Source organism: Coturnix japonica, chromosome 1 (genome assembly GCF_054131305.1).
Source record: "Coturnix japonica strain WE chromosome 1, WE-NBRP24, whole genome shotgun sequence".
In the NCBI taxonomy this organism is placed as follows: Eukaryota; Metazoa; Chordata; class Aves; order Galliformes; family Phasianidae; genus Coturnix; species Coturnix japonica.
Window position 1 is genome coordinate 68,955,664 of NC_140663.1, and position 576,716 is coordinate 69,532,379.

Sequence of the window (576,716 nt, forward strand, 5' to 3'; positions counted from 1 at the left end):
ACAGACTTCACTGTACTAGCTACAGACTGGCAATGATCACCTTCTGCTGAAGAAAAGGAGGACAGAGAAACAGAAGAGAGACTGGATGTGAGTCATTAGTTAATGGTATAATGTGCATGTAGAAGTCACTCCTATTTCTCTGCTTTTCTTTTGCAGAGAGCTATATAACTAGCCTGGATTTAGCTTGAAACACAAATGCTTTCAGATAGCTATACAAAGTAAACTAGAGTAGATCTATTCTCATTTTCTGTAGGTAAGGTTTAAGATATCCGTTTATTCTCTTTGCTGCCAGGAGTCGCATACAAAACACTGACATATACATAAAAAAATACACTTCTAGAAGAAGTGAACGCAACGATCCAACTCTATTTTTGTGCCAACATGTGAATCGAGTCTTTACATGTGAATTTGTCAGTTATGTGACTAATTTGGATTTGAATAATCTACATAAAATAAAACCTGAATTTCCTATGAAAGGAGCAAATATTTTATCCTGACTCTTTGCAGGTTGGAGGGTTTCTACCTAGATACACTGCTATCTCTTTGCTGCTCCTTTATTCCCTTGGATGGAGTGATCTGTTTCTGTCCAGGTGCAGTTTTTTTGCATCAAATAAAAGCATGCTATAGTCTGGACATTGGTTTGGAAGAGACCAACTCCAGTGACACAGCTAAGAGCTGAGCGCAGAGCTCCTGAACCACAGTCCTAACCAAGAACATTCTCTTTGGCCAAGTATTGTAGTTTACATGGACAGAGTATCCTTAAACAATGCCAAAGGTCTGCCTTGGCTTAATAGCAGTAAGGAGATCATAAATTCAAGTTGCTTTATTAACTTCAGGAAAAAAAAAAAAAAAGAGAGAGAGAGAGAGAGAGAGAGAAAAGAAAAATAAAGAGAGAAAACTCAGTGACACATCAATATTTGTCTCAATTCATTGTCTTCTATGATGACTCACCGTCAAAATAGTGCTGCAGTAACATTTGACATGCCACACTGGAACTGATTCTGAGCTGCTACAGTGTGCTATTTCCATCCATAAGATTATGGGGGAATTAAAAAAGCAGATCTTTTGACACAATTCGGCATAGCAACTTCAGTGTATTGTGCTAATTTATACAAGGGTGTCGCTGCTAAATAGGCTATTTGACACAATGCATTATAAAGAATTTAGAAGTGTCATGTATAAGTACTTTATAGTCTTTGTGATGCAAATAAAAAAGGATGTATCCTGGAAAAATATTAGAAGTATTGAAGACAACACTAGTCCAAAGGCACTCATCTGCACAGCCATGCCATGTAGCCCTGGTCATGTCTTGGTCCTGGGTAATAACTAATTAAGATAAAGCAATGGCATCATAAAGGCTAAAAGACCCTTTATTCCAAAAACAGTAAAATAAAAAGTGCTGTATGCCAAACAGCTATTAGAAAGCAGTGAGTAATTAAGAGCAAATAATTGCACTGTGCATTTACGTTGCATAATTCTCTCATGCCTTTGAAAGGTCTGGTGTTTTCTGGCTACCACACAGGGCTGGTTGCATAACTCTATGTCCAGTTCACTTTCACTAACACTGCATTTCAGTTTCACACACAGGCAGCTGCAAATGATCCCATCTGCCTCTCACTTTGCTCACAGGCAAAGGAAGACAGGAAATGCTGAAATTTTATAAACAGACTTTCAACAGTGGGAGGAAAGGATGTAAAAAGTTCTTAGTAAGTCATGAACACAGTGTGCTATGTGAACTGTTCAGAAAATGTGATTTCCAGGTGTGCTCACAGGACAGGGTCTGCTCTTCTTGGAACTTACCAGCCAGATCTGACAGCTCAGGTGAAATGGAGCATCCTTTGGTTAGGCTGTTTGTCCCTTAAGCTCCAGGATCCTCTTTCTATTTGACTATAGTCTTCTGATTTCTGCATTACAATGCTGAGCTTTTAGGCAGCAGGTTTGCAGGGTAATGTCACTGTTGTAAGTTAGATAATCTAGCTAGGAGTGTGGGTATGCATATATACATGTATGCATGTCTGCATATTTATGGCTATGTACATGTGTGAAGGTTTAGGATGGATATCAGGAAAAACTTCTTTACAGAAAGGGCTGTAAAGCGCTGGAATAGGCTCCCCGGGGAGGTGATTGAGTCACCATCCCTGGATGTATTTAAGAGCTGTTTGGATGTGGTGCTCAGGGATATGATTTAGCAGAGGGTTGTTAGAGTTAGGGTACTATGGTTAGGCTGTGGTTGGACTTGACCTTTAAGGTCTTTTCCAACCTGAGTAATTCTATGATTCTGTGATTCTACAATTCTGTGACTCTATGATTCATGTACATATGTGTGTTTGTGTGTGTGTGTGTGTGTGTGTGTGAAATGTGGTGTTTCTCATGAGGTCTGTGGAATGAATGGGCATGAGGACCAGCTCACAAGTCGGAAGATTGAGCCACTCAAGGCAGGAAAGCTGACATACTGACATCAGGACTGCTTTTAAAATCCCACAGTTTCTATCAAAACTTGAGGAAAATTTAACTGATTTAAGCCAGCACTGCTAAATGTTTTCACTATAATGGCAGTTTGATTCTTCACCTTAACTTATGGACTTGATAGGTGCTCTTTTACTGCAGCATTTATGCAACAAAGTTGTACACTGATTCCTCTTCAAGAGTTTTAACTTAAGTTAAAGCCTGGGTAATAAAGAGGAATCTCAGCACACTCAGCAATACAGGCAGGAGCGAAGGCTGTGTGAGGCTGGCATCAGCCCAATTGTAGGAAAGTAAATGGAAGATCTCTGGCAATTTATTGCTTTCTTTCCTTCAGTTGCTTCTTCAGACTTCATGGTTGTGAGATTACAAACCATTGTCAGAAATTATCTGTCAAATTCTCTTTAAGATTAAAACACATCAACAAGAACATGTTTTCTTTGGTGGAGATAAAGGCTTCTTTTGACATTCTTCTGAAATAATCCATCCTGTTGACAGGAAAATAGCAGTTTGGTGATTTTATTTCAAAGACTCACTCCATAATTGGTAGTATTCTCTCAGAGAGAAGGCAAAGGCATTGGATACAGCGATTCTGTGTATAGCATGGCTGTTTTTGTCAAACAGCTGAGGTTTGCTGAAGACTTCTGCAGCACCTGTTTCAAGAAAGATTCTCCATGGCCACAAGACTGGACTGCTGCCCTTGCACACAGCCTTGGCACTGCACTGAGACATTCACCAAGATGTCTTCCTGTTCCTGCTGTCAGGAAAGACAGGGATCTCATGGATCTGTCCCTAATGCTTCTGTCGCACATAAATGCAGGCCAGATTAAAAATGTTTAGACTGAGCTAGGTGTGGTTTACCTGAAGCTAATTTCCTAATTAAGGAAATGCTTTGAAACCTGCTCTGGTAGAAAGTGAGAGGTGCATTAATATCTGACTAAGGGACAGAATATTTTCTACTGTGACTACAAAGTCTTTTGTTGCTGAAGCATTCATTGTATCTATTGTTTATTTTCATATAAGAAAGAAATAAGAATAATAGGTAATGTGATGTAAATTGCCTCAATGCTGCTCTAACCCTGTGTTCCAGAATAGTGGTTGCACCAATACTCTTTGAAAGAAATTACGCCATAAATTGTGTATTCATACACCAAACTGTGTGTAGTGCCACTCTGAGTTGTTGTTAATATGTGATAAATCTTGCTCCTTACTGTAATGAATTAATATTATATTATTGTAGTAGTCAGAATAGAAAACAGGACTTGATGAAGGGAATTTATCATGCTCAGTTGTGCATGATACCTTTGGATGTGTAGACATAGACTTAAGGAACAGTTCAGTGCTGAAAATCCCAAGCTCTTTTGAAAATCTGATCACTCCTGAAAAAGGCTGTAGGGACTATTGGGCAGTCTGATGGTGTCGCCCAGCCGAAGAAATCACCTAAATATATTTGGAGGAAACTGGTTGTGCTGAATCAATAATCTTGCAGTTACCATACCGATTTTACTGAGCTTGGTTGCAGAGCAACTTCATCACTTGGTTCTGAATCCAGAATGGCATTTGAATATTCTTTCTTAGTTACCTCAAAGGCTATGTCCTCTTTATCCACTGAGGTACTTTAAGGTTTGAAGTTATCCCTTAGTTACCATTGTTCATCAGCAGTGTTGCTGACTACCTAAAAGCTGCCAGGATAGTAAGTGTCCATGGATCGTCTCTATAGTAGAACTGTGTTAAAACTGCATTGTTTGACTGACTGTAAGGGATCAAGAGAAGACAGACAGATGCAGTAAGCACACTGTTGGGTTAAGAAACCCGTACAAAATGGTAAACACAAAAGCAAGCAAGTCCTTTACTGAATATTGACAAATAGACGATATCTATTCGGCAATTTTTAAATGCCTGTAAATGTAAATGTGTTTCTGTGTTAGTTTGTTAACTTCTAATCGTATGTGTGAAACTGAGCAGGATTAATAGACACCCAAACACATTGATGTTTCTCTGAACCACATGCATGTTTAGAGCCTACCAGTTGCTCTAGATATCTGAGAACATGTGATTCTTAATTACTGTTCCTCTACTGAAAATAGAGGTAGAATGTTCCTTCTTTTTATTCTGCCTCTGCATAGAACTGGAATGTGAGAGGTAGTGCAAAATGAAGAGTAATGCAAAAATTATGCGAGACTTGTTGAGCGTTGAATGCCACTACTGGTACTTCTGTTAGGTTTAATCTTTGCTGTGTTAAGGTGTTAACTCTGTTTCAATAGAGACCAATCAAACATCAACAGGTGATTTTTTTTAACCTTTATTAGCTTGGATTCAGCCAGCTTTTCCTGAATTAGACTTCAATTCACTCCCATGGAAATGGACACGAAAGGCTATTTGCTGTTTGTTTTTTTTCAATGTCATCTCCCTTCCACAGTTTCCATAACAGCTACACGCCACATGGCCCCTACCAAATGAATCCAGCTGAACCACTATCAAAATGTTTTGGTTCACGCAGCAGTGATCTGTACCTCCCAGGAAGCAAATCTGCAAGTTGTGATTTCCTGACTTTTGCAGAGGAGTCCACATCATGCACAAGGCTCACTGACATCTTGTCATGTTTCTCCCGGTATCTAAGAAAATAACTGCTTGAGAAAAACAACGACTCACTCATTTAGCTGAGTATTTAGCCTTGGCAGTACTGAACAGGATTTTGCCTTGGTGCCTCAGTTTCGTATTTATAAAACTGGAGCAGTAACTGTCTTCCAGCACTGAGGTAAATACTGGATGAGCAAGTTAAAAATGCAAGGCTGCTGATAAAGCGATGGAAACTCTTTAACCATCTGTGACACGAGTCACTGATTTCAAAGGTGACAACCAGTTTGTGTACATATGGTCTGAATTTTAACTTAAAATGAAGCTCACCACTGTTTTTTCTTCATTTAAAAAACAGCAAGTATTGTGGCCAAGTCTTTCAAAATTAGAAAATGTCCTCTTCCCATCTTTCTATTTTTTGTTTACGTCTCCTTTGTTGGAAAATTTACAGAAGAGAATAATTTTTTTTTACATAACAACTTGCCTAACTTTTCTGCCTTCATTGAATACTCCTAACTGCTAATGGTGATGTGTTTATGACAAGCACACACACTACTGTCCACTTATTTTAAACTTTGTTTGAGAAGCCCATTCTCAATGATTTTCAAAATACTTAGTATAAAGTTGTGTCATAATGAAGAGTTTGAGTATTTCAGAAAATGTGCTGTGTGTTAAACTCTGCTACCTGAACACTGAGGCACAGAAATACATCCCTGTCTTCCACTGAAGCAGCTTCCTGTGGCCATAAGATGGCAGTGGTCTTGAAGAGAAACACAGATGTGCATGTGCATATGCACACAAAAAAATCCTTGGGATATTAAATTACAATAAAGGCAGGGCAGAAACAACAGCTAGTAGTCAGCTCTTTCTGATTCATTCCAGCAGAAACTGTTCTCTACATATATGTATATCTGGAGTGTTGGACGTTTTTTGATTTGTCTCTTCTCATGAGCTCATCAAAGCAGATTACACAGCCCTGCTGTAAGTGAGAGCTGTGAAGCTGAGCTGAACAAATCAGGCCATCCCTGTGGATGTATAAATGAGTCAAATGACCTCCAAAAGCATGAATCTTAAAGTAAGGTTGTGCAAGCTAACAGATCTCTGTGGTGATTTTTGCAAGCAAATCTTGGAACCTCAGGAAGGGGAGGGAGAGAAGGAGAGAAAGAAGTAGAAAACTTTTTAATCCAAGTGGGGTTTTGCTCTTTCAAAGCAGTACTGGCATATACAAGGGCACTGAAATGGCAGGGAAAGGAGGAAGTGTGTTATCAAGTGCTTTGGTAGTACTGTGGCTTGCAGAAAAAGTCACTTCCACGGGAATATCAAGTGTTTTGTGGAAGTAAAAATTAAACTTGTTTTTAATGGAGCAGATGGAGGCTATGTCCTTTATGTTAAAGGCTTTAGCATTCAGTTTGACCAGTAATCCAGGGTAGAAATTATCTTCTGAAATACAGCAGTAGGGAAGAATAGTGGATTATGTGTTAACTTCCATTTCTGTGTACAACCTTGAATGAGCAAGGGAGACTGTACAAATGTCCTTCTGGATGTGAAAAATTGTGCACTGTCAGCAGGTATGTATCTTGAGTAGCAAGTTAGAAGGGACACACGATGGCCATCAAGCCCAACTCCTGGCTCCACATAGGAGAACCCAACAATCAAACCCGATGCTTCAGAGTGTTGCCCAAACAACTCTTGAAGTCCGTCAGCTTGGGGCTGCATCCACTGCCTTGGGGAGCCTATTCCAGGGCCTGATCACCCTCTGATGAAGGACCTTATCCTAACCCCTAACCTTTTCCTCCTAACAATTCTCCATGCTATTCCCTCGAGCCCTGTTGCTGTTACCAGAAAGCAGAGCTCATAACTGCCCCTTGTGAGGAGCTGCAGCCACCATGAGGCCTCCCCTCAGCCTCCTCTGCTCTGGGCTGAACAAACCAAGGAGCCTTAGCTATTCCTCATACATTTTGCCCTCTAGACCCTTCACCATCTTCACAGCCCTCCTTTGGACACTAGTTTTGTGTCTGTCTAATATAGTGGTGGTCAGAACTGTAAAAAGCAGGACATACCTTCTAGCTGCCAGGGATCACGATGGCCAGCAGTAATTGGTGGCTGCCACAGTAGGATGCATGTGCTCTTGGTTTCCTATGGCAAATGAATTTATCAATTTTCATCCAGTTCAGAGCAACAAGTTTTGCAAAAAGAATGTTGCCAACATAATCGTGGTTACACTCAGACTTGTTATTTGAAATCCAGCCAGCAGCTAGGAAGTTCATGGTGCTGTTGATCTTACTTTATAGCTATCCAGGTGTAGCGGGTGACTTACACAAATAGATTTATATGCAGAAGGGCATATAAAACAAGTTTTCTGGGGCACAGAAATTCAGAAGTGACACAAATGAGCTGAGAGGGACAGGCCCACCTTCAGAGAAGCACCCAACATGTGAGTGACTTCCTCAAAACTCTTTATTCCTGGTCCATTCCAACTCTGTTCTAGCATCTTCCAAGTGTCACAATTCCATTCCGAATCTTCCTCTTTGTTTTTATAATGTATGTTTGCTTTTCTTATTGTAAAAAATGCTCTTTGAATGGGACTGAAGACTTCTGGAAGCAGTCTTTTGTTAGCTTATGTAACTTCCATGCAAATACATATTTCCAGGAAAACAATTACGGGAGTGTTTCCATGAAGGCTGCTATAATTTTAGAAAATCTTTATTCTGTTCTTACCAGTCCCTGTCTCTTGAACAAGAGCTATGAGAACTATTACTTCTCATTAACTCTGTGCTTAAGCACTTTTAGTTTCTTACGTCTCCAGATTTTACTGTACATCTTTACTTGCATTGCATTGCAGAGCCCAGAGCAAAATAGAAGAGGTCAAAGCAGGGTGTGATTTCAAGATGTTTGATGAAAAAGTGGTGGAGGGAATCATCAGAGTATTCATGGCAGAAGCCTTTTTATGATGGCTGGGGATAAAGAAGCTGAAGACTTGAGTGGCAAAAAGGCTATTCATAGCTGCTTGTACACCTGCACAAAGGGCAGGCAGTTAAATTTGCACAGCTGCTGTGATTGGGTATATTTTGAGCATGTGATAGAAACATGGACAGTTAAGCAAAGGAAAATCAATTATGTCATTTGTCCTGGTTATGGTGAGGAGGCTGCCACTCCTCATCCTACTATAAAGAAAGTAAGCAGGACTCATCAGGCACACAGCAAAGGGGCTCTGTGTGTAGTTCACTTTGACATGCTAGTCTACAGAATGAGATTTTCAGTCCTTCTCTCTTTAAAAAAAATCATGCTTACTTTATATTTGCTATTCTAGTAGCAATATGGTCTGCTGGGGATTATAGCTGATTTCTTTGCTGCTTATTTATTTTTGGGACTGGGCTTCTATGACACTCTCATCAGCCACAGGTGTTACTCTCACATGTTATTAAATGAGGAATCTGACAATAATCTGCACTGGGTTAGATCTGCGTGGCGTGGGAATGGCTTGTGAATTATTTGCTGTTGAGCCTATGGAAATGTGAGAGCTTGTTCTTTAACTCCCAGGCTTCCCTCTGAGTGCTGGGATCCAGAAACTTGCCTGATAACCATGGTTACTATTCTTAGTTGGAGCACTTGTGCATCAGCCACCGTTAGCTTTTGTTACGAAACAGTGAAATACATATATATACACACACACACACAAACACAAACACACACACACACACACACACACACACACACACACATATATATATTTTATTTTTTTTAAGCAAATCTGGATGACAAAGTTAGAGTCCAATCTTAAACCTGGGTGAAAAGCATCTGGCTGTGGAGTGCTTCTTTTCACTGGCAAAATGGCTTCTGTGCAGAAAGGACACAGCAAGCACCTACCATTTTCTTTGTTCCCACTCCTGGTATAAATGAAATGACTCCGTTCTGATTGCTCATCCGGGTGATCAGATCAGAGGTGGTAGTTGATAAACTGTGAGACAGCAATGGAATTAAGTCAAACTGCTGGAGATAAAGGAGCTCTGAACCTCTCTCTGGATGGCAGATCAGAGAAGGAGTGAACAGTTTGTACAGAAATTGCTCCATTGAAGGAGGCTGTGCAGTTACATTGATGCTCAGAGTAGAAAGCCAGAGGTGGCTCTTCTTAAACATCCAGTGAGCCTTAATGACTCCCCTTTCACACCTGAGAGCATTTCATTTGCAGGAGGAAGTCAGTTACATGAAGCCTTTTAGTGCACTAGTCCTTCTCCTGTAAAACTCCTGTCATCTTCAAGCATTATTCAAAACAGGATGATTATGATTGTTTCTCAGTGCCCACGGAGATGACTTACAAAGCCATCTCTGCTTGCTTCTTGCTGCTGGCATGCAGCACACCTGGGCTGCATTCAGAGCTATTTCTGTAAATTGCTAGGAGCTCCCTTTAGAAAGTCAAGACAGGCATACTCTTCATGCGCAGACTTGTGTTATGTGTGGCTGTACAGAGGTTAGATAATCTCCTGAACAACTTCAGAGATAAACCTGCTTTATATTTAAAAATTATTTATTTAGCTGGTGCTTATAACTTAAAGAGATCAGACAGTAACTGTGCAGAGACCAAAGGGGCTGCTACAACGTGTGTAGTCATGCTGATGCTAGCTTTAAAGCAGATAACTCAGCTGTCAGAAATGACAAACATGTAGGAAAGGACTTCAGAATTGACTATAAAAGCCCAATTAGATTTTAAATGCATATTCACACTACTGTCTTATGTTGACAATACTGAGCATGTTTTATAGAGTCATGTACATAAAATACCTACCAGTGCCGGTAGCTATTAAAACAAATTAAAATTATATTATATTATATTATTATATTTGATGGGTTATAGCCATCAAAATGCTTAAGTCATTCCTCAATAAATAAATAAATAAACAATCCCACTGTATAGGAGTAAACTTCTATAAGAGATGAGAAGCCACATTATTTCTATCTTTGATGTTTTACTTTTAGGGCATATTTGAAAATGTGATTCAGACTGTGATAAAATGCTAAGGCCAACTTCTTTTTTCCACCAAGAAGCCACCTTTTGCCTTCCAATTCTGTGACCCCTGCTTAACAGGGGGGTACCATCAGGGGGTTGAGGGACATAGAACAGGCCTGGAAAGTACATGCATTGAATAAATGGCTCAGAGACTGGTGTCAAACCAGAAAGTTTCTGTATCTTATAGGTCCTTTCCAACCTTGTGATTCTATGATTCTATGATTCTAACAGCTGTGGCCTCAGATGTTGTATCCTGTTAATGAGCATTCCTCTGGCCAGAGGCATTCAGGGGTGCTGGTGATGGATCCAATTTTGGTCCCACTTTGTAATAAGGCAAGCAAGGAAACTGTGGAAGAAAAGGTGTAAAGCACAGACTGAGTGGGCAGGTGAGCCCTTGTGGAGCAGGTGGGCCCTTGTGGAGCAGGTGGGGAGAAAACTGAATGGAATTCTTAGTTTAATACATTAACAGGAAAGCACATAAGTTAATAAAATCCCTGGAAAGAGGGTTCATAGCTTCTAGGAAGTGCTCTGAGAAAGCACTGGAAAAGATAGCTAATCACAAACTATATCATGGCATCGATTCTTTTTTTTTTTTTTCCTTCTTAAGTTCACAATTGATTTCTGGTATAAAATCAATGCTGTTATATGACCTAAAGACAGGAAAGAAGCTGGCTCACTAAGAATATATTTCTTGAAGTTGCTTAGAAGATCAGTTTCATCATGTCCCTTGGCAGTGCCCAAACCACTTAAATCAAATAGTACAAAGCCCATTTAAAAGTAATGGCTTCATTGATGTTGGCATCTTTGTTACATATACACACTTGAAATATCAGTCTTGGATAGAAAACTGTTTTCATTTCTCCCAACCAAAAAAAAAAAAAAAAAAAAAAAAAAAAAAAAAAAAAAAAGAAACATTTGCAGTTAATCACTGTTACTATTAAAAGCAACGTGAATAATATTAATAATATTTTGTAATTCTTCCACAGAATCACCTGTTGGCCTGTCTGGCAGATGATCATGTGCCTGTCCCCATGCAATGATCTTGTAAATTTTAAGCATCTTATCCAGCAGCCCCATCACTTCTGCTGCAGAACAGTTATTTTTCACTGCACTTGCCACACTTCACTTGTATAACAACATTCTTATAGGCGCCACCACCTAGGACTGGAGGATGCATTCCTCTTTGCTGATGTTCTCTGACAGCAGCCACAGCTGAAGTCTCTTTTGGTGGGTGTTTCATTTTGTTTTAGAGTAACACTTACAATAAACCAATAACAGTAACAATCTTTTAACTGAAGTTCTGGGACAGGAGGCTTTGTCTAGTGGTGTAATGCTTACACATGGTCTTCTGACAGTGCCATTTAACACCTTGTATGGGAACTGTTGAGTCATGACCTGAACCACTGATTGAGCACCTGGGGAAAAGACTTGGTCAGCCCTGGGAGAAGGCAATTCAGCTGTGTGATCAGAAGGGGTGGAGCCTGGCTGCACCTCTCTTAGACCTCATTTAAGGGCTCACTGCCACAGGGGAAGGATCTCTGGTTGAAGATTGTTTGCTTGTGGAGTTTTTCCTCTGTGATCCTAGACCTTTGGAGGTAGGTGAGAATTTCTTTCCTGTTCATTCTTTTACCATTCCACTCCTGTTTTGCCTTTGGGCTGTGTTGACATTTTTGACTGTAACACACTGGGATCCACTCAAATTTATACAATTTTTTTTCAATGAGTTTCAAATTTTGCCTATTACTTTTTTAGTTTTTTTGTTTTTGTTTTTTTTTTTTTTCCCCTACACTCATTACAGTGAAAGATTTAATTAGTTCTTATGGCAATTCCTTTACTGAAACATGAACAGTACATAACAAGAAAGATCTATCACCAGGAGAGACTGGTTTGTATTGTTTAGCATAATGAAAACTGCCTGCTCTCTAACACTTAAAGAGGATCTTCTACCACTCTCACTTTTCTTGTGTGTGCTATGGCCAGTACTCTAGAAGCCCTAGGAGTGAGTCTGGAGCTCTCTGCCAGTACCTAAAGCCATCTAAAGTGAACCAAGTTATTGGCATCAAGTTCAGTGATTTTTTTCAGGTGTAAGTTTGTTGCTTTTCTGTGAGAGTGAGGAGCACTGTCATAAATGATGGGAAGTAAATCTGTATCAGAAGTTCTAAATCTGCAGCCTTCTGTTGGAGTTTATTTCCAACAGAAAAACCTTTTACTCAGAAGTTTGGAGGGGATACCTCATCTCATTTGTTTTAAGTAGATCTTGAACTTCTTCTGCTTTGTGAGGTTCCTCTTGGGCTGCAGTCCTTTTGGGAACATCTGGTCAGCCATATACTTTCACACTGTTTTTTCTTCCCCTCTCTATGGCATTTTCTTAAAGAAAGGTACTGTTGGCTGAAGGCTTCTGCTGTGTCCTGTGGTAGATCTATGGTATGGCCAGTTGGAGCCATTGGTGTCCAGCATGGTGCAATCCTTGGCATTTCTCATGTAAGTCTTCCTTGCTGCCAGTACCTACATCCAGTCAGATCATTAACTGTTTAGAATACCATTAATTCTGGGGAGGGGGGGGCGGGGGGGGGCGGGTGTGTGGAGCAAAACCGTTGTAATTCAGCAATCAGTTTATGCAGAAGCAATTCCATAGAGTTGGATGTAGTTATTGTTAATAAGCCAAACTTTACTGGGTGGGAATCACCCTTCTTCCTCTGCAGGACAAACTCTGGAAAGAATTTATGGGAGAAACAGGGAAGTGTGAATTCCTACACTCAGTGTAATGTTGTGGTGATGGAAATAAGGGACCTGCAACATGAGTAGGGGTGAGCACTGATCAGGAGCGAGGTGATGATGCACACTCTCCATGCTCTGCTCATACAAGCAGTATTTCAATTCTGTATCTGCTTTCTGTTTCCACAGTGCAGAAGTAGATAAATAGTAGAGAAGATGGAGAGAAAACTTGCATATGATTTTGACTGCAAAAAAGCATATCTTTTTCTTGAGAGTCTTAGTTGTGTCCATAGTGAGCAAGGCACAGGGGTGTGGGCAAGTGGGTTTACAATCTTGAGAGAATATACCTGTTTCAGCAGCATGCAACTGTATTAGTTCTGCTCCTTGTGGTGTTGTTAGTAGCAAGCCTGGGGGCAGGACCATATGAAAATGTTGCTCTGCTCTTGGGATCTATGACACTATTTCTGCCCAAATCTGAGTCTGAAGTCTCTAGCCATCTTTGATGCTCCCATGAGGAGCCATCTTACTGACCCATCAGTGTGCTGTGGGTCTGCAGTGCCCACAAAAAAAAACCACTTGCGAAATCAAAGTATTTGTTGACCAAACGGGAGATCTTTGATATCTTAGAAACAGCATGTCTCCAAACATTTCTCTGTAAAAGCTGGAAAGGGGAGAAGGGAAGATATTTTATACTAGGCAAAATCACAAGTGGGCTTGGCTGTCCCTGCTTGTCTCTGACTAGAAAATGCTGTTTGGATGGGTAAATCAGGCAGAATAATGTCTTCTGTTTGCTTTAAGTTTGTTTTCTGGTAGTTTTTTGTTCCCCCCCCCTAGTATATAATGAGGTTTTTGTGCTTATCTTCTCAGCTGAGTCATGATAGGAAGGTAGACTAAGAATGTTAACATTTATATGATCTTAATAGATGAACATGCATCATTGTGCTTAATGTTAAATGCTGGGCAATCAAACAGTGCTGGATAATTTTATTAACTCAATGATCTCTTTGTTTTGCTGTGGCTTGAAACATTTGGAGTTTCAGGTACCTGACCAGTTATTATCCATATAGTATCTATTAGTGCATTCAGCAGAAAATCTTGCACTACATACAAATCTTCCATTCTCTATGTTCATAAATGCCTGGCTAATTGCTTATTATCATAGTGAAAGCTGCACACTACAGAGCAGATGCCAGCAATTCTAACGGCTGGGTGACGCCTGGGTACCTCCTTTAGTCTGCTCAGTGCAGCGGCTGTAAGAACAAGAGGCACCAAGGAATACTGGGAAGTGCAAGCTGGAAACAGCCTTCTTGAAAATCAGGGTAGTCAGCAATAAATGCTAAATATGCTGCTAGAGACCAAAGATTTCCCTGCTTTAATACTTTAGCAGTAAGGGAATGTATCGCATGAAATAAACATAATATGTGCTCTTACTCAGAACACCTCCTGTGTGCATCTTTTATCAAATGCTGGAATAGTCTTTTTTTAATTTGTTTTGTGTGTTTTACACTTCTGTCATTCATAACCCAATGTCTTTACCTGCAAATATCAAATGTGCATCTGAGACATGCTCTTGAATAGGACCTGCAGCAACTTAAGTATTACCTATAAAGAAGCACACAGAACCATCATCTTATGAAGATACATTTGCCTGCTCTTGTTTTACTATCTTGAGTCTCTCTTCTCCACAATACTTGTCCCAGTGTTCCTGCAGTGCCTGGGGGCCTATAACCTGTTCCATATCAACTTGAGGTTCAGCTAATTTCTCATGGGAGCAACCTACAAGGTTAAGGCCTGCGATGCCCTGAAGCCCACTGGGATGTTCAGATACTGAGAGTTTTAGTTCACTCGGATGCATGCTGTTTGGTAGGAGGGATTTATTACCTGGAAGGTTCCCACCTTGTTCTTTGCTCATTTGTTTTATACCAGTGGAGCTTGATCCTCTGGACTTCTGCCTTCTCAGGCAGTAATCTTACTGGTCCAAACTTTAGCAGGTATGAATTGGAACATCTCTGAAAGAGCTGAAATTGAGTGAGGGTAGAGCATCAGGCTATAGAAAACAGGGATGGGAGCAGCAGGAGTCAGCCTTGTAAAGCCTCATCATCCCTTCTGATAGGTCTGATGTGAAGAAACAGTCAGTGGTGTGCAATTTTCTTATCTTCTGTCATTTCCCTCTCCATTTTGGATCACTTTCCTACTCTGATAACATACATTTAATAGTTCAAATGTGTTGTAAAGTGCTTGCCTGTAAGAAGCAGAGTTTGCACAGGTCCAGCTGCTTCTCCTGACTTCAGGAGGATGTGGCTTGGCAGAGTTACCTGCATCACATCAGCTAATGCTAAGTATAGGTTAATTTCACAGAATTGAGATGTGTACTAAAATATTATATGAAGAATAATACTTCAGAGTAGAGTCTTATAGCTTTCTGCTTACTTGTGGAAAGAAATTGTTCCCTTTAATCTTTAAAGTTTACTGTTTTCTGTCTTTAAAGACAACATCGAATAAATATTGTGTGGAGAAGCCATGGTGTTAACAGTATTGCAGTCCTTTGCATTCTGCTTTCAAGAATATTTGTCTGCAGCACTGTCCTATTACTGTCATTTTTCTTAAAGTTTGGGTATGTTTTATATATATAAAATACTATAAATCTCTGCTGACACTGGCATAATAAGAAGTTGGTGCAGAAGGGATGTGTGGTTTTGCTCCCTTTTATGACCCTCACAGGTCCAAAAGAACTTTGACAACTGTAGTTTGGCTGAGACAAAAACTAAATCATAACAGACATCGAAGTAAATGAAATAGTATTAATCAAGGGAAAAGGTTATCATGACAGTCAGATGTTTTGACTGCTGGGCAGAGCTGTGAGGCTTCAGCACAGCCAGCTGTGGTATGAAGTATGCTTGCAACCTTTTCAGAATGCTGCAACAGGTAAAGTTGCTTTAGGAGTATCAGGTTGTTGTCTTCATCATTACTGCAGTATTTTTCACAGCATGAGCACCTGTCTGACTTTTGAATGGATTAAATTATGAAATGTACCCCTTATTCATTCTTTTGCTGAGGTCTGATAATTATAACTACATGCCTGCAATTTCTCTCATTGGATTTTACAGACTAAACATGTGAAGGAGAAGTTTAGCTGAGGAGAGGATTTAGGAGAAGAAGCATTGTGTGCCATAGCAGTACACCCTGCTTTGACATCCATACTGTTGCTGTGCCAGCTGTCTGGCTGTCAGGAGAGTGCCAGGCATTCCTGGGCTGGCTGGGAGTTTCCCATAGGGAAGACCTGAGAGGCTCTCGCTTACATGCACCACTACACAGGAAGGCAGCAAATGAAACAGTGCTCTGAAACTTGATGGGGGTGGCTCTAGAGACAAGGTGGTTAAACTTATTTTGGTATTCTTTCTGTGTGGTGACTTTAGGGGGGGAGGAGCGTGAAGAAAGAAGGGGATTTAAATAATAATAATAAAGTATTCTGTGCACCAGAGTTAGGTTTACCAGAGAAAGCCATCTAGTGGTCACTGTGCACTTTTCTTTGTGTCTCCTTACACGGAGTTCTCATCAAACTTTTCAGTTTCATTTAACGTTAAGGTTCTATGTATGTATGTTGCATGGAGGCTTGATGCTAACAGGGCTGTGACTTCTGAACAAAGGTGGAGGAGAAAGAAGGGCTCTGCTCTTTATGAAGTGGGGTGAGGAAAGTGGAATCACCCACAGAGCAAAACAGGAATTATCATTCCTGTTACAAATACTTTGTAACCATAAGCAGCAGAAGACTCCAAAGGTTAAAACTGATCTGGGAAAACGTGAAATGAAGTGACTAAAGTAAAGCTGGATAAAACATGGAGGCCTGTGCAAGTAAGGAGGCTGGTGACCCTGGCTGTGCCCAGGATGTAAGCATGACCTCAGAGAAGCAATTCCTGCCGGCACATTTTGCCAAAATGTTTGGAGTTTATTAAATTGCTTCACTCTCTTAAAAAAAAAAAAATCACTTTAAATGCATATGTTGGTGTTTTGCGTTATTGTTGCTGTGGGTACTTAACGTACTGAATGTTTTGACACTTATACAGGACTTCGAAAGTTGAAAGCTATGAAGTTTGGACAACTTTCATTTGATTACTGTACTAAACTTCTCCGCTTTCCCTGGAGAAAAAAGTCAGTCAGCCTACAGTATTCCATATTAACCTGAGATGCTGTTCTCTGTGTTCTTCAGATCAGAAATGAAAAAGAAATCATGATTACTTGTACTATGAGGCCTTAATTAGTGTCCATTTCTACCTTTAAGCAATGCACTGAAAATTAACCATCCACTGGTAGCAGAGCTGACACTATAAGCTTTTTCAGAAGGTACTGAAGAATCCACAGATGGGGATACAGGAATATGAGGAAAATGGCTATCAGGCAATGGAGTGTAACAAAGAATGCAGGGTTTCAGAAGAACATGGTATAACTACATGCAGCATGGGCTGTGGGGGCTCCTTTTACATTTCCACAATAATTTTTCTGCTCTTCAGAGGGTAATCACAATATTCCCTGTATTGTTTTGCTTCCCTATATTTGAGTGAAACTGCTTCCACCTTCAACTTTCAAAACTGCATCCATCCAATTGATTAATATGTTGTTACAAGTCCCCTTCTGTCATCAGTCTGGAAGGGATATAAGTCTGTGCTGGAGCTGGAAATCTGTTGCAAGCTCTGGATACCCCCTGACCAATCCTCAGGGCATTTATCAAGGTAGTGTCATTGCTTCAGTGTGTTTTTGATCTCCATGGATGTTATTGAATTAAACAGGTCAGTCTTGTGGAGAATCAGTGAATAGGAATTAATTGTGTAGTTTGTACCCAAGCAAAACATGAATGAAGTTCTGGTAGTGTAGAACTGAGAGCTTGGATTTTTTTTTTTTTTCTCCCCTGCTCTGGCTGCAGCCCTACATGACCCAGTTTGGGCACTTGGAGCTGTAGGAAGGTTGTGCTGCAGGCCAACACAAAGAGCATCAAGAGAGCTGATTGAGTGCACTGGGTATTTTAACATAGGTAGAAAAGAAAGGTAGAGAAGAAAAATCTGTGTCAGCAAGGAAATGAGCAGAGTCACTGATTCCATAGAGCTTTTGTATGTCCTGTCTGGGGAAAGATAAAAGAACAAGTCACTACTCCAGTGGATGTGGCTAATTGCATAGCTTCTGAAATGTCTTCACCATGCATGAACTGTGGTGTCAGCCACAAATACAATCCTGCTACTAAATCCCAGCTCTCAAGTATGAAGGGGTTACAGGGCTACATTTCTTACCTTTCCCAAAATGATTTTCAGGGAGGGGAGAGGGGCTAGAAGTGCTCCTTGGTAACTGTTGTCAATCACTCCCTTGCCAGCATAAAAAATTTGGCACATAACAAAAAGTGAGCCCAAACTCTCCTTATTAAAGAAAAAGAACATGTTTGATTTGAGCTTTCCCCCCCCCCCCTTCTTTTAGTTTATTACTGTTAAACTGTTTCTGGGCATTTCTGGTGAGATACTGCAAACTCCAGAAGACTGTAGAGAAAGTTGATTTCTTCAGATGCAAAGCTACAGGGAGAACTGTGTGTGCATCAGCAGCAAGCAGTAGAATTGTTGCTCTTTTGAGAGAAGAATAAACAGTTTATTCAGATTTCTGATGTGTTTTGTTTGTTTGCTTGTTTGTTTTGAAGAACACAAATATGAGAGAGTAAGCTGGGTCACAAAGGGTTGTTCTCCTACTGGCTATTATAGAATAGACTGTCTGCATGTTTCTTCCTTCACCAATACTGTGCAAAACAATCAGTGCCAGAAGTCAGCTGGCAACATATCTTCCCATTTTCAGGGTAACTCTTTGTGTTAAATAGTTGCTTTAATAAGCAGAGGGATTTTTCATAATGCTTAAAAGGAGTTAAAGCATGAAGACACTTAAAGAAATGAGATGTTAAGTCTTTAACTAATGAGATTATACAGCAGAGACTCTTTAAAGATGGCTTGCACTAAGTGATCCAGGAGCCATAAAGACCTTATTACGGGTCAACAATTTATTTTGTGGACAATAGTCCCTTTTGAAGAACTCACTCAATCAAAATTTAGATTTGCGCAAAGTGCTTAATGTTACTTGAAGCCTTTTAATATCAATGTATGAGCCTTCCTGAGCCAGCTGTGTATGCCTGTGTGTACCTCGCTTTTCTATAAAGCTGGATCTCTTGCATGTTTTAATAAATGAAGAAAAAAATCAGTGCATTTCCTTGTTTCAAAATAACATTTTTATCTCCTTTGTGATCCCATGAATGTTATCTGCCCTGTGCTACACTTCTGCAGGAGCATGAGTGGAAAAAAATTCAGCAGATATTTCCTTAAAAAAGAAAAAGTTCATACTCCAGTCCTTCTGAATGCAGTGATGTTTCTCTAAAAACAACCCAAAACTCAGCTTAGTGTGTGCCTATAACATCTGGCTGCAAAGGGCATTTTTTGTAAAGATTTGAGCAGTTGAGAACTTAAGGTTTTATAGCAACCACACTGTATCTTTATTATTTTTACTGCTGGTGAAAGTCAAGCTGCCTTATTGGAAACCTAAGAAATTACTGAATATATGCCAATATCTTCCTAAATGTTCTAAGGTTAAATCTTCAAATTCAACACCAACTCTTAAATGAGCTCTCTCTGGTATCAAAGGCCTGATCCAAATGTAAACAGGAGTTCTTGCATTTACTTCCAACAATTTTAAATCATGTCCAAAGCATCTTGCTATCTAAATGTAATTTATTTTGGTAGATTTCTCTCTCAAGTCAGCAAGGACTTCCCCAGGTTAAGGAAATCTCCAGAGAAAGTCACAGACAATTTGAAGTAATCATCTTTGGTTGCCTGTGCTTTCAAATTGAGACACATCTGTTGGTATTTTGCTGCTTTTGTCAGTTCAGGATGATTTGGACTTCTGTATTCCAGGTGCAGGATGGAGGGACTAGTGCAAGATACTGCCCATCCTTTGGTTCTCAAGCCTTGAGCAATTCCTCTGTGAATCCCATGTTGTACCATCATGCAACCAGGGCTGTGTGAACATGAAAGTTCAGCTGCTGGGAATTCCTCCCTTCTGGAGAACACACGATCAGAGGCTGCTGCATTGCCCTGGGAGCAGGGGGAACATTCAGTTTTGATGTGGCCCACAGGGATATTTTGGGACTTTGACAGAAAGCCACTATAATCTGACTTCTCAGCTATTTCTGGAATTTGCCTTTTGATCAGCTTTTTGGTATTTGACTTATGAGGTTAGGAGGAATGATGACTTTTGGGCTAGGAGTGAATTGTATTGACAAAACTTTCTTGGTGTTAATTAAGGGTACACTCTTGCTGAGTCCAGAGGCAAAAAAACTGCTTCCCTGAGTTGGGGATGGAGGTGGCAGATAAAATTGCACCCAAAGACCAACAGCTGCAACTCTGATACTGTGGCTAAAATACAGTTAGAATTTAAGGTGGAAGGTGTCTATAATCCACCACTACAAAGGACTTCAGTGGTAGGAGAATGAAGCTTGGCGGTGACTGGGTTGCTTAGTTAATGTTACTCTTGAGTTCACATTTCATACATCTTGCTCACAGTTATGGATTTTAAATAACAAGAAAAAATACATGAATACAATACTTTCACCTGCCACTATCCATATACTTCTGCATAGCTATTTTTGATGCATGACACCCAAGGGACAGCTGCATAGCAGCACATGGAGAGATGTGAGCTTTCTGTGCCTCTGCTGGCTGTGCAGTGTCTGAGATGGGGTACCTGCTCCAGGGCTGACCCTTCTAGGAGCCAGGCAGGTATGAATAGCCTCCAGCTGGTAAGCCCCTGCCCTCTGATAGCTCCAGGATCTTCACACAGGTTTGTGAGCAGAATTCCCCAGGTGTCTTGTTTGAGGTCTGCAGAAGGAGCTGAGTCCCTGGCCAGACTTCATCCTGGTCGTGATGTGTTTTGCTAGAAATGAGTCTCTGCTGCTGGCAGGGAAAGGGGCCTGATCCAAAACTGACTGAAATCTTCAGCAGGATTTAGATTAAGCCCACAAATCCTGATTCTGCACAGATTTAGGCTTGTGCATAACTTTACATACGTGAATAGTCTCATTGAGGTCAAATGAATTAAAATAATGCATGAATAATGAATTAAGATAATGCACCTTCTTCTCTTGGCAGTATTGGGGCCATAATGAACTGAAAAGAAACAGGAATGAAAGAAAAAAACACCAAACAGCCTGACTTTTTCAGAGCTATTAAGGTGTTGTTTCAGAAACGTAGCTCTTGACAGTTATATTTACATGTACAATGCAAAGTTTAAATGAATGGAAGTGGTTGCTCAGCCATGTCATGTATTTGGGTCAATAAGGGATCCCATGTGGCTTCAAAGGTTTGGCTTTTCTATTTTTCTTAGAGAAGCACCTGAAAGTATACATTCTAGAGGGATCTGAGTGTTTTTACTGTACCTCAGGATTGGGATTGCAGGCCTTATTAAAAATGGGCCTATATTGATGAGAAAAGCAGCGTGATGGGTTGAACTAGAAGCTTGCAGAATTGCAAGGGCATTCTCACTCTGAGAAGCAAGTTCCTCTCTGACAAATGCAGGAGAAGTTAAATAAACTCTTACAGGGGCAAACTAAACCCTGGGATAAATTAAGGTTTCATCTGACAATGTGGGGAGCTGAGGTGTGAGTGATGCATGTTGGTGCCTGCATTGACTTTACTGCTCTCATCTTTCCTTCTCCTCCTTGCCACTGCCTTCAGCTCTGGACTTTGTTCCCCAGGTTCATCTCAGCTGTCTTCCAGCTCTTCACCCAAGTGGTAAAACCTGAAAACAGCAGCCCTGCTCTGCTCCAATCCTCTGGCCTCAGGGTGGTGCTTCCTCTGGGCTCAAGGGGCACAAACTTTCCTCTAGATGTGCAGTTCTTCTGGGAAAGATGCCTGCCAGTGTCCTGCTCAGTTTAGCCCTTCAGCATTTGGATTTGTTTTTTCAAAGCAACGAGTCATTACTACCCAGGTAAAGAAACTTAATGCGGAGGGGGAAATAGCTCCTGTGCAAGAGCTGGAAGAGCCTGTGGGCTGAGGGAGCCCCCAAAATGGAGGTCAAGTGGGACATAAACTGTGAATGGGCACTAAGACAGCTCTGTATGTAGGGACAGATCTTATCCACAGTAATTAAGTGAGATTCCAGCATTTCAGAAGTCTGCTGTGCTTTACTGAATACTACCCAAAGCATGCCTATTTAGAGATAAAAGAAAACATGCTTCTGGCCATAGTAGCCACCAGCTTGTGTCACAGGTATATCTGGGGAAAAGCCAAAGAAAATCCATTAGGATGAAGGCTATGTGGAGGCATGTAGTCAAAATGCCTTGTCCCCTGTGGGTGGTGGTGGGGGAAGAAGCAGGCTATGTACAGTTACCCACAGGGAACAAATAGTAACTCAGGTGTGCTATAGGAGACGAGAGGTTTCTGCTACTGCCTTTGCAGAGAAAGCTGAGGATGGTTGAGAATTTCTGCTTAGAGTAGCATTGTATAATCAGTGTGTGGGGGCAAAGCTCCAGGGGTGGGGAAGCTTTGTGCAATACCAGCATCTCACTTTAATTGGAGGTACACTCATCTCCTGCATTGCGTTCCTCACCACAAAAGGGAAAGCATCACTCACACTGAATGCAGGAAAAAGAGGTGCAGTGGCTTTCTCCAAATGACAGTGTCCTTCAGCACTGGGCAATCCCAGTGCGGCAGTGTCTGCTCAGCCAGACCAACAAAGCTGGGTGAGAGTACTGACTCCTAGTGACAGTAGTTCTAATGACTGTTTTGAAAGCGACTTAATAGTTTATTGTATTTTGTTTTATTGTGAAGAAACAATGTCACTGTGAGAAAGTTTCACTGTGTCCAATGTATCTGTTGATATTTGCAAGTACACTCCACACATGTACAAACATTAGATATTAACTGTGGCTTATAAGCAGTTTCAAACCCACAGAATCAGTCCTGTAAATATTTCCTTAGGCACAAAAATAATTGGTATAAAAATATGAAAAATCATTTTATTGCATATGTGCATTTTGCTCATTTGCTGTAGAGAGACACTTTCAAGCTACCAACTGCTATTAGACTTTTTAAAGGGAAAATTCCTGCCAAATGTATTTATTTGTTTTAAATAGAAATTATTTGGAAGGCTGAGAAACACGAACAGCTGGTAAACTTCTCTTGACTGTTTTCCTTTACATTTCTAATAATGAACTCAAATGGTTTTAGCACTTTAAAAATACCCCACTTAAGCAGACTATGCGTAGGCAAATTTAGAACTGTACAGAAGTCCTGGAATGCAGGAGAGGTGATGGGGACAAACAAAGAATCAAGAAATATGGAGAAATAAGGGGGAAAAGAAAATAATAAATAGGTGTTTAGAGGACACGCAAAGTTAATGAACATAGTTCTATGTAGGGAAGTGTGCTACTGCATTTCAGGGTTGTTTTGAGGAGCAGGTATTTCTAATAATACCAGTGATTTTGGAGTGGCTCTGGGCTGCATGCAATGGGAAGCGGAGTATTAAAAGAGGGTAAGGCAGGAGAGAAGAGGCTGTAGGAGCAGTGCAGAGGGGACATGTCTCCATTAATCCCCCTTGATGAGTGGACAGTGCAAGTCTTTCAGGAGCAGATCCTGCTGTCCTGCGCTGGAGTCAGAGTGCTATAAGTGAGACAGGAAGACAGGAGCTGCTCCCACTTACAGCCCCCTGAAACATCCGCCGTGACTTCACTGTCTTCTACAGAAGCCCAACCAAACCATCTGAGCACAGCCCTGGGATATGCTCTGCTGTAGCATTGATGCTAAGCTTTGCTATCACTGTATGTGAAGGAAAAGGTGAGCACCTGGTTTTGACTGGGGTGGCAAAATTGCTTTTGCTCCTGCAGCTGAGATGGAATGAGATGGCTCTGACTGGAAACTTGGAAAGGTGATTACCAGCTATCTCATGTGTTTCTCCAGGAGGCTGGTGCATGAATCAGCACAATGGAGGGGTTGTGCTGCTGTGCAGGGTGGGGCTGGTGTTGCTTTCAGGGAGTAGAGCACAGGAGTAGAGTAGCTTTGGCATCTCTATGTGGACTCTTACTGGTGGGACTACGCAAACAGTGTTGCTGTTTTGGAAACAAGTATGGTTTTCCTGGCTCCAGATATGAAAGCTGCAGTTTGTGTTTTTAGAATATTCTGGAAGTTGTGTTTTGGTTTTTTTTTTCCCCAAACAGTCTCCCACTCAAAGGGCAATCTAATCTGGCACAAATATGTTCTACTGGATTGCTTTAGTACAAATAGTTAATGTAAATGACTAATATTAGATGTCCTAAAGAGCTGTGTAGAAGAAAAACATAGCTGAAAGCAAAGCTGAAGATGTATTTTATTTCCCTGTTTTTAAGGGGCTTTAACCTTTCTGCACATGTTAATGATGTATTTGAAGGTGCATGCTGTGTTTTCCCCATCACTGGAATTGTGCGAAGTAGTAGGATTACAACCCCAAAGATCAGTTACATAACTTTGTAACAGTGACCAATTTTCTTTGGTTACACCAGGAACATAGGAGGTTATGAGCCACCCACACCTTCAGTAACAGCCTCAAGTCCTCTCCTAGCCAGCTCTGTCTCTAAAGATTTCCCCTTATTGCTCCCTCCCAGGGCTGGGACGTACAGTTTCCCATGCAAAGTGAAGAAGGAAGACTGGTAGGCCAGTGCAACTGAGACTGCACCAAAGCAGAGTTACTGTGGCTCTTCCAAAGACCAGGATGCTCCTGAAAGCATTGTGCTTGGTTGTTTTTCCTTGCAGGTAGCTCTGCATTTAATTTGCATAGCTCCCAGCAAGAGCTTGGTGCTCTTGTACCTTTAATAGACAGTGCAAGGGGAATTGCAGTTTCTTTAATAAGATGGAAACTATGTGAATCTCTCTCATTTGACTGGTCATTGTAACTCCTCTGGTTGGCTCTTGCTCTGCAATATTTTACTCTTTTGCAAGTAACAAAAAATGCAACATCAGCTCTCTGTACCGTTCAGCTGGAGTAGGAATAATTCCAAAATATACATGAAAGAGAAGATGAGGAGGAGGGTGGGGGGGATTGAGAGAGGGGGAACACCCCAAAAGGCAAAGCAAATGAGCTGTGAAACTGCTGATAGGGAAAATGTTTTCATCAAATGGTGAGTGCTCTGAGTCACCCTTCTCCTTTGAGCGTGGCATGGCTCCCACTGCACTGACAGAACTTCTGGCAATACAGAGCAGGACAGAACCCTTCCTTTCACTCCCATGTCTGTGATCTGATCTCCTCTCCAGTTGTTTTGCTGTATTTCCAGTGATCCTGGACATTCTTGTTCAGTGCATCTCCTGACATACACAGAAAAACACACACCCACCCTTTAGGCCTTGCAAAGGTCCCCATTTTTTTCTAGGCTGTTGGAAATGCTTTCCACCCTGTTGCTGATGACCACAGCCTGCAGGTTCCTGGGTTTACCAGAGCATTAGGCAGAAAAAGCAGCCTACACTGGCTTGGTCTTAGCTATTTCACTAAATCATTGCCCCAACCTCTCTTTTTTTCTGCTGCTTAGTACACCCACACTGCAAACGAGCCCAGAAAAAAAGGGTATGGGAGTTAAGGCAAGTTTGTAAACAGCAAGGCGAGAAGCTATGTAAATATGTTTAGGCAATTTTCATATTGACATTTAGCGTTTAGTACTTAAATAACTGTGTAAGCAATTTAGGAATAATGACCGGTGTGCACAACATAAATGCTTTTAAATCTTCAGGTTTTTCTGTGCTGAAAGCCCTACAAAAATACCTTTCAGAAAGAAGACAAGCAAATAGCAAAAACTGTTGGAGAACCTTATAATTTCAGTTTAGCTACAGAAATAGAAACCAAAATTATTCTACCTGAAACAAAGCATTTCTGATAAATGCATCTAAGAGAATGTGTATCTTAAATTCAATCCTGAAAGTACCCATTCTTAAGTCAAAGTCATGCTTCAAGGCCTTTGTTACTAGAATGACAAAATCTTCCCATGTGGTCTCTCTAATATTATCAGAAATGGCCCTTTTAAGTTTGACTGACAGCTCAGACCAGTGCTCCTTTGATTATGAATGAGGTAAAGAGTTTGCATAGAAAAAATGGTATTTTTATAGAAGATTTCTCAGCAGTAGCATTAGTGAAATTTTCAAACACAGAGTTTACACATTGAAAAGTGGGTTTTGGGATAAAAACGTAAGAAATCTCATTCTTTTTTAACTATTGAAACTATACTGGGTTTAGAAATTATATTTAATTTTTGAAGTGCTGTTAATGATGAATGGGGCATTAGCTAAGTACTTAGTTTAACACCCAAGATACGATTTTCAGTCCTATGTAATCTATGAGGTTTTTTTTGTTTTTTGTTATTTTTGTTGTTGTTTGTTTGTTTCTGGAGGCTGGATTTAACAAATAAATATTGTTTATTCGATGGAACACAAAGCAAGTTTTCACCTGACTCTCCTTGCTATATACTACACTAAATAAGTAAACAGCTTTCAGATGGTCACCAACAATTGAATTCCAGCATTTCAGAAAGTTATCGCTCTCCGGCTAAAATGTAAATATTTGTCATTTGTATTTTCCTTTTTCAAATGCAAAGTAAAACGAGATCATTTTCTTTTTTAACACTTCTGGCAATATTTCAAGATACCTTCACTTGGTTGTTGGTACTGCTTTACATAATTCGGTTCTGAAGTAATTGAACTTCCATGTTAAGGCAACTGGTGAGCCTGGTGCTGTTGATTCTCACTAGTGAGTGCTTGGAAAAAGACTAACAGGTAGAATTTACTAAGGAAAAAGAACATGTATTTTTCTGATAGCTAAAATTAAACAAATAATAAAATTAAATGAATTAAACAAATGTCCAATATCAACTTGAAGATCATCCCTTGTTAAAATTTGCCATCTTGAGTTATGTCAAATAAAACAGCTGATTAAACATTTTTGACCACTCTATGAAGTTAATGTGATTATTTCTATGAAAAATCCAATGGAGTTAGCTTATGAAGGTACTTGGGCAGGTGAGTGCTCCTCTTGAGCATGTTTCCTTGGCTCATCAGCCCATGCCTGCAAAGGAAGTGGGAAAAGTGCCAGCCTGGAGCTCCAAGGTCCAAAGCTGGCACAAGTGGGGTGATGCTGGCAGATGAACTGGCAATTACAAACTTTACCAGCAAGGCTGACTCTCTGTGACTTGTGCTGTGGCAAAAGTTAAGGAAGCAGTAACAGAGAGGACAGATTTTCCATTGTTCCCAGACTTTCTTTCCAGAAGGGAGCTAAACAGAGTGATTTCCTTTGATGCAGGGGCATCTTTTCCCAAGGACACTGCCTAGGCAGTTAGTACGATATGCTTACTGCAGGCAGGATTGGCAATCTTGCATAGTATTAGGGGGTTTTGATGTATAATTTTGAGCAGGTACTAGCTAGGGTGTGTGTACGCATATTTTGCAATTGAGAGATAAATTTCCTCAATCCCCTTAACTTTTTTCAGGTATTCAGATAGGTGAGAGGAGTTTTTCACCAACTTTGGAATCTCCTTTTTGCACCTCTGCCTACCAATTGGCCTCGTCAAAAATCTTTATGTACTTTAACCGTCAATTTTAAATATTTCACTATAGATTTGCTGCACATCTAGGTGGGCTACAAGTACGCTAGTTTAGGATATCCCAGAGCAGTTGCAGTAGGAAGATTTGGTTTCAGACTTGTTCCACCTAACAGCATATCTTTCCATGAAGTACTTAAACTGACTGAGGCTCCCTCTGGAGGCGGTCAAAATAGCTGATTAGTTCAGAGATCATACCTGATGTTGTGATGTACCTCAGGCTTTGGCTTCTAGCATCATTTCTTCCATTTATTGTTCAACTTTGAACTATTTGTTTCCCTCCTAGTTCTGTTTCCACTTTTGTTCCTTGATTTCTTGGAGTCCGAACTTCATGGGCCAGCTCATTTCTTCACATATCTATGGTCTATAGTGGGCATCTCAAATAGATTACTAGATGCTAACAAAATCCAGACAATAATTAGATAAGAATATTAGGCCAAAGATACTCCTTTTCTATCAGATTAGTCCTTTCCCTATATATATATATACAAAGGAATGTAGAGGTCCTTCTTTTTCACTGAAATAGAAGCTTCTCTATTCTCAGCTGGAGTGTGTTGCCTCTTGCTATGTATACAAAGGGCCAAGCACATTGGTCAGATCCAGGACCACTCCTGTAGCTATTTTTCCTGCTCAGTGAAAGAACAAAGACTTTGTGTTTTCCTTCTCTCTTTGCCAAGAGCTTCCCATAGCATCCTCTTTTCCACTCCTCTTGCCAAATCTGATTTAGGATTCATCATTCTAGAAAATTCTGCTGGACTAATTCTTCGAGATAAATATATTTGAAATACAAGATAGACAGTGCAAAATTTCCTCTCTAGGAATGTTTTTCTTTCTTAAACTGACCCAGAGATAGAATGAGTTTTGAAGATGGCATTTGCTTATGGGCAGTGTTTCCTAGAAGCAAAAAATTAAATAAATAAAGACAATCAATAACAGGCTTTGCTATTTGCTTTAGTATATGGTTTTTCTTATTTGTCTCCAGTAAGAGGCCTTGCGTTTAGGAATTCAGATTAAGAGAATATATACATATATATTCTCTTAATATATATGTATGTTCTTCAGTATTTAACCTATTGCTCTATTGCTATTTTTTAAAATTCAAGTAAATGTGCTGCAGTGCATCTTGGAGATAAAAGCAGTGACTGCACCAGGTAAAAATGGAAAGAGTCCATGCTAATTTCTAAATCTGCTTTCACTTCCTGCCTAGTACTATGATGATGATGTGTACAGTCTCAGGTCTATTTGAGCCATGCTGCTATGCCATAGGAGAGATACAGCTCCTCTTCTAAGTGGCAGTGCTGTCAGCAGGTCCACACCATAGAAGGGCAGAAAGTTAAACGTGATCCTGTTCTTCCTTTATTTGAAGGGCAAATACTCTTTTAAGATGGAGATGACACCTTCAAAGTCACTTCACCAGTGACTCGATTCATAATTCTGCTTTGGTCTTCAGATGTGCGTTCCCCATGTCATTCAACTGCTGTTAGTGATTTTTATAAATATTTTTCAAGGAGATTTAACTTTGCATATGATTAAATTGGTAAGATCTTGGAGTCTCCCTCTTCTCACTTATTTCTTTGTAAGTCGCAGAAGAGCAGAGTTTAAATAGCAAATTGACATCTGCCATACAGTCACATGGAGTTTGTCTATATTTAGACTTATGTCTTTAGCAGTTACACTCATCAGGATCATCCTCAGCCAGAAAGACTGTAATTATGGAATTCAAGCAAACCAGAGTCTTGCTTTCATGCAGGTTTGAATCTGGCATTGCAGCACAGAATTTACCTGGTGTAATGTAGAGTAGTTTCTACTTTCCACTGCTCAAACAAGTCTTCAATTAGAGATTAAGCCAGGTAGAAACTAACTCTATTTTTAAACTATAGTCACATCCAGCTATCTGATTTGTGAACATGAATAAAAGGCTTATGACTGTGTAATAGTAGCATTATTAACATATGGTATGAGAATATAAACCAGAGACATAATCCTTGTTCAGAACAAGGGTAACCACATGTATCAGTACAGGCAGGGAGATGACCTGCTTGAGAGGAGCCCTTCGGAAAAGGACCTGGGTGTCCTGGCAGACAACTGGTTGGCCATGAGCCAGCAGTGTGCCCTGTTGACCAAGAAGGCCATTGGGATCCTGGGGTGCATTAAAAGGAGTGTACCCGGGAGGTCAAGGGAGGTGATCCTCTCCCTCTACTCTGCCCTGATCAGGCTTCACCTGGAGTACTGTGTCCAGTTCTGGGATCCCTGGTATGAAAAAAAAAGACAGAGATCTCCTGGAAAGAGCCCATCAGAGGGCCATGAAGATGATAAAGGGTCTGGAGCACCTCACTTATGAGGAAAGGCTGAGTGACCAGAGTCTGTTCTGCCTTGAGAAAAAAAGACCGAGAGGGGATTTTATTCATGATTATAAATATCTTAAGTGTGAGAGTAAATGAGACATGGCCAACCTCTTTTCAGTGGTCTGTGGGAACAGGACAAGGGGAAACAGACATAAACTGGAGCACAGGAAGCTCTGCACCAATATGCGAAGGAGCTTCTTCACAGTGAGGGTGACGGAGCACTGGAACAGGCTGCCCAGGCAGGTTGTGAAGACCCGCCCTGACACCTACCTGTGCAGCCTGCTGTAGGGGGCATGCTTTGCAGGGAGGTTGGACTTAATGATCTCTGGAGGTCCCTTCCAATCCCTACAATTCTTTGAATCTATAACAGCTGGTATCATTGAAGAAATAGAGAGGTTTTGGCACATTAATGTTTTCCCAAACCTTGAAATGTTTCCTTGCTGAGAAAATGTTGAATTTAAATTTAAAAGGAATTACAATTTTAAAGTCTTTTCTGGATAGAACTTCTTTAACAGAGTTGACTGCTTAGAAAAATAATGAAAAGGAACATATGAAGTTGTGTCATAAACTGAAACGACATCAGGAGCAAAATTCTTCATGTTCAAGAGGCCCATAGACTGAGATTGCCAACAAAGCTCATGGCTGCTGAAACAGAGACCCTAAAATGGCCTAGAATTTGACAACTTTGAATTCTGAAGATTTCTGGAAGCTTTTCATTTCACTAAAATGAGTGTGAATTTGGTCACCCTTATGGCAGGCCACTGTGTGCTGGGCCTACCAACACCACAGGCCTGACAAAACTACTGCTGTGGCTGCAGCTCCTCTTTCTTGGCAGGATGCTGTGTCAAGGGAGCACAAGAAGCATAGTGCGTTGGCAGAGAAATATGAGAATATGCTCTGTGATGCAGGCAAGGCTTTCAGCACTGCTCTCATCACAACTTCTGGAAGGTAATGGTTGTATTGACTTCAGACTCTTGGACTAGAGCCTGAAATGTCCTTCACATTACCTTCGAGGGACCATTCTCCTCAGAGGAAGACAAGGAAGATGTTTTGCCAGAAATGGTACAGCTGACTTTTGTAGACATTTGGGAAATACAGAGTGAAAGAAGCAAGCATATATAATAAATGAAATTCAAAAACACTTGTGCTTGCACCTGATTGCACTGTTCTGTTCCTTGAGCCAGCTTTGGACCAGGCCTTCTTCAGCCCCTCTAAGTCTAAACAGAAGGGACGTTGTTTCCTCAAACCTTCAGACAGTGAAACTTTTGTAATTCTGCTGTGTACTCCAACAAAGCAGAAAGCAAAGTAAAATGTCCTACGTAGGATATGACAAGACTTCTAGGAGAAGGTCTGAAATTTTCTAGCTTCACTTTGGGCAAAGATACAACAGGGAGACAAGAAATGCATATGCTTATCAATTTGTGTGAAGAATCTGAATAGTAAAGGCATGTGTGCCCATCATTTGGGGTTTTGTACTTTTAAAATAAGAAGGCCTGATCCAGAGAAAACAAACAAAACTCTTTTTCTGTGTTCGTAAGCTCTCAATGTGATATAAATACCATACCACAATTCAGCCTTGTTAATTAATATGTACTTTCCATTACCTTCCTTCTGGAGAGTTCATTATCTTGAGGAATGTAACTCTTCATTCAAACATTTCATTTTGTAGAAGGAGAAAGAGACAGAGGCGCAAAAGAAGTGCTTTAACTGGATTGTGTAACAATGGCTGTGATAATAATTGTCTGGGAGAATTATATGGAGGTAACAAAAGGCCTCACAAAATGAGTACATTACAAAGACTCTTTTACGGCTGAAAAATACTGATGTCCTTAAGAAAAGGAGAGAGAGGGAGAAAGAGAGAGAGAAGTAGGAGTTGGGTGATTTTGCAGAGAAATGCAAAGATTACATTGAAGTTTCTCTTTGCACGGGGAAAGACATATCCTTAGGATTTATAGAGGAATTATTACATATTTCTGTTTTCCCACCCCTGTTTCCACAGTACATTTTCTCACATTCTCTTGCTGTACTCTCACACTTCTCTAACACCAGTGAGAGGCTGGTGTGGTCAGCCTGACCCGGTCTCCGTCAATTTTGCATCCACTGTATGTGCATAAAGCTGAGCACATCTGAGGCTTTGGTAACTATGCCAGTGTTATTTATCTCTGCACAGACAACCTGTGCTCAATGTATTTTGGTAATCCATTCTCAGTAGTGGTATGTCACTCTTTAGGATCTGGTTGTGCAAATTACGCCAAACAAGGTAGTCCTGGGTCTGAACTGAACCCCACTGAGTTTAATGAGGAGAGGATGGGGGGATGCATATGGAAAATTGAAGGGAGACTGAGAAGAAAGCAGAGATGGAGGCAGAGGGGTATGCTAGTTATTCTGGTCACCCATCACCATGACAGCTACCTATTATTAGATCTGTCATATACACACTTATTTCCACAGCATGCAGAGAGCTGGTCTACCAGCTAAAAGATGGCTTTCTGCCCCTTTAAAAATTGTCAGAGACTCTTTACAGGACCCAGCTGACAAGTGGATTCAAGCTTGTTAGTTTTTTCTTAACTCTAAGTTATAATCATGAGAACTCTGTTTTTCTTATTTCTGCTAAAAGGTTGCACTTGCTGTCACTGTTTGGAATGCTGTCGATGTGTGTACTGAACACTGTGTTCAGAAATTCTTATTTTTGTCACCAAAGTACAGCTGTATCTTTAGAATGGTACAGAATTAGAAAAAGGTATAATGAAGTACTGTAGGTAGCTAATACGTATTACACTTAGCAGCACTTTGGTAACATGGAAATGTGCTACCCTACACATCTGGATTAAAGGATCAAACAGGAAAGAGACTGAAATTTCTTTAAAACTAGCAAGTATCTTCTTCAACGTAAAAAGTAGTTTCCTTGTGGAGGTGGTAGCTCCTTAGATGGCCACGTTTTCATAGCTAGCGTTCATGATACGTACTTCAAAGGGATGCGAAGGCAGTGGGGGGGATCTGCTTTGAAAAATGGCATTCTTATTTCTCTGAGAGGATAGCTGTTGGTAGGATCAGCTCTCTGAACTGGCTGACCACATAACCACAAATACCAGGTCTGCAGAGGAGGTGTTGGTGGAGAACTGGCAACTGGGCTGTGTGTACAGGGGCAGGATAAGTGGCAGAGCTTGGCACCCTCAGCCCACAATACCCATGATGGAGCACTGTTGTCCCATTGCAACATAATTTTGTCCTGAAGGGAAAGAACTTCCCAGCTGTGTGCTGCCTTTTGCAGCTTTCTCCTGACCAAAGACTGGTTGAAGACAGCATGGGGATTGTTTCTGTAATCCATGGACTTCTGTAGTCCACTGCTTGGACTACATTCCTTGGACAGTACCTCTAAGTGATACTGTCACTGGAGCTAATGAGAAACAGGAAGAGAGGCTAATGATACTGGTTAATAGGAAAACACCTCGTTTAAAGTACACATAAAAAATGACAGTACTGTTGCTTGATGTGTGTGAAGGGGAGAAATCAGGCAATGTAACCTTATTTTTTACTACATGGCTTATAAGTGATGTACATTTGGGGTAGTCCTGAGCTGAGGATGGAGCTGGAACCCTCCATCCCTAGAGGTAGTGAGGGTGCTGGCAGCAGGGCTCTGAAAAAGTCAGTGGTGGTCCTTATGGCTTCTTCTATGCTGAAGAACTGGGACCTCTGTGATGGTATAGGCTCACAGATTCTCAAAAACTATGGCTGAGAGGGGAGGCTAGTACAGCCCCCACTTAGATAACACAAGGCAGAGATTTTCCAGGGCTGCCTGTTCATGTTGGCAAATGCTGCTTCGTTAACCCTTCCTTGCTCTCCCTTCCCCCAAGAGCCCCTTTCCCGTCAGAGCGTGTTTTCCCCAGTCCGTCACTAAATCAGGCGGATGTGTCTCCCTTCCCCCCACCGACACAACCATGATGAGTGCCTGCTGATCAGTCCTTTCATGTACTCTCTGCCATTCACTGCTTTGGTTATTAAAAGAAAAGAGAGGAAGGGGTGGAAGAAAAAAAAAAAAAAAAAAAAAAAGTCAAAAAAAGACAGAAAATCCAGCCCCGCTGCTGCTAACACCTTTATGATCGGAGTGGTATTGCCAGGTGCACAAATAGCAGGGATCTGGCGGCACTGCAATGATTAATCAGCCAATCCGTGCCAGACTGAAGGTTGGAGAGGGGTTGCAAAATTATTCCTGGTGACCTGGAGGAGTGAAGCTTTCCTTTCTCTGCTTGCATTGAGTTACAGCAGTTCTGGACAAGCCCATATCTGTAATGCTTGTAAATGAGGATTAAATTGGCTGCCCTTTGCCAGCCCATTTTTTGGGGGGAAAGGGGGACCTGGGGAGCTGCAACCTTGAGCCCCCTCCTCTCTTAGTACTCCCAGAGTAAGGCAGGAGGCATGGTCTGCTCACTGTCCCCAATGTCCAATGTGCAATACACATCCCACCCTCACTGCACTGCAGCGCCTATGGAACATCTGCGCCCTAGTGAGCAAGCACGATGTCCCTGTGATAAAAGATGAGACCTTGAGAAAAGTCAAAAGCATCTGGGGGAAGAAAGCAGCTTGGACATGTAAAGAGAAAAGAGTTCAAGAGTTTCACCACTGAGCCATGAAATGAAAAGTAACAGCTGATGTGCTGAAGGAAAGGAGCAGGGAGTAATCATCAGAAACTATGGATCCAAGGTTAACGGAAAGGGGGAGGGGGGAGAAGCTGAAACTTCATGTAATTATCTAGGCAAAAGAGAAAGCAAGGGAAAGAGATCCGGGCTATTGCCTTACATGTGCTACAGTGACTGTGAAAGAATCACCGGGAAAACTCCTGTCTGTACATTAGCAAAAGCCTTTGCTTTGTCAAGAGCAAATACCTCTGTGCTTTGAAAGCATGAGGCTGAGCACTCTATTTCCTTAAAAATAAAATAAAATAAATAATAATAATCTCAGAAGACTTCCAAGAATTTCCATTTTCTACCCCACAGTCACTTGCTCTGGGGGCTAAAAGGAAGAAATTACTCCGCTTCTTTCTTTTCCTTTTTCCTTTTTTCCTCCAAGGTAGAAAATAAAGAAATTAAGAGACGATGTGTGGTGGTGGTGATGCACAGTGTAACTGTGCAACTGGCTGTGTGCTGAAAATACCAACAATAATTAGGAAGACCTCCCACCCTCCGCAGTTTTTTATTGAGAAATATGAATGACTGCTTAAATGTATGTGATGTGTTAAAACCTGTGTTCCTGTTGAGATGCAAAGCTGAAGGCAGATCCGAGAGATTTTGTCTTGCCTCTGTGAAAATAAAATCTCTTTCAAAGAAAAAAAACAAAAAACAGTGGGAAAGTTTTCCCATTATGCAGCCCAGTGCTGCCAGATGAAGTAGCCAGAGAAGCAGTTCCTGCTGCTCAAGGCCTCATCCTGCTTCTTGTCCCAGCCCTGGGACCCCACTGTGCCCAGCCTGGGCATCTGTCCACATGTATGCTCAAGGTTTTCTCCATAAAATTTACCCAAATCCAAGAAGATGAAGCCAAGGTGACCTGAGGAAATGGGCTTTTTGTGGGACCCCCTAGATCCCTGTGGTCCCCTTGGCCATAACCCCTGCCCACACACTGTGTGCAGGGGCTGTGTGGTTACGCAGAGCTCTGCTCTCTTTTGTTCCAGCGCGGCTGCGGCTGGACTATGCTTCCCATCAGGCTTTTCCAGCCTTCTTTCTCCCCCATCAAATTCCTTCTTAGAGAAGAAAAAACAACAACAAAAAACAACAAAAAAAAACAAGTGAAACAAATGGTGAAAAACGTACTCATTTTGCTGAGACATCATATGCATTGAGCAAGCAAGACAGGCAAGGCTGTGAGAGACAGAGGGCTGAAAACAAGGAGCAATGTTACTGCCTCCAAAATCAAACTCCAGGGTCACATTTAGCGAGGGGGGGGGGGGGGGGGGAAGAAAAAGAAGAAGGAAGCCGAAATGGTTAAATCCTGGAGTATGAGAAAGGTATCCCTGAGCTTGAAAATCTTCATAAATGCACAGAAGAGAGACGATCCTCCCTTCTTTTGTGTGCAGGGATGAGCAGTACTGTTGCCAGTCAGTTCAGATACACAACTTATGCAACTATTTCCCCCTCACGATCTAAAGCCAGTACACGTCTTGCATAATGCTGTTTGCCACCAGACAAATGCTCCTTTTCTGGCCCCTGTAGGGCCTGCAGATTGCTTTACTGATCTTCTGCATCAGATTGGTTAAGCCTTCTGGTAATGCATATATTCAGATCTGAGATCTATGTAAATATGTATAAACAAAAAGCATATTTTGTAACAGGTTTATTTTTAGTTCCTGTGTTTTTACAGCGGGGAGAAAGAGTCTGTTTAATTAATATAGAATTAGTTGGTTTGGGAGTAGTTAGTGCTAGCAGAGATTTGGTGGAAGCTGAAACCTTACTGGGGCTCTACAGAATAGAAATGTGAAAAATTGTTGGCTTTAAGTGATCTTCCCAGACACACTGCCCTCTCAGTTATATCTTTGACTTCGGCCAAGTGACACTAGTTTAAATGAAGAGCTGTTGGCCTCAGGTTTCTGAAGAATCTCGGTGACAGCTTCTCTGTAATGAGAGATTGAAAGCAGTGATTATAATGAACTAAGGAATCTGCGAGCCAAGCCTCTGCTCCTCGGGGAGCTGATTCAACTTGCACTTGTGCTGCAGCTGTGCATGTGTTTAGCAGCTAGATTTGAATAACTGAAGCAAAACTTCATAGCAAACCTTACATGTGAGTGTGTTCATATATGTGTGTGTAGATATGTACAAGTGTATGTGCATGCATGCAGATATGGAAGATATACAGGTATTTAAATAACACATATCCACTGCACATCAATTGTCTGTGTGATAAAAGACACATATAAATATAGATGAAATATAGTAGTTTGTTTTACATCATAATCTAGAAAGATTAACTTCTCTGGATGGTTCAGCAGAGAAAATTATTTTTCTTCGTCTGTAATTTTCAATATTTTGTTCTTGACCCTATCATACTTTCTCAGAACGATTTTACTATGAGATCATTATATGTATAATACTGAAGAAGTCCTCAGGTTGGATCTACAGAGGAGGTATGCCTGATTCTAGCCTCAGAAATAAAGACTTGCCCTTCAAGCAAATATCATGCTGGAGCTTTGTCACTACTAGGTGAGTTGACTGTGACTCAGCTCAGCCACAGGAATCTGAGCAAACCCATTAGCACCACACACACAGCACAGCATCTTGGAGATCAAATAGGAAGATCAGATATTTCTCCACTAGATCAGGTGGAAAGGTGAAGATGGTGCAATGGACATAACCTGCTAACATCCCTCCACTACTCAATGGATGAGGCCAGGAGGGATTTGGATAAGGCAGGAGGTAGCAACATGGTTTAAAAAAAAAAATTGCAGTAAATTAATTTTCTTAGTAATAAAAATGAGATTCCAAAGGCTCCCTTCTGCGACTCCTTACTACCTCTTTTTCAGGTCTGCACTTTGCATTTAGAAGAGTAAGTTGTATTTCAGCACCTAACATAATTAACAAAAAAGGTTAACACAAAGTATTGTATCACTGACACTGCAACAGATCAATAGAAGTTGAGAAATTAATGAGAGGAGTAGAGACCAACAGGTTCATCTCCGTTCCTAAAGAACCAAGTGAGATAACAGTTGGATTCCAACCACGCTTGTTTGCGTTTTTAACTTGGGAAGCCTTCAGTAACAGCAGTCAGCCGTTCCAGAAAAGATCTCTCCAAGTTGTTATTTTGCTTCAAATTATTTTTCATAACTCTCTTTTAATTTTTGTAATCCTGTACTTGCCTAGCAATGCAAATCAGCTGAGGGTGAGATGAAGGACCGTAAAGAGGATGGAACCTTCTGACAGTGAAAGCAGTATTGCTGAGCCAGGACACTCAAATGTTATGAGTCAGCCTGTTCCTACCTAATCATGAGACTGAATAAAAGAGTAAAGAGATGCTCTCTAAGTAAATTTGGGCTTCCTTTTGTTAACTTTCTGGTTCTGATTTTGTCATATGCTGGGGCTATGATTTCAAGATTTTCCCTGTAAATAAAAGGACAAAAAGTAGTTTTAAGACCAGAATAAAGGGCATTAAAAACAAAAACACAAATAACATGCCAAATGCTTATTTTAGAAGAATGAGCAAAACAAAGGGAGGGAAAAAAGGTTTCTGCAGTGATGTAAGCAGAGTAAAACAAGCATTACAGAACATTGTTGTGTGAATTGCTTGGCATCCTTATACAACTCACCTAGTATTTAACTGGGACAAGGCCAGGGAAGATGACATTTAGCCCAGAAAAAGACAGGAAAAACATCTAGACTGGGAATTTGCAGTGGAAAACACATAAGAAGTATTAGCACATTGGTACCAGCTTTTTGCTCAACTTGGGTGAACTGCAGCTCAGAGATTTGCATCAATAAGATTGTGTGTGCTTCAATCTGTATGTTCTTACGTATGCCGCATGGTCCTGGCTGGGGACAGTATATTCCTATAGAAGACACCTCAATATCTAAGACTTACTAAGGTACTTAAGGCCTTTCTATGTTCATCTGGGAAAGGAAAATGAGCAACTTCATGTATATACTCCCTGCTTTATTTTGAGAGCCCTCGTGACTTTTAAAAGCTTTTTGTTTCATCAGCCTGTGAGTGAGGTAAGAGCATCTGAATACCAAAACAGAACATTGGTGGTCAAGATAAAAAGACTCATAAGGGTTTAATCTATTTTTTTCTTGTGCTCTGTTGTGTTTTGCAGTCACTGCATATCTTTTGTTGCACTTGAGCTTAGTGCAGAGGGAACTATTTAAAGAACCTCCATATGTTTATTTAAAGAAGAGAACTTTGAGAATGCAGACTGCACATCTTAATATTCTTTAGAGGTGTTACCTGTGATTATGTGCTAAGTAAAACATAATGAACACTAATTGCACTGGACATGGGGTCTTTGTGGGGTCACAAAAACTGACTGGGTCGAGAGGAGGGCCACTAAAATGATCAGCAGCTCTCCTAAGAGGAAAGGTAGATGGAAATGGGTTTGTTTAGCTTGGAGAAGAGAAGGCTTCGGGAAGACCTCATTGTGGCCTTCCAGTACTTGAAGGGAGTGTATAAACAGGGTGGGAAGCAGCAGTTTATGAGGATGGTTGGTGACAGGACAAGGGGGAATGGTTTTAAACTAAGACAGGGGAGGCTTAGGTTAGATGTTAGGAGGAAGTTTTTCACACAGAGGGTGGTGACGCACTGGAACAGGTTGCCCAAGGAGGTTTTGGATGCCCCATCCCTGGAGGCATTCAAGGCCAGGCTGGATGTAGCTCTGGGCAGCCTGGTCTGGTGGCTGGTGACGCTGCACATAGCAGGGGCTTGAAACAAGATGATTATTGTAGTCCTTTTCAACCCAGGCCATTCTATGATTCTATGATGCTATGAAAAAAAAATACTTTTTCTTTTTAAGTTCAGTGTGTACAGCTCCTGGATCTGGGGAGGCTATGTTTGCACTGCTGCAATACTAGGAAATAATTAGTATCCCCTGCTTCTGAGAACGAGTGCATGGACTGCATGTACAATATCCTGTTGCTCAATGCTTCTCACTTGGCTTTCTCAGACTCCCTATTTTGAAGATGATACTCCCAGAGCCTTTCTGTGGTGCTGTGCAGCGTTACTTTCAAGTGATATTAACAGGGATGATATTGATCTGAATATATTCCCAGAGTGATCCTTAGAGCAAAATTTGTTGAACGAGTGTTATTTACAAATTCACCCCAATGTACAAAAGAAAGTCAATTCTTTTTTCAAAGCAGAGTGATAAAAGGATTCTGGCAATGGGATCAGCCTTGCAAATCAGAGCAAGACTGTAAGTGCAGGACAGCAGTACCAACAACAAAATTGAAAGAGGAGGTGGGGAGGTAGAAAGAAAATGAAATACAATATCTGGGAGAATCCTATAATTAAAATCAGATAGAATATTTGTGCTTTGCAAATGATACAAATTGAGACAGTTTTAAAAAGCCATTACTAGTACTCTACTATGGGAGTTCAATGTATTTTCTGCCCTAAGGCTCTGTTCAGCAGAAATGTTAAGCAGGGCTTCTCTATACAGGAGCCTACTGAATAGAGTGGAAAGGGCTTCTTCATCTTTTCATCCTATTCAGCAGAAATTTGACTGTCCCACCAAAATTTTTCTCAGTACTGCTGGAAAATTTTGCACAGAGCCAAAGAGAGGTGAAGGCTTCATTATACTACCCCTCTCATTCCCTGCTGGATCACTGCCTATTCATTTCACTACAAACCCTGTTGCATCCTGTCACAGAAATTAATATAATATTTTCATCTGAAGTGAAGGTGATGTTGAATGAAATCACCAGCAGTGCATGGGGAAAAAAGCCTAGAGAATACATTTACAGGCACTTTGTGCAAGAGCAAAATATGGCATCAGGCAGCCACATCAATTGGGATGAAGCCAAGATGACAGGTGTCAGAGTGCTTTTTCTTCACTGACCATGAGAAGAAGACAGAGATCAGAAAGTCTGAGGTCCATGCCAGAGCCAAGTCTGGTTCCTTCAGTAGCAGGACAAGCACAAAATTCCCCCCATGGCAGATGACTCATTTAGTATACTGAAGATCCTAGTGGCACACATACCTCTGCCATAAACAACGTGATGGCAGTATGAGTAGGTTTGGGCTGACACTTCGTTATTCTCTCCTATCTTTCCGTGCTAGAGAGCTTAAAGAAAAGATTTTTTGGGCTGCCCAAGAGATTTAAATTCATAACTATAGTTGGAAAGATGCCTTAAAATCTCCTTGGAAGGCTGGGAAACCTCAGGCATAGTGTGAGACATTCTTTGTATTACTGTGATTTTCAGCCAGGCTTATGTATCAAGCTGCCTGAGTTTTCCCAAGTGCTAATGGGAGCTGAACCTGTTTGGAAAACATTTTGTAGAAACAGTTGGCTCATTACCTCCTGCCTGGAAAGGAGGTCAAGGCGCACTCTGGAGAGTGATGCTGGAAGGTATGGACTGCTCGTTCCTGGGGAAGGAGAAAGATCAACTGAAAGTGAGGAGAGAACTTCAATAGCCTGTTGATTTCTTCATTAATATGAAACTTCTGGGAGTATATGATATTCAGCAAAGGTAGGATTCTTTTCTCAAAGGTGATTAGAAGCCCAAAGCTCACTGAAGGTCAATGGGACTCAAGTGTGAATGTGCACATCCTGAAAAGAATGGAGCATCATAAGTTCAAGTAACTTGGAGGATGTAAATTCCTTTTCTAAATCCTTTAAACTTTTTTTTTTTTTCCTTTTTTCCCCTGCTCTACCAACTATATGCCCATGTCTTTATGCCTGTAGCTTAATTTAAGAAAAATAATAACAATAATAATTGCCAGAGAATATGACCATGCTTTCTTTTCAGGTGCATTACTTTATATGCCTCAAAGTGACTTGATCCCTGCTTGCCCAGCCCTAAAAGCACTCATTTCAATATGAGAAGTGCCCAGGATTTGCTGATCAAATTTTAACGTATTTCTTTAGCCTCAAGGTCATGGGAGGGATTTTCAGAAGTGCTCAGCACTAGCATTATTATACCTCATTTGAATTTTACCCTTCACTTCAAAGTTAGTGATGCTAGCTCAGTATGAGAGCTTTTGAAAATCACGCTGCATTGATTTAAATCTCTCAGCCAGTGATTATACTTTGCACTGACACCACAGGAGTAAATCAGGGGTGTGTTACACTCTCAGGACTTGCTTCAGCAGTTCAGCCCAGGCACATCTTTTCAGAGAAAGATGCTAGACATACTTTCTGCCCTGGTTACGCTGTACCACTCCTTCACATAGCAGTAGCCTCTTTCAGAAAGAATGTTTTCTTGACCACCTTTTCCCAGATGCCTGGAGTTATGAGGACTTTAGCCACCTCTCTGCACAGGTTGCTTTACAATATAGGGACAGTAATAGGGGTTCAGTTTTCATAGTTTTACACTTCATAGAGTCATTAACAGGAGTATTAATGTTTATTTAGTGACATTCAAAATGCTGTTCTTTCTAAACAAGGAAATTAAGAGAGAAAACAACTTTAAATATTCCCATTGAAAATGAATACCAAAATCTCTATTGAGTAATTGTGCTTCCAAAAAGCACCTCATTCATTTTACCAACCACTGGAGAGTATGTGACATATGAGACATGGCACAGAATAGCCTAAATTTGATTTTTATAATAACAAGGAATTGGGTAAAGAATGGAATTGACTTTACCTCTTTGCCTCCAGGTAAGGAATGTATATGGAGCTTGTGATTTCAGAGGGATGACCAGTAGAACTTAACTCTTTACAATCACACCTGTAAAAAGAGAGAAAATATGTTTTTATTCTTCTTACCTGGAGATTTTAGTTACACTTATTGATACAGCTATCTTCCATTAATAATAATAACAACAACAACAACAACAATAATAAATTACTGAGACAGAATTGTTAAGAACTGCAAATGTGCCATTTTTTAATGTTAATAGATTTTTCTTGCGTCATGTTATCTACATTTTTCAGACATCCTCTTTCATATATATGACAGCACAGGGAGAGACTTTCCAAGGACTGAAGTGAAAGCAAAAGATCAGTTACTGAATTAGTGTTAAGTAAACCACTGATAGTTTGTCCAGTGCATTAAAAACTGGTGGCATTTTGCATTTAGGGAGGCCAAATATTTTCTGCACTTGCAATCTGGCTTTTTCTTCTGATGTCTGTATGTGCTGTGTGCATATCAAACAGAATTTGGTTCTTTCTTGTGATTCACTGTGTTTGGCTGGCTTGATCTTTTGATCCAAATAGAAGGCTAAAATGAGATAGATGGGAAAAAACGGGGGGAAATATATGAAAAATTGAAGGGAAGAATGGAAGGAAGAAGAGGAATGTGCTTATAACATATCAGGAGAACAAGGGAGAGTGCTACAATGGGAAAAAAGCTTTGAGCTGAAAATGGAAAGAACACCATTTAATTGCAAGTGATGGTCTTGAGAACCCCAGAAGAGCTCCTTCCTCAAGGGAAAAATCAGAATTTAGAGGTATACAGGCTCCTAGCACCTTTTTAAGTCAAATAAATCTGTGCTTTGCAGGATGAGTCAGATATCTAAATGTGTTTGGGATATAAGTCAGAGATGCAAATATACTTACAAACCTAGATTTCTGGGCTCTTGAGTCTTATGTGTTGAGTAAATCTACGTTCCAAAACAGAGAAGTAGTTGATGAATGCAGCAGTAGGGAAAACTTCCAGAAACCAAATGCTGAATACACTGCTAGAGCAAGGAGAAGCGATTTTGCTCCTACAATGATACAATAAGACTTAGGAAAAGCCTCAGCATTATTATTATGTAGGCTCATGACATCAGAGGTATATGTTGGCAGCATTGTAGTAGAGGCTGAACCTTCCCACCAATACTGTGCAACAGATGGGAGCAGAGGAGCAGTCTGACAAAATGATGTCAGACATGGAAGTGTGTATGAAGCAAAGGTGTGTCATTGAAATCCTCCATGCAAAAAAAAAAAAATAAAAAAAAATTGTACCCAATGACATACACCAACACTTATCGAACATTTATTGAAATCAACCAGTGTATGTGAGCATAGTGAGGCAGTGGGTTATGCATTTCAGTAGTGGCAACAGTGATGTGAAAGCAAGCCATGTTCTGGATGGCCATTCACAGCTGTCACACAATGAAATTCAGAGCATCTTGATCAGCTCATCCCAGCAAATCAGCCAGTGGTGGTGACTGTTGAAAAGTAGTGCTTTGTAGCTGAGAATTTGCTCTATCAAATAGTGTTATTTTGCTCTTTGTATCTCATGTAGTTTCTATGAAAATAAATAAGAGGTATTACATTTGGAGTGACCTACTCATTTTAACCCTCTTCAAGTTGTGCTACTTTCTGAATTATTACAAAGAAAATCTGTGTGTTATCAGAGGGATAACTGTATATTGGTCCAGAAAAGGTCTCAGAAGGTTGTTTGTCTATCCAGTTCTTCCTAGAGAGTATCAAACTGTACTCCTGTTCTCTCTGTAGGTTATTTAACCTCCACTTAGAGATTTACAATAACTTTGTCTCCAAAAGGAACATATATAATCAATGCCTGCTTTCACCTTTAGAGATGTTTTTTCCCACTGTCTAGTCTGAATCTTCATTGCTTTATTGTAAATCCAACCCTTTCTGTTCTCTCACAATTGATGAGATGGAACAGTTATTCCCTTTCTCTTTTATACGGCTGAAGACTGTTACAACATCTCTCCACAGTCCTCCAGTTAGCCTAAATAATGCTGAGCATATATTTAACTCTTTCCCTTTACATAAAACATTCTCCAGAACTCTGAATGTTCTTACTACTGTTCTTTGTCTTATCACCAATTCAGCCAAGTTTTTGGTGGTGTGGAACTCCAAATTGGACATAGGAATCCAGCTAAGGCTTTGCCAGTGCTGAGTAGTGCACAGGGATCTTTTTGCCTATCTTAATGTCTTCATTTTTATGGGTCTCAGCCCTTTTTAAAATAAGGTGAAGGTTTTGACTCTTATTAAGTTAGTGATTCATTGTAAACTCAAAACTCTTCCTTGTAAAATCATTATCTAAGCAGCTAGTACCTATTCCTGTTTGTAAAGTTAGCCATATCTACCCAAATTTAATCCCTCATACTTGTTCATATGGAATCACAGATTACTTTTTTAGAGCATTTTTTTCCAATTTGTCACAATCATTCAAAACACACATTGCCTTCCAAAGCTAAGATTATCTCCAAACTCAGTACTCCCTATTTCATCACATAGTTCATAAATGACAATATCACACAGTCATAAATGACAGTGTGAGAAATCTGGCAAGATGCTGATTTGCTGCTTCTTTTCTCTTCAACCTTTAGAGTAATAAATGCTATTTTGGAGTCAAAGATTTTCTAGCAGGAGACAGGAAAGGGAGTAGGTGGAAGGATTTGTCTGTATTGACAGAAGATCACTAGATGTCAGACTGCCACTGGAGACATGCTGAAGAATCTTAAATTGTTGCCTCATCTGTAGGCACCTGATGTTGCTGTACCATTGTACTTCCAGAACAATCTGAGTGAGCAGGATCAGATTGGATAAAGTTACGTGAGCTGAGCAACAAGGGAAATGAAAGAGTGATGGAAAAAAAAGAGACAAAGAAAACAAGATGAGGAAAATAGTTGCACATGGGGAATAATAGCCTGAGGAATTCCAGTTAAGTGAGGGCTGCCGAGGTTCAGTCACAGTTTCTGTCATGGTAGGTAGGGTAAGCTCTTTTTTTCTCCACAATGAATGTCCAAATGGACTAAAATGCCTTCTGATATTGTTGTTGTCTATTGACGCGACACTTATAGTTGGGATCCCCTCAACTTTGTGGTGCATGATGTAGAAGGGATCAAAGGAGAGTTAATTCATCAGTGGCACTGATGGTACTCAAGAAAAAGAAAGGAAAAGACACAATTTCTCTTGCAATTGCACTGAAGTGGTAACATACAAACCCAGGAGAAGGAGTTCTTGGGAGGTTAGTAGTCTGGTCAATGAGGATGCCAAAGACTTAGAAATGAGCTGGGAGGATCATGTTGCAGCCACCTGCAAACATTAGACAATGCCATTTCATCATTCTTCATGTCCTTCCCCTCTAATAATCAGACAGAAATCATTAATATCCTGATTTGTTTTGCCTTTCCTGAAGGTTTTTTTCACCATAGCCAAGAACTGGATACAACTCAGTCTTGCTGAGACAGATGCTGTCTCTAAGCCTCGGTTAAGATGACTTTGTGGTGAGGAAAATGTTACTTCCATACAATTGATTCCAGATCTCTAAAACATCTTCCCACTTGAGCTGGAATGATGGTCTTAAAAGGGGAAGGAAAATATTGTAGGATGGCAGTATTCAGAAAATACAGGATGAGTTGTGCATCTTGGATAGATCAGCCAACCTTAAGCCTCTCAATGTGGCTTCAAGCTCTGCTCTCTTATCTCACCTTGTTTGTTCCACTGGTTTGTTACCACTATCTTATCCCATGTGCATCAAGAGGCCTTGCTCCTGCACGAGTCAGTACTGGCTTGAATGAAGATGGACCTCCATGGTACACTGCTATTCACTCCAAGTACTCTTCCAGGGTACTCTGAGCTGAGCAGCTGTTCCCTTCTTGTTGGGCTGCCCATGATCTTATTATCTGACACTTTTCCTTGTCAGTTTGGAAAGAAGAATTTGAAATGCATTAAATTTGCTATCAAGACATTGTTTTTCTTTAAAAATCACTTTATTTCTCCACATATTTGTAGCACTCTTTATAGGAAAGAAAGGGAACATATTACACAAAGGTATGTGGAAAGTGGATTTTCCAAGTTAATTGTAGTAGAAATACAGCATTGCCAGCTGCAATTAAGTATCTTGTTCTTTTTGGCTTTGCAAATCTCTTCTTGAATCAGTAATCTTGGTGAGGAAAGAACATTATCACATCTTGTTGGGACTTAAAGTGTGAGATTTCACTCCTTGCTGTTGGATTCCTGTCAACCTGTAATTAGATACATTAGAAGTAAGATCTTTGGGGTGTTTTGAGTTCTAAGCTCAATGGTCATGAGTCTCTGCATGCAGGAAATATTACTACAAAATCACCAACAGTTATTGGTCTTTATTGATACAGTGCTGTGCATGTTCTGGTAATCCTCTGAAGTATGGCAGTTTTTCAAATACCTCTCTGCAATAACTTTTACAGAGAATGAGTCCGATTTTGAAACACTGTTGCATATGTAGCTTTGTTACCAAGGGCTATCAAATTGAATCACATGGATAAAGCTCTCCACCAGCAAAAGGGTTCGTGTAACCGGCCACTTTACTCCTATTCATCTGAAAAAAAGTATTATACAGAAGCCAGCAATACTTTTGGCAGTAGAGTGATAACATATTTTACTGTCAAGCACACACATCTTTACTCCAGGACTGCAGAGTATCCTTGATTGTGAAAGTACCCTTGCAGGTTCTAAATATGATTTCCAATGCAAGGAGAAAGGAAGGGTACCGTTTCTTCAGGAGGACTTCTGAAATTGCAAAATTTGTATGAATTATATAATCACAGAATGGCTTAGGTTGGAAGGGACCTAAAAAATCATCTTCTTCCAGCTCCCTATGGCAGGGTTGCCACCCACTAAATCAGGCTGGCCAGGACCCCACCCAACCTGGCCTTCAGAGATGAGGCATCCACAACCTCTTTGGGCAACCCGTTCCAGTTCCAGTTTTTTATCCTCCGGGTAAGAAATTTCTTTCTAACATCTAGCCTAAATCTGCCCTCTCTTAGTTTAAAGCCATTTCGCCTTGTCCTATCACCAGACCATGTGAAATGTTGTACCTGTCCCACTTGTAAGCTCCATTCAAGTACTGGAAGGCTGCAATGAGATCTCCCCAGAGCCTTGTCTTCTCCAGGCTAAACAAGCTCAGCTCCCTCAACCTTTCTTCATAGGAGACACACTTCAGCCCTTTGATCATTTTCATTGTCCTCCTCTGAATCATCTCCAACAGCTCTGCATCCTTCCTGTACTGAAGGCCCCAGGCTTGGACACAGTATTCTATATGGGGCCTCACAATGGCAGAGTAGAGGGGGAAAATCACCTCCATCTGCTTCCAACCCTCAAGCTGTTTTCATCAGAACTTCTCTCAATGAGTTCCTCTCCCTTTTGATACTCATATCTGGGATTGCCTCAACCCAAGTGTAACACTTCCCACTTGGCCTTGTTAAACCTCACTGGATCCTCATATGATCACTTTTCAAGTGTGTCCAGGTTCCTCTAGATGGTGTCCCTCCCATCTATTACATCAGCTGCACCCCTCAGCCTATTGCCATTAGTATGAGTAATGACAGCCACCCTAAGGGACAACAACAAAAAAAAAAAAACGTGTTTAATCATACAATAAATTATACTTCATGTAACATGGCATATTTTTTTCCTAGTTAGCAGTGACTGTATATTTCCACATTTAAGTAGATCCCTCTGTCATGCTTCATGCACTTCCACTTGGTCTCCCATTCCCTTTGCATTCTCCAACTAAACTGTAAGTGTCTCATATACAGATGCATAGATGGAAGGGAAGCTCACTGAGCTCTAATGTCCCTCCAGAAAGAAGGATGACTTTTGCCACTGTAATCTTCAAGTAAATTGCATAAAGCTGTTAACATTTTTATAGGTGACTGCATAATATTATTGCATAAATGAATCTGACAGATTAATGTATTTTACACAACTTCCCTAGGAAACAATATAAGTAGTATCAATAAATGAAAAGCAAAGTACTTCATTATGTTTTATAATGTATAATTTATATTTGTATTAAAATCTGTGACCCATCATAGCACTGTAGACATATAAACCAATTTTGAATGGCAAGCAGGTTAACATAAATCCCTAAGAACTTTCTTCCTGGCATCTCACTGGTGTGGGAAGGACGACACAATAACCCTTGCCCCTTGGAGGTAATATCACAAATTGAACATTTCTTGAAATTGCACACTTTTTCTTTGCAAGAACACCAGTGAATTAACAACACATAAATAAATGTTCCTTGAATAGTTTAGCCAGTTTTAGCTGACGGCCTGATTCTAAACTCACAGAAGTTTTGCACTGATATAAGCAGAGGTTACAAAGCTAATGTTCCCAGTTCACAAATAGCTTTGGGTCTCATCTGGTATTTATTTACCTTACAAAGCCCTACTCTTTTGGGTCTAGCACTATAAAGCACTTCTGTACAGAAAGCATGAGAAGCTACATTGATTTAACAATGTAACACTTTCATATACATCACCATCTGTGGGATTCACCTATTTGCCCTTACTCAGGTGAGTAGAGTTTGGTTTTTAAAAATCCCCTGTACAGCTAAGCCATTTTTACTGACTGGTTATTTAAATACCTTTCTCCAATATTTTCAATCCAGAAAACAATACATTGACAAAAGAAAATAAACTGCCTTAGAAATTATCTTTAGAAAAAGAATAAAACTGGCTTCTTGGCTTGTAACTTGTTCAAGCCATGTGGCAACACTAAACAATTGCTGAAAATATGGCCTGTTACAATAACTGTAATGTAGTCTGTCAACCATTACTGTTACATTAGTAACTTAAAGGAAGGTTGTTGCTGTTGTTGTTTACACACACGTATATATATAATTTATTTAATTGTGAGGTTAATAGAAATTTTCTGCTTAATTTAAGCTTTATTGCTATTTTATTTATTTATTTATTTATTTATTCAGACTAAGAATATGTCGTTGTGAATCTTTGTATCACTAATGTAGAGAGGAAGTAGCTTGGAATGTGCATGGAAGGAGGTAGTTGTCATCTGTAATGCAACTTGTCTCTTTCTAACTGAAAGTCTTTTTCTGGAGTTCCTGCTTTCGGGAGTTTGTTGAGGCAAAACTCTCATTGGTGAAGCAGGAAGTCCTGACTTGGCACTCTGAAATCAGGAATTTTACTTATGATCTTGATCAACATAGGAGTTGCTTCAAAGCTAAGCATTGAGAGCCTTAAAATCATTAGGATTTTGATGGGTTTCTTAATACCAACTGTTGGACTTGCCTTTTAATCTTGAGATATTATTGCTTCTTTTCACTACTTCCTCATACAGTGGGGAGTGGACTCCTCTCCCAGGTAACTAATGATAGAACCAGAGGTAATGGCTTCAAGTTGCACCAAAGGAGGTTCTGGTTGTATGTTGGGAAAAAATTATTCTCTGAAAGAGTAGCCAAGCATTGGAAGAGGCTGCCTAAGGAAGTGTTGGAGCCACCATCACTAAAGGTGTTAAAAAAGTGTCTAGATGTGGCACTGAGGAACACGGTAGAATGGATATGGTGGTAATGGACTGATGGTTGGACTTAATAGTCTTTGAGGTCTTTTTAATGATTTTACAACTTTAATGATTTCTATGATTGAAATGTAAGAAGTTGTTGATGTTTGGACAAAACACATTTGAGAAGTTTAATGTAAATTAAGTACAATGTTTTGGACTCCCAGCATGTTATACTTCAAAATAGCTTTTATTACAGTGTGCTTGATGTAAGTTGGTTTTGGTGTGCATTGGTGTCCTTAATTAGTATTAAAATTAATTTGTTATTAAAATTGGCATCTCAGCACATCTGGAGTATGGTGGTGTTTGAAATACTCACTAATTATTTAGGGTGAGTTTCAACTTCATGTTTTCGTGCTGCTTAAAACACCTGCGTGCAATCATTGCAGACATGAGAGTATCTGCACATTGAGGCTCTCATCCCCATCATCATGCATGTAAAGATGTGCCCTCACTTTTGAGCGTCATCAGTAAAATAATTCTAAGCACTACTTTTGCCTTCCAACCCCACTCTGATCATGCGTCAGCGAGAAGGTAAACCCAATTCTAGGGCTCCAATTACTGCATGGAAATAAAAGATACTGCAACTACGTGGCCAAACACCAATGTAGGGAGAGAGCAGGAAGAAACCTAGCAGCGGGGAGCTGCCGAAGCGGGCCCTGGGGACACCCTGGAGGCGGAGAGGGAAGCCGCCCCACCGAGGCAGCCCATCCCCTCCCCCCACACTCAGCCCCTCGCACTTTGTTGTTGTCTCGCCCACCGCGGCGGCGGCGGCGAAGCGGGCAGAGCGCATGTGCGGGGCCGAAGCCTTTACATTCCCCCCCCTCCTAAATCCCCCCCAAATCCCCTCCCCTCCCATCCGGGTACCTCTGTATTAGCATGGAGAGCCGCGGCACAACTTTTTTTCCCCAGGCAAAGTGAAATCAAGGCGCGCACGCCGCGAGGAAATATAGTCCCTCCCGTTCGCAGCCCCTCCCCTCCCCATTGGCGGCGGGGGCGACGGGGGGCGGTGGCACGGAGCGGGGCGGGGCGGGGGCGGTGGGAAGGAGGGGGGGGGGGGTCGGGGGGAGCGGGCGGGGGAGGCGGGGGAGGGGCCCCCCTAGTTTGGCGGAAAGTGAGTGATGAGTCTGTGTCCCCAGCAAAGAAGCGACGAACTTGCTTTGCAGCCTGAGTAGTAGTTGTTTCTTTAGGTTGTTGTTATCGCTTTTTTTTTTATATATATATATATTATTATTGCAATTTTTTTCGCTTTTTTTTTTTTACTCAGCTTTTTTGTTGTTTATTTTTTATTTTTTTTTGGGGGGGGGGGGGAGGGGTGGCTGCTTGGGTGCAAAAAAAAAAAAAAGAGGGGGGAAAAATAAGCCAAAAAAAAAAAAAAAGAAAAAAAAAAGGAGCCAAAAAAAAAAAAAAAAGCAAAACAAAAAAAGCAACCAAAAAAGAAAAAAAAAGCGAACCAAACAAAACAAAACAACACAAGCAAACCCTACTAACAAACAAAAACAACTTCATTCGGAGCTGAAAGTGACAGGAAAGTGCCCGGCAAGTTGCGGGGATGGAGCTGCACAGCTTGCAAGAGGCGTTAAAAGTGGAAATCCAATGTCATCAGGTAAAAAACGCCACGAGATGCCCGTGAACCGCTCCTCGCCCGGCGGCCGGGTCGGGCCGCCCGTGTTGCATGCTGCAGGCAGCGGCGGGGGGCGGCGGGGCCGGGGCTGCGGTGGGGGGACCCCCGGCCCCCGCGGCAATGACGAGCAGTCGGGCAAAGTAGTTTGGCGGCTTGTTGGCCCGAGTTGCGGGGTGCTTCGGGGGGTTGCGCCGTTGTTGTTTTGTCCTCTCCTTGCGTACCGTGGAGCCGGAGTTAGTTAGCATTGCGGCTGGGGCTCGTGTGAGTGTGTGCGGGTGTGAGCGGGTGTGCGTGTGCGTGTGTGTGCTGGAGAGATTAGGACGAGACTTGAATATTTATGAGCTTTGCTTGAAACTGACTCGCAGTGTTTACTTGCCTCTTTGTTCCTTACCCCCCTCCCTCCCCCGTCCACACAAATACATACATTCAAAAAAAATCCATTAAACTTGAAACAGTTTCTAATTCCTCCTTTTTCGGGGGTGATTATTATTTTATTTTTTTTTTAATAGAAACTAATTGCACAGATGAAGCAAGATCCACAGGTAAATGCAGATCCTTTTTTTTCTCTTCTTCAGTATTTTATCCCTGCCATAATCAGCGCAGTTATGCTGGGACAGCAGGATGAGAAACTTTATCAGTAAGAGATCTCATTTTGTAGTCTGTGCTGAGCTTTCTTACTAAGGTTGTGTGTTGTGTGTGTGCATGCTTTTGTACGGCTGCGATGGAACGGTTTTGCCTTTGAACAATTTCTAGATCGCAAGTTTATTCATTACAGGGCTTAGTTTCCACTTTGCCTTTAATATGCATCTTATTGCCGTTTTTGCAGAACGGGGATCTTAAGAAACAAATCCATGAAAGGCAATCAAGGATAGCAGCTCTTAATGAGAAACAAGTAAGGAACAGATCGATTCAGTTCTGTTTGCTTTTTCTTCTTGTTTGTACGATGCACTTTCTAAACATCCGAAAAGTGTCTGTGTTAGCTGAAAAATACGAACAGCAGGGAATATAGCGTCCATTTTTCCTAAGCGTAAAGTAAGAAAATGCATGTTTTCAAAATGAGATCAGATTCTTGTGTGTCTTGCTGGGGGAAAGGATGGTTTTAGTACTAGTAGTAAAAAGATAAGCAGTAGTTAAAGCGTACAAAAAAAAAAAAAAAAAAAAAAAAAAAAAAGAGGCGTCCATTTTGAGTTGGTCGACATGTTTTAGGAATATGGAAAATCCTCCTGTCTTGGGCTACTTTGTGCACTTCTGCGTGATATGCAGAGCAAGAGTTGGGAGCAAGGAGGCTGGAGCCCGGTTTGGAGCCATTTCTGGGTTTGATTACAAAACTGATTGTTATTGATCACTTTATTTTATTTCTTTTCTTCTTTATTTTTTTTTTCCTCCCCACTTGCCTTTCTCTTTCCTTGGTCTGATCTGACGTGTTAGCTTTTGATTCGAGTTCACTTAGGCACTTTCACTCCCCCCCCCTTCCCCCCCCCCTCCCCCCCTTTTCAAAAATAGGAATAAAAACAGATTAACCTGTTTCAGCTACTGGGGGAAGAAAAAACCGGAGGAGAAGAACAAAATAAACCGGCAACCTGTCTTCCTGCCTCCCACCACCACTCCCCCCTGCCCTCCCCAAACTTTCCTGCCCCTGGTTGTGCCGAGTGACCCCTGTCGCCGCGGGTTCCCACCCCGCCAGGGAACTTGCTGGGGGCGGCGGGCTTTCAGCACCGCGGACAGCGGCCCCGCCGCCGGGAGCGCGCTCACGCTCTCACACTCATACTCACATAACTCGCCTGTTCAACCTCCCCCCTCGTCTTCCCTTCCCCCCCCGCCCCCCAAGCCCTTTCCCACTTTCAGCACTTCCAGTGCTTGAAAGGGCACTTGACAAAGGCAGTATGAGATCTGCAGGCTAGATCTGCTGGCTTAACCCCCCTACTCCCCCAAGGGGTGAACTTTCCTCCTCCACACACCCGCCCCCCCCCCCCCCTCGGCTCTCCTGGCTCTCCTCCCGACTCCCCTGGCTCGGTGAGGCTGTGCTGAGCTCGGGCAGCACAGGACCAGCTTCCTTTCCCATCCCTCTTCTCCCGGTGGCGGGAGGGAGAGAACGCTGTTCCTCCGGAATGCAGCAGCTCTTTCAGCACCACGGCTGCGGACAGCGCCCGAGGGGGGAGCCCAGGGGCGGCCGCCTTCCCGGCAGGGGGCTGAGGCAGGGGGCACGTGTGCGACCTCACGGGCTTTTTCTTATCTTTCTTTCCTTGTTTATCTCTCTTTCACTCTCTTTCTGTCTCTCTATCTCTCTCTCTCTTTCTTTTTTTCTTTCTTTCTTTCTTTTCTCTCTCTTTCTCTCTCTCTCTCTCTTTCTTTTTGTCTTCCCCGCCCCCCCTCCCTCCCCCTTCCCCCCACTTTTTTTTTTTTTTTTTTTTTTTTTTTTCCTGGAGTTGTTCTTAAAGTTGCAAAGTGATCCACGGGTATCTAATCCATGCCCATAGGTGATGGTGATTATATGTCACCCTTTTCCTCCCAGTTTATTGTAATCAGAATTTGTCAGCACTCTCAATTTGGTAGTGGAAGCTTCCATTTTGTGAGGAAGGGGTGTTGGTTTCTTCTAACATGGAGAAAAGTCTGCAGAGTTTGAAGGTGGGGGATGGGGCCCCATTCATGCTGAACATTACCATTTTGATTGCTTTGATGCCATTTTTGGAGGGGGGAGGGGATAGAATACCCTACTCAGCAGAGCACAAAGATGTTTAATCACTGTATAGAATCAAATCAGATACTTTCTTTTTTAAAGCAAATCTGACACTACGTGATAGCTAAGGGCTGTTAGTCCTCTTTTTTTTTTTTTTTCTTTTTTCTTTTCTTTTCTTTTTTTCTTTTTTTTTTTTTCTGGCAGTGTAAAACAGCAAGTTGTTGACTCTAATACTACTATACTGAGTAGAAGATTTCTTCTAAACAAGGTAGCAGTCTTTACTGCAACAATGCATCTTTATGTGTTCTTTCTTCAATATGGAAATAGTTTTACTGTTCTAAGTGGGTATTTAGAACATACATTTGATCATTTTCCCCTGTATTGTAGCAACTGTTTCAAGGCTGTTTAAATTTTTATGATGATAGTAAATGAGAAGCTATTTATTATGTGTCATGTTGGAATTTAGATAAGGCAGAGAGACACATTTGAAAATACAGTTTGAATGTTCTGATTCAGCTTGGCGAAAGGTTTTTGCTAAGCTTGCACAATCTATTTATGCTTAATCCAAACTAACTAGTAAACAATTGCTGTATATTTATGACTTGACTTTCTCATGGTCTTATAAATAAATCAATAAAGTATGTTGTAATTAAACATAAAATACTGAAATTCTATGAACAGCAGATTTGACCTAGCAGGAAACAGGCTATGTTTAAGCAAAACCCTAGTTTTAGATTTCTTTGACCAATTTCAGTATCTTGTGCAATAAGAGCTTATAAATAGAGCCTAGCTGGTGACGTGATGTTCTCTTGCTCCAGACTGCCACCTCTGGAGGTCTAAAATGGAATCTTTCTTGACTCACAAGTGAAATGAGTTTGGAGGTCTTAGCTTGCGACCAAATCTCTAAACCATCAAGCAAATTTGCAGATTTTGTATTATTAATAGTTTCTTTTTGGATACTGGCTTACAAATGAACTGTCAGTCCTTGAGAGTCTTAAGGACTGAGACAACAAACTGTCTAGTATTGGAGATGTTTAGCAGTTTCAGGCTCACGGATTTGTGGGTATCAAAACACTAAGGTAACTTGAAGAGGGCTGTGAAAGCAGGAAGGCTGTTTTTCCATATGTGTTTACATTCCTTCCCTTCTTACCCCCACCCTCTTCTTCCTTCCTCCCAGTTTGTTTTGGCACAACTAATTCATAACTCAATATTGTATACCTTTGATCGTGCATGTGCTGAATACAAAAGATTCTCAAATTACGTTTCAATTAAAATGCATGTGTGGATGGTGAAACAGATAGTAAAATGAATGGATGATCACATCATTCACATCTGTTAGAAACACAGCAAGGCTGAGTGTTACCTTTCAGTACCTCTACTTATCAAATTTTCATTGTAGATGTTAGCATTTGTGGCAGTATTACCTCTTCTTAGAACTTAAATTAAAGCCTGAAAGAGTTGAATGAGAAACTCAAATTTTGGTACCTTAGGTAAATGTATGAAGTAAACTTATGTGCACAATTGGTTTTTAAGTTGCAGCCTAGTTCAAGATTCCTGATACATCACTGATATATGTGTGCATGTGTGTGTGTGTATTATTGTGACTGTTTGGAGAAGTATGGAATTAAAAATGTGTTTTCATATTTTCAAAGTATTTTGGAACCATTATTTTTATTATTGAAAAGGCATGGCCTAAATCAGTGTGTAACTTGGCATCTTACTCAGAAAGACAGAAGTTAGATTTTTGTTCAAAGTCCATTCTTAATATGCCATAGTTTTGATGAATTGTAATAGCATTTGAAAGTGGGTTACCTTTTCTTGAGCAAGATATGATGTGTGAAGACTCCATTAGTTGGTCCAGTGGTTTTACACCTTCAATCTACAGCACATGCAGAGCAGCAGTAACATTTTTATCTAAATTGTCAAGCAACAAGCATTTATGTGTAAATAAAAGGGCTATCATAAGAGCCAGCACTGGTCTTAAAATCACACAAGAGGTGCTCTGTGGCATGTGTATCTTGCTTTCTTTACGTCCTTACAGAGTCATTAAGTGTTCTTTAATTTTTGAAAGTTGTCTCTTACTAATTAATAGGTCAAGATAAACAAATAAATATACCTTTAACGTCCAGTCGAAAGTTAATTGTTACTGACATAAGTACTAGGTAGTAAGCAAGGTCTTAAAAATTAACAATGAGAGCAGGTGGGCTACTGTGTTTTCAACTATGATGAACTCTGAATTCAGTCAGCCTATCCTGGAGCACAGTAATAAAAATATGTCTTCCTGAAAGACATTATGTATGTGCCATTCACTTGTGCACTGGCTCATTTCTTTACGATAATTTACTATCTATGCAGAAAATCAACATTAGTTTCAGGCAGGCTATCCCAGCCTGTGCTATTGCTGGACCGTATTTTTGGGTAGTATATCTGAAATTAAATCACTGACTGTATTTTGCCTGTGGTGATCACCACAAAGCCTGTTTGTAGAAAGTGTTATACTTAAAATTAAAATACACTTCTTACACGAATTGTTGGAAAGGATTTAGCTCAAGATGTCTGATTTTACTGGTGTAGTATCTCTATTTTGGGGAAACTGAGGAAGTAGGGTTTTTTCTTGTGGTTTGTTTGTTTGTTTGTTTTTAAACACATGCTGTGCTGCATGTGGAAATGGCAGCATTGTTTACATGTGTTAGAGGGGAAATTATTGACATTTGCCAAAGCTCAGTATTTCATGGTTGGTACCTACAAAATTGTTGAAATAAAATAGGGGTTATAAGCATCAGTGAAAAGTGAGATGAAACCTTAAAGACATTTCCAAATCAAGTTGTACCTAGTATAAAACTGTCCCAAAACACTCCTATTCATTCTGCCTTGAATTCTATCTATCAACGTTAATCCTAACAGAATTTAGTTTGAAGGACCTTACTGACCACCTGCTGAAGCTAAGAGAGACAGTGTGAGGAGCCCCCAGGTGAAATATTACATTTTTCAATCACAAGTATTAGACATAGGCAGTTCTTCTGCACATTGAGGTCCTTCTAACTTTGTAAGGAAACCCATACAATTTCAGAATCAAACAAACTTACTATATCAAAGTAAAAGTTAACTCTGGATTTTCATTCAGAAAACCTCAGTTCCTTTTCCTTTTCCTTTTCCTTTTCCTTTTCCTTTTCCTTTTCCTTTTCCTTTTCCTTTTCCTTTTCCTTTTCCTTTTCCTTTTCCTTTTCCTTTTCCTTTTCCTTTTCCTTTTCCTCTTCCTCTTCCTCTTCCTCTTCCTTTTCCTTTTTCCTTCTCCTCTCCTTCTTTTTTTCTTCTCTTTCTTTTTTTCTTGAACCACCCAGTAATCTACTGATTGCTTCACCATCTGTTGAAGAAGGCATGAAACTAGGAAAGAATTCACTTTCAGCTCCTTGGAGGATAAATGTGGGAATACAGTTAGTATAATGGCAAACTTAGTAGTCTGTTTTTGCTTTCATTAATACTATGTTGACATTCCATGTTCACACTGGGTAAAAGAATAATAAAGAACATTTTCTTGGAAGTAAAGCACAGTGGAAGTATGTATACTCGTGGCTTTCTGCCTTCCATTAGGTTTCCCTTCTAAAGTTCGTGGAAATTGCACATCTGTAATGAAAATGTGTACTGGAGGGAGTTAGAATCACCTTTTGTTTGGTAGCTGCTTGACAAGCATGTGAAATGCTATTTTATTCTAGCATTTTTCTTTGACTGTACACTTTTCTGTAGCTGAACAGTGTATCAATTGGCATGGCTAAGAGTTGAAAAGTGAACGTTACATTCATTCTAACCATTTTAAAGAGTTCACTTTGATATTTTAGCCACTTAAAACACCTGCTGTCAGAACAGTACAATTGATTTCAATGAACTTTGAATTTCTTCAATAAGATGACTCTTATAATAACTCCAGTAATCCCATGATGCCTCATTAGAGGAGCTGGCTATGATGATTATCCCTGTGATTTAGCAATTTTTTTCCTTACAATGCCTTTGTCTATTCAGAAAAAGGAATTACGGCAACAATACCTTCTTATTTCACTTCTGGTTTTATACTAGCAGTATTTGCTACCTGTTACACAGTGTAAAATATCTTTTATATAGTTATAGTAAACAGGTTCAAATGTACAAGATACTTTGATAGACAGACCTTTTCGAAGAAACTTTAGTTTTATGTAGGAATTCTGTATTGGAGTTAGAATTTGTTTTAATTTTCTAGTAGACACTTGGAAAGCTAAAAGCTATACTTCCAAGGGAGTCTTTGTCTAGAGCTCTGGTTCAATGGGAAAAATTCTCAACTTATTCATGCCTTGTGTATGGCTGATCCAGAATGGTGTTATCATGTCAGATACTTGTGTCAGTTCACTTTGTTTCAGTACCTAGCCCACTGGCTCCTTTTGCTTGTGGAACAGAAGCATAATATAGCTCTAAATGTCTCTTCTCTTTATCATGATGCTAGAGAAGGTTTTTTGAATGCTGAATTAAAATCACATTTCCGGTAGGATACTGCATCGGTTTAAACACTTCTGGTATGTTCAAGTAGAGAAAATCTCTTTTCATCTCATTCCAGATTTGATTTTCAAGTTGAAAGCATGAAGGCATATAAAAGCATGTTAATACAGAGTTACTTTTAACTTTTTCTTCTAATCCTTTCTCTCTGTGATCAAAGATAAAAATATGCAGTATTTTTTTACTTGATTATAAAACGATACCTCACTTTCCCCTCCACCCCTCAAACAAAACATGAAGTATCAACACTATTTCTAATCAATATAGTTTAAAGATAGAAGTTTGCAAATCAATAAGACAAGGCCGTGGTAAGTGGTGTATGTGTGACCATGATGTCAAAGAGGGCAATTTGTACATGCACGGTAGTTGGAGAGAAGTACAAAAATGGACTGCAAGTTTAAGATAAGAACATAGAAGAACAAAAAAAGAATCGAACTAATTGAAATGCAAATTTGTCCTTCTGCCATTAAATTAGACAGTTATTTCAGCCTAACAGAAATATATTTGGTCTATCCACTCCTTAACTTAAACACACTCCTCTGATATGCATATATATAAATGTATGTATATATTAATTATTATTATTATTCACTTAGGGTGGTATTACTTTGCTTTTTGGAAATGGTTTTCTTGAGCCAAAATGTACCTCCTTTGGCATGCTTTCTACCTCTCTCTCTTTTTGAATCAGCTACTTATTGTTATGTAGTAGCAATTTCCAAGTGTCATGTGAAATTGCTGATGTGGCTTAGTTCTAGCTACAACCTGCGACTGCCAATAGTAAGCATCTATTGAAATCTAATACGTACTGCAGGGTTCTTTTGCACATGTACAGGTAGACCCTTCTGGCTAATATACAGAAACAGTGGAAAAAATAGGAAAATGTATGTGGTTTTTTTTTTGTTTGTTTGTTTGTTTTTTTTAACCTGTGGAGGGGTTAAGTATATGCCTGAGTTTGAAGTGCAAAGTAACTCATTTGACTGAATGGAAGCGAACCAGAGAACTTGCCCTAAATGTGAGTGCAGTAAAATCAGAACAATAAGTATTTGGAACTTTGTAGATACAATGTGTGGTATTAATTTGAGTTTTGGTGAGGCAGTCTTATTTTCAGAGTTGGATTTTAGCCCTAAGAGCTTGATCAGTGAGGCTGTGGTAAGAACAGTGCATTCATCTAAAAATTTGTCTGATTGCTTACATGTCATCAAGAGGAGGATATAATTGGTCTTGAAACATAAATTAAATCTATACAGTATTTAAGTTGTCTGCCTTTCACATTGATTTAACTTGGTCTTGAAGGCACTTTATGATGTAGCTTACTTCTTAGCCAGTGAGAAGGAATGGAATAACCTTTCTGAGCAAACTCAGGTATTGTTGACAAATCTTACACCATTACAGAAAGTAAAAATGTACTTTACATTTTGATTAACATGAGCCAAGTGATAATCATTGATACTTTTGACATGCAGCAGAGATTAACCTGCATCTTCTGTGATTCTACATTTTTCTAAAGCGCTTTGAATCGGCTCAGATTGCCTAAAGATTTATTGGCGAACTGAAGCTTTTCTAAGAATGAAAAAGATGAGAGAAGATTCCATTCTCAGAAATGTACAGACTTGAGCATCTCTGTGTATAAATGTGCTTGTGTGTGTGTGTGTTGGTTGAGTGTGAGCATAAGGTCTTTCTCTTTGATATCATTCAGGCAGAAAGCCAATATGCGCATGTAAATGAGCCTGAAAATATAATTAAAAATATATACATACTGGGGACTGTGATATAGAATTTTATATGAGATGCAGGTTACAAAGTGACAAGTAACATTTCGTATATAATCACTGATACTAACTCTCATCTGTGATTTATATGTCTCATGTTATTAAGTGCTGAACAGATAAATGCTGGAATTATTTCTTAAGATATAATTTCACCACAGTGAGTGAATGCAAAGTACGCCTTGCCTATTCTTCTCCCCTCAGCCAAAACAAAAGCCAAAATACACCTACCATAAAAATGTTTCTAGGGAAACTAAAATCTTATTCAAGGTCAAATAAAGACCTCTTTAAGAAAAATAACTTTCCTGGATATAAACCGTGACAAAACAGACCTCCTTTGTCATTATTATGTTAAGGTCAAGGAAATTCTGCCATCATTAACACACATCTAGGAGCTCAGATACAGGTGGAAAAGGATAAAGATTGCCAAGAGAAAGACATAAACAATCTTGGCCTTTATTTCAGCTTAGGTAACGAAAGCTTGTACATAAAAGCTTACACAAGAGACATCTCAGAACGTCCAAACTTTAGGCAAGAAGCCAGTTCTCTTTGCTGTCTGTTCTAAAAGTTAGGTTAGAGTGCTGGATACAGAAACTGACATTTCTGCTCTCCAGACTAGAGAGAAGCTACTTTGAAAAGCTTTATTTCTTGTTTAAAAATACAAGTGGAATCCAGATGTATTTCTATCAGCAGCTCTGTAGCCCATAAATATATACCACCTAAGCCAGTGTCTTATGTACGTTATTTTATTAACATTCTTTGCTGAGTGGGCTTGAATGGAGCACAATCTCTCGTATAGAGGATCTAATTATAAACACAAGGGACAGAACCAAATAAGCAATCTTTAAAGGGAAAAGAGTCTGGCAGCTTTGTTTAAAGTGTCCTTTAATGAACTTCTTTAGCAGCTTGTATCTTAGCAACACATTTTATTACATACCAGTGCGGGAGAAGCAGTTTGCAGATGGAGTTGCACACAGTAATTTATTTCCCCCCTTTTTTTCCTTTTTTTTTTCTTTTTCTTTTTTTTCCCCTGCTTCTCTGTGGTGACTCAACTGGAATGTGCAAACTAGCTTTTCTAACACTGATAGCTCACTCGAAATCCCTGATTGGTTCATTTGTATCTTTTCTGTTTTGTTAGTTCATGAAAAAGGCATTTAGTATGGTAAATGCGCAGTGATTTTTGCTTGCTCTTAGAAATTCAGATATGACTGTTTTGAATAGACATGGATTTGATTAAAAACAACCCAGTCTCCTTTCAATGTACTCCTTTTTTTTTCTTTTTTTTTTGCTTGTATGTGTTCTGTGTGGTGCTAGTCCTCATCGTGCACACACACGATAGTTTCCAGATTTGTAGGCTATTTACTCTCCACTGTTACATGGAGTTGTTTTAATCTGTCACCTTTTGCTCCTCTGAAACTAATTGGAATATGGCAGTGACAGGAACATTTGCAAGCATTTTCTTTCTTCTTAGACAAAACTTGGCACTTAAAATGCAAATATATCAAGAAATAACGGCTGTTTTAAAACCAATTAAAACAGTGCACTCTTGTCACTCTTTCAGATGACCTGAAAGAGTTGAAAGTTTCATTGTTGAAATGAATACTTTTTGTGCTTTTCTGTTACTAATTGCAGACCAAGTTTTACTTGTATGTTTTGAGTGAAAAACAATCTTATCAATATACGCTGTAAAGGAATGAGGTACTACTGAAGGTATGTGTGAGCATTGGAATTTAGACTTTTTTTTTCCTTATAAATAAAAGGGACGAATGAGCAAACTAAATACCATTCAGGTCAATTTACATTTTCTGCTGGCTAGGCAGTTGTAAATTGAGACACAGATTTCTCTGGAGATCACTGGAGTTACCCAGAGTTTGCATTGATGTAATGAAAATCAGAATCAGGCCAGGGGAGGAAAAAAAAAACAGCCAAGAAGAGGTGAGGGAGGAGGAAGACAGTACAGAGTGTTAGAGGAATCCAGAGAAGAAGGGAAAGCTTGTTGGTATAATGACACTGCTCTTTGGGAAGGTTCCCTTAAACTTCTTTTAGCAGCTAGTATGTTAGGGGTTGATATTTAAAAGTTAAAAACATCAATTTCTTGAAGTCAAGGGGTATTTGCCAGTGGACAGGAGTTGTTTTTTGAAAAAGATGGAGTTGTTACTTTGGTTAACGTTAGTTAAACAATTATATGTGCATTTTCTGGGCAAACTGATACATTCCTTCAGTCTGTAGTACCAAACACAGGTTCCTCTTCATTCCAGACTATGAATAGATGGATCTGACTCCAATTTTCTGTTCCTACTATATTAGGTGCTAGTCTGTCAGTTGACACCTTTGGATTTGCAATCAGCCTTATCAGAATGCATAAAAGAAGTCCTCTACGCTTAAAAACAAAGAGTTGTGAGGAGTAAAAGAGCATTGCAGCTATCTTTAAAAAAGATAAACCTCAACTGTAGGATGTCCTCTGAAGCCAAAAGTATTTAAGTTGCCATGTGACTGACTTATTTTTTTTTTCTTTTGCAATTGCAATGCTGTTTATTAAGTTAAATTGGATTGAAAAAAACTCTGAGCTGGCGAATGCATCAGAATCTTGTGCAGTCACCAGGATTAATGATGACAGCCTGAACTGTTGAACAAGCTAAATCATGAAATTCACAGTATTGCTAGACAAAGGTGTTACATGGTTTTCTGCAGCTGTATTGGCCGCAACAGAAGGGAGCAGCAATTTCTGGCACGTTTCATGTCCTATAATGAGAAATAGTACTTACACCATGCACAACATTTCAAACACATCTCAGGGCCTTTTTTTTTTTTTTTTAATGTGTCAGTACTGGGAACATTTAAGTGAGATGTAAAAACAAGATTCTTTACATACTTAGAAATTTCTTCTGCAAACACTGCAGTAACGAGGAACAAAATGAAGCATTTAATTACTTTCTGAAACATTTAGGAAACAATTAAGAACCTGTGTCTCCGTTGGCCAAAACAAAACGATCAGTTGCGCTGTTCATTTTTGTTTCAATAAAGCAAGGAAATATTGCTTTCCAGAAACACAGACATTTCCGGAAACTTCTTTAACCTCTGAGTGATAGTACTGCACCTTGTTACAGAAGTAATTTTACTAAGAGAAACTTAAAAGAACTTCCATCCCCAGATGTAGCAACGACTCATTTATAAACAATGAGAGCAGGAACAATAGAAAGCTGAGTGCATTCTGCATGAATAATATAACTGAGGGTTGTGAAAAGCCTATGATTTTAGTATGCCAAACTCAGTGTGGGAGTGCAGCATTCAGCTGATTTTTTCGACACTGGAGATTCATCCCTTCTCTCCCCTACTTGTTTGTGCCAACATACACAGACAGAGGACTAACAGTGATTATTAAAGACAAAAGTAAATTCATAAAACTGATAAAACTCAGGTTGAAATCTAGGACAACATTTAGCTTTAATGTTTGCCTTAGGTAGGTGCAGGAAAGGCCAAAGACCTGATTTAAGAATAGAGTTTGAGTGTCAGTCTGTGTTCTTAGCCTTGAGTCTGATTTCCTTTGCATTCAAGAGTTTTAATTCAGAGTGCTTATGAGGCCTTCAATGTGAACTCACGTTTCTGTTACTTGTAAATATGCTTTTCTTTATGAGACTAAATCAGGATTTAAGCTCAGGATTTCAGGACTCTCTGGTGAAAAAAGAAAAAAAAAAAGAGAGAGAGAAAAAAAGACCTGTAGTTGGTTATTTTCTCTGTACTTCTTATTGCATTTATTTAATGTAAGTCTTTCTTCTAAATGTGCTGAATTGTAAGTTCTTTGGATCTGATTCTGTCTTTGTCCTGTGTATATTCAGTGTTTGGCTTAATGAGATTCTTTTTCAAGAGTCCCAGACAATAAGGCAATGCTAAAAGTGAGTAGTAAATTGAAGGCAAAAGTGGCTATAGTTTACCCATACAGAGTGACAGAATAAACGTTCCCTCAAACTCATCTTTGAGTGTCTTTGTCAAGGTTGTTACAAATATAGAGTAAGCAAGTCTGAATTTTTCTGGCATAGGTTCACTGAGATAGTTCACTGAATCTATAGCTACGGGTTTGTTATCTTATAAAGAAGTTCATAGTTTCACAGAAGACGATACATGTACTGTTATATTTTTAATGTTGAAGGGTGGTTTTCTTTGCACTTCAGTGCCTTGTAGTGTTTTTAACTGCTACCTATTAATGTGAGTGTTGCCAAATGATAATGATGGACTTTGTAATATGTTCCAATATCCTGAAATCCACTGAAGTATTTCTTAAGGAACTTTCTACTGTGTGACATTTTTTAGTTTTACTAGTGTTAGCTGAGCTTTCGTTGTTTGTTTGTGTGTTTGTTTTTGGAGAACGAGAAAGAGAAGATATCACTGTTTGATTGGCTGGATTAAGATATAGTTTTATTCTGTTTGGCTCAGTTTAATTGTGACTCCCCCAATACCCAAGCAACTCTTCACAAAAAAAAAAAAAAAAAAATGAGGTCTAGATAGACCAACCAAATATACAACATATGACTTGTTCCTTAAGTTCTTACCTTTTAATTTACTCTAATTTCAAGTGAAGCCACTGTTTACTAGTTTTCAGTTCTCTAAAGTCTGTAAAGACTAAGTCTAAACTTTCAGATTTTGGTGTCACTCTGATTGTTTCTTTTCAAAATAACTTCAAAAATGTTGTTCTTTGAGAAGGAAGTTCAAATAATAGCTAACTAAATATTACTACATATTTATGTAACTACATTACACTAATTACTAACTAATTACACTGTTACTTAAAAAAGATCTTTCGATCATCTAGCTTTTGGGCTTTTACAAACTATCATGTAAATACATAATTATAGAGTTTTAGAAATGCATATTGCTCACCAGATTGGTCAAATACATGACCTGAGGTTTATTAAGATGCAGATTCTTGACATGACAGAGCTCTTACAGTCTGTTGGGTTATGAACCACTGAAGAAATTTTACCTTCCAGGGTCAAGGAGCTATTAGGTAGAAACAATTGCTCCAAAATCATTATGCTATTAGCAGCTTGGAAAGGCTTGAAATTAGCATTAATGAAGTAGTGGAATTCTATGAGAATTTAGTTTGATATACTGAATGTGCAATGAATCAGTCGTAAACAAAAATTATTTGGTTGCTTTACAAGCCTATCCAAACTTGCAACCTTATTCTGAAGTAATAGCACTTGTTTAGACAGCCAAATATATACACATTTTTGGTTACTGTTGTATTGGTTTGCTTTTAGTGAAAATGGCTTAGAAGAAGTAAAAACACATTTATGTTTCAAGGGCCAGCTTCTGTCAAACTCAAGGGCTTTGGCATAAGCATCCTCTTTATTTTTTAAGGAGAAAAAGTCCTCTCCTCCTGGCAGAATGGTTTTCTGCACATTACAGAGGCATTAAAATGCCCAGTGAGCTTGATAAACAAGGGTTTGAAATGATGTCAGAGTGAAGATAATGAAGTTCAAACTCGTAGGTTCCTTGTGAACAAAACAGAAAGGCTCCGCTATTGCGACAGGGAATTGGGAGGGAAAGGTAGAAGTTCGAGCAGATGATTATCTTTCTCAGTTACCAGCTATAACTGGAGGTGCAATTGATTTTTTTTTACTGGAGTGTCATTACTAGCCATTCCATATTCAGATGCACATGTTAAAATGTTTGAGTAACATTCCAGTTAGAGTTATGATGTGTCTGCTCATTGTGGTGATTTAAAGCTAAGTCAATTCATTTATACTTGCTCTTAATTCCCAGATGGGATGAGTTGATTTTCTTTCCCTACCGGTGTATCAAGAGATAATAAAAAAGCTGATCTAGCAAAATGCATGAGACCCCTCTTTCTTTTCGTTTAGATAGGAAAACCTACAGAAAATTCATCCTGGGCTTTCATTGGGCAAGCAAGAAAATATTTCAGCATTGTCTTGAGAGATTGTCTCATCTGGTGCTACCCTTTGGCATGACTGATGCAATCTGATTCTTCCACATATATTCAGAATGCACTCTAAATAGTGTGAATAATCACATAGTGAAATCTGCATTTTGTCTAGTCTCTGGAAGTTGCTTTGTCTCCCAGATGGCTTTGTACCTTTCTTGAATTACTTTGGCTCTTTCACTCTGAGAGATCCTTATGTGGAAACATGACCCTTTTCTTTCTTTCTGAAAGAAATCCACTTGGTCTGCTCCAGGATGATTTTGTGAAGACAAGCAAAGTACAGAAAGCATTGAGAAATGAATGATCTGCTTCATAAGTGAGTTCTTGATTTGGAACTGATAATTATTTATTTACCCTGTGCGAATTCCTTGCTAATGGGTTCCTCTGACATTTAGCACATCACCACTCAACTCCAGTCCTTCTGTCTTTATCAATAATGATATCACAGGCCTTGAATGGAGAGGAGGAAGGAAGACAGTTTTCTCCCTTGTGGGCATGGGTGTATCAACTTTTTCTTCTGTATTCTGAATGCTAGAGTGAAACTGAATAAAAAATCAGCTCCTATAATCTTTTCCCACATTCTTGAGCTCTGGAGTATTTTAGAGCTAACAACTTCTGAAATTCCAATGAAAACTGATTTTATTTTATTATTATTATTATTATTTCAGACATAAGACCTGCACCTCAGTCTGGCAGGGAAAACCTTCCCTCAAGGTGAAAGTCACTTCCTCTATGGCAAGCTAGTATTTTGGACTGTGGTCTGCTATCAATTAATGTCAGTTAGCACCTTTTAATTTTGTTACCTTGCTTGGATATAACATTACGAGGATGCTTTAGAACTTCTTATATTTCTTGATGAAAATATCATCAATTCACTTTTTCAGTAGGGTATGTTGTCCTTTTTTCCTCGATTCCTAATGTTTGTTCAGTACATGAAATTCAGAAAAAAAAAAAAAAAAAAGTATATATATATATATATATATATATACATACATGTGTGTGTGTGATTCATAAACACTGTTAAATCTTGTTTGGCTTGGCTTCCTTTTCACATTTTGCTCACTGTAGAAAAGTAGGCAAACAACATAAGTGGAAGAAAGCACACTAGTGCATTGATTGCTTTAATGTTAAATAATAGTTGCTTTTATAAAACAAAGAAGCAGATTGCAAGTAATCCAGGTTTCCTTTCAAAAAAACAGTAACATTCTTTCCGCCAAAGCTTTACTGATGCAGACCTTCAGTGCTGCCAGGAGCTGTGTAAGAAGCCTGGGAAGGGATCACAATGTCAGTGGTACTTCATGCCAAGCTGGGGCCTGTCTGGAATGAGTTAGGGCTCACACCAACCTAATGAAACCAAGATGATTCCATAATGTAGCTGATCATGTTTTTTTATGTGCTCAGATACCACATTTAAGGATAGGGAAGACAATTCTTGCTTGATACGCAGTCATGATTTCATCCTGACAGGGTGTTTTTCAGTGTCGTGACACTCCTCCTCCACAATAATGAGTCTGCATGGGAACACATGACTACATCTCACAGTTAAATAGATAATTGTGTATGCTATGGCATGAGAGTGTACTGATATATAGCAAATGTTTGTTCAATGTGTAACAAATGCTGCTTCAAAACTCTTTGAGATGCATGATGTATATTGTACAGTGGGCCTGATGCTGCAGATATGATAGAACGTTGGGACTTCCGTTAGCCTCAAAGAGATGACAAGAAAAAGGAGGCTCTGGAGCAACTGTCCAGCAGAAAGTCAAAGCAGTCAACCAGTCTCTTAAAATTGTGGGGAATCTGTAACATGCAAAGGTGCTGAGGAGGTTTGTCTGGCTGCAGGGGGAGATAACAGATACCCGCTAGTTTGTAAGCTGTAATGTTTGGAAAAAATTCTGCAGAATGTAGTATGAAAATGTTATGGGATAAAAGAGTAACTCAACATGTTCGCCAGTCTCTCTTTACTATAGATGGAGAGTCAGTTCCAGCTGCCATAAGTTTCCTGGTGCCCAGGTACTCTTGTCACATTAAGAAACTGATTCCACAGTTACTTTCTGTTCTGGACGTTAAAGCATTACTCATAGAAGCGTCTTTTATTATAACCTGAATACAGAGGTGTTTGTTTTTCTTTTCCAAAATGGAGATTGCTGTCTTAGTCTGTAGAATAGACTTGGTGTTCTTAAAGTAAGTCAAAACTTTCCTGGCATTTCATTTTTTTCACTGTGATTTTGATACCTGGTACAGTTCTGAAAAATTTTTCTGAACGGCATCATTGCACTCAATCACAGAAGAATAAACACAGTGCTCTCTGTACATTCAGATATAGGAGAGACAGTGTAAGTTCTGACATTGGTATTTCTCTTTTTTTTTTGCTGCAAGGAAGCACCAGAAGATGGCATGGTTTGTACAGATGTATGCTTGAAAGTGAATGAGCGAGCCTGTGAAAATACTATTAATAATCTTGAGTAGGGTGTTAAACACTATGATAGAGAAATATGCAGTATTTTAATCTATACTTCTTTCTGCCACTAAGGGATAGCAGTGAAGTCCAGCCTATCCTATCCTTTTCTGGGTTTGGATGGCACAGAAAAGGGGAGGGGGAAGTGAAAAGAGAGAAAATGTGATGTAATCGTTGTGCAACATACTCAGTAAGGTCAGCCTGACAAAAAGAGTATTGGTAGTAATAGGTGGAGATGGCAACTTATCACAGTAATTTAGGCATAAGAGTCTTTGTATCTCCTTAGGAATCTATTGGCCAACCCTGTAAGGCACAGGTCTCTCTCACTTCCCTTCCACTCCCCTCAGTTCCCCAAAAACATGCTGTTACGTAGTAAGGCAGTACCAGGGCCTTCTAGCTTGTGGGGTTCAGCACATAGAAGTCAGGTGTTGGTTTCATTTTAGAAGCAATCCTAATGTATTTTAATTGTATTTTAATAAGGTTTTTTTTTTGAGGTTCTGCAGAGTTTTCCAGCATTTTAACTGAAGCTTTGCCATCTCAAGCTGCCCTTTTCTGTGCAGGACATTCAGCTATCATCCGAGAGGAGAACTGGTGGAGCTTGAGCTCTTTGAATCACTGTAGCCTGACCGATGCAAATAATAATCTGCTTTTTACAAACAGAGACAGAAGTGTACTTGTTGTCTCCCTTGGGAGGAAGAGCAGAGCATGAAAGAAGCTGTGTGTAATGTGAAGGGACAATCCGCTGTTAATTTGACATCAATGAACTGAACCAGCATATAAATGTTTATTTTTCAGTGTTTGAAAAACTTAAACAGGGAGGCTGCCGGGACGCAGTAATACCTATGGACCTGTTTGAAAGAGGGATTTTTTCTTTTGATCAGCTACAGGAAGAAAAGTATTGCCTGCACTTTACTGGACACAGAGTTTGCTTTCATACAGCTGCAACTTAGTTACAAATGTTTTTACCAGTTTAATGCAATGGGATTTCAGTGTAGCAGTTCACTGAAATCATGGACTATTTATTTAATATTTCTGTAGCCTTCTGAAAGTGAAAAGAGCTGCAGAAGTATGAAGAGTTTCACTGATTCTTCTTTAAAAAATAATTAGTATAGATGTGGATCACATTCTCTATTCATTTAAAAGTTTCTGAAATCGGTGCATTTATGCCAGTGGAGAACTTGGCTCTGTGTGAGTATTGTGGTTTCACCTGGCAAGTAGCTGAGCACCACACAGTCATTTGAACACTTCTCCCCTTGCCAGTGAGATGGGGGAGAGAACTGAAAAAAAAACAACAAAGTAGAACTCAGGGGGTGAGGTAAAACTATTTACTAAAATAGAGAAAAAGGTTATGAATATGTACAAATGTGTATAACAAGCGACTTACAAGCAATTGCTCACTGTCCCCAGATTGATGCCCAATTCATCCCCTGAGCACTGAAAGAGAGCAAGATGCACCCCCACCCCCTTCAAAACTGCTTCCACACGATGTCATATGACATGACTGGCCAAAGGCCAGTTTAAGTCAGCTGTACTAGTTCTGTTCCCTCCAAGCTCCTTGGGCCTTTCACAGCAAATGGCCTTGGCTCTGTACAGCACTGCCTAGGAGTAACTAAACATCCGTGTGTTGCCAGCATTGTTTTTCTCCTACAACAAAAGCAAAGCATCATAACAGATGCTCTGAAGAAAGCAATTCTGTCCCAGCTGAAAATAAGACAGTGAGCACAGGTGGTGGGATACATGAGCACTCTGTGTTTCAAAAGTGTGTAGTTTAGGCTTTCACAATAAAGCTAAGAGTGTGTTTATTTTAAGAAGAATCTGTATGTATGTAGAAGCATGAAGTGGCAGTTATTTCTCTATGTTGTTAGGTATAGCTTTCAAGTGTTGGATACTTACTCCAGACTTCTTTGGAAAATCTCATCTCAACTGGGATCTCAGAATATCTGTTAAGGAAGCTGAAACTCCTTGGTGGATGGCAGGTTAGAAAATCTGTCCATGTATTTTCGCAGACAGAAGGAGCTGCAGAAAGTTTTGCATCAAGCTTATTAATTATTATTATTATATTGTTTTATTTTTTTCTTTCCCCCTGGCTTTATTAGACTAGTCAGCAGCCAGAGGTAAACATTGTGTTGCATCATTCTAGTATTTTATATCTCTGCAGTATAGTGTGAATCACTTTGTGAATGACACGTTTCTGAGTATAAAGAATTTATAGATGATGTAACAGGATGTAATTTTCAAACTGAAACTATGCTAACTGCAGTGTGGGGAGGAAACACTGTGCATAAAGCCAACATTAAAGAATCACTGCCAGAATCTTTGAAGGAGTGCAGGGACTATACTTTTAAATGTAGCTCTATATCCATAGGTGCACTGCCTCTCCACTATAGTTTTTGGTGAATTCCTCATGGTGAAAGTGCAGTTCTGCTCTGAGAAGTATGTAAAGCTTGCCCAACCAATCTGCTTTTTTTGCTGTGTAGCTTAATGATGCAGCATCGAATTTTCAAAAGCTCTCAACAATGGCCTGTACTATCTCTTACTGAAGTCAATAGGAGTTTTACTGTTGATTTCAGCTGAAGCAGACTAAGTACCATAGCAAGAGCTTTTGTTGAAACCTCTTTGTAACTACAGTCCCATGTGTAGGTTGTCCCGGGAGGGACTGATCACAGCAGCAGCACTTTTGGTCCCTGTCCCTGAGTCCTTGATCATTGAAGCTCCTATCAACCCTTGTGCAGCGGCCCCTGGGGTTTTTGACTGCAAAGGGACAATAGATAGTAGGACTGATACTCATTAAACTTGGCTAAATTTGTAGGAATTGCTCAAGGAACATGTTCAGAAGTGACATTTTCCCTAATTAAAATATACTTACTTTCTTCACCAGATCTAGTCAGTGTTAGAGTCACCAGAAGAAAGTGGGCCAGATCCAAAAGCCATTTTAAAGTCAGTTAAAAGGCTCCTGGCATACTGCATGGGCTCAGTTCTACTTCTCTACCAGTTACACTAGTTCTTGATGCTATCAGGAAACAACAGATCAGTTTTTCTGTCTATGAGAGCAGGATGTGACATGAGATTAAAATGGGGAAATCATTTATATTCACACCTGAAACATCTGAAAAGGTTGGGACCAGCTTAAGAAAAACCTCAGTGCTAAAGCCAAAGATTACACAGTGACACAGAAAGATTCAGGAGGGGTTGAAGCACTGGTGCTACAAACCAAATGAAAGCAAAGGGAAATTTCATCTGATCTGGGAACCTGGAGTCAGATTTCATTCCACAAACAGATGTTTCTGAAACCAAGTTATGCATGTGTGGAAAAGAAATTATAAAAGGTGTTGTTTTGCTTCTGTAACAGACACTGCAGGAAGCTTTCTGTAATACTGTTGACTTTCAAAACACTTCAGAAACATTGCTTGGTTAAATCAAGCTACCAAAATGGTCTGGATCTCAACTTGCTGTGAATATACAGTTGTGTTTATGTAGGCCTAATGGTCCTATGACATTTTTATGCCATTAAATCTGTTGTTCTGTTGGCATAAACACTTTTCTCTTTGCTTTATTCCGTGGCACTTTTAGAAGTTCAGTCTCAAATTCAAGACTTGAAGGTGACAGGAGCATATAAAGGTGCTCTCAAATGTGAATTTTCTACTGCCTGTGGTGCCTTGCCTTCAGCTATATCAAATACTGTCTCATGTTTACATGAAGTTTGCTGGTAACTTTATACGACCAGATCTCTACTCTCCTGTCTTTTTTTCTTTTGAAATTACAAAATAGGTTCACTTTTCTTTTTTGTGTGTGTGATTTTAGTTTTGTAATTATAATTTTCTTAGGAAATTAACATTGACGCATTTTTTATTAAACTATTTTTGATACAAATTCTTTCTTTTTCATTTTCTTCTCAGTGTTATATAAGACTTTCATATGCCATCCAGTAGGAGCAGTGGACTTTTTGAGCTGAAATTTGTCCAGTTATTAAGACCGTATGGTGTTCTTTCCTGCTTAGAAACTCCATGGGAAGGGCTGAGAACCTTGTAGGACATCACTTTGTCCGGGACACCTGCTACAGAATGTGTTTCTTCTCACTCTTAGTGGGAGACTGGCTTTTGTTCTGTCTATGCTGCTACCTCCAGACTGTGCTAATCAAATTGTATTTTGCACCTTGAATAAGAATTTGTACAAATAGTACAATTTAAAAATGAAGCAAAGAGGCTGTAGGGGGCTCTATGCATTGCTTGGCTTAGCACCTTTTACTACTTCTTGGAGATCCAGGTGTGCTTTGCTTCTTAGAGGCCGTTCTAAGACTCTTAGGAATGAAGAAAAAGTCTTTTGGAAAGCATAGGACTTTGTTTTAATGTTACTGTTTACAGGTAGAGTGATATACCATCCAAAGTTAGGGCACAGCTGCAATGTGCTGGAGATAAAGGTCTAAATGGCTGTTCTTCAGAGTTTGCTATCATAGTCCTCTATCTAGAAACTAATTCTGAATAAGGGCAGCAGAGCAGCTGACCACATGGTAGCTAGGTGAAAGCTTAATTTAATTGTGACGCTGACAAAGAAAGGGAGTAATGAGAATGTAAAGATAGGCTCCAGATTTGACATGTATTGGAAATAAGATTTTAGCAGCTGCCTTGTTGGCTTGAGTCTTTGAAGGTGTAAGTTCAGTTTCTAGTTGTGGTGGTTTCTTCCTGTGTGTAATTTAGTAGGTCCCTTAAAGCACATGGGCTTCCTTTCATGTTTCTAAAATGGAAGCAGTAAATCACTCTTTTTCACATAATCACTATAGCACTTTCAAAATAAATACTTTCAAGATTGCTGCCTATCTGTAGTGTATATACACATATATAAATATACATGTAAATGATGCAGCTGTAATTTTGCCATGGTCACATAAATGTCTGAATTCCAAAACATTCAAATATCTAAATTCAAAGTTGCACAACACAGAAATTGCAGAGAAAGCAAGAATATTCTCACTGTAAAATACAAAGCTAAACTCAAACTACTTCTTTCTTTCAGTGAGCTGCAACCACACTTGTTCATTGATTTGTTTCTGTCAATAGTCTTGAGAAAAGATTTCAGGAGAGATCTGAAAATCTTACGGACTAATTCAGGCCAAAAGAGGTCTGAATTGTTGAGGGGTCTTTGTATACTCATGAATCCAGAAAGGGCCAAATGAGGCTAGGATAATTTTTTTTCATTTCAATGAAAATTCATTTGTTCTAGGAGCCCTGGAAGAAACCCCATTTTCATGGCAATTACAGTTCTTGCTGTCAGTGAAGTCAGTGGCAAGATTTTATTTCTTTATACAGTGGCACAGTTTTGATTAGAAGAATAAATATTTTTGGGTAACCTTTTAGGTGAGAATGTGCCCAGATTCTACCTTTCAGTGGCATGACACTCTTGCAGTGAGGTGATTAGCCAGCTCAGGGAGCTGATTCAGCCCACATCTAACCTTACACCCTTGAAATACTGTTATTTATTTCCCCCAGGTTACAGATTGATTGGCAAGACCTCTGTGCAGGTTTATGTCTGCAAATTGGCCCAAACTATACTTTACGAAAGCAGAATTGGACTGTTCTATTTTATGGTACATGACAGACTATATCACATATAATGCAATGGCAACATTTTACAACTAGGAAACATGTGACATGCTTGATATTATCACTGGTAGGTTTGCAGAGTGCCGCGTAGTGGATTAATCCCCACAGACCTGTCATGTAAAATCTTTCCATTTGGTTGTTTTCTTTCACACAGTGTTCTGTAGCAGTTAGCTGAATCTTCTTTATACCCATGTTAGTGAAATTATGCTTTATTTTTATGTGAGTAATCACAGAAAATTCAAATGAAGAATATTATCCACATTCTGTCTCTTCAGAATAAAGTTTTTAATGCGTGCATTGATGTAATCAACACGATAATCATCAATTGCAAAGAACTACAATATGTCATATAAAATCCATGGATGTCTCTTGGTGCTAGAGTCGTAGTTGAAAATCTGTTAGAGCTGATAAATGTGTATTGTGTAAGTTCACGCTCCTTCCCATGCAACTTCTTTGTACTTACGCATATCCAAACTCTCATCCACAGTCCTTGTTCCTTCTCAAAGCCAGAATATCTCCTATTCCATAACACCATACATTAAATACATTCCTGCTGTAGTGCAGGATCCTGCACCAGAGAAAGTTTTAACTTCATTTTGGAATTTATATTGTTGAAATGGTTCCTTACTCAATGGTGCATATTTTGTTGGTTTTGTGATACAGAGACTATGTAAAAAAACATTCATTGTCTGGAAGTTATGTGATTTGCTGAAGTATAATATTGGTTTTGTGGCTTGGTTCATAGACTTTAAATGATCTTGGTGGGCTGGAAGCAAGAACATTATGACTAGATGGAAAGTTTGTTTGCTAGATGACTAGATGGAAAGTATCTTTGCTTCTTTAGTTCTGGGAAGAAGCTTTTCCATAGCAATGATCACACACCCTAGTACCTCTCAGCATTAGTTTTTGTCCAAGCGTATTCTGGTGATAGCATGAGAACCTGATTTTTTTCCTTCCTAACTGGGACCAGAGGTAAGTATGGCTGGCAGATTGAGCAATACACTCAAACAGTTTGACATTAATCCTGCCATTCAGAAAGCCTCTTAGACACCTTCTTTCCTTTCCTGCAGCTCCTCAAGTAGATACTTCATCTGAGACTTCCTTCTAACACTTCAAAGTGCTGGACTATAGAATCATAGAATGGTCTGTATTGGAAAAGCACCTGGTTCCAATCTCCCTTACTACAGACAGGGACACCTCCCAGTAGATGGGGTTGCTCAAACCCCATCCAACCTGGCCTTGAACACTACCAGGTCTGGGGCATGGATAACATGTTATTAAGATCTTACTGTGAATAGGATAATGCGAGTAGTCACAACTGTCCACAGCCACAGGTTTTATTTTGTTATTGTCATTCATGACAATGTTTCATGCCTCACATTTCTGTTGAATGTAAGGGCACCGAAGATGTGTAATATCTCCTAGGAAGTGCAGTTAAGTGCTTCGCAGAATTAGTCTGCAACTTGCCAGCCAATTTCTGCTATATGGTCTGTGTGGCTTGCATTTAGTGGAGTGACAGTGCCTCTTGCAGCAGAGACTTGGGCTTCCTCAGATATTTGAATTGCAAAAGAATTGCTTTAAAATAATGTAGGCTCTGATTTTTAAGAATTGATACTTATTCTCAGCCAGATCAGTTTTTTTTTTTAATGTCTATATTCAGATTCTTCATCTATTTTTTTAATGTCAGCGTAGAGCTATTTTTGATCATGTTGCCATGATTTTAATATCCTCTCCCTCTTTCCTTCCTTTTTCTCCATCCCCATTCCCAACTGTTCACTTCAGTAGCCTCCAGGTGTTTCATCTTGTGTGTGGAAAACAGCATTTAGGAATGTTTACTCCTAACAAGTTGCCTTTTGTGAAGATGCATTGATTTCTAGATCATCATCACAATTTTAAATGGCCTTTGTAAACTCTGCTACAAGTAGCTGTTTCCAAAGTTCAAAGACTAAAAATTAATTAAAATCTGAGGCACTCTTCAGTATAAAATATTAAGTTGTTTTCTTTCTTCCTTGTTAGGAATGTCAAACGTTAGTGCTAAATTGGCAACTAATGTTAGCTGCAAGTTAATTTGCTTATTGCTTTTTGAGGAGCTGCTAAATATGCAAAGGCAGTTCCATTGTTACAATAACTAGGGTATTTTCTGCATTTACATGTGTGAAAATAGTGGCTAACCTTTGGCAGTGGAAGCTAAGTGAGTGCATGTTTAGAGGTGGTGGCATTTTGAGAACATTTATTTCTGTCATGGCACAATGCAGAAAGTTGTTTTTCCCCCTGAAAGCTATTGGCTTCACACATGGATATAGGTGTGTTCCAAAGTTGGTTTTTTCGGAGTGAAGAAGAATCATTTATTTGCAAATGTAATTTCATTTCTGGAAGTCGTATTTTAATTATTTTTATTAAAAGAGCTTCCAGAAGCCTGCTAGGGTTCTCTTCGTGTTAATCCAGGCACAGGCACCAGAGAACAATCTCTATCTTGAAGAGCTTTGAGTTTAGACAAAGACATGTTATAATCCTGCTTCCTTGGATAAGCAACTGGGGCACAGAGGTATTTAGCAAGGCAGACAAAGTTGCACTCAAAAGTTTGCAGCAGAGCTGGAAACTGAATCTAGGGGTTTTATGTCTATTTTAAGAGTTTGACCACAACTCTTCCCTGTCTTTCTATGCCATTCCCCTTCATTTGGGCCAAAAGCAGCGGAAGCTGTGGGAGCCTTCCAGGCAGCTCAGGGCTGTGCATGTGGCTGCTCACCTGTGCTCTGCTTCTTCAGCTAGACCTCTCCACGTACCAAGTTGTCTTCCTGATGGCATTTCCTACTACTTTTGTCGCTGTGTGAAATAAATGAAAGAAACCACTGGCCTCTCCAGACAGCCATAACAACAACAACAAAAGAGAACAGAGCTTCATTTTTTATCCTTGCTGAAATGTTTATTTGAAAGCAGCACAGCAAGGTGGAATGGTTTGATTTGATTAGCAAGTCTAAATGTATTAGCAGCAAGACAGAAACTATATTACAATTAGTGATAATTAGTTGCTCTGATTACTTCAGTCTGCAATACTGTTTGACAGATGTTTTTCTGCGGTACAGTATTGAAATAAGAGGGTGCTTTACCCTTGTGGTGCTTCTTAGTTCTGATATCATCTTTCTTGTGGCATTGTTTGCTAATGAAGACTCTGCTGTGGCTAGTGTAATTTGTGGCTTTGCAAGGCTTTTACAGTGAAGTTTAAAGTGGTAAAATATATCTTAGTGTAGCTGATGCTTGACAACACTGTAGTAGGCCTCTCATTTCCCATGGAAATGGTTACAGTTCAGCTCATCATCCCTGGTTCTGCCAGCCAGCTCTGTACTTAAAGTCTGATCCAACCCTCTTTTACCAGCAGTTTCTCCTCTGACTTCAGAAGACTCTGGCTGTGGTGAGAGGCAAACCTAGCAGAAGAATGCGTCTCAGGGTTGGATTAGCTGCAGTACAACCCTCTGGGGAACTGTGACCCATAGGGAGGAAATTACCTACCCAGAAGCGTTGCTCAGGCCCACCCCACCTGTGCTGAGAAACATGGAAACTCAGTTGCCATTTGCAGATGGAGTAGGAAGCAAGGAGGGGAGTGAGCATTCAGGAACTACCATTTATGTGTCTATAAACCACCTCGTATTCCCTACTTTGTTAGTTACAAGATTATGAAATGTTCCTGTAAATTACAGATACTGTTCCAAAGAGAATCACTTTTCATGTTGGGTGTCCTTTTTTATAGACGATGTATCAGACCCTGACTGTGAATTCTGTGACACAATCATATCCTCTCATTTTCAGACACTGTACAGAGCTAACCTTGCTGGTTCAGCCTCATGACAATAAACATATTAGGCTGTGACAATCATTCTGTTCCTTAGGAATCAACTGATACAATTTTGGATGTCTTCCTTTTGGTATGAGCAGTAATCCCATTATCAGTCATCCAGAATAAACTGAATTATGATATGTATTAATATAGACCTGTGCATCATCTGTGGGCTGTTTGGGGACAGATAAGCTAGAAATATGAATTTGTGCAAGCCAAATGTTTCAGGGCTTCTCCTAAACATACATTGTATGCTATTGTACATGTGTTTTATTTGTTTCAAAATGGGGGTTTGCAGTATCTACAAAGCATTTCTATCAGTCGGCAGACATGATAGGATGCAGCAAAAGGGATCATTTAAAGGTGTAGCACAGTTACTGACTATTAGAATAGATAGCAAAAGCCAACAAATTCTGGGGTTGAACCTTTGGAATTGCCCATGAAAAACATTAGATTTCTGGGCAGCTGGTTCTGTAAGAAAGGGCTTAGTAGCTAATACTGCGTGACCAGTCACTTTATGCCTATCAAGTCTTTCAGGAACGTGTATGTATTTCCAGCCAGCTGAAGTTGTGAGTCAAATATTAATTAGAAAAAGGTAAAACGTGGGCACTGGTTTGTCAGTCTGGAGATGAGATGTTCCGTGTCCTGTACCAATAAGACTGTGTTTGAGGATGTTTCATTTGGCAGATCACACATCCCTTGCGGCTGCTCTGCTAACATTGAGCACTGTAGTATTTTTCTGTACTGCGATGTCCCTGAGATCCTCCTGCTGAGTGACTTGTACCTTGTACAGTTCTCCGGGTCAGCTGTTAGGTTGCAGAGTAAAATGAGGCAAACTGCACAGCAGGTAAGGAAGTATCAGCTAACCTGTGTTGTCAGGAGAGATTTGTTTGCTGAGTTTCTTCTCTGAGGGTGGGATCCTGCTCTTCTGCAGAGCTTGGAACATCCTCAGAGCATGCTGACTTCTGTGGCTGTGTAGCTCAGCACCAGGCAGGAGTAGAGCCTGCAATGAACTGCAGCAGGAGCAGAGCCCTGGCTCTGATCTTCTTCAAGGAAAAAGCAATCACAGAGGTTGGGAGAAGTACACAAAGTGTGAAATGAAATAGATCTGAGTAGTACCTGAGATAGAGGAACTGTGCAGCAGGAAGGAATAAACAAAGAAGGCTGACTACTTGTGAGCCTGATGGCAGTTCTGCTACAGTGCTGCTTCCCCATGTGCTCCCTTTCCCATCTGGGATCCTTCCTTCAGGATTACAGGAGTTGTCCCACTTTCTGTCTTCCAACTGCCTTTAATAAAATGACACTTGCTTTTACACTTCCCTCTCTTCCTCAGCTCTCCAAGCAATTAATAAAAACAAATTAATACTAAACTCCCCAAGCCCTTCTTGTAGAGAATGCTTGTCCCCCTTTCCTTTGCTCACAGGTGGGTGAGATAAATGATGAAGCTAAGTGATGTGACCAAGGTCACGTGAAGACTTGCTGTCATAGGTGGGAAAAGCTCTCCTGACTTGTGTGCAGATCCATAGAAACATTTTGCAGCTAATAGCCCTTTGAAATCAAAAGCTTATGGATGTGTTTATGGATCTGGACCTTATTTCTAACAGCTGCACTGTCTCTGTGGTATCTACCTAGTCAGCAGAAGAGATTTCATTGAAATAATTATGCATGTGGCTTTACAGCTGTAGTGAACAGGAACTGCACAGTATATCTTTAAATAGTATATGAGCTTTCCTGCATGTTACCTCTGCAAACAGAATATTTTTCTCCAGCTTGAGCCTTACATGCTTATAGTTAGCTGGTCTACATAATGAGTTGAAAACCATCTGTGAGTGCATGGTTTCCTCAGAGCATTAGCATGTAAACTACGTCAGGACAGCAGCCCATAGAAAATTTCCTGGAATTATAGAAGGTGGGATGTTTATTGATCAGCTGAAACATAAAGTTATAACGAAGGAGAAAAAGGATATGTGGTGTAAATCTTGTTACGAAGAGCTGAAAATATGGAAACATTGGATTTGCATAATTAAAGGTAACTGAAAATGAGACATTAGAAAAGACATATGGCTGTGCTGTTGTATCTGTCTTGATTTTGGCAGTGCACCTGCATAGACTATTAAACTGATTGTCTCAGAATATAAGCTTGAAATGGAGTAAAGTGCCTGGTATTAATTTAAGAAGAGGTGATAATGGTGTCATGCTGGCAGTGTACATTTGTAGTGGCAACACTGGCAACTCTTTCTTTGAAAGCTCTGAGATATAAGAGCATAGATTTTCATTACTGAAAAAGAAATAGAAAATGAGAGACATGCCTAAAATTTGAAACTAGAGACAGCTCCATGCCAAGGTATTTAAAAATGTGTTCTTTAAAAACATTACTATTATTCCTTATTTTTTGTATTAAGGGCCTTCCATGGCCTGCAGTATTTATTTCAGAGAGCTGTTGGAATGCTTGAAGAAACCAAACCAGCTGAGTCCATCTTCATATCTTTTCTTAGTTACTTGGCCAACTGACAGCCCCTCTGCCACTCAGGGCAGTGTCTTGATTGAGGTCTGATGCTGGATCTGGATTTTGTAGCTCATTTATATTAATTGTTGCTTGTATGCATGCATGTGTGTAGGTATACATATGCATACATATATTTGGTCTTTGTATGTATATATTCTCAGCATGAGTTTAAAGCACAGTCACTGCAAATTTCTGAGTCTTTGGTACTGATTTATAGAACCTCCTGATAGAATTGTCCTTAAAAATAGATGCTCCACTTGAGTTAAAATACATACTTCTAAACGTAAAAGCTTTATTCTTTATCTTCAGCGATGCTTCTGAGAATCATTTGCCAGGAGGAAGTAAATGGATATGAGTGTAGCAAGCTCAGATAGCTGCTTTCTGAGACAACTAATCAAAAGTAAAGCTCTGAACCCATCTAGATGCAAACTGCTGTCAAATGTACAGCGGTAACTTTAAAAAAAATACAGGGAATGGGTTTTCTTTTGCTAGTATAGTTCAATTGTAACAGAGCTAGTCATCTTTTGTAACTATAATAGATAAAGTAATTTCACTGTTTTTTGAAGCTGATAATGTTTCTTTAAGTACAGTGTTACAGGTCGTGCAGTCTTTTACACAGCTGGTCACCCTCAATAAATCTGTTTTTAAAAATCATTTGGCAGTTGTGGAATATATGACAAGTGTCTTATTACATCTAATCTTTATATAAAACATACTTAGCAGTGTTCACTGTACAATACTTGCCCTGTTAAATTTCAATTACTACTGTAGTTAGGAAACTGATTTAAAATGTCCTTCTCCATGGAATTGAATGGTGCCTAGTATTAAAAGAATGATTTTTCTTCCTCCTTCTAGTGCTGTTGGATACATGGTGTCCTGTTGTATTAGGCGAAATACGGGGATCTTATCGGGATGTGACGTGACAGGCCCTTCCCCATATTCTGGAAGAATCTTACTGATGTGTAATACAGTAGGCGTAGACTAAATGGACGAAGGTTATATAAGGTCATGTATGCTTCAATAAATCACCATTTTACCACCCTACCACCTTGGTGTCACTTGGTAATTGGTCTAACTACTGCTTACGTTGGAGGCGAGAGATCATTAAGCCATTAATGATCGTAAAGCCTTCAGTGTCCTATGCGAAATCACACTGGATGGTACCTTAGACCAGGTAGAAAAGATGTAGGTTGATACAGCCAGATGTATTACAGCATCTGTATGCAGTTGCAGTAGAAAATTGGTTGAGGGCTATGTTCAATGTAGGTTTATCGACCTAATCTCAAAAGAGTAAAAATCTAGCAGTGTCTGGAGGTAACTGTTGGTAGCAGGCATTTGCTGCTGCTCCGGAATAAGAAATATTCTGCTGGTGATTATTTTCTAAAGCCGGTTACTTCCATGCTTGGGGTAATGAACTCAAAGTCAATTGAAATGATGTAGTTGTGTTCTAACACTGAAAGCATCCATGTGCGTATCCAAAAGACTTGAGTGTATTAAAACATTTGCAAAACATAACTGTGTTCCAATGTATTACACCTGAGAAGGTGCTCGTTAGAAGTTGTGCACTGAAAGCTTTTGCAAATTCTCCCATTTTCTAGGACAGCAGATCTGTCATCTTGCTTTCTCTGTACAGCGTAGCTCCATAGAGCATCACTGGCTTCAGTTTCTTCCTCTTTAACTTCTATCTTGCAGCATCCTGCCCTCTCGCACACTGTTTCCCAGTTATCAAGCAAGAACAGGGTGTCTCCTGGCTTTCCCGAATTTGATTAGTGTCATTGTTATGAATCATTCAGTTTGTTTCATACCAGCTAAAATGATGCAAGTAGCAATTTGCAAAATCTGATTTAGGATTTAACATCACTTAAAAAAATAATTAATTAGTGCCACTGATGAGGGGCTCAACTTCCTACTTTTATGCTGATGAATTTAGTGCAAGTGAGAAGCAAGATACAAAGAGCCAAGCTAAAAGAAGTCTGTATTTCTGTGTCACAGAGCTCCCTGTTAGACACCCAATGCTGTAGTGCATACATTCCTTCCTCTTATGTTTTAATCTGTCTGTCTTATTGTGTGCATATTTCCTTCTGGAGAGTGAGTTCCTCAAAATGGAAGCTGCTGATAGTGGTAGTTGTTGCACTGGCAATCACGCATCCGTAATTTCTCTGTGGATATATTGTTCAGTAATCCTACCATAAATTAATACATGAATTCAGAGGGCGTTCTGTTACCTTTACTCCGTAAGAATTTGAATCTGCAAAATTCACCTCATTTGTGACCAGAGCTCAGCTAATTACAGGGACCTCTGGTATAATGCAGTGAATTTAACTTAGGCATAAATTTGACACAAGTTTTATTTTCCAACACTTTACAGGACCTTTGCATGCTTAAGTTAGATTTACACTAATTTCAATAAAGAAATAGTTGTAAAAGTGAGACCTTAACTCAAGTTGCTGGCCCCCTTCTCCATTTCTATGATGTCTGCACTATTTGGCTACCCAGGCAGAAATCATAGAATCCTCAGAGTTAGAAGGGATCTTTAAAAGGTCATCTAGTCCAACTCCCCTGCAATGAACAGAGACATCCACTATTGGATGAGGTTGCTCATAGCGTGGTCCAGTCTGACATCAAAAGCCTCCAGGGATGTTGTTTCCACCCTATCTCTGGGCAAAAGATGGTCCTGGTTTATATACACTAAGGATAGATGGATTTTCAAAAATGCCCTCCCCCTTTTTTTTTTTTTTCCCCCTCCACATGTCTCTTTGGAAACCACTGAGCACTCTGGAAGCAGAAGCTTTTTGGCAGAGGTGAGCACAGCACAATCATTTTGAGTCCCAGGTAATGGTAATCAGTATCTGTGGGCCTCAATTAAGAGATGCATCCAGAAATTTCAATTCCTTGAAAACCTACCAAAAGACAATTGGTAGATCTCTTTTGGAAAATAAGAACATACTCTTCTCCTCTGAGCATCTGTCTGGTGCCAGTGTGCAGCATCTCAGGTCCTCCCTGGCAGCTTTAGCAGGCCTATCTGAGAGAGGTCCATCCTTGTAGGGCCTCCCACCCAAAGGAGCAGCTGAAGAAGGAAACTGTTGTCCAGACATTTCAGAGTTTCAAATCAGATTCTTTTTGGTCACCAAGTAAGGGAGCCACAAGAGCATTTCTAGCTTTCTGCACAGGGCTTGCAGTCTGCTGAGCAGTGATCATTTGCTGTGCCCTTTTTATTTGGTCAGCTGTCAAGCTGACATCTGCTGAGAAAGCCTCTAATCTTGGCCTGTGCTGGTCAGCCATTTGCTCTGCACTGCAATGAATCTGCCTGCACAGTGCACATCAAGCAGTGTGCCAGTCTTTATCCTTGTCAGCGTTATGCAAATCCTCAGTGCTGATGTTAATGCCAGTTTGGTTTTTATAGCCTGGTGACAGCAACAGCCCTCAATATTAAATACAAATATATGTACACAGTTACGGCAATGATTACTCTAGATGTTCAGCTAGTCATAATATTTGCACTTGGCGTGATAAGGAGCTTTGAATGATAATAGCACTATAGTAGAAGCTTGTTAAAGTGACAGTAACCCTGGTGTCATTATTGAGTGGTGCACTTGTGCTTGCTTCCCTATGGCTTTCTCAGAGACTGTCCCTCTTCGTCTGTGTGTATGTAGCAAAAGAGCATGCTCTAATTGTACTTAAGGATAGCATGTGAAGTTCTCTAAACTTCTGTCAGTTTGGTCTTCTGTAAGATAGCACCGGGGCCTCAAGAGTTGTCTTAGTCATTTGGAATCTGTGTCTATGGAAGTATGAATCATTAAAACAGTCTACTCCTTATGCAGAATGATCAAGACCCAGTTGGTGCTGCTTTTATTTGTTGACAGAAAGAAGGATCCTGGCCTCCATCTAATTTCTTCAAACAGTACTAGATGCAAAAGGGAGTGAGTGAGAGGTATGCTGTCACATGATGCCAACATTTTGTGCTTCATCTTTCTCTTCTGGATGAAATGATAACACATCAGAAAGATAGCAGCACCCCAAACACTGTGTGTTTTTCCAAAATGCAGCCATGCAGGCTGGGTTCTGCTCTGGGAATTCCTGGGTCCCCACACTGCAGATAGGTTGATAAGGCCCAGGGCCCTTCTAATGCCAGATGAATAGAGGCAAGCTAATGGAATTTGTTGGCAGGGTCAGGTTTTGGGTGCTATCACATAGGATGTTGTTCAGTACAGTTGAACCAACTGTCTCCACTTCTCCAGATCCTGCTCTCCATACATATGGATGGCCAGTCATCCTTATAGATGTTTCCATCATGTTTATTGTAAATACAAGTTCAGTCCTATGCACTTGCAGTTTTCAGACCAAGAGTGTCACATGAATACCCCTTTTTGCAGGTAGTTGTGTTTTTTTGTTTGGTGTGTTTTACAAATGGCTGTAAAAACTTGGTCCATGCTGTACTTGGGGAACAGTCAGTCTACAGTATTGACTACTCACCCTTGGGATTTTGGAAAGGGATGAATCATGTTTCAGTGGCTGAAATGTTTTAGTAGCTAAGCTGTTGCGTGCAGCTTCTTTCTACAGCGTGGGGTGAGTGTTGACATGATCTGCAGAAGCAGTGAGTTTTAGGATGCTCAGCTTTTGCATGTTGTATACAACATTCATATGTGCTGGCCCTAAGGTTGACTGACTGAAGTGCTTGTCAAGGAAGAGAGGGGGACACAGAGTGTTGGGAAGAGATGGGTCACGTTGATAGGATAATAGGCTGTCACTGCGGTGCAAACTGGTAGTAGAAACCTGTTTGTATGCTTAATCTTGAAAGGGTAGATACTTGATAGTTTTAACAAAACTCAGGCCTTGTAATCTTTGTTGATCTTACACCCAAAATAAAGTCACAGTGAGTAAATATTTTTATGTATACCTCTTGCATGGCAGTCCATACAAAGCTTGCATCTTTCCCATATTTATTGCATGTAGCAACTCTGCACCAGAAGAGTCAAGTGAGGTCTAACAATAGCTTCAGCTTCAAGTTCTGACCAGCAATGGTGTAGAGAAAGCTCCCTGGAAAAAGATTTTGACTACACTGGCAAATAACAGGCACTTTCAAATTACTCTTTTATTTGATCCATCTTCAGGAACATTCACTGGCCACATGAAGGAAAGCTCTCCCTATACATTAGGAGAGCCATATAGAGCACCCATGCTATTTGCTAGGTATTGTACCGCTCATGTCTCCTCTGTGACTGCAGCCTCTCAGATGCTATTAAGAACAAGAGGGATGCAGGCATCGTGAGTAACTGACTTACGGCAGAACAAATACTAATGAAAAAAATCTAGTGATTTCAAATGGGTTTCTTGTTAAAGCTGATGTTCTACAAGTAATAATCACATTTGGAGCAGGCTGTATTGGCAGATAATGTGCCTTTAATGCCATTTTATGACTTTGCCTTCTTTTCATCACGAATAACTGAGATTAGAGTCCATTATTTGCCCAGGAAGCCCACAAAATTCCCTAACTAAGCGTAGTTACATCAGTGTTCTCATTCTGGAGACAGGAGTTGCTGCTTTGAAGCCATTTTGTTGAACGTTTAATGTGCGTTTTGTTTCTATTTCTTCTGTGTTTAATATGCAGTACTGCGGTTTCCATATATATTATATTATATATTATACGCATGCTTTGTCTTAAATATTGGTTTTGTTTTACTTATGAAAAATTAATGCCACTAGAATTCCATTCATGTAAAAATATTTTTTAAAAAAATTAAAAAAAAGAATGCGTGAAAATTTGGTGCAATTTGTCACAAAACAGGACAGGATTTGAAATTATGATTTGCATTTTTTTTGTTGTGAAGTTTTAAAAACATGGAAGTGTTGAACTCTGAACCAACAGATATTTCTTTTTCTAAGGAAGACTAAAATAAAACACTGACAGGATTTCTATTTTATATCCTTTACTATCCTGAGTGCAGCCATTTAACTCATGCTAAAGGCTGTGTATGCCAGTTCTAATGTTACATAGATTATTGTGTTCACACAAATTAATAAGGTTAGTATTCAAATTAATGTACATTGTTATCTACAGCATTGACTGGCATTTAAACACACATCATGGAAGCCTGGAACTGTTACTTTTTTGTTGTTACTTCCTAAATACTGGGGCAACTCCTATGAATCTTAATCACAGCCTAAGATTCTTTCTCCAAAGTTGTAAAGAAAACACAGAATAAAAAGGATGATTCCAGTTCTGAAGTGTTACAGTTTAAGTTACCCACATTTATAATAAAAATTAGCACACACTTTTATTATAACCTGAAATAATGCAGTTAGCTACTTTTATAATATATACCTGACTTTTAGACAAGTGTGATAATATATTTTTACATGAATAATAAAATGAATTTTAAATGAAGAAAAATGAACCATATTCTTTGCTACCGTGAAAATACCAGTACTGCAACTCCAAAAAATCCTTAGGTATTCAGGAATCCTTTGTCAAGAAGTAGAAGCTTGGTGTCAGTCCCCTGAGTGGTAACTGTGCTGTGTGACATTTTATCATGCCATTTTTTCATTGGGGTGTATGTAGCTGGTGTGTACTACAGCAATCTGTAGTTGGGTCAACCTAGTGGAAACAGTGCATTTTAAGCAAATGAAACTTAATATCATGAACTTTACCTGAGCACGATGTTAATTAATGCATGTTTTTAATACATTAATAATAGATTAAAAGAGGTGCTATGCTGGATGGGTAAGATGGAAGGCTTGGAGAGGCCAATCCTATTGATTCCAGAGGTTTTCAGCTCACACCTCATACCTATTTTGTCACTTATGTAAAGATTTCACCGAATTTACCTCTTCTTTCATTTTCATGATCTGTATGTCAGATGGCTGGGGTAGGAGGTGGTAGAGCTGGGCAGAGCTTCAGTAGGGAGTGCTACTGGAAAATATAGAGCCTGAAAGAAGGTCTTCTCTTAGGTGCTTTTTTCTCCTAGCTTGTGATTCAAAATGATGCTGAAATACAAAAGGTTATGTTCATTTAGTTTTTGAAAGTCTTTTTTGGCCCTGTTATAGAGCTGTAGGACTTGAAATGAATGCTAGAAGCCTGAGACAAAGAGTGGTTCTGCAGTATCTCCAGGGGTACAGTGAGCTGTATGTAGGTCAAGAAGGAGGTCAAGAAAATTAGAGATGGACTTGGAAACTGTATGTAGAAGCATCTATGTTTTTCAGAGTCTGTAACTACCAACATCACTTGAAGATCAGTAACTTTTTGTTTTCTGCTGGTTTCTATTGAACTTTTGGTTATTTCTGACACTTTCACGTGGACAGCCCAGTGAGAGCAGTCATTAGCTTTAATTATTGCAACACATCTTCTTTAAATACTCTCACTCTGGTAGAAGCCAGAGTAGAAGATTGCGATTTCCTTACTCTCTTCCCAGAGGGATCATGCTAAGATTTTGTGAGCAAAGCTCAAATCTAGCTTTGACTTAAGCTCTAGGAAGTATGCAGCTAAACATGTATGTAAGCAAAAGGGAGGGCTCCCAATGACTTCAGTGGCTCTTGGTGTAATAGTACCACAAGTGAAATGCTGTGCAGTATAACCCGAAGTCCAGTTGTGGAATTTCTAGTCGCTCCTCTGTAATTGTATGCAAATTATTACACGTCTCTGGCCTCACTTTCCCCACCTGTAGTTGAGGGTAGTCCATCTGTGCTTTAGTATAAGAGTTAATATGCAAATGCATTGAGATGGATACTTTGGAAAGGCTGACATTTCATTTCAACACAAGTTATTGCACACATTATTTTATTTTTAAATATTAACTTTTTTTTTTTTTTTTTTCTGGCCAGAATTTTTCTGGTAGCAAAAAATCTATTGGGAGCAAGGCAGTGAATGCCATCATTTGTGTAGAAGAAAAAGAATAAACGAGAAACAATAAGATATTCTGACTGGGAACTCTAGCTGCACCCATTGAAATCTATTGATTGAAAGTGGAGCAAGATCAGACCACTTACACTTTTATTAATGATACTGACAGTTTAGTATGAGTGGAGAATGGCTTCTAATTAGGTTTAGAAGAATTATTGATTATTGTCATATTCGGTATTGAATATCTCACTACTTGGAAAAAAAATAATACTGATCCTCTTTAGCAATGCAGAACAGGGCCTCTTTGGCTTGCCTTTCTACTGTTGTAGTGAAGATTAATCTGCTGCTGAAGATCACATGAAGTCCCATCAGCCTTGTGGCCTGGGCTTTTAGTTGAATAATGCTGGCAGCGCTTTCCTCCTCCTGCTTGGGATCTTCATTCATTGGCTGCCCTGCAAAGAAGGATACACCCATTCTTTTCTGTAATGCCTTCCAATAGACATTTTCGAAGAAAACAAGGGCTAAATTTTTATGTCTAGGATGGAGAGCCAAGATTAATAGTAGTTATTTGTCAGCTGATAACCTCCAAAAAGAAAACATATTTGTCACCCACCCCTACAGTCAATGTTGTATAAAGCCATGCATATAATGACTTGGAACAAATGAGAATATCCATGACATGAGCTAACAGAACGGAGGTGCAAAATATGCACAACTCCTTTGAAAAGTCTCTGTGATCCAAATGATGCCTCAAGACATCATCATCAGCCTGGAGTAACAGACACTAAGCTAACATTAAGCAGCTCCAAAGCTGCTCAGTTTCAAAGGCAGTAGTGCTGACCACTCACATATCTGTGTGACCAAGGTTATATAAAAATCGGCTCTGGATTAAAGAAAGGATGTGCTTTTAAAATAGTAGCAATGCCTGAATTTCTCTTCAGTTATGTTGACACAGCTTAAAGGAGTTTTTTGGATGGCTGTTTCAAAGCAGAAGAAAACCTGTGCAGCTGAGGTCTGCTGAGGTCACTGCACCTCTATCAGCACTCCCAGAGAGCAAAGCTGCCTGCAGCAGAGGCTCTGGGTTGCAGTAAGGGTTAGAGGGCATTCCAGTGACCGGGCACTATCCTTCATTTGTCCCTTGCATTCAAACCAAACAATAAGATTTCTGAGGGTGAACAAATTCCTCAGATGCTTAGGATTCCTTCTGAAGCAAGGGCTTTTTTTGTTCTTATTTTGAGGTAGTGTCAATTATTGAATTTTTGCCAAATGGAAATTTTTTCTTATTCCAAGAAGATAAAGTGTTTCCAGTGAATAACAAGAGACAGGAGAGTGCTATTTATCCCTCTTGGACAACTTCTGCTAGATCATAAGGCTTTGGTTTTTCTACCACTTATGTTTTGATTAGTATGGAACATCTCATTCTGTAGCAAATGTATATATGTATTTTGGAAGAACAAAGCCTGCCATTGACCTGGATTTGGATGCATCTGTGACAGCCTACTTCACTGACTGCCAGCTGAGCATAGTTCATTTAATTGATGAAATAATAATGATGAACCGTGCCTGAACTTGCTTTGACGACCACTTGAAGCAGAAGCCATAGTAAATCAGGCCAGTGCAGCAGCACCCCGGTGGTCACAGTCCATCCTCAGGCTTGGTGCATAGAAGAGATCATGGGATCATTTAGGTGCTGCATTCCATATCCCAAGCATGTCCCCACAGGTTTACCTTTTTTGCCATCTAAGAACTCACCTCTCCTTGCTTTAATTAAAAGCTAAATGAAAAGAATTTGTAACTCCTATTTTTTTTCTCTTTTCTTATTTTTTTCTTTTTCTTTTAAAGTTATTATTATTATTATTACTTTTAAAGAGCAATATTTTAATGCATTCTGTTAAGTGCACACTGCATTAAGCTGATTAGAAGAGGGCTTCCCATTTCTGAACTACCTTAATGTAGCGACAGGCTAGGGTGGGACTGCTAAATAGATACAATGGCAAGGCAATATATCTGCCTCCTTTAACAGTTCTTTTGTGTGATTACTGATGCATGCTCCCTCTAGCAGCCCAAGCCTGCATCTCATTAGCTTCCAGAATGGGACTTCTGATAAGCAGGACTCCAGCCCTGCAGTTTTTACATGGGGAATGTCTGAAAGTCTCAGCAAACTTTCTATCAAGAGTTGCAGCCTTTTTTGTGTACGTTCTTAAAGAGCAGCAGTATGTATCAGTGGTTTGTTGTTGTAGTTCTTTAATGAGGGGAATTGGTTTGGAAAGTTTTTGTGCAGCTTAATTAACATTGCCCGTTGGTTTGAATTTGTGAAAGAAGACTTTAGGAAGATAAATACTTTGCCTATAAAGTCTCCCTCTGTGCTCTTTGCCTTGAAAATTGGTCTTTTGTTTTCAGGCCCAGTGTGGAAAGAATAAGTACAGGATGTAAAGGGAGAAAGAGTTTTCTTAGGCCTCTGTTAGAATTTCAGGTTGATTGCTTCTCCCCCCCCGCCCCCCCCTTCCCCCTCCAATGCTCTGACATGCTGAAATATATCAATTAACTGTAGTAAAGAGATCAAAGACATTCTAGCTTTGCAAAAAGGAATATTTGTGCTCATATATTGTCTTTTATGGCATGGGATACTGGAGAGGTTGTTTTAAAAAGCAGTAAAATACATTTTCCTTTTGAGTGATATACTTAAACCCACATACTGATGATTTATTTTGTTTACAACATGAGACACTTGATAAAATAATAGCATGGAGTCAGAAAAACATGTGCATGTATCCCTAATAAAAGTCACTGTTACCTTTCCAAATTGACTGGCAGTGCAAGAACTTGAGCAGATACACTGTAGTCCTTGATTCTTCACCATGATGGACAACCGATGTAAGACTGCCTGTAGAACGTAAAGAATTTTGCAAGCAATGCGAGATGTGGTATCCCAGGAGTTTCAGGGGAGATCAAGATCAGTTGGAAGCCCATTTGGCCATCTGCAGAAAGACCATCTTTGACCAGATAGCATAGATGAGATTTGCAAATTATGTTTTTTTTTTTATCTGCTCTTGACCCAGCTATGTAAAAGTTATCTTTTGAAAGTCAAGGAAGTACTATGATGAGGTTGAGGGAGATGTACCTTGCTGTGATTTTGTGCAGTGTTTTACTATGAACTGTTTTTAATATCCACTCTTACCAGAGTATGTGCCCATTCACCTGCAGCCTGAGTGCTTTAAATCCTCTGTTCATAAATACTTACAGAAAATGTTATCTAAGTAGAAGAACACAGGAGTGGGAACCATGTCTCTGGGGTTCTTTCTTACAGCCTTGTGTCTTTTTCACTGTGGACATTAACTGGTTTCCAGTAAAGGCTTTCCATTGTCTTTAGTGAGAAGACGTGTATGGACCTAGCTGCATCATTCAGTATATTGTTTCTTAACAGGAGATCTTACACGTTGAAAGCAATAATTTGCATTTGTAAAGAGATCAAAGAGATGAAAAGCTTCTTTAGAACAATGTATTGTAGCTATTATGCATTTTTTCTCTGTCAAAGAAGAGATGTTTTGCTTCTTCCACTAGATCTTTTGGTCAAGAAACATCATTACATTTTCAACTTTGAAGTTGTTGACTCAGCTGTGTTCCAAGTCTGCTAAACCTGTTGATGCATTAGAGGTGTTGCTGTGGCAAGCAAAAGCGTAGCTGTATGAATAATCCTACAACTTCTGATCTCCTTCTAACTTTCAAGATCTCCTCTTCAAATCATTTGTTAAATCTTAATACTGATCCTTCAGGAGCTCTTCATTAGCATTAACAATTGGAAGCACATGCCGATCTAACATTTAATGATTAAGAACTGACTTTGTCTTCTTTGTGTTCACCATATGAGACCTCTTCACTACTTAAGCATAGTGTATTAGGATCTTAGTATAAGGAATGATTCTGGTTTCAATTTTCTTTAAGTCAGGAAAAGCTCTGTTGATTACAGCAATTTTACCCTTGCAAACCAAATGTTGTGAAGTTGGATTTGCAATCTTAGAATTCCTTCTCCAGCTCTATAAATCTCTAGGAGAAATGGAGATGAATTACACATTGTGAGTAGACATTAATTATTTCAAGGTAGACAAGTATTGGGAGCCAAGGCTTTGTTATCACTTCATCTTAAATCTGTTTTACTAATCTGGAAGTGAAATGTCACTAACTACTAGGATTGACATTTCTTCACACGACTTTAGTGTCATGTTCCAGTGTCCAGAAGCATTATGACAATCTGTCTATAACTGGAAACTGATCTGTCAGTGCCTAAGCTGAGTGAAATTGAAGCAAACAGTAGGAAAAGTGAATGTTATTGACTTAAAATTGACTTATTGGCCTTGCTATCCTAGATGTTATGCGAAGGATGAATGAGACAATCCCTGCTTTCAGCTTTCAGCTAACAGTATTTGTTTTGAAAAATATAATTTTGCAATACAAGTAAATAACTTTGTTCCTCCACTATTTTTAGTTTGCTACAGGTCCTGTAAAAAAGCTGACAGCCCTCCATTAGGGACAAGTCCCACTTGTCACTGAGCCTTGACCCTCAATAGTTTAAGAGCACCTTCCTTATTTGTTATTCCTTTCTTAACATGGAGGTTCTCTAAGAGCACAGAATGAAGCCAAAGGATTTGAGATCCTGCCTTAAGTCTGAATGGTTTTCTGTTAAGCTCAGAAATTCAGAGGTGAAATGTAGGTCAATTGGGCACCGTGCTTCGCTGTGTCTTTTCAGGCTTTGGTGCAAGTTCAAGCAGTCTTCAGGCCAATGGCCCATCTGGAAATTGGAAAGCCCACAATATGAAAGCTCTAAGTTTGTTTCAGAACGTGCCTCACTGAGTTTCCTTGTGAGCTGGAACTGTGTTAGAGTGCTTTCTTTTGAGTAAAAAATATGGCATTAATTGGTGGATGAAAATAGTACAGGATTGATATCATTTCCCATGTTTTCAGTTCAGCAGTCTGGTTTTAAATCACCTATAAGAAAAGTACCAGATTAAAATAAAAGATTAGAAAAGGGGACTTTGGAATGGAAGGTCTGGTAGAACTCTGGCAGTGGTCTGTGTTGGGTGTGGAGCTTTGGCTCCTACAAAAAAACAAGACCACGGAGGTGAGAAAGATGTATGGGAGTAGAGGTGCCATGATGGGATAGTGATCAGTGAGCTGTAAACACCCCACTCTATTGAGAGGGCTGCCTGATGCTGAAGGAAGTTCACATTTCACATACCCAAGATATGGAACTATCTCTCTGGAACTGAGGACCTGAAAATGTCATTTTCTGAGTTTTCTGTATAGAGTTCATGCAATGTTGTTGAGTAATGGAGGTTCTTTGAGGGCAACAAAGTGCCTTTCAGCTCCTTCCATGGTACCTGAAGTGATTGGTTCCCACTTCTCCCCGTTAAGCAAGGACATGTTCTGCAGTGAATGAGCAGCCTTGTAGCCTTCTAAAAATGTACCTCGTGGCTTAAAATGCCAGAGAAGTAGGAAAAGTACAGCAAAGCAGATAGTTTAGTCAGATTGAGATAACACAGGAGAGGCAGGGGAAAAAAAAAAAAGAAAGAAAATAAAGAAAAGAAAAGCTCCTACTAAAATTGTACCTTAAATGTGAAGAAATGATGCTTATATGAAGTGACAAGGAGCTAGTTAATGGGATCCATATCCACAAGTTACAATAATGCAGCTTTTAAATTGAGTTTTTGTGGCAGACCGGCTGAATAAAATTGCTAAGCTGTGCTTCAGTTGTGTAGTAAGTGGTGCATGTGGTGTGAAAGACAAGCTGCGGTGTGATAACAGGCTATCTCCTCCATGCACAAAGAGTTCTGTATTCTGATCAACTCAACAGCATGCATTGGTAAATATTGGTCCAAACCATTTGGTCATTAGAATTTATTGTGTTGGTTTAATCACACAGAGTTTAGGCACTTTTTTCTGTCTGAATTTACTGATTTGATTTTGAAGAAGCTCCTGTGCAATTATTACCATGTCATACTGGCATGAGATTCAGGATTACTGGGGAGTCTAATGGGACATAGTGGCACATGCAAGAGATTGGGTTCAGCAGCAGAGGAATCAGCTTTTGCTTCTCTGGTTTTTCAGGGTCAGTTCCAGAAGTGAGTGTCTCTAATCTGAGTTTTTGGCAGGAGTAGAAACAGAACAAATACCTCCATGGTTCACTGACCCCCCTAAAATATATTTGGAGGGGTTTTGGCTCACTTTTGCTTGTAGTCGAGTGGCTCCCCCATGCCTCCCTCACCTCCTTGCTCAGTGGTGGAGTTACTGTCTTATAAAAAGGGACAGGAAAAGCTCATGATCTTTTGCTTTGGTGCCTTGGTTGCAATGCTGGTTGGATTCTCACTGTGTATACCCAAGGTGTTGGTTTCAGTACAAATATTTTCAGATGTTTTCTCCAGTGGTTTTTACTCTTATGATCTGCAGATGCCAGCAACACCATCATGTTTTTTATTTCAATTTGCTTTTGTATTTTTTGTAAGATTGGTGAAGTGAAACCCTGGTAAAACCCTCATTTACTTCGGAGAGGTGCCTAGCAAGTGTCCTTCCATCTTGGCTGATGTGAGTGCAGAGATGCTGTCACTGTGATTTCAGGAGGCTGTTAGAGAACACTGCTTGTTGTCCCACAATGGTTTGTGATGTGGGGATACTGACATTCAGGGATTAGGGGGAGATTAAACATTTTTTGTTTTACTGCTTGTGACTTAACCCAGGCTCTACAGACAGCCCAGTGCTCTCATTTAGAATATTTGGACTTGTTGAGGTACATGTCACTGGCAATCCTCATGGTTTTATCACTGGTCTCACAGTGGTGAACACCATTCAGATTATGGCTTGGCTCTTGTCAGCAGATGTTAAGCTTTCATTCTAAAACAGAAGTTTTTAGCTCACTTGATGGTTGAGAGAAATTTGAAAACTCAATTCATTTAAAGGAGCTCATCCATATTATTTTCTCCCATCTCATTTCTATTCTTGTGTGTTTTGGAAGGGAACTAATTCTTGAGTTTCTGACTGTTTGAAGCTGCCAACGTTGCTTTCTGTATAGCACTGAAAGGTTGTAGGCCCAGGTTTTTAGACATGATAGCTTTTAACTCTTGTTCAAATCAATGGGAGCAAAAGCACCTAAATAACTTTTAAAGCTGGATCTCCAACTTCATACTAGCTTGTACCCACACAGTACAGGCTATTATTTCTTTGAAAGTAGTCTAGGGGTCAGGTACTGTTGGAGAGAAGAAAAGTTTCTAACATCCCTGAAAGAACTTAGAATTATCTGTGTTATATATTCTGCAGGCTTCCCAGAAATGGAAGTAAGCTAGAGAGAAAACGAAAGATTTTCACTTTCAAATTGCAGCCACAGCCACAGCAATATGCTGGATCCAGCTTGCTATTTTTTCCTGTGGTGTCTGAAGAAATAAACTCCCTTTAAGACGTAATTTCCATGGCACGCTTTGTAGAAGAGCATTTCTGTGATTGTTCCGGCTCTGGAAATGCCAGGAAATATTGGATAATCAAGGTTAGGCCTTCTTTCTGGCATTAGTCAACTAGACACCCAGTGTTGAAGTTTGTTTTGGGCTGACCAAGTTCATATTTCTTAGTCTGTATATGGTAACTTGAAACAGTACTTGTGCTAAAAATGTTCAGTGCTCATTTCTTACCAGTGTTAGCTTTTTAATAGCAAAAATATCCATAAGAACTTAAGGAATTACTTATGAGGTCAAACTAAAGCTCCACTTATTTCAGTATTCCATCTGTGGTAGTGAAGCAGTCAGTAACAGGTGCACATAAAAGCATTAGAGTGGGGCAAACAAACAGGGATGCTTTCCTCAATCTCATACAATTTGTGGCTCAGGGACTTCCCAACCCAGAGGTGTTCTTCTCCTAATGTCTCTGTAACAGTCCTGAGCAATGCCTTTATTTGAAATTTGAGTAATCATTTGCCTACTTGGACTTGAAATAATTTTTGAGGCATATTTATATGGAAGGCCGGGGGCCCATTGGATAGCCCAGAATATATTTCTAAGTGTGAATCACCACAGGCATCTCATCTAGCTGTGCTCAGAAACATGAACCCCTATCAGCTGCCTTCATTACAGTATTACACTTGAGGGGAGAAAGTGAGATGAAGAAATTAAACCCCACAGCCAATTAGAGAAACAAAAGGAGTGGACTGTGGATTTACAGCCAGATTTTCCAAAGTGCTCAAAACCCGAATCTCTCACTGAGGGACAATAGATTGGTTTTCCAAGCAGCTCCGTGCCCAACATGTGAAGACCATTTAAAAACCCATCTTGGACTGTGAGAGATTTCTGAATTTGGCCTTTAGGTTTCCATCCCTGGGAGCTCGCCCTGGCAGAATCCCGGGAGTCATTCCTACTGCTTTTGAGTTCCTCGCAGGAACCCCAAGCTGCCTTGGTGGCAGGGGGGGAGAGCTCTCTTGTCCAAGTATTTTTTCTCTTCCTGCAATTCTCTTCCCTGTTTGTGGACTTGCTGAGGCATTTGTGTCCCATCAGGACCACCTGTAAAGCATGGGGACATCTTGGAGCATTTTAAGGTGACAGAGCAGGACCTGAGATAAAGTGAATGTAAACACTTGAACAACCTGTAGGGCAACATGAGGTCAGGCTACAAATGTGCATGTGGTAAATGTAGAGGGAACTCTTGCTAAATCATCACTTGACCTACAAATCCCCCAGAGCAGTGCCTCTTTTCAGCCGTGCAGGTGCAGCACACCTCCTCCTGCATCTTCTATGTTCTCATCTACCGTGAGCAGGATGGAGTAGGGGTGGGAGCTTTAACTCGGTCACCTGAGGGCATCAGCGAGTTCTGCTGAGTGGGGTTGGTGCAGTGTAATTTATTGCCGATGTAGATCAGCAGCGAATTACTATCCCTTGAAGCAAAAGGGAGGCAGAGATTGGATTCCTTTCTGATGCCGAGGAGTCAGAGTTAGCCACGGTGCTCGGGGCAAAGATGCAATCTGGCTCTCCTTTGTTAGTGGTGCGCAGGGGATCATTAACACACGTATAAATGTAAACAACGCACCCACGGTTAGCGGGGACTTGCATTCAAAGTTCAGATAAATAAAAATTGATCTCCAGGCTAAAAGAAGGCTCTTTGGCTGTGAGCACGGTTTTATTTTCAAACAGCTACAAATACAAAATTATTCAACTCATTAATTGACTGTGCAGCTTGATGAGAATGAGCATATGGCTGCAAAAAATCTTTTTCTCCCTTCTTCTGCTGCACTGCCTCCCCTCCCCGAATGATAATCAGTCTGTGTTTAGACCTGGAAATTCAACGCACCATAAAAAAACTATTAAAATTTCCTGGCTTTGTGGAGCATAAAAATCGTTGCGGTATCGAGCTCGTTATTCCATTATGTCAATTTAATACAGATTAGAAATACTTCTGGAATGGTTCAAAAATTGGAGAAATTTCTACATGAAAACCAGAAGTTTCTTCTTTGTTGTGTTTTGTGCAATTGCTTGTGGCAGGACCAACGAATGGGAGTGTTTATGATAGAGAATAGGGACAAGATTGCGGAGAGACTTTTCTGAAACGCTCTTGTTTCTCAACCAGATCTTTACACATTAACAGAAGGTAAAATATGATAACTGTGCACTCCATAATAACACACACAACACATGGATTTCCAAACAAGTATATCCAAACACATGATTAGCAAAGCAGATTGTTACCCAAATTAATCCCAAAGCAGATTTTTAGCTAAATCACTTATAGGAAACAAAAGCACATTTCCTGAAACTTTCTTTATCAACTATTTAATTGCACAGGTTGCAGTGTTGTTGTAAGGCTGAGCTGTTTCTTGCTTAGCGGGCAGATACAAGGGACAGCTCTTTTATCTGCTAGTACCTTGGTTTGGGAAGCCTTGGCTGTGAGTGGCTGCTGTGGGCAGGTTTCTCTCTTTAAGCTAGTAGGGAGCAATGAGCGATGGATGTGCAAGGACTCCTCCTATGTGCATTCCTGCAGCTGAGCCTGCGTTTTGGGGGAAATAGCACACTGCTACTGTTTGCAGTGCAGAAGGGATCCAGTGCCAGGCGGTGCTGGAGAATCTCAGCTGGATTTTTCTGCAGGCAGAAATTCACAGGGGACTGTGGATAGTGGAGGCCATCTTCAGGCAGTCCCCATAAAACTCCCTCGACCCAAAGCACAGATGAGCTCTTTGGCTTTTCAGGGGCAGAAGGACTGCAGTCTTGTGCTTGTTTGCTTATACTCTACACCCACTTTCAGCTGGTGCTTGTTGGCCTCCCCTGCAGTAACCTCCTTGCTCAGCTGTAGAGTGACTGCATAAGCAGATACTCCTTTGAGATGTGGGGATTAAGGCAAACTTGGCCCTCTGCATCCTCTCAGCTAGAAAGGGGAAGAGATAAAGTCAAATGCTTAGCCCAGCTGCACCCTGTCTTTCTAATTTCTGCCCTTTAAACAAACACCAAGCTGTCCGTAGTGGGTATGATGAGGTTTCCTACGTTGCATTAGCTGATATACGGAGGAGTCTCAATTGTCAGGGGAAAAGCATTTCAATATACAGTCTGTCTCATCAGAGAGCTGGAGCATTTTGATACACCAAAAACAGACATAGCAAAAAGTAAAAGAATTGTAGCGTGCTCATTACAGGGGAGCAACAACATGGTTGCTTGTTTTCTCCTCTTGGAAAACCCAAACTGATGAACTCTTGAGTCGTCAAAAGAACAGTAGTGAATGTCATCAAAATATTTCTGGTTGAATTCACCCTGCTCAGGTAATGGCTTTTGTGTGACTAAGCAAGTAAGGTCAAAAGAGTAGAAATTAACCTGATTGCCCTGAACTGTCACTGGGACATAAGGCTCTTGTAAACCCAATTGTTGTGTGCCACTACCTAGTCAGTAGGTGCTCTTATAAGAAGCAAACTAGGTGCTGCCAGGATGAGCATGCCTAGTCCCCTCAGATCCACAGTAGTGCTTTTATTCCTCTTTACTGACAGTGAAGCAGGGAAAATAAATAAACTCTCTGTGTTCAAAACCTACTCTCGTAAAGAGTGACGTGTAACTTAAAGCTGCATGGACATTTTGTCTAATAAAAGAACCCCACATCTACTGAAGACTCATAAAAAGTGATAAACACCAATATTTCTGTCATTAAATGATATCATAACTGGAGCTAAATCGCCACCTGCAATGAGTAAATTAAATATTGACTATTTCATTGACTGTTAGATTTAATTTGAAGCAATCATGCAGGAGCTATAATGGCGCAGAAGATGAGTGACTATTTAATCTTGGCTGTCATCCCTGTTAAGTGTTGAATAATGTGAAAAATATGCTCTTGACAGAGTAAGGGAGTTGACTTCATCTTGGGTTTCTGTGTCAGGACTTCCACTTCATAAATTTGTAACAAAGCTGTTAGGAACAGCTGTTGTGGCAGCGCTCACCTCCCTTTTAGCATGGCAGGATCTGGTAACCTCAGTACCCTGTCTACACGTGCTCCAGCTTGCTTTAGTTCTCATACTATGGTATGAGCTGGAGAGGGAATGGGTGCCTTTCTGGGAGCAGGCTGTGCAGTGGCCAGATCTAGACCTCATTAACCACGTGGCCTTCTCCTGCAAGCTTATCTTTGGAAGTAATACAGCGTTCTGTGTTCTGCCTAGGATAGTGTCATGCAACTCAGATGTAAGTTCTTCTCTTTTTCCTGTTCAGAGATGTTTTCTGCTTACTACTTTGCAACTCGGTGAGAATCCACACCTCTTTAGCAGAAAACTTTGCTGTCTCTTGGGGAAATCTGACTCATTTGAGAATCAAAAAACACCTGGATCCCATGGCATGCTGAGCATCTTCATCTCCCATTATAGTCAGTGGCACCCAAAGTCCTATATACAGAACCACTAATAGTGGCATTTTCCAATTTTTGCTCTCCCAGGATTGTTGCATTCCTAAGGGACAGCAGAGGATGCACTTCACAAACAATGGGAAATTGATCTCATCCCATGCTTAAAACCCAGAGATCACGTAGAATTAAATCTTGCTTTCCAGTTTTTTAATTTATTTATTTTTAAAATCTTCCTGTCTTTCTCATTTGATTGGATGTTTCTGATGTGCAGAACAGGCAAAGGTTCTTGTTTGCACAATGCTGACATTTTCCCCTCTTGCATTCACATTTCTTCATGAAATAGAAGTCTTGCAGCAGCTCATGCAAACTAGCAGCTCTGCAGGTGAATGCCACCATTACTATGTATGATGAAGAAGTCTGCACTGTGATGATTAAATTTAAAAAGCAGCTGTCATGTACAGGCAAGCACAGGAAAAGCTATTAAAATGGTTGTGTTTGCCTTTAATGCCTTCTGGGTTTTCAACTTTGCTGTATTATTGCTTATTTAATTGTTTTCCCCTGCAAGTAAGGTCTTCAACTATAGGTGGTCAGCTCCTGACCTCTCTTTCCATGCAACCCATTCTTCAGCTATACAGAAAAGATTGGGATGAATTTAATACAGTAAATGAGGTCTCTGCTAAACAACCTATGATCTGATTTTGGATGTAATTACAGGGAGTCTGTATTGCCATGTACTGTCTAGAGGCTTTCAACCCTAAGCCATAAGGTCTGTAGTGTGGTTGGTTAGTTGTTGTTGGTTTTTTTTTTTGGTTTGTTTGTTTTTTTGAATGTGCTCGATGTCTACGAGAAATGACAGTAAAAATAAAGGACAGCTGTCTCTTGAGAGGATGGTGACACTGACATTCCTTGGAAGCGTCGTCGCATTGTACTTGGCAGCTGAGGCTACACCTGGTTCCTGGGGTTAGCTCTGGGTGGTTATGTGAAGAGAAGTAGTGCCAGGCACTGGCTTTCCATCTCCTGAAGCTAGGTGCAGAGGTGTGAGTTGATGTTAAAGAAAGTTTTCTACTTTGCTGTTCTGAGGGGATAAGAGGGGTGGAAAAAATCATCTGTTTGGGTTTGCAGCATTACTGTGGCTGCGCATACCTGCTATCCAGAGCTTTGCAGGTGGCTGAGATGCCTTCAGGTCCCACTGCAGCATGGTAGATCTGACTCAGATCACGTGCAGTTTGTTGATGGCAGACAGCTAGCTCGCCACCAGCACAAACCTTGCTTCACATGGCTGGATCCAGTAAATCCAGCACAAGGTGACAAGTGCAACCAAAACAGCCACTTTGACACTGTGCTTGAATCATGTGTCCCGTGAAGGGAGTCCCAGCTTGAAGGTGACCTGAAACTCTCTCCCACATGGCTCTGCACTGATGGGTCTGGTATAACTTAGGCACACTGTTCCATCACTGGGTGTCAGCTTCCAAGTTTGCTGCATCCAGCAGCTGTGAGCCTGGTCACACAGCTTTGGGATATCATTTGTACTCCACTGCTCAAGGGATTGTCCCTCATGTAACCACACATCATGAACAGTAACTTCAGCAGAATTTTATCTACTTTACACGGTATCAAGAAGTTCAAATTCCAGCCCAGTGTGTGCTGGAACAACTCTGTACATCCTCCTAGGTTTGAAACTTGTGCTGTAGACAGTTGATTATTTAATACATGCTACTGCTTAAAGCTGAACTATTTTACATTATCTAGTTGTGTCAATTAAACTAGCACGTTCACTGAGGTACCATGCTATAAACTTCTGCGTGTTCCATTGGGAACACTGAAGAGTCCAATGTGTGAGCCCCATCCCAGTCAGTGGGCAAAGGTGTTAAATTATGTTTGCACTTCCGGGAGATACTTGCTTTGCCAGGCTTTGCTTGCACAGGTGGGTTAAGAAATGAAGAATGTGGATCTGGGATCATCCCAACACAACCATCCATGTGGTGTTCTTTCTGTGAAGAGATTTCTAGCAAATGTTTAATAAGCCTTGAGGGGAAAGAAGACAAAAAAGCCACTAGGTAATTTGCTAATTAAATGAATTGTATTTGCAAAGGAAAGTATTAGAGATGACAGCTCTAATGGAACTCAGTGATGACTACGGTAATAAAATAGAAAGACTGAATGCTCCTAACTGGAGCAGTTAAATAATTATTTTGTGTGTCCAGGTTAAGATGGGGCAGATTTCTCATTTTTTTTCATCCTCAAATTTCACATTTCTACGTGAATCTTAGGCATGTTGGTCACTTTTTGAATTTGACTGCAATGATATAGTTAAGATTTCTTTTTTTAAGATGATAGTCACACTAATATAGAGAATTTAGTAACTAGTAAAGTGAGTGGCTGCAAAACTAATCTAGAATCCATACCTGTGATAATCTAGAAATGCCTTTCTTTCTTAGAGCAGGTAATACGTATTACCTATATTACCTATATTACAATTCAGTGCAATTTGAAACGCAGTAGTTTTATGACTTAGGGCCTAGGAATTAAAAGATTTACCACTGCAGAAATGCAGCTATTAGATGACAAGAAGAAAAGTGTGCACCTATTTGATTCCAGAGTCAGTGACAACTATGCAGGCTCTGACTGGGAGCAGAAAATTGCTCATCTGCAGTTTCCTATAAGTTGGTATTAAAGGTGAATTTTTATGGACCACGTTCTTGATTTCAGATAAAAATTCAACTCAGAGCTGGCCTGTTTGCTTGCTGCAGATTATATGCATGCTGGCAGTTACATGCTAACTAAAAAGTTTTGCTCTTGAGAGACAGTTTCACCTAGAGTTTGTTTAAGTGTCTGGTGACTCATTATATGCAAGTAACAGGCAAAAGAAATACACACAGTACACAACTAGCATATCTTTTCCTTGTCTTTTCATGATTGCTGAACCAAAATGATCCTCATGGGACTGAAATGCTGGACCTGACCTTTGCATGCTAGTCAGAAGGAAGACATAAGAGCTTTGCACGTGGATCAGCAACATCATTAAATTTGGAGTTACTGACTACTGTGAAAGCCTTCCTGAGCCCTCAGTCATGTTGATATATCTGATAAAACATGGGAAGGATTTAATGCCTTGTTGCCTTTCCTTATTCTTAAATACTTTACAATTTAATCCTAATGATCATTATTATACCACTGAGACCTTAATCCTCTGCTTGTGACATAATCTCAACATTGTCGGTAATTGTAATATCACAATATGCTGCTGTGCTGATGATTCTTCTAACAGACACTGGTTTTGTTTGGATGAACATAGAATTTTTGCTCTAAGTTTTGTTTAATTGTGGTCCTTCAGATAAGGAAGCTTAATGATATATATTTCTTCTGCCCTTAACATAAGTGTCAAATCTACTACTTAGTTCAAATTAAAGTAAAATTTGCGATCTGAAAGTAGACCTATGAAGTAGATTGGAATTGGTGATGGTCTTTTCCACAGGGTGAATTTCACTATTTCCTTACTTACTCAGCTGAAGTCCCTTTGAACTCCTTGAGAATTTGTATGAATGCAAATTAAGAGGAAAATATGAGTGCCAAGGACTGTGGGAACAAGTTCAGTGCAAGAGCTGCTTGGTCACTGAGTAAAGATTTCCAAATCTCGTCTAGCCCAGAAATGAGCTTCTGAATGGGAAAAGTATCAATGAAAGAAATTACTCAACAGTGAGGACTGTTTTCTCTGGATTACACTGCTCTAAACTGTTTGGCAGTTCCCAGAGGGAAGACCTATTCCATTTGAGAAACATGCCCCTCAGAAAACATTCAGGGTTTTTAATTGTATTAAAGGAAACATGGTATGGCTGGATTATACTTCAAGACAGCTCATTAATTAATAAATTAGAATGGCTAAATGGAAATGAAATAGAAGATGAAACAAAGCATAAAAATGTGAACTTATCATACAATTAGAACACAATGAAATACATTTACAGTCTTCGTTTGAATAAAGTGAGAATGGTGATTTTTGAAATATGTGGATTGCTGAAAGTTGGGAAGCAAGACTGGGAGTACGTGAGATCCTCTACATAGAATGCTCCAAATAGCTCTGGCAAATTCAATTTACTGCTTCTCATTGAGCAAAGACTTCTTTCTCTTTGGGATATACAGGATAAAGCATTTACTTTTTAAATAATTCTCCTCAGCATTCCTTATACCTTATTGAACCACCTGCCATGCTGATGAGCCCTGAACATTTTGGGGCTTCTGCAGATACTGCTATTTCCTGACTTCCAGTTGTTTTCAGAGTGAAAACAGGTTTCAGGTGTATTGATTCCAAAGTAGCTATGAATAACTGGTACAATTAGTTGGCCTTTAATTTGGACCAATTTTTAGGGAGCTAGCAACTCAATCAGAAGTTACTGAGCAAAAGTGGGAATTCCTCAGTGTGACTTGGTGTTTCCTCAGGAAGTACAAAGTAAGACTAAATAATACTTGCTGACCATTAGCTCTTTGAACCTCAGACCTCTTCTTACTAATTCTACTAAGACTTTGTAGCAGAAAAGAGACTCTGTAATTCCTGCAGTAGGATGAACAGTTGCATATTTGGAAGGAGCTCTGGTATGATTTGTTATGACCAAGCAAACAAAGCAATCTGTGGGAAAAGAGGCTACTTACTAGAGCCTGGTAGGTTATTTTTTTAAAGAAAAAACTTATTATTTTTTTAAAGGCTGAGGGCACACAGCCAGCAAACGTAAGACTTCAGGATAGCATTCTCTTAAACAGCTCTTTAAGAAATTCTGCCTTTATTTCTGCTACAGAATGAATTAGAAACAATTTGTCTTCAGGGTAAAGGTAGAACTGGCTCTCAGTCCTTTCAAAGCTGATTGTATAATAAGACACTCCTTAAGAATCACGCTTTGTGTGAAATGCTGAAAATGCTAGAGATTATCAAATTCCACAGAAAGCATCCTATCAAGGAAAAACACTGATATATTCCTAAGAGACCTATTTAAAGAGATTAATATTCCAACTCCTTTCAGACATTCCCGGCAGGAAGTAATAACTTTAAACCTAAGCAGGTTTTAAGATTTTAACTGTGGCGGTTGAAGCTGTTTTAAGCAAACATGCTTATCTGTAAACAGATAAAAGTGAGGACAGGCTTGCTTTGGGGTTTCACAGCTCTGCAAAAATATTCTAAATAAATCAAGGTCCTAATTTATAATAGTGAGCCACATCCAGAGCTGATGTAAATTATGCAGTTCCTTTTGAGTGAGTGGAATTATATTGATTAACACCATCTAAAGACTTATCTTCCTGTTTCAGAGACTGAACAAATATATTTTTTAAGTCTGTAGCAATTCTTTGCATTTTGATAATCAGCTAGATATGAAAAATCACAAAATAACACGTGTTTTTTCCAAATTGTGAATTAAACTCCTAGTGTCGAGAAAGAAAACGTAAGATAGCTTCACCAGAGAGAGAATGGAAAGATAATAATTACAATATTTGATTGCTGTTGTTATTGTCAGTATTCATTTCTTGATACAAGATAGTGGAAATCAGAAACGCTGAACTGATTGGTTACTGTGAATTCATTTTCATTTTAAGATCCTCTTACAGGGTATTTTCTTTTTTTCTTTGTGGTTGAATGTTGACTTTTTTTTTTTTTTTAGTCCTTCACGTTGAATACTTTTATTAAATTGCTTTCATTTTGTAAGTTGGTCCAAACCTCAAAATTTCATTGCTAATAGAAAAGTTTAAAACATTTTAAGCAGTTTCCAGAAGAGAATGAATACCCTGTTCTGTGTGAAGCCTGGTTTAGAAATAATACCTATTTCAGCAGAGAAACCTCTGGAGGTGCCCCATACAAGATTTCAAATCCATAAGTCAAAGAAAGTCAGGCAGGAGCAGGACAGGTTGCAGTGATGTTATTGCTTCGGAGTAGTTTCTCAGCAAAGCAGAGCTGAAAGTACTGCCCTCTATGAAATGGATGGAGTTGTGTGAACTCCCCTCAATCTCCAGGATATAAAGTCCAAAATTTCATTCCTACTAATGGTGAAATTTGGTTTTATTTAATCCTGGACTTTGCATTAAAATCATCAGTGAGAATACCCATGTACCTTTCAACACAAATGGAATGGAAGACCTGGGAGGGGTCAGATGAGCACAGTGAAGTGTCTGGCTGCTAAAGCTGGAGTCACCAGGCCATGCCAGTGCTGATGGCATTCCTCATCTGGGGGTTTAGATGAAGCCAACAGAGGGTGTAGAAAATGAATTGCCTTGTCCCCATTTAACTTGGGAAAATGGAGCAGGCAGGTGTGACTTACATTTCAAAAAAGAGGTAACTCTTAATCCAGATTTCCAGTGAGAGCTCAGCCTCCGAGACCTTTAATTAAGATGGATTTGTGATCTAAATCTGAGTAATTATACTCCAATTGCATGAATTAGGGTGACACAAAGTTCCTTCTCTATGCTTGTGATAGTGAGAATTGAATGTGAAATGAGATATTTATACAAATAGTTTTGAAGCCCAGAAAATGTTTATGTGTGTGTGTGAATTAGGAGTGAGCAGACAACATAGCTGAATCTTGAAGCTCAAATTGAAATCACATACATTATCACAAAATGCTCTTTTTTTTCCCCTTTGTTTTGGGAGGCATAGTTGCTAGGATGGTGAAAGGTCATAAGCATAAAGTTCTAAAATCCTATGTATTTAGTAGCTGTCATGATAAACGATACTTCAGGGTAGAAGTACAAATTAAGAGATACTTGCAGAACAGTTACCTGTGGATTAGTGATTCAGGACCTGCTCCTCATCTCTGTTACACTGGAATAAGCTACTATGACACGTGATTAGAGACAGTAGAATCACACAGCAGTAGCACTGGTGTATGGAGTGGAGAATCGGTATCTTGCATTGTTTTGGAGGGCTACAAGTTGCTGAAGTACAATTGTGTGTCATAAAATGCTGATAATTTTTAATAAGGTACCTTTCACAGTATCCATTAAGTTTCTTTTGTTCCCACTGACTTCAGCAAGGGATGAGGATGCTCAGGATACTATAGCAGCAGACCTGATCTGTGCTTATCTACAGGCATTACTTATGCCTAACTTATGCTGAAGGGCCTTATCCTGCTGCCCCTGTGTGCATTCTTAGCAGCAACAGTACAACCACTGTTGTGTGAAAGGGCTGCATGATCAGCTCCCACCTCCTTCCTTCACTAGTTGCTAATTTTTTAAAATATGCTGGAGGAAAAATAATGTGACTAATTAATTATGCTTTTTTTCCTCACAGCTCTTTAAATGTAAGGTCAGATTTCTAATGATGAGTATTTCCACTGGGAATTGCTCATGAAAAGCCCAACCAAATGATTTACCCCACTACAAGAAATTACTCTTAGAAGAAACATTAGAAACAATTAAAACATTTTAAAAGTTAATAAAGAAAACTCTGAAGTGGGAAAAGGAAAGCTGGGCTCATCTATTGAAGTGTTCAGAAAGAACTGTTCTTATAGTATCTTCCAGGGGATCTTTTAATATTAATGTAATTAAGAGCAGAATTTTGCAGCAGTTCATTCTGGAGAGGTTGTTCTTTGGGATTTCTGTCTTTTCTTTCTGTTCACCCATTTTATCCTTCTGCCCAGAGGATGGATTTCCAGACTGGGCAGTCCTAGAAGGAATGGTGAGAAGGGGAAGGGGAAAGATATGAGGAAAAAAGCCCCGAAGTCTCTATTGCTTCTGCAACAGACCCCAGTGGCAGATGTGACTCTGCTGGCTGGTCGTGTTCTCACCAGAATGATGCTAGTTTGTGTTGTCAGAGGGATGCCTTCTTGTCCCCTCTCATGACTACACATGCAGATGTGGATATGCATACAGGGTTTTCTCCCCTGTCCTGTTCTCTCCTAAGGGATGACTGGAGGAAGAGCCATAGAAAATAACAGCTGGCAGGTTATACAAATAATTTTAGGGAGAGGTCACCCAGGAGAATGTAGACATTCTTGCTCATAAAATGGCAACCTGCAAAGAGATTTGGCAGATGGACTTCTGCTTCCAATTACTAAAGACACATGCAACTCTGAACAACAAATCTGCAAGTGCTTGTCGTTAAGGAATTCACTTATGCACTTCAGACATAACCAAACAAAAAAGTACTTTAAATGCTTGCATTCTCCTCGCCCTTCTGCAGATGGAAGTTTAAATTTCATGTATGTTGTATGAAACTACTTAAACAACAGTTAAATGTAATGGTGCAAAACCTCTCCTTCTCCAGTAGGGAGTTTTAACTGATTTCTTTAAAAATTCATTGGGAACACGGCTTTCCATCTGATTTGGAAGAAGCAATTCCGGAGAACTACAAATTGAAACTCTTGCTGAACTTTAATTGTGAAGCATCTCAAAGGCCGTCAAGGGCTATCTATAGTGTGTTTCCACAGCTCTAACTCTAAGTGTGGTGTCAGGGGAGTGATTTATGGCTCAAATAGGTAAGGCTTTTGCCTTGAGGCAAGCTGAATGCGCATTGCATGTGCAGTCATACCAAACTTCTTTGTATATCCATCAGTTCTTTCTTATAATTGAGCTCAGCAAGAGCAATTCTACCTGTTTTCAGCTAATCGCATCTTACACTTACCGTTAAGTTGTGTAGCAGTCAGCACCTTATAATATGAAAACAGTATTTCTTTCACTTATTGCTAGTGCTGGCACCTGCGTCTTAGTCTGCTGTGTAGCTGGAATCGGTTTGTTATTGTTTTCTCTCTTTTAAAAATCAAATTTGACATTTTCCCACTCATTCAGTAGCTATTAGGAGATTTACAATTGTGCCCAAGAGAGCCGGTGGCTATGCTAGTCTGCCTGGAAAACTCAGAGCTGAGCTGGGTCAAGGAAGTTCTCATTTGCAACCTCAAGGAAAGCATGCATTTTTCAAGGGACACAATTTCTCTTTAAACCTATGTTTGGAAATCCTTGCATTAAGGCTGAAGGCATAATTCCCAACATTCAATATACTGAATATGTAATTTTCTTCAGATTAAAAGTATCCTGAGTTTCCTTTCTTAACACAAGTGTGCTAAAGCCAGCATGGCAATTATCCAGAACTTTCTGCAACTGGGGTAGATTACAGGCTGATAAACTGCACTAGCTTTTCTGGGGGAAAATATGTTCTTAAGTAGACGGCTTTCAAACACCTCCGGCTATCTGTAGTGTTTCACAGCATTTCCACATAAGTGAGAACTCCTCTAAGCTCATCTTAAAAGTTCTTCCTTTGACTTTCACATCATTATGTTTTTTTCTCCCTTCTTGGTGGCAGTGTGTTTACTTTGCATTTTCTTGACTTATCCCCAAGTTTTTCAAGTTGTTGCTTTGAAAGTTGCTTGGACCAAGGTCTATTTGTGTGTGCTTATAGGGACCTTATGTCACAGAATCACAGAATGACCCAGATTGGAAGGGACCTCAAGGATCATGAAGATTCAACCCTCCTGCCTGGCAGGGCCAACAGACTTCCACGTTTACTAGATCAGGTTGCCCAGGGCCCCATCCAACCTGGCCTTGAACACCTCCAGGGACAGAGCATCCACAACCTCCCTGGGCAGCCTGTTCCAGGACCTCACCACTCTCCTAGTAAAGAAACTAGTGTCCTCCTTGAACAGCCTCTGAAGAGCTGAGAATTTGTCCTTGTCTTCAGTCAAATGAGAAAAAAAATACTTGTAAGAACAGCAACAACATTCAGTTTTAAAATAAATGGCACTGGAGTATTCCATCTGGAAGCAATCTAGACCATCACACGAACATGCAATAACAGAACTTAATTGTGGGTCTCTTTGACTTGACAACACAGAGAACACGTGTCATGTGCTGCTGGTTTCCAATGGCCAAGCACAATATTTTTTGGTCACCAGATTTTCTGTACTAGGATAAAGAGTGGGAAGCCAGAAGAGTAAATAATCATGGTACCTGCCATTGATTTTGTGGCTCTTTTCATGTTCAAAGTGCTTTGAGAACATGAAGTAGCTAATCTGATTCTGAACAGGTCTTTGAAAGGCAGCCAGATAGTCACGTATGCCAAGCACCTGAGGCATGGTGGTGACAAGGCTATGGATATCGGCATGTGTGCAGGGTCTGTGCAGGATGGAGGGGAACGCCATGCATCTGCCCAGCAAGGGCAGGAGTCTTGGCTAAGGATGGGGTGCTGGGGAGAGACTGGGGAAAAGGAGAGGGCAAATATCATGGCTGATGGAACGTCTTTGTATCTGAGAGCTTCTTAAAGTTTGTCAGGAAATCCTCATGTTTTCTAAATCCAAAAAAAAAAAAAAAAAAACCTGCAAGAGATGCAAGCACCCTGAGCAGGGAATGAGACCATTTTATATATCTGATCTTGAAAGGTTATAAGGCAAGCATGTCCACCTTGCAGCCTGCTGGCCACATGTGGCCCTGCACAGCCCATCCTGCGGCCACTCTCCTCCCCTCAACATCATTATAGTGGCTCTTCCTCACTGAGCAGCCCAGCCTAGCCCCCAGTGTGCACCCATCACTCACCAACAACCACACATCTGTGCACAATTAACACTGTGTCAAATAAAACCAGAAATGGGGAAGGCTCAGTGCAGTGATAACTCAAGTTATGGTTGATCACCTCTGTTGGTGCTGATTTTTATGAACACGGTATGTAGGCTTTTGTAGTTTCCATGGAAATAAATATGAGGCATTACTTTTGGTGTCACCTACGTATATGCGGCCCTCTTCACTCAATACGTCCTGAGCAAGCCAAAAGATTGGACACCCATGGCATATGGTATTACATGTGCTGCCATATATACACAAAAGTCTTTCTGCCTCTCTCCCCAGGACATATTGCCATAGTCTAATCTCTCCATGAACAGACCCATCTGTCCAGGCTATTCAAGTGACATTTACACTTCAATGGCTTGCAATCATCACTGTGTAGTGGCTTCTCATATACTATAAGGAAAGAAATACAAAATTAGTTTTTCTGCCCTCATTTCCAATTGCTTAGTATGAAACGATTTTAAGGCCTGTGGAACATGAGGCACTCTTTCACAGAAATGTCTTCTTTCTCTGAGGTGACATCTTGATTGCATCCCTGCTTCTGAGAAAGAAGAGAAGGGGTTTCTGATCTGGCTGGTTTTCTGATATCATCCAGATCAAAAGGTGCTTGACCCCTCTTCAAACTCAGGTCACTACTACTGAGGGGACTGCTCTGATGTCAGTAAAATTCACTTCTTCCTTTAGCCTTGGTGTTAGCACCAAAAGCATTGGAATACGGATTAATTTACATACATCTTCAACCATTGCTCAGGTGCTTTTGGCTGACTGTAGACAGTTACAGTGGATTGAGAATCACCTACATCTTTTATCACCACAGCATTAAATGACCCTGCATTTTTATATTACAAACATAAAACTAATCTCTTAGCAGATCCACTGAAATGAATTGATATTAAATTCTTCAGGCATTAGTTTATTCAAAACCTAAAATAAGACGGGAGGGAGGGAGAGAAATAAGGCCATAAGTGAAAAGCGAAGGCTTTTTTTCATCTGTGTGCAATGTAAGTAAAAGTCAGAAATAATCATCATAACACCAAGAAGTTTAAATATATTTATAGTTTAATCTTTTTGCACTATAGCTATAGTAGTGTAACAAAATATGACCTTTAATGACTAATGGCATGTAAGCTGCCATGAGGAAAAGTGTCGTAGGAACAAAACATTGTTAGCTCTAGTGTGGCATGTATGTTGTTCATTAACAAAAGAAGTTAAAACTTTATTCCAACTTAATTTCTTTTTTAGTTCTTGGGAACAATAGTACTGGCAATTAATGTTAAGTCTTACAGTTGGAGCTGGTCTCTGGCTTGGCCTACAACCAAACAGTACGGGTTGAAATAATTTAGTTTCTAAATCAATTTAATAAAATCATTGCAGCCTCCTTGTGCGGACATTCTTAAAACTGAATTAAGCTAATACGATATTAGCCATTCTTAAACCAATTTATGTGTCCTCGCTTGGGAGCTGCTCCAATTTAACTAAATTGATTTAGAAACCGACTTCGTTAAATTGGTGTAATTTCAATGTGTGTAGACCAGACCTTAGATTCTTCATAAACTACTCAAAGTATCAGTTTATCTAATTGGAGTGTATTATAAAATGTTCGTGATTGTGAAAATAAACCAAAATGAGGGGTAAGGATTGTAGGTGAGAAGTTTCTAAGAGATGTTTGGTCAAAAGCATCCATACCTACCGGGTACTTACAGCTATCATCTGCTCTCTCAGTAGAGTTATATGGATTTATTCCGGGCTGAAGAACTAGCAAGGTATCCTAGAAAGCAACAAATATCCTTAAATGGTGATAACGTAATTCGATTCCTTGGTTGTATATGGTTGACTTTCTGTGATTCTGATGCAGTAAAGGCAGATTTCCTCATGTCAAACCCTTGGTTTGTAATGGCTGTGGATATATCTGTCCTATCTAAGAATGCGAAGGACAACTGCAAGAGTTCTGTTTCTTATGCTTGATTTCTGAGTTACTTATGCCAAAATATCCTGAATGGGAAGTGAGTCTTTAGATCTTCAGAATTCAAATTAAATCATTGTACAGGCAGTGTGGCAGGAGTGTTCTACATCAGCAGCCAGACAAAAGCAGGGTCAGATATTTATTGTTGGATAGTCTTCACTCAGAAGTAGAAATTATGCAATGAACTATTAGAGCCTCCTTTCCAAATCTTGATGTGCTAGGAAGATGAAGATATTTCCAGATACTTCATGGCATTCTCTCTGTTCTTTCTATATTAAGAATGCTATAGATCCATGTTTTCTTTCATAAGAAAAACTGTGAATCTATGTTCCAGTAGTCTGAAATAGAAGCCAGTAATATTTTGGTCATGGATATAATTACTACAATGGAAGTAGGCACTTACTGCTGTCACTTACTTAGAAAAATAACTTACAAACGGCTGTGATTTTCACTAATTTCATCAGGGATTTAGTTTTACCACAAATGGACCAGGATGTGATAGAATGATCAACACTTATGAGTCCAGGCAGTCATACTAAGGGAAGTTCTCAATGACGGTCAGAAGTTTTTCATTTAAAAAAGCGTTCTGAAGCATTCTGTTTCTTTTATAACCATTTTTACTAAAGCCCTTGACCTTGGAGAATGTGTACAAAATTCCACCTGCCATTGACTATAGCTGGCTTTTACCCCTCTTTCAGTATGTTAGGCCCTTGCTTTGTTGTAATGCTTGAAACAGGGCTTACTGTGGAAAAAAATCCTGCAGGTTTTACAGCATAGCCCCGAAGCTGGTGCAAAAGTCCTTATGTGCTTGTTCAGAGGTAAGGATCTTTGCTAACTGAGCCATGGCTTGCTATCCTGTTGGTGGTCACTGGAGAGTCAAGAGCCTGACTCCTAATTTTCCTGTGGTCCTCCTGAGAACACAACTAACAGTTAAGTACTGCTTCTCTTTATGTACATTAGAAACAGAAAGCAAATGCCTCAAAAGCAGCTTGTCAACACATTTATTTATTTATTTATTTATTTATTTATGTGAAGGTAAAGTGTTTCTTTCATAAGAGGAGAAACAATGAAAAGGGTGACAATATGTTTATCTTTTAAATCTTGTAGATGATGTTTACTTTGTTTCTTAATTGGAATAAGATTTTTATTTCTTCTTTCTTTTTCTCTAGCAAGAGAAAAGACTTTTAAAGAAAAGACTAATTTAGCATAAAATGTATTTAGTGTTATTGCTTAATAGAATGAGTAAATCATCATCTAATACAATAATATCTTAGGCTTGTTAGAAGAACTGTTAGAAGAACAAGAAGTAAGCATTGGTACTTCAAAATCCCAGCAGAATGCATCAAACATGAAAAGCCAACCAATAAAATTTCTAGTTTGGCTAATAATTTTTCAAAGCACTAATACTGCAGCTAGTGTGTGAAATCTTCCACCTTTAGCACCATGAATTATTGGAATTCTGAAAACACATTGTAAATAAGTTATAAATGTGAGCGTGTTCACAAAGATCTTTATGTTTCCTTTCATTACAATGAAAAATTTCACATAATTAAGAACCTGACTTCTACTGTCAAGGAGGAATAATGGTTAAAGGTGGATATGAAAAATGACGCTGAGTATGTAAACATGGAAACATACTTTGAGATAAATCTTACTTCCAAATCTATTCCTGTCAGCTACCATCTGAATTCATATTGCACAGGGAACATATGTAGAATGCTGCATCCATCTCCCTGGAAAAGAGGGAATATAAAGTACCAGCAAACCCAAACCTCATTAGCTATTATAATTTCTTCTGAAGGTATGTAGTTTGCAGTGTCTCAGCAAAGTGCATTAGCTGTCATGCTTTTTAAATGCCTCATAATAAAAGTGCCAGCTGCCGACAAGCTAGCCTTCTCTCCTCCCCCTCCCAGTGCATGCCTGTTTTATGGCCGCTAACACAGTTTTTATTAGATATTCTGATTTAACTAGCAGAAATTGAAGTGTGTAAGTTTTGAAAATCTGACATGGAGGGACAAAGAAGGCTGCATGCTGCCCTGTGTCTTTAATTTGGAACACGAAGAAGTGAGCGCAGTCATGGAGGTTCTCAAAGGCATGCGGAGCCATGTAGCTATACTTCATAGAAAGCAAAGAGCAAGCAGGGATAACATCTTTAAAATTATGTAAGATGCTTTACTTTTTAAAAATGACTGTGTGTTAATCCAGCCGTAATTTTGAGCATCTAAAGGAAAAGATTCTCCTCTGGTATTGTTTTGCTTGTAGCTGTTGAAGGCACTGGATTTACATGACTTCATACTGGCTGAAGAAAACACTCCTTTTCGAAGCTCATTTGTGTTTCCAGTGATGTTAATAAGAGCTGGGTTGTTAAGCATGTGAATGAGAACGGAGCTTTTGTAATTAATACATGTTTATCTCCAACTAGAGTCCAAAGTCAGCTCTAATTGAACATAACAGTAGAATAACCAGCTTTTGCTTTTATTTCTTTTCAAATTTTGGTGCTGGGAAAGCACAGATGCTTAAAGATCCTTTTTGGACAATGTGTAAATAACTACAAAACAGCTAGAAAAGAGGTTTGAGTGGGGGCATTCTATGGCTAATATCTTTTTCTCCTTTGCTTTTGTTAAGATGCATTGAAATGTTGACAGAATTCACCCCCCTCCCCCCTCTCCTCTTCCCTCCCATAGATTTCAAGAGTTTTGTAATTCCCAAATCAGAGCAGAAGAGTGACGCAGTTTTGTGAGGTGTCCTGAGTTTAGTATGTTTTTCACAGCATATGAGTTTTACAGATCCAATTTCTGCATCGGATGTTTCTTACAAATCATCCTTTCAGCAGTGTTAGCTCAGTTTCTGACCCAGCTCTTTTTACTAGATGGGAAAAGACACGTATGACTACACAGTGCCAAGCATCCTTAGTTCTGTTTCATCTCATTAGCTATTCAGAGGCTATTCAGGGGTGTCTAGGAAATACACATCGCCCTATAGATTCTCTGTTGATAATCCTAAGCCTAGTGCTCTGTATCTTCCATAGAACTAATAATCAGTAATATCTGGATGTTTTATAAAGGATGAGGAGAGATGCAATTCATCAGTGTTTGAGAAATTCTTTGGGATCCCAGAAAAAATTGGCCTAATTAGGACTGTGTTTATTACAAGTGCTTTATTGTGACTGGTGCTTCTGCTTCCCCGTGGAAAAGGTTATAACTAGATCAATGGTTTTCAGCATGACCTGAGGGGCCTGGGAGAGGTAACAAAAGGCTCAGAAAGTCTGGGGGAAACCAATTGTATTATTGCTATACTTAAATTTATTGTCCTGCTATTAACATGTGCTCTGGCAAATTTCAAGGAGTACACAAACTGGAAGAGCTCTGTTGATTTTTATTAAGATTTTAAGAACACACAGTGATATTACAACTACTGTTAGTTAAACTGAGCACTTAGAAAGATGATTCTTTTCTACAAAGGACTCCTCTGTCCATGCTCAGAAAGGTCTCAGAACTGTTGGGAAATTACATTTAATTGCATTTCAAGTCTCTTTTCAGTAACAGAGCAAAGTGAAGGAGAATTCAGCTCAAAGAGGCCTTGCATGGGTTTTGGAAGCTGCCTGTGAGCCAGGTGGCTCAGTCTTTGGGATCATTTCTTTAGATGAGAGAGAAGAATTATCTGAGCCAATCTAAGTGGCACTTGGATAAGCAGTAGACTTTGCAGCAGACTTTACTACACAGAACCCCATTGCTTTACTGCCATCCTTATTGCCTCCAGTCATGTCCCACTGGGTTTCAGCGTGCCCAGCCCCTTTGCACATGCAGAACAAAAGGCTGAGCTGAAGTGGGAAAGGGAAGGGGGAAGAGGAATATATCAGGGAAAGACAATGCAGTTTAAATGGTGAACAGTAGCATCTGCGAGACTCCAAAATATCATTTGGTGGGCAACAAACAAAAATCCACCTACATAATAGGTAGTCAAACTGCCAGTGAAAATCAAGCTCATTTGGAAGAAGATTTGTTACCATTATTTGTAAAGGATGATTTGCAACTGCTGTGTACTTTTCCCTTTGCGTTCCTTGAGCTGCTTTTGTTTGCATGAGCTGGAATATGTTATATTATACATCTGTGATAATGTTAGATTTCCCAGGCAGAGGAAAGAAATGAGATATGGGACAAGAGGGACACCAGTAGATTTTATTAGTAATATTGGTTGGAAAATAAGAGATGGAATTCGAACATATTCAATATTTTTTATCAAGATTTTTGAAGTGTACATATTCCCCCTCTGTTATTCCATTTCAAATGGGAATAGTAAAGTGGTTTAAGCCTTGAAAGCAAGTGTAAGTAATCCTAAAGTAAAAATTACTGCAGTTTGTAGGTCTTAAAGAACAAACCCAGTAAAATCAGCAGAAATCCAAGGTCATCTCAGAGAATACCCAAAGCTTTATTTAGTCATGAAGATGTGCGATTAAAGCAAGCCAAAACAACCATACCTTCTCTCCTCCTATGACATTATTTAGTAATCTTATATTATGGGACATGCGAGAACAAATTAAATTAAATGACTTTTTTTTAATACTTTTTTTTCAATTTTTCCTCGTCCTGATAGCAGCAGCAGTCATGATTGAGCTTTCTGTCTTGGGTTGTCAGTGACACAATGAGTGGTCCATTAAACCATCCATCCACACCAGCAACCATGGTTAGATTGAGAATGAGGCCTAAGGACTGAAGTGCATAAACCTGCTTCAGTGGCTGAATATGCTGTGCCAATAGAAGCAGCCATGTCAGTGGGGTCAGAGGAGGGGATGTGGATGTGTTTTGATCCAGTGTTCCCTGTCCCCAGATGTGACTGCTTCAATTGTATACTACAAGTGAAGTGGACAGCTCTGTTCACACCAGCCTGCTGCAATGCGAAGTCACCACAGGAACCAATGGTTCTCCACCTGACAAAGCAGGCCTGCATCAAAGGGAGCAGGCATTTCTTTCTTATTGATGATAGAGGATTTGGCCAGTTCCTACCACAAAATCTCTTCTTTTCCCCTCTGAAGGATGATCTTTTTGTTACATGTCCTTTCAAAGCTGTCTTTGATCAGCGCTGTGTACAGTCTGGTTTGTGGATGTATGCTGAGAAGCTGTTATGCTTGCCACTCAGTGCAGCGTTCTGACCTTAATAATTCCATCACTCCAAATCCACAGCCCAGCGTAGACAAATTAAACATCTCTTTTTGTTTGTTTGTTTGTTTTCCTGGAAGGCTGTACTTTACTCATGTGAACTATAATTTTCTGCTGCTTCTCTTCCCCATTGTAGAGATTTTCAGCTTTTATAGGTTTAAAAACTCGTCACAGTGTGGCATATTTCGAAAGGGATGTTGAGATGTAATGAAAAGAGCTCACCAACATAAAAAGGAACAAAATGACCTGGCCTGTTTGTTTTAGGAAGAACATTAACAGTTCACTGCAATAAATTCAGCCAGGGATTAACTGTGTAATAACATTAATATTCCCCCTGCAGTTATACGCTATTGATTTGTACCAGAATTATATTGCTTACTTATTGCATTTTCATATTTGGATTCATACCATAAGGCTTTATTGCCACAGATTCCAAAACGATTTTATGCTTTGCGTCCCTCATCACTTCATTGTCTGTTGGGCTTAGGAATGTCCGTACAGTAAATGCATGTGTCTTGGATGGTGCAGCTCAGGTTCTTCATGGAGTGATCAAGAAACATCATTTTTTAATATACATATATTTTTCTAATGTTTCCCTCATTACTAGAAAACCCAAAATTTAAAATTAAAATGAATTATCATCCTACTCAGACCTACTGCTATCCCCCTGATTCATTATTCTAGTTTATTAAGATTACAAGTCCTGAGAAGAATGCAACAAGACAATAGAGGACCTTGTAATGTGATGGCTCTGGTGCAGACACAGCAGGAAGAGCTTCAGAAGATTAGAAATGGTAATACTTGTAATTAGAAATTCTGCAGTCAAGTAACGTTAGTTAGGAATTCACAGGAAGAATTTAAGCACTCGGGTGATTATTTTCACACCATATAGTTAAATGTCAAGCTGAGTGTTGCACCATTAGGTTGTCCCTGGGATAAGTCCCTGGATCAGTCCTCATTTTGAGTTCTTGTAGTGTGGACACAAAGTAGGATAAGAAGACATTAGTGAGTAGAGTGTAGACTGCATGCACTGATACAAGATGTACCTGCTCTCTTCCACAACTGTAAAGGAAGCAAAACTTATGAATGCTGGAATTATGGAGTACAGCAATGCTGTAAGCCTACCTGTGCTCTAAGTGCTGCAGCAATGTATAACACCAGGTAGGTCAGAGTTTTCAGTAGGTACAGATTAATACCCATTCTTTTCTAGCTGATTAGCATAAGTCATCACCATTAGAAAAGTATCTGCTGAATTTCTTCAGTGCTCAGTGCATACATTCCCTATTCTTGTCTCCAAGAGATTTGTTTGCAATTTTCCTTTTAGGGAATTTGTCATTGTATAAATCAGTGGGCATTGATTTTTTAAGGATCACAAAAGCAATCACTAGCACTAGAAATATACAGATTTAGACAAAATCAGGAATACATACTTTTGTTTTGTTTTGTTTTGTTTTGTTTTGTTTTGTTTTGTTTTGTTTTGTTTTGTTTTTCCCCCTGGATCAATTCTCTCTCTGGGCTTAGAATTCTGTCTGGGATTCCCATACCTGAGTAGGACTTTCTGTCTGACTGCTGGTTGTTTTGTTTTATTTTTCTCTCAGAATTTGGAAGCATAATTTTATCCCTCAATGTGCTCATACCACATGTGTTTCCCAGGCTGTTTTGCGATCTTTTACATTGGCTTTCTTCTTAACTGGAAGACTACAGGCAACTGCCACTCAATCCCTGTCAGTCAGTCCCTGCAGATATGGCCAGACTGGTTTTCTTCAGTTTTCAACCGCTCCATTGTCCCACGTGAGCCCACTTGAGTTGGGACCACCATAGTGTAACAGCCCCTTCTTGTCTGCAGGCTGGCTGGGGCATGAAAAACTGCTGCAGGGTAGATGGATCATCACATACACCTAATGCTTCCTTACACCTCAGCATTTGGGAGTAAAGGGTTTCTTAAGTTCTGGCAATTAAAAAAGTCTGCTGAACAAGATCACTTCAAAAAAAACCAATCAACAACCCAGTCTTTCGTACACCACGGGAAACTAGGAGTATAAATTCAGAAGCTGAGGTGGAAAAGGTGGCAGATTTGTTTTAATGAGCATTAAAAAGCGTCAGTCATTTAAATTCGACTTGTAGAATCAATCTCTCTAGCTGGGTTAAACAAACATCTGTGGGGGAATGTCTGGATATGCTCCAGTGCATTGGAGCCTGCCTTGGAGCAGAAGTGCAGAGATGACTGCCTAAAGTCCAGGGGACCAACATCGTCTGTGTTTCTGTTTATTTGCATAGGCAATGTATATTAATCTGAAAACTGTGTTCCAACAGAACATATCCAAAATTCTATACTGGGTTATATCCTGGTTTCACTTCCACTGTAGATCATTATTTTTTTAATACAGTAATTGACATAATTAGAATTATTGATTCAATTTCAAATGAAGCAATTTAACTGTAAATGTGCCAAGAGACTAAAAATTAATCAGTCTACAGTTGCTTTGCTTGCATGAATGAATCTTGATCCAGAAACAGCATCACTGTCTTTTTTGTTGGTGGTGGTGGTGGTTGATGGTTATTTTATTCCTTTGGGTTGGATGAGCTATCACTGAGTAGTATTGTCATGGTTTTTTGTTTGTTTGTTTATATGTTTGGTTTTTGATTTCTTGCTATCATAAAGAAGCTGGAAGTTATAAAATGAGTTTGTTAAAATAACCCATATAGTATCCTTGGAGGGGCACAGCAAATTTAAATTGTAGAACAATTTTCAGTTTTAATTCACGTTTCCATAATAAGTGGTCATCTGGTAGAATTTAAAACACGGTGAGTATAATCTGAATCATGGAAAGTGAAGTAGAAAGAAATTCTGTGCAGGAAAATAAAGATAAAAGTTACATTACTTTTTGCCTAAGTGAAGCAGAAAAGTATGGAACATATATGGCATCATTTCCAAACAAACACTGCATTTGAGTAGATGCATATGTACATGAAACAAGGGCTTTGAATCACTGTGAATAATATAAAAAGAAAATCTTCTTGCTCTTCAAGCAGAAGGGACAGCTTTAAGCCTACAGGTTTAGAAGAATTTAAGAATAATCCACAAGAAACCTTTTAATCAGCATATTGATTACCAAACTCTTTTGTACCTGTAGCACAGCAGCATGGTTTGTTTTTTTTTTCACATAAGGCTTTAGGAAAGTTCCTGGATGACATTTCTGTGTAATACCTGAAAAGAATGGAAGCAGCAGCCGGTGTTACTAAAGGTTTCCCTGGGGAAAATGCCCAATCAATTCATTCTGGCTGTGGAAAAACAGCAGAGGTTCTTTCAGTACAGCTCATACTGTTTTCAGTACTTCAACTGTTTTCAACTTACACATTTCCAGTACAATTTACTGTTCTTTCTAAAAATACTGGATTGGAGAACAGGGTGTTTAGTACTACTCAACTAGGAGTCAGCTGTGTGCATAATTTATGGTACAAATGTCTTTCTGAGAGTTAGTGCTGCTTAAAGCTGGTGATGTAGCTGGATTCGTGGCTCAACGAAGGTTCTGGGTGGACTGGTAAACAAGCTCCTTCTTTCTTATGGGGTTAGGCTTCAAGTAACGGATGAATGCTGAAGGAGAAAGGCAAGGTGTGCTAGGATATTTGGTTTCTGTGTCACTGCCACTGCTGCACTGCATCTTCTGTTGTAATGCTGTCATATATGAACTTGGCATTTCTCTTGGCATGACATTTGGAGGCAGCCTCCCCACCTCCCCTGCTAAATTTATATGGATATATGGCCAAGGAGAGATTTAAAAGGCCAGTGATACACTCTGTCATTCTTTAAAATCAAATGCTTTTGTTGTGTTACAGTGACAGTATAGTGTTCAAAGGAAGATTGAGAAGCATAATGATATGCTGCATTGCCTACTTTATGGCTGTTGTTTTCCTCAAATGGAATGTTCTTGAAATACAAACACATAGTCCATTTTCAAAACAGTATAAAATCTGGATCAGAAATAACATATACGTTGGGTCTTTTAGAGAGGTAGTAGTTTGACAAAGAAAAATGTCAAAAGATTGTCCATCCTCAATGGATTTCTGCTTGCCTGTGTTTTGTTTTTTTGCAGTCTGTTAAAGATACTATAGGAACACAAAACATCTCTTTTTTTTGTTTCACAAGTCTCATTGCTTTACTCCACAGATCCAAAGTTGTAACTACTAGAAGATTAAACTAGTAAAAAAGATTTGTATTTGAAGACCAGTTTTTGCTTTTAATTAATAGTATTTAATTAATAACATAACATTAGTCAAAGACAAAAGTGAGGAGACATCTACTGAGGAGCACTGAGGAGCTGACACATTTATTACTTAATTACTGAAGTTATACTTAATGTGTCAGGCTCCACTGTACAATTTACACAATAAAAAGTACTGAAAATAAGAAGGAAATAATGCCTATCACAGTACACATCAGTTAAGTGGTTCATTTTTGTATATACATTGGTATATACACATACATGAGTACGAATCTATGCATATGTATATTCACACATATATGAATGCGTGTCTATGTGTATTTATCTCCTTCATTTCATGATTTGATATCTGTTACAGTTTTTTAGCTTGTTTATATTTGTGTAAGTTAGAATGCAAATTTCAGTTGCAGCATCTAGCAGGAATGGTTACACGTGCAGACAAGAGTTTTGTTTCCTATAGAAATGTGATGAGAAATGTAGTGCAGACTTTTTTACACTTCTCCTTGAATTTCTATACTGTCACTTTCTGAAAGTCATTTTACTTCACAGGTATATGCTGATGTTTCTTTTAGAAATATGTCAAGAGAAAATTAATGTGTTGCGTGCAGCTGAATAGGATGAGTACAGCAGATGCTGCTAACTTGTTGCTTCTTAGTATGCCTGTTAATTATTGCATTAGGTAAAACCAAGGAGTTTTGAGAGTATTTAACTACTAGCCAATGCTGTAGGGATAACATACCTTTGCTGTTTCATATACACTCCGAGTGTTTTAATAATAGTCCTACTAATCTAATATGAATGTGTTTGCAATTTTTTTAATGGGATAAGGACTGACCCTGAAGTGTTGCAGTTTTAACTGCCCCAGTGGTAGAATAGTGGAACCCTGTCTAGTGTCCTTTGAATGATCACTTCTGTTGCTCTGTGGGAGAAAAAAAGCACATATAGCCGGTGAACTTCCCATCTGATTGCCGTTATTGATGAAATTCAGAATTCAGCAGAAGCAGAACAGTGTCCAATGGCAGGATATAAGAAATAGCCAGTGCTTTAATTGATTACAGCCTCCCTATTCAGCTCAAGTCAAACATTTCAGTCTTCCCTGAGCTTGATTTAATTTGTTTAAATGTCGTGTGTGGAAGTGGTGGGGGCTGTTGGCTTCTTGACAATCTCTCTGGCATTTGATCAAAGTCGAATGTTGCTCGCTCTCACTGGGGAAAAAGATGAGGAAAAAATGGAATATTGAAAGGTAGGACTGGTACAGAAAATGTTAACATTTACTGTGTAATTACAAAAGTCTCTCCCACTTCCCCTGTGCCGCTTAACCCCAATTTAGACGAGGAAAAAATTTGACATCTGCCAGCTGTGTAGTTCAGAAAAGATGCTCACTATTTCTGCTCAAAGACTGTGGACAGCCCACTAGGCTTTTGACTTCAGTTTCTATCAGAACCAGAAGAATCAAGTGGGAGAGAAAATGATAACCCCAGCTGAACTGCAGAAGATGGAGGGAAGTCTGCCGAACTTTTGCTTGCATACAGTTAATTTCCAACTCTCAGCACAGAGAGTGAAAGCTTAAAGCATGGGCTGCTCTCTTAGCAAACTCTTTTGCTGTGTTTTTTCTTCCCATTGAGGTTAGGCAGAAAGCAGCATGGTAACCACTGAGACAACATGCAGGTTGCTTAGCATTTGGGTGAAAGGAAAGGTTTGGGTTCAACTATTTATTTATTTATTTTCTCCACAAGGAAAAGAACACTGATAATTTTTTCATATATGTATATAGACATATATATTATTAAGGAAAAGAATTCTAATAGTTTTTTTCCTTATTGAATAATAATATTGAATATTGAATATTCCTTATTTTTTTTATTTTCTTATTTTTTTTTCTTTTTTTAGAAATAAACCCTAAATACTTACACTGTTATTCTTAGACAATGGTACAGAATAGTTGGCCACATGAGGTCCTGTACTTTTTGGCTCTCGTTGATTCAAAATCAGCTTTCCATTTGAAAGAACAAAACAAAACACAATTGTGTTCTTAAACATTATAAATTCAAAATGATCCTGCTTATTGCAAATCAAATTGAGTTCTTCTCATTTACATACCATCCACAAAATCAAGTTAAAAGCCAAAGGCCCAATTACAGTTACTAGAACATAACAATGATTGCACTGACTCAGACTTGACATCCATCTATTTTGCATTAGCTGCCAGACTTGAGTGTATAGGAATCCACAGAAGATCAGGATGTATATGGTATGCTTGCTCTAATACTCTTCAGTCACCAACTATATAATCTTAATCTCCATGTTTTTAGACACCATCAGTGGCTTTCTGTAACATGAATTTGCCAGGTTTTCCCTGAGCCCATATGAGTTTTCAGCACCAATGGTGTCCATTTCACAGAGCCCCTCCATTTTGAAGCTGGGTCCCCCAGGTTTTGTTTGACAGCCCGTACTAGTTGAGACACAAACAATGAATCTTTGCATCTCTTCTTCAAGCTGGTTGAGATTTAGTAAACCGTAATCATATTCAGCTCCTTTCCAAACTGTCAGCTCCTTTCCAAACAAGAACCATAATTTCAGTAACTCCTTACACAAACTTTATTTCTTGCCTCTGGTCATGATATGAAGCTGTTTCAGTACTGTATTGATCTCTGGCTTTTTTTCTTATCCTGACAGCAACCTTTTGTGATGATAAAAAAAATACTGTTTCTCTTCTTTACACCTTGTAAAACTTGCCTTTGGAATATAAATGGTGTTTTCTTGAGCTTTTTTAGACTTCCTTCCTTCCTTCCTTCCTTCCTTCCTTCCTTCCTTCCTTCCTTCCTTCCTTCCTTCCTTCCTTCCTTCCTTCCTTCCTTCCTTCCTTCCTTCCTTCCTTCCTTCCTTCCTTCCTTCCTTCCTTCCTTCCTTCCTTCCTTCCTTCCTTCCTTCCTTCCTTCCTTCCTTCCTTCCTTCCTTCCTTCCTTCCTTCCTTCCTTCCTTCCTTCCTTCCTTCCTTCCTTCCTTCCTTCCTTCCTTCCTTCCTTCCTTCCTTCCTTCCTTCCTTCCTTCCTTCCTTCCTTCCTTCCTTCCTTCCTTCCTTCCTTCCTTCCTTCCTTCCTTCCTTCCTTCCTTCCTTCCTTCCTTCCTTCCTTCCTTCCTTCCTTCCTTCCTTCCTTCCTTCCTTCCTTCCTTCCTTCCTTCCTTCCTTCCTTCCTTCCTTCCTTCCTTCCTTCCTTCCTTCCTTCCTTCCTTCCTTCCTTCCTTCCTCCCTCCCTCCCTTCCTTCCTCCCTCCCTCCCTTCCTCCCTCCCTCCCTCCCTCCCTTCCTCCCTCCCTCCCTCCCTCCCTCCCTCCCTCCCTCCCTCCCTTCCTCCCTCCCTTCCTCCCTCCCTTCCTCCCTCCCTTCCTCCCTCCCTTCCTCCCTCCCTTCCTCCCTCCCTTCCTCCCTCCCTTCCTCCCTCCCTTCCTCCCTCCCTTCCTTCCTTCCTTCCTCCCTCCCTTCCCCCCCCTTCCCCCCCCTTCCCTTCCCTTCCCTTCCCTTCCCTTCCCTTCCCTTCCCTTCCCTTCCCTTCCCTTCCCTTCCCTTCCCTTCCCTTCCCTTCCCTTCCCTTCCCTTCCCTTCCCTTCCCTTCCCTTCCCTTCCCTTCCCTTCCCTTCCCTTCCCTTCCCTTCCCTTCCCTTCCCTTCCCTTCCCTTCCCTTCCCTTCCCTTCCCTTCCTCCCCTCCCTCCCTTCCTTCCTTCCTCCCTCCCTCCCTCCCTTCCTTCCTCCCTTCCTTCCTCCCTTCCTTCCTCCCTCCCTCCCAAGCTGGAGGAACTGTTTTTAACATCTAGATATTGAAAAACTGGAATCTGTGTTTTTTCTCCTGGTAGACAACTGGAAGAACCAGTGGAAGTGCCCACTAGATAGTAGGAAATTAGGAAGTTAGAATCTGAGTGGTTTATTAAAAGAAGAAATAAGCTGAAGAAAAACCTCATCATGTTCAAATTCATTAATATGCCAAGATGGCCTCAGTGAAAAAATGAGTCAATCAAATGAAAAAAAGCTCTTCAGATGTGCACAGGCATTAAATATGGACATATTGGGATTCTCCAGAGTATCTGCTAAAACATAGCTCCCCTGTGCAAAGCCATGGCTCTGTTCTTTGAAAGATAATCATATAGCCAAATCTCTTATTAAACGGATAAACCCTCAAAGATGAAGACACACCTCTAGGTTGGTCTTGCTGAGCTTATTATTTTCCAATTCCACTCTATGTCCTGGTTCGACATATTTAGTCATGTGAGATGCTTTTCCTGATGTCTGGCCTTCCCTGCCAAGTTTTCAGAATTAGGACCACAGTTGAAAGCCTTACAAATAATTTCAGTTTATGAACAGTAGTTCCTCAGAGCCATTCCACAGCGGAGACATGATAATCTAAAAGATCCTGTTTACTGTAATTTGTTTTTACATGCACTTGTCCAACTTTTTCTAAAAGGTATTGAGAACCTGTCACCCAAAACAAAAGCACCATGTGCTGTTTGTTAACTGATTCGGCATTTCTGACAAAGTCTGGACCTTATGCAGTGAGGCTGAAATTCAGCTTAGCTGTTCCCAAATACAGCAGTGCTTGGAGTGTACCCAACAGAAGTTCTGCAGATACTTTCCCTGGTTGTTGTTCACAAGCTAATGCTAGTTCTGATACCTACAAAGATGAGAGAGAGAAATAGAGAGCCCAAAGTATCATTAACCTAGATACAGTAGGGCATTTGCTCCTCTACCATGATTCAAGCATCTGGATACCTACTAAAATGTGATATTGTGAGTGGTGTTAGCTAATACACCATATTTCAGATCCCCACATCTTATTTTATGTTCTTCTATGGGAGCATTTCAGTCCCAGCAGTTGCCTTTAATGGTGAAAGCAATGACACCAAATGAGAGTCCTGACAGTCTGCTCCTGTCAGAGAGCAGCACTGAGTGCTGAATGACGCCACTGCAGCCATGTAATTCAAGGAGCATAATGATGACTTTAGTCTGTCATCCTTGAAATAGTCATAGTGAGGAGAAGAAAGAGGGCTTGAAGTTCATTACAAGAGCATTATAAGCTGTCAAAGTTAACTACTTACAAAACAAACAAACAAACAAAAGAACACCACCATAAAGATCTCAGGAGACTGTACAGTGACTTATAGCTCTCTGAAAGACAGTGCTCATATTTATGATGTGATTTGCATTTGAGAACGAATTATGTTGTGAGGCAGCCCAGAGAGTTAAAGTACTTCATTAGAGGCCAGTCATTAAGACAGAAAGACCTACATGGAGGGGTGGTTATTAAACATGCATTTGTATACGCATGGGCTGACACTGGGACATACGAGTTAATTCTAGTAGCTGAAAAAAATAAAAGAACACTAACAAAGCCAGTGCTTTCTTTCCTGGTGGTTCTAAGTTCACTGTAGTGGACATTTGCTAAGGTTGGGATTTTTGCAGGTTTTACGGAGAGGAGTTTTACAAACTGTTTTGCTTTCTTTCTGAGTTTTGCTGCAACTAAGAAAAAACAGAAAAATGACAACTTTATAAACAAAATGTCATCACCGCTTATATTTTTATTGCTGCGGTTCTATTGAATCAAACGTACAAAAGTCCCACAAATAAACCTAAGCATGCCTTTACATTATTCTTAGTTGCTGGTAAGACAAACATTATAATGGTGTGTGGATGTCTTATAACCCCTGGTCATTTGTTGTTTGTGGTGGTGTTTTGTTTGTTTGTTTGTTTTATTGTATACTGTTAGTATTTTATAATGGCATTAACAGTTAATTCTGTGTATAGATTCACTGTAAGAAAACTTGGGCCCAACATCATTAAAGGTGACTTTGGAATTTGAGATCCCCTGTTAATCTAAGGCACAGTGTCCTTGCTGTAATGTCATAAGCCAATAAACATGGCTAGGCATCGTCTCTAAAACAGTGAGCAGTGTAGAAGTTTTGACTTGTAAGGAGTCCAGAATGGCTTTAGTTTACTTAAGTCACCTGAATTTCAACAGTTATAAACCATACCTAGTCCTTAACTACATGCATAATCCACGTGACTACTGATGATCCAGAGAAACATCAGTTACCGTCACCTCTTGCAGTAATTGAAGCCCTACTCCATTTTGACACGCAGATGTTAGAAGGGTGAAATGCAGAAGCCTGAAAAGCTCATGACTCACCAAGAATGAGTAAGGACTGAAATCCAAGATTGGAACAGCAGTGTCGGGTAAAATGCTGCTGGTAAGTTTAGCTTCATTGTCCACTTTGAATATACAGCAAATAATTGAAGCTCTGCCAACTGTAGCGCAGTGCTACTGTGTGTCACACAGTGCTTCGCTTTATTTTTAAAGCTCTAGCTTCTGGAGTTGTGTGACTGTGTAAATTCCCCACTTTAGTTTATGTGTCGTCTATTTTTAAAATGGTTTGTGTAATTAGTTGGAGCTCCAATGTCTGAACGTGTGATCTTTGTCAATATTCTGAATTTATATGAAGTGACCTAAAGAAGTTTTGTTGTTTGTTTTTTATGTGCTTGTTATTATTCACATTGATATTAGTGGTGGAGTCCTCCTGAAAATCTTTTGCAGTCTTTGCACTGCAGGATGTGAAGGTGTCTTGAGGATGCATCCAGTTCAGCAGCATCTGATAAAATAGAGGGAAGGCTGCAGGTTTCTTTTGCATCCCTCTCTGATGAGGAATGACACAGCTGCAGACCTTGATCTCTTGTTTCCACTACGATTCCAGTTACATTAGCACAGCAGTGGGAGAGCATGGAATAAAAACAGCTGAGCTTCAAACTGTTCCAGGAATACCTGAAATAACAGTATTTATTCACCGAAACATTCACATCAGATAATCTAATTAGAAAACTCCGTCTCCTCTGTCTTTAGGTTCACAAAAACAATCCTCCAAGGTTAGTGCAGAGTTTTGCCCATCTTGCATCTGTGCAAATGCAAAAAAAAATAAAAATAGGGGAGGAATATGCAACATCGCTTATCTTATTCATGCAGGAATACAGGATGATGATCTCAGATTAAAAGCAGTCTAGAGTGAGAGTTTGACACTGGGTATGATTTCTAAAACTTGTTATTTTTGAAAAAGAGTTTGACTGGGACAGCTCATCAGGGCTGACACCAGAACTGATTTAAGGCTGAAAAACATGAGGCAGTGTGTATATGTGTGTTTGTGTCAGAGAGATAGTGAGAGAGCCTCTGGACCTTGAAAGGACAAATAAGTTTTGGTTCCAGTCTCTCTGGAGAGCCCCAGTTTATTTAAAGACTGAAGTGAGCGATGGGATTGCTTAGCTTGTTTTCAACTTCAGAGATCTGAAAAGAAGTGCTGAAGGAGTAGGATTTCTCTGTGTGTAGCAGTGAGACATATGGAGGGTTTGTGTAATACCTCCTTGAGGGGAAGAGAACAAAACAAGATCGTGATTCTCTGTTCCCTCTTTAGAAAGCCCCTCAGTATAAGACTTCTGCTCCTGGGAAGGCTCCACCCTCTGATATGCAGCACCAACCACCTTCTTAATAGCAAGTACTTCGTTGTAGCACACACACACAACACCTGGCTTCTTGCCAGGCTGTAATTTGTTTTTGACATCTATCTACTGACTAATGTGACAACCCACACAAGTATTTATTTCCAGGAGGAATGCATAATGAAAGCTGTAGCTCTCCCAACTTCTGAGGAATTGGTTAATGAAAAGGAGGGGGAAAGAGCAGCCTCCCACCCTTCCTCCCAAATGACAGGTTTTTCAAAGCCCGAGCACCAAATTCAACAACTTTGAAGTTGGCCTTTTTTTTTTCTTTTTTTTTTCTTTTTTCCCATTTTTTTTTCTTAAGCTACCATTTTTTATTTTTATTTTTTTTTTATTTTTTTTTTTTTTTTCTCTGCAGTACCTTCAGAGAAGCTGGTATTTGTTCTTTGTTGAGTTTGGGGTATTTGAGGACTTAAAAGAGGTATCTTGCCAGAATGCGAACGGCTAAGAGCTAAGTGAAGGGCTGGATTGTATGCTGCACTGCACACAAATACCACATGCTCCCACACACTCACCCTCCTTTGGATTCCTACACCTGATTAAAATACAGAAATCCTACAAGAACAAGGCAACTATCAGAAGTTCCAGCCATACCAGAGGGCTGATAGCCCTAGCAAACCTAGCAGCCAAAACTCCAAGTAAGTCAAGTTACAAACCTAGCTGAAGGGTTTAAGAGGAGTAGGAAAGAAGTAGGAGATTTAACTGAAGGGATGACCAAAGGGAATGGGATATGCTGTTTCATGAGTGCCTTATACCGAGTCGGGTTGCCTTTTCTGGAAGGTCAAGCTTTACCTGAAAATTAGCTATTAGTCTCTAATTGGTTGAATGCTATGGTTGTGTTAGGTGAGATGACAGCCTAGATGAACTGAATGATCCTCTGTAGCTTCAGTGTCTGTGAATGGGAATATATTGGGTATTTTTCCCTTTGGCAGTACTGCTGCTGGGTCTTTGCCTGGAAAGTGCCTTGTTAAATCTTCAAAGTCTGGATATCATGCACGGTGCAGGTACCTGGCTGATGTGCTTATAATCTTTTAATTTGCTACTAGTTATTATTATTACATTAATACATTTGAAAGCAAATTCAGTGACCAAAAGGTTCTCAAAGCTATATTATCAAAGAGCAGTGCATCTTACTGAAAGGTTTTAAACACGGTGCCACAGGCAAGCTTCCCCCTGACTCAGCTCTCTATTACGAGTAACTGTAAGTTGAATATAGATTTAGTGTAACTGAAATGGGTTTTATTTACACACCATTAGTTAATATAATAGGGTTGTTTTTTTGTTTTTTTTTTGTTTTTTTTTTTTTTTTTTATGAGGCAACTATTTCCTAGGAAAATTTGGCATCCATATGCAAAATACTGATGGCAAAAGATAACTTTGCTGTTGATTGTTGGGCTCTGTTCACTTCTGTATTGAACTGTTTTTGTGGGCTGGTAGAGCTACACTGCCTTCTGCGGGTATCAGCATTCTTATGAAGAAAAACAGATTGATCATCTTCTGCAAAAAGAACTTCTGGGTTAGTAGGCAGCTCTTCTCTGTAGCCTAGAGAAATGTAAGTGGCTAGAAGCTAAAGCTAGAAATAAGATGAGGATTTTTAACAGTGAAAGTCATTAAACTAGTAAAGCAGTAGATGCTATTGCTTGAAATACTTACACTGAGGTTTAACTTTGAGTTCTGGGAAGAAATTGTAAGCTTTGTGCAAGAGCTCTTGAGTTAGGCTGGATAACACTACATGACATATTAGTTAAATAGTTCTAAGGATTCCTGAATGCATTTCCCTGCACATTTAACAGCATGTAATTGTTTCCAGACCACCATGTGATAACTCTAAGAAATAGCCTGTGGGGTAGTAGCCAGTGCTGGTCCAGAGGAGTTTTGGTGTCCACCTGCACCAATGACTTCTGTCAGTTCAACAGATTTTCTGGTAGCCATGCCTTCCTGAATGCATCTAGTTAAGCCATTTGAGGCTGGAACTTGTCTTGCTTGAGGTACTGGTGAACAGTGAATGAGTAATTAATGCCCTGAGCATCTGTTATATTTCCAGGAGTTGATACAAATGTTTATTTACTGGGGCTTGTCCCAGGGAAAGTGGAAGCAGCTCTGGAGTGCAAACGCCGCTGCTTTTCAGGAGCAACACTTTCTCAAAGCAATAATAAGGGCGTGCAGTCCTTTCTCTCATGACCATGTATTTTCAGAGAAAGAAACATAGTGAGAGACCAAGAAAAATAAGAATGTTCCCATTGCTTCCTGTGGTATCTTGTTTTGAAAGCCAGGTGGGGTGGCTGGCAGTGGATACAAGCATTCCCATTCTTGCTGGCAGGCTGTGGTTGAAAGTTTGTTATTGCTCTTGAAAGACTTTTCTGTGTAAGACTGTAATAAATGTACTTCTATTGGCTATCTTTAGAAAGAAACAAATATAATAATAAAAAAAAAGAGGTTTCTAATTATAGTTTAGTCAGGATCATGTGAGTACAGATTTTTGTTGCCAGGAGCCAGATTTTTCTTGATTATGTTTTCTTGTGCTCTTTGCCAGAACACCACGTTTGTCCAAATCATTTTGCTCCATCTCTCATGCAGTCGTTGAAGTCCTCATTGGTAAGGTCCCACCCAAGCTTTATTACTCAGCATGGGCAACCTTCCTCATAACTGACAAAATTTCCATATTACATTGCAGCTTCCTGTGGTAGGCCAGAGCTCTCCAAAACAGAAGGGCTTCCAAGCCAGGCTGTGCCAGACGGCACATGCATGCTGCCTGTGTTCTGAAGGGAGCACATCTCAGGACCTATTTTGTCCCTGCCTAAGGGAATGCTGGCTGGTGAGCAGCCCATCTGTGTGGGGGGAATCATTGCTGCAGGTGCGTGGTGACAGCAGATCCAAACTGGAGGTGGCAGGACTGTTTGTGTCAGAGGATGAGATGTGCACCGTCATGGCTGGATCCTAGTCACCAGTCTGGATCCTGAGCCCCTGGGCAACTGAAGTACATATCCAAATTACCTGTTCCATGTGTCATGATGCCATGTTTGTCAGGATCAAAAGCCTGCCTTTGTTTTCCCCTGTAGTCCATAAGCCACATTGAAGTTTTAGATGTGTTTCTGCACCAGTGCAAGTTGGAGCATGTGTTGCTGAAGCACTATCTAGAATAAGCAGTTGTTCTGGACAAATTTTCTTGCCCTATTTTCCTTCAGCTCCTGCATGAGTATCACTGCAAGTCCTATTACATTCACAGGCTGGGTGTTAATCAGCAAACCCTTTTAGGGAATCACTCATGTTTTTTTGAACAGGCAGACAAGTCTCTCATATAAGAACATATGCAACCTGATTTAATATATGTGTCATCCTTTGCTCATCCACACCCTCTCCATATAAGCAATCAACTAATAAACTTGTATCATGTTGAGTTTTTGAATAGAAATGCTGATAAACTCTTAAGTGCAACAATGCTAATGGATATGCTGAAATAATAAATAGGAGGAGATTCAGTCATGCTCATCACTAAAATACTTAGGAGCCTCATTTTCTTTCCAGCTCAGAAAAGTTTCCATTTACAGATTACTTTTCCCGTTTATAGATTTAGCCACTGCTGAATTCAGCAATCTTTGCCTCTTGCTACTTTGTCGGCTCTCACATTAAGAAAGCATCTCTGAAGTCGTGCTTCTTCCTGAAACCTTTGGTTAAAAACATTGAATGCATTTCCCTTCAGCCTCACATAGCACTGCATTCCAGCATATTGTGCTTTTGGTTCCTGGAAAGAATGCTGTCCAAAATTCTGAGGTTTGAATGCCTTTCCCTTAATGTCCCACTTCTTGAAAACAGGTCTTTCCTTGTCTACTCTTTCTCTTTCCACACAAATGTGAGTTGTTTTTTTTAAATCATTTTTAATGAGTTATTTTTCTGATGGCTTCACTTCTTCTGGTTTGTTTTTGATTTCTCGTGTCAACATAAGACTTGGGGTGGCGTTTATTAGGTCTTGTCTGTAGGGGGATGTTGGTGCGTATTAGGCTTAGGTGTGAATATGGAGTACACTTTCTGTTTTGAAAAGGTTGTCTGTAGGAAGAAATTGTTAGTAAAATTACTAACTAAGATTTTATAGTCAAGAGATTTATATTCTTTAAATGGTTGTTGGGGATATGGAGCATATTCCCTAGCAAGCTGTAAATGCTCAAAGACAGTTCAGATTTTAGATCTGAATGACTTGACAGAGACCTATAATTCTCCAAGGGTTCAAAGGGTAATTTACTCACAGTGTCCATGCAGTCTTTAGCCTCTCTGCTGAGTCTCCCTATTAGTGTTGGTTATATTGTAGGCAGCTGTCTGTTGGAAACTGAGCTGTTTCCACACAGGCTGCCAGACATCCAGCTGAAGAAAGTGAGCACTGATTACTGCTGGAAGCAACTTGTTGGTCTAGCGGTGAAAGGCATGTGGCTTTTTCTTTAGCACCTTTAGCCAAGGTGTACTGTCCTAATGAGCAATTCTGCGTGCACTGCATGCTTTCTTTTATTCTTCGGTCCCTTCTTTGCTATTTCCCAGTTCTCTCACAGCTGTTTCTAATGTTACCAGTGCTCATAGCTTCCCAAACACCATGCCAGCTTTTCCCTTCTGCTTCCTGCAGCTGGAGCATGAGGATAACTGTTCTGGGTTAAAACCTGAAGCATTTCTTCACTAGGCTAGCTCTAATTAGTAGGAGCTTCTGCTACTGCATGGCTACCTGAGTGTTAGTGCAGATACACAGGAAGAAGATGAAGAAGCTAGGAGATGGCTTCCTTTGGAATCACTGCCACTTAATATTGGTTAAACACAGCCTGTTCCTCTTAGCTCCTGAAGAAGGCAGTCATTACTGGGCTTTATTTTACTTTTCCACAATTCCCTTAAAGTTGTTCAGAAAATAAAGGAGTTAAAACGGGTGAGAGCAGGAGTAGTGTGATGTGAGGCTTTGCAACCATTGTACTGATGGAGAACTGGGCAGAGAGCTATTTCTTCTATGTGCAGTGTCGTTAGCATTCTCACTTCCTGCTCAGCTGGAATCCACTGCAATGAGCAAAGCTTCAATTTGTCCCTTATATGCTCCATTCCTTTTCTACATCACATCTTTGCAATTCACACAACTGCAGGCTAATCTGATCCCAGGAGGGAGGGTTACACCCGAGATGATTTTGGGGCTTGGGAACTGCAACAAGGCCTTCCTTTTTCTTTCCCACTTAGGGCTTGACCTGTATTTGAACTCAGCTCTCTAGGGGCTGCTGCATAAACCTACATAGAACTCTATGGAGTGTCCTAACCCTTGCCGCCTGCTCTGAGGAGATGTAAAGCGCTCCACTCTTTCAGAAGAAAAGGAGAGCTCAAATGGAAATGAAAAGAAAAAAAAAGAAGAAGAAGAAAAAGAGGGTGCACTGAAGAACTGGAGATCAGTTTGTTACTGACCAGCTTGGGAGTTTTTTTGTGTGTGTTTGGCTTCTTTGCACAATGGCTTTTATCAGAAGAAAAGCTATCAGGCATGATAAATGTTCCAGGCAGACGATCCGAGTGGCTGATTGAGGCAGAGTTTGTAATAAGTTGCTCTGATGTTTTGTGCTCTGCAGCACACAATGGGAAATAAGTCCAGAAGGATGTTGTTTATTCTTATCCTCAAATGTAGCAAAGTTGTGAAAAAGTTTGCAAAGCTTCTTGTATTCTTTTCTTGCTTTTTGTGCCCTTGAATCCTAAGTAAACGCACAGATCTGTGTCACTGTATAGTTCCCTATATAACCCTTGCAATTGAAATATCTAAGTGCTTTCCATTGCCATGGCACAAAAATCAACATACAAAATGTCTTTCTTTCTCACATCTCTGTTTGTGGGAGCAGTTTAGGAACTAGTTCAGACACTCTCAACTGCAGACTAACGTTGACATTTTCCAGGTAATCTTCGTTTTATCTATGTGTTGTATAATCATCTCTATTTGTGAAGGCAAATGCAGAGTTACTGTGTAGTGTGTCCTTGCTTTCTCCTTACCCATTGTGTTCGTGTCCTATTGTTTTGAAGTGGGTCTGGCCTGCTCTTTCTTGTTCTCTCTTCTAAAAGTTCCGTTTTATTTACTGCCATTGGCATGATTTGCATTATTTATTGCTCGTTACTATCTCTTTGGCCTCTGGAATAATGGTTGCGAAGGGTCTTAGTTTCATCACGGGATCTATGCGGTTCTTCATTAGCAGCCTCTTTGTCTCTTTTTAATATTCTTTCTCAACACTGCAGCCGCGTACCTTTCTTTCTCTTCAAACATTATCATTTGCATTTCCATTAAGTTAGAGTGAAAGCATATAATTCCCTTGTTTCTTAAACTTACCCAATATTTTCAACATCTGATAATATATTTGTACAATTCAGTCATTCTAAATACTTCTTTTCATGCATTCTCAGAAGTCTCATTAAAAGAAAAATATTACATGCTGCATCCCCCTCCTATTATGACTAATCAATTGCCCATATCTACTCAAGAGATACTATTTATGATTCTCAAACTGGAAAAGTTTGCTTTTGATTTTTCAGATATATAAATTCATACAACAGGTTTTTTTGTTTTTTTTTTTTTATCAGACTGGTGGGATTACAGAGGGGAAGTTAATTTATTTATTTTTTAATCTGTCTAAACCACCCATGTCCCTAGAGGAACTAGGTCACGGTACTTTCCCTATTAAAAAAGTAGAGCGCTGCACAGTGGTCTGAGCAAATGACAGATGACTGAGGGCTTGGAGTTTCTAATTTCCAGTATCCTCCACTTCTGTTAATCTTCAGTCAGGTGATCTCCATTCAGATGGCTTTGAAAATTACCTTCTGGTTTTGATAACCTGTTGTCTAACAGTCTGCCTATTTTAACACCCACGTCTTGGAAAACAGGAAAAAAAACCAAAACTCACTGCTGCCTCAAAATGTGCAGCATCCCCGTGCCTCACCATTCATCTGTAAGGCTGGGTAAATGGGTGAATGGGGCAGGGCAGCTTGGTTATTTGTGCCACAAATGGAGTGGTGCAGCCCAAACAAAGATGAAGGGTAGAGTGAGGGTGTTGTCTTGATGACTGAAGTTTTGAGTTTATGACATCAATTTTCAGTTTCCAGATTTGACCTGGTAAGTTGTGTCATGTGTCTGTCTTGCTTCAGTTTTGACTCTTGTGGCTTTCTTCCAGGGTGCACTCTGAGCTGCTGCCTCTGAAAGGATTTGTTGGAGCAGAGGGGTTTCTATGAATGATGTCACACTGCTCATAGATCATGGGAAAGGACAGAGAAAGGCATTGAGACTGTCATCCTTTTATACTGAGTTGTGTCAGAAAGTAGAAGGCCTTGGCAATGAAAGTCCATTGGCAATGAAAGTCCATTGTCAATCTTCCAATTTACACCTGCGAAGCACCTTTATGATCCCTCATCATTTTCTCTCATAGTTTCTCATCTTGACAATTTATTTTAAGTGTTTTTATCTTACCAATGCAGGAGAAAGATCTCTCAGACTTGCCGTTCCAGCCCTTTTCTGACCATTGACAGAGCTCTGCAAGAGCTCAACTGTGAGAAATTTTGCCTTGTTTTTCTCCTCTTCCATTTCTTCTATCTTCCCTAAGCACATTCCCTCCTCACACTTGTAACACCACTCCTTGGAGGTGTACTTATCAATTGCACACTTGTCTTCTCTGGTTCTGGGCTTTGCTGCATTTCTGGATTTCTTTTTATGCACCATATGGGAAGGAAAAGACATGGAATGAACGTCATGCGTTCCTCTTCATTTAACATGAGGCCAGGCCTGCACAGATGGACACGCTGGAACTGTGAAGACTTGTCTTTGTCTCCACAGGCATTCCTTGGAAGGTCATTAGGAATGCTGAACTTCCTTTGGTTAATCCTATTGGGTTATAATGACATCATACGACTTAACTGGTCTATAATTGCAAACAAGCAACATTTAATAGATTCTAGTTGGTGAATTTTCACAGATTTTTTGTGAGGAATACATGTTATCAAGTTGGGGAACTGAGGCAAAGTTTGTAAATAATCTAAGGAGAGGCTTTTATTTAGTTTTTGTCTGATGTGCAGAAGGCTAGAGAGAAATGACTCAGTGTGTTGCCAAGTCTTCATCTGCAAGGTGGAAACAACAGCTCTGTGAATTAACCCCCTGTGCTTTTCATAAAACCTCTTCATAACGCTACCTTCCTCCCCAGTTTCCCCAACCAAATGCTTTCTCCTAGGCTTTGCACCAAAATCTAGAGGTTGGTGTTAGTCACATATCAACATATGCTTCTTGTCACCACTTGCCAGTCAGCAGGCCTGTGTGCTGGACTTTGCATTGAGATATCCAAACACAGGCTCATAAGTTTGGGCTCATCTTGTGCACATGCTCTTCTTTCACCAAAGCTGTAATTTGGAGTGCTGGAAAACTGAAAGGTTGCTCCAAGCAGTTTTGAGAGGAGCATGCAAATTACTGGAAGACAGTAATCACTCCTGAGTAATACAGCAGTGCTAAAAGCTTGGGTTGTCAGTATGAAATGTACATATGTGCAAGTCCCAGGGAAATGTCTATATGAGTTCTAGAGAGAAGGCAGGGATTTTTGTTTTATTTTATTTTTTATTTTATTTTATTTTATTCTTTTCCTTGCAACTTATCCAGAATTACTGATGGGAATACTTCATAACTGATGGGCTGCTTTCCCCTGGGGGAAGTGCAACCATTTAACTTCTTTCTTCTTTATATGTATACTGAGGAACTGATGGTTTAATCCCATGGGAAGTCTGTATCTGTTCACAGTTACATTTGCTCATTTGAAGAGGATTCTGTGTTATCTGGGAAATAAAAAGGGGGGAAAAAAAGGATTTGGCTTAGTTTATTGTTTTGCCAGTTTTTTTCTGCCACACCAAGAGTTGTGCGTTTCAAAATATGATTTTAAGCGGGTCTGAAGGAGGGAGGAATCAAAGAAATGGTGATCAGGTCTGGGGTAGGAAGGATGGGGGGAGGGGGATGGGGGAGGGAATGTGGATCAGGAGGAGAAATGGCTTTGAAACTGGATGTAATAAATTACTTGAATTTATTGTTTATTTTTCTGATTACATGTAGTTGCATTTCTTTCTGCCTTGCTTGATTATAAGATGTAGCGCATGATTAAGCTAAAACTAGAGTCCCCAGTATCACATCTTGGTCTGCAGACATACTAGGATGCAAACTTTAATGACATTCATAGAGACGAAAACTGTGTTGGAGAGTACAGAAACAAAGGGAGATAGGATACCAAGAAATGTAGCCATTGAAAAAGGCCTGGATCCCGTGATTTATCTAAAAATGACAAGATGCCCCTCTAAAAATGCAAATGTCTGCACTGCATCTTGTAGCTGTAATGAATGAGTCTTTCACACAATGGAAACATTCAACTTGTTCTGGGGCACTTACTGTGGCTCCATATGCTAAGCTGCATGCTCCTGGCCTTTAATCACGCTGCCTTTGTTTTTACAAAACTTACATTAGAAGCACATTAGTGTTTATATGGTGTGCACTCTGGGTTTGGTTTTTTTGTGTGTTTTGTTTGTCTGGCAAGACTTGTTTTTGTGTTTGTTTGTTTGTTTTTTTCTGTTGTTCTGTTATGCTTTTGTGTTGTTTTTTTTTGGTTTTTTTTTTTTAACATTAAATACTCTAGATGAATGTGGTCCTTCTGAAAACATGGGACATGGCAAATCATGGGAAACTTGAGCTGGCAACAGCAAAAGGATGTAAATTTTGAGCTGCTAATGGCAACCAGGATTCCAGCATTGGGGCTAGGGGAGAACCCATGTTACGCGGCGGGGAGCCATTTAAATCCCCCTGTGACCTGCCAGGAGGATGCCTGCATGCTTTCTGCTTTATTCGAAGTGAGATCAAGCCCGAGTTCTCCTTTGTTGTAAGTTTGGGTTCAAAAGAAGCGTTCCTTAGATCCGCAGGCTGAGCTGCAGTCTTGCTGCTGCAGTCCCGATCCTAAGCACAATGAACCCATCCCCGTCATTAATGGGGCTGCATCTCGTCACACTATTAGAGGTGTACGGTACAGTTTTTCTGAGGAGTAAGGCAAAGAATACAGGTTTATCCATCAAATAAAATCTGAAACGAGCCACTATTTTCTTGAAGATATTTTTCAGGAGAGGTTGATCCCACATTCAAAATATTAAATTGTCTATATATGCATTAAGTAAGCTGGCATACATGCATGTATAGGTGACACCAGTGCAAGTTTTAAAAGCTCTTTTTTTCTGACAGAAAAGCGGGCTAATTAATAGGAGTAGGAGACAAAATGCCAGCTTGTAGATTTGTTTCCCCTGCAGAAATCGCTCCCCCCCCCCACCCCCCCCTCCGTTAGACTGCTCCTTCTTGATCTGATGTAACAAGAAGAGAGAGTCAGCTGTGAATCAAGCGCCTTGTTCTCATTTCCTTGATCATTGACATGGTTTGAGAGAGAGAAAGGAGGAGGGATTATTTGTGAGGTTATTAAAAAAAAAAAAAAAAAATCCCGTTCCCCCTCCTCCACTTCTTCGAGATGCAGAAACACTTCCAGAATGTTCCATGGCACAAATCTGACTTCTCTCATTAAATATCGGCCTCTCTCCCCCTACCCCTTGTTAGTTAAAAAGTGCTGTTTACAAGTCACTAAGCGGATAATTCAGAGCTCTGACGAGTGGATTGCCAGTTAGCAATACGCATTGTTTTTTTCAGTCAGCAAGCTGTTTAATGGCTTCAGAAATTAAAGGATAATTGCACTTGAGTGAGTATGTGCTTTTATAAGCCCAACGTTAGCATTATTAGGGTTTTGCCATTCTTGAAAATTCTCCCTTTGCATAAATCCGCTAATTCTCCATTCCTGCCCTGCCCTGGAAGGCAGCCACCAGAGGGCTGGGCTTTGTGCAGCTCAGCTGTTGCCTGGGTTTGCGTTTCTTCATGGGATCAGGAACTCGATTGTCTTCAGAGAATAAGCAGAAGATGCAAGGGGAGATTGGTAGTGGGAAAAGTTTAGCTCCCATGCACTGTGGTGTGCTTCCACAGTGTGTAACATTACTGATGGGTAAAAGAGCTTGGTGAGGCTTCTTGAACAGTTTTTTTTTTAAATACTAATAGTGTTAATGGAAGCCCTTCCTGAAGAGTGTGTATAGACAGAGAATCCAGAGACACTGCACTTTAATAGAAAGACAGATTCATTATTGCCTGGCATTTGCTTTCTTTCTAATTAATGTCATACACAGAAGAGGTGATCATTCAGCCATCTTTTTAGCTTAGAAAGAGTCAAAGATTAAAAACCAAACAATTACCCCACGTAATTAATTCGTGAGAGGATTTTGGGGGGTATGCTGGGGAGGGGAGCTGTTCCTCCCTCCCCGGCAGCATTCATGGTTCTTTGGCAGCAGGGAGGGATTTATTGTCTGGCTCCTGTCTGGATCCATCGGGGGGGCTTTCATCGCCTCCCTGCCGCCCAAACTCTTCTGATGTGCTGTGTATTTGTTTGGGAGGGGGAAGGGGGAAGGTTAGATGTTTCTGACCTGCTTTACTGCTTTTCAACTGAAAGTAAATTAATGCACACACTAGATTCCCCTCTGCTGCGCTGATTGGATCCTTGTGCCGATTAAATATTTCACACTGATAGTGGGATGCTGAAAGCACTCAGCTGGTAACATGGGATGTGCATCAGCGGTACAATAACTGACTTTCAAACAAAAGTCAAACAAAACCCCCAGTTTGCTGCAGTTTTGATTAGGATGAGTTTCACTTTGAATTTAAATCCTTGAGCCTGCTGCAGCAATGGCTAATTAACTGTGATCTGATAGAGAAAAATGAACATGTTCTTACTTCTAATGACAGGCAGGCAGTAAGTTGCCAAAAATAATAATAACAACAATAATAATAATAGGAAAAAAAATGGAAAGAAAGAAAAAGGAGAATAAACAGATAAAGCAGCCTTACAAAAAAAAAAAAAATAATGTGGTGATTTAAGTTCACAAATGCAAGCCTCCCTGCCTGTGTATTATGCTCAATCTGACTTAACCCAGAGTTGGTTTCTGATGGGTTGTAGAACTGGCAGCAGGAACTACCCCACCATCTCCTCCTTCTCTTTCTCCCTCTCCTCCTTTTCCACTTTCCCCTCCTCTTCCACCTACTCCTTCTCTTCTTCTTACTCCTTACCCACCCCCAGTTGCAACACCTGCATGTTTCTATGTAGGAAAACTGCATTTCAGGAACACTTCCTAAAACTTTTGCAAGTGTCTCCATCCTTGGTTTCAGAGAAACACACCTTAATGTCCTCTCCTTGGGACAAGCAGCTGCTTGTTCAGGGCTGTATGCAAAAGCAAGCATTTCTGAGGGGAGCCTTGGGATAAAGCACATCCCACAAGGCCCTTCTCTTCCATAACACCCACCAGGATCCTTTCAGTACCCATATGTATGTCCAGCTGTGTACTCAGCCCCATATCTTTCTGCCTTGGTGTTTAAGGTTGGGTAGTTGGTAAATCCAGGCAGCACCTGTAAGGAGCAGCTTGGATGTGTATAGTAATCCACAGGGCTGAACCAAAACCCTAAGACACAATACCAAAGTGCTATGGCTGGTGGCCATAGAGTCTTACTGTTTTGTCACTCCTGGGATATTAAATATCCCATTATTCAAGTGACTGTTGATGTGACAAAGGAGTAAATTAACAAAGGTCATGGCCCATGTGGCCAGAGGAGTCTGCTCAGCCGTTTGGCACGTTGGGCTTTATATTAGTGACCAGTGCTAAATTACTAATTGAGAAGCCATCATTTCAGTTTGGAAGTATAGTGCTGCTCTATTGCAAGCAGAGTAAACTCTCGGGGTTTGTGCTGTGGGCTTTCTCTCAGCCATGAGGCTGCTAAGAAGGACCCATATTGCTTTGAAAACAATTGCAGTTTTTCACAGCAAAACCACTTTGTCAGGAGAGCATCATCCTATAGAGATTAATGGACTAAAGTCTCTATCTCCAGCGTGGGCGTTAAAGTGTAAACATGATAAACAGTGTGTTTTAGGACCTTTCTGAGCATCTCGTATTCTGCTATGAAAACATGAGGGGCTGTTGGGAGGCACGTGCCTGGATTAAAATTCCTGCTATGGGGAGGAGCAGCCAAAAGCAAGGCATTTCCCTTTGAGGAATGTGAGCAGATTCTTACTTCTCATGCTCACATCTGTGTGGGAAAGGAGGGCCAGGGCTATGTTGCTGCATAAGGAAAAAATGATTAGCTCTGCTTCGGATAATTGAGACCGTTCCACATCTAAGGTGGAAAGTCATAAACAAGAAGCAGCCTTCTCACACATTGGGGTGGGTTTGCATGTGACCAGCATGCATATTGCAAACTCTGTTTTGCCCGTGGCATCCTGCGGTGAAAATGAAAGTTGTTCTGCTATTGAAAAGGCGCGGCTTCAAAATTGGCATATTGTGAGGGCTGGGGTGCTGTGGGTGGGAAGCAGCAGCCTGATTTCCAGCATGTACAGCCAATCAGTTTTTCTTTCTTCTACCTCCCTATCCCCCCCCCCCCCACTTTTTGGCTCTTGCATTATATCAGTACATTCGCAGCTGCAGTGTCTGAAGCGTGCTTTATTTCTTATTATCCACTATTCCTTAAGAGTCAGAGAATACATTCTAGAACTGATTCTCAAAATGCAGTTTTTGCCTTGTGTTAAAACACAAGATTATTCTTTTAATTAATCTGGCAGAAATAGAGTGCAGATTGGGAATGCAGGTTGTGTGGAGGATTTCTTCTCATATCCTCACCTTTGTCTTGGCCAATGTGTCTTTATCAATGCCTTAATGAGGCCAAGGAATAAAAATGGTCATTGTAAAGAAAAACAGCGTGCGATCTCTTTTCCCACTTGCCCAATCTGATTAAAAGGGGCTTTTCTGAACTTTTGGAAGGTACATTTTCAGAAACGTTTTAAATGAAGCATGAAAGTTGTTTTGTAGCTTCATTTCTTCAAATAGATGTACTTTCTGTAACTCTTCTGGAAGCAAACTTAGAATGCCTGATCTGTTGCCCATGCTTTCATAGACAGACTCTAAAATGTGCAGTTATTTAAATAAGATCAGCATCAGCATGGTTCCCTGCAGAGATGGCTGATTTCAAGTCCATCGCAGGGACAGGACTCTTTTCAGTATTTTCTGTATTTTCTTCAAAATGCTCCAAAACCTATTTAGTTTTTGGAACGGTCATCATTACAAGTATTTAATATGCATCTCAAACTAAACCTTGAAACAAGCAGTCGCCATTCTTTCCTCCACTTTTTCCATTGCTGTTGCGCACAAATAAACACTTCTGTCAGTTTACTGGGAAAACATTGATGCATCACATGCAAAGATGTGCAAAAGTAATTCACAGTTAATGCATGTAGGGAGAACAGCAGAAAAAGGACGGATGGTAGGTTGAGTAGTGAATTATTCCTCTTTTTTCCTTTCAAAATTCCTGCTTTTGTACTTCTCGTGATGCTTCCATATTACATTCTGTCAGAAAAGTGATAATCTACCCCCTACTTACTGACTTGCCTTTTCCACTGAGCTAGCAACAAATTGTGTATCGTTTGGGATCAGTTTTGTTTCCTTGGATGTTTTCTGCTTCTGAAAACAAAAACAAAAAAAAAAGTAATGTTGCATTGATGCCTTTAGGATATTATGTAGTAGAAGCCTTATTGAAGCGAAAATATTAATTAAATGTGGGAAGACCAGGTATTTGTCCAGAGTTTTTCATTCATTAAAGTAATTAAACATTCACCTTTCTGGGGACAAACATGAAAATACACTTCAGTAATAGAGGAACTTCTCAACCATAGTGAGTTGTTTCACTACTCACAGAAGAAGAAATCCTAGGGCTACTGCTGTCAGCAGCAAAATTCTGATGGTACGCAGCAGAGCTGGGATTGTGCTCCTAGGCTATCTCTGTTGCCTTCCAGATAATGGGTTTACATCATTGGAACCAAGGACAGTGGTTTTTCTTCCATCTGTGAACCTTTAGCGGTGTGCACGTGACATAAATCACAAGAAAAACATAAGCACAGCGCTGAAATATTAACCTGAGAGCTTTGTGTTGCACCGCAGATTCGCCAGGCGCTGTGCAGGGAAGTTCTCAGTAGGTGGGATGAGGCAGCGCTCAGCTCTCCTTCACATAACAGTGCTGCACACCTGTAATGACACACTACTCACATGGAACAGATAAAGAGTGTTACAGATTGTTGTCATAAGAAACATTTCCCACATACTGGTGGGGCAGAGGAGGAAACAAGCATGAAAACAAAAGTAAGCAAAATTTAAAATGATTTATATAAAGCCACCACAATCAGAATAATGCTGATATATTAAAATGAAGATTGATCTTTCTTTACATTAAAATAGGAAACGGGTATCTGTAATAATGTGATTTCATGTAAACATACTGACAGTCCCCAGAGCAAGCATATTAGACCACTGGGCATTTAAAGCTTAAAGATAAGGAGGCAGGAATTTCTGTAAAAGTCAGTTTGGAACTACCCAGCTTCTGCATTATTCCCAGAAGTGTCATTTTCAGTTGTGATTCTGAAAGGAACAGAGCGTGTTTGTGATTTGCTATCTGCTAGTATACACAGTGTATTTAAAACAGGCTACAGACAAAACTCTGACTGGCATTGCTGGTACAGCAGCAGCCCTAGAAATGTGGGGAGCCCTCCTGAAAGGCTGCACGCACATGAGATGCAGCCTCTACCTGACAGCACTGTCAAGTGCATAAAATCAAACATGGACAGAGGTCTTCATGGGATTACCTTTACTTCCAACTCTAGAAGAGATGAGATGCTTAGGACTTGCAAGTATCAGATGAGGCTGGGAACAGTCTACATCTGCACCCAGCCTACCTAAGCACAGCTTCTGAGATCACTCCAAAACAGCTCCATAGAGCTTCTGCTTTTTGGAACTGAGCATTTGACACAAACACGGACACATAAAGTGTGGCCCCTCCAAACGGCTGTACTTCGGAACTGCTCTTAGGTACCATACCTTGGTTCTACAGGTGAGGGCAGCTGCTCTGCTGTGATCTCAGAGCTGTGAAGAGAAACAGCGAGGCTGAGAGTTAGAATGGATGCTCTGCAGAAGAGGTAGCTTGAAACACCTGAGAGGAAGAAAAACAAATAAATAAAGTAGTCGAAAGAGAAGAAAACGTGACTCGCAAGTAAGAGCAAGGTGAAAGAACGAGCACTCAGGGTGTTCAAGCTGAGAGAGGCAGGCACAGTTGAGAAGCGGCGCTCCGGGAGTCTGCAAAGCTGCGTTTTGCTGTTCCTCACGCACGCCGCAGTACCACGAGTCCCGTGCGGAGAGCCGGAGCGGGGCACGGACAGGCTGGGCACTGCGAGGACGGCAACGTCCCCGCCGCATCCCGAATCCCCGCACCGGGATCCGGCGCCCACCGCCTCCCAGCGGCGAGGCTGCGGACGGGAGCGCTGCGGGCCATGGGGTGACGACGCTCCTCTCTCTGCTTCCCTCCCGCAGAAGCTGGCGGTGCGGAGCTGCCCCGCGGCCGTACTGGTGGGCGGCGGAGCCGGCGGCAGCGCCAAACCTGGCGGCGTCCCGGCGCTCCTGAAGGCACCCGGCAGCGGCGGAGGGAGCCCCGGCGGCGGCCCCGCGCAGAGCCTGGCCATCTCCGTCGTGCCGGCCAAGGCGCCCATCGCGATGGTGACGGCGCACCTGAACGGCGGCGGCGGCGAGCCCCCGCAGAGCGCACCCATCAACCTGCAGACCACGGCCGCCCGCCGTCAGCCCGAGCTCGGCTCCCGAGCCCAGGTAACGGCGTCGGGCGGGCGGGGCGGGCCGCGGGGTGGGACGGGCCGGGAGGCGGGCGGGGCTGGGTCGGACCGGGCCGGGGGGGCGCCGGGGTGTGAGGGGGGAGGGAGCGCAGTAGGATGGGGATGCTCGCTGAGGTCAGCGCACCGTCGCAGTGGGTATTTGGGTGCTGTGCTGAGAGAGGGAGGTGGTGCTGACAGAGTTAAAAGGGGTGTCTGAAACTTTACGGTTTAGAATGTGGTTGCTAGCGTTGGAGATGTAATGTCTTTCCTCCTTTCTGCGCGTAGAGGCACTGGTGATGTGCTTTTTGCATCCCAGTGCCTCAGCACAAGCTCAGGACGTGAGTCCCTGATTATCAGTACAGAAGAACACAGGGACTGTGGTATGGCACCAGGCAAGCGATAAGTTAGTTATCCATAAGATAAAGCTGGGCTGGAACCTGTGGGGCTGTTGGATATCGTGTAGGGAACCTGCTTTGGCAGGGGGGTTGAACTCGATGATCTCTAGAGGTCCCTTCCAACCCCTACAATTCTGTGATTCTGTGATATTCGAGGAGATCCTTCCTCAGTGGCAGAGTGAGGGAACACCTTACCTTCACACAGCTAGCAGCATGAAAATGCACCCAGCCACTGGGGACCACATTGTACTGTCCCCCTTCTGGGAGAACACCGCTGTCTGTGCGGTTACACTGACTCAGCAGCTTGGGGAATCTCTTTGCATTTCTGGTCTGTAACCACGATGGGTGATTTCCTGTACTGAAGGTGTTGTTTGTGCTTCATTAAAAAGACAGTTGAAGCTCAACCAGTCGATCCCCGTCCCTGGAGGCATTCAAGGCCAGGCTGGATGTGGCTCTGGGCAGCCTGGTCTGGTGGCTGGCGACCACACTCACAGCAGAGTGGTTAAAACTAAATGGTCATTATGGTCCTTTTCAACCCAGCCCATTCTATGATTCTGTGATTCTGTGATTCTATGATTCTATGATCTTTCTTAGGCTTTTGGAAAGTAATCATAAAAGTTATAAGTGATGAAAGTTTCAACTTTTCAACAACTTTTACTTTGTGGTGTGGTATCTCTCATTATTTAGGCAGTGTATGCAGTGACACGTTTCTGATGCAGAGAACTACTGTGGCTTCATCTTTTTGAGAACAGTCAGCAGGCATGGATAAAAACAATTAGAGATATTGAATTTTAAGTGTATAGAAACACAAGCTGACCTCTGGCCCTAAGCTGTCAGGGAGCTTAGTGCTGGATTGCATGTTAATTATCAGTCCTCTACCCAAATTAAATTTGTTATGCAAGGTTTCTTATTCTGGTCCAATGAAAAAAAGAAACGTACCTGTACTTTCTTCTTGCTAGTATCTTGATTGTATCCTGAGTTCTGGTTACAAATCATTAGCAGAAACGCCTTAGCTACAAGCTCTGCAATGTCAGATGGAAATTTCCTTGTTGGAATTTATTAATAAGCATTTACTTTTTTATTTGTGGCACTGCTGTGGCTCAGAAAAGTATTTCTCTTTCCACTTCAACTTATGAAGTTTGTGAGACGGAGGATAATGAGAGCCTTCTGCAAACTGAGTTTAAGGTGGTAAGCTGATAGTAGTAAATTAGATTACTGGTGTAGCATAGCCTATCCCTCTGCATCTGCAAAGTGAGGGAAAGGGCAAAGTCATGAAATGTAATGTTATAAGTTTCTGAACAGTGGTTTCTGCTTGAAAGCATTTTGGGGGATCAGGATGTGTGCATACAGTCATCTCAAGTGGTATCTAGTAAGAAGAATGAAGTGCAAAATGAAACTCAGTGGGAAAAATGGAGCATCAAACACTATAATCTAAATGCATAACTTTTAAATATAGATAGGATGAAATGTCAGTTTGTTAAAGAATTTTCCTTCGAACAGCTGCATGTCAGCACTTTCATTTGAGGCTGTTGTTCACCTAGCAGATTTTTAAAGTGATTTTGAAATGTTGTTGGCTGTAATTGAAGCCTTATCTGCATTGAAAAAGTATCTAAATAAATCTGCGTGTAACGGATACTGAGGGATTGTTTAGATATTTATCACATCTTTTATTAGAAACAGGAAATGTTGTGATATTAACCATGATTGAAATCTGTAAGCATCGGAAATCACAAGCTCCAGAAGCCAACGCTAGGTCTACACTTTTCCTTGGCAGCCTTTCAGTGTCAATCCCATGTATAAAGACATGACTGATGGAGCTACACCGATGAAAGCGTACGTGCGGGTTTGTCACGAGTACAGGTCTTTATCCAGCACAGAAAAACGAAGCTTGGAGCTTCATTTGGATGAGCTGAAGCAAGTTATGCTGGCAAAAGCTGAATTTTGCTGGCATAAGCTGAATTTTGCTGGCATATGCTCCATACACACTAGGAGTGCTTTGCCTTCACAGAACAGCTATAGCTATTCTTTGTAGAGAATGCCCTAGAGCTACATAAGAGTTGTGGGATAGCACCATGCCTGTACCTACAAAGTGCTCTCACTGTAAAGGGATTTTAATATAACCCTGCAAATTACATTTTTATTGTGTTTATGTGGTATTTGCTAGTTCCTATCCTAGCCATCATTTCCTCTCTAAAAGCAGGATGAGGTTGCTTTGCTGAAGGGCAAAGTCCCATCTGCTCTACTGGAACAATGCACTGGGTAAAGAAAATGCCCCTCTGCTACCTCCTCATTCTCTTCTAAACAGCAAAACTGAGGGCCAGCAGGCATCCCAGAACCTAGTTTGGGAGAAGCAGAAAGGCTTTTGGCTGTTTAAATGCCAGTTGGATCAGCCAGCTCTTGGGAGAACCAGCAAAGAGGGGGGAATGCAGCTGTCAGCCCTGTTGGCTGCTTTTTGGGAGCAGAAAGAAGAGAAGAAAGCCCTGGATGAGTGTATCTGTGCTGGGCCGTGGAGCACCAGTGTGCAGGTACATGGCATTGCTCTGCAGAGGTGGTCTGCAGAGACAGTGATTCCCTGCCCATCAGGACTCCAAATTTGACAGCATAAAATCTGCATTCTGCTACTTTCCATTCTTCCCTTCTGACACATGTATTCCTTGAGTCAGCTGGAGGAAAGTTTGGCAAGCTTCCACATGCACATGTGCTGTTGCATCTTGGGGCTTGTGAGTACAGGGAGGTTATTTCAAAGTAAAATACAGCACAAGGATTTATGGAGCTATAAATTTTTGGCAGGATGGTAAACTATTCTCCACAACTGCTTCATTAACTACACAGCTCAAAGAATCCCTTGTATCCTTGTATAGATTTAGAACACTACGTAAGTATCAATTTTATTTATTTATTTATTTATTTATTTATTTATTTATTTATTTATTTATTTATTTTCAGGGAAAAGTGGCCTTTATTTGTGTAGGAGGAAGCTCATATATACTTCTTAGCTATCTTTCTATTCAGTTTACAGTTAAAAAACAACAACTGCATTCCAGAAGTTTAAGAACATATATTTGACTGTGATGGCCATTTTTCAGAATAATTTATTTGTACCATGATTTATTACCTTTCTCTTCTCCATCCCACTTAATGTGCTCCACTCTGCTTTCTGTAAAAGTGCTTCCTCCATAATTGGAAATCTACCTGCATGTATGACTAAGTCTTTTTGCCTTTTATTTATTATTTGTATTGCAGTTGTACTTAGAGGCTTTATTTATAGATTTATATATCTCTATTGTTTATGTGGCTATATATAGCTTTCTCCTCTGATCCATGTTACCAAAATTTCTGAGCATAAGCCAATAGTTGATTTATTTTCCCAGTATGGAATTATTGTGACTAAGGTGCTATTATTCCACATTTTCCCAATGGAAAATTGAGAAATAAAGGATCGATTTATGCTTCTTCACAAGAAAATCCCAAGTACTATAGGATCAATGTGATGACATCCACACTACTGAACTTTTTGCTCATTTTAAGAATGACTTAGATACATCCATATTGCACAAGGTGCCCTTGGGAAGAACTGCCCCACACATCCTTGCTGCGTGCCACAGCCCCTTTTTGACTGTTCTTGACATGAATCTATCCATCTGGTAATCTGTGTCCATCTGGATCTATATCCGTATGCTTCATGCAGTCAGAAATCATAGAAACTTGGAATCATGGAATATCTCAAGTTGGAAGAGACCTTCAAGGATCACCACTGCTGACTCCACAGGGGACCACCGAAATTTTAAACCTGTGTCAGAGAGCATAATTCAGATGCTTCTTGAATTCTGGGAGCTCAGTGTGTTTGAGCCCAGGCGTCTTGCCTGTGATCTCATGGACACCCTGATGGAGCAGAGAATTGAAGTAGAGTCTTAAAAGCCTGTTAACCACTTGCTTAGACTTCCTTCTTGGTCTCCATTTGTTGGAGAACATGTCTCCTAAGGAGCATTTGATGTAAGCAGGCAAGGCAGACTTTGAGGAGGAACCAGAGTGTGGAGACATGAAGCGACTTCTGAAGGCACACAGCAGAATCACAGAATGGCCCGGGTTCGAAGGGACAACAAGGATCATGAATCTCCAACCCCTCTGCTACAGGCAGGGCCACCTACCCAGGAGAAAGTCCAGGTCCATCCATCACCACCCTGTGTTTAGTCCGCTACACCACAGGTCTAAGTCTTTCATAGAGGTGTTGGACACATTGTGAATATGACTAGGACAAAGACATTGCAATGCTTTTTGTATGGGATCTCAAAGAGTTCAATATTACAAATTCAGTCTCTTTGATAGCTTTAAGGCATGTTAATATTCAGTTTAAAGCACATCTCATCTTTTTGTATCTCTAAGGCATTTAATGTTCATGATGTCTTTGTAAATGTAAAAAAAGAGAGGTGGTTCAGCCAAATTAAATTATTAATAACAGGCAAAATGATGGGAAACTCCAAGAATTCAAAACCACACACAACATCTATTGATATATGTTCTGATGTAGGGGCTTTACTAACTTCCAACTCTACCATTAGAATGTTGTAAAAAGCATGGTAGTTTTAGGAAATGAATTGCAGAGAGAGTGTGACACATTCTGCTTCATTTACACCATCTTAACTACAGCTTTATTAAGGTAGATATCTAAGGAGATACATGAATTTACTCCGTATGTAGATATGGGTAGCCTAAGAGCAGGATTTGGCCTTACTACTCCAATATATACTGTGTAAAAGCACTTTAAAATTTGTATTTCTTGCTAAATAGCATAAAATTACATCCTTTCAGGTTAATTAAACCGTATTGCAATGCTGGTTGCTGTTGATGCGATATTTAAATGTCAGATTCAGAATAAACACTTATGATTCCTGGTTATAAATGGATTCCTTTCAAATATCCTAGTCTTATTTATATGGTCAGTACATCTAAAGTACGTGGATTTCTGCATTTCTCAGTCTGCATTTTTATTTGGTCTATGATAGGGTCAAACAACTACCAGTGTGAAAGACTGGCTAAAGACAATCAACAAACAAATAAAAGTCTATTAGCCCCAACATGGTATTCCTTACCTAACCAAAAATGTCTAGGGAAGGCAATAGAGTATTCAGTAGTGTCACGGGTTACTTAGATTTACCTATGTCCGTGACAGGGGAAGCCACCCCGTGGGCCCCCCCCTGGGGCCCGGAAAGGAGGGGGAAAAGGGAAAGCATAAGCAGGAATGAACTCACACTACCTGTCTGGTTGTTTGTTTTAAGAATCTGGGACTAACTTTTCCCAGTTTATTTCTGTGGGGACCAGCAAGCATACCAGGAAACAAAAAGAACTCCCAGTTTTGGAGTGTGTACTGCAGTTCAGTCTTCTACAACACGCATGTCACTGAACATCCCCTCCGCAAGTTATTGTGAAGAGGGTTTTTTTGAATAGATTTCCCTCCTGCAAGCATCTGGGAATAGTGCCTACTGAAGAACATGAGCAGGAGGAGGCAACTAAAGGTGCTTTCATTTTGTCAGTGGCTCCTGATACTGAATAAAAGCTTTTTGGTCTGCTTGTGTATCATCTAGGGCCTTATATACAGATCAGAAGTAATATGAGAATCAACCAAAAGAGAAAGGAGGGAAATGCATTTGCTTGAATTTCATGCCTTTTCCTGGAAACTACATTAACTTCCTAATACTGAAAGTCTTAAAGCATAGAACTGTGTAGGCAACCCTCTAATGAAAGTTTCTGTGATGTTTTTACACACTGTTACATAGCATCCACATAAACAATGTTCGGAGTCCCCTATTCTAATGCTAAGAGTTTATAGCACATTATTGTTTTTATGCTAATCAGAGTAATTCCCATGGAGAGCGTTGACTCACTTCAGAAAACCAAAGAATGCTATAAAAATTGTAATACACTATAGCTATTTTGTTGTAATTGGAGGCTGTCTATGCCTCACAGAAATTACCAGGTGAGCATTCTTGAAAATGTCAGAATTTTCAAGTTAGTTCCATTTAAAATGGGGAATTAAGAATGCAAGGGGATGGACAGAAAATTTGAGGGCTGTGTGATTCAAACTTTAAGTGCAGTTTGTAATAATGAAAGATGATCAACTTTGGGGGTGGGGAAATCATCTCTTAGGCTTTCTAAATTACAGGATGCATAAAAACATCCACTTACTCCACACGTACTGCTACTTTAATAAAAGGCAGCACTTTAGGAAATGAAACGCTTTGGAGTATAGCCAAACATCTTAGTTCTATTTATCGTCAAAAGATGTTTTTGTTTCATTATCCGTGGAGTTTACGGGGTAGTTGAATGGTTCGAATGGTAGTTGAATGGGGTAGGAATTTGAGTGTTAGATACAAGACTACAAACTCTTTTTATCTTCTTTCGATGTTTCTGTTGTAAATACAAACATTATAATATTTCCTGTTGGTGTTGTAACTGTATCAGGATTTGGCAATAGGTCAGCTGTTAATCTCATAATGTGTATCTGAGCCTGTATTTAAATTAATTGGAGGACTGTAACAGAAAATACTGCTCTTAAATTATTTTACGTATAACTAGCAGAGGAACAGACAGAAAGAGAGAGAGCATAGATGCTGTAAATACAGAGTGCTGATGAATACTCAAGTGCTAAATAGAAATATCTTAGAAGTCATTCCTGACAGTAATAAAGGCAGCAATTTGACTTCATCTGTGGATAATAAACTGGTTTCACATAGCAATAAATGTGGTGCTTATGTTTTATTAATATTTATTAGCACTTATTGATGTTAGGGTTTAGTTGTTATCTTTTCTTCACATCACAGCCATTTTATAAAAAAAAAATCAAGTTAAATTGCTACACAATAAGCAATTAAAAGTGTATATGTGTGTGTGAGAGAAATAAAATCTGTCTATGGAGATACTGCTATATGGAAGGCCAGACCTTCAGTGAGTAGGAATCTACGGAGTTGTGCTCAAAGAAATGGAGCTATGTGGGTTTATAAAATACTAAAATACTTTCTCCCTGAATGCCTGTAAGCATTGTTCTGCTTTTTATGTCATAATTATTTCTACGGGATTCCTGTTATTTATATATTTTTGAATTTACTGACTCTGTGCAGTGTCTGAGATCATGCTTAAGATTCAGTAGTCTTTTTTGTGTGATGCGTGAAGGACTTGTACCTTGAAGGATACTGTGAGTCAGAGAAGGATCTGATCCAAATTTAACCAAATTTGTTCTTCTCTAAATTTAGAGATTAGCTGAATAACAAGACAGCTATATTTCAGTTTCCATCAGTGACAAGGACAGTGTTGGCGGATGGCTGTTAACAGCTAGATTGTGTATTTTTGATACTCATATGTGTATGTGTGTGTGTGGGGGGAAAAGACTAGCTACTAACTTTTATTTATCATAAGCCTGTTTCTTCTTTGGCTGCTTTTAAATCGTTCTTAGGTTTGATCTTGCTTCAGTACAGATAATGCTTGTGCAGGAGATGTTCTGTAGATTAGCATATTTTTTTGCTCTCCAAGTAGAAAGGCTTGCATTGGACTTGGATTTTTATCAGTATGAACTCTGAAATGTAAACGCTTTTTATATAGGCCAGGTACCAGACAAGGTAAGAGAAACTGAAATTGTTTTTGTTGATCTTACAATCAGGCTTCAGTATCCTAATTTCAGATAACATGTTCAAATCTTGTCCTGCAGCTGACCATGACCCCTAGTTTAACTTTACCATGTGCATAATTCGCGTCTTCAGTCGAACTAATCCTGTGCTTGTAACTGGGTTTGTATATTCCTGCATTTCTCTGCTGAGATCTTAATCGTTTTGATTATTCTAATTCGTTGCCCAAATATTGTCCTTAGAGATTTGGCCAGTAAAAGCAAGAGCAGTTAATTAATTAATGGGGATAACTGTTTTTAACTCAGTCAGGTCCTTATTATAGACTTCTGCTTAGCCTGTTCCTTGTGTTGATTTTATTAAGACTCCAGTTCAGCAACTGTCATCAGATTTGCACATACAGTGCTGGATTGTGATATTACAAATAATTTGATTGCTGTGTCCCTTGCTGAATCAAAGATGACTGGCTACATTTGAAATAAGTTAGTTTTTTTACTGAACTAGCAGTGATCTAATTGGTAAATGCTAGAAAGAGGCTGACAACTTTGATAAAATTAAAGTAACATTGTATTTCCTGTATTTTGCTGAAGTGTTATGATGATTTAAGGATCTTATCTTCATGTTTACCCCTTATGTGTGTAAAATGATCACACCAGTCATCCTTACTTGATTTAATGTGATACATTTTTCTCTTTCAGGAGTGAGTTTGCCAAAATGTTAAAAAAAGACAGCTATTTTAGCATAACAGTAATGAGAATCTGTTAGAAATTTGGCAGGGATACTACAAGATATGACCAGAGAAGACTCTATGTGGTGATGAATTAGCAGTTGCTCTAATAAAATCCCACTACCCTGTTTACTGATTTCACAGTGTTTACTTCAGAATGAAGCATGACATCACTCACTTTTCCCAGCCCTTATCCTTTCAAAATATCCAGACAACAATCTGTGGTCTACTGGCTCATATAACTTCTTAACATTCCTTTTTGTGTTGGATATTGGATACTCCATTTGTTAGTATTGCTGGAAAAGTCCAGCCTTCCTGAGAAGGACAAGCAGTTAAGAAGCTGCAGGTCTCTGCTGTTTCTGTATTCTTAATGTGAGTAAAAGCCAGAGTAAGTGGCTTTCAGTGACACAACAATGTTCAGAGTTCTTACTCTTAGTTCTCATGTCTTAAGGGATATGGGATCAAACTGGTTCCTTGTCCAACATGTTTCTGAATTTAGAAGTTATTATGTAGTATCAACATCAATGTGTGTCTTGATAGGCAGGGTGTAGACTGCACTGAACTTTCATATCTGCAAGTAGAATGTAGACCCATGTAGCATCCTTTATCATCATTTTGCTTTTGGGGTCAACAGCGTTATAGAAATAACCTTTTATGAGTAAGAGATGGTCAGCTTGAAAAATTAAAATAAGTGATTAGTAGTAAAGTTAGCTCCCTGGCAGCTTATGTGGATTTGAGATACCGTTGTCTAATTAATTAATTAAATAAATAGTTTTCTCCCTTTTGCTTTTGGAAATGATTGTGGATTGGAGTCCTGATCTCTGCAGTGATCTCAGCATGGATACACACACAGACCTTCACTAGGCTGAATCATGGTTTGTAGATGTGTTCATCATGCTGCTTTTATGAAGACTTTGTTGGCTAAGTACATGAGCTGAAAACACAGGACTTACTTTCTCCCTTTGTCTTTTGTTTTTAGCAAAACGTTTATACTGGATCTTCAAAAATACTGCACTGCTGAAGTGAATTTAACTGCCTTGAGCTCAGAATTCAAAACTCTCATGCATACAGTGTATAATTTATATGTTTCTACATGTATGCATATTCATTCATGTATGAATTTGCCAAATCCTATTACTATCTGTACAAATTGACATAGAAGATCAGGCTTTCTGTTTAGATCGTTGAAGGATCACCTACATTTTAAGTGAATTCTATAGAGTTTATCACCTTCCAAAACTGAAAAATGTGCTGTATTCTTTTCTTTTTCTTTTAATTATTTTAAGTATTTATTTATTTATTTAGTTAGTTATTTTAATGAGAAGAAGGCACCTAATAACACTACAAAGATTTTGCACAGCTGCAATCCCAGAACTGTGGAATACCTAAGTTAAGAATTCAATAAGAACAGTAATTCAGCCATGTTGTACTAAGGCAGTATTTCCCACTGGGTTTGTTGATGGGCAGGTGGCTCAATATTGCTGAGAAGCCTGCCTGAAAAATAAATACAGCAATCTTATGGGATGTTATGTACATTCAGATGAACATTTCTTGGTAAAGTTATTGCTTCCTTTCTTCTAACTATTTTAACAGTAAAATTATAAGATCAGTCACATTTAAACATGCTTAATGTGGATTTTGGGCAAAGACTTCATGTTCCTTCCCCAGGCTTATGCTCAAAGAAGCTACTTTTGGTAACAACATGCAGTCACAATAGCTGAGTTGATCAAATAGATTGCTTTCTTTAGGAAGGTTGGCACTGTCAGGCCATTTTTCTTTTCCCCTGCTTTTGTGTTTCTTGTCCCCCCTCCCCCTCCCTAAATAGGAAATGTTGCTCTTCCCCTTGCCTTCATTCTGTTGCTTTCTTCCTCACCTAATCCAACCAGCAAACAACTTTCTTTAAGCTGGTTAGCAAGCTGAATTAGCACTGCTATGGGTATGACAAAATGTACGGTGTGGCGGTGAGCAATAAGATCATCTCAAGCTGTCACTCCCCTTGCGTTTCCAGAGTGACTGAAGAATGCATAATAAAAATCAGAGTCTGGACTGCTAAAGCAGCTTGGAGCCTTTTGGGTGGAATGATGTGGAAGGCACTCTTCATTCCTCCTAGCTGCTGAGAGCCTGTGTGGGCTATTTCAACAGGCGAGGGTTCTTCGGTCAGTACAGAACAATGGTCATTTCTCCCGTTATTTTTCTTCCCACCACCTTCTCATTCCAGCCTTTATATCCTGCAGTAGGGATGCAGCAGCAGTGCCTTTGCTGCCCTGCCTCTGCTGGAGGTTTTGCTCCTGCTCAAACTAGCTTGAAAGAAGCAAGGCTCTGCTGTACCTACACTTTACCCTTTAATGAAAAAATACTTTCAGAGACAGTGAACAGAGTAAGTGATTTGAAGGCATTAGTCATTAAAAACAACATCAACCTAGAACAGTTTAGGAGTTTAACAGCAAATTCTATGAATAAACTGTGCAACAGACTCTAGGTATGATCACAGCTGCAGAGCAGTGTTGTACAGCTCAGTTTACTCATTTGTGCAGGAGGTGGAAACAATTAATTAGATATGATTTCTGAATAAAGCTTCAAGCCACAGAATAGGTATGTTCATGTTAATGCAGTTTGCATAGCTTTCTTTTTAAATAAACTTAGATTGTGATCTAATGACTAAAGAAAAATGCTGACTGTTTCTTTTGATAAAAATAACAGTGTCTTAAAAAAGGATACTAACCAGTAAATAAGGTGATGGAAACTGTGTTTAAGGAGAGGTATTTGGTGCAGCTCTCCATCCTCTCGTGGAAGGAGGCATGGAGCTTCTAAAGTAGGAAAGTCATTAATTTCATGCAACATATTTTTCCTTTGCCAGAACACTTGTCTACAGTGTCATCAAACTGAGTTTGTGCATCCAAGGGGATGTGCAAGTGGCAAGAAGTGGAAAGAGTTCTCTGAGAAGTCTGAACACTGTGGGATAGCAGTAGATTAAATGGTGCCCTGAAAAGCCTTGGAGCTGTGGTGACAGCAGAAAATTCTACTTTCTCTCTGCTTATGCCTCTCTGATATATCTAATTAGCTCTGCTACCACCTGTGGACTTCCTTGCTGATGAGAAGCAACGAAGAATTTGGTTGCATGGTTGTCCTCACAACAGATTTGGGATTTAGAGAAATGCCATGGCTGATGCTGCTTGCTGCTGTCCAGTTATTGGGCCAAGAAGCAGGCAGTGGAGCATTAGCAGGCTGCTTGGGTGCAAAGCATCAGGCATGGCCTGAGTCACTGTTAATTGTCTGTAGTGAAGAGTGGGTTTTAAGGTGCTGAGGTAGTGTCCCTCTCTCATTGTCTACTATCTAACAGTAAGACTTGTGCAAATGTGTGTGAAGTTAGTGAGTTCTGAGTGGAGAGAAAGGAAATGGGTAAAATAAACACAGTGAAGAGCTGCAGAAGAAATCTTTCAATTTCTATGAAATTCTAGTTAAATTGCTGCTTACACCTAATTTGTGCCTGAAGTGCAGTCTCTGGAGTACAGTCCAAGTGTGAAACTAAAGCATGTCATTATTTCACCAGATTATTGGAAACACCATACAGAGTGATTTCACTATACTTTGAACATCGTGAATGATTCCCACAAATTTTTGCTACAAGTTTGGTCCAAAAGGGAAAGAAAAAATACTTACATGCATATATCTTGCAGAAATCTCAGTTACTTCCAAGCACACAGTGCTTTTACTGGATGATTATATGGAAAAATAAAAGTGTTCCACTGTTTAAGTAAGCTAGAGAACAGTAACTATCCATGATTATTGAGCAAAGGCACAGTAAGTTTGAAGTCAAATGAACTTGGAGGTTGCATACCGTGCTTGGCTTTTATATAAAGCAAGCTCAAGGTTGAATGCAGCATTCAAGTTGTAAAATGGATGTAGAACGGGTAAAAAAACCTGCAATTACTTCAGTGACGATCCATTCAGGTTAAGAATTTTCATCTTTGCTGTTGCCATAGCAATCTGTTCCCCTGTCACTACCACATTAAAAATCCATTCTGTAAAACTGTTGTTGCCAATATTGAACACATAACAGACAAAAGCATTTTTTTAAATAGCTTAGATATCTTATTTGCAATGGGAAGAAGACCTAGATCTTAAAAAGATGCATGTGTACTTAAAGAAAAAAAGTATTTCTGTAGTACATTGTAGGAACACAATATTTGCGCTGCAGTATTTATGTCAGTATAAAATAGTTTGCAAATAATACAATAATGCAGCGTCAGTTGAACTCAAATAATTTGAACTGTTCTGCTAAGCTACAAGAAACCTATATGTTCCCAAGTTAAGTATTTATTTTGGTGACATGCTGTAACAGCAGGCTTTTGAAACTACATGGCTATTTAACCTTCTGCGACTCACTAAGTCTGCTTCTCTTCAGGGATTGATTTCAGAGGTTTCATCTGTACTGGCATAATTCGGGAATGGGAGTGGAGCTGTGTCCACTAACAGTTCTATGTCTGTGATTTAAACTGAAATTACTCCTCTACCAAGCTCATCAATGACTTTAGATGGATGTTGAATTGTAGGAACAGGTCCTTAAGCTTTTATTAGTGCATCCAAATAAGGGGGAAAGAATTTGTAGTTCAAAGCTAATATATCAAGAGATGGTCTGACAAATCTATTTACCAAAGCTGACTAAAATTTAAATATATTTTGGTAAAAAAGAGATACATACCTGTGTACTCATATGCAGATACACATTTATATGTATTTACTCAGAGTTAAGATACAGAAGTTCACTAAAATCGCAAAGGAGCTCAACTGCGAATGTAAAAACTCAGGAACTGACTAATTAAGTCATAAGATAACGAGTAGTAGAAAACTGAACATACAGTCTGATATAGTCTGATCACCAACAATGTAAATCTCATCCCTGTTTCTGGCTCAGCATCTCTAGTCTTTGTCCTTTAAATTTTTTATGTTCAGTCTGTACCATACTTGTTGTTTCATGTTTTATATCTTCCACTTGCCAGTGTCCCTACATACTTCTGCCCCTCAGTTAATTCTGAGAGCCTGGATCAAGGGACAGTTTTGATTTGATTCAGAAGTGTAGGAGGAGAAAATGCAGCAAATAGATGCAATCCTATTGGGCATTAATAGAAGTAATGTTGAGAAAGGATTTTATTTTCCAGCTGTGTTTAGCAGTATCTTCTAAATTTTCCTGTTTTTTTGTTTGTTTGTTTGTTTACACAAGGTTAACTATTTTTTTGTCCTTTAATGCCTTCACTTTTGTGGTATGACATCCAAGGGTGATGCTGATGGTATGGCAGTAGAAGCTGAACCATTGCATATTGTTGCTGTGTGTCAGATGGCAGCAGAGAGGCAGTTTGACAAAATGGTGCCTGACATGGAAGTGCATATGATGCAAAAGCATAGAATCATAGAATCATAGAATTACCCATGTTGGAAAAGAGCTTGAAGATCATCAAGTCCAACCGCAGCCTAACCAGTACTCTAACTCTAAAAACCCTACACTAAATCATATCCCTGAGTACCACATCCAAACGGCTCTTAAACACAACCAGGGATGGTGATTCAACCACCTCCCTGGGGAGCCTATTCCAGTACCTAACCACCCTTTCTGTAAAGAAATTCTTCCTAATATCCAACCTAAACTTGCCCTGGTGCAACTTGAGGCCATTTCCCCTTGTCCTGTCACTTGTCACTAGTGAGAAGAGACCTGCCCCACTCTCACTGTAAGAGCCTTTCAGGTACTGGAAGAAGGCGATAAGGTCTCCCCTCAGCCTCCTCTTCCCCAGACTAAACAGCCCCAGTTTCCTCAGGCTCTCCTCATAGGGCTGACTCTCCAAGCCCTTCATAAGCCTCGTTGCCCTTCTCTGGACATGCTCCAGTACCTCCATGTCTTTCCTACTCCATGTGGAAAAAATGGCATCCACTGACATTCATCAATGTGTGCTAAATGTTGATGGTGACCAAACCATGTATTTTAGTACAGTGAGGTGGTGGGTTATGCATTTCAGTACTGGTGACAGTGACATGAAATCTAAACCACATTCCAGACAGCCATGGACATTTTCATGAGCACAGCATGCAGGCTCTTGTTCACTGCTGACAAAAATACATAGCTAATGGCGGTGACTATGTTGAAGAATACTGCTCTGTAGCTAAGAAATGTGCTCTATGAAATAGTGTTATTGTGCTATTTGTATTTGATATAGTTTACATGGAAATGAATAGAAAGCATTGGTTTTGGAGCAACCTACATCCATATTATTTCACTTGTTTCTCTTCACCTGTTTTTGCAATTCAAAATGTGACCCTTTGGAATATGCTACTGGGTAACATTTACTCAAGAGCTTATACTGCAGGTCTCCTACTCTTTGAACTTGCTTGTTTGTAGGCAAATAGAAACTTGGCTCTTAATTTCCCCCCATCACTTCATTTGGTTTTCTTTCCACATTATAGGTATTCCAGAGGGTCAGCGGAAAAACCCAAGCAGACTTAGATAGAGGAAAGATTTGAAGTTATCTTTGACTTTTATAGACCTTTTTTATTAAAATGCTCAGAGCTGTAAATGTAGTAATAAGAAACTCATTTATCTTGACAAAAGTGCTGCCATAAACTATTCAGCACTCATAAAATAACCTTTTAAATTATTGTTTCTGCTGGTATCGATAAATTCATACAAAGTGCTTAAAGGTCAGGCATTGCCAGAAAAATGTCTTTTCAGCTTGTTAATTAAAGGTTTATAAGAATGTGCACCAGCTTGCTCTTTGGACAAATTAGAAAAAGGGAAGGAGAAAATAAAACCCTGCATGGGTGGAAATTGAGGTGTGGAATTAGTGAGTGATGATTGATCCTTCAGGCTCAGCATGGCAAGCCTGGACAGTTTGGGAGTGAAAATGGTTGTCACTGACCTAAAAGACAGGGGAGTCAAATGTGACTCTGCATCAACTGATGAGATGATATTAATCAGGAGTGTGGATGAGACACTCGAAATAGGAAGTCTGGCTTGGATTTCCACCTGTACAAAAGTTTAGCTCTTACAACATTATTTTGCCTCTAAATGTCATTTTTTTTTTTTTTCTCATCACTATAAATGGAGACAGTAATACTGAGTACCCTGAGATAAAAGATGAGATGTGTTCAGTTCAGAGTTTTCTGTTGCTGAGTCCTTCTTGTATGTCTTGACCTATTTATTGTCCATGCTGAGAGACAATAACAAACTAATGCAAGCAGTGAATATTAAGATAGATCCTTAAATAGACTCCTGTCTGAACTGAGATAAAAATTTTGAATTTCCCCTCAGCCGTGTGATGCATGCACTGACACTGCTTGAATATTAAATACCAGGTCCTTACCATAAAAACATTTGTAAACAGTAGGCTGCATCTTTGTCACTGAAAGTTTCATAACCTGAGAATGCCATCATTTGTTTTTGCTCTCTTGAGATGGCTGCAGAACTCCTACTTCAGAAAAATAAATCTGAAGAATTTTGTCAGGGCTCAGGTGACAGAACTAATGATAGTTCATTCCTCTGATACCCACAGTCAATGCATCCTGCCTTTGTTTTCAGGTGAAGCCAAGAGAACGGACTAGAGCAGTTTTATGGCATTTTTTTGTTTCTTCTTATTCACATTCACAGCCCCATTGCTGTGTGTTTTTAAACATAGCAGAGCTGGCACAGCAAAGCTCCTAGAGGCTGAGATGAGCTCCTTTCTCAGAGAATAGAGGCATTCTATTCCTTTTTTCTCCTTCTGAGACTGATATTTGAAGTAGTACAAAAAAGGAGATTTGTTATGCGAAGTTTTTGTGCATCCTACCAGTTGATAACCACATCTTATCTAACTTCTGAGTAATTTGATTCTTATCTTTATAGTCAATTCCCAATTTCATTCAGTGTCAGCACTTCTGATTTTGATACATGGTATTCTGTTGGACAGTTTGAAAATCCTTGCAAAATCCAGTCGTATCTGTAGGAATATGAATATCTAAATATGAGTTTTCAAGGTCTATGATAGCACGTACAGGAAAGGTAAACACTTCAGCCACACTTTAAGTATGACCTTCCTGAAGGAAGAACTTCATGTTACAGTTTGCAGGGCTATGCTCAGCCCGTGAGAAGCTGTGATGTTTACAGATAAAACTTGGGATCACTTTATTCATTAATGGTTTTGAGATGGAGGGAAAATGTACATCATATTGTGTGATAAACTTTCAGATTATCTAATTTGAGTTTGTAAATTCCTTTTTGTTGTTCATTGTAGAAGAAAAACAACTGGGCTGAATTAATGTAGCTCATGGCAATATAAAGCAGAGAGTAGCACTGCATCTACTAAGAGGCCGTACAGCAGATGGCTTCTCAAGTTCTTCTTCCCACCATGAATTTCTTATGTCATCCTTCCCAGTGTGGAAGGCCATTATATGGTAGAGAGGGCAAACAAGCCATTCATGCAGATATTATTTTTTATATATATCCTTCCGGTTTTTATCCTCTATGTCACTCTATAGGAATAGCTGCAAGGAAACTCCCCCTTCTCTTCCTCACATGGGCATGGACAGAGGTGTACTGATAATCTATGGGCATTCAGGAAAAATGATCTTGCATGCTTATAGCTATGCAGTTTTCCTTGATGGTTGACTGGCAATTTTTAAACTTTCTTGGAGATATAAAACCACACAACCAAATATCTCAAAGAAAGAGTAGCAATGCTGAAAATATAAACTCTGTGTGACAGGTTTATTAAAAATATTCTGCATGAAAATGCGTGGTATTCTTATCAAACACTGTAGTTAAAATGAAGCAGGGTATTTTTTGACACTGATGTTGAAGTTTGAAAAGAACTCGTCAACATGGACCTAACACAGCCTGTCTTTGCTTGAGCTGACTTCATTATACTTTCATTTTTATTGACAAATTTCATTATCAGATTGGAATAACATAGCATATTTTATTTTGCTGGCCGTGATCCAATATCTTTGTTCTGAGGAAGCTTACATTCAGATAAATTCACTTGAATCTGTTTTTCTTTTGTTATTAGCCATTTCTAGCAAACAAATACATTTTTTCAGGTTCGTTTTGTGTTTGTTTGTTTTTTTTGTTTTTTTTGTTTTTTTTTCCAGTGACTATGTCTCCCATGCTCTTATAATGACATCAATTAAGAAACACTGGATAGAAGTTATACAAACTTGTCTTAAGAATACTGGCCAGTTAACTAAAATATGAGTTGCGTAAGAGGATGAGTGAGTGGAAAAAAGTAAAGGGTAAAAGTTATGGATGTTCTCTAGATCTAGGATCCACCATTAAATTTGTGAGTTATCTATCCTTTTTGTTGAAGAAAATAAGTACAAGCTATTTACAACATTTCAGATCTAGTATTTTGGGAGCATCTGTGGGTGAGTCTTGAAAATGATCTACCATTCAGACTGTCTGAAATAGATCTCATACCTCTATCTATATCTCTATAGATGGATGAAAAGTCAGCCAAGGAGTGAGGCTGAACAGTCTCAGAGAATTTTTAGAGGGAGATGGGGAATTTATGTGTATTTGATAGTATTACAAAAGCATGTTTTACTTGTTCTGTCAGCGTCCTTCTCTATTCATAAGTGAGAAGGACATTACTGGGTTTACAGGCTCTCTACTTAGAAAGTAAACTTTATGAGAAAGACAACAATTTTTATTTCCTCATTGTAGGAGCTACATTGGATCTCTTAAATAAGGATTTAATAGAATTGTTATTCAAGAGAAGGGTGAATAAAGGTAAATGGTAATAGCTGCCGCATTGGCCCAAGTGGATGCTGTCATAGAATAATGGGCTGGGTTGAAAAGGACCTCAAAGATCATCTAGTTTCAACGCCCCTACTATGTGCAGGGTCACCAACCACCAGACCAGGCTGCCCAGAGCCACAACCAGCCTGGCCTTGAATGCCTCCAACAATGGGGCATCTACAACCTCCTTGGGCAACCTGTTCCAGTGCGTGACCACCTTCTGTGTGAAAAACTTCTTCCTAATCTCTAACCTAAACCTCTCCTGTCTCAGTTTAAAACAATTCCCCCTTGTCCTATCACTGTGTAAACAGTTGTCCTAGCTGAATATTACAGTGCATTAAAGCATGTTTATAAATAGCTTTCCATTTTAATAATTCAATATTTAATGTTTACTACAACCCAGTGAGCTTCTCTTATGACCCTGGCTACAATGTAATGCATCATCTTGCTAGTGCACATTTTGAAGTCTCGTGATGGTACCTTTCACCTTTCTACAGATCTTTTGAAAACAAACCTAGACTGCTTCAGTTGTTGCCACCTGGTTGTTTGTTGTGTGTACCAAAAAAAAAGAAAAGAAAAGAAGAAAAAAAAAAAAAAAAGCACAATGAGTCACATCCTTTGCACACATAGTTAGAAGATACTCCAGGAAGGCACTGGCTTTAATGAACAGTTCTTTGAAGTGAGTTAAAGAGAAGGGAAAGTAACTCTTTACTCCAAGTGGATTGGGAAGGGAACCTCTGTGTAGAGCAGATCCTGGGCAAGCTATGTCTGTATTTTAAACCTTGTTCTACTGTTTTGTGTTGTTGTTTTTTTCAACAGACTTTGGGAACTATCACTGCAGTGCCCATTAAGGTTCCTCAGGTCAGCTCCTTGCAGAGGTTGGCAGGACAAGGACCAGCAGTGCTACCTCAGGTACGAAATACAGTCCCATGTGTTGTTTTATATGTATTCAGTTGTGTTCCCATCTGGTGCCAAGGCCTGTGTAGGTTTGCACACTCATTTGACTGAACAAATTTAGTAGATCCTGTATGTTACTGGGCAACTCACCTTTAGTGAGTTGAAAAGCAGAGCTATGATTTCTCCAATTTGTGAAGAAAAGAAATATCAGATATATTTTGGGAGTATACTGTTAGCACAATGAAAAGTCATACGAAATAAAAACAACTCAGACTCATTGTGAAAGAACAAAATACATATGGCAAACTGTAAATTTATGCTTTATAAAATGAATCACAAATCATAGATGCAAAAAACATGCAAATCTGTGATTGGAAAGGGAGGTGGAAGTATTAACCTTTCTGTTCAGGATTTAGACTGACAAAAATTTAAACATTATTTTACTAACTTTCTTAGTTTGTCTCTCTTTATCCAAGTATAGTGTTTTGTCTCAACTAACCCAGATACCAGACTGAGAGTCTGTGTGAAAGTATTAGGCCATTTATGCTCAGTTTGAGACCTGAATTTTCTTTTCTGAATATCCAGCATAGTTTCCCTAATCATACACTTTGTTCCCCATTTCAGCCCTTCTTCTCAAAAATATTAGATGTCATTTTCAATATGCTTCTTACTGCAGTGGCTATCTTTTCAGAGTCATGATTATTAAGTACAGATGTATTTCTCTTTACATAGCCCTCAGAGGTTTATTTTTCATATTTGAACATTCTTCTAATGCTGAAGTCACTGTTAGGTCTTCTATTGTTTCTTTATTATTATTTTTTTTCTAATATTTTCTATATTTCATATATTTCTATAATAGTGGCAGAATCTAGTAGCAAATTGGTGAACTAAGTCTGCCTGGAGGAAGGAGTATTTGTATTTTCAAGATAAAGTTCTTAAATTCTCTCTTTAAATTACATTTTATAGAAAACAAAGCTGTGAACATAAAGTGAAGGTCATAGTTTTCTTATCAAGTTTGAGTCTTTGCTTTTCAGCTGTTCTTATGGCATAATGACACATTGATTCTTTGCCATTTGGGGGTGTCAAAGATGAGCAGATTATTCCTGGAAATAGATGAAGTTCAAGAGCAGTGAAAAGACCCGTAACAGGGACTTAAGTTATTGTTAAGGTTATGTTTCAGCAGTGCTGATGGCATTGCAAGTGCTGAACTTATAGAAGCATCAGTGTTCTTATACTTGTGTTAAATAGAAAAACTTTCCTTCAGTGTTAGATTCAGTTTTGAAGAGTTGAAAAAAGTGTAATAATATATTTTCTTTCTATCTTTCTCTTGAGCTCATGGCAGTATTTGTATTTCTCTTTTTTCATTTGTGTTCTAGAACAGTCTTTAATTTCATACCTGTTTATGAAATTTCACTTAGTATTAATGAAATATCAATGCTTCTGCTGCAGCCCTGAGCCATAGTTTACTAGATTTTCCTTTTTATATAGATTACATTGGAAATAACCACACAGCAATCTCACCTCTATCAGAACTAAAACTAAAGTACGCAGCTGCATAGAAGACCTCATTATCAGGAGTACTTGTGTTCTATGTGTTTTCTGAGTTTTCGCAGGCCTAGATCTTCTTCAGCAATAGCCTCCCCCACTTGCAAGCTGTCTCTTCTGCAGCTCATCCTGGCATATATGCTCATCTTCTGCTCAAAGCCTATAGAGGAGTTTAAAGTTTCCACACCATTTCCTGGAGAAGAGCTCCCCCAGCCACCAAAACTTTCTGCTTGATGTTTAAAAGATATCAAGTTTTCATTTTGAAACTGTTTTAGAAATGAAGGGATGTTTAGTATCTTCCAGGAGGACCTCAAAAATGTGCTGAACTGAGTCCTGTCACAATCCATATCCCCTTGGCTACTTTGCATCAGTTTTGGTTACAGGGCGGGATGATTACTAATCTCATTTTGTCCCTCTTGGGTGACCTGCATAGCTTGTGCACCTTGCTCTGAGTTAGTGGTGCAGCACTACCATTCTAGGGCTGTTTTTCTGAGAGGCAGCTTTGTCACTGTCGCCCAAACATATTAAAAAGCAGGGCTCGAATGAGTATGGCATCTGCTAAAACCTTTCTCAAGTGCCCTCCTAGCAGCAAATTAAAGGGACAGCTTTCTCACAACAAACCAGAATTCATTATTCCTCTAGAACATGGCCTATCACACAAAAGACTGAAGCAGTACAATGTCCATATTCATGCATATTATCTGAGGCCGAACACTGTTCTGCATCCTAACCTTCCCCAGCCTCTCTCTACCTGTGCAATGATGTCTGGCTTTTCTAATGGGTAACAAAGAGCTCTAAGAGCAATGAAGTCATGGCAGCAGAGATTTCAGTAAGCCCACTGGCATGTGTACCTGCTTACTCAAGCAGCTAAGTTTAACTGCAGTTTGTGCTAGTGTAGCATCAGGCACAGGGACAATCTCTTGAACTGGCTTAATCTTGTCTATATGTGCCTCTCTTCTTATCTGTGGAGTGGCTGAAGGATGGGACATGGCCCTTTGTATTTATATTTTGATGCTTTCATTGTTCCTCATCAAGGCTCTTGATTTATCTCAATGCAGTCAACCAGAAAATCACCATACAAGTAAACTGAGGCACTTAGCTATACTTACATAAAACAATACATGCAGCTTTCTCATTTTCCACATTTGTAATGATACAAATTACAAATCTATTTTGATAATTTGAATGGGTTTATGATATGACCCCCTGGGAGCTCTTCCATATGGGGAATGAAGATTCAAAATCTGCATATTCACAAATGGCAGCAAAATCCCATCACTTTGTGCAGTACTGCTATTTAAGAGAGAACAAACAAACATTAATTACAAGTTCATTGCATAATACAAACAGTATTTCTTTAGGCATTCATTATTTGCTAAAACAAGATTCTTTGGCAGACTTCTTTTTCTGTTGTTGTTTTTTTTCCAGAATATGTGGTTATTTTTGTTTTCATCAAATTAATACAATTTCTGCTATGAGCTGCAATGTTTGTGATTTTAATTCCATAGAATAGTATAATATCTCAACTTGAAAGGGATTCAGGGAGAATGATCAAGCCCAGCTCATGATTACACATAGTACCACCCAAAATCAAACCCTATATCTGAGTGTGTTGCCCAAGTGCTCTGGCAGCTTGAGGCCATGCCCACTTCCCTGAGCAGCCTGTTCCAAGGTCCCACCACCCTGTAGTGCAGACCCTGTCCCTGACCCCCATCTGCCCCTCCCCTGGCACAGCTCCATGCCGTTCCCTCGGGCCCTGTCACTGTCACACAGAGCAGAGCTCAGTGCTGCCCTTCCACTCCTTGTGAGGAGCTACAGCCACCATCAGGCCTCCATCAGATCCTCTGCTCTGGGCCCAGCACACCAAGGAACCTCAGCTGATTCTCATACATCTTCCTCTCTAGACCTTTCACCATCATTGCAGTCCTCCTTTGGATGCTCTCTAATAGTTTTATGTCCTTCTCATATTATGATGCCCAAACCTGCACGCAGGACTTGAGATGAGGCCACAAAAGCATAGGGCAGAACAGGACAATCCAGATCTTTTTCATCTTACATTGGCCTTCAAACCCTCCAGTTCAGTGAGATGTTTTTAAACTGTAGACTCTCCGCTTCACTCTCAGAAGCAAGTTGTGGAGATCTTATACTAAAACACAAAGGTGATGCACTCTTATTCTCAAGCTCTTCCTCTGCTTGATTGCACCCATTAACTGTAAGGAGGGGTGGCCCCATGACAGGCTGGGGCTCCAGTTTCCAGCTGTGGTGCAGAAAATCTGTGTGGTTTGATGTTTTTACATAGAAATGTCAGTCACTCTGTAGCCACCTGAAGGCACATGAAAAATAAATCTTAGTTCTTCCAGCGGAACATTTTCAATGAAGCAATGAAGGTATTAAAATAAACCTCCCGTTCTGTAGTCTGTAATTTGGGCCCAATCCAATTCCTGTTGAAATTAGTGGGGGGGACTGTGATGATTTGAAAAGCAGTTAAATAAGATTATAATGCTATTTCCCTGAACTATTTTTTCACTCTTGATTGAAGGCAAGGCTTGAGATTGCTGTGCTCATGGCATTCCTGACTAGAATAGTGCAAAGCTGTGTGGCAGAAGCCCATGGTGGAACTATCACGTAGATTAGTAGTGAACAGAAACAGGAACTGTTTTACATAAATTGTGTGTGTTTTTCAATAGACCCTAGCCAATTCTGCTGTCAAGTGTTGCCTATTTTTTCTCTTCTGGAGTGATTTTACTGTGTGTCATTCAATAGGATCTGCATTCAGTCACTAGGCTGCAGGCTGCTTTGGGGCAGGAATGGCTTTGTTACCATATGTTTTTTCATCACAGGTACAGCATGAGCCCAACCAGAGGCTGTGGTCTCAACATGTTCCCATAACCTAGAAGCGCATTTGCATTTATAACACTTCTTGTCATACTTATCATCAGCACAGTTCCACTGACAGCTGCTACTTTTCTTCACATGTGTACCCAAACCAACTCCTGGATTCCTCGGCAGTACTTATGGAATATTTCTTGAAAGGAAAACAACCCTTCTAGCCAGCACCTGAGCTGTGCGATGGCAGGGAAAATGTTCTTACAGACTGGTCTGTGGCAATGCATCTCTCTGTTTGTATCCTAAGTCTAAAACAATCATTATAGTCACGTAATACGTGAGGACTGTGCATAGGCATTAAAAAAAAAAAAAAAAATGGAAAAAATATTATTACTAAATGTGAGTTGGCCTTTGTGAAACTGAGAAAGAAGCTGGTTGATACGCATGCCTGTATCAGAAGTTAAACTGAATTGTTCAAGAGAGAAAAAAGTGCTTTATTGTTTGTTTGAGTATGGAACAATTGAATTGGAGGAAGTCATTATTACAGTGACAGAGGAGAAAAGGACTATAATCCCCTAAGGGATGTTTTGCACCTTTCTGCTACATAACCCTCTGCACTTCAGAGGGGATGTGTTGGAATACTATTGGAAAAGGAGGCATGATCTAATTCAGGATACCTTAATCAATGTGTATAACCTAGAAAATAATATTTAATCCAGTAATATTTAATATTCACTGACTGTATGCATGCAGAAAACAGAAACAAAATTGCTTTTTCAAAGGAAAGGTTTGCACAGGTCTGGCTGGAAAATGTAGCCCTTAAAAAATATAGCTGTTAATCTGTTTTATTCTATATAAGCTTTTATACTGTGCTTGTCACAGTATTTGGAACGCCTTCCAGTAATGTATTAAGCAGAAAGATTAACATCTGTTGTAAGCTATTTCTTCTCTCATGCTTTCCCTTTGGGAAGAAGCATGTGCAGCTGAGTGTTCTGGTTAGCATTTCTTTTTATCAGTTTGCTTATTTTTAATGTTCATGTTACTACTAGTTACATGCCTCTGTATATTTCTATCAAAGGAAAGTAACACTGAAACTGTTTATTATCAAAAGTGATGAATCACAGAATCACAAGGTTGGAAAGGACCAATAAGATCATCTAGTCCAACCGTCCTCCCTCCACCATACCTACAGAAAACCCCTAAACCATATCTCCTAGCTCCCTATCCAGATGCCTCTTGAACACTCCCAGTGATGGCGACTCCACCACTTCCCTGGGCAGGCTATTCCAGTGCCTGACCACTCTCTGAGAAAAGAAGTTCCTTTGTATGTTCAGCCTAAACCTCTTCTGATACAAGTTGTGTCCATGTCCTTGGGTCCTGAAGTTTATGATGAAAAACTGATGAACTGAAGAACTGATGAAACTGATGAAGTTTATGTTCTGAACTTTTAAAGGAGGTTGAATCCTCTCCCTGTGTAATTGTGGATCATGGATGCACGGCCTCCTCCGCCTTTCATACTGAGAGTTTTGTGGGAAGCTTAGGAAGATAGGATGGAATAGGATGGGATGTTATAGAATAGAATAGAGCAGAACAGATCAGAACAGAATGGAATTGAACAGTTTGAAGGGACCATCAAAGATCTTTGAGTCCAGCTGCTTGATCACTTTGGGACTAGACAAAAGCCAAAGCATGTTACTGAGGTCATTGTCAAAATGTTCCTTGAACACTGACAGACATGGGCACCAGCCACCCTGTGGGAAGAATGTTCCAGTGCTTGACCACACTCATGATGAAAACATGGCAATTTGTGGGAATTTTGGTGACTTGTTTGTGGATAGGTTTGATGGGCAGCCTGTGTTGCTAGAAATGATAGAATCATGGATTTTCTGGAGCTTACAGAGTGCTTCATGCTAGGTATTTTACGTTGCACTAGTGCAGCTAAGATGGAAGAATAAGGTGTTATGATTAGAACTGTTCCTTGGAAATGAGAGTGTGCTGGCAGTTAGCACTATCTGATTTTTTGTTTATTATGAGAGAGCTGATCTGTGCTGGTAGTGAAGGAAAAGAATGTTGTTTGTCCTTTACTTCCTCAGAGCTAACCAGTGTCGTGAGCATTTTGACTGGTCTCCGTGATAATCTGCAAGAGTCAAAAGTATTCATACAACCCCCAGGAAAAGATTAAAGCAGTTCTAACATTCAACATTGTACCTTCTTCACTGGTAAAGTCTCTTCTCCAGATCAAGTTTTTTGGTTTTGACAAGTCAGGGCTGGTCAAATTTTTATAATGTGCCATTATTATCTAGAATCACAAAAAAGATTTTAGTGTGATGGACAGCATTAAACTGTGATATCTCCATCCTTAAAGTGATACCAGAATGTCACTTAGGGAAACCCAGCTGTGTGGGATGGTCCAGAGTCCAACCATAAATGTATAAGGATAGAAAGTGGACAGATGTTCACGGGGTTGTACCTAAAGGCTTCATGGACACTTTGTATTTAAGTTGAAGCAGGTTAATCACAGATGCATATCTGAGAGAGAAGCATGCTGGCTTGTAATACTGAAGAGAATAGAAAAAGAAGTGAGTTATTGACTGGTGTGCTTAATCACAGTCTAGCTTTTATATTTCTATTGTAATCCTAACAATAAGGATTACATTCTTTTCTCAGAGGCACATAGATAACTGTATATTCAAGGACAGAATCACTGTGCAGAAGGAAAAAGCAGAAATCCTTGTCAACTTCAACCCGTACTTGTTTTGGTTTTTGAATAATATTGATTTTAATTTGCTGGCTTAATAGTAGTTTTCCCCTTTGTAAATGGAAAAGAGCTACTTTATGAATCATCAGTTCAATAACTCTGATACCGAACCAGAAAATGTGTTCAGTATAACTGAGGAGAAAATGTGCGTTTCGTTAGCAAAAGTCAGTCAAGTTCCTGTGAAAATGCAGTTTGTGTTTGAAATACTGATAATATTAAAGAGCTTCCACCTGGCTGCCTTCCACCAACATCTGCAGAAAGCAGAGATGGCAGATTCCAGCACAAACAACACTCTCAGCAAAACTTCCCTTCCTGTAGCATCAAGCAGGGCTGAAGAAGAAGAAAAAATGAGATGAAATACTTTCATTGACCTAAAAATTGTGCAGGGGTTATGTTACCTGAGTGTTCCCTTATCACTAAAGTTGCCTATCTGTAACTAACAAGTTGAAATGCCAAAAAAACAGTAGGTGTGTGGTGCAGAGAAAATTATCCAATGCAGTGCATGTGATTTGAAAAAAACATAAAAGCAAAATGTTACAGAGTGATTCTTGGGTTTTTCATTTGCATGGCAGGTGGGATGAGAGACAAGGTTTCATTCTGAGGTGCTAACTGTGGTTCTTCCCTGGTTCATCCTTTCCAGAGCGGGCAGGATAATGCAAATATGGGCTGCAGAACTTGCTTGAGTTTCCCCTTTCATTTTGTATGGTTCTTCTCCTGTCTCAGGGATAGATGAAGACACTAAGGAGAGGCTCATATTTTGTGGGGGTGGGGTTCATTGAACAGAGCCAACTTGCTCAGCATTTCCTCATAGTGCACACGGAAGAGATATTATTATTATTATTATTATTATTATTATTATTATTATTATTATTATTATTATTATTATTATTATTTTGCCATTGTGGCAAGAAAATAAATGGTGTTTATTTTGCCTGTGATCAGAACAATCTGATGTCAACAGGAGCTAATTAAGGAAGATACTAAAAATCAATGAAAATAGAAATGCTTTTATTTCAGTCTGCTGGATGTTAGGGTGTATTATTGCCATAAAGTTATGAAGAACCTGTTTTTTTGTCCAATTTTATTGATTTAGAAAAAGATGGAGAAAGTCGGTCCTCAGCTGGCATAAATAGATGCAGCTTTACTGAAGTCACTGTGCATCTGTTCATTCTGGTGAAGGTTATAATTACCCCATATTGCAATCATTTTATCAGCCATAGCTAATGTTTTCTGCGTGATCCTCTGAAGCTTTTCAAGAATGAAAGCTCTGTCTGCTGCTTCCAGCACTTTGCCTCTGTGACATATGAATTGTGCCAAATACATTTTGAGTTTTTGTTTTTAAGCTCCGAGTACAAGGGTGAAGTGAAAATAAAGTGTGAATAATGGTCTTTCTCTCAAAGGCAATGTGATATTGCGTTGAGCTGAAAAATTTGCTCTCATACATATCGCCCCTGCCAGTATGAAGGGCTGATTGATGCTGAGCACGATCCAGCTTATATCTAGTACTGGGAAGGGGGAGGGCTTTTCAGTGCTGCTGACAAAGCTATAACAAGATCCAGGACTGGAGGCTGAACTTAGGCAAATTCAACCTTGCAATAAAATGCCAGTTGCAAACATAATTTAAATATTAGAAGTTTTTGGGGACTAGTGATGAATTCATCATTAAGAAGTCCTTCATATGTTCTGTTAAAATCAGACCAGATAAATTCTTTGGCCGTTTTGTGACTTGGAGGATCATGATGATGTCTTTTGATTTTGTAATTGAAGTTCTCTTGTTATCTTTCTTCTCTCACTGGGCTGCAAAGACAATGCATTTGCCAGAATTCTCAGAGAACCTGCAGATCTGAACAGAGATAACAATTCTCATTAAGTCCTGTCCTTTAGGACTATGTATCGTTGCCCACAGATTTGGGAAGAACTGTGTTTTCTTTCTCATCTTGCCCATATTTGCTTGGGTTGGGTCTTGAGTACTTGTTTTGTAAAGGTTTTTCTTTTTTACCTTTTACTTTACTATAGCACGGGAATGGTTTAGCTGATAGGACATAGATTGCCCGTGATCACAGTTGATTTTGTCAGTGTTGACACATACCAGACTCTGACACTGCAGCCACTTAGCCATTCGTGCACCTCTGAGGTATGCAACAATTTCTGCTCTTGAGAGCTGGAATGATGTTTCAGTGTAATGGAAGCCTTTGCCTTCACACAGGGGCATCTGGATGGAGTTTAATGATATGGGATGCTCAAGAAGGCATGATAGTCACAAGAGATGATTCCCTTCTGAACTCAGACTCTTTAAAATACATGAAATTAGATGTTGCTGAACAAAAGAGCACTCTGCACCTCTCACTGGATCAGGCTCCCTGTTATTTGCTGGTCTGAAAAGCAGACAGCCACCTTGTGAATTCCCAGGTCTGGGAATATCTTCTCTTGCAGGTTGCTTGAGAAATATCATGGGTGTCTGAATGCTGCCGCCTAAAATAAAATGTTTTTATTATCGTGGTTATTGAGCAAACTTGAGAACAACGTGGCATGGTGAAATCACTGTGTTCATGAAGCAGTTCTCCCTCTACTACATTTATAGCCCCGGTAGTATCACATTCTGTTTTGACAGCTGTCAGAAGTTAAATGAAAGATATTTGAAGAGAGGAGGGTTGAGCTACAGGAGAAACAGTTGCAGTTTTCTCTTTGTGACACACATGCTGTCTGTTAGCCTTCCCCTTCACTTCTCCTTTTCCAAACTTAGGCACCTTTGATTTGCCATGGCTTCTAGTGGGGGCTGGTGCTGTGTAGCCTGTGCTACTTGCAGTGAAAGAGGATTTTTATCACTTTGTGTGTAAAATATGGTCCATACTCTGCTCCCATTTTTTCTCCAGTTCCTTGGTGACTGTTAGGAGACAGCATTGCAGTGCAGGGAAGGAATTTGTTAGCTTTCTTCTTTCTTTTTCCTTCCAAACTCACACTGTTTATTCTTATTGCTGTAGCAGTTAATGTGAAACTTTGCTAGAGATCTTCTCCCTTAGCACTATTGAACACATACACTCAGTGCTGTGATTCATTGGTGATAGATCACTGTGGATGGGAAGGGGTTTCTATGCATGTTTCCTTTTTTTGGATTCATGTATGTGGGCTGTGGAAAGAAATACTATTTAAACTTTAATTTATTTTCACTTTATGTTGTGCTAGGAGCACCTTAAACTTTCCCGTTATCAACTCTTGTTATTACTCTGCAATAAGCGTGCTTTCACAACTAAGAACTTGTCAGGGAATTTGCAGAGCGTTAGGATAGGAAGACCGCTATACCTCCTTTCTATCACAAGGTGGCAGAAAATGCCCAGCTTATGTTCTTCATAGGCTCATAGAACAGCTTGGATTCCCGTGCTGTACCACTGAGAAATCGTATTGGATACATAAATGCACAGGCGTTTTTAAGGAATAAGTTACTCTGAAACATTAAGTCTGTATAAATGGGCAAGAAGATCTTATTATATGGGAAAGTCATATGCACACGTCCATAAGTTGCAGAATTTGCATAACTGCATTAAAAGCATGTATAAAATTTGTAGAAGTATTACACTCAACGATATATATATAGGTAATGGTGTAGAAAATATAACTACAGAATTAGAGTATCTATAGGAGTTTAGCTTTCAGTAGGCTTGATTAAATATAAACATGCAAGCGAAAGTGACAGATAACAGCAGATCTATATAGACTACCTGACAGTTTTTTGGCTAAAAAACACTACTGAAATGATTTGTTATCGGATTTGATTCTTCTTCCTGAAGATCTCAGGGACTGTTGCAGTGAGTCTAAGAGCTACTATTTATTTTCTCTCTCCCTCTGTATATATGTGCTAATCTGTTTGTGTGTCTGCAGTATTTCCGCTGGTAGCTGGTGTGATGTTAATTTACAATTAAAAAGCATTCAAGGAGAAAAAGCAACATTTAGAAGTTTGCCAAACAACTTAGAATGAAATTTCAGTTTTGTTGGCAATGGGAATACATTTTAACTGTATTTTGCCAAGCATCTCAGACTTTTTCTGAATAATGACACTATTTCTGTGAACGTGTCTCTGAGCACACGAGCATGAACAGCTTGTTGAAGACTTACATATGAGAGACTTATATAAGGTACAGGAGGGAAAATGATATTGTTATGAAAGTGTAAATATAGATTTCACAGTATCTGCTTGTATAATTGACTGATCCAGACATGAACAAGGTGCATTAAGTGCCTGTCTCTGCTTCATGCTGCTATTGCACTGGGCAGTTTTTCATGTAATAAGCATCAGTATTGTGATGATTTTAAACCAAACCTCTGGGCACTGCTTTTGAAAATCAGATCACTATGAATTTGTCAATGTGAAGTTAGTTAAACTCCCTTCTCAAATATCTTGGACAAGATGTTTGTCTGGTATCTTGACTAAGTAAATCAAGTAATCCTTATGTTAAATATGTGAATCTGAACTCACAGAACAGAGGAAAAATAGCAAAAACAAACAAACAAATAAATAAATAAATTAGGTTACTATCTTGAATGTGGTTAGTCCTAGTTTAGTACAATTTTGAGTCATTTTGTGCTGAGTCTGAAAGGCTTCTCGGTGTTAACCTGAAGTTGTGAGGTAACATCCTGGCTCCCAGCTTTGTTGCTTACCTGTTGACACACCTTGGGCAAGGCCTCCAGCCTGGCTCGATTTGCATTTTCACTTTCCATTTACCTTAATTGCTTGTAGTTCATACACCCCCAAGAGGGACTGTAATTCTAATGCATATTTGTCCTGTTCATTGAACTTAGGGCTAAGTGGTAACTGAGGGCCAAGCTATTGAAATGCAAATAGCTGAAATACAAGTGTTGCAAGTGTTCACCTTGAAATGTGGGTATGGCTTTTCCTTGACAGAAGTTGATGGCTAGCCCTGAAAGATGATTTTCGCTACATCAGTACATCCCTGTCTTTTCATTCAGTGGCGTACTTAGGCTGGAGGTTGGAGGCAACAGCACTGGAAGGGTACAGGCAGCTGTTTCCAGTGCCTGTCTGCTGTGGCTTGTCATTTTGTTTCACAGTATGGAAGGTGCGAGAAGTGACAGGATGAAATAAGCACACAAGGAGCCAGCTGTTTTATGTGGCCGTGTTAGCGAATAAGCCAGGAGTGAAGTTAACTTCATGTGAAGCAGTTTAAATTATTTATTTTCAATTCTAGAACTGTACTTACCACGTTGTTCAGTCAGAGCCCTTTTGACAGGGTGACATTAATTACTCCACTGGAAACAAATCACATTAGCTGGAAACAATTGTTTTCAGCTATCATTCACTGTTCCGTGTAAAGGTGCAGCCTACACAAACTCTGGCAAATGGTTCCCTCTCCATCCATGGAAGTGCCTTCTGTGCTCACCCACAGCAGTGAATCAACTCTTTGCTTACAACAACAAGATATTAAGTTCAGCAGTTGTGGGCTTTTTTTTTTTTTTTTTTCCTTCTCCTTTTGTCTCTGCTTTGTCTGAAACATCTTTACTGAGAGCCAAATGTGGCTCAAGTTAACAGTTGTATGGATGTGAGCTAATAAGAGGGAGGGACTGACTTTTTTTCCCCCTTCTTGTTCAGTATTGCATTTAGGAACTACAAAATGGCTTAGCCATTTAGTGGAGGGAATACATCTACAGGTGAATGAATGGCTGTCAACCTGGAGTTGCAATGTTATGTTTTTGTAGACGCCCTTGTTGCTTGGCTAATACAGTTCTAGTCAATGGGCAGAGTGCATGTAAGCAGCTTTTATCCATTACAGTGTTGGATTATGCCTAATAATGTCTAACTTTGTTTTCAGGTTAGGCCAAAGACCCTGATTCCAGACAGCCTCCCTATTTCCCCATGCAGAGACCAACCATCCAAGCAGCCTCCAACCTTCCAAAAGGCAACTGTTGTCAGCATCAAAAACCCCAGCCCTGCCCTCCCCACTGCCAACAACACCGTCAGCCATGTAGAGACGCCTAACAGCCAGGCACAGAGCGTCACTGATCCTACCCCTCTCTCATCACCTCTGAGTAGTGCCGGTGTGGCCTACGCCATCATCTCCACCTCCCCCAGCAATGCAGCCCCTATCAGCACCAGCGCTACTGTCTCTGTTGTCAATGACAGCATCAAAGTGCAACCACTCCTCATCAGCGCCGACAGCAAGGTAGGTTCAGATTCTTGCTGCCTTCCAGTTGTCAAACACAGGAATTATGATGCAGATGTTGGCAGAATCACTGAGGTGGGAAGGCAGTTCTGCTCCATCCCCTGCTCAAGCTGAGACACACAGAGCAGTGTGCTCCACATCCAGACAGCTTCCGGAGATCTCCAAGGAGGAGTCTCCACAACCTCTGGGCAAGTTGTGCCAATGTTCTGTCACCTGCACAGCAGAGAATTGCTTCCCAGTATTCAGAGAGAACCTCCTCCGCTCCAGTTTGTGCCCATTGGCTCTGATTCTGGCACTGGGCACCACTGAGAAGAGCCCACTTCTGTCTTCTGTCCACCTTCCCTTCATGGATTTTTACATGTTGAGTAGATCCACTGAAGCATCTTTTTCTCCAGACTGACAAAGCCCAACTGTCTCAACCTTTCCTCACAGAACTGCTAGAGTGTGTTGATAGCCCTCAGTTGGACTCTTTCCAGTAAATGCCTGTCCCTCTCATCCTGCAAAGCCCTGTACAGAATAGTGCCAGTGGCGTCTGGGAAAGGAAATATTCAGAAAGCAATAGGAAAATGTCCTGAGCAGGACACATGGGTGCCAGTAGACATTTATCAGTGTATATAGCTTGTTTTTAGTGGGATTAAAATGCATTAGTATATAACTTGACATTATGATCTTCCCTTTTCTTAAACTGTTTCTTATTAATAATATTCCTGATTTCTGTGCAGGCTCAAATTTGCTATGGACTCCCTCTTCAATTATATAATGATATCAGTAATATCAACTGGTCCCAGGGGAGTGTATCAAATAATCAGGCATTCCCTTCTACATTTCCAGGAGCAAGCCAAATGAAATGAGAGATCAGGGTTTCAAAACTGATCAACAGACCAGCAGGAAAAAAATCAAGTTATAAATTTATTGCTTCCTGTTTGTACAGTTTTTCAGCTTTGAAAAACAAGAAATTCACCACTTGTGTACCAGAAATAGATTCAATAAGTCTGCCAATGTACCCAGCAGACATTCATTGTAATTTGCTGCTAGGATCCTGCTGCTCTGGATATTATTGGCAACGCAGGTTCTCATACAGTACTAACATAGAATTCAGGATGCAGGATAGTTTGTGAATAAATAAAACTAAGCATCTCTTTCTTTTTCTTTTTTTTTCTTTCTTCTTTTTCTTACTCAAACTGGCTACTGGTTTGAAAAATACCTTTGTATGCTATTGAGCATTTTAGAGTGACTGTGTGGAAATCAAGTACTTAAATATAACAGTTATATAAATTGGTTGAAGGTTAGCAAATAGATGGAAGAGACTCCATGTTGAAATCAAATAGCTTTCATCAAGAAGGTGACCTTGGGAAACTTCCATACACCTCTATGAAGCTTTGATTATAGGTGTGAAGTCACACATATAGTTCTGAGATCAAAAATTGTTTTCATTCCTTTTAATTTAATAGCTTCTGAGGTAATGTTTTTTCTAAAATGAAAATCCTTATGAAGTAAATCAGATACTAGTAGGTGCATGCATAAGAGATCTGTGTAGTAATTCCTATAGCTGAGTTTCTAAAACTAAATTAATTTTAATTTAAAAAGTTTATTTGACTTTGTTTATGCAAATCTGTATATCCACCACTCAAAACCCATAAATTCTGAGGACTCAACTCTGATCTCAGTTACATCAGTATTACTGAGGAGCAACTTCCCTCCACTCCATGTGTACTTACGCTGAAATAACACTGGGATGACTGAGGTTGGGTTGCTACTTTGAATGTGTAGTAGTTCCATCTCATGCGTGTCTGTGAAGTGAATTAAAGGAAAGCAATTCAGAATCACTGACAACCTTGACAGTAAATTTAGGCCACTGAATCAGCCTCAGTAGCACTCTGAATACAGTGTCCTGATTTTCAGAGATGTTAATGTCAAATGGCTCCCTTAGGCTGCTGCTAGTTTATGATGCATCTATAAGGATTAATTTTTAGAAAGCTTATTAGAGATTTAGAGGCCTAAGCTAGGTATACAGTTTTTTATGCTTTTGACTTGTGATTTGCATTTATTGTCTATATACATATCAACTAACCATTCTGTGTAGAATCAAAGTTTCAGGCAGAAAATTCCAGTTTCAGGTAGTGAATTCTGTTCTTGTATTTGTATGTTGTCTTTTAGGTTATCATCATTCAGCCTCAAGTCCAAACCCAGACAGAAAGTAAAGTGGAGACAAAGAAACCTCCTGAAGAGTCAGCTCAGGGACCCACTGCTACCAAAAAGAAAAGGGAGGAAAATCCAGAGGTGATTTATTCTATTATTATTTATTATTATTGAAAATGTGTTACAGTATGGTTGAATTATAGGAACCATTTCTAAACATTTTTCTGCGTGCATATATAATTACTGTGTTTGTGCTTGCGGTTCATTGCAAATTGAGTGATTCCTGCCCTAGAGAGCTACTCTGGCAGATTTGGTTTTCATCTTTCAAAGCTTTCATTGTCACAGAATATAAGAATTGTAGGTCTTACAATGATCCAGGCATCTTGTATGAGTATAGTTGTATTTCTTCTGAAAGGTTTATACAAATTGATAACATTTTATTTATGCTAGCAAATAACTAACACTGGCTTTACTAGCTGGATATGAGATCAAATTAATATTTATTTTTGTAAGCTGATCTTTTGCATTTTTGTTTTCTTTGTAATTAATTTTGCAATCTCTAGATTGTATGTAGCAACATAGTTCCTTGCATTTGCTATGTGCTTGCCACCCAACATGAATAAAGAGCAAGTCATAGGGTTAAATCTCTTTCATGAACTATATTTACTATGTAGATTAAAAATTCAAATCAGAAGATGTAGAAATGAAGACTATGTTTAACAGGCATTTTGGTTTTATTAGATATATTCAAAGTAGATTGTGCGTAATTTCGAGGCAATTTATGAAATTATACAAGCTGAATTTCCTTCTAATGTTGAAATACTCAGATCACATGACATCCTAACCTTATTAGTCTAATATTTGTAGCAAGAAGGCATTCTTGGAGCTGTAGGTTTAAGAGGACTAATGCAATATAAGTTTTTGATGTTATGTGAGCAGCGTGGGTGTTAGTTCCTTTTACCATTTTGAGAGGCTTGTATACTTAAAAGAGTGTTAAGGAATAAATATTTTGACTCCTGGCCTGGAATATCACAGCTTTATGCAGAAACCCTGCTGAACTGCACTTATGAAATCACCCCAGTTTAAAATCTGACTTTTTGTATGAATCTTCGTTGGCACTGAATGGTGGGGCTGCATGAATCTCTTTTCTTCAAGGAAGTATTTCCAAATTATTAGTATTGTGCAGCAACTGATGGGCAGAAAGGCTGGTAGATTCTGCTTAAAAAAGAATTCTAGAAAAAGTATCATCTTTTCTTTGCCCTTAACTGCAAAAAAATATTGAGGAAATACCTTCCAGAGTGATGCAGAAAGAGACCGCATGACTGGGGACAGACGTTGGTGTAGCATTCTTAAATTTAATGAGCTTTCTGTTAAATTTCTAACAAAGTATATTCTGGTGTCAATGATCTCTTTGGTTGTCTTTTTGTAACCAAGACCTTTGTTCCTGAGGCCTCAGCAAGCACATTTTTCTGGGTAGGTAGGATGCTGAAGTTGTGCCCTTAAGTATGACTTTTTTTTTTCTTTTCTTAGATTTGCTTCACAGCCATAAATATGTAGGTCTGGAGTTGATTTCTTTTGTTCTTTGAAAGTAAACTTTAGCTGATTATAATGTATTTGAGAAATTAGTGCAATTAGAGCTAACAACATAATTAGTGTAAACACATGTAATGACATAAATAGAACATGCAATTATAAAATGAAATGGTTTTGTAAAAATCTTTGTTTTGCTTCATGAAAAGACATACTTCATATTTCTAACCACACTCATGGCTGTCTAACAGATGATTAAATTTGAGACAAAGAGTAACAAAGATACTGTGAGCTTTTCTTAAGGAAAACAAGTAACTTAGGCATTTCTCTCCACACCTTTATTTGTCTTCAAAGCACAAAACTGAGACAGGGACTCAAGTATGTCTTGACATAAATGTCTTTCGTGATAGACTGGGATTGAACAAATTGCATTTAAAACTTAAAATAAATAAAACAGAAATAACCAGACCTTCCAGTAGCCAGTAGTTCCATCTGCAGCTCCTGAGTTCCCTAACAAACAAGAGATTGAGGATGTTTACTGTCTTTTGTTCTTGGCTTGATCTTTGTGCTGGGAAGCTGACTCTAGACACAGCTCCCCAGCAAGAAATTAGGGAATTGTTATGCCAGGGAGCAGTTCTTCTGAAAGTGCCTGTTATTTTTGTTTGTTTGTGTGTTTTAATGATTTTTTTTGTTTGATTGATTGTTTTTTTGTGTTTTACTGAGTTTAGCACAGAAAGAGACAGTCAGAATTGCACGAAACATCTTGCATTTCATTTGGTGTGTCAATAAAATGCTACATTTCTGGTACGTTACTAGCATTTTTTTTATTTAAAAGAAAAAATAATGTTCGAAATGCTGGTTGTTTAGCTAACGGGGATTTTAATCCTATCTAACAAGGAAAGGACAAAGAGATACTCATTGCTATTTTGGACTAAATGCTAGTGATTAAAAAGCTGGAAAAATTAAAGGATCAGTTTTGTGGATTCCTGCTCAGAGAAGACACAGCATTTCATTGCCACTACTCTGTGGTACCTGAAAGCAAAGCACTGCAGTGGAAGCAGTATTTTGAGTTGAATCCAATGGGCTGCATGAGTATGAAATAGCAAAAGCCATTTAAAAAATGCTGTTAATATAATATGCTTGTTAAAATGAATGCAGCTTTTACTGGATCCTTTAAAAAGAATCCATATTTCAAATAACTATAAAAGCTAATGCTTCCTTTCTTTAATGCTGAGATAATTATCAAGTCCATTTATGGAAGCTCTTCATACCTTAAGCAAGTATGCTGTCGTTACATTTAATTAGATATGTATTCAAATATAGTTAGTATAAAGAGAGACAATTGTTAAGCAAGCGTTCCTGTACTTAAATAATGTTAGTTTAGATGTCAGAAAATACATGCTCCCTGTACCTAATGCCTAATCTTTGGGTAAAACAGACAATCTGTGCTCCACTAGGAAAATGCAGTTTCACATTAACCATTCCAGCTCTCTGATTCTGTATTGAAATGTTGCTATCACTTCTGCTCTGGGTTCTGATGTATCCTGCCACAAGGTTGCTTTCAGTAGGGGTGAAGGGAAGCTTGTAATTCTACTCAATTGACAAATTTCCTTCTCAGATCTTCACAGTGGGTCTCAGATCAAATATTCATCTTTCCCTTCACATGTGGAATCCCCACTGTGTGTAGCTGGTGTTTTAGACATGTAAGGAGTGAGCATTAATGAAATCAGGGTGTGACATGCATATGTACACGTGCTTGTCATTACCATAGTTATGGAGGGCAGAAATGTAGCATGTGTCCCATCTAAATTGCTGGTGATTCAGTTTTAAATTACCATATATATATATATTTTATTTACAGGAGGAATTACATACTAGGGGATCATGGAATGACAGTATTCCTGTCTTATGGCTTTGTTAGTTCATCTCCTGAATGTAGATATTTTCACAGATGGAAGAACAATATGGATATCCAATGCTCACCCTCTAATTTTTGAAGAACCCACCGCTCAGTTAGATCCTCCATTTCTAAAATGAGGATGTGCTTACTTTTACTGACCCACTGCATGAAAGTGACTTACTAGTTGATTTTATCCTGGGCTGAAAGCTGAATCATCATACTTTTCATAAACAAGATGGACAAATTAATTTTGACTTGGGACTGTTGAAATGTGTTCTCCTGACACTTCTCTGGTTGAAACAGAATGTTTTGACCTTGTACTACCTAAACATTCCAGTTAGTTCAGTCTAAACCTGTTCATTTTATTTTGGGTGAGCACAATGATTATATCATCCAATGGTCCTTGGGTGCTTTGCCACAGTTGGATTGTTAGTTTGGCTTGCCTGGACTAATAATAGCTTGGGTTTTCAAGTTAGAGCATCTCTCCTGTGAAATAACACCTGGTGAATATGCCATTTGTGTAATGTGGCCCAACAAGGCTGTTCAGAACAGCTCAGAAGGTGGCCTAGTGTTATCCCAGATCTGACTCGAGACCAAAAGTTCAGTTCAGTTTGGGTAGGAGCTACATAGCAGAGTTTCAGTTTTCCATTTAAGAAAACAGAATGAATAAAAAGGAATTTCTGATTCAGCAGAACTTTTTCTGCCAGGAAGAATTCCCCAATGAGAAATCACTGACAAAAAATGTAAGTCTGCACTAGTACTTGCCCTATAACTGCTCAGCTATGTTTTGAAGTTTTGTTGATATTCAAGTGTGCTTTGTATGTATTCAATATACAAGAATTCTGAGTCATATTTTAGATCACATTCCCCCCTGTCAAATGAGTTTGCTACTGTCAGTGCAAGATATTTGTTCACTCCCCACTGGGGGAAGGTATCAGAATGTCTATTTGTAGTTCACGCATGTGGTATTTTTGCTGTAACTTGGTAAGAGCAATTTCTGAACTGTTCTGTTGGGAGGAGGGGAATTCACTATACTTCAAATGTCTTCTTAATTATTAGCAGATGTATAGCATTGTAAAGTTCAGTGAAAGTGTGTGTCATATTTTCTTAGTACAGCTTGCTCATATCCAGTAAAAACAGTGCCAGGTCCAGACTGTGATAATAATACACAATCACTTTTCTAAAAAGTGGACTAACAAAGCAACTAGCAATATGAAACTGAATTGATTAGATTTTGATCATGTGCTATGTAGCATTAGTACTCATACAGCATTGGCCTTATGTCTCTGAACACTGCTTATAGTTCTACAAGTAGGGCATTGCTGACCAGGCGTATCTGAAGCAAGTCTTGAATTGATTTTTCATATGCGCTTTGGTAATAGATATTTCTATAAGACCTTTATTGGGTTTATTCCATCAGTGCTAGATTACTTGCTTCTACCAGGATTGTCTCAGTAGAAAATCTAACCCGTTTATTTTTTTTCCATAGAAAATTGCCTTCATGGTAGCATTAGGACTGGTTACCACAGAACATTTGGAAGGTAAGATGACACGTGTTGTTTCACTGTTCAGATTTTGGGTGATATTTTTTCTCTCTGCTGTTCCACATCTGAAAGAAATTGGTGGTTTTGTCCTCAGAAGGGCAAGTAACGATCAGATAAAATGTTGCTTGTGCACAGTTGTGCTTTTCAGCCTCAAACTAATGGGTGTCTATGTTTAGCTCTGCCTCCTATCTCATCACACAGCTCATGGTGTGACAACTGGCTCTGCAGCCAGCAGCAGCATACCTGGCATGACCTGGTGTTGGGGCTCATTCTGTCAACGTGGTCTTTTAAAGGCAATTACCTGCCAAGGAAGATAATGAAGCTGAAAGTCTGCAAAGGCTCCGGCTAGTGCTGGTCTGCCTGAAGTGTCAGCAAGAGTCATTCAAAGACTGAAAGTTTATCCCATTCTTCTGTAGCAAGCATGTTCTCCCTTCTTTGCTTGTGTGGGAAGGACATGCTCTCATTTCTTGAGTTAACTGTCTGTCATCTTTAGAGTTCCACAGAATAATGTGTATGACAATAATGAAATTCTGCATTTGCTTTATGCGTTTCTAAGTGAATTTAAAAACTACCTCTCACAAAGTCTTCCTTTTCCCACTCTTTTTCATTTAGCCAAAATGAACAGACTTCCATGAGCCTGATCTTCCTCTTGTGTGAGAGTTACTAACAAACCTTCCTAGGTCTCTGAATATGTGTTCAAACAGATATTGCATATAATCTAAAAGCAGATTAGCAGATTTGTACCTTTCTTTGCTTCAACTTTGTCTTTCTGAATAGGGATATAGATGAGGGTAAAAAAGAACTTGTTTGGCCAATGGTGTTAAACAGGTTTGGGGGTTTCTTGGCAGAATGGGCACATTCTTATGGAGAGAGGAGCTAAAGAAAAAATCCACAGGTTGATATGTTTTGGTTCAAGTTGGTGAGATTCCACTTATGTATGGTGTTTAGGCCAGCCATGGCTCAATCCTGATAACAAAAACTTTAATGATAATTGACACTTACCGCCCATCCCGTGGATGTTGATGTGCTTTAGAGTTGGCCGCATTCTTAGATACCTGGACCCTCAAGAGTCCAACTTATTTACTGCTTTTTTGAATAAGGTACTTTGTTCTTCTCTTGCCTAATTTTAAGAGTGGCTGTGAATTCTGGGGAAAACAAAGTGTTAATTATAAAGGCTTCTCCATACATATATTCTGGGCTTTTTTATGTTATTTTTTAAAACAATTTTTCTACTTTTCTGTCTCTTTCCTCTTTAAAACAGCATTTCAGAAAATCATTTGATGTCCCAGTGACTGAGAATTTGAAAGCATTTTAGAAAAACTTTAAGCCATCAGCCTTTTTAATGCCCTAATGGTAATGGATTGAAATGGAAATTAAAAAGCCACAGCAATTCTGGGAGAACATTTTTAATCCAAAAAGTGCAAATGATGACTGGTTCTTGTTTTCTTTGTCTAGGGGAAATATGACAACATTTGAAATTATGCTGAAGTGCAAATTATGCTTGAAACAGAGTGATTTTTGTTTTGAATGATTCTTTGCTCTTTGATTTTTTCTGGAACTAATAAATTGTTCACATGGATTTAATGCTTATGTTCAAAATGACAAGAACTGCTCTGTTCTGTTTGCTGTACATAACAGTAAGTGCAGGATGCACATTTTAAACCTAACTACTACAATACTTATCTTCCAGAATCAATTCTTGCAGATAAATTCACTTTTATATTCTCGCTATCCTGAAATAAACAGCTCTCACCAAGAGCTATTTACTATGGGAAGGGTGTTTTGTCATGACTGTTGGTGATTGCAGATCTCAAAAACACCCTGATAGCTTTCACAGGCTAAAGGTTATTATTTTAGTGCTGTGTCATATTAATGGTTATCAGCCGCTGTGCTTTATCAGGAAGTAGTGCTCATTATGTGGCTCTGTTTATTTTAGTACTTCTAATGTATTCCTCAGTTTTACATTTTTGAATTAGACTGTGTCAGGATTGAGTCATTAAAAGCCTATTCACTCAGTATCATTAATTCTCAGTGTTACTGATTTTCTTCATTTTCTTCATTGATTTTGTGATGTGGAGTGGTGATACATTTCTTGTAAGGGTTTCTCTACCAGCCCAGCAGCCTTTCCACCTGACTTCCAGAGGAAGTTCCTTCCTCTTGCTGGGAAAATAACTCTGTTCTGCAGATCCCCAGTCCTAAACAGTAAATGATCATCAAAACCCCTTTCCACTGTTGTTTTGCAGGACACAGATTGCAACAAAGAGGAACTGTCATTACAGCCCTTATTCAGTCACCACACTGAGTGTTTTTTGATGAAGGCAGTAGCTTGTGGAAGCTTTGCTTCCGACATAAAGCTACCTTCAGTTTTATTCATCTCTGACAAATGCATTACCACTTAGGTTTCCTTCTTCCTGAATATTAACAAACTGAAGAATAAATCTGTGCTGCAGTGTAAGGCTGTGACATTGAAAGTTCTAAGAATACTTTTCAGCATCGCCACTGTGTTAAAGTAAATAAATCAAATTAAAACCTAGGTAGAAGAAAAAAAAAAAACCATTTTAAATAACTCTTTACTTCAGATCTTGCCAAAGGAAAAAAAAAATAGAAAGAAAAAGCTGAATTTTTTCCATTTATGTTATTGGTTTTTTTTAAATTAATTAGAACAAAGTGTTTATTTTTAGTTCTATAAGCCCTGTTATGAAAGAGGTAGCAGAGAAAACAGGCTCAGTACTTTTTAGCAGTAGTAGCAAGCAGCAAGCGACAAAAGATTGTATACCAGTTTCTGCCTCTGGTCTAACTGGATAGAAATGTTCCTGGATGTATGCACTCCTTCGTTCTATAAATGAAGTGCTGACATTGTGCCCTCCCTCCCTGATGGCAATATAGGGTGGAGTACATCCAGTACCATTTCAGTTCATTAGTCTCTCTCTATTTCCTTCTATTTCGATTATGATTATGTTTCCCCCTCCAGACAGCTTTTATCTCTTCACCAGTGCGATGCCTCTTCCAAAGCTGTGTTTCAGGTATCTACCACATGTGTCGGTCAGGCTCCAGCAAATATTTCTGTTGCCTTGGTGAGGGCATGTATCAAATAAATTCTCTCTTAATCCTGGGACCCAAAAGGGCAGAGAGCTACAGATCCATCATGGGCTTCTTGTGAAGACACTCAGCCTAGCTGTGCACTCTGACACACAGAAATCTCTGCCGTGTCAGGTCCTTTGTTTATTTACCCAAACCAGCGATCTTGCATCCCTGTGACAATCTTTGAGAGGCAATCAGTCTGAGCAGCCCTTACTTTAGCTTTTTACCTACACTGCCACAAGAATACTGAAGTGGTGCAGCCCCTAGATTCACTGACTGTTGGGTTACTGGGGCTGGCTGCAGAAACCACAGCTCTTGCTCACACTGTTGGAACCAAAGCCCAAAGTCAGTGGTTGCCTACTTTCTATCTGTCTACTAACATCAAGGCATACAAGTTCTTCTATTTCATCCCTGGCACTTTTGGCCTGGAGTGCATCCCCTCTGTAAGATCAAGACCATGTTTCTCCCTGTGGCTCTGTGGCGGATTAATGGATCCACGTGTAGCACTCATCCATCTGCTGATGCCATATTCCCTTCATGATGTGGAGTTTGGAAGCTTCAGAATGGTGATTTTTTCATAGCCTGGTCATACTTTAATGGTAGGACAGATCTATTACCCACACAAGAGCCTCCTCTTTGCAGGTCTCGTAGTAGTGGGGATGTTAACAATATGCTGGCAGGGGTTGCAACGAGGGAGTCTATTGCACATTGCTGCTCAGTCTTACACCACGTTTCTTCATAGTGAAATGCTTCAGGAGACACATGGCAGCGTATGTCTATCCCATGTCACGCTGGGAATCAGACCTGCCTTGAACTGTGCTAGAAAAATCCATCCAGAACATGCAAGTGGTTGTTCCTCTGTTTTTCTTGACTATATAATTTTCTTCTGCTACATCCGTCACACCCAAGTTTCAAATCAAAATCAATATCCTGGAACTCAGAGCCATAAAAAATCCATGCAGATTGTTGGCTTAATTCCCAGTGACACTAAGTTCAGGATGTGACCAGTAATACTCACACCATATACTATAGCACATGGCCCTTTTTTTACTCATGAGAAAAGGTGCTTGCAGGCTAGAACTGTGTGTCAAGAATCATCATAAGCATCCTGACAGCTGGACTGTATCATAATGTCAGATGGCAAATGAGAGCTAGAATTCAATGTTCCTAATTTTGTGGAAATTCTGAGATGGGACTCTTTACCTCAGACATTTACAGCAGAGACCAGACCTTCTGCAGAACCAGATGGTGTCTTGTAGGGTGTGCTCCTGGTGCTTTAATGGGCTGGTGGGTTAGTGTTCCTGCCAGTTCTTCTTCTTGGAAATGTGCTCAAAGCAAGACAAAATGGAAGTGTCAAGACCATAGGAACATTCAGCCGAACAGGATCTCTCAGTGTAGAGTATAAGCTTTCCTATAAGATATTCGTTTGGTAAACTTTTTGAAATGGAGCTGCACACACTCCAAAGAATCGTAGAATCTTTTGAGTTGGAAGGGACCTTTAAAGGTCATCTACTCCAACTCCTGTGCAGTGAATGGGGAGGTCTACAACTCCATCAGGTTGCTCAGAGTCCCATCCAGCCTGACCTTCCACATCTCCAAGAAAGAGGCATCCACCACCTCTCTGGGAAATCTGTTCCTTGACTTACTACCCCTGTTGTAAAGTACTTCTTCTTTGTATCCAATCTAAATCTCCCCTCTTTTAGTTTGAAACCATTTTCCCTTGTCTTTTTTGCAACTGAACCTACTATGGAGTCTCTCTTCTTTCCTATATCTCCCCTTTGGATACTGAAAGGCCACTCTGGGGTCTCCTTGGAGCCATCCCTTATCCAGGCTTAACAGCCCCAGCTCTCTCAGCCTGTCCTTGTGGGGGAGGTTTTCTGTGCCTTGCATAGTTTTTGTGGCCCTCTTCTGGACACTGTCTAACAAGTCCACATCCCTCCTTTACTGAGGGCTCAACATCTGGGTGCAGAGGCTGGTGAGGCCTCATCAGCACAGAGTAGAGGGGCAGAATCATCTCTCTTGACCTGCTGGCCATGCTTCTTTTGATACAGCCCAGGGTACGGCTGGCTTTTCATGCCATGGGGTGGATGTTGGATGGTTTTCCTTGCTAATATCTGCTCTTATTTTATTAGTGAAATAAAAAATAGGCTTTAAAATACTCTTATACTCTTGATGTTCTGAACTTACATAAAGAGCTGGAAGAAGAAATTCTATGTGACAGAAATGAAATCCTAGCTCAGATGAAACAGCAATAAGCTGACTTCAGTGGGCCAGGAATTCTCCCTTCCTTTCTGTGCATGTTTCCAGAAGCATACACGTGACTAATTTTAACTAAGTGCAGTCCAGAGTAAGTGCCATCTTCAAAAGGTGTTGCCTTTTAGTGGAAGAGTTATGTGTTCCCTCCTTTTCAAAGCAGGACTGCAGTTCAGTGAGACCAACTATGGGCCGCTGTTTTCTGTGGCTCAGTGCCATGTATGGCTTGCAGCAACATTTTGCATACTCAGGATTGTGAAGCTGTGTGTTTTGGATGAATAAGTCATAGTGCCCTAGTTAGAACTGAGTCTAGCCATCCTATTCTGACTGTGCTTTTTCTAGCCTCCGTAGAGGAAAAGTAATGTCAACAAAACTTAAAAGGATCTCTGTTCTCTCATCTGATATGACTTTCAAGGCTCAACTTTTTTATATGCTCTGTTTTGTTAATAGCAGACATCTTAAAAGCTCTCTGTTGATGATTGCTAAATACATGTGTTGAGGGATCATCACAAAAAATCTTGTAGGGCAGTACAAGTCCACTGTGAAGGAGGAGAAAAATAAAGAAAAATGACATGTTCTGAATCTTAGAAGGAAAAACTTGTTAATATCAGGTCTTAAACTGCAGCAAATATCAGTGCTGCTGCCACCCAATTAACACTTTAGAAACTGAATCTGAGCATAAAGCACAAGGGACTGAGGGTAAAAGCATCTTGCTTAACAAGTTAGATCTGAATTTTTCCCTGATGAATGAGAAATACACAATTTATGCTTCTTTCTGTGCCATCAGAAATCCAGAGCAAACGTCAGGAAAGGAAGAGAAGAAGCACAGCAAATCCAGCCTACAGTGGACTCTTGGAAACAGAGGTACTTGATCATTCCCTTTTTTTTTCTTTTTTTTTTTTTCTTCCACTGTGTTATCTCATATCAATAAAATGTTTAATAGTGCTTCTTATTACAAATGTAGATATGAATACAGAACCACACATCCACTTGTAAAGAGATATTGATGTGAAAAAAATAAAAACCACACAGATTTTCATCTCAGTAGCTAAGCAACAGATTTTCTCCCCATAACATCCTTTGCTTCGGACTAGAACTCATGTTGGTTTTAGTAAAGGCCAAAAGGCCAAATTTCATGTGGAATCTAATTACTCCTTTACCTATACAGATGGTCCTTTTAGATCAGACCTGAAGAACAGAAGTGTTTTCAAACTTGCATTTTGTTTTTGAAATGAGGAATACAGGTTTATTCAGCACATTAAAATTCCACCTTCAACAGGGATAGAAGGGGTGATGGAAGAGGCCTGCTACACCTTTTGTATGTGCTTTACATTGTATCCTCAAAAGCAAAGTGAGGGATAGCATGGAGAAAAAAATGTCTGTGAGAGTCCTATGGCTGATCAGCTGTGTCCTCATTAGGAGCTGTCATTAAATACTGACCATGGGGAATGCTGTTCAAGTAAAATGGGGGCAGATGGTTCTTTTCTGATCAATTAGCTGCTCAGATTGATTTGCTAATCAGTGAGTTGAGATATTTTGTGGCATTTAAGACATTTTGGTGCAGTTTAATTTATGGTTAGTCTCCAGAATGATCCTTAATTCATGATTGTTTGAATTGGAATTGCATATAAATTAGACTTTCATTTGCCAACGCCCCTCAAAACTGCAGGAGCTCAACCTCTGTAGTGGTGATGTTGACTTCCTTGATTACAAAAATGTGATCACAGTCTTGTGTCTTCAACTGAATGTTGTGAATGTTGTGCATATCATTTTTGAGGCTTTTTCTTTTTTCCTAAAAATGTTTTTGAGATACCAAATTATTTTCCCACTGTCAGCATCTGGGTTTGTTTTCTTTGGTTGACTGATTTGTTTGGTTTGTGTTTTTGTTGTTGGTTTGGTTGGGGTATGGTTTTGTTTTTTTTTTTTGTTTGGTTGGGCTTGGTTTGTTTTTTGGTTTTTTTTTGGTTTTTTTTGTTTGTTTGGTTTTTTTTGCATTGGGAAGGGTTACGTTTCAGGCTGGGTATTTTTGAAGAAAAAACATCAATTTAGAATTCATTGACAGGCTGCCAGGTATCTATATATAAAAGAACAGTTTACGTACTACAGAATAAATCATTTATTAGCAAAAACTTTCTAATTTTCCTTCAAGCAGAGTATAACAACATCTTATGGTACTGTTTGCAGTCATTCTGTACAAGGATGGCATAGAGGAACAATTAGGGGTTATGTAGAATGTTACTGAAGCCCAAGTAACTACTGACCAGCAGGTTTTACAATCTGATAAATTGGTGATGGACTGCATTACATCTCCATTAACATCTCAGTCATGTTTCAAGTGGGCTGTGTTTGCGAATTTGAAGTTCTTTGGTGACCTCAGTAGTTTGAAACAACTACCCACTCCTAGAGGGCCTACATATTAACTTATGAAAGAGAAATATTTAACTTGGACATTAATGTATTGCTTTCAAGCAAAATATATTCCAGCTAACTGTAGGCAAGTGTCATAGAAGGTAGTAATGTGTTTCTGCAGGTGGGAAGTCCATCGCCATTTCACCACGTGCAAATAAAGATGTCATCTCACAGCAGCAATTTATTATGCAGTTTTTCCTTTATAGACATTGTTTATTTGCTAGGTTTGGAGTTACTGTTGCTGTTGCCTTGAGCCTCTGCAACATAACCTGAAACACAATCAATAACATTTGCAATTTGCATTTCTCTTGTTAATAAAATCTAATGTACATAAAACTGCTCTATGAAGAAACTGTTAGAGAGGTAAATAAGGCAATCATTTATATAGCTGTGTTAGGGGTTAGCAATGAATAATCTAAAACACTAAACTGGCTTTTAGATACTTTGTTATGTATGAGAGAGCTCATAGAAATTATCTGCGCATAATGGTAAGAGACAACTAGAGCACTAATCAATAACGCTATGATATTGTGGTTTCTTTTCCCATCCAGCGGAAACGTCTTGCGTCAAATTTTTTGAATAACCCCTTGTTCCTTTCAACAAGAGGTAAGCATATTTTTAAGTGAATAAACTACTGTTCTAATTACATGTTAAATATTTATAGGTAGGATTTCATATGAATTACTGCTAGGATGCCGGGATGTATTACTTTGGGTAAGAACCCTGAACTTTTTAGTGTGGAGTGAATATAGATGCTGTTCCTGAAAGGAAAAAAAAAAAAAAAAGGCTAAAGTTCAAAACCGTGTAGAAATGGGTCCACAGTCCCTGCAATCAATGGTAAATCTAGTCTCTTGCACTGTGAGCACCAAGCAGTGAGGACTGATTCAATAAGATAGCACCAAGTGCTTAAAAACACACATTGAAAATTGGATCTAAATGTAATTGCTATTCTGGACTTTTCATTTGCTTCATTTTGTCAGCTTTAAGAAACTGGTATCTATTTTCAAAAGCTAGGAATTTACCTTACCATTTGCCTTACAAACAGTGGCCAAAACCCACAGTTTTTCTCATTCTAAGAGCTGGAGCAATGAAACTAGATTTGATGGCCTTGAAGATGCCTACCGATCTTGTACTTACAAGAACTTCAGATGCTGAAAGTTTCATGGTAAAATCCTTGAGAATCAACAACTGAGAGGAGCCAGCTGAGATGATAATTAGATCACATGAAGAAGCTCATTCCTGAAGAAATATGCAACTTGTTGAGAAGGCAAAGTATTGAGAGGTGGGAGATGAAATGAAGAGAACACTCAGTACCATTTAATTCTTTAGATGGCACCCCTATAGGATTTTAAAAGGCAAAGCAAGAAGCTTGAGCTTCTTCAAATGTCATGTTTAGAGCCACCTTTTTGGCCCTGCCTTAAATTCCTGCACCATGAGATCACCAACTCGAATGCTGTGGTTTTTCTCTGTATTCAAAATGTAATGTTCTAGATGCAGACAATTGGCCTACTTACCATATTCCTCTAGTGCCTGAGGTCTCAGAGGACCAGAGAGGTTATTATGCAGTAAGCAGCTATGATGACATGCCTCTTAGCAGGAGCCATGCTCATGTGAGCCCAAGTTGAAAGAATGTTATCCCTGGCTCAGTTTCATTGCAAAATCAAAACTATTATTTGTCTTATCCTGACACTTGCTTTTCCCTTGTAAACATGCACCTGGAGAGAACGGTATTGTTAGCACTGGGTGCCATTGTGCAAGATGAAGTGTAAACTCTGATCTGAAGTCAGTCACTGTCCCCAGACAGCTTTGAATAACAGAGGTGTAGATGTCTGCCCGTAGTGGACTGCTGATTTCCCCTTCTGCTATAAAACACTCCTTTAAAACATTCATCTTCAGTTTAATTGGACATATTTTAAAATGTCAAAAACTTTACATCAAAACTAAAGTGAAAAGAGAAATAAACAAACGGAAAAAAAAAAAAAAAAAAAATCCCTACGAAGTACAAGAAACAACTGTCATTTCCAGAAATGCAGAGGAGAACAATTCTTGTAAATTTCCAGCGAAATGTCAATTAATCAAGATTCATTTATCTGAAAATGTCTTACCTGAAATGAGGTCGCATCCCCTGACATACATCATTTGTAGAAGAGACTCTTCAATTACCAAGCCCTTGTTTGTCTGAATAACATTTATGTCCCCTGAGTAATCATGGTGTCATAGAATGAAGGATCTGTGTGTGTGTTTTTGCATATGTGAAGTGACATCTGCAGATTTTATGGAACTCGTTGCCAAAGGATGAGAAAATTGTTGGAAAAAGCTGACAAATTTATGGAAGAAGAATCCTTCTAAGGCTGTTGAATATAAAGGTGAAGATGCAAACTCTGGTTTAGGGAAAGCCATAAACTGCTGTTAGCCTCTGGGAGGATACCTCTGGAGAAAATCAATCTATGCTTTGCATGTCCAGTTCTTGCACTCTAAGACTGGGAAGCAGCAACATGGGATGCTGTTAGCAAAGGACCTTGGTCTCTGTAGCCTTTGGCCTAACTTAAGTGAAGCTGTTCCATTGTACTTATGTTCCTGTTTTTACATATATGTGAGCACAGTGTGCATGTGTCTTCACCTGTATATGTATAGCTTCCAAGCTGCATGGTACATGTGAGTGCACACGGGGGCAGCTGTGTTTCTAGCTGTGATCAGGGAGGGAGCTGAAGAAATTACTAGTTCGGCTGTCTACTAAATACTAAATATTACTGTATTACTAAAAATACTAGTTCGGCTGTCACCACATCAGTCTGAAGAAAGGCCATCAGCTGCTTGCCACTGAAACACCTCATCAGTTACGATGTCAGCAGCAAAAATTACAAAGCAATGCACTTCCCATAAATGTTTTAAAATTTTCTCAAATTTTATTTTTGGACTAAAACATAATAAATTTCACAAATATTTTTTAAAGAAAAGCTTGGCCCATTTTCCAATAAGCTCTGGTGGTTCTTTTTCCTATTAGACTGTGAACACAGTTCATCCAAAGGTCAAAAAATCACAGGGATTTGTGTGGAAGTAGATTGATGATAAAGAGCTGATGAGAACACAGAGCTCAGTCCCATAAGTGGCTGAGCATTTCGGCTGTGAGTCAGCTGAACATCTATATAGGTTTAACAGTGAGTTGGTAGCACCACTTCTGTTTCCCAAGTTAAACAACTGCGTAAGTGCCTTGCTGGTACACAGCCAGGCAGTTCATTACCCAGCAGGCTGAGGTCCTTAAGGAAAAGTCTTCCAGACTGATGATGTACAGAGAAGAGATCCATAGGAAACTTCTTGATAATTTCAAGTAGACTCTGTGCTTCTCATACAATGGCATTTCAGTATCAGACCTTTGGGCACAGGGCTCCAATGACATCAATTTGAAAATCTCTATTTGAAAAGTAGTTTCTGGTGCTGAATTTTGACAATGCCCTGATCTCCTGCATCTCAGCTTGACTAAAATCCTTTCCTTCTCATAGCTGAGAACTAGCATTCATTTCAGCAATGTATTATTTCCCACTAATCTGTTCTCTGCCCTTTTTCCATATGCTAGCAAATGAGGATCCATTCTGGAAGGTAGGTGTAGCAAAATTTGTGTAATACAAGTGTCTTTCTTCGTCACTGTGTAATTCAGTGCTTTCTTCTGATTACTCTAGTCTCCATCAAGGTACAGGATTATAGTATTCTCTTTGCCTTTCATGATGTTTTTGTGAGCTATTCCTCATTTGACTAAATCTTTGAGCCTCTGAGATAAAATTTGAGAGGCAGGATCTTGTGGGCTTGCATGAGCAAGGGTGGAGTTTATTACCTTTGTAGAATCCCCCGAGAGAAATTGTTAGTCCAGATTTGTGCTTTTAATGACCATTTTAAGAAAAAAAAAAAAAAAGAGCAACCATTATATGTTGCATAGATTAAATCTCTTAGTTTTGAGTTTCAAGTTTTCGAGTAGGTAACCTTAAAACAGTAGTATTTTGGAGAGCTGTCTCTTTGACAGGACTGATTTAGAATTCAAGGTATAAGTCTAATTAAAGCTATCATGAAACATTATGTGGAATATCCCTAAAAATGAAAAAAGGTTGCTTTTGGAATTAACAGAGGTGCAACATTATTCTTCCTTCTGGAAAAGTACTAGGAAAAGTTAGATTTTTTTATATAATGATTCACAAACCATGAGAGTTTCAAAATCAGCGTCTCCTTTATTAAAATGCACTTAATTATACAAAGAGTAATTAACGTTGCCGCTACATTAGCATAGCAATTTACTACATGACATTGTAACTTTGTTGATGAGTCTTAGCTCATGTTATATATTGCTTCAGACAAAGTGTTAATCAGTCTTGTTGGAGAAAGGTTGTCAGATTATGAACAGAAAACAATTGACTACAGGGAGAGCAGAGGGTTGGAGGACCCACAAAAGAAGGGTACATAGGAAAAGGCTGTTCTCAAGCATACAATTTTCCTAGCTGCTCTTCAAGGCAGTGTGCATACAACATGGAACTGTGCTTTTTCCCCAGAAACTTTTGCTTGCTTGCTTCCTTCTGCTTTGGACTTGAAGGACAAGTGATCCACACTTTGAACCATGCTTCAAAATAGATCTACATGTGGTGATATATGATTCAGATACACATTATCAAGAACAAGTGAAATAATTCCTGCACTACAATCTGACTGTATTCATCGATTCTCTGCTCTGTTTGATAATTCGATTCTTATTTTTTCTTTTATAATGTATGGAACTTGCTTCTGGGTCATTTGTTTGTATTTGTTGCTTTCATACACCATTATTTCTCTTGTCTTCTACAGTGGCCAGGGTAATTCTGACAAGTAGATATGTCTCTGAATAAGACTGGCTGCTGTAGTACTATCTGTGAGTGCTGCCCAGGGACAAGAGCCTGGTGGGTTGATTTGATCCAAGCCATCCTTTTTTTTCTCTTGCAGAATGAGATCCACCATGATGAATACTGCACTGCTTGCAAGCGTGGCATTAACTTGCAGCCCTGTGGCACATGTCCCAGGGCATATCACCTCAACTGCTTGGACCCACCCCTCAAAACTGCCCCCAAAGGGGTTTGGGTCTGTCCAAAGTGCCAACAGAAGGTAAGCACATCAAGAAGAAAAAGTAGGAGAAACATCAAATTTGTATACAGCCAAACTAAATTAACCTACATCACAGTTTTGGGGACCACATTAGATAGAGTAATACAGAGAGTTTGCAGCATTTATTTCTGTTATTTTTATTGTACCAGACTTAAAACATACAGCGAGTGCCTAGGCTCTCACACATCTGCTGAGATTTGTCCTGGGAAAAGATTAAAAACGTCCCTTTGTTTTCTTTGTTTCTCTTCTGTACCAAAAAGCCACAAGTATGTATGTTGCAAAACAAAAAATGTAAGCATTATGGGTTTGGGATGCATTGCCAGAAACAGAAGCTTCACCAATAGGTCTGAAAGCTGTAAGGAGACCGCGTCATGTTCTTTAAATCATGTTTATTATGTGATGGTTATTGATCATAGCTATGATCAAAAGTGCTAATTTATCTAACTGCTGTGAAAAACGCTGATTGCAGGAAGAGTAAAATAATAACTAAAACAGCACAGTGTCACTAAATTGTAGAGTGGAAGCTTAGATTTTGTGCCTTGGATTTCTTTGTGTTTTGCACTGGGATTACTGTTTGTTACCCTTTGAAAATATCGAGGGGAAATTCAAGCATAAAGCTGTAGAGAACAGAGCAGATCTGTTAGATCTACACAGTCGTATTTTCATGTGAGCCCACAAGCTCTCCCACAATACTCCTGACAGCATGAAGGTCTGCTGATCAGGGGTTGAGAAATGTTTTCTGGACATGGCAACAGGAAGCAGAGGCTTTGTTGCCTTCTTTAGTGCTGGTTGATCAGTTTAGGGATGTGGAAAGGAGTAAGGCCCAGTGAAGACTGCTACACAAGTTACTACCTCATTACTTTTTATCTTGTGAATTCTTAGACAGGAACACTAGAGTTGGTCCTGCAGACCCTTGAGGCTGAAGGGAGAAAAATATTAATGTGTGCCTTTGTAAAGTCCTAACTTTTTGTTGTTTCCTTGGCTTACAGGTGTTAAAGAAGGATGACAATGTGCCATGGACTGGAACTCTAGCTATTGTTCACTCCTATGTCACTCACAAAACAGGTAGGGATTGACAAGGCTTTTGAGAAGGGATTCTCTGCTCATGATGGTCAATACCATTTGAGTTCTTTGCAGCACTGATACTAAAGCAGTATTGCAATACGACCAGTTATAAAAGCGCCATAAGGAGCCATGGCTGAGAACAGCAGGTGGCTTTCTCTATCTCTGCTTCCTCTCCATCTTCTCTCTTTGAGGAATCTGAGATCAACCTCTGAGGAACTTCACTCTTAAATTTCACTCAGGCTCCCATGAGAGTGGTGCCTTCCTGGTAAAAGGGCTGAAAATTGGATTTTGAGGCATGATATCAGGCTAGGAGGCAGAAAGACACAATCAGGCTAGGGAGGGACATACAGTTGGATCTGCAGCACACTGAAAGACTAATATCTCAGATATTGTAGTAATACCAGTCTCTAATTATTTTGGTATTACTTGGTAGCAAAGTCATTAGTATCAAATAATGTATGATTGTACATTGATGATGACTCATTTTGTTCCCTGTTGCACTCTTACAATGGGATGTTTTGGGCATTACAGTGTATCTGAGAGGAGCTTAGCAGAAGTCTGGCACTGTTACGGTCTGTGCCTTTCAGCCACAGTCACTGAACCTGAATCATTCCAGGTGGCTGACCTGTTCCTAAATATCAATCACCTTTTTCTTGTAGACTTCAGGGCCACATGTGGTCCAATCATTAATTCTAGTTCATCTCAAAAGCACATTGTAGCTTTTTGGATCATCCTGTGTGCTAGCCTTTGACACAGACACATCCGTTCAAACAGAAACTCCAGGTTTATTCAGCTGTACCTGCAGACAAAAGGCTACTGATATCAGAAACTCACCTTTCAAAATAGATGCTTGGTATTGCTAAGCACACAGATTTGCTATATTACCTTTTCTTAACTTGTACATCCTTAATGTTATTTTTTCAGTTAAAGAAGAGGAGAAACGAAAGTTATTAAAGAGAAGCAGTGAGCTGAAGAGTGAGCACAGGCAGTTAGAAGAAAAAGATCGACTTCTCAACAATGCAGTGAAGGTAGGACTCCTGACTGGGGAGTCAGTCTCCTGCAGAGATGTTTATAAAGACTTCATGCTTAAAAACTGATATTTTGTGGCTAGAAGGTTATCTATGCTCCCAACCTACAAAAGTTCAAGCATGTTTGTTCTGACCGAGAAAAAACATTGTCTTCCTTTATGTGCAAAAGCAAGCTCCTTGGGCAGCATGAGGAGAAGAAATCGCCAGTGACTGAATTCCTGCTGTAGACATAAAAACACAGCACAGGTGTACCTGTCTTCCTTGTGGTGTGGCACACAGCTCTGATCTGTCCGATGACATTAAGATACTTCCATCCTTCAGATGAAAAGATCTGTGTGTGCTCCAGTGGTAGTGGCTTCCTTGTCAGCTCTAGAACTCCTGAGATCGGGTAGAAGTAGCAGTCCTTATTTGCCTTTGAGGTTGAATGGTGTAACAACCTCTCCATGAGTGAAAATGGATTCAGGACTATTTTCTCTGTGATTTTGTTTCAAACTTAATGTTGGCTGGAGATGTCTCCCATATGTACTGTGCTATGAAGGCCAGCATCTGGCAGTTATGACAGGCATAATCCCTGTCCTCCATAGATGAAGCTTATTTGGTACTGGCTCACCACATGCCCACTCTTAAGGGGTAGCTGTTAGTTTGTGTGGCAGGCCCAATAAATATTTGAAACTTCTTTACACTGGAAGAATCAAAGTGGCAGCTGCAGGAGTGACTGGTCACTACTTGTTTTATCACTGCAGTTACCCGGAGGAAGCATGTAAAATATTTATCACATTTAAAATAGAATGCAAAGGAAAGCAGTAACTTATTAAAGGACATCACAGTGGGGAGTATTCCCTCTAAGTGTGCATAGTCACCATCAGTGCTAATGGAAACAAACATATGTATGAAGAAGTGACTGGGGTATGAAATATCTTCTGTGGTTAGGAGAGTGCAATGGCATGAGATTTTAATTCAAAGAAAGGCATTTCAAGATGGATTCAGTTATCGGGTTTATGTCAGTACTTTCAAAGTAAAAAGATTTCTATATAAGCAGAATTGGGTTCTTTCAGTGGGAAAGAATCTTTTTAAAATAGTAAATTATTTATATTTACTGGAGATATGTCCACTTGAAAGGAGAAAAGCAATTAAAGGTGTTCCAGTGCACAGTAATTAATTCCTGACATTTTCCTTGACAGAGATTTACATTAAAGGGAGAAGTTGTAAACATACCCCAGGTGGAATGGTATTATTTGTTCAATGCAGAATGTGGTGTATCTTTCACCTGAGATTTCATTTGTCTAACCCAATCACTGAGCAGCTCTCACAGTGTCTTTTTGAACAACGTGACTATCAGGTGAGCATTCCTCACTTCCCCAGAGCTTTAGGCTCCCACACTCCAGGTAGCCAAAGAGGAAGTCTCTAGTCTAGGTAAATCACTGCCAGGTCTCTAAGATCAGTGGGAGAAGGAAACCAGGAGGTGTCACATGTTAGAGGCCACTGTCCCCTTCCACCTAACAGATAGACTCAGCTATTTGGTCGATCACTTAGTCCCTTGAAGGACTGATGTGCAGTGGATGAGATGGCAGCTGCAGCAGTACAGAACTGGTGAGAGAAGGGAGGTTTACAGATTCTTCTTTACTCCCTCTCAGAGAAGTGGAAGATTCAAAATGCTTTTGTTTAGCTCCTGCTCTCATTCTCATTTTCATGTAGGTTTGCGTGAAATATTTCAAATGACAGTGGGGTACAGTTTGGTCACTCTGCAGGAAAACAAATTTATTGTGATTGTTGTGGTACAACAGTAGGGTCTTAGATTAAGCTTTCTGCTAAAATATTGACATCATAATGTTTGAAGAGAACAACTTGTTTCCTCATGACTATCAGTGCTGTTGTCTAAGATGTAGAGACCCAAGCACTTCCAGTAGAACAGATATTTGTGCTCCCCCATGGGTCAGTACTGGCTCCAATCTCATTTAAGATTTTAATTTGGATTATCTCCTGGCTGTAGAGAACTCCCTCAGCAAATTTGCTGATGGTATGAATCTAGGATATGTGACTTACAGAACTGAGCGGAGAGGAACCTGATGAAGTGCAACAAGGGCAAGTGTAGAGTCCTACATCTGGGGAGCAATAACCTCATGTATCAGTACAGATTAGGGGATGACTTACTGGAAAGGAGCTCTGCAGGGAAGAACTTGAGTGTCCTGGTGGACAACAGTTTGACTATGTGCTAGCTTTGTGCCCTTGTATGCTGGAACGCATTAGAAAGAGCTTGGCCAGAAGGTTGAGGGAGTACTGGGCTCCTCAGTTCAAGAAAGACAGAGACTCTCCGGAGGAAGGCCACAAACATGGTGAGGGGTCTGGAAGCCTCTCTGTCCCTTTTGAGAAAAAGCTGAGAGCCTTGAGACTGTTCAACCATGAGAAGAGAAGGTTGAGAGGGGCTCTTATCAACACATAAAAATATGTAACGGGCAGGGGCCAAGTGCATGGGGCCAAGCTCTTTTTGGTAGTGCCCAATGACAGAACAAAGGACAGTGGACACAAACTGGAACACAGGAAGTTCCATATGAACGTGGAGGAAAGTTTCTCTACTTTGATGATGACAGAGCACTGGAGCAGGCTGCCCAGAGAGGCTGTGGATTTTCCTTCTTTGAAGATATTCAGAATTTGCCTGGATGCTTTCCTCTGTAACCTGCTGCAGGGAACCAGCATTAGCATTGGGGTTGGACTTGGTGACCTCCAGTTGTCCCTTCCAACCCCTTTGATTCTAATTTTGTAAATCCTGTGCTGATAACGTCTCTGAATGCAGGAAGCTTGTTATAGGGTGCAATGTTCAGAAATGTTCTCTGAACACATGTGGACATGGTTGAAGGCTGTTACCTCAGACAGCTGCTGTGGTGGCTGCAGTGAGTGTGATTGCCCTGTTCGTTTTTCTTTTTCCATCCACAAAGGAGAATATAACTTCATTTGAGGAGGACATGGTCACCATGGACACATGGTGGCATCCACTCAAGACACCAAAGGATGTTTTGAGAAATGTGTGACACCAATCTGAATGCATTCTCAGCTTTCCCTTCTCTCTTTGTTTGACAGAAATGCTTAGAGCTAAAAAGCAGCCTGTTAGCCCAGCAGAAGGGGACTCAGTCATCGCTGGAACGTCTCCGAACCCTCATTAGACTGATACAAAACGAGCAGATGATTCAGGTTACCATGACGACCACCACCACCTCGTCCCTGCTCACCATGCCATGGATCAAGCCCTCCTCAGCCTCCGCCACCATGCACCAGGCCTTGCAGCACTCGCAGGGCCACAACTGATCGAGCTGCCATGGGACAGCCGCGAAAGGGGGACATAGTTTGCACCCAGGCATGAGGATAGAGGGGACAGACACAGAAGAAGGAAGGAGCAGTTTTGGGCTTTGTATGCATTGCAACTTGCAGTCCCATCAGTCCCACTTGTAGTCGCTGTGGCGGCAGCTTCCCAGGGAGTGCAGCGCATTGCAACGTTGTTTGCCGAGACCTTCAGTGCTTATGAGATTTTTTTTTGTTATGTTGGCCTTAATGTACTTATGGCAGGATGAGCAGGAAGGAGCATGGCCGATAGAAAGGAAGTGGAATATCCTTTTAGTGGGGAGCAGGCAGTTTTGCAGTTCTGCTTTAAGGGGGGAAATTAAAATGCAAAGAGTTAGTGAGCTAGTGGGTATGTAGTTGGGCTGAGAGCTGTTTGTGGGAGGGAAATCGGTGACGTCAAAGGAAACTGAGCTACTTAGGACCTGAAACGGATTCTTTATCAGAGGAACAAGGTTGGCCTCATTGACTCTGGCAAGCTGAAGCTGGGGCCGCTTTGACCAGAATGGACACTCACAGAGCCTTCGAAACAAAAGATCTTTTTTTTTTTTTTCAGTATTATTAAAGTTGAGAATCACAGATATTTAAATAAAGAAACTGTATGAAGTTAGCGTTTCTAGTAAAATATTGAAGTATTTTCATGCCGATGCTTCTGTATATGCGTTCCGAAGTATTTAAAGAAGTATGACTGTAAAACTCCTTACTTTTTTGCAGGTCCTTTTTACTTATTTTGCTATTGGTGTATTTTTCTCATGGAGTTTTTTGTGCAAGATTTAGCATAAACCATAATAGTGGATATCTTTGGGAGATGGGGTTTCAATTTTTAAACTGATTATTTTGGGATTTTTTTTTAGTATTTGGGTTTTTTGTTTTGTTTTTTTTTTTAGGTTTTTTGGTTTGTTTGTTTTTTTTTAAGAACAAAGCAAATAAATATTCTGCTTTCTGTTTCTTACCAGTACAGATAAAATGCCAAAAAAAGATAACTTCTCATTTTTTGTACTGCGTTTTTATTGTTAAAAATGCCTGTTTTTGTTTTTAATTATTATTATTTTCTTTTCTTTTTTCTTTTTCTTTTTTTTTTCTTTTTTTTTTTTTTTTTTTTTTTGTTGCTTGTGGAACTTATCTGCCAAAATGGTACAGGAAAAAAAAAAAAAGTAATAACTGCCTCATGGGGTTGTTTCACGTACTGAGTAAATATCAAGAACTTTGGGGGAGGGACGGGCTGTGGCAAATTATAAGAGTTTGTTAGTTGTTATTTTTTTTCCCCCCTTTTTTTGGAAACTTGACTCCTATTTAAGGTTCTTTTGGCTCACAGCACAGTGGGAAGTGCGTGGCATTGGCCTGGCAAGCCCTCACATGCCTGCTGTTTCACCTGTAGTCTTCCTGACCCCACGGGTCGACCCGTCTTCCCCAGCCTCGTGCTGGAAGGGGAGTGAGACGGGCACCCGGTTGTCTCAGCATCACCCCCACCAGCTGCCATTGCCTCTGTTGCTTATGAGCTCTTCATCAATTAGCGCAACAGGTACTTGAGGAAAGCAAGAAGCCACCAGAGAACGGCACAAGGCTAGTCTCTCACATCAGCATATCACATGGTGCCGAATATCTTTTTTATTTCTAGAAAAACAAAAACAAACCACCCACACGCGAGGGACTGGCTTTTCGCATCGCCCATCACCAGGCAGCACATGGTCCCTTCAACCATTTTCACAACTCCGGGAGAAACTGTGCAGTACTATACAAATCTATTTTAATACACAACACTCGGTTGAACAAGATTTTTATATTCTTTTATCGATGAACAAAGTGAACTAAGTAAAACACAATTGTTATACATTGGTTATTGTATGCCTATTATGCATTCTAACGTGGCTTGCAATGTAAATGTTTTCAGGTTTAATGATTTTTCTTTCTTTCCTTCTCAGACAAAAAAATAAATGAAAAGCGTGAAAGGTTGAGTATGTGAAGAATTTCTGAAGAAGTGTCTTGGACTGTTAAAAGTAGTTATTTTGAAAAGGGGACTGTCCAGTGGATAGCGTGCATAGAAAAAAAAAAGTGTTTGTCTTAAATATGCCAATGTAGTTTTACTTCTTTATGATGCATTAAACTTGATTGACAATTTAGCAGTCAATGATGTGCTTATTCATTGCTGATTTTCCCATCCTTCTCCCAGCCCTGGTGCACGTGGCTTTCAGCACAGCCCTTGTTCCTTGCAGGCTGTTGGAAGGAGATGTGCTGCAAACCAAGGACATGTCACAGCTCTAACGGCTGCTTGGCAGCTTTGAGCTTGGACCTGTGCTTTCAGAGCAAATGCTCGGATGAGAGAAGCAAGCCCATTCTGCCAAGCTACTTCTAAATCCCTGTATTAATGCAGTAATTGAAGAATGATAGATTAGATCCCATGCAGGAGTTGTCTGGCATCTGGCAGAAGAAAGGGGCAGAATTTCAACAAAACAAACAAAATTAAAGCAAGCCAATGATAAAGTCCCATGAAGCCCACCATGGTAGATAATGCTTACATGGAGCAGCAGCACCTGTTGGGATTTGTAATAGGAAATTGTCATCATCATCATCCTACCGCCATCCTAACTTATGAACCATGTGCTGTGCTGTAGGACAGGAGTCAATTACAGAGCTCTGTGTGTTGCCATAATGATTAATACGCTTATTGCTAAGACTTGTAGGCTAATGCCAGCCTTTAATGTTAGAGAGTAATTTAAAGTGAGGTTTTGGGGGAGATTTGTACAAGTGCTGATGGCTGCCATGCTCCTTGCTGTGGCCCTGGGCTCCAGCTTTGACAAGAATTGGGAGCTGTGGGGTTCCTGTTCTCTCCTTTCGAATACAAGTTATTTCTGAAAATACACCACACTTCAAAGCTCCAGAGCTCTTTATTTTAACATGACAGACTGTTTTCTGAGCATGGGACCTTTTCACATGCCATTAGTTATCTCGCGGAGGAGCTGCTCCTTAAATAGCTGTTGGAATGAAACATGTTGTCGCTGAGCTTGTCACTTTTATATTTGCACCTCTTCAAATGTAATTCTGCCCACTCTCCCCCTCTCTCACTGCTGCCCTTTCCTCAGAAATGAGAGAAAAAGGAACTCTTGGGAATCAGCACAAAGCAGTGTTAGTCCTTTCTGGAGAACGATGAGCATCAGCAATTTTAGGCTGTTCCAGGATGTCTTCAGGTTTTGTCATTGCAGGAGAAGCTGCTGTACATCTGGATGCCTTAAACCCTCAAAAATTATGGGGTGAAGTCACAAAGACATATTTTTATTATATTTATGTAACAATCAATGACAGAATGTCGTGCCCTAGATTTAACAGAAGTGCCAGGCCAGCTAGCAGCTTTGCATCTGTTCTTCAAGGCATCCACTTGATGATGACAGAGCCAATTCCATAACAGCTATATAGGAGTACATTCTGCATAGGAATTTGTCCTACATAGTTTATTCTATACATTGACATACGGTTGCATGCTGGCTTCCAAGCAGTTTGATGGCCTATTAGTAACACTTAAACTTCTAGAAGGGTGCATTATAAGCTGATGCATACTTTTTGTTCTGTCTTCGGCAAGTCCTCTGTAGTTAAAGTGAGATGTTACACTGAAGTGAGTGGCAACAGCCACATCAGATGAAACTCTGCTCCCTTTAATCAGATTTTGCCAGCTGCGGCTTATTTTGCTCAGAAAAGTGAAGCCTGGCTCCCAAGATCAATCACTAGCAACTGACTGGTGCAAACAGGAATGCCAGCCTCTGCTTCTGTGAGCCACTTTCAAGTTCATCATGGTGCATATCATTAAAGCAAAACTTTTGTGATTTTTTTTTCCCCACCCTTAAAAAAGCAAACAAAAAATTAAATTGTCAAGATGGAAAAAAGTACTACAAAGCATACACAGGCATGTAGTGATGCCAGCCAGGGAGAAGAAAGCAAAAAGCTGCCATTAGTCTTTGAAGTTTTTGTTTGCATTTGTATGGCGGCTTGCAGATAAGTTCTGTGTTGTTTAAACAGCAGAAACGCTACACCCCAACCTTTGATTATCAGCCTTGCTCATTAAGCATTTACCACAGATATTTTAATTCACTTTTGCATTTCATCTCCAGGAAGGAGATGTGGCAATAGCCTTTTCCCTTCAGGATCCGTACAGGAAAAGAACTGACTGCTGCCAACAGTCCAGTTTCTGGTGATGAAGCAATCAACTGATCTGTGAGCTTTGATATGACCGTGTCAGTGTTTGTGCTTCAGCCATTCTTTGTGGAGACTGCTCTATCCCATTTGCTCTCGTGCTGCTGTTACCTACCAAGATGCCGGGCTGGAATCGTGGCCAAGGCACTGCCCTGAAAATCAGTGCTGCACATGGCTTTGTTACTTTTCATTTGAGGAGTTCTTCAGAAATCGTTTCACCGGTGAGCCCAACAGATCATCAAGAATTACATCTGTCCCTCCCTCTGCCTGTGTGCACTGCAGTACTGAAACCCAGGGCTGTGGCTTAAGCTGTATCTGCTTGAGAAGAAAGGGCTGTGCCACGGTCATATACAGGACTGAGCATCCTTCACCGGCAGCTGCACATCCCCACATGTTGCACTTCTGTTGGCTCTATCTGCCTTCTGGGGCCACTCCTGCTTTATTTGACTAGGGAAATCTTGTTGCTTTGCCTGAGCTAAAAGAAAACAAGCACACAGGTGGTGGCGACAAACTGAGAACAACAAAGGTCTGGTTTGAATTTGGTGTTGTTTGAAGCACATGTGTGTAACTCACAGACATTTTCTCATTGTTTGAAATTGCCATACAAATAAATGCATTGAGGCACTGGCTGCGTTTTACACCAAAAATGAACCCAAAGGGTACCACTCACAGCCAGCTCGCAGAAGTCGCTCCACTACCATCACCTGTGGGATCATTTGGCCATGTTCAACAGCGAAGATCGCTGAAAGTGCACAGAAGGGAAATAATAATGAAACAAAAAAAGACAAACCAGAGCTTTTAATCTCACTCTGTGTGCTTTGCTCTCACACACTGCCCTTGGAGGCTTGAGCAGGTGATCCCCAAGCTGTGTTTACCCCACAGAGCCAGAGCTTCCAGTGCAGACAGAGAAGCGTGTTCACTGTGGCCATGGCTGGAATTCAACCAGCTGTGTAACAACATTTAAGAGTAGCTCAGACTTTATGTATGTCTGCTTCAGGAGTCCCCTGATATTTTGGATGACCCGACGCGTGTGGCTTTGCAGCCCTTTCCTATCAGTTTTCTTTTCCTGCTGGCGGTAGACATGAGTGCTCAGCCTCTGTGCTGCAGTATGTCTCTTGTGCCCTTCTTGTTTATAAACTACTATTTCAACTATATACATCCGGAGGAAGGAAAAGACTAAAAATGAGAGACCCTCCCATCATGCTTTTTCTTTCTCCCTACCCTGAAAAAAAAGCTCATAAAGGGAACATCTTGCTTTGGTCTGATGGACCCAGTCAGGTTAGTGGCCATTTTGCTGTGGAGAGGAGATAGTTGTCAGGCTGTGATCAACACTGCAGTGTTTGTCCAAGTTTGTACTTGGCAATGCATGTGTGCACAGAGGCATCAGGAGGTGTGGTTATCTGAAAATGTGTTGGACACATTCTGCTGCATGCTATTAGATCAACTGTGACTTTCCTCCTTCTTTGCAACTTTGGGACCACATGTGGCAAGATCCAATCAAGTGTGATACGAGGTGAGCTTATGAAGAGCTTGACATGCCTAATGTTGCATTAGACCACTCGTACATAGAATCATAGAATAGTTTGAGTTGGAAGGGACTCTTAAAAGTCATGTACTCCAACTGCCCTGCAATGAACAGGGACATCTACAGTTAGATCAGATCACTCAGAGCTCTGTCCAGCCTGACCTTGAGTATCACAAGGGATGGGGCCTCCACCAGCTCCATGGGCAACCTGTACCAGTGCCTCACTACTCTGATCATAAAAAAGCATTTTCCTTGTATCCAATCTAAGTCACTCCTGTTTTGGTTTGAAACCATTTCCCTTGGCCCTGTCGCAACAGAATAAAACCTGGAAAATTCTCATATTTATCTCTCATATCTCTCATATCATGGAGCTCCTAGACTCTAGCTTTGGTTGCCCGCTGTGAGGGAAATGCACTTACATTTACCTGTGCACTCAGTCTAATGATTGAGTTTAAACACAAGAAGTATAAAGAATTTAATGCATTATTGTTGAACTAGCTCTGTACAGATCATGTTTAATCCCAAATATCTCCTCCCCACAACACAGTGATTATGAGGCACAAGGGGTATGACAGGCATCATCTCTGGGTGCTTCCATCTCTATTACTGCACTATCTTCCACAGTACAGCTGTTTCCTATAGGAAATCTCTGTTTTCTCTGCAGCAGCCTTCAACCACTCACTCATTCTCCCAGCTTACACTTCCAGGCCCAGTGATGACTGTGGACACCAGGTAAAACACCATCAAGCAGGGAGTAGGGGCCTGTTAGCTTTCAAGTAGTAATTATACTGAGAAGTTGAGATTCTGTGGCAGCCACAGAATGGGGTGTTTATTGCCTTTCTGGCAGGATCATGCTGAGTGTCATGGTGGGTGAGCGAGCACTAGAAGGATTCTGATTATTTTCATCCTCTCATTTACATTACTTGTAAAATCTCTTTTGGTGCAGAAGACAGTGATGTTATCTTCCTGAATTTAAACATTATTTTGAAATGGAAGAAATTCATTTTCTTCTTGTGCAGAAGCCTTTTCCTTTTACTTTCTTTACTTTTACACCTGGGATTAGTTGGGGGATCTCCTGTACTGAGACAGATGACTCCGACATTTCCCCAAATGGATTTTGTGTTCACAAAAACACAGCAGAGGCCATGTACATAGGGGTAAAGACTGACCCCCAGTATATGTAGACTGCTTCCAGACTGATGAGGGATATAAATGGCAATGAGACAGGTGCAGCTTCAAGAAATGGGGAAAAAAATATTACAAAAAAAAAGAAGACAACCTTGGCAGGTGAAGTTAAAGAGAATGTGGGATTTCTGGAAGATCTTTAAATAGAACATTAATTAATGTTATTATTTCTATATTTCTGGGTCAGGTGAAGGGACAGAAACCCACCCCCTAAAGAGTCTTACATGAGTGCCACAGACATTTAGTTCAGAGATTAAAGACGGTGCAGGTTGTTGTGTTTTACAATTGCTTTTTATTGTCTCATTAATTAAGTGGATAATTTTCATGGCAAAAGAGTTACAGGCTGTAAAGTGCTTTCCTGCGTGATTAAACAGGGAGGTGAAAAAGTCATTGTTGGAGAACCCAATCCATGTAACAGAAAGAAAAACCAAACAGCCAGAAATCCTGATTTCTAATTAGGTTTGAGAAGGTTGATGATAGTGTCTGGGCTAACAGTAGTTCAAAATAAGTCAGTCTGAGGCTTGAAGCAGAAGAAAATGAACTGGCTGGCACACGGGCTCTGTTTCTGAGGAGTACAATTCCCTTTGGCAGAGGAAGCAGCTTTGCCACCTGAGCATTTAGGTCAGGTAGCAGACCTAGATGCTCTAAACTGTAGGTATAAATCCTCACCCTATGACTCATGCTCTGAGCAGGCAGACCAACAGTCATTAAGGCAGTTTCCATAGGATAATTACACCGCAGAGAAATCTGGACCACAAAAGTACTTAGCTTTAATGCTCACTCAACTGTGTGTGCCATCTCTACTGGCTCCAGAGACATCCCTCCTTGTTTCTGAACAGCGACTGCAACACTGCGCGCAGCCAAGTGACGCTATCCCAAAAGAGACAGTGATGGAAAGTAGCAAGGCACAAAAAATAAGAACTGGAAGAAAAGCTGCCTTTCTGTAGGTAGCAGGGCTACCATCTTTCTGTGTGCAGTTACCGTGGCTTTCACAATGCTAAAGACAACAGATCTGAGTTAGTAGCAGGAGGTAGGAGAACTAACATGCCATTTCCACCATGGGTTTGTGCATCTCCACCTCTGAGAGGTCAACCACAGCTATTTCCACAATGTGACAGTTCTGGGAAATGCCAACAGGACCATTATGGAAAAGGTTATATTTTCTGGCTCTATTTGGAAGTTTGGTTCTTCGTCTCCAGGACAATTAACTGCTGAAGCCACCAAAGACAAAAGAAATCTCCTTGGTTAATGGAGTGCTTTCGCAGGCTTTCCAGTTTGAGAGCAAGAAGGAAACATTTGTTGCACCCCACACTTTTTTATCCCCTACTGTTCTTAGATGATGCTGAAAGACATTGGAATTCTTTGATAAATTAGGTGCAATAAACTGAAGCAGTTTTCCTGCATGTGCACAGATAAAGACAGAAATCAAACCACTCTGATGGTGACAGTGAGTATTACTCCAGTGGGAAAGGCAAAATGCCAATTTTCGTATGCCAGCCACACGTGTAATTGGACACATGTGACTCTTACACATCTCACAGTCATATCTTCAATGGAGATGTGCCTACATAGAGGCAGATGCATTGGTTTCTAACTTCTGTTTTGTAGGTAAAAATATTTGGAAATGAATAGAGTAAGGACAGGAATGTGAGGTTCCTATAGATCTTCCACTAAACATGAGCTTCTGATTTAAGAAATCACAGGTAACTTTGATTCCTCCCTCCAGCAGCCCTGTTGTCATTTGAAAAGTGACACACCTGCCACAATAATGAAGACAAACTATTCAGGCAATAAAGGGGGATGATTACACTTTCAATCCCACTATAAGTTCAACTGGATTCCTTAATTAAGCACAGATTTGACATCAACAAAATACTGGGCCTGTCGATTATCAATATCATAATGACTGGATGAGTAAGTTCCAGGCTGCAAGGCTCTGAGAGGTTCTCTGATGCTCACAGAGTGATTTTTATGGTATTTATGTACCAAAGTTTTTTGTAAGATCCGTAAGGACACCTTTGGTTAATGACATATTGTTCAATCTTGCTACACTTCTTTATAGATTCAGGTTAGAAAAGTACATCCTTCTCCCTTCAGTGCTCATTGCTAGAGGCACCGTGATAATCAGACTAATCTTGGGACCAATTTTCAGCTCCTAACAGCTCAGTAAACTAAAATGCTTAGGCAATTTATTCTCTGTATATTGTCAGCTAGGTAACACTCGATTTCTCATTCCATGACTGCATTTTATTGTTTTAAGCTGAAATCCAGCATGTGTGTTTCCAACAGATTATCTCCATAATCACTTCCTTTTTGCTATGGAAATGATCTGAAAATTGTTCTTTGATATGAGAGAAGAGTTCACAAGGCCATACAGTACAAAACCTCGAATCGTGCAATTATCATTTGTAAAGAGAAACTGTTATCAAAGTAACTGCGGGGGACACCTCCAGGACTCCTCTTAGAGTCAGGAAATTTGAAACATACATTTCTCTAACATGAAATTCACTCCAAACCCTGCTGAATAATTCATGAGAGCTGATTTAATGTTGTAGTTACATCTGGCTCTCAGGGCGGAGATGGGGGGCTTCTGCAGCAGATGTAGGATATTGCCACTTCCTTTAGGCTTGGAGTGATGGAGTTAGGGCCCCATCGGGAGGATTTGGTACTTGATTTGGAAAAGTTCCTCCTCTGTGATGGACAAGCTGGCAGGAAAAGGTTAGGGTGGAAGCCACTGCCATACTCGCTGCTTCTCACTGCTGCCTTCCAGGGAAGCAAGAAGGTGATGGAGAGTGGGAACACCCAGTCACCTGGCTCTACTTTGCTTCACCAGTGCTAGAGGCAACCAGAACTATGGCCTCTATTTTTCCTGAGCAGCATCAAATTATCTACACCAAGCGATAACTCATGTTATCTGTTCTTTAAAGAAAGAAGCAACCTTAAAAAGGAGAAATCACCATTTTGCTACTGGTTTGGTAAATGAGAGGAACTATAAATCCAGTGCACACATTCACATAATGCAGCACAACACAAAGACTACTACATTCAAAATGACATTTGATATTGCTGGAATTTTGGAATAGAACATGGGAAGTGGAAAATAATAATCATTTTATAGTGCTTATCAGCATTTCATCCCTAAGCAGTTTTCTAATGCCAAGTTTTGCCTCCTTTTACAGACACAAAACTATGTGTTGCACATATGTATTTTTACCAAGGACAGAGAGAGGCAAAATGCTCAAGTTTTGATGATTCTTGACCTCAGCCAATGGCTCAAGACAAAATTCCTCCTCAGTAAGAACACACTGCTTGTTCACAGAGCAGCGCTGCCAAGCCACTGCACAGCACCAAGCAGAACTGTATCTGTTTTCCATAATACAAGCTATGATGCCGTCACTGATAACTCAGGTATAAAACTGAGATTAGCTGAGATACAAAACTCAAGACAGTTCTGTCCTTTGCAATATCCCTTGACTGAAATGCAACAGACATGAATACATGTTAATTATTCTTGTATTACACAGTGTTTTAGATTTCAATAGAGTCATCATGTGCGGTTATTACTCACAGATATTCAAAACCCAAAAAACTGCCTTTAAGAGAACTTGAGAATGTGGGGAAAATACACAACTATAATGTGAGATTTGGCTCTAATGATATGACTTGCCTTAAAGCCTCAGAACTTTTCCAGTTTTAGTAACTGTTTAATGCTAATAGATGACATCTACTGGGCAAAAGAAGGCCTGGCAGATCCAGCAGGCCACAGCCTTCTGAGTGTTTGGTTATTTCCCCAAATTCCTGAGAAGAACAAATAATCTTCATGCAGCAAAATAAGGTCTGGTTGCATTTGTTACATATGGAGGAACCCCTTAACTGTTGAAAAGACGGCCAAACCCTCAACTAGCAACTAGAACTTTCAGGATAAAAACAGGCTTTGTGCTTGCAGAGAAGGGGGTGGCTAAATTGTTCTCCAGAGATGATTAGCTTTATTGAAGTCCCCCTATTTCTGTGGTTCTGTACAGAAGCAGGAAGATCTGAACCTTAGGGAAAATACTGCTTACCTTTCTCATACCATTGGTCAATTTGCTTTTGCTTTGCAGAAAAATAAGATGATAACTTCATTACACCAACCCACTACTAATCAGCATTAAATGATGGAAGAGTTGTGCTTTAGAGTTCATCAAATACAAGAAATATTAATAGCACAGTTAGAAAGGAAACGCAGCCTTTTTGTCATCTAATTATTCACATTGAGACTGAGTAGACTTTAAAGGCGTTCAAATGGCATTACGTATGTTAGCCAAGTTGCTGTTGTTATTGCTCTGCAGAGAAATCAATTTGAAGAACAAATTTCTATTAACTTAAACTGCAAAAGCATGCAGCCTAAACATCGGGAATACTCTCATGCATAAAACAAGACACTTAAATATAGGGAAAAATAGTTCTAGAAATGCTGTTATCTTAAAAATCAATTCCATCTTTATTAACTTATTACAGAAATCTCTAACAAACTTGTATTCAAGTAATAATATTAATAATAAAAACTGTACAGTTGGGAGTGGTCCAGAACATAGTTTTGCATGGTCCCAGTAAATAACGTGATATAGTGGGTGTTCAGATCCTTAAACAAATAACAGCATCACCTATTGCCACAATTGTGTCGTGTTTTTTTTAATGTATCAGAACTGCTGAAGTTTAATGAGAGGTTTCACTTTAACCTACCATATTTAACCTGTACATGTTCTCTTATGAGAGAAGAATATATGCAACAGAGTACTTCCCTCACCATCTTTGGTACTTGGAAAGGAATAAGATTGAAAATGTCTTTTGCAGGAACTGCTCTGGCAGTTGAGATGCTCAGACCTTTCCTTCAGGCAGCCAAACTTCATTTCCCTTTCTGGAAGCATTAAGGCAAAATCTCACCAGGCACTGTTCGGGAGTTGAATATATTCATGTAGAAATCTATTAGTAGTTCAGTGAAGAGATTCAGAGGCACCAGAGCACTCAGAGAGGCTGTTCCTTTAGATGGCCAGATCAAATTCAAGCCAAAGACACAGGCCAGACTGGATGCTGTCATTCTGTTATATATGCTCTCCTGTGAAACCTGAAAAATAAAAACATAAACTATTATATTGTAGGCACACACCCGTGACAGAGACAGAAGACCCGAGCGTATCAAGAATGAGCCAGTGATGAGCATAGATGCTAACCACAGGTACATCACTAGCTTCTTAACTGCCTGAGGACTGACCATGCAGCTGAGAGGTAATGGGGCCACCAGGGTCTGTATCCTTCAAGTACAAGAAAAGATGTCAGTAATTCAAGCAAGAAGCCTGCACTGCTTCCTTATGCTAGGAAAATTAATTGTGTTGGGTTTTCTATATGGAATTTGTTATTATTTCTGCTGGAGGGCAGGGAAGGATAGCAGAAACTGCTATTCTATCTGCTCGTGCTATGTCCTTTACAGAAAAAAAACACCAGAATTCTGAAATTGTTTGCAAAGATTTAGAAGTATTTTATTTCTTTTTCCCACTGATGCATGACTTTCACTTCCAAGTATGCTTCCACATTCCCCTAGCTCCCCTGATCCAATGGAGGTGAAAATGAATTGCAGAGAAGACATGCAGCACTGAACTTTGCTCTCTACCTGAGTGATGTGTCCTCAACATATCTGTGCATGTGCAATTAGGTTAGTAAGAATTTTTTTTTAATCAGAGGGTGGTGAGGTGCTGGAACAGGTTAACCAGCGAGGCTGTGGTTGCCCCATCTCTGGAGGCATTCGAGACCAGATTAGATGGGATCCTGGGCAGCCTGATCTAGTGGCTGGCAAACCTGCCCATAGCAGAAGAGTTGCAACAAGATGACCTTTAAGATCCTCTCCTCCAAGGTCTAAGCTACTCCATGATTCTATGACATTAGTAATTCAGCCAGTTCTTCCCAGGCTGATGGCTGCAGTTGTTCATTATCAGTAAGAATATGGTCTGTAACTGTAATATGGTCTAATCTCTGATGTACAAGTTGTTCTAAAGTTGACATCCTATAATAGAATGGGGAAGTATCAGTTAAATATTCCTGTGATCTACAGTTTGGAGTGGTACAATTTGGAGTGGTACAGGAAAGCAAAAAGCTGTGCTTCTCAGCATTTCTCCATTTCTGGCTTTTCCATAGTGTCTCCCAAAGAGAAAACTTAGTAGTATAATGGAAAATCTGATGGCACTAGAGGAAAAATCTAATGAATGCTACAGTCATGTAAGCATATATATAAACTGCAGTTTCCCTCTACTCAGTAACACAGGTTTCACTTCCCTCTGTCACCAGTTCCTCAGTGTTCGACCTAGCAAGAAGCCAGCTTGGTCAGCCATGAGGGAATATCAAATCCTTTAGACGTGCATGCAGGATGCTTTTTTTTTTTTTTCCTTAGGAGACACGAAGAAACACATAAATGCCAAAAGGTTACCATCATCTTCCTAACCACATGACTTTTTTCAGTAAGAGGTATTATTTTTCCTTCCAATCTTTGCTTTAACCACCTAGACCGTTAGAGATACCACAGCACTACAAATATTAAAAGATTCAATTGATTTTAAGGTCACGAAGCAGGGATGGATAAAGGAAGGGAGTTTTAATAAGGACATACTGTTGCCATAATCACCTTTTCATCGGACTGAGTTCACAATGTGAGAATAAGGGTCATCAGATTAAAGACAGATGCCTGCTCCATGACCTTATGCAAAACTCACATCATTCTCTCTCAAGTATGAACCACGTAGAGCTTGCTGACCTTCACATAGCGCTCTCAACACACTATTTAACTATATAGAAAAAAAACTCAGCAAGCTACTTTCATTCATTTAATATGCTCCAGATGAGATCAGCTCCAAGAAGAGTTCATTGTACTACAGCAATGTAGCAAACACTAACCTGTTACCGAAGTAACTGATAAGGGAAAATAATTAGGACGATCATCATTCTGTTAAAAAGGAGACACAGACATAAGTATAATCCTGATGAAAATGGCCTTTGAATAGAGCTAAATGTGATAAGGTTAAGAACTGATGTTTTGGCTCTAAGGTCAAGTGGCTACATCCATAGAGGGTAATGTTCTGCTAAGCAGCCTCTATGACTTAGAAATTATTTTTGGCATTTATTTCACTAGGAAGTCTCAAAAATAATGTGAGAACTCTGCTGCAGCCCCTCACATTGGTGTTTTTTATAGCACAAAAGCAAACACATCTGCTGCATACCCTGGAGGAGGTACTTTAGGTGTGGATAAGAGTCAAGCTGCAGTTGTGTTTCCTCTGGTTTATAGGGGTGTTCCTGAGCACACTGTCCTGCCGCTATGCGCAGGCACTGCCTTGGTGTGCTAGCTGAAACACATTCAGCACAAACTAACTGCATCCTTCAAATGCCAGTTCTTCAGTCCAAAGCAACAGCACTGCATCTTGCTGATAGAACTAGTGTTTTGGTTTTTTTTAATTCTCAGTCAGCTGTCACAAAGAATATTTCTAACCCCAAGATGAAACCACCTCTTTCAGTTTGATATCACTTCATGAACATTTCAAGGAGGCAGACAATGTTGAAACATTCAACAAAAATACCCATGACACAGCCTCTCCCCTGAGAGTGAAAATACATAACATAAAATGAAACAGTGATTATATCTGAGACAGAGCTACACTGTCTTGTCTGTGAGTCATCAATTAGCCTGACGCTCAGGAATTCAAGGAAGACACTGCATGTTGTTTTATTCCAAATTGCAGTACAAACCTTTCCTCAGCAGATTAGAGAAAAAGAGTGCAACTGAAAACTACTCTCTCTCCACAATAATCTTGCTGGCTCAACAAGAACTGCAAGCAAGGAAGCCCTTTCAAGGAGGGATATAAATCCTGAGTTGGAAAGGATTCACTACACACATTACACTTGATCTTAGCCAAAAGGCCGAGAAGCGATGCCATGAAGATGATCAGGGGGCTGGAGCACCTCCCCTATGAGGACAGGCTGAGGGAGTTGGGTTTGTTCAGCCTAGAGAAGAGAAGGTTGCGGGGTGACCTCATTGCAGCCTTTCAGTACCTGAAGGGAACTTACTCCCAGGAGGGGAGTAAACTCTTCGAAAGGGCTGATAATAGCAGGACTAGGGGAAATGGTTTTAAGTTGAAGGAGGGAAGATCTAGGTTGGATGTTAGGGGAAAGTTCTTTACTAGAAGGGTGGTTAGGTCTTGGAACAGGCTGCCCAGGGAGGTTGTGGATGCCCCGTCCTTGGAGGTGTTCAAGACCAGGTTGGACGGGGCCCTGGGCAACCTGATCTAGTAAAGGTGTATGTTTGGTGGCCCTGCCAGGCAGGGGGGTTGGAACTACATGATCCTTGAGGTCCCTTCCAACCCAGGTCATTCTGTGATTCTGTGATTCACTAGGACAATCAATTCCAGCTCCTAGCTCCACGTAGGACCACTCAAAAATTCAAACCCTGTACCGAGAACACAGTCCAAATGCTTCTTGAACTCTGTCAGACTGTGGCCATGACCACTGCCCCAAGGAGCCTGTCCCAGCAACAACTCTAGTAAACTTCTTAATATCAAAACTGATCATACCCTGTTGCATCTCCATGCCTTTCCCTCAGGTCCTGTCACTGTCAACAGAGAGGTCTGGAGCACCTCTCTTATGAAGAAAGGTTCAGGGAACTGGGCTTGTTCAGATTGAAGAAGGCTCCAGGGAGACTTCATTGCAATCCCCAAATATTTGAAGGGTACTTATAAGCAGGAGAGAGAGAGACCAAATTTTCACATAGTCCAATAATTATAGGATGAGCAGGAATGGCTTTAAACTAAAAGAGGGGGAAATTAGACTAGATGTTAGGAAGAAATTCTTTACACAGAGGCTATTGAGGCATTGGAACAGGTGGCCCAAAGAAGTCATAGATGCCCCATCCATAGAGGCATTCAAGGTCAGGTTGGATGGGGCCCTGCACAGTTTAATCTAGTGGCTGGAAACCCTGTCCATGATGGTGGCTGGAACTAGAAGATCTCTAAGGTTCCTTCCAACCTAAGCAATTCCACAATTTCATGATTTTAAGAGATCAGAGCCTGTCCCTCCACTCCCTCTCTCCTAAGAAAGCTGTAGGCCACCAGGAGGCCTCCCCTCAACCTCCTCTTCCCAAGGCTGGAGAAACCAAGAGACCTCAGCCACTCCTCATACATCTTGCCCAATAAGCCCTCCACCATCTTTGGACATCCTGTAATAGTTTGATGCCCTTCTTGTACTGTTGTGCCCAAAACTGCACACATTGCTTGAGGCAAGGTCACATCAGCGCAGAGCAGAGTAGAGCTCGACCAGCTAGTAGTGCTGTGCTTGATGCACCACAAGGTACAGTTGGCCCTTTTGGCTGCTAGGACATGCTGTTGACTCATGTTCAACTCATTGACAACCAGATCCCTTTCAGCAGAGTAGCTCTCTAGACTCTCATTACCTGTTCATAATAATGGTAATGGCTTTACCCCTCCCTGAGGGTATCTGACTTCAAGCTACTTCAACACCTCAAGCACTCCAATGCCAGATTTCTTTCTCAAACATCACAATCATACCCACTCTATCAACAGCACTATCATGAGCAGTTAGTATTTTCTTCCCACACAAGACCATCCAAGATCAGTATTTTTTGGTCTCTTTTAAGTAGTTCATAGTCCAGAGACGTGCTCTAAGAAATACAAACGACATATTTAACATTTAGATTAACCCCCCAGGCTCTTTCTTTGATTCCATCAAAAAATTAGTCACTATTTCAAGTGAGAATACGCTTCTATCAATTTCATAAGCTAATAAAAGACAATTCTGTAAGGATCTACATTTTGTCTTTGAAGGAGCCTCTGAACATCAAAGAGAAGTGTGACGAGAAAGACCTACGCAGTTCCAGCTTGTTGTTCTCTTTAACTATGACATGTATAGAAAAATCATTAAGTAGTGACAGCTTATACTGAAAATAAGACATTTAGAAATCTTTTTCCTAGCCTTCAGATAAAATCTGCAAATTTCTATGCGAACACTTGGAAGTAAACACTGAGGATTTCTGCCACATCAACAAATGTAAAAATACCTGTCCATCATGCACAGAGTCAGCCTCCTGCCGAAAAACTGTATCAGTTTTTGGATTCCACATAGAATAATTCAAGCACCCTCATGGACACTGCTGGAGGAATACTAGTCTGCCAATATTTTACATAATAAACTTAAATGGTGAAATGATAGAAGGTAGAAATATCCAGTTACTATAGATTTTAATATTATAAGGACATCATCACCCTTTAAACTTCGTACTCACAATCATCAACACAATCCCCAAAAAAATTTTCACAAAAAAATTACTAGATATTTAATATCCCCCAAAACATACTGGAAATAAAAGTTTCTATCCCCCACTCTCTTCTCTAACTGTGTAGATGTGCCAACTGCTTGTGTCTGCTTCATCAGGCTTAGTCATCTAATCTTTCCCAAAGTGACCCATCCCCCAGCCATCTCCAAGCTTTACTGGTGCTAATTACACTTTTAAATTGGACAAGCAATAAAACACCAATTCAAATCAATTCAGAGCTTTTTTCTCTCCCTCCCTGTCCCCTAACCCCCCCCCCCACCCCGGTTGTACTTAGCTTTAACCATGGTGCTTCAGTTTCAGATCTGAAATGTAGCTCACAGGCCACAAAACCTTGTTTATTTTTTTTCTGGTTGCTTCAGATTGACATTTTGAATTTGGCAGAGTTTCACAATAGCTGCTTGAGGCAAGTCAGCCACAATTCTTCTTCATCAGGCAGGAATAAAGGGACAGAAAGATACAGTAAAGAAGGAAGTGTCTAAGTATAGAGATGAGGAATATATGAGCTGTTCTGCCCCTCACTTCTAGTTGTCTGATTTTGCCTACAGACCTCAGTTCATGTTGGAGCTGCAGATCCCTCACATGCACTGCAAAGTGGAGACAGCACAGACCTTTCACAGCGTACTGGGCTCATTACTTGCAAAATAACTGCCAGTCTAAGGTTGAGAAGTATGGACCTATTTTTGAAATGCAAGTCTTTTACTTCTGTAGAAGTTGCACTCTCTTGCTGTAGTGCCCTTGGAATAGAAGGAGTCATTTCATTCAGCTGTTGGTCTGAGACTATAGAGAAAATACCATCGTTTTTTTTTTTCCTTCTTCCACAAGCCTGTATCAAACTTACAGTATTCAAAGCCTACATCCAGTGATTACAATTCATTCCACTTCATGAAATTACCACAAGTACCTCTAGCACTACTCACGGTTGAGCTCATGGAAGAATTAAATTGACTCATGTATGTAAGAAGGTTGATGCTTGCAGGTAGGAAGTAGGATTAGTGGTAGAGCAGTCTACATTTGAATTGTGTCAGCTTGTGCAGTGCACTAATCTGCAGTGAATAGAAATCTCTAGCTTCGAGATTGCTTCACATTCCCTTGACCTTTCCACATGCAAATATTCCCCAAGACATTAAAGATGAAAAGCTACGGATCAGCAAAAATTACAGAGCTGAGCACTAACATCAATTTGACGTGTTGCCTTATATAACAAGGAACACTCAGAAATAATGCTATGTTCTGTTGCCCAATTACAGAAAATACTATGTCGTACTTTTGCACACCTCATTAACATCTCAAGTGCTCAGCTCTTAAGGAGTGCATCAAGATGGTCCGTCTATTACTGGAACAAAGTCGCTTACACAATACTGAGGAGATATATCAGTTGCTAAAATAATAGCAAATGACACGAGGATTTTCTTAACAGCAATAGAGTTCAGCTAAGGAACAGTAAATGAACATGTAGGTATTACAACAACCTTGCAAGTGCTGTCTGTGCAAGGGTTGTATCAGCACGCTTCCTTTGTTGTTGATTTTCTGCAACATTTCAGTACCAAAAAAAAGATTAAATATCCTTCTTTCTGAAATACGCTCATGGCTAGAATATGGCAAACATAGTTGTAACCCAATAACAATTAATGAGAGGGAAAATAAATGTCACTCCATATCTGTCATTACTTTGGCAGGCTCTTCAGTCTTCTGAAGTCTAGATCCTTTTATTTAGACAATAGCTATATCAGGATTTTCAATTTTAGGCACCTGTGCTTGAAAAATGCAATCTGAAAATGGTAATACATTGAATAAGGTGGGAGGGAGGAAAAATTACACTCCTATTACCATCTTTTCCTGCACATAAACTGGCAACAACAGGATGTTATTAGGTAGACTGCAGAATGACTATAATTGAGGTTCCCCAAACTCCCACACTTGGAATATGAAAAACAGTGACACAAATACATACTTAATGTTTTAGGTGACAAAATTTACACTTTGGGAAAAAAAATTATTTTATGTACTTTTTCTGCGGCACTGAAAGTTACACAACTACTATTTTTATTATTTTTCCACTCCAAAATAGGAAAAAAATGTCTCTAAAACATACATCAGTGAATGGGTAATGGAGGAGAGTGGACTTTTAAACATTCCAGAGAAGGCAGTTTCACTTACATTCACACAGTAGTACTTCTTGCATGTAAAGAATTTCATGGTGACTATATGGCTATGACCACTGTTTAACACCAAGATGGATTAGATTTAAAGAAATGATTGGCTCCACATTTGGATTTTTCTTCCTACGTACTCACCATATGGAGAAAGCATATCAGATATTTCAGAACAATGTAATTGTGTTCAGGAAGTCCTTGAATGATTTGTTTACATCGGGTTACTCGTAAGCAGCTCTCCACACCTGCAATATCAAAGTCAGTCTTAATTTAACCCAAAAGCATCAACTTATTACCAAGAAATAACACTTTATTTACATCAGCTGGAATTACTTCAGCTATTTGTCTGTATAACTGACCACAAAAATCACCTTTATCAATGTCCATCCCCATGACTGAAGATTGGGCTGTCTCTTAGAATAAGTCTATCATATTTAGTATTCTCATACGTATGGATAAGGCTAACTTCCAGAATATTTCCCCACTCAGTGAAAAAGCCAAGGTCTTGTTTTGAATCTTGTTATCTCTTCATGCATTGTATCCGGATCTCTGCTTTTTATACTTTGATTTTATTCTTGCTAAGACTTGGTCCTGCAAAGCTCTCTTCTGTCACTCTACTAACTCCAAACACACTTCTGTGATTCTGCAGGAAACTCTTCTTTCTCAAACAAAGATTTATGAGTTGGACATTTGGGTGAGTAAGAATTTTCTGTAGATGAGCCAAAGCAGATTCATGAACACATTTCTACAGGTGGGCAGAACTGTAACCAGTCCCCAGACTTACTGAGACAGTCTTGGTAAGAATTAAGCTAGCACTGCAATACATTTTGAATGTTGTTCCAAATGATTTTTTAAATTATTGTTATTTTTGCTGGAATATTTTAATAGAGTTAGTACTGGAAGTTCAACACCTATCTGGAAAAAGGACTCATGATTACATATCTGACCTAACCGGCTCATTTGTGATAATATTTTTTCTCCATTTGTTCCATTTTTCTCTCTCTCCCTGACGTAGCTAGAGATTCGTATAAGTATGTCTGCAGGCACAAAATTCCAGCATGTTAGAAGTTCCCTTAAGCTCTGATTTAAATACATGAAGCTATGCCCTGGTGAGCTGTGTTGATATTTTTACTACTGCAGAGCTATCAGTTCCAGTAAGACAAAAATGTGAGTCACAAGAATTTTCTTGTCAGCCCTCTGCAGGGTAAATAATTCAGGAAGTGTAGCAATACTGGGCAAAGGAACTCATTAGCAGCATTCACAGCCCTAAAAGAAGTTCTTTGAAAACTATGAGCTTCGAGTTTCTATTCTTTTATTTTTGTCAGTCACTAGGCTAATTTATTTCCCAGCTCCTGTCAATAACTCCTGTAAGAATGCTTCAGGTGAGACAATGAAGAGAAAAGCTTCACAATAATTTCAAAGTATTGTAGAGCAGCAGTAGTGTATGTCTGGGTTTGCAGGTTAAGAGATATAAGAGATACATCACATGGTGCTTTCCAGAAGTCAGAATGAGAATTTTCAAATCAACCCAACACAGCTGTCTGCATTCGCACCTCTTCAAAGCTCCCTTCTGCACTGTATTCACAGAGATATAACTTTGTTGTAGTCCAGAATGGCTCTCAGGCTTAGCATCTTTAAAAAGTAGGATGTCACCACAGTATCAAGAAATAATAGTGGACATCACACTGCATAACATAAAAGCCCAAGGAGAAATTCTCTTTAACTCTATCTTTCAAAAATATACTTTGCCAACATTTAAAACACCGATAAACAAAAATAACATGGACTGAAAGCTTCATAGATGCCTTTCTTTGCAAAAAATCTCAGCATTACTAGGACAATGCATCATTCTCATATTCTTTTCAGATGTTTTCTTTTTTCACTTAGATCTAGCAAAAGGTAACTTTGTGTACAGAAGGACAGATTAATTCAGTAAAAATTCTCATTCCCCTATCACTTTTCCAGACTTCATCAATTCTTTTTGCAGTTCCAAATGACTATCCTTATTCCCTCAATTTCTGCGACCAACCCGTGTTGTTTGTTTGTTTTTAACATGCTGAGATAGCTACTCTGTAGATAGGCAAATCTTTGATTTTATTGAATTTTGACAAAATACTTCATATGTGTGAATGCACCTGATTTTGCTTGCCATAACTCTTTAGCCTTCAGGGTAATTTGAGCTATATTTGACAAAAGAGGTTGGGAGTCCAAATCCAGAAGGCATTAGGTTATCTTTTAATTCTTGCAGATAGTTACCAAACTTCTAATCACTGCATATGTAAGTATGTAATTCTTATATGACAAAGTAGTATTAAAAATGGCAATAATATTCATAAAAATTTCGGACATTTCTTGTTTGAGCAACTTGGGCTTTGGAAAAAGATCTTTCCAATTTACTGCAGGGTTCACAGCTCTGCCCCACAAAAGCTGTAAGAAAAGTAATTTCAGAACTGGAACTTGTGTGTGTGTGTGTGTGTGTGTGTGTGTGTGTAAAAGCAGATTTTTATTCTCCTCACACTGCCAGCAGGGAGAACTGATTGATAAAAAAAGAGAGGAGAACAGTGTCCAAAGGACTATATTTCAAGTTGCTTTTCTATAGAGGATAGACTTCTGCTATTGTGCTATCTGTCATCCATCTGGTGGTACCCACCAACATTTAAACTGTTGGGACAACTAGATCAGATTTGAGAGAGGAGTAGATCAATGTCTATTATATGCCTATGTATTTTGTGGAATTAGGTAACTGGGTAGAGAGAGCAGGTCATAAAAATGCCCCAACCATGAAAAAAATGCTAATATGACATCAGTTCTCTCTAAGCATTAGAGAAGACAAAAGAATGCTCATGTTTGGGATGGAAATCTGTGCATTCACTAGCTTTGCTAGTCACAGGACTATTTGTTCTTACATCACTGCAAATGCGTAGAGTGAAAATACAATGAGAATGAACATTGGTATCAGGGTATCAGGCAGTGTAAATACAGAGAATACAAGAAGAATGATAGACAAGAAAACAACTTATTTACCATAGTAATAATCGAGTCTGTAACATCAACAAAAGCATTCTCTAACAATATGTGTTTGTACTTTTGTACTGAAGGTTAAGCCAAACCCCAAAAAAGAACTGTGAAGGTGCTAGGTGCCTTATATATCCAGTATGGAGCTACATGTCAGCTTTCTGATTCTTCATGATACACAGCAAAAGAGCAGAAATTCTGACCCACACATTTCGAACTCACTGACAAGATACTTTGTCCACCTCTTCTGGGCGTAGTCCCACCCTGTACTAGTAAAGATGATGATGTTGTCCATTAAACCCTGCAGTGAAGGCTCTAATACAGTTTTATACGCACAATTGAGCCATGGGTAGCTAACAGCAGTGAATTAGCAAGGTTCAGTTTAATTAGCTGTATGAATTTTCCTAAAAATGGATTAATACTCACTGGTAATTCCAACAATAGAATCATAGCACTCGAAGGTTAGCAATGGCTGAGGAAGTTCCCTAAGGAAAGTCTTTAGGATAACAGCAGGAATATGAATATCATGGTAGTCATCAAAATTTACAGGCTTGCCTAAAAGGAGGGAAAAAAAAGTGTGTTCAATCAGATGTTTTACTTATTCTCTAAACTACTGTATAAAAGCTTTTTCACACCACAAGTAGATAACTCACTGGCTTTCCAACCATTTTCTCTCCATATTTTTCAGTGCTTTATTAATCTTGCTGTAAGTGACCCACTCCATAAACGCATACCATAAAATTACTTCATGGAGAAGTCAATGACTTTCAAAATGACTTCATTACATTTCATAAATTATTATGTAAAACTCTGCCATAGCCACGGAAGAACACCAGAGGCAAAGTGACACAAAGGTACGATACTTGGCATTTTTAACTAACCACAGTGACTCAAAATGCACAGAGGTAACATGAGTGTCTGAGAAGCCAGACCATTTCTGACTCAAACCTCAACATTTTTCAGTTGCTACAGGTTTTGCAAACTCTGACATCAGTTGATGACTCGCTATTCAGTAAGCTTTAAGCTATCTTTTGAGCTTCCATAGTAATGTTCTTATTATGGTATTTTAGGTTTCAAATGACTTTATCGTTAACTAATTATTAAAAAAATACCTAACACCTCTGCTTTATCATTTGAGACAAGATCAGTAAAGCCCTCATGCTGTTATTAACCTGTGGCAACTTTTATAATGGTAGCTTACCCTGATTGTAGAGCTTCTGAACATCTTTGATAGTCTGGATGCTGGCTGACCTTCTGAAGAGCCCCTCTACTTGTAGACCTGAAAAACACAGTTAATGTCCCATCAGTAACAGATGTCACTCTTGTTTTCCTTCACAGATTCAGTTGAAAACAGAGCAGAGGAAGAAGGTTTGGGAACAAACCCGCTTGGTACAGTAACTGTACAAAATATCGTAGCAGTGCCTAAAGCATTTTCTTTAATGCCACTCATAGAAGTACTACCACCTTTACATAAGTGTTTTATAAGTGTCACATCAGTTATATTTTTTTTCTTTAAAAGTAGTTTTCAATTGTGCTTCATGACACAGAAATGAAGATTAGGATTCTCTAGGCTGCTTATGTACCTCACCCTCAGTCAATTTATCTACAAACAGCCACACTTGCTGTTCTGCTGTTCTAATTTAAGCACCTTAAAGCCTTTAGTAAGCTAAAGAGACTATTTGCAAGAATTTCCTGAGCTCCTACTACTGTCAGTGTGTGAGACAAGATGTAAGCTAGGGGATGCTTTACATCATCTTTGGATTAAAGAGTCCTTACCATTGGAGGGATATTGGCTATTGGCCTCCCCACTTTCAAGGTACTTCAGAGCAGACCACTGCTTCTTCTACCTATCTCTGGAAATCAATGGGACTTCAGAGTCTGCCTGCCCATGGTATTTTGAAATACGCAATTCTAGTCTTTCTAGGCATTTCTGAAATACTCCTTTCATGTCTTTGACTAGCTGAAATCTGCTTTCAGCTGCAGAGGAAAAATATCAGTAAACCACTTACAATCAAGTGTTGAAATGGGAAAATAGCTTTCAAAGTCAGTTATTCGATTTATAATGCAAAACAGTGTTGGGACAAGGAGTTTTACTTTTTTGAGACATGCAGTGCTTCTTGCTTTTGAGTTTGGTAAAATCATCCTTTTCTTCTTTGTCTCCCTCTATGGTTTGTATTGGTCCTTCCACTTAGTAGGAAATACAGTTTGGTTCACACGTAGTTTCAATTTGAGATTCCCACTGGAAGCACAGTCATCTAAAATATTAGGCTTTCTGACAAACCATAGCAAAAATAGCAGTCTTTTCGAGAAGGGTGGCAGACCACCCATTGGCTTGAAGAGGCTGTCATTTGCTTTCTTTACATGAATGTGGAAGAGCAGATGATTGACTTCATTATTTTTCATGCTAATCTTTCAGCAGCTAAGTAGTCAGATTAAAAGTTATTCTTGTGTATCTCAACTGAAGTATGTGCATCATCAAGAGCTGTTATGGTGTTTGAGAAAAATCTGGAGTCATGCACTAACATGCACCAATATACTAGGACAGAATCACAGTATCACCAAGGTTGGAAAAGACCTCTAAGATCATCCAGTTGAACTATCCACATATCACTGATATTTCCTATTAACCATATTCCTCAGTACAACATCTGAATGTTTCTTGAATACCTCCAGTATTGGTGAATCCACTACCCACCTTGGGCAGCTTGTTCCAGAGCAAGACCACTCTTTCAGTGAAGTAGTATTTCCTAACATCCAACCTGAATCTTCCCTGGCACAACTTGAGGCTTTTCCCTCTCGTCCTATTGCTAGATACCGTCATTCTTGTAAATTCACCCAGGTTTCATAGAAATTTTTTTGTACACGAAAACTAATAAATGCAAAATTCCTTAATCAATCTCCCCCTGATAGAATGGCATTAAGCATTGTTCATATGAATTCAGTTCAGTACACTAAAAGGATTGATAATGTACTACTGAAGTAAATTTTTGGACATGTTTCTGAGACTTTTGCAAAGAAACCCTACGTCTAATTAAAAGTGCCCTATTCACTAGAATTAGAAGTTTATCTGGAACTTAATATGGCACCTTCTTTTTTTTTCCTAAAGATGTACGTTCCCACTTCTTAAACTCCAGTTTAAATATTAAAACTTTAGCTCATGCCTTCAAATCTGGAAGGTGTATGAAATCTTATACTACACGAGGAAGGGCATGTGTGTGCTTACTGAAGGAAGTTAATGGATGGTGATTGTGATCTATTTGAATGATTGTTTAACTCTCCACCAGATCATATTCAATTGAATAAAGTTACTACAAATGATATCACTGCAGTAAAACTGTTCCATTAGATTTATAGTGCAGCCTGGCTAAAGGCATGACTTTGGAAGTAGCAGCTCTGAACAGCTAGCTTGTCAAGACATTGCCCTCAGCAAACAACAAATGCAATAATTTTCTTAGAATTTGTAGAATTTTATGTTGGCTTTAAGTGGACTGCAGGTTTTCTGTAGAAACCTGTCTTTCAGAAGATGGACATTATAAATGCTTACAATTTGGTTTGCCGGGAACCGGTTTAATAGTTAATGCTTTAATCTGATGTTAGTCTCGCTGTATAAACTAAAGTGTAATAAATATCCATTTTTAACAAGTGCATTCCTTTATTGGCTGTGCTTTCAAGAATCTAATTAAAGACATGAATCTCTAGTGTAGACAGCAGCTGTACTTGTCTGGTCCTGCATCCCATCAGTGTTACTGTAATGGCACATAGCAGTAAACTCTTGCTGGATATGTTGTTTGGAAGTCTTTGAGAGGAGAAAACAACTATTTCATCATTTGCAGAAATGTAGGATATGGGTCAATTTTGTGGTACTTTCAGAATTAAATTTCCAGAACAGCTGAAACTGGATCAATATACTGTAATTTGTTTTGCCACAGGTGGTAACAACTAAATACCAATGAAGATATTTCTACTCCTTACATTTATGGATATCTACATATACAACCTATTCAAGTGACATGACTAATTAAATGTAGGTGAGAGCAACAATTCTTAGAGGTAAAGAATGAAGCACTCTATTTCTCAAGTGAAAAAACTAGTACTACAACTTTTTTTTTTTCCTCATATAAAAATGCTTAAAGCAGAAAATAATGTATTACAGTGATTTTTAAATAAGGCACAGGTAATACTCTCAGCCCCCTAGTAAACAGATATGTCATCTGCAATTATGCTATTGAAGGTGGAAAACAATGAGCTTGTGTAGAAAGGCTTTCTGCAATTATTTCTTTCTGACTTGCGTGATACATATGAACTGAGTGGGATTCCTTTTTAAGAAGGCTGCAAGCCTGTTATTTGCTCTTAGTGCTTTCTTCACTTTGGAAAGGGTCTGGCATTTGAATGACAGTGTTGCACAGCATTTCCCCTAATCCAAAGTATATTAGCATATGCCCCCAACTGGAGTCTCCTAATAAGGGGAAAGTGTAAAGGGAGCTGAAGTCTCTTATCAGTGGTTTAGTTGTGAAGGGTAAGTACTCAGCCTGACGCACAGCCAGGACATACATTTGCCAACCCTGGCTCCGGCTCCTCTTGTTCAGCCAATAGTGGGAAAAAATCAGCCCATGGTACTACCATAATTAAACACGGTTTAGTACTAAGTGCCTCCACTAAAGTGGAATTAATCACTTTGTCTTCTTTTTTGCAGACAACATTCATGTCAGAGCCACCAGCGTTAAAGGATTATGAAACAAAATTGACTGAAGACAATCCTGGTCATTGCACTTTAAGACACACTTTTTTATCCTTTCAAGAATGTGTTTTGACATAGATGACTCAATATTATGTTAGTAGCATTCTTCAGTCAGATTCTATTTACAGCCCAATTCATACCAGCTACCTCTTTATTTCAGTTGAAATAATATATATATGTATATGTATATGTGTGTGTATATATATATATATGTATATGTATATATATATATATATTTGTGTACAAGTTGAACTACTGTGCCACTAAAGGTATGGGTAACCAATTCCGTACAGAATACAAAAATCAGTCTAACAGTCAGACTAAGAGTGCTTGCCAGACCACTGCTAGCTGATGACTAGCATTAATAGTAGTTCTGATAAACATGCAGCTGCACATCAGTCAAATATTCCATCAATGTTCCAGAACTGCTATTGAGATAACACAAACTGCTCCATGCCCCTTGTGCATAAAAACAGATAAATAGATGGATGCATAGATGGACAGACAGATAAAGAGATTAGTAGAATTTTGCTACCCTGCCCTAAATACTGTGGACCAAAGTGAGTAAAATTTTATTTTAAATATTAAATGCTAGAAAGAAAACCATAATAATATGACTAGAGAAGAAGCCGTCTTTATTCAATGAAAAGTGATTCTGAGATTGAGAACTTAACTGAGTAATTATTTAAATGTCAGTAATCATAAATGAAAACAGACAGGCACTTCATTCCACACTGAAATAAGATGGGTTTTACTATAGTAGACAAAATTTTACAGCGCAGTGACACAATTGTGTCACACTCTGAATTAATAAACTGTTGCTAAAAATACTTAACCCCCTTCTGCCTCCCCAATCAGTTGTTCCAAAGGAAAAACACAGAAAATCAAAACAGATAAATTAAAGCAGCACATGCTGACACATCGCTGAAAACTTGTCAAAGAAAGAGAGATGTGAAAATTGCATTCTTTTTCTTTCAATCATCTGGCATCAAAAATCTTTGTTAATTCGTCTGCTTTCACAAGAGAAACAGCAATGAATGAGCATCTGAATTCGTTCTATCGAAAACCAAGTTTGGAAATGTTTCTTTCAATTGTTGGTCCTGCCAAGTTTCAGAAAGAGTCCATCCTGATTTGGAATTAGTTTTTATAGAATCATAGAATCACCAAGGTTGGAAAAGACCTAAAAGATCATCCAGTCCAACCATTCACCTATTACCAATAGCTCCCACTAAACCATGTCACTCAACACAACATCCAGTCGTTCCTCAAACACCCCCAGGGTCGGTGACTCTACCACATCCCTGGACAGTCCATTCCACTGTCTGACCACCCTTTCTGAGAAGTAATACTTCCTAATACTTATCCTCATTAATGCAACTGATTCAAGCTTCTTCTTCCACATTGCCCAATTCTAATAAGAATCCCATTTAAAAATCAGAACTAATTTATTTCTAACAAGCAGGCTGACTAATATATAACATATTTTAAATGTCCACATTCACTGTAATCTCTCAGTTGTTTAAAGTGGTAGGAATTAAGAATTTTTATGTTTAAGATAAATTTGGGATATATGTTTTTTAAAGTTAGGATACATCACAGTCTCATAGTGGGTTACACAGTCTCCCTGTACACTGTGCAACAAATATGGAGTAAGTGATCATGATGTCTGCAGTTTGAAATGATTTGCACCACAAGATGGTACAGAAATTCAAGGATAGAGGGAAAGAGAAAGTACAGTTCCAGCCCTATGGCACAGCTGCAGCAGCAAGGATTTAGAACAGTACATCCTTCCAAGAATCCAAAGTGTGTTTGCGTCCTTGCAGTTTCAAGCAGCACAGCCCAGCCTTTGGATTTATGAATGAATATTCTCAGTTTACACTTGGCATCTCTGAACATAATTTATTTACAATGTTTGAGCATTGAAAACACAAACTGTGCTTATTACATGGTTCATTTTTATTTGATGACACATGAACTGGTCTCAAGATGTATATCATCTCCATGATCCCTAGGTAAAGACTTTCTCATCAAAACTGAAAGGGCTAAGAACTCAGAAATGTTTATGTGACCTATGTCAAGCTTTCCTAGCATTGCATTTTTAAAAGACATTTGATTGATTACAAGAATTGGAGGCCAGGAGGTAAACTCGCTAAGTTGCAGCAATCCAAACATGTTCAGAACGTATAACTACCCATCTCTACCCACTCTGACTCACCATTAGGATGGATTCACTTACATTAAAAAACTGAACCAAAAATTTTGAAACCAAAATTTTGTCCATCAGTAAGATGTGTTGTGTTTCATGAAGAAGATAGGGAGGAAAGATTAATCACTGTTTATCACTGCTTTTGCTGTCTAACAGATGAAAGACAGCTTTACTTGCCATCATAATCATACTACAGGACATCTACTACATTATTATTAAACTTCTATAGCACAGTTATTACCATTGCATTTGGGAGTCTTTGTCATCACCCAGGACTTTCCTGTGGTACTATCAGAGAACATGGAACAGAATGTTTGTGCTGCAAAGCACTAGCAGTAGATGAAAGAGATCAGGTAAGAGAGAAAGACTCAGTAATGGGGACTACTGTGATATAATTTTCCTTTAGGGGACAGTAATCTTTTTTGTTTCTATAATTTTGCAGAGAAATTCCTTCACCGTGGCCTTATTGGTCTGTTCCATTAATTCCAAGCTGCTGCTCATCTCAAATGGTCTCTTCAGTCTCTGTGTAATTTTCTGTAGCCCTTTCCTTATTTGCTTACTCTTGAGAACATAAACGTTATCAAATTTTAGTGGTTAGCTTTCACTTGAAACTATTTAGAGCACAAACAAGGACAGAGTTTGCACCTCTGCAAACTTGCACTGGAAATAATAATCCTACCTTTACATTTTAAACTGGTAATCTGTATTAAGTCAGTAAAAATGACAGTGTATTACCACTTTTATTGTGTATCAGTTAGTCCCTTCAAACTGTGGCACAATTTAAGAACTAAGAGAATATAGTGGATTGCATTAACACTGTTCTAAACAAGACCCCAAACCAACACTCACGCACCACCAAGCTTCTAATATCTCATGACACGTTAAAATAAAGAGTAAGTTAACTACATCACTAGAACAAAAAGATATGTAAGTAAAGGGCATGAAAGGAAATGGTGAGACACCTAACTAAGCATAGAGGAAAAACACACATCTGAGCCCTACAGCCCCCAATGCACTTGGCTGTAAGTCACCTCTGTCCTGCCAGGATGCTGCAGGCAGCACCAGTGGCTGCAGCCACTCTCATATCCCCAAGCATCATGGGCATGTAAAGGTGCAGCCTCCACAGCACATTGTTACTTACATCCCTGTTTACAAAAACAGCCTGTTAGAAGAGACAGCTCCCATCAGCAATTCACTTCAGAACTAAATAGGTTGCTGAGGACATGTGGAGACATATTAACCAGAGAAAATATGACTGCCATGTGGCATAAACTGGGTTTGTCTGAGAAAAGGACCTGTGGGCAAAGCATGAAGATTATAACCACCAAAGGAATGACATCAGGTTATGAACACTTATGAACTGTTGTGACAAGAGAGTGAATATTTAATTAAGCAAGGTAATTTCTCAAGGCACAGTAGAGATAGGTTAGTACACAAAAATCTTATTTAGTGTAAGCACAGGCCAAATCTAAACTAGACAGGCAAACAAGTTGTTTAGACGTTGAGCAGGGAAGAAACTACTTTGGTTTGCCGGGTACTGTGAAGATCTACTCACAGATGAGCTCTTTTAAACCTATCTTGCCTTTAAGGCCTGACTAAATCATCAGCTGGCTTTTGAAATTAAGAACACTTCTTTCTTTTTGGTCCAGAAGACGACCAGCTGCAAAGGAATCTGTCTACTAAGCTTCTGTAGTATTGGGTGACTTGCTTCATAGGTCACTCTGAAGTAATGCATCCTATTTATTTCCATGGAAACTACAACACATACAAAGACCACAATAAAACTATTTGATAAAGCAAGTTCTCAGCTACAAAACCAGAGACTGCTGATAATTCTATGGGGATGGAAACTATGCCAAAATCAAATGGAAAAGATAATGACAGTGAATTTTTGCCACTTCTGGAAGATGAACTGAAGTTTTCGCTGCACTCACAGCTGCGTCTGGAGTGCAAAGAATGCTGCCAGTCAGCCTCCAGGGCTGTCAGTACCAGAACCAACATGCGCTGAGGCTGATGGCAGAACTGAGATATTCCAGATTTAGATAAAGAGTTTAAATCAGAGCAGACAGCAAGTACTACAGATACCTGCACACTTATAAACAAGTGCAAAAAAATGCATGTCTATCACCTACTGCTAACAGTCTTGGCACGGCAGGTACTTGGCTTTTCAAGCATCAGCTGGCTGAAAATGTCAGCACATGCTCTACCTGACAAACTGTCTCCCTAACTGAGAAATCTGGCTAAAGGATTGTCATGGAGTTATCTAGATCAATCTATGTCCATGTCAGGGGGGCAGTAGGCCTGTGGGCCCCTCAGCCCCAGAAAATGGGAATGGAAAAGGGAATGGGGTAGGGAGATGGGAGATGGGCTCAAAGAAACAAACAGAGCAGCAGCAACGATCTAACGAGGAAAACTTATTTTACTAACTATGATATCGGAATGCAAGATAACACAACATAATACAATCTAATTGAAACTGAGGCTAATAAATCAAGTAAAATAAGAGAGAGAGAGAGAGATTTCACAGATCGAGAAGCCTACTTTGAAACTGAAGGTGAATGGCTTAGAAGCGCACCCACACCCGCTGCCAGGCAGTGAGAGAGAGAGCGAGCATCACTTCCGTGACGTATTTCCCTCTTTGACCGTGAGGTCCTCTGGGGCATGTAGTTCTTCTCTGTGCTTCACATAATGTTATGATGTGGAATACCAATAGCAAAAATTACAAAATAGTTGGGGAAAAGTGAGACAGGCTGGCCAGTGAGCGTGAGGCTGAACTACAGATCAGTGCTCAGTTACACTGTGCTACTATCTTGCACAGATGCACAAAGTAGGACGAGGGCTTTTGTTCAGAAACATCCTCAGAGGCTATCCTTCACAAACTGTGCTGATATTGCACTGAATAAATGAAGTTTTAGCCAAAAAAAAAGAAGATGTTTGGAGAAAACCCAAGGATTACTGCTTTCAGAATAACAAGCCTTCCTCTCAGAGACATTCTGCAATGATAAGTTTAAGCCAAATCTTCTTTTTAATCACAACCATAAAAGCTGAAACTTTTTGTTTGTTTGTTTGTTTTGTTTTGTTTTTAATTATTATTATTTGCTTTTGTTTTGTTGTATTTTAAATTTCTGTATTGTGTGATAGGAATGGTGGCTTCAGAAAACTAAGCTGGACCCAAAAAAAGATGGGATGGAAGTGTCTGATACTGTTGTAATTGCTATGAGGTAAAACATCAAGAAAAACATCAATAATAACAAGAAGGGGACCTTTTTTGATCAATCATAACAAGCTACTAATGAAATTTTGGTCACCAGCAAAATACAGCTCCTTTAAAATCTCTAAACAGGTGCAAGTAAGTGCAAGATAAGCAAACTGTCCTCTCTCTACAAAGAAGTTTAAATCAATTCACATTTTTAGCGATTGAACTTTCACTCAATTTTTCAATAACAGCCATAAGAAGTATTGATATCAGTGCATGTTCACCCTTGTTTTTGCTCTCCTGACTCTTGTGGATTAGTGAGTAAGAAGTGTTTGCCTATTAAGATAAGCTAAATGTACGTAAGTATGATTGTTTCATAACAATCTAAAGCATGAAAAAACCTGGCTTTCATCTGCAGATGGAGCATGCACTGATCCACTATACACGCTCTAATTATCCACTTACAATTATAATTACAGGGATTGTCTCAAGCTGCCAGTCACTTGCCTTCAACATTCTTAGTAGTGAACTATTTACATTCCAGACATCTAACAACAGTGCATTTGAAACAAGCTACATCTGAAAAGTTTTCATCCTTAGGGTGCCTGAAGCAGTACAAACAGAATACCAGAACACTTTTATGAGCTTCAGTGGAGCACTGAATTAGGACCTAGAGACCTTCAACAAAGTCTTTTAGGGACTCTTCATGCACCGCTGATCAGTAGATACCTTGAATAGCAAAACTGGCACCACTCCAATCCTTGGCCTTTGGTTGGTACAGGTATTTTGAAGATAAATCACCAATTTCAGTAGGCTAGCAGCTGGCTGTTCTGTACACAAGGAAGCCTACAAAAGCTATGCTCTGCTGTTTGTGAACTGAAAGCAGGTATCCACTGCAACGGATCTCCCTCTTAACCTCCTATACACATCATTAAGCTTGATGCAAGGTATGAAAACCAAACAAAAATAAAATGTGCAATAAAATGTTCTTATTTACTACGTGAGAAACTAAAATGTGGAGGAGCATAGTCCAGCAATGAGGGAAAGATGCTGCATAGCTTGTCCTCATTTAAACCAGTGTGATCTTGCACTGATACAAATGAAGCCAAGATTTCTCAAGAGAATCTGCAACACAACTGAAAAGTAATGTTTTTCTTCACATTCCTTCCTCTCTCTTTTCACAAATGCGAAGCCTATTCAGTGCATGTTTTAAAAATGTTTGATATGTTTCTCTCTTAAGGTTCAAATAAACTCAAATCAAACTCTAGTGACAACAGCTAAAACAAACAGAAATCAACACCGAGCACATTCAAACTACGTTTAAACATATTTGAAAAGAAAATATACCTTGTCAGAATAGCAGCTCAAGAATTCAGTAAAGGATGGGGAACATTGTGGGGTATAGGTTTGGGCCTCTCTATGGATGACAATAACCTGCTCAACATTTGTGTTCTCTATTCGTGTGCTGTCAACACAAACAGTTCTTTACACAAGGAAAACGTCAGATGAAACTGTCAGATACATCAGGGATACAGAGCTGCGAGCCTGGTTTCCGTCTTAAGAAAAATCATGTTAGTCCTTAAAATTTGTTTAAGCATTAACCAAAATTAATAGCATGTTAAGGACTAGTGATGTTCAGTTAAAAAACAAACAAACAAACAACAATGCCACCTGCATCCCCACAAAAAATTCCAGAACCAAACATTCTGATTTTCTTCACTTGCCTCTACTGACACATCTATTAAAAATTCACACTGTACTTCATAGGAACCAACCCCAGTTTTAGCACTCAGTAGTGTTGCACCAGTCATATAGCTGTGTTGTGCCTGGTTTCTTTCCTTTCAACTATGTCATAAATGCACCTAATATTTGGAGTTGGTACTGTAACATTTCATGAACGTTCTTGAAACTCTAACACCTTGGAGCAGGAAAAAGTATAAAAATATTACTCTTATCACTCTCAAAATCAGGAATGAAAATGTGTCATCACATTATATAGAAAAAAAAGAATGTCAGAACTGTAGCCTTATCCCTTCCTCCCTGCCTTGGGAACACAGCATGCTTGCCCTACAGATAGAAACTGATGCTTCCTTCCTCCATTGTGTTGGTTGGGTATGCACGAGGGAGACCACTGTACAGACGGCAGTTCAGAGCGCATTCCTCTTTTCCTTGTACATGAAGGTGATTTCTGAACATAAGTTTTAAATGTTCTCATTTTAAATAAAGGTTGCTGTAAACTGTATCCCTATACACTGTAACCATAGATATGACTTGCAGTCAAAAGGTCTGAAAATGCCAGTAACAGTCTTTTGTGAAGGGAAGACTTCAGGCTTACTCCTACAAAGTGCATTATCTTCAGTGAGTTCCATAAATACAGAAGTTCTCACTGGTTCTTACCACGAGTTCTATTTAAAAGCCACAATATGAAATGGGTTGGTAATGTGTATTTCAAGACATCCTCTCTCACTCACTATTCCATAATCTTTTTCTTTTTCTTTTCTTTTCTTTTCTTTTCTTTTCTTTTCTTTTCTTTTCTTTTCTTTTCTTTTCTTTTCTTTTCTTTTCTTTTCTTTTCTTTTCTTTTCTTTTCTTTTCTTTTCTTTTCTCTTCTTTTCTTTTCTTTTCTTTTCTTTTCTTTTCTTTTCTTTTCTTTTCTTTTCTTTTCTTTTCTTTTCTTTTCTTTTCTTTTCTTTTCTTTTCTTTTCTTTTCTTTTCTTTTCTTTTCTTTTCTTTCCTTTTCTTTTCTTTCCTTTTCTTTTCTTTTATTGTATTGAGACAATAATCTGACAATAAATTATTCTCTATCAACCAATCAAAGCTCTCAAGGTAATGCTCAATTGCCACACAGATCTTCAGGATTTGAGTACATCCTTCATTTTGAGCTTTCAGCTATAAACTTTGCTGAATCAGGCACTGAGGATTACCTACTGCTATCTTTGTTTTAAAAGACACATCCCTTTTTGACAGAGAACTCACCTTTTCTTTTCAGGTAAGACACAGTTTCCTTCATTACTGGGGGAATTAGTTCTCCACTGTTTTTGTCCTTGATGCTGTTAGAAAGACAAAAAAAAAAAAAAAAGAAAGAAAAAGTAACAGCCTTTAAGTAGCGTTGGCAGACAAAGAATCAAACACAAGGCAGAACAGTCTCAGGAAAAACCTAAGGGACTTTGAAAGCACGCACTTCCTTCCAAAAATCAAGGAGCCCACATCTTGGTGCCTGCACCAAACACAACAGTCCTCCACAACTGCAAGAGGTGCAGAAATAGCCAAAGAGATTTATTCAAAGAGCCGTTCCTAAATGCTTTATTCCTGCTAGAAAAACTGTACAACCACAAAGGCAACGCATATAAAGAAGGGCTGTTTGCTGCACCAGGTAGGAGCAGAAGGCAGAGTGGCAGTAAGATGTTCCAGACTGAATTTACTCCCGGTCAAGGTTGGTTTCCTCTTTAGTTTCATTCCCCTGGTTGGTGCCCAATGATGTGATCGTGACACAGCAGTGACGACACTGCCTGCATTCAGTTGCACACCACTGCTGGAACGTGGTTTGAAAGCAGCTCAGAAGCAGACAAAAAAATAAGCTTGCATGGAGTGCTTTATAACAGACTTGGGGAATGCTGCAAGTTTAGAAGCCTTTTATCATGCAGATTTTTCTTAGCCGTTTCTCCCTTTTTAAGTCACAGAGTATGTATAAATAAAAGGATATTGCACTATTTATTTTGAAGGCAAAATGATGCAGTGAGATTGAGTTTATAAATGCTTTGAATGACTTTCACAAAATTAGATTTACTTTCCTTTCATGAGGGAGCAGCTGAGGCAAAAAATCAAACATAGTGTTTTCTTAATCTGGAAAGCACAGAAGAATTCCACAATTATCTAAAAACATGTCTCTAGTAGTTTCAAAAGTATAACAAATAGACAGCATCTATTGAGCATTTTGCTACATTTTTATAGGAATCAACAACAAAACATAGGATGAATCTCAGATTTTAATGTAAAAAATCAAATATATTTGTGTGAAAAAATTAATGTCCTATTTAAAAGGTGACTGGCTTTTCTGTTGAGCTCTAAAGAACCAGCACAAAACAGCACATTGGCTGCATTATGAGAGGCTGCAACTGCTGTGGCTATTCCACAGAGTGTGCGAGGTGCTCACACAAGTTGATACACACAGCATGTTAAACACACCTAGCGCTCCTGGATGTGGTTGTGCCTGTTGATAGGATGAGTCTTAAGAGTTTTTCTTTTCAAGGCAATTTGAGTTCTTCTCTTTCTGTGTAGGCTCGTTAAATATTTCATTAATTTTTAAAACAACTGATACTAACTGACCTGAATTAGATACAGTTTCACAACACTTGCATGGAATGAGCCATCAATGATTTTATTTTGCATTTACATTAGATGTAAAAATATAATTTGTAATAAATGTTATAGCAACATCAGTCAGCGTGGAGGGGTAGGGAAGTTGTTGAGTGAGGGGCCCTTGGCTCTTCAACTTTGTCTTTGCTTTCCTTGTGCCTAAGAAGGGAGGTAGAAGACATGCAGGCTGCTTAATTTTGAGACTCATCTGAGGAGGATGGCCACCCCAGGCTCACACACAGGGCTGGTGGGGGAGCTCCTTGCAGGGGAAGCTTCAGGATCCTGACTTAGTCACCAACTTGCCCGATGGATTTACCCCTCTTACTCATAAACTGACAGGGGAATTAATACAATTCACACTATTTGGTGTTCAGCCACCAAGCAGTTTGATCTCATTCATCACTGCAGAGGCACAATGTTGAGCCATCAGTGCCATTTTTTGTACTGCTTCAAAGACCTAGACCTCCCTGCTGTTGGAAAAGGGAATAAGTTGTTCCTTCAGCTGCAGAACTAACAAAGTTGATATGCTATGGATTTGTAGCCTAAGTCCTCTGTTTTCTGACCAAGTAGTCCTGGATCATTTTCCCTATGTCATCTCAAATTCTTATGTAGTATTTTCACCTCATCTCCTCACCTCTTTATCTCAAATTTCCTTATAATGTTAGGAATAACTTGTAATTAATCACCATCCAAACTCTCATAGGTGCATCAGCAGACCAAAAACAACACAAAACTGATTTTATGGTTTAATTCTTCTCCTTCCAGGAAATGATTTCTAAAAGCTTGTAGTAGTAGTATTTCTGAGTAGCAGTAGCATTTCTGAGAGCCCTGTTCCTATGTAAATTTTGTTGACAGAAGTCCATAGCTTTCCTATAAAATATGACTAAATATATCAATCAATTCAACATTTTTCTCCTGTTCTTACTCAACAAAGTATCTATACCAGACACCTAAGTGTATAAAATTCCATACCACTCTATGTGTATTAATACTAATTTGTGAAAACATCACTGTAAGTACATCTAACAGGAACTATTTAGGAAAGAGGGATTTTTTTTTAATGCAGGCAGATATAGGAATTCTGCTAGAAATTACAATCCAGTGTCACATACTAAGTTTGTAACAGAATAGTTTTAGTCATTTGACCAACTTACTGGGGGAAGGTAAAAAATCAATGGCAAGAATTGAGTTTAATTTGGATAAACCTGAAGTCTGACCTTCTGTATATTAGAAATTCTCATAATTTGCTATAGTTTACGAGTAGGAGCTTCAGACTGAATGCTACAATTTGCCATCTTTACATGCTGGCAAGGTGCCATTAATTTCAATCTAAAACAGTACTGGACTAGCTGGAGTAATCACTCTCTGCTGTATCATAATAACTTGGCAATGGCCAGAAGAAAGATTTATGACCTGGCTTATAAGACAAAGGCCAATGTCAATCTTGCTCATTATCACAGACATCTTAGGAAAGCTATTCCAAAGGCCATGAGCATCTTAGGAAAAAAAATTCACCAACTAGAGACAATCATTGCCTGAAATGCTTCTAGGTCCACATCTATGGCCTATTCCTCAGTGCAGCATCCTCATCTTCCCCACACGGACAATCAGGTGCCTGAGTGAAATTACATCCCAGTAGCAAAATCCTCCCAGACACTCTCAGGGTACCAGTTTTGTCACTCCCAAAGTACCATGCCTCTCCTGCTCCCTCCAGTTCTGATATTACTTTCAATGAGCTTAGAGCAGTCTCACATGTGCTGGTGGCACTTCAGAGTGGAAAGCCAGCCCGAGTGCTACAACCATGCAGTTGTGCAGTACTCTAAGAACAGCACTGAAACCTGTGTTATGCTTCTCCCTGATATCCATATAGACCATAGAGAGGAAAAATCTAAAAGCAGCTGTGCTGCAATGTCGTGAGCTCTCATCCCCTACAGAAGGAATGCAGCCATCTAAGCACAGAGCACATGAGCCACGTGCCATGGTTGCTTCTTTACATGACTTATTTACTATCTTGTTTGCAGCAGATTGCTATTGCCTAACAAACCAACCCCAAAATAGAATAGCACAGGCAATTTTTCCACAGCCCACTAATAAACAACAAGGAGGTTCAGAGGGTTATTTGCACTGCATGCCAAGTGGAAACTCCCAAGGTTAAAATGTTAACCCCCAGAAAGCGTCTAAACGAGAAAAGGATGTGGGATATGAGGTCAAGTTTGGGATAGCACTAAAAAAAAGCTTGCAGCAAATCAAAACAAGAGGAAGAAATACTATAGCTTTTGTAATATGGCAGTTAAGACACATTCCTTGTCCATCAAATAATTTTGCTTTCTGTGTTCAAGTAAGTACCTTAAACTTTAGGGCAAGTTTTATTAAAATCAGTCAAAAGCCTAAATCACTTAAATGGGGACATCATCAAGACTTTAATTTGCTCGGAAGCTGTTACATTTTTATTATTGACAATTTGAGCTCATGGAACCCATTCTCAGCCTCTCTGAAGTTGCACTGATTTGATTGTTTTTGCTTTCTTACAGCTGCTCACTCCAGAGACTACAAAAAGCAACCCAGCAGATTTTTATAAATGTTTTCTAATTATTATTGTTTCCTATAAATGTGTTTCCTCATTTCAGTGTATAAATAGCAAACTGATTATTTACAGCACTTTCTCCTGCTGAGCACTAGCCTATCTGTCAGAGAGGTGAAACAAATAACTGAGCTATGATTTGTAACAATAAAACCTATGCATCATTTTTCTTTCTCTAGGAAAAATAAAAATAAAAATCCAGTTTCTGCACATTTGCTGTTTTTGGCAGCATCCTTTTCTCTTGAAGGAAACATCCCAGCACATGAAAGAGGACCTCATGATAAAGTGTGCTTTAAAATAGAGTAGAAAATTCACTGAAAATCAAATGCAAAGGTTTGTTCTGCTTTTTCAACACCTGAGAAAGCTGGAATGCATATTTTCACAACATTGCATAATGTGGGACATACTGTTCAGCTTACTGGACCTAAGGTGACAGAAAATAATAGGGGCATTACCTCAGCTAATGTAAATCAGAGCAGCCCAGAGGTCAATGAAATTACACCTCTCTCTTCCCTTTTGTGGATCCTGTCAAATAACCTGCATTTTTCTTACTTCATTCAGGGTGGTGTGATGAGCAGCTGTGCTCTATGATGGACAATGCAAACTGCTTTTAGAGATCAGGCAGTTTGAAATGAGAGATCTCTTACGCTTTCTGCTTAAGAGAGAAAGACAAAACAGAGCATTTCAGTGTACAGTACAGTCTTCTGTAACTGATTCACAAATCTGAATCATATTGCAACATTATGTTAGATTCAAGAGGGATGTATTTCAGTAAACACAATGGCTAGAAAGAATGAGTACTCTTCACTGCAGAATATGTGATCAGTTACTGCAATGTCATACATTCAATGACTCATTTTTAGACTGCGGACAGTTATCACAAAAGGCCTCTACACATTGTTCTGAAGTGCCATTAAATATTCTTGGTTGATAATCTCTCTCTCTCTCTCTCCTCTTCCTCTCCCTTTCATTTTTTTCCCTGCTGAGACATGCTGAGATTCAGTTTCGAATGCATTCTTCCTCCGTGGTCACGCATGCCCAGCATGCACAAGCAGAAAGATTATGCCCAAAAGAAAAGCTCCCTGAAATGTTTATGACAACAATTTAACAAGCAAAAGCTGCACAGTTGTTGCAGTTTTGTGCATTTTCCTCTGCCCTCTCTGCCCATCCATAGCAATAAATACAAAAACAAAGCATTTCCCATCTCCCCACAAATGATATTTAATTTTAGATTTTAAAACCAACTAGAGAAAACAGAACAATGTCAACAGCTAGTCAAGGTCAGCTTTGTGTTCCATGCCGGAGCTCAGCTGTAACCATCCTTGATTACAGAGGCAATAGGATGCAGCAACAGAGGTTCACAGGAGCTTGCTGAACATACAGCAGAAGATGTTGATTCAGCTTGACACACACAGTCAAATGTTAATTCCTTTTAAGTTTTGCAAATGTAGGAAACTTCATTTGTGCATTTGAGCCATATTTTTCTCAACACCACAAGTAGAGGATGTCCCAGTTTTTTTTTCTTGCCTTTTTAAACACAACATTTTACAAATGGCTTTTTTTTCTTACCTTGACTCACATTGCAAAGCAGTGAGGAGGTACTGTGAATAGCTAATTCCTGCTGCTCTTCATTTTTTTGTGTGAAGATAGCCAGGCAGAATGAATACAAAACTAATCCTGCTTTATGACCACAGCACATGAGCGCTGTTTTAAATGTCTGGATTCATAAAACTTATAGCTACTGGTGAGCAACAACGTAATTTTCATAGCTCTGCAATGTTATTCTCTGTGAGTTAGGAGTAACTATAGATTACAACATTATAGCAGAGGCTGCATCCCTGTACACTTGCCATTTTCTAACACTACTCCTTGCTAGCCTCTGCTTTTACCCTCTATTGGAGACAGGATGTGAGGCTTGATAGACTTTTAAACTTGTTCCTTGTGGTTCTTTATCTGCTCTCTTTCTCTGCACATGAGAAGCTTGAATTAGCAAAAGGACATAATTAACAATAAACACATAAAATATTTTACCAACTGGTTCTTGTTAAACTGAAGCATGGTTTCCCATTAAATTATGACTGAAAAATCAAGGGTGGGCAAAATTTCCTCAGGAGTGTTCTGCCTGGTATGCCCACGAAGATGAACATTAGTATCACTTGCATTATTTTACATTTTTAAGAGGATCACATGAGATCAAATATTTAAATGTGTTTTGGACCACTGAAACAGGCAGAACTTGGCACCCAGGGAAACCAGGGTGGAGGCAAAAAACACCCTGGAAAGACATTCAGCCAAGTGGGCAAGTCTGCTCTGTACGCATAGATACAAAGAATTAACTCAGGAGAGCACCCCCTTTTTTGTGTGTCTCCCATTCTTTAAATAAATCCTGTTTCCACCTCTTGATTTTTTAACTGCCTTTGTTAAGCTCATTTATTGTGAGCTTAAGAACTCCAGTACTTCCCGTGTAAACCTCAGGAGAACTTGGTACCAAGTCAAGTTCCAGTTAAGAAGAACAAACAACAGAATCCTCACAGGAGCTCACAATAATACAGGCTTCAAATTCATGTTTCCCAGTAACAAATCACGCACTGAAATTCCTAAACTGAAATAAAGTTGGGTTAAGATCTTTGCTGAATCACAGTGTGAACAGCTGGCATGGGACAACGAATTTCTGTGACTCAGCCCAGAACAGATCCCTATCTACTGAATCTGTTTCATATCTTTACTGTCCTGCTCCCCTAGGTAAGGTTCAAACATAACATGTAGGAATAGGCTGAGAGAATCAGTGGAATTTATCATAAAAAATGTTTCCCTTTAAAAATTGTTGCTCTAATTAAGTCTTCTCCTGCACAAGATCCAGGGTTCCTTCACAGGTTTCTGTTAATAGGCATTCATAAAATTGGGACTACAGGCAGATAACTATGTAATCTATCTTTCTTTCTGCATCTATGGCATGTGTTTGATCTGTGCCTCCAGAGAGTACCAATAGTGATTTGACTGTTCAAATTCGTCTCTGCACATGATTCAGAGCTCGTCTTTATAGCTTCATTTATTTCATTGCACCATGCAACAACAGCACCTTGACTCACAGAAAAAGCTCTTTTAAATGTTTTCATTTCTGAAGTTCCCTCTACTGTTCTACACTTATAATAACCAGAATACATAAAAACTAGTACACACAAATTTTTGAAACACCTTGAAAATATCTGAAGTATCTATCCGACATTATGAGAAAGAAGTTAAATGCCTGAGAGTGTGCTGCTATAAAGTTTTCACACACACACGATTGGAATGACCAAAAATTCTTTCTACCCATACACCTCATGGGTGGCTGCTAACTGTGGTCCAGACAACAGCATTGCCTGATGTTTTTAGAGAGGAACATTCAAAAGGATATGGATTTTACTACTTTCCACATCCAGAAGTCATTGGGACAACATTGTCTATTATCTGATCAAAATTAGGCTATTGGATTATCTCACTCACCATCTTTTAACTGCCTAATTAAAGATCCAGAGATGCTGAAACTGATGAGTCTTAATGTTCTTTTTTTCTTAAACTACAGAAGCCCACAAGAAATAGTCCTTCAGTGGCAATAAATTCCTCTCAATAGCATCACTGATAATACCATTTCCATTTGACAGTACTGATATACATGGCACGCAGCACACATACTCCCATAAGCCCATACAAAATAAAATCTGGGTCACTCTGCAGCCTTTTCAGGAAACAGAAAGAGCCTCACCTACCTAAGAGAAGGCTTCAAACCTGTATCTTTGCTAAATACCTGCGAGGTCACTGAAATTTTGTCATTACAGTCTATAGAACTCATAAAAGGAGAGAGAACAAGTAAAAGCAACCAATTAATCAAGAGAAAAGTTAATACTTTTTTCTGGTTCAGATTTTAGAAGCTCTCAACACATATCATTCTCTTTCCTCCATTAGCTTTACCTTCTTCATAAATATGGCATATATTAATTCATTTATTTCTCATATTGAAGTTGTAGAGGAGTACCGTTCTTTTTATACTCAGGAAGGCTGAGGCATATGAGAAGGACATTGTTTGCTGTGAAAGGTTAGATAGAACTTATTGGACTTCCAGGATGGACTGGAAGCAAGAAATTGAATGCCCTGATGCCAGTAAGCAGCCCCACTTTTACAACTGGAGCAGCAGCATTAAATACTGTCCTTCTTAATGACCCAGTGGCTTTCACCTAAAAGATATCTTCTGAATTAAGGAAGCAAGTTACTCATGTCTCAAGTGTTAGGTTGGATTCTAAAGAGGTATCATAAAAGTTAATGTCATAGCAGCTCTTATATGATAGATATTGATTGTTCTAATATCAGGCCTTCCACAGAGGACTAATGTTTAATGTTTAACAGGGGAAAATTATATTTTATATCTCATTTAAAGCTGAATCATTAGCATGAGATAAGCAGACTTTTGGGGTGGCAGGAAATCCAAATGTGCATAAGTCAACCAGACTAAATTGTTTTTTTCTGAATGTGAACATCTGCCAGCCGCTCTTGAGCAAGAAGCCATAGTGAGATAGCTTTCCATATCTTTGACAGAAATGACTTAGTTGGAAGCTAGAAGAAGATTTTGTAGTTTTCATTGCTGTTGTTACTTTTCAGGTTTCTTCATTTCTTTGTTTTTTGTTGTTGTTGTCTGCTTCTCTGTTTTGTTCTTGTTGTTTTTAGCAAAATTGCCTTTTGAAAGTATATTGCTATTCCATTCCTTGTGTTAAGTAAATCATTTTTTATACCAGATACTGTGCTGTAATTTACATAAACAGCTGTGAGGGCCCTTCTGTACAAGTGACCGTATTTATTTCATATCACTCTGAGAAGAATAATACTTGGGCAACAAAGCAAAAATATATAAAAGCTAATGCATCCATTTTAACTTTTTTACAGCCATTTTTTACTTTGAAGTTTTCCTATCCACAACCTCAGTATCTTCTATCTTTCAGCAGCTATTGGCAACAGGTGAGCTTAGGACTGCCATTTATGAGCAAATTTCTGTCCATGGAGAGAACAACTGTGCAGCAGTAGTAGCACTAAGTACCCCAAAGATGCTGCAAGCACGAAGACCAGGCAGGTACCAGGGACTGTAAGACCTATCCCAAATTCATAAATATTACTGCCTAACCCCGTAGCATTATGGCTTTCAAAGGGAATGAGAAACTAAACATATGCTAAAATAAATGTCTGCATGCTTTGTGTCTAGTGAACCTGCACATTACAGAAAGCTGCAGCATATAGGAAACTTATATTTTAGAAATCTCATAGCTTACTATTGCAGGCTGACTCCAAATTGCTGAGTAGGTAGAGGTGGTCTTGGTGGAGGAACCTTAACCACAGGTGGCAGTTTTCCTTTGTGTTTCCCCCGAAGATTTTCATCATGTCTGTAAAAACAAAAATTAATTGATTTTCTGTGCATCACAGCTGACAAGTTACATATATGAACAGCTACCAGTTTTGTTTGTGATGCTGAACTCCTGATAACAGTGTATATGCTACAGGTCTTACAAAATTTATGTTTACTATAATTTAAGTAATAGGGAATTTTTTAAGCAGTATTTGTTGAAGAATTCTTAAGCAAGACAAAAAAGAGCTTTTTTGTGTTTGCTGTAGCCAAAGGAGTACAGTAATAAATCTGTCCAAAAAATAGGAACACTGTATAATTTAAAAGCAAAATCCAAGCTTCTTTGCTATTCAGAATATAGTTCTCCTCTCTTTTGCAACAATGCAATATAATTTATAACCTCGGAGCTCTAACGTATTTCCAGTTATTCCCTATTTACTCAGAAGGTGTGTAAAAACCCACCTGGCATCGGTAAGTCATAATCAAGGCTTCCAGTTACTTTCATTCAGCAGTGACATAAAATCATTTCCTGTCAGTATATCAAAGCATTTCCATGTAAATACTAGTGTTGAAAAGACTGTTATTGATACCAATACTGGCACTTGATAATCCCAGCCCAATGTACTTCTTTATCTTTCCTTCTCACACCTCTCTCCATTACTCCTCCCTAGCACACATACACGTATCACATAAAAGTAGTGGATCTGATAACAAGACATATCCATAGAATTCAAAATCAATTAACTCCTTGCTGACTGTGAAAGCTCTTCACAAATGGAAGTCACGCAATCCATTACAATATGCAAGCAATGAGGTTGGGATTATATTTTTGCCCACAACCATTATGCAGTACTCATAAGAAGCAGCAACACGTGGATTGGTTTTGTTAACACTCACACTGAGGCTGCATTTATATGAAGAAAATGTTCCACTACTGAGATGTGGAGGTTTCAGACCTGTAAAAAACTACATAGGGTTCCCCTGTGCAAACATGTGACACACTCTAGCACATCTTACGTGGCAGTGCAGATTTCAGAATTAAATCCAGTCAATCACGGGAGGTAAATTAAACTTTCAAACACTGAAGAAATGGGATTAGATTCTGCTTGGAATACAGTGAACATAACACAAGTGTACCTGAGAAAACGTGAGACAAAGTATTTGAAACTTGCCACGTACCGGATGACTTCTTGAGGAATATTAAGCTGGTCATATTTGAGATGTTCTCTCAGGTCGCTTAAATAGTTCAAGTAGGTGACTTTTTTCCCAAATTTATGGCTAAAAAAAAAAAAAATAGAAAAAAAATTTAAAAAGAACTGTAAAAATCAGCATGGGAGAAGCATTTTTGAAGGCTTTAGTTTCTGTTACAGAAATGTAAGTGCTGACGCAACTCAAAATTAGACTGTAATTGAAGCAGCAGGAGACATGAGATGTATTTCATTTTGTATGATCAAACATATACAGTGCATGCCTGAGAGTCTGATTTGAATAAAAATAACTGACTTTAGTCTGAATGTTTTTTGATTTGCATAGATATGAAAAACACTGCCTTTAAAAGCCACCGAAAAACAGCTTTCACACAGCATTAGGAAGCTCACTAAAATAACTGTTAACTCTGGAGAAACTGTTGCCTGGCCAACACAGTGGTTGTGTTATTTAGGTACTCCTTCCTACCAAAACACAAAATAATGGGACTACAGACACAGACCGTAAAGTATCAAATGACAGGCAAGATATTCAAAGAATGGGTAGCGTATGTCCTTGAAGTGCAGGGCGATCACATCTATCTGTTCTGAAAAGAGCTGGATAGCTTCTGAACAATAAAGCTCTCTTTGTGAGCTGAACAAAACAGACTTCCAAATTTGATGCGAGGAGGATTGCAAGTTAGGTTTCGAGCTTCAGTTAGGCACAGTCCAAACTAATTTCATATTTTTCTGCTATACAAAGCATCTGTCCTGTAATGAATTGTCAATACAAGTAGTAGGTATTCATGATGAAAACTGTACTTCGCTGCAGGTTACTTTGAGTACAAAACTGGAGAAAAATTCTCTCGCAGTAATGAATTCATCAGTGAATTTTCAAACAAGCATACGCACACTCCCTCTAGTGGGCGATGACACAAATGCAAGTCACTTGGGTATTTTGGAAGCTCTCAAGTCAAAAACGCAAAGTATTGCCAACAGACAAATGCTTTTGTGACTGATAGATAAAAAGCCAGTTGTGTAGAACTTCAGATTTTTCAGCTTGTCTTTTTTATGGGTTTTCAACATCACACGTAAGCCATGGGCTAATGAAGAATTCTCTGTAACTGACTTGAGGACCTTTTCAGAGTTAATTCATTCTTTCAATTATTTTGTCTTAATAATACTAGTTATTATGACAAAATAATGCCATAATTGCTAATACTGTTATTACCAATGTACAATTTTGTTTCTGTTGGACACAAAGAAGGAGTAGAGTGCTATCAGGTTAGACCCAAGTATCCAGGTATACCATAGTAAAAGTCAAGTACGACATGAATTGCACATTGCTATGAAAACAGGGAATTGTGAAGGACAAGATCATCATGTATCTAAGATGAAAAATGCTCATTTCAATTTTCTGTGCTGGATATGAATGCTTAAGTTTATAAGGAGCACCCATTTTTACATCCAAAAGAATCACAGAATGACCTGGGTTGGAAGGGACTTCAAGGATCATGAAGCTCCAACCCCCCTGCCTGGCAGGGCCACCAAACTTCCACATTTACTAGATCAGGTTGCCCAGGGCCCCATCCAGCCTGGCCTTGGACACCTCCAAGGACAGGACATCCACAATCTCTCTGGGCAGCCTGTTCCAGGACCTCACCACTCTCCTAGTAAAGAACTTCCCCCTAACATCCAACCTAAATCTACCCTCTTTCAACTTAAAACCATTTCCCCTATAAAATAAGGATTTAAATGCCAGTGTATTATGGTGTTCCAAGAAAAAAAAAAAAAAGAAAGAAAAAGTATCTACTCTATGAAGACATCGTAAGATCCAAGGAAAATGACTGCTTGAAGAGATAACCACATACATGTACATTTCTTAAGAATTAGCAGCAGTGTTTATCTACCTATAGCCCCACAAATATCATGAGCACCAAAGGGACTTGGAAAGTTTGAAGCACAAGGAGGGTTATAAGTGCATTCAAACTCTGGAGCCAGCACAGATTCCACGTCACAGTATGATCAGAGGCTGACTACACTAAGGCAATAGCTGTCCTTCCATATTCCACTTCTTTCCTTAGCCACACAGTGGCTGGCTTAACATCTTAGCCTGAGGCTGACTTCTCAGAACCCCACAAATCACTGTCAACTGCCTCTTAGAAAGAAGCTGGCTGTGCCTGAGTCATCTTCAAACAGGTCATGACTGCTGGTTTGTAGTGGTTATGGATTGTTGTTTTTTTTTTCTGAAACCTTCTACAAAATTCTTAGTTGCCATCCTACAGCTAATCAGGAGCAAAGAAAATCCATACAGTTCCTGAACTGCATGGATTCCTACTGCAACTCATGCTTCTGTCACAGTTTTCTCACCAGTGGTCTATGTCTTGGATTATTGACACTTATCTTACTTCCAGTTACAATAAATATCTATAGTCATTCTTATTTCACAAATGATACATTACAGAATGAGTTCTAACTGTATTTCCTTAAATTTCACATGCTTCTTGCATATTCTGATCTGTCTAAAATTTAAAATTCCCCTTTACAATTAATTAAACAAACAGTCAGAAAGAATGAGTTAGAATAACTAGATATGTAGGAGCTGATGAGGAGATGACAGGAGTTGCTTTATTCCTTCAACTTTGAGGACATTAATAATATAATCTGCAATACATTAGAATTACTTTGAAAGTAGAATTACTTTGAAGTTCGGGAGCAAAAACTTAAAGTCCAACCAACTTCCAATCCATCCATCATCGCTGGTTCCTTATAGCTACCATTAGTTTTTAGAATGAAAAGAATCCTCTAGTAAAATATAACTATCATTATACTTCCTATCTCAAATTCTTATGAGCACTTCAGGGCTTATTCATTAACTCTGAACACACTAGTAGTATCAATCCTATTCATCTCAGCACTTGAGATCAGACCCATTTATTTACCTGCTTTACCATATCACCTAGTAACTCCAGTCATAGACTGGTCATTCATGTCCACAGAATAACTACGTTTTGAAGTAGTATTTACTTTAACATACCACTGAACCTTTTATTAATTAAGAATGCATTATCTTAGAAGGAAAAAGAATCCTCTACCCTGTTATGCATACTCAAGCTAGAGTGCATCATACATACTAGTTCAAGCCAGTTCAAATGAGTGTTGTGCTGTAACTTGATATATTTTAACTCAAACTTTGTAAAAGCAACCAGTAAGAGAACATATCATCTTTAAACGAGACAGAAAAACTGCCAAGTACCTTATAAGTGGTTTAAAAATATTCCACAGAATTTTGATGAAGTTGGTTGGATGTACAACATAGAGTGCTTTAAGGTTTTTCTTATACCTAGGAAAAGAAAAGGAAATTGTTAGAAAATTTTTGAATATCATAGACTGTAAAAATGAATAGATACAACTGAATGGAAGGTATTGTTACAGGAATATCATACAGTGTTTTATTCAAATACATTAAAAATACAATTCAGGAGAAACTCAACATAAAATGATTTTTTAATTAAAAATAATAATTTAAAAAAGGGTTATTTTGATGATACAACAGTATTCCAACACTATTATAAACCTAACCAATGCCTTTTGACTTAAGGACTTAACATCTGGAAGGAAAATTATGAGAAGAAACAGCCTGAAAAAGAATTGAGAGAAGAAGGAAGTCTTAAAAACGGACTCCCTTCATCTCTCTTTATTTCCTCCATAAAGGAGCTTCATACAGGAGAAAATTTATATATTTTCAGGTGTGAAATTTTGACCTAATCTTCTTTCTCGCTACTTTTATGTTGTCTGGGTAGTCAATTCTAAAGTTGAAGCCATTGTTTTATATCAGATTATAACAAACTTAAAACCTTTCTCCATTGCTTCACTCCATGTTGTTATATAACAGTACACAAGCAACAGATTCTAGCAGGCTGAAACTGAAATGGAAACTAGGCACCACAGGAACACGCTGATCTTACTCAACCTTACTCCATGATGAAACTGAGAAAACCCACAATCAAGTGTCTCTGTATATTCTGTATAAAAACTGTTGCTTAGAGCTTTGCAAAGTTTTCTCCAAGCAAATAAATATTCTCCTGCACAACAGGTACTGCTGTAAGTAAGAACTCAAATTTAGTGATAAAAACTAAAAAGTCAAACAACTAAGTTACTTTACTGAAGTCTTTTTTTCATCTCAAAGCAGAAGGCATAAGCCTGTACATCTGTGGGATTTTACATACTTCATTTTTTCTTGAACTACAACCGAATGCCCAGGAGACTTCACTGAATTCTTGCAGTAAACCTTAAAATCAAGAACTACTACCTTGAAATTATTCCAGTTGAACATTTCCTTTCATAATACTAGCTAACTGTAATCTTCCTTTGTATTTTCCTCTTTTCTCTGACCCTCAAAATACACAAACAGGTCTGAAAGGTACTATTGTTTGTGTCTGTGTGTGTGTGTTGGGGTGGGGGTTGTTTGGTTGTTTTTTTTTTTCTCTCTGGCTAGTATAGCTAAACATATATGCTGGACTGTAAATACTGCTGTGAGCTTCTCAGTGACTGCATGCTGTGAACTTCAGCTGTGAGTAAAATGATGGGTGTGAGGTTGCCTACTTCTTAAAGCTACATGGAATTATCTGATCCTCTTTGGTCCTCTTTCATTCTGGGACAGAATGAAAATGAAGAAAAGAGATTTCTGATGTAATTGTGTGCTTGAGATATATGCAGGACAGAAGGCAACAAAACTGAGGAAGATATTGCCCCTCATACTGCCTCTCCTATACAGCTACTGTAAATTAGGCTTGGGATTGTCTCAGAAGGAAAATAATATGATAGGGTAGGCTTTCAATTCCACAGAGTGGTTTATTTTCAGGAACAGTCAAAGCACAGCAAGAAACAGTATTATAGCCCAAATTTTCCACTGAAGACAAAATATAGGAGATCCTTTGTCCTTTGTTCTTCCTTACCCTGTCCCACAAACAATAAATGCATTATAGCAAACATACAGAAGCCTACTAGCAAAAATAAGCTTTCTCTATGTGTTGCTGAACCAATATCAATTTCTCATTAAGGCAGTTAGATACCTCATATGACAGCTCATCCCTGCAGCTCAGATGGCTGCTGTTTTCTTGTATAGTGTTTTAGGGTTTCAGGATGCTACTGGGTGAGATTCAAAAGACTCTGAGCTCAGGCACTAGATAACCAAAAGTAGTTTTGCATATTTGAATTTCCATTTTCAAAGCAGGGTGGTACATAGTTCTGTTACATGCTTGTGTGTTTACACTTCACTTTAATCTAGAAATACTCATTAACCTCTTCCAGTGTCTTTTTGGAGATTTGTTTCTTGTTCCAGCTCCCAGATTGGAAAAATCAGGCACATATGATTCATCCCCCCAACACACACACACAGGCACATCTACACTTCCACTATGGAAAAACACCATTTATGAATGCTTCTACTTCCAGTTATGTAGTCCTTTTTTTGGCCAACTTATAAAAACAAGTGAAACAACTAATAACTTGTCAACAAGTATAAGCCTAACTGCTTTCAATAGGAACTTCCAGCTCTATTGATGAATGCTTGTTTTCAAAGAACGAACTTCAGAACTCAGTTTCCTCTATTGAAAAGCTATCTATCTAGGAGCTCTGGCCTAGTCAACAACCCATCCAACCACCCAAAATGTAAGTCAGCAGCAGTCACTGTTATGCCAAAGGACTAGCATATACAAGCACAGGGGTCATTTTTGTGCTTCACATATAACAAACAGCGAATACTACAAGTATTTTGAGAAACTGTCTGCTAGGATCCCCTATTTCATATGCAACCTAGAGCTGAGAAGATTTAAGGTTCAAGAAAGAACTTTGAGATAGTCCATAATGATGGCTGGTAAGGTGTCACAAGCTTCTTGTTAAATAGTGCACAGAAAGATGATAGCTCAGTTCTTGCTCCCAAGTCTTTGGATAACTTTGGATAATCATTTCAGCACCTACTACACTCATTGGTAGTGCACAGAAGACATTTATAAGAGAACCAACAGACTGAGGCCATTACAAGAATTTGTAATGGTAAAATTAACTCAGCCATTAGCTACAGACATTTGACACACACAAAAACCAACCAAATATTCTGGAGTCATACTTCCTGTCAAATTCTTTGTAGGCAGTTTGTAACCATTTCAGTGATGGTTTATTCAGACTCTTCAGGCCATAGTGAAAGTAGACAACAGTATAATCATTCTCTACATACTGGTCCAGAGTATACTTCAAGTACCTGAAAAGATAACATGTTAGTTTTAAGACTGTGTATTGGATGGGAATTTTAAAGCAGTAACTGAGAAAGCAAATGCACTGTTTTTGCACTGAGCATTCATGACTGAAGATTCATGCTTTCTTCAATGTATTTATCAAATGAGCTCATCTTGTTTTAGAGGCAGCATTACCAATAATTTCACCACATTATGGACATATTTAGTTACAAAAACAATGGTACGCACAGATCAATGCATGACTATGTTGTTTAGCAAATATTTTAAAGGATGCATTTTAACTGACGGCAGCTTTTATTTTGTTTTCTTCTTGTCTTTGTCAATTCCTTCCTATTAGCCAAATAAACATAGTCATTTTGACCTTTCAAAATAATAAGGGATAAATCTTCTTTTTTATTCTCAAATTAAAAGATTTTAAATTCTTGGAAAAATCCATTAACTCTAATTACTGCCAATTACAACTGGTTACTGTAAACTGTTTGCTTGAACGTGTTCACCTTTCTCTTGTTTGCTTTGTAGGGACTACATTCATAGATCATTTCCTTTAAAAGTAATTTAAAGAACTACTCTAGTTATCCCATCTTGAAATAAAAGTATATGTTTTATAAGCAGATTTCTGTGCATTGATTCTTTTATGGTATAGTGTAAGACACTTTTCCTTTTCTCCTACAATTGAGAACACTGTATAGTCTATTACACAGCTCAATGATTCAAATAAAGCAATGATGAAGGAGTACAATCTGGCCTCATCTCTCGCTGTGTCAGATTTCAACTTTCTCATGTCATTCTCAATGCTATCTTATTATTCTGCGACAGATCCCCAGATATCATTCTTCACTCATTCAAGTAAATAGACAGTTTCATGTGACACTTACTAGGCTGTGGCTACCTGAGAGCATCAAGGCCACATTGACTATTCACCTATGGAAAAGCACATAACTTCACTGCTATGCTGTACTCCCACAGTCTTACAGATCTGCTTACTGATCTACCATACTGAAAACCTTAAGGCTGCCGATAGTCTGGGACAAGGAATGCCATTGCTATTTATATAATACTATTTTGAGACTCAGATTGAGAATTAAACAGTATTTTAATGTTATTACCATCAACAGTAATTCAGAACTTTCAAAAAGAGTGTAATCAAAATATAAATATATCTAAACGGATACTTTGACATACAGAGAGCCTCGTTTTATTTTACAGCATGCAAATTCCTTGGCACACTGCCTACAGAAAGCCTTTACTTCTAAAAATAATTCAGGGAGTTTTGAAGGAACCAATATTTTTGTACGATCAGCTGCTTGTTACAAGGTGAGATTTAAGAGATTTAAACAATAATATTGCACTTGCTGTAAGTCACTTTATAAAAGAGGAAAGAGTAACATAAATAACAAAATGTTATTGCTAGGTGATTTAGGAAATGAAATATAGCAAACTAAGTCAAACTTGTCATCCATGACAACATACATACATAGCGCTAAAATACTAGAATTCCTTTTCCACTGGTCTTCATCATAAATTCCTTGTTTTAAAATACCAGAATTCATTAATAAAATCAAAACACCAAGTTAATTTGAGTACACAGTGAATTAATTCCTCTAGTCAAAATTCCAGATGAAGTAACTGACAGTTTCATCCACATCTCATTGACTTAATATTAACACTAGTAAGTGCATCATTTTTCCATTTCACTCGCTGCCTCCTGCTTCTCCCTCTCTGTAAACTCGTTCATCTGGAAACAAGCTAAAGGAGGTTCACATATAAATGTGATTCTGTGAATGCAAAGCAGTCCACACAGGAGATTGAGAGAAACTTACTCCAGCAATCTGGTGTGATTGAGCTGGTAGGAGGGGGGCATACGGCAGCAACTGAAGGTAATCACCTTCCTTCCAGAATTGTCATCACCTGGTGAACAAAAAAGACAGTAAATACAACACTCATTTATTCATGCAGTGGGACCTCATTGATCTGAGGGAAAAGTTTATATTTTCTGGTATTTGGAGTAATCTTTGTGTTTCTCATCTTTGCACAAAACACACTGTGAAACTTCATGAGCAAATCACATGCTGCCTACAGAAATAAATATGGCCACCATGGCAGTAAAATGATGTAACTGCTGGACAACTCAGGCCAGCTAAGAAAGACCTATTCAAAATGTGGCTGGTAGCGTGCAGTTCCTGAAAAGGAATGTCTAAATCCTGCAAAATTAAACCGTGGAAGAAACTGGGTCTTTCTTTCTGGAGCAGTCACAGAAGTCATGCATTACTTAATGTTCCACAACAAGCAAGTTAGACATCAACTCTGTCAAATACAGAAGTCAGATTTATTTATTTATTTATTTTCTTAGATAATTTTCCAAAAGCACCACTATGCTCAGATCTCATTTAAAACACAAGAAACAGGGCAATCACCTTTGCTTTTCATAACCTGAAGATTCACCAAGATTCCATCCCTTAATCCCTTCAGCAAAGCATGTATTGTGGCACTCGAGTTCATTGCAGTCTTCGGCTCATGACGCTTTACCCACTACTTGTATGGACAAAGCTGGCAATCATGCCAGTGCCCACCCAATGCACAAATTCTGCTATCTAGAAAGCCACACTCAGTACTTATAGGATGATCATATTGAGGGTAACTGTACTGAAGACTGTGAGATGTTAAGTTCTTAAAATATAGTTATCTAGCTGGAATGAAAGTGCAAAGAAGTGAAAGGAGGAAAGTTAAAGATTTAACAGAGTAACTTAACAGATAAATCATATGAACATTTCTATGAAAACTGGGTAGAACAGCTTCAACTGTTTGAATCAACATCAGTACTAACAACTAGATCAGCTGAAGATGATCAAATTATACGATCTGAATGAGAAAATATTTGCCAGCTTTGAAACATGTATTTTTTATGAAAAGCCACCAACTATATAAATATTCTTTGCCTTATATTGCTTAGGAAAAGACTGCTAATCTCAGCTAATAGATTCCACATCAAGAAAAAAACATTCTTGCATTTGCTTTACCCAGTTTCTCTCCCACGTATACAGAGTTCGTGATGGTATACTATTGTTTTTTGTTTTGTTTTGTTTTATATGGGAAGAGGGATAGAAGAGGCAAGATTAACTTTTAATAACTTTTCACTTATGAATATTGACTGGGAGACATCTTCTGCATTACCAGTTCCAAGCTTGAGTCATCACCAGCAACTGTGCCCACAACCCTTCCTGACTTGTCAGGTTTCACCTTGAAAACCAGTTAATTTTTCCAGCTCTTGGTCCTTACTGCTCACTGCTATGATAATTTGCAACCTCCTTTCTTCTGTTCCATTCTAAAAGTCGTAGCAAGTTTGTATCAGCTTGTTTGTGTAACAAAGATGTCATCTAGCTGGAACCATTCTTCTCCTCCAGTACTGTTTAAAACTGTGATGGAATCTCTAGGCAATAATCACTTCTCAGTCTTCATTTTACTGCTTATGTACATGTTACATCTTCCATCTCTTTTAAAAATTTTCCTTTTCCAATCCCACTGTTTTCTACACTACTCCAATCTGAATGCCTCTTCCCTAAACATGGGTGACAAGAATTAGGTAATGAATTGCAGATGAACATCAGAAATAGGACTTAAAGATTTTCTAATAATGTCAACACCATCTTTACTGAAAACTGGGATGAAGTATTCATTTAAATTGACAACTATAGCTGGATTATCTCTAAAATTCACCCCACTCTGATTTCACAGATCATTTCTTTCCTTTTTCTCTCTTCATACAACCAAAGAACCTTTTGCTATTTGCTTTATCATCCTTCAAAGATTTAACTCAGCTTGACTTTTAGCAGTTATCACTTTAGTCCTGTATTTCTTACTTCCAAAATGCAGTTTTCACTACTGGCTGCTTCTTGTTTTCCATTCCTTTCAGGCTTACTACTTATTTTTGCTATCTTTTTTGAACATGCTTTTTCACTCAACATAGCTTGATGCCCTCTTAGCACACTAATGATAAATTCTGATTCCCACATTAAATAAGGTGCTCGAGCACTGCTAAAGGAAGGTTATGCACAACAACATGATTATACGTACTCAAGTACATGTGTATATTGTTCTTAAACAGGCAAAAATTTCATTTCCTGAAGTTATTTAAAGTGTCTTATTTGATGCTCTTGGAGCACTTACAAAGGCATTATAATTTGAAAGGCATTAATATGAACAATGTACTAAAATTAAATTAAACCATTAATAAAAGATTGTTCTCTAAATCACGATTTGTTTGAGGAAAAACTGCTGTTCTACAGTACACTGTGGAATATTTTATTTGTTAGGCAATCATTTTTATGGGCAAAATAAATCTAAAAATGTTTCCAGTTAAATTACTAAATGAGTCACTAATTGTTACTGTTGGTTACAATCCACTGCCTGATTTAAAGGGCAGAATAAAATAACTACCTTTATAAAAGAAGTGTAAACAGATATGCTTAGAACACGTGTAAAGTTTTCTAGTTCTGCTAATCAGAAAACTGGGGTGCAACAGCTTTGCCAAAACTACGAGAAGAGCAGGAAACAGAACCTTATTCTGCAACTCTATATAGCCGTATGTGCAACAGCCACAATCAGAAATGGTAAATGAGAACCTCATCTTGACTAAAAGCTAAATAAAGCACTGCCAGCTTCCTATTAATGATGACAACTGATCAAAGGAAAGAGGGTGTTCTTTTCACATAGGCATCAATAATTTTTTGTAAAGCGTAAAAGCTTTTAAATGGCATGTGTAGCGCTGATCCAACACTAAGTAGGTCTGCCTTGCCCTCTACCAGAAGGGCTGTGACTGAGCACCCTGCAAAATTCACATCGCTCTTGACCATTTGCTTCACACTTTAAAACATGCTGAAGCCCAGAATTTTGAGGATACAACTTATGCCCAAACACATGAAAGTGTAATTTGAAGCGTGGGAATATCAGTTATCTATGCATTTAACAAAGAGCATTACTTAAAGCATGTTGATTTTAAATCAGCATAGAGCACGCATGCATATATCCCACCAAAAAAAAAAAACAAAACAAAAAACAAAACAAAAAAAAACCACAACCTTAAAGTGGGCATTGACTTTAAGGTAAAAAAGAGTAGTTTCATATTAATATATTTTATTCCAGATTACTGAACAGCTTTAGATGATGACCTGTTCCATGCTTCCATGTCCCCTCCTTATCCTTCTACACTGCTCCAGCTTTCCCAGAAACATTCCCAAAGACAGAGTTCCTTAACTGCTTGAGCACCTAAACTCCCCCAGACCACTGTATGTTTGTGCTCTCATCTTCTTCAGACCACCTTTGGCTAAAATCCTTCTCTCACACACAAAAACTGTCTGAGATTTCCTTTGCCAATGGGTACGAGGACATTGCCTCACTTGATATCCAGTAACAACATTCATAGGTAAAGTATGTAAATATAAAGATGACCAGCCTCGGCATTATCAGCTGTGCTCTCTGCTGAATCACACTATATGTGTGTATTTCTCTGAAGCAGATATGATTCATACATCACTTCTGATATCAAACTTTGCAGTACAAAGGGGGGAAAAATGTTATGGTAAGAAACAAAGAGCAAGCAGGAAAATGAATTGTTCTGCTTTTTAATTAAGAATTTGGACAGCACAGCACTTACTGCATCTTGCAAACGATAAGTTTTTTCTAATGATACAGTTCATTACAATTTACAAATTAGAGATTTTCAATGCCTTAACTTTAGTGTGAGTTTTTAAAAGCCTTTCTTCTAATGATGCTAAACATTACTATTTTAGAGAAATTAAATATATTATTTCGCTGAAGCTTGTCATTATCACATGATGTAGAGATCTGAGTCCTCTTTTTCTAGCACTGATTACCTTTACTGGCCATGTAAAAACACAATACAATGGATATTTTAATACTTTCAACTTTAAAGTGACCAAAATCTGCAATAATGAGCTGGCTGATTTTCCGTTAGAATAGACATTAGATTTCCCAAATATGTAATGGGAGTGATACCAACTCTATGTGCCAAGAGTCAACCTGTTTTGATTTCACACCGTTTTCTTTTTGTGTTCATTACTCAGTTCCCTTCCTGTTCACCCAATAATTTAGGTACCAACTGTCTGTGAGAGGACTGCACCCACACTGCACCTGGTTAATTATGGAAGGTGCAAAAATTGTAATTGAAATCAAGTATATGATCACATGATTTCCTAAAATGAAGAAATTGTGAGTATTTCAGAGATTTCCTACATCAAGACATTTGCACCCTCCCTTCAGAAAAAAAGACGACCCAACAGAGATTCCTTCATGGACTCTCTCTCTTCTCACTTTTGACTAAGAGAAATGCTTTGCCACAGCACATTTTCTTCAGGCCAGCTGACAGTGAAGAGATAGATTGCTTTTGGTGTAATAAAACATTTATATTTCTCTATGCTCTTCATTAAGTATATAAAATTTGTTGAAATATAGCTAAGTTAAAGCCATTCCTGAAGCCAACCTCTAACTTCAAGTATGCCTGGCTCAATCTCCGCATTTTCTCAGACACAACATGAAAACACCTCCACATACTTCAATGCAATTAACCATGTTCTGACTTTAAAAGTGAAACTAATGCTTGCAGCCTGACATTCAAAGCAAGAAATGCCATTAAGATCAATACATTGAATTTTACATTCTGAAGAAAATAGTTGGAGAAAGAAACAACAGGAAAACTGTCTCCATGTGAAAAAATTCAACTTCAGTTCCTACCTGGAGGATCTTAACCCATGTTTCTAAAATGACAACACCCAAACGTTTAGGACAGGCTTCCTAAAGTGCAAAGCCCATATTATTGTCTGCTCTTGAGCTGCAAATAAGTGACAGAGTCCTCAGTTTCCTTCTTGAAAACTGCCTTCAGTCCTTTTGAGAACTTGGAAGTCTTAGGTCTCTCCCCTTGTTTCCCACAAGTAGGTATAATTTATGAAATAACACCAAAATTCCTGATTATAGGAGCATCTTTTGGAAATAAGACTTACTTTGTCCATTTTATTTTCTTTTAAGAATAAAAGCCTTAAGCCTTGCTCTTTATTTTGACACTGCAGTTCACACACAATGGGTCTGCTCCTGGAGGTATTGCAGGAAGTGAGAAAGCTGTCACTGAGCTGGACTGAAAATTATAAAGATTTGTGACTTTAAGAAGAAACAGTAGTGAATTACATAATGACACTAAGACACAAAAACTACATCATCACTCTTTCTTCCACAGTCTAATGGACATAACACTATTCTAATAAATTTCTAACACACTGGTTGGAAATCATAAATGAAAATGAAATGAATGGAAGCTTGAAGAGCATGGACAGTCCTTCTCAAAGAACCAATCTTTCAAATCCTTGGAGTAGATTGTCTTGAGGGAGACCATGCGGCATGTTTGGGACAACCAGGGGATCAGGCCCAGCCAGCTTGGGTTCACAGAGGGCAGGTCCTGCTTGACTAACCTGATCTCCTTCTATGATCAAGTGACCTGTCTGGTGGACGAGTGAAAGGATGCTGATGTGGTCTACCTAGACTTCAGTAAGGCCTTTGCCACTGTCTCCCACAGTATTCTACTGCAGAAGCTGGCAGCCCGTGGCTTGGACAAGTACCCTCTTGGCAGGGTAAGGAACTGGCTGGAGGGCCAGGCCAAGAGAGTGGTGGTGAATGGAGTTAAATCCAGCTGCCAACCAGTCATGAGTGGTGTTCCCCAGGGGTCGGTGCTGGGGCCTGTCCTCTTTAATATCATTATTAATGACCTGGATGAGGGAATTGAGTGCACCCTCAGTAAGTTTGCAGATGACGCCAAGTTGGCTGAAAGTGTTGAGGGTAGCGAGGCCCTAAAGAGGGATCTGGACAGGCTGAAGAGCTGGGATGAAGCCAATGGGATGAGGTTCAACAAGATCAAATGCCAGTTCCTGCACTTTGGCCACAACAACCCCAGGCAATGCTACAGGCTTGAGGTGACTGTGTAGAGGAAATGGACCTGGGGGTATTGATTTATGCTTGACATGAGCCAGCAGTGTGCCCAGGTGGCAAAGAAGGCCAACAGCATCCTGGCTTGCATCAGAAACAGTGTTGCCAGCAGGAATAGGGCAGTGATTGTCCCCCTGTACTCTGCACTGGTGAGACCGCACCTCGAGTACTGTGACTAGTTTTGGGCCACTCAATGCAAGAGGGTGTTGAGGGATGTGGTTTAGTGAGAACTATTGGTGATGGATAGATGGTTGGACTGGGTGATCCTGTGGCTCCTTTCCAGCCTTGGTGATTCTGTTATTCTATGATTCTATGAATATATCTGAAATCTTTAAATATGACTGGAAAAAAGAAAAAATAGTGAAAAGCTAAGGAAAATGTAGAGTTAATATGATGTCTTGTTTCTGTTACAGAAACTTCAGTCAAACTCAGAGGGATATAACTGACAGTTAGTAAAAGCACAGGAGTCAGAGACAGACTACTAAATCAACATATATTCAAAAATAGATGCTACAAAAAGATATCTGTAATCGTATTATAAAAACAACTTAGAAAGATCATATATGCTTGTATGTCCACTGCCAAAAACCAGTTTCCTTCCTTTTTAGGCAACAGAAAAACAGACTGAAATTTCTCCTTCAAAATAAAAATAATTAAAAAAAGCATTTTTCCATTTACATGTGATAACTAGTATCCAGATGTACATTGCCATTAGAAAATAAACCGGTATGTGATTAATAAAAAATAATTGAAGTTTACACCTTTTCAAGGCACTCCTTATTTTTATTTAATTGATTGCATTTCACACTGTATAAGAAACACAGAAATCTCCTTTGAATATAGTTCAAGCTATTGTTATTGAAAGCAAGTAGAAGTCAATTTATGAGAAGTGAAGAGGAATCATTGTTTTTTATTTTTCTCCTTTAAGTAAGTGTTGGAAATTAGATCATAGGAAGAGATGGGTAAATCACTGCCAATATTTTCACCTAAATTCTTTTTTCTTTTTCACTTCAAATAATAATCTCATTGTTTTTCAATCACAGAACCAAACCTGAATGAGCAGCTTTCAGAATTCCTCTAAAACAAGCATTCGAAGTGCTGAAATTATACTTTATCTTATTCAGAGATTATTGAAATCATTATAAACTAGGTACAAATTACTTTAAAGTGACTCGTGTCAAAAGCATTGTTTGACCTTTTCTAAGATGGGAAGGAGATTTGAAGAGCTCATCTTTTTCTCTCTTGAATGTAAATCCAGAAAGCATCCAAACCTGATTCCACTTGTTACCAGTGGGGACAAGGAGGTCTCCTTTTGCAGAGGTGAAGCATATCTTTGGATAGTATTTTACCTTTCTTTTATTCTGCATTCATGTGCACACTTCTGTGTTCCCATCTTGCACTCTACCATCAGAATTATTTTAAATGGGCATGCACTGCATTCTGAAGAATGGTCCCTGGTTTGTGCTCCACATTTTAATTGTCCTATAGGTCTGAAAAATCCCATCACTTGTTTCTGACTGAAGTGGCAGCAAAAGTCACTCTTTTCTAAGCTTAGACAGAGGCTAGAGGACCTTTTTTCCCTACAAAAGACTACAGTAGTAAGGAAAAAACCGACACAGATAAACTAACATTTCAGCAAATTTAGAATACAGTAGTAGAAACAAACACTGTTATGGAGCAAGTTCCAAAAAGGATCAACGGATGCTACCGCTACCAGAGGGTCTCTAAAAACCACTGTGGTTTCCACTCCAGACTGCACTGAAGCACATTCCCATTCTCTAATACAGGAATAAGGAGAAGGAATATACGTGAAATGAAAGCAGATGAGACTGGGAATGGGCAGGGTAATTATCACTCTGTCCCCACCACGTGTACTCTGTTTCACCAGCAGTAGAAGTGTGGAAAAGATTAAAAATTGCTGTTCCAGTATATTTCACCGTCTAATTAAAAAATGAATGAGATGGTGAATTTTGAGTTCCCCTACTGTTTTAGCTCCTCTGAGACAAATGGTAGTGTAAGTCTAAGACTATCAAAGATACCAGTTTTGAATACCACAGTAATTAGTAAACTATTACTTATTTTCTTTTCAAAATCAGGGTATGTCTCGTTGGTGATTCAGGCTGAGCATATTAAGGATACTAACTTGCCCTCTTTTCCTCCAGTATAGAGCGATAGAGAAGAGGAGCTCTTCCAAAATACAGACCCAGGCTTAGGCTTGTCATCTGGCAGCTGCAAAAATCACAGTGATTACTCCAAGCACAATAAGCACACAAAGACCCTTTAGAATTAACACTAGCTATGATCATAGAGAACTGCCTGATACAGCAGATGGGAGAGGTTCTTAGATGGACAGTTACAGTAACTCTGGTGTATCCGGTGTGTCTGTTAACACATCTATTTCACACTCTGTCAGTTTGATTTCAGTGACTTTGTTACTAACTTTCATATTAGTATTTCCTTCATCCCCAGACTTGTGCCTCAGTGAGAAACATCCTACTGGATTATAAAGTAGCAGCTATTGAGTTGCAAGAATGTGTATCAGTTACTCCCTTGTTTATGGACATAAATTTTATGTTGCAGAGTTAGTTTTGATGAAAGTAAAATTTAATTATTATCCTGTGTATAATAGCTCCAAGAAGAGAAATTACTACAAGTAAAACTCTCCTATAATCACAAGTAATTTACAGCTCTTTTCACAACCCTATTCAATCAAACCTCCTCTGAGGACTGGTTTTGCTGAAGTTCATATTCACTTGGATGGCATTCTGTTTACAGTTCAAATTCAGGAAGGTAAATACATATAACCAAAGTTCACCATTTTCCAGAAAAATCACAACGTAGGCAAAAGCTGTGCATGATATAACACAATCTTAGACTTCATTAGGATAAGCCATATTAAATATTGTTGTTTACATCTAACTGTGCAATTTAATTGTATTTGAGTATTGTGGTTAATATTACATTAATAAAAGCATTAATGCCAAAATGAAATCAAACGGGTAAAATGACATGCAATATATACTTACAGGTATACACTTCATACATATGCCTTTTATTTCATTCATCTGCATGTTCTGTGTTGCCAAAATACTCTAACTATAAAGTACTGTAAACATCAAATGAACTAATACTCAAATATGTTATATGTAACCATAGTTACTCTCCGTATCACAACAGAGAGTCTAGTGACAAATGCAGTTAAAAATTTTGTCAGTGATTTCCTTTTTGCCTTTTATTAGCTTTTATGCAGTAGCCCATATCTCTTCAGCTGCATGCCCTTTCCTGAGCAAGCTAGGCAAATGATTATGTGTTTGGCCTTATAACACTTCACATTGTTCAAAAAAAAAAACCCAAAACAACTTATCACCAAAACAAAGAATAGCTCTGTTGCAGCCACAGTTAGGCCTTCAATTATGGTATATTTTTACAATTATATTTTAAAACAAGATTAAGCTCAAGCATTTCACTCATGAGTCATCTCTAGAAAAGCAAGGGATCACATTTTACTATTCAGCTGCTTTTCAGGATGAAGGCTGAAAACATCAGTACAATTACAATGCATCACCTTGAGGAGTACAGTGAGAAAATAGTGTTAAGGGGTTTACTGTGTTGAAGTTACACTTTTTGTGCAAAGGTACCTGCTAACTGGATGATGCCATGTCTTGCAACATCATAGTAGGGATGATTGATATCTAGCTCAGGATCCTCAAGTGGTAAAGGTGTAAATGTTTTATCTTGTCCCGACTGTGTATCTTCTGCTTCATCTTTCTGCAGTTCTGAAGAATCAAGGAAGAATGTGTAAGTGCTAATGAACAAAGAAAAACTTTTGACTCTGATTAATTACTGAAGGCTTGAATTTTAGCTCAGACAAAAACACCAGTTGATATATTTTCAAAGCAGTTTCTTCTTCCTTCCCCACTTTCATGCGTGGGAAAAAGAACCCTTTAATAACTCCAAACAACCTTCACTTCTTCCTTAAAAATAGTATTTGCTGTGATAGTCATAAAAATCTTGACAACGGCTGGACAGCTGGCATGCTGTGACCTTGCTTTTCACGACTGCTACTGTTGTCTTGTCATTTCTTACACTCCCACAATCTGCTTCCTTTATTCATCTACATTATCTCTTATACTTCAAGGGTGTCCAAATGGGGAAGTCAAAGTTTCAGTATGCTAATGTGCATTGACAGCTGTTCCATAACACTCTCTGAAAGCAGACTTGCATGAAGATACCTTGCACAAAGGTACTGAAGAACCAATAGACTTTCATCTTAGTTCCGTCAAAATCTACAATCTCCTTGAAGCCAGTGTGAATTCAATGTTCAAAACTTGCAGTAGGTGAGGCAGTCAAATCTCTATCCATCACATACATTGGCTAGAGGCCAAGGTTAGATACAAATACCAGCTAAAAAACCCAATGAAATCCATGGAAATCTTTTTACTTCTGGACTAGATTCTCAAGTTAAATCTATTTCACACTAAAATTATCAACTCAATGCTATTCAGCCTTGATCCAGAGCTTGGTTTGGTTTGTTTTCCCAAAGCTTTTTCCAAACCATTGCTCGGTACAAATAAGGAAAAAAAAAAACAAAGTACCAATCCAAACAAACAGATTCTGAGAGAATTGCTGCCTTTAATGTTGCTGAACTACACAAGTGGATGTTTTCTAAAAACTGACTGGAATAACATTATATACTGGCACACAAATGACTTGATGGCTTATGGAAGGAAAAAATATATGTAAAGAGGAAAACTAATGTTCTGATAGGCTGCAGCACCCCCTGTACATCATCCACCTCTTTTATTATAAAACTTCTAACACTATGGAATCAAAAAGTTTATCTGTAACACTATTGGTGCCACTTAAAATTAAGCCCTTCAGGAACTTTTGCATTCTGATCATCTGTATATTTTATATGCCTTGATTACCACCCAACATAGACTAGGGCAGAGAGAATAAATTAGTTATTGACTTCAGCCAGACTTAGTACCAGTAGCTAGGATGTGCTGGAGAAAAACCGTCACTAAATATTTTTGCAATGTTTTTAACTCATGGTTTTCTATTCTATAAACAGCTACATGGAAGCTTCATAGTTTCATTTTTATTTCAACATGATTTGTACCAAAACTGCCTTTCAAAATGATGAAAAATGTCACTAATGGCTGGGGTTCCCAGGGACAAAGAACAGTCAGGGAAGTGCATTTTTTCTTAAATTTCTTTTTGTTTCAAATCACATTCAAGCTCCTCAGAAAACAAACCATAAGTCCTATTACTTTTAGGAAAAATAATTATGCCATCACTCCTCACACACATAAAAGTTAAATTTTGTATTATCACAAAAACATGTGTTTTTCTACCTTTTAGAAGCATATCATATATAAAGAGCTACACTAAATTCGAAATGTATTCTTTCACCTTAAAGAAGGACTTTTATTTCCTCAAGAACCAGGATTTGAGATGCCTTTGAGATGCAGCAAAGAGCTAGGGAAGCAAGATATGCATGCCCATTTCTACTGCAGTTATTCACGGGGACTAGAATAGACACACCAGTAGTCACTAACCATTGAAAAGCTAGTTAACACTAATCTAGTAACAAATTCTTTATTCTTTTTCTTTTCCTCCTCTCCACATGAGCAAATGAGAGGACAGAAGCTCCAGAGACAATTCCTAATATACACAAATATGAAAGAAGATTCAGTGTTCCATACTGAGGGAGACCTGAGCTCCATTTTTCTCACTCAGTGCCAGGAGTTTATTGCCCTGCTTCATGAGCCATAGCAGAGGATCATTTGTTACCATGCACACTGCTACTGCTGTTCAGCCCTGGCTGGAAGAGATGACAAAGGGTCTGATTGAGAGCTTCCAAAACTGACTGAAAAATTGCTTGTTGCTGAAAGTTGTGGTGTAGAGAGATCAGAGTTAAGTAGAAGTTCAGGAAACTGAGGTGGAGGGGGAAAAAGAAAAAAAGAAAACAATGATTCTTGTTCTGGGATTTAGGCTGGAATCCTCCAAAACTCAGGGGGGAAAAAAAACCAACATACATAACACTGATCTTTCAAAATGATAAGCCCTCTAATGTCACGGCCATATTGCTCATTGCAACTAACAACTTTGGAAATAACATGCAATACAGCAATCTCTATCCTCATTCAATACTTGTCTCTTTGGAGTAATGACTCCCATTTGTGCCACAATATGTGAAGATGGTGATATTCCAATAGCTTAGAATTGCACTGGGAACATCTACCAATAATTCATAAAAGCTGCATGTATTAAACTAACCTTCAACTCTAATGGCTTTAATAGGGTACACATGAGTACAGCGGCTGTAACTCATATTGGATTGCTTCAAGAAGCATTACAAAATGTTGGTGAAGCTTCTCCCTTACTCAAGATGCTCTATTAAATCACCTGTGACTCTACACAAAAGCCATTTAAAGTATAATAAAAAAATATCTACCTATTTCGGCTAACTTCTCATAGTCAATTTCAGACATGATTCCCCTCAGGAAGAAGCCTGTTCAGATCTTGCTAGCTGATTCTTGTGGGATGAAACCGTCCTCGGGTCAAGCCTACAAAAATAAACAAAAGAAGCTGTCACCATAGTGTGGTACATTTTACACAGTACGCAGATATAAAAAGAAAAGAATAAAAATGACACAAATCCTCCTGCCCATATATAACACAGAGCAATAGAAAAGTATTTTAAAACAGCAGTTCAAACCAGGAAGCTACACATAATAAGATGTTCGGCCAACTGGGGAGTGGGGGGTTCTACAAAACATATTTGCACATTTTCATGACTAACAACAGAATTTAGGATTACCTCACTTCTATAAACAACATGAATCCTTCTATCTTCTTTATTTCTCTGATGAAAAAGACATACTCCATTCTCTCACACCAAAGTAACTTCTATTGCAGGCATGTGCTTTATTACATGATAATAATAGATAATAGATAATAGTCTCGTGCAGGTTGGAAGGGACCCATTTAATACTGTTTTGATTCCATCTAAGCATGTTAAAAGGAACATAAGTGAATTTATGGCTTGGTTGTTGAGAAAATGCATGCACAAATACATTCTTCTCTCTCAGAAGGTTATGTATTGCACCACTGCTTCAATGAATGGAAACTGGGAAATCATCCTAGGCCAAAAAAATAAATAAATAAATAAAAGCACACCAAAACAACAAGGTCACTCTGCCAGCCTGCCCACTCTGTACATTCTTCAGCTTAAGGATGTTTGTTTCAGACCCACCAGCCTGAAAGCTAGATGCTAACCATTTTCTTCTAGCCAGAAAAGGATATGAAAGTAGTTTTCAAGAAATAAAACAGATGATCACATCAACAAAGCAAGCAATCAACTGCTTAACTATTTTATGCTTTTATCTATATGGCTGAGGAGGGATCAGTCTTTAGAGTGATCACAGTACATGAACTGGATAGAATCCTACATTATTATGTTAGCCTGTGACACCAGAAGCAGATGTTGGTAGCATGGCAATAGAAGTTGAACCTTCCTAACAGTGTTCTACTACATTATGTTGCCGTGTGAAGGATGGCAGCAGAGGGGCAGTCTGACAGTCTGGTGTCTGACATGGAAGTTCATATGAAGCAAAAGTGTGGGATTTAATTTTTCTGTGTGGAAAAAAATGCACCCATCGACAATCATCAACACTTGCTGAATGTTTATGGAGACCAAACAGTGCATGTGAGTGAAGCAGTGAGTGGTGCAATGCAGCAGTGGTGACAGTGACATTGGGTCAACTGCTGGTGCAAACTTTTACGAGCACAGTATGCAGGTTCTTCTCCACTGCTGGCAAAAATGCAAAGCTAATGGTGGTGACTATGTTGAAAAACAATGATTTGGAGCAGAGAAAGTGCTCTATCAAAGTGTTATTGTGGTTTTTGTATCTGCTGTACTCTCCATGAAAATAAGTAGGAGGCATTACTTCCAGAGTGATCTATGTATCTGATCAGGTTTACTAGTGCTGGCAAGGAAGAAATGGTACATAAGCATATAACCTAATAAAAAATATGTTTTTTGGAGCAAAATACAGTTGCAAAATATTCCCACGTTCCACTCACTTTTCCACTCGTCTATGTCCTCAAACTCCAGCTAGCCTTTTAGCACTTTGTTGAAGCTGGAGCTTGACCACAAGAAGATCTTTGTAACAGCACAGAGTTTGTTATGTTTTTCCATTCCTTCTTCACAGACTACCACACACACCCAGACAAACTTTCAGAATAAAGAAAACCAACTGTCAACACATTTTAATCTTTGTAGTCTCTTAATCACAACCAGATAAACCCCAAAGTCCTTATGACACAATGGATCTCTGCATTACTTCTGTAGTATTCATGCCTGGCCTTTTCATTCTTTTTAATATTATCCACAAATCATAAGTAAAACAGTACGTGATAAAAATTTAGGCTGTATCATTGGCATTAGGATGTTTTCAGATGCCACGAGTATCAGAAGTCTTGGAAAGAGTCCAGTGGAGGGCCACAAAGATGGTGAAGGGCCTGGAACATCTCCCCTGTGAAGAAAAGCTAAGTGGACTGAGCCTGTTTAGCCGTGAGAAAAGAAGACTAAGAGGAAACATGATCCAGGTCTGAGGTGTGGGGGGCAAAGTGGTGAGGCCAGATTCTTTTCAACAGTGTGTGGGGGCAGGACAAGGGGAAATGGCCAGAAACTGGAGCACAGGAAGTTGTGCACAGATGTGTGCAAGAACTTCTTTACGGTGAGGGTGATGGAGCACTGGAACAGGCTGCCCAGGGGGATTGTGGAGTCTCCTTCTCTGGAGATATTCAAGACCCGCCTGGACGCCTACCTGTGTGACATGGTGTAGGGAACCTGCTTTGGCAGGGAGGTTGGACTCAATGATCTCTGGAGGTCCCTTCCAACACCTACAATTCTGTGATTCTGTGAACTGAAGGGAAAGAGAAAAAAAAAGAAAAAAGAAAAAAGAAAAAAGAAAAAAGAGAAAAAAAATAAAATAAAAAGCCAGCTCATTATGCCTCTTCTTGGGGAGAAAAAAAACCAAAAACAGCAAGAAATAAAGATGTAATGTTTCTGCTGTTTCTGCTGTGTAGCATGGAATAAAACTTATTTTCTCCTTCATAATAATTACTAACGCTACAGCTAAGAGTAGAGGCTCCATCTCCCAGAACTTACAGAACATTACAGAACAACATCTGGCTTCCGAGCAGCAAAGTTACTGTACAAGTGAGAGCAACTATGATAGCGTTAAGCATTTGCAAACGTTTAATTCACAAAGTTACTGGGAAGCTAGAAGTAATTTAGGCAGAATCAAAGGAGGGAAAAGGAGGAGAAACCATCTGCTTGCTTTTCAGCTTACTGTTCCCTTGGGGCAGCAATTAGAAAGTTTTCAGTTACAAGACAAATTTACTGTAGCACCCTCGGAAATTGATTTCCCGTTGACCACAGCATTCTCTGTTCTGGGGAGATAACGTAATCTCCTTAACAGCGCTTCTCACAACGCCTTTCCGTTCCCAGCAAGCTGTCAGATTTAGTGCCTTCCCTCATCTCACCCCACCAGAAAGGCAATAAAAAAGCCCCCAAAAGAACCAAACTGCAAGTACTTTATTAATAATAGAAATTTGGAAGCATTTTACAAAATACTGGATCCTATATCCTTCCACAGGCAAGTTTTTTACTTACTGACAACCATAAACGAGCATTACTTTATCCAAAACGAAGGCAGCCACAAGGAAAACTGCTTGGCAATGAGCTTGCTTCTACAGATAGCCCAAATAAAGGAGAGGGATCCCTCATAACACTTGTCAGTGTACAGATGCCTTTCATGCTCATACTATTTGTTCATTCAGCTCTCAGAAATGTTCCTCAAATTGAAATAGTGGAACTTTTCTTCATATTTTTCCTGATGTTCCTTCCTCTCATGAATATTCTTACTTTATTTTAAAAGGTATGACACAGCACATCATGTAACATCAGGATGCAATTTACATTTTGATGAGACAAGACATATTCATGTGCTAGTATTTGCTGAGGGACAGAGCCTACAAAATGAGGTGAAGTCATGTCAGAAGGTTATTTTATTATTTATAATGCTGCAGTAATTTTGCTATGGAATTTATAAACACAAAACCACAGGAACTGAGCGCATAATGTACTTGTGGAAAGCGTATTCAAAACATTCTGCTTTCCTTCTCATATGTTATCTGCACTGCATATTTTCTCTTAGTGTGCTCCTTGCACAATGTGTATTAAACTCAAAGTCTATATTTTCATCAGCAATTAGTTACAAGTATTTTGCATTTTAATTGCATACTTTTTATCTACCTATCATTTCTCACTGGCAAGACATTGGAGGAATTCAGCTAGGAAGCAAATTTCAGAAGAGCACAAGGCTGTATTTTTATTTTATTTTATTTTATTTTGCACAACTTCCAGTTTAATCACAGAATGGCTCAAGTTGGAAAGGAGATGTGGAGGCCATTTCTCCGATTTCTGCTCAAGCAGGGCCACCCTGAGCTAGTGCCCATACCCACGTCCAGGCAGATATTGAAAGGAGGGGGAATAAAAGAGAGAAAAAGAAAAAAGAGAAAGAGATAGCTGGAATTGCTTTTAAAATCAGTTAAAGCAAATTGAATCTCTTGCTCACTGCAGTAACTTCTTCCACAGAGACAGCAGAGATTCACCGCGCGGCTGGGCTGCAGCGCTCTGCCAGGCTGCCAGTTGCACAGCCAGCATTACCTGCAGTGAACAGAGCCTCCTAGTGGTGTCTTGGGCTTTGCGCAGCACTGAGATATCCTGTGCAAAGTGAGCATACTTAGAAGCCGCAAAAGGCAAATACGCTGTTATTATTTCCACACATCAATATTGATGAAAAGAATTACTGAACCCTGAAAATCAGGAAAATTTAAACAGCTTTCATTTTATTATGTTTTCCATTTGGACTCTATTCCCAAATTAATTTTACTGTTGTAATAAGTTCCATTGATTTTCGTGAAGTGAGGATAAATACATACAAATTCCAAACTTTCCATTAAAAATTCATTTTAAAGGGAAAAAGTAGTTCAGAAGGAAGGGAAGGAAGGGAAGGAAGAGAATGAAGGGAGGGAGGAAGGAAGGAAAGAAGGAGGAAGGCAGGGAGGAAGGCAGGGAGGAAGGCAGGGAAGGAAGAGAAGGAAGGGAAGGAAGGGAGGGAGGGAGGCAGGAAGGCAGGGAGGAAGGGAAGGAAGGGAAGGAAGAGAAGGAAGGGAGGGAGGCAGGAAGGGAGGGGGGAAGGGAGGGAGGCAGGAAGGGAGGGGGGAAGGGAGGGAGGCAGGAAGGGAGGGGGGAAGGGAGGGAGGCAGGAAGGGAGGGGGGAAGGGAGGGAGCGAGGAAGGAAGGAAGGAAGGAAGGAAGGAAGGAAGGAAGGAAGGAAGGAAGGAAGGAAGGAAGGAAGGAAGGAAGGAAGGAAGGAAGGAAGGAAGGAAGGAAGGAAGGAAGGAAGGAAGGAAGGAAGGAAGGAAGGAAGGAAGGAAGGAAGGAAGGAAGGAAGGAAGGAAGGAAGGAAGGAAGGAAGGAAGGAAGGAAGGAAGGAAGGAAGGAAGGAAGGAAGGAAGGAAGGAAGGAAGGAAGGAAGGAAGGAAGGAAGGAAGGAAGGAAGGAAGGAAGGAAGGAAGGAAGGAAGGAAGGAAGGAAGGAAGGAAGGAAGGAAGGAAGGAAGGAAGGAAGGAAGGAAGGAAGGAAGGAAGGAAGGAAGGAAGGAAGGAAGGAAGGAAGGAAGGAAGGAAGGAAGGAAGGAAGATGATCATACATACAGGTTGGTATCTTCTTATTTACTACTAGTAAGTTATGACTTTGCAAAATTCAGTGCAAGTTGATATAACTTGTCCAACTTGTTGATTATCCATGTGTAAGATATTCCAACTGACTTTAAAAACATAATTTCTATCCTTAATTGTATATATACAAATTGATTTCCATATCACAAAACACATAAAAGTGCCCATGCTACAATTCAAAGCAAAATACTTGAAATATTTCAGTAACAGGTCAGTATTAAATTTGTCCACAAATTTTAATGTGGTTTTGGTTCTTACACCTTAATTTGACACATCTGTACACAGATCTTTCAGGATTAATAAAAATCAGAAAAGAGTTTATAACAGTTAAAACTAGCCATCTCCAGTGGAAAAAAAAAATATATATATATAATACCTACGGTGCTGTTATATTTCTGGGACAGATCATGCATGAATTTACCTGTTCATAAGGCTAAGATAAATAAATGAATAAATAAATAAATAAACCAACAAACCAACCAAAACCTATACTAAAATAGAAGAGTATAAAGTAAAAATGAAATGTGTATGTTCTTAAAAAGAATCAAAATAAAAAGACTTTATCATGTTTGTTTTGGGGGACTCTGAGCTTTCTTTTTCTTGAGGGAAGATTTAGGTTGGATGTTAGGGGGAATTCTTTACTAGGAGAATGGTGAGGTCCTGGAACAGGCTGCCCAGGGAGGTTGTGGATGCCCCGTCCTTGGAGGTGTCCAAGACCAGGTTGGGTGGGGCCCTGGGCAACCTGGTCTAGTAGACATGGAAGTTTGGGGGCTCTGCAAGGCAGGGGGGTTGGAGCTTCGTGATCCTTGAGGTCCCTTCCAACCTGGGTCATTCTGTGATTCTGTGAAATTTGATTCTTTTTATGTCACGATCAGAGAAGGAGCACACACAGAGGCTAATTCCTGCAATGGTTTGAGGCACAGCCTTGAAAATCAGAAATAAAGGAAGACAGTCGTGCTGTCACATGTCTCTGTGCTCTATCACACCAAGTTACATACTGATTGAACAGTGCTGATTTCTCCGAAAGCAATTTTCTAATAGTCTCATTCATTCAGTGCCTTGAAAATAGGAGAATGGTGGTTTTTTGTGATGTTAAATGTCCTAGATTTGGAAAGAAACACAAGTTCATGCATCTACTTTTTTCATTCTTTCTTTCTTTTTCTTTCTTTTTTCTTTTCTTTTGAGGATTTACTCTGGGGTAAACACTGAAGCATTATTCTATAACTGTCTAAAGCCTCCATGAACTGAACTGCTTTGTTTCTTTGGATTTTTAATGCCACCTTTTCAGTAAGACTGTGCTCTAACACTTAGAGTACATCCATGCAACTGTCCTGGATCACAGAAAACAACTCCATATAGCAGAGCCCCCAGCACAGCACAATTCCACATAGAGATTTCAGCTGATGTCCCATCTTGGCATAGCAAATAGTGTGAAGAGTGTGCTTGTTATTTGACACTTTGGTGGTCCTCACCTCTATGGTGCATGACACACAGTCACCTACAGTGCCTGTGCATGTTCAAGTTGCTCTTAATTATTTCTTTAGCTCCCACCATGCATTCCCATGCACCAAGTTCCTCATCCTTCCTTCTTTCCATTCAGCCTTCCTTGTTGCTTATCCCTGTTTTCCCTTCTTTAACCACAATCCCTGTTTTCCATGTTTTTCCTAGATCCTTTATCCTGACCTAATTCTTCTCCACAACTCACTCTTTTCTCTATTGATGTGCAGGTTCTTCTGCCTAAACTCCTCTCTCCTCATCTCACCCAGCACAGGCAGACTTTGAGTTTGTGGGCTGTACATGAATGAGCGAACTACCAAAGCTGCAGGAACAAAGGGGAGACAAGCCTGTAACCAGAAGTAAAGTATTTCTCTAGTTCTCTACATCACTTACAGTTATTCTGTTATCTGCTAGAGGAGAATTCACTCTGAAGTTTGCAGGAAGATCTTCTCTTATTTTGATGCTTCTTGCATGTTTAAAGCTTAAACATTCATCCCTCTATCACCACGTCACCTGCTAATGGTGAAACCTGACTGAATGAGTAAATGCGTTTGTTTATATTTCCTTAGCACTTACAATTATACTGGCAGCCACAGCTGCAATTGTCTAATCAACAAACAGTTTTCATTTGTGATATAGTGTTTGGTGACACTTAATGGCTCAATAATCTGATATGCAAACAGTTTGCATCTCTTATTAGCAGCATGAATATGACGCTTACTCTACATTCATCCAGTGGGTGTGTAGCAGTACAGATAGCAGAGGCCAGTAACTGAATAACAGAAACAGTAAATATTTTCATCAAATATGGTAAATGTAAACATTTTTAAATACGGAAAATGTAATTTTGAAACAGTCTCTTAACCCCAGTTGGTTTGACCTTGTTTAGAACACAAACTTAATCATGTTGAAGGTGGGAGATGCTTATGCGCTATGTTGCACTTGCTTCAATGATCAATCAGACTACATTTTTGATGTCTTCGGTGCGAAGTATTTAATAACACTGCATTCATTTACAACAATCATCCACTCTATACAAAATAGATAAAGTAAAATTGTTACACTGTGTAAGAAAGCATATTTTCAGCTAGGAGGATGATAAACGCAGGGTAGCACATTCCTGAAATGAGAAGTTTGGGTGATTGGAACATCCTTTACAGGCTGTTCAGGGTCACAGACTGCCCCATTATGCTGTTAAAACAACTCTCTTCCCTCCCATCTTTCCTCCAAAATGGGGAACTATTTATAGCTCCCAATTAATAGGGAAGGATGTCACATAGGTCTTGCTAACTTAAGAAAACGTCTTCTCACAGATCTACACTAGGGATAATCCCCAAATGTACTGCAAAATGCCTGCCCTTATAACACTTGCTGTGACCATCCCTTTGCAAAGTCTTTCCCCCCCTACCCTCCACCCTCAACTTCCCTGCTGGGAAAAATTAAGCATGTCAGAGTGAAATATAAATTGTTTCTCTACTGCGTAGAAATATCTGCATGCATCAGCTATTCCCAGTTCTAAAAGCACTGAAGTAAAGGGATTATTTCTACCCATTACTAGTAGGGAGCTTCTGGAAATGCTCTTTTGTGGTTGAAACACTGCAGCTATTTTCTTATCGCATCCACTCATTCATCTGGCACAGAGCAAGCACGTGGAAAAAAAGTGCCTAATGTGTAACCAATTAACAGAAAGCCATGTATGCCTGCTGTATTGTTAAAGCAAAATTATCTGAACATGGATAAGTGGTTGCAACGTGACACACTACAACACCATGTTTTGATTCAGTTTAAATGTTTATTGACTAAACAAAATTACTGTAATGTAATCATAATAAACATTAATGATCAGTCATCTATGGAATTTGCTTTCTGAATTAGTAAATGGTAATGCACATTAATGTGGCAGAATTATGTTGGCTGAACTCATGTTTAACCAGAGCTTCTGTCTCAAGGGATTAAACACTTTCAATTGCAGACAAGTATATTTTTAAGACTGTATTTTATAATTAAATTAATCTGACAACTTACTGGACAAAGGGTTGGTGTATTATGATAAAAAGGTTTTGCTTTTTTTTAATTGCATAATTATTCACCAGAGATTTCTCTAGCTAGAATAAATTAGGGCTTGTAAAATAAATTAATATTCTTCCTGTTTTTAAATAACACAGAGCCTGTGTTTCCAGTTCTTGTCAAGACGTGGTTGTAGTTCACCCAACTTACCACCATCTCTCCCATAACCTAGATATCTCAAAATGAAACAGGTCTTTACAGCAAAGGAGAAGAGTTCCAAAAGCCTTATTATATGGGGACCATGTTTAGCTACAAATCTCAATTCAAAATCAAGTAAAATGATGATAACAGCACATAACATTCCTCTGTTTCTCTGTTTACACTGGACCAGCTCTTCATCTGAGCACTAAAGTGCTGAGTTTTTTGTTTATTTGTTTGTTTGTTTAGCCTGAAATAATTATTTATCCACTAATTCACAACTAATAAGATCAAACACTTTCCTCCCAGCAGATTTGTAAGTTATCATACTTTACTTTAAAAGGCAGGAAATTTAGAACCATAAAGCCTGGTAGTGTTTTATCAAAGGTGTTCAGTGCTTGATGTCAGCACAGTTGACCAAGCAGCCCAGCAAATGTTACTAATGAGAAGTCACTCACTGATTAAGCTTGAGCAAAGGAAGGTTATAGGTCTCAGACCAGTTTGCATACTCTATAATATCAATACAATCAAGCTGCAAAAATAGCTGATAAGTTCTACCCTTGATCCCCAACAATTTCTGTAGCTTTAATTTTTAGTCCACCTCAGTGCTCCCCTTTACTCACATAATCATATCTTATCCACAGAATCTTACTTTTTAAGACATCTCCCCTGCTAGATGTCTTGGAGTTATAACTGAACAAAAAATGAGAAATAATTTTATCTCTCAATAGTTGCTACCGTTTTATTTAAGGTTAGAATTTTAAAGACAACATTAAAATGTTTATTAAAACTCACTACAAGGTCACAAATACTTCATTTGTCAGTTTTTATGAGCAAAGCTATTAGTTTGTGAGAGGTGGCATTTATGGAAGAACATGAGGAATTCCTGTAGGTGAAAAACTGCAACATAATATGTTTATCAAAGACTATTAAGTACAGAAAACTAGAGGAAGAAAAAGAAATATAAAAGGAAAGGGGGAGGGAGGTGGGGAAGTCAGATCTTTCCACAGTAAATTGTAACAGCTGGGTAAAAAATATAGTAGGTAACATTTGAAGTTTGAAATGTAGCTAAAAAGCTTCCTGTTCATTTTTTCTTCTTATCCTGTTCATTTTTTCTTCTTATCCACTGTGCCTATACTTTATAGAGAATTAATTCCCTTGCCTGATATGGCATACAGACCTTCAAAATCCTAGTTAAAATCTGCATGGGAAACATCTCATAGCACGGTTCAGTGATGCAATGTGACCTTCAACTTCTCTGTACCGGATCAGAAAAAACGAGGTCACATGAAAGAAAGAAATTATCCAGCATAAATGAACTCCATGAATTCAAATTTGCTCAAAAAAATCTGGCAGGTTAACTTTTCATCTGAAAGATTTATTTGACATCTAGTATCTCCTGCCCTCCCAATGCTGACATAAACAAGAATTTATGTCTTCTTGCTGCCCCCGTGTACTTTGACTAACTTGACAGCAATGGGATTGTGCATCACTGCATAAGCTAGATCAAATTTTTATTGCTGGGCAGTTTGCTTGCATGCATATTTGGTAAGAAATGATTGTGAGACCATTGCATCATTATGAAGGCTTCCACCCTGAACACTTCATCACCTTATCTAAAGGTTTTTTCTATATCCATATATCTTTAGCTGCACACCACGAGCATCATCCCGAGACATAATTAACATTTAAAACATCTGGAAGATAAAAAATCCTACTTCTAATGTAGAAAATCTAACAAGTCTAATCTAATACTAACAAATCTAATACTGAGGGAATGAGGCATGCTAGTCCATTAGACTGCATGAAACACTACTAAAGGATCATAAGATGGACTTAAGAACATTGGTATCCACATCTTTTTGAATTACACTGGTATCCATATCTTTTTGAACTTTCAAACATATGTGTGCTAACTACTACATAAATCTAAAGATACAAATGCATCAGTTTTACACACACTTACCTAACAAGGCCATATTGTTTATTTATTCTTCTTCCCTGTAGCACATCACAAAAACTGAAAACTTTGAGAAATTCTATATTATTTCTATGTTGAAGTATTCGTGTTGCTACAGTATAAAGAACTACTGCAACAGTAATGACGTGAAGGTCTGAATTGAAGCAAGGAATAGATGGAAAGATGGATTTTTGCTTATATACTTGTTGTTGTTGTTTGTTGCTGTTTATTATTACTATTCTTATTATTACTATTAGACAGGGGGAAAACAACCTGGTAAGTGTTCAGGCTGTAAGCCCTTCAGGTAACCTCAAAGAAAAGTTTGTTTACCCAGCAACTTATCATTTTATGCACCTTCAAACAATATTCCTTCTGATATGTTTAATAAATATTTTATAAGCAGTATATAAACAAGAAAGTGCAGAGTTTGAGGAAGATTTGAGAGGACAAAGCTAAGTCAGCAGTAGAAAGCAGAAAGGACATATAGTAGAGAAGTCAGACAAGAATTTTCTTCTATAGCTGTCATAACTTAATATAACTTAAAACTTAATCTTTTCAGTAAATCTCCATTTTTTCTTCAATTGTCTTTACTGAAGATAAATAATAGCTCTTCCCAGCGATGCAAACACCTAACTTAAATGCTATGAAACAAAACCAACCTGGCTAGCAAGAAAAAAATTGTTTAGATTGGTAAGTATTTGTGCTGTAATTAATTGTAAACAATATTAATTGGACACAAATAATAAATTAATAAATAAATAGTTAAAGACATAGCTATTCTAGCTGTGTCTCAAATCAACTTTACCTTTTTTAGAAGTGGCTTAGATGTCAATCCCTGAAAAGAATTCAGAGACAGCATGGAAAATCCTTCCATTCTCTCAGAAGGTCAACTAAAACTATGCAGCACCTAACAAAGCAAAACACAGAACACTCTCCCCCATTTACTAGCTAAGTTTTCACTTACAGTGACACATAGGTGTTAACTCTGGAAATCCCATCAGCATAGCAAAACATTTGACAGTGTTTACTGCCCCTTCCAATTGAGCATAAGATTTTTCCTTAGTTTACAAATTATTTTTAGGTGATACTTTTAATGGTACCTACTCGGTACTATTTTGTACTTAGACATCTTCACTGTCTCTTCACTACATAACTAATTCCTCTGCATGGGTCTTACACAAAAGGAAGATAAGCTTTTTTTACGTGTTAATAATATGAACCATGGCAGGTTTCAGAGGGAATAAGAAACAAATTTGATATGTGAAGCTAGTTATAATTGATTGCTTCAAAATTACTTATTTTTTTGTTCTTATAAATGCAGTTCATCTTCCTGATTTAACTGTAGTGTAACACCATTTATAGATGGGAAGCCACCAGCTAACAGCAAACAATCAGTGAGGCCACCACACACAGAACAAAACTTATGACACTCATAAAAAAAGACCTATATCACTTGTATTTATGTAACACTAGTATGCAGTATGATACTACATCCAAGCTCTACAGCTCTACCTGCACACACCTGTTGAATTAAATGGTTTTCTTCTTTTCCTTTTCATCTGGAATACTGTGTCCAGTTCTGGGCTCCCCGGTACAAAAAGGACAGGGATCTCTTGGAAAGAGTCCAGCGGAGGGCCACTAAGATGGTGAAGGGCCTGGAGCATCTCCCCTATGAGGAGAGACTGAGCGAACTGGGTCTGTTTAGCCTTGAGAAAAGAAGGCTGAGAGGGGATTTGATCCAGGTTTATAAATACCTGAGATGTGAAGGCCATAGTGGCAAGGCTGGTCTCTTTTCAGTAGTGCGTGGGGACAGGACTGGGGTAATGGGATGAAACTACAGCATAGGAAGTTCCACACGAATGTACCAAGAACTTCTTTACAGTGAGGGTGATGGAGCACTGGAACAGGTTGCCCAGGGAGGTAGTAGAGTCTCCTTCTCTGGAGATATTCAAGACCCGACTGGACGCCTACCTGTGCGACGTGGTGTAGGGAACCTGCTTTGGCAGTGGGGTTGGACTCGATGATCTCAAGAGGTCCCTTCCAACCCCTACAGTTCTTTGATTCTGTGATTCTGTGATTCTCTCTCTCTTCCCCCCACCTCCCCTTTCCAACTCCTTCCATTTTTCCTTCAGTATTTTCCTTTGTAGATCTTAACAACATATCTTTTATCATGACTAGTAGGGTTCTGACTGCAAAGATAAGGTTACAACTGTGAGTTTGTCAAGTCTGCTTAATCTTTCTGTCAAGCAAAACAGTATGTATAATAAATCCAGATGCTGAGACAAATAAAGCTGCAAACAGAACTGCAACTTATTCTACTACCCAAACTGTCTCAAAAGAATTTCCTTACCACCAAGCAAGCTCAAAAAAGAACCAACAAAAAACACTGCCAAAACAAACATCACCCAGTGGACACACTGGAACAGGGAAGATAATATTAAGCCTTCAGGCACTGCTTTTTTTCCCCAGCTTACAAGTTTAACCTAAAATCTCACCTACCCGTTTAGTGACATTCCTGCATAGACAACATGAGGTTTCATCCCCAGGGAAATCAGTCAGCACCATAACTCACACTGACCTCAAGCTAAGCAGGGATAGGATCACACATTCAGGGATTTTTTTAGGCTTTTTTTGTTTGTTTGTTTGTTTGTTTTTTGATGTTTTTTTTCTTGTTGCTGGTTTTTTGTTTGTTTGTTTGTTTGTTTTTGTCCCAAGTAGAGCATCAGTTCTTACTATAAAATTCAAAAGTTGTCCACCTTCTGTTGTGAGTCACCTTTCTTTCCCTGTAGCACTCAGCCTCAGCAGAGGCTGAAACTGTCATTTCTCAGCTTCTAAATACAGGGTAAAATCCAGTAAACCAATTGAATAATTTTCAGGAAAACAACAACAACAAAACAAAACAAAACCTGATTTTTTTCATTTTTCATCCAATAGGTGACAATAATCATGATATCCATGCAAAGGTATATAGCGGTATTAAACAGATGTACATCTAGAGCTACAATGGTGTCCAGATTACCATATATTGAAGCCAGAAATAAATCAGATACTGGGACCTTCAGTATTCTCTGAAGCTGTAATGATCAGCCTGCACTGTAAAAACTTTATTCAAAGCCTCCTTGGAAGAATACATGCCAAAATTAGGAATTCTAGCCTAAGACTCTAGTAAGTAGCTTCTCAAGTTTGGGGCAGCTTCCAGAACTGGAGCCTCCAGTGACACTACAGAACACTGTTAATACAGAAGGGGGAGAAGGAGTGGGAGTTGGGAATGACCTGGTACCATTTTCCTGGGCATCTTTTGTTTGAACCTACCCAAAGTTTCACCTTCTTATCTGCATGAGCACTGTGGTGGCCAGCTGAGTGGCACCATAAATGCCTGAGAATCACAGAATCATTTATGTTGGAAAAGACCTTCAAGATCATCTTGTTTTGGAAAGTTGTGGTGAGAAGAGACGCCAATAATTCCCTACAAGGCATTCCTGGTGAATACTTCTCTTGAAGCTTTGGCCCTTATGAGCATGATCCTGCAACACTGTGCCAAAAGCAATATAATCCTCAATGGTTGTGGTAGCCAGGGAAAAGAGAAAGCCCAAAGCCTTCAGCAGGCTTGATTTCAGAGTTTGAAAAGCCTAGTGAAATACAAGCGCTGCACAGCATACATAAAATGTAAGGGTAAAAATTTACTGTATATAAGATATATTTTTAATTACAGGCTTCTGCACAGGAAAATGTTATTCAGGGGCACTGAATAACCACCCTTCCTTGCTGGTGATTACCCTTCCGCCTTGCTGTACTCACAGAGACAAGGCTTGTACACAGAGGTGCACAGAGCTAATATCAAAGATCTGAAATCTATTTTTGCCTCTGGCAACAATTTCCAATGAGATACTTTGTAAATCATGAAACAAAGCGTTACTGAGACAATTTTAAGACTACCTACAAGTTTGCTAAGTGACAATCTGTAAGAAATTTAACAGGATGGTTCCCTCAGAACCAATTCTAGCTTACTCCCTTTACATTGATAGATCCACAACGCCTTCGACATGGTCCCACACCACATCCTTATCTCTAAGTTGAAGAGATTTGAAGAGTTAACTATTCTGTGGATACAGAACTGGTTGGATGGTCGCAGCCACAGTGTTGTGGTCAATGGCTCTGTGTCTAGATGGAGGTTGGTAATAAGTGGAATCTCACAGGGGTTCATCTTGGGATGACTGCTCTTCCAACATCTGTATCAACAACCTAGACAGTAGAATCAAGGGCACTCTCACCAAGTTTGCTGATGACACCAAGCTAAGTAGTGCAGCTGATACAGCAGAAGGAAGGAATGCTATCCAATGGAACCTGGGCAAGCTTGAAAGTCTAGTGAGATTCAACAAGGCCAAGTACAAGGAGCTACACTTGGATCACAGCAATCCCAGATATGTGTACAGGCCAAGAGAATGATGGTCTTTAAGATCCCTTCCCACTCAAGCCATACCATGATTCTATGATCTGCCATGTTCTTTGAATGATGAAAACAAATACAACCTTCATTTCTGGTATAGTTTAAAAGCATGGGAAAAAAAAAAAAAAAAGTGCTCAAAGGAATGACTATATATTTAGGGTTTCCAAAAGGGAGAGAGGGGGAGAGATGATTTTTTCTTCAAAGGACTAAGAATACAGAGAGTAGCATGACATAAAGAATTGGCTTGAGAATCAAAGAAAAATGAATATAGTCACCTCTCTAATGAAAACACAGAATAATTGCTAAAAGATAGAATTCAGTGCAGGCCACTAATTCCCAGAGCCTGATGTTGGACACACAGTTCCAGATTCTCAGAGGCACCTGCAGTCTCTGGTATAGTAAATGGCAGCACTCACTGGATCCAAAATTTCTTATGATTGTGTGGTTTGACACATCATATTCCACATTCTCAAGATTAGAGGATTGCTATTTCTCACATGATCATTTGCTCTTGCTACTTACTCCCCATCTTTAGTCACTGTTTGCATATTCTGTGAAAATTATTGTCATCATAGATCAAAGATTATGCCTCCAGAAGACAGACTATGGGAAGAGGAGAAGAAAATCTCAAAAAATATTGGTTGCATCAATATCACATAAAGTGCATTTAGTAATAAAGAATGAACAAGGTAAGACTTCCAGAAGAAGCTGAGAAGAAATACTTTTCTTCCTTGAAATATTCTTGTTTCTTACATCAGCTTTTGTAAGTCAGTTATTATATTTAGGTCTCTTTAAACATACCTTATATTTTATAGCATTAGCAGAAGAGCTTATATTAGTTTCGGTCAGGGCATACTGGTAATACTAACTGCCAGCCTCTCTTTTGATAAATCAAAAGCTTTTCTTTTTTCTTTTTTCCTATAATTTTCACTTAGAAAAGGCAGTTGACAGTTTTTAAAGTGTCAAGCTTAAGTAACGTATATATTCAACAGAATTTGTGCCTTATTACAGTAATTTCCAGCAATGATTCTAAAATTAAGGTCTTTTAGCATTAGTTTAACAATTTTTCTGCTCTTCTATTGCCTTTTGGTTAGCCACTGCTGACTCCAACATTTCTTTAGTCAGCACTTTCACTCACATATCCTAAAGTTATTCCTTTATTTTTTTTTTTTTACAAAACAACAGCAACAACAATAAAAACAACAAATCAAAGAGTAAGACCCAAATTTTCCAAATTAATTTTTTGCAGTATTTTTTTTCATTAAAATGTTGATACTGCCCAGACAACTTTCTTTTTTTTTTTTTTTCTTCCCCCACAAAAAATCATAAGTTTTTCTTTTTAATTATAAATCCTACCTACACTTTTTCACATTCCTGGGCATGATAATATCTACTTCTTTTCTGCAGTTCAGCTGCACCAACAAAATCAGGGGATGTGCAGGAAAGCTGCCAGTTACAAATATCATTTATTTTTTCCTTCATAAGCAAAGGGAGTTCCAGCCTGTGTGACATGCCTTGCTCACAAGCTTGTAAGAGGTGTGTCTTGATATAATGGCTGCATTGTTTGCCTGGAAAAAAGTTATGTTGGTGCAGAAGTTGGCAAGAAATGATGAAAGATTCAATATGAGCTGGCAGTGTGTGTTGGCAGTCCAGAAGGCCAACCATATCCTGGGCTGTATCAAGAGAAGTGTGACCAGCAGGTCAAGGGAGGTGTCTCTGCCCCTCTACTTTGCTCTTGTGAGACCCCACCTGGAGTACTGCATCCAGTTCTGGAACCCCCAACACAAGAAGGACATGATGCTGCAGGAGCAGGTCCAGGGGAGGGCCTCAAAGATGATTAAGGGGATGGAGCTCCTACCATATGAAGACAGCTTGAGAGCGTTGAGGCTCTTCAGTCTGGAGAAGAGAAGGCTTCAAGGAGACCTTGTAGTGGCCTTCCAGTATCTGAAGGGACCTACAGGAAAGCTGGGGTGAGACCTTTTATAAGGGTAGGTAGCAATAGGAAAAATGAAAATGGTTTTAAACTGGAAGAGGGTAGATTTACACTAGATATCAGGAAGAAATTGTTTACTGTGAGGGCGGTGAGACACTGCAGTGTGAGGTTGTGAATGCTCCCTTCCTGTAGGCACTCAAGACCAGGTTGCATGGGGCTTTGAGCAACCTGGTCTAGAGGGAGGTGCCACTGCCTATGGCAGTGGGTTAGAACTAGATGTTCTTAAAAGTCCCTTTCAACCCAAACCATTCTATGATTCTAAATCCGAAACCTCAACTGTAGACACAGTGAACATTCGGCTGCTTGGATCCCCTCTTTTCCACCTCTCTGAGGTGCATCCATAGTCACAATAACATTTTGGTCTATTACATGCACAGTCTGGAGGCAACAATATTTATCCTATCTTTATTTTCATCATTATAAAAGTCTTTTAAGTCCCATAAAAATGTGAAACATCTGTAATTTTAAGAAAAAAAAAATTAAACAAAATTGGAGTTTTAATTGCAATAATGTCTGCCAAAGAACGAGTGTTCAATCATAGCTGAATTTCAAACTCAGACCAAACCAGTCAGTGCAGTATAAATGCTTACAGCTATACTACACACGAACACTTTTTATCAAGGTCAGTTTTGACTTTGAACATTTTATCTGAAGGAAAATAAATAAATAAATAAATAAATAAATGAACCGACTGTGTTACATTTAAAACCCATGTAAGCGTACAGAATATATACTCAGCTCTGCCAAACAATGACTTCAATCCAGATACTTAAAGAAAAGCTTAAGATTTAGTAAGAGCAGGATAAAAGTACCTCTTATAAGTTTTCCCTGTAGCTGTACTACTGTTAAACATTTATTCAAACCAGAAAATACAGTTTAGATCTCACTGTGGCTATTTACTTTTTGAATTCCTGCTCTAACAATGAAAAAGGGAAGTCACTTTCATTTCACATTTCAAAGTCAGTTCTACTGCATGTTTTTTATCTGAAGCCACTGGAACAAGCACCTTATTTGTGTTAAAGCAACTCTTAAAAGGAACTTACTTTGTTACAGAATCTTCATCTGTTTTAGTTCTTTTAAAAACCCTCTTCAGCAAACTGCTGAATTTGAGATAAAACGGCATGTTCTTTTAGAAAACATGCCAAAGATTAGTAACAAGTCTGTGAGAAAAGTCACACTTTGATCCCAAAATGCCTTACAGAAGCACAGCTCACCTCTCTTCTGAAGAGGTGTAGGGATAGAGGAGAGGTCCCTACATCCTCTGGCCCCTTATGTTGCTCAGGAAAGAGCTTTCACTCTTGTACCCAGCCACATATATTGGACTTGCAGCATGGAACAGACCAGACCAAAGCAGCTCAGTGATCACTCAACACAGGGACTGAGTAACAGACTAAGAGCTCAGCTGTGTTAAAAAGAGAAAAATGTAAAAGTATCAGCACAGTTACAACATTACAACACACATCATAAAGGACAGGAGACTCTTTGCTGTGCACTGCGATGCCTTGGTGGTGTCATCTGAAATCTGTGGGAAGGGGAAAGAGATCCATCTGGAAACAGGTTTTACCCTCAGATTTGGGGCAAACTGTTTAGTTACAGCACAGGCATAGGAAGAGAGGCTTGGCCTCTTTTGTCTGTGCTGAATTGCGGCCTCTGGATGGATGACTTCTACCAGGGTGCGTTCCCAAGGGCGGCTGTAAGGGAGGAATTGCAGGAATGCTGGCAGCAGCTCCCCAGCTGGACCGGCTCCAGACTACACTCTGGGCTACTGCAGCTCCTGTGAGCTTCGGTCAGCCTCAGCTAAACCCTGCCATGCTCCTACCTGCAAATCCTACCAGGAAATAAAGTGGCAGGACCACCAACTGGGACAGCTGGACAGGTCAGAATGGAAGTTTCACGGACAAGCCCCTTGTGCAGATGCACAATGATACAGATCTTAACGGCATATCGTGTTTTTTGGTCACTCAAGGCTGCAGCCTTTATGGTTTCATAGAAAAATATGCTGCGACACTGAAAAATCAAACAAATCATACACATTTTATGGTAGCAATGAAGAAGAATCAGTTTTTCAATTGGCTGGTAGCATGAGGAGGAAAGAAAACCCTAAAAATGCAGCATATACAGTTAGAGACATCCTGTATGAGATTTTATGGCTTCTAGTTACAGTGTTGCAGGTTTCTATACCCACAGTATACCACAGCAGTATCCAGACAACCATCTGACGCTACAATCTTACCAGCCCTTTCCCCTTTCCCAGTGACGTTTTACAGCAACGTGAGCTTCAGGTTTGAAGCAGGTCTCACATGCAGAACGTTTGGTCCTCCCACAAAACCAGCAGGAATGACCATGAGAGCACAAAGCCACCCACCAACCATCAGACAACACATTCTGGAAGTACAGAATCCTCCCAAACTGAGTCATATCCCTGTGTAAACAGCCACAGGGCTCAGTGCTGGGACAAATGAGCCAACAGCCTCATATATTGCTGGTTAGGGCATAACCCCACTGGAGGTTAGGGCATAACCCCCTTCCCTCATTGTGACCTTTAAACCCTATGATAGTGAGAGCTGTAAAAATGAAAGAGCCCTGTGAAAGGGATGTGCTCATACCTCCACTTCATGCTGGCTCCAAGTCAGCGCTTCCCCAGGGATTGTTTAAACACACACTTACCCACATGAGGCTTCACAGAGCTCTCCACGGACCCTTACAGCGAACAGCCCTCTCCCTCCCGGAGACTCCCAGCTGCTTTTGCCCTTCCCGGGGAAAACCAGAGCAGACTCCCGAGGACTGGAGCCAGGCGGGGCCGCAGCTCTCAGCCTCTCTGCCCGCAAAACCGGCGAGCCCGGGCGGCTGTGCCGGCCTCACGTACCTGGCGGAGGCGGTGGGGCCGGCGGGCACCACAGGTGCTTCTCCAGGCCGGGACGGGACGGGACGAGGCGAGCGGGCGGGCGGCGGCAGCGGCAGCAACAGCAGCACCGCCCCGGGGCCGGCCTCACCTGCGGGCGGCCGGAGGAGGAGCGAGGCCGGATCCGGGGCACGGAGCGTCCAGCCCCCTGGAGGAGGTGATGCTCGAGGCGGTCGCCCTCACCTCAGGCACTCAGGGTGGGGGAGGCCGGCAGCGGGCCCCGAAGAGGCGTGCGGGGAGAGAGTCTGCCCGAGGCGACTTAGAGCCAGTCTGGCCGAGGGGTAGGTAGAGGTACTGGAAAGTATCAGATCCGCCCTGGACTTTCGCTTTCTCTTCTTGTTGCAGGACTTGGCAAGAGGCCTGAGGCTGCTGCTGCCCCGCAGGGTCACTCACCGTCCCAGCTCCACACTCACATAGCCTAGAGTTTAACTGAATTAGTCCTGAGGGGAGTAGGAGAATAAAACCGGATGCAAAAGCAAGATATGGAAATTAATCTCATTTTAATGCCTCTATTGTTGAGGAGGAAAGAAAAATCAGATATTGAGTTTTTGAGAGTTGCCATCTGAATACAGTAGGGAGCAGTGAACATCCAAAGAAGGGCAACAAGGCTTGTGAATGGTTTGGAGAATATGTCCTGCGTGGAGCAACTAAAGGAACTGAGGATGTTTTGTCTGGGGGAGAAGGAGGCTGAGGGGAGAGGGGACCTTATTGCTGTATTCAGATACCTGAAAGATGATTGCAGCAAGAGCAGGGTTGGTCTCTTCTTACTGGTGACAGGATGAGGGAAAATGGCCTCAGGTTGCAACAGGGGAGGTTTAGGTTGGATATCAGGAAAAACTTCTTTACAGAAAGGATTGTTAAGCACTGGAATAGCCTCCCTGGGGAGGTAGTTGAGTCACCATCCCTGGATGTGTTTAAAAACCATTTGGATGTGCTCAGGGTCATGTTGTAGTGGAGGTTTGTTAGGGTAGTATGGTTAGGCTGTGGGTGAACTTGATCTTTGAGGTCGTTTCCAACCTGAGCTATTCTGTGATTCTATTGGCAAAACCACCCTCTGTAGTTCACTTAGTGATCTACAGCAGAAAAGCTAAGTGCAGCCCTTGTGCAAGGCCTGTGTGGTGGCTTTACTCCATCCATCAGGGGAGTGAACAGGTGACAACTGCACAGTGTGATGTCACAGCCTAAACAAATACATACACCCTACAAATGGCTGACACATAACTTTTCACATAGCTTTTTCACTAGTGTATGACACCAGTAACTCCTCCAGGCTACCCAGACATCCCTATGCCATTAAGATGCCAAAGTGCCATTAATATCCTAATAAAGATAAAATACTTAAGCTTAAACTGTCCCAGTTTTGCCTGAGATGTTCTGTTTCCAAAGTGCTTCCCCGTACTCATGATGAGAAGTGGTAATTGCCAGAAAGAGGGTGGGGTTTAGGAAGTGAGCTGAAATAAATCATAGGAGAAAAAAGAAAAGACACAAAAAGAGGCACCAAGACACCACTTTACTGAGTCACAACTTTCCAGATGCTTCCATGATTCCAGGAAAATGCTGCCGGACTCCCCTTCCTTGCTGCCGCTGTAGAGGAGAGGCTGGGTACAGCCAAAGCAACATCCCCCTATGGCTACCGCTGCACTGCATGTCCCTTCCGCCACATTTCCAAACAAAAAGCAGCTCGCTGTGAACTCATATCTGCCTCTCAGTAATCACCCCACACAATTAAAATTAATGTGAACTTCTGCTAAGTGTGCAATTTTGTATTTCTGCCATTAGACTGTGTATCATTTCTTTCTCCTATCCACAGATTCCTAGAATTCTTTCCACGGGGTATTTCAGTCCTTCTCTGTTGTAACAGCAGGTCTTGGCATTATGTCATCAGCAAATTTCATTAGCGTTCATTGGTTTTCGCGCCAAGGTCACTAATAAAATTTTAACTAAGATTAGTTCTGAGATCGGTCCCTATGGAACTGCAATAGCAACACCCTTCCATCCAGAGCTTCCCTTTCAGCTCACAGTATTGTCCTTACTTTTCATTTCTTACATTCATCCACATCTCTTCATCTTAATTAATATTTTCTCGCATGGCATCCTCTCTAATGTTTTACTGAAGTCCAGATAGATTTGATCTACTGTATTTTCATTGTTTGAAAAAATGATTTATCAGAGAAAGATATGGGCTTAGTCTGGTATATTCTTTCCTTGGTGGAGTCCTTTTGCATTTTAACAAGTTTTGTGTTTACCTCCACATCTTTAATTAGTTTTTCATTCGTTCTAAAGCTTTGTGTACTAATAAGGTCAGATAAAAGAGCCTGTAGTTGCTTCGATCACTTTGTTTTCTCACCACGTCCCCCCAAAAGTCTCCAGATTTTTCCAAGTCTTTCCTGAGCTGTTGTGTCCTCTAGGTCTGACCTGAAATTAAAGCGCAGTGTGCTTTTGTGATTGATTTTGGACTTACTCCTCAGGCTGAAAAAGCCAAATGTTATATATGTTTTTTGCTTCAAAGACAACCTCAGAGGCCTCTTTTGCAAAACCTTTCATTCAAATTGCATGGTGCCCAGATTTATTTACCATCATGCCTTTGTGGATTTATGCATGCAACCTGAATGCCCTAAGATTACTTTGCATATGTTTCAAATGCATTACATTTTGTCTGTAATCACAAAAGAGCAGCTGAAAACCAATGCTTCTAGTTTCTTCTTTCTGAACACTTCCAATTAATAGATGTGGAATAAAACTTATTATTTTAAAGCAAATCATTTTGCTTGTGTCCAATTGTATCTGACTGCTGTCTCAAAATGTGGTGTGGAAGTGAAGTTCATGGGTAAGAGCCCAAAGAGAGTTATTTCTCTTGCATTACTTTGGTCTAAGAGATCTCTTTCCATGGACTTTACACTTCCTAAGTTACTTCCCAACTGACATGAGACTCCAGGCTCCTTTCTTCCAGATGGTAAAAACCATAGTGAGGTCCTTGCTGAGAGTGATGTTTAATTCCTTAGAACTGTAGTGCAAACAGGATGGGAGGAAGGCAAATACGGACATGTATGTATTCTCCTCTAAGTCCTTTTGTGTGTTTGAGTAAATAGGATGTTTAGAAAGAACATCAGATGGGCACCCACCTCTGAGTCTGAGCTCAATTTTAGAAAAGATTATCTAGAAATTTGGAAGAGGGGAACTTCCAGACCCTGAGATCTTCTGAGAAGCAGAGTTCAAATCAGAGCAGTGATAACTGCAAGGATTATAGAATAATCACTGGAAGACTTTAGTGTTAACTCAGCTGTTCATCATCTCCTCCTGGCTAAATGTCTTTGCAAGGTGTATATCACTTGTGTTGATTTAACTGCACTGGTAGGTGATCAATATTCTGTAGCCAGGATCTAAAGCAAAGTGTAGAATTAGTTTCATCAGAGCAAGCAAATTTGAGTGATGATATATTGTTGTAATATCAGACTACAGGGTTTTACTTGGTAAAGGACATCCTCAGTTTTCTTTCAAAATGTAACAGGTTTGCACTGTGAATCCCTAAGATAAATCTCAGCCCTGAGGGCATCTGACTTAATGCCAACAGAAGGAAAGATCAACAAAGCCAGCAAAGTTATGTTTTTGAGTAATGCTCTGACATCTTACCAGGCTACACTTACTATGTCATACAGTCTTTTTTTTCTTCAAAATAAGGGAGTACGATAAGGGTGAATGTAACCATTGTGACTCTTAAATGCATATATATACCCCAGCCTTTTAATTCATGTGAACAAGAACAAAATATATGTTATTTATCATCTGTAAATCTAAAATTTATATACAAGTTCACTTAAGGAATATAATTCATTATTGTTAAAATTTCCTTTAGAGACTGTTGCAAATGAGAGCTTTCTAACAACAACAAAACATAACTTAATACAGGGTACTGTATCTCTTATTGTTTGCTATTTATAATGTGTATTGTGTCAGTTACCACAATGAATGCAACATAAATACACAAATTCCATATTCAGCAGTAATCTTTGTATTTATCTGCACCTTCTACAATGGCAGTGCAGCGCTACTGTAAGAGTAATAAAGCAAAAAACATCATTTAAAAAGTGAGAAGAAATTCCCATTATATCACTTAGAGTAAAAATAAAATGCACGTCATTAAAAGAAAAATAACTGCTTGTTTTCAGGTCTTGTTTCTTTCGTACTTCCCCCCTTCCTGCAGCTTTCTCAGAGCCTTTCATTGCTGCAGAACAGAATGGAATGCAAAAAGAAAGCTGCAATTTGAAAGCAACGTTTAAGTGACTGAAGAGTTGTCTGAATTTTGTTTTTCCTCTCCATTTGCTTTCACGCATGTTTATGAACTCACAGTTGGATTTCCTCAAACAGGAAATTCCATGGTAATTAGCACTAGTGAGCTATGGTGATTGCAGTTCGGTGATTTCACAGGCTCTTTTCAGTATCATTCCTTTTTATAGGAGATAAATGCTAGTGTGGGCCAAATTCTCAGTTGCTGGGTTAGCGTTACTGAATTAAGCAGTAAAACTATTTATTCTGGCAAATCATGCATGGAATATTATGATGCATAGAATAACTGCAAAAGTAGTGCTGGATGACCCACAAATACTGCTGAACCACTGCTGTACAAATACATTTGTTGTTTTAGTAAATAATGTAAACAAAAAGTGAAGTGAGCAGGGCTCTGAAAATTCCTGGAATGAAGAGACAAATAACAGCCGATGAAGATCACAGATATCGATTTTTATGTAAAATTTGCTCTGCAACCATAAAACTTCTGTAAGAAGCACATTGGTCCACCCAGCCAAGGCTCTGACTCTCTATATGAACCTGATACATCAAAACAGTTGCCCAATATTTTTTGTGGGAGAACATGACAAAATCTACCTCTTGTGAAGATTTTAACGGCATCAGTGAAAGAGCTGGTCTTCAACCAACATGTGATATTTAAATCCCATTCCAGTTTTTTTTCAATGATCTTGAAACCAGACTTGTTTTATCAATTTCTTTAGCACTTGTTCAGAATCCTATGAGTTTCTTCTACTTTGTATTTAACGCCTTTCTAAATTATATTTATGGTGATGACTTACACTTTACTTTCGGACATGCATTCATTAATCAGAATTTGTTCCCAAGTTATGAACCATGAAGATCTGGATTTTTCAGGTCATTAACAGCTTGGATCTGAATTTTTACCAAGAGCTTTACTTCAATTTGAATCAAGAGCTCTCTAACCACAAATTAGAATTTCAACCGTGAGCAGAATCTCTGTTTAAAAGGACATTATCATCAGAACAGAACTGAGAATGAAGTTCTTCCCAAATCAGTTTCCAATGCAAATAAAACAGCAAACAGTAGTATCAGCACATATGGCCATAGATTTTTATTAATTGGTTAACAATTCCAATGACATAGATGCCTACACATCAAAGTCATGTAAACAGAGCTCAGTGACCATATGGAACTAGACCAAGATGATAATGGGCAGCAAAGCAAGGCAATCATATTCATGTTCCATATGGCTTCTGTTGACTTGTATTTATTAGGCTGCATCTTCTGTGTATGCTATCATGGATTATCTTGTTTTGCTTTTTAGAGTAAGATGTATGAAATTAAAAACACAGGTACATTTTAAGTGGACCAAAAATTCAGAACTAGTATAAAAATAACCTAAATTGAAATTTAACAGACATAGATATATACATATAAATATTGCGCTTGTTTGAATCCTGCCCTTTTTTTTTTGTTGTTTTGTTTTTTGCTGTTTGTTAAAGATGCTGAGTAAGCTAAATCCTATGCTACAGCCAGGACAGACCTGGGAAGGAGCCCTTTGATTAGCTAAAGTAAAGAAAGATGTCCTTGTACTATAGAACAACTATTACAATAACAGTCCTCAGGAGAGAAACACAGCAAATCCTACAGCAGCAAATACAAGTATAGGTATCTGCTTACACCTTCCTTCATCTGCACCATTCCAAACACATACCACAGTGTAAATTATTTTCCTCCCTAGCGAGACAAAAGAACATAGATTCTTATTCCAATGATCAGAGGGATAGACTCATTAAGGAATTCACTTGAGAGGAACAAATCACTGTTCTGCAAGGCCCAGTGTTTTCAACCTGCATATATATTGACATCATTTGGAGCTAATAATTAACAGATTGGATTTTTCACGCAGATGTGCTAAGTACACCTTCTGAAAATCAGTTGGCCCTTGCAAAGTGAGTTGTCAGTGAGTGTAAGTGCTTTCCCAAGTGACATGGGTGTACAATCAGAGCACAGTGGATTTCAGGTCTGAGTCTCAGTTAGTAAAGAGATGAGGAGAAAGCAGAAAGAAGAGCCTTCCATCTAGTGGAAGCTTTCTTGTTTACAGCTGACTCAGGACTGCAACCTTAACAGTGGATTTAATCTGATGACCACTCACAGAGCCTTGTGCTACTTACTGTATACTGCAATGTTTAATTTCAGATTTGATGCTCCACTCAGACAAGGCTCAGCCACAAAGCACCTTCTAACCCTCCCTGGAATGCTCAAAACTCCTACTAAGCACTCAGTGTGCAAGGTTAAATTACTTCAGAAATGAGGTGTGGGGAGCATAGTGTTGCCTTTATTTTATTTCCTTAAATAGGAAAGTGACTTGAGCAGCAACACTGGTTTGAATTTTGAGCTAACTGCCCTGCATGTAATTTCTTTCCTCTTTCCTCTTTTTTTCATAAGATCAGAAGAAAGTAGTAACATGTTTCCTTGGAAAGCTTGTAAACCTGAAGCATGTACATGCAAAATAAGCTCCTCTTGGCTAGACATGAAGCAGAAAATTAGCCTACACCATAAAGCACGTTACTTCTCTTTTTCCTGTCTCACATCCATGATAGGTATTTGGATGAAAGACAGCAAAGGACTTGTGTGCTTCATTTCCCTATACAGATATATAACCACAGCATCACCCAAGCAGGTGCTGAGGTTTGAAGCCACTCATTTGCCTTTTTTTTCTTTTCCCTTGAGCAAAGACAGCTGGTGAACTATAGGGAAATTGCAAACTTTTAAAGAAAGGGCTTAATCCACCATCTGAAATTCACAGAAGCATTAAGTCATTATTCAAATGAAAAGCTGCTTTTACCCATTAACATATTTTTGTCAACAACAAAAAAAGGAAGATGCTGATATGAAGGGAGATACGTGCATTCTTATTTATATGGTAATTGAATGGTCAGGGTGTTTGCCTGTGATTTTCCTAAGACATGGTGTGCGTCAATTAAAACTATGTTGTGCTACTGTTATAATGGAACCTGGCACCATTAAGAAATCTTTTCTTCTTCATAAGATGTGATAGAGAGAGAGGCATTGATAGTCAAGCAATTTATGCAACCTACTTTGTAACATGATTGCTGGCTTTTGCCTTTCCACAGACAAAGCAAAATTAATAATTCTTCTCTGTAACGAGTGACAAGAGAATTATTTCTGTCTATCAAGCCCATCCTAAATAGGAATAAGAATATTGCTTCCCCTCCCATAAATTTGCATATTTAGAGTGTTCTGAATAAAATCTGTTGCCTTATAATTCAATGGTTCATATACTTTGTGAATCAGGCTTCTTTCAAGAGTGAAAATATTTTTAAAAGCCAGTGTACAGTTGCAATTCTCTTTCATCCAAACAGCGCATGCTGTAAATGGCGGTGTAAAAAACTTGGCCTTCATTTATTTCGGCAGAGTTCTATTGAAACTTATGGGGCTGTGTTGACTGAAGCAGGTCCTAAACATCCACCACACTTCCCTGCAAATGCATCCCTAACAGCAATATCAGTCAGGGCTGAAGAGGTACCCTGGGAGCACGCATCTTACTGTTCTATAGGAATCGATTTAACACCCCAGCTTCATCACTCAGGCTGAGATTACTGCTTCGCGTTCAAGCCAGGGTATCCATTCATCACCATTTAATGCCTACCTGTCTTCTATTCATGCAAATTCTTTAAGGCATCACCAAAAAGAATTCAAAAAGACAAATTGCTACCCAGTGGTATTGATAGGATTTTTTTCTGGATATGCTTATGCATATGGAACTAGTTTTTTTAACTGCGCATCCTCAAGCTGAAAAGAAAGGAGTTGAGGTGCAGGAAGAAAAAATCAGTACTCTCAAGAATTACAGAGAGCAGAAGCATCATTTAGGAGTGGTTTGATGAGGCAGTTGTAGAGAAAATGTGAGCCACTCCAGAAATTTCTAGAAAGTTGAATTACCATACTTTTAAATCAGTGTGCTTAGGCATCAAACATCATACAAAAGGACAAAGCTGAGACTCGGAAGCTGACCAACGCCCCGTCACTACACTCCACTCCTCTTGATTTTCCAGCATCCCATGAAGAGGGCATATTAGAACACAAGCAACAAGTTTGGACCTCATCTGCAATGCCCTACAGCATGATTCTTTTAAACTGATTTATCCTCAGAAACAAACAACAGGTTTCAAAAGACAAGAAGTATTCATAGACCATTGGAATATATACACTTACAGCTAAATATTGTAAGTTGGTCAAAGCGGTGACAGACTAATTATTTTGTAACTCTGGAACTGAGACAATGGGGAACTCAAGAATGTGACTGATAAGCAGTTGTAGATAATAACCTGGATAATATCTACAGTTCATCAGTGCCAGAAATAAGGAGCAAAGAAAAGCCTTGCTGGGCGCTGTAGCTTCGTAAGATGAGGAGGTGCAGAGGAGGAAGGGTTTGTCTGTGGATTGATTTAAAGTGTCCAGAGTGTTTGAAAAAGCTGAACACATGATGAATGGTGTTCATAAAGTACTTAAGGTATGGGTGGGATAAGCAGACAATTAACGAGTGAATATAGAAGCTGGTACTGTTACTGCTACTGGTTCTATTTAGCACCAGGAAGTTTGGGGAGATGAAGAGGACAAAATAATGCTATAAAAGAAGTGAATGTTGGAAGCCAAGACTTTAGTGGGGTTATTTTGTTTGTTTGTTTGTTTGTTTTCCCATGGGCTTCTATATTTTTCATACTTATTTTCTCTCTAATCCCTTTCATGCACCCAGAAATCTGTAAAGGAAGTAGAAAATAAAATCAGCCCAATCTTCCCAGCTCACCCAAGACTGAGAGTCCCTCCTGTCCCTTCTGTCCCTCCTACTGGTATCCCAGGCTTTCCTGGTGACTTATTTTTCTCATTTATCATGCACACTGTTCTGCCTGATTCAAGTTCGCTTACATGTCTCGTTGCACTGCACACCTTCTTGGACCCAGAGGCTGCCAAAGTGACAATGCATATTTCAAGGGTGACAAAAGAAATCATTCACTTGAATAACACGCTAAACCTCATGCTGAATATTCCCAAACATGTCAGTACTTGGCAGATAATCATTCTTCTTGACAGTTTCTTGCTAAGGATGCATGGAGTAAAGATTATTCAGAGTAGCCTGTAAATGCAAACTGAATTATCTTTGAGAACCAGCAAAGAAAAGGCAGCTTGATGACATATAGTTTGGAATTTCTATACTTCTATGGCCCCATGGATCAATTTTTGGAATGCCCCACTCCATTATAAATTCAACAAGCAATATTCTGCTCCTGGATGTTAACATGCTGAGTGAGGCAGGAAATCAGTTTACAGAAATCCCTGCAGAGAGAGCAGTGATATTACAAGCATCTGTTGTATTTTCAGAAGTATTACGCTGTCTTGTCTCTTAGGGCTTATTACTATGAACAACCACTGTATCTGGAAAAGGCAAAAGCCAATGGAAGTAAAGCAGGAAAAACTAAAAAGAAGGTGTGAAGTCCTTAGAAATTCTCTGAAAGTTACAGTGGTTAGACAGAAACTTCTTTCGGAAAGTCTCAAATCTACAAGGGAAATTTTGCATGCTCTTTAGATGCTGTTAATCAACCCTGGGCTGTAGCATTTTACTCCTTTATATACACTATAGGAATGCAAGCTTTGGGCTTCATTGTGCAAGAATTTTCACAAATGTAGAACAGAATTGAACTGGCTCCCCAGTAACTTAAAATCTGAGAAACCTATTAAAACCAGGCAGCAATGCAGGGGCAACAATGAGTTAGACAACCTTACTAGGAGGTCTTCCTGAGAGCACAGGCTGAGTACAGTCTCCTGTGTCACTCTGCCAAAAATCCACAAACCAATACAATTATGATCAAATAACTTGAGCACACCTTACAGCCTAAAGGGAACCTCATCCACGTGTCATTCTAACATCCCTTATCCTGTCTGCATGCCTGCATTTTAGTGCGTGATAGCAGTTTCTTATTTGTTGAGTTTGATTCTAGCAATAAAGACATCTGAGTTTCCAGCAATATCAGATAACAACAAATAGTCTTCCAGGTAGCTGAATTGGAGGCTTGATGAAGATCTTTGCGCAGAAGAGAAAGGATTTTGCAAATCTGCTTACTGCAATTAATGGTGGCTTTAGAAGCCTTTGTACACTATCTTTGGAAGCTGTAAGCTAGATAAGTTTCTCAGTACTAAGGAAAAAAGGCTGAGGCAGGAAGCATGCCTCCAAACTTGCAAATAAATGTTTTGCTTTGCACTAAAATCTCCAGGCCTATACATATATTCATACATTGCATGGTGAATTTCATTTAGATTTTCATTCAAGATTTGACGAATGTGCTTTGATATTTGCGTTGTTTTACTTCACGTTTGATCAGTTCTTGCCAAAGAGAGGGAATTTTGGGCACAGTTTGTAGTTAGTACACTTCTTTGTAAACCCATCAATCAGCATCTATTGTGTCTGCTGCCAATTGGGTGTTACTGCTAAATAATATATGCACATAAAATTCTCTGCTCAGGAAGTTCATTAAATCTGAGATGATCAAAACCCTTCAAAGCAGACCTGTAAGTTGTGCTGCAGAGTGAGTTACGTCAGCAGAACAGAGCTGATACCTTGGCTATCTTGCCATCTCATACTGCCATAGGGCCAGCAGTATGTACATCCACACACAGTGGTCGAAGCTTTTTTAGAAGTAATTGGTAACTTGCCAACTGAAAGCTAAAGTCAAAATCAGTTCCTGCTTTCTAGGAACTGCTGTTATCCATTGCTGTGAATTATAGTCAGTCACCATGAGAAATGCTCTGAAACTTAAAATATGAATCAAAAGCCTATTTAAGTAGCCATCATCAATTATATTTTGACCAAAACAAACAAACAAACAAAAAACTCAAAACATCACCCTGTACTGATTTTCCCACCTTTCAAGTACATTAGGTAATTATGGGCAGAAAGAGACCTGTAATTATAGACACTGAAGTGCATCCATCTTTCATATGTTACACAAATTCTCTTGAAATTACAATTTTTGTCCCGTTTGCTTATGTTAAGGTTTTGTCACATATGAATGCAGGACAAGAATGCCATCTCACTGAATCTCTTTTTCTGTGGTAAAGAAGAAATGAGATTTGTTGAGGACTCCATCACCAGGAAAGAACACACAGGAGTAGAAATGAGTGTTTGGCAAGAAAAGGAAATGCTATCATTTCTGTGCTATTATTTTCATGCTTATCATTTTTGTACTAGCATTTTCATTTAGCTTTGCTGTTTCTTGGCAAGACACAGGCATAGCTGAAACAACTTGTTCCAGTATGTAAAACATTGATCTCTGTTCACACATTGAAGTCCCAGAGATATTTGTTCTAGAAAGTGATCTTTAAAAATAGTACAGTGTGCATCATGAGTGGCAGCATTCTTCTGAAACTTATTTAGGAAAAACAAATTTCTCTTCTGGAACTCGTACTATATTATTATGATGACCAAAAGTTAGGGGATGCTTTTTGATGATGTTGCAAATGCATTTGGCAGGTGTGAGAGGCTAAGGAAAGTTGCACAAAGTGCTGTTACTCTCAAAGAGAGAGATTCTTCAGCATCGAAGACTGATGAGCATCCTCATGTCAAGTGAAGCTGGCTGAGCTATACACCAATTAGTGCTAATAATAATATCCTCAGCTGGCACAAAGTTTTTAATGAACAGTGGGACTGCAGTGCATAACAAGCACTCAGGGATAGATCCTTGCCTTGCAAAGCGCTCTGTAGAGTGCATCTATAGCCCAGCAGGCTGCACAGAGAAGGTGCTGGCAAGCATCAGTTGTGTGATTACTACCTTTCTTCTCGCGGGTTTACTCCGGAGGTGAAGTGTTATGTGGAAATTAGAACAAAAAAAAAAAGAAAGTTTGTACTGAAGAGGTGAGTATGTAGCTGAGGTGAAGAGGACACAAGTACACTGCATCATTCAGGCTGGCAGCATTTCATTTCAGCATTGCAATGCAGAAAACATTGCTTAAAATAAAAAGCTTTCACTGGCAGCAGGAGGCTCAGCATCACATTGTAATGAGCCTACTTTTGCTGTCTGCCAAAGCCAGATGAAAGAAGAGGTTGAGCAGATCTTTGCCCCCAGGGTAACCAGACAAAACAGACTACATGCGTTTTGTGCTGCAATAGCCAACAAAAACAAAAACGATGGTCAGCTCATAAATAAGTGAGGAAGCAGACTCCAGAACTGCACCAAAGAACTGATGCATGGATTTCCAGGTTCCAGAAAGAAAAAGATTTACTCAGACTTAATAACAGATTTTATACATTACGTCTCCACATCATCAAATCACTACCTGGAATTCTAAAGTTCTAATAAGTTTTATGCTTCAAGAAATGAACTTTATTTCATGGCATAATTGTTTCTATTTCAGAATCAAAACCTTTAGGCTAACTGAAGATTCCATCTGCCAATGCGTGTGATGCATTAAGAACTATGTCTGGTCTGAGATTATTTTAAGCACACAGAATAGGGGTTCAAGATTTTCTGACTGGTTTTCATCTTCAGTAATTTTGCTTCTGGTTGTGTGAAATCCACTACATGTATGTAGTTGTTATACTGAGGTGCTAATTAAGAGTGTGCAGAGAACGTCACTGTGGCTGCAAGTGTTGCTCAAAGTCCACTAAAGAAATTCAGAAGCACCACACATTGCTATCCATGTCAGGTGTCAAAGCAGCAACCTGAGAATCCCAAGTCTGACACACATTAAGAGCCTTTACTCCTCGTGGGCATGAACTGTAATCACAGCTATTTGCTTTGAGAGGAGCAAGAAATGACATGCTGCTCTCAGCACTGAAGCTCATTGAATTTCCTCTCACACACACGCATTCACATACCCACAACCTGACAAAGCAGAGTGAACACTATGTATTTATTAACCAAAGAGATCAGGACAATCAAACTGATCACAGAGTTGAAATATGCCATAGCATTTCTATGCCTATAAAACTTGTGAAAACAAAGCTGAAAAGATTTAATAGCCCTGAATTTAGCTATTTACACCAATGCTAAAAAGGACTCAGCTGGTATTTTCTGAATGCAATATCACAGGCACTGGGGCTTCAGACAAGGAAAGAGGCTTGCAGGGGTGGGAAGAAAGAACCAGTGAGTTGCAAGACAGAAATATATAGAATGTCATTCTCTGATAGGAAAAATAGTTAAGATTAAACTATCAATAGTTATTTAATTAGTAAACATGTAACCTGGATCTTTTCATTTTTATTTTCTTCCAATTTTACTATTGCATTTTTAGCTTTTCTATCTGAAATGCAGAACGTATCCTTGGCTCAGTCTCCTTTGGCTCATAAGTGTCTCGCATAAGCAAGGTCTGCTGAGATGGATGATTTTAAACATATTCAGTCGAGCCCATGCAGAAGACTGCCAAGGTGATCATTTTAATTGAAATCAAGCTTATTTTAGTTCAGCTGATATCAGTTAGCAACAGTCTGAACTGGTCTGGTGTCAACTGAAATAATAAAATAGAGCCAAATTCAGAAGTTCAAGAGTTGGAGAAAAACAAAAAAAAAGAAAGAAAGGAGCTATCTTCAAAACTGGAAAATTTTACCCTGGTCTTCAAGATATTCAAAGTGTTTGATTAACAGGTGTTTGTAGAAAAGCATTTGTATGTTATCATTGTATGTATAACAAAGCCTTATATGAAGGGTATAGGATAAACAACTGCAATGGCAAGATACCTGTAGAAGGCTGTTTAGAGGTGGGTAAGCAATCCCAAACACACTCCTGAATGTAAAGAAATCCACAAGTAACAACAAGAAGCTGTTCTCTTTTCTATCATTTTCATGCTGCATACACTTCAAGGTGCCTCAGTCTTCATTAGAGCAATTAGGAAAATGGTGCACTTTCTTCATTAACCACCAGAAAAGGGCTGTGGATCCTTTTACAGTCTTGAAAAAAAGTTCATTCAGGCCAAAGAAATTGAACAGCCATGTATGAAAGAACAGTTTCTGAAATGAAATCTACAACAACCCTGTTGGTATGACATACAGGAACATAGCAGGCCTTGGTACCATGAAGGCTTTCTGGAAGGAGACTTCAGAGACTCCTGCAGTTTTCTGTAGTCTCTTTCATACGTACTCTTTATGTATTTCTCTTGAGGGTAAAACAAAATAATCATCAAACTTGTTTGCAAGATCTCTGCTACTTTCTTATTGTGAGAAATTCTCGGCTCTCTGGTTTCCGTCCTCTGTTCTGCAGGTGCTGCAGGGTGTGGGCCAATACTGTGCAGTATATATTTGTCGTTGTGCTCCCCATGAGCTGAGCACAGCTTTTTTTATCACAGATATTTTGAAATTAGAGAGTTTACCTATTTCCTTTCAGGAGTCAGAGGCATTACCAAGGGCAAAGAATTTCCCAACAAAGTTCTGAACAACACTGCTACTAAAAGGGGACATTTTTGCTTTAATAAAGAAGAAGTGAGGGAACTATAACTAGGGATGGAAGATGAAAGCATCTTTCCTGCTTTGGTGATGAAAGGAAAATACAGCTTAAGAAGTTTTTCAGAGAGGAAGAAGCATATTAAAAGAGATAAATATTTCTTTACACATAACACAAAATGTTGCCGTGCTTCAGTGTAGAGATCAAAATTAGTCCTGCCATTTAGAAAATAACAGGAACAGGGCCAGGCAGGCAGGGAGCACTGCACCGTCACCTGAGCACAGTCTGGGATTCTTGTGTTAGTGAGTTGGTTTTCCTCATTGATAATGTAGTGCCCATCTACAGGCAGGACAGGGGCTTAATTCAGATTTTTAGGAGAGCTTTATGAGAATTTCTCCTAGCTTAACATAGCAATTTACTTTTTCCTCTTAACAGGGCAACATACCCAATGCTGACTATTGTTTGAACCCTTTTCTCTTTGTGGTAATGCTTTCCTAAAGGCTAACCTTGACCCAGGGGTGCCACATTTTCTTTTTCTGATACTCACTGTCTGGAGGATCCTGTGAAGCTCTTTATAGAAAGCTCTGTTGAACGGTAAATCAATCAATTTCACAGAACCACAGAATCACAGAATCTCAGGTGTTAGAAGGGACCTCAAAAGATTGCACAGCTAGGATGGGTCTTGGATATCTCCAGAGAAGGAGACTCCATAGCCTCTATGAGCAAGCTGTTCCAGTGCTCAATCACCCTTACCATAAAGAAGTTCTTCCAGATCTCAGAATGGAACATCTTCTGTTCAGGTTTTAGACCATTACCCTTTGTCCTATCACTACACACCACCTAGAAGAGCCTGGCCTCATCCATTTGTCTCCCACCTCTTTTTAGATATTTATCAGATCCCTTCTCAGTCTTCTTTTCTCCAGGCTGAAGTGACCCAGGTTACTCAGCCTTTACTCAAAAAGGAGCTGCTTCCAGGCATCTTTGTGGCCCGTTGGTAAAAAACAGTAGCAACAATCCCTTGCCCCACTTCTCCACATCTCTTAGCATTAAACAACCCACTAAAAATATTCTGCTGAAAGATGATGGGCTGAAAAAAGCACAGCATAATTGAGCTGTTGTGCTTTTCAGCACCACCTGCTTTGGTGGTGTAACAAGGCAAAATAACCTGGAGCATTAAAAGCAGAGTTGCTGTTTCATCTGCAAAGGCATTCAAAATATGTGTCTCCTGTGTCTCCATGGTGTCTCCTGTCCCTTAAATACATAGGGTTGTGTTTGAATTACTTCATACAACTCATTTGCATCAGAAGGAGCTAAATGCATCAGAACAAATCAGACACTAATCAGAAAATTACACTGAGTTCATCACTTTTCACAAGAAAATATTTCATTCGATTTTCTTCGTCTCCAATGGACAACAGAAACGAGGCTGTAAAATTCAGACTTCAAAAAGAAAAGACAAAAAAGGAAAAGGAAAAAAAAAAAAAGAGAGAGAGAGAGAGAAGAGACAACGTCATCTTCCTTCATATTATTTTTATAGTTTAATATTTTTGCCACATAAGAAGTACTAAATGCTTAGATTCCAGTTAAGGGAGGATTAATTTTAGACAGAATAATCAGTGTCAAACTAGAGTAATGCCAGTAGACTGAATAACTCGTTTAAGGAGCAAGTGATCAGATCTTGATAGATGTACTAGCAAAAGCAGTGGTATAAGGGGGGTGAGAAATAGATGGTACATCTCAGGGCAGTCCTTGAAAAGTTCATCAGTTCCTTTTACTGATTGTTGGTGTAGAACTGCTTAGGACAGTCTCAGTCTCGGTCTTGCATTTTAATGAACTGTTGTCCAAAATCCTGGAAGAACACTCTAACTCCAATGTGGTGTTAGAAAGAGGCATTCCTTTGTTCCTCATGATAGGTACTGGGCGACTTGACAAGTAAGCACAATCACTTAGAGTTCAAGTTATACGTTTGAACAGTTAAGACATACATATGCAGTACAATGACATATATATTCACACTTTTTCAAGGACTCAATATATCTTAATGCCCCTTTGGGCATACTCAGTCATAAATAGGGTGGATGAATGCACACCTACTTAGAATCATAGAATCATTGAATCACCGAGATTGGAAAAGACCTACAGTTTCATCCAGTCCAACCATTCACCTATTACCAATAGCTCCCACTAAACTATGTCCCTCAACAAAATGTCCAGTCTTTCCTTGAACACCCCTAGGGTTGGTGACTCCACCACCTCCCTGGGCAGTTCATTCCAGTGCCTCACCACCCTTTCTGAGAAGTAATACCTCCTAATGTCCATCCTGTATCACCCCTACCATAGCTTGAAACCATTCCCTCTGGTCTTATCACTAATGGCGCAAGAGAAGATGCCGATCCCCAGCTCACTACAACCTCCCTTCAGGAAGTTATTAGAGAGCAATAAGGTCTCCCCTGAGTCTACTCTTCTCCAGGCTGAACAATCCCAGCTCCTTCAGCCGCTCCTCATAAGGCCTGAGCTCCAGACCCCTCACCAGCTATGTAGCCCTCCTTAGAACACGTTCCAGGGCCTCAATGTCTTTCTTGCAGAGAGGGGCCCAAAACTGGACACATTACTCGAGGTATGGCCTCACCAGGGCTGAATACAGGGGGACAATCACTTCCCTGTTCCTGCTGGCAGCACTGTTTCTGATGCAAGCCAGGATGCCATTGACCACCTGGGCGCAGTGTCAGCTCACGTTCAGCCGAGCATCAATCAATACCCCCAGGTCCATTTCGTCTACACAGTCTTCCAGCCACTCGGCCCCAAGCCTGTAGCGTCGCCCGGGGTTGCTGTAGGTGAAACTCAGGACTCGGCATTTGGTCTTGTTGAACCTCATCCCATTGGCATCAGCCCAGCTCTCCAGCCTGTCCAGATCCCTCTGTAGGGCCTCACTACCCCCAAGCAAATCCACACTCCCAGCCAATTTGGTGTCATCTGCCCCACTTCTTCCCCATTTCCCACCATTAGCTGCAACAGTGAGATCTTTGCCTAATTTTCAGCTGCTTTTCCCCAGTTTAGAGATATTCCATTACTTCTTAAGCCAAAGTGAGCAAATTTAATATATATATATATATATATGTGGAATCCAAGGCAGATGTCCCTGCACCTCTTGAGTACAAATGATAGAAGTATTCTATTGTGACTCCTGTGCTTCTTGTGAGGCAAAATCATTGAGGCAAAAGGGAAAAGTGAGGAGAGAAGGCGATGGGGACACCTCATGGCATCATTCCAACACTGAGAGAGAGATTGTGCGTGGTAGGGAGCATTTGACCAGGGTGTGTAGGTGATAGGACAAGGGGAACTGGCTTTGAACTAAAGGCAGGGAGATCTGGATTCAATGACAAGGGACAAGGAAGTAGGGGCAGCTGAGACACTGCCTGCAATGTATCCAGCACTATGGGGCCGTCCTATGGCCTGCATCTGCACAGTGCTGGCTGCAGATGCGTGTTGGGCAGTGATGGGCTGCCTGGGGCTGCCAGTCTGGTGGCATCATCATGGCTGCTGCCCTCATGGCCATTGCAAAGTAGGAGCCCTGGAAAGTCAGGGCGGCCCAGGGAGCCTGCAGCTGTGGTGTTTCTGGGTGCTGCAGGAACTCCTGCTGAGGAGCACCTGGTGTGTAGGTAGGGACTACAAAGAGCAGAGTGCCCTGTGGTGGAGGAACGCAAGTGGCAGCCAGCTTCAGGCTGCTGGTTGGAGGCAGCATGGAGCGGAGGAGAGCCTGGCACTGTTCCAGCACTGGTGCTGCAGCAGGGCCTGGCAGGATGCGAGCATCACCTCCCTGGGCTTACAGGGGGTCAATCTTAAGGAGATTGGCTGGTGGGTGCCCCAGGGGTGCTGCTGCCTGCATGTCTTGTGGCTTCACTGCCTGCCAGCTCCTCTTTGGCCTGGCAGCTGCTCCCTGTGTGGCCCAGGCACATGGGCTGCTCTTCTGGGGGCACTCCTTCAGAGCCTCCTGCAGGGCAGGGCCAAGGGGCAGCCACAGCTCCCAGGGGGATGTGATGTTTAAGAGCAGTTTCACTTACTGAGATGCTTGGCACGATGTGGGGTTTCTAATTGAGCAGAGCGATTAAAGAATACCCCCAAACTGATGCATGGGTTGCTTACCCTTACTGAAATGCAGCGGTGGCAGCGCACCGTGGGTTCCCAATGTAAGCACAGCGTGCACTGTCAGACTCTGCGCTTGCTGTCGGGGCTGGGCACTCCTGGCTGTGGAGCAGTGTGTGGGCTGACAGCAGCTCGAAGCCCTTAGCTTGGATTTGTACCACCAAACCACGGGGTTCAGCTGGGCGTTTTGTTCCCACAAGGCTGCTCTGGCTGGACGTGTTCTTGGCGGGAGCAGCACCTAAACTAAGGCTGACTTTGCATTGTCTTCCATGTGAGTAGTAGTGAAGGTAAGTGAGTACCCAAAACCCTTCGGATACTTGTGTCATGGAATTAAGACTGGCGAAGACCTCCAAGGTCATCAAGTCCAACCCCCCCCACCAGTCCACTGCCTGCGTCCCTCAGTGCCACATCCCCACGGTTCTGGAGCACCTCTGTGGACACTGACTCCCCTAAAGCTGCCCAGCTCAGGAAGGGCAGAGCAGAAGAAAACTGACAGTGGTATGATGGAATTCAGTTTTATTGGGATGGATTCAAATGACTTGATGACTTTGTGTAGGGAACCTGCTTTGGCAGGGGGGTTGGACTCGATGATCTCTAGAGGTCCCTTCCAACCCCTACAATTCCGTGATGACTTTGGATAGGAAGCGGAGCTTGGACGCGGCTGCTCCTACGGCATCAGCGGGGCCGGCTGGTGATGCGCCGGGCCCGATGTGATGCCCGGGAGCGGCTTCGCCCCTGGGCTGGCCCTCGCCGCCTGGACCGGCTCCTAAGGCGTCTTCGGGGCTGGCTGTCGGTGTCTGCAGCCCGACGATCGAGGGGCGAGCGGCTTCGAGTCCGCGCCCGCCCCGGCTGCCCGGAGAGCAGCTCAGGCACCTGGGAAGTGGGATCCGGCTCCGACGGTGCCTGGCTGGTGGTGTCGGAGCTGCTGCTCTGCTGTCCTGCGGAGCTTTGGGACGGCCCCGGTCCCTGCTGGCTGGCGGTGTTGGGGCCAGCGCTGTCCGGGTTGGTGCCGGAGGCTGTAAGGAAAGACAGGAAGGTGAGCGGGACAGATCTCCAGCCCCGTGGTGGGACGGGCTCCCATCCGTCGTGGGCCAAAGGGACTGGAGCGAGGCCTCGCCTGGCCCCAGCCCGGCAGCACGCGGCTGTTGGCCTCTTACCGGTGCCCTCTCCAGCACAGGCGTTGCACTCCCAGCTGGTGGTGCTGGGACTCAGGTTGGAGCACAGTCGGTGCGTGCCTTGTGCAGCGCAGGAGCTGCAGAGGAGCAGCTCCCAGGGCCTGTGGAAAGCAACGGGTTGTGGCCGTGAGGACAAAGTGCCCTGAGCCAGGGAGTGCCCGGCACAGCTCTGGTGCTCGGTCTGTGCTCCCGCAGCCTGTGGTGAGGCTGCGATGCCACGCAGAGCCCCAGAGGGCAGCTGAGGTCACTCACCCCTCTCCCTCTCTCTGCTCCCTGCCATGGGGGTGACGGCAGTCGCTGGCATCACAGCGTCTGTGCCGAACTCCCAGTGCTGCGTAGGCACGGTTGCGCTCCCACTTGGGTTTCCTGCCAGAGAAGAGTGGGAATGTGATGAGCTCTGAGTGCCTCTAGACTAAGACTGAACAAAGCCAGCCCTGCAGCAAAGGGCCAGGCCTGCCGGGGCAGTCCCTGGGCGGGCACAGCTCTTGTGCCCTCCCGTCTCGAGAGCTGGCTGAAATACACCAACCTGACTGGGATGTAGATCCCCAAGTTGATCATCTCCTGTACAAAGCTCTCTCTGTCTCGGCAGAGAGGGCACTGGAAACAGCGAAGCCCAGCGCTCTTGGCCATTTTCTGCAGCAGAAACGCAAGCAGCGCTGAGTGTGAGCCGGGCCTGGTGCTGCTGAGCGCCTGCGGTGCCCGCGGGGCGAGGGGAGGGCTCCTACCTGGATGCAGGCCCGGTGGAACCAGGCGTGCTGGCAGGCTGGGCACACCATGGTGACATATGACCTGCTGTCGCCCACGGGCTCCAAGCAGATGATGCAGGTGGTGTCCGGCATCGGTGCTGTCTCCACTGGCTGGTGCGGGAGGTGCTCCCAGCAGAAGGACCTGGGGGAAGATGGAAGGGATGGGCAAGGTGAGAAGGGCTGCGAGGAGGGCAGAGGAACAGGAAGGAGCCCCAGGCCTTGGCTCTGGCTCTGTCAGGCTGCTGGGAGGCGTCACAGCGTGTTCCTCGCTGCTTTGGCTGGTGCTGACAGCAGGGGTTGGAGGCCCACGGGTGACAGCTTGGAGCCCTTACCTGTGGTCTCCAAAGTGTTGGGTGACACATTGACCCTCTTGGGCACAGGGGAAATGGAAGCTCCGCGTGCAGCCCGGCTCTGCGCAGGTGACGCTGGCCCCCATTTTGCCGCAGACGAAGCAAAGCTGGAAAGAGCAGAGCAGCCCCATCAGCTGCAGGCTCAGGGCCTACGCAGCGGGCCCTGCACCTCTGGGCAGGGCGCAGGATGCGGGCAGGGCTGGGTGGCTCTGTGCAGAGCTGCCTGGTGAACAGGGCTGGTCTGCAAGAGCAGGAATTTCTCCTGGAGCTGGGAGGAGGGGCTGGGATTGCTTTCTGGGGACCAGGCTGAGCTCGCCGTGCCTCTCCTGGCACCAAGCTCCCTGTTCCGGTCTGGTGCTCACCTTCTGCGCTGCCACCCTCATCATGTCAATTAGATGTTCATTGTGAAAAAGTCCCCTGTTTTGACTGTCTATGCCATGTTGGCAAAGACCGTTGGCAAATCCCTGAACAGGAGGAAAGAGCCTGATTTTGTTAATGCAGAAAGGAGGGAACCACTGGTTGGAGGAAGATGTCAGGAGCCACGAGGGAACTCACCACACAATATGCATGGAAACACAGCCCATACATCTCGTATCTCTTGCCGAAGATGGATGGCTTGTCATCCACTTGGCCACAGAGCACGCATGCTGGAGAGGAGAGAGTAACAGTCGTGAGTGCCTTGTGGGGCCAGGTGCCCCCGGGGGCTGTCCCAGGGGCTGCTCTGTGCCAGCTGTGCCAGCTGTGCCAGTTGAAGGGCAGGGCTGGAGGCCATGGAGGGGAAGGGATACCCTAGGCTTAGCAGTGCCAGTGGTCAGCCACAGCCCAACCGCAGCCCCCCTGGCCAAGGAGCAGATGGGCCCTGCCTGCGGCAGATGGGAGCCCCTGCGTGCCACCACCTCCTCTCTCCACTGCAGGCAGACCCCCAGCACCACTCTGCCCGGCGGCGGGGAGCTGCGTGCAGGGATTCTCTGCTCTCACCTAGCTCAGTCGAGCCGGCGGCCTCCTGTGTCCCCTCGGACATCGTGTGAATCAGCGGCGAGCACTCGCAGAGTCTTTGTCCCAGCAAAACCAGGCTTTGTCCTCTGTGTGCCAACCTATGGGAGAAGCGGGACGAGGATGAGTTGGCAGCTCAGAACCCCGAGCGCTGGGGAACCCTCCTCTCTCCCTCGGCAGCTTCAGACAGCCCCTTCCTCCCTGCTCACCTCACCAAGTCGCACTGAACTGGGCCTGGGCCCTGCAGCCTCAGCTCTGTTCCTCAGCCCGCAAGTCACAATGGCCGTTCCGTGCCACCCTCACAGTGCTGAGGGTACCCAAGCAGGAGGGTGGCGGCTCTTGCCGGACACAGCCCTTCTGGAACCCAGCGTGTTGGTGCTGCCAAAGGTGAGAGCTGTGAGAGCAGCCGTGAGAGCTGCTTTGCGTGGGGTTGATACACTTACCTTCCTATGAGAAGCAGTGGCTTCTTCCTCAGCCATAAACTCGGGAAGGGATGGAGATCTTTCCAGTTCCCGTGGCACTTTGGTGAAACCGTAGTGGTTGAGCTGCTGAACAAAGCTTTTCATACTTGTACACCCAAATGCTCTCACAGGCACTTCCTTGGCCAGGACCTCCACCACAGACAGTTCCTCATCAATTACAGTGCAGTTTCCTCCATGGCCCCTCCACAGGCTCTTCACCTGCTCACATTCAGCCAGTACCCAGAGCTCCTGTCGGAAGCTGAGTGGTGAGAAGACACTGGCTTTGCCAGTGCTTTCCTCACAGCAACTCAGAGGTAAACCTTTGGATTCCTCTTCATCAGGAATCATTGGTGAATCTTGTCCTTCCACTGTTGATGTTCCAGCAGCATGGCCAGATGGTGCCTGGTCCTGTCCTGCTGGGTCAGTGGAAGTGGAGCCTGAGGTCTCGGCCAGCTCCGGCACATCAGAAGCAGAAGCTTCCGTGTCAGTGTGTCCGCTCTCGCAATGAACAAAGGTTGCACGCGCAGCCATTTGTGCAGTGAGCCAGAGTTCTCCCTGCCTGCTGGCAAGGCGATTCTGCTGGCACTGCCAGGGTGATCCAGTGGGAGATGCCCTTGTGTCATTACAGTCACAGCAGCATGTGGTACCCAAGGCCGGGCTGGCTGGAGCTGCCTGAGCTGATGTCACTGAGCAGCACTTGTTGCTGGTCATGCCCTGAGCCACAGCTGATTGAACTTGAGTTGAGAGGCAAATAAAGCTACTTTGGAAGGTGACCAGCACTCACCGAGGCTTTGCTTCTCCTTTCCTCGTGTGCTACCAAGAGCAGCTCTTTGAAGGACTCCTTGGTGTCCCTCTGCTTCTGCAGATGGGCTGGAAATCAGTTTCCTGAGCCCTGGTACCTGAATCAAATAGCAGTCTCTTCGAAGTTTGTGGCCACCTTTGCCAGTGTTGTGCAATTTGCATAGCAGAGCTTGTGTCAGGGAGTATCTGTGTGCCCAGGCCATGCTCTGCAATGTCAACAGTGGCTCAGAGGCTGTTCTTTGTGTTCAGATTGGAGAAAGACTCTAAATACAGTGTGCTGATTGCATAAACAGGAGGTGTGCAACCAGTCTTTGGTTCCTTAGCTTTTGTTTGGTGTTTTAGAAATAGAGAATGCAATCCAACCAAGTCAATGATGTTCTCAAAGCCTTTATAATTACCCCCCTCTGTACAGGATCAAGCGCTTTCTCTGTAACTACCAGGTGTGATCTGGAGGCAAAGGACGCAGGATGCAAGGCTGGAGTTGATGCAAAGTTTGAGGACAGAGCTACCCTGGAGGAGCTTTTGAGCCTCTCAAAGGCAGAGAGGCCTTGCGGAGGTCTTGGCCAGTGAGAGGGCTGGGTGATCGGCAACCATACAGTGTTTGCTAGGAACACACGCTGTGTTGTGCTTACTGGGTCATCTTTGTCTCTGTGTTCAGATGGGCAGACAGGAGGCTGACGTGCATGCCCAGCATAGGGATTGGGTTTCTGGTGATGGCAGCCTGGATTGGACTTGTGACTTGTGGCAAAGCAGAGCAAGGTTGAAAAGCTCTTGGAGAGAGTGAAGAGGAAGGCCTCTGTGTTGACCCAAGGGCCGGGTCTCTACTCCTATGAAGGTAGGCTGAAGGAACTGGTTTTGTTTCAGTCTGGAGAAAAGAAGTTTGGGGGGACACCTCATTGTTCTGTTTTAATATTAAACTGGAGATCACGAAGTGGGAGGACACAAACTTTATGGAAGAGTTGATAGATACTGTCTCGTAATGTCTGGATGCAGGGCTGGAGCTGATGCAATCTTTGAGGACATTAACCTGGAGGAAGTATTGTTCCCCTACACTTTGAAGAGATCTTGCAGGGGTCTTTGAGCATCTTGATTTGTTGGAAGTGTCCCAGCCTCCAGCAGGGGGTTCAGAGCTAGATGGCCCTTCCAACTCAAACCATTCTGTGATGCTGTCATCTATGATTTAGTACTGGCCAGTGGAATGGCTGTGCAATCACAGCCATTATGATATGATGTCTTCCAAGAGCAAGTGCTGAATTGTGTCCGTAGGGTAGCCCTGAGTCCATGTACAGGCTGTACCATTGCCTGGTTTGGGCTCCTGTTCTTCTCTCTTGGTTTCATCTTGATACAGGATCAAAGAAGTTGCACACTGCAGGAAACACTGCTGCCCATCGCACTCATCTGCTGTAGCAGGGGACCTACAAACAGTCCAGGTGCAGAGAGGTCTGTTTTAGGCAGCTGAGTTTCACCTTTCCCTGTCACTGAATGAGGCTTACACATACTGCAGCTCCCTTCTCAAAAAGGGTCACAAAAAGAAAGTTTCAGAAAGAAAACTAGATCAGCTTTGTAGAACATAAAGGATTAATTTGACTAATGTTAACTCTGCACTAGGTTTCTACCAGCAGCATTTTCTGGGGTGGGGCTCCAAGGGCACAAAAGCCAGGATTTCATAGGAGTATAAGATTAATGATTAAAGTGTGTGTGCTGGAAGTCACGGGAGCAGCACCGAAGGAGGAAGCACCCACCTTTCTTTTTGGCATTATGACAGGCTGATATTAAAGACCTGCAAGTGTCAGAAGATGGAGAAAATCAACTGGCCTCTCTGACAGTTTTTACAGTGTAGTGTCTGTGCTGTCAAGACAGTGACTATGACAACCTTGAGAAATGACAATAATAGGAATGTTTAGGAAAGGGAACAAGCCTAATAGTGATGCAGCTGTTGACAATAACATGCTTATGTTAGAAGCAAATTCTTTGAGTTTTGTAGGCATTGAAGAATTTATGGATCTTGTTTTTCTATGCCTGGTTTTTCTTTTTGTTTTTGTACCCTTACTGTCTGTCTATTTTTACTATCATGGTAAAATACTGCTCAGTTGCAATGTGGAAAAAAGAAGCTAGTCGCTCTATAATGCTCTGTTTCTCTCCAATTATCATGGTATCATAGGCAGCATCTGAAGGCTCCACTGTACTGGACAAATACCAGAAAGAGAGGATTAAAAATCACATTATTTTAATTTGGGAAAGCTCAGAAAGAGATGGAAATAAGCCAACTTATGAGTTGGGAGAGCTGAAGTACAAGAGGCAGAGCAGAGCTGGATCCTCAACTCTCAGATGCTTTTATTTGGAGCAATGGTGCAATCCAGTGGCCAGTTAGGATAGTAACACTGTAAAACTGTACAAATCAATCCACTGCAAAAAGGGAGGATGCAAATAAAGGAAGCTGCAATGCTAGTGAGCCTGGACAGCAGCAATGATGTCTATTGATGAGTGATCTTAAGTGACACACAGAGCGTCCGCATTTCTGCTGGCACCAAGCCCAGCATCACACTGCTCAGAGCAGAAGCCTGGAGTCAGCCCTGCACAGCAGGTCAGGGAACACATTTAGAGTGTAGTAACTTTCTGAATGCCAACAACCGGAGGCAGGGAAGTGGGTACATTTGATCAGATGCTGTGGTTCAGGTATGTTCACCTGGAGAGCACATTTAGAGGACACTTTCATCCCAATAGAAAGTGCTGCAGGTAGAAGGAATAAGGAACACAGCTATTTTGAGTAGCACCACCTTCATTTATGTCTCCATCCTCAAACTTGCAGCACAGACTGTTGGAGCTGTTTGCCACTAGAAGAATTCACGTTTAGAGGAAGTAGAACAAAAGAGGAGGTGGGGGACCAGCAGTGCCACAGATGTGTTTGGACGTAGCTGGGTCTGATAGAACAACTCAGCTCTGCAGTTTTCTTCTCTGAATAACTTCTATTTTTTCCCTCAGGGAGAAAGAAACAAGATTTAACAATAAGGAAATTACAGTGCCATTGGAAGAGATGTGGGGTGGGAGCTGCATTTGAAGTCGCTTCAGTTTTCCATTAAAAGTTTTTCATCTTTGGCCTGTTTACTACCCAGATACCACTCTGCTTCCATTTTTGGGGTGCACTGTTTCCACTTCTATACCACTACTTTACCATGCAATGAGATTGCCAGAGAACATCCCAAGAGGTGACCAGCTGCAGCATATCACTGTTCCAGATGATTGCACATCCATCAGGTTTATGGTGCAAGTAGCTAAATAATTCACAGTAGATGAAGTCTTATATGATAGACAGCCCCTGTGCTGGGGAACACATGCACCTTACCTGTGCTTTATCACATGCCAGAGGTTATAAGCCAGGCACTTACACAGAGTAAGCTTCACATCTGTACCTGGCAAAAATCTGTTTGAGCGATCATAAAGAATATAATATTATGATCTCAATTTTCCACAAAACTGCTGGAAGTGGGAAGATAAATTTTCCTCTTCAGAAATCAAGCCTAATGCCTTCCTTTATTTTTTCAGCTGAAAAAGATGGATGAAGCATGAAGCAGAGATATTTGCTCTTGGGAGTCACTGAGTATATTCAGGACAGAATAGGGACCTAAACTATTTAGAAGAATGTACAGCAAGAAGCTTGATGTTGATAACAACAAAGTAATGTGTATTCAAAGGGGAAAAAAAGAAAAAGGGAAGCGATCAGAGCTCACAGTATTTTATATGTATATATATATCCCTTTACAATATTTTATGTGTATATATATATATATATGTATGTATATTTATACACACAAACATAATACTGTGAGCTCTGAGCGCTTCACACACACACACATATATATATGAAGGGATGTATATTTATGATATATATATACATAAAGGGATAGGCTTAGGTTAGATGTTAGACCTTTACTCAGGGGGTGATGAGGCACCGGAACAGGTTGCCCGTTCCTGGAGGCTTTCAAGCTTTCAAGGCCAGGTTGGATGGAGCCCTGGGCAGCCTGACCTAGTGGTTGGCAGCCCTGTCCATCCCAGAGGGATTGGAAATAGATGATCTTTAACATCCCCTCCAATGTATGCCATTCTATAATTCTATGATGATTCTATTATATATGCACTATCAGGGAAAGGAACAGAGCCCAGTGCCATTGTAAGCCTGTCAGAGGGGATTGCTGTTAAGGAGGAAAGCCAAACAATGCATCGAGATAGACAGAGGATGGATCATAAGTGAAAATTACTTAGCATGTATAGACCTAATTCAGTGCTGCGGCTCCATTAGAAGGATATGATGGCAACAAATAGAGAGAAGTTGGGACTGCACTGTTAATTTACACTCAATCATTGCCTAATATGCTGTCTCCTCTCCTCAAGAACGCTTTATTATGAAACGCTGGAGCAACAGACAATACACTCGACAATTTGAAGACTGATAAGAACATTATCCGCATGTTCTGAATAGGTAGCTGACATACAGAGTTATTAAGTGACTTAAAGCCATGTGAAAAGCCTGCTGAAGACATAGAATTAAGCTATTTTGCTTTCCCAGTTCCAGTCTGGCAATTTGATTCTGAGACTAATCTTCATTGTGAAGACACTAAGAGTGACTTAAGTATTCCCTGCAAATCCTGATTTCCAAATCAAAGTTCTAGGGTTTGTAAAGGAAGCGTCCTTTGAAATCTAGCTAAATGTCTTCCCAAAATTATTTACTTTGAAAAAATAAAATAAATGATTACTTCATCCCCAAATAGTAAAAAATAAATAAATATTCTGGAAGACTTAGCAGTCTTCAGGGTGAAAACACTGATGTAGACTACCTGTAATAGAAATATAAACTTATAATCAGATACATGATTCTTCAAAGGCAGCAACCAGTGACCAGCAGCCCTGTGGGCATTCATTGCGCACCTTTCCCTTCTCTTTGGTTTTGGCAGAGCTTGCTGGCAGCCCATCCCAGGTCAGTAATCCTGCTATGGGCAGGCAACAGCCAGCCTGCTGCTAATCCAATTATGCAGCGCAAGACCTGAGGGTACAACACGTGAGATATGGGGCCATTTTCATTATTTAATTAGCAGTCACTTTAACCTGCCTGAAGAATATTAAAAATGCCAACGTAATTATGACACTTAGACAGTAGGTCAGTGGCATGCTCCACCAGCCCCAAGGGCCATCATTTCCCTTTGCACAGAAATAGGGATCCAGAAACTGTACAAAGTGCATGAGCTCAGTTTCTCATGGCAGGACACAGGGGTATAAGGAAGGCCATGGTACTGCTGGGCCGTGGAGTGGGTCCAGCTACCAGGCACTTGCACCGCTAGTGCTTTTTCCTTGGAGAAGATAGGAATTGCAGCATGCAATTACAGCAACAGGGTGCTTGGTCCTGTGCTTGTAAACCATTGAGCACAGCAATTTGGAGAGAGAGCAATGTTAGAATGCACTTCCAGGCAGAGTACGTTCCCATTTAAGAAGATTTCCTTTTTTGAGAGATGCAAGTAAGACTCCGTTTGTTAATAAGCATTTTATTCTGCCAGAGGAGGTGAGGATTTATGTATTATTAAAATGGCTGCATATGCTGTTTGCAGCACTGCCAGCTCTAGCTTTATCTGGTATTTTTCCTCAAACTTCTACTGCTTTAAGAAAAGTTCCTGGATGGATGGAAACAGATTTCTAGCAGTCTTTAAGTGCTTCTGGAAACACTGCGATAAGACATACACAAACCTGTCAGTTGTGGGGTTACCAAGAATTACGTGTTGCTTCACATTGCAAGACATCATTAAAACAGTTGCTGCCAAACCTATCACAAAGGCCCTTCTGATGTCATCGTTTTGGAGATACTCTCACAGGATATATCCTAATAAAGAGGCAATCCACACACCTCTATCTAGAACTTTGGAGACAGACCAGATATATTCACATTCTTGCATGCCTGTATGTTATACTCAGGGCAGTAGGAGATGGACAGCTCCAAACTCTTCCATTGCTGAAGCATGAATGCCTCCATGGCTTGTCTCTAGGAATAGCACACCGCTAATTTGATCACATTTAGATTATCAGTAGTAAAGTCACAGGTCACTATGGTCTCATATCTATGTAGACTGCCACATTCAGTTTTTCAGTTTGCAGTCATACTTGTCTGCTACAGTAAGGAACTTCATTCTAGCTTCATGTTTTCAGGTTCTTCCTTGCAAGCCTGCTGAGCCCAATGCTTCCTTTAATTAAGCAAATAGTCCTGAAACTGTAGCTTGAATCCTTAGAGGCAGAATGGCTTTGCTCCCTCTTTAGTCATTATCCCACTAGCAGCCTCTGCATAGCAGACAAAACGGGCTTCTCTGAATACCTCATTTGCTAAGAAAGATGCCAGTTTAGCTCAGCTAGCTCTAGACCACAGCAAGAGCATCATTCAGTTAACATACTTAAACGCAAGCCATTTGAGATCCCCCTCATCCTAAAAATGAATACAAACGCAATCCCTTTTGCTCAGCACAAGAGCTCACAGTACACACCACCACCCCCTAAGAACTAAGTGAAGCTCAACAGCCCTGCACTCAACTTCCTTAAATAATCATTCAACCCAATTACAGCTGGTAATCAGAGGTTTGTGTGCTGGGCTGGGCTTTAGCTTTACTTTGCTTTGTTTGGCTTTGCTTTGTTTTTTTCAGTCTGTATCTGATGAAGAGTCTACGTGCCTACAGAAGATCCTTCTGCTGCTAGAGCTTTGATCCTAAACAGTCCATGTTAAGTGTAAGAATTAGGGATGTAAAAGCTCAATTCAAACCGCATGGTTACAAAGACAAAATACTCTGCAGGAGCAGCTGCTGTCTTTAGCCCCCTCCTTAAATATCCTCTCAAAACAGCTGAAGGAGGATTTTCATGTGCATGCAGAGTAGGAGCAGCTCATTCACTTCCAGCACAGCAGGAGATTCAGAATCTTCAGTCATGGAGGAGGGTCCTAACTGTGCAAGAGGCTCAGGAGGGAAGGCTCCTAGCAGTCTCTTTCTTTCTGAGTTGAAACGATGTCTAAGTATTCCCTGGTGATCAAGTAAGCTTATGACTCTCATGACATTTAATGGTTCCTAAAGGAATAAGGTGCGCAGAGGCCTTGCTTCACTGTTTTCAAAATGTTCTTGTAGGGACTCCAATCCTTTGCCCTGCCCTGGATCATGTTCTTAGAAGAAGACAGTAGATACTCTTTTTCTCTAGCCTGAACAGTGATTTGGGAAACAGGACAGCATTTGCCAGAAGGAATGAGGGCAGGTGCTGGGGGCAGTAACATGGGAGCTTGTGACAGTTCAGGAGGATAAAAGGGAAGAAAACTTGAGCTCTCCACTTTTGGTAGTCACCAATCCTGTGATATCAGATCAAATTACACCAAGACCTCCTGTCTCTCTTGCAGTTTGTACAGAGCCAAATATGGCCCCAAACATGCCTTGAGACTGTGGCCTTCCTGCACTCCTCATTGAGGACAGAATAGGCAAACACCTGTTGGCAATACCACTTTTGGCTGGCAAACATACCAATACTTGGTAGGACCCTGAAAAGCCTCAGATGTGAGGGAACTATCAGCTTGCTCTGCCTTGTAGGAGTAAAGTGCACCTGGGTGTGCTCCAGTGCAGCACCGTAGGAGGAGAGAGGCATCACCATGGTCAGAAAGCAGCTCATGAGTGCACAAGGAGGTTGTGGATGCCCCACCCCTGGGGGCATTCAAGGCCAGGCTAGATGTGGCTCTGGGCAGCCTGGTCTGGTAGTTGGCGACCCTGCACATAGCAGGGGGGTTGAAATTAGATGATCATCACGGTCCTTTTCAACCCAGGCCATTCTATGATACTATGGTTCTGTGAGCAGTGGGATCATCTGCTGTTTTTTGCAGTACATGCATTATGGAATTCCTTTAAGAATATAAATATATAATGGAGATGCCCACCGAGATGCCATATTTTTATTTACTTAGTAAAAAAATTAAGTTGAACTCTGCTGGAAACTCTCCCCTCAATGGATGCTCCAGGAATCAGCAGCACACAGATTTCTTCGAAGTGCTATGTCTTAATGCGGTCTTAAGAACCAGTTTCAAGACAACCCTCTCACAAACACAAAGCACCAACCACAAAGCAGAATAGAAGACATCAGGCATCGCACGACACCAGGTAGCACATTTCCATTTATTTGCCTTTCTTCAAGAACTCTTAACTCACCGATGGGCGAAGGAGTGCATACAAGACGTACAAGAAAAGATTAAAAGAGACTTCTTTATCATTGTATTCTGTGGTATGAAGGACTACAGCTTCTGTTTTTTTTCTGTTTTTCTTTTTAAAAGGATAACTTTCTGTGCTCTAGCTGATGTATTACAGTCCAGAGAACAACCTGCCTTTCTACGGGAGTCTCTTGAGTCATTTCCTAAGCAGCATTACTGAATAGACGCTGCCTGTTGTAGCAACAGCATTTTACCAGACACCTGTTAGTTTGTGAATCCCTACCTTTAGAAAGATGGTAAGAAATCAGAACGCAGAGGATGGAGACAGGGAGAAATCATCACGGTTTCTCCCTCCAGGCAGCTGATTCCTGCCTGTTGTAAACTGTTGCGTTTCTGTACTTCAACACAGCTGAGGTTGTGCCCTAGACACACATAGTTTCTGCCCGTGGTCTGACTCAATATGTTAGTAGCTTTCTTGTATAATTCTAAAACCCAAGGCTTTGTCCTTCACAAGACGCTCTGTCTGTTCACGTCCACATTGTATGCTGAAGATTTGGAACAGCCCCGGCCAAAATCAATAAAAATGCCTTCAGAATCAGAGTCAATTGACTCTAAAATCTGATCCACTATGTTCTCAGGGCTAGAAGAAGGAACAGGAATCAAGGAAGGGTCCCTGTCCAGCTCAAAAGACCTATGTGGGTCGTCCATTGAGTGGAAGTGTCCTTTCTGTTGCTCCACTGTGCTGAGTTTGCCAGAGCACTGTGCTGACCCAGCACTGGACCTCTCCTGGTCTGACAGCAAGTTTTTTGTGGCTGTCATGGAGCTCTTAGAACCGTTGTCCATGATGGTGGTGAGGTTGGAGTAGCCCTGGAGCTCCAGGCAGGAAGTCATTTCTGAAACGGAGTGTCTTCGGATGCTTGTCCCATTGGCAGCCATACCCTCTGTTTCATATTCAGCTACTGGTGTCAGCAGTGGATTATTGTAGCTTTTCGATCGCACCACGGGGTTCTTGGCGAGGATGTCACCTGACTTCGAACGCCTGAAGAACCGCTTCTCTGTAAGTAAAGAAAGATCCAGAATAAAATCTATGAAGTCTCCTATTTTTGTGGTATTCCTAATGATGTGTGTTCAAAATAAAAGTCAAGGTCCAAATATCAAGAAGCTGTCCTTGTGTGACAGAAACTTCTTAAAAATAATATATTTTGCTGGTTTTATAGATCCATAGCATTCCGATTCCTAGATTTCTTTATCACACTGAATGCCTCAAATCTATTAAAAAAAAAATAGCTGGAATTTCCTTGCAGTCATTCAATTTCAATGGCTGCAGTAAAATAGTAAATATTGCAGGAGACTCGATGTGAAAACACCAACAGCCTTTGGAAATGGTCTTTGGATGGCAGTGCCCACAGCACCTTACAGAATGAACGGCAGGTGGCAGCAAGTGAGCACAGAGATCCTCCACCAGTGTTTTAGGGCAGAAGCGCTCTCTGCAGCTAGATCAAAATTCTCCTCCTGCAAATGTTTTGCCTATTTCATTGCTCTGTCTCACTTGTGCAACGAATAAAAAAGTGGTGTATCTTCTGAAGCTCCTTCCCTGCCACTCACACTTCCCATCTGCATGCAAAGGGCAAGGCTGGAGGAGGGAATTGGGTTATAGTCTGGACATCAACTACAGCCACTGAAAATAAGTAAATAAAAAACCATGTTTGAAGTTAGGATGCTTGGAATATGTTCAGCTCCGAACTATGAGATTCCCTGGCCTTTCTTTTCTTCCATTACACTTTCGTGCTTACCTGGATACAAATGCCATTCACACAAATTAAAAAAGTATCTGTATTTAAGATCACAATTAATGCTGCTTCAGCATGCAATGCTAGAGATCTTCCCTCCCATGTAATCTGAATTTCTCTTGATATGTGCGCTATTCTTCTTATCTTCCACTCTGCAGAGACCTATTACATATTTGAAAGCTTATCACTTTGTCTCTTCTAAGACAAATTCTCACTTTTCCTTGCTTTAAATAATCTTGTAAAATCTTTGCACACTAGTGAACACACAATATTCAGCATCCTAGTAATTGCTTCTTGCTTCTTCCTCTCTCTGTCCATAAGGCATCCTGTGCGAAAACTCACTCCCTAAAAGGCAGAATAGAAAAGCAAAACACTCCAGATTCAAAGCTTTAATGCAGTAAGTGCTGGTTTCATCTTCTGCCGCTGCCAGATCATCGTGACTCTGCATATTGCATGACCTCAGAAAAATAGTGTGGTCATATTGCTCAGTCTCACAGAACCATAGAATTATCAAGGGTGGAAAAGACCTCCAAGATCATCCAGTCCAACTGTCCACCTATCACCAGCATTGCCCACTAAATTATGTTCCTTAGTACCACATCAATACTTTTTTGAACCTCCAGGTCAGGGACTCCACCACCTCCTTGGGCAGCTCGTTCCAGTGCCTGACCACTCTTTCGGAGAAGATTTCCAACCTGAATCTCCCCTGACACAACTTGATGCCATTCCCTTTAGTCCTATCACTGTCACCTGGGAAAAGAGGCCAATCCCTACCTCACCATAATCTCCTTTCAAACAGTTGTAGGGGGCAGCATTGTCTCCTGAGACTCCTCTTCCCCAGACTGAACAATCCCATCTCCCTCAGCCACTCCTCAAAAGACTCGTGCTACATTTCCCTCAACACCTTCATTGCCTTTCTCTGGGACTCTGACTCCTTACATGCATGCCCTGGTCCTGTGTGGACTAAGCTTTTGGTGATGTTCTCTGTACCATGTCAAATCAAGCTGCAGTTATACTTACCCAGGATACAGGAAGAGTGTGTGAAGGGTCCATCACTGGAATACAGACCATAGGTGCCCAAATAAGGTGAAACCACTTTCTGGATCAGAGATTCAAGTTTCAAATAATCTTCAGTCACACCTTTTGACTCATGAACCCCCTGAAAGAGAAACACCAATATGATGAGCACCATCGTCTCCAACCACAAGCTTTCCTTGTTCACCACAGCAAGCAGGGAGGCAATAAGCACATTCAGTAAATTACACAGCCAAGGAAAACTGTAAAGTGATATTTAAAGTCCGTGAAGATCGATTACACCAGCCCCAGAGTTCTTGTTATTTGCAATCCTATACCAACTTCCTGATGAGCACTCGCTATCAACCCAGCACCTGCAGCGGGTACCACACGGTGGCACTGCCGTGTAAGTAATGCAACAGTGTAAAGGAAAAGTTGAAACCAATTCTAAGAATTACTTCTTCCATGATATTGATTAAAATAAACACAAACAACTCCATGTCTATAGTGAAGGGATTTATAACTCCTTCCTCCCTCCTTCCTCTTATTTGTGAATGCAAGTGAGGGAAAAAATCATTAAATCCAGGCAAAATTCACATTAAAATTAGCAACTTCAACAATCCCCTAAAGACAAAATCCACTGCCCTTAGATCTCTGCACTTCCACTCACAAATGGGCTTATAAGGCTGAGGAGGTGACAGGCAAACTCCATAGATCTGCAGTCTCCTTTCCATTTAGTGTGTCTGCTCTTGTGCTGAGCACAGCTCTATTTACTCATCACTAGGATTCCTCATCCTACATAACGTGTACTCACCTATGTTGTACATGTGACAAATCTTGTTGCACAATTAAGATCCTAAATGTCATACCAACAGGAATTCTTCCTGAATTTAGTTGGATTCCAGAATGTTGTAAAAATACCAAGAAAAAAAACACATTGGGATAAAAGCCTCCTGAGAGCCAGATGCAGATCAAATGAGTAAAATTGCAACACTTTCTTCAGTATGTGATAGAATCCTGATGTTCTGGAGGTATTAGCTGCTCAGCATGATTCACCAAACAGTATCCACAAATGGGCATCAGCCTGCAGTGTGTTTGTGAATGTCTGCTTTACCCCTTGGCTGCTGCATGGCCTGAATGCCAGCTGGCACTTCCTGACAGGAGTTTATGAATGGAAAACAAACACAATCCAGCAGAGGGTATACAGAACCTCGATTCCAATTCAGTGGGTTTCAGATAATGAGTAACAACCTTTGGAGATGCGCTATGTCCTGTAAAACTTTCAGAGATTCACAAATACAAATATGAATGCAAACGCACATGCTGTGAATCTGAAAGCCTGCAAACAGCAAAATAACTTCAGGATAAATCCATAATTACCTAACCCACTAAAACCAAACAAAAATAACACAGAGATAATTCAGAAGGCTTAGTGAAGATGCGTGTATTATTTCTAAGTCACTGAGGCCTGCACCAGAGAAAAGGTTTCAAACAACAGGAGGAAGGCAACTTTTTTTGATAGTGAGATCTGCTCCACCTCATATGTCTTGGTGGGATTAAGCCAAGGTCTTTCCAGTCCTCACAAAGGTAACTTGCCTTCTACCCTAACATTTGTGACCCCATCTCACTCATAACACCAGCTGACAAAGATCAGAACATTAGGCCATGCACTCCAGGTGCCCGCTTCAGTTACCTCAGGAGCCAATTTCCTAAATGTGAAACATAAAACTGGTGGGAAAGGTGAGTGATATTTAGCATTGCCCGTAGCCAGAATCTGAGTATTAGGTATTTTTGGTGAAAGAAGGAAGCTAAAACATGAGCTGTGGAGAAGGAAACCCAGTAATTCGCCAGTACCACACTGCCCACAACATAACCCTGAACACTAGCAGAACTGAGATACTGTGGGAGTGATAAAAGCATCCTTTCACAGTGGTATCTTAATGCTGCCAGATTTGCTATCAGTTTCACATGCCTGAATTTTTGGTTCCCTTGGCAGCTATTCATAGAATCACTGAATGGCCTGGGTTGAAAAGGACCACAGTGACCATCTAGTTTCAACCCCCTGCTGTGTGCAGGGTTGCCAACCATCAGGCCAGGCTAGCCTTCCTGAAGGCAGCTCCTCCCAACCACAGATCAGAAGCAGTCTGCAGCTTCTATGAGAGAACATACAATGGAGTTTATACCACAAAAAGAGCATGTATGGAACATGTCAAAGTAGCAATAGTCAGATCTAGCAGGATGGCTGCTTAGCTTGCAGGAATTCTATCATAATTTGGAGAAAAAAATGAGAACTTGGAGCATTATCAGTAAAACAGGGACTCTAGCCTTATCTTTAATGCAGAATTTGCTCAGCAGTCATGCAAAAACTTACTTTAGAAGATAACTCTGCCCTTTTGTGAACTCAATTTCATCTTAGCAGGAGAGTTTCATGCTTCTCTGAAAGCATTAGATGTATCTATTACCTCATTATCTTTGGAAGGACTGCAGTGTACCATTTTGATAAGCTTGCCCTACTCCCAAGGCATGGATAATGGGGATTTGAGTCTTGAATGTCTGAATAGCATCGCAAACAGGAAAAGTTTGCGATCAGCATCCAGATGAAGACATGTATTTTGCATGTAATGCAGTATCTAAATCCCTGACTTCATCAACCTACAATCGAACCATTTAGAAACAGAGAATGGTATACAGTAGTTAGAAATCATTAACAGGACACTGTGCACTACTGTTTTTGATACATGAAAATATATCCATAATATATCCATCCAGAAGGGCCATATTCACAGAAGACCACTGGTCATTGGTAGCTCTTTTAGGAAGTTCCTGCCCTCTCTGCTGGAGCTTGCTCCATCCATGCGCTTGCAGTCACCAGCAGTGACCATGTCATCTCAGTGGGGACAGAGGCACTGAACTACTCAGGCTTCCATTGCTGCCAGTGCAGCGAGCTAGTCACAACTCCCACTGCCTTTTTAAAGGACACAAGGACTTCATAGGAAAGCACAGGGGACAAATAGGTGATAAACTTACCTTGGCACTGCTAGTAAACGTTCAGAAGAATGGTGTGGGGTTTAGTAAACTAGTACAGTAAACTCAGCCACCTTTTTAAAAACTAGAGTACAGTTTTAGGCTTCCCATATTCCTGTAAACATATGCAGGACTTCTTCTGGAAAAGGGCTGGTTTAAGAAACCTGACATGCATGAGAAAGGGAGCTGCTTTTGTGTCTTTCACTTCTCACTCCAACATCTGGATGCAAAGCTGCATGTCCTCTTTTTGATGGTATTAAGGTTCAAAGCGATGCCAAAATCTGTACTGTTTATTGGCAGAAAATGGTAAGAAATCTCTCCTATTGATAAGGAAGAGTGATGATAACATACAGCCCCTTAGGACCAGAAGCCAAAGAGCAGGTTGTGGGAATTTCTTCACTGCTGCTCCATGAATTGCAGCCTGCTCACACATCACTGCAATAAGCAGCACAAAGATGAAATTTTCTTCTCAATTACATTTATTGGGCAGAGCAACCACAAGCAAAAGTGTGGTCTATTCATCACTTCATCCAAATTTCTTGGAATCTTGGGGGTTGGCAAATTATTTTGGCTCAGGAATGGCTTATCCTAAAAATGTGGTGCATCACCCTCTTGATGGCAGGCAAGGTAACAGATCAGAGAACAGAGCGTATAAATTAAAATAACTCAAGACAAAAATGCTACTGCGAATGCTGTCATGTCCTCTGCTTATCTGGCACACCTGAAGGGAATGTCTCATGCATGCCAAGATGGTAGGAACAAAGCCAGCTGCTGGTTGCTCTTTTTGCCTCCAGATTCTCCTGGATGTTTTTAGTTTGTTGGTGCTTGGCTCATGTTATTCCACTTTGGTATCTTAGCAGGATTTCCACCTAGCCATCACTCTCTCATACCCAGTTCCTCTCGATTCAACCCTTAGTTTCATCCTATTGCCTCCACTCCCTCCTAAAACCCCACATTCATCCTTAGCTCCTTTTTCAGACCCTGCACAAGCTCTCCACCATCTGCTGGGTTTCTCGGCAGAGACCTCTGTATTCATCTTGACTGCCGGCTGCCTCAGTACTGGACTACTGAAACTTGGCCCATGTAACTCCTCACTCATCTGTGTGTGAAAATATGCACAAACAACCATGAACACCAAACCACTTCTAAGTAACCAACAGAAACCGAAGAGTTTTGCTCAGAACTTTTGAAAGGAGACAGGTCCTTTACAGTTTCCAGTTCTGACTAATAATTTCCACAGCTAGGAACACCCAGAAATGGAGGTCTCAGTCAGTTGCTTTTCATTTCTCTCTTTAGCACAGAGTATTACAGGACCATTTACCTAACAAATTATACATGAAAATATACTCCCAGTGTCATAAGTGTATCCTAACAACTGGACATAATACTGGCCTAACGGGCTGACTACCTCAGCCCAGCATGCAAATGTAGATATGCTCAAGTGTCATTGATTACATGACCATAGTACTCTGAAGTTCAGCTTTAATGTTTCAGCTGATCAGCACATTTACACGACTATAGTGGTGTGGGAGATTGCCTTGTAATTAAACTGTGACAAACTGCTGGGCAGCAGCACTACTGCAGGGGACACCAAGTAGGAACAGCCACAAGCCAGATCCTACTTTACTGACTTCTGGACTCCAGAAATGAAGCTAAAAACAGACTTCTGGGTTACGTAATCGTAGCAATCACTACTCTTGGTGTCTTGATGACCCACAGGAGTGAAGCCCCCGGGGGAGGAGGCTGTAGCAGGAACTGTACATGGCTCAGCTAATGGCCAAAAAACATTCCCTGAGAATTTGGCTGCTGGGGCATCCTCAGCCTAGATCTGCTGGGGCATCCTTACCCCTACCAATAAAAAACAGCCCTGCCCTTGTTCTGCATGAAAGGAAACACGAGACTGGAGGTGCTCATGGCATTAGGCCCAAATGCAAAATGAGGTCTCGGCCTCATAAACCACCTTGTCTCAACCACACAGGAAAATGGCTAAGAAATGTAGCTCTTTTCTGCTAAAGCCCAGCAGATACATTGGAGGAAAGAAAAATACACTAAGAAATGCATTTCTCTCTTTCACTGGCAAAAGGCAAGATCAGAATGACCGACACGCCTGCAACACAATAATCTGACAAATACTGGGTAGTAATAGTTGGCCATATACTCCCAAGGAATTAAAAGTCACAAGGCAGACACAGAACAGTATCTACAGTGAAAATATGTGTTACTCAGCCAGTCCTGCTTGTGGAGAAGTGGTAAGAGCTCACAGACTGCAGTGTACACCCTGGTGACCACATGACAGCAAGATCTGCCTCTTATTTCGATCAGTGAAATAGCAGGAGCCTTGCTACTAAGACATGAGTAAAAAGTTCCCACACAGACCATGTCTGCTTCTCATCGTGCTTGAGCGTAACACTTTTCATGAAGCCATATATAGCCTTCTCAGGTTTGAAGCAACACAGAAGTAATCATGATTCAGGGCAGGCATGAAATCACAGCAAGTGGGGTGTGCGGACTGCAGGCCGCTGGGCTGTCCTCCTGTGCACAGCTGTTCTTACCGCATAGTGGAGCACCATATCAGCCCATCCTCTTCACACCTCCTCCATCATCTAACTCGCACAACACTCTACTGAAAAACTCCCTCACCTTGTTCTCACAACTGCCTGGGGCTCCCATCAGAATCAGGATGCCCTAAGCTGGATACACTGTGCTTTCAACTGCCCGCCTTATGCACAGAGAATCAGGCCCACAGAGAGGATTCCCCTGTGCTATACAAATGGAATCGTATTCATGGAACAGCATCTGCCTTCACTGACACATGGAATAAAGGCAAACCCGTGAGTAAACTCCTGCAGTATCAGATGTGATAACCGATTCTTCTCAGCTTCCCCAGTCTTGACACCAAGGGCAATGCAGTACATAGCATTTACTGCTCAGTGTCAGACCAAAAGTTCACTGAATTCAACATTTTGTCACTAACAGTGACAGTGTGTGAAGTGCATGGAAGAACAAAAAAGGAAACAGTGTCTGCATGAAGGCCTTTCTTGTAGAAAATACCGATGCTTCTAGGAAGCAGTGACGTAAAAGCCTACTGTATGGCAATCTGCAGAAGCTCCTAAGAAAAAAGGATCTGTGCTAGAAACTATCTAACCATTGAAATTGAGATGGTGAATAATTGATAGGATTACTAGTTTCTAAAAATAAAGGAAAAAACAGATTAACTAGAATCAGAACAGCCCCCATTATTTTCATGGTTTCATACTGGTTTACAACCACTAAAGGCCATGCTCCACATGACATGTCTATTTCTGAACAGCAGTAGCTTTTCACGTGTGTTGAAATGATACATCCACACAAGTGATAGTTATATGTCTACGAGTCCCTTGGCAGTATTGCCTCAAATCATTTCTTCCTCACACTGCTCTAGCTTAAATCACTGGCACACCAGTAAATCCTCAAATATTTCAAGGGTTAAACACATCTGATCTTATCTCTGCCTCTCGCTTTTCTCATAGCAACAGTGCTCGCAAAGGGAGAGGCAGAACGGCTTGCCAATGCAGCATTGACAGAAGTCAGCACTTCAGATCCCTCTGACTGCCTCAGAAATAAAGATCTTGTCATATTCACTTTAATCTCCAGCAAGTGCCAAGTTCTGTCACTGTCAGCGTGAGAAACAGCGCTGTCTCTCTCTTCCTTTCAGCAGTGGCACTCAGACACAGACAAAAGATAAGGGAGACAAAGCATCAGATATGGTTTGTGTTAGGCAGCTCAGAGTTTTTCCAATGGTTCATCTGTACACAGAAAGCAATGGGACATTTCTGTCCAGAAAGGATCAAACACTGAGAAGAGGCTATTCTTCCTCTGACCCACAGCAATCTAATACACTACTTCTCTTGAAAATGTTATATGAAACTGCAAAAAAGAAAACAACCCCAAACCAACCAAAGCAAAAGATAAAGACTGAAGATAAGCAAGTGATATAAAATGATTAGAAGTAAGGAAGTCACTTAGAGACTTTGGGTTAGCATCCTGCAGAAACTGAGCAGCCAGACTGCTAAAAAAGATCCAGCAAAGAATAGTAATCTTATGTATTTCGACTACCATAGTTTTGGGCAGGAGGTTGTCTGATTCCCAGCTAAGTGTCTCCTCTGGGCACTGATAAGAACTGCAATCATTCCAGTCAAATAAGCTAATTAATGTGACTTTGACAACACATCAAATGAATCTATGCATAAGTGAGTGTCTCTGAAGAGCTGTTTATGGAATAAACTTGAGCTGGAGTTAGTCTGTCTGTGTTTCCAGATGCTGTGGCACTGCCACATAAGACTCAGAGGCAAACACAGGCATGCACAGAACAGCAAGTGCAGCCCCATGCAGAGATCACCCTGTGCATCACCGAATAACGAGGTGTGACATTCAATGGCCAAGGGAGTGAAACCTCTCATTTCTTCCAGGTTCCCTCCTGAAGTTCTCTCTGATCTGTATGCATTAAGCTCATCTCACCTTGCTGGGGGATTCACTACTTTTAACTTCAAACATTCAAGTCTTTTACAGAGTCTTGTCTCTGAGTTTCTCCTCATTGAACATTTATTATAAGAAAATCCATCACGCATTTATTTTCTGGTGGGGACTTGAACAGACAAAAAGATGGTAGAGCCCTCCCTCAGTGCATCCGGCCTCTTTTGAAGAGACATCTAAGAAATGCTTTTGAAGCTCTGTACACACTAACTTGACTGCTGTTACCTACCTATGAGGGTTTCTGATGCTGCCTTTCACAGCCACTCTCCTGTCTTAAATCATTTATGAGTATTCATCCCTCAGCATCCTCCCTGCCACTTCAACCTTTCCAGGTGACTCAATAATAGAATTAATGGAGAACATGGCAGCTGTGCCTTCTGAGGGTTTTTTTCCATGTTTGTTATTTCTGATGGTGACAATTTCCATGCCCACCAACTCACCCCCAGGAACCAGGAGGAAGCATCCTCCAGAAGCCCTATCCATCCTAAGCGGTCAGGCAGGCTGCCCATCCTTTCTTCATCCTAGCTACCTGCCACACTGATGACTCCACGTTGCAGCACAGCAGTGATACAGCAGCTCTCAAAACAACTGTGGTAGATTAACGTGGGGGAAAAAAAACGTGTGGTTGACGTCAATTGAACCTCTGATGTACCTCTTGAAGATACAACCCTGCTACTTAAACGAAAGCCATTTGTCTTCAAAGCTGTCTGATGCTGGAAGTTAATCTGCATAACCACGCACAGCTGCCTGCTGGAACAATCCTTCTACTTGCTTCTGTTTTAAATGTTAGCAATTCTGAAAAATACATGATCATATTATACAACTTTTCAGACCACACTGCTACTCAGTTCTGCCTCTAGAAAGACAGGGCTTTAGTTAAGCTGCGTTAGTTTCTTGCTGCCTAAACAGCCAGTCTCGTGTGATTCAAACACTAGGAGAAATAGTGGAAATACCCTGTTGCTTCTTCAAAGCTTTTGTTCTTTGTAGATGAACAACGAAACCACAAGAAAGGCTCATGAGTGATACAAGGAGGAATGAGAGATTTATCTTCATTCTCGGAACTCAAAAGGCAACCTACAGCCTACAGGGGACAATGACCTCATTGCCCTCTCTAGAGGACATGTGGATCACTAAGGACAACAAGGAACTATTTGCCATAGATCAGTACTAGTAGGTGCGACTCCTTGTTTTGTTATGTTATTCATTTGCCCATCCATATATTTCCCCTGTCTCCTATCAGGCTGCACAAACTTTATTGCAGAGAGCGTATTTCCATTGTGTTTATTCAGTGCCCTACACAAGACGGCTCCATCTATCCATATTGGTGAGAAGCTTGGAGATGCACTGTAGCAGCAGAAGCTGACAGCTCTCAGCTTCACAAGGAACAGAAAGTAAACTGGTGTTACGTGAGAGCTACTCCAAGCACAACAGCTGTATTTTGCAAAATATCTTTCTAACAGACTCAGCCAGGTTAAGCTGTGACTCTTTGGCCAGTATCTGCTCAATTCCAATATGCCTGCACTTTCTGAAACCGCACTTGGATTAGAAAACACTAACAAGGAGCAGTGCTAGAGGGAGAGGCGGGCAAAGCAGCCTCCCCTCCTCACACCTCTTCTCACTGCAGTTCCCATCCTGTTTCAGACAAATGGTCAGGTCTCCTAACTGAGCTTCAAAGGCCAACCAGCTCACTCACAGCCTCAACAACGCTGCTAAGTACTGGGGCCTCTCCACAGTGACCAGCTGCCTGACCCCAGGCAGGACCATCCCACCCTGCACCCCAGGAAGATTTGTGGCAAGGAGTAGGCAGCTCACTGGCAACAACAGATGGCTAGCAACAGCGAGATTTCAATCAAAGAGCATAATCCAAAGCCTGCCTAGTCACATGATTAACTGTTTGCCTTTTAATTGCTTGTAATTACTGGGTAGTGGCAAGTTAATGAATTTCACAGTACACATATCGCTGTGCCATGCAGTTGTTACTTCTGCAGCCACAACAGAGCTCAGGGTAAGGCTGCAAAACTCCTGACGGAAGGTATTTCACACTCTCCACTTGCCATGAGAGAGAGGACGGCTCCATGAGACTCACTCAGCCACTCTTCTATCTTCTGCAGATTACGACGCACAGCCCTTTATTTTGGAAGAAATACACCACAAACCAATTACCCCCCCCCCCCTCCACAAGCCTCTGTGCCACCAGCCTGCAACGCACTGTCCCATAGATTACTGGCTCTAGCTGCCACAGAAGGGGCAAGAGTAGGCCCAGGGACAGGCTTGGGTAGCATTTCAGTGCAGGAGCTTCCATATCTTTCAGAACTCTTTGCCTTCACACAGCATCTTCTAGGGAGATTTCAGAGGCGAGGAAAATCTGTGCAATTTGTTTTACGCACCCTGTCGGTTTAAATGGAAAATTATAGCTTCCCATAACAATAAAATCCTGTAGCATTGTTGAAGAAACAGGCAAACAACAAAACCCCAGGAGAAATCATTCCTGAAGGAAAGCAAACAGCTGTCAGAACTGCTTCTAAACAGTTCACACAGGAAATGATTTTTTTCTTTCATTCTTTAATTACATATGTGGGATTTTTCCACCACGCTGCCATTCACACTGATTCAGGCAGACTGCTCCCACACTGCCACTGGGGGACAGCTGTCTCTCGAACTGGGAGTGCTGGCCAAGCTATCTGCCCCCAAACCACCTGGCTGCTCACTTCACTGCGCCTGTATTTCTACTGCCTTCCTGTGACTCGCTGCTGCCTCTGGGAGGGCAGCATTTTGGGCATCACCAAGAGATGTTCATCAGTCTTAACCTAATGGGTCTTGCTGTGCGTCCTGGCACACTGCAACAGGCTGCTCCTGGGGCCTGGTCTCGTTTAACATCATGATTAAAGATGGGAGAGGAAAACTGAGGTCAGAGAATGAGCTTCCTGCAAAGACGAGCTTCCAGCTGACCTCTACACTGCCAGTTATTTCCCTCTCTGACTTTCTTCTGTGAGAAAACAGGATGGGGTCAGGGGAAGAAAAGAGTCAGGAGGTCACGTATAGATAGCCTAGTGCTCACAGATCTAACTGGAAACTGATGAAGAGTTGTCCCTGAAAACCAGTGACCACGTCCACATACACAACGCTATAGAACAACGCTGTGCGGTCAGCTTTTCTGCTGTGGGGAATGCAACATAAGCAGACCTCTCTGTGAGAAGTGCCAGGTGAATCCAAACAAGAGATACTGCCCACAGAGGCCTTGCCCAAAGCATCAGTTGGCTTTGCGACCTGCCTGAAAAGACCATGTGCATGGAGATCCTGCTGTCCTCCTTTACCTAGTGCCAAGTGTCACCACTGCTGCAGCTGGCAGGTGCCACGTGAAGTCTGGTGGCATTGGGCAGCTCACAGCTCAATGGCTGTGAGGGCTGGGAAGTGACTGATGCTTCTGGGAACCAGCTGCTGGTTTGTCTACCTATAGGCACTCAGGAAAATGAAGAGATATTCACTGAGAACAGGAACCTGTTTAGATAAGTTGTGCACTGGCCTCTGAACTAGAATTAAAGTGTCATTCATTTATCATGCCATTCTTCCTAGTCCTTTAATTCTCAGAATTAGTATCCATACAGAGTTTTAATGAGGTTTAATTAATCTTCTTTAAAAGGCAGCTAAACTTTCATACATTCCCCCTGTAGACAAGCCATGAATTACACTACTAAAGCACCCTGCCTCAAAGGATTCCTGCACCGTGGGAACACTCTCTGCTCAGTTTTCAATGGTAAAAATTTCTATACTGTCTTTTATACTGTGTTTAGTCCACTAGCCTGAGTTGGTCTACAAAAGGCATTTGTACGAACTAACACAATTAGGTAAAGCATTCTTTCTACCTCTCACTCGATAACATTATGGAGCCTGCAGGGATGTTCTAATTCAAGTTTAAAATGATTTTACCAATTTAACTCTATTTTATCAGTTCAAGATTTGCTTACAAATAAACTTGGGCTGGTTTTATTAGGCTGGGCTCATCAATGGAGGCCAACTCCAGGGCATAAATGTATTTTAATAAGGAATGCTGGGTGTAGTTTAGGTTAAACATGTATCAACCCAGCTTGAGCAGATGCATCTCCCTCTTAGGATAATGCCACAGTGCAAGGTGGCATGCAGGCAGTCACTGCAACTCTGGAAGGATGGGAACAGTCTAGCTCACGGCAGACAGCTCCAGAGCCATGCCTTTAGCATTCCTCACAGAAGCGACATTTTACATAAAGCAAGGTACTTTCAAAATGCACCATGAGCACACACCCAAAGGGAATTTGCACAGTGCAATGTGCCTTTCGACAGAATAATTGCGTTTAATCGGTAAAGGCAAGGCTACAGTCATGTTGTCTTGAACTGACTTACGCTGCCTTTCTGTTAAATGATGGACAAGATGCACATTTGAAGGATTATGCCATGGTATTCATGAGACAAGTTCATACGCAGCAAACCAACAGAACACTCTGTGCTGCTTTCCTATTTTTCCCCACTGCTTACAGTGAGAAAAATGGCAACACGTAGCGCTGTCAAGTGTTGACAGCTAGTTTTAGCGAGCACTCAGTTTCAAAATGCAATCTGTTCTTTTCACTTATTGCCCTGGACTTTCACCACTGTGGTAATAAGGAAGATCCACGTGAGCACCCACCTTTCCAAGTCTGCTGTGTGGAAGCAACTACTGAGCTGCAATTACGATTGCAGAAGACCACTGTCAGACAAACTTACGGAGTGCTCAGAAGCATCCATGCCCACCTCCCTGCCTCTTCACCTAGAGAAAGCAGCACTGTGGCAAACCTCAAACTAAGCACAAGGTGGAAACTGAACTAAAAGCATTAAAAGGGAAAAATGCCTCTGATGTGGTTTCTCTCTTTAACTACAGATCTACAGCTAGAAAAAGGTTAGCCCCCAACTGTCTCTGGCTCGTGGCCTTGTCACTTACATTGCTGTACCTATCTATGGCAGGGGAATCACTTTTCACTGACATGACACATGGTGTACTTGGCACTCCTGTCTTTGCACCACAGAGTCCACAGAAGTGTCAGCAGTACTAACACACATTTCAACCTTTTTGGTTCCTCTACGTCACACTGGGGCTGCTGATGATGTTTTTTTTTAGACCTCTTCCATCAATGCCCCCAGCTCTTCATCCCAGCCACCAGCACAGCACATCCACACCTGCTTGAAGTAATACTCCAAGACCCAGATGAAATAACTGCAGCATTTTTACTGCTTCCATGCAGAAATATATCCCAGCATCTGCAAACTAACACAATAATAAAAATCGTATGAAGAAAAGCAAAATCAAGCATGAAAAGTACTCCTCACTGGCAAAAACACCAAGATTTGCTTTCAAAAGAATTTTTTTCCTACCAAAAATGAATGGTATGCCTTGATAAAAATCATGGTCATACAAACTCATTCCAGTATAGCAAACTCCTGACAATTTCATTGCTACGAACTGCACTTTCAGAAACAACAGACTCAACAGAATAAGACAGAAGACATTGCTTAGAAATTCTTGGTTTCCTTTATATTAATATAAAACAAAGGTGGAATCTTCACTGTTTGTCAGAAACTATCCTGACTGTACAATTTCTGATGTGCCCTCTTTCGTGCCTGAGAGGTTGATGCAAACAACACAGACAGAGCATTTTTTTCACTGGGAAGGAGGAAAACACATTCTTGCACTACCTGGGGGAAGCAGGGTTTTTCTGTTGGTTGATTCTGTAGGGTCTGCAATATATTTATTTACAGGTTTCCTTTTATCTTTATTTTTGTCTTATAAACCAGGACTGAAGAGGAAAGTAGAGAAGTGTTGCGGTTTAACCCAGCAAGTGGCTGAGCACCACCCAGTCATTTGCTTACTCCTCTCCCCCTTCCCAGTGAGATGGGGGAGAGAATTGAAATAAACAAAGTAGAACTCATGGGGTGAGATAGAACTACTTATTAAGAGAAAAGGAAAAGGATAATAGTTAAGATTGTGTGTGTGTGTATATATATATACATGTATATATACACACATATATGCATCTTATACCACTCACCATTCACACCGAAGGGCCCAAGGAGCTGGAAGGGAACAGTATTAGGACAGCTGGCTTAAACTGGCCAAAGGGATATTCCACACCATATGACATCATGCAGAAGGAGTTTTGAAGGGAGTGAGAGTTCATCTCACTCTCTTTCACTGCTCAGGGGGTGAACAGAGCATCAGTGAGGGGATAGTGAGCAATTGCTTGTGCATCACTTGTTATATATACACTCATACATGATGATGTCATGTAAGGAATATCCCTTTGTCCAGTTTAAGCCAGCTGTCCTAATACTATTCCCTCCCAGCTCCTTGGGCCCTTTGCTATGAATGGCTTTGGCTCTGTACACCACTGCCTAGCAGTAACTATAATCATCAATGTGTTATTAACATTGTCTCTCTCTGAGAATGAAAACAAAACATCATACCAGACACTCTGAAGAAAACAATTTTGTCCCAGCTGAGACTAAGAAACAAAGAAAGTAAAGGTATGCATAAACCTCACACCCACAGCTCTTTGTTCAACCTATGCTTCAGGTCCGAAAGATTTGGTAGGACAACCTCTCAAAAGCTATCACCTAATTGAAAATCCAATGGCCACAGTGACTTGACTCCCATTTACAGACAACGCAGTCTTTCAGAAATTCTGATTTTTCTACAGCCAGACCCCTGCAGTTTTCCAGTAGAAAAGGGTATTTTGTTTTTAACCACTGTGCTGTCTCTGGTTTGCTGTGTGGTTGCTAAGATGGAAAAAACGGCAGTCTTTGTATCTACTTTCAGGTCTTGCAATGTGCTTTTCCACCCCTTTTTAAGTGCGAGGAGTTGCATGTATGTTTAGAACACTCTAGAGATAACAAACAGGTCCCAGTGGGTGATTTTAAGTATTTATATTGTCTCCTTTTACAGAGAGAAAACGAACAAGGCATTTCAAATGAAGCTCAGAGAAGCCAAAAAGGAAACTGCGGGTTTTATTTTTCTCTTTAGATCTTATGTTCAGTGAGGCCTCATCCCTCAGCATGAATTGTTGTGCTATGCTTTTCTATAGTTTTGAAATAGCTCTTGGGTGACCTAGAGACATTCCGTGAGCTCAAATAATCCTGATGTCAACCAAGAGATGCAGATAAACACTCTAATTCTCCACTTCTGACCTTCTCATCTCAAGAAAGATACCTAGAGATGAGATGTTCCAGTTTCAGTGGCAAAAGTCCTCTTTGACAGAACGGGTTTTGGAAATAAGGCAGAATGTTTTCCCTCTGGTGGTATTTTTGCTCTCTTTGATTCTCATAATATACAGGAGAAAATTCTTTTCTGATCTCTTGTTCTGTTTCCGCCTCTTTCTCCACCTTTCTAATTCCACTCAAAAAGAAAGGTCACTGAGGTGAGACTGATAACACAGTGTATTGACATGAACTCCAGTGCATATAGATGTGCTCAAAAGCAGTTTTTAGTTCTTCTTTTACTTCCCTCGATCAGTTCTTGAAGGTTCTACCAGATAAACAGGGTGCATCCTGGAGGCGCTTTAGCTTAATTGGCCACAAAGGATTATCATTTCAGTTCATGCTTTGTAACTGGGACAGGCCATGCTGGCAGCAGAAAGTATCAGTGGTATAAGGCGCTTCTTCCATACTACAGTATTAAATGCATACCTGGTAGACACATTTCCAGCAAACAGTTTACTCTGGATACGATGAAAGAGTTGATGTAAAGAAGGCAAAACAATCACTCAAACAATGAAGTAGGGGGTTCAACTTCATCTCAGTACCAGGAGGTCTTCATCAGAGACTGCTTTAATCTCCTTGCTAGAGTAGGGCCAGCTGAGCAAGCAAGGAACATGTGTAACTTGCAATAGGTCAATAACCACATAGAGGCCAACAAAGTTGCTCACGTGCTGAAGCCAATGAAGCAAATCACATTCAGGTAAAATGATTACTCATTGGGCTTTGCTGGATCAGCAGCCTCCTGAATAAAGTCCAAAGATTGCTGCTGCTTCTATTTCCTCTTTAAAAAGCTTCCTTCTCCCTCCATAAGGAAAGTGTCTTCTGCCAGACTGACAGTTTTCTACCTTTACTCTGTGACAAGATAATGCATGAGCAGTATCAGGTGGACCCTGTACTAATTACCAAACCTCTGCTTTTTTATTTGAGTCTAACAGGCCAGACTGGTACATGTACGCATGTGCCTTTGTCAAACTGTGACCTTCAGCTGACATTACTGCTTCTGTCCTGAAGAGTATGATCTACTCTAACTGCAGAACACTGTCAGGGACAGAAATGGGGAAATTTCATGACAAGTTCAACACTTTGTCCAGGGCCAACATCACTAGAACTATCTTCCAGCCATGGGAATCTGCTGCAGTGTCACCGGGTTTCTTATGAAAGTGATATAGATAGCAGACAGAAGAGGGATTAAACAGTGCCTACACCAAAGCATTTTCTCTCAGTCTGAGATGTTTATACACACAAGATCACCATGTACTTTCTGGGCAGCTGAACTGTTCTCTTGCTTCCAGCCATGTTCACATATTGAGTTAATCTATCTCAAGGAAATTCCATTATTATATCATAAGCATATAAAAATTGCTTTTGTTTAATGTGACTTTGCACTTGGGAAAAAGTCTTTGCTCTGAAGTTCAATTATTGACAAACACGGATAAGCATGTAAATAGCTCTTTCCCAGATCCTCTTCTGATCTTTTCCTGTAATTTCCATTAGATTTTAAACCACAAGTTTGGCAGAGCCATTGCCAATAAAGAACTTTCACCATCCCCACCACAAAACTGTAGGTAACATATGCAGAAATGAACACCCAAGGGCAAATTCCCTCTCATTTTTTTTTATTGATTTCCACCGACATTTTTGCAATGGGAATGGATTTGTCCTTTTACCAGATATCCAACTTGTTAACTCTTTTGGTTGTTGAAGGAAGCAGATTTGTCAACAAACTGTTTATTGTAGCACTGATCCTGGCTAAGGACTCCGCAAGAACCTTCTGAATCAGGATGTTGTTCATTTCCTAACTCACCATGGAATTCATTTGCAGCAGGATCATGCCCATAGCTAATGTAGGTCCTTTAAAGAAGAAACCACAACAAAGCTAGCAGATCTGTCAGTAATAACACCTCTGAAGATGGTTTCCAATGGGCAGTTTACCTTACGTCTAAGAGAGGAGGCTTGGTAGAAAACCTTCCTGCGATTAAGATTTTCATAATAGTATTCTCTCATGTGGAGTCTCTGGTGTCTATTAACACAGTTGGGTTCACAGTTCAATTATGTGAATTCTTTGAAGTCTCATTATGCAGTTAAGCTCATACTCCAGTTTTTCCCTGAGGTTCCTCTCCTCTCACCAGACATTAATTTCCAAGGAACTCACAGGAATCTTAATATCTCTGATATCAATGTCATTGTGTCACAATCAGCCTGCAGTTTCAATAAACATTTTGTGAGAGGGAGACTAGGGAGAAAGGTAGTAAGCGGCAACTGGGTTGTCCTATCGTGTAAATACCTTTTGTTGAGAAAACTAAGTTAAAACACCATTATACACCTCAACAGATGCACTCTGTAATCACCTGAGTGAAACACCACTTCTTGACTAAGTGGAGATCATCGTACTTCTTGTTCCATTTTTATCAGCAGCCTTTAGGTTATCAAGCTCTTTAAAACCATTCCAGATGCAGTACTAATTCATAGCGGTGACAAGCCAAGAATAATTCTAAGTGTGAGAAACCATATCCTTTTGTTTGCTATGAATCTATTTGTTTATTAAAAAAATAACCAGTCAAGAAAACATCAACTCCTGGGTCTCTCCCTCTCTGTTTCGCCCTTCTTCTCAACACAAAGCAATGCCTTTCTTTAATTAAGAAAATATGTTTTATATTTTATACACTTAACTTTTGACCTGAATTCCTCCTTGTGTTTCTCTTCATTACTAAAAACCTTCTAACACAGAAGGCAAGTACCAGTATTAGGTCTTCATGTTATTGTATTCACGGTTCCAATTAAATTTCATTCTAGTGACTGAATATGACTGTAAATTGTGATTTTGTTTTGTTGCCTACTCCAGATGCGTATCTTCTTATCCAGAACAGCTAATGCAGTAACACATAGCACTTCATGAAAGTCATGTTATTACTACATACTCTGGCCTTCTTGCAAAACTTCTTATTTTATGCCTTATGGTTTCAGAACCACCGTGTACTCTTGGAGCCCCTGAATCTTAGGCATGCAGCCTGAGACTCTGCAGTTCCAGACATGATCAAGACTAAGTTTAATTACATAGAAGCTATAGAATTTTGGATAAGAACATTTCAGTGAAGGATTAAAATCAGAAGCCACTAAAGCAGTCTTGAGCAATACAGTAAGGAAAGACAGATAAAGAAAACAGTCAGAAAAATAATCGATGTACCTGGAGTATTAGCAGCATTTGAATAATAGAAGGTGGAACTCTTGCTCTGGAACGTGATAATGCATCTTCTAGTTTAATGTTGAGGGTAATTATATTCCTAAAGTGCAGAAGAGCCAGCTGCCGAACTGAGGGTTCCTTCCCCTTGGAACAGAAAGAAAGAAAAATGAATAATGAATGTTGTGAAAATGAGTTTCCATGTCTTTCCTCCCCTTCTGAAGGATTACAAGAATGGTAAGCCTGAGTGAAAAGCAGAGGAAATACAACAAAGGACACAGAGCAGCCCACAAATCTGCACAGTCAGTTTGATTCAGAAGTTCTGAATGCTGCAGACAATGAATGAGTACAGCTATATATGAAGATCATGAGATATGGGGGAGGAGGTGTGGAAATCTTACCTGAGTGCAATATATATAATAACATATTGTACTTTAACATCAATAAAACATATGGTACGTTAAATAAAAGAAAGAAGGGATGAAAAAGCACGGCTGGATTTCCAGTATTTCTCAAGATTTTGAGTAGTGGCTGGGTACTCTCTTCAATTTATGGTATAATTCCCGACTCAGCCCACCTGTGGGTCCAAATGTCCTCTTCAGTTTTGGAGTTTTCAATATAAGGCAAGGACTGAGCTGAAGTCTCATATAACATTCTCCAAGATACCTTTCTTGCAGTACAAGAATCACACCTCACTTAGAAAAACCTGATCTGAAAAATGTGATGCTAGCTTTGCCCACAAAGATTAATAACACATCTTTTATGCCCGATGAGAAGTTGCAAAACTGTTTCAGTTGCTGGGATTAGGGCTTTTTCCTTGGACATATGTAGTTGTACATAAATAATCTTGCCTGCAGTTTTGAGTGCTGCCACTCAAATACCAAACCTTCTGAAAAGTCTGGTTTTCAGCTAGTACTGATGTAGCATAGCTTAGAACAAAGGCTGACTCCTCCATACCTTCATTCCTTTTCATTTTGTGTAAGTATTTATACTAGTGTAAAGACAGCCCCCAAATTTGCTTAAATTGCCAGTGAACAGAATTACCAAGAGCACATGAACATCAGCTAGGTTTATGGAACCTAGATCTAATTGAAATTACCTGGGACCAAGGGCTTTTATCCCCTTCAGGTTTCTTTGAAAATTAAAGCAATTATTTCCATTTGAAAAATAAAAATATTTGCATTGAGAGGTTATTTTCGAATGTCTCAAGAACACAACACTGAAAAGAGTTGTTTGGTGCAATCTTCAAATACGTCTGAGTTCTAATTTAGTTAAGCACTTTTTAAAATCAGGTTGAGAACCTACCGATACTACTAGGTTCCTAAACACTTTGGATTTAGCTTATGTGTCACTATGAAAAACCATGCTGTTCTAACAGATTTTAATATCAGCTTCTCTCAACCACTTTAAACTTTCTACTGGGCAGACACACGCCTGTGAACTAGCGCTATACATGATTTCAGAGCATTTCCTTTTCAGAATCAAATTTGCTGTAAAGTTGCAACTCCTCCACTGAATTCATATGTCATGCCAGAATGGTAATACTGATGACCTCTGCACAATCACTTTAGGCATAATGTCCATTCGGCAAAATTGAAGAAAGTTTCCAAAGCTTTCCCAAATATTATTAGGCACTGAACTCCCAAATAAAGCCTATAGGTATCCAAGAGTAACTCTAGAAGGTCACTTATAACTATCTGGGACAAATTCCCTTAGGACTTCAGTAAAAACACTCTTTTGACCATCACTAAGTAAGAAGTCTGAGCCCTCATTCAAATCAGACCAAGTACCTAACATGGATTATAAATTACTGGAGTCAAACTCTTAGCTCAGGTTAACTTGTCTAATTTTACTGACTACTGTTTTCCATTTTAAGTAGTATAGAATTTAACCTCCTTCTCAAAAGTGGAGGTACTTCACAGATATTCTTATGGCAGAGGAGGAAATGTGTGTATTGAAGTCAACACAGCTCCACTTATTTCCCTCTGTGCATATTTTAGTTTATCATTCATGACCTTTGGTGGACTTCTAGTGTGTGCTGACATAAGTACCAGTCATCCTACCTGTACTCTATACCTATTTTCAAAGTTCCCCTTCATCTTTCTCACCCGAGCACTTCAAATCTCTGTTTGCATAAGTGACTTATTTGCATAACTTGTCTATACAGAACAGCTGTAATGGAAGGTTGGCCTGAGGAGAGAGAGTTTAGGATTGCATCAATCTGTTGATGAACAAGTAGGGTTGCTTTTTCTGGTTTTTCAAGATTCTATAGTAACAGTGTAATTTTTCACCTGCACAGGATAGAAAATAGCCTGAAGCATGGGCAGGACATCACTGAAGAAAAAATCCCAGGTTTCAGCTAAGGTATCCAGCAGTTTCTGCCCTGCAAAAACATGAAACAAATTACTCAACTGTTTTGGTTTTAATCAGCTAACTGAAAACGTGACTCTGCTAGCTCTATATGAAGATGAATCATTTAGAAGATACTTTCAGAAGCAAAGAATTTGTATTCCTTTCAAAATATCAAAGAATTCAATATTTGGGCTCCCAGCTTTGTGGCGGGTATTTTGAGAGAGGCACAGGGTCACCAACTATGAGATGGACTCTACAGCGTTGCGCCTTTGATACTAGGAAAACCAGATTCCAGCTCTAGAAACGCACATTGACCAGAAACTCAAGAAATATGGTAATATAAAAGTTTCTGCCTGAAAGATCTCTGCCTCTGAATTAGATTCCTGAACTGCAGCTACCTTCCCATATCCTTTAGTGACTTGACATTTCCAAGTATTTTTTCCAAGCACGTTTTTGGTCAACTTAATAGTTACCAGCAGTTCTGATCATATTTTAAAGAGAAAAACATGAAATGATTCACCAAATTAAAAAGAAAAAAATTAAAAAAAAAAAAATCAGCTTGCTGAAATTTTGTATTTAATAAAAACACTCCTATATTTGAAAGCCACTTAGTGGTCTTATGTTCCACTTTATTTTTTTCTCAGCACAGACATCAAACATCAGCGGTATTATTTTTTGATTTTCAAGCTAGTAAAGCCTTCAGAGCAAGGGACTGGACTTGGTAGTTCTCTGCATCTAATTTGCCAATTTGATCCTTAAAAATGACTGTCTTTGTAATTTACAAAGCAGCTACAAAGACCTTGAAATCTTTACAGCTCTATTTGTGCTCTCCAAGCTGTTATTTCATATAACTGAAGAACTCAGTGTTCCCCTCAGAAGAGTTTGAGTACTGTAATATGAAATTTGTTCTCCTTCTGTTACGTTCTGGGCCTTTGTCTTTTTATCAGAAAAGTTGGATCCTATAGCACCATCTCAATCCCATCAACTGTGCTGCCAGTAATGAAAGGTCACATTTAAGATTTACAGATAGCTGAAACAAATGGAAATGGATGCCTCCAGGCTACTGCTAAAACAGTATATTTATACTAAGCGATATTATGACTGCAGCTCTGCTTGAGGAAAGCCACATTTCTTCAAAAAGACTCTTCAAAGATCTTCAGACAATTTACATATTCAATAATCCTTGGAAATATTCCAAAATCATGTCACTTTCTGATGCTGTAATGCCTAGCCAACATCTAAGACATAACAGCATACTGAATAACACATCTAAAAGCTGCAGGATAGCACGGGACATGAAATGAGGGTGGTCATCAAAGGAAGCATTGGTTGAAAGCTGACCAGGCAAACCAAGCCCTTGCTGTGTTTTTCCTATGCACTGTCCCTAGCACATTGAGAAGGTACCTTTCTTTCTGTATTCACACAGATTCATTCAAAAACTACTCTGGCTCAGGTTTTCGTTGCAGTGCTTACATTGAAAGGAATGAGTGGACCCAGAAATGTCGACTGGGTAAAAAATACAATTGTATCAGTGGGAACTAATTCTAATGGACACGTTTCTCCAGAATTGCATAGACTGCATAGACACAAATGAAAAAAAAAAAAATGTAAAATAAAAAAGCAGAAATTGTTTTGCACTCATAAATTCATCCCCTGCCTCTGTATTCTTCTATTTTAAATTTGGACTTGACTGTTCCAAACATAAAAGAAACTACCTTGATGTTTACTTCCACAAGGTGACACCTCCAGTAGGTGCAGGCAGATAAATGGAGCCTTGACAGTGAAAAAGAGACAGCATCTGACCTCATTTATGTAAGCATGAATCCAAAACAACTCTTAAAGCAACCCACAGCATTGCTCTGCATTTTGACAGGTGCTTCATCTAATTTGCATCCCAAAGTTTAGATTTTTGTTTATTAAAACACATCATTCAGTCTTTCCTCTTTTCTTTAATGCTGAGTAGACAGTAATTGGAGAAAGAAGTGCCTACATCCGAGGTATTAATTCTTTACTCTAGCTGCTCTGGGTGGTCACTTCTCCCTGATGAAGGTCAATGGGAACAACATCGTACGTCAGAACAACATAATGGAGGAATAGACTGAATCCTCTTAATCCACAGTACAAGGGAATTTGCAGAAAGAACTGAGCTGCCTTCAGGATGCATTGTTAAAACTCCTCTGACAGATATAGATAGCTATACTAAAATTAAAGATACCTTCATAAAACCGGATCTTGTCTCTTAGGATCACCATGCCTTTTGTGAGCAGCTGATTCTGTAAATAAAATATAAAGTTACTCAACTGTATACTTCCCTCTAGCCACCATATTTCATACTTTGATTTTTCTTAGTTTCTGACAGTAGACAAGGTTTCATTTTGATGATCAAATACAGGAGGACTTTTCTTGCCATGTCCAACTTGCTTGGGACACATTTCAAATAATGCTCCAGTCTCCTACTGCTTGCAGGACGCAGCACCCACTCTGTGCAGTGCAAAGTGCTCCTTGAATTCAAGTTGCTGACTCACACTGCATATATTCTGTCTTGTAAAGGAATACTGCTTCAATAGACAATAGGTACCTATGACTAAACTGTCTTTTCTAGGAACTATACTTACAATGAAATTAGTTGCTTTATTCAGGAATTTAAATTTTAAGTTACACGTGAATGTCTGAAATCTACTGAAAGATGGTAGTGCCGTACAAAAACACTGACTGCACAAGGCTACTACAAGCACTGGGCCTTCACTATCTAAATGTGTATATGAACCCCAGATCTCACTTACTCATAAATAACAACAGAGAAGTCGATGGAAATCTCTAAATGGTTTCAAGTGACTCCATACTGGCATTTAGAGCAGGTGAAAGGATTTTGCTCAGTACTAAATTAAAAAATAAATCTGATTTAAATGAAAGAAAGCACACACCTACCTGTAAATATTCAGTGAAGAAGGATCCCAGTTCTGTTTTCAATAACTGCCTGTATAAAACGAATAAGAAAAGGACCTCTGTAATCAACAAACTGTATTAGCTGCATGCTGTATGGAAAAAGGGAAGATACTAATAACAAAATATTTTCATACAGCCTGTCAATAATGATTAACTAAAATTCTAACAAACAGGGCCAACAACACTAAGACGCTCAACCAGCTTTTCTGCGAGGTGCAAAATACCTGCTGTTCTTTTAGACGGTTCATTGCATGAACACATATGATAAGAAACTGAAAGAGGATGCATTCCATCCTACATCTAACTCTATTTTAAAATGCCTGAGCTGTTCTCCTTCTGTGCCAGGGTTGGACTGGTGTCTGGCATTGCAAATGTGGGAGAAGTCTTGGCTTTCTGTCAACGTGGTTGAGCCAACAAACAGGCACATAACAGAGCTGAGGTGTGCTCACAGCCAGATAATCTGTTCTGTTTAACTCTCCAAAAAGAGCCATGACAAAATGTTCAGAGAGAAACCTGAGACAAGATGATGTTCTGCAGGTTTTGTTACAAGTATGAAATATGGCGAGTTTTCTGAAAGGGGTCATGATCTAAAAATCAAGTCAAAATCTAAAGACCCACATCCCCTAGGCAACTCAATGCTTTGATCACTTGTGTAGTTATGTAATTACACATTTGGTAGCAAGTTATCATCCACCCCTTTGGGTTACATCTTTAATAAAGAAATAAGTAATTAAATTATTATAACTAGTAACAATTTTCTATTAGCAGTGTGACTCCCATCTACAATAATCGCCAAAATAGATCCAGGGAACTACAGGCCAGCAGCCAGTGTGATCTCAGTGCCAAGGAAGGTTATGGAGCAGATCATCTTGAGGGAGATCACATGGCATGTGCAGAACAACAGGGCCATTAGGCCTAGCCAGCATGGATTCATGAAGAGCAGGTCCTGCTTGACCAGCTTGATGTCCTTCTATGATCGAGTGACCTGTCTGGTAGCTGAGAGAAAGGCTGTTGATGTGGTCTACCTAGACTTCGGCAAGGCTTTTGACAAGCCCATGGCTTGGACATGTACACTCTGCTAGGTAAATAACTGGCTGGAGGGCTGGGCCCAGAGAGTGGTGGTGAATGGAGTTAAATGCAGCTGATGGTGCTGGAGGACTTCAAAGAATGTTTAGATATTGTACTGAGGGACATGGTTTAGTGAGAAATATTGGTGGTATGTAGACAGTTGTACTAGCTGACCTTGTAGGTCTTTTCCAAACTTGGTGATTTTATGATTCTATGACTATATGCACCTGGACTGCTTGACACTAATCAGCAGCACAGTTACATTAACACCTCTGGTTACAGGGTAGAAAAATTGACAGCACAATTAATGCGTCTTGCCCTTTGAATCCCTAATAATACAGACACTTCACACTGCTTAATTAATTTCTAGTGAAACAGTGAGGCCCTCAGGCCACAACAGAGCGCTGCTGTTTGAAGTTCTCAGCACCACATTCATTTAAGAGATCCACAACAAAACTGGACAGAAGATATTGCTTGCTCTTTATTCTTCAATCTTAATTTAATTTCCTTTAACAAAAATCAATTAGGTTGTCATCTGTCAAAAGCTGGAAAATTCAGATTGCTGAGTAAATTTATCTAGATAAGTGGATGTCATAGTGGAATCCAGGTAAAAAACTGGTTAAAGCTATACGAGATCACTGACCAGACAGAAGAATTCAAGTGCATCTGATTTTGCTGACAGTCATTATGCAGTTTTATGATGCTTGTACATCACTATTATCAGACTTTCATTGCCTGTTTAATGACTTCATAAATTAATTTGATAGTAAAAATGTGCATAAAATACACTAAAATAGCTCCTGTCTTTTTTTATCTTCCTGTTGCTGATTCCTTGGTTCGTTTTGAGATTCTCTTGAAACATTACTCAGTCTAAGACAGTATTATAACTGATTACAACTTTCATAGCAATTAGATTATATGTAGCAAATATAAGGATGTGATTTTACTGGATTTGAACTTTTGCTACAAAAGAGGAAACACCACCAAAACGTGCTGTGTTTGCACCAAACCATTATCTTCAAACTCAAAAAAAAGGGAGCTATAAATGTGGCTTCATCTTAACACAGGATATTGTGCTTCCTTTGCATTTCCCTTACTTTAGTAAGTGAGACTGTGCAGACTCGTACCCATTGATCCTTATTAAGCAATCAGCACATAAATAATCAGAGTATAAAGACTGTACATGTGTATTCAGCCTAGGAAGCTATATGTAAGTATTTGCCCATGTACATGATACCTGGTAATTGAACACTGTGACATTCCTGAGTCAAAATGAAGGTGCACAGACATCACAGGTGTAATGAAAGTGCTCAAATATTAACACTTGGTCTGTGAGTCAATTGGGTATTCAAGGTTTAACTATGAAAATATTCCAGAATCTACTCCAATTAGAGTGTCAAAAAAAAACCTGATTTTACCATTCAGTAGATGCTGAAAAAGCTTATGGACACTAGGTTAATGATAATCCAAACACTCCCATACTCAAATTTTGCTCCGTGGAAGTAATGGTGATGTGTTTCATTTTGTTTATGTACTTCTTAGGCAAATGCATCTAAAACAGTCTTAAGGCAAACACAGGCTTGTCCCAGTTTTGAGGTCATATTTATGAACTAGATATTTTTACACTGAATACTAGTATTAACCAAAATAAAGCATTTTGAATTAAATACCAGTAGTAGTAACTCAGATTCTTTTTGTATTTTTGAAGTTGGTAGTTTCTTTGTTATGGTTTGAGCTAAATTTAACTGAAGAGAAAGGTCTGAGTTGCAAGTCAGGAGGTCTCACAAAGTTAATAACTGTGATCAGCAGTACAATGAAGAAACCAGCAGGAGTGCAGCTTCAAGAAAGAGGCCACATCTGGACGTGTATACAAACAGGCTCAAAAAATACCACTATCATGCTTTCTTCTACAGACAGAGCTTTCTGTACTCTTAGTCCATTTGCTGTTTTCTCATCTTAGAATTCCATATGAATGAACTGCATGCAGGACACACACCAAGAAGCTTCACCAAGAAGTCCAAGCAATCACTGAGAGAAAGGGTGGAATTTGGCAATGAATTAAAAGGATGTTCAAGCTGAGTAGAAGTGAGAGGAAACAACCTCTAGGCTCCTTTAAGTAACCTGCTCTTGCTTTCCAGGCTATAAGGAGAAGGTCATACATTTACTGAACATGATTCTCTCTAGGGGCTGGATTTTATCTGCTGGGGATCAAATACCTGGGGCAGGGACACAACTGTGTGAACCAGCCACAAAAGCCATGCTGCAAGCCATTACACATTCACTCACATCGCAAGTGATGCTGCTGATGTCTTGTTTCTGGCAGCACCTTTCTATATTGGTTAGATTTTATAATATTTTGTCCGTCAGTTCATGTGTGAGTCACCAGACGTAGTTCCTCCCAAAACAGCAAAGCTGAATGATCAGCCAAGATGACAATGCAGCAGTATTATTCTTACGCTAACAAAGGAAATGGGCCTATCATGCAGCAGCATAATCCATCACAAACTGGGGACAAAAAACAACAGTCTTTTGTAGTCAGCTTGCCTGTTCTGTTGCCTCTGATGTTACAGTTAAACACAGCTGTATTAGCAAGTATCACAGGGCCTACACTCAGGTGAATGAATGCAAAATCTGAGTACTGCTCAACAGGTAACAGCTATTTTACTTCTGTTTATTGGTCCATGCAAGATTATACTTGTCTCATCAGCGGATAATTTCCTTTTCCTCTTCTGTTCCTCACCAGCAGACAAGCATCCCGAGGCAAGTGCAATGGACTGGGAAATCTCAGCCCAGAACAACCATTTTCTGTCATTCAGATGAAGCTGGAGAATCCTAGCTTCACTTACAGTAATGATCAACCATTATTCCAATAACCAACTCAAAATGATTGATGGATCATGCTAACTGACAGCCATCCTACAAAATCTATTCTCTGAATGTCATTTTCTCCCCAGTGAAATAAGAAATAACTGAAGAATAAGTTTATTTTAATTTCAGAAAGACAAAGAAAGAGGAAAAAAGAGAGAGCTCACTGGCCAAGTGCAATCTGCCTGGACTTCTTTGAAGATACTCCCACAATTATCCAGACTGGGCCAGCATTTTCTGGATATTCTATAGGTATTGTCACACCATGGTGCACAGACAGAACAGGAATAATTATGAAGTGATAGGGAGTCATTGAGGATTTATCTGAAGGCAGAGAGGGAATACAATAAGCTGTCTGTCTTTTGTAAATGCAGCTTGTTTTCCATTGCTTACTCTTCAAAGCAATGGGATGCGTTTCTAAAAGGAAATGTCCTACCTTGCTCTTGTCAGTGAGACTGAGTTTAGTAAATAATAATAGATGTTGCAAATCCATGTTATTAGCTAATGGGTTGGTAGATTTTTCTTTGTAACAAAAACTTAAATGACTAAAATGATGTGATTTTCACCTTTTCTTTATACAAAGAAAAACCCAACAGCCTACAACATTACACGCTTCACTAGTCTGTATTTAGTCTATTGCAAACAGTATCAGCACAGCATGAGGGAGAAACAGGAGCCTTAAGTTGTGTTACTCAGTTCGCTCTGCTGAAAAGACAGCTTTATAGCATCTAGAGCACATTCAGTTCACACAGAAGGAGAAGCTAGATGGAAGGAACTCCTAGGCACAATGTCTTCCCTTGTCCTGTTGCATCGAGTGCTTGGAGGTTTTACATCCTTCGTGGATGCAAAGGAAGCACCTTAGAGATAGGCTCAGCACCAACAGAAAGTATAATTGCAGTGGTACAGAGCTGCATTGCTATGCGCTCAGGACGGGAACCTGGTTTTTCCTTAGTTTCAAACCAACATAACAAGATTCAGAAATGATCCATTCTCCCCATAACTCAGCCTGCCCTCTACAGAAGGAGGAACCCAGCTGTCTCTACACATCAAGGTGCTGCACATCAGCACATCTATTCAGCCAATCCTCAATGGATTGTACTGACTGCAATGACTACTGGGGAAAAAAGAAAAGAAAACAAAACTAGACAAAAAAACAACCCACAATATTTCTGTAGAAGATTTCAACTGCAAGTCCTAGCAAATTGTACTGTGCATGCCAGCTAATAACACCTTGTGTAGAGCTGAGTCACTTACCTGACTCCTTCATTGAGGTTGTAAAGTTCATGATCGGGGAGACCCTTACGCTGGAACACGGCTATTACTCCATTGTGGATACTGAAAGAGGACAGGAGGAGTCATTAGCACCAGAATATTTGCATTAGCAAACCAGCATTTGTCAAGTCTGGACACTGAACCTGAAACTTAATTCACGAATAAAGCATTCATTTATTAGAGCAGGGTTATTGGAATCTCAAAAACGATTAGCTCTTTATAACATATAAAAGGCAGAAACACTACACAACTATAAATTTTGAGGCAATTTAATCTATCTCTCGTTCGTTTTCAAGAATGGAGCGATAGAAAAGGGGCAGTGTTTACAGCAGTAGCCATTACAGAACATTGTTCTGGTTCTCAAAAATTTGTGCTCTTGCTCCAGCTAAAGGCAAACCAAGGCTGCATAAAAAGAACAGCAGGTGGAGAGTTTCTGAGGCAGACAGCAACAAACGGAACTACATGCTAACCATCTGTCCTACAGCAATGCTCCCTTTTCATTTTCAGTGATGTATGTAACTGTTCCGAAGCAGATGTTTCTTATTGGTGGTGATTTTCTTCTGTAATGAGCCACAAGTGAAGCTATGATTGAGAGAGGCAGAATTCTCTAGCTCAACAGAAAGCCACATCTCCAGCACTGTCTGTAAGTGGAGCACATGGCCACCATCCCCACAAATACTAAGATGCTGAATGACAAACCCCTGCAAAGTGTTGCACATTTTACAGAGCAATCCACATGCGTGGCAGAGATGCTTACCAAACCCACGAATTTAACAAGACCACACCTCAAAAGGTTACTGAAATGAGTTCAAGTGCTTCAGGATGAAGCCCTGAAATGCTCCTGAAACACAGAATGCAATTAGTGTGATGACACATCAGTCTAAATCACTGAGCTGAGGTCTGAGGGCAAAGGTAAAGAATTGCTAGTGAAAGATGAGACCAAGCCTGTTCCAGTACAAGCAGAAGGAAGGTAGAAGTCTCCTTCCCTTTCCCATCCCAATTCCATCTATTTACTGCTTCACAGCAGACTTCATCTTTGATTCCAAAAGAAAAGAACACTGATACAGTCTTCCCATCTGTTAGCTAATCCCCACTCTTGTAGATGCTTGGCAGTTTTTGCCACATTTAAGCATGGAGCTAAAATCCTCAAAATACCAAGGGCTTTAAGGTTTCAGCTGGGATGGAAGGACCACCTTCAAGCAACCCCATTAAGGCTGAGTTCAGCCTTTACTTGACAGGCACACAGATTTGTCTAGCCAGGAGGTATGAGGATTTCAGACTGCCCTATCTAGTGACAAAGAGATGAAGTGAGTTCTCGCATAAGGTCTCCAGACAGAGACAACCTGATTCTCACTGGTCTCAGGAGGATTTCCAGGTGCATTCAACAGCATCCTGCAAGGCCAAGGGATCACTGCAGTGTCACGGCTTGTGGTATTTTCTGCTTAGAAGAAGATGCAGAGGGTTAGTGGGAATCGCAGAGACCCACATCAAACTTCCTCAGGTCCACAATAAAACAAGCCCTTCTAATGCTTCCTGGAAGCAGAGGAGCGAGCTGGCAGATAGGACTGGAGACCCAACAACACCAAACAGCAAAGAGAAGCTCAGTTGCATTCATCTGTGGGTAAAGGACATCAAAAATGGCAGCTGAAGGATACAACACACGGGGAGAAATGCACAAGGAGATCCAAATAGGAACTGCTATTGTCTTCTCTCTCTTGGTGCTAAGCACACCCACACACGCAGCAGCCACCCTTTTCCCCCATGCACTTATGTGCACAGACACAGACATACATGATAATCTAACCCAGTTTATTTTGGCTGGCTCAAGCAATCACATTCCATTTACAACTATCTGAAAATTGGCAGCTAAATGTCTCCAGTATATAGCGAGGTGACTCGGGTATTTTAATATTATGAGTAATATGCAAAGCACAATTAATGTAGTGAATAAAACAAGCAGTCTTTACACGCTCTTCTGATTCGGAAATGAACTTTGCAGTTCCTGCCATCCTTCTGCAGAGAGGAATGACTAAACCTCTCTCCTAGAAGCCAGTATGCTCTCGCTTTCTCTCTGGCACTTTTCTAAACGAGAGGGAGGTTTACTCTTTCCAGCCTAGCAGGTCCATCATAATCCCTCAGAGAAATAACACAGAGAAAGGTTTTTTAATGAGAACTATGAGTTGCAAGCACCTATAAACATCCTAGTGATGACATTTCCATCTGCCTGGGATCCTCCTTGCAGTGAGGGATGGCTGCCTAACCCACAGGACAAATCTTGGCCCTGCTGCCCTGCCTTCCCATCCCAACCAGCAGTGCATTCATGCAGGATGCAGAGATGCAATAACAGTGTGGGCACACCCCCGTGGTCTGCCCCTCAATGTTTGCTCAGCATAATACAGAGGAGTCAGAGAAAGAGGAATGCTATTGATCGTGTAAGCTGGTGTCAGAGTAATAAAAAGCCGTAATAAATCCTTTCGGTAAATGTAAGCTAATGGGAAAAAAAAAAAAAAAAAAGCCAGCAAATCCAACTGTGCTTAAAGTAATGCTATGGTTTCCTTAATGAGTGATTGTTTAAAAGGGTTTAGTCAGATCAGTACAACCTCTTGGTGCAAAGAAAGCCTGAGCTGCTGCTTACACACAAGAGTTCTGCAAGATGCTTGAGGTGGGTGGATCACTTGTGCCTGCAACCAACCTCCATTGAGGTTTAAGTCATGATGTACATAATTAAACTTACATTTTAATGATTATGCTAAATTGGAAATGCTTTGTAAACTGCCTTCTTTAACTCTTTTACATTATGAAAGTTAATAATGGGTGTACTCATGCACTGATATTACTGTGAACACCATCCCTGGAGCTGAAGTGCATGTAAATGTGTGCTCAAGGTGAAGAAGAAAGCAGCACAGATGACAAGAAGCACAGAGCCTAAAAGAAAACAAAAAATGGGTCTGTTCCCAAGCTACCTATACTCGGTACCAAATAAGGCTGTAATCTCCAATCAAGACAAGACCCCATATGATTTTAAGCCCAGGGTTAGGAATGTTTCTGGTTTGCTATGTTGCACCAATGGACGCATTTTCCACATAACTGCCCACACAACCTCCTAGTCCTGCATTACTGTGCTTTCTCCAGTTTAAGGAAACGAGCAGTTTCATGCAGAACCCAATCAGTATCTTCTAGTAGAGAAGGGGACTGGAAGACACTGTGCACCCGAGCAGTAAGCATGTGAAACATGCCACCATACTGCAAGAGAACACAAATCTCTGGGTTACAGAACTATTGCATTTTTGGAGAGTACAGTATTAATTCATATGCCAGCTCCTCAACTAGCAGGACCCGGGGGGCAAACTAGACCAAGAGCTGCAGCACTCAGCCCTGGCTTCCCCACTGTTTACATTAACATGGAGGGATATGGAAGATGCAAATCTCTTTGTGTTTGACACTCACTGTTGACACTCTCAGCCACCCTAATAGTATAAGTGCCAATGCAGGGAGGGTGGGGCTTATTTTTCTGATTTATACCTGATAGAAAGCCCTTGCCCATGCAGCTCACTATCACCAACACACACACTTTGTTTGAGTCACTAGCTGAGCACCCAGACACCACCACTGCCTTTTGCCCCACTGCCAGCTACTCCAGCCCTCAAATACCCCCTGTCATTTTTAAGAATCCAAAAAGGAAAAACCAGTGATCAAAACACTGTTCTCTGTCTCCCATAACAACCTCATATGTAAGCTTCAAGTGTGGGACAGATGAATGGACAGTGAGGTGGACCGAGAACAAGCTAACCAACATTGCTCAGAGGGTTGAAATCAGTGGCACAGAGTCTGTTTGGAGGCCTGTGGCAATCAGTATTTCCCAAGGGTCGGTACTCAGCCTGGTCTTCTTCAATTATCTTCATCAGCGACGTGGATGAAGGGATAGAGTGCATGCTCAGCAGGTTTGCTGATTATGAATCTGGAATGAGTGGCTGATACACTAGAAGGCTGTGCTGCCATTCAGTGAGACTTGGACATGCTGGAGAATTGGGTGCAGAGGAATCTGGTGAGGTTCAACCAGAGCAAGTGTAGAGTCTAGACCTCAGGAGGAGTAAATGCACACATCACAACAGGATAGGAACAGACCTGCTGGAAAGGAGCTCTGCGGAGAAGGACCTGGATGTGCTGGTGGATAACAGGTTGACCAGGAGCCACCAGTGTGCCCTTGTGGCTAGGAAGGTCAATGGCATCCATTGCAAAGGTCAATGCATTAAAAAGAGTGTGACAAGCAGGTCAAGGGAGGTGATCCTTTCCTTCTACTCTACCCTGGTGAGTCTACATCTGAAATACTGTGTCCAGGTTTGGGCTCCCCAACAAAGACAGGGAATTTTGAGAGAGAGTCTCACAGAGAATCACAAAGAACACTAGGAGTCTGGAGCATCTCCAGGAGGAAAGGCTGAGAGCCCTGGCACTGCTCAGTCTGGAGGAGACTGAGATCTTACCAATATTTATAAATATCTAAAAGGTGAGAGTCAAATGGATGGGCCAGGCTCTATTTAGCATGGCTCAGCAAGAGAATAAAGGACAATGGACATGAACTGGAACACAGGAAGTTCCATCTGAACGTGAGGAAAAATTTCTTTACTTTGAGGGTGACAGATCATATGTCTCAGAGAGGTCGTGGAGTCTCTTTCTCTGGAGATACTCTGGACACTTTCCTATGTAACCTACTGAACCTGCTTGAGCAGAGGAAGTGGACTAAATGATCTCCAGAGGTTCTTTCCAGCCCCTACAATTCTGTGATTATTAGACTCTATCAGATCAGAAGCAGTTTGCCTGCAGAGCTGAGAAACAACTGCAATAAGTGACTGCCTGTTTGATCCAACCAGACCACAGCCTCAGGTTGGGACTGCCTGGCAAAGCACGTGGTGTGGCCCAACATATTACTTGTGCAAAGCATACAGGTGATTTTTGTTCTCTGAAGCAGTCATTAGGTTCATATGCAAGCAGCATGTGTAAAAATATCACTGCACTTTTTATTCAGGGTTTGCAAATTTCTTTAGGTGAAATTGATGAATATAAACAATATCACATAAATGATCACTCTCTGCTAGCATCAAAGAGTTAAGAGAAAATGTTTTTGAAAGGGAATAAATGACTGAGGGCTCCTTTTCCTTTGGACAGTATTTGGAATAGATGATTTGCAATAATTAACCTGATAAAACTCCTTGAGGACACCCCAGCTCCAGAAGATACACTCATTTTTCTGAATTAGCTTAATTCAACCTGGACAATCCCACTTTCAGAACAGCTTCAGTCCAGCTGGAACTCTACAGGCTTTGTCCTTGTCAAAGGAACATTGCATCTGCTAGTCCACTGATGTCTCTCAAGTTTCTAGCCAAGGTAAAGCAATCTGCAAAGCGGGATAGGCTGTAATTATGCACCAGATCATACAACTGAAAGTAAGCTGGTCTGCGAAACTGTCAGCTAAATAAATACTAAATACTGGAAGAAGGAAGTTTTCCCAGTAGAAGTAGCTATTGCCATAAAAACTATATCTATTGAATATGGAATTGGCCTGGCATGTTTTTTCCACTAGAGAAGCCTCACCGTGATCTGAAAAAAAAAAAAACCCACTCACATTTCATTAGGAGATGAAATGTGGTTCCTGTGACTGTAAAAATTACTTTACAGGAAGTTATTGCACACATTACAACCCTATAAAAATTACCCCAAACCATAAAACTCTGATTCTGCATGCCATTTTGGCTTTACTGCTGGCATCACTGCCACAACAGGCATCTCATGTTTGTACTCTTTGCTTTTCCATCACCACCTCCTACTCCTTCACACTCCCCTTGACTTCCCCATTTTCACACAGCAAGAAGACAGAAGCACCTTCCACTGGAGGTTCTTCCACAGCAGAGCCTGGACAGCATCAGCCCTATCTGGGCAGTCTGTGCTGGCTTGCTGAGAAAGAAAAACTTGCTGCATTTTATTTGCCCCAGCAGCAAGCCCAGGATTACAAACCCTGGGTTTCTTGGTCCGATTGGTTTAGTCAGCACTCAGCCCTCAGCTTTTGCCTGAAGCAGAAGAGGGCGGGGAGTGGGGGAAGGAATTGCAGACAATTCTAGTGAAAAAATCTGAGCTATTTTAATCCAATGCAAATTCTGTGAGCTGTAATGAAACTGCATTGTTCCACTATGTTGCTGCGGGTTGCTAGTTAACATGCGACCTGTGAGTTGATGCACTGATCTTCTGTGGTTCGTGGGAACGCAGGCTCGGAAGAAGCTGTGATATAAAGCCTGATTTGCAGCTCATCACCGATTTCTCATGATCCAGCAGCGCCAAGAATTTTTACAGCACTTCCATTTGGAGGTCATGGAAAGGTATTACAGAGGAAGAAATTGTCCTTGCCTTCAACAGGCACTGCATTCCCCCTTGCGAGCCCTGTCATTAGATTTCAGAAGGCAGCAGTCTCTGGGCTGTGAGGCAGCAGAGGGGATGTCTCTGGGCAGCCGGGCTGCAGATCACAGAATCACAGAATCACAGAATTACCCGGGTTGGAAGGGACCTCAAGGATCATGTAGTTCCAACCCCCCTGCCTAGCAGGGCCACCAAACATACACATTTACTAGATCAGGTTGCCCAGGGCCCCGTCCAACCTGGTCTTGAACACCTCCAAGGACGGGGCATCCACAACCTCACTGGGCAGCCTGTTCCAGGACCTAACCACCCTTCTAGTAAAGAACTTACCCCTAACATCCAACCTAAATCTTCCCTCCTTCAACTTAAAACCATTTCCCCTAGTCCTGCTATTATCAGCCCTTTCGAAGAGTTTACTCCCCTCCTGGGAGTAAGTTCCCTTCAGGTACTGAAAGGCTGCAATGAGGTCACCCCGCAACCTTCTCTTCTCCAATACAGATAACACAAAAGATACACAAAGAAAGATACACAAAGCCTGATGGCCGAAGAGGGACTGCAGGTCCTTGGCAGAGATGGCCCACCATGACTGAGCAGTTGTCCACAGAAGGTCCCACCAGTGTGACTGCATTTTGGACTAGCTCCATCTCAAAGCGTGACACCACCAGCTCCACGCGGGGCAGAGCCTGCCATGAGGCTGTGCTTTCCCCCTCCCTAAAACCATTCATACTACACTGAGTACTGCCTTTCTCCAAAGCAGATACCCGCACGGCACGCCCAGGCACAGCTGCTCCCAAGAAAACAAGAACCGACAGTGCATTTCAATATAGCACAGCCAGGACTGGCGAGAGGGGCTAACTCTTCTGGTGTGTCCTGACTTCCTTGATCAGCAAGATCTCATGCTCAGTACTGCAAAGAACACAGCAGTACATGCAATTTGTTCATGCTAGCTCTTTGTTGGGGTGTGCTATTGCATCAGAAATAAAGAGCCTTCCCTTTGTCCCTGCAGCACAACCCGCTCACCATCTGCACGGCTTGTTGCAGTTCCAGAGAGTTGCTAGTGCAGACATGGAGATGCCCACTTGGTTTGCAAGGCAGCACCAGGTGTCTTAAAGCCCATGCCACCAAATGGTGGGAACACACGGCACAGCCACCAATGCATGGGGAAAGGCAGCCCCAGCAGAAAGCAAAGCCGGGTAGGGTTCACACAGAGTAGTGGCACGGCTGCTCACAGACACCTCCGCCTACACCAGGCAGTACCTCCCCTCCCCGCTGACTCCTCCCCGAGTACCACCACCATCAGAACACAGGAAGCACCTCTGAGACATTCAAACAGCAATTTTCCTGGGCAGGTACCCAGCCTCTTCTGTCACCAGTAGGGTTTCAGCGCTCACGTTTGTCACAAGACACAGTGATGGGTGACAGGGATGGGAGATGTGATATTTTGAAGTCTTATTGTAATTGCTCAAAACTGAAATACCTTTAAAAACGTGTCTATAGTTCCCCAACATTTTTCTTCCTGTGACCTCCAGACAATTATAAAACGTGAGTGAAACTTCCCATGCAGTGACACAATCCTCAGGACTTAGAGACTTATACTCATCTCCATTCTTCATTCACTGAATCTCTGTGCTCAGTGGCTCATTCATGACCAAATGTTTGCAAGGTCTTTACCGAACAGCAATAAAATTCAAACATATAAGAACACAATGTGCCCAAAATGCACGTGCATGAACACACATGCGAAGAGAAACAAACACAAACACCTTTTTGCACTGAACAAACTGCTTACTGCATCAGCCATCAGCAATACAGTCATGTGGATAAAAATAACATATATATGATTTTTAACAACTGTATATATACACATTAAATATAATGTATATATAATATTTTTAATATATATGAATGTGTGTGTGCGTGTATATATATATATATATATATATACACGTATATATGTGTATATATGAATTCTAGTAATTGTATATATTAATTTTGAGTAAAATAAACCAAATCCTCTTTGAATGAGAATATCCAGATGGACTCAAGGACTTATATGCAGTCAGATCCTTTGCAAGGAGTCCTTGCCCATCACAACGGAGGGGCTGAGCCATCTGCAGGAAGCACTGCTTGCTGTCAGCCTGCAGAGAAAGTCTAACAGCAAGGTGAATACAAGCTGCTCTGGTCTTTTGCTGGAGTGCATACCCATGGAATACACCAAGGCAGAGCCCAGCTAGTTCTCACCCATGCAGGGTGCCAGCAAGCCAGGCTGCCCGTGCCTTCTTGGCACAGCACGGGGCAGCATGGGGACGGCAAGACACAGTGCAGGAGCTTACCTGTTCCAGGTAGCGTTGGAGCAGGCCCGTCGCTGCTGGGTCCCCCGCTCATCCAAGGCTGCCTGCTCTCTCTTGCCCAGATCACTGAGGCTGGGCGAACTCATGAACTTCAACCTGCGAAGAGTCCTCATGGTCAAATGTGTGTTTGCGCGTGGCAGCTACAGATACACCATCCTGTTTACACACACACACGCGCAGCTGGAGCAGCAGCAGCAGCAGCAATGCGAGCAGTTCCCTCCGTTTGCTGTTCAAAAAAGAAACTTAAAAAAAAAAGAAGAGAGAACCAGTCTCTACGGAGCACACCTCTGCCAGCAAGAAAACAAACCTTTAATCAGATCAACTCTGACGTCATGAACTGTGGTTAATAATTTCTCCAGTCCTTTTAAAAAACAAAAGCCGAGCTCCTGGCTGCGGCTTAGGCACTTTGAAGGGGCCCCTATAGCCCGCGGCCCCCAGCACGGGGCTGTTCCCACCCCAGAGCCAGGGCCCAGAGCCCTGGGGCGCTCCACCTGCCCCGGGACCTGCGCTCCCCTGGGGCCCAGCCCTGCCAGCACTGCTCAGCCCGCCTCTCTGCCTTCGTGATGGAAATGAAACTGGAGGACAACAGACACACACACACAGAAGGGAAAAAAAAAAAGAAAGTGAAAAAAAAAACCAACACCCAAGCAACCAATACTGACGCACCGAGAGTTTATTGGAAAGTTTCATAACTGCCTGTGCCCTGCCATGTTACAACACCGCACTCATGTGCTCTCGCTGCCTCACTCGTACAGACATACATACAGTACCGCGGCACCAAAAGAGGTCACATGCAGAACAGCTGCAGGATGGAAACTGGAAGCGTGGTTTTGCTCTTTTGAGGAGTTTTTGGTGAGTCTGATGCCTGGTCTTTCTGTCTCTTCATAGAATAAGGTAGCAGCTGCATGTCTTGGGGCATAGGAAGTTCCTATAGAAGCCCCAGGTGCCTTATCTTCAAAGGAGAAATCTCTCAGAGCACAGCACTGGCGCTGAGGCTGTGCTGCTACAAGATCCCACCACGCTCAGTTTGCTGCCTCTCACTCCAGGTTCTGATCTGTGCCCAGGGGAAGGAGCCAACAGAACTGTGACATCTCCCTCAGAAAGTAAGCAGGCTGCAGCAGAGTGAGTTGCAGTGCAAAGACCGCTCCTGTTGCTGCAAAGCATCTGGTGAGAGCTGCGAGGGCTCCCTTGCAGAGAAGGGGGCTGCAGTACTGATGTTACTTTCTCCTTTTCTATTTTCATCTGTGATAACTTATTGTCTAGATCCAGGCTATAAGTGGATTTCTTTGTGCTCAGATAGTATCTCAAGGCTGTTATTACAGAAGAATTGGTTTTTTGGTGTTTTGTTTTTTTTTTGTTTGTTTGTTTGTTTGTTTTTTATATCATGAGATCTGCCCTCTCTGCATCAGTTATTGAAATATCTTTTTACCTTGCATGAGTTCTAGTAGCACTAGTTTTATCCACTGTTTGGGTCAGTGCTAATCCTCATTGCCCTTCCCAACCCAAAAATCTGAGTACACAAATGAGCACTGCAGCAGACAGCATGTATCACTGCACTCTGGAAGGGACCTCCAGCTCCAAATCTGACTTATGGACAAAGGCACTGCTATTCCTGGTCTCTTCCAGATGTGTGAATCCCTCAGACAAACAAACAACAATCTACTATGTACACAGCCACTAAAGGAAACAAACACAACAATATACTGCTGTATTCTGAGGAATGAGACAAATCAGACACCAAAAATAGGCACGGCAGAACACTGCTTTGTTCACAGAGGATGAAGGACACCCGATTTCTGTGGACAACACAGCCAGCAAGAGCAGGGGAGCATGACTCAGCCTGAGCTTCAGGTGAAGCTTTGGATAAAAGTGCACCTACGCCTTTAAGGGACACAACTAGTTAGACAAACTTGTGGCAATAGGATTCTATCTAATTTCATTTTCCACCTAGCTTGGTTGCTTTTGTGCTGCTCACGTGCTGTGAATTCGATAGGCCTTGCAAATGTTATTATCCTGAATTAAACCTCTGGAATTTTTTAACTCATAAAGCACTGAGTCCCAAGAGAAGAAAAATCATAGAATCATCATAGAATCATAGAGTGGCCTTGGTCGAAAAGGACCACAATGATTATCCAGTTTCAACCCCTGTGTGCAGGGTCGCCAACCACCAGACCAGGCTGCCCAGAGCCACATCCAGCCTGGCCTTGAATGCCTCCAGGGATGGGGCATCCACAACCTCCTTGGGCAACCTGTTCCAGTGTATCACCATCCTCTGTGTGAAAAACTTCCTCCTAATATCTAACCTAAACCTCCCCTGTCTCAGTTTAAATCCATTCTCCCTTGTCCTGTAAAAACAAAAATAAATCTTTTTCTCTCTGTATGCTGAAATGTTGCTCAGCAGCCAGACTGTTTTCATGCTACCCCATCCCTAGCCAGCACTAGACTCAGCATCTATCAAGCAAACAGCACACAGGAAAAGCAGCATTCCAGTTTCCTGAAACATTTCTGATGGTAGTAGCAGAGGGCAGGCTTGGTCTGTGCTTCCTGCTCCTTTCTATGACTCCATCTGATCAAATGTTGACTTACGATAAAATTAATCACTCCCAACAAGTGTTACCTCGCCCATAATGACAAAGCAATACTTCACATTTATATTGTGCTGTACGTCCTGGCACATTTTTGACTTCATGGCATTCATTAATTCAGCCCGAAGAGCTCTGGGTAACTAAGACAGAACACAGGATTCGCACTTCGATATTCCCAGTAAAGAGCAGAAAGGTGAGGTGAACTGCAGGGCCACCCAGAGAACAGGCAGCAGGGATGCCAAGGGAGCCAGGGGCTTGAAGCACTTGGTCCAGCAAAGTTCCCAGGGGATGCTGCAGGGCCATGGTGGCCAGAGGGTGATGCAGGATGGATCTCCTCAGTGGGGCCTGTAGTGCAGCTGCTCCTCTGGAGTTACTTGTGAAGTTGTCACAGTCTGAACACAGTACCCTGTGCTAATGCCATTTTACTTGCAAGAAGCCTGCGGCTCAAAGGTTAAGTGATTTAAACAAAGCCTCAGTGCAGCAGGAAGACCCAGTGGCAGCACCTGCTCCCACACTTTCCCCCAGCATCAAACCAAGCCTGTCTCTACTCAGAGCTGCTTTCTTTCATATGGGGGCCCACACTCCATGGGTGACTGTGGTACATCCCTCAGTCTCCACACTGCCTGAGATGAGGCCTGCAGGCCTCAAACAACACACAGAGACACCAATATATATTGTATATGTATAATGACCCAGCGTAACTCTGCTGATGTGCCTGTAATGCCTGAATCAATCCTGTTGGGAGCTGGGGCTGAAAACACACTAGGAAATCCACAATATATGAAGTCCTTAATAAAGTTGCCAATGCTGTGACCACTGTGGGTCAGCTGTTCTGCTGACAGGTTAGCACTGCAGAAGCAATGGCACAAGCGTGGGGACATAATGAGGAAGAGAATCTGCCATGTCAGCATGCCTCTATTCAGCACAGCCCTGGCAAATAAAAAGCAACTAAGGAAATACAAATTTTAACTGGAGAATATATATATATATATTTCCCCTTCTCTTCAGGGGAAGAGAACAGAAATCTTTACAGCAATCCTGAACAGTGCAAGCTCTGCAAGCAAAGAACGAAGAGGAAGAGTGCACCTATGGCAGCAAGGAGTTAAAAAGCTCCCCATTGCAGTTCTTCATAAAGCACACCACAGAACTCGGGGCATGCCTCAGCACATGCCAAAGCTCAGGAATCAGGCTTTGGAAAAATCACCCTTCTTAAAGGCACAGCACAGAAGAGCAGAGGGAGATGAAGCTGTCAGGAAAAGCAAGAAGAGTGGAAGGGAAAATGAACCTTATGACTCATCAGTTCCTTTGCTACAGTAGCCACATAAAGCTTCTTTATGGTCAGAAAACAAAGAATAAAGAGAAAAAAGAAAGTATAAAACCACATAGGGTCTGTTTACACCCTACTCCCTCCATCCCACTCATTTTGCAGCCCCTGGAGATAAAGGAACTCTCAAGGGCAGTTTCTGCCTGGCATTTTTGAGACTGGTCATAGGACAGCCTCAGCTTTACTGGCTGTTTCTTTTACTGCCCTCATCACAGCCAAGCACTGATTTGTAGGGGGCACCTGGTCTTACTGGGCCCCCTAAGCCTCTGAAACACCTCCTGTGTATCTAAATTATCATGTAGGTTAGGGGAACTAAAGGTAATGTTGCAATCTAAACGAGCACAATGGTCAGATGCTCTCGGTTAAAGGACCTGTGCCAGTATGGCGTTCCATTCACATCCCCTCCAGGCATGGGGTGGGCTTCCAGAGAGCAGATGTGCCCATGTCAGGTTTCACTGTTGCCTACTCACCAAATTCACAACTCATTGCAAACAGCATACATCATACAAGTGATATGAACTCCAAGGGAAGCACACAACTTGACCATTAAATGCAGTCAGCCTTGTAATTTTGATTTAGAAACTGAGGTCTTCAGAGTTCTGATCAATAAGCAAATCAAGTGTTTAAAATACTTTATTACAAGATCATGAGATAGTGAAAAATTAATCTTACAAAGTAACTGAGCTCATAACGCACATGACAATTTTTCTTCCTGAACTCTATGTGAATTCTTTCCTAAATTGCTTATCTTGCATAATTTTAATTGGATCCCAGAACACCATGACCTTGATCCAGCAGCTACAGTATCTCAGTGCTGTCATTTACAGTTATATATGGTACAGTACCTTCCAAATCTGTGAACCCTGGGAGATCGGAACTGTGTGCTGTGCAGGGCTATTTTTCTTCTACCCAAACATTTTTTTATTCAAGGTCTTCCAAGAGGGCTCTGATTGTCTTGGAAGGTCACCAAGATAAAGAACCCACTCTGGTAACTAGCTGAGTTCCTAATAAACTGCACTGCTGGCCAGCAGTTAGTTACAAGTGATATCCTGGTTTCACTATTAGTGTATGAGAACGCAAGCATAGCTGGAAGCACGAAGCATGCCTTGAGATTACTGCCACCTCCTGTGCATAAGTCAGGAAGGTCACTCCAGCACTGAGCAATGCAAGAGACAGCTCTGCAAATGCAGAGGATCTCTGACTCCACTGGTACTGTGTGGCTGTTACTTTAATGGTGCTATAGATCTCTGGAACAAAACTCCCAGCCCTGTAAAAGTCACAAAAGCCTAGTCTTCAGTACAAAGGATTCGTAGAGAAAATTGATCCTTCTCCTTTGGGATCACAAGAATGTTTTTTTTAAATGAAAATCAGCCAGTTTTTAGAGATAACAGAAAATTGTATCATTTGGCTGAATAGTGGACTCTGTACTGTTTAGTGCGGTAGAGCTTTCACGAGGAACTTAAAAATAGTGACCTTGTGCCTTCTTTTCATACACACACGCTGAAACAGCCCCTGCAGACTGAGATACTTGGCCACGGAAACAGCAAGGATACAAAAGGCCTTCCTCACATAAATGCCTGAGCCATCAGGCTTGCTGCTAATAGGGCCAACAGCTTGGAAGCCCACACAGACTGAGATCCCAACTCCTAAACAGAAAGCTGGAAGGACATATTTCAAGCACTGCTCACAGACACTTTGCCAGAGAGCTGGGATCCCAGTTCTGAAAGCCCTGGGACACAGTCCTAGGATGCATGGCTCCTTCATGCAGAAAATCCTAGGCCAAATGGTCCTGGGCTTGCAGCCAGCAGTTGCTTCAGTCTCTTCCTGTGAAAAATGCTTTATTTTGGGAACATCAATGGAAAGGAGGATAAACTGAAGACATCTAATGAATGGAGTTGTGGTCAGTTCCACACTCAAACCTGGGTCTCAGTTCCTTTTAAGATATTTTGGCCTTTGGAAGTAGTCAGGCACCAAATGCCATCAAGCTGATGTTTTCAAGGCAAGAAACATCAGTTGCAGAGGGGAAGACTAGAGGAGAATGCACAGAGCTTTGCCTCACTGAGAAACAGCAGCATCAGCCCACCTTCACTCTTACAAAACAAGCTCTCTTATGTTAGTCCAAGCTCACAAAGCTGCCTGACAACACCAGAAGACCCAAAGGAACAATGCTGTCAGGCTGGGACGTCTCCTCAGCAGTGCATCCCCAAGCACTGCAACCCAGTGGGCCCAGATGCATATGTATAAAACTGCAGGCCAGTGCCCTCTGCCAGGCAGCAGCGTGCTGTGCAGGATAGGCAGCATTATGGAATAGCAGCCAGGATCCTGGCCCACCATGACCCTAACAGCAAGGCTGCAGCCCACTGGGAAGCAACATGTGCCCTCCTGACTGAATATCACCCCTTGGTCATGTTTACAGTTGACCAGAGGCAACTAATGCCCCATGGAGAGGGGCAGTAAGGCAAAAAGCAAAGCAGCTGGGATGGCAACTGTTCTCATTGCTTCTACATGTCACTCCATTTTTGGAGGGCACAGAAATTGCAGGCCCCTCTCTAATAAACACCCCCTTCACTACATCTCGCTTTTGCCCTATTCCCCACATCTCAGCACTGAACTTGGAGGGCAGAATACTTTGATGCTTTTCTTAAGTACTGCTTTTCTTGTTCCAGCCCATTCACCACCAGGGCAACAAACTCTGACCTGCCAGGAAGCCTCAACAGTGGCCACACAGGCTCCTCAATCACCTTCATCAAATCCTCCAGAGAAAGCCCTGGCAGCTCTGCCTGCACAAAGGCTGCAGGAGCAAGCTCACTGTCAGCAGACCTTCAATTTTTGCTCTTCATCTGTTTCCTGCCACAACACACATCCATAAAGGTTTAGTCCCTGCTGTTTTATTTTGGTACTTGCAAACTGTAGGACACCAGACAGGAGATAAATGGAGGCAACCTTTCCCCCCTGCTTTTTCTTTTCATTCTGAAACTCAGAAAAGGTCAGATTTGGATTTAATTCTGTCCTACGCAACATTTTGGCTCGGTTCGTATTTATTCCAAGTGAGTTCACCCATTTCTGCTGTAAAAATAAAAGGTCATGAAACCACCGAGTTCTCTCCCTCCTAAAAGGGGCACTCCCTTCTAGGAAGCAAATCACCAATGAAACCAAGAAGAAGAAAAATTAAGCAAAAAACATATTTTGCTCCTGCTGGGTAGGTGGGACTGTAATCACAGCTGAGTGTAATTAGAAAATGTGTAAGGATGCACTTTGCATCGATTTTTAACCAATTTGGTTGATGAACTCAAGGTAAGAAAATAAAACACCCAACAAACAAGGTTGTCTTTCTGTAGTATTTATTTGTCTATGCAGCACTAGGAGCCAGCTAGTTTTGGAGACTGGAAGAACAGAGGACAGAAAAAGGAAGACTGGATCACTTCATACATAAAATCAATCTATATTAGCTCTCAGCTAACACACACGTTAAGAAGTAACACACAGGTTAAGAAGGAGATAAATGCACGCATATGTGTGTGTGTGGTATGTGTCACTTTATTGGTCGTTTAGCGATTAACTCCATTTTTTTTCAGCTGAATAACTGGAGGAATGAGAGCATCCAGAATCGAACTTTTAGCTCTGACTGACATAAGCAGCTTTTCAAAGCAAGGTTTTTGGTTCATTGACTCCACTTGAGTTTTCTTGCTTTGTTTAGTACATGAATTTACCGTGTCATTTGAAATGTAAACATATCTGAACTTATTCTGCTGGAATAAGACAGCATTTTTCTGTGTTCATTTTACTGTAACACACTGCTTCCCAGCCATCCTTTCCAACAGAAAATTGTCTTGGTTCAAATGTTCTAAAGAATTTCTGGAAAGGCAAAATGCCTTCCAACACTATTTGAAGAACTCAGTGGTAATGAAAAAAGGTACAGGATCCTAAATGTCTGAAGGATGAATCCTTAATGCTGTGCAACTTTCCCTATGAGAGGGCCTAAACTTTTGTTAACAGCTGCTGTGTTAAATCCTAGTTAAGATGTTGAATGAAACCATGACAAGTATCCACTTGCATTTATCTACATATTTCTACTATTTTATTAAGAACTGCTGTCTCATCAAAGTCAAATGCTGAAACAGTTGAAGTCTCAACTCAGCTCAACAACAACAACAAATTCCTAAAGGTAATAAATGTAAGATTCCAGCTGTTGCATAGGCAATGCTTTTATTTTAGATACAGTTAGATAGGTACACCAATAGATTGAATATCTGTGCATTTATGTGCACTTTACTATGTCAACACATCCTATCAAGCTATTTGAAACTACTGAGGTAGGACATGCCTGTTCTCTCCTCTGACTGCAAAGAGAAGGTAACATGAATCATTCAAGTACAGATAAGGTATTCCAAGCTGTAAATATATAAAATTAGAGGAGATGAATTTCACTCCCATCTCTTACTGCCTCAATAAATGAAAATAATGCCAGATTCTCCTCTTTTTAGTGAAAGAGGAGGGAAAATAAAAGGCACAAACGAAGCTACAACTTTACTAGGAACTTCTCATTATACTAATTATAAAAGGACTGGTTTCTCTCTCCTTCTAAGCACAGCAAATACATCACCATGTTGTTAGGCTTGTCATGTCAAGAATTCTGCACATGCTGGATTTGAAGCATAGGATACTTCCACTGACTCCTATGGGACTGTACACATCCAGAAAGTTAAACGAATGCACAAACATTTACAATGGCCATGGCTCACAAATGTAAACTAATGGGGTCCTGAAATGTTACATGTGTGCTTCCTATAGTCTCCGCAACAACAGAACCAGAATCCTAAGACATTTAAATTATACCAAAAGAGTAAGTAATAAATACAGCTGTTAAAAAATGCATGCTGTTGAATTATCGAATTGGAGTACAATGCTACTCTTAAAGCTGTATGCATCACTTAAAGTCTTGTATGTTGCCAGCAAGTGAGAAGTTACGGCTTTTGCAGTGAAAAAAAGTAAGCGGGGTTACAGTAGGCAGGCACTGTTTGTTAATGAAGCACTGGTACTTCAGTTAGCAAACATTCTCTCAGGGTGCTGGTGAGTTGCTCGAGGCACTATGTCTATGATTGCCTTGCATGGTGGGAACTCCAATCAACCTGTCTATCACAGTAAGGTTACAGATTGCACAGTGTTTCATAAACAAGTTTACAGCCGAAAAAAAACCAACATGCAATTTCTGTACTAGGAACAGAAGCCACGTGAGTGTGCAATTGTTTGTTCTGAGATGCAGATATGTACAATAGCAAGAAAAAGAAGTTTAACAGTGAACAAACCAAAGATGGAGACTTTGCTGCATTTTATTAAAACCATGTCAGTTAAGGGTGAGGTCGGTATTCAGTTCTGTTTGCAATGACTGAATCCTCCTAGAAGCAATATTTGGAGGTGCTTATGGGAAAACTCATGTTTAATAGCAGATCAGTTGGTAGATTACTAACTTACTACACAGCAGGAGTGGGTACTTGCTTTTGAGAAGGCTGCAAAGTGTCTGGGGAAATGGAGGCTGAGGGGAGACCTTATCGCCCTCTTCCAGTATCTGAAAGGTTCTTACAGTGAGAGTGGGGCAGGTCTCTTCTCACTAGTGACAAGTGACAGGACGAGGGGAAATGGCCTCAAGTTGCGCCAGGGCAAGTTTAGGTTGGATATTAGGAAGAACTTCTTTACTGAATGGGTATTTAGGTACTGGAATAGGCTCCCCAGGGAGGTGGTTGAATCGCCATCCCTGGATGTGTTTAAGAGCCGTTTGGATGTGGTACTTAGGGATATGATTTAGTGTAGGGTTTTTAGAGTTAGGGTACTGGTTAGACTGCGATTGGACTTGATGATCTTCAAGGTCTTTTCCAATCTTGGTAATTCTATGATTCTATGAAAGTGCCGGGGCAGAAATTTCCTGAGCACACTTGAAATACTATGGGTATAGGTTATAACCAAGGAATACTCTGATACTTCTCTTAGCGTTTCCATAGGTATTCAGAGTAATGCCCGCATGCACACTTTTCATGGCCTGAGATCCATCACAACTGCCAAGTTGCCCTCTCTGCTATTTGTGCCCCTAATTTTCTTCTCAAGGAATATGTAAAAACACCCTGAAAATCCTTGGAAAACAGGTGCAACATGAGGGAAAATGATTTATTTCCCAGCAGAGCTGCAGGAGGCATCATTACCATGCTACCCTGGTAGCCTGAAATAAGATATGGTAACCAGTGTAGCAAAATCTACCCTTATTCCTCTGTAATGGAGTTATATGGAGTAGGCATTCCCACCCTTTAGGAGTTGATAGAAATTTGGAAGAAAGTGTGCCCAGTAAATCAAAATCGAAGTTTTAAAGAGCAAACCCTTTATAAAACACTTCTTGGCTTAAAAATCACATAAAAAGAAAAAAAAGAAAAAGAAAAAAAAAAACAACCAACCCAAACAACAAAAACCTGAAGTAATGGCAGTTTAACTCCTGCAGCTCAGTGATAAACTAAATAATTATCCAAGAGGAAATGACTTCCTAAATATGATCGGAAAGAAAACTTTTTTGCAGGAAGAAACTGGTGATTGCTTTCCAAGAACATTTAAAAGTTGCTTTAAAAAAATAGAAACTGCCGTATGTAATATTTTGAAGTCTACAAATATTAAAGAAAAACAGAACAACCTCAAGGACAGATTAAGAACATTTACTTTCCTTTCACATAAACACACACACACACACTCCCATACAAGCTCTCCATTTGTGACTGATGTTTACTGAACATTATTTCAATAAATCTGTAAAATGTCTTCCCTTCTGATTCAAAAACTTCGACCCTCAAATGCAAACCCAGTTCTAGCACTGATCATTCAGGAATCTGAGATGGCTGTGCCCAAGCACCTCTGCAGAAACAGCTGCTGCTGTTTAAGATACTACTACTACGCAGCTGTTTGGTGCTGCTTCTCACCCCACCCACACTTACATATATATATATCTATCTATATATACATCAATTGCATATAGGTCATTTGGGAATTCCTTGCACACTTCAGTGCACAGGGAACGGGGTGGTGTAATCTGCTTCTGCAGTGGTTGTCTGGCTGTGCCCTTGGTGAGCAGGATCTGACTCATTCAGCTCATGGCTGCCGTGGTGGGTAACGTTGGAGCTTTTGCACCACCCATGCTGACTCTCTATTTCAAGGTTTTCTTCCCAAGGAATTATTTAGAGGCTCCTCTCAGAGAGCAGAAATTAAAACAATTTTCAATACTTCTTGCTCATAGCCCTTATTCAGCTGTAAGCAGATTCACAACAGAAAGTTCATGCAAGCCATTTTTTAAGCTGCATAAAGCTAGACGGATAGACTGACAGACACAAGCTGATGTTGAAAGATCACAGAAAACTGCATCATCATACAAGTTGATCTGAATAGCAACAAAACACAGTAGGATCTGCATGACATATTGGAAGGGAGATGCTAACTCTACTCTGTCCAACAAAAGGAACTCTATAGGTACCCAAAACTAGAAACATTTTCCCACTGCAGAGAGCGTTGCAGGAACTTTTGCTTACCTGCTGAAGGGAGAAGAAAACAGGACTGAATAACTGATAGTGAAGACTCTGTAGCAGCTTTCCAAGAATCACATGAAAACTCTTGACAGGTGATAGAATTTGGTTAAAAAATTCATCCCCTTGTAAAATAGGCAGCTCTGCAATAAAGAGATGAACAAAAAGTAGCATTGCACGTGCTGTTATTCTAGGAATTGTTTCTCTATCGTGCACTAATAACCTCACACACAATACAAACAGAAGTGAAACAACTGTGATACACACAGAAGTGAAACAACTGCAATATTCAGCTGCTACACATATCATCATCATCACTGATACAACTAAACATTTCTTTGATTTTCCTTTCCGTGATTCATATTCATTAAGAGGGAACCAACTCATTGACACCAGTGCTAGGAGCTGCACTTATCACCAAACTGAACAAGCCACTTTCCATTAGCACATACACAACAAGCAGTTCTGTGTCCCAAAACAAAAGAAAGCTTTGAAATAAGCTTCATAGTCTTCAGTGTTCCCCTTTGGAGAGAAGCTGTCCTGTAAGACCCGGAAAAGTCTTAAATGCCTCATTTAAAAATAATGGAAATTCTCTCCTTATGGCTTCAAATAAAGGCTGCGATGTACCAAAAATACTAAAAAAAAAAATAATAAAAATCCGCATATACACAGACACAGCGCACACACACACATTCTGAGTTTGGTTCTTCATCACCTTGTGTGTAGCACAGTCACTTAAACCAGCTCCACCACACTGCTAAACGTAAGCCAGAACGTACAAAATTCCTTCTCAACCCGGTTTATCTTAGGCACAAAACAGCCCAGCTTTAGTTTTCTAGCATCGCATACACACTTTGTAACTAACTTCTGTGTTTAAAAAAGTTGTACTCTAAGATTAATCTTTTGTGCCTTTGAAGGAACTAAATAGTCATAGAATCATAGAACGACCTTGGTTGAAAAGGACCACAATGATTGTCCAGTTTCAACCCCCCTGCTATGTGCAGGGTCACCAACAACCAGACCAGGCTGCCCAGAGCCACATCCAGCCTGGCCTTGAATGCCTCCAGGGATGGGGCATCCACAACCTCCTTGGGCAACCTGTTCCAGTGTATCACCACCCTCTGGGGGAAAAACTTCCTCCTAATATCTAACCTAAACCTCCCCTGTCTCAGTTTAAAACCATTCCCCCTTGTCCTATCACTATCTACCCATCCTTAATCCTTAATCACCTCATATTCCTGCCTTCTGTCTGCTCTAGGGGTGTGCTTCACTCTTTTACCACTTATTTTAGTCCAAGTCAGAGGTGTTAGTTTAAATAACTGCACAAAGCCAGGGGTTTTACACTGCAGTGTATTAAGGAGTGCACACTCAAGCAGCTCAGTACACAGTTTGCAGAACACGAGAAATTATCTAAGCTTGTAGGCTACAGAGCCAGGAAGTGGCATTCTGAGTACATGGGGGACAAGGCAGAGAAACCAGCCTTTTCAGCAACACTCATACATACTAAAGATGACAAATAATGAACACATTTCATGTGAGATATTTCAAGTAAACACCTAAAAAAGGTAAAAACACCATACACTGCTTATGAACATCCTATGCCAACAAAACTCCTGCAGACATAGACAGGTGTTGTCCAAATACATGAAAAAATGCTGTAAGCAAAGGAAGCTGTATTAGGGCAGAATTTTCTTGGTACGACTGGCTTTGTACTAGGAGCACCTGCCAAAACTGCCAGAGCGGTCAGGACACAGAGGTCCTTCAACACCATAAACAGCTCAGCTCTGCTGAAAGTGGATGTCATCAAAGCACCTACCTAAAATAACAGGTGTTGCCATGAATTTTGGCTTTATTTCCAGCCTGCTTTAAAGACGAATTGAATATATATATATATTTATCTCCTTTCTAATTTAATGTATATGAGAATTCCCACTGAGATTGGACAGAAAGTGCAATAAGAGCTATTTGGCTCGCAGATTAGATGCTTATGGTTATGAAGTACCCTTGTGCATGGAGATTCTGCTTTGACATTTCAGTGCCAGCAAGTAATAACATCTTCCACTTTGCCTATAACCTGTGGTAATTTGATTAGCTGGAATAACAAACCAACACCATACTGCAGTTTTTCAGGATTATGGGGAAGGGAGAACTTCAAGGCAAAAATCCTCAGCCATTTTTACTGCAATTGACCTCAATTTGATGATCCAAGCTCAGCCAATCCTTAAATGTATGAAGCATCACTTCTTTTCAAACCTGTGATATCCTGTACATTTCCACCTATTTGTAGGTTTGGAGGAAATGGAAAATGAGAATGTATGAGGAAAAGAAACAAATAGACAGATCAGCCCACAGTGCTGTAGTATGGAAGTAGGTCATTTTAACTAAGTGTATTTCTCACACCATTGGAGCAGCCAGTGTGTTATTTGGGCAAGTAGAGCTGCTCGGGAATCCATACAGCCTTTTGTTACCAAGCACTGACACCATGCAGGTGAGTTTTAGAATCATTTTTGTTTTCTAAGGCACAGCACCACTTACAGGCCCTCAAGCCCTGCTACAGGGAAAGCAGCAATAAAAATCCTTGAGGGCAATCACTGTGGATGACCCTAAACACTTTTGCAGACACAGCCATCACTTAGCAGTTTTAGGGCCTGAGATCACCCAGTCAGCACAGAAGGAAACTTGAGCCCAGGGGAGTGCAGATCCCAGAGCACACTCACAGGTGCAGTACAAACATGGACTAATGTAACTGCCCTCCTTATCCACACGGCTAGCTTATGTGTGAGTGTGGGTGAAACTCATTCTTTTCAAACAACAGGAACTTGTTTGGCCAAAGGAATGCCGGCTCCTACTCAGGACTGACAACAGGGGCTGCAGTAAATCCCTATTTCAGTTGAGCTGACACAGTTGCCCAGTGATGCCCCTGCATAGCCAGCTGAGGAATCAGTCACGGACCAATTTGTGATATTATCATGCACGTCATTCAACTCAGCTATGAGTGACTGTCAGATAACCCCCAACATTTCAATAACTGCAGTATGCGAGGTGCAAGCCAAGAACTAACGTGCTGGATGATTGTAACTAAACTATAACCAGCCAGGCATGATCAAGGTCTGCTGCCTGAAAACCCACAGCAGCAGCATTAAAGGCCTTCTGCTGGAAGATGTTCTGACTGCACTGGCCAGGAGAAACACTGGTGGCTGGAAATGCAAAGGTTGGGTCACTGCTTCAGGTCTGTAAGCTCAGCTAAATCGACCAGAAGTGAGGAAATAAGTGCATGGAATGAAGCAAGAAGGCACTGATATAAAAATACAGTTTGTACTCTCTGCTTTATCCATGTGTGGGTTTTTTTTTGGTGTTGGATAAGCAGCATTTCAGACTATGAAGCAAGTGGCATTTGTGCTCTCAACATTCCCTTCCTTGGCTATTTAACAAGCCAGCATACAGCTGGTTCCAAGCATCCAAACTGCACGGTTCAACATATGCTATAGCTGCTACCCAGGCACCCTCACTCGCTGGTTTTTTTTTCAGACTAATGCAGGATTTGTAGGTTAAAATTATGTGTGTATTTCTTTTTGCCAGAGATTAACAGATATCTGTACTTCCTCTGTACTTTAATTCAAGATTAATTTTTTAAAGGGAAAAAAATGTCACTTTAATCAAGCTAAAATTCAAGCCACAAATTCAAATTATAACAGAAGGCTGAATTATGATGAATTCTGGCTACAGAAATCAACAGGAAAACCCTTGTTGACTTTCCCTGGGGCAATGCTGTACCCCAGACAAATAATGATTGTTTTTAATACTGACTTCTTGTAGCTGAAATCTTTTTGCTGACCATCTGTTTCTGTTCCATGTATCTCTCTGAGTTTTCAGCTGCACTAGCGACAATCTGCTTGTGCATCTCCGAGGACATCAAGCTTTCAAAGACAGAAACCCAAAAGGAATAACTATTCCTCAAAACCCTTGGTGTTACCTTTATAAGAAGTTGGAGGAAAAGTTGTAGAAAGCTCTGCACCAAAATGTGTCAAATTTTATTCCATGGAGACAAAGAAAAAGCTAGAATGTGTACCAAGAGCAAGAACAAAATTTAAGGGGCTATTAGTAGAATTAACCTAGTCCAAAAACACCAAAAGATGTCCTCTCTTTCCTTAGATTATAACATTCTCTACCCTCAAAACTCCTAATTAAAGCCTCTTTCATTCTTTGTTTGCCATCCATTGAACCTTAAGCACAAACAGCACAGACCCAAGTGGTGTTTTCATGGGGTTCTGGCTGTTACAAATGGGACCAATTCCACTGGAAACGAGCCAGACTGCTGAAATTGAGCTGTGCAGTAAATCCCTTGATTTGTTACCCAATAACGCAAATGTTTCATCGATGTTACTTAAGCAAAAACATTTCATAAGTAGAGCTGAAAATGCAACTGCACCACTGCCAGTGTTCTCACGCTGCCGGTGAGAGTTGCATCACAGAGTTAAAACAGCATCACATTTGTGAAGAGGTGACTGCCACGTGACAAGACAGTCCAAAAAAACCACAACCCAACAGCAGTGCTTCTCAAGATCATAAATGGCCCTGCAGACTGCCATTCAGGCAAGGTCCAACATTTGCCTCAAAGAAGAGAGGCACTCTGCTTCAGCTTTTTAGTAAAGCATTCTTTATTCATCTCCATCCTCATTCCTAAACACTGCAGTGAGGTGGAAAAGCAAAGGAGGGACATTTTCATTTCCCTCAGCTATTCGTAAGCCATTCTGCCCACAGCCCACCTCACCATGGCACCCCTGCAAACCCCATGCTCAGCCTCCAGCTGCAGAAGTGCCAGAGCACATTTATAGCAGCTGCTCCTGAAGCACATGCAAAAAACATCCACAGCAAAAAGCAGCTTCCTATGAGAACAACAGCAGGCCTCTATGGAGGGATTAAGAGACTGATAGATCCCAGACAACTGAGAGTCAGCAGCAGCTAAGAGGAACAAATCACTCCCTTCTCATCCAACTCATGGCTTCTGGCAATGAACAAGCATTGGAAGAAGCAAAAGGAGAGGCAGAGAGAGCAGAACAGAGCCAAAAGTCATTTTCAATGCAGAATCTGCATAGGAAAAAAAGAATGACAAGGTCATGACCTGTGATCGCCCTTGACAACTTTACTTCTCTCTTTTCACAAATCTGTAAACTAAGTTTTCCACTAGTGAGGGCAATATACCTGGATAGCAGAGTGTAAAATAGCATCAGAAGGAAATTGACTGGATCTCAGATGGCTTTATCCTTCCTACTGAAACTAGCCAGAGGCTGGATGTGCTGCAGCTGTGTCAGGACAGGGTGTGGTATAGAGAGGTGCTCAGGCTCAGGAAGGGACACTTGCCAGTGACTCTATGATCATCAGTAACACCATGTGAGGAAAACCAGAAATAGCGCAGTGCTTATTTTACTTTTTCTACATTAGGTACATGAGGTTTGTTTTTTTTATTGCCACAAACAAACACTGGGTCAAAAAAACAGGGTTTTTTGAGACCTCCCTGAAGAGTGTGTGGCTCCAGGAAAGAGGTGGACTCCTCATATCTGAAATGTCAAGGAATGTATCCAAAGCTATTCTCAGAAGCACAAACACACCCTGAGTATTTACATTTAGTTCCTAGTATTCACCACCTTGAAGGCCATATGTGCCTGTTTTCGAGGTCTCCACAGTAGTAAATACAAAATACAGCTTCACAAAGGCCCGGGAACATGTCCAGAGAAGGACAACAAAACTGGTGAGGGGTCTGGAGCACAAATCTTATGAGGAGCAGCTGAGGGAGATGGGATTGTTCAGTCTCAAGAAGAGGAGGCTCAGGGGAGACCTCACTGCACTCTACAACTTCCTGAAGGGAGGTAGTGATGAGGAAGGGCTCGGTCTCTTCTGCCAGGCAACAAACAGGACCCAAGGAAATAGCCGCAAGGTGTACCAGAGGAGATTTGGGTTAGATATAAGGGAAAACTTTTCCTCTCAGAGAGTGGTCAGGCACTGGAATGGCTGCCCAGGGAGGTGGTGGAGTTGCCATCCCCAGCAGTGTTCAAGAGACATCTGGATGAGGAGTTATGAGATATGGTTTAGTGGCTTGTGGTATTACAGGCCTCCAGGACCTGGAGCTCTCTGCACAGCCCCCATGGCCATCTCCACTGGGTGAGAAGAGTGCAATCAGCTGAGCAGCTCTGGGCGGGTGGATGATGAAAACAGCAGTTTGTATCTTTCCTCTCCTGCATTTCACTCCTATCATTTGCTTCCCTTTACTGTGTGTGCGGGGGAAAAGGGGGAGGGACAGCTTGTTGGACCTCCACATGTTCTAAGAGCAAATGAGATTCGCTTTATAATTACTTCCTGATTCTCTGCATGAGCAATCTGTCCTCGCGAAGACAGATGGCAACTGCTGCTGCACAGCTGCTCCAGCATGGGCAGGGCTGGCGGGTGAACAGCAGGCTGGTGGGATGTCCCTTTGGCTCACTAACCCCACAGAATCCAGGAAGGAAACCCAGACTGTCAGCCAAAGAGAGCACAGTCTGTAAGTCATTCCTTCAGGATGGCTGGTGGTTCATCAGAGACTAATTTAAAGCATACTTGTTCATTAAGACATAGACCATATCAGCCAACAATGGGAACACATCAGACAATCAAAGGAAGCTACAGCATTCCCACCAGTGCGACTTGTGAACAACCTCCTCACCAGACCTCCTACTTTCTATTAACTGGGAATGTATATACACATATATATGCATGTATACATGTACTTTTTGAGTATGTATTTTTGTGTACTTAAATGAAGCCTAACACTGTATAGTCCTGTTCATAAGTGGCTTAGGTACTATCACCACAAAGTAACTGCAGGAGCAACTGTAGCACTGTTTCCCTTCTGTCACTCCACAGCCAGGATACAGCATCACTTTGGTCAACCATCACAGTACTGCTTTGTCCACTGATGTTAAGGGTATATGAATGTAACAGCCTTGAGTGCTAATTAAAAAAAAAACTGAACACCAAAAAAAAAAAAAAAAAAAAAGTATTAGAAAAATATGAAAGAAAGAAAAGAAGGTCCTTGATTCATGAATAAAGAAAGAAAGAAAAAAGCAAGAAGTTTTCCCCATTCTCCTCAATTCCATAAAAGCAATGAGTTGTCCCAGACAACCAGCAGGCTCCTAACAAGGCTGAAGTTTTATACAACTTCAAAAGAGAAAGATACCATCACCCAAAGTAACAAACAAACAAACAAAAAACCCTCTTTAATTTGCCATAATGTGTTCCAGAGTGATTTGACCCTTGATTGCAGTGTCACATTCATACCAAAATTTCCTCTGAGTAATCCAGCAGAGGCTTCCTCATATCACTCAAGAGTTGCACCAACAATGCAAAGGTACAAACCTGAATGTAACGCTGAGTGCTCACACCTTTCCACAACTCCTTTGTAACCAGGTAACAACCCTGTGCAAGCAGCAGGAGTCACATCCAGAACAAATGCTTCTTCAGCAAAAGGCCTTTTAGATATTAGTTGGTTACTTTCATGCTTCCATGAAAACAAGAGAAGTGCTGGAGATCCAGTATCACAAGTCGTTGAACAGCAACACAATTCAGATCTCAGATCCAACATCACAGCTCAACCATGGCTCTTACAGCACTGGCAGCAGTTATCTTCAACAAGCAAGGAATACGTATGTTAATGGGAAGGAACTGCAACCTGAAGCTGCTCCAGCTGCAGTCCTGAGCCTCTACTAGCGCTATCACTCAATCTCTGCTGAATTAGCAGTGAAAGCGCTGCTCTACCCTTTCAGAGAACAATGCTGGAAAGCTGCCAGGGGTTAACAGGCAAGGAAAGAGTCAGGGAAAACCCCCCAAAGAACACAAGCCCCAAACTTGAAAGCTATTCAGAAGATTGGTGCAAGCTGAGGCACTGCATTTGGTTCAGGGAAAATCTCAGGCACTTGCATCTCAGTAAAAATTAACTACTAGTTGGGCATTTCTTTTCCTCCAAGTTTTATCAAGCAGGCTCCTGAGCATTCAAAAAACAGCATAAGAGTAGTCGTATTTATAAGTCATATTATTATTGTTTGCCATTAAACTGTGGGGGTCTCAGCCATAGACCAAAATCTCCCTGAGTTAGGTGATGCGGGAAGGCAGCACAAAAAAAGATTATTTTAGCAGAGGCAAAAAACAGAAGCATATGTTCTCCCAGGATATGTTCTAGGCACAATCGTTCGTGGATAATTAGAGTAGCAGAAGAGTTTCCACATCTTGTCACGGCAGCAAGCTAGATAAGATGGAACTTAAAAGAAAAAACCTTCCCCGTATCCCTGCATTTTCAAACAAAAAGTGAGAAAAAAGGCTTTTGCCAGGCACCAGAAAAGACCAGTGGACCCTGCTTGTTTCGCATTGAGCCAGCCTTTGGCTCTAAAGACCTCACCAATACAAATGGCCTCATCTTCTACACCTCTGCACATTTCTAATCAGTAATTCAGTAACATCAGCCACAGATAAACATATTTCCTGAGAGTCACAGGTTTACTGTAGTAATTTACAGCTCTTAAATAGACAAAACCGAAAAGTAATTGGAGAAGGTGAGGAAGAGGACAGGATAGGAATTAGGACAGCACAAGAGTTAACTGTCAGTGCTGCAGGCATTAACTACAGCACAAGACAGCAGTGTTTGCATACAAATGCCCCAAGGAAAGGGTACACTGCGCTGCCCTGGACATAATTTATACCAGGAAAGCAGTGCAAAAAAGAATCAATACCTTCAGCTACTCCACATGCGTGAGTATTACTCACCTTCTCAGCACTTGCTCTGACAAACTCTTTCTCGAGTGCTTCCCAGACTTCAGCCCAGCTGCTACCACAACAGCATACATAAGCCCTGCCTCATCACATTCTGCTCAGTGCTGCAGAGCAAGCCACCAGCACCAAGACACTGCCATCTGCATCTGCCAGCCCCAGAGCACAAAAAAACATTTGGGTTCCTTTTCTGCAGCAAGCAAAGAAGTTGTAAATTCACAACTAAACAGGCTGCTGCCTGGAGAGGATCTGCATCAGGCTAAAGGTGTTTTATTTCCCTTTCCACGTTGAGAAGATAGGGGCTTTGCTGCAGAATCAGCAAAACAACCAGTTGTTTTTAAAATCTAAGTGATTTTCTCTTAACTAACTTCAAATGTCCCCTATGACTCTGGCCACCCTGACCACTGGCACCATCCAGACTTTATTTGAGCACACCACAGTATTCCTCAGAGGTCACAACTGTCTTCAGATTCCACTAAATCCACTGTTATTTCCTGTTATTTAATCTATCAGCTTAATAAATCTGCTCTATTATTGCCTCATTTGCAGAGGCAGGCAGGAGACTGCACGCAGCCCAGCAGATGCAGAGAACTTTATTAGAAACAAAAAGGATGAGGGAGGGGATGTAAGCAAATGATTTGGTTTGTGTCTGAGATCTCGAAACACAGACTCAGAGCTGCAGGAGCCAGCCAAAGTGGTGGTAAAATTGCCCTTGGGTCCCTCCAAAAGCTCTTCTCATCACTGTGGCCACCCTAAACCACAGCACACCACACCTCCAACCTTTATATGAGATCATACAGCAGTAGAGCTGGGTTGCACTCAAAGATCAAACCACAGGTAATCTAAGCCCATCGTATGTAAATATAGCTCAGTAGCAGACATGGATAAAAGCCACTCTTCAGGGCTATGCCAGATGTATCTAGCCAGTCTCTGGAAAGCTCAAATTGAAAGACTAGGAATCCCAATAGATACATATGTCATCTGTCTTATTACTTGCATTTCTTGAAAGAGTGCAAAGCAAGAAGCATTAAAGGGTACATCCCTTTACATGTGTCTAAGCCATGTCCACCCTTCCTGGCACCTGCTGGCAATGGGACTGAGAGGACAGAAGATGCCAAGGGTCTGTCTAGACATGCAGGTGAGGGCCCATATAGAAAATCAAAGGGAAAACATAAAATGCTTTGGGAAGAGCCTAGGTTCAGCTAACTGCCCTCTGACACCCCCAAGCTCTGCTTCAAACCCAAATGCCAAGAAAATCATGCTCCCAGATCAAGTCTTCAGAGGGTACTAAGTATTATACATAGAGCGCATTCTACAGTGCCACAGTCCCTAATTTCAGTAGGCTTTCATGTTCTTCCTGCCATTACAAAAGTTAGGTCCAGCAAGGAATCTCGCAGTTGGACCATTCATGAAGGAAACAGAATGTTCTTTTTCACAGGATTAGGTGAAAATAGAGTATCTTTATTTTTAGCAGTGATTCTCTTCTCCTGTTGTTTAATACTGAATAGAGAAGCTGTCAAAACAAGCAAGCAAATAGGAAAGACAATAGGAGGGGCAAGCTTTGCCTAAAGAATTCACTTTGCCTAAGCATTTGTCAGCCCCTTTATGCGAATGAGGAAATGCAAGGCAGAGAGAAGTGAGAAAAAGCACGTTTCTGCCTAAGCACACAGATGAAATGAAGGCTTTGTAAAACCTAACTCCTTGCAGCCTTCAATAACCATAGGACACAAAGCTTGTTTTTGCAACAGGGGTGGATATTTACTCTCTAGGATACCTAAATGCTGCTGAAGTGTCAGCTGAGAATTTGCCTCGTGTTTGTATACTGCCTAAGGCAGGGTGGTCCTAGCTCCTGATACCAAGGGTTTAAAGACTCAATAAGAAAATGCCAATAAACAATAGATACAAAAGCAGATAAACAGGGATTGGAAGCATTTGTTAAATAAGCATAATTAAGACTTCCAGAATTAGTATGTACAGGACTCCTCATAAGCCAAAAAATAATTACAAGGAACAGGATTAAAATGTGAGTGATCGAAAATCCTTCCCAGGACCTCGGATGAGACCCCAGTGCATTCAGGGGGAGAATAAGAGCTCTGCAATTCAGTTGCATCTCTCGTTAAACAATGTTAAAAACTCTATGAATGGAACATATAATTGAATTTAAATCAGCTAATAGATATTCTTTCAGATACTTATTTTCCCAGCAAATAGAGTAAAAAGCAGAAGTGCCAGCAGTGTGTTGCCAGTGCTAAAAACTTGATCCTAAAAGCATCATATCTTCCATCTCTTTCCTTACAGGGACCATTCTTCACATTACATTTTACATATGTTGAGAAACCCACGATGACTGTAATGAAGTGTATACAGTGCTGTAGACAGGGAAAAAATATCTTACAGCCCTGTGTAATACTTTCTGCCCCATCTGCATAACCACAGACAATTCTGGTAGTCATGCAAACACGCCCTTAAGCCTGAGCGGCCCCAGGAAATTGCTTAATAGTGATGAATGAACAAAAGCAATGCAGAATAAAATGGAAAGAAAACAAAAAAACAAAACAAAACCTGACCGATGCTAGAACTGCACATTACAGAATTAAATTTGAAGCATGCTGTAATGCCAAATTTGATCCACACAAGTAAATTTCGCACACTCGAGCCAACCTCTGGCTTTGTATCTGAACTTTCCAAGTGTTTCACTTACACAAAACCAGCTTGGATATTTTATGAAAACAGACTCGCTTTCAAAATTTCCATAACTTCCTATCTCCAAGGGTGCCAGAATTACCACAAGAATGTCTTTTTCCTGGCATTCTGAATAGGCCTCACTGATAAAATGGATACACCAAAGGAAAACTTAGGCCAGGAATACTGCTTTATTTAGGATTAGAATTTTTGTTATAGCCAGCCAACCCAGACATCTACTTAGTCTGATAACCCACTGCCAGTGGCTTTTGCTGAGTACTTCAGAGATAACTTAGAAACCAAACCAAAAAGTCCTAATGGCCTTTGACAAATGTTCAGTTCTGATAACACCCCCATTCCTGCACAAGCACAATGCCTTGCTGCCAACCAGTGGAGCAATTAAGAGCGAATCAAGACTCTCTGTACGCAATCAGTAATGCCCATATTTTAATAGCAAATTAACACTATAAAACCAAATCACATATATAAAGTAATGCAGACAGTAATGCAGGCAACAGTGGATATTTCTCTTAGAATTGTACGTGAAATTAATTTATTCATTGGAATCAACAAAAATTGCCACATTCAACCAGTTTGATGGTGTTTTTTCTAAGTCAGAGTATAAGGAGGTAATCAAAGGATCTTTAATCTTTCTGGAGAGGTCCTTGAAAGGATATTTTATGGCAAGAAAAATTGAAACAGTGTTAAAAACAGCAGTACTCGTTCATACAGGGGTTGGATAAGCACATCCAAGCTGGAATAATGCACTTTCTGGAAGAATGTTCAACTTTTCTAGGCTGCCTGATTTCCTTTGAAACCAAGACAAAAAATAAATTAAAATAATAATAATAATAATAGTAATAATTTCACTTCTTCTTACTTTCCGCTTCAAATGGACAGCGCAGGAAGCAAAGAACTGGTTCGAAGTCTTGAATGAGCAAAGTCTGGGATTCAAGTTACACATAATTAAAGGAGGGTCATCTCTAAGCCAGTTCTGTAAATGCCATTTGTTTGTTTTTTACTCTGCCTACATCCAATAAACCATTCATGGTGAAGACAGTCAAATGATCTCCAATTTTTAAAGCAGCCAGTATGAATCAGAATAGAAACATTTCTCCCTATCCTGCAGCAATGTACCATCTTGGAACATTTGTGACTCCACTTGTTCTTGCAGTAACAGCACATCTAATTTATACAAACCCTAGACTATTCCAGGATGGACAAGAAATGCAGTGGAGAAAAGATTACAACTTAAAGGCACCAAACCACCTGAGAGAGGTATGTCACTATCCTAGTTGGCCATTCAGTTGTCCCTGTTCATGAACAGATCAGCTGCATATCTGAAGAGAGGAACAGAATACCCACTTCCATATAGAAGTACCACAAAATTCAGTAGGTTTCTGTTCAAAATCACAATCCTTTCATATTCTTGAGACCATCTTCTAAATAACACCTTAAACCCAAATAAACTGATTAAATTCAAGCAAGCAAAAATAAGATCTTGGACTGAAAAATCCCTGGCGTTCATCCAAAGCAGCCATCCCTCCCCTGACTGCAGTGTGTTTCGGATCACAGCCCTCAGCCCTTCTGATCTGTTTGTGCATTGCCCAAGATTCTAGAGTAGCCCCTTTGAAGTTGCTTTTCACACTTCAGCAAGCACACAATGTTGTGTCTATTACAGGACTCAGCCAAGAGGTAACAATATTCCAATAATATCCTTTCTTTTAAAGCAGGAAAATGCCCCGAGTCTTTTACTTTACAGATTTTCCTCAAGAGAATATAACACAGATCCAAGAACACAAAATAGCAAAATCAGTGTAAACAAAGCAATATTTCTAGCTTGACCTGCTGTGTGCACCACCAGAAACTGTCCCCCCACCTCCTTCCCCCTACTTGCTTTCCTTGCGGTGTGATCAGAAAGGCCTAACATATGCTACAGCATTTGTTTTACAAAGTAATGGCATACATTTCAGCTGCCAGCAAGACACGCATTCCTATATTTCCTGGACTGCAGGCTCCTATGAGCTAAAGATGGCACAGGATCTATCAGTACACCCAGTCTCCCTCCCTCCCCACAGTGCCTTCCCTAGGTTGGCGGGGCGGCCTGTCCCTCTCAGCAGGCCGCATGGGTGATCTAGGAGCGGGCTCTAAGCAGAGCAGTAGGCCTGTTAGCTGCACACTCTCATTTCTGACATCTCCATCCCAATTCCCAGGCAAGGCTCAGCCAGGGAGATCAAACTACTGAGCTGCCAGCCCCTCATAACATCTTCCTGGGCTCTCTATAAGCTCTAAAAATACCCAAACCAACAGCACTACCAGCACTGCCTATCACTAGTTATGCAGAAGAGGCTGACCCCCACCTCATCACATCCTCCTTTTAAGTAGTTATAGAGAGCAGTAACATCTCCCGAGCCTCTTCTCCAGACTGAACAATCCCAGTTCCCTCAGCTGCTCCTCCAGACCCCTCACCAGTTTCATAGCCCTCCTCTGAACACATTCCAGGGCCTCCATGTCTTTCTTGCAGTGAGGGGCCCAAACCTGACACAGTATTGGAGGTGTGGCCTCACCAGTGCTGAGTACAGAGGGACAATTATTTCCCTGCTCCTGATGGCCACACTAGTTCTGATACAAGCCAGGATGATATTGGCCTTCTTGGCCACCTGAGAAGCCTTGCAAAGGCTAAATGATGCTATATGAGGTATCTGCACCTGAAATCAACACTAAGCATTTCCTCTTAATTCAGCCCATTCAGTTTCCTGGTCAGTTTTTTCTCTTCCCTCCCAAGCTTTCAAAACGCAGGAGTCTTTCTGTTTAACTCACGGAGCCCACCGCACCCAGAGCACCCACATTACTCTTCTATGCACAACCAGAATACCCCAAATGCACCACCTTACACTTCTGCTTTACTGCCACAGCCCTCCATCTGTTTTAACCCCGTGACTTTCGGTATGCCTTCACACACCCACTGCACACACTAGCCTTGCTCATTTTATTGCCCTATTCCACTCCCCACACTGCTCATTCTTCGCTGCTGGTCTGCCAACACTGAAGGAAAGTTCACTTCCAGCAGCTGCAGGCACTGAAGTTTTACACGTTTGCAGGTAAGGTGCACCAGGCTCTTCTGAAGTCTTTCATGTTCCTTTCCTGATTGTCATCATACTGGCATTTACATTAAACTAGCAGTGAGCATAAATGCACTTTATTCTCATCCACACCAGGTTTCCAAAAACAGCTGCAGCTTTGCCTGCTCACTCAAGCAGCATAAAGAACATACACATGATGATACTTAGTCCAGTGCTGAGCCCCAAACTGCTTTTAAGGTGGACAGAATTTCAGCCCAGCCAACACAAAGGCATATACTGTGGCTAGCTGATAGGCAGGAAGGGGTCTGGGTTCCTGCGAGCCTTCCAGCAGCCACGGGGTAATGTGACACAATGTAAACATGTTTGAAATGAAAATAGCTTGGAATAAAATGGATGTTTCATTTTTTCCCCCCACCGAACATGTGTTTGTTTCAGATCAATAATCATTACAAGTAACAATCTTAAATGTCTGAGCATGGGAATGGCCAGGATCGTTCTATGGCATCTTCTGATTTAGCTGTCAGGTTTTGTTTAGCATTCTGCACCAGTCCTACAGTTTAGCTTGCCTGAAAACGTTTAATGCAAATGTATTTGCAGGGGGGCATAAAAAAAATCAGCTTTTAACTCAGCTCCTTCTTCTCCCTCCCATATACGTACATATCACAGCCACTAAAATAAATATTCAAATAGAAAAATCTTTACCTATTATATTTTTCCTTACTAAAAGACTTTCATTGGCCTTTCTGCTGAAACAGACCTAAACCACAGTTTACGCAACACTTCAATATCACCAACAGCTTGAAACGTACAATTTTTGAACAGGCAACCAATGTCTATAAGAGTAATAGTTAATTCAAATAATCCATAACCCTCATAGTACTTCCCATCTTCTTAGGGCTAGATATGCCTGAGCTAATTAATCCAAGTTAATCCTTTCTCCACAGCCCAAACTCACCATTCTTGTCCTAAGAAACCATGAGGAAAGCAAATGATACCAGGAGGATGGGCTTCTGGAAAAGCACTGGTCATTTTCCTCTCTTCTTTTTGTTCAGTGTCACTGAGTCCTGGACCACAGATGTAGGCAACCAAGTCTCGTAATTCACCAGTTCTTTCAGACACTGTGGTCATGGCTAAAGAACTTTAAACACCATTAGATGATTAGAACCGGATCTAACCTTCCTCCTCTTGGTGTGAAGATGCTCCTTCCCATTTACAGGGTTAATCTAGGTACAAGTCGAACGCAACGCAGCCATCCCACATTGAGTTATGAGAGATCAGAACATGCTTCAAAGATCATAGTAACACTATTGTACAGCCTAAATAAATAAATAAATAAATAAGCTCCAATCTTCCCCTTGGAGAACAATTTTTGCTTTGCTTTTCCGGTTTATCATCAAATACACAAGCAAGAATGATGCTTTAAAGGAAAACAAAGAAGTAGGCCTGCGTGCAAGCTGGCACAAATTATCGGAGCCTTCAGTGCTGAACCAATATACCTTGTTTCAGCCAATATCCACTACAATATTTAACTCTATTGCTGAAACAGGAAATGCTATTTTTAGCCACTACCTATTGTTGATCCTAAAAGATTAATTGCCACTTTGACTTCTCTTGCAGATCTTGCATTTTATTGTGCATGTTTATGGAGTCGTTCATTAATCCTGGTGGTTTTTACATTAATTTTTTGTTTTTTCTGAAGACTCAGAACTTGACCTGCACTCTTGGTTGACACAAATGTTTCCGTCGAGATCTTCTGAAGAGCTCTAAATACAACAGCTTGTGAACTAAAGACAAAGTATCAAGAGTCTAGCGGTATATTCTGGAGCACAGGAGTGCTAAAAAACCAGCTCCATCCTGGGCAATGAGTTCTTTCAGATGTTCCTCTTACACTGCTTTGCAATGCTTGTTTGCTGCACACTCTCTGGGAACACGTCTTAATTCCACACTCCTTCCACAGTCTTCCCTTAGTCAGATTATTAATAAGAACAATGAAGCATTAAGTCACTCAATCAATAGCACGTGTTACAAGTATGAAACCTCTGTCAATACGTGTTTCTAGCAACACATTAACAGACTAACACGGAATAAAACAAACGGAGTTAAATTCATTTGGCTCCCACAACTAAGCTTTAGAGGAGTTACTCTTTGGCTAAGGGAGAAGTAATGACCAAGGAACAGTTCTGCAAGGCAGCACCACCGTCATAAATCCACCTATGTCCTAGATGCGAAGACTGCCTTCTTTCACAGCTGACCTATGCAGAACTACTTCTATTATTCAAACTGTGAGAAGGCTGCCTTATCATCACCAACTGTTCTTTCTGTACAGATAATAGGTCTGTAAGACATAGCGAAACAGAAAAGAAAATCATTTACTTTAAATGAAACATCAACATTTTGTTTTAAATGCAGGTTTCGATAATTAACCAGCACGCTGATAAATGCAAGAATGGATTATTTCCTGCAATTTGAAATGAAACGCTCAAAAACACACTGGCTGGGAATTAGAAGCGGTAGAAAAGCTAAATCATCTCCCTGATCCCCTTCCTCAGGCTGCCTGCTCTTGTTGCCTCTCCAATATTAAACGCTGGATTGCATCCAACTTAATGTATTCTTGTAGAGAAAGGAGGCACCGGACCTTTATCAACCATCAGCAATAAGCTGCCAAAATTATCAGCACCTGCACACTCGCACACACACACATACTGAAACTGAAACACACGAGCCCATCTTCTGCAGAAGCTATCAGAGATTATTACACGCTTTGGGATGGAAACATGCAAAATCATTCTGTACAAAAAATCTTACTCATGCATACAGATCTTACTTGCGTGAATAAGGCTCACAGCAGCCAACCCACAGGAATCACATTTAGAGCCTCGTTACCTGAGACAGCTATTTCAGACTGCAAGAGAAAGGAGATGAGCGTCTGCACAAACACTAACCCAAAAACCCCGCGATGTGCAAGAACTGCGTGCCCGAGGTCTGGAACTAACAGAAGCACCACGCTAGGGGGAAACGTGGCTCTGCTTCCAATGGAACGAACAAAGCCCGGAGCTGACCCACCTCGCTGAGAGCCCCAACATCGAGGGGATACCCCGCTTCCCCCGCTGGGACCGGGGCCGTCCCCCGGGTAGGAACAGGGACAGACCCGGACTCGGAGTCGGACCCAGACCCGCCGCGCTCACCGTGCTCCGCCGCGAGCAGCGGCTGCGCTCCCGTAGCCGCTCAGTGCGGGCCGCGCCGCACAATGCGCGGCCGCGAGGGCGGAGCGGGGCGGAGAGAACCGCGGAAGCGAGGCAGCCGCCTCACCGCTGGGAGGGGGGATTAGAAAAAGCCCCAAACCCCCCGCAACCCAAATCCGCCACGCCCCGGCCGCGGCCCCGCCTTGCCGTCCCCGATGCCGCAGCGCCCGCGGGGCTCTGCTGTCATTTATCGGCCGCCCCTTCCCACTGAGAGGATGCCCCGGTGCGATACCCCATGGAAGCGGGGAACGGCCGGGACTGAGCTCCTCCAGCCGCCGAGCCGGACCGCAGGGCAGCTGCCGCCCGCGGGGGGAGACACCCCTTGTGCCCCAGGCAGCTGCAGACGGGACTGTAATGGCAAAAGGAACGAACGCTGAACCCCTGCAGGGAAGATGCGGGATGAGCCGCGCCCCACGGACTCGCGTATGCAAAAGCATCGGGCGAGGCTGTGCGGGAGGATGCGCCCGGCGCAGGGAGAGCAAAACGCTGCCCGGCTGGAGTGTACCCTGAGGATCCGGGTCACAACTTGAGGTTTTGCTTGGTCTGCCGTTGGTGGTTTTGATCTGAGTGAACGGGATTTAAACCAAAGCAGGTGTTACACAAATCGATCCCAGCCCCGGTTTCGCTGCATCAGATGCCAGCTCGTTTCGGGGAGCTGGCGGGCACACCTCTGCTTCCCACCGCCTGCAGCTCAACTGCGCAGGGAATGACTGTGCCATGCAACAGACCCAAAGGGTGTCAGGGTGGCCATGCTTACAGCCCATGTCATGGCCCCATTAGCTTCATGCTGCCTGCTCTTCCTCCTCTCGGGAGGGGTTGCTCACATGTTCTGCTGCCCGGTTTCTGGACATCAGTGGCTTGGTGTAGTGAACTGAATGGACAACTGAGGCCATAGCGAAGTTGTGCAAAAATCATGTAGCGTGCAGAACTGTATTCATGCGTGGAAGGAAGCCATGGTTTCTCATTAGCTTAACCAACCACAGAAATCAGGGTAAGGTAACATTGCCCTTCTGAACCTGGGGAGAAAGAATGAAGGCTACAACATGTCCACAGGGATCGTGAAGCAGTTTTTCTCCCCAGAGCTGATGCTTTTTTTCCTTCAATACCACAGGTTTATTGATTTATTTGTTTCATACAGAAGTCTGTAGGGCAAACTGAAAGTCTTGGAAGAGATGCTTGCTTCGGTTTCATCAGTTGTTTCCATTTTAGAAATGTAAACCAAAGGATTTAAAACAAAACAAAACAAAAACCAACTAACAGTTAATTCAGTTAATTGACATGCAAAGAAGCCTGAACTGGGTGATTGTTCCAGAACTGTGAATAACCAATACCTCTCAGGTCGTTGAGTTTTTATTCTGTTTGGGGGGTGGGCACATGTACCTGTATTTGTCATCAGAACTCTCACATCCATTCACTTGTTTAAGACAGCAAATTGTACAAGCTGTGCTCTCTCTGGAAGTTCTCTGGGCCATCCTAGGGGGCTGCACAACATGAAATGTAGGCACCCATGTGCTTCCAGAGGCTGCTCACACGCACATCTTCAGGCTGCCAAAGAGTCTAGAGGTTGGTAAAGTTGATTTTATGCCAGTGTTTCTTCGTGCCTCATGGGGCGTTCTATAAGGTCTGGAATCAGAAAGAGTATGTAGGGCTCTTGGAAATGTAGGGTGTTAATGGTTAGCACCTTTTTTGTGCCCTCAGCAGCTCAGCAGTTATCAAAACCAGGGCAAAAGAGTTGCCTCATGAAGTAAAAGCAGTGCAACAGAAATTGGGGATGGAAAGAAATTTGCACTAGAACAAGCACAGGAAACCACAGAGCTGCAAAAAGGATGAGTTAATGGGAAAAGGTTGATGTCCCGATACTGGGTAAGTGCTGTGGAAAACTACCAGCTCAGGCCATCAGAGTATTGCTGCCACTATGTCCTCTGCTCAGCTGAGCATGCCCCGCCAGGCAGCTTCATACCACAGGTATTACTGGAAGCAGATATTTCCCTCTGTTGGCAAGAACAACACCTCTCCAGTCTGGAATTTTTTATTTTTATTTTTTTTTCCTCTAAACAATGAATTGTGAGCAAAGAGAAAAGCTCAGTTTTCATCAGCTGATTAAAATTAATACAAGACTGGAATCACTTTATTGCCCAGAGTGACAGATTTTTGTGCATACTCAGCAGAAGCAAAGACAAACACCATCATCACAGTGCTTGAAATAGGGCTTGTAGCACAAAGGCTATAGGGCAGATAGCGGAAAAGGCAACTGGGGCTTGAGTAGATTATTATATAGCTTCCTCAGCTACAGGACAGCTGGGATAAAGACCTTTCATTTCTGATTCTTAATTCAGACACGGGACTCTGGCTTTCTTCTTCTCTTAAGAGGCTCAGAAATGGGATGCCTTCTTCTCATTCCCACTGTCTAGCTGCAAAGCAATTATGCCCATATAACTTAGCATAAGAAGCCTTTTCTTTGTTTCTTGGCTAGTGAAATTGTTCATTGTAGATGTCTTTTTCACCTGAAAAGGAAAGATCTTCTGATTAAAATGCCCCCAGGCAATTGTATCTTACCTTGTTGTGTTTTATCAGCCTTAGATGGAAGGAGTATTTAGGAATGGAGTGGAATCTGATTCACAACATAAAGCGTAGCAATTTATTTTTCTGTAGTCGTTTATCCAAGAATACCAAATGCTTTTCTAACATTAATTAATTAGCTCTCTCAAAGCATTCAGTTGAAACACTGATAGCTATTTCATAAAATGGAAATTTAAGAGCGCATATGAGTTGCTGAAGGGCATGTAACAAATCAGCACTTCCGGTACTTCTGGCACACATCTTAGACATCCTGCATCCCAACTCCCATTGCTTTTTGGTGGTCAAGAATCCTACTAACCTTAAGTTTTGTACCAACTGGGTATCTGTAAGTTAAATGTGACTACTGCAGTAGTTCTTCACATGAAGATGGCTGCCACCAAGGATTCATCACACAAAGATTTGAACACTAGAACCATTTTTTATCTTGCAATTGTTTGGGCCAACACTGGAGGACACATGAAATAAACCAGAGGCTTCAACTTGGTAGTCTGCAGGGAAGGAAAAGGAACTGCAGTTTAGCTGACATTGCAAAAAACCAGCATGCTTGATGAGGCAATTCAGTGCAATGTAAGCTCTGAGTGCAATTACTGGTAGCAGTCCTGCAGCACTCTGCAGAGATGCCAGCTGGGATCACTGCTCTTTTCATGCTTACCATTGTTCCAATACACAGGGGTGAAATTTAGCAGAAGCTTGCCATCTTAAGCCTACCATCCCACAGACTAGGTGGCTACAAACTGCAGAGATAGAGAGACTTCTGCTTTTAGCAGAAGCTTTAGCTCATCTGAGAAACCAATCAAGGTCTGATACAGAAGGAATTTTCAAATTAAGCTTTGATTGGGAAAAGATTCTTAAATCCAGACTGCAACTTTTGTTTCAAATCAGTGAGAGTGCCCTGAGAATATGCAAGGCACCTGATGACTGAGAAGTGCTTAAACAGAATGCCTGAGACCTAAGCTCTTGCTTTGGTTCCAATGTTGAATTTGCATGCAGGTCTCCCGCAGCTCCTGTGGAAGCAAACCTATCACCATGATTCTGGCTGTTCTAGGGAGCCAAAGTTTCTTCCTCTGCCTCACCCTTGAACTGTTCAGTTGTGTAAACTGTTCAGGATGAAGTGGTCAAAGAACCGGCTCTTTCCTGGGGCTCCTAGTAGCCATCAGAGAACCTCACAGCAATGACTTCAACTACAGCAACACCTCAGGCCTCAGCATCTGAAATTTGCTGGCAAAATGAATCTAGCAAAAAAGCTATTGCTGCCCACTTATCCTGTCCCTATCTCTACTGGCGGAGGCTGCTGAGGACTTCACTCTTCCTTCTCAGGTAATACAGCTGAGGACAGCACTGTCCCCTCTGCCCTTCTGTTTCTTAAACCTCTCTCACACTCCACATGAGCCTGAAGTGCCACTGCTACTCACTGGCTGACAGATACCAGGACTTTCTTAGCCATGCTGAGTAAGTGATGATTTCCTCAGAGCAGAACAGATGTATCAGGGCAGACTAAGAAAGGATCTGAATCTTGAGCAAAGTCACAGGAAGTAAATGCTATTTCTGCACTGCTCTGCCATAGACACTGTGGGGACTGTTGCAGGTGTTTCCTTGATCAGCTCCTGCTTTTCTGAAGAAATAGCTTTCTTTGGTCCAGGGAGCTGTGCTATACCATATCGCTGGACATCCTTTTTAAGATTTTTGGTGATCGCTATATTGGGACCACTGCTGATTTCACCACAGAATCTACTTCAACTGATCCTTTAATTCCTCCCACAACTGAGATGCCATATAGCATGGCTGTTTAGAAAATGCTCAATTTCTACAATACTCATAGAGTATAATCTTCTCGTCTTTGTGCAGCCACTGCTATTTCCAAATAAAAGATATGTTATCTCTTTAATGTATCCTGATACATTACTTGCCTTACTTGGACAGTTTAGATCAGCTCTATTTCATTTATAATTTGTCTAACACCTGTTTGCAGCAGTATCCATAGCTGATACCTCCCCAGCAACAAATACAATTGAATTCAAATCTCGTATATTCATGAGTTAGGAATTGCTTGTATTTAAATTTCCAGCCTTTATTGGCTACACAAGGAAGGGAGAAGTTAATCGAAACATCTTCATACAGCTTGCTTTGGGAAAGGGGACCAATAGATGTAGACTGAGAAGGTTCTAGCTATTGATGAGCGTTATGTTCTTTGAAAATGGCTGAAGGCTGTGGGAATTGTGTAAAAACCAAAATGACAGTGGTGGTTTGCAAGGTCCAAAATCTCCAAGTTTTGTATTTTCAAAACATCAAATGGTGTACCTACGTAGATGGGTGTAATTTTAGAGGTTTAGAAGGTGTCCTGTTCAAGGACATCTTTTCTATCATGAACAATTCTGCTCCCTGTTCACAATGCTAGACTCGAACATTTCCAAAGAACAGCTCTGTGGAAAAATATTTGGTTTGTTCTGTTGGATGATTGGTTGGTTTGTGTATGTGTGCATTGTTGTTTGAAAAAAGGCCTACTAAGAAACAACCTTGATCAAGGAGCAATGCATAGTTGTTTAGGAATTTCCTGTTCATACCTTAAAGGGAGACAATTCAAGGAAGTTTTAGAGAAAAAACAAACATGAATCGGTATGGAAAAATGAACAGCCTAGGCAAATAACTGGAAGAAAGGCTTCTGCATCACCAGAATGATAAACACTGCCTGTGTAATTCAGTTCCTGTGGAGAATGTCTGCTCTGACAGGATCATTACCAGGTGGCTAAAACAGGCAGGCACAAGTATAAGAACATTTTCTGCTTTCATCTAACTTAGGGTTTTCAATCTTTCTTGCTGTTGAATTGTAAAGCCTTCCATGAGACTCTATATGCCAAACATAAGCCCACTTATCAACACAAATAGTTGTCTTTCAGGAGCAGCTGAAAGCCCATTGCATGGAATATTCAACTTTCAGCAGAAAAACAAGGTAGATGAGCATACTAAGAACAAGTCATGTATGAGCAAAGGGTGTGAAAATGATAGTAGAGCATTTGTTGGCTCCTAACTGTTCAGACAGTGGAAAACCTTTGTGTATTCCTAAGTAATACTTCATTCATACCACAGAAGTAGCGGTAAGTGCCATTCACAAAATACTCCAAATAATGGTTAGAGCTTCCACCCTCCCTCCTTTTTTTCCTGCACTAGAGATACTGTCTATCCCAGGTAACACAGTTTCTGCTCTAATAAATACCTCTGTTTAATGAATAATATGCACAAGAAGATTCCATGATGTAAAAGACCAGCAGACCAGTTAGACCAGCTACAAGCCTATTAAATAGTTTCAGAGTGATGTTGTATAACATTTTTTTTTAGTTCAGCTGCAAACTGATGATGCTTTCCCTTTTTTTTTTTTTTTTCTTTTTTCCCTGTGGGAGGTACCTATTTTCCTTTTACTGAGCTTCTTTCTCACATGAACAGTGTTGGCCTCATATATACCAGCATGCTTGTGAATACTGTGCAGAAAAGAGTTTCCTTGTTCTCCCAGGGAAATCTTCCTCTGCCTTTGCAAAAGCTTAGGGCTAGTATCTAAACCCAGAGAGAGAGATGGTGCACCAGTGTCTAAGGGAGTACCTCGGTGATGCTGGGCCAGTTATTCTGCAGAGATAATCTCATAGCTCTGCTGACATCTGAAGGTGAGGAACATGTGCCTCTGCCTGTGTTCATGGCAGGTTCAGTCCTTACAGAGCTGAGGAGGAGGGAAGTGAAAACAAAGCTACAGAACCAAACAAGACCAAACTATTACTGTCCAAAGGAAGACTACAAAGACTATGAAGTGTCTAGAGGGCAAGAGGTAAGAGATGCGTCTGAGGTCCCTTGGTGTGCTGGGCCCAGAGCAGAGGAGCTGATGGAGGCCTGATGGCAGCTGCAGCTCCTCACAGGGAGCGGAGGGGCAGCGCTGAGCTCTGCTCTGTGTGACAGCGACAGGGCCAGAGGGAACGGCATGGAGCTGTGCCAGGGGAGGGGCAGCTGGGGGTCAGGGAAAGGGTGGTGGACATGAAACTGGCTTCCCAGGGCAGTAGGCACAACCCCCAAGCGGCTGGTGTTCAAGGAGTGTTTGGACAACGCTCTCAGCTGCTTGGATTTTGAATAGTCTACATGGAGCAAGCAGTTGAACTCAGTGAGCCTTGTGAATCTCTTCCAAGTGACTCTAACAAAAGCCCATTGAATATTTTGTTGTTCCAGGTTTGGTGAGTGCTTCCGCCTCGCAGAGTTTGTATTTCCAAATGAGTGTCTGAGAGAAAGCACATAGCTAACTAATATCTTTGCCTTGGGTGACACAACTGCAGTGCACCTTATCTACCAAAGTCAGAGAAAGGAAATGCTCATCTCTCCTCTTCAGATCATCTTCAGCAGCCTCAATGCAGGGCAAGACCATCAATGTACATTTTACATGGTATGGGACAGTTCCTTCCCCAGAGGCTGTTAGCTGAACATACAGGCAGAAAGAACCTCACAAGCAGGTGTTACTCTTCCTGTTCAAGCTCCTGCAAGTGCCCTTTACTACTCAGAGTGTAGGACTGCATAAAGTAACTTCAAACTGTTGGGAAAATTGGATATGCTTTTTTTTAGGGGGACACATTTTCAGTATTAAGAATGTCCAGTGTTCTGGTTAACAAGAGAACTGAAGTGCCCACTACCCTGAAGAGTACATCATCTACCCAGTCAGAGGGAAACCAAATGCCTCCCTTCTACTATGCACCTCAGAGGATTTGCAGAGACCCATCACAGAGAGTGGAAAAGCATTTCATGATGATCTGATGATTCATTCTTAGGATTTTCTGAGAAGTCTAGTAACAGAAGAACAAAATGTCTATGGTTTTTTTTCTTTTACTCTGATGATTCAGCTCAATCCAATCCAGGTCAGTCTGCTAATTCATTTTATGAAAGCCATCAGATCATGTGATGGGATGCCAGGTTGGCCAAGCATTTCATATGAATCTGTCAAGACCTTTTCCTTCATAGGGAGCTCCTCAAAAAGGACCTAAGCATTCAGATTTGGAAAGAGTCAGTCCTTATTAGACCAAAAACTTAAAGTTTAGAAGATGACAACTGACTAGTTAAGATAGGAGCAGTTAAAAGGGTTTATAAACAAATCTGCCCCCACCCCATTGCTTCCTAGAGAAAGACCAACCATCACTGTCACTCTGTGTTTTGGAATTTCCTTTGGAGTAGCAGCTATCTGAAGAGTCTCCTCAGCTCTCAAAGAAGTTTTCTCTTATACCAGCACAGGGGTTTGAACTAAAGTGTGCTCACTGCTTCTCAGCAGTCTCTCAGTTCCTTGCTGTGCTGCAAATTACTGCCTTGCTAAAGTTTTGCTGCTGCTTCCTCTAATCCACATTGTAGTCTGGATGTCTCTCCCTTAGGCAGCTTCAATTGCTCCCTAAGGGAAGGAGCATTACTTCTAGAGGCTTCTTCACTCAGCTACTTTCTTCCTACAGGAAGATAATCTATGAAATGAGGGCAAACCAAATAGGTCCTGTCTGCCACCACTGTTTGCCAGCAGATGGCAATTAATATTTGTTACTCAGAGCTGTACTAGGTGATCTAGTCACATCACTTCCTCAGCCTTTGCTTCTTGTAGTGACACAGGCACCCTTGCACAAGTTCCTGCTCACAGGACTGTCACAGAAGGACTTGCTTCCCGGCTTCATTGGTGCTGGAGGCTGTGCGTGGTGAGGAATCAGCCCTCAAGTCTGCAGGGTAGGAACAGCTGATATGCTGGAGATTAAGTTAAAGAGAGACGACGTCATTAGATCCACCCACAAGCTAGACTTCAGTGAATATGAACAGGAAGTTTCAGCAAGCAAAATTTGGATAGAGGACATTTCTAAAGAAAGCCACTTGCTCTGTCAGAATTTTGGGGGTGGTGGGTGTGATATTCATAGTGTTGAGACACTGAATTTGTAAAAAGTTTGAGAGGATGCTTTAGACAAGAAACTCCAACAAACATCTGTTCCAAGCAGATTCCTTGTCAAATCTGATTGAAGCTATCAAAGAAGTCAACTTTAACATGCTAGTGAGTTTTCTGGGAGAGTATGTAAAACCAAAGATGTGTTTAAAATTAAAGGAATACAGGACTTACTCTGTCAAAATGAGTTTTTATATCATGCTGGGCATCAGAGAAGGCTGCTGAATCAAATATCAGCACAATCCTTATCACTGTATCCTCCCATTCTAGTTGTATAAGTTCATGGTCTGTGTGTGTTATGCTGCCAAAATAATTGCCAGCAAAAGCTTGATGACAAAGATAAGAGGCTTTTTCTTGTTCTGCCTACAGTTCAAGTCGTTTTATTACTTCCAAGCCCATTTTTGTCCAGTACTGTCTTTTTGTTGTTTGTTTGTTTTTTACCTATTCTGTAGCTGGATACAAGGAAATTATTAGTACCTAAAAGCCACATCTTCTCCAGGATTTAATTACAGTAAGATGATCCCTAGAGCACCACCATATAACTGCAAAGTGGCTACAGGTTGTTCCTTACACACTGTGCTGTGTTACACAAAATGTAAAGCTGAGCAGAGCTGTCAGGAATTCTCACATTTCCTCTCTCCTCAGAAAATATCACCATCTACCAGTAAATCCTGCTCATGAAGAGTTCATGTTGCCCAGGGGAGAAAGTTCTTGCTCATTTGGGACTTCTGCAAGATTTTCTTACAGCAGGACCTTCAGACCTGGCTTGCAGGAGTTTTGAAGACAAGTACCTTCCTTGGCCTGTTAGCAAGCACAGCCAGACTGGTACCCTGATGCTTGATTTCAGTCTGAGCTAACTGATGGCTCCTTCTGTCATCCACAAGGACAGTGTTACCAGGCATTTAGAACTAAATAGTTCTTAAAGTTTCTTCCAACCCAACTGTTGTATGATTATACCATTGCTGTAGGCCAGGCAAGGTCAGCAAGACCTGAAGAGCAAGACCCCTAGGGCACAGATTGGTGATAAATATCTGCTGCAAGACAGAGGCCGGGTTTCCTTTCTGGGAAGATGTTTTTTACACTACAGTAACACCTCCACATGGAAACAGTTCTCAGAGTTCTCCTGTCGTAGCACATTATTAACGTAGGCAACTAACTCCCAGTACAGCCGAAGTGCTGGGTCTCTCCTCCTTTTGTGTCTACTTATTCCCGATTCATCCATTTTGTCTCCTATGTTTGTCCTGCTTTCCACAGCTTGTGATAAACTGCATGCAACTGTCTGCAGGCCTAGAGCGTGAAAACCCTACAACTAAAATGCAAATAACCTATGCCAGGAATTGGTCACACCCAAGACCAAGGGAGGCAGTGGACTTTTCTAAGTTCCACCCATTACGCTCTTTCAGCATTTCTGCCCAACAACACTAAATGAATTAAGAAAGCTTCAGAAAGTTAAAAAAAAAAAAAAAAAAAAAAAAGAAAATCAACAGGGCAAAAGTGCACCACAGAAAACTGTTCCTCACTCAGCAAAAAAAAGAAAAGGAAAGTGAGTAAAACAATGTGAACGATTTATACCACTCCTCTTAAACAGCTTTTCAAAAGGCGGTGTGTGGGCACACCACAGTTATTCATTTTTAAGCTGTATCTCACCACTGTTATGAAGTGGATTCTGCAAAACTTGCTTTCTGAGGCACTATGGGACCGAACTGTGACATCTTCTCCAGCCCTGCATTGAGGAGAGGGAGGGATTTTTCTCCAAAGAGCCTGTCTGAGAAGAAACTCAGAACCCTCATTACTGTAACTCAGAATCCCTTCATTATGCCATCACATTCACAGCAAAAATTGTTTCTATCCCATCTAGCTAAAACAACAAGCTGCAGGCACTGACTGCAAAAATGGCTCAGCTCTCTCCATCAAATTCAGCTGTATGCTGAAAATAAAAAAGATGACTGTAAGATATAGGAACACAAAATGAAGCTCATACTTTCAGAACTACAACAACATACCATACACCTAAGAGTCATAGCACCGTGGAATAATAAGAAAAACATGGCCTTGAGTAGATATGTTAAGTAAAGCTTGCCATATTTGATATGGTATCGCAGAGATACAATTAAACGTGTGCAAGAGGCTGGAAACTAGAGAGCTCAGTTCTCAGTAAAATACCCAGAAGAGAACTTATACACCCTTTGGAGCCCCTCTCTTATCTGGATCAGTGTTTAGTAGACCCACTGTAAGTAAAATTATTTTATTTTTCCTTGAACCATGTGGGCAGTAGGTCACAATACATGTTATGTAGAGGGTTCTGAGTATTACCTTTTCCTACATAGTCATGGATATCACACATGGGTCTCTGACCCATAACCTGGACTTTTTGTAAGCACCCTCTAATGAGCTTCTCTCCTAATGCAGTGCAGTTTTCAAGCTTGCATGAAAGAACTGATCAGATTCTTAAGTTTTTTGCGTGAGCTTTAACTGATGTTTTGCTTAATTAGAGCATTCTTTCATTTTTTATTTATTTATTTATTTTTCCCCAAATGTCAAAGCTGGTTGCTTCAAAGGATCACTTTAGTCACCCCTGCAGGAAGAGAGAAAATTGCTCAGAAAGATTAAAGAGTGCAAGAGAGGGAGGTGCAGACAGAGACAGAGTGCAGAAGAGAATATCTATTGAAAACCTGATCCTACTCCCACTACAGTGAATCTGCAGAGAAAGCAGGGAGATCAAATACAATTTTTGCATCTAAGATACATTCATGACAATATACCAGAATAGTAAATGCAACTTTTGTGACATTTGTGAGAAACATTTTTGCTAAAGCTCACGAGAACAGCTCCAGAAAAGCCGCTGTTAATCCTGCATTCTCGGTTCCTTTCTTCTTCCACCCAGAAACTCAAATTAAATGGGATAGGTCTTAAGTCACAATACCTTTTTTCCTCCCAAATGCACATCACAAGTGTTTAGCCTCAGTGACTGAACTGTATTTGACATATTTCTGTAATGTTTTCATTCTCTGAATTCACTTCAGTGTTTCTTCTGCAGATCATACCAACAAACAGAAATGTGTAGATGTAGAATTCAGGAGCATGCAGTCTGGCTGCATTATGCACGTCTCAAATATCCATCTCATTTCATTCTAGGACACAGTGACATGTCTATATATTTTAACAAGCAAAGCGGGGGAAATGATGCTTCAAAGGATCTGTAGATACAGAACCATTGACTTCAGTGCTTGGAAATAGGAATATCTTTACATAGCACTGCAGCATGCCACACGGATGTATTCAGAGGGAAAAAAAGCACGCCACCTTCTTCAGTCATTCAGCTTCACTATTGCTCAGAATATGACAGGAGCTTATACTGCCTATGTAGCCAATGAATAATGAAGGCTACTTTTCCTGGTGGGAGGAAGGGATGAACAAAATTGATGAGATTTAATTCCAGAAGCAGCTGACTTGATTTGGTTTTCCCAGATGTATTCAGCTGAAGTTCTGTGAAGGACCAGGATCTTTTTAGCTACTAAGTATAGACAAAAGAAATCTCTCAATTTTTGGAGAATAGAACTTATCCCTTTTTAAAGATGTTCTTAGAATCTACACTGTATCAAAGACCAATAAATCGAAGAATAAATCTAGGATCTTTCTAGCCCAAGCCTGGTATTATCAAAATAGATAAAGAATCTAAAAATCATTCAGTTCAAAAAATGAAAAAGTTCAAGGATCATCCACTTCAGTCTCTCATTCCAAGATAGATTACCTGCTGGTATCCATGTTTTTGAAAGGCTGAAAAAGGTATAAGGATGAAATGGATGACTTAGGGATTAGAAAGACTGCCTTCATTTCATCACACAGGGTAAACATGTAAGGAGAACTGATAATGAGATCTCTGATTATCTCTGATAATGTAGATGCTCTACATGGAATATATTTTGATATTAGGTGGATAATAATTAACTGATTAACTCAGTAGCAGAGTACTAGAGGATGCACTGACAGGAAATTTGAAAAGTCAGAGACAGATGAAAGACACATCTTTATAAGTATCACACCATTAAAATGATGAGTAATGAAGGAAATACTGCACTTCCCAAATTCCCGCTCCATAACAACCTGTTTGTATCAGTGTGTTAGGTGTCTGCAAACACGTACATTCAGTAACGTACATAGCATTGTTACATGAATGTCACAAAAACACTGCTTTTCTTGATTGTTTAGCCAAGTAATATAAGGCAAAGTAATTAATCAGCTCAGGGAATTTTTTTTAACTCAATTTATTGCCAATCAACTTCTCCTTTAGTAATTACTCTTCACCCTACAAGCTCAACTTAAAATAAACACCTCCCTTCTCTTCCTTATTCATTCCAGCTTTCCTAATTTTCACACTAGGTCATACTCAGTCCATCCCAATTCCTATGTTGAGGTGGTGGACTGCTCTGGTGGTTTGGGTTACACACTTCACACTTCTTTTGTGCCTCATGTCTCCTTTACTCATCTTCCTCTGCTCCAGTGTGGGCCATACACAGCCACTGTGCCCTCATGGACATCACTGCTTTCATGGAGATCTCCACTAGCATGGAGGTGTCCCTGCTATTATAAACTCACTATAAATATTCTGATGATATTTTCTTTATAAACTCCACTCTGTCTCTAGAAAACTGACTATTGCCATCGACATCTACACAGCATGAATTTACCACATCTCCCACTCTCCTCTTGGCCCTGCAAACCATTATATCAAACCCAGTTTTTTATCCATTGCAATATAACCCCCTGCTTCTGCAGATGGGTATATTAGCAATTTGAATCTATATCCTTTGCACACTCTACCCATTGCACCTGATCATGGGGGTTTTCATAATCTGAACACCTCATGCAAACTTCTCATCTCTGCCTCTGCAATGCATCCAAACAAGAGCATCATACCAATTTAAGATATTTACTTTTCATGCTAAAATATAGTGAAAAATCATTACAAAGATTAACACCACACTTGGAGGTACCAGTAAGTTCCTAAGGTCATCAAGGCTTTATCCAGACACCAAACTGTTGGTGGACACTTCTAAGTATGCGCCTTTCCCTGTTTGGGAAGTAAAGTAATTCAGGGTGCAGTTCTCCTGGAGCTTGTTCTATGTTCTGTAACACAACTGAACTCTGACCTATCCAAAGGGCTTGCAGTCCCTTTACCCTCACCACTCAAACTCTGACGGACATTTTCTCCCACTTCATCATGTTCATACCTGACCCCTCTTCCTTCAGAAACCCATAGAATTCTCTGTACATGAACTAAAAAAAGTAGAAATAGTTAAATATTTGCTTGCGTTTCCAATTCAAAGCAAAAAAGAGGTTTGGGAGTGAAGTTATAGTACTCTATTTTATTTCTCATTATTCAGTATTCTGGGCTTTGTCTCATTTGACATGCTTTCAGCAAGACGTGCACTATTAGTTAACACTGGAGTTAAACCAAATGGGATGCTGCAGAAAGAGCTTTGTAGAAGGCTATCCAGGCAAAGCAATTTGATTTAATTAGGCTTACAATGGGGAAAAAGAAATGAAAATGTTTAGAAAATGAGTAGAAAATGCAGGGAGGGAAGGAGTGACCAGGGTAGGCTTGGAGTCTTCTCTAGCAGAACAATACAGAGAAGGCAGACTCATTCTGAAGTATTGTAAGGGCATATTAGAGCCTAATAGTACACAGAAGTAATATCTTTAGCTCTTCAGTGAATTCTGGGCACAGGCTAAAGAAATTCCTGACCAGGATTCACATCGCATGGCTAATCTCTACTTCTTTTTGGCCTCAGAAAGCATTGCACTGAACGTACAGGACAGTTTTGTAAGGTCCCCCCTACTTCCCATCTGCTAGTCTGAAGACAAAATGCATTGCACAAGCCATCAAAAATTACACAGGAGGAGTGGCTGTGTATTTTTTATGTAGAAACTGTGAACTTTGTAAAAGAAGTGAGGCATCCTTGAATCATTTTCTCACTGCAAAAGTTAGGCTATTTTTTGTGGCTTTAAGACCTGAAACCATTAATAGCCAGAGTGAATAGTCTAATGATAGATAAGTGAACTAAACATTATTTGCTCCACAGTTAGCTGCATTTGTTTCTGTTAAGAAAAGAGACAAGTAATCAGTGGAGGCAATGGGTCTCATAAATCATTTTCTTTCTAAAACCTACCCAGCTGAAAACACAGCGTACCAGAGGAAATGCCAACAAAGGCATTCCTCCTAACAAAACATGGCTGAGAGAGTGCAGAAATACTCTGCTCTGCATCTCTACTTGGCATGCACATATGGCAAATGAAAATCCAAGTTTTTGCCACGTATTCCAGTTCTATACTTACTCCAGCATTCTGCTTTTTTCCTTTATTTATAGGATCTCTAAGGCAGCCTTTTTTGATGTGCGTCTTTTACAGGGATTTGCAGATGAGATGTTCACTGTATTTTTAGGATATGTACATTGCTTCATGCAGGGCTACTCTATACTCTCAGTCAATGCATCCTTCATCTGAGCTGTTTTTCATTGGATTACGTGAAAGTCGAGCCCAGAAAACCTGTGAAAAAATACAATAATGACTGGGAACACGGACTTTGATCTACTTGCAGTGTTTGTTCTCGAGGAACACTTGGATGACCTAAGAACATACCTACCTATCTGAAATGGGTCAAGTTTGAAGAGAGCGAGATCAATGGATCTGGATTGTGACTGCAACAGAAGGAGCCGATAAAAAACTTTGAAGAGCTGCAAAAGAAGATAGCTTTCTACAGAATGGAAAAATTAATTCCTGCTTGGGATGAAATTCTTCTGAGTACTCATAGCAGTTTATCCATATGCATTTCATACAACGAGCCTTCCCTGACAGGACAAAGGGAATGGCCTCAAGTTGCGCCAGGACAAGTTTAGGTTGGATATTAGGAAGAACTTTATAGAAAGGGTAGTTAGGTACTGGAATAGGCTCCCCAGGGAAGTGGTTGAATCGCCATCCCTGGATGTGTTTAAGAGCCATTTGGATGTGGTACTCAGGGATATGATTTAGTGTAGGGTTTTTAGAGTTAGGGTACTGGTTAGGCTGTGGTTGGACTTGATGATCTTCAAGGTCTTTTCCAACCTGGATAATTCTATGATTCTATGATACATATTTTACACAACCTTTATGTATTTGTCTGCTTGTAACTTGGACTTCAGATCACATCCTGGAAACCACTATGACAAGTAATTAAATGAATTACATTAATCACTTTGTATTAACTGTTTTTTTCTTTGCTTAGTCTCCCATTCCAAGTCATAGGCGCAATGTAGAACTGCCTTTAAATCTCAATAATAATAATAATAATAATAATAATAATAATAATAATAATAATAATAATAATAATAATAATAATAATAATGGACTCAATGTATTTTAATATTGTTCTCAACTTTGTCTAACTGCAGTTGCTTATCTTCTTTTTCTCCCTTGACTGGACTCTTCCACTATTTCCTTTACACTGAATACAGATATTTGCTTGCCATGTGCTGAATCAGATTACTTTTATTCCTGTGAAAGAACAATATTTCTACCTGGAATTTACATTCCATGTAAACAGGCAATAACTGAACCATAAGCTGGAGAAGCTATTTACTGAGCAGTTATTGGGTGAGAAACAGCAGGCTGTCAATCTATTTCCAATTATAAACTTAGGCTATCCAGTATGTCTTGCCTTATTTAAAACAGAACAGTGATGATGCTATTAGCTTTCAACAATACCTGAATGATGACCATCAAATTGAAGCAGTGAGTAAACTAGACTGGAATAATTATAATCAACAAAGAATTAAAATAATGGCAAGTGAAGTATAAGGGCAAAGCTAAGGCATGGATCCGTCATGTAAAATGCCAACATTTTAAAAGGGAACAGCCATAGCATGCTATATGACATTGCAATGGTGAGAAAGATCAAATAAATATTGCAGTTCAATAAAGTAGAAATGTAACTGCTGAGTAACAGTAACACGATCTCATAGTATGCCAAAGATGATAAGCTTTAAGAATTGAGGACTTCAATTGAGCAAGGGCCATAGTGAATAGGAATACCCTTACGCATGTACTAATACTGTGAATATTCTGAAGTCTTTGTCAAAAGGCAATGTGTGACTGAAACCTGTATTCACTAGGATACCACCCTGATCTATAGCACACCAGCAAACACACATATGAAGACAACAACTTTTATAAATAACCATTAAATACTCATTTTTTGACCACAAAGTGTGGTTATGATGAATTCACATTAACAATTACATTTCTTTTCAGTTCATCTGTAAATTGAAAATAGTCTTGTGTCTGTTATTTGGAAGAGATGCATTCAAAATTAATTGCTGCATCTGTTTTATGAGTGGTTAGCATGCAATGATTGCAGTTTATTTTTTATTAAAAGAACTAACTTTATATAATTGCCTTTTTTCTCTTTAGATAGTTTGTTCTTACCATATCAGGACAGACTGGAAATCTCTATGTAAGCACAGAGACACCTAAACAGACACATATCAACCTGACAAATGCCTTATAATTAACTGGTTTGTGCCTGGCATTAATCCACTTATAGCAGATGATTGTTTTGTTTGCTCTGGAAGATTTTCAGCTGCACAAAATTAGAGTTCTGAAGAACACAAAGACCAGAATTCTGACATTTTTGAATGGGTGGATTGTCTGCACTGCACAGAATAACAATACTGCATTGTAAGGAATGTATTCGCGGGACATGGTAAGGTATGAATAGCACAGCAGTACACCTGTGACTGAATCAGCTACATCAGATTATCACTGACAGATCTTTCCCAAGTCTGTACCCACACAGAGGAGTTATCTGTGAATATCAGCTCTGCTAGAAACGTCTTGGCAATATGAGAGTCTGCAGAGTACATACAAATTTATCAGAGGTCAAATGTGATGCATCGCACTTTGACAAGTGATAGGTACCTGGGAGAATCTAAATTCTTATTTTTACCTCAGCTATTTTCCAGTTTCTGGATGCTCTGTGAAGACAAATAGGTTGTGGATAAAAGTTTCAGCCCTCTGTTGAAGATGTTTGTTGCTTCAAAGTATGTAGAGGAACAGTAGACTAAAAATATTCAGCCCAACTCTGTTTACAAAGAACAAAGGTGTAGGAAAGAACTGAAATACTGGGGATGGGCTCAGTAAGATTCCTAAAACAGAAGCCAAGTGAAACACAATACTGGTGATGAATACCATGAATACAGTATAAGTGAACAGCAAGAGGTAAGATTCAACTCAGTGGAGAAAGTGAGGAATGGAGAAGGCCAGGAGGTAGCAAAAAGGATTTCAGTTGTAGGCTAAGTAAGATCCCAAAGTCCTGTGACAAAGCACAAGTCTTAGCAAAGCAGTGATTTCACACCACCCTTTTGCTCTCTTCAGCACAGCATTGCTGCTACTTCTTTCAACACCCTCCCTTTTTTCATATACGTACTGTCAGTTACTAAGCATTCCCAGCATTTGGCTGGATGGAACATTCTGCCTTCCTGAGGATGTCTCTGACAGTCATTGGCACTTCCTTCCAAAATTGTCTGGAACCAGCATTTGGCTGAGCATCAAATTTTATGTCTGTCATCATTAAGACAGTGCAGCGGCTGCTGTTTTCACTGCTTTCCTCGACTCCCATTGTTTTGCATGTCTGCTGACCCCCCTGCCAGACACTTGATCCTGTTACTTGCAAAACACAGATGGATTCACTTCATCTTATAAAGCATAAACAGTTATTTGGAAGGTAAAAATGAACAGCAGTGGCAGGAGAAAACAGTTACATTTGTATGTATTTGCACAGAAATGTCATTTGTAGCAATATCGTTTGTTCTGATGGAACATATGGAAACTGAAGATAATATCTTTGCATGGTAGCAACATTAATAACTTTGATACCCTATAATTACACAGTAAAACACTTAACCAGGATGAATGCTACTGAGTCAGCCATATAAGATTTAGTCAGCAATATTCAGCAGAGATGAATACAGCACAGAAATAGGTGTGGGAAGGGAGCAGGATAAAGCTACAGCAGTGAAAACACCTGATAAATTCATGACTCAGGTGTTCATCCCTTCTATTTTCTAACATGATAGAAAAGGTAGGATGCTCTGAAGTCTCACCTGGCCACCAGTCAACATTTGCAGAAGCCATCAGAGCTCAGTGAATTCTCACTGTGAAATGACAATCCTATGTAACACTGGGAATCACACAGTGATTCCCCAGAGCCTTTTCATACACAAAGGTAGGAATCAGCTGCAGAAAGGCTATATGGGCTGATTAGTATATAATTCTCTCAGTTGGAGATTTTGTAGGTGACGTGGGAGGTGCATGCCTGGCTTACGCTTGCTTCACTTGGCTACCCTTAACATTTTGGACCATTTTTTCCCCTGTATAAATTATTTAAAAGCTTGCCGTAGACACTGTCAAAATAGTTTCCTGAGGGGATTTCTAATTTTGGAGTAACTTTTCTAAACTGTTCTCTTGGTATATATATACAAGCTTTTTGTCACCCCTTGCCTAGCATCAGCAGCTGCAGATCAAGCTTTAAAACATCACTAATAACAATGGACCAAGTTTCACTAAGAGAGCTGCAGGAGTTAAGATAAACATTTTAGTTTCATTGAGCTATTCTGATGTAAACATCGTGATTTTGTGTTCTTTTTGTTCAAGAGTATAGGTGTCCCAGAGTGCTCTCTTCTGCTGAGATGTTTTCTGTGACCATTTCACCAGTCATTTCCTTTCCTAGTCCCTCCTGTGTGTACCACTATGTGGTTTGAGAATGCCTAGTGTTAGCTGGTATCAGGACCTGATCCAAGATGCCACTGATCTGGTGGTCCTCATGCTGCTATCGCATCTCCTCTGGGAACGTGACCAGATGCTCCTTGCTTTGCTACTCACCACTTGTCCTTTCTTGCATACCTACTTGCTTGAACAAGACACTGCTTCTCTGATGACAATTCCTACTACGGCAGCTCTCAGCAAAGAGCAGTTAAAAAAGCCTCTTGCAAGCAGTAGACTCAAAAATAGTTTCCCCCACTTCACAGCTTACAAAAGACAGCATCTCATTTTCTTCTGCTTGAGGCTGTGATATTTGCGTTCTAGTCTGAACCCAATGACTTCAGTGACAGACTCTGAGCATATGTAAGAGTTCTGCAAACTAACACAACTAGAAACATCTCTCCCTTCAGGATATAGGCCTGTCTTTGCCAGGAATAATCAAAGAGAGGCCTCAAGGAAGGTGAGCTACAAGCCAAGGGGGGCCTCACAGCCATCAGGGAGAGGCCTTAAATAGTCAGTACCCATCCTACAGTGACTAAGTCCAACTAAGAACCCAGAGGCAGAATCAATCTGAGAAGTCAGCCCACATTCCAGGGATAGGATCAGGTTCAGTGATCAACCAGCTGGAAGGTCCCAAACTGAGCTAAGAAACCAGCCCACAGGCTGAGATCCCTATCAAGTAACAGTAACAGTGGCAGTGGATTAGAAGCATTTTTCCAACAGTATTCAGTCAGGAACACAAACTGCAGGTCTGAGCTTAAACAGAGCCCCAGGATCTCTGGGGATGATAGAGGCCTCAGATGAGGCTGGACAGCATCTATTTATTAGTACCCTCAAGGCCCTGACAGAGATCCTCTAAAGTGCAATAAAGCCATAAAAGCTATTTGTACCTTCCTGGCAATTCTTTCATTTCTCAGTACCCACTCTAGGTATTGTTCCAGGCCTGGAACTCCATCTGTTAACAGGACTTCTCAGAGAGTACAGCGTAACTCAGAACGTGGACAAAGCATTTCCATGGACTCTAAACAGAGCCAAAGGCAGCAGCAACCTTGCGTACAGAAGGCGGCATGTTCCTCCACACAATGTCTCAGTATGATTTTACATCCCTCTTACCTAAACATAATGTGCAGACAATTGATTAAAGATGCTTCAAAATAAGAGTGCCTTTTCTATTCTTCTTTTCAATGTTCTGCTTTTTCTGTTGCAGGAGAACAGAAAGTGAGCAGTTTTAGGTCATTATCTCCTTCATTCTAAATCACATCTTCTGCAACATTTTAATCTTTCTCCCCTTGTTTCATTCCTTTGTTACGCCTGCATGCTAAGACTGGGAAGGGATATATGATGAGACAAAAAAGTATACAAAAGAGGGAATATTACAAAAGAGATGAAAGAACATTTTGTATGAAAATGTTTGCAAACTGTGTCAGACACATAAGATGACTTCCTTTCAAAACCTGTAGACTGAAAATGACTTAAAATTAGACAATCTTTTTTCACTTTGAATTTTTCTACCAATTCTGTTATCAGTGAACCCAGGGACACCTTTGTGTAATTATTACTTTTCAGGTGACAAAAGCTTCAAAGAGACAGCATAGCCTGGAGCAGGACACTTCCAGGAAGACAACCAAGCCAGGTAGGTAACATGCTCTGGTTCTTATGTACTCAGTTGTCAATTGTAATAAACAACTTTCAGATCAAATTTCACGGGTTGTGATATACAGTAACCATAAAAGAAGAGAAAACTTATCACTTGTGTACTTCTGAATGTAATCAACGCGCATGAAATATTGCATTGCAACAAGCAGAAAAGGCAAAAAAGTAAGCCAGTTACATTTTAAAAAATAAAATGGTATTACAGTACACAAAAGCAGTATGAATTACATTTCAGAAATGCAGAATTAAGTCATGAATTCCAAATATATATTTCTTTTCCTTGCATTGAGCTATGCTCAAAGAGGATCTGTCATATGAAGCTTGATTAAATGGGCCAAAACCTCAAGGAGCCTAAAGAGAGTTGCCTCATTGCAATTAACAGAGCTAGATCAGATTTTACCACTGAATACATGGCCTCAATTTTTTATGAGCTATTAAGGCAGGAAATAACATTAAAAATGTGGATAAGTCCAAACAAACAAAAATCTGCCTTTGTGTCTCATTCTCATGTATTAAAATAGGCTTATAAAGTTGGATTTCATTTTTAAACCACAGCGTTTCTTTCTGGTTTTGATACTGAGGCATTAAGACATTCGTGGCCTGAATCTCCACTGTCTCCCCAGGGATTCTGATGGAGTGGAGCAGCCAGGATGCAGCATCTCTGGAAACAGAGACTGAGCTGCAGCTTGTTTTCCAGTTGCCAAAAGAGAGAGGAGTGCGTAAGGGATCCAGTGTTTCTATGTCTTTTCTGTTCCATGCATGGTTAATAGAGAATATATTCTAAAGCCTTCTGAAGCCTTTTCTTGCAGACTCCAAAAATATTGCCACACTTCTCTAAGAAAGGAAATCTAGCACCTGCATGTCCACTGCAAGAATAATCAGAAATGCTATAGAGAATAAAGAAAACTGAGCAGCTGTTGGGGGGGGGGGGCACTAACAGAGAAGGCAAGAAGTGCTTATTACCGTGCTGCTAAATTTTCAATGCAGCTGCAGCAGACAGACATCCCTGTGACTGAATAGAGTAAAATTTTCTGTCTGCAGGCAATATCGTGTTATCATATTATTGCCTGACCTTACAGTTCACAAGATCCAAGCTTTCCAAAGAGACATGAAATAAAGTATATATTTTAATATATAGCATATATTTGCAGTAAACTATTATAGATTCCTCAGCAGAGAGTCTTCTAGGAATAAAGACATGAAAACTGAACTCTGCTGATCTTTGCAGGTGAATGAAAAGCCAGCTAAGGAGTAGACAACTCTAAGAAGTTCTAAGAAGATCATTGTCTCAGTCTGACATAGGTCAAATCTTGCTATCAGCCTGTGCCTCTGCCTGTATACTCCTTTCCTAGGTGCAGTTTTGATAAGAACAGGGCTATCTTAAATGTATCTGGCTTTGTATAACTCTTCTGCACAAGCTATTGCAATGTATATGTAATAAGGACAAGTGTTAACGTTGACATAAATATGAGCTACTGTCATTACAGTTTTACAGGGGCACATCCTGCCATAGTCAGGATCCATCTTTGACCTCATAATGTGAAAGGTTCAAGCTTGTGCCAGCCTATTCAGTTGTGAAAAATCCCAAATTTGTTAATACGGGTATCACTGCTGTCTCTATCTAGGATGTAACATTGAAAGGATATAGCCAATAGGGAAAAGGCTTGCAGCTTCCTGGCATGAGATCTTATTTTGAAATCCCTTTCAGTGCTAGAAATAAACTTATAGCTACTGAACAAAGAATAAGGGACTGCAGAGTAGTACCAGATAGCACTAGACAATGTGCTTTCTGCAGAGAAAAAGAAACAGGCATGACAATCATAGGCTGTTGTGGCTGAGTGAATGAAAGCCTGCCTGAGAGCTAACAAAAGGAATTGTTCGCTATCAGACATCAGCAAAGAAAACAAAGATTAAACAACCCTAGGACATTTTCTTTAGGAACAGAGGTAGAATCTTCCACATTCTGTGGACCACTATCGGATTTGAAATGGAAATTAACTTGATTCATTTCCTACAATAATCTGGTGCTACTGAAACAAGTTTCTTTGTCTTACCAAATGCTTATGTTGTTTTCTTAACCCAATCAGCAGTCTTTTTTTTCCTCACTTAGGCATGTCAGCAGTCTGCCTACCTTTGATTCTTCATTAAGGGAATGCAGGATACAAACTGCCACACTCTGAGGCAACTGCCATGCTGTGGAAGAAAACACAAGAGCATTTCATAAACATTGCTACTCTAAGGTGAGTACCATCACAATACCTGGTTGTGGATTTTGAATCTCAACTAAGAGGTATGGTGGGTATCTCCTCTTAGATATCAGAGCTCTGTTATCTATTTAAGGAAAGCATCTTCTTGGCACGAAGTTAAGTTACCTTGAGGTCCTTCATGAGCTATGTGCTCCCATGATAACAAACAGGAAACTGCCCTATAACAGTAGGGGCAGGCTGCAATGGAAAAGCATGGGGTCTATCGGAGAACAAACCTCAGCAGAGCAGCCTGGAGCTCCAGCCTCCCTTCCCTAGTCACACTGAGTGGGTACAAGAGGGTCACTCCTTTCAGACAAGACCTTGGGCCATGTGGTCTTGGTGAAGCATGGGGGTTTGCCCTACCTTGTGGATACCAAGGTAACTGATGCTGAATGTTTCTTCCTTCCCTGATGTCCAACTCTAGAGTGAAACACTTTTATTCACCAGGCCATTTCATTTTCAGATGAGATGACATTCTTGAGAGATCAGTCTCAATACAGATTAGCCCAATGTGATAGACATATATATTCAGGCTGAAAACAAATACCAAAGAGATGAAAAAAAAATAATCTGAGCTCCAGTGGGAAAAGTTTTACCTCTACCACTGGAAATAAGGAAAAATATTCTTTTGGAAGGTAAAGAACATTCACTTTTGGAAACAAAGAGATCCTCAATAAATCATTTTCTTGTGTTTGCAATGTTTGAAGAACTCTTTTTAAAATGCAGAAAGTGCTAACAGGGCATGAATTGCCACTCACTTCTATGCACTCCCACGTGTGCCTTGTGACTTATACAAATAATTTTACACTGCTGTTCAGTCATTCTGATTTCCAAAATAAATAAATAAATAAATAAATTTGCAGACCTATAACCTCCACAAATTTAAACCCATTTTCCTTTCATTTGTATGCTCTTTGCTCTTACTTAGGACAAGGTGATCAGCAGGGTATAGGTTTCCATGGGGAAGAGCAGACTGTGAGCTGGGACAAGAAAGAGCAGGGCAAATCTGGCAATATAGCTAATGATTGTGAATTTACCCGTGTCTTTGAAGCTGGAAAAAACTGGCTCTGAAAACTTTGACACACAGAAATTTGTGCCATCAATTTAAATTTCTCTGAAGTTTACAGAAGACACTCATGGAGGTAAACCTGGAAACGTGTCTTGGCCTCATGAGAACCCAGCAGCCTTGACAATGATGATGAAGCCTTCAGAGCAGTAGACTGCATCCCACTGAGTGAAGATGCTGATGGACACAGGCTCTTTTGCTCTGTTTTACCTCAGTTAGACAGATCTGCTAGAAGCTCAGCCAGAATTCACCAAGGAAAAGTTCAAGTCATAGTACATTTTCCATTATTTTTCAAAATTTAAATTAATGCCATCGTTCTTTCCTAAACTTTTAAACAGTTTGACTAAAAATAATAATAATAATAATAAAATCAACACTGCAGTTGCTGGAAAGCATAAAATCCAAAATCAGTTTTGTTTTCTTAGTATAAATCTGACAGGTAGTAAAAGCAGACTCCTCTAGTATTTGCTTCTGCTTAATTTAAAAGTATTTCTCTGGCTTGTATCATACAGGAAGATGGGCTTCAATCAATGATAAGAGTCTTTTCAGAAGAATGTACCTAATTACAACTCTTTCAACTAAATCAACAATGCAGTTGGATAATTACAGTGTAGCAGAGCTAGTTAAATCAGAGCCTCTAAAAACAGTACTTTTCAAATGAGAAAACGGAGACAGTTTCAAGATACCTCTTACTTATCAATTAAAGACTAAGTGTGTGAAAACCACAGTTTTTCTGGGCTCAGTAATCAGTCATCAAACACAGCCCTGAAGAAATGGTTGCTGACTGTAGTAGTTGGTTGCCCCAGACCAAGGAAAAGGAAAAAGGACAGAATTCAGCAACTCAGAGTTGCATGCACATTTAACAAATAAAAGCTTTTATCTGGTGTTATTCCAGGAATGAATATAACATACCAAAAGGTGATTTTTTTTTCTGCCTGAAGAGGTAAATATAGTAACTTGAACAGGCATTTTCCATCATTTTTATTCTCCTTCCATTGCATTTGTTGATCAGAAGCCTCACAAGTGATGGAAGAAGGGAAAAGCCAAAATAAAACCATTGTTTTGGAGAAGTGAATGAGTTGCATGGTGGCAAATAGCTTTACTCAATATTAGATGGTGGGTCTGGATATAGAAAAAGAGATTGTGTTTCCTACCAAAAGCACCATACTCTTGTCTCAGGACTATGACCACAACTCAGTAGAGCTTTGGGCAATATCTATCAAATCTATGTGACAAAAGGTACTGATGCAGCCTTTCATCACGATCTGTTTATGTAGAATTTAGGATTGTGTATGTAGAATATAGGCTTATGTAGAATTTAGGATGTTTACATCTATTTATGGTACATGATCACTAAAATTTTGGATGTGCACTGCTCAGAACTTCATACTCTCAAATGATTTATTTCGGGTCCTTTTGGATACTTAGATCCAGGTCTTGCAAAAGCCATTTCATACTAGTTCTCTGCAAAACCTTCCCACAGTTAGGGCTGTAAACTGCTCTGAAAACTTACTCTCCTGCTACATAATAACCGTTCAACTAAAAGTGTACCTGGAGTCACCAGGGTACTAATGTTCCCCCATTCTCTCCTAGCCAAGAGACTGAGAAGGTATAACCTGGCCTTTCTGTACTGTTCAGCATCAAAAGCACAGTCATAAAGTTAACCCTGCAGAGGATACAAAAACGTAATAGAAGTCTTCTTTCAGTCAGTCCCACTGACTGAAACAGATGGGTTCTCCTGGTTTCTGTATAAGTGTGGTGTCACTGAGTGAGGTTCCTGCAGATGGAAATTGAGAGGATGTCACTGAAGGCATGAAAATCTTCTTGGTTTTAGTATAAGATATACTAACATGGTAGGTAGAACTGAAGATCCTTGCAGATCCCATCCAGCTAATCTATTATATTCTTTTCTGTTGTGTACTGTTCTATCATAACTTGCGTTCTGCATCTGGAGCATTATAAGATCGTGCACACAGATCATAGTTCATTTAGTGGTTGCCAACTCTGCCTGCAACAGGGGGTTGGAACTAAATGATCACTGATGTCCATTCCAACCTCAGCCACTCTATGATTCTATAACATGAAGTGGAAATGGATGTTTGCCCTGTACAAAATAGATGAAAACTTGAGTTGCTCAATGTGAGGTGGACACTATCAGTATCGAAGTTAATGATACATAGCTTTTGTTCATGCCCAGAAGATAAAAGGAGCAAGGAGGGAAAAAAAAGTTCAATTTGGCCCTGTTCAGCAACAGAAATTCTGTTAAATTCAGAAGCATGTCACAATAGTACTTAACTGAATTTTGCATATTGCACTAGACTGGGAAGAGTTGGGAAAATGCCAAAATTAGAGATGACAGGAAAGGAATGCTAGGGACATGTAAGAAACAGGATGGACTTGCCAGCAGATACAATGATAATCTGCAAACATATGAAGCACGTAACCATTAAGAGTAAAATCTTGCGACCAAAAGATATTTCTCTCCTAATAGAAGTGAAGTCACAATTTAATTCCAAACATGACAATTAATATTCCATGAGGCAAAGAAGACTAAGAAGATAAAGGAAAGATAATTTGCTTACAAATGCTGGGATTCAATCAGGCTAAACATCCTGCCAACATCATGCGTGACACAGCATTAGGCTCTGTCAAAGGGAACGTTCAATTCTATTAAAATGGACTGGACTAGGCACTGGAAAACATGCTGTTTTAATAAATTTTTCTGGAGCAGCCCTTTGGTCTCAGTGGTTGAATTAATACTTCACATTTTTAAACTTTGTTGGTTTTTTTTTGTTTTGTTTTTTGGTTGTTTGTTTTGCTTTGTTTTGTTTTGTTTTTTACAAACATAAACCAACCGAAGTATTTCTAGGAATTTGTTTCTGAGTTCACATACAGACAGCAAAATAAGGGGTACAGTTTTCATGAATTGGTGTTTACGGTACTCAGCCAACTGAAAAGAAAAGCAAGCAATTAGTTCTGCAAATTGAACTACAATAAATTCTTATTTGGGCTTAAAATTTAAGATTCTGACTTGTCCATGTTTATAAAACTGCTGCTGTTAAGCCAGGTAGGATTTGGTGCTTCAGTTCATTGCTCCCAGTCCCAGACAGCTTAAGTGGTCATTCCTGAGTGCAGAAGAATGTTCCATGCTGAGGATACAGAGATCATAAGATCTTTCAGAATAATTTAATGGAGAAGTCAAAATGAATGGAAAAAAAAAAAAATCATATAAGATAGAGAGCAGTTCATAGAATCATAGAACCACAAGACTGGATAGGACCTAAAAGATCACCTGGTCCAACCGTCCTCCCATTACTGTAGCTACCACAAACCACCAAACCATATCTTGTAGCTCCTCACCCAGACACCTCTTGAAAACTGCCAGGGACAGCAACTTCACCACCTCCCTGGGCAGCCATTCCACTGCCTGACCACTCTCTGATAAGAAAAGTTTTTCCTTATGTCTAATCTGAACTTCCTCTGGTACAACTTGCAGCCATTTCCTCGGGTCCTGTTTGTTGCCTGGCAGAAGAGGCCAAGCCCCTCGTCATCACAGCCTCCCTACAGGAAGTTGTAGAGTGCAATGATGTCTCTCCTGAACCTCCTCTTCTCCAGACTGAACAATCCCAGCACCCTCAGCCGCTCCTTATATGATTTGTGCTCCAGACCCCTCGCCAGTTCCCTTGCCTTTCTCTGGACATGCTCCAGTGACACAATTCCATCTCCATTCTACAGAGGATGTTTTCCAAACCATCTCTTTTTTATGCCTGTGATTTGTATCTAGTTATTCTTCTTTTGCACATTTAATGTTTCTTCCTAGGGGTCTTGTGGGTGTTTGCCATATAGAGAGTTTTAGTACATGGCTTATAGGACCAAGGATACTGATTGCATTACTGAACATACACAGGTCACTAGAAAAGTAATGCTTCCTATTTATTTTCAAAGATACTACAACAGATACAAAGTGCATAATAACAGTATTTTGTAGAATTAATTTTCAGCTACAAAACTTAGCTTTTCAACACAGTCCCCACAGTTAGCTATGCATTTTTGCCACTGATGAACAAGAGCCTGCATGCCATGCTCATCATAATTTGTACCAATGGAAGTGACCCACTGTTTTTTTTTGTCGCTGATGAAATGTTCCACCCACTGCCTCACTGTGCTCACATCCACTATTTGGTCTCCATAAATATTCAACAAGCATTAACGAATGTCAATGATGACATTTTTTTTGCACTTGGAGGAACTCAGTGACACATCTTGGCTTCATATGCTCTCCCATGTCAGACACCATTTTGTCAGACTGCCCCTCTGCTGCCATCTGTCACACGGTAAGAAAATATAATGGAATATTGACAGGAATGTTCAGCTTCTATTGCTGTATCGCCAACACCCTCCTCTGATGTCATGGGCTGACAAAATAAAATAGGAGGTAATATTTTTGAAGCAGCACAAATACCGCTTTTTCCTTTTACTCCACTCCCTACTCCTCCCCTCCATTACATAAATCAGATGGAAAATACCCCTAAGTACAATCATATAAGCAAACTGATTGTTCTCTGGGAAGTTGCACTTTCTCAAGCTAAACAGCTGTATGTCACTGTCATTACATACAATTTACCAGATTTCAAGTACTTGTGGCTACATTAGTCAAATGAGAAACAAGGAATGCTGTACTGAAAACGGTCATGATAGTTTGCATACTGAAGTCCACAAAGTCTCTTCTGCTGCAAACTGACTAGCATAATGCTTTGTTGTACTTACTGCTTAATGCAGGACTTCATGTTTTATAAAAAGGAATATATTTTTAATATTGAAAGAAAACTCCATGTTCAGAAAGAAAGTAAAAATTAAAAAAAAGGAATTTCAGATATTGTCAAGGGGTATTTTTCGACTGACAGCAGCTCTTTAATTCTGCTGCTATAGCAATTCTGAATGAAACACACTGAAGTAGAACTGCATTTCCCTTCAGGCCTACTGTGAATTGATTAACTTTTGCTGCTTGGATCAAGGTTCAAAGAATTAGGAGAAGGCACTGAAGCAACGCAGAGGCTTCATACTTGCAAAACTTCAAATCTAGTTATGGCTAATACTACAGGTGAACTGACAGCATCTTTTACCCATGAGGTTATACATTCATATATACAGGCCTAAACTGGCTCCTTTTTAAAATCAGCAACAAAATAATGACTAATATTTTCTAAGTAATAAACACACTTAGAAAGTCCACCTTCAAATCTGCAAACCTCAGTAATGTCTTGAGTTTGAATCACTCATATGAAGCAGTTCCTTTAGTTTTATGTACCTGAATACTTCAAGGATTTTGGAAATTTTCCATGTTATCTCAACTCTTGTCTCACTGAAATCCATTAACTACTGAAGACTTTAATGATTAATTCACCTTAGCAAGCCAAAGTGGTTTACATCTTAAAATCCCTCTTTCCTCCTACATTGCATGGAAACTAAAAACACAAACTTATTTTTGGAAATAAGTGTGTTTGAACCTGACAGACTGGAAGATTGTGAGCTGTGTAGCCCAGCAAATTGGAACTTGCATGCAGAATAGTTTTCTTGATGGCACAGTGTCCAAGTACAGCTGACTTTGACTTCTGTGAAATTTTCTTCCCACCACATTGTGAAAAGAATGCTTTCTATTCTACTGCTTACAGAAAGGTATTCATAGTAATGTAATTGAAAGCCACATCTAAACAGCTACACTACAGGAAAAAGTAGGAGCAAACCACAGGGAACCACAGTTTATGAGATCTGGAAGGGCACCTGGATTTTGTAAAAAAAATGTGATTTATTACTCTTCCTTGGATCATACAGTCCCTTGTGGTTAATATTGCGAAATATTCTGTATTTGTAAACTCCTGTTTTCCCTTCCCTAAAACTGTCTGCAATGGATCAGTTTCACATTAAAAGTTTGTCAGGTTTATGGAATTTTTTATCACCTACCTCTGGACTTGTGCTGTAAGTGAACTACACCTTTAAGCAATGTAATTTCTAAACTGAAAGTGATTGCCGAACCATGCTAAGATAGCAACTAGTGACTATGAGAACGAACTCTCATACACGTTAAACATTAAAAATAAATGGTTTCTGCTGATTGCTTTAACTGTAAAGCACTTGCACCATGTTAGAACACAGGTAAATGGACTCTCCTACCCCGTGCTCCTTAACCAAAGTGCAGAGCTGAACACTGCATGGAGATAAAAACTTTATGAAGTACATGAAAGGAATTGTCCAAAGATAATTAAAAATGACAGAGATGGTAAAGAAGTTCCTCACTTTTGCCAAGTCTGATGGAGCATGGACAACAGAAAGCAGCAGCAGCAAGCAGGCAGGACGGTGAAAGCCAAATAGAGTCCCAATAAGCAACAGTCTTCTCCATCGGAATGTAAAAGATGAAAACAAAATGTATCCAAGTGAAATCAAGCTAAAATGATGAGATCAAGTGCTTCCAGTATTCCAGTGGGGGTTTAAACTCTAAGCAGACTACCTGGAAAAAAAGACTGGGATTTCACACAGTGCTTACACCAAAATTAAGGCCAAAGCTAACAAGGAAGTTAATGATGACAGCTAAAACAATTCTTTAAATTAGTGGCAATAAACCCAATGCAAATGAGTCATAGAGTGGATGTACACATGAAACCAAAATGTAAGCTCATAACAGACAATGAACTGTCACATCTTTGTAAGAGTTGCTGGAAGATTATCATGATGTTTTTGCCTAAAGAAAATAGTTTCCAAATATGTTTTAACTGGGATAAGATGATTCAGATGGTAAAAAATGCCACTACTGAAAAAACAATTATATGCAAAGAAGTAAGTAATGGAAGAAAGAAAGCCAAAATAATAATTAGAAATCTTTCCTAAAGACCTGCCGTGTTAACAACATGTGAGACATTGAGGAGTCAAGCAGGTTCATGTTTGCAAAAAAAGAGCAAACCTGCTCCCCAAAAAGAGATCTTTCCCAAAGGACTATGACGAAAGAGTACTCCACAACTCAATAGCAGAATATTTCCAGGATTTCACACCAAAGTGAGTTACTGGAGGAAAATGCAGTTCCACCATCAGATTTGGATACTGCTGTGTGGATACATATAGCTGAGAGTGTTGTTTAGAGATCAAACTGATAGCTGACTATCAGACTTGCTAGGAAGATATGTTAGTAGTTCTCACAGGGATGAGGATCATGGTTTAGCATGATCCTCTATAAAAAAAAAACATGGGAAAAGAAAGAAAAGAAGCTGTAGAAGTTCACATTCATGGTACCATTCCTCCCACAAAGAAGCCTAGGGAACTTATCAAAAGCTAACCAAATGAGAGGTAAAACTGTGACTGAACTGTGAAACAAAGCAGTTCTGATTGACTATTAGAGGTTACAATTTAGACCCCCAAATTAAAAATAAAATAAAATAAAATAAAATAAAATAAAATAAAATTAAATTAAATTAAATTAAATTAAATTAAATTAAATTAAATTAAAGCAGAACATATGTTTGTACATAGCAAAACTAAATTAATTTAGAGACCACTAGGGTTTGTAAATTATCTGACATTTCTCCACAGATACATGTGATGACTGAAGCAGTCCATAGATGAAGGTGCTCAGACAAAATTATTTTAAATAAATGCAAGGGCATGCTAATAGTAATGAGCTGATGGCAAAACAGATTCATCAGAAGCCAGAAAAGGAGGCTGCAGTGAAATGGAACATCTCTTGCAAAGAAGGACAGCTCACACAACAAAAGTTGCTCATGCAGAGTCGAACTTGTATGTCCAAAGATAGGATGTGAGGAAGGTAAATGCTATTGTAAATCACCAAAGGGATTTTACAAAAGCTATTTCCCACCCAAATGCTCCCTCCTTTGACATATTCTCTTAAACTGTCAGTTCTCCACTTCCTTACCAGCACAGAAATAAGGCATTTGCACATGCCCAAGATAAGCCTACAGTGGCATAAGCAACTACACATAACTGTTACTGCAGATCAAACATGTGGGTGCAGCTCCCATTTCAGCCTTGCACGTCACCATGAAGATGTGCCCAAAGTCAAGGTAAAATTCTTTCTGACTAGTAAAATGACCCAGAGCACTGGACCGGGATGTAGTGCACATAAATATTCTTTCCAGCTCTGCTGCTTATGTTCTAGAGCATAAAAAATTCCCCATTTCTAGACAAGGAGTTCAAAGCTTCAAGCATAAAATGCTCAGAAATCTGCTGTGTCTTATGTGACACAATTCTGAGATAAGAGAATACAAGAAAAAAACAAACAAAAAACCTAAAATGCTCTATTTACCCTTCTTATGATTGTCCACAAAAGTGAAAGACTTGAAGTCTATACAAACTTCTCAGTAAGGAATATGTCAATTGGAAGGTTTGATTATGATTTATTTCTTTTTTTCCAAAGAAAAATCACAGAAATCTATTCCCAGGGCCTAGGTAAGTCCAGCATGTACTTTAAGCTCTGCACACATTTCTCTTTTTCCAGCTTGTGGGTAGAGCTGAAAAACCTTCCACAGGACAAAAGCGGAGGTCAGAAACAGCAATGTTTCCTGTTTCAGCAGTGACACTAGCTTGGTTCCATTGTTCACATCCATGATTTCCTCCTCCTCCTTTCTGTTATTCCTCTAGTATGGAAATCCTTTATCATATCTGCTGAATGCTCAACACCATTAATGGCTCAGGGGCCAGTTTTTTAATCACCTAAAGTTCCTTTAAACCCTTAATCTCAATACTGAGACTAAAAGGTGCCTGCAGTGGTGCAGAGAGGAAGAGGAAGGGGCAGGAAAAAGAAGGCACCAACAGCCTGAGAAAATAATTAATAGCCTTTGCTGGAATCTCTGAACCTGCCCTTCCTTAGATAAGCCCCTTCCTCCTTTCTCTTTGAAATTTGTCCCAGCTGTGGTAAATTCAAGGCCAGGTATTGCTTCAGAAATATCAGTATTTAGGATTTAAATTATTTGCTTCATGTAAACAAAGAAATCTAGGAACACAGAGAAGAAAAAATAGTGCTGGAGAAACTGTATGTACAAATTAGTGGTCAGGAATTTGAGTTCTAGCTGCACAATTAATATAGCATGAACAGTACAAGCAGCCCAGCTTCAGAATTATCAGTTAATACAACTGTTCTTAGGTGAACTTTTAGAAAATAAACAACAATTGAGACAATGAAAAAGGCTTAAAGATACTTTCTCCTCTTATTTTTTACGATTGGCATTTGCAAAGAAAGAATAAGTTAATGTTTAAATTTCAATCGTGGTACTTCTCTGAAATGTGGAAAGAATAAAAGTGAAAAAGTCAACTGAAAACAAAACAAAACCAAAAATAATTCAGTTTTTCCTCTCTACGTTTAGCCAAGTTAGTTCAAATGCATATCTATACTGCTTTTCCTCACAGGATCTCAACAGGCTTTCATAAGCAGTAAAAAGTAGTATGCCTCTGCATCTTACTGAAATACATAAGGAACAGATAAAAGTATTTGCACATCATATAGAGTTAAACGCAGCTATATCTTGGATGGAATACGGCATGCTTCAAACACATAATAATGGAGATAATGGAGATGAACATAATCGGACATGCCTCATTATTCACAGCACAGGGACAGGTGTTCCATAGTGGGACAAGAAGAGAACAATGCAGCTCGGGGATGCTTTGCTCCAGTCATGTCTGAAGACTGATATGATAAACTTTGGCTTTAGAAAGGTTCCTGACTTCATCTAGAACTGTAGATGCATCAGACAGAACTCACCTTGCACTTTCCTGGCACACATCTAATCTTGAGATGACAGGTAAGGTATATGACTAAGATCACACTGCACTGTGGATGTAGATAAAGCTTTACTTTTTTGAACTTCACAGTCCACAAAAATCATATTTCCTGACCTTTTTTTTTGACATTGCAGTGTAAAAGATACCATCTAACAGCAGACTAAACCAAATATGTACAACCTTTGGTTCCATGGGCTGCATGCAGCATGGCCCAGCTCATCCTGCTGCCTGCCCCTGTCTTGCACCATCATGGCAGCAGTTGTAGTAAATGATTGTATGCATTTTGATACATTGGCTAAATACAGTCTTGTGAACAGCCCTCTCTCTCCCTCTCTCTCTCTCTCTATATATATACATATATTCAGCCTTTCTTTCCATTTTGATAAAGTGATTTGAGAAAAGTTTTCAAGATTGCCTCCCAAACATTGAATTTTTGGCATATTTGCAACTCCATTTTCAGTCAACATAAATAAATCACCTGAAAATTTTTAAAAGGAATGTACGGAGTTGCAATCAGACATTGAATTAAAAATTTGATCACGTCCCTCTACTTTTTCATATATTTTCATATAACCTCCCTAAACCAGAGAGAACTCCATCACTTCACAGTAACATCTTATTCACATCATCACTTTTTGCTAGCACGTATTATTGGTGAACAATTATTTTCAAGGATGAAGCAAAGGAAGAGTAAGATTTCATCAAAAATTCTGAAGAACATGTTGAAAACTCACCAAGAATTGCAATCATTGCCATAAAATCAGACTGATGTGTTGGTACAGACAGATGTTGGTGGGATTGCAGCAGAGGTTGAAATTTCCCACTAGTATCCCACTGCATTTTGTTGCCATATGACGGGTGGAAGCAGAAGATGGTTTGACAAAATGACATCTGACATGGAAGTGTGCATGAAGTAAAGGTACATCATTGAATTCCAATATGTGTAAGAAAGGCATAAGAAATATATGTTTTTAAAGCCTATGAAGAACTTCTTCTAACTCATAAAAAAGTGTATGTTCTCTGTGCAAGTTATAGTGAAAGTCAGCATTTTTTCACTTTAAATGAACAAATGTTGCTTTAATTTGTAAAAAAAAATTCATATAAAAAGATAATTAACACTGCTCTCTGATTGCATTAACTTTCACTCTAGGACTTTTTCATGGTGACTGCGTTTTTACACCAAAGTTAAGTTCATCACACTTACCTTTCTAGAGATAAGATATTTAATGCCAACATGAACGTTACAGCAAATATGAAGTACATTCAATAGCACGTGATCAGCACAGCAACAAATAGGAAGGATGGCATTTTATAGCCAGCAAGCAGTTAGTCTTTTTTATTTTAAAAAAGTTTTAACAACTTGTCGTTCATGCAGTCAACCATTTTATGTATGTGTATGTTTCTTTAGCTACAACTGGATGCTTGCTTTGTGATTTCTTATAGCCTCTATTATATTTCCACCCTAAGCTTCCTATTCCTTTCACGCTTCCAAAAGGAACCTTCTGAAATAATTTCCAAATGCAAGCACTGTTGACACGATCAACAACTCAACCAGTGATTTCACTACTCCCACACCTACATGTAGGTTAAATAAACATCGCTTGGCAACTCGAGGGAAAAAAAGCAGTGTGACTTCACCAAGGCACTGTGAAGTCTGAATGAGTGCTAACCTGTCTGGGGGCATCAAGCAGCACTACTAAGCTATAATATTAGAAGACACTGGGAAGACTAATAAATTGGGCCATGTGAAGACAGTGAGGAAAGAGTTAACAATTTCTATCCTGTTCTCCATGCGTTTAGAAAGACAAACATGAAAGAATGTGAAAATATACACACAATAAGAATTCTTTTGTGCTGGAATATACCATTTTTATTTTTCTCTGCTACTCAAACATCCTACAGATCTCAGGGGAAAAGAGATGAGATTCTGTGGGCATTTAGGGGCAAATATGCTAATATTTTTATAGAAGTGTTATCACTTATTCCATATATGAATATTTGGCAGAAAATAAAGAAAACAGCATTTCTTCCAAGCTATACAGATTCCTACACAAGAATAATGTTTTTACATTTAAAAACATTACTTGCACTGGGTAGCGATTCATAAATACAGGTCATAATAACAAGTTGAATTTAGCTGTTCATGCTCAAATAAGAGAGAAAAATAACTGGTAGGAACTGGGACTATTGCCAACTTAAAAACTTTAAGGCCTCAGGAAAGTCACAAGAGAACTAAATACGACACAGTTGAACAGGTTTCTACTTAAGGTAATAGTTCTGAACTCTTTGAGATTCTTATTAGCAAATCTATTCCATGAACATGTAAATCAGAACATTAGATGGTTTTTTTTGTGTGTGTGTGTGTTTTGTTATTTTTAAACGGAACTTCATACTGCCATATAATGTAAAATACTACAATAACTTTGTATTTGTTAGATGTAAAATGTTATCTAGGCAGTGGCTGCTATGCATGTCTGTCACAAAAAACCTTATACATCAAACATACTCTGACAAGACAACAGCTCTTATGTGTAATTGGGAAGAATTACTCACAGGTTCCTTTCCATGAATGAAAATATAGGCATTGATATTGATGACTCAAGAAAAAGTTATCCAACACAATCATTTGAAAATGAGGAAGGCATCAATATCAATTCAGTCCTTTCAGAAAGCATCTTTATTTGGCCATTGTTCAGGGGTGCCAAGTGTGAGGTATCTTCCATGTCATAGATGGAAAAGCAATCAGGAAACAGATAAGCCGCCCCTAATATGAACACTTTGCAACTGTTTCCCAAACAGTTGTATAGCTGAACTAAAGACTGATGTTTAAATTGGTCATATTTTGATTCACTACAGAGATTGTCATGATAACTTTGATTTCTATAACCCGCTTCACCCCTCCTCCCCCCCCCCCCCCCCCCCTTCCCGCTTCTTGATCATCATGCTTAGCAGAGAATTTGGAGTGACAGTGGAAGACACAGAACATGTATTAAAAACAGAATGGCATTGACTAAGCTCTAGATTCTCACTCATTTTGCATAAAATTGGCATGTGTAATAGGACTGAACTGAGGCAGTCACTAGGGTATGTAAAATGTTACACAGGCGTAATCCATATTTCATTACATCCTTCACAGAGAAGGGAATGGTTAAAGGGAAGGATAAGTTATATTCAGCATTTAAGAATTTTCTACCTGCCATAAAAGCATTAGCAATGTAGTAAGCAGCAAGAAGATGCTTATCATTGCTCTTATGCTCTTAGGTTACTCTTTTACTACATATGTTAGCATAAAAATAATGCAGATAGCAGAAAGCAAGCAATGGAATCTACCAATGTAGAAGAATTAGGTTGTCTAAGGAAAAAAAATAATGTTGTGCAAATAATTACTACTCTAAGCTGAAAAGCTAAGAAACTCTTTAAAACTTATTAAACTATGAGTTCTATGAGTGAGAATCAAGTCAAAGTATTCTTAGAGTAGATAGAAAGTAGTAGATAGAAAGAGAGTAGATTTTTCACCAAAGTTCACTGAGACTTCCATTCCTATTTTACTTGTAATTTTTTACAGAATGGAGACATGAGAGGTTCTGTTGCATCTTGAAAATATCCTTGTTTTAAGGTAGACCTTTAGCACAATAAAAGAGAAAAAAGACACAATTTAGATTTTGATATTAATTTCAAAGTATTTTGGCCTACTTACTACACGTTTTACTAAATCACTTTTTAAGATGATTTTTCTAACCCGGGATATGATTTAAAATCTCCATTAAATAATTTCAGCTTGCAGTATTTATTTATCTTTTCATTATGTATGTCACAAATGTATGAAGAGAAGTATTAAAAAAAAACCAACATCCAGATGTTGAGAATAGAAGTCCAAGATTGATGTGCGAGTTTTTGAGTCTGGACCTGGAGAAAGATATACTCTTGGCATTGCTGCAGCTTGTATATAGGAAGCTCAGGCAATGCAGTAGCTGAAATATTTGTATGAAACAAACTGCAGGACTTGTACATGGCTCATCCCAGCAGCCTTTGAAGAGCCAAACTGGCATCTGTGATCTGGCTTCCCTTATGCTGTTTGTTTGAATCCAGAATTAATTGAAGGCTACAGCAAATGTCTATGAAAGTGTTAAACAAATTGCATACTCTTTTGAACTGAAGAAGTAAATGCAAGGATTTCTTAAATGCCCTCCTAAGCTCCCTTCAGAGTCTGAGGAACCTTTCTTATTTCCCCAGAAGTCTTAATTATTTTTTTTCAGGAACAGATATCCCAGGCTGTGGTGATGCTAACAAAGTTGGTGTGAAAATGGACAGCTTTCTGCCACGAGGGGACAGAACAGCATGTAATTAGAATTAATAAAGCTTAGTGAAATCAATTACTTCTCCCAACACACTTAGCCTGCTTCACCTTTCTCCTTTCTTTTGAGTAGACATGATTTTTTGTGCTTTTTCCATCTTCACGTTGCACCCCTTTACAATCAATTGCAACAACAGTACATAACTTCTCTGCTATGGCCAAAAGCTTTGGTGGGAAGGAGTAGGAGGAAAGGTAATTAGCTGGCACAGGGATTAGCCATTTGTTTCTTTTTCACTGCAACAGAACTGAAAGGTCCTTGAAAATGGACTGCAGAAGTGGACCATGATGGTCTCCAAAGGCTCCGATGCCTCTGACTGCCCATATTGCATCAGGGTTCAGGGGATGGACTTCAGATTTCATATCAGAAGTGTCTGGAGCATGGAGATCTTCTCTGAGACTGGGCTTTCAGATACAGGTATTTATATATAGCAGAAAAATTACTTGATTTGAACACCTGTGTTCACTGAGATAAAAATACCTCAGAAAGAATATGATTGTTGCCTGGTAAGTCATCCACAAAGAACAAGCAGAGTCAGACAGTAGCGAACGATGACAAACAAAAGGAAGGCTGAAGGAAGAGAAGGACGGATGACTGTGGAAAATTCAAAGCAGCAGAGTTCTGTAGACCAGCTTTCTCCTACTTCACAAAATCTAATCAGTGCTGAATCATGGCATGCATAACTGCCCTGTTTAAACTTCAGTTTTGCTGCAGATAAAGCAATCCAGGATCATGGGACCGTGACTGGAGTGGCTCTGAAAACACTGACATATATATATAGCTTGCTTTGATTAATCACTAATTTTTGACTTATATTTCTAGAAATAATATACACAGTATATATGTGCATATATATATATATGCAGTTTTGCCAACATCATAGAACTTTTCCCACAACTCTAGAAACTGATAGATAGGAAAAAGAAACAAACATTCATATGTGGAGGTAACATGTTTTAAAATATCTAGACCGAATGTAAGAAAAAGTATATTAACAGTTGCTACTCTGCAGTGTAAGTTGTTCCACTTACATCAGCGCAGTCATTCAGTATATAAAAGTTAGTCTCTATAGGATGGTGGTCATCCTACTGACAGGCAGGTCTGAAACAGAAGGGTTTTGTGTCCAAATACAAACATAATTATATGCTCATTATTTTGAAATTGCATGTATGCTCCAGGTGGCAAATGCTAGAAGAGACCTCCAGGGAGAGAACTGGAAGTTTTGCACAGGTGCTTAAAAATCCACAGTAAGGGATTTTATTTCTTTTTTCCACAAGGGTGACTTTTCTTTCTGATGTAACTTGTCTATTAACCCCCAGCAGAACTAACAGAACAAGACAGCACAGAAGATAAAACATGCAATTAATGAGTAATTACACCTACCTGATAGAATTTCTGTACAAATCTTTTCTGTACAATTATTATTTTTTTTCCACACCTGCTGTAGGAAAATGGCTTATTAACCCTGCGAGGGTATTATTAAGTCACGAATGCTTTAGGAAAAGGCAATAAAGTAGAACATCCAGAGGTATGTAACCACTGTAAAGAGAGAACAGCATTCCTTTATGATGGGTGACACTGTAAACAAACAGAGATTTTGGGAGCAATGTGCATTTCTCAAGCATAACCACTTCAAAGGAGAGGAAAAATACTGGAGAGAAATAGAGAAGTTAAACTACCTCAATTCCTGACAGTTTGCAGTTTTATTTTGACTGATGGCTACAGCAGAGAGCTTTACTTGCAGCGTCAGCTAGTGGCTGTGGAAGAAACTGATTACAGCATGAAAATGCAGGACTTGATTTTGGGAGTGAATACTCAAAAGCTAATGCCATGGACTTGCATGGGCAAGCAGTTTCTGTTGAGACATATCTGCTGTCTGTAGCAGAATATCACAGTCTACCTTCTAGTCATTTTCACATTGTATTTGTTTTCCTGCCTTTTCACTATCACTTTCTTTTCTTGGGGAAGTTGTGCTATCTCTCTGAACAAGATTTTCATTTGCCTTCACGTCTTCTCATTTCTTTCCTTCTGGGGCAGTTTCCACAGATACTTTCAGCATTTCAGCTGCAGACTCATCCCTCATCACATGCAGTATTATTTTTGTTATTTGTACTTATGTCAGCTCCAAAGGAGACACACCGAAGATGAAGGCTCACTTCTCTGTATAAAGATGGAAAGAAAAGTTTCCGTGCTCTGATGAAACTTAAGATTAAACATAAACATGACAGGAATGACACTGATTTCCAAATGCAATGTGGATCATCTCCAAACATTTTAGAAGGATTCAAGGAGCCAGTCCAAACAGATCTGGCTTCCTCAGCAATACATAACAAAAAATGTTATATAGTGATTTTGTCATGCAACATCAGTAAGTTAATGGAACAACTCAGCAAGTACGACAGATAGGAGCAGAAATATTTTACAGTGACAGATATGAACTGTGTGATAATTAAAGTTCTAGAGACAGAGTATGAAAATAAAAAGCAAACGTAAAAGCGAAAAGATCAGGAGTAAATAATACTGCAAGGATGTAAGAGTACTTAGGGCAGATATCTTTCTTAACTGAACTAAACTGAGCAAATGGTTTTCTGGAACTGTTTGGAAACCTTCTGGCTAAATGTTCAAGGACAGAATTAGACCTTTATTCTGATGACTTATATTACTAAGATTGATAAACCTCCATATCACGCCATATTCTACTTACTGAGGTAACCAGTATTTAACACGTTTCTTCTAGTTTCTGCCTCTAGAATAAAGTCCTAATTCTAATTTTTATTTAAAGAGCAAGATTTGGCAGTGTTTTTCCAGTAGTTCTAATGATGGCTAACATGTACCTGGGTTTAACTCCCAAATCTCTGTTTTTTCAGTGCCTTTGAATGCTACTGCTGATCCACATTTCTGTTTTCTGCCATTATTAGAGGAAAAGAGTCAGCAGGAACTGTCTCTGTCATTTTGTATGATATTTTCCTGCCACAGAACCCAGCATGGACCTTACCACAGACATTAGCACCTATCTATCTGTTCTTCCACAGATTATATCAAATGCTATTCTTTGATCTCTCAGAACTGGATTTTGAACAGCTTGGTTTTTTGCATTCCTCATCCTCCCCCTTCTGTCCCAAACCTCTCTTTCAGTTCAGAACAAGCGAATGAACAAAATGTGCCTGATCACTCAGTATTTTGCCTCTTACTTGCAAATCTCTATTTTATGGCTTTTCAGCACATTAACCCCAAACCTGAAGTCTTAGAACAACTTGGTTGATAGAGCAGAACCTGGATGTGGGATGCAGGTGCCCTCATGGCTGAATATCTCACGACTTGGCCCACACTTTTGCCTCACAGTGGGGTGAAGAACAGCAGTCTGAGCTGGAAGGCTTCAACTTGTGAAACCGAGATTTGTTTCCCGAGAACAAATAAAGTAAAATGTGCATTCTTCAGTTGAGCTGTGTTGTAAAGTGCCAAAACCCACCACAAACAGTTCCATGGGCAGTACTTTTGGGCAAGCTGCTCCCCAGGCCGGGAGTCAAGGTCTATTGGGGTGGGCCAGACCTTGTACACAGCCTTGACCAGGGAATAACCATTGCCTGGGATGTAGATCTGCTACTGGATGAGGCCGGGGGCTGGTGGCCACCCCTATCTAGTGACTTCAGCCCTTGTGTGCTGGTGGGGAGTGGTGAGGCCTGGCAGAAGTATAAGCAGAGAGTAACAACTCTCTATTTTCACTGGGGTGGAAGACTCTGGAGCAAAGCCACATTCCAGGCTGCCACGCATAGTTGTCACACCATGAAATGAAGAATATTTCAATCCACTCAACCATGTGAACTGGCAGATTACAACCAGGAAACTGTTTACAGAGCTGAGTATTGGCTTCAGTGTGTTGGAAACAATGGTGCTGATGCAGGAAAATCACAAAGATTGTGCCAGGTGAGACCCATGAATCCTCACACATACACAGAAAGAACATTCTGTGTGAGTTTGTCAGGACTTGTTGAATCATTATGAGGTTGACGGTGGCCATTTCCTGGATTGCATCATCAGCAGTAGTGAGATGTGATGTGGTGTCCCCACTGAGTTAGAGTCAAAATGACAGTCCATGGAGCAGCGACATGAATTCACCATCAAAGACAAATTTCAAGTATCAATTCTCAGTTGGTAAAGTGATGCTTACTGTCCTTTGGGATGGGAAAGGGGTAATCTACCTGGATTTCCTGTAACCTGGACAAATCATCAACACTGGCTGCTACGTACTGATGCTGACTAAGCTGAAGGCTGAAACTTCCAGAGTCAGGCCAGATCAGAAGAGAGCCCTTCTCTTGCAACATGATAACACAAGGCCCCACGCCATTCTGAATTAGCAAAGTGGAGCACTTTCCAAATCTTGGTTGTACTGCCCTACTACACCCACAGCATAGTTCAGATTTGGCACCTTCTGGCTTCCATCTGTTTGGGCCAATGAAAGATGGACTGTATGTCTATCATCTCCAGTGACATCCTGCTTTCATGTTATCTGCATTTCACAATTCCAGTTAGTTGGTGTAGCCAATTAACTAGAATTAAATTTTTTTTTGAAAGACATCTGTCTGCGTTTCCATGCTTGATCATTTCAGAAAGGTGAATTACAGTGCACCCAGAACACTTTCTTTATGTGACATACGGTGTCACCACTGGAAAACAGACCAGTGGAACCTCAGGCATAGGGTGATGCCAAGCACATCTGGAGGTTATTCTTAGCCACACCCAGACGTGTCAAAAGTTTTTCGGCTGCAAAAAGACAAATGCAGCTTAATTGCAAGATAAGTGCCTAGGTGACAGGAAATCTGTGCCTCCTGGCAGACCTTTAGCCCAGGTCTCCTGACCTGGATTAATGAGTATATTCTGGCAGCTTGACTCCCATTGATATTTTGCTATTCCCATTGTCAATCAAAGGACTACAGATAGCCCATTATCGTTATGATGCCATTATCTATCAAATTAGTCATACTGAAGGAAAGAAAACATTTGTGAAAAGGCATGTGGTTAAGAGGAAAAGTCAAAGGCTAGAACCAGTTAGAGAATGAAGCCAGTACGTGGACTTGAATCTTATCTGCAGGAAAGAGACTGGAAAGGAGATGAGCGTATCTGATCCTGTTCAAACACATCTCAGATAACTTCTCTTCTGAGGACCACGGAGGAACTGCAGGCATGCCTGGGATAGTATTTTCCCTCAGCTCTGGGGTGTTATTATCAAAAACCCAGAATCACCTGTTGTGTTCAAATGCAGGATTTTGCTGTGTGTCTAACTTTGCCAAAAGCACCCTCACAGAAAATCTCTGCTGTGTGCTTGAACCCACACTCTAATATCCAGCTGCTGGTGGCCTGGAGCACTGGAGCCTGTGGAGCAGAGCCCAGGAAGGAGCAGCACTGCTGTGCCATGTCATTAAGGACCATACCACAAGAACAGAAGGAAAGAAGTCCTTAAGTCTTTCTACTGCCTGTAAATGCATGAGCATCCAGTGCTGAAGAAGAAAGGCACATGTGGTCTTTTTCCATCTTGCTCTAAGTCTGGTCTCCTTTTCACCAGCCAATTGCTTGTAAGGAAATGTCTCTGGGAAGAGTAATGCTTCCCTAACATCACACCAAGGTATCTGCTGCCAGTGCTCTGTGCACACAGGCAGGGTCAGGTGCAGGTCTCTGTTCTCCCATTGTCTTCTTGCCTGTGGAACTGACATGTTAAAACAGACCTCAAAGTGCAGTGGAATCAAATATGCAGATTTATTTATTTGATTAACTGTGTCTAACACTGCAAGCATAAGGATGTTCGGAAAGATGGTAACATAATTATATGCAAACAGATTGCTATTTGACATTTCCTTCCTCTTTGAGGAAATTGTCCCAGCATCTTATTGTTAACCATCTATTATTTAACAGAACTCGCTTTGCTGCCAGCATCCCAGATACAACTGCATAACTTCAGAGGCTATGTCATTCCTAACAACAATTAACTGCTGAGAAGAGAAACTATTCAGAAATATAGAAGCTGCCAAGTTAAGAACTCAGGTGTGAAGAAACATTAGAATAAAGCTTTCGGCACAGCCTTAACTTGATCCCTTTGCGCATATGTTACAATACAGCTTTTATTTAAGTGATAATAAGCCATTATTACTCCATACTTCTCTTGAAATCTCAATTCCTAAATTGCTCACAGTTAAATTTCCCCCCCCCCCCCCCCCCCCCCCCGTCTTCTTTTCTTAGAGGGAAGACTATTTTCTAAAATGTAGTAAATTACACTGATTCATCTTAATACCCAAATCTCTGCAGACTCTGATTCATTTAAACTCACCACACAGTCTGAGTTAATTTTTGCAATCCAACTTTCCTCAGGAGATACTGAGGAATGCAAAGCACCTGTAGGATATAAGAACACAAACCAACTATAGAAAAAAAATGTGAATAACAAGCTGAGGCATCACTGGTCCAATTTCAGGGAAGATGACAGAGGACTTTTTGTTCTAAATGATGTTATTTTACTATATAGGAAATCAGGAACTCTGGCATTGTATGAATTTCCATAGAAATAACAGAAGAATTCTCTGAGATTACGATAGCATAAAACTTTGCTTCTAGCAGGAGACCTGAGGCTAAATGGACCTTGTTTACTGTGTCATGGTTTTGTGGTTTTTCATCGATATTTTACATCATAGCATCATGTAGCACACTGGGAGTTAAAGAGTTAGCGTTGTCATTCTGTGGACTGTTGATAGTTTTAGGGTACCTGGCACTCAGAAAAGAAGAGTAAACTACAGCTCCTAGAAGACTTCATTATTTCATTTCTATTTTCCATTTAGAGGGAAAGTTAAATCTGACTGGAAGTCATGAGACCATCACTTTGCTCCCTCACAAATCAGAGAAAGAACTTCAGTTTTCAAAACCTCTATCTCACATTTATTTGACTTATTATTTGCTTCAATCCCAATTATCTTGTATTTCACTACTGTAATTAGTAGGCTATGTTTGTTTTCCTCCTCTGATTATTGCTGCTGTTCAATTTTCCTTTTGAACCTTTTCCTTTCCTTCCCCCTCTTGGGCCAGTGGTCTTGTGGGCCGGACATCCCCAACACAGACACAGAGCAAGAGATCAAAAATTGTGGCACACTGAGGTTATGGAATATTTTTAATATATATGTAGAGCTCATTCTGCTGAGTCCTTTTGGTTTCTTAATTTTTCAAATTGTATATAATTTAAAAATAAGATTAAGTCAATTAATTAATGAAAATAGCAACAGCTCCTTGGGTTACTTAAATAAACCATTATTGTTTCCTTCTAATAAAAATATATGTCTGTTACACTGTTATTTTTCTTTCTTTCCTCCTTTCTTTCTCTCTCTCTTTCTTTCCTTCTTTCTTTCCTTCTTTCTTTCCTTCTTTCTCTCTCTCTTTCTCTCTCTCTTTCTCTCTCTCTTTCTCTCTCTCTTTCTCTCTCTTTCTTTCTTTCTTTCTTTCTTTCTTTCTTTCTTTCTTTCTTTCTTTCTTTCTTTCTTTCTTTCTTTCTTTCTTTCTTTCTTTCTTTCTTTCTTTCTTTCTTTCTTTCTTTCTTTCTTTCTTTCTTTCTTTCTTTCTTTCTTTCCTTTCTTCCTTTCTTCCTTTCTTCCTTTCTTCCTTTCTTCCTTTCTTCCTTTCTTCCTTTCTTCCTTTCTTCCTTTCTTCCTTTCTTTCTTTCTTTCTTTCTTTCTTTCTTTCTTTCTTTCTTTCTTTCTTTCTTTCTTTCTTTCTTTCTTTCTTTCTTTCTTTCTTTCTTTCTTTCTTTCTTTCTTTCTTTCTTTCTTTCTTTCTTTCTTTCTTTCTTTCTTTCTTTCTTTCTTTCTTTCTTTCTTTCTTTCTTTCTTTCTTTCTTTCTTTCTTTCTTTCTTTCTTTCTTTCTTTCTTTCTTTCTTTCTTTCTTTTTCCCCCAGTTTATTTTGCATTTCTGTCCTTTCACTAAACACTTTTCATTTCTTAAAAGGTATACCCTGGCTATAGTGATCGATTTAAGTTTGTTTAATGGAGGAAAATAAAACATGTCTTAACGTCTTTCATAATAGACATAATAAAGAAATCTATCTTTCCTTAGCCCTGAAGCAGTAGATTATTTCCAGAAGCAAATTTCAGAAAACTTAATTACAATACATTTAAAGGGATACTTTTGGGGGTATGGAACAGTCTGTAAGAAAGAAAAAAGTTAAAGTAGTAATGATTTCTCATCAGCTCACATATATCCAATGGTGAAAGTACAGATCATGGTGGCAATGAGACACTATTTGGGCAGTGTGGTAGTTTTAGCTATCTGGTATTTGCTTCTATTTTATTCTGATTTTCAAATAGAACTAATATTCTAACTGTCACAAGGGCAGAAGTGGAAGCAAAGAAAGCTTTCTATAAACAAATTTTAGCAGTATAAAGCAAACTCATAGCAATAAGCCTTTGCAACCTTCTTCCTTGATTCTTGCCTTCCATAAGAGCTTCCTTCCAATGTTCAGTTGAGTTAGTCCCTGGAACTCAACTCTAATACAATACTTCAGCAGAGATGAAAAGCTATCATTTATTTCCAGAAAAATAAAGTGTAATTAAACATTAAGTTCTTGACATAGTATGTCTCAATCTGCATTTATTGTATACATGGTACACTGAGACACAAGCTGCTGTGTACAACACAGTACTATCACAATGCAAATAACTAGGATTCCTTTGATACTTCCTGTTACAACATGTAGCAAATAGTATCATTACATCTGTTTTAAAATTCTGAGCATTTGGCTTTATATGAACACCCTCTGTCCTAAGACTCTGTGGAATACATTTTACCTAAAAAACTTTGCATGTGGACATAATGCTATTAAGCACTGAAAGAATAAATTGAATTTGGGAATGATCGCATTAGAAGTAATCACTATGAAATTAATACGCCTTGTTAGCTCTTCAGGATCCAGATGTCTCACCTTTAAGCTCATTTGTAGAAACAGATGTACCCACATTCTGCAGCCATGATTACAATAGTACCTACACTTGCCAATAAAGAGGGAAGAAGAAAGCAGAGATATTGATGTTTCTGAAAGAGGGCATCAAAAAAATCTGTGATACCGAGAGAAAAAAAAATATTGAAAATTTTTCAAACCTAAACTGATAGGAATTTGAGCTCTTTCAGTTATTATGGAAGCCATATAAATGAGTCAGAACAGAACTGAGTTCTGAAATAACCATAAATTAATCCATTCTTGGCAAATGATTTCTCCTATTTTTTTAAACCTTAAATAACTTTTGTTAGTCCTATGCATAACATTACAGTGTGCACATAGGTTTACACCTGATGTTTTTTATTGCTGGTGGGTATACTGAACAACATTCCCCAATGTTATAAAGCCTTTACATCACTCAGTGTCTCACTCACTGCTGGAAATGCAGCAGTGAAGCAGAGAAATCAACGCAACGGTTACGTTACAGAAAATCAACCCTGTTCTCTGGTACTGTTAACAGTACTATTGAAAGCAAGATAATCTTATTAGTCATACCACATCTTTTGATTTTTGATTAAATACTATATGTAATCCATTCTCCTTTGATACTGCAAAATTGACCTCCTGCATTACTGTGTATATTCTGTGTGTATATATGGAAATATTCACCAGAAAATAGGTGCAGTTATGTGTGGGAATATTTACAAGAATGATTTATTTGGCTCATGCAAAATCTGGAGTGAATCACAAACATCTCCAGTTATGCTTAAATTCTTAAGTACAATTTTATGTCAAGTGTTTATCCTTGGGACCAGATATCACTTAATTGAAGCATACAGTACATTTCCTGCTAGTGAATAAAGTTAGCAATATTTCATAGGAACACTATGGAGCTGGTAACTAATGCTTAGTGCTATTCTGATAATTAGCTTGCAGCTTAGAGAGTGGAATTAAGCAATTAATTTCATCCCCAGTAGGGGCTCATGCTTCCAGAGGACACTGATGTATCAAACAGCCTACTAATTTCAGGAAGGAATAAGACAATAATGTCCCACCATCAAATATTTGTATTTATAATGTAACTTAAGGCACTTAATGAGAAAAGGAGCTTGGTTTATACAACAATTATAAGAAGAAACAGAAAGCCTTCCTACATTAAATTCTCTCGGTGACATTCCTTCTAATTAAAGCCTCATCCAGTAGAAGCCACTTGAGCCTTCACTGTTCACTGCAATCTTTAGACAACAGAATCTCTTCCTTTGCTATGCCTTGTGGAGAAGCATCTACAGCTATAGCAAATTGTTGGGAATAGTGAGACTTAGCAAGATTAAATTCATTCAGTGAAAGTACTAAAAGCGTGGTGAAACATTACTGTGCAATGACCCACAACATACCAATTTAATTCTACAGTAAATCATATTTGCGGATATAGATAAAGGAATTTGAGAATGTGTTTCAAGAGTACCAAGAAACACCATAGGTTTTTTGACTATTTGTGACGCTATTTTGAGTCAACATAAATACAATACCTGCAATTTTTCCAGTGGAATGTACTGAGTTACAATCAGACATTTAACTGAAAAACTCCACCATGTCACTTTACCAGACTTTTATAATGCCTCTATTGTCAGAGAAAGATATCCCTCACTTCACAATCACTCCTTATTTATATCATCACTTTTTGGCAGTATGCACATTTGTGAACAACTGTGCTCAAGGTGAAGCACAGGAAGAGTAAAATATAATCAAAAATCTCTGAAAAACACCTTGAGAACTTAGGAAGAATTGCTACTGCTTCCAACAAACCAGTTTGATGCATTAATTTCACAAAAACAAGGGTAAGTATCCAAATACTTTTAATAGTTTTGTTATTTTATTTATATTTTAATTTAAAAAAAAAATCAGAAAAAATAACTTTTGCTACTTATACACATTTAGCATGTTGTATACTTTACGATGACTGCTCTGCAAGTAATGTCACTTTATTTATTATGTGTCATGGAAAATGTCAACCAAAGGATTGGCTTGAGTAATTGCACAAGAACTGCTAAGATAACAACAACTGAAGCAGATGCAGCAGAAACATGGAATGGGGATGTGAAGAAGCACTTTGCCAAATGCCCTGTAATGAGAAGATTTATGCAAGGGAGGACTTTGGGATGGGAATGGGCTTGTTTGTGCGAGGTTGTGTAGTGGGTGTAAAGGACACGCATGCATGGAAGCCATACTGGTATATAAGCCATCTGATGCAGCAGTAAAAGCAAGAGCAGACTCCATGGCATCCATGACTGCATCTTCTCTCTGGACAGGGTCCATTCTGGACGGGGTCTGGCCCAAAGTAAGTTGTCAGTAATGACAATTATAATAGCCCACAGTATCAGAGGCAAACATGTCCTCAGCTATGGCACCTATAAAGCTGCCCAGCAACCCTCCCCAGTCCAACTAATCAATTGCTGCTCAGCCCTTCACATAGCTCTGCAACAGGATCTGCGCCAGTGATGGCAGCAGCAGTTCCACATCCAGGTGGCTCCACTTGCAGGCTGTTGAGTGAGGATGGTGGACATCCCCCAAACCGCTTGGGACATGCTGTCCACCCCCTCATCAAAGGCATACCACACACGGGATGAAGAGGTGGCTAGAGCCCCTGTGCCCAAGGGGAAGACATTCTCTTTAGCAAGCAACATGACACGGGAGAGCCTCCCACAGGAAATGGGCTCTCAGCACCCCCATCTTTCCTCCTCCTTCAAAACCAGGGCAGGTCTTAGGCTGTAGGCCCCAAATCCCAACACAACCACGTTTTGGTCACTGTGGGACATTCTTAGAGTGGCATCACCATGGCCTCCTGATGTCACAGGTCGCCTCACAGCCCAGTGTTCCAAACCCTATAAGTAGGGGGACCCTGCGCCCAGAATCCCAGTCGCTGAGTCAGAGACACCAGTGGCAACTCCGAGCTTCAGAGCAGAGTGGTTTTTGTTTGCCTAGGAGGCAGGATGGATTGCTCTCTTACAAAGAAGAGGCAGCTAATGGAGAGACTCCCCACCATCGAGCCCATGGAGGTGGACCCTCCTGAGAGCAATGAGAAGCCCATGGAGGTGGATCTGGAGCCTGACGAAGAACTGATGGAGGTGGATCCACCTCCACCAGGGCAGAGCCACCACCAGCCCATTGCTCTCAGGAACTGGCAGAGAAGAGTCAGACCCAGCGCCCACTCCTACTACTGGAGTGGCCTGAGGTCCGGTCCACCTCCCCGCAGATACCCTCCTCGATGCCAACCCTGATCCTCATTAATCATTAGAGTCCAGATGCACAACCTTCTTATTATGAAGAGTAAGAACCTATTCTTCTGAAAAATTACAGATTCTGTTCTTACAACAAGAAGATCATTTCAGCAGTTCAATTTTTTAAATCTTATAAGTTAGTTATGGATGAAGACTGAAGTGTTTATTAGAATCAGGAAATCTTTTCAAGAATTATCTTCCTTGAGGTAACCAAAGCTTTTGCATAGTTAAAGCTTGGTTATGGCTTAGATAATGCCTATGTTGAAGGACGTTTTTGAGGACTATAAGAAAACTGAGAGGAAAAATAAGTGAAAACTTTTCCTTCATCAGGACTTAGAAGGAACAGCTTGCATGGTCAATAAAAGAATGCTAAGAGTTTCTTAGAGGTAATAATGCTCTTTATTTAAATCTGACTTAAATGCTACACTGTTAGAATTAAAATGATTTTTTTCATGTTAAGCCAAAGTTCAAGAAATTTTATTATATGCCACTCTCTCTTAGAATAAAGTTTAACAATAAGACTTTAATCTCAGCAATTCCTGCACTGCAGTAGACTCTTCTGGCTTTCTCTGTATTCCCAGAAATGGAACATTTGAGAGTCATGATCTTATTAAATACTCCATAGATTTGTTTCTAGCATCCTACAGAAGAACTTCAATTTTTTCTTTTTATTTGTTTTCAACCTTTGCTTTCTCATCTTGATGTTATAAACTATGATTTTCCTCCACAGAATACAGACAAAACACATAAAACTGCAGCAGTGTGTCCTATGAAGCTATGAAACAACCTTTTCCTGAGGATCATTCATATATTTGTCAGAAGGGAAACATTTGCAGAACCATTTGTTGCTTCTTTTTGCTGATGATTCTCTGTCAGTAATGTTGTTTGTTAAGTTACCTCGACATCTCTTCTTGTATGAGGCAAATACAGTTTTGTGTTATGAGACGTATCACACATAAGAATGAATTTGACCAGGGCACCCACCATTGCTATGGTCTAAAAGTAAAACCGCAGGTAGGTTTGCTGCCATTAAATTAGAAAGACAGCATGAAGGAAAATTAAAGATAGAAGAAGCAAAGAGACTTCCACGCATGAAAAAACTAATAAAAGCTTGTCCTTAACATGCTTTTGTAATGCCTTCCATTCTGCCTGATGTCTAAAACATAATTGGCTATTCTGACAGAGGCGGCAGTAATACGGTCTCTTTCTTGAAGCCACTGACACTTCCGTGAAATATTAAGGAATACCATATCTCTGGAGCCTACTCTTAGATGACTTGGAAATTGACCAAAGAAATTTTTTGGAGCGTCAGACAAATTGAGTGTGGTCATGTAAGCTTAATTTTACCAGAAAACCCAGTTGAAGAAATCGTTAGTGATTTGTCTCTCACCAAGCAAAAAAAACTGCTTATTGAATTTGAATGTCATTTGCAGCTCAACTGAGAGACTTCTTTAAAAAAAAACAAACTACTGTTTGTCCACTATTAATGAGCTTACTTGACTCTGACTTCTTTTTTTCTGCCTTTCACCCACTTGCATTCTTGTTAATTTTCTGTAATTTCTGTAATGCTATAATTGGATGGTAATAGCATGGTTGCTAAGTCTTTAGCTACAGCTAATGACAACAAGAACAAATGTAGCAGCCACAGATGCAGAAATGAAGAGAGAGTGGCTTACCTTTGGAAAGCCTTATATAGAGTGGGATCTTTAGTAATAGATATCCTCACCTACACTGCCAACCCTAAAATGAGGACTGAGAAGGGGTGGATCCTGGCTCCACCATTCCGGTCACTGAGGTACATTGTGTGTGCCTGAGCTCCCTTGGGTTGGCCCTGCCTTCCCACCAGGTGCTCAGTCACTGGTTCAGGCCAAGACTTAGGTTTTCTACTACAATCTCATTCATATTATGTGAGATTACTTTGGAGGAATGAAGTTGATGTAACAGTAGTAGTATGAGTAGTCAGGAGAACATGTGAAAAGATCTTATAAGCAACAGAATATGGAGTATGTTGTATCTATGATTGTTAGTTGTCTGTGTATTGGTATGTTAGTGAATTGTTGTGGCTTTTTTTGGTGAGATTTTGAATGTTTCTGAGCAACTGCTTCTTTGTTCATATGTGATCATATGGAGCAGAACTAAAGCTATAAGGTCTCAAGTAATACAATATACAGAATCTCAAAGCATTAAGTTTGCTTCTCCATGGCAATTTGTATTGTAGATAATCACACCTGCATAGTGTGGCTGTAAAAATGTCAAATCAAAATAGCTGAAAACATTCATTGACAGAATTGAAGTCAACAGAGTTTTCAGCAGGACAGAATTAGAATGCAAATACCAATGTAGTCCTTAAAACCAACATAACATAAACATGCACCAATCATGCATATTCTCTGTTGATATTTAACATCTGCAATCTCCATACTAAAAGGATTCTATGGAAGGTAAACTCTTATCTGTGTAATTAAAATTAATAAAATGTGTTAACTCTGACCATTAAAAAGTATTTGCAATCCTCTAAGTCTATCCTGATGCATAACAGCTGAAAGGAAAAACACCTCCTTCTGAGACACAGAGAAAGCTCTATCCTCAGCTTCAAACATTTGTGACAAAGTTTTTTGTTCAGAATTTTTGTGGGGAGCCTAATTATATTTGATAATCCCCTTACAGTAAAAGAAGTCACTGACACCATGTCAAAACCACTGATCTGTTCTGATTACATTTGTGTGTGTTTTTTTCGCGTTGCCCTGTTTTATTTCTGTTCTCTTGTACGGCTCTTACAGAGCACACTGGATCATATCTTCTCTCATTGCTCACGATATTCTGCTCATCTGGGACCTGTGAAGTTATGTAAATAACAAAAGCAGAGAACTGCACTCATGAAGGGAATTTATCATCTACTCTTATGACTTGTTTCAGATGCCATCTTCTAGCTTATTGCGCTGTAAAAACAAAGCTTCGCTTAGTTAATATTTGTGTAGCATTTTAAGACAGAAAGCATCTCAAAGATGCTGTGATGACTGAATAACTCATGTTTGCCTTTTGACGATAGTGTTGAGCTTTGCAGTGTGATGAGAAGAAAAGCTGGGTATGAGGAAGAAGCCTCAGCTACCTCTGTTAAAGGAAAAGCCCCAGAAGGAAATTAGCAGCCCAGTGTCTGTGGTAGGTTGGTGAGCACTGAACTTTTTGTCTTCCTGAATCTTCAGTCAATTTAACAGAAAATCTAGCAGCAGCCTGCTAAGAGCTCATAAACCTTTTTCTATCGGTATTGTCATGGTAATCTTTACTGGCAGTGGTGATGGGTGTCACCACTGGGAGCTGCATGATATCATGTACTTCTGACAGAAGCAGCAGCTTCCTAGAGGTTAGGTGGATATCACTTTAGCTTTCTCGGGTGAGAAAGTTACTCCAGTTTGGTGTAGGAGTTTAGAACAAAGCAAAGTCCTGGGGTTGGGGCATTAGACTTAGAAAATCTAGGCTGTGTTTCTCAAACAGTATGTATGATTTCAGATGTGATGCTACTCTTGCCTGCATCTCCAGTTCCTGTCTGTAAAGTAGGAGTGCAGCCTGGGGGTACTGCAAGAACTTCTGCTTCAGAGAAGCACAGAAGCCAGCTTTCCAATCCAGATTTCAGACCACCTAGACAGTATGACCTTGAGACCTCCTGCAAAGTGGCCAATTTTATTGTTATTATTATTATTGTATAGTATCTACTAAAATGGAGCTTTGGACGTTTTAGTTGGAGTTTCTATGAGTTCTTGTAATCCAGTTAGACAGAAAGACCTCAGTGAATGACCTCGAGTTGCACCAGGGGAGATTCAGGTTGGATGTTAAGAAAAATTTATTCTCTGAAAGAGTGGTCAGCTGCTGGAACGGGCTGCCTGATGAGTAGGTAGAGTGACCCTTCATAGGTATTCAAGAAACATCTAGGTGTTGTACTAAGGGACATGTTTTACTAAGGAAATATTGGTGTTAGGTGGACGGCTGGACTGGATGATATTGGAGGTCTTTTCCAGTGTTGGTGATTCTGTGATCTTTTCATTTATTCATTTGCTATCAGCTCAAAAAATAAATAGAGCATTCCTGTGCTCTGACACCTAGAATACCCTTTTGTTCCTCATACGTTTTGCTCCACACAGACTTTTTCTTTGCACACTCTTAATGCTATTCAAATATGTGATCTTCTGAAAGCAGCAAGTGGCCTGGGATTAAACTCAAAGCCTGACACTGTGCTGAATTAATCGATTAGCAGATAACAGCAGCTGCCTTCAGTAGCTGATGTACATGAAGCTTGCCATGTGTGAGCTCCAAAGGATCTGAATGACAGTAATGAGTTACGTTGCTATATCTTCACAAAGCCTGACAGTTGCTTTGCAAACAAAGTAATTGGAGAGTTACACATTGAACACTAATAGTGAGCAGGGGTGTTGTAGAAATTGTCAAGGTTCTTGAGGTTACTTATTTTTCTAAGAAACTGCATTTCTCTTATCCCTGTCAATTTGCTTTGTTTGAAAGAAAAATCAAATCCTGGCTATGACTCAACAGTAGACTGAATAAATTAAAAATAAATAGCATCCTTATCACTGAATTGCAGTGATTCTGAAAGACAGCAGAAACTTGCCAGGAGTAGCACATAGTTTTCACATTATAGTGTTCTTTTCCGAGGGTAATTTGGTAAGCAACAGGATTTGAGGAAAATAAAGGCCTTTATTCATAATGGTGTTAGGTGAACAAAGCTTTTAAGCATGTTAGCCCCCTCTGCAATCTTTTTCAGAAAGTAATTTTCTCAAATATGCATACATCAATGAATAAGTACAGATGTGTAAAACATATATAAGTATAAATAAATACACAGTTGGTTCTCAATCTAAACTCTTTCTTATCTCTACCCAAAGAAATAGAATTGTGGAAAGCTTGTACTGAATCATATCTTAAAGCAGATAAATATTTCCATTTTAGAAAATCAAGTCCTTAGAATCATAGAACCACTCAGGTTGGAAATGACCTTCAAGATCATCCAGTCCAACTGCAACCTAACCATACTCCCCTAACTAACTCTAATTCTCGTTCTAGGAAAGTGCTTGCCATAAGAATATGTAAGACATGCTGTATTGCGCGGTTTTTCTCTAAATAAACAGAAAATAAGCTAAATAAGATTATGACAAATATATACTATAACAATTAAAACAGTACTCTAGAGCTCGGCCTGTTTAGTTTTTTTAATTACACAGATAGCTGGATTCTTCTGGTGTTTTTTTTGTTTTTTTTTTTTAATGTTTACTTCCCAAAGACTTCAAAAAAGTGGGCCAGGCCACTCAGTGGGGAAGAGCTGCCACACTCCAAGCAGTGCAGGGCCACATGTGCCCCACAGGCCATGGACTGACATTCCTGCTGTAGGAGAAGTCCCGTCAACTTGCTATACAAATCTTTCAACTGCAGCCAAACAAAAAGCCAGGACTGAAATGGAGAAAGCATCTGTTATCTTCACACGGGATCTCAGCATGTAAATGTGGATTTTTACTCTTTATAGACAGAGAGAGATACAACAGCCTATGCATGCTAAGACATACCAACGGTATGGCTGTTGTGATCTGAAATCATTGCCCAGCATGATTCCCTCTAGTGAAACTATCTGGTTTGTGCTGGTGCAAGGGACATTTCTCCCATTCACTTGGTTGAAATATTTTCTGATACTGATTTTATTAGTCTAACTTGACCGTCTGCACTACTCATTGGCCTTACTTTGAAAACATGTACTGTTTGGGTGAAAAGATTCTTAGATATATGCAACAAGAAGATCAACAAATACTTCAGGAAAAAAAAGAACCAACACGTTACTTTGAAGATCTTCCTATCAAGAAAGCATAAGAAAAAAGGTCCCTCACTTGCTTACTTTGGTGTAATTTCTTTGTACTGTTGAGATATTTGTGTACATACATAAAAAATACAAAAATTTAGTCAGGAGTTTCAGTGTTAATCCTGGGATCCAAAAGATGAAATTAGGCATGTGGAAGGCAAGGTGCATATTTACCACAGAAGATCTTGGCTTTCATCATTGTCTTACCTATTAAACAGCAACACATCTCTTCAGCTTGATTTCTTTTATTATTTCTCAGAGCTCATCCAGGCTATTTCTTTGCACCTGGTTTTGATTACGTTAAATTCTTAGACTCTTAGAGTCATAAAATTGTTTCAGTTGGAATGAATCTTTAATGGTCATCTAGTCCAACTCTCCTCCAATGAACTGGGACACCTGCAGCCAGATCAGGATCTTCCCAGAATGCATAAGAGACAGGGGCCAGAATCAAGGCAGAGTGTATGCTGGAGGATAGAAATGTTGTCAGGAAAAATGTAGTAGTTTGGCTGTTTTGAGAGTAAGCAGCCAGACACCCACCTTGTTTTACAGACCATGGTTGTTTAGCCTTTTGGATTAAGGCTATATCTAAACAGGGACTTCAGTGTCTGCCTGCAGGAGGAGAATTAACAAGCCAGTGCTAAGATCTGGAGATCTCTGTGTGGAAATCAGGAGAATTAAGCAGGTAAGTGAGTGCCTAGGATACGGAGTATTTTGTGAGAAGCCCCTCAGAAAACTAATGGACAACAGCTCAAAGAGGAACATTTGTAAAATTTCTCATCTCCTTATGGGTATAAACATACACCAGTATCTGCAGTTAAGGGCCAGGGTAAGTGTAGGACTCACAACATAATACTTTCTCCAGAATTTCACACTGTTCCTTTGAGTGTTGATGAATGGCTTGGCATTTTCTACGAAGAATATACAATTTGAGTGCAGGAGAAGCACAGTGTGAGGAACATGAGATGAAAATTCTTAGTCCTTCTGAGATCAGAAGGCTTGAAACTACTATTTTCCCATACTTTCACTGCGATGCTACAAAAAGTGTTGGACTAATTTATGTGTGTCTGTGCTTTATTCTAAGTAGTAGCGTAGCTTATTGTCTCTTTTTCTAACAGAGGAAGTAAATTCCCCAAAAAACACGGAGAACCTACAAGATTTTTAGAGACTAATTGGCCTACTTAGAAAAAGACAAGAGCTTTAAGGAAAGATTTAAGGCCAGTGACTTAGCTTTAAGGCTAGTTTTCTTTCATGATTAGAAGACTCACTGAAATCTCCAGAAATAACTCAGTGTTTTGTTTGTAGATTCTTTATGACCTTCATCATGTATGGGTACCATCTACAATATGCAGAGATCAGTTATTCCACACACCCTCACGGTAGTCTTCTCCAAGATCTCAACTCCTTGACACTTCATTTCCAAGAAATGCAGTTCCCACTGCTTCAGAGAAAGAGGATGTAGGTGACTGGGACTGTGGAGAGGAGTAGGTAACATTGTCAGCTTTGTAAATGTCTGTAGAGCACAACTGCAGTTGCCGGAGGTGGACATGGGTGCCATTGGTCCACTGTTCAAAGCAATGTCAGTGGCTCCTGGGTGGACAGGTCAGTCTCATGTAACATCAGCTGCAGCAATTATTCAAAATTAGTATATGCTTTGCTTAGCCTTTGTCAGTAAGAACTTTGTTTACAAGCAGAAATAGTATTTTCTATAAACAGATGTGGTGGAAGCCCTACAGAAAGTTTTGGGTGTTTCCTCCACGCACTTGTCCTCAAATCGGATGCAGAGCAGCTGCTGGGAGTGGAACCTCAAACATGCTGCCTGCTGAAGAGCTGGCTATGATCTTCCATCAAGAAATAAACACAAGAAAGGCAATTTTGGTGGATGGGAGATATCCTGTTTCCAGGTAACCACGTACTTTCTTCATTGATCACTATGGAAACCCAATTCCCACCTTCTGTTTTCTCTTAACTAAAGATCATGCTTCCATGCTGTCGGAGAGGGGAACTCTTTGATTTCCTGTTCTAGCCCTTGGCACTGTGCTATCAGAAGGTCACTTTCTAATGTGAGATGCTTGCATTTCATCAGTGTTGAAACAAAGAGGCTCTCCAAGCAATCTCACAACTGCTTCAAAATAACTTTCTCAAAATTCATTGAAAAGAAATGAAAGCCTCCCTCTCTCTCTCTCTCTTTTTTCCTTTTTCTTTTGGAGAACTGTGTTATTATGTGCAAACAAAGATAAAGAACACAATTCAGCTCCCATGCTTATGAAAGACCTTCCTGGCTCATCAGACATTTCTACCTGCACTTTAATTGCAGTCATTTCAGCTGATACAAAAGAATTCTGGGACACTTTCATCACAAACTTGAACTGGTTTAAATCAAAATAGAACTTTCTGAGAATGTGGTTCCCATCTCAGAGAGTTTCCCAAATTCACTTCTGTTTGCATTTGTCCAGGCCTTCTTATCAAGCAGGATCAGCACTACAAAAATCCAGACACACTTCACTTCTCATTTTAGTCAAAAATGCAAAGACAGAACTGATTTCACTTAAGATTCCTTCTCAACTTCAGATGTTCACAGTTTAGACAGTAAGAAGCAGCAGCAAACTGCCAGACGTGATTGCGTGCCTAACTTCTGTAGAATAATTTTTTGAGAAGAGAAAGCTGACTGTATTGTTTCCAATAATTTAAAGAATTTCATCTCATGATCTTTTTATTTATTTATTTATTTTTAACTTGCAGTACTTTGTATTTCTGTTTTTGTAACAGAACGGTCTGTGGTTTTCTCTCTTAGTAATCATTCTGGGTGCACATAATTGTCACAATATATGGCAGTATGTCATATCAATACCTCAGATGGTTAGATAAGTGTTTTCCTTGACTTTCTAACCTCACATGTTAAAATCTTAGATTCCCACACATTTCAATTTATATATTTGTGTGCTTTCAACCAGCGATATTTGCAAGTCTGCAGCCATCATTTGACACTGTCCATTCACCCTCTACTTATCCTTATCACTTTAAAACTAAGGACACCTGAAGCTTTGGACAACCAGTCACAAAAAGCAAAAACAAATAGCCCTTCCAATTATCAGCTTCCATAACAATCGAAATTCAACAACTGATCAAACAACAATAACAAAAGAAAACAGCCACAGAGGAGATTAAAAATTGGTTTCTGACTCTTACTTAACCCTACTTCTATTATACACCAGAAATAAGTGGGTTTTTTTGTTTGTTTGTTTTGTTGTGGGTTTTTTTTTTTTTGCTTACATGAGAGATGCAAAACATGTATGTTTTGCAAAACATAAAGGAGCAGCAACTCAGAAGGATTCTTGGTTTGCTGTTATCTCATAAGGCAAAGCAGCTGTTTATTTAGAGACTGTGAATATGTATTGGGGCTTTTTCAAACTGAGTATCATTGTAGGCTGGGAGGGTACTTGTTCCATGTTCAGCCTCGAAGAATGTAGCATTTAGATGCTACATTTCCTATGTGTGGGTATAGAATATATATGCATGCACATGTCATATGGGAGGGAAAAACAACTCTAGCTGAGTTTTTGGACTTGCTGTTTTGTGGAGGTAGGTGGCAGAAAGAAAGAAAACTTCTATAGAAACTATAGCAGAGAGCCACAGTGATGATGACTGGCCTGGAGCACCTCCTTTATTGTAAAGACTGAGAGACCTAGGACTGTTCAGCCTAGAAAAGAAGACTGAGAGGGAATCTTTTCAATGCTTATAAACATCTAAAGGGCAAGGATCAAGTGGATGAGGCCAGGCTCTTTTCAGCAGTGCCCCATAATGAACAACAGGCAATGGGCACAAACTGGAACATAGGAAGTTCCATCTGAACATGAGGAAAAACTACTTTGAAGGTGACAGAGCTGACCTATGAAGCTGTGGAGCTTCTTTATCCAGCAGTATTCAAAACCCACTTGTATACTTTCCTGTGTAACATACTCTTCTAGCAGGATCCAACTCCTACAATTCTTTGATTCTGTGAACCACAAAATTCACAAATAATATGTGAATCCCGCAGGCATGGGCATGATGCTAAAGAAGAAATTTTGCTGTTTAAGTGTACATGGAATCACAGTTTTCTCAGTTTCTGTCCCCTGGTGCAGTGCAATCTCGCTTTGCTCCAGCAGGTAGAGCTATGGCTTCAATTATTTTCTAGAAAAGCTGCTGGTTGAGCGCTGTCTCCCCAGCTGCATGACTTTATATTTTACGCTGGAACTCTGAGACAACAAATCCAATGCACAGCACAAGCACTCTGTTTAGATTGCCATAATTGTAAGGAAGCTAAAACTGGGATCCCATCAGCTGGGCAAGCCTTAATATCACTGTGACAACCATAAGACTGCCCACAAACAAGTACTTATATGGGCTGAAAGGCACACTGTGAAGCATTGTGAGGTGATACAGATGACTGTCAGAAACAGAGAGCTGAAACATCCTCTGCTTTGATCTCCCAAAGCATCACCACCAACATCAACCAAACAAAAAACTAAACATCAATTGAACAAACAAACAAACAACCTGTTTTGGTTTGGTCTTCCCCACAGAGGAACAGTAAGGCTACTCTTCAGGGTGGATAGTACCTCTGCACACAATGCTTTTAAAAGCATTTTTATTAAGACTCTATGGGAAACCAAACCAAAACAAAACAAAAGATAATCTGTTAAACTTGCAATTTTAGAAATGATTGTTTAAGGAGTACTTCTTTTTCCCCCTGGAAAGTCCATCAGCTTCTGAAGTCAGACAGAACTGGATCAGATAAAGCCTCAACACAACAAAATATTCTTCCCATTTATAGATTATCACAGATAGTTCATAACCCCAAAATGTTCAGAGCTTCTGGATGTACTCAAATACAGGAGCTGTTATCGATGTGAACCAGGTCTGCAGTGACATTTGCTTACTGGCTGGAGAAAATTAGATCTCTGATCTTATTTCAGTTTCTGGGGAACAGCTACCTGGAGCAGAAAGTGATATCCCTCAAGAGAGCATGTATTTAAGGTTAAGACTGACTTGGAAAATATCATCCCTGCAGTTCAGCCCTGAGATGTAGTGCCAGGCAAATGAGGATCTGGGTGCCATTTAAAGAGACCTGTACGCAAGTACATACTGCCTGAGTGACAACTCTGGTGCCTGAATCAATAAAATACCACGGAATAATGAATTAACTTCTAAACACAAAGAGACAACTATTTGCATTTTGCTACCCTTCTCCCTCCCTCTCGAGATTTAATTGATAGCTTGATTGTAATTTGTTTATTCCTTTTGAAAAATATCAGTCCCACCCAGGGCATAATAATTCTGTAGCAGAACTGCGATTATTGGGCTGTTTGAAACTGCTCAAAAGACAAAGTCAGAGGCAGTGCAGGAAAAGATGAAGTGAGGTATTATAAACATAATGAATGCCACTCGGAATGCCTCCAGTTCCATGGTAAAGATAAACTGAATTAACATGTTCTGACATCAGTGAACAGTTTTGAATGCAGGCAATTCTAATTACATTGCCTCTCATGGAATTAATGTGGCAAGTACAATTTGTTGGGGCTGAGTTCTCATGCGGAAGAAATTAGTGTTGTTCCATTAAAACCAATGAATCTGCGTTAGAGGATCTAAGCAGTAGCATTTTGTTTATTCCCCTGCAGCCTGCTGATATTATATCTCTTTAGTCTGCTATCTTTCATTATCAACATCAGCTGATAGCAGTCTTTAACATGTCTGGGCCATTCACACATATCAGAGCCACATAGGCTGGTTTAGGTAACACCAGCGATGATGTGCTAGCCTCAGTAATACGTCTTCCTTAATCCAATATTAGAATTGCCATGGAAACCTCTTAGCAACGTAGAATATGAAAATGGAATGAGAAAGAAAAGAAGCAGTCAGCTCAAATGGTAATTCTAGAGACAAAAAGCCAAAACCACAAAAACTTCCTAGCCCTGGGAAAACTCAAGAAACAAACTGCATCTGAGAAGTTCACCTTTCAAATTTCCTATTGGATTATTTTCTTGGGTCTTTCGGATCTTTCTTGGTTGTTTTCTTCTTTCTCTCTGTGTGTGCATGTTATCAACCAAAACAGCCAAACTCTTGTGCAGCCTCCACTTGACACTGTATTTTGGATTGTGCGTCCTTCAGTTCTTGCATAGGTTTGCTGTTATGTGCTGGAAAATAACAGGTAATTCTGGCATTTTTGAAGCAGCTTGTTTTGTCTGTGTGTTTAGCCATACCTTTTAGCATCACCTTTTAAGCTGCTCTGTGATTTAGCTACTCAACCTCACTTGTAGTGTTAACAATGACCAGAATTCACAGGAATTCAGCTTCAGGACTTGGGTTTTTTTCTTACTGTGTTAATTTACTTGTCCTGCAGAATACATTAAACATTGAACAATATGAATTTATACAATCACTGACAATTAGTCCCTTTGTGGTTTGACAGATTTTGGCCATGGGAGCAAGATTTAAAAACTGATTAATGAAGCTGGATAGCTAGACTGGCCTATGTTGAAGATGGCTTTAGAACCTTCTTTAATTCAGGTGCAGATAAACCTCACGTATGAGCTAGTTAGTCAAGAAGCTGGTCCAATCTGAGAACCGTTGAGCTGTGATAACATCCAGGAGAATGTGTAGGGTGAACACTGAAAATACAAATCCACTTGAGCACAACATTGAGCCAGTGTGGGTATACGGCATTTCAAACCAGCTCAGGGATAGTGCAAAGAAACCTGAATCTGTTCTTTCTGCAACTCTGACAACCTAGAAATGCCCTGAATTTCAGAGGCCCAGTGTTTGTTCTTGGTTTTGGTTTGGTTTGGTTTGGTTTGGGTTTGTTTTTTTTTTTGATCCTTGCTACTAAAAATGCCTCTTACTCCATTCACTTGCATGTACACACACCAGCTTCACGAGTTCCTACGCACTTACCACGTACGTGTACAGGATGTGCAGTTCTGTTTCTCTTGAAAGTGATCTTTGACAAGCTTGTGCAGCAAGTACAACACATGGATGATGTAAATGACTCAAAAATCATGCTTTGTACATCACAATTGTACAAAATAATTGTACAAACTCACAAAGGAGACTCATGGAGTGACTTTTTCGCCCAGAAAGTTCTACTTGTATTTCATTTCCAGGTAGGGTCAAATAAAATAGTCTCAGGGACTAAAAGCAGGAGGACAAATGTCTTTGAAGATCAAACCCAAATTGCCCAGTAATAACAAATTAGGTTAGAAAGTAGTATTGCATTAGTAAGATATAAAATGACCACTGCGTGGCCAAAAGCTTCAAAAGTAGCGATGTATTGCACATGCACTGCAGGGGTAAACTTTTTCAAGCATAGGATCACTCAGGTTGGAAAAGACCTTAAAGATCATTGAGTCCAACCACAACCCAACCATACTACCCTAACTAATGTGCTTCTGATGTTCTTCAGTTTCCTTAGTGGGCATTCTTCATTAATTGATAAAGAAATCTGATGGAAGTACATTTAAAAAGAATGCTTGTGAAAATCAGTAAAGCAACTTCTACATTTTTTCTACCAAACTTCATATATTCAAAAGATTAACTGGTTGTTTCAACCTTTGGATATCTGCATTAAGTTACCATAAAAGCTGACTTCCATTGTCCACTCACAGAGATCGGTCAAAAATGATGTCCTTAAGAAACCTTACAAAGTCTACTTTTATGTATTTGAATAGCATCTGTACCTAAACTCCTCTTTTTCTGAGCACATGAACTCCGGTCCTTCACTGAGACAGATACTAATCCTACCTCCTCTGAAGTACCACTTACTACTTTGTGGAACTTAAGACATTAATAAATAAGATTATGTTTCTATATATAACTAACTCATAAGCACATCAAAAAAGGTCCCAGTCTTTGCAAGGACTGATGTTTTGAAGCACTGGTCAGAGGAAAACAGTAGATGGGAAAAAATGGATCCCCTATGAATGAGAATGTAAAATATGGCTGCTTCCAGTAAGAGAGATGATGACTCAGAAAACTGCTCTCAGTCTAACAGTCTTTAAATCACAGTCTCTTCAAATAAGGTGATGAGTACTTTGCTTGTGGGCCTAGAAAGCAGCAGCATAGTGAACTTCAAAGAGCAAAATATTTGTGTAAAACCCAACTATTCTGCTGCGATAGATCTGAAGCCAATGTATTTTGTGCTACTGTTTTTTGTTGGTTTTGTTTGTTTGTTTGTTTGTTCGTGCATAACTTCTTCATTCACAATGCAGCCTATATTTTTAAGTATGTGACTGCTGTTTATAATGAAGACACTCACTCCAGTAAAGTTCTTAAAAAGAGAACATTCCAAATAGAGAACAGACCATAATGAGCTATTTTCAAAAGGAAACTGAAGCGAAATGGTGACTGAGCTGCTCTTCCCTTTAAAAAACAAAAAACCAACCAACCAAAAAAACCCGACACTCTTAGATGTCCAGTGGAAAAATAAACCTTTTAGAAATGCTGCTTTTAAAAAGTTTTACTCAAAGATTATCTTGCTTCAGTCATGCTTGTAAAGTTAAAACTAGAACAGATGAGACAGCAACACTGTTTTATATTGTCAACTGGGTGCTATATCAATTCAAGGCAGTGCGTACACCATTTGCAAATTACTTGAATATGCACAGAAGTCAAGAGGTCCTTTTCATACTGATTTCAGGAGCTTTAAATTTTTAGGAAACAAGCTCTCCGAGCACACAGAAGTAAGGCTGAAGAGGCCAGTTTACAGAGTGGAAAATTCACAGCTTAATGACTGTGTAACCTCATTATTTTCTCCTCTGTTTATTTTGTGAAGAGATGTTCCCATTAATGTTCCCATTAAGCTGTTGATCCACCTGACCTCATGTACAACATGCATAGGCTTTGTGCGGGAAACAGCAGAGATTTCTCACTAACACCTCAAGCAGCCCTTCAAGCTCAGTGCCTTCACTTCAGTGCCTTGTGACATGGATGATTGATGGGAAAATCATAGAATCATAAAATATATAGAGTTGGAAGAGACCCATAGGGATCATCAAAAATGGAGGGGTCATAACCACCTGCCCAGGTGTGCTGGGGTCAGTTAATTGTGGTGAGCAGGGGGCAGTGGAAAATACTCAGAAGGGTAAAACAATTTGAAATGTTTCATCTGACTACTTGCTCTGCCTGCACCTGACCCTGTCCACAAAATCCAATGGGAGAAGAAATTGGCTAATTTAATTATGTACAACAAATTAGCCTTAATTCCTCTTCAGAGATTGGTTGTATAGATACTGTTTCCTGAAATTTAAACTTCCACAGAGCACTAAATGAAAAACTTGATTCAAGTTGTCCATAAAATTATTTAGAGGTAGAAAAAAATGTTCTGCTTTGGATAGCTCACTATAGCAGCTAGGTTATAAGTCAGTACAAGGCTGCAGTAACACCAGTTACGTGAAGTAATAAGAACTCAGCTTAGTTCAAGGTCAGAGTCTGACATGCTTGCTTCAGTCTCAGAATGTCAGCTCCACAGATTATGCTGATGCGTGATTCTTTTCAAGGCAGAGGTCAGTATCTACTGCTCTTTCAATATACACTCTTTGGAGGGAGGACAGTAGTACTAGATGCATCTGTTTACATCATGTTTGAATAAACTATATATAGGAACAAGTAGTATGGGGTGAAAAGTCAGTAAGAAAATACAGTATGGAAAAATAAGAGAAGGGAGGATTTCATTTAGAGAGGGCCAGGAGTCATGCCTTGCGCTATGTGAAGCCACAGGAGAAAGCAGCTGAATGTTGAGTATCAGATCAGCAGCTGAACTCCAAAACTGACTGCTTTTCCTGAAAGTGATACACTATAAAACTTGAAGGGAATACCCCAGAGGACCAATAGGTAGCATTAGACTTGAAAGGAAGGAGAAATGCTGCACGTAGTTGTGCTCCCTCTTCTGCCTATCACTGAAATGGAATTTCAGGAACGGGAAAGTGTTTGTAGCACAGTTTACTTTGCATTGTTATTACTGACCAAAATAAACTCATCTCCAGGAAAATCATAGTGTGGCAAGAAGGATCTGTTAAAGGAAAAGCAAATTGAACAGAATTTGATGTATTCCTGATCTTCAAGTGATTTTATTGGCACTCTATTTTACTTCCATGCTCCACTACCTGGTTGAATGACATTTCATGGAAATGGGTTCTTAACCAAAAAACCTGGTGTTGTTTCAGTTCTTTTAAGTTTGCTTTCCGGTTCAGACTGCTGAGAACTTATGACCATGACAGCAAAAATGTACTTGAACTACACTTGCACACTGGGGATATTGTACCACAAGGGGAAGTAGCTACAGAAAACATACCTTGCAAGTCTTCTGTCAGCATCCGTCTACTCTGTCAGGCATGAAGCACAGCACTGTCTGGCTCCGAGGGCTGTGCGAAGTGCATCTCCGCTTGTGGAACAGACATTGTGTTGAAAGCTCAAGCTAGTATAAACAGTAAAATGATAGTGTTATCTTCAGGCTGAGATGCTCACTTCATGAAATGATCTGATCCATGGCTGAATTCACATGGGTTTAATGCAGGAAACAGTAACTCTAGTCCCTGATGCTTCATTTGGAGCTGGAGAGTTTGGCATGTCAGACCTAGGATTTTAAAACTGAACCCCATCATGAATTCCATTTAAAAAGCAAGGTAGTACAGCAGTCAACAAGGTGCACCATTAGTTCTGCAGAGATGCTCAGTGGGTGATACTCTTTTTCAGCTCTAAAACAGCAGGAATTAGAACACAACAGAATAAAGGTGTCTTTCTTTTTAAAGAAAAGTCCAGACTCTTCCTATGCATCACTCATCCTTTGCTGTCTCACATCTCTAAAATGATGGTGTCTTTCTTTTCAAAGAAACAGAACATGCTTTTCTCTATTTTAATTTATTTTTCAAAAATGTAATAAAAAGAATGTTTTGTTAATCCTTAACTTTAAAGTGACCTGCTACATATAGTGAGCCAAAACAGTCACAGAATCATATCACAGAATCATAGAATGGCCTGGGTTGAAAAGGACCACAATGATCATTCAGATCCAACCCCCTGCTATGTGGAGGGTTACCAACCACCAGGCCAGGCTGCCCAGAGCCACATCCAGCCTGGCCTTGAATGCCTCCAGGGATGGGGCATCCACAGCCTCCTTAGGCAACCTCTTCCAGTGCATCACCACCCTCTGTGTGAAAAACTTCCTCATAATATCTAATCTGAACCTCCTCTGTCTCAGTTTAAACCCATTCCCCCTTGTCTTATCACTGTCCACCCTCATTAACAGTCATTACCCCTCCTGTTTATATTCATCCTTCAGATATTGGAAGGCCACAGTGAGATTTCCCCGGAGCCTTCTCATCTCCAAGCTAAACAAGCCTAGTTCCTTCAACCTCTCCTCATATGAGAGGTGCTCCAGCCCTTTGATCATCAGTCTTCAGCTTACACACCTTGAAGCTCAGCATAAAGATTTATTATCAGATTATGCCATGGCACTGTATTCATTTCTACAATGTGACAGTACAGTATAAGGAGAGTTATGTTGGCTGGCATTAAAAAAAAAATAAACAAAAATAAACAAAAACAATAGCAAATAGACATCTTGCTTCTATAGTGAGAGGTGTTTTACTCTTCAATTCCATTTCTTAAGCTGTGTTTTGGTTAATCCACCAGGGAATAGACTGACTTATTGGTCATTTCTTATGCCAAACCCTTTGTGCACCCCTTTGACTACAAGAGCAGCATGAGGGGTCAGGTGAGAGCATTTCTGTGCTGTCAAACACTAATCCACAGGAAAAATTTAGACATCTTATTTCAAGAAGGAGGGTGTGGATGCCTGGCAATATGTTTTTTACACAAATCTGTTGCAGAGTTTGGGAAAGTTTCTTTTGTTTGTTTTGATGTTTTTTTGGAAAATATTCACCAAACCAGAATGCAGAGATGAAGAGTCAAATATTTATTGGGACTATAAATATTCCTCATGAATTTTGAATACTCCCAGTTGAGTAGATTAGAAGAAATCCATCATTGACACCTACTCACCCTTATCTTCAATTTAACTTTACAGAGAATAACCTTTCCTCATTTAATATTTAAATCATGCTATGTAATCTTTGTCCTCAGTATAAATCCAGCACTATGTTTCTCCCTAGAGTGTATTTACCAATGTATTGATGTGCATCCTAGTCTCACTTGCTCATCTCCTGTGTTCCTATTGCTCCCATTAAGGAGCTCCTAGTATGTTTGGTTTTCCTGAATACATGCACAAAATAGGGACAGTAAGGCTACTGCTGACTTAATAGTCAGAAAAAAAATATTTCTGAACAACAAAATAAAGCTACACTTTTATGAATATGTATATTTAATTTACGCATCCTTACATATGTGTACATATATATACTACTTACAAAGATAAACATATGTATACAGAGCATATCTATTTATACCTAAGAAACTTATCTACTTCTGCATACTTCTGCCCTTGTCTTATAAGTACCTTATATGGCATACAATACATCACAAACCTGTGCCACCCTTTAAGGCAGTGAGACCTTTGTCTTACAGCTTCATTCTGCTGCAACTGTGATGCTGATGCCTGAGCTATGTCATCTAAAGTTCTCTCTATTGAGTTTAAATCGTAGTTACAGAAATTGCTGGGCTGATATGTATATCCTTTCATCTGAGTAATAACATATTTTGAGTAGTCAAATATTCTCCCATGTGACCTTCTGTGAAGTGAATTGTTATTGTTATAAAGAATAATAAAGCCAGGTCAAATGTGAAATCACTTTATGCACTTAAAATAGTCACTATAGAAGCAACATATGGGGGACAAAAATTGTTGGCAGCTATCAGCTGTATCCTTTCTATTATTGTGGACTTCAGAAAATATTTTGAGAAGGTAGCCTGCTAATCTACTTGGATGCCACATTCACTTACAAAACAAATAGATATGCCACGCATAATCATACATTTTTTTGTGGAGCTTCTTTTCTGAGAAATAAATTTCAGCGCTAAGCCAAACTAATTATGAGAAGGAAATACTTACTGAAGGGAACTGAATGATGCTTTTGTGCTGCTATTTTACAGTCTCAAGTGAATCGAAATGCTCTTACTGGTAATCCTTCCAAAACAAAATAACTTTGAGATCAGGTTTTCTAAATGGTATTTTCAAAAAAGACAGTGAGGAAAATCTGTTTAGTTTTCCATATGCTGATGGAATTCATATTTACATCACAATCCTCATTAAAAATCTAAGCAGCTTGATCTTGATAAAAAAAAAAATATCCCTGTTGCTCTTCAGAGCAGCTTGTAATTTACATAGTGGCAGGTCCATAGAAGACAAATTGTCTGCGCCTACAAGTCTCCATAAGGCTCCTTGTCCCAGGTTGCCTGCATCTTTCCAAGCTACCTAATAGGCAAGACTACACAGGGTGTGTGTTGACCTGCTCCAAAGCCAAATATAATTTCTATGTGAATACCCCACAAAAAAAGTGAAAAAAGCATGTGGTTGACTTAGCAAATCTGTAAATCTGAGGATTTTGTAGAACATTCTTTCTTTTCCAGTTTCTATCTGCCTGCTGAATGGATTTGAGTTTCATAAACTTTATGAAAAGAAAAATAACATTCAGAAAGACACATGCAGTCTGACAAGAACTCTTGGAGCTGATCTCTATAGGGACCTGCTTAAGTAACCAATTAGACAGCATTTATAGTTCCCATAGAAGTTGATTTCATGGCTACATGAAGACCGTAATTCCCAGGCTCAAGGTTGCCTTTAGAACTCTAAAATAGCAATGTCTACAAATAACAGGAATTTGAGACCACTCAGCAACTTGTAGCGCATTTATAGAACCTGTATGTAAGATAGGGCAGGGGCAGCAGAACTACAACACATCCATCAGTTTCTCTTATTCCACCCACTTTCTTGTACCCATTTTCCAACTATGTTAAATAGGCAAGAGGAGAAGGAGAGCTAGGGATCCTATCAAACTGAACTTATCAGTATGCATTAAATAACCAGCATGAGTGAGGGCCTTATTGCTTTCTCATTCTTCACTCACCAGGGAACTTCTGAGATTTTTTTTATTTTTTTTTTTGGTTCAGGCTCAATGATGCAGGGAAAAATATCACCAAAATTACTTTTTGAGCCTGCTGGTCCGCATCTCTCTTAACCGCTGACAATACAGCTTGATTGCTTGTTCCTGTCCTGTGCTAGCTCTAAAATGACATCTGGGTTTTTACCTCACTAGTGGACTCATTTAGTAAAGCAGTGGAAGCATCGTATATTGTGTCTGATTGAGTCCTGGCCACAATGGAATACATGTCTTTGAGAGAGGAGTCTGTGAGAATCACCTGATTATATCAGAATCTCAGTTTCATTTAAAATACTTAATTATACACACACATATTTATAGAAATAATGTATACATTAAAAAAAAAAAAAAAGTGAAATACACATTCCATCAAAATCAATAAGAGAACTCATTTTAGTTAAGCTGGAGCCAGAATTTCAAACTGTGAAGCTTATAATTGGAAACATTAACTGCATGATGTGAGACTGAAAAATTAATGCATTACTGAGTTATTTGAAGATTCTCATTAACGCTGTAATTCTGCTGACCATTTATAAGCCTAAAGATATTTACTCTTCATAATTTTTTTCTCCAACTGCATTTCCTATGAAATAAGGCAGGGATGTGAAAACCAGCTGGATTTTCTCTCTGCCGGTAACTCCTTTTGTCTCACTGGTGGTGGATATGTGACAATGCAAATTCTTTTAACTCACAAATCTATTATTTCCTTACCCTGAAAGATAAAACTGAGGGTAGCAGCCATCCTTGCTACCATGTAATTAACAATTTTATTGATAGACAAGCTGTGAAAGAGCACCTGTAGATTTCCAAAGTGAAAAAAGACCCAAAAGTAATGGAACATAATTGCATGCTTGAGTTAAGAAGTTATATGCTGAGTTGGATATGGAAAGGTTTGTTTTTAAGAGTAAGGCACATCGAACAATTGCTTCACTGATGTTAAATGCTGAGACATAACCAGGAAGAGTTATCAGTTACTCATGGAAAGAAAAATGTTGTGGGGAATAATCATGAAGCTTGGAGAAGGTAGTCACAGTACATCAATCATGCAATGCTTTTTCCACAGGAGTTGTCTGTCATTATGTTTTTTACCTGTTTATATAAAGCTCTGTATATCTGATACAGTCTAGGTTCAAAATTCCAAGGAATAATGGAACATAAGCCATTGTTATAAACAATAATTGTGTGCACCGAAAAGGAAAACCAGAAGCAGGAATTCCTCACCCCTGTTTCTAATCCTCACAAGGTGTACAGGAGCTTTATCCATTATTTCTCTTTTTAAAAAGGCCATAACTGCCACTAAACTGTTCCCACAGTTCTGTTCAAGTTTTATGAAGATAAGAACTAAGCATGAAGCAGAGGGTAATTTTTTAATCAGGTGAATATCACAGCTAAAAATTAGAACTTCCCCTGAAGATGGAAAGGAAGATTTTTTGTGCAAAAAGGTGAAAAAGAGATCAAAGTCAAGAAATTTTTCCCAGTGAAAAAGACTGATAAGAGCATCCTGAAGCAAAAATGTCATTGGTGCAATCAGAGACGGCAGCCATCAGAGGAAGGAGTAGTGTCATAGATTGCCTGACAGAACATGACAACTTGGTTCATAAATAGCTTCTTCTGCAAAAACAGATCCTACAGCAGAGGCAAAAACATATTGTAAAGGGAATCAACTTTATGTTGTGCAAGCTTCATTCTAATTAACTCTCTAGTCCTCAGGCAAAAGGAGCCCTCTTCTGCAGCCCACATGCCAGATTTCTGGTGTCTTATATCTCCAAAGCAAAATAGACAAGGTTCATTTTACAGGATGAAACCAATCTACCAAGTCAGTATAGTCAAAATTAGTTCATTAGAACACACAGACTGCCTTAGCCGCACAGAATAAAAAGGAACTTTGGCTGAGGTTATTTTTCATCTCCATTTACTGTTTTTCTGGAAGACTGGAATAGCATACAATAATGTTTCTGAGGAGTGCAAGATGCCGTTGGGAACTAGGTCTATAAAAAGGAAATGAAGTATGAATAAAAAATTGCAGTGTATTAGAACGAATATGCACATGCTACATGAATATATTCATTTTTAATGACACTTTTTATAACTGTCAGTGAAGTAGAAGGTTATGGATTTCTAATTCTGAGAGCGTGATAATAGAAAATGACATCTTCTTCAAACAAGGTCATCTTGCTGTGTGGACATACATCCCAGGCAGCCAGATATTGCTAGACTAGTGCACACAGTGCTCACAGGAAGGGAAAATACTGTATGTTCTTAAGTAGAGTTGTGAGAGGAAGATTAGTAATTTTTCAAAGAAAACTGAAATTTTGTGCATGCTTGGCTATGTTGTCACCAATTGAAGCACTCCACATAAAGTTTACAGTAAAAAAAAAAATGGCAAGGATTCCAGTCAATTTCATTTTTATTGAATCTTTATTTTTCTTCAATTTTACTGTGCACCGCATAATAATAATAATAATTAAATCACCTAACATTCCTGTGGTGTTAAATAACAGGTCTAAATGTTAAAGGAGGGGAAAAAGAAGGTATTTTGACATGCTGTGTAACTGAGAGCATGAAGAATAATGGTTCCAGCATTTCGTTATTCCAACAATTTCCTGTGTTTATGATGGCAAATTTGTCCTTGATGATGGATTTATCAGTATGTTTTAAGATAATTGCATATGGGGGACTATAGAGCCTGTGCTCCTTTTTACTTGCCTTATAGAATTAGTAAGTATATCTTCTCTCCTTCACATCATAAACACATATTTTACTTCCTGACACAATTTTGATCTGTTTTCTTACAGAAACACAGGAGGGAGCACCTCAGGAGGTGGCTCTGAGGGCCTCTGGCTGTGGTTGCTGCCTGTGGGTATGCAAGGACAGGCTATGGGAGCTTAATCTTGTGGCTGCAGAGAAAACAAACAAACAAACAAAAACACAGAAAAGGGATATTCTAACAGCTTGTAGGCACCACCTTGGGAATAAGGAGATAGATGGGGAAAAGTGACTTCTGAGCCAACAGCTCTACAGACCTGCCCTGCCTGGCTATGGGCAATGAGGGCCAGGCCTGCTCGTGGGCTGCAGCCCTGTGAAGCACTGGGCCCAGTCAGGCCTAAGGGGAACAAGGAGGGAACGCACCTCATGGGAGAAGCTGCTGCAGGCAATCAGCTGTGGGAAAGCCATGGCTTCCCCTGCTACTAGTTCCACTGCTACTGTGCCCCTAGTTGTTGTGGGGAGGATGGACCTCTCTCTTTGCTTCTTCAGTAAAAACACACTGCAGAAATGTAATACCTGTGCTCACATCAGTGTCCTGTGCTCATATCAGTGTCCTGTACTAGCACAGAAGCAGGTGTTAAAATAGTACATTTAAAAAAAAACAAACAAACAAACAAAAAAAACCAAGTACACTTGATTGTGGAGCTGCCTCACATTTGCCTTTGATGCAGAATCCCTCTGCTGTCTCACTGTCAGTTGTCTTATGGCATCGCTGAAGAGGTGGCTCATGCAGAGGTGGGTAGATTTCCTCAGCTGCAAACCAAGACTGATCCAAAGTGAAGCTTTCACGGTTTGAAAAGTTCATCGAAGGGCCATCACCATAATATTTTATAGAAATTTACATCGTCTTGTGTGAGACTGCCAAAATACTGCTGTTCAAATGCTGTCTGTGGGCTTAGCTTTATGCTAAAGAGAAGTTGAGAAGTTTATGCAAAGAGACAGCAACTCGATCTCCCTGTTGAGAGTCATCGAACAATTTCAGTTGAAGGCTCTGCTTTCTTTATATTTTTTTCTTTACTTATTGCAAGTCCAGAGCTAACAGACATGTCTGCTTTCACATATCTTTTAAAGTTGTCATGTTTATTTTCTGTTTTTTTTTAAAGAGAATCAGTGGTAGTGCTGACATGGCAGAAAATCTGTTTACGTGCTCAACATGTTGTGTGTTAAAGGGAACAGCTATAAACTTGTTTGCACAGCAAAGGCACTTTTAAAATCCTCTTTTAAACCAAGATCAGCTGGAATTTTGTGGGCTAGGATGTGAGGAGTGTGTTTTACTGTCTAAATGAAAATGGTTTATTTTTTCTATGATTTAGATTTCCATGTGAAAATCACCTCAAAGGAGTGTTACTTGGATCCTTTTTGAGGTGTTTTGAAAAGGTCTCATGAATAGCAAACGTGAAATTAACAATAATTGCAAAATGCTTCCAGCTGATCCTGTGTTTCAGTCTCTGCTCTTGTGGCCTTGAGAGTCTAATCTGTGCTGCTGCAGGAGGAGGGATGTCAGTATGGTGATCCTGGTTGCAGGAAGGAAGATTATGGTTTATTTAAAAGGTTTTGTTGAGTAAAAGAGCAACTTGCAGAAATTGCTGCAAGAGCAAAGCATGATGTTCAATTTCAGTAATATTCAAAATAGTTTAATTATAGTCTGTTTTTTTTATTTTTTTATTTTCTTTCTGGGATAAAAACCTGGAAGCTTGGGACTAGCAATTATAAAGATGAATAACTGCATGATAAATACTAATCTGGGCCTTGGTAATTAGGCCCTGCAGCATTTTGATTTTTAATTGAGAATTTGCTTATGAATTGATACACAAGAGAAGCAAGCAATGTATAATAGACATAAAGAAGTACCTTACAGTCATCTTTGTACAACACTGATGAATACATGGTGTGCCTCATTACAAAACTACACTGTATTTTGCAACAGGGAACTAAATGGATTTTTGTAGTCAACTGTAATCTTAATGCCCATCTCATGACACATATGGGCTGGAAATTCAGTGACTGACAGTCTTAGCTCAGAGACATTTGTATTCTAATTAAACAGTGCCTGGGACATGACCACAGTAACAAAGGTGTTCAGAAGCTAAGCCTAGAGAGTCTTGTCCTTCAAGTTGTGCTGTATACTGCATGATAAAAAGCAAGAAAACTTCCTGTTCAAAGTGAAATTATGTAGGTGGCTCTGAAAGTAAATCCTCCTATTTATGGAAACTACAACATACACATAGTGCACAATAATACTTGTTGGTAGACCAGATTCTCAGCTACAGAACACTATTCTTCAACATGGTCACCACCATTAGCTATGCTTTTTTTTTTTTTTTGCTAGCAAAGAACAAGAGTCTGCATGCCACACTCATAAAAACCTGAGTGGCCATCCAGAACATGGCTTGTCATTCATACTGCTGTCATCATTGCTGAAACACATTGCCCATTGCCTCACTGTGCTCACATCCACTGTTTGGCCTCCAGAAACATTCAGCAAACATCACTGAATATTAGTGGGTGCCTTTTTTTTTTTTTTTTTTCCACATGGAGAAATTCAACAACACCCCTTTGCTTCATATACACTTCCATATCAGATGCCATTTTGTCAAACTGCCTCTCTGCTGCCATCTGTCATGCAGCAACAAAATGTAATGGAATATTCATGGGAAGTTTCAACCACCACCATTCACCTCTGACACTGTGGGCCAACATAACAAAATACAAGGCGTTACATGCAGAGCAGCCCTTATATGTGAATACGATTAAACATAAGGTGTGGTTGAAAATTACATTTTTAAATGTTATGAGCATTGAAGTCTCACTCAACATCTTCTCTATGGTATTTTCTTCTCAGGTATTGGCCAAGCTAGCACTTGATGTGTTTGCCTCATGTTTTAAAAGCATTGTTTTGATAAAGAGCTTGTTGACTGATGGGTGAACACTCCCCAATGATTATTCATTTAAAGGACTTGCATTCAGTACTTCCAGATGCAGGAAAAAGTGAGCTTGTGCCAGATTTTTCCTATTAAGAATTATGATCAGCTTGAATTTTTATTTGATTCTTATCACTCTTATTTCCATTCCTCATTTGGACGTGGAACTAGCTTTTATTGGATCAAACAGTTTTATTCATCTTCTGTTGCCTGCAGCAGGTAACAGTTTCTGAAGAAAGATGTCCCCCTGGTTCTGACCTACTTCTTTGCCTACCTTTGGTGCCCCTTGCCTTACTCTTGGCTGCATGCTCCCATTCCTTACCTTGTTCAGACTGTGTCCTCTTTTAGCTGATTCAAATTGCTATGCAGACCTAAAACAAACTCAGAAAAATAAGATGGGTGTGATTCTGCTGCATGGCAAGCTGTATCAGCTAACTATGGGGCTTGAGCCCACGCCTGCAAGGAAGGAGCTGGAGGAAGCAGCAGTAGGTTCTCCTTTCAATACAAAAGAGCTTTGTTCCTGTGTAGGACCACTGCTTACTAGTGGCTACTAACACTTGTAGTAATGGACTAACTGGTTCCGTTCTCCCTTATCTTAATTGGTTCTAGCAATGTCTGATTCAGTTTTAGCTATTTAATGTTATTCATTAGTTGGCCCCAACAAGGCAGACCTAGTATCTCCTTTTTTCCATTTAAAGCATAAAGACTCAATTGACTTTGATGGATAATCCAAACTGAAGTTTAAGAACAGAAAATTAAATTCTGAGGGCAGTCAAAATATTTATTAAAGTGATGAAATCAGAAACTTTAATAAGATAATTGGAATGCGTTCATTTGCTTCTTCTCAGAATATTTTCCCCTAGCTTTAGCACTACAAATCATTTTTTCCGTAATACAGATATTTTGGAAACTCAGGCATTTACATTTGGATAGCTTACCCTGTTCATTTAAGTCCTATCTCTTTATCTTGGCATTTCTCTTTGAGCTGTTCACCATAATCAGTCACATATCCAGCACCCTCAAATATATTATCATCCAGGTTATGAGCTGGGCTAATTCATTTGGTTAATTTTTGGCCACAATACTCAATTACTGTTTAAGTAAGGGGGCTAATTTGCATCCTCATCATGTTACTTGGTCTTTTTTTCTGTTAATAAGAAGTATAGATTACAAAATATAGAGGTAGTCTCTTTTTTGTTACTGGCAACTGGTATACGAGTAGGAAGGAGTAGAGGGGTTTCATCCTAGTAAAGCAGTTTCATGAACTAATCAGGTATTAAATAAGACTGGACTGTTTGATATATGTCTCTGCTTATCCATAGATCAAAGACGTGGTAAAGAAAAGATTAGGTACAACAGGCCAGGAGGTGATTACCACTGTGTGGTGGGGTTACCTGTAGCTAAATATGGGCTTAAAAAGAGTCTCTTCTGTTACTTTTAAGCCATCTTCTATTGTTTCCAAGAGAAGAATAGTATTTGGCAGCATTCCTCTAGAAACCAATCATTGCAGCCTAGGTCCAAAGCCAAATGAAATAGATAAAAATTTCTTTTACTGCCCGAGGAGAGATAACTCCCTGAGCATTGTGTGTAGCCCTGGTGATAAAGCCTGCTTCACTGCTGAGCTTTTTTGAAATGTTGCTGTCACACCGAGGTTGGGGAGAAGCTTCAGAACTGTAATCAGAAGTGAACAGACCTATACTGCACTGCGGCTATTCTGCCTTCCTGTCAGAACAGTCACACTTACCAAAGCATAATTTAACTTTGATCTTTGTTTCATTTTTTTTCTTTTCTATTTTTTCAACTGTTGATTTGTTTTTCTTTGTTACTCTTCTCTCGTATGAAGTGATTTTTCATTCTGACCTTTTATTAAGTTTACACAGTCTTGCTCAAAGGCTTGCAGGAATCCTAAAATATGCTGACTTAATGTAAAGAATATAAGATGCACTATGAGGCAGGGACTGGGGCAGTGCTTTGCTATAAGGTCTTTTTCATACTTTGAACAGCCTCTGATTCACCTAAAGTCAAGTGTATTACATTGAGAGCCTGGTCTATTATGCAGCAATAAGGAAAACAATACTTATAGGTCATAATTGTAATGAAATAGGATGTTTTCCACTTTATTTCTAAAACAGTACAACTGCATTTATACAGCCAGAGTTGACCTAGACCTTAAGTAATTAAAAAGAGGTACTCCACTGCTTCTTTCTATAAATATAACTTTATTTTTTTTTCCGATCATGGTCAAAAATATAAAAACCCTAATAAACACATGTTCTGAAAGTAATGCCTCCCATTTATGGAAGAAATTACAACAGGTACAAAGAGCACAATGACACTATTTGATAGAGCAACTTCTCGTCTACAGAACACTATTCTTCTATATAGTCACCACCATCATGTAGACAAGCTGATCAAGATGTTCTTCATTGCATGGTGTGACAGCTGTGCACGGCCTTCCAGAACATGACTAGTCTTTTACATCACTGTTGACACTTCTGAAATGCCTCACTGCGCTCACATCCTCTCTTTGGTCTCCATATTTATTCAGCAAGCATGATGAATGTCAGTGGGTACCATTTTTTCCACATGGAGGAATCTGACGATACCGTTTTGCTTTATGTGCACATATATGCCATTTTCTCAAACTGCCTCCCTGCTGCCATCTGTCATGTGGCAAGAAAATATTAGTGGGAAGGTCCAGCCTTTACTGCCATACCACCAACATCCACATCTGGTGTCATGGGACACTATGATAAAATAGGAGGCATTACTTCTGGAGTCATCCTAATAAGTGTCATATTCACATGCATCAGTTAAAGAATCCTCATGAGTGGCTGAGGTTTCCAGAGACCTATGGAGGCCACCTGGTCCAACACCTGCTCAAGCAGGGACTCATAGAACAGAGTGCCCAGGCCAGTGTCCAGGCGGCTAATGAAGATCTCCAAGGAACAGGCTCCACAGCCTGTGGGTAACCTGTGCCAGTGATTCATCACCCACACAGCACAGAAGTGCTGCTCCTATGTTCCAGTTTGTGCCCATTGCCCCTGGCCCTGGCACTGATGACCACTAAAAGAGCCTGGCTTCATCTTCTTTGCGATCTCCTTTCAAGTGTTTATATGTGAGTTTATTTATATATAGGTTCCTACCCTGAACCTTCTCCAGGCTGAGCAGTCCCAGCTCTCAGCCTCTCCTCACACGAGCAATGCCCCAAGTCACTTGATCATCTTCATGGCCCTTTGATGGATACTCTCCAGTGTGTCCATTTCTCTGTTGTACTGGAAGCCTGAGACTGTATATAATATCCAGGTGTGCCTGATTCATTCTTAGAGAACTACAGGATCTTCTGAGAACATGGTCTGAAATCATTACAGTGTTCCTGGGATCTCCCAAAGAAACTTTAGGATGCCTGTTACTGTTAGGTATGAACAAGGAATAGAGAGACACAAGGCCATGTACCTGCGGAAGCTCCAGCAGCTTCTGATGATGTTGTTTCTGCCCTTGACTCCACTGCCTAGAACTTTTGTTGCAGCTGGGGAGGACCAAGCACTCTTTAAGCTGGTGCAAGGGAAATATAGGAGTGCATCACTTGGGGCAGCAGTCTGGTATGTGCTTAGGGAATACTTCTGCTTGGGTGAAAGCAACTCTTAAGCAGACAGCTACCTTTGGAAAGACAAGATGATGCATCGTGTTGTGTTGTGTTGTGCATATAGGGTCTTTTTTTCTGGTGTCTTTAGTTTCTGGAAGAGGATAGCGGCAGTGAAAAGTGCATTCAGTGAAGGGCTTTAGATAAAGAAGGAATAGCAAATAGGATTCATAGAGAAGAAGTGATAAATGATCCCCACATATTTTTACAGAAATGGAAATACCTTGCCCACCACACTTGGCCCAGATTCTAAAAGCAGCTCAGCTACTACCACAGTAAGTGACGTAAATTACATGATATTTACCTATGAAGTCTATTTGCCATCACCCAAGTTTTCTAGCTGCAGGCACTAAGTAATTTATTTGCAAATTCTTCTGCTTGAGCAGCACTCGGAAGTATCAGGTGAGGCTCATGTCTTCGTTTGTCGTTATGAGCAATGACAGTCACAAAGACTTATTCCGAATCACTTCATCTGCAGTAGTCAGCTGCTGTCTACTATGACAGTAATTTATTGGACTCAGCTATGGAAGGCAGGTATCAAATACAGAACCTCATAATTCCCCTGCCCCCCACTTTCACGAGTTTTTCAAATAGCTACCATTATCTGTGCTGACATTAGTGCATTTCTCTACACACTGAGTTGTCTGAAGAATGATTGCCTCAGTATGAATGGACGGGCTATTGTGCTCTCTTTAAATGGTGTTTTCAAAAACAGTGCCATCCATATTCCTGCACCTAGTTACATATTCTGATTTCTGTTTCTCCTTAAGACTGCCAGTGAATAGCTATGAATGGCTTTTTTGTCTGTTCACTGAAGATTGCAACTATACTACATTTCTGGAAGTTTATATACTGTATTATAGACATGCTTAAAAAATTATTGATACTATACCTTACAATAAAACATATTGGTAATGTACATGATAATTCCTGTGCTGTCTGAGGATATAGTAAGGCCTTCTGTGTATACACTCCTCTCACTGTTAAACCACGTGAGTCTTCTGTTTACCAGAGTCCCATTGTATAAGAATCCAGTATGTAAATTCTATTGGTGAAAAAAGATGGGTGAACACTTGCCGGTCATCTCTTTGGGAGGCTTAATGAGCATTCCAGGCAAGTTTAATTAACAAGGGTTGTTTAAAAACCATCCATCATTTATTGAAAAATGGCAATAGTTAAGATACTTTAAATGTTGTGATTCCATAATTATATATTCAACAATAAATCTTGTTTAATCACCAAAGACAAAGTAGGACTCCAGAATATTTTGCTTCTGAACACAGGCTTAAGAGCTGTGCCACTGGGATAGGTCAAAGACCCACACACCTTCCATCTCAAAACAGTCAATAGGAGATGTCCATGATAACAGCACAGCCCTTCTCTAGGCCAACTCTCCCTTTTCTGGCAGTCAACAATTTTCTGCAATACACTGTCTACTTTATGTTTTTTTGAAGGGAAAAAGCAAGGGAGAAGAAAACAGACAAATAGGGGAGATGGTTCAGGGATAAGAAAGACAAGAGGCAACTCACAATTATTAATTATATTTACACAAAGCAACATATGACATTAGAAAGGCACAATCCTTTGGATAAAGCCATTCCAGCTGACACTGTTTATATAGACATTTAAGCTCTGAGTTATTTGCCTTACAGATACTATACTTGTGGATATTCTGAACTGCTGAGGTTCTGCCTTTCAACAGTGATATCTCTCTTTCTTTAGATTTACATCACTTCTTTAATCTCCTGTTTACTTTTAGGCAGCATCTGTTATGTCAAGATATCAATGAATTCAGAGCTCCTAAGAGAAGTGAAGCAATTACACTAGATTGTATTGAACTGCTGCAGCTGCATGTTTCTGGAGGAACGTGAGATCCAGTTTAAAGCAAAATCCTGTCATACTGTGATCTGGATGTAATGGCTTTCATTAAAACAAAGACCCTTCAGACCTCAAACGTGTATTGAAGACCCATAGCTTTCTGATGGTGTTCAAAACCTATGTACCAAGAAAATAACAAGCTTACTTTTGTCATGCAAAGGGCAATGCATCAGAACCAGGACAGATTTAATGGAGACTATCCTTACATTCACATGCAACACTAGACTGATATTCAGTAGTCTTTCCTGTTAAGTCATACAAATAAATCATAGCCTTTTTTTTAGTTTAAAAAACAAAACAGTGGCTGTTCAGTGATGCAGAAGAACTGATGATGTCACTGTGTCTAGAAGTAAGGCAGTGATTTTTTAGGTGGTTGCAGCTGCACAGTTCTATGGTGTTGTCTCTTACTTTCTCTTGTATGTATTATTTACTAAACAGAATTAGGTGAGTACATCAGTGAGTTTTGTGAAAGTTGCTAAGAAATGAAGTGGGTAATTCCAAATGTCTCTGTCTTTTCTCTGACAGATGGTTCTTGTCTGTTATGCAGTTACCAAAACACTGTCATGATTTAGAAATTAAATACATTTTTGTACTCCCAGCATACAATTTCAAGATTAATTTGGCTTAAATAATTTGGCCGCTTCCATATTTTTATGCAGATTATTGCATTTAGATACAAAATGCTTGTAAGTGGGGATCTGAATATGTCGTCTCTACACTAGGAGCAACAACCTTCTCATAATACTTCTCATTACTTCAGGTAAATAATTTCTGCCAAACATGATTTGTTATTGAATGCTTTTCTCTAGACAAAATTTTGTATGAGGTTGGATCATGTATCCTTTTGACTTGAAGTCCTGAGATAGAAACTTGTTTCCTAGTTTTGCATGTCCCATAGTTAATTAATTTAGCTGGCTGCTCGTGTTAAGCTCTTCTCTTCATCTCTCTATGACTATTAATAGTATTTCAAAGATAACTTCCTCTCGAGGCTTGCTGATTGGTTTGAAAGCCTTTTTGTGTGGCCAGTAAAATATATATTTTGGCTTATTTTCTGGGTTATTTTATGCTCACTGGAAAGGCACAGATGTGTGTCCATCTGCCCAACAACAGACATCCAGCTATGCTTATGGAATCACAGAATCATAGAATGGCCTGGGTTGAAAAGGACCACAATGATCATCCAGTTCCAACCCCCTTGCTATGTGGAGGGTTACCAACCACCAGACCAGGCTGCCCAGAGCCACATCCAGCCTGGCCTTGAATGCCTCCAGGGATGGGGCATCCACAACCTCCTTGGGCAACCTGTTCCAGTGCGTCACCACCCTCTGTGTGAAAAACTTCCTCCTAATATCTAACCTAAAGCTCCCCTGTCTTGGTTTAAAACCATTCCCCCTTGTCCTACCACTATCCACCCTCATAAATTATATAAATTATATTTTTGCTCCTTTTTTTTCCCTGTTATTTGCAATGCACTAGTCCTTTCCTCCAGATGAAGATAACAGTTTATCTCTGACCTTTTGTATAAGGAAAACTAGAATGACATACAACACACATTCACAACTCACTTTTCTGTTGAGGACTTTTTAAATCCTTCTCCCAGAAAGTCTTTATTGCAATTTAAAATTCACAACTGCAACATTTGAGCTAGAAACACCCTAAACAAACAAATAAATAAATGTTGCAAATATTCAAGGCTTTGTCAGTCAGGTCACTTCCACTCAAAATGTGCATGTAGCAGCCTTGTGTTGTGCATGGCTGCCTGAAAGTTTGGCTGTGAGCCTTAATGTCATTGGAGAAAGACAATGAAATCTGTCAGGTTTAATTATCCGAGCAATATAACACCATGGAGGCAAATGTTCTCCTCTGGCTCCTAATCCTCCTTATCTTCAGTGCATTTTGAAGCAGAAAGGCTGAGTTTCTTTCATAAATTGCCTGAAGCTTATTACCATGGGATGCCTGTCTCCTGTGATTAAAGAGCAATGCAAATTTGCTTGAAGAATAATTACTTTGAAAATGCATGTAGGTAACAAGGTTGCATTACAGCTCATGTTTCTCAAATTAACCATAAGTACAGGTTCTACTTCTAGCTGTTTGACTGTTGCCACATTAACTGCTTCTATATCATGTATATGAGCTTGTATTATTATTTTTTAAATACATCAGTAAAGAGAGCCATGTCAGTTGAAAAGAGCTGATTTTTGTTGGCAGTACTTACATGTGTAATGTTTATTTTTGGTATACTATGATGATCTGATTATTTTATTCTCTAAAGCATTTATATTTTCACAAGTGCAGATATTCTAATGAAAAAAAAATGTAGTAGCACTCTGTTCTATTTTGAAACAAGCTTTTCAAGGAACTATTGGAATGGGACAATATAAAAGGAATATGCAATCTTTCTGAAATAGCATTATTGGTGATGAATAAATAGCTAATAAGCTATTCTGAGATAGCACAAATGTTAAAGTGACTGAATTAAAGTCAGTGACCATTTTTGATAGTAGGACACAGAACTCAGATGGATTTGAGGTTTCACAATGTGAAAAAATGACCAGATGATTGTTAAAATGCTTCTAAATATTCTAAATAATTTCCACTGTAATGCATTGGGTACTAGACATCAACACTGAGAACACTTAGAGGTTGAACACAAAGTTGATGAAGATTCAAAAATCATTTGATTAGGGTTCAGAGGAATGAGCTATTCACTAGCCATGTAAGGAACAGTCAGGCTTCATTGCATTTACATCATTGCGTTCTGTATCACATGAGAAAGGAAAACTGAGAGTCCCAGAAAGTGGCACCTAAAGGGAGAAGGAAAGCAGATTTTTATATTCATGATATCAAGTTGGGATAGAAGATAATTTCCTAATAAACGCTAGGCTGATATTTTTTAATTTGAACATGAATCATCTCTAGATCTCCCCTTTCAAAATATTTAGGTGTTAAAGAACCAAGAAAAGGTGATGTTTCATGCTTATCCCCTAAAAATACTGTCTGCTAGTTCAGACCTCAAACTTACCTCTCCCAGGCTCAATCCTGTTTTGCTCTAATGGTTTGCTGTCAGAGTGACCCTCCAGGAATGCTGAGAAAATAATCACAGAGATTTTGCAATAGACATATCAGAAATGAATTAGAAAATAGTTGTAGACAGTGAGCAATATGTCTATTAAATATTTACTAGAACAGCTTCAGGGAGTTTACAGGAGATCAGACATTGCTTGTCTTAACCATCTCTTAAATCCTTTGCGCAGTTGTTGATATCCAGGAGACCAAACTGGTATCTGTTTTAAATGTTTGCATCAGATACCAGGCCGCATAGCAAACAATTTCCGAAGTTTATATCCACCTTAGTTGCAGTTCGAATTGGCAACTTGACTGTTTTTAAGAACAGAATCTTTGAGTCCCTGGAATACATTCCCAAAAGGAAACTTTGCAACAGAGACATTTCAAATGGAAATTGAAAAAAGACCTGACAAAGACCAAAGAGAACAACAATCCCCCCCCAGCTGTGCAGTGCATCAATAATGACTCCACTGGTTTATTTCTATTTCTGTCTTCCATAGCTTAATAGCTGTGATTCTTATTCCCCTGCAGCTGTACATTGTGTCTATTCTTTTCTTTCTTTCTTTTTTTTTTTTTGTGTGTGTGATGCTCAGAACTGGGAGGGTGGATGTGGTACTTAATGGCAGGTATAATTTTCCAGTTGTTACAGAATCAGATGTCACTTTAACATTTTTCTAACTCATTTGACTTGATGCCTTTCTATCAGCTGCCTTCATAAACCCAAGGGGCAAAGCTTACTTCTTTAATGTAAACAGAATTTCAGCTATATAATTAGCAGGTGTTATGTTGGCCTGGTAACCATTGAAGTACTAAAATAAGAATCACTAGAAAATCAATTTACTCAGATGTATAACGGTTGCAAGGATCACTTTTCTCACCTGTCAATTGCAATCTCCTCCACTGGAAGATTTCTGGTGGAAGAGTGCAACCATTGCTGTTATCCCCCATTAGGTGACATTGTAAGAATTTATTGGAAAGCGCATCTAGAAATAAGAGCATGCTCCTGGTTGGCTTTTCACGTAACCCCAGTACATGTATGCAGAACAAAAATATAATTATTACAATTCTACAGAACACATTTATGCTTTGCTATTTTAGCCACCTGTTGACAGCTACATCCCTTGGTTATTTGCTTCATAACACTTTGGCAACAGGAACTAGATAGAGGTCAGCTTGCCAAGGCTATTTAGATCAACTTCTGTGTATTTATTTAGAAGTCCTTTTTTGATCCTAATTGATGCCAGCATAAGATTGTCATTTGTTTTCTATATGCATCAAAGACCATATATGAAAAAGGTGATATTCCTACCCAGTTTTCTCAGTTCAGCATGAAGAAAATAAATGCTGCAGGCAAAGTATGCAGCCAGCATATTGGTCGTGGTAGATATCTACTATGCTCTTTCTCTTTTAATTGAAGTTTGTTCCGTTCTGCAGTCGTTTTATCACATCATATCAGTGCTCAGGAAAACAGAGGCATCCAAAGATAGACAAGTCAGTGCTGCCTGTCACAAATAGCTGTCAGTTAGTGAGGTTCAAGTGTTATGCTGTTTGCTGATGTGCACACAGTAGCAAAGACTGCAGGTGATGTTGAATACATAACAAAAGGCATCTATTTGCAACAAAGGAAAGCTTGACAAGTCTGCCCCGTCACTGTGCTGGTTACACAGAACTAATCTCTTGGCTCTTCCAAGGGCTGACTGGTTCAGTCATGTGATTCGTGGAGTATAATGTTCATAACAATCTGTGCTCTCTTTGTTCAGGAGAAGAGAAGATTAAAATGAACTCAGATAAAATTAAGCAAGGTCAGCATCCAAACTGGCTTGCACTAACCCATAGTGGGAATGCTATGATATAATAAACTCCAGTCCTGGTTTTAGTCTGCAGTGAAATAAAGTATGGATTGCCTTAGAATAAGCAGCAAGAGTAGATTTATATACCTACCATTGAAAAGAGTATTGGGTACTGTTGTTCAACTATTTACACTTTGGCAAAATGCCATTCCAGCCCCTCTATGATCAAGCTATATAAACTCCTTCTTATTACCTTAGTATAGAAGGTATATACATATATGTATATGTATATATGTGTGTGTGTGTATATATATAAGGTATATATATATATACCTCATGGAAGCAAACAGATTAATGTACACACACGAGGGAAGACATTAATAAGTTGTTCAACTATTAGTTTCATGTGCAGGGAGGGAAGTTTTTTCATAGAACTACTATGCTTGGCAGCAGAGTTGCGTTTAGGATTGAAAGAAATGCACATGTGATATGCAGAACACAAATACCTTCTGAGTTTAGAACTGGAGAATGATAAACTCCTTTTAAGAGCTATTTGTTATATTAGGCTACAGAAATGAGGAAGCAAAGGTTGCCTGTCTATGATGTGAGGAAAATCTCTTCTAGCTCAAAGGTTCTAACTGGATTTGGACCCCAGAATTGCAGAACGGATTTGGCCTAAGTTGCAGCATCTCAGACAAGCGGGATCTACTTCAGTTTAGGGCATGGATGCCCAGCCTTTTTGCTTGCCTGGGCCACACTGAATGAAGAGGAATTGTCTCGAGCCACATATAGAATAAATAGTATAGTTAATGTACAAGAGCTATTCCCAAAGTCAAGTTTCCTATTTTATTGTGTGGCTCACAACATCAGAGGTAGATGAGGTTGAGCCTTCCTGCCAATAAGAAGCAATGGCAAGAGCAGCAATGGATCACCTTCACTGGTGCAGACTTTATTAGCATGGCTGGTGAAAATACATAGTTAATGGTGTTGACTATTTTGAAAAATAGAGAATTTGCTCCATCAAACAGTATTATTGTGCTCTTTGTATCTGTTGTAGTTTCCGTGGAAAGAGATAGCAGGCACTACTTCCTTTTTAAATTGTTTTTTATTAAAACACAAAAAGAGAAGGCAATAAAAATATTAATCTAGTGAGATATTTGATGTTGTTTTCATGAAACTAATAGATGTGTTAACTTGGTAGCTTACTACATTATATTTTGAAACAACACAAGCCCAAGTGTAATAAATAAGAAGGACTTCATATCTGCATAATAAGAAAATTTGTGTGTCTTCTCAAGCACACTCAGGTGTACATAGGTTGAAATACTGTTACTGGTGATCCCTGTGTTTTAATCACCAAGCTGTATAAGCACACTCAACGTGCAATATATGCGGAGTTTGATTTGACTGTGTGTGTTGTGGGCCAAGTCAACTCCACAACGAGCTTCCCCACAGTAGTGTTGCCACTGTTGCCTATTCAGCTATGTGCAACTGACTCATGAAAAATATTGCTAAACATTACATAATACTTTTAAAAGTTTACAACCTTGTGGGACCACATGCGGCCCGCAGGCTAGACCCATATGGTTTTAGAGCTCTTGGAGAACTCTCACTCGCAAAGCTTCCCTTTGTCCAAGGCTAGTAGATTACCTACTTAATACTCTGTGAATGAGATAAGAAACCTATCATAGTAGCTCTTTCAGCAACTTATTAACTAATTTTTTGTTTATCAGTAAGTTATATAGGGCAAGCATAACGGCAGAGTTTCTGTTACAAACCTATTACATACACACCTTTATTTAAATGTATTATCCTCTGAGTTACAAAATACATTTTACTTGCGGGCAACAAACATAACTGCAGTTTGAGAAATGCAATATGCAGAAACATTAGAAAGATTAAGATGTCTTATTTATAAATAATATTCCTTACAGTAATCCTCAGATGTAGTTGAGTCCAGCTATGAAATAAAGGAGTCTACTTGTTAAAAAATGTACTATTGGTAGTGGGACTTGAAATATGGTGTTTAATGAATGTGGATCCTTAGGTATTGGTTTGGTGTAGCTTTGTTTAACTTGACCTTTGAAGAAAAAAGGTATTTTAATTAGACCAAACCTGCAGAATATCTCTCTAAAAATGAAATGTTAATCCTCTGTGTAGTAAAGGAAGATTTTTAAATGTGAAATGTGTACCACCTAAACAAAACAAAAAAACACAAACAACAGAGACAGCTTAGCAACTAGCTGAACTCTCTTCTTTCCTATTGGGGAAAATTCTTTGAACTGTCATCCTGTAGTCCTTGTGGTTATGCTATTAATACTATAAACTTCTTCCTGGCCAGGGACTCACAAGCTGAAAATCTCTTTTCCCTTTCCCCTGCATTTATTTAGTCATTTTTCTTTCTTTCATATCACAATTTTCCTATAATATAAAGCAGAAAACAGATCATTCTGCTGCAGAGATTTATCTTCCAGAGCGTTCACCCTAATCAATACTCAGTAATTCAGTGTAGGCAGCTTAGAGGTAAAACTGAAATGATTTTTTCCATGTCATTTTTTTTTTTCTGTTGCTCTGCAATATTTCTGTTGTTGAAATCCTTTCAGATTAGGCTCATCCCACATCTGGATCTTAAAGGCCTAACTTCCTATAAGCATCTGTTTTTTTTCTGTAAATCTTTGCATGCGCTGTCTTGAAAAGAAGTGCCTTCTCTGCCTACTACTTTTCACATTTCGTTCTGTATAGTTGCTCCTAGGCCTTAATGAGAGTCTAGTACTGCTGCTTTTACTGGGTAAGATAGATGGTGGCACATGTAGGACTAATGAGTTGCAAACAATATAATCCAATAGCACTGCACTTACTGCAGTCAACCATTTTTGTTGTTTTATTTTTCCTTGCCAAATACCTACTGAAGATACGCAAATCTCTTGTTCTATGTACCCTTGTCTATGCACTGGAAAGTACCTTAAATTTCAGTATCTTTCTCAATGTACAAAGAGAATGCAACTCAGATCAGTTGAGAAGTATTAAGAACAAGGCTGCAGCATCATCCTTAATGATTAGTAATCATTTCTATACGAGGCTGTTATATGTCACTGCATAAAATGAGTGCCTTTAATATATGGAAGACATCCAGAAACTCTTAATATTGTTTCCTTGCTATTCAACTGTAAATGAATAATTTCTTCAACGTTATCCCTTGTGCAAGAAAGCTACATTAGAGAGTTTTAGAGTACAGTCCATCTTGCTGTTGTTTCCAGTAGTACACTCTGATTTAATTGTTTGCTGCTGTGCTAAAGTTTGATCAGAAAACATTTTACATCTCCAAATTAGAAATGAATGAAAATATTGCTTACAGCACAAACCTTCGAGTTGTCTTCCCAGTGCCGAAGTACTAACAGAACAAAGCATTGATATTTCCTTGGTTTTGAATTTTCAGTGTTTATTTCACAGAGAAATTTCTTATAATACAAGTTGCTTTTGTTTTAACATACCTTTCTGTGGTAAAAGCCTCATCCAAAATGAAACATCCAAAACAAAACTCAGATTTCTGTGAAGTCACTGTGGTCTTTGTGAGCTGCCTTCATTTTGGATCCATGTGACAGATGACATAGTCTTAATTTCATTATTAAATAAACACTCTTTTTCAGAATCTGAAAGTCCCAGGCGACTTCTCACAAAAGGAATCAAAGCTGTGTGATGGTTAGAGAATATTAACTAGAATAAAACAAACTTTAGGCAAGGATAGCTGCAACTTCCTTAGGCACAATCAATTTATGCCTTGAAAAAATGTAATCTGCTTTAATCTCTAATAAATCTTCAGCTACCATGGTACTTTATTGGAAATACTGTAACTGCAGCAATTAGCAGCGCTGTGCAGATACAAAGCCTAGCTTGCTCAAGAGGAAAGTAGTGCAAAGTTCACATTCTGCCAGTGTTGTGACTAAGAATTTTGTTGTCATGTGTCATGCAGATGATGGGTAGGAGATTATTTTTATTTTTTGAAACTTGCATTCAGCGAAAAGTGGCTTTAAACTTTAAAGAAAGAATATATGAAGCATCACACAACCCCTCCACCAAGTCTGAAAGCAGAGAAACTTCCCTTTTGGAAGAAACCAATCTCCTTTTAAAAGTATCTGGAAGGGTAATAAATAAAAATGAGCTGCAATCAAATCTCTTGATATCCATTTTCTCTGTAATTAAGCTTGATGCGTTTTTCTCAGCTGTAGTATGGTAAATTTGTAATTAGTGCTCAACCAGCATATACATTCAATGCTACTTGTAATTATACCACCTTGGTAATGAAGTAGGATATTGCACATCAGTGATTTGGGATTTTAACTAAATTTTTCTATTGGATTTATTTTAAGTAAAACTATGTTGTAGAAAACTCTGGCTGCCTCTGGCATAAAGTGCATTTGAGGGCCAGGATTACACCCAGCTGCAGTATTGCTTCGGTGTATGCCTTGGAAGAATCATTTGGTCCCTGTCATTTGAGTTCCTGTGAAGTGAAATGAGGAAACACTGTGGAGGGTCAGAAATGAAGAATTTTTTTCTTAAATTTGGTGGTGCCTAGTTATTTTTTATGTCAATTAGGTGCTTTGCCTAGTTCTGTAAGTTGAAACTCTAATGACCTTCTAAGTAATTTTGAAAATCTGGTCTCAAAACTCTGTTTTAGGAAACCCATAAAACATTCATGCAAACTAACATGGAAACTTAGAGCACAAGTACTTGTTCTTCTAGGGAAATACGTTTTCATGGATACAGCTGATGAACAGCAGTCTGTTAAAACAGTCGGTGCAAACATCAAAGGAATAACAATAACACCTGAATGGATATTTATTTCTTGATAAGAAAATTTCACTATAAGTCACTCTGTCAATTGGGAAACAACCTCCCTGGACAGCCTGTGCCAGCACCTCACCAGTCTCTTGGTAATTGCCAGGTTATGTGTTGCCTGAGGTAACACTGGTGTGTGCAGTATACAACATGGAGCAGTCTACAGACAGCTATGGATGGCATTGCTGTAGAAGTTGTTCCTTGTAATGGCAAATAAACATCTACGTAGCTTCTGCTTTCTGTAACTTTTGGAGCAACCCTTGTAAAATATCAAAAATTACCATTTTCACTGAGAAGAGGAAAAGGTGTTCTCTGAAGCTCTTCTTTGTACTACTCTCAGTTACTGCAGTACTTCTGCAGTACTACTTCTGCATGGAAGAGCATCTTCCAATGCATTCTCCTCCTTAGTAATAGCAGGGTATTATTTTACATAAGAATAGCACCAAATGGAACACAGATAAACAACCAAGTCTCACAAAGGCAAAATAACTTCTACTGTGCTCAGAGAACCATCCTAGCCTCAAAAGAGGAAAGCCAATATGTAAAAAATCCAGCCCTCTGGTGAAGATTATGTCAAAATCAGAGACTGATGTCCCAAGGCTTACAGTGAAAGAATTAGGAGCTCCTTCCTTAAGAGCAGCTTTGCACAGCCTCATCCTCCAGTCCTCTATAGCACCTCTATAGCACGGACAAAACCCACTCACTTAATTCAACCCTTTAACTTGAATATATTATAGGATCATGGTCAGGTAATAACTAACTCCTATTACTGCTATTGATTAGTGTATTAGAGCTAATATGTGATTATTTTTTTTTTTCCTTCATGTTGTAATTTCATTAAGTGCTGCTTAAAAAATTGTGTTGTGGTAAATTTGATATCCCTCTGCAAGTTAACATCTAAGCTCCGTTACAGTTTATTTTGCTATCAAAAAGTAGCAGCAATTGGTAGAAAAAATGTATACTATGAAATTTTGATGATGATGGAAAAATGCATTATTTCCAACAGCACCACTACACAGCTTGTGGTACTATGCAAAGTGGCAATAAAAGAAAATGACCAAATGCTTCTAGCATGTAAGCGTATCTCTGAAAACAGACAAGAGGCTGACCCAAAGTCAGCTCCAGTAAAGAGAAATTTTAACTTCAGCAAATATAACCCTTGCTCAAAATACATATTTCTGGTAATATTTTATTATCGTTGAAACGTATTACTACTCATCTCAGTGACTCAGGGATTTTTCTGTTTTTATATCATAGAAACCGCCATGTGTTCAGAGAAGGTTTTAGTAGGTTTTCACATAATTATAATCATTTGTCTCACTTAAAATCTTAATTGGTTAGTATCAAATTATATCTTCTCTTGTCATTTGCAAAATTAATATTAACTATAGATTAAGCATATTACCCAGGATCATATTTCCTGTGTAACAGTAGTAAGACTTACCCTCAATTCTCTTTTGCTGAAGTCTTCTCATAATTAAGTTTCTCTATGAGGTACAGCAGCAGCAGAATATAGTCTGAAGATTCTCATTTGCTATCATCTGCATCATAAATAGAGCGTACTTATCCAATATCTGAAGATAGAACTCTGAAATCCCCAAGACTGTATGAGAATGAGTATTTCTTTAATAACAATAATACGTAATACATAAATAATAAGACATCTTCCAAAAGTTTGTCTCTAAACTAAGAAATCCAGAAGAATAGTACTTTTTAACAGATGTCTAAGAACTGATTTTTTGGATATAAATATTTTTCTCTGATTGTGACATAAAGATATTAATCCATTTCAGTGAATGAGATCCTGATTATAGTTAGCAGTCTCAAAGGAGACCTAGCTTTCCAAAGAATAATCAGAAGAAGGGAAGAGTAAGATTTTCTCAAATATCTCTGAAGAACTCCTTGAAAGCTCACTAAGAATTGCAACCACTGCCCCTGAACCAGATTGATGCATTAATTTAACAAAAAGCAAGGTCAATTAGCCCACTGATATTATGTTTTTGGCATTCTCTTTTATTTATGTTTTAATAAAAAACATACATTAGTAAAAGAAGTTCCGTTGCTTACGTGCATTAACTGTATTATATATTTTATATGCAGGCCCAGACAATTCTTCCACAGTCAATGCAGCCCAAGCAACCTGAAAGTTTGGAGATCTGTGCACTAAAGGTTAGTGACTAACTAAGCCATGCCCCTGAGTGCCACATGAGCACAACTTTTGACCACCTCCACATAGAAGCAGCATGCTCATGGCAGCACCAGCTCTGTTTTGGATAAGAAGACTGTTAGTAGAGCAGGCATAAAATTTTATTTCTTTTATTTAATTAAAAACAAGAGTCATCTCTGCTAGAGAGGCCAGGACCTGTGGATCTGCCAGAGGGTGAGATAGTGGGGGTGAGTGCCTCCTGTGAGGAGGTGGTTGTGATGTTGGGCAGTGCCCTTATCTTCATGTCCCAGCACCTTCCAGGCCTTTCATCTGCACCAGCTGGTGATATAGTCAATGAAGCTATCAATGAGCAGTGTAGAGATGAGGCTTATGCTGGGCTCTATGCACTGGATTGTGGCATTCCTGTCCAGGTTCAGTTGACACTGGTAGTGCAGGAAGAGTCTCTCTATTGATCTGATCACTAGTGGGTCCCATGGATGGCAGCCAGCCTGTGAGTTCTGGCAAGCACACGTGTGGTAAAAAAAACTTTTGGTTTGGTAAACAAGATACTCTCCCTTTCTCTCTTCAGTATGCTGATATATGCCCTATATTCTATGAGAAGTAATTTTTCTGAATAGAAATTTCATTTTGACATTGCTTTTTTTTTTTTTTTTTTCTGCTTTAGAACTCACAGTTACTGTCTGCAGGGAGATACAGTGGAAGAAAATAGGTTTGGCTCCTATTGTTTTCAATAGAAAAATCTTGTCCTTAATTTTCTTACTGCATATATATCCTGTGCTGATTTGGTAGGATAACATAAAGGATCTTATGCAACTGAATCTGCCTGATTTGTTTTAGAGAAATGTGAAAATTGCTGGTATTTTTTCATTAAAATCACTACTGTGAGGCTGCAGTGTGAACTTGTTTCCTAGTGATGACAGAGGATTAACAATACTCGTCCCTTGTTTAAATACTTTTGTTACAGTGCTTTGTGTAGCATCGTCAGATCCTAGGGATTCCCTGTGCTGCCTGTTTCAGAGCGCAGCTCTAGAATGTCTTTAATATAAAACAGTTTACTAGTGAGAAGAGACTTGGGACCTGTCCTCATTCTGTGCCACTGGGAATGGGATTCCCCGAATCTGCTGAGGCATTGCTGAAGCCAGCACAAGAATACTTTTCTCTTGGTGTGGAAGAGCTGCCCTAAGACTTAGAAATTGTCAGAAACCAAATCAAAGAGGAGGGGGTGTGGGAAAGAAGTATCATGTCAGTGAAAATCTCTTTAGCAGAAAACTTAAGAATGTGATTTTTTAGTGTTTTATCTCAAGTAAATAAGAAATCTTGCATCAGCTGGAATAGAAACATAGGAACCTCTTCACTGAAAAATGATAACATATTGCAATCTCCTAATCTTTAAAAAACAAAAACAAAAACAAAAAAACCACAGAAAATGCATCAAATTCAATGCTTCCTGTGAAGTTGCTATTCCAATAACCAATATATTCAGGAACTTAATGTTAACTGCTATCACTTGAAGCCCAATTTTGACCAGCTGTAGGCTGAGAAAGCTGCCTTCTAGCCAATTGAAATGTTTGCAATGCTCTCTTAATCTCTTTGGCACCAGAAGTTTGTGTAGTAAACATCCTGAAAGCATGGAAATAGATTTGGGGTAAATGCTGCCCTGTGTTCTGAATCAGTTATGTCAATGTAGAGATACAACTACAAAGCAAGTGATGCATAACATCACTGCTCATCACACCAGTTGATGCCCAGCCAGTCCCTGACCAGTGGCTGCCCCCCTATCTAACTGCCCTCAGTGTTATAGCTTTTTCACTTGATGTCATATGGTGTGGAATATCCTTTTGGCCAGTTTAGGTCAGCTGTCCTGGTTCTGTGCCCCCTCAGTCCCTCACTGGTAGGACATTATAAGATGATGAAAAACTGAAATGTCCTTGATTCATTAAATTCTTTTAAGTCCTTGGTTCTGAGCAGAACTTCTCAGCACAACTAAAGCATAAATGTATTATCAACAGTGGTTTTCTCCCAGAGCCAAAACATAGCATCATACCAAACATATGAATAAAATCCACTCTGTCCCAGTTGAAATGATAATGCCTGTTAGCATCAAGGACCCATTTGTTCTTTCAGTAATGTGACTCTCAGCCTGGGATTCATCTGAGGGATTTGTCTGTCTAATAAACGCATCCACTTTATCTAAAATTTTCGTGTTTCCTGATTAAAATAAAGCTGTTTATCTCTTAGCTTCAGTGATTGCATGCAAACAGGGATTATTTGCCTGGGACTCTCCCTGCTGCCCATTTACTCTGTGCTCTTTACTCTGTCCTTGTGAATCACCACAGTGTAAGCCATGCATCTGCCCAACCATGTGCAACTCATTCAGAAATTACAGAACAGTCTGTTCTACTGTTTCACATATAGAAACACAATTTATTATCAGTTACTATGTGAAATAAAACAGAACTTGTAAGGGGATGAAGAAACAAGATTGGACAATTTCAGCATGAACAATTTCTTTTTCACTCTCATTCTTCCTTAGGGGAGCAGAACTACACTCACATTCATATTTGCAAACAAACTGCTTATTAAATATAAGTGCTTGTAAAATAATGTCTCCTTTGGGAAGCAGACATCAAGCATGAGAAGATAGAAATTGTCCTGCAGATTAACAACATTCCAGTTCATCACTGAGTGGCTTCATGTGGGATGGAAGCAACTTATGGGGGCAATGTAAAGAGGCTCAGAGTGTGTAACTTGACATTGAGCAGGATCGTGTTATATTTTACATGTGATTTGCAGGTTATATGCATATGAACATATAAATATTTTTGTTCAGCAAGCTTCAGATAAGTGCAGTTAAGCAAAATTACTTTCAGGGCTATTAAACAAGTCATATGTGTTTTATAGAAAGTGTATGTGGAAAAGTCTCCATCCTCCCTGCTTGTATTCTTTCTTTAGCATCTGCAGCTGTTCTGCATCAGAGGGAAGATAAAAGGGAGGGCCTGACCAAGTCCTGAATGCCCCCATCTACATGCCAGTCACTCATTCCAGTTTTGTGCTTTCTTCTTACTTTTACCTTGCATGTGCATTTCCTACGTATCCTCCAATTGCATTTTCCAGTTTCATAATTTTTTGTCTCTTTTGTGTAGAGAAGCTTCAGGCTTTGCTCCTGTGGTGACAATCCAGGATGTTGTTTAGCATCTTGAATTTTCCTTGGATAGTGAAGAAAGATTCTAAGAAAAGTATGAAAAGTCTTTTCATCTGCATATAGAGTGTGACCTGAGCCTGTCTTCTCCTACTGTTAATTACTTTTGCACTGTGCAGTGTTCTCCATGCCAAGATTTGTCACCATAAAAACCTGTTGTGTTGGCTACATTGTATTTCTTGTAGAAAAACTGTTCTGTTCTTTTAATTTTATGTGACTTGGGCTGTCCAAGATTAATTAATTCCAGTTAATTACATTGCAGTTGTACACTTGCAATACTGGGCTTAAATTGGTTAAGACATAAAGTTTTATTCTGTCTGAGCCTCAAACTGCTGCAGGTTGGAACAGATGTAAATGCAAGATAATATTGCCATTAACGTAGCATGTGATTACACATTCAACTGATTGAAGCTGAGTATCATCTTTATCAGAGTTGTCCTCATTATGCAGATTGAAATCACCAAGGTCAGTTTAAATTCATAATTGTTTTTGTTTTTGTTTTCCAATTCTAATCTTAATCCTTTTTGACAAAGCTGCCTCTCTCCTTTGCATTAAAAAGAATGAAAGCAAAAAAGAAAATCCCAAGCAGGCTGTTGGCATTTGAGAGCAGAGGCTGCAGGCAGGGTAATGATGTGTCCCACCAGCACAGGCAGGGCACATACGTGACAAGACACCAGTGCACAGGAAGACTTTGACTAATCCTCTACAATACTCATACCAATATCAATTTTTACAGCTGTATTGTGAATTAAGATGGCTTTGTTAGCAATTACTCTAATAAAGCTTGGAGCATTGCATTGTTTTTTTCTTTTACTTTAATAATATTTTTTCCTGTTTTTTCTTTTTCTGTGCTGAAGATGTATTCACTATTTGTCCTCTTTTTTCTCCCACTCTTTATTCATCCTCTTTCTTGCTTTCTTTTCTTTGCATGTTTGTTCCCTTCTTATGTTCTTTGTTTTCTTCTGCTACTGACATTTCATTTTTCCAGACCATCACCCTTTTGCTTTGCTGTTCACCTCTTCAACTACCAGGTTTCTTGTCATGTTTGTTCTCCAGGCCCATCACCTCAGTACACAATCTGATTCTGTACTGAGCTGCAGTGGAGTAGTCTGGGAAGCTGCAGGAGGGCAAATCCAACTAGGGTTCATGGTAGTCTGGGGCATCTTTTACCAGCAAATGGAAAGAGAGAGATCAGAGCTCTGCTTCTCCGTGTTCTCTGCTCTGAAGGTGGTCTTTCCTTCACCCAGTGCTGAGGGAAAGCACAAAAGGGCTACCTCAATCAAGTTACATTCTTCTTCCCTTGCAAACCCCTTCTTACAGATGCTAACAATGTGTTCAGGTGCCGTACATCCTCAGGAAAGGTATGCACAGAAAGTTATCAATGTCTGCCTAAATACATCGACACTGTGAATTTCTTACTTAATAGACCGTGAATGAAGAAGTAGACTTTCTTTCTAAACTTGAAATGACATTTTTTTTTCACTGGAGACTGAATATTACATTTTGTAATTTGGAGAGCAGAGGCAAGATTTCTTAGCCATGTTGAAGGCATTGAGATGTTAGGCTTTTGGTCTTATATTTTCAATTGTAAAATAGAAATGACAAACCAGCTGCTTAGTCCACTGCAGTATGTGAGGAGATAAAAACATACAGGGTCTAATTGTAAATCCGTATGATGGGATTTTGGGCTGGCAGCCTGTTCACAAATGTTCTGTACAAGTGCTTAAGTACTAAGCCCTTTTAAGTAAAACTCATTTCTTCTGGAGATTAGATAAGGAATTGCACAATATTTAGGTATTCAGTTTCAGATATTAAACTCAGCCAACTCAGTGATTCTGGGAATGAACAAAATTCCCTTTGCCTGAATGTATGAAGAACTAATAATAATACATAGTTAGGACATCTTATGTAATTTAACTTAATTTATATAATTTATATAAATTCTGTGACACAGCCTCATCTACTATAGATCCTGAAACTGTCTCTGTCCTTCAAATATACTTAATTCAATTGAGTTGATGATTTTGTATATTCGTGTTCTAGAATCAACAGTGATAAGTTTCTAACATTGACTTTTATGAAAGAGGAGGACTCTAGAATTGAGTTGTGCCTGCCTTTATTTTATTTTCCTTTTTCCTACTGGTAAGAGTAAGGATGATTTTTGAACAACCTACCTTAAAAGTAGGTATACCAACAGTAAAAATGGAACCAGCACTTACAACCCCATGGTGCCTTCTGAGGTAAGGAACTGTGCAAGAGAGAGCAAAGAGGATGTTTAAAGCAGAGTTCAACATGTGAATGTTAAAAGCCTGCTCACAAAACGTTTGTGCTCTGGCATTGCATATCTAATTGGCAAGGTATTTAAGCACTTGTCTAGCCATGATTGTCTGTACTATTATAGCCAGTCTAAAGTAATAGGATAAAATTTAGCAAAGGCAATCCAGTGTTCAACAACAAAAAACCTGATTTAATGTATATTTCTGTCAATAAAATCCATCAACATGCAGGACCTTGCACAATTTTCTGCAGTTTTTGAAGTATTCCATTGGAACAGTCATGCTAGTCTGAGAAACAGTTCTTCTTGTACACGTTTCTGTCTTCAAAAGTAGACATAAATGGATTTGTAAGACTTATTTTTTCTGCTTATTTTTCTGTATTTATTGAAGAGCTTCAGCTTATAAATTTTGGCACTGATTTAATACTTAGAAAGAGGTGAAAACTTACTAATAGACTAAACTTGATTAGAAATCTTATTTCTAGTAAGCAAGAACAAAGACTTTATGTGGAAACTTGGACAGTTTTGATTAACATCAAGGAAAATTTCTATTCATGACCAAACTGAGAGCTTCACTCTCATGTCACAACAAAGCATTAGATAACTGGAGTATTCAGATGAGATATCAAGGATCCCTGGTGAAATCTCTGTTCTATATTACACATTTTGAAAGGGTTTGAGACATGTATAAGTATGTTAGTAACCTAACTGTAACTGTTTGCTCTCTTGGCTTTCATCCTTCCGTTCTTCAGTGCTGGAAGTTCTTTGTTTCAACTTGTTATTGAATTATACTCTTACATAAACCTCAGTTTCATGAAATGAGGATACCACTTCTTGCTCAGCTCTGGTTGGAAGGCACAAACATTTATTTCTGAATTCAGTTGAGAAGTACTCACACTTCTTAAATTTATTCAGTCTTTTTCCTTACATTTGAAGTTACTGCTTTCAGTGTTTCAGTATCTCCTTCTTGGAACTGGATTGGGAAAAAAAAGTAAGAAATAAAGATGCAGTTTTCTCAGATAGAAACATCTGCCGTCTTGATGCCACAGCAGCGCTCACTCTAGTCTGTCTTGCCTCTCCAGCAGCCTTAACCAAATGGCAGAGAGCTGAAACAACTGAGATCTGCCTGCAGTACAGTCCTCAGAGCATCAGTCTATTTAACTGATTATAACTTTATTATCTACCTTTATTCGTAATTTTGATATTAAAACACTTTGTCAGGTTGTGTGTTGTGGACCATGAAATACATACACTTTGAAAGTTGGCACATGGGGAGACAAGGATGGTTGTTGGCTTGCCAGCACTAGCTTTTCCTTTTCTCATACAGTTGCAAGAGAAACTTGATGATGTTGCTTAGAGGGTAAAATAGATTGCTTTCTGCAATGATGCTTAGGTCAAGTAAAGTTTTACACGGAGGATTCTGCAAAAAGAGTAACTTTGTGTGAAGTTGGGTCTGCAAAATAAAGATGCCCAAGGTATCTGTCATTCCCAGTCTACATTTTCATTTTGTGGCATCAGTCAGAAATGTGGAGAATCTGTACATAATATCAAAGTTAGGGTCAGTTTTCTATATTATGTGGGAAAGCGTCAAGCTCTCTGTGCACAGAGCAACCAAAAAAGGAATCACTATGCAAACCTTTGTCTAACTTCACTCTAATGGAATCTAATAATCCCTTTTGGAGGTAACATTCACTGTCTGGTCCTTTGATAGAGTAGGTCCAGCTTGTTCCATTAGAAAATGGAAAAATTGTAGGAAATGACTTTGAAACTAAGGGAACATTCCATTTATGGGAGATAACTTCTGGAGTTTGCTGGTGTTTTGAGAAGTGAATATATTTACACTGTCAAAAAAGGAATTAAACAAATTCCTTGAAAAAAAAAAAGTCTCATAAATGTTTCTAAATGGCTGAGACATGGGTGTGCCTTCTAAGACCTCCCATATGACCCTTCTAGATGCAAAGGAATACGAATGGACTGCAGAAAATGGCGATGTTCTCTTTCTCTGTATAAAGAGTTTCAGCCTAAATGGCACCATCACTGCTGGTGATTTCTAGGCAGAGACAGGAGGACATTTACTCATTTTAATGAAGCAGAGATCAAGAAGTCCTTTCTGTAATGAAAATGCTTGATTTATTGTTTCCTTCTTAAAAGAACATTCACAAGTCTGGTCAGAAAGAGTAGCATCCATGAATAAACAAAAATTCATTCTTGCTGCTTGGCAGTAGTTCTTATTGGCAACAGGAATAATGAGAGCTAAGGGAATTAATATCTCTGTCTGAGGTGGAAAGCAATGAATTTCCTGCCATGAGCTTGTGTATATTTATCAGTGCATTTAAAGTTGGGCAGTTCTGCTCTCTAGCCTTCTTTTTAAAGAAAAACAGCAGTATTCATAGAGCTATTCTGCTTGTGTTAGTTGTAGCAAGAGTAACTTGAGAGTATCTCTTTCCTTTATGCTTTTCAGCATGCTAAAAGCTTTGCTAGTAGAAAGGGGACTGGATGAGATGGTCCACTAATCTGATCCAGCCTGACAATTTAGGTATTTCTATCACATAGCAGAGATCCTACTGGACTATTCATTTATCAGCTATATGAGAATTTAACCTAAATGATGCATGGAAATACATTGGGCAGAAAATCTGATTAAGTTCAACATACTCACCTAAATCAACTTTTACTGTCTAGTAATCCTTGTAGAATATTAAAACTTTTTCTTCCACTTTTTGCTTTTGCTTTTATTTTTTTTTTTCATTCCCTGCCAATTTTAAGCATTTATTTTAAATATTCTTTTTTTTTCCTCTCATTTATAATTCTTCCAAAGCTTTGGAGCTGCTAACCCTCCAAACTGTTTACCTCAAATCTGTCCTCACCAAATCTTCTCATCTAACTGAGTTATCATAACTGACCCCTGAAAGGAGATTGAGGATGTTTGGACCCTCGGACAGTACTATTTTGCCTTTGGTAATATCAGTTAAAGATAATGAATTGGACTGCCAGAAAACCTTTTATCTGTGCTTAAGATTAAAAGAAGCTCAACTGATTAGAAGAAATGCAATTCATAGTTCTTAAACACATGAGGAGGGCAGCATTTAGCACAGATAAGAAAGACTGCTGGATCACAGCAGAATGCAAATTGTTGAAGACTTCTCCAGTGCAGCATGAGGCACCATGACCTGCATGGCAAATACATTACCTAATTTTGAAATCTAAAAGCTGAAGTAATACCACCCAAACTGTTAGGCTATAAAGAAAAAAAAAAATAAGAAAACACAAAACAATATCTTCATATTTTTTCTCCTGGATATTTTTCCTTCTGCTTGTGTTACTTGCTGTCTCCTCAAGCAGTTCTTATTTTCCCTCAGCCAGTCATGTTGGTTATCCTTTTTTATCCTTGTATGCTCATTTTCCATCTCTAGCCTATAAGGCCTTAAAAATTTCAGTACTAATAAAAATGAAAAAACAAAAAAACAAAAAACTTGTTTTTTTTTTTAATTAAAATCCAGTCTTTTGAAGAATTATGGGAACAATTTCATAATGACAGTAAATAGCATCTGGCACTAACAGGGTGCAACAAACTTACTTGCTTCTCTCACTTGTTTCTCCGGTTTTTACCCATCCACAGTTCCTATGGTGATAGGATAAGATGATAGTCTTGATCTTGTAAAGACTGTCTTTCTAATTAAAGGCTGGGGGAAGCTCAACACAGCACCATTGCTGCTGAGGAACTATTCTACATTGAGGAGGTGAGACCCATGAGGATTATATGTTAGCTAGAAAGTGTACCATTTTGGAGGAACACTATTCCCTTGGTTTGGTGACAGTGGTTGTGTCCTATGTTTTGTGGCTTGTTGCTGCACACTGAATACCATTATGTTTTTTGCATAAGCTCAGTTTCCCACTTAGAAACTCACACACACACACACACACACACACACAAAAAAAAAAAAAAAAAAAAAAAGTTTTCAGTAAATTGTTTGTGCTGTTTAGATACATCAGATGTAAACAAAATTTTTGCTGGAGAAGAGACTTCATCAAAATTTTTTAATCCTCATAGTAGTATTTGGTTATCTTAAAGAAACAAACAGATGCTGTTTTCTTCTGTTTAATTCATCTGCAAGTGATGCATGAGGTTGAAAAGTGGCTAATGCCTGAAAAAATTATGAATGTCTCTCTTCTCCACTGCATCATCTCTGGCAGTTGTGTGGAGGAGGAGGATGCCTCTTCATTGTCTTTATTCCTCTACTTGTTAGCTACCATTCACTATTCACAGATAAGAAATGAATAACAACTTTCATTGCAGCTGCTTTTGATGTAAGTTATAGGAAATCCCTGGAAGCATTTATTTTTATCTCTCTTCATGGCTCAACGCTAATGGCAAAGTCACACTCAAAACCTCCAAAGCAAGACTAGGAGATGAGACGTACTTTGGCCATATGTTTGTTAGTTTTTCTTTTACTAAGATGGTAAACAAGTTCGTAAATTCTTAACTATCCCTGCAAACTCTTGCTTGAAATGACAAATAAAAGTCTCTCTGCCAGTGTTATCCTACTTTTGAAACAACTTTCCTTCTTTTTTCCTTCTGAAGGTAAAAGATGCAAGTTTATGTGAAAGGAATCAAAATTTCTACAACAGAAACTGTGCTGCAGTGCTCACTCTTCACCAAAAATCAGCACGAAGTGGAAATGTGTCAGTTATCTGTCGCTCCACACATTCTAATACAACCATGCAGGAATTACATTTATGTAAGGTTTATCATTCAAAGATCTCTCTAAAAAAATGGTGATGGATTGAAAGGGCAATTACATATAGAGGAACACTAACAATGCAAAGATGAAAAGTCTCACCTTGAAATTGTGGATGCATCAACTCAAAATGTTCCCTGTTTAAATATATACTCTTTTACATCAGTGAATGCTTACAGAAGACTTGTGTTTTATCTTTTCCTCTTCTTTGAAGTTTAGAGCAACACTCTCCATCTGATGTACGACCTGAATAAATCTAGCTGAGAGAGCCATTTTATGGCTTGTTTTTCAGTGACTGCATTCAGACTGATTTTAGGAAAGAACAGCTCTCCTAAAGTGCTCTCAAAGCTATGTGTGAGCTACAGGGTGCTTGTCTGCCTAGTTACATTGTGTTATGTCGAGGATGATGCACTTACCACAAAATGGTAAGTAATTTTATAGTCCATATCAGAGCTGAGTATAAAATGAAAGCAGAGCAGAAGAGAGGTGCTCATTTTGTCAAATGAACATAGCCACCTAGAAGTTTTTATTGTATTTTAAAGTAGTTTGCTTTTTCCCATCAGAAAGTTATATTGTTTGACTCTCAGAAGATTGAGAAATGGAGTGGCAGCTGGAGAGGACAGGAAAAATTTTCATGACAATAGAACTACTGATGTGATGGACAGGAGCCATGAAGTCATTTCAATGCCTATTTGTGATCTAAGCTAGCCAGCCCTATGTGAGCATGTAAGACTGTGTTCTCCACCAGCTCCATCTTTAAAGATTTGGCAGTGTCTGCAGGCTTAAACGCATCTCCTTTTTATTTCATGAGCAAAGAATCCATCAGAAATCTCTGCACAAGGGTAACTGATAAACTTATGGGGGGTTGTTTTAGAGGGAGTCACTTTCTACTGAAGTCAAGCCACAACCTATTAAATGCCTTACTGGGTAAAGAAATTCCTTGCTTCAACAAGGAAGAACAACAGTTGGTTACATCTAATAAAACTTTAATGTTGTTACTTGGAATAGTGTTGCACATCCTGTCTTGTCCTTCTATTAAAGAGACAAGGGATAATGTACTAAAATTCCTATGTGCCAGGAACATTTCTATTGAAAATTTAGGCTAAAAAATGCTGGCAGTACTTTCAATTAGTATTGTGGAACAACAGAGAACAATGAAGTAACTTACTGTACACTGCGTTAAGTGGGGAAAGTCTGTGTTGTTTTGGGTCCTTCATTTGAGAAATGATTGAAACAAAGATAAAAACAGAGGAATGTCATAGCTTACTTCAGTGATGAGAGTAGATTTTTTTTATACCTCAAGTATGCAATTAAATTATGAAACAGTCAAATGCATTAAAAAAAATAGGTATAGATTAAGTGAATAGGAAAATTCCTTGATAAATATACAGCCACATGATTCTATCCTTAGGAAATAATTAGAACCCCAATCAGACACAGTTGAAAGTAGAACATATAAAGCACTACCTTAATGATACAAGGGTTAAATCAGAAGGGATTTTATGAACATAAACAGTCTGAATATTGTCCAAAAATGATGTGCTGTTATTATAGAGTTAAATGATTTCCTGAGGTTTTTGTTGTTGTTGTTTTTAACTCAGAATATCTTAGGAACAAAATGGAGAAGGCAACGTTTTCTACTTCTAATTTTAACTTCAGAAATTTAACTCACTTTCATACTAGATTTGGCCTGTTTTATTTCCTTTCCTAATAGAAAAATGTTATTTCAGGATAAATTGAAACATTTCTTTTTCCTTGCAATGTTTTCCTCAGTGTGCTTTACTTGAATAAAAAGATTTCAGGAGGGAAGGGAGTTGTTACTTGACTGCTTTCTTTCACATGGTACAAGCTGATTTTGTGGTTTCCTTTGTGGAGAAAAAAAAAAAAAATGTTTTACATAATCCCCAAATACTCATTATTTTTAGTGAATGAATGTAATATAATTCTAGTTCAGACCATCTGTTTATAGCACTAATATCTGTTTTAGTTGTACAATATTTTCCTTTTATTTCAACGTTACTCCACGTATCACATTCAGCTCTCATCCAGTAGTGTTCCCTGTTTTTCTTTCTATAATTACAGTATCATATAGCTTAGAAAAATGCGTTGTCAGTTGCTTTTGCCATCTGATTGCTCTGAGGCAGATGGAGTATTTATATTTTCCCCTCACTGAACATACCTTTGCTTTGCTTCTTACAGACACTAATCATGAGAATCTGCTGGCTCCCTGTGAGCATCTGGTGACATTAGGCCTTGGTTGCCCAACCAATATATTTCTCTCCAAAACGGTGTCTCTTCTTGCATCTGGAAGCTACATTTCAGTTACAGCACTTCCTGAAAAACTAGTGTTTCACAAACCAAGTGTTGAAAGCATCTGCTGTTTTTCAAAAGCTTTCTGTGCTATACTTCTCCTTTAATGAAAGTGGAAAAGAAGGAGGGGGGAAATAGAAACGAAGCTGGCCAAAATCAACAGCACAAAATCCGTTTTTTGGAGTTGTTGTGTTGTTTTGTTGTTGGTTTTGTTGTTGGTGTTTTGTTTTGGTCCAGAGTTGTGCTTTTTGTGTCTATTTTCCTTTCCAGGAAGAAAGGAAGTAAAATCCATGGAAGACTGTTTTGGGAAGACATTTTCTCTGAAGTAGGGGAAGGAGTAACAATTCCAAATTCCTCTGTGAATTGCTAGATTCTCTTTTATTTTTTCTTTGCTGACGTGTCCATTTGCAGTTACTGACCCAGAGGCTGACAGCTCCTTATTTTGAGCCTGAAGGCATTATCTCTGAGCCCTCATTGACAGTGGCTTTTTGCCAGTGAGGATTGGTGGAGGAGTTATTTTATTGTTTACTGTACCAGCCAGCATCGTGGAAGTGACATTTTATTATTTATGGAAGGCATCCAGAACTGGGGGGAACAGTCAACAGTGCCACCACCTACAGCTCCCTGCAAGGGACACTGACGGGGAGTAAAGCTGCTGCCCATCATTTTACAAGCAAGATCTATTGTTGCCTGGCTATAAAGAGGAAGAAAATTATAGTGACAAATAATAATGCTGTTGACTCCCTGGTAAGAAGCAGGAAGCTTTATTGCTTCACAATCAAACAAACAGCTTCCATTGTATCTAATTAATAGGTTCAGCTCCAAGTCAAATATAATCGCAGATAAACCCTGTTTAATATAAAAGCTCAAAGCAATTGAACTCCCCAAATTCCATCAGTTCTTTTTGTATGACATCTGCTAAGAAGACTGCAAAAATAAATAAAATAAAATAAAATAAAATAAAATAAAATAAAATAAAATAAAATAAAATAAAATAAAATAAAAATTACATGCAAATATTTGGTAATATATTGGATCAGAATAAGTCATTCTGAACAGGAAGATCCAGAGAAAGTTAATAATGACAGTATTATTTTCACAGTTGTTTTGGTACTGTAGTCTGAAGTTTCACACAGAAGTTTGAATTTAAGGTGCTGCATTTTTTACTTCTATCTGTTTTGGATGTGGGCAAGGAATTCAAGCTTACAAGAGCTACATTACTGACTTGAGAAGGTATTAAAGTTTCCGCGCAGTGTTTAGTAGAAGATTTGGGTCTGTTGTTTTACTGTTTTGTCAATCCATTACTGTAACGATTATTATTATTATTTTGCATCAATATGTTTTCAGTGTAAATGAACAATTATTTTTCATGCCTCAGGCAATTTAATTTCTCATTACCACATTAAATACTAAAGGCTGTTTTCCTGACTCAGATCCACAACATCTGTCACCACTTGTATAAAAAAATGTGTCAGATTTGGAAGTCGGTGTGGTATCAGATGAGTCATCATCAAACTACAATTTAGAATGGAGCTCTATCATGCCTGGTACTACTGGCAAAATTTGTGTAGCTCTTGCATTGTTCCTTTTAATTATTTTTATTTTTTCCAGAAAATTCTAAAGGTAGAATAGATGAGGTTTGTGAGAAAAATAAACATACTGCTTACATCATGGAAAAGAAGGCACGGGAATGAACAGGAAATAAAATGAATGGATAAAGAGCAGTTAAAATGATTAAGAATCTTTGTGTTGGTACCCATCACTTCAGTGTTGTTCATATTAGTGATATTTGTTTATTTATTTCAGCCAAGAATTTGGATCTAATGGTATTTTAGCTGCTACCTCCATTTTCTTTTGAAATATGAATCACTTCAGGGTGGAAAGTCAGTTTTCAAGGAGCTGAGGTCTAACTATACAACCTAATGTACTTCTTTAAGCACCTATGGTAGGAAGGTAGGATACAGAAAAAAGTAAGTCCTTAAAATATTTGTTGTAATAACCTGTGGTACTTCTAGAGTACATAAGGGAAGATGAGAATTTAACATCAGTGTATCTGAATAGGAGTCTGCAAAGGTCTGATTCTTTGCAGTGAGATGTCTGGATACTGGCTACTAATAACTACTTTCCAATCTCTTACTTCAGCGCTATGCTCTTTAACATTTAAAACAAAAAACACTTTCAAAGGACCCAATATCCCAGATGCAGAACTTTCTTTTATAATCAGCAATGAGAAGCAAGTATAAGTGAAGGGGGATGGAGGTTGTTTGCTTTTAGTAGTGTTCATAGAATCATAGAATAGCCTGGGTTGAAAAGGACGACATTGATCATCTGGTTTCAACCCTCCTGCTATGTGTCACCAACCACCAGACCAGGCTGCCCAGAGCCACATCCAGCCTGGCCTTGAATGCCTCCAGCTATGGGGCATCCACAGCCTCCTTGTGCAACCCGTTCCAGTGCATCACCACTCTCTGTGTGAAAAGCTTCCTCCTAATATCTAACCTAAACCTCTGTCTTATTTTAAAACCGTTCCCTCTTGTCCTATCACTATCCACCCTCATGAACAGCCATTCCCCCTCCTGTTTATAAGCTCCGTTCAAGTATTGGAAAGCCACAATGAGATCTCCCCAGAGCCTTCTCTTCTCCAAGCTAAACAATCTCAGTTCCATCAACCTTTCCTCATAGTGGCCCTCCTCTGGACCTGTTCTAAGAGCTCCACATTCTTCCTGTACTGGGGGCCCTAGACACAGCACTCCAAATGGGGCCTCACAAGAGCTGAGGGGGGTGAATGAGAATATCTACAGCAGGCAATGAACTTGGTGATTTCTCAAATGCTTTTTCAGGGAGTTACTGAGGTGATAAGATACCATTTCTCATGCATCAATTGGCTAGGTAGCACCAGCTGCTAAGCAAAACCAGATTCTTACTGTTGGATGACTTTCAGTAGAGTCCTCCAGTGTACAGACAATGCAGATCTGAGGTAATGAATCCACCCATCATAGCATGATTTCTACCTGCTCTTCTCCTTTTTCCATTTTTGTGCCACAGTACTGTCACTTGTATGTCAGTCCATTTCCAGTTTGTTTTGTGTGTCTGCTTCTTAAGATTTTCCATTTCAAAGGCTGACAAGTTTCCTTACAGCCTCATATTTGCATGCCCAGCTTGTCACTGCAACGAATGTGAATGTCTGCAAAATAAGAGAGAATCACAGAGAAATCGTGTCTGACACTTCTTTGGATATTACTTTCTTTCAAGAGAAGAAATTAAATTCATTTAGTTCATTTCTGGAACAGCAGATGCCAGCCATTCCTGCTACCATCAATGGAGATCATTAACAAAAGCTTCTGTGGGCTTTGCAAATTGTTAGTGTAAGACAATGAGTCTGTGGGTATATGAGTCATTACTTCACAGATGCTAATGTGACGATTTCTCTTCTCTTTGTTCTCCGCAATTACCACTCTATAAAAGTTAAGCTCAATGACATACTGTTAAAAAATATAGGCTGTTGGTTAAGAAAAAAGGTATACGAGTAGAGCTGGTAACATGTGTTCCTTAGCTCCAGTCTGATGGAGCTGAAGCACCCCTCACCTTTACTCTTGGGGGCTTGCACACTTGAGATATTTTGGGATGTCTTCTGCCTGCAGAATGGTAAGAGTGGACCCTTAGTGCCACATACTGCCAAAGGGACAGACAGAAAATATCAGGGGAAGGAGAAAACAGAAGACATCAACCCAGGAGTAATTCCTAAATGGGAGGAACAAATAACCATCTACACCTTGTTTAAGATCATGGCTGCTCTAGAATTTATGATGTAGTATTAAAAGTGTCTTTAAACGGAATGCTCTTCATCCATGGTTCTGCTGAATGTTATTGTTGAAGGAAGGGGAGGGTCTGACCTGTTCATGGAAAAATAAGGTATTCTATCCTTAGGAAGCTAAAGGAATGTTGAAAGCCTCATCAGGCCTGGATTTAGTACAAAATTATTTTTATTATTTATAACAGAGTTGTGAAAAGCTGTGATTTCCAGTAACTCATAGCAGCCAGCAAAACCCTTTGGTGTGTAGCAAAATATTGTGAAGTGCTCTTGAACCTGTTGATCCTAACTGGTTTTTGAATGTGGATGGAACAAGTTACTTACTGACACCTAGTTGCTGTTCCCTTACTTGCACTGAATAAATACTGTTGTCCTACAGAGATCTTCTTAGGGATGACTATATAAATGCTAAAGCCAAAATAGCACTTTCAGTTTTGCAAGTGCTTTAAAAAAAAAAACAAAAAAAAACCAAACAAAGAAAACAAACAAACAAAAAAACAACAACAAAAAAAAAAAACACTGAAAGGTGCTAAAATGTTGTACTTAAGGAGAGTTTCCATGTAAGCTAAGGAGGAAGAAGGTGATTTTAGTTTAGCCGTTACAAATTCCACTCAGAAAAATTCTGAGACTGCTTTAAAATAAAACTTGTGCTCAACTCAGCTGGGATTCTGACAGTGCACAGGACTGTGTCTTATTCAAATTCAAGCTAAAAATTCATGATATCTACATAAGTCTAATTTTATAGTACCACTAATCCTACTCTCCTAGTGTCACTTGAATCTTTGCTATTGATTTGTTTGTGTTTACCACCATGTGCCTCTCTGTAACCATTGCCTCTCTAAGTTCATGAACCAGAGCTGACTTCCTGTTATCTCCTTCCCTACATAAAATTAATGAATCATCTGGGGACCGAAAGGCTATAGGTAATCAGTGCCCTTCTTGATTCTGTGGCCTTTGAAGGAAGCGTAGAGTTAAGAGAGGAAGTCTGTACTTGAACTTCTGAAATAAGTTGTTTATTAACTTTTGGCCCTGAGAAGAAGAAAAAACAAAAAAATAAACAAACAAAAAAACCACAAAAAAACCACAAAAACAACAACAACAAAAAAAAAAAAACCACACAGAGACTTGTATTTTCTGGTTTGGATCAAAGATCAATATGAATGAAGGTCTCAGAAGAGTTACTCGGTCAAATAGACCACAGTGTTAGTCTTATTTGATCATTAAAGAAGGCAAAGTTGGGTCTTGGCATTTTTGGACCTTTCTAGTTTACTCTAAATATTCCCAACACTGAACTGTTTGTTAGAGTGTCAGATTGTAACCTGAGAAAAAGAGAATATTTCCAAAATTATGTCTGGAGCTTTGTATATTTAAATATTACTTCTACTAAATATTATCTAAGATCATTTAAGGGTAGTAGTAGTTATTCAGTCAGGAGCATTGCTAAGGGAATAGTATAATGTTACGATAACCAGTAAACCTGGCATTTGAAATACTAGGCACACATAATGAACTCACTTGAGAACAATCTTCATAGATAAATAGACATAAAATGAATAGTTCTGGGTAGTAAATAAATGTGAAGACATAATATTCCTCATGAATAGATAAAAGCTTGAACTATTTAAAAATGACTCACTGTGAACTATTAGACTAATTCCCCATAGAAATAAGCATTCTTGTGAAGTTTTCAGCCCATATTTGCGGAGACATGTCATTTGGACACACACACACACACACACACACACACACAGAAATTACTGGAATCATAGGTAAATGAAAAACCTTTCTGAAATTTGCCTGTCCTTCCTTTCTGGTCACTTTTCTTCAGTTACAGAAATATGTGATATTTCCATTCTTTTTATATGGTACAAGCAGGTGGCCTGGGATGCAAAGGGAAGATCTCCTTTCACAAGTCTGGAACGTTCTCCAAGCTGGATCAGCATAAAATGAGGTATTCATGTCTATATCACCACACTTTGTGGCAGCTTAGTTTTCACCTTCCAGAGTAGAGATTGTCTCAGTTACAGAGTGAGTACTACAGAGGAGTAGATTCAAAGGATAAGCAATGTAACATCGCTGTACGTAACTTCCCATATAATTTCCATGGAGCTGCTTGTTGAGACGTGGGAAAGGTATATGTCTGAAGTAGCACTGCCCCACTACCTAGAGTTCTGTTGTTCCCCCATCCCAACCTGAAAACTCCTAGCAACAGAAAAAAATTGTCTCCCATCTTGAAAATTGTCATGGTTTAGTAATTTTGTAATTTTTTGCTATCAGTATTCCACATCATAACATCATATTAAGCATGAATAATTTTACTGAATCTGCAACTTACAGAAGAAGACTACATCTCCCAGGGAACAACACGATAGGTCACGGGACCTGGACTCTATATTAACTCTGTCGCAGAACAGACTGACGTCTTTCGAGTTCTGGCGTTCAGGGGAGTGTGTGGGAGCCTTCAGCCGTTCGCCTAGATTCACAGTAGGCCTCTCGGTTACGGGACTCATTCTCTCTCCTATTTTGCTTGATTCGTTAGCTCAATTTCAATTATATTGTATTATATTGTGTTATCCTGTATTTCGATATAGTATTTAGTAAATAAGTGTGCCTCCTTAGATCGTTGCCGCTGTTTTCTTTTCCTAATTAATTTTTTTTTCCTTTCGGCCTAGGGCCCCTCCGGGGCCTACGGCCCCCTGTCACGGACGCAGGTGGATTTTTAGTTCAAACCGTGACAGATTTTGGTGGAGAATGCGGGCAAATTGAGTTGCTGTTTTTCTGTGTTTTCTTCTGTTGCTCTTTTAGCTTTTAACAGAGCTACGAGTTTTTTTCCCTGTTAAGGAGCTATCTCGTGTTTGGGATTCTGCACCTGCGAGCTTGACCTTGAAAGTCCAGGCGGACTGCCAATACTCCGGTATATTTTATAAACACTGCTGAGCTTTGTTTTCTTTTACTTTTTTCTCTCTATTGGAGGAAAAAAGATGTTTTCTCTACTAAATTTGTTTTACCAGGGACTGTGTGCCATTGGTTCCTTTTTTGAGACGCTCCGAACATATTGGGCCATGTTTAAGCTAGCCACTTTTCCTTATGGAGCTATACAATTGTATAATGGATTGAAAGCATGGTTAGCAATGCTCACTTCGTATCTGTATACAGCTCCAGAGGGAGCAACTAATGCAACTAATTATACAGAAATGGTGATTTTTAAGCGTGCTCCTCTTTCTTTCTATGAATCCTTTATGCAGTTTTTGAATGATCAGTGGGCCACACTCTTAATCTCCCTGATCTTACTGTTGATTATTGTAATAATCTCACTCAGTATCTGGATTTATAACATCCGGAGGAAGTCTTCCCTAGAACCAGAGAATACTGAGTGGCAGGGAATTGAAGAGATTCTCAAAGGACAGACATCTTCAGTGTTATGGAGCTTCACTCCTGAACACTTGAAGAATCCTGAGAGTTTAATTGCATATTTGAGGCAGGAATGTTGTGGCTCAGGCAGATCTCAGGAGGCACAAATGATTTTGGGCCTAGCTAATGCTTATTGGGCCTTAGTCAATACCATTCCTGAGAGAGAGAGTCTTAGAGCTGAGGCAGAAAAACTTTGGACTGAGAAGGTAGAGAGAGAAAAAGCTTTTGAAGCTGAGAGAAAAGATCTCCTGTACCAACGAGACTCAATCTGGTACGAGAAAGAGAGTCTTAGAGCTGACGCAGCAAAACTTTGGGATGAGAAGGTAGAGAGAGAAAAAGCTTTTGAAGCTGAGAGAAAAGATCTCCTGTACCAACGAGACTCAATCTGGTACGAGAAAGAGAGTCTTAGAGCTGACGCAGCAAAACTTTGGGATGAGAAGGTAGAGAGAGAAAAAGCTTTTGAAGCTGAGAGAAAAGATCTCCTGTACCAACGAGACTCAATCTGGTACGAGAAAGAGAGTCTTAGAGCTGACGCAGCAAAACTTTGGGATGAGAAGGTAGAGAGAGAAAAAGCTTTTGAAGCTGAGAGAAAAGATCTCCTGTACCAACGAGACTCAATCTGGTACGAGAAAGAGAGTCTTAGAGCTGACGCAGAAAAACTTTGGGATGAGAAAAGCTCCCTGCAATCCCAACTCAACACTCTCCAGTCTGAGCACAGTGCCCTCCGGTCCGAGCACGACATTCTCCAGTCCGAGCACGGCGCCCTCCGGTCCGAGCACGACGCTCTCCAGTCCGAGCACGGCGCCCTCCGGTCCGAGCACGACACTCTCCAGTCCGAGTACAGCGCCCTCCGGTCCGAGCATGACACTCTCCAGACTGAGCGCGATGCCCTCCGGTCCGAGCACGACGCTCTCCAGTCCGAGCACGGCGCCCTCCGGTCCGAGCACGACGCTCTCCAGTCCGAGCACGGCGCCCTCCGGTCCGAGCATGACACTCTCCAGACTGAGCGCGATGCCCTCCGGTCCGAGCATGACACTCTCCAGACTGAGCGCGATGCCCTCCGGTCCGAGCACGACACTCTCCAGTCCGAGTACAGCGCCCTCCGGTCCGAGCATGACACTCTCCAGACTGAGCGCGATGCCCTCCGGTCCGAGCACGACACTCTCCAGTCCGAGCACAGCGCCCTCCGGTCCAAGTATGACACTCTCCAGTCCAAACACAAAGACCTCCAGTCCGGGTACGACAATCTCCGGGCAGCGCGCAGCGCCCTCCTGTGTAAGCACAACGCTCTCCAGTCTGAGCACGACGCCCTCCAGTCTAGTTATAACGTCCTCAGGGCAGAATGCGACACCCTCAAGTCTGAACCGTATGTACTCCAACTTAACCAACCACCGGGGGCACCAGATACAATGTTGGTTGCCCCTGTAAGAGGGCGAAAAACAAAACGAGTTTCAACTCAGATAGAGAAAATGCAGAAGGAGTTAGAAGAGCGGAGGGAGTTAGGAGAGCAGGACTCAGGAGAGCAGGGGGACTCAGGAGAGCAGGGGGACTCAGGAGGTCAGGGGGACTCAGGAGAGCAGGAGGAGTCAGAAGACCAGAGGAAGTCGGCGGAGCAGAGGTTGTTAGAGCAGTATAAGAAGATGTTAGAGGAGGAGAAGAAGTCAGAGGAGCAGAGAAAGTTAGGAGAGAGAAAGTTAGGAGAGAGGAAGAAGGAGGAAGGTCGCCTGGAGGAAATAACACAAGCGTCAGAGTCAGGGTCAGAGTCAGACGAGGAGCCAAAAGCTAAATTTTCTTTACGAGAATTTCTCGAGTCCAAACTTATAGATGGGGCAGCCTCATCAACACAGCTGCCAACATTAACACCTGGGACTCCTGATAGAGCAAAAGGTGAGCAAAGTATTACGACCATTATTGATCGATCTTTTAAACTGAGTGAAATTCGAGATCTGAGAAAGGATTTCACACGTCAGCCAAAAGAAAATATGGTCACTTGGTTACTTCGCTGCTGGGACAATGGTGCCAATAGTGCGTGGCTCGATGGCAGTGAAGCTCGCCAACTGGGTAGCATTTCCAGGGACTCACGTGTGGACAGAGGTATAGGCACATGCCAAAATCGGTCCTACACCCTCTGGAAGCGGATGTTGATAGCGGTAAGAGATAGATTCCCCTTTAAACGGGACTTGGAGCCTGAGAAAAAGAAATGGACTGATATGGAGAAAGGTATCCAATTTTTGAGAGAAAGGGCTCTGGTGGAAATGCTCTACAGCCCCCAGTTCAATCGTAACAATCCAAACCAATTACATGATCCTGAAGCAGTCCACGTTCCACGACAAATGTGGCGTGACTTTACAAAGGCAGCTCCAGAAAAGCATGCCAGTGCACTTGCATTGGTATATGGCAAAGGGGAAAGAAAGCCCCTTGTAAATGAGCTAATTAGCAGACTTCAGGAGCTTGAATTATTTATAAGCGCTACAGAAGTTAAGCTTTATACTTCAGCCATTGTCCAAATGGGAAAAAAAATAGTGGAAAGGTTAGACAAAGTGGAGGAAACACAAAGTGATATTATTGACAAATTGGCTAATGTGCCTGATGTAGATGAATCCACGGTGGTACCAGATGATGGAAACCAGGATTTCCACGATCGCCTATTGAGAGAGCTAAACAACATGAGTTCCTCTCGACCTGTATCATCGAAAATCTCAACCATAAAAAAGAGACGACCTCGTATTCAAGCAAACGACAATGATAAGACCATACGTTTTGCTTTGTTGTATTTCTTGAGTAATCATGGGGAGGATATAAAGAAGTGGTATAACTCATCCACTTCTGCACTTCAGGCACGAGTGAAAGAATTACAATCCAAAACAACCACCAAGGTGAACTCTTCCAAACGGGGGAGAGTTCCAGTTGCTGCAAGTCAACGAGGTAAACAATAGAGGGGCCCTGCCCCCAGCCAGGGGGGGGAAAGGGACAACAGAGTATACTGGACTGTGTGGATTAAGTGGCCTGGCACATCTCGACCACAGAAATATAAAGCCTTGGTGGACACTGGTGCACAATGCACCCTAATGCCCTCAAGTCACCAAGGGACACAACCAATTTATATCCATGGAGTGACTGGGGGTTCCCAAGAATTGACTATGTTGGAGGCCGAAATAAGCCTCACTGGTAAAAACTGGCGAATGCACCCTATTGTGACTGGTCCAGAGGCTCCATGTATACTGGGAATCGATTACCTTAGGATGGGATATTTCAAGGATCCCAAGGGGTATCGATGGGCCTTTGGGATAGCTGCTGTAAACACAAATGGTGTTAAGCAGCTGTCAACTTTACCTGGTCTGTCAGATGATCCTTCTGCTGTGGGGTTGCTCCAGGTAAAAGACCAAGAGGTACCAATTGCCACCAAAGTGGTTCACAGACGGCAGTACCGCACCAATAGGGACTCATTGCTCCCCATTCAAAAGCTAATTCGCCAATTAGAAAATCAGGGAGTGATTAGCAAAACGCACTCGCCTTTTAATAGCCCCATATGGCCAGTGCGTAAAACCAGTGGGGAATGGAGGCTGACGGTAGATTACCGTGGCCTGAATGAAGTTACACCTCCATTAAGTGCTGCTGTACCAGACATGCTAGAACTCCAGTATGAATTGGAGTCAAAAGAAGCTAGGTGGTATGCCACCATTGATATTGCTAATGCCTTCTTTTCCATCCCATTGGCTGCAAAATGTAGGCCACAGTTTGCTTTTACCTGGAGAGGTATTCAGTATACCTGGAACCGTTTACCCCAGGGGTGGAAGCACAGCCCAACAATTTGCCATGGATTGATCCAAGCTGTTTTGGAACAGGGTAATGCTCCTGAGCACTTGCAGTATATTGATGACATTGTGGTGTGGGGCCATACAGCAGCAGAGGTTTCCAAGAAAGGGAAACAGATAATCCAAATTCTTTTGCAAGCTGGTTTTGCCATTAAGCGCAGCAAGGTGAAGGGGCCTGCCCAGGAAATCCAGTTCTTAGGTATAAAATGGCAAGATGGACGTCGTCACATCCCAGCAGATGTGATTGACAAAATCACTGCTATGTCTCCGCCCACAAATAAAACAGAGACCCAATCTTTTCTGGGAGTAGTGGGCTTTTGGAGAATGCATGTCCCAAACTACAGCCACATAGTGAGCCCTCTCTATCAGGTAACACGGAAGAAGAATAATTTCTCATGGGGTCCTGAGCAGCAGCAGGCTTTTGAGCAGATAAAACAAGAAATAGCCCGTGCCGTGGCCTTGGGGCCAGTACGGACGGGACAGGATGTGAAGAACATCCTCTACACTGCTGCTGGAGAGAAAGGTCCCACCTGGAGTTTGTGGCAAAGAGCCTCAGGAGAGACCCGAGGCCGACCCCTAGGATTTTGGAGTCGAGCATATAAAGGGTCTGAGGAGCGCTACACTCCAACTGAGAAGGAGATCTTAGCCGTGTATGAGGGGGTTCGGGCTGCTTCTGAAGTAGTTGGGACAGAGGTTCAGCTTCTTCTAGCACCTCGCTTGCCAGTAATAAACTGGATGTTTAAAGGACAGGTTCCCTCCACCCATCATGCTACTGATGCCACTTGGAGTAAGTGGATTTCATTAATTACTCAACGAGCTCGAATGGGAAAACTCAGCCGTCCTGGAATTCTAGAAGTGATCATGGACTGGCCTGAGAGTAAAAAAATTGAAAAGCCACCTACAGAAGAGGTATCACGTGCTAAAGAGGCACCACCATACAATGAGCTACCAGAAAACGAAAAGAAATTTGCCCTATTCACAGACGGATCATGTCGTATTGTAGGGAAGCATCGCAGATGGAAAGCTGCTGTATGGAGCCCCACACGACAAGTTGCAGAGGCCACTGAAGGTAAAGGAGAATCAAGTCAATTTGCAGAGGTAAAGGCTGTTCAGCTGGCTTTAGATGTGGCTGAACGGGAGAGGTGGCCAATGCTTCATCTTTATACTGATTCATGGATGGTGGCAAATGCCTTATGGGGGTGGTTGCAACAGTGGGAAAATGATAATTGGCAACGAAAGGGTAAACCTGTTTGGGCTGCTGAACTGTGGAAAGACATTGCTGCCCGAATAAGGAACATTGCTGTAAAGGTGCGCCATGTAGATGCTCATGTACCTAAAAGCAAGGCTACTGAAGAACATAAAAATAACCATCAGGTTGATCGAGCTGCCAAAATTGAGGTGGCTCAAATAGACTTGGACTGGCAGAACAAGGGTGAATTATTCCTAGCTCGGTGGGCCCATGAGACTTCAGGTCATCAAGGAAGGGATGCAACATATAAGTGGGCCAGAGACCGAGGGGTGGACTTAACTATGGACGCTATTGCTCAAGTTATTCATGATTGTGAAACATGCGCCATAATTAAACAAGCCAAGAGGATGAAACCTCTTTGGGGGGAAGGGCGATGGCAAAAGTATAAATATGGAGAGGCATGGCAGGTTGATTATATCACCTTGCCACGATCTCGCAATGGTAAGCGTTATGTACTCACCATGGTGGAGGCAACCACTGGGTGGCTCGAAACATACGCAGTACCCCATGCTACCGCCCGAAACACCATATTAGGGTTGGAAAAGCAAATCCTGTGGCGGCATGGCACTCCAGAAAGAATTGAATCAGATAATGGGACCCATTTTAAAAATTCCCTTGTAACCACTTGGGATAAAAATCATGGCATTGAGTGGATTTACCATATTCCCTATCATGCACCAGCTTCTGGTAAGATTGAACGATTCAATGGGTTGTTGAAAACTATGTTAAAAGCAATGGGTGGCGGAACATATAAAAATTGGGAGAACCATTTAGCAGAAGCCACCTGGTTGGTCAACACTCGAGGATCTAGTAATCGTAATGGTCCTAACCAATCCAGCTCCCTACGTACCGTGGAGGGAGATAAGGTTCCTGTAATACACATAAAGAGCGTGTTGGGAAAGACGGTTTGGGTCCTTCCAGCATCTGGAAAGGGCAAACCTCTCCGGGGTACTGTCTTTGCCCAGGGACCTGGGTGCACGTGGTGGGTGATGGACAAAAATGGGAATGTCCAATGTGTACCACAAGGGAATTTGATGTTGGGGGAGTGCAGCCAATGATTTTCCTGTAGATATATAGGTAGAGTCTCAGAAAATATTTCAATTAGGTACAGAATAGTTCAATTAGGTATAGGACTTAAGATAGAGTGGATTAATGTTAAGGAAACACTTTTTCTCTATATACCTTAATTAGGCATTCTGTAAGCAAGTTTTCCATCTGGACTCTATATCCTGCACTGGCCATGCATGTGTAGAGCACACATGGAAAGAAGTATAAGTCAAAAGGAAATCTGCTGTGGTGGCTGGGAAAGGATGAGTGCACCTTGATGTGGGGGACGCCCTACTAGCACTGCCTTTCCCCTCTACCGCTGACAGGTTTTCCTTTTTCTGGCAGTTTTGCCATTTTCTCAAAATTAATAAATAGTAGGTTAGGTTATAGAGTTTTGTTCTCAACTTAGGGATTTGTATGGAATAAATATAAAGTGTTGAAGAAAATAAGGTTGCTGATTATTCACAATTATACATATGAGTGTGTATGTATGTATAAACATAATGTAATGATGTAGAATAAGGGGTGGAATGTCATGGTTTAGTAATTTTGTAATTTTTTGCTATCAGTATTCCACATCATAACATCATATTAAGCATGAATAATTTTACTGAATCTGCAACTTACAGAAGAAGACTACATCTCCCAGGGAACAACACGATAGGTCACGGGACCTGGACTCTATATTAACTCTGTCGCAGAACAGACTGACGTCTTTCGAGTTCTGGCGTTCAGGGGAGTGTGTGGGAGCCTTCAGCCGTTCGCCTAGATTCACAGTAGGCCTCTCGGTTACGGGACTCATTCTCTCTCCTATTTTGCTTGATTCGTTAGCTCAATTTCAATTATATTGTATTATATTGTGTTATCCTGTATTTCGATATAGTATTTAGTAAATAAGTGTGCCTCCTTAGATCGTTGCCGCTGTTTTCTTTTCCTAATTAATTTTTTTTTCCTTTCGGCCTAGGGCCCCTCCGGGGCCTACGGCCCCCTGTCACGGACGCAGGTGGATTTTTAGTTCAAACCGTGACAAAAATATAAGGCAAGAAATCTCTAAATCTGCTATAAATCCCAAGTATTTTATGTTTGCATTAGCTTTTTGAGCTTTGAATTTCACTTGAGTGGAGATATGCCATTGAAGGATTGTTGTGGTAGGAAGATGTTGCCTATGAAATAAAATCCTTCTCTGTCTATAGCCCAAGTAGGAGCCGGTTTTGATGACCCCTTTACAGTGCTCCTGCACTGAGGTTATTTATAGCAGTGTGTTGGTGATAATCACTTTGTTTCCTAGTAGATACAGATGACTTATGACTTTACAAGTAAAAAAAGATAAAGAATGGGAAGATATATTTCCTGTGTAGATTTCGTGGGGAATTTAGTATTGAATGGACCTTCTGGTGCTGACTCTAATTTATTTTTCTCAGAGGCATGATATGCAGTAATACACTGTCTACTACCAAAATACATTTTGATTTTTCAGTCCAACTCAGTTTTTTCAGTATCACTTGGGACAATGCTTCAGAGCTATACTTTTCTTCTGTTATGGATCTCTCCTAGTTCCTTGGGTAGGTTTATTTACAGTCAGATTATGTTTATTTATAAATTAATTTTTATTTATGATATGCTGGAGCTGAAAAGGCACAAAATTTGTCTAGGTAAGGAAAGGCATCCTAGCTGGTACACAGTACTGTCCTTCCTTTCTGTTTGTCCTATAACTAAATCAATAAAGTTTGAAAAAGACTAATAATTTTTTGTTCATATGACATAAGGAATAGCCCCATGTAGATAAAAAGCTGAACTACTACAAATACCATCTGTTAAATTTTTGCTGACTTTTGTCTTAAAACCATTAATTCCCCTACTTTGAATGTAAAACATAACAGATCATATATTGCCAGTACTAATAACAAATATTTATAAGCCTTTATGTAATTACATCATAAAGATATATTTCTCATTTATATGAAGTGTAAAGCACAAAGGAATGTTCTGTATTTACAAATGCCAGGACAGAATCTCTTTTGTTCAGTAGCTGAAACCGAATTTTATTCTCATTTCTGGACTTTACGTAATTATTTGTGCCCATGTACAATAAAAAACCTTATCCTCCTTCCCTGACTGAATATAGTCTGAGCTTATAAGTGCTGTTCAGGTTTCAAGTATGCAGCCAATTGATCTGTCCTTACCCTTTCCACTCTATTGCTCTGAAGTGTTGTTAGAGCACATCTGGAAGCATCTGGACATGAAAAATAAGAATTTCTTTACAGATGTTCTCCTTCATTGCTCTTTTATTGTTGCAGACTACTCCACTGCCCTCCAGTTTGTGGGAGATGGATGGTACTTTCTATCACATTGTTTGGTTTGGCTGCATATTTTCCTTGGGGCTGCCCCAGACTGTGGGCACAGTGTGCTGAGGCTCCAGACCACTGGTCATCATGTGGCCTGCCATGCTAGGAGCATGCTGCCAGCACACAACCCTTGACTAGAAAGTGAGTAACATTCTTCCTAGCACCTGGAGTAGGGTTGTCACAGGTTACCTAGATTTACCTATGCCCGTGACAGGGGGGAGCCACCCTGTAGGGCCCCCGGGGCCCGGAAAGGAGGGGGAAAAGGGAAAATGGGATAAAAACAGCGGCAATCTAAGGAGGAAAAACTTATTTTACTAAATATGATATCGGAATACAAGATAACACAATATAATATAATTGAGGCTAATAAATCGAACGAAACAGAGAGAGAGAGTCCCCGAAAACTGAGAGGCCTACTGTGAACTCTAGGCAACACAGCTGGAACGTTTCCCACTCTCCGAGAGTCTGAGAGAGTGAGCACTCCAGCCTGGGAACAAGACTATATAGCGTCCTGGTCCCGTGACTTATCCTTGACCGTGATGTTCTCTGGGATATGTAGTCTTCTTCTGCGGACTGCACATTCGATAAAAGTATCCATGCTTTACATGATGTTATGATGTGGAATACTGGTAGCAAAATTACAAAACCATGACAAGGGTTCAAAGAAAAACACTGTTGGCATCAGTGATAGGAACGCATAGCACAGTGGAAACATGCATTGTGTGACGGTATGCCATGGCAGCTATATTGTGAGGCAGAGGAGATGACCAGCATAATTTTTGTTGTGTGAAGGCTGACAAAGTGTGTGCCAGTGTCACAAGAGCTGAATTCACTGATCCCTGCCCATGGTAGTATTCTCCTATAAATGAGGAAGGATGAATAAGAGGACACTCCAGGATTTATGCACCTTCCACACAAGACTACTTTTTAGTTTCTCTCTTCCTTGTTAACGCTTTCTCCTGTTAATGCTGTGTGCTTAGTGTGTTGCCTGTATTGAAGCAGCTTTTGGAACTGGGGTCAGCAACAGAAAATCAGTTAATCTTATCCAGCCACTACATTTTCAGGAAGAAGAAATGTCATGTTTACTTTGGACTTTCAAGGAGCTTTTAATAAAATAGCACTTTCTTCAGTAATCTTATTCTGATATGTGTGACTGTTTGTCTTGTGGGTTGACACTTGCAGTTCAGAGGCAAATGAGTTCACCAACAAACAAAGAATATAAAATGGCTACAGCATGTCAGCTGCAGTCTTGCAATGCAGAACCAAAGTGTATTATAGTGTTTATAGGTATTTATTTTCCCCTTCTTTAAGGAAGAACAGTGATAATTAATATGCCTTTGCAGTCACTTAGGGATCTTCCACTTCAGAGATTAAGCACATCTATGTCACCAAGAAAGGAAAAAGAGCAGGAATGTGCGATGTCATTGTTCTGAAAATGCTGAGCAGGAATACAACGCTCCAGGTGCTTCCCAGTGATGGAAACACAAGAGGAAAAGAAGAGGATGTTAGAGGATGTAAGATGTACTGAAAAAAGAAGTGAACTGTAGACCAATCTGGGATTATGTGATGGTTCTGCATGACCCCTGCATTGAGTCTGCTCCCTGTGCAGAGCCTTGCATGCAGTGAGTCACCAGAGAAGATAGAGTCCTGGCAACACAAGCTCCTCTGCATTTATTTGGTCAAACACATAGAATTGCTCATGCTCCCTCTGCAGAGCATTTCTGCTGGCTCCTTGGGAGCTGAAATTATGTGTTTCTCAGGACACGGCTCAAAATCTTGCAAGAGAGAGAACAGCTCTTGTTCTCCTGGGTCACATGCAACATCATTATGCCCAGGCTTCCAGAAAGAAGTTGGAAGGGGCAGAGATGCTGTAATTCATCTACATGTAGTTTGAAATTACAGGCAGAACCTGGGAATTGTTTAATTGTTTCTGATTTGCATTTTAATTTATGGCACTTTGTGTGACACTCCACAGTTCTTTGGCTGTTTAATGAGGACAAGCAGCCAGCTCTGCTCACTGCACATTAATTTTTCTTCCCAAACTATAACTGTGACTTTAACAAAGTTTTGCTTGACATTTACTGCTTTCCTCTTTGTGCCTGTGTTTAGTGTGCGTTGTTACTTGTAAAAAAAGTAAATTACCACTTCTGTGACAAAAAGTTTTTTTTTAATATCAAAAAACTGTAAGAAGTCTCTGTAAGTCAGTTAGATGGCACTCCAAGAACATAAACCAGCAGTCACTGAGATTCCAGGCAAGATTTTATATCCTAAAGAAATCACCCTGCACCGATGTCATCCTTATAATTATTGAGAAACAATATACTTTATAAAGATTAGAGGCTCCTTTTCACAGGATGAAGAACCTTAACCTTGCCAAATACGGCAACTGATTTAAAGTTCTGCAACATATGAGTACAGTGTGTTCCACAATAAAGCAGAAACTACAGAGGAAGCAAAGTGCTGGCATTTAGGAGAAAACAGCCATCAGATCACCACAACTGAGAAGGATACGAGAGCAGAAGACATTTTGAATTATCATTTTCCAGTATTGAACCTGAGTCTGTATTGCTGATAGGGAGTACATTAAGATGGATGCTTTTATCATTGACTCAAGTTATCACAGTAATCCATGGGAGTCCAAAATTTAGCTCATTTATCTCTGTTTAGTATTTTCTCAGACTTCATATATATCACACAGAGCACAACAGTGCAGCACCATAATTATGAAGTTTGTAATAATTACATTAGTTTTCAATAGTAGTTCTAGCTTGCCTCCAAAATAAATCTGTAGGGCTCCAGATCATACATGCTACTTAAGCAGTGTAGGAAAGAACTGGAAGTACTCCTGTAAGGCATATTCATAACAGTCCGGTTGGGGAAGGATGGTTGCATTGTGACCTCCCCATACACACAGCTTTATTTGACTTTCCTAGTGCTTCCCAAATTCAAATGGTGATCCTACATTTGGGATACCACAGGGCCATCATAATCAAGGAGGGTTATCCTTCGTGCTTCTCAGATTTGCTGTAGACAAGCTTTGTGCCTTCATGAATGATCAGCTGCTCAGAGCAAGTGGGAAAGTTCATTGTCTCCTCATCAACAACTGTTTTCTCACACATCTATTCATTTCATATACCACAACTAGCATCTTTTACAATGGTGTGCAGCACCAGTAGCCCATCATATGGCCCATTGAAATAATACACAAGTCAGGCAATCAGCTATAGTGTTGCAAACTCCCTCCATCACAGAGCTTAGAAGAAGATGTATTTACATGAAAGTTTAGCTCCTTCTGAGGTAGCTTGTGTCTGACAGATGATTTGATTCTACATCTTCTCTCATTCAAACTTTGTCTTTAAAATGCTTGAATATTTGATAACTACAGAACAGACAAGGAGCACAGATATTAAGTCCTCTAAACTGTCTGATTTTCAGGTGGAAATAGTCTATCTGGAAACAGTTGTTTGGAAAGAATGTGAAGAATATTCACAATATATGACTGGATCAGACTAGCTTTTGAAAAAAGCTCTTGTCTCATGAATATCTCTGTTGCATCTCATTCCTCATCTAGTGAAACAGTGATGTTATATGCATCAGCCAGCTCTTAGTCTTTTCTTTCCTCCAATGTCTTAAATAGCAGAATAATGAGATTTGAGCAGGATTAATTGCCAGCGGCTGGAGGATCCATTCAGTATCTGCCTCAAGGTTTAGGTGATTTATTTTGTTTTATACTTCATTTGTGTTATCCAATCCAAATGCCATTCTATTTCTTCAAAGAGTTCTATGCTCCACAACCCCTCCATATTATTTATCATATATTTAGGATGATAAATAATCAGATTATGTTGGTCAATGTTTAAGAGATTAAAGCAAATCCTTTGTTAGTAATCTAAGCCAGGTATTTTTAAATAAATTTGTTTTCTGAAAAACAGAAGATAGATTTCACAAACAACTCCTGTTTTAACTTGAAAGTGAAACTAGGAAGCAAGAGATGTATCTAGAATAAGAATCTAACACAGGGTTTCCCTCATCATACCCTAAGCATTCCCATAGTGCAGTTTTCCATTTGTACAATTTTTCTGTGCAAGAAATATATTTTTTCCTCTGATACCTCTCTGTGACATTCATAACTGATCTTCCATCTACAAATGCACACAAATAACATTCTAATCTTATGTTTAATTTTACTGAAGATTTCCTTATCTGTCTGAAACAGTGAATTCCATATGGATTCTAAATGCCTTTGTAATGTATTTGTTGGAGAATGAGGAAAAAAATGCATTTTTGAACTTTTAGTGGAGTTCGGCATACAATATAGTGGAATTTTTGAAGTTCAAAAGGCAATAACTCTATGTGATTGAAGGTGATCTCTGTATACAGGCTGTTAACCTGCTAGCAAATACAGTGTTTTTCATCTTCCTCTGCATCCAGGGTTGAATTAGCCACCTTTCCTCTGCTTTTAATTGCAGTTCACTATTATTGCAATATTCCCCAGAAAGAGAAATTTTAACTGGTGATGAGTATGGTTGTTTTTTATCTGAGAGCAAACCAGCCTCTTGAGTTTAATTTCTGCTGACAAGATTTCACCCCATCACATTTAACTGCTTAATTCTACTTACTCTGCTCTCAAATTTTGCCAACCATATCCTGGGCTGCATCAAAAGCAGTGTGACCAGCAGGGTGAGGGAACTCTTTGCTGGTGAGACCTCACCTGGAGTACTGCATTCAGAGGTGGAATCCTCAGTACAGGAGAGACATGGACCTGTTAGAGCACATCCAGAGGAGGGCCAAAAACATGATCCAGGGGATGGAACACCTCTCCTACAAGGACAGACAGAGAGCTGGAGCTGTTCAGCCTGGAGAAGAGAAGGCTCTGGGGAGACCTCGGAAGGGTCTTTCGGTATCTATAGGGTGCCTATAAGAGAGTAGAGGAAAGACTCTTCAGAAGGGTCTGCTGTAATAGGACAAGATGAAATGGTTTCAAACTAAAAGAGGGGAGATTTAGATTGGATGTAAAGAAAACATTTTATTTATAATAAGAGTGGAGAAGCACTAGAACAGGTTGACCAAAGGTGTAGTGGATGCCCTGTCTTGGAGGCAGTAAAGATCAGGCTGGATGGGGCTCTGTGCAGCCTGATCTAGCTGAAGATGTCCCTCTTCGTTGCAGGGAAATTGGACTAGGTGGCCATTAAAAGTCCATTCCAACTCAAGAAATTCTATGATTCTAAACTGACTTCATCTTGCTCAGGAATATAGCTTACTACTTTGTCAGGTACAAATGACTAACTGTCTAACACCAGTATTGTTTTAATTCCTTCTTTCACTTTCCTTTCTCTGGTGTTTCCAGTTGCATTAGTATTTTCTGCTGTATGAGCCTTATGTGTTTGGAATTTTATTCAGTTAAAACCTAAGGATTTGGCTTTGGACATCATTGTGTATACTGCTAATTTAAATGTTTTTTACAATTTCACTTGACTTCTGGCTGCAGTTTGACCTCACCAAATAAATGTTTATTATATTTTGTATATTTTTGTATTATATTGTTGATGAATAATAATGTATGGCATTGGATCTGTTTGGATTGATCAGAAGCACATTTATTACAAGCATGGCAAGTAAGTTGTTGTAGAAGTCTGGTATTTATTTCTGCTAGATATTTAAGTTGATTTCAACTTCTCAGTTTTCTACAGAAAATATTTTTTTACAGAAATCAAGGCTGTCTGCAAAATAAGCAGCTAATCTCTTGTAGAAGAAAAAATACTGGACTGTGTGTGACCTACCTCACTTCTTTTCACCATTACAAATCTTGTCATTCTCCAGTTTTCTATCTGCCTTCTTCAGTTATAAGTTGAATTTGATGTACTCCTAGATCAAAGCAGCATACCAGATTTTGTGTTTTCTCTTGCTGCCACTGTAAGGTATCTGGTATGCCTAGAACAAATATGTACAGCTCAACTACAAATATGTTCTTTGTACTGCTCTGTTTGGCGCAAAACAAATTTGTAAGATCCTATGGGCACAGCTGTCTCTTTTTGGTGCCTATTTACCTCTAAACACATTGTAAACACACAGAGAATAAACAAAGACACAAGCAGAAACCCTCTCTGTTAATGCTAAATAAAGTTTCATAGCTAAATACTTAGATGCCAGGAAATGTGAAATTTATTGCCAAATTAAGAACCTAACTTATGCTTCCTATGGAACAGTTAAGTCAAAAGGTCTCTACTTCAGCAAATGCACTGAGTTAATTTTGTCAGATTTACTTTACAAAATATTAATCAGCTTTTGTCCAGCAAAATCCTCACGTATAATTTTTTCTGGTCTTTATCTAACGCTGGCATTGGTAGGGTAATCTCCAGTGCTCTGTTGACTTATGCAATAAAGAATTCATCTGTGTTGGGTCTTTGTCTGGAAACAAACATATAGTTAGCATTTTCATTTTAGGTAATAAATCTTGTTTTTGTAATATTAATGGTCTGAGTATGTAAGGCTCGATTTGTCAGTACTATAAGTAAAACACACTCCTAAATGCTGGACAGCTACAAGTCAGCCAAGGGCTAAATAATGTCTTTAATAAGGTTTTGCACAATTCCCATCCACTGGGGATTCTAAACCCTGGAAAACCCTGTAGCTGCTAGGCACCTCAGCATGCTTCCATCTTGGAACAGGGATCTTCAATCTCTGTGTGTTGTGGATTTACTGCTGCAGGACCTTTCTTCTCAGAGTAGAACTGTCTCACTGGTTTTATGAAGGACTACTTCCATCAATAAAGGCTTTTGGAAATGCCTACTTCTAATTTTTGTGGATACCTTATTCCAGGCTTTCATTAAGGGAACACGTTTAACCAGGGCATATTTACCCTGTGTGTTTGAACTGTGAGTTACCAAACAAAAGCAAGTACACTGTGAGCCTTAATAATGTAAATTTGTTCAGCAAATGGAGTTGGATGAAAATAATCTGTGAATCAAATATATTCCAAAATAGTAACTCCTTGCTTCTTCTTCCAGGCACTTCCAGTGGTAATGGGCTACTACACCATCACTGCAAATGCTGCAGGTCTGAAGTTTATCTGGTTGGTTAATAGTGCAGGATGGGAACTTGTGGCAGGTTCTCACTGAGCTTCTCCAAGCACAGAAGATTTGAACTGTGATAAATGCTGGAAAACATTGGATAGCTATCAGGTATGTTGACAGTGGAAAACTGGGAATAAGGGACAGTATGCATTATATGCTGAAGCTGAATTTGTTCACACAGTGATTTCCTCCATCCGTAATTAAAACTGAGCTCAACCCAAAGCCTCTTCCTTATCTCTCATGTCCCATTTACCTTCTGCATGGCAAAGAGGGGTTGACGATCCCCTCAATGCCATTCCCCCCCACACCCCCTGCCAGATTCAAAGCTCCTCAGGTAATGCTGAAATTATGTGCTATTCACAATCAGCTTGTCAGGATTTCATTACTCCTTCTCGCTTTCATTTTCACCAATAGTGGTGACATTGCTGCCAAGCTTTGTGAACCTCTGTGTAAGACTTATGCAAAATATCGACTAAGCTATTTTGTACATTTGGTAATAATTTGTGTATAACTGTACCAGTTAGCTTAATATGTGCCTTCTGGGTGCTGGGAAAATGCTCAGAATCAAGGGGGCAGATATCTATTGCAGTCTGCCCACAGCCGCAGCTTCCCAGCTCTCACTTTCTCTGAAAAAAAAAAAAAAAAAAAAAGCAAAAAAAAAAAAAAAAAGCAATAAAAGTCACCTTTCTCCAGAGGAAAGGCTGTGAATCTTGGCTGTAGGGTGAGCCAGTAGAGAGGCGGGAGTGTTTTCAGCAGTAGGCTGAAAGGGGAATACCAGAGTGTGTGATTGCTGTGGCAATCCAGCTCACCTTTCTTTTACTATTTAAGTCAGGCAAGGATGTGCATGTACCATGTACACTTCTTGCTCTTTCTCTATCCCTTTTGCTGTCACTTTCTATCTTGACCGCTTTGCTATTGTATTTCTTTCTATCAGATACAGGAAGATGTAAGTAAATGTTAATGCTGTACTTTAAGGAAACATAAGTAGCAACCTTTTGATGGTGTTGCCAATGGAGGAGAAAAGTCTCCTCAGTAATAAAATGAGATTTCTATAAGTCCCATGTGAGTGGTGAACTGCCTGAGTAGGGAGGCCCTACAGCCTGGACAGGCTGGATCAATGGGTTGAGGACAGTGGAATGAAGTTCAACAAGAACATATGCTGGGTCCTGCACTTTGGTCACAACAATCCCATGTAATGCTACAGGCACAGGGCAAAGTAGCTGGAAAGCTGTTCAGAGGATGTAAGCTGGAGGCCAGCTAAATGTAAGCCTACAGTGTGCCTGTGTGGCCAAGAGGGCCAACAGCATCTTGGCTTGTATCAGAAATAGTATAGCCAGCAGGACCCAGGGGGTGATTTTTCCCTTGTACTCAGCTCTGGTGAGGCCACACCTCAAGTAGTGTGTTAAGTTTTGGGCTTCTTGCTACAAGAAAGACATTTAGTCCCCGGAGAGTGTCCAGAGAAGGGCAATGATGCTGCTGAGACATCTGGAGCACAAGTCTTATGAGGAGTAATGGAGTGAACTGGTATTGTTTAGTCTGGAGAAGAGGTGGCTTAGGCCTTATCCCTCTCTACAGCTATCTGAAAGGAGGTTGAGGCAAGGTGGGAGTCAGCATCTTCTCCTGGATAACTAGTGACAGGATGAAAGGTAATGGCCTTAAGCTGCATCAGGAGAGGTTCAGGTTTGATGTTAGGAAAAATTTTTTCTCAGAAAGAGTGGTAATACATAAAAATGGTGGGCCTAGAGATATCCTGGGCTAACTGTCACTGAATGTGTTCAAGAAAAATGTAGATGTGGCACTTAGGGACATAGTTTATTGGAAATGGTGGTGATGGGTTGACAGTTGGAATAGATGATCTCAGTGATCATTTCCAGCCCTAATGATTCTATGAGATGCGTGGTTGATATGAAACAGTCAGCACAGCTTCATTGAGTGATCATTCATTGATCACTCTTTTGGCTTTCTATTACAGACAACATCAGGAGACAAAGACAAGGCAAATGATGCTGTCTCCTTGGACTTGTTGAGGCCTTTGACACAGTCCCACGTCACATCTCATCTCCTAATTAGAGAGATATGGATTTGAAGGCTGGGCTATCTGAGAGATAAATAATTGGTTGGATAGTCATAACCATATGATTATGATCAATGAATTTATGTCCTAGTGGAGGCTGGTCATGAGTGGCATCCCCTAGGGGTCCATCTTGGAACTGGTGCTCTTCAACATCTTTGTCAATGACCTATACAGTGGGGTGAATTTCATCCTCAGCAAGTTTGCTGATTATATTAAGCTGAGTTGTGCAGTTAATATAATAAAAGGAGAAGAACTAACTGAGAGCAACCCTGCAGAGAAGGTCTTGTGGGTTCTAGTGGGTGAAAAGCTGGATATGAGCCAGCAGTATACACTTGCAGCTCAGTGTCCAGCATGGTGAGGGAGGTGATTGTCTCCCTCTACTGCTTGAGGGGTGAGCTGGGCTTTGGTCAGGGGATGGTGAGCAATTGCTTATGCATTGCTTTTTATATACTTTCATATATATATATATATTTATACATATGCATATGTATAATCCCTTTCCTTTTCCTTGTCTTAGTAAACAGTATAATCTCAGCCCATGACTTCTACTTTCTTTTTCACCAATTGTCTCCCCCATCCCACTGGGAAGGGGGGGAGTGAATTACTGTGTGATGCTGAGCCACCTGCTTAAGCCACAACAATAGGACAAGGGGGAATAGCTTTAAATTAAAAGGGGAAAATTAGAAGTTAGGAAGAAATTCTTTACCCAGAGAGTCAGTGGTGAGGCATGTTCTTGCCTATGGCAATGGTATAGTTAGTGGAAGCACTTACAAGAATTATTTATTTGCTTTTTTACAAGAAGAGATTGCTTTACTTAGGACTTTTTTGTTTTTGTTGTTTTCAGCATATTGGTAAAAGACACTGAGGAATTTTTATGTGTTTGTGCATACACATATCTATGCATTTTAAAATGTCACCTATGAATGAAATAAACCTAGTATCATATCAGCTTACTGGAGCTTCTAAGCTTGTCAAGAATGGCAAACTTCCCAAATTCTTGAAATAAATTCAATATAATTTTGATGCCTGCTCCATTACATAGGTCTTGGCTTTCAGCCTACAAAAAATCATGATTACCTTTAGAAAAATGAGCATTTCTAGTAACTGTAAATATGTAAATGTGTTATTATTTACATAAGTAATTTGATGAGTTAAGCGGATGAAGTTGTAAGAGTGATAACATATTTTTTTCCCATAAAACACTTCGGGTATTTTTATTTGTCTTTCACGAGCATAATAATAACATATACAGCCATTGTCCCAAATAAACCTTGCAAAAGTTAAGTAATGGTTTAAAAAAAACTTACCTGAAAATATGAAATATTCTTTGCTATGGAAGATGTGCCATTTGGAGTCAATCTAGGCAGTTTACAAGTCTTGGTGAAACATGATTGGCCAGAATTGAGAAGTGCTGTGTGTAAAACATTTCTGGTTTGGTTGGGATCTGTGGTGGTTTTTTTTGTTTGTTCTGTTTTGTTTTTCTCAACACAGCTTCGGGTTTTTGGCTTTCTTTTCCCTAACAAAACAGAGAATCATAGAATCATAGAATCGCTCATGTTGGAAAAGACCTTAATGATCATCAAGTCCAACTACAACCATACTAACATCCAGGGATGGTGACTCAGCCACCTCCCCGGGGATCCTATTCCAGTGCTTAACAACCCTTTCTGTAGAGAAGTTTCTCCTGATATCCAACCTAAACTTACCCTGGTGCAGCTTGAGGCAATTTCCCCTCATCCTGTCTCCAGCCACCAGTGAGAAGAGACCAACCCTGCTCTCGCTGCGAGCACTTTTCAGGTATCAGAAGAGAGCAATAAGGTCTCCCCTCAGCCTCCACTTCCCCAGACTGAACAGCTCCAGTTCCTTCAGTCGTTCCTTGTAGGATGTATTCTTCAAGCTCTTCTCAAGGCTTGTTGCCCTTCTTTGGACATATGTATTTAATTTGGGAAAAGATGTTTTAGAGACAGACATCCTGCTGAAAAAAAAGTGTCATAAAGGAAAGAAAATAGAATAGAAACGAAATCTGTATAGTATGGAATTCCCTTTAGGAAAACCTAGCCTGTTTTTTATTGACTCTGATACAGAGGCTAAACTACATTTAAATAATTTACAACAATACTGCCTTTAAATGGGTTATAAATAATTCACTCAGTAGCTGAACAGATGTCTCTGGAGTGCAAACTCTCTATATCTTAATGAGTAGGTTTAAAAGGGTAAAACAAACTTCCAAGCTTTCAGTTATCAGAAAACAGATGACTGGAAATCTGATTTTCTTTTCTGTATAAATAGATAAGCTACTAATAAAAACAAGAAGTGCCTAGACTTTTTTTTTTTTTTTTTTTTTTGAGCAGTTGTGTTGCACAATGTCATGGCCTATAATATTTTGTTCCTGTAGCAATATTTATACAATGGTAGGAGAGACAAGGAAAGGATTTGCATTAAACAAAACTTGAAAAATTCCAAAGCATAGTTTAAAATGTACGTTGTTTCTGAAAATTCAACATCAGAAAAAATTCCTCAGGACTGATCTCATCCTCCTGCTGAAAAGGAGAAATGATGTGGCAGTTGAAGCATTGCTATTCTCTACAATTGGACTATTTGCAAATGCTCTCATTGATCATTTAGTGTCCTGCATTGCTGTCAGGAAGCACTGCTCAGAAAACTAGGGAAGGTCTTGGAAAAAGAAGACAACAGTGAAACTTTGCAATGGAAAATATTTCCACTTGGGTTTTGTTGAACATTAAATTTATTGACTTCAAGTCTGAAAAAAAAAAAGTATTGTGCTGTAAAATTATGTATCTGTAAATAATAATTCAGATTCTTTTATTTTAGAAATTAATTTATCAACAATGGCTCACAAAACAAAAACCAATGCTAAAATTGGGGTCATCACTCCAGACTATAGCCTCCCTTCTTCCATTTAGCTATTACAGAATGTAGAATGGCAAAAAAGAAAAAGAAGAAAGAAGAAAGAGAAAAAGGAAAAGAAAAGGAAACAGGAAAAGAAAAAGAAAAAGAAGAAGAAAAAGAAAAAGAAAAAGAAAAAGAAAAAGAAAAAGAAAAAGAAAAAGAAAAAGAAAAAGAAAAAGAAAAAAAAAAGAAAAAGAAAAAGAAAAAGAAAAAGAAAAAGGAAAAGGAAAAGGAAAAGGAAAAGGAAAAGGAAAAGGAAAAGGAAAAGGAAAAGGAAAAGGAAAAGGAAAAGAAAAAGAAAAAGAAGAAAGAAAAGAAAAAGAAAAAGGAAAAGAGAAAAAAAAAGGAAAAAGAAAAGGAACAATAAAATTATAGAAGAACAACAAGGAAATAAAAAACAGAGGAAACAGCAAAATTGAGTTTGGACCTTCTCAGCAACTGCACAGCAACTATAAAGAGACTGTGTGACATAGTGGTTTTACTGAAAAAAACAGAAATGATATAGAAGTACTTGTCGGTGCTTGGCTGTGGCTGAAAGAAAGAACAACTCTAGTTCATATTGTTTTCCTATTTCACTTATCCCTATTCAAACTGTAGTGTAAAATCCTTTCGAGTGAAGACTGCTGTTTTGTACATATATGTATAAAGTATATATACATATGTGTATGAAGGATTTGTCTTCTTCAGGGTATTTATAAAATTACTGGAAGTGTTTCAACTACAGTTTGATAGTGTTACAAAAGCTTTTCTACAGTACGCAAAGCCCCTAACATTTCCTTGTAAGAAGGTTTATTTTGAAGATTTCATACTGAGGGAGGATACTTGAGAATATCAAATCTTTAAAACCAAGAGATAAAAAGAAGGCAAAGGATAATATCCAGAATGTATTGCAATTTCTTAATTTATCTAAAGGTGATTATTTTTGAATACCTGAATGATGTTATGGGGAAAGTTACTTTACATATTCAGAAAGTGATTTTCATTAGTCTTTTACGTAGCCTTTCCCAACTTTAAGGTAACTTTAAAAGTACCTTTATCTTGTGTCTCTTTGTACTGTGGACCTCTGAGGGGAAGCAACACAAAGTCTGTCTTCGGTACAGTAAATTAGAAAGGTTCAAATTTGCGAAAAGTCTTGTGATAAAACAGGGGCTGAATTGCCAAAGGCAAGGGCCTTCACGTGCCTGAGTAACTCAGACTGCTTGGCCAGAAAACATGACCGGTGAGTAAGGACACCTCCTACAAGCAGTGGCATTCGTGCCTGGCTGAGCAGCACATTGCTCACCAGGGGCATCCATTGCTGGCAGAAGCCTGAAACTTTGCAAGATCCCACAGGTGTCGTCACTCAGCCCTGCACTCATCCAGGAATACCTGCCTGGAAGCATGACTACTTGTACTGAGTTCCTGTATCATGAATGAGACCCGTTCACAAAGCATAGCTTCAGGGGAATGGTAAAATTACAAATGATATTTAAACTCTATCCTTTTGTAAATGATGATGAAATATTAACTCAGCCAAGTGGAACTTAAACACTTACTTGTGCCTCCAGACACACTCTACTCACAGAGTATACTAATATTTCAGTGCCCTGTGGTTCTGCTCCCATTGTGTCAGATGACAGAACCCTTTGTATCTATCTATTCAGCATGTAAGTATTAAAACGCAGTGGGATAGAAACTGGGAATCTTATGGAACAAAGCCAGTCACCTACATGGAGCAGCTAATGTTCTTTTGTTATCAGATTTCTGGCAGTCTGTGACAAAATGCTATAATCCCATTCCCTGGATAGGGATACTGCATGCAATATGGGGAATTCTAAAATGTACATGCTGTAAGGGAAATTGTTGATCACAGCCTGAACCTCTGATTAACCATCTGAGGCAAGTGATGAGTCAGCTGTGGGAGAACAGGTGAAGGTAATTCAGCTGTGCTCCTGGAAGGGGTGGAGCTCCGCTCCACCTCTCCTAGATCTCATTTAAGGGCTGACCATCACTAAGTTAGCATTCCTTTCTGGAGATTGTTTTTGTGTGGAGTTTTTGCAGTGAGCCTCAGTCTCAGCTGAAAGCCTTAATGTTGGTGAGTCTTTTCTTAGATACTCTTTGGCTATTTGTTCTGTAATTACAACTATATACCTGTATTATTCCAACTATACATGTGCCCTGTTTTCCCTGTGACCAACAGTCATCGCGTTAGGAAAGTGTACTTGAATGCTTGTTCTGCAGGCTGTTGTTTTCCAGCCTCTGTATGTGGTTGTAGATGCTGGCCCAAGTGTGTCACAAGTGCAGGCAATGAGGTGTTGTGGGACATGCTCTGAGTCTGGCCCAGGTTCCAAGTCATTTCTCCTGAGCACTGTGTGACATCCCTCAGAAACTGAGCACTTGGGAGTGAGTTGCCAGTGCTGTAGGTAGGCCTTGTGTTTTCATGGTAACTGTTTCATTGTTTAGTGCAGGCATTTGTGACTGCCAGAAACAGCCCAGGATTGCTGCAGCGAGAATTCAACCTCGTCTCTGTGTGGATAAGCCAAATGTGCATTGGGAAATGTTGTCCATTAGAGGCATTTGAAATCCATCTGAGTAGAGGCAGTGCTGAATATTGAATGTCTGCTGTTGCTTTTTGCATTTGGCAACTTTCTGATTCTGAGTGGTTATACCATGCAATTCTTAATGCTAACATTGTTCCCAAATATACTATTATATATGACAGGTGTTGTGTTCATATTTCAGGAGCTTTTTCTTGTATCTGTTGACAGAAACTGTCGTTACAGGACCCTTTGCCAGTTAATTTTGAATTGATATTTTTGAGTTAAAGTTGTGAGGAAAAAATGTGAAAAAACATTGTAAAGGAAAAGTGAAAGCTTAAAAAACACCAGTCATATTTTTAAAATCTAAATGAATGATTTGCATCTTATTTAAACAAGGACATTATCTCCTTTAAGGCGGTGCAAGCCAAACACTGTTTCTAGACAAGAGCTCTGAACTGCTATTAGCTGCAGCTGGATTACTGAAGGACCAAGTAAAAGTAACTTTCTTAGGCAAACAGTATAATTGGTGGAAAGATTTCTCAGCTTTTCCCCTGACAGGTCTCAGTATTAGGCATTTTTCACTTCAACAGCATCCCTTTTGCTGCTTTTGAATGTATTTCAGTAAATTACTTGCTGTCAGTAATCAGGCTGGGGGGAGGGTGCCACTTTTATTTGCAATAATAAAATGCAGCATATGATGAGGGCACCCTCTAGCCTTCCCCAGCCCAGCTGTGCCTCAACTCTTCTTGCTGGGTAGGTCATTAGAGAAAGCAAGGGCTTGGGTGATGAGGCTGCAGTGTTATCAGCATGCTGAGTGCTCAGCTCTGTTTTCCACTGAGATAAGCAGCAACAGCATTACGGCTTTCTCATCACCTAGTTGACAAGTTGGCTGATGAAAGAGCATGCCAAGGTTCTTGGGGAACTGCCTTCAAATCAATCTCGGTGAGACAAGGGACAACCCTTTTAGCGCAAGCATCCTGAGCAGCAGTTTGGGCTGGTGTCGGCAGCAATTACTGAGATGGCCCTTTTGCTCTTGTCAAATTATTTTGCAGCCTGTGGATCTTTGTCCCCAGTTCCCAAGTAGCAGACAGGTCTTGTTATCGTCTGGGCAAACCTGGAAGTCAAACTTTTTGCTCTCCTGCAGTGTTTGTTTGTCATCTGTACTGTAAATGTCTCCAGCCAGCTTACTTCAGTAGGTGGGGAATGGCATATAGCTTCCCATTTAAACACTGGGGTAAATTGTTGGATTCCTTTGGCAACAATACAGCTGCAACCTTTGAACAGACAAAAGTCTATTCATGCATCTCTCACTGAGTTACACTGCTGTGAGGATGCCTTATAGTAAACAATGGTACTGAAACAGCCTGGAAAAAGGAGTGGGAGGGAGGAGGATTTTGCAGTCACCTTACTTAAAGCTTTCAAAATTAAGAAAGAGACAATTAAGAACTAATTGTTTGTCAACTTTGGCTATCAGTGATACAGGCCAAATCCTATTTGTATTCCTGGTGTAGTCCAGCTGAAGTTGATAGTGATAGTAATTGCATCCAGTAAGCAAGACTTGTTCATTTGCAATATAGGGTAAAAAGAGCTGGCAGAAATCTGTGAAATAATTGGCACACAGCTAAAATACATTGGATGATTATCTCAGCTGAGCTCTTCCCAAAGTAATTGCCAAACTAATTTAAATGGGTACAACTACCAGTGCTCTCACAGATAGTTCATCATGAATTTTGCCATTTCATATATTCCTCAATTCCTAAGCATAGATCCTTTATAATGAGGTGGTCATTTACAGAATCAGAGTAAGACAAGGTTACCATACCAAATATCTTGTAAATTAGAAGGAGGGGGGGAAGGAAGGAAAGAAAGAAGACCTATATTTCATATTTTCTTAGTGGTTTTTGGTTTTGTTTTTTTTCAATGACAGTATTTTCTGGAAGACTCTAAGAGCCTTAGAATGAGAAGAAATTATAATGAGAAGAAATTATACTAATATCATTTTTCAGAGAGAAATGAATTAGTTTATTACTGCATTTCTGTGGGCAGAGAAGAAAAAATAGTAACTTCACTGAAGGAAAAAAGGAAATAATTGTTTCTTTCAGCTAATGAAATTCAAAATCTGTTGAGATATTTCAGCCAAGATGTTACTTCTTCCTCCAGTGCAGAATGATGTAGTATTTACCTGTGACTTTTTCTTTAAAAACACTGACAAATAGCCTAAGAACCTGATACCTAAAATGTGACTTCTGTCCTCACAGTTGTGCAAATACAATGGTTTGTATTTTCCAAGGGGCTTTCCTTGAGATTTCCCATGGAACAGAGTCTGAAAGAAGAATTCAATTGTGATATGAATCAGCTATGTTTCAGATGTGTGTTGTGTTACTTTTATGGCTACTGAAAAGCAAAATGAGAAGGGAGAAAGAGCACAGCTTGTGATGTGAACTGTATGGCAAATGCAGCAGTAGCCAACTGTGTGAAGGGATTTCTGCATTGCAAAGAGTTGTCTGGGAACAGATTTCTCACTGGTGCAAGGGAGCTTTAGTGGTTGTTCTGAGCTACCTTGTTTCTTATCTGCCTAGGTGAATGTTGATGAGTATCATATGTAACTACCTAGAACTGTAGCTGTTGACACATATATTCCTGTAAACATCATCATGCTATGCTCTAGGAAAGGGTGAGTGCATATACCATGCACGTGGGTGATGGCACTGTTGCCAGTACATGAGACAAATGTATAGGATGAGTTGTAATATGAAGCACTGAGTCTGGTCTCATCTTCATAACAGAATAGAGAAGAATGTATGCATCTCTTTGTTGACCTAATTTACATTCAGTTCCTCACCATATGATGCCTTTAATGAAAGAATTCAAACAACATTTTTTATAAAGGTGCCACACAGCTGCATTCATTGTAAGTTCTTGTATTCTTTTCTTTTTGGAAATTGCATCACTCCATGCAGCATTTGTAATATAAATGTGAAGTTTCAATCATAACAGCTCTCAACAGTACTGAAATTCTAATCAACTGTGTATGAGAAGGGGTGAAATCAAATCTGGAACTCATGAATAAGTGAACTGTAATGAAGCTGTTTTGGGCTGATGTATAGCAACTATCATCTGTAATACAGTCTTGTAATAGAGACTGAACATACAAAAGTTTCTTCAGAGGAACAAAAACTGGGATTCAAATACTCTCTAACACCCCAACATTGAGTTTGACAGGTGGGATGGGTAATGCCATCTGCCATTCCTTCCAGCAGACCAGCTTCTCTCCTCAGACACTTTCTTTCTTGGGAAATACTGGTAAAAGTCTCATTGTCAAAGAACAACTTTTCTTTCTAATAGACGCTGTGTAAGAACAAGTTTTGTGATGGGCCTTCAGCACTGAGTTAGCAGCTCCCAAAGCACAAGTCAGTAGAAAAATCCTGTTATATAAGTATCTGTCACTAAGCAGAATGAAATGCTTTTAAATACCTGAGTTCTATTAATTACAATTAAAGGGGGAACTAGGTTTTTATTGTTATCCTGAGAAGATATGTAATAGATTAAAAACTGTATCCTGCACAGGTAGTGCAAAGCTACTAGTAAGGCTCAGATGTTTGTTATCACCTCTTATTTTGGATCTCTGCAATTAAGTTTGCCAAGATATTGTCAGATTCATCAAAAGAAACACCAGAAGTAGCATTTCATTGATATTGTGATGTGAAAAACATTTACTATGAAACAGATGTCAATTTCCTTTTGTATGCAGTGATGCATTCAAAGTCAGGACCTGGTCTTATGACAGTTCCTAACATTAGGATAAGGAAAGATTTTTTTTTCCTTTACTCAGGTTCTCTTTTTCTAAAATCTAAAAATACATGCTATATATACCTTGTCTTGTTCCTTTGCTTTGTTTCTGATGGAAGAAAGTTTACGTTCCTGCTCAGTGTTCCATTTGGAATTTCTAATAAAGATGTGCTGGCAAATATTTTAAGTCTTTTCACTGGGCACAAGTTCTCTGCTGTTCTTGCAATGTAAATATTTCAGCATTGTGCTAATGCATTCTTGCCAGAACTTGAACATAAATAATCTTTCATATCTGAATTTTGTGCAAATAGTAAAACTGTATAAATGATAAAAAGCAATTAAGGCTATTATTTTCATAACATGTACACACACAAGTAGTTCCAAATAACACAAAGCAATTAATCTACTGCATGAATGGCTTAGCTATTTAACATGCTTTCAGTGTTAATAACTTAAGATTGGATATTTTAAGTAAAGTTTTTAGGCTTTACTCAGTGTTTTTGACAGCACTCACAATGGCAGTGTTCTGCTCTTTCCTCTGACTTCATTTGCACTGAGTTTTGCATGAACAGATCCATATACAGAAGCTTGTTGGCGCTAGCGGGAACAACCACCTAAACTGCAATGAGTGGGGAAGGTGGTTCAATCCATGAAAAGATTGGATTAAAAAGGCTGAAGTCCTACCAGATAATATGAATAAGTTGCAGAAATGTCTGCCTTACTACCTAGTATATGTAAAAAGAGGATGTTAAGTGTCATTTTGGGTACATTCAATTCTCTTTTCCTAAATATCTTCTGTTGCAGAATTTATCTTTCACAGAGAAGAGGGAAGAAAACAATTAAGTTGCTTGCTCATTGAGTGTATGTGGTGTTCCACATTTACACACTAGACTGACAAGTCTCAAGGGATGTGAGAAATATAGAAAGAGATTGCAACCTCAATGTTTTATTGCTAATGTTTTCTGCCATATCACAGACATCCACCTTTGATGTTGTGGGACAACATAATAAAGTAAGAAGCATTACTTTCAGAGCACCCCTTGTATTATACATACTGCGGGAACACACACAGCTTTCTGACTTCAACATGTCTGTGATGAGGCAGGAGTCTCTGGGGCATAGAAGTCTGGCTCAGATTTCCTCTCTAACTACAAAAGTGCTCAAAGGGAAGACAGTAAAGTGAATGCTGCAGAGAAAAGGAATGTTTTGGGGGAAATGGCCAACAGTCTCAGGATTTTCAGCACCAGAGACTGTTTTTAAAGTATTTTCATTATTTTATCATTAATATTTTACTAGGGAAAAAAAAAAACTTTCTGAATTTGACAATTTACAAGCTGTCTCCAGAGCAGACCAGATACTATGGTGAGTGTTCCACAGTGTACTGAGACAACCTCTCTTGCGAAATATAAAGTTTCCTATGGCACAGTGAGTTATACATAAACAGGCAAACTGAAAGGTGGGGATTTCTACACAATAATCTCTTTTTGATAGTAGCATCTGAGTCAGCTTTAGAACTATTTTAACAATAAATGAGTCTTGAATGTTAGCAATGATTTTCACCTCGTTTTAGGGAGAAGGATCATTGTGAAAAGACTTTTTAGCCAAATTGAAGATGAAATCATAGCATGGTGGAACAAACCTGATGGATTCTTACAGGGTCCTTTAGCGAACACCAGTCAAGTTTGTGCATTTGACTATTGCTTCTTTTTTCAGCTCTTGAAAATATTGCCTTGTTACTGGTCTTTACCAGTAGCGACATGAAAGCAATAGGGAGCAGGATTTGTGATCACTTTTCAGGGTTGAAATCACTGAGGCACTGTAATGAGATATTACAAAGTACTGTTTTCAAAGAGATACACTTCAGAGTACAGCTGCTCTTTAATTTCCAGAAACATCAGTCAGAGCTAATCAAATTGCTGTTTTTTACCTGCTATTCTTCGGTGTGATTGAATGAAAAATAAGGAAGAAAGGAATTTATCAGAGTTATTGGAAGCTGTTATCTTTAGTATTCAGTGCCTTCAGAGGGACTTTGAGGTGCTTTGACACCAACAGATGACAGTACAGTTGCAATAAAGCTGTTTGGGGGGAAAATTATTATATTATATATTATATATATGTTCAGGAAGATTCTTGAAAAGGGCAAAGGAAACCGGTTGTATTCTGACATGAGCAGGATGAAGAAGGCTTAAACTAAGCTGTTTCCCATGTAACTGATGGTGTTTGAGTAATGAAACTAACAGCATTTTAGGCAGGAAAATAGCATGAAAAGGCTGGAGCTGTAGTGCTGAAACCAAAATTCATTTGAGAGCTTGTCATCTATGGGTTTCTATTACCATCTGTTTGTTGATAATTAATAGAAGTATTTAACATTTATTTATATCTCTATCAAAATACTATCTACAAAGTTGCTATCATAGAATTCTATAGTAAGTGTAAAGAAATCTGATGAATATCTGTTACAAAACAATATTAGAAGTCCAAATTCTTACACCATGACTTAATGGAGGCTGGTGTGCTTTACTGAATTCTGAACTGAGTAATAGAGTCTCTAAAACTGATCACTGGACCATGAGGTATTGCTAAGAGCATTTTAATTATGTTTTCTAGTAATTTTACTTCTTAATTTAGTATATGACTGTTACGTCACTCTTCATACCATGTGCCCATGTAGGTAAAATTCAGCTTGCTCTATTTCATTTATAGTTACACAAAAGTAATAGTATATTCAGAGTATAATGAAGAATATAATAAGAAAGTCTAAATGACAGCTTTTAAATCAGTCAGATTTTCTCTTATCTTCTTTTAAAAAGCAACATTCCCCCCAAGCAAATTAAGAAATTAAAATGTTGGAAAACCAAATTATCTTATATGCAGAACTAAAAAAAAAACCAAAACAAAACAAAACAAAAAAAACAACCAACCAAACAAAAAAAACATTGACCCAGTATGAATGCATTTGGCAGACATCTAAAACTTCTTTTTCCCCAGTAAAGCTTTTAGAAGTAGCATTCTCTTCATTAAATGTGTGTTTGGCCTCTGACTGTGAATGCTTTGAAGAAAAAGTAGGATTTTTCAGTACTGCTACATGCAAAAAGTTATAGTGATGTGTGCATGCATTAACAGCTTTGATTCATCATAAGGTTTTCATGCCATCTGCTTGGTGGTATTACTTTAGAAGCTAAGGCACAGTTAGGCTGAGAGAGTAACATCAGTTCTTTGAAAATCATAAATGCTAGAGTAGAGGAAACATGATACTCTGTCCTTGGAAGACATTAAAAGTATTCATTAGTTAAATTACGTTATTCACTTTGCTTACTAACAGTGTCTTCAGTTATGTTCCTCAGGTCAGTAGTCTCAAAAATACACTCATCATTAGTGAAATCAAACCCGAGGGCCTATTTTCACAGAACTAAGACAACAGAATGTTTCTAGGGCAGTGGCAGCACAAAGCAAACAGATCAGTCAAAAATCAGGTAGTCACTGTGAAGTCTTCCCAAGAACTGATTCTGAGCTGTGTGTAATTTGGCACTAGCAGCAGAGAAATTCATTGTGGTTGTTAGGATTATGGAGAAATATAAAGCCTCAGAGCAAATTCCTAAATGTTTTATTGTGATTCTATTTACATGCTGCAAGACTGTTTGCACTGTAGTGTTCTCCTGCTTTCAGGTAATGGAGATGGCTATAGGGAAAATCACAATCCACCAGAAGGCCGTTCTGAGGGCACAGTTTGTCATACAGGTCTCGGTGGGACCTCAGTGTCCATCCCCAACACAAATAAATTCCAAAATTTGGGCATGAATTACATCCTGGTGTTATAGGATTATTGCTAAGTATGTCAGACCATTCTGTTCTGTAACATACACACTGCTTAATATATATGGATTAATTGCTGGAACAGATGTTATAAAATATGATGAGGAACTTTTGGACATGGTCTTGGAATGGGGAGAAAGAGAATAAAGGAGTAGAAAAAATTTGTCAGGAAAAGATAGGGGATGGCACAGTGATGAAGGAAATGCATTTTGGAAGAATTAAGAGAGAGTGTGTGAAGAGAAGCCCTCAGGTTCCTGGTGTGTGCTGTTGCTGAGGAACAGAGACCCAGAAAGTATTTGAAACAGAAAAATCTGGGTAATAGGAGGTATGGGTTAGTAAATATGGCAAAGGGATTGATGGAAAAGAACTTTATTCTTTCCTACAGATGCAAAGTCAGAAAACACAAGATCTCTACTTGAATTAGTGCTTTCTAGTTCCAAGTTTAACAGTAGTTGTTTCCAATAGAAGATCAAGGTGGAGGCAACCTCATGTCTGTTGCTGACAAGGTAGTACTCCAAGTAACCCTGAAAACATTCAAAGATATATAAATGATGAGAAAGTGACTGGAAGTGTAGTCATCATGGGTTCAAGAAGGAGGAGCGATGCCTGACCAACCCAACCATCTTCTGCAAGAGGTGGTTGGCACACTGGGTGGGGGAAGAGCAGTGAATGTAGTTTATCTTGACTTTAGTAATGCTTTCAACTCTCTCCCTTAAGATCTTCATACAGAATCTAATGAAATACAATCTAGGTAAATGGACAACGAGGTAAAATGAAAGCTGACTGAACTGTCAAGCTGACAGGGTTATGGTCAGTGACACAAAGTCCAGTTGGAGGCATGTTGCTAAAGGTATGCCCCAAGTTTTAAGACTGGGGCCAATTCTGCTTAATGTCACTGTTAATGAGATGGATTGATAGGATAGTGTGCACCCTCAGTGAATGATACAAAGCTGGAGAAGCTGTTGATACATGAGACAGCTGTGTTGCTGTACAATAGGCTGAATAAGTGGGTTGACAGGACTCTCAAGAAATCTGACAAAGGGAAATGCAAAGTTCTGCATATGAGGAGGACTAATCCCATGCACCAGTGCATGCCATAGGCTGATCAGAAGGGAAGAAAAAAAATTAATAGAAGCTAGAAATGTGCCCTCATAGCAAAGAAAGCTAACCTCCTCCTTAGCTTCTTTAGGAAAGTCATTGTCAGCAGGTCAAGGAATGTGATCTTTCCCCCCTACTTAGCCCTGGCTTGAGATGTTGTAGGAGGTTATGTATTCAATTCTGGGCTCCTTGGTACCAGGGAAATGTAAACACCCTGGATCAAGTCCACAGCAGGGCCACAAAGGTGATTAAAGGATCAAAGCCTCTGTCATACAAAGAGAAGCCAATATTGCTGGGACTACTCAGTCTAAAGTAGAGAAAGCTCGGAGGGAATCTTATTAGCGTTTAGAAGTATCTGATGAGATTGGCTCTGTCTCCACTGCTCAGACACTTCTGTGTGGTGCCCTGTGTCAGACCAGGAGGCAGTGGCTGCAAAGTGAAATACTGGTATATCCATCCAAGCATAAGAAAAAGCCTTGATACTGTGAGGATGATTGAGCCCTAGCACAGGTAGGCCAGAGAGATTGTGAAGTCTCAGAACCTAACTGGACATGATCCTGAGAAACTTGCTTTAGTTGGCCCTGCTTCAAGTGGGGTTTATTAGATAAATTTCTCCAGAAATGGCTTTTCATTCCATTCCTTCTGTGGTTCTGTGATCCTGATCACGTTAGTAGAACTGGGAAATACACTGTGTCTGCCAGTGACAAGTTTTTATTACAGTTTTCACTTCTAAGTTCTTAGATACTATTTATATATTTGGAATGCCTTTTGCTGGCACTGAAACATATAATTTTAAACTTCATGGCAAGATCTTACTGTTCTTGATGCCATGTAATTGTCAAATACCTTTTTATTTCATTCCAAAACATAGCATGCCCTCATTTTGGAATAGTATGTCCTCATTCTACTTGTATACGTTTTTATATTGGATATGTAGTTGCTATTTGATGTACATCAAATAGGTTTGCTTTTGGATGGTTAATCACTAATGTAGCTTGTGCTAAGCATCTATTGCATTCCTGCTGTTAGTGTGTCACTAGTGCTTTTCAGCATTTCCAGGAGAAGGACTGTGCTAATTACGTTCCACTTTAGAGATCTCCCTTGGTTCTGAAGACAATAACCTGTCCAGCCCATCTGCTAAGAAAACTACAAGCACATGCCAAGATGAAATTGTTAGGCAGTGTTGAAGTTGGTTTTTTTTTTTTTTATTAGGTAGAAAGATATTGAAAGACTGCGTAGCTGGACGAAAATTTGTCAGACAGGAAAAGTTAATCTGTTAGAAACATGACCAATGCCATACTGACTTAGCCAGTAGGCAGCTGTATGGTCCTAAGGTTACCATTTCAACTCACTTTAACATGTTACACTTCTAACATACTGATTCTGGGAGTGAGCTGGACATGACAACCATTATAATAAGAGCATTTGTAAACACTGCTTAACCTGCAAAGGAAGTGGTTGTTTGAAAGGATATCTAAAGTTTATCTCATTTGACTGATGTTCTTTTTTAGTTCTGGAAACTTAAAACTTCAACGTTTTGAATGTTGTTTTGGTTGTTTTTTTTGTTTTTCCATCTCTTTGCATCATTTAATGTAGTTGAGTGAAAAGTCAGCTGTAGTCTTGTATTTCTTCTTTCTCATGTTTAATTTATGAAATGTTTCCAGTTGCAGTTTCCCTCTCATTTGCTGTAGCTGCTTAAAATATTTATTTTGGTCGTATTGGTGAATTCAGCCAGTTACAAGATGAGGAACACCAAAGAGATTAATGGTCAGGACTGTGCAGGAAGCTAACAGAGGAGTAGACTCAGAGGGTGTTACTTTATCACACTGGGAGAAAGGCAGATTCCAGGCCTGATATGGTGTGAACAGAGAAAGATTTTGATGAGGTAAGAGATGTCTAAATGAGGTTTGTCAAAAAGCACTAAGTACCACTGAAAGCATAACTATTTTTAAAACCACTGTTTTATTGGCATTATCAAATGTGGCCAGGAGAAAGTTAGACAGAGATTGCACCACTGCACTGTCCAGGAAACTTCTCTTCCATCTTTCAGACTGTCCTAAGCCTTTTTGGCGATTTTTTCTAGTGAAGTAGCTCATTCCTCAAAAAGCATGTCTAGTTTTGTCCTAGTAATTCCTTTGCTATGGGCTGAAGATAAGCAGCCTTTGATTTGAAAATTTAAGAGGGATTAGTTAATATTAATTAGAGCTATAAATGATGTTATTTCTGTTCTATGTTTTAATGAGTCTTAAAATAACTGTTGCCATAGTGTGTATTTCATGATTTCTCTTGAAGTTTGGAGGTATTTTCTTTCCTTGGACATGTCCCCCAGATTTCTGCTTTTTTGTCTGTCACTGAAATCTTTTGGAGAAGAGTAACCCAGGAGGAAAGAAAAGAGCTGAAGCAGTTTGAAGTGCAGACAGGTAGAAACTTCTCTGAAAACTCTCTCCTTGTTTGTGAGAAGGGTTTTCTACTTCAACATTAATCACACTTCTCCATTGGCAATTGCTGTAAGAGAAATGAAGGTCAACTAATTAGTAGCTGTTTTATTTACTAAGCCTGCTTTAGGAAGTATTTTTGGCAGAATCCAGGGCTAATTGAATGCCCCATGTGAATACTTCTTTTTGAATGTTTTTTGGTTTTTCTTTCTTTACGATTTGTTTAATTTTGCTGAACCAGTGTCATGGGTTACCTAGATTTACCTGTGCCCATGACAGAGGGCAGCTGCCCCGTAGGGAGAGAGAGAGAACTCCAGCCTGGGAATGAGATTATATATGTCCTCCTCCTTTCACTTATCCCTGGCCACAAAGTCCTCTGGGATACGTAGTTTTCTTCTGAGAGCTGAGTATTTGGGACATTGTTATTTCATGGAACTGGAGTATGAACTTTTTAATGATCCATACTGCACATATTGTTATAATGTGGAATATTGACAGCAACGTTACAAAACCATGACAACCAGGCGTTTTCAATCTTTCTTGATCTATCAAACCCTAAAATATGCAACAGTAGGCTCAATATGGCTGATTTACTGATAGGAGTAAAATGCTTTCTTAGTTACGATATGCTGCTCCCTAAAAAGTCTCTGTGGATTCTTAGATTGATCTATGGATCACAATTTGAAAGTCTCAATGGCAAAGAATAGAGCCTCTTCTGAAAGTAAATAGTTTAAAGAAAGTGCTTCCATCAGAAGGCACATTCTTGTGCTTCTTAGTATCTGTGTAGTCTGTAGAATATTAACTTCAGAAGGCATGAACTTAGTTGAAATCCTATAAGCATTTAATCTTTGTTTCAACAACTGAGCTCAGCTGCATAATCACTTACAACAAATCACCCACAAAATACCTTGGATTACTCACAAGAGCTGTAATATTCAACCACGAAACTCATTTCAACTTTTAGGAGTTTTTCCCCTAATATATCTTAAGAAAATACAGGTTTTCTAAAAGATTTTCATGGTAACTGACCATAAAAAGTAAATATACAATAGTTCAAACTCCATTTCAGTGACTGCTAGCACTGAAATATCAAATTGTTTTGGCATGAACTAAAGCCAGTGCTCAGGAAAAATGTTTAAATGTCTTATAATACAAACTCGGTGCTGTGCTTTCTTGATAAGACTGTCTGGAAGATTCTGTTTTGTGAGCGTTTGCTTTTAATTTGTTTTTGTTCTCAATGAGATCTGCTTCATCTTCAACAGAAATTTATGTAAATTAGCAGTTGTAACCCACACTCAGTACCCTACTTATGCCTCTAGACTTTCAAATGACTCTTTGAGACCCATTTAACTTACAGATCCTTAGCATGCACTAGTATCTGGACTAATGTACTATCAGTAATATTTAGTGTATACCAGTATCTAGACTAATATACTAATACTGGACCAATCTGCTACAGTCTTGCATGAAGTATTTGTTTCACTCAACATAAAATATGTCCAAAATACTACCAGCTGTGAACAGAGGAGAGGGGTCCCTATTTCTGCCAGCCTAGCAGTATTCGAAGTTCCTAAACAGAGAACCTCACACCATCTCCTCTGAGCCATGGACTTCTAGTGTTTGGTAGTTAATCTATGATAAGATGTCCATCTTCATCTAAGAAAACCATCTTATTTCTCCTCATCTGTTTGTCACCACCCACTTGACAGAAAGCATTACCTCTGCATGGGCAGGATGGCTGCAGAAGTGTTCAGAAATTGATTTATGACTATGGGAACCAAGGGAGTCCATGAAGATTATCAAGGCAAACTTGGCTGCTGGGTCAGTGGACCAAGGGGAACAGAAGGACATATGGTAATACGTAATGTTATTAAGTTACAAGACTTTGGTCTTGTAACAAAACAGCAGGAATTTCCAAAGGAGTAAAACCTCAAAACTCAATGCAGTTTGGTAATTCAAAGGATAGTATTCATCACTTATCATCATATTCCTGTGGAATTTTTTTTTACTTGCCTCTGTGGCCCATCAAATGAAAGTCTTACTTTTCCATGCAATTTGACAGCTTGTTTTGCATTTTCTTCATCAAATCACTAATAAGTATTCTCATACAAGGTGTCTTGGTCTCTGAGATCTCAAAGAATAATCTGTTCTCCACCCCTTTGTTTCCTATTATTTCATCAGTTGTTTTTAAATCAATGAAAATGTCTAGTAAACTTCCATTAGGATTTCTAGATTGAAAATGATTTTTTTTCTTGTAAACAATAGAAGTGTCAGGTTGGATTTTGCTAGTAAAATCTGTAAGAAAAAGCTCTGCATGAGTGATTTTTCTGCCTTCAGCAGAAACAGCACAGGTGATCCGCTCTGCCTAGATGTACACAATTGTTCTGAGCACAACCATCCTGAAACTTCAGCACATAAATAACCTCCCAGTATTGTTATCAGTATCTGTAATGAGGCAGAAGAATCACCCGCATCTACAAACTGTGTTGGGTTTCATGTCCAAGTACTGAGGTAGGCTTGTGAGAGCCAGTTTTGTGACCTGGCACAGTCATCTATCTGTATAACCAGGCCACAAGCACCATCCATAAACTGGAGGCAACCTAGAAGCAACTGTCATGAGTCTAGCAAAGTATCTGGAGGCAGGCTGAATATTGCTCATATGGCTTGAGTTTTTCTGCTAGCTCTTTTTCATACTGTGTCTCCAAAGTTGTTACTAAATTTTGAGAAATCATCAGGAAGAAAAGGATGAAAATGAGAAAGATAAGAAAAAGAGAGAAGGAGAAAGGAAAAGATAGAAAAATTCTAGTCTAAAGAACTGTTTTTAGGTTAATAAGCCAGGGTAACTACCACACGTTAGAGGAGAAATAAGCTTTGTACAAAAGAGAATTGTATATTGTGCCTATAAGTAGTGCAGGTTGGGAATAGACATGATTCTCACTTCAGGGATGTGGAAGGTGGACATCCATGGCAGTGATCCCTGAAAACTGAGGAGCTTCCACCTAATCTCATTAGGGCAGCTGTGCAAATCCTGCCCTGCTGCCCCAACCCTTATCTTCAGGCCTGTCACATATTGCTGCTTTTCATGTCAGGAGACCCGTTTTGGCTTCATCTCTTAATTTTCAGAAGCACCACCAAAATACTTTCTCCAATCTGCAGAAACACAACCCAAGTCTCAGTGTGGATATACAGCAATATTCAGAATGCAACTGGATTCAAAGGGTCCACATCTGGATTATTTGATTCTTCTTTCTGTGTCAAATATATTCTTATTTCATTCTTCTCCTTTTAATGTGAAACTTTAGAACACCCCACTTTTCTATAGAACCTCAGATGTTACTGTCTGTAGTGGCACGCAGCATGTAGCAAGCAAGTACCTGAGCTAAATGGCTGCAGCAGGGCATAAGATACTCAGGTTTAACAACCTGAGGCAGCTTTTCCTACTCTAAAAAGGTTATAGTGGAATGATGAATACTACTTGCATGCTTAAAGATGCCTAAAAAATCTGGGGTAGGGGGGAAGGAGAGCAAAAGCTGCCACATGTTAGGAAAGTGAGGGAAAGGATTATTTATTTTTTTTTTAAAGCTTTTGATGCGTTGTCAGACTGTAAACACCAAAGCAAATGGTAACCGAAGTCGCCATAGCAACAAAACCTTGGTCAGCGAAAGACTGTTTCCAAGAAGTGGTGATTATGTCCTTCAGGTAGCAGAGAACAGGGCCTCATTATATTCAACCTCTGAATACTTTAATTTGCACTTTGCTGTGAAGGGAAAGGCAGAATTAGGGAAGAAAACAATGAGAGGAATTGCCTTTGTTCTGCTCTGGGGTGGATGGTGGAGCATAATAATAATCACACAGCCATCCTTCCCCTCAAAAAGGGAACAAAGGATAAACTGTTTCTGACCCTTTTTTTTTTTTTTTTTTCTTAAGGTTAGGAAAGATTAAACACTATTTAGTGGTGCTGGTAACATTCTGTCTTCCCTCTAACCCCTTAGCCTCAAATTAAGCTCTACTGAAAGCAGTGAAATATTGAAAAATATTTACTAGATGGGTGGTTATTCTTTCCCCCTGCGCAGGCCTGCCAGGTCAGGAAAACAAATCTTATGAGGAGCAGCAGATTGTCACAGAGTTATCTCTAGATCTGCCTGTATCTTTGACAGGGGAACAACAGGCCCGCTGGTCTGGAAAAGGGAAATGGAGGGGGAGGTGTCTGCAGTTTTGTGACTAATAGGGCAGGGAACCCACAGACCCATGTCCAGGGGAAGGGTAGGGAGATCGGCCTAAAAACAGAACAGCAGCAACAGTCTGAGGAGGAAAGTTAATTTACTTAATGTGATATTAGAATACAAGATGCCACAATATAATACAATATATAATTGAAATTGAGGCTAATAAATCAAATAACGAGAGAGAGAGTGTGTCTGAAACCAAAGGCCTTACTCTAAAATTGAATTTTTTAATTCAATTAAAAGTTTTGGGTCAGCAACTGGACTAGATGACCTTAATGGTCTTTTCAAACTTTAATGGTCTTATGTTTCTACGATTACAAGAAGCCGGGTCGTGAGCAATTTGTAATCTGCCTTTTTAGGATCTGAGGTATCCTCATATGTAACCTTGGCCCAAAATGAAATGCTGTTTGCTCTGGGTTTCTAGAGAAGACAAGAAGATATTGCAGTAAACATAGTTAGCACCCATCACAGAGAATGACTTACAGTTTCCTTTTAGAAATACACTTTGTTAAGAATTGCTTGAGGAAAGGATGCAGGACCTAACTACCAGCCACTAGCACACCAAAAGCAAACAGTTCTAACAATCCCTGTGGATTCTAAAAACCATTAGAGCTGGCATTCTGTAACGTTCTGCCTTAAAACAATAGGTTTTGGTATTTGATGCAGAATTACAAGGCTTTGTGGTCTTCTTCCCCTTTCTTCAACTTTGTTAATCACACGCAGACAGAAGAATGAATTCAAAACAAAAAAAGATCCAGTCTTGTAGAAGTCTAGACAAACATTTAGTAAGAACACTGGCTTAATTGATTTTTGTTCTCTGAAATACATTTTCAAACGCTCTTGTCTGTGATATGATAATCCCATTGCTTTTCATATCAGACAGTGTCTGAATAGTACTTTCACCTTCCTAGAATTCAAAATCTTTCTAAGAAATAATAAATTGTTTATCCTGGAAATGTGGGGCTTGATCTGATATGGGATTGTGAAACCAGTATCTTCTACTTCCATGGAGTAATTCCCAGTTATTCTTCACACTTGTCATTTGACTTTTGCACTGTCTGTGGTTAGTCCTCTTGACCCTTAAGAGCTAATACAGATAATACTGAGTGCAGACAGTCTAATTTATACATACAATCTTAGATTATATACCTCCAAAAATAATTGAGGTTATGGTTTTTTTCCTCACATGTATGGCTCACTGAGCTCAAACAGGCCAGCTAAAGCATAGCACAACTCCATAGGACTTATCTTGTTCTGTGTAGCATATATGATGTACAAAAGTCTTTTTGAAGAGCAGGTGGAATGTGTGCATAGCAAGCAGTTGTAAAGTTCCTTGCTATGGTCTATGATTCTTTGCTGCTAAACACAACGTGATTTTTAACAGAAATCACAGAAGCCCTATGAGGTCAATACTTTGCCATTTTCACAGATGTTATGCTTTCACATATGTTAAACCTTCTATAACACTTGTGGAAAAACCATCAGGAATAACAGTGTTCATAGAGGCTCAGAGAGCTATGCAAGCCTTTTGGTTTTATGAAACTGTATTGTTGTGCTGTTTGTGAAAGCACGAGCAGAAGGAAGTCAAACATGATGACATACATCATCAGGATTCTGCAGAAAGGTTAACTGGTAGTGTCTACTCAGCATTTTTGATCTGCCTGCATGTAAAGCTGTATGCATATTTTTGAGTTACTTTTACCCATTTTCATGAATAAAGCATGCATATGTTGCTGTGAAATGCAAAAGTACACAGTGAGTTGGTAGAAGAGGACAGCTGAGCAAGACAGTTTGACAAGTGTTTGCTTACCTGCTCATCAGCTCATTTGCCCTATGTTTACCTGGCAGACTACAGATGGCTTGACATCCGATATCTTACATCCAGTATCTTAAAGAATAGCCAGAAGAAATATCTTGAGAAGTTATTCGGTCTGACACTGCTGAGATGTCAAGGAAATTTGGCACAGCTGTTGTGGAGGCTGAAAATACATAGAAGTGAGAATCTGCTGGTTGGAAAACTCCAAGGAAAAGACAGCAGTCTGGAGATGACAGGATGGTTCTGTGTATACTTGTCATCTGTCAGGGCCATAATCTTTGTTTATGTATAGAATCTGTTAATTAAAGCTGAAATGAACTGTTCAGTTCCCTTTATTCATGCACTAACTTGCAGACATAGGGACAAAAGCCAGTGCCTGAAGACCCAGGGGACTAATTAAGTACACAGTGTTTCAAGTAATTAACATCCTAGTCAGATGTTTTCGATGACAGTAAGTATATTATCCTGTCATTGCCCTACCCCAGATCATCCTCAGGCCAGGCTTTTTAAACACTCTTGTTCTACATATTATATCTGTTAACCTACACAATTGTCAGGGATTCTTTAAGAATGTATAAAATAAATTTTCAATAAAAAATGTTCTTTCCAAAGTAGTAATTGCCATGCTGAGATGACCCAAGCTGTGATCCTTAAAATCAGTTATTTGTACAGTGATTTTAACTAACTAAGCCCATTGGCAGAGGACATTTTTGCATAGAGATGCAAGTCTGATTTAAATATGACAAACTGCAATATTAGTCCAATTGTACCTATGTCCATATCTTTATAGTTGCTTCACTGTAATTTGAATGGAGGAGATCCGGCCTTGATTCATCCCTGATAAGTCCCTGGAATGTTCTAATGCAGTTTTCTACCTCTTGGGGGTTTCTAATGCAATGAGCTATCTATAATTGGCCATGCCATGACACTGTTAGAGGGTTAAGTAGGAAACATGGAGAAAGAGACTTGAACACAGTTGAAGCAGTAGAGCCCAAATCCCAGGTGGGTCAGAGATCTGCAGTTTTTTTAGTAGTTCTTCCTTCTTTTATAAATGAATAATAATTCTTAGGTATCATCTAAGACTTTTCAGCCTAGGATCCTTAAGCTGTTTATAAATCAGATCAGTGCCTTTATCCATGCTTTACAAGTAGAAAGGCAAAGTAATGCAACCCAGCAAATAGAAATGAAGCAGAAGCAGGGCACAGGCTTCCAAGATGCCAGAATTTTGTACTTCTAATAAGATTATGTTGTCCATATAGATTACGAGATCAGTTAGACATCTTGTTGCATACTGACAGTTTGTCCTTTTGCTCTTGCACCTTTGTAAACATGAGGCTCATAGCGGATTTAACACTGCAGTTGACAAAATGCCACAGATGAATAATTAGCAAAAAATACCAAAAGTCTTGCACTTCTGTCAGTAAAATAATGGACCTGAGCAAGATGAAAATGAGAGGCAATACTGTCAGTACCTGCCACTGTGGCAATGGCTGCGTGCATTCCCATGTATTGCAATTGATCTGCTTCTCCTAGTTTTGGTACAAGCAGAAGGCTAAAGCCTAGTGGAAGTAAGAAATATGCACCTACTTTCTAAACAAGCAGCAGTCAGTTATTAAAGGAACATTTAATCTGGGAAAATAGATTTGATTTGCCCTTAAAAAACTGTTCAAAGGGAACAAAAAGTAAAATAATTCTGAGCCAGCTACAAGATTTTGTTTCTACTGAGTCAGTTCCTTTAAGTGTCCTTAGGCAATATTAAGAAATGGTTGCTTGATGACTTGTTAGTTGTGATCAGCTTGTCAGTGTGTTCACCTGACATTCAGGATTAACTGTTCAGACTGATATACTGAGATCTCTTCATCTTTCCTTCCTACTTTCTGATCTCAGCGAGCCTGTGAAAGTTTATGAGTATTTTTCATGATTTTGCAGCCTTAAAAAGAGTATTTGTGATTATTTGTTGCTTCCCTTGAGTCTCCAGATTGAGTCTAGACCTGCTTGCACCCACTGCTTTAACTGGTTTATAGTAATTGAAGGATTTGGAATACCACCTTTGTTTTTGTCCAGGTATTATCAAAATCTGCAATCAGCCCTTAGTGCTTGTAGCCAGCAAGCAGATTGGCTTGCTCCTGAGAGTGCAAAAGTTCAGTTTTAGACATTCGTCCACACCCACTCATATGCACACAATTATCAGCTGCCTGACAGCATTGCAATAAATGCTGTTTTGTCTACCAAAAGGGCTAAGCCTTTGCACAACACAGCACAACAGAACTTGACTTCGTTCTCCCCTAAACGAGACTTGTACTGCCATATATCAGATTTGCGCAAAATTATGTTATTGTACAATGGAAGCTGCTGCAAATCATTCTCATTACAGCTCTTTGTGATAAATCCTATGCATATTTCACTGAGATTGTCAGGAATCCCAGAGAACAGATCAGAGGAAATACAGCAGTGCCCAACAGAAGACCCTGGCTCCGTTTGGTGGGCCTATGGCTATGAGAGTGTATTTTTGTTAAGTTTTCTGCAAATATTCAGATCTTTTTTTAATGTTGGGTATCATCAAGTATTTGCCTATTTCTTTCCTACAGAGAACAGGCTCCTTAGATATCTTATTAATATTTGATCTCTATATACACACTCTGAACCTGAATGCAGTTATATTTTTTCCTTCAGGATCAGTGAGTAACTAACTTTATTTTGACACAGTTGAATGCACTGACTTAAAAAGATGCTATTCTAGCCTCCCTTTTCAGATTGTCACAGTTAGAAGAGCTTATCTGTATGCTGTAGAACAAATACTACTCTATCACCATTTTTATTCCTCAGACATTATTTCACAACAAATATGACTGTTGTGAAGTAGAAGAACAACTAATGCTCCTCACAACCTTCCTTAATGGTTGCTTCTTAACAGCAGTAAATAACCTTCAGAAGGAAGTACCTGCTTTACAAATGGAGCAGCAGGATTTCAGAAGGGGTAAGCCAAAAGTTTCCTTTCCTTTCTGTTCTGTTTAAATGCATCAGTGCATTTAATATATGTTTATAACAAGGCACTGACCATAAAACACGTGCATGCACTTCTCTGAGATATACAGCTCATTTGTCTCACTGAAAACACTTCTGTATTTAAGCTACAATTAAATTTAAGTTACATCTAAGTTACAATTTTTCTGGAGGCATGAGGTCTGCTGCTTCTCTGTAATGCACAAGGATAAGCTTGTCAGATGACCTTGTTTGTAGGTAAAGTAGTTTAAATGTATTTTATCTTTTATATAGAATTACTGTTCTGAGGACCTAATGACCAATAAGGAGTGAACTCTTAAGTACATTGTGAACTGTTTTGTCCTGCCACACCTGATAAATTATGCTAATCCTTATTAGAATACATTGGATCATTAGCTTTGCTTCCAGTTTTAATTTATTGTAGACAGTAGAAATTGTGCATGCATCCTCATTTTTAATCTGAAAGAAAGGCTTCTGAGTGCTGAAACACACATAAATGGGCATGGGGACTGAGAGAATACAGGAAATGTGGCTAGGGAGTCCCCCCAACAGCTGGTAGAGCTGTATGTTTGAAATGCATGGATAAATGTTCCATTGGCTTTAGGGGTCAGTATTTCTCCCTTGGTTGTTCAAGAAACCAAGAAAATTAAGAGCTGATTCTATGCAGTTATTTATACATACTTGCTAGCTAATAAATACCAAAACTCCTTGGGTCTGCTCAAGGATGGATAATATCATAGAAACAAAAAGCTGGAAGTCCTCTCATTCTGTCAGCTCAGTGCAAGGATATGTTATGATCTCACCCTACCTGAAAAACATGAGTTTTTTACTTCTCCTTTTTTTTTCCCCCTCTTTTCATTTTCATTGATTTTAATGCATTGTTATTCCAGAATATCTGTCCTCTGATTTGACAGGCATCAATAGGACAGTATCCTCAGATTCAGAAATTCTGCTTTTATAAGAGTACCAAATACTTTTGAGGAAGTTTAAAATTCCCCAGAGATGTCTTTGCTTATCTTTAGTACTACTGCTAGACAAGCTAGCAATATCAGTCAGATCTTCCTTAGAGCCCTGAGATGAAAGATACTGAAGAACATCAGAAGAGACAATCTCTGTTTAAGAAATTATTGAGTTCATCTCTTGACTTCTCACACATCTGAAAAATATATCTATATATACTTACTTGTATAATGATTTATAGGCATGCTTTGAAATGAATTATTTTACTTTGAAATGATAGCTTGTAATTGTTGTGTCAAATAAATGCTGATATCAGATTCAATTCTGATTCAGGCCTCCTACCTCATTTATAACCTTCTCCTGTGGCCTAAATGTATTTCATCAGATTCCTCCTTGCTTTTGGAATGTTTGTATCACTTGGCATTTTTATGAAGCAGAATTTATTTTCCTCTTAAAACTATCTTGTTTATCACTCCTTGATTTCCTCTGCTGCTTTGCAGTGCTTCCACTGACAAATCTGTTCATTTTGCTTGTGCTGGAGATGCAAAGATATTTACAGCAGTTACATTTTTAAATAGTCTTTGATTTAAAGTGTTTGCGGGTCTAAGGAAGGTCGCAGCCCTTTTGCTTTATTTGACATATTTTTTCTGTAGTGCCTAAATACCAAGCAGATGAGCACTATTATATTAGCTTCTAATATGAGAAGTAATTATAGTGCCTTGATTTATCTATAAGGCAAAATACTACAGGGAAGGGAGGCAAGCCAGTGAGGCAGGTTTGATAAAGGAAATAGTACTGAAAGCAAAATAGCAGATACATACGCTCATAATTCTGAAGTGGCAAATTGCCATCAAAGTGGGAAATCTGCAAAATAGAGGATTCAAAGAGCACTACAAATAGAATGATTTTTGTTTTGCTTCTTCCCATCCTGAAACCTTCACATCTACAGAGGCTTGGCTACAGTTCACAACTATTTATATTATCAATATTATCAATAGCCTCCAGGATAACACAGTCACAGAAAAACCACATTGGAAAGATTTTACTTTTACAGGCAATATATGGTTTTAAACCTTTCAATGCTATTCCATCTTGAATTAAACAACCCGGCGAAAAGCAGTTGATGTATGCAAAAGGGGTGACTTAAAGCTGATATTCGAGCATATTAGTATTGAAGAAGCTTAAGTGTTCTAAATTTCCAAATAAACCATGTATGTTCAATACTTTGGCCTGCCCAGGCCACATTAAGTGAAGAGGAATTATTTTGGTCCACTCATATATAGATTATTTTTTCATTTATTTTTGCAGAAACTACAACAGATACAAAGAGCACAGTAACACTTATTTCATTGAGAAAATTCTCAACTACAAAAAGGTATTCCTCAACATATCACCATTATGTTTCCTTGCATAACTACCACCTATGGCAGACTTGTGTATGAACTGATTGAAATGCTCGTCACTTCATAGTGAGACCGCTGTGCAAGGCAATACGAAACATGACTTATGTACCACGTTGCTGTCTTTCCTATTGAAACACACTACCCACCTTCTCACCATACTCACAGCTACTGCTTAGTCTCCATAAATGTACACCATGATGAATTTCAATCAGCACCATTACTTCTGTTGGAGTAACTCTTACACACCTTTGCTTCATATGAAATTCCATGTTAGAAATCATTCTGTCAGACTGCCCTTCTGCTGCCATCAGTCACACAGCAACAAAATGTAATGGATTATTGGCAGAAGATTCAACCCCTACTGCCATACCATCATCATCCAACTCTGATGTCATGGGCCAACATTATAAAAGAGGAGACACTACTTTCAGAGCAACCCTCATAAAGTATATGATACAGTTAACATGTATAAGTAACAACACATCTTTAAAGTTTCAATACTTTTTATTAAAACATAAAAAGGACAAAAAAAAAAAAAAACCAACAAAAACAGTGGGATATTTGATCTTGTTTTTGTGAAATTAATGTGTCAGTCTGGTTTGATGGCAATTCTCAGTGAGTTCTCAAGGTGTCTGTCAGAGGTCTTTGATGAAATGTTACTCTTTCTGTGCTTCATCCCTGAAAAGATTTCCTCACAAATGTACATACTGCCTAAAAGTAACGATATGAATAAGAAGTGATTGAGAAGTGAGGGCTATTTCCCACTGATAAGGGAGGTCTTATAAAAGCCTGGTAAAAAGACATGGTCAAATTTTTGAGTTTAATATCTGACTGCAACTCTATACATTCAGTTTGAAAATTCACAGGTAATGTATTTATGTCAACTGAGAGTGGAACTGCGAACATACATATATATATATATATATATATATATACACACATTTTTTCTTTCAGTGATCTTGAAACCCAGTCTCAAATTCCTTTATCAAAAGCACAGCTACACATTTTTCACTCTTCAGAAGATGATGTTCAGACAAAGTGTCAGAAGGTATAATTATTTTCCATAACTTGAGTTAGCACAGCACTGTATACTCCCGATGCCCTGTTTTCAGCCCAGACAGTGCCAATGACACAACTGTGTTTGGTTTTTGTTGAGCAATGGGTACACACCCAGAGTAGGGCCAGGCCACTTAGTAGGGCAGAGGGTCTGCTGTGATGGTTTGGGGCAGGAGGCAGCTGCAGGACAGCCTGAACACATGGGATGGCTTGAAGTATCTCCTTGATTTCTTTTTCTTCCAGTGTCAGTAAGTAGTTCTGAAGTATAGCACTGTATTTAGACACCAGGACTTAAAGAGAAAACTAGATTTTCTCATCCAGTCAGAACTCACAGTGAGTTCCCCACAGCACTTACTCAGGGCTGCATCAGCCCATGGGACATAGAGCTGTGAGGTTATAATCACACACAGGACATTGCATATGGACATACTATAGGGCAGCTATAAAGTAAACAGCATGTTGGGCTTTTGAGCTCCTCAGGAAAGCAATTAACATGATTCAAGAATGAGATCATTAGGGAGATGCACACCATTGTGCTCTCTGTGCACAGTCTGAATCATATGGATGAGAGCATTCATTAAGTGTCATTAAGTGAACACCAGATGCCCTGTGTCCATTTCCAAAGATAATCAGTGAGTTGTGTCCCACAGTGACACCTAGGCTGAGAGGAGACCTCTGAGATGCCTCATCCACTTGCCCAATTCAGGCAGGGTTTGCTAGGGTAATTTGCTCAGAAAAGTGTTCAGTGTGGTATTTTCTCTAGATATAAATACTAAATGTAATACTTAATATTTAGAGCTTGTGTTTCCTTAAACTCAAGCCCACCAGGTAGCTGACAGAGAACACAGCACATCCTCAGTTTCCAATGTAGTCAAAGGAAGTAAAGGATGCTTACCACTGTTATTCGTATGTCCCCAGAGCAACTACTATAAGAAAAGTGAATATTTCAAAATTACATATAGCTACCAATACTGAAACTTGAAGGAAGCAAAGCTTTGGTATTATTAAGTGCTAGTTTTCACCAAAAGGTTATTTTCATCTCTTTTGATATGTTTTCTTAGGCCTGTTTCCCAAACAGTACTGTTTCCTGTGCTTGTTCTGCAATTAAAGTTAGTCCTCCAAACTTATGTCAGTTTTGTCTGAACTATGTCAAGCAGTGATGAGCAATTTGAGTGGATGCCTCCTTCTGCTAACTGGAATTTCATTTTTAGAGAAACAAAAATACACTGGACTTATGATAGAGGATAAAAAGTGTGGAATGAATGCAACTTACGCTAATCTAATCTGTGCAGAAACTGGAATGAAACTGTCCAAACGATGCTAGTGGAAATGTCACTATTACATCATAAATATTTAACATGTCATTGGAATAATATAAATTGGATCTGTGTGACTGCAGGGAGGAATCTGCTGTAAAGCTTTTTCATAACATGAAGGAGTGGCAAGACAACTTTTTCAGATTTGTATTATTTTTACTTCCCCTCTTGATCTCCCTCCTGACATCTGCTGTCACATATGACTACCGTGTTCATGTACAACTTCATTTCTGTTGAACCAAGAAGGGCAGCATTCTGCTAAGCCATAATACAGACTACCCAACGATGCCCCCTATTCAGAGTCCAGTCTGCCACCCCACATAACCCATAGTTTTCCTGCTTCAAAGCAGAAGGTACATTGAGCACTGAGAGGCAGGCCTGTCTTTTGCCATCTCTTTTTAATCACCAAAATACAGCTGTGAATCTCCCTGATCTGTGAGGCTGTGTGAAGAATAATGTTGGATTGCTGTTGGTAGGTAAACTGGCAAAGCAAATGAATCATGAATACAAGTGGGAATCAAACTTGCTGATTACGTAGGGGCTAACTATGCATTTGATATAATAAAGATATCATCCAGGAGATGACACAAAGAGATTGCAAAGGTGGCTTGCAGAGCTTCAAACAATTTGCTGATTAAAAGCAATGATGAAAGAGGACAGCTTGACTTGAACATTTGATCTGAACTGTGCAATGCAGGTGGCAGTAAAAAGATATTTTTCTTCTAAATAGCACACACAAGCTGGATATCCTATTACCATAACAGTGGGAACCTGGGGTTCCATTTTTAATCAAGTCCACTGTCAGAACCGGGCTGCATTTATACCTGATTAACTAATAGAACTTTTCACACCGAACTGACATCAAAGTCAGATTTCAGTCAGATAGTTAGTCACTGTGAGAATGTTGAATAGACTACTGAAAGGGGGAACCATTTCATCTTACTTTATGTAGTATCTTTCAAACATATTCCTGTTATTTTACTTTGACTCTATTCACTTCAGTAAGGGTTTAGTGAAAACAGGACTCAGTAGAGCCAGATGTATTTTTAGAGGGTACACAATATAGAAATGTGGAAGAGTAACGAAATTTCAGACAAAGTGCTTGTGTAGAGTCAATATAACAGAGAACAACGTAAGTCCCCTGCAACCTAAGCCATTCTATGATACGTAGTTACAAGTGAAGATCTTGACGTACCTTTTATTCTGAGCAATACCAGTTCCTCTCTTTAATGTCACACTTTTCCTATGTGGTACATAACAGTTTTCCTAGCTCCTAGCAGAGCCCCAGACCTTCACCTGGCTTATTTGGACAGCCAACTGAGTTCTGATCCCTGTAGTTGTTCCTGGAACTTATGCCTGGTGAGCTGTACTGTGGCTAAAGATCACTTTTAATTCAAAGCTCTGATTAATGCAAGGTGGAAACAATTCTGTTAGAAATGCTGATTTTCATATAACAAGACCTACGTTCTTTTTTTGTCACTCCTGGTGAGTTCCTGCCCCAAAAATGTATGGAGTTTCTTCAGAAGAACCTCTGTGTGCACATGCCATAGTTTCAGTTTCAGATCTAAACAACTGCATTTCCAGACTGACCGAGTGTGACATTTTAGAAAAGTTAGATTCCTTTATTTTCTTGTTGCCTTTAACCTTTCTCCATCAGAAAATCCTTTGTATCACCCCAAGTAAAGAAAAATGGTAAAATGGTCACTGTGAGCCATCCTGTTTTTTTCCCTAAAATACTCCCAATTACTTTGAACACAACATAGCATACAGTAAAAAAAGCACTGAAAAAACAGTAATAACAGATATTCATACATAAATACTAAAAGCAGATCCATATCTGTCAGTCCTCTAAGTTTTGTTATCTACATATTTCTATGCAAATAAGGTATATTTCTGCTCTAAATTTTAGTTCAGAAATTAGCTTCACTGTTATTACCAAAGTGGAAACCAAAAAACATCTGGCAAACTAATTTGCCAGATGCTGTGTGCTAAGGATCCAACATCATCTTAATGATTATACAGTTTGGCAATAATAAAGATCTGCAAGTACTGTTAGAGGAGCTGAGTTAATTATTTTTAGCATATCAAAGCCAGCAAATTATTAAATACCAAGATGCTCTAATTTATGCCATATTCATATGCATCATCTTTCTGAAGTCCTCAGCTCTCATCTCTAATTTCTGTATGTATTTATTTCTTATATCAGCATTCCCTCTGAGTTCATCTTTATCACCAACACTCACAAGAAAACCTGAGCAGTCTGAAGAGTCCATTGTTTGAGATCTATGAATAAATGCCCAGATGTCAATAACCATAGGACTGGGAGAGAGAAACTGCAGAGGATGAAGAGCTAGGCAGCAGACAAGCAAATGCTCACTTTGTTGACTTATTCTGTGGGAAGGAAACATCTATTTCCTAATCAATAATAGAAATGATGGTCAAAATATGATGCATAATTATATTATATATATGAAATGCATAATTATGTATATTATAATTATATATATGAAATAGACTAGATAACTGAAGAAGCCATCATAGTTGGCAAAGAACTGCCTTTTTTTGTATGAGTAGAAGCTTATCATCTGTATGGCAAACAACATCACGACAGATCTGGCTATGCTTTTAGCTTTGGCCAACAAAGAAAACCTTTGAATCACAAGGTGTTATCTGACAAGTTATGTAGTTTTATGTACTGGAATACTAGTACTTCTCAGAGAAGAATCTGGCATGGTTCATAACATACCTGTTTTTGGAGGTATTCTTCATTCTGACAATCAGACCTGGGCTGGTGAAGAATCTCATATCCACAGTATATGTTTCATTTGAAATCCAGCTTTGTGTCCCCTGAGATTCTTTTTACTCCTATCATTAAGGAAAAAGGCAGAGACCTGAAACCAAGGAGCAGGATGGGATGTGGTGATAAGGTATGACATAACTTTACTCGAAGGGCAGTGAGGCAGTGGCACAGGCTGCCCAGAGAAGCTGTGGATGCTCCATCCATGGAGGTATTCAAGGCCAGGTTGGATGGAGCCCTGGGCAGCCTGAGCTGCTGGGTAGCAACCCTGACTGTGGCAGAGAGTTGGAACTGAGTGGTTTCAAAGCTCCCTTCTAACCCAGACCATTCTGTGAGTCTACAAAAATGTGGAGAATAAAGTGCAAGTGGATGGTGAGTGAAAACAGGAGAAACCACAAGTGGTTGAAGATGGTGAGAAAGCTGAAGGAAAGAACAGGTTATTTTGTTTTAGAAAGAAAAAGTGAATGAGAATGAGAATGAAAGAGACATGCCATAAAGCAGGGTTTGCAGGGCACAGCTGTGGGCTGTGAGAATGTGAAAGCCTTCCTGCCACAGCTGGACTGGGCACCCATCCCTCCTGCCAGCTGCTGCATTCTGGTGCAAAGGCAAATGGGAAGGGTTGGAGACATCAGCCTCAGGCACCCCAGTTTCACAGGGGTTGACAGCTGCTGTTCTGATGGCTCCAGCATTAGGACATTAGGACTCTTGTGAATGAGGGGGATGCCACAAAACTCAGTACCATGTGCCTTCTCTCAGTAGCTTCTGACTTGATACCAACAGAGCTCCAACAGAAATGCTCATTTTCACTCTCAGTGCAGATCTTCACTGAAAAGCTGTGTCAATTTAATTCATATGCAAGTGTATGGAGGCACCTCCAGCATCTTGGTCTCCTGTGGGTTCAGAAATGTTGATGGTTGTGGGAAGTCCCAGTTGCTCCTTTTCTTCTCACTCACTGAGATTGCCATCCCATGAATTTGCTGGAAAAGCAGACTGTGCACACTAAAATTCTTAAGGCAGAATCAGCTGGCTTGACTCAGTCACCAAGTCTGGATCACACACATAAAAACTCAAGGAGAAGGAATATATTCTCTGAAAAGTCCTTCCATAATTCAAGTTTTATCTTGAGAGTCTGAAGATCCATGTTCTCATCTTTTCAGATATCCAACATTTTTTGCTATTAACAGGCAGAAATAATTTTTCCAATTACGTTTTCTAAAACATCCAACATATAACCTGGGAGAATCTATGCGGACCTTCTATTTGTAAGCTTTAAAAGATTTGCTAGGGTGCTTTACTTTATTCAGTATTATTCAGATTACCACTGATATGTCAGTGCACCAGCAGATGGAAATTGAAATAATAATGCTTTTAAAAAATTAAATAATTAAAACGAGAGCTGTGAGACTTCTTCAAAATGCCATTATGAAAATGCATTCAGATGAAATTAGTTCAGTCTGGTATTTGAAAGTTTATTTGCTCCCATGAATATTCATGCAAGCTGCATTTTTCTTAGCAATAATATTCCTTAAAAAAAAAAACAAAACAAAACAAAAAAAACCCTGAAATTAATCAAGCCAATATGCATTTGCCCTGAAAGTGATGTGAATTCTCTGATGACTGTGTTTGCATGAATTTTCACGTGACAAAACTTACTGAAGTGTTTCTTTTACCTTAGAAATGTGATTGGATGATGGAGCTGGCCAAATGAACAGCCTGGGATTTAAGAAGGTAGCAGCACTGCATGAACAGCACATTAAAATTAAAGAATGCCAAAAGCAAGGCTGGACTGAGACAGCTAATGAGCAAGCTGTGGGCAAGAATATGATAAAATAAAATCCTTTAAAAAAAAATAGGCAGCATATATTATAGAAATTAAATGGAATGATTCCTATGGCCAAGAAGGAAACAGAAAAGAATTCATTGTTCAGCCACCTGTAACTAAGAAGTGAAATAATGTCCATTACTCTTTTCCTGAATCATTTTATCCCTGCCTTAGGATAATGAACAATCTTGCTGAAACCTGCAAGGTATGAACAACAGATTGTCTTAGCAAGTTCACAGCAGACATAAGGGTCTGAGCTTTAATAAACTTAATACATTCATGATAAGCTGTTTAGAATTCCATCAAAATCCAGCATTGTTTCTTAATGTGTGATAAAGCCTTAATTCTTGCAAGCAGAATGCCAGAGTTTAGAATCAGTATTAGGTTGCTCCCTCAGTTTGATCTCAGAGTGACAATGCACATACAGATATTTGCTGCCCTAGGAACTAAAACTAGAATTGAAACAAACCACAAAATGTAAAGGACCTGGGTTGAGGACCTTCAAAATATGGGGCAAGGCTTGGTGGCTTATGATTTTCTTTTGTAGTCACAGCACTCCAGCTTTTCTACAGTTCATGCATAAATGCAGTGAGTATTCCTCTAATGTGTTATTATGTTATAGCCAACTTAAGTATTTGGGTGATTGCTTGCATAATTATTAGGTGATCATGCAGCCTCCTTGGTAAATAGCTTCCAGTAATGAATACTAAAGAAAGCCTATTCACCCACAGGTGAAATTCTAACATAAACAAGTTGAAGAGTATGAAGAAGAAGGCAGAATGAAGAGGAAGGAGGCCATATGTGCTCATGAGGAAATGAGTGTTAACTGGAGATGCACCCAATGAAAAGCTGTATGACAAAGCAATATGAATTATTCGAACATTTACTTAAGAAGAACAGAGCTAAGAAACTTCTGAGCAGGGAGAAAATGCATCTGCTGTATTAAAAATTAAGGAATCTTTTGTCATTCATGTGAATACATGGAATTAACTATCCGAAAGAAAAATAATCAGTGTTTATTTTCTAAGAAAATAATTACTTTATTAGCACAAAATATATACGAAATCCTCGAGGAGAAAATAGCTCTACAATGAAAATTTTATTTCCCCAACCAATTCTAGAGCCTTATAATTATGTGTACTCTTGCATTAGACTTAAAAAAGGGGGGCTAACTTCTCGTCACATTAAGGCTAACATCTCCCAGAGCCAATGCTTGCTTTGTCCTACCTGCTATCAATCATGCTAAAGAATTACTGGTTGCCTTTTAAAAGAGTGAATGTGCTCTCTGCATCATCTATATCCAGGCCGCGTTCTTACCCTTTACTGGCAGAGAGATCTTGCATTGCCCTGAGCAAGTCACTGACCTGCAGCCAGTCAACTACTTTGCACGCACTGCAATACTGAGTATGTGCAATTTCTCAACTTGACCACTGGCCTCCCATCACTCTGTGCCTCAGCCATCTCCTTATGGTACTTTTTTGAGTGATCCTGTGTGGGGCCAGGAGTTGTTCTTGATGGACCCCTGTGGGACCCTTCCAGCTCAGGCTATACTAAGATTCTATTATTTCCTGCTTCCTATAGATTTTAAAATATTATAGACTTTAAGGCTCTAGAGAGGGGTGGGAGCTATGGAAATACCTAAGACAGATACACAACAAAGATGGATTAGTCAATAACAAATTACCCCACAATCACTGATAAATTTTGTACCAACTTCTTGATTTTTCACTGAGAGCCACTATTTCATCTTAATGAGAGTCAGAATCAATCTCTGTTCAATTCTTCCATATTATTCTTTTTGCTGCCAGATGCTGTTGTTTAGCAGAAAGGAGCCATGCTAACTTTATCTGCATGTACAAAATTTAGCACAATAAATGAATATGTTGACAGTGAGAGATGGAAAACTACTATATTTCTGGGATAGATTCAGTAGCTGATGGTTTTTACTTATCACTAACTCAATCAGGTTGTAAAATATCAGCTGAGTCAGTGAGGAGGAAGGAGGAACCGATATATCAATTTTAAATACCAGCATTGTTTAACTCAGGTGTACATTCTGTACTAATACACAGAGAGGGCACAATGAGGTAAAACAATCAAATGACTGGATTTCAAATTCGGTCAGTCTTGAGCCTGAAGTACCAGGAATCCCGAATGATTCTGCAGATGGATCCATTTCTTTTTATCAGTGAGGCAGCTTACAATCTTAAAATTGCTTTACTGAAAGCTTTCTCCTCTGGATAATGTAGTTGAGTAACAATATGACAATCACGAGGACAGGTAACCCCAAAACCTCCCAGTTTGTTTAGAGCAGAGGAGTAGCAGATAGTCCTGACAAGCTCTTCAGTTAGATGGGGATTTATTACAAGGAAATAATAGAGACTCATACGGAATCATAGGAAAGATATTTTTGAAATTACAGTTATAAATGCCAATAAACATTCTCCTGGAACATGCTGAAGAAGTAGAGCTAGTATGATAAGGCAGAAAGACCCACTAAAGAAATGTCTCTCAATTACATTCATTAACTACTGAAGGCTGTTATGAAGTGTGCCCTTTCCATTCCACATAGTGCTTTGAATGTTAAGAAAATAATAATTATGCAGTAGCAGAGAGTACTGGACAGATAATGAAGAAGTTTGGGCCCTCATCCCCCTTGACTGACTTTCATCTAAAAGTCAGCTGCATAGCACATATTTGTAATGTCCAGATAATGAAGCGTCCATTTTAAGCACAGCCGGGGAGTAAAAGCTCAGGGACTTCCCACAAGGTACTTTATTTTTCAAAATTCATTAATATACTCCCTGCCCAACTATCAGAACTGTATGTTTCATTTAATATAATTGGCACCAAACACAAAGAAGACTCAGCTCGAGTGCTTTCTGTCGGTCTTCTGTTCTGCGTTCAGACAAAAAGGACAGAGCATGGGTGGTGTCAGTTCAAGTTTGGTTTATTCAGAAAAACATTTCCTGCCAGGCTTAATTTGCATTTCCTAGCAAGCAAAACCCAAGAGTTTCAGCAAAAATGGGAAGAAATACACAAGGGTTGCTCCAAAAGTAATGCCTCCTATTTTATTTTGTTGACCCACAATGGCAGAGGTGAGTGTTGGTAGCATAGCAGTAGAGGCTGAACCTTCCCACCAATATTCCATTGCATTTTGCTGCTGAGTGATAGATGGTAGCTGAGGGGCAGTCTGACAAAATGCCATCTGACATAGGAGAGCATACAAAGCTAAGGTGTGTGATTAAATTCCTCCATACATAAAAAAAATGGTGTCCACTGACATGAATTGACTTTTACTGGACATTTATGGCAAGCACACAGTGGATGTGAGCGCAGTGAGGAATTGGGTAGTGCATTTCAGCAGCAGCAACAGCAACAACAGTGCCACCACTGGTGCAGATTTTTACAAGCTCTCTTCAGTTATCTGAAAGGTGATTGCAGCGAGAGCAAGGTTGGTCTCTTCTCACTGGTGACAGGTGACAGGATGAGGGGAAATGGCCTCAAGTTGTGCCAAGGTAAGTTTAGGTTGGATATCAGGAGACTCTTCTTTACAGACAGAGTTGTTAAGCACTGGAATGGGCTCCCCAGGGAGGCGGTTTAGTCACCATCCCTGGATATGTTTAAAAACCATTTGGATGTGATGCTCAGGGATGTGATTTAGCAGAGGGATGTTAGTTAGGGTAGTATGGTTAGGTTGCAATTGGACTTGACCTTTGAGGTCTTTTAAATATTTTGCTCATTTGCTCACTCATTTTGCTGTGTTGTTGTTCTTGTTTTTGTTGTTTTTGTTGTTTTACATGGAGTATCTTCATTGAGTCTCAAGTGAATGCTTTAACCTAGTTTATTTAGATCTACCTGAGAAAGTCTCTGTATTTCTTGTTTTTCACCCCAACAACTATGTAGTACACGCAGATAGATGCTGTAGTAAATTGTATTTGAGTCATTGTAAGGTAATCATTGCACATTCAAATGAAAATTCCTTAATAGGTTCATCCCTGGGACATAGTAAGTACTACCAATGCCATACTGGAATTTGTTAGTTTCAGTAGAAAATAAAAATACCAACAAAATGAACACAAAAAAAACAAAGATGGGTGAATAAATACTTCTTGCAAGAGGCAAATAAAATTAATGAAGCTCTGAAAACTAATTTCTTGATCAGAGGTGAAATAATTGGAAGAATGTAGTTGCTCCTGAGAAGGTTGTTTGCAAGTTCTCCTGACTGTAAATAGACAAAACTCCCTGCAGAGCTACATTTTTTGCTGCATAGGGATGGACAGGCTTCCTACCAACAGAGATGTGAATTAGTCACTGGAAAATACATCAATAAATAACGGAATGATTGAAACAATCAGCTGAAAGTGGATGGCTATTCTTAAATGATCACAGTGTTGGATACTTCAAAGGTACACTATTTCTGCATCCGTACCTTTGTGTAGGGCTTTCAAAATACTTATTGTAAGACTTCCTGTGTCATTGTACACCTTCTGACAGACAGTATTTAGAGCATTCCTAGTAGGCCAGAAAGCATTATTGTACAAGAGAAACATGCTGTGTTTCTGCATGATTCTACAGGAACAGAAATACAGGTACAACAAGAAATAAGTTCTACAAAGTTAGAAGAGACATTTTTGTGACTTTTTCAGAAATCTCTCTGTTTAAAAATGTTGTACAGTTCAGGCTAACCCATCTAGGACCACTGGGCATATCATCTGCCTTTCATCTCTGGAACTTACAGTTTTCTGCTTTGGCACAGCCACCATCTCCCAGGCATGTTCTTATAGGTTCTCTAGCATAAAAGCTAGGAAACCAAGTCTGCTGTACAGAAGACATGCAAAGGAAATTCTGTTTCTTCTCATTTTTTTGGTGTGGTGATATTTGGCCCTTAATATATTCCCAGCATCTACTTCTAGGCACTTGGTTTAACTGCTAACTCCAGAAGATTTATATTTTCCTATGTAATCATCGCGGACAGACTGACGTTTCTCCAGTTACAATGCAAGACAAGATTCAAACTCCAGCATTGCCTAGTTCTGTGGAAGAAAGGCTGTCTCTGTGTCTTACAAATACTCTTCTATCTTCTCTAGACCTCAAATCCCTGACTGTGGAATAGGAATAATATTCCCTGTCCTCACAAGTTTATTGTGCAAAATAGACTCAGAGTTGCCCATGAACAGTCATAGTGGGAACACTGAAATATACCTAATGAACTCTCTTTCTTTCACACACTGCATATATTTGTTCTTCAGCATCTAAAATAAATCCTTTACTATTGGACATTAATTGTATTATGACTTTAGGAACTGTTCTTATTCATTTAGACTTTTTGTTTTCATCTGAAAAAAAATATATTGAAGGATGAAATGTTTTTTTTCTTGCAAAGAACCGGAGATTTTAGAAGCAAGAAGAAATAAAAACATTACTGAATCATTTCAGGTTCCAGGATGATATCTTTCTCTGTGCAAAGCAGACAAGAACTACAAGAATGGATAAAGAAGTTCATCCATATAAGCCAGAAAGTGAAACTGACAATAAACGTGAAAGAAGATTATGCTCACCAGGCTGTTGAAGACAAGAAAGTGCAGATATATGTATTATTGAATGAGTACATTCTAAGTTCAGTAAGTAAGTGGTTTTCACTAGAAAATCAGGCAAAGACTGGCTCTTTAGAGGTTAGTGATGTAGTACTTTGATTTCCCCAAAATATTTTTAAGTAAATAGCATGCATCTTATTAGTTCTCTTCTAGTCCTGAAACTTGCTTTATCCCTGTGCATTCATATGCTTGTGAATAGTGTCATTGTTTAAAGTGGAGTCTCACCCAATACCAAGATGCCACAAGATGAAAGCCTCCTTTGCCTAAGGGATATTATTTTCCTGTGTTTTTTTAACACAGGAAACTGTGATAACTGGTGTTCATGATGTTAGCTACATTTACACTGCTGATGATCTGGATCCTTGCGTGGAAAAACAAACAACAGTCTGAAATGACTTGGCATTGATAGTTTACCATTTTTGGAGATGTGTTCAAGTTTCATTTCTTACAGACTAGACAGCAAGTCAAATTCAGCTCAGCAAAGGGTACACTATCCTATCCTGCACTGCCTGCAGCGTACATCTCTAATAGGTTTATATGAAGAAAATTAAAGACTGAGTTCAAAGCAAATCTATGTAGTTCTTTTAAGTTATTTGGAATATATAATGTATGTTGTTTTTGAAAGATACAGTATAACTTTATAAAAAACATTCCCATGCCACTGAAAAATGTAGAGTACTTTCAGGAAATGAACCAGGAGTTGGAGTCAATGAAACCTGCAGTTCCTTTCCTCTTCAGGATATTCAATACATAGTGGAAATGCTAAGTCATGGCCTGAAACAGTGCTTGAGCACCTGCTAGGAAGGCAGAACCAACCCAGGTGAGCTCAGGTGCACACAGTGTACCTGAGTGACCAGAAGGGATGGAGCCAGGATCCACCCCTTCCCAGACTTCATTTAAGGGTTGGCAGTGGAGGTAAGGATTCCTTGCTGAAGATCCCTGCATATCCAAGACCTTCTGCAGGTAAATAGCTTCTTTCCTTTATTTCTGTATCTATGGTTTGAGCAAATCCTTGTTTGCTGCAACCTAGGGCCTTACTGCTTTGCAGTCTGCTGTGCTTTCCATCGCGTTACAGCTATCATTCTATGATTTTGGTTTGGTATGAAGTGACTACAAAATATATATATATATACACATTATTTATTTGGTATGAGGTCTATGCTGAAAAGGTGATTAGTGATGATCCAAACAGTATCTTTGCTTTTGGCTATGCAGTTTGTATTCAGTCTGTATCTATTCTCTTCTTCTGGAAAATAAAAATATTCAGGCATCCCCTTTTTAAATGGCCTTCACAGAGAAAGCTTATCTGCACAATGAATTGCTTAGACTGAGTGACAAGTTTTAAAGGCTGGGCACAGCACCTTTCCATTCATTTGTCTAGCACAGTCCTTTTTATCAGAACCCACCAGGCTCCCTTCACTCTCTGTGAGGGGGAGATAACAAACAGAGTAGATTTTTATAAAGAATGTTTTCTATTTAACAAACCTCTCTGTTGTTAACCTCCTTAGCAATGAGTGCAACAGGATTACCCTGTAGGTGGTGAAATAGCCATTAAGCTGAGAAACCAAACTTCTGTAGGATGTTTCATATTTTCTTTTATTGGCTACCCAGGACAGAGGGGAAGCAGGTGATTTTTAACTTGGAGGTGCATTCTCTTATCTGCTCCCCACCACTCCCAGCTCTGGCTGCAGGTAATATAGAAAGTAGAAGGTGGGCTTGAGTATTTCTTAAAGTGAGCTCAAAAAGCTGTTCTTTTCTGATGTATTTTTGTGCATCTGAAGATGGCTTTAGAATTCCATATGTCAATCTAAATTAATCTTGAACAGAAGTGAGGAAATCCTGTGACTGGAAACCAAAGTTACAGAGCTCCTTCTCTCAAGTTTCTTTGTAAGAGGGATCTATGAAAAGTAAGCTAACTACTATGTCACAAAGGTATTCAACTACTGCAAACACTTCTATCTGCATATTCATATATCCATATGCAATAAAGTAAATAGCCAGTCCACTCAAATTATGAACAGCAATTTTCATTTGATCTGTTGTTTTCTCTGCTGCTTTGAATGCCTGCAGGTTGTGTTGCTTGAACTCTGACAGCTGTCTTCCCAGGGATGACAACTTTGCTCCTCACTCCCTCTGGGAGGTAGTTATTCTTAATTCAAATCAGATTTCAGAAAAATAGTGCTGACTTGCTTTAAAAAAAAAAGCTATTAATCATTGTCAGGAAGAAAATATCCCTTGAAGACACCTAATCCTTTACGTTATGGAGTAACTCATGTTTTATTTAGCTATTATGTGTTTAGGGTTCTACAATGTATTTGAGTTTCTGTGAGCACATTATAGCTGTGTCACCTCCAGGCATCAGGGACTGCAAGTGGGGATTTGGCTCAATTTGTAGTTCAGGCAACTGCAGAGGTGAAGCCATCATAAATCACAACAAACCATATATGATGTCTGAAGCCAGCCAGTCTACAAAGTGCAATATCTTCCTCCTTTTCCACGTAAATATCAATTGACATTAGATTAGCTGGCATAGAGCTGAGTGAATAATTTATAATGAACAATTAGTCTAACTGCGTCTGCTTCCGTTATGAGCTCATTATGAAGGTCTGAGATGATTTGTGCATTCCCTCAAAACAGGCTTTTTCCATGTGAGTATCTTGTGAGTAATTCATTGTGAATAGCTGAACTTCAGCCCTGATGATGGTCGCTAAGTTTTGTAAATCACTGGGATTGTTTGTGCCTTACTCATTAGATAATTTGCAAGCCCAGACCAAACACTGTGGATTTAAATTATGATAACTGAAAATATCATAGCTGTGCAATAAAAGCTGGCAAATATGCAAACACAGGAACTTGATTTATTTTGAGTTGAAGAAAGAAAAACCATTAAAATATTGGGAAAGTTAATACAAAGGGGCCATAGACATAACAATATTTACATTAGTTTTCAGGTGGGGAGGTTATGCAACGAAAGTCTTATTTTCCAAGGCCTAACAGAACATCTTTTAACAACCTGTATTCCATTTGTATCATTCAGAGAAGATTTTTCCATTGATTAGCAGTTAACATGTAGAGTTTGCCAAGGTCAGCCTCAGACAGCTACATAAAATCCTAGCTATAATGAAATTAAGTATTTCCCCTGCATTCACCAGCACTGTAATCTCACTCTTTTCTGAATACCTTTGTATTACAGGAGAATCATATCTGGATCTATATTTGAATTTACGATGCGAAATAGCAGTACTTCTGGAAATGGGGTGGGGAAAAAAGACATGACTAACGGAGAATTGTGTTGTTGTTAAAGACCCTTACGGATCTCTAGTGTCCTGCTCTGCCATCTTCATTAAATAACCTCCCCATTTGAAAACTAAAGTGAATATAATGATGTCAGGTGAAACTGACTGACCTATGCCTGGCTGGCCACACCAGTCTTCTTGTGAAAAGTGGAATCTGAATACTCTGAAATATTATATCTGAGCCTCTGTGTTGCTGTAGAACCTTAACCTTTAGCTTACAGGGAAAAGTGTTTGGCTTTTGAAAATGCCCATCTTTCCTCAACTTGTTATTTGAATGTTGACTAGATGTTTACTGTTTCAAATTTACTATCGGGTTAATGATAATCATATGCATGATTAAGAATCCTTTTTGGCATTGGAGCTTCTTCCCTCTATCTAATGCTTCAAATCTGTGACAGCAAGACCTTCAGCCTAACAGTTCTGATGAATCCACAAGCCATTACAGTCAGCTATTTACTTGCATTGCTGAAAACATATCACAGTAAGGGGATTTTTCAGCTCACAGGAGTGCTTTGGGCACCCAATATCATGGTTCTTTTTGCATTTATCTGTGCTTTTTTTCCTTTTTGTAGAAATCCAGGGGTTTTTTGTCCCATGTGTTTTATAATGAACAATTAACATTTGTGAATCCCAACATAAGAGACATCAAAATGCCCTGGATGAAAATAATTGTTCCATCTTCAAAATGAAGTCTAAATTCTTTTTCAATTAAAAAGGCATGCACCAAATTGCATCATGAAAATAAAAATTGAACAGCTATCAGTGCTGCATGTCCTTTAAAGTATGCTATCTGATCACGGAATTAAAAGCACGTTTGTAGCATGTGAATGCCAAATAAACAAATAGTTTTGCAACCTGACTCATGTTCCTTCGGCTTATCCACACTGTGTGAAGGATGTTGCTCACATTTCTTAAAAGGGTTCTATTAGTATAAAGAAGTGAAGAGGGGAGATGTTTTGCTTTTGCTTGACCATTGCTTGTGTTGACTGGTAAATATTTTATGGGACTTGAGAGACGTGAGCGAGGGATGCTGAGACTCAGTATTTCACCTGTGAAAGAATATAGCATTTAGCATTTTCAAACATGTCCTTCTTTTCTTTGGTCAGAGAGCTGTAGCAATTCTAAAAAGCTGTAAAATACCAAGATGGAACAGAATGATAATTCACAGCTTCTCACGTGTAAGGATTTTTGAAATAAGCATGAAATTTCATGGCATGAGCTGCTCAATCTGGTCTATACATGACTGATATCACAGATTTCCTTCCTCTCTTTTTAATTGCCTTTTCTTTTTTTCTGAAACAGTTATTTGGATTTTATTTGATAAATAGTTACATATCTTTCCTCTAGGTCATTGTTCTAATCACATCTACCTTTCTAGATTTTTTTTTTTTAATTCTTTAAAGCACAAATTTAAAAGAAGAAATGCTGTACCAGTCTTTACAAAAAATCAGTAACTCTCTGTATGGTATCCAGAAAGTCTCTGAAATGAATCATGTTATGGGATTAATATTCTATATTTCAGTTGCTTTGCTTTTTGTACAGAGTTCTCAAACCTACCATTGCTGTGAGGTCACTAACATTTCAGATTGCCTTTGGTTTTCTAGCATTGCTGTACGTAGAGATCGCTAAATGTTTGAAACAGGGAGTTTATAGGTAATTTGTGCTTAAGGCCTTCAAATATTGCTTTTTCTCCCTCACAGAAGAGGAAAAAATGTTTTCTGTTTATTAGCAGTAGTAAAACCATTTGTGAGCTGACTAACTAATCATCAGTCAAAAAGGCATCCAGACAAACTTCGGTAAAGATCTGCAAGTATGGAGTCCCGAGGTGTTTCTGCAGATCTACAAGAGTATGGGATAACAGATCATGCTCTAAATGAATATGCCATCTTACTATTGGAATTTATCCCAACTGGAATAATCATGTACTCGAGGCAGAAGTGTGTTACATTTCCATTTGTGCTTGCTCACCTTACTGGGGTAACTGACTTTTCCACTCTACTAAGAAACATTTGGATAATACTCTCAGACATAAGGTTTGGTTTTGAGTGTTCCTGTGAACAGCCAGAAGTTGGATTCAATAACTGCTGTGGTTCCCTTCTAATTTGGGATATTCTATGGCTCCATGATTCACCTAGGGTTAGGAATAGGTCTGAGGTTGTTCACCTCAGTTTGGTTGTTTGAACTTCCTCTAAAGTTGGTGCATCCAAATCCAGAAAGACAAGTGATTCTCTGACTCTTAATTTGTCAGAGGAGGGTCATCATGCATTTCCACATTTCCCCTAGACATCTCAGTTAAACGACTCATGCCTGTGAAGTGAGTCTTCCCTTGATACTTGAATCCGGAGAAAGGAGATCAATGAGCTTTAGTAAAGGCATTAAAACTCATCCATACTTAGATGCATGAACCGAAACATCAGACAGCAGTATTTTGCTATTTTATGCAGCAAACTTTTCTGCCATCATACTGCAGAATAGGCAAGGAATACATTATTTACTAGAGTGAACACCTGTTAACAACTAGAATGTTGACCTTTACATTAAAAAACTGTGCATTTTGCTCACAAGCATTTCTCTTCTAACATGAAAAGCTGGAGAAGGACAACCATAAACCTGAAGCTAAACCTTATCTTGTTATGATATGGAATATCCCAGTCCAGTCACTAGAGCTCCACCAACATTTATCAGTCGAATAGCTGAATCTGGGACACTCCCTGCTTCATTAAACTTCCCATTCTATAATTTTCTATGCTTGCATTGGATACTTCATTGTCATTCTAATATTGAAGCCAGTTTGAGGCGAGTGCTCAGTGGCTGCTGTAAGTGACTTGGCTACCTCTATGTCTTTTATGATGCTTGTAAATGGAAAATAATTATTTGAATTATTTAAGTTGACAGGCAATGTTTTCTGCTAATCCAAATTGCATTAAGGTTCATTTGGTTAATCTTCTGTTGCTGGTGCTGTTTCACCTTGATACACGTAACAGGCTTCAAAGTTTAGAGATGAAGTGTAAAGGCAGCAGTGCTGTGTTCTTGCAAGCAGGATCTGGGTATAGCTGGCTTCTGAATGAATCCTTGAGGTGTATGCACATGTTGGTTTGTCTTAGGAAGTTCATTTCAGTTGGATAGATGGAATTCATTGCACTAATCTGTCTGATCTCTGCATATGGTTCTGTCCCTGATTCTCCTTCATGGGAACAGATGATTTTCAAGTGTTCTGCATGTGAATATGATTTGTTGTAGCATTTCTTCATTGTGTGTTGCAGACTGTGAGCAGAGGATTGTTCATGTATGCCAGCATTAATGAAGAGGCAGTATACAGAATCATCAGGGAGCCCCCTTTTCTTTCCTCTCCCTACTAAGCCCCTCTTGGAAGGAATCCTTTAACAACAATGAAAATTATTTTAGTAGTACATAATCTGTGAGAAGTCTGGTGGGTCTTGCTTAATGCTCATGTACACTGTTTTTACACCTTAAAGCCAAGGGCTTATGTCATAATAAGGTTGACATGAAAGAAGATGCATTGGATTACTCAAGATTTGCACTGGAGAAGTGCCGAAGGAGCAAGTGGCACCAGGACTCCAGTGTTTTTAAATCTTTTCCTCTGAGATTCATTAAGGTGTCATCTTTTAAAGGTTTCTACTGATATTCTGAAGTCAATAGAGGCCATATAACAGGAAACTAAGCAGACAAGAACATGATTTGTAGCTTAGGGTAATTTCCGTGTTCTTCATCTCATGTTTTTCTCAATTCAGTTAGATTTATCTACCTCTGCTGAATTCATAGATAAGAAATGGCTTTAAATCAGCTCACCTTGTTCACCTTGCAAGACCCCAAATTAGGATCTTGCCTTTATGTAGTGGTGTCTGGAGGTATATAGAGAATGAGTGATGCATAGTACAATTGCTCACCATCTACTGGCTGATGTCCGGCCAGTTCCTGAGAAGCAGCTGCCCACCTGACTCCCCTCAGTTATATAGTTTTTTCACACAGTGTCATATGGCACGGAAAATCCCTTTGGCCAGTTCAGGTTAGCTTCCCAGGTCCCGTCTCCTCCTAGATTTTTGAGCTCTGTCAGCCCCTCTTTGCCAGGTCAGTACAAGAAGTTGAAAAGCAAACATCCTTGTCTGTGTGCTGCACTGCTCAGCACAGCTAAACACAGATATGTTACCAACATCACTTTTCACCTAAAGCCAAAATAGCATCATGCTAGACACCATGGGGAAAATATCTGTACCAGCTGGAACCAAGACATTGCATCAGGGGAGTTAACATAGCTCTTGGCCTGAACTATGCAGACTCATGTTCTGACTTAAGAGCATAGACTTCTAGCTCTGAGTCAGCCCCGCATGCTAGCTGTGAGATCAAACTCCAGCCCTGTGTGTGGCCTGATCTCACTATGCAAGGTGTCACCTGGGGAGAATGAACTCTAGTTTAATTCTACTCAGGATTGTGCCTACCAAGCCAAATGCTATATTGTAGAATCATAGAATGGTTTGGATTTGAAGGCACCTTAAGATCACCTAGTTCCAACCCCCTGCTGTAGTCAGGGACACCTCTCTCTAGACCTGGTTGCTCAAAGCTCCATCCAGCCAGGCCTTTAATGCTTCCATGGAGGGGGCATTCACAACCTTTCTGGGCAACCTGTTTCTGTGTGACACCACCCTCATGGTAAATAATTTCTTCCTGATATCTAGTCTAAATCTACCCTCTTCCAGTTTTAAACCATTTCCTCTCATCCTGTTGCTACCTACTCTCCTAAAACGTCCCTCCCCAGCTTTTCTGTAGGCCCCCTTCAGATTCTGGAAGGCCACTATAAGGTCCCCCAATGGTTTCTTTTGTCTGGGCTGAAAAGTCTCAACTTTCTCAGTCTGTACTCATAAGGGAGGTGCTCCAGCCCTCTGATCATCTTTGTGGCCCTCTTCTGGACCTGCTCCAGCAACTCCATGCCCTTCTTGCGGTGGGAGTCCCAGAAACATTAAGCATAACTTTTAGATGTATATCCTTTTTATATCCTTTTTCTTCTTTTAGTACTTGATAAATGTTCCATTTTATGATTTCACAAACCTGGCAGGAAATTGAAGTTGTCAGAGTTTGCACGTTTTAGGAGTCCCTTCCTCCTCCACACCCCTTCCATAACAGTAGCTGCTAGAGATAAAATCAAAAGTGAATGCTGCGTTTGACTGAGAATGAAAACCTCTCAGCTCCCTTCATAAATATTTAGGGAAGCCTAATGGAGGTTTAACTTAACACATACTTGCAAACACTTCAGCAGTGACCACTGCATCCTGGCCAGCTATGTTCCTGAGACAGGACATGTGTCACTCCTGGGGCTGCTGTACTGAGTGGTGCTACACTTCATTCTCAGTGTTCTTTCCCTCGGACCCAAGTAGACTCAGCTCTCTTCTTTGGAATGCTGGAAACAGCAGTTCTGTGTTAATGCCAGTTCTTTCTGCTGCTGCAATTCACCTTCCCAAACCTGTGTGACATCTCCATGCTGCGTGATCTCATCCCTCTAAATGAGTGCAGTATTTGCCTGCTGAGAGGTGAGCACAGGTGGGCAAGTGGCACCTGGGACAGTGCAACAGCTGGCAGTTGCTTCAGCTCCTGATACCTACAGTACAAACTCACAGAAAGTAGCGTTAATGAAATTTATGCTTAATAATGTCTTTAAGCAGCAAATATGTTAGAGAATTAGGCAGAACAAACATACTTCTCCTGAACGGCAAGAATCAGAGATGAATCAAATGCAGCCAGGCTTGGAACTCGGATGATTCTCATCATGGAAATAGTAATAGTAATAGTCTTGTGTGGGTTGGAAGGGACTTTAGAGATCATCAAGTCCAACTCCCGGGATTCGAGCCTCTGTGCTGCAGGGCGGCACTTCTACCACTTGCACCATAGGAGGGATTCGAACCCCGGGCCCTGGTGTTGCAAGGTGGCATTCCTACCACTTTGCGCTTCTCATCCTCTCCTAAGCCAAACAAACACTGAACAAAAACCTATCAAACCTTGCAGGAATTAAGAAAACATAACTAGGGAAATATTGATGGTAGGTGGATGATTGGGCTATAGATGCTCTTGGAGGTCTTTTCCAAACTTGGTGATTCTGTGATTCTACAGGTGGGGAACATAGTAGATTAAATGACAATTCCCCATAGCAATTGACCTCAAAAATCAGGCAGTAAAAGCTTTTGTTTTCACTAATACAACTTATTATCAAGCCCAGTATGTAGCAGAGGTAACAGGAAAAAAAAAAAAATTAATGTGTAAACACCACACAGATTTTTGCATGTAACTAATATCTGTGAGCCTCACTGCATAGCAGGGAGCCAGAATAGATTGCTGCTCCAGGAGGGTGTCAGTAGTGAATCAGTGCTGGCATTTTCTGATGTTAGTGTGTGTTCAATGGGATCCACTGACATAATGTCATACATAGTTCCAGCCATTTCTGTTGGTTTGTGCTTAGATTGAAGATTCAGAACCAGAAATGAAGTCAGAATTCCCATCTGATTGTAGTACATTTCTTGGATCAAGTACATTTCTTTAGCTTGTTTTCTAGGAAGATAAAACAACCAGGCATCATCTGGGAATTTTATTCAGGCTGCTTTTATAGCTATCAGGGGCTTTCTTGATGGTTAGATATTGATTTGTGTGACGTGAAGTGATAGCCTGCTGCAAGGAAACAGCACCATTCTTTCAATGAGAAGGATAATTTAATATTGATCTTTCACTCATAAAATGCAAGGATAATTCTTTCAGTAAAAACACCTTGCATCAGGGCTCCTGTGGCTTTCCTAATTCAACCTGAATTTCTAAGCACTAAAGAAATCTCATTATTCAGAAGTGAAATAGCAGCTCCCTTAGCAAAAAGGTCACGGAAGTGTGAAATAGCCTTTGTACTGTATTCAGCAGTAGTTCTTGAACATAAGCATTACTCATCCATGGGGTTCATGATGTTTAAATGCTATTTACAGCAGTGTTCCCTCTTTGACAGTCATTTTACTTTTTCCCTCTTTTGCCTTCAATAAAGCAAAGATTAAATGGCTTACAAGAACTATTACTTTGAAAGTCACATTTTCTCCGTGTGTCATTTGCAATTATGCAGGAATATGTCTTCTATTAGAATACTTAAGTCAGTTGGTTTGGAGGTTGGGTTGAGTTTCAGCAAGCCCGAAATGTTTAAACACATCTCTGAGCTTTGAGGTTTTCTCCCTGATACCATGCCAGTTGTCTTAGCTTTCCATCCATCCCCACTTCCCTTCCAGCCTTATTCATTCATTTTTATTTTCTTTGGTTTTGTCATTCCTTCCCCTCAATTTCCCCTGCTTTGCCTTTTGTCCTCGCTCACCTCATGCTGCAATTTGATCTTTTCTTTTTGCATTCCAGCAACATCCCACAGTGAGTTTGATCATTAAAATCAGTGGAGTTTAAGGATGCTTCTTTTATTTTTTTTTCTTTATTTTTTTTAGGCTTGTTTCTAAAGAGAGAGTTTGTAGGAGAGGTACAGATAATATTAAGAAGCTAATTCCAAAGGTTTTAGAGCTGTGTTATTTTTTATCCCCTCTGAAAAAAAGAGCATTGTATAAGCATATGGAAAATCAGAAAGTGGATGGGGAATTCCTGAAGACAGTAGAACAAGGTATTTAAAGGGAGGTTACTTCAAAGGAAAATACCTTGGGGATCTTTGTAGCTGAGGAGGCATACTTTGTACCTTTTATTCTTACATGCTTGCAGTTCTGCACAGAAAGGTTACACCACTGCACCCTGGGAAATCCACAAGCTGGTGGCCTTTCAGAGTTCCCTAAGGGGGGGAAGAGGAAAGAGAATTTTGCTGAAGCAGAGCACTGTTTGTGGCCCATGCAGAAATATCTATTTAAAAAAATATATATGTTGGAGAGAATCTGTTGCACTGGGGTCAGGAAGAAGGGCCTGGAAAAGCAGACAGCATGAGTAAAACTGGAATAAATCATGGAAGTAAAGCTACAGGGTTCACTGGTAATGGAATTGGTCAGAAATTATGATCAGAAATTTTATGGAGATGGAGTTGCATAAAGAGCCTTGTACTTCACTATGTGGCAGCCTTGTGATCACATTGGCTAAGCAAGGGGGGAGGGAGCGGAAGCATTGTGAAATAGTATGTAATCAATATGAAGAGTCTATAGTGAATCTGCAATAGCATCTGTAATGCAAAATACAATTGTACCATTGTGCAGAGCAATACTGCAGTCTAAAGGTCCATAAACGGAGAAATGGCACTTATTAACGGAATGGAGTCCAAAGATGGGTTTTCCTTTTGCTTAAAACTTCAAGAAGAAAGTTTTCTCTTGTTCTGTATTGGCCTGACCTACCTTTTAATAAGCCATCCACTTACGGATGTCTGCAGCGTTCCCTGCCCTGTGCCAGCTCACACGTGGGCAGATGAATCTAGTGAGTGTATGTGCACTACAGAGGATGCCGTGTTACAGCGATTACTAAGAGGACTTAGAAAATGCTGGAGACTTCACCAGATCCTGCACATTAAATTCACTTTCTGTCTCTACCAGAGATATCTCAGTGGCTTCACATCCCTCCTTTTCCCTGCCACCACAATCAACACACACAACTCCATTTGTCTTGCTTTTACAGGCATTCTCTTATTTATACTGGCTAGAAGTGAAACAATTCTGCAGCCTGCAGAACTGCTCAGCGCACTGCCTAACAGTCTTACCTTTATGCATTTCAGTTCTGTTCACTGAAGTGTGAACAAATGCTCATGAGTTTAAAAGATGTATTTCTGTTAAGGGTTCAGACATACTCTGAGGGAGATGTTGAGTTGTTAGTAATTTGTTATCAGTTTCCCCCTTTGAAAAGTTGTTTTTTCCAGCAGGAGATGATGCAGTGATGCCCCTGTCTGCCTTCTCCTGCCTGCAGGCTCCAAGTGGAGTCTATGGCTTTGTGTTCGGGTAAAATGTTGGCAGGCTTGAAAGCCACAAATAAGGTCACAGCAGTTTTCCCTGTGGGACAATGAGGCTGAACTGGGAAACAACATGCAGATGTCTTCCAGGAGGAGAAGACCAAATTGCCTCAAGGATGAAGTCTGAATCCAGTGTCTCCAAACAGGGTCTAGGCTTAGGAGACAGTTTGTTCTCTGACCTGATATTTCTATTGTGAACACTGTATTTAAGATTTTACAGCGCAAGCACTTAACTACTGATAGATAGAAGCACTGCCTGTGTTTAGTTTTATTTTATGTAGTAGTGTTCTTATACAACAAGGAGGTAATTTATTAAGTAACATCATTTCTGGCTGACACCGGTCCTTTTGCGTAAGAAGGATATAAATGTCATTTGTCTTTTATAGTAGCTAACAAGGCAAAGACGTGCCATAGACGATGCAGAACTCAGGTTGTACAGCTGTGGACA

The 576,716-nt window shown here is 39.9% G+C and overlaps 7 protein-coding genes, 3 long non-coding RNA genes and 1 pseudogene across 42 annotated transcripts; 3 read left to right on the top strand and 8 right to left on the bottom strand.

Moving 5' to 3' along the window:
- Nucleotides 1–32,323: 32,323 nt before the first annotated feature.
- On the bottom strand, nucleotides 32,324–50,606 carry LOC107317537 (uncharacterized). Of its 2 annotated transcripts, XR_014944927.1 has the most exons (5): nucleotides 50,475–50,606; nucleotides 45,755–46,291; nucleotides 42,007–42,090; nucleotides 40,716–40,967; nucleotides 32,324–36,330 (listed from the first exon to the last, which is right to left on the bottom strand). It is a non-coding gene; the product is annotated as an uncharacterized LOC107317537 (long non-coding RNA). The 2 variants fall into 2 exon arrangements; XR_001556916.3 differs by lacking the exon at nucleotides 45,755–46,291 and having other exon boundaries at nucleotides 50,475–50,596.
- Nucleotides 50,607–50,688: 82 nt separating this feature from the next.
- On the top strand, nucleotides 50,689–206,578 carry PHF21B (PHD finger protein 21B). Of its 4 annotated transcripts, XM_085543724.1 has the most exons (15): nucleotides 50,689–51,213; nucleotides 51,741–51,773; nucleotides 52,058–52,123; nucleotides 146,081–146,371; nucleotides 165,685–165,777; nucleotides 178,711–179,061; nucleotides 181,219–181,341; nucleotides 186,120–186,171; nucleotides 192,296–192,372; nucleotides 194,469–194,523; nucleotides 197,492–197,514; nucleotides 198,877–199,035; nucleotides 200,025–200,100; nucleotides 201,025–201,128; nucleotides 204,204–206,578. In XM_085543724.1, the coding sequence occupies exons 1-15, from the start codon at nucleotides 51,160–51,162 to the stop codon at nucleotides 204,426–204,428; spliced, it is 1,782 nt and encodes a 593-aa protein (XP_085399850.1). In that variant the 5' UTR covers nucleotides 50,689–51,159; the 3' UTR covers nucleotides 204,429–206,578. The 4 variants fall into 4 exon arrangements, 3 of the variants coding, with proteins under 3 accessions (XP_085399850.1, XP_085399853.1, XP_085399857.1); XM_085543727.1 differs by lacking the exon at nucleotides 51,741–51,773; XM_085543731.1 differs by lacking the exons at nucleotides 51,741–51,773; nucleotides 52,058–52,123.
- On the bottom strand, nucleotides 139,351–146,371 carry LOC146762506 (uncharacterized). 3 transcript variants are annotated; one of them, XR_014944919.1, is made up of 3 exons: nucleotides 146,276–146,371; nucleotides 144,637–145,636; nucleotides 139,351–144,184 (listed from the first exon to the last, which is right to left on the bottom strand). It is a non-coding gene; the product is annotated as an uncharacterized LOC146762506 (long non-coding RNA). The 3 variants fall into 3 exon arrangements; XR_014944918.1 differs by having other exon boundaries at nucleotides 144,637–145,703; nucleotides 146,276–146,364; XR_014944917.1 differs by lacking the exon at nucleotides 146,276–146,371 and having other exon boundaries at nucleotides 144,637–146,084.
- Nucleotides 206,579–215,806: 9,228 nt separating the features above from the next.
- ARHGAP8 (Rho GTPase activating protein 8) lies at nucleotides 215,807–291,924 on the bottom strand. 8 transcript variants are annotated; one of them, XM_085543876.1, is made up of 14 exons: nucleotides 291,542–291,924; nucleotides 271,214–271,325; nucleotides 268,392–268,529; nucleotides 266,897–266,982; nucleotides 258,588–258,675; nucleotides 256,641–256,772; nucleotides 253,767–253,853; nucleotides 250,506–250,604; nucleotides 249,256–249,366; nucleotides 239,998–240,071; nucleotides 228,083–228,160; nucleotides 227,308–227,436; nucleotides 224,008–224,111; nucleotides 215,807–216,454 (listed from the first exon to the last, which is right to left on the bottom strand). In XM_085543876.1, the coding sequence occupies exons 4-14, from the start codon at nucleotides 266,973–266,975 to the stop codon at nucleotides 216,257–216,259; spliced, it is 1,179 nt and encodes a 392-aa protein (XP_085400002.1). In that variant the 5' UTR covers nucleotides 266,976–266,982; nucleotides 268,392–268,529; nucleotides 271,214–271,325; nucleotides 291,542–291,924; the 3' UTR covers nucleotides 215,807–216,256. The 8 variants fall into 8 exon arrangements, with proteins under 8 accessions (XP_085400002.1, XP_085399993.1, XP_015725690.1 ...); XM_085543867.1 differs by having other exon boundaries at nucleotides 256,617–256,772; XM_015870204.2 differs by lacking the exon at nucleotides 266,897–266,982.
- On the bottom strand, nucleotides 219,126–219,300 carry LOC116652795 (U2 spliceosomal RNA; annotated as a pseudogene).
- On the top strand, nucleotides 281,803–292,056 carry LOC107317509 (uncharacterized). The gene is made up of 2 exons (XM_085543929.1): nucleotides 281,803–291,734; nucleotides 291,923–292,056. Exons 1-2 carry the CDS (start codon nucleotides 291,227–291,229, stop codon nucleotides 291,997–291,999), a joined length of 585 nt encoding a protein of 194 aa, XP_085400055.1. The 5' UTR covers nucleotides 281,803–291,226; the 3' UTR covers nucleotides 292,000–292,056.
- An 18,857-nt stretch (nucleotides 292,057–310,913) lies between these two features.
- LOC116654144 (uncharacterized) lies at nucleotides 310,914–312,693 on the bottom strand. Its single transcript, XM_085543888.1, has 4 exons — nucleotides 312,335–312,693; nucleotides 312,136–312,242; nucleotides 311,862–311,975; nucleotides 310,914–311,710 (listed from the first exon to the last, which is right to left on the bottom strand). The coding sequence occupies exons 1-4, from the start codon at nucleotides 312,446–312,448 to the stop codon at nucleotides 311,110–311,112; spliced, it is 936 nt and encodes a 311-aa protein (XP_085400014.1). The 5' UTR covers nucleotides 312,449–312,693; the 3' UTR covers nucleotides 310,914–311,109.
- A 3-nt stretch (nucleotides 312,694–312,696) lies between these two features.
- Nucleotides 312,697–313,830, bottom strand: LOC146762507 (uncharacterized). The gene is made up of 3 exons (XM_085543941.1): nucleotides 313,684–313,830; nucleotides 313,261–313,352; nucleotides 312,697–313,169 (listed from the first exon to the last, which is right to left on the bottom strand). Exons 1-3 carry the CDS (start codon nucleotides 313,724–313,726, stop codon nucleotides 312,855–312,857), a joined length of 450 nt encoding a protein of 149 aa, XP_085400067.1. The 5' UTR covers nucleotides 313,727–313,830; the 3' UTR covers nucleotides 312,697–312,854.
- On the bottom strand, nucleotides 313,830–318,677 carry LOC116653823 (uncharacterized). Its single transcript, XM_032446480.2, has one exon. It carries the CDS (start codon nucleotides 314,868–314,870, stop codon nucleotides 313,998–314,000), a length of 873 nt encoding a protein of 290 aa, XP_032302371.2. The 5' UTR covers nucleotides 314,871–318,677; the 3' UTR covers nucleotides 313,830–313,997.
- A 4,435-nt stretch (nucleotides 318,678–323,112) lies between these two features.
- On the bottom strand, nucleotides 323,113–392,479 carry PRR5 (proline rich 5). Of its 19 annotated transcripts, none has more exons than XM_085544006.1 (11): nucleotides 392,400–392,479; nucleotides 392,098–392,116; nucleotides 374,663–374,799; nucleotides 363,180–363,293; nucleotides 354,424–354,504; nucleotides 349,219–349,267; nucleotides 348,506–348,563; nucleotides 346,230–346,321; nucleotides 343,945–344,085; nucleotides 325,974–326,112; nucleotides 323,113–324,218 (listed from the first exon to the last, which is right to left on the bottom strand). In XM_085544006.1, exons 4-11 carry the CDS (start codon nucleotides 363,281–363,283, stop codon nucleotides 323,671–323,673), a joined length of 1,212 nt encoding a protein of 403 aa, XP_085400132.1. In that variant the 5' UTR covers nucleotides 363,284–363,293; nucleotides 374,663–374,799; nucleotides 392,098–392,116; nucleotides 392,400–392,479; the 3' UTR covers nucleotides 323,113–323,670. The 19 variants fall into 19 exon arrangements, with proteins under 19 accessions (XP_085400132.1, XP_085400112.1, XP_015725776.1 ...); XM_085543986.1 differs by having other exon boundaries at nucleotides 363,180–363,439; XM_015870290.2 differs by having other exon boundaries at nucleotides 392,039–392,116.
- On the top strand, nucleotides 363,705–370,428 carry LOC146762508 (uncharacterized). 2 transcript variants are annotated; one of them, XR_014944970.1, is made up of 3 exons: nucleotides 363,912–364,049; nucleotides 364,244–364,364; nucleotides 369,773–370,428. It is a non-coding gene; the product is annotated as an uncharacterized LOC146762508 (long non-coding RNA). The 2 variants fall into 2 exon arrangements; XR_014944968.1 differs by lacking the exon at nucleotides 369,773–370,428 and having other exon boundaries at nucleotides 363,705–364,049; nucleotides 364,244–365,585.
- Nucleotides 392,480–576,716: the final 184,237 nt, after the last annotated feature.

Excerpts from the sequence above, each read along its gene's own strand:
- ARHGAP8 (XM_085543842.1), bottom strand. The coding sequence starts at position 271,250 with ATGTCTGAAATTGACTATGAGAAGTTAGCCGAAATAG. Across the intron at positions 268,530-271,213 it reads TGAGAAGTTAGCCGAAATAG|AACTGCAGAAAGATGAAGCA; the intron begins GTAGATATTTTT and ends TTGATTCTTCAG. Across the intron at positions 240,072-249,255 it reads TTTGGAGTCAGCCTGCAATA|CATCAAGGACAAAAACAGTG; the intron begins GTAAGCTATGAG and ends TCTTTCTAACAG.
- LOC107317509 (XM_085543929.1), top strand. The coding sequence starts at position 291,227 with ATGATAGTGAGAGCTGTAAAAATGAAAGAGCCCTGTGAAAGGGATGTG. Across the intron at positions 291,735-291,922 it reads CGTCCAGCCCCCTGGAGGAG|GACTTGGCAAGAGGCCTGAG; the intron begins GTGATGCTCGAG and ends TTCTTGTTGCAG.
- LOC116653823 (XM_032446480.2), bottom strand. The coding sequence starts at position 314,870 with ATGACCAGCAACAAGTGCTGCTCAGTGACATCAGCTCAGGCAGCTCCA.
- PRR5 (XM_015870235.2), bottom strand. The coding sequence starts at position 392,297 with ATGTTGGGGCTCTCAGCGAG. Across the intron at positions 363,294-392,277 it reads ATGTTGGGGCTCTCAGCGAG|GTTGAAGTTCATGAGTTCGC; the intron begins GTGGGTCAGCTC and ends GACTCTTCGCAG. Across the intron at positions 326,113-343,944 it reads AAATGCTGCTAATACTCCAG|GGGGTTCATGAGTCAAAAGG; the intron begins GTACATCGATTA and ends TTTCTCTTTCAG.
- LOC116654144 (XM_085543888.1), bottom strand. The coding sequence starts at position 312,448 with ATGCCGGACACCACCTGCATCATCTGCTTGGAGCCCGTGGGCGACAGC. Across the intron at positions 312,243-312,334 it reads TCCACCGGGCCTGCATCCAG|AAAATGGCCAAGAGCGCTGG; the intron begins GTAGGAGCCCTC and ends TTTCTGCTGCAG. Across the intron at positions 311,976-312,135 it reads GGGATCTACATCCCAGTCAG|GAAACCCAAGTGGGAGCGCA; the intron begins GTTGGTGTATTT and ends CTTCTCTGGCAG.
- LOC146762507 (XM_085543941.1), bottom strand. The coding sequence starts at position 313,726 with ATGTCCGAGGGGACACAGGAGGCCGCCGGCTCGACTGAGCTAG. Across the intron at positions 313,353-313,683 it reads CGCCGGCTCGACTGAGCTAG|CATGCGTGCTCTGTGGCCAA; the intron begins GTGAGAGCAGAG and ends TCTCCTCTCCAG. Across the intron at positions 313,170-313,260 it reads GTTTCCATGCATATTGTGTG|GGATTTGCCAACGGTCTTTG; the intron begins GTGAGTTCCCTC and ends CCTCCTGTTCAG.
- PHF21B (XM_085543724.1), top strand. The coding sequence starts at position 51,160 with ATGGAGCTGCACAGCTTGCAAGAGGCGTTAAAAGTGGAAATCCAATGT. Across the intron at positions 51,774-52,057 it reads AGATGAAGCAAGATCCACAG|AACGGGGATCTTAAGAAACA; the intron begins GTAAATGCAGAT and ends CCGTTTTTGCAG. Across the intron at positions 201,129-204,203 it reads TTCTCAACAATGCAGTGAAG|AAATGCTTAGAGCTAAAAAG; the intron begins GTAGGACTCCTG and ends TTTGTTTGACAG.